Below are 576,716 nucleotides of genomic sequence, written 5' to 3' on the forward strand. Positions count from 1 at the left end.
TGATATCTTATTAACAATTGGGAACATAGATACCTCAACTGAACATCTTATAGAATCTCTTCAAAACTTTGAAATGATATCTGGCCTAAGATTTAATCAAAATAAAACTGAAACTATTTTGTTAAACAAAAAAATAAACCCCATTCTGGACAGATATAGAGACTTTAATTGGGCTAACACTATGATTAAATATCAAAGTATAACCATTAAAGCAAACTGTAAAGACACTAGGCAAACAAATTTCATAATGTTAATAGACACCGTTAAAGATTACTTAAGCAAATGGAATAAAATGTTATTCACCATGGAGGAAAGGCTATCATTACTTAAAATGATCGTACTACCCAAAATTCTGTATGTTTTTCTAGCCATCCTAGCACCCCCTTCCAAAAAAACTAATGAAACAACTTAACTCTCTATTAATAAAGTTTTTATGGTTTCCAAAAAAAACAAGGATTAGTCATTCATGGCATTGCAGAAGTTGGGAAGAGAGTAGAATCTCATTTCCACATCTAGAACTATATACTGAATCAATTATTTTAACATTATAAGTCATTGGCTAAACAACAAATATACTTCTAACTGGAAAAATCTACATAAAGCAATATTACTAGACAATTGTGAGGAAACAATAAACAATGAGATGTTTTCTGAAGTTGAAAAAGTTTACCTTGTCATAAAAAAAATTTGCTTTAATACAAGTAACCAAAAACATTTCTCTCCATTTCTTAATCACATAGTAAACAATTTCAAACAGCTAATGTTCAAAGATTATAAGATGAGAAATATTTTATTTATTATGTTTCCCATAGCTTTAACAAATAAATGCTTGGACTCTTATAACATGAAAAAAACAGAAGAAATTAAAGGAAATGGGCTAGTTTTCTGGTATTAAATTCTTGATCACAATTATATACAGGATGCAACCTCTCTTATAGCAAGATATAACATAAATCAAAACAACTGGCTAAACATATACACTTTTAGAGAACATATAGTTAATGGCTTTAAAATAAATCAAATAGTGAAATCCACACCTAGACCCAAAATTCTAACACTTATTTGTAAAATCAATACACTATGCATAAATGATGGACTATCAGTGTCAAGGTTATACAGGACATTGCAAATGGATTCTAATTTACAAGCTCCAAATGAGTCCCTATAGAGCTATGCAGAAAAAAAATTAATAAATCTAACTTTTCAGAAAAAGAGAAATCAGTAATACTTAAATCAATCAGTAAAACTATATCATCTACCTTTTAGAAAATTTGCACATGGAAATTTATTCACAGAAGTTTTTTCACACCCCAAAAATAGCATTAATATCAGGTAATGAGACATCATTATGTTGGAGATGTGAAGAAGCAGAATATGCAGACTGGGTGCATATGTTTATAAACTGTAACACTGTAATTCCCTTTTGGTTGGAATTTAAATCCTTTATTAAAGTGTTGTGGTTATTTAATGCTCTGATTCCAGTGTATGTTCCAAGTACACAAGTGCACCTCCTCTGATCCCTCCTTGCGATAGCAAGAAAAAAACATTACCTCAGACTAGAAAAGTAAGAAATTACACCTTTTGTGGAATTTATATCACTGGCCACAATAGTTTGTAATAGAGAATTAATGACTATGACTTCAAGAACTACAAGAATGACAAATAAAAAAATAGCTTGGTTAAAACTTAAAAAATTGTTAGATAAAATGTGAATATATTGACAAAGTTACGTCTGTTATGGATATTGTATATAGTTAAGACTTGTTTATATTGTTTAACATTTTTGATACATTTGTATTTATGAAAACTCAATAAAAATTATGTGAAAAAAAGGAAATGTTAGTGGATGCAGCAGTGTAAAGGTAACCGCAGAAACTGAAGAATTGAAAAGACATTTTAAAATTATTTCATAATTCAGTTTGAAAGTTATATTATCCGAAATGCTTTGTATTGTACTCTAAGGTTTTCAGTTATTGTGAATTGATCAATGTTACCAAATCCCAGAAGACTGTGTACAAAGCTGACTTTAGATTTGTATCTACTTACATACCCAGTTAGCCGCTCACTATTGTTATTACAAATCATTTTTAATAAAAGTCAAAGTAAAGGCTGTGATATTTCAATCTGTCCTGACAACCTAAGACCATACTTACAATCTGCAATTCAAAAGTCTCCATGCAGATCCTAAGTATATCGTGGATCTGCCACCAGACATCACATAAAATATTTCTCTTGGTACCATTAATGCAATGGGCACTTGTTTCTTTTCAGGTACCGGGCAATAATGAGCATGTGCACCAATAATCGTTTAAGCAGCCACAGTTAAAATCGCAGTTACTCAAATGATTTAATGCCTGTATGTATGTGTAGCAACTTTAACAAGGAGCCATTAAAGCTCTTTGCTACAGATTGCATAGGAAAAGTACAAACAAGCTATTATAGATGTATGCAGAAACGTAATACCTCTTTGTAAAGAGTCGAAGATAGATTTTTTTGGTTCTCAATTCCAGATGATCAGACAACTTGGCTGATTAAAGATGGTGGCATTCTCAGCATGAAATTTGGGCTGGCACATGTATTTAGAGTATAAAAACATATACTCATCTTTTTTACAATTAACTCCCCCCTTTAGAATGTTTAGTGGTTAGTCATGTTCTTTAATGCAATTGGCATTTTAAGAAATGCTAAACTACTTTGATCTTTCATCATTGCTTCCCATGCAATTATTAACATCACAATGCCTGCATGTGTGCACATCATGACCTCCAAATATTGACAAGAAGTGCAACAAAATGATTGAGCTCACATGTCATAGTAAGAGCAGAATCACAAAGACAGTGGTCTGTTGTTTTACTCATTATTGCATGCAAATTATCATTATTTAATCATGGCACTCTAGACAAATACATCAGTGATGAACTGTACTCATGCAGACTTTTTAATAAGTTAGAAACAGGTATTATATACTGTGTTGTGGAAAAGTGAAAAATCAACATGAATTAGTTGAAAAAAGTGTACTACAGAATGTTATATATGCTGTTGCTTCAGAATGTTGTTGTACTGTAACTCAACATTTCTGTGCCCTTGTTTCAAAATGCTGATGTAATACAGCTTAACAATATTAAAATATTGCTTCATCCTTTGCCTTGCATCATAGGTTTTATTAGGTGTGCCATTGCTTTTGTGTTATTAGGGAATTGCTTCAGTCTTACCTTAAACAGCATAAAGAGTTCCAGATCTTCTGAACAGATACAGAATGCAATGTTCATTATTGCAATTGCAAAATTTGTGTTACAGAAAAGGAAGATGTGTGTGTAGTTGTTTGACAGTTAGCTTGAGTTAGCACCTAAGGCAACTCCACAGGGCTCTCAGGCACTAGTCCTTTTTAAAATGTCTGTTATATAGTTTAAGTGAGACTGACTCAGAATCTATTTGTGGCACTGTAACCTGACTGTGTTTCAACACATATTCTTCATTTTTTTTGACACAGTGACATCACACATCTTTCTTAATTTGTACCAGTTTAGGTAAAATAATTCAAACCTAAATGACAAAAACGTTTCAAGTTACTAAACTAAGCTCATGGTTTCATTCAACATAAAGCATTTATATGACTGCATGCTTTAAAAGTAGTATCAGTAAAGAGTGTAAAGGTGAAATTAGTATTTTATTTGAGGTTAACCTTCAAAAAAATACAGTAATGTGAAAATGCTAGCCTATGCCTTTTCTTCAGATCTTGCCTCCAGTCTTTTTTTTCTAATATTATTCTCTACAATTAGTATCAGATGGAAAACATTTTGCAACCACATATTTAAGTCAAAGGAAACATTATGATACCATGTGATATGATCAGAAACACCATGATGCATGCAACATGATTAACATTTTACCAATTTTTTTTTTACATCTAAGCCTTCTTTCTGCAGAACAAACCCTGTTTGAAATCACCTTTAGCCCTAATAATCCCTAGTTGTTTGTCAGGCATAATTATTGTTTCCAGCTTTAATCTATAGATAATGTGTGTGTGCGAGGGTGGTCCTTGTTTGAGTTTTCTGAATGCTAATAATGTGAACCTATTTACAAGCAATGACCCTGCTGGCCCTAGCAATCAGAGAAGGTTAGAAGGGCCAATTAACCCACCCGATTGTCTAGAGACTGCAGTGAATTTTACTTCAACAGATCAATGGGCTTCCTCCTCATCTCTCTCTCTCTCTCTCTCTCTCTCTCTCTCTCCCCCCTTCTCTTTCTATGTACTGTTATCAGTACATAGATCCACTTAGTTCAGTTTGTGAAGAAAAACAAGTGCATTCTTAAATATTTGACCTACTTCTTTAGCCACTTGTGCAGATGTTTTTTCCAGAGATGAGTGCAGGGAATCTTGAACTACTTAGATACAAACATAAGATCATTTGTAAATATACTAGTGCAAAACAAAGTAAATTCAGCTGGATGCATGGAGTGTAGTGCTGCATGAAACAATAATTATGACAGTATATGCAGTGTGAACTGATGCTGTTAAAGTGAGATTTCACTGAGCAATATATGCAGACAGAACAAAATAAGTTAACCTTGTACTTTATGTATTGTCTGTGAGAGCAATGAGTTGTGAAAGACAGCATTCCTGTGAATTAATATATCAGTTTGGTGATATTCATTTTGCTTGAGTGTGGATATTATGACTCATATTTAGATAGGATAAACCATTATAGGTAGCAAATTATGCTGAATGCATTGTTTAAATTATAGCTATAAGCATTACTGAAGCGCTGTGGTAGCACACCATTATTGATTTATGCATTGTGTTATGGATTCCTGTGACTTGTATGTTAGCATAGCTAAGAAGCCTAGGTGATAATCCATTAAAGTATTGCATGCCACACCATTGATTCCTGAGACTTCTGCTGTAATATGTGTGATGCTTACATAGTGGCTTAACTAGAGATTGTTTGTGGGTCACCAATGAAAACAGGCATACTTATTACAGGGGTGCAAAAGCTTATCAAAGCAGGGAAACTATTAAACATGTAAATAATGCAATTTAGCTTTAAGAACACTAGCAAAAGCTTAAAGGTTCTTCTTTGATTTCATTACTCTCCTCAACCTTCTGACTTCCAATTTCTAACTTGAGTCCTTAACAACCTATCACCTAGATGCAACAGGTTTGAAAAAAAAATGTAAGCTGACACGAAGACTACAGAGTGAATCATTAGGTGTAAGGAAGCTTTGCTTGTAGCAGCATCTGTGTACATCATATTATGACATGCAGCCTCTCTCATTCTTCTATTAGCACACAGCTCAGGAGGTCTGGCTTGGATTAGCAATGAGCTAGTGGAGCTCTGAGGGGGCTGTGGGGGAGCAAACAAGCAAGCAGATCACAGCAGACTTGCCAGTAAAGCCAGCAAAGCATACCTGTAAAATGCATGCCTTGCAGCAGAGCAAAGTGCAGGAAAGGTTAAGCAGGCAAAGTGAAAGCAGGTGGACAAAGGCAGACATCTGTTGAATTTGTGCACTGGGTATATCTCACAGATTGTGAGGAGTGGAGGCAAAACCATTTATGGTTTCTTATTAAAATAGCTTTTAGGAAGGATTGGATCAACTTAGAAATGAAAACCACTAAAGTGTTCTCTGTAAGACAAACAACTTCAGTTAGTATTCCATATTTGAAGAAAATAAACAGCAACCAACCTACTCCCACCACTCTGAGAACATGGATCATGGTTTGTAATGTCATTATTTCTGCAGCACTTAATTGTAGACATGTTAAGTGATACTACTCAGGTATTTAAAAATGCATGTGGCAATGGCCCTTTCATTTGAAACAGCACAGTCATATAAGTAGCCATATTTATATGTACAATTTATTTCTAAAAATGTAGACATTCTAGTGTTTCTATACTCTGGTAACAGATTTTATGTACACGTATGGAAAGGGTAGACATTGGCTCTACTGACAGGGAATGGGGCTGAAAGCATTTAAAAAATCACTATGCCCTGAAGCATAGCCATTACTTTGACAACTCTGCTCTTAATTGTTTTTCACTTCCTTGATGAATGCTGCAAATGTCTTTGAGGGTTATTTCATAAGTCCCTTATGTACTTTATACAATAGCAGTCATTTGAGCCCTAATCTTTGAAGTGACAACCTGTGCTCCCACATATGCACACTTGAAGCTTACTAAACTGAAGGACATGCATCATCTTCTTAAAAAAAACATGAAAAACTTACAAAAACACTGGTAACTTCTCACCTGAGATTATTTAGCTTGTATTAGAAGCAACTGTTGCCCTTGTCACCTCACTGATTAGCAATTTCCACCAGGCGGGAATAATTTCTTATTTCCCTAGCCTAAAAAAATACTGTGCATGACCTTTTACATGAAAGGTGGTATTATAGTCTTTACTAAGGTATTAATGAAGGCAAGATGACACTAGTTTATGTCTTGCTTGGAGTCGTAACTTTTGATTTATTTAAGAAGCGTATGAAGTTCAGACATGGTATTTTCTTTGCCCTTATCAAAATTATATTCTTAGCCACATGTATAGAAATGTGTATCCTTAGCCTTCCCAATGCATTTAACAATGTAGTCTATCCTCATTTCTAATAATCTGTCTGATCTTCGTCTACATGGACATGACACTAGATAACTTATGAAAACCTGCTGTTAGCACATAAATTTGATGAACACATGAATTCCTTTAGTCCTGTTAGCAGCGATCCTTGGGCCTCTCTATTAGCTGTTTTATGTATGTATGTCTGTCTGTATTTATATTTATTTATTTATTTATTAATTTATCTGTTTATTACCCCTGCTTATCATACATGACAATTTGTACTATGTGTAAACTGGATACAGAATCCAAGTTGAAAATCGAGAGTTTTAGTGATGAGGGTTTAAGAGAAAACCATGTGATCAAAACCAACTGACTAGATGGTTCATTGTGGTGCTTCTTCTATAAGGTTTTGCAATTTCAGAATTTGATAAAATAAGTAGGGGTGTGGGAGTCAAAGTCCCCCTATGTGGTTTGTAGGGGAGACTTTTTCACCCATAAAATGAGGTGAAGAATTTCATGAAAGCACAACTGAGTGAATCAGTCTCTTCCAGATCATTTCAGCTCTGTAGTCATTACTGAGACGTGATATCTATTCAGATGGTATGTTTACCTTTTTTGTCATATTCATATCCCATGTATGCACCCCGCTTTAGGAATATTTTTCTTTACTAGAGTGATGGCTTCAAAAGAACAAGTTTATTTTAACATATTCTGAGATTAAAGCTATAACATTACTTTTGTGTTTGCAGGATAAATACTTAGAATAACAGAAATGGCAGCATTTTTGTCTGAACTTGTACAAGCATTGCCACTATTTGCATCACAAGTGTTTTAATCCCCAAGTTTCGAAACTTACACTGCTACGCTACCAGTTAAAGTGCTTTTCTTTTTAATTACATTACTTGCAACATTTGAAAACAATGGGTGCAGTGAATAATGTGTAATAATGTAATACAGTATATCAGTGTAATACTTAGGAATCTGTGTGGCACATCACTTATCATTAGTTTCTATCAATATTAGGTAATAGTACGATGACACTCCATTTCTTCAAAAAACAATGTCTCTTGCTTCAGCACACAAATTACAATGGGACAAAATTTATGCATAAATCCTGTAGCACACAGAGATGGACATCTGGCTGAGAAAGTTAAAGCTAGAATCAGAGGAGCTGCTACCAAATGACACAGAGTTTCAGGGGTGGTTTGTGACAGAAGAATGCAAAAGAAGCTGAACAGTAAGGTGTACTAAACACTGATGCTACCAGTACTTTTGTATGGCACATAATCCTGAGCAATGAAGGGAGAACAGCTGACGAAGATGGAGGTGATGGAGATAAAGTTCATGAAATGAGTGGAATGATGCACACTGTGTTCAAAATGAAGAAATGATGACACCAGAAAAGAAGTCAAAGTAGCTCCAGTTGTGCAGATGGTCAAAGAGAACAGATTATGGGGTTTCAGGTGCAGTTGCAGGAATACAAAAGATGATTTTTTAAAGATAATTTGAGAGAGACAGGGAGAAGGCAAGATGAAATGAGGACATCCAATCAAGAGATGGATGGATTGCGTGAAGAAGACCTGTGACTGTCAGGTAAGACTATTAAAGATGGTAGGAGGTGGCACACTGAATTGGGAGAGGTAGCTATAGTTGATGCAACACCTTGAGCCCCTGTTGAAAAAGTGGGAAGGTGGGGCTGATGATGATGATGATCTTGAAGTTATTCTTATCAGCTGATCTGAAGTCATCATACCTCCACTTCAAGAATGTCTCCAGAATTAATCATGTATTCCCTCAGAATTACCTTGTTGTCACCATTTATATGCTAGTGTTTTTTTGAGCTTGGCTACTGCAATGTTCTCTTCCTAGAACTTTCAGATTGTGATCTTGAATTTCTGTAGTGGATGTAAACTTAACAGCAAGGCTACTGAGCAATACATCTCATTTTGAACATATCGCTCGTATTTTGTATGGTCTACACTGGTTGCCAAGTGCATCATGGTCCATCATTAGAATTTTTAGTTTGACACTGTTCATGGCCAGGACCCTCTTTTTCTCATGGAACTGCTGCACTACATTCAGAATGATATGCCTTAATCTTAAACAGTGAATGCATTTAAACTTATAGGATGTTTTTGAGGAAGTATCCAACAGACTACTTAATTATTCCACTAATGTATTTTCAAAAGATGTCTTAGCACTGCTGTTCATTGTGCCTGTTTGACAGTATTCCTGTTTATCACACTGTTGCTAATTGCAATTTATTTAACTGCTTTATTTGTTAACTGAGGTAGAACACTGATCCATGTGGACATTTTTCAGGCTTAGCCTGGGGAAACTGCCTAGTTAAGTGACTTGCACATAGTCACAAAGTGTGCAAATAGAAGCTTAGGGAATCAAGCCCTGCAATACAGGAAGCAGCTCATTAACACCTCATCTTCCTAACCCTTTACACTTACTAACAATGTAATTGGCCTTTAACTAACCTAAACAAGTCATATTATCCTCCCATAGACAAGGATGCTAAATCAGTTGTGTCTACATAGGGAAACAATTGAACAAACTTTGATTTAACATACGGTAGCTTGCCTCCAAACAAGGCCAAATTACATACCTCTCAAAATCTTTGCTCAAGAATTCTGGACAAAGCCAAAAATAATGTGTGTGGGGGGAGAGGGGGAATAAAGATGCAAAATCAGGATAATCTTTTTAATTATTACTCTAATTCAATAATGAAAAAGGAAAAGCCCTGTTTGCTGAGTGATGGAACAAACACAAAAGTCCAATGTAAAAGAAAAAATGTTCCAAACACTAAAACCAAGGAGAAGCCAAAATCCAATAAAATCTAAGTAAGAATCCAAATAAAGTTCCACAGAAACCTTTATTGCATAGGTAAGCGCTTTCACAACCTCTCCTGGTTGCTTCCTCAGACCAAAACAAGCATGCTTAAAAACAATCCCCTTTTTATAATACACATCACACAAGACCCACCAATCCCCATGGAGAATACAAGACTCCAATGCTTTCCAGATTCAAAGAGATACACATACTTTAGAAAATGCATATAAAAATACATGTAGAAATACATATAAAAAACACATAAAAAGTGTGTATAAAAATATATAAAAATGTGTGTAAAAAGCCTAAAAGCACTGTAAAGCATACTTGCATGTCCTATTTGAAACATAACCCTAGTTCCAGAGCACAGCAGATTGCTTCATACTACTTTCTTCCTAAGTTTTCTGTTCTTCAGAACAGGTTTAAGGGATATATAATCATTCGGCCCCGGTGATTTATGTGCAGCCAGTGTCAAAATCCATCTACTTTCTTTCTGTTCAGTTCTATTACTTAAATCCCCAACTCTCATATTTTCTAATAAATTGTCTATAATGGAGAAATTAAAATAATGGTTCTCCCCCTGCTGCAACATATGCTTGGCTATTGCACTATGTTCCTGCCTTCTCCTAAAACAGTAGAAGTGATTCCGTATCTGTTCTCTGAGGCATCTGTTGGTTTTCCCAACATAGAATGCGTCACAGCATACAGAGTGGGCTAAATATATGACATCCTTAGTTTGACAGTCCCCCATGACACTAAATTTATATGATATCCATGTTATGGGGTGTACAAATAATCTGTTGGTTTCAATGTACTGACAGAATGCACACTTGTTGCATCTCACTGTCCCATAGGTCACCAGAGGGGGATGTTCCATCCTTTCTTTATAGCAGAGCATTCCTCTGAGTGATTTACTGTTTTTATATGTAAACTTCGGCCTATCACCTACTATCTTACTGACCTGATCATCTGTACCTAGAATATGCCAATTCCTATATAGTATATACTTAATCAGATGTGTATCTGTCGAATGTGTCATGTTATGTTTTCTCCATTTTCCTTGTTTGGTCAAGGGGTAGTTTCTTTACTCACTAGTGGGAGTAGGGAGTACTGAGCTGCCTGTTTGTCCTCAGAGGAGTGGTTTAAGGCAGTAACTTGTAGTTTATTGGCCATTTTGGGTCATTTCCTGTCTTTTCCAGCCCCCTGCTATAAAGCACGCTTTGGCTTTTCCAGCTATTGAGAACTCAGCACAGCTCCTCGTGGTGGCCAGCAGTGTTCCTCTAGCAGCAGAGACCAGAAAAGACTACCTTTCCAGATTTTAAGTATTTTCTTGGCTTTTTCGACTTTTTGTGCCTTACTACTGTTTCTGCTTATTTTATCAAAGTTTGCACTGATTTTTCTGTGTTTATAAGCTAAAACTGTTTACTGCACTTGCTAGTTTAAGTTTTGCCTAAAAGTTAAACTACAGGCTAATACACTCAAGTGTACTAGCTTTTGATAGCATTTAATCGAAAATCATAGCATTTATTGTGTTTTCTGCTTTTCTGTAAAAAAAAACAAAAAAAAAATATCCTTGCTTTCCATACTTTCCTAACTAGTGTTCCAGAGACCAGATTTTGCTGATCCCTGGGCTTTGTCTTGGTTCCTGTTTTCTCCATTTTCCTTGTTTGGTCAAGGGGTAGTTTCTTTACTCACTAGTGGGAGTAGGGAGTACTGAGCTGCCTGTTTGTCCTCAGAGGAGTGGTTTAAGGCAGTAACTTGTAGTTTATTGGCCATTTTGGGTCATTTCCTGTCTTTTCCAGCCCCCTGCTATAAAGCACGCTTTTGGCTTTTCCAGCTATTGAGAACTCAGCACAGCTCCTCGTGGACCCAGCAGTGTTCCTCTAGCAGCAGAGACCAGAAAAGACTACCTTTCCAGATTTTAAGTATTTTCTTGGCTTTTTTCGACTTTTTGTGCCTTTCGACTACTGTTTCTGCTTATTTTATCAAAGTTTGCACTGTTTTTTCTGTGTTTATAAGCTAAAACTGTTTACTGCACTTGCTAGTTTAAGTTTTGCCTAAAAGTTAAACTACAGGCTAATACACTCAAGTGTACTAGCTTTTGATAGCATTTAATCGAAAATCATAGCATTTATTGTGTTTTCTGCTTTTCTGTAAAAAACTTGAAAAAAACAAAAAAAAAATATCCTTGCTTTCCATACTTTCCTAACTAGTGTTCCAGAGACCAGATTTTGCTGATCCCTGGGCTTTGTCTTGGTTCCTGTTTTCTCCATTTTCCTTGTTTGGTCAAGGGTAGTTTCTTTACTCACTAGTGGGAGTAGGGAGTACTGAGCTGCCTGTTTGTCCTCAGAGGAGTGGTTTAAGGCAGTAACTTGTAGTTTATTGGCCATTTTGGGTCATTTCCTGTCTTTTCCAGCCCGAGCTGCTACCGTTGCACACTAGGGCAGCCAGGCTTAAACTATTCGGCTACCTAAAGTCCACTCTTCAAATTTTCCCTTGAAACTACCTTCCTTGACCTATACTACTGATCTAATCATCCTATAACTAAAAGATCATCTCTACTTGACTCTAAGTAGACTATTCTCTATCTGTTAAACCTAGCACTTGCTCCTACAGTACTTATTACCTTGATACGCACTCTTTTAGATAGCACCCCAAAAGGCAACCCCCATTTCTCGGTCACCCACATCCCGAATCTTTTTAAAGTTTTTGTCTATCCTTCTAGCATGTCGAGGGATCAGTTGCTAGTGTCCTCTCCTGCTCAGCTGGTGAACAATATTGAGGCAATGTTACAATTGCCTCATGTACACAGACAACCCTCTCCTCCTCCCACAAAACACAAATACATGCGAGAGATGCAACTATCTGGCCAAACTGGAGGCTGAGCTCTCAACATAGGACTGGCAAGACCAGTCAGGAGGAGAAGGTTACCACACACACTATAGACCCAGTCTCACATAGTACCATTACAACCTCAAATCATACACATAAACACACAAAGACATACTCGGAGGCTCTGATCAAAAATCTACCAAAACAGCAGAGGCCACCAAAGCAGACACCCAAACAACCACCACCTCAGAACACAACACCTGCAACACATAGACCTCACAGTCAGAGTGTCAAACAGTCACAGCCCTTAAGGCCAAACACAATGCCAGACACACTAGTCATTGGTGACTCCATAGTCAGACACACTGACGTCCCGCCACCAGACTGAGTAAGGAGAAGGTCACAGTAAGCTGTCTGTCGGGCTAGAATCCGCCACATAACGCAAGCACTCAGGTCTCTCAACAGCAGGTACAAATATGACTCAGTCATTGTCCACGCTGGTGTAAACGACCTGAGACGACTACATGAAAAGAGACATTGAGGAGCTCTCTGATTATGTAGCCCAGGCAGGTATGACCCTGACCTTGAGCAGTATCCTACCTTCACCAAGAATGATGCCACAATACAAAGATAAGATGATCAGCTTTAACAATTGGCTTAAACACTGGTGTCATTCAAAGGGGATCCAGTATCTGTCTGCCTGGGATGACATGCTGGACAAGCCACGCTTCAGCAAGGGACGGCTTGCACCTGTCACCCTGGGATTCCGGATATTGGCAAAGGCACCCCATAGTGCCTTTTTAGGCAAGGCTCAAATTCTAAACCTACCACCCTAGAACACAAAAGGAAAAACTAAGGGTAATGCTGCTCAATGCCAGAAGTCTAAATCTCAAAATGCACGAGGCCCTTCTCAGTATGGAGAACATCGATGTCTGTGCTGTGACAGAAACCTGGTTCAAGGCTCCTGAGAGCACCCCAGCTATCAGGTTTTACCTCATATCATGCCCGCCCGAAATCAGGAAAATACCAAGAAAGGAGGGGGTATCCATATTCATCAAGGACACCCACACCTCAAGACTGGTGGCAACGCATGATGCATCGGAGACCATCCAGGTGCAATTAACCATAGGCAAGACTGCTCTGCAAATTGTAGCATGTTACAGGCCACCCTCACAAACTCAGGAACCTCACATGGCCTTACTGAAAACACTAGAGGGATAAATGTATCACCAAACACCATCATACTAGGTGACTTCAATTACCCAAATATAGACTGGGAACACTACTCAAGCCCAAACACCCTAGCCCAAAAGTTCCTGGAATTCATAAACTCAAATGCCATGGAACAACTAGTCACCATTCCCACAAGAGGAGATAACATACTTGATCTCATCATCACGAACATGGGAGCACAATGTTCAACACCGAAGTATACCTCACTGGTGAGATCAGATCACAAACTAATCTCGCTGGAGGTCCTCATCCCACCCCCACCTGAAATAAAAAGAACACAGTAAAGAACTTCTCAAAAGCCGACTTCACACTTCTAAAAACTAGTGTGGTGTCCTTTGTGGAAAACAGTACTCAAGCCGCTGAATCACTTACAAATGCCTTCTACCAGCACCTGCAGGACTGCATGGATAAGGCAATCCCAAGCAAAACAAAGACTCTTTGTACCAAAGGCAAGCGTCCAGTCTGGTGGACCCCAGCCATAAACAAACTCTACAACAAAAGGAGGAAGCTACTACAAGATAGAGCATAATCCTTAAAAGGTAAGACACCCTTGATCACTATAAGTAAAAAACTAAGAGCTCTCATAAAATCATCCAAAGCAAATTTCGAGAGAAAAATAGCTAAAGACTCAAAAGACAATCATAAGGCCTTCTTTAGCTATGTTAGAAACCTAGGAGGAAACTCCCAGATATGCTCAGAACTAGTTCAAAATGATGTGAAGATTACTGATCCTACAGACATTGCCAACATACTGGCTGACAGGTTCAGTGCAAACTTCTCCCCCCCCAAAAGGAGAGATATCTATACCAAATGATTGCAGCCCCCAAACATCTCCAGCCCAAGTGAGAACTGCTCTCTCCAAAGCAAAAACACAGCATCCATGGGACCTGATGGTGTCCCCGGCTGTGTGCTCCACGAACTCAATGAGGAATTAAACCCACAGCTAGGACAGCTGTTTAATCAAAGTCTTACCTCTGGATCCAGGAGTGGCGACTGCAACTGTGGTCCCACTTCACAAAGGCGGTGCCTCCACCGACCCTGGAAATTACCGCCCATTAGCTTGACAAGCCTTATCTGCAAAGCCATGGAGAGGATCATAATGGACCTCATAAATAAAGACATAGGGAATTTGCAGACTTTGGATCCAACCCAGTTTGGCTTTGTCAAAGGCAGATCATGCCTTTAAACTTGGTTGACTTTTAAACAGTCACCAAAGCCATTGATGAGGAAAGGCAGTCCATACAGCCTACCTCGATCTGGCTAAGGCCTTCGATACAATACCGGTATCATTGAAAAACTCATCAGCTTAAATGTTAACCCATACATCACAAGATGGGTTGCAAACTGGCTGAGTGACAGAACCCCAGGGTCAGAGTTGCTGGCGCCATGTCAGACTCAAAGCCTGTCACAAGTGGTGTCCCACAGGGCTCAGTCCTGGGCCCACTCTTGTTTGGCATCTACTTTTCCGAAGTACAAGCAAACACAGGAGGGTTATGGCGGACAAAGTTTGCAGATGACTGTATACTGGCTGCCAGAGTTGAATCCAGCTCTGACACAGATATCCTTCAGAAGGGTCTCACAGAAATGGATAACTGGTGCCAGAGCCACGGCCTAAAGTTAAATGCCAAGAAATGCATAGTCATACCCTTCGGGAAAAACAAGGTTACCTAGCTACCAAATAGGTGGCAATCCTCTAAGCACAGAAGAAGTTATCAGGGACCTGGGGACCCAGGTTGATAGTAGTCTGTCATTCGACACCCATGTAGCTAAAGTAGTTAGGAAGAGCTTCTACATTGCCCACCTTATCATGAAGGGATTCTCATCTAGATCAAGGGAGGTTATAGTCTCCCTTTACTCATGACTCATCAGACCAATGATTGAGTACAATGCCCGAATGTATCTGACCCGACACTTGCAGCAGCTGGAGAGGCCACAAAAGTTCCTCACCAAAAGGATAAAGGGTCTCAAAATCTATCCTATGCTGCCCGACTGAAAGAACTCCAGCTCTACTGCTCAGAGGTGACCTTTGCCTAACATACAAGGCCATGTCAAACCCAGATTTGATGAATATGCTTCACCTCAAAAATCTAGATCCATCAGAGCCACAAGGGTGGGAGACTTAAACCTGGAGGGATAGATTCATCACCCAAAGACTCCCTATGCTGTGGAACAAAATCCCGGTACATGTGAGGCAGAGCACCTCGCTGGCCTTGTTCAAGAGAAATCTTGACCAATGGATGGGAGATCGCAGATATACCCCAGGGATTACCTCAATGTCACTGCTCGACAGAGGCACAGCAAAATAATGGGTATAGTTCCCCATACTAAAGGGAAGCCACAAAACGATGGGCTAGGCTTGTAAATGCCCTCGGGCAGATAGCCTAGTATGAACCTATGAACCTATGAACCTATGAACCTATAACTCAAAACGTGTGTGCCACCTATGCTTTTCTCAGAGGTCAGATTATCTCTTGCCGGACTGGAGAAGTATGGTTTCCCTATATTGTCTCTCTGACTTTTGGCTGTTTGACAAGCCTTCTCTATCTCTTTTTTGGGGTAACCTCTCACTGCAAACTCATCCCTCAAAGTTGCCAAACTGGTCTCAAAATCCTGGTTCCTGGCATGTAACCTGGACATGCGCACAGCCTGATTCTTAACAACATTCTTAAAGATGTGGGGTGGATGCATACTTGTATGGTGAACATAACTGTTACGGTAACATTCTTTCCTATGCAGGCTAGTGTATATCTTTCCAGTTGTTGTTTCCCTTATTACTTTAATATCCAAGAAGTCAACGCTAGTCCTAGAACTATTAACAGTAAAGTTCAAAAATTCCGTACTATTATTCAGATGTTCAATAAACTCATGTAACCTTTCTTCAGTATCACCCCATAGAAGAAACAAATCATCCACAAAACTCCAGAAAAATAATATATTCCTACTGAAATCATTATTCATCATGAAGTATTGTTCCTACTGTGCCATTATTATGTTTACATAATTGTTAGCTGTTGGGGTCCCCATGGCCACCCCTGATGTTTGCCAAAAATACCTTGTTTCAAATGTGAAAACATTAAATTCTAAAATTAATTCAAGCAGGAAACAAATTAAATCAATCTTTTCTACAGCTACTGTGGCATCTTTCATCAAGAACTCCCTTACATAGCGTATTCCTACCTCACTGGGAATGCTGGTGAAAAGGGATACTACATCCAAGATAACCAAAAGTTCTTTCCCAGTTGCCTTGTAGCTGCTTAGAAAGGCATAAAAATCTTTTAAAAAATGCTCAGAATCTCTCAATATTGAACAATGTTTAGAAATCATAGGTCTCAATTGCTTTTCCAGATAAACAGATGCTGGCTCAGTAATCCATCCAGATCCTGAAACGATGGGTCTGAATGGTGGTCTCAGTTTATTCTTATGGACCTTAGGAAGTCCATTAAAACTGGGAATAACAGGTGTGTCAGTAATAAAATATTTATACAGACATTCAGGTATAGCATGCTCTAAATAGCAATTCTCAATTTGCTGTTTATAGTTCTCAATTATTGATTTTGCCTCTGTTACTTCAAGTAATTTATATGTATTCTCACAATCCAACATATTATTCAAGGATTCTGAATAAAACAATTTGTCCATCACTACTATCTGGTGCCCTTTGTCTGCAGGCTTAATAATTATATCCCCATCATTATGAAGCCTAGTCAATGCTTGTCTCTCATTTAATGTCATGTTGTAAAACCTCTTATCTCTGAAGTCGGATCTAAGAGCAGTAAATAAGCCATTCTCACATGCTTTAATAAACACTTCAACACTCGGTGGTAGAGTGGGTGTAAAAATACTTGTTTTTTTAAAAAGATCAACATCCACATTTTCAGTACTTACATCATATATAATTTTCAGGGAAATGTTATGTGCAAACAATCTCAGTTCAATCAACGCCCTTGGTAAATCCGCTTGCACAGAGGGTATGAAGCTCAAGCCCTTGTTTAACAATTTCACCTCATCTTCATCTAGTTGCCGCATGGAAATATTGCAAACTAGGTAGTTTGCCACATTTTTTTCAGTGTCTGTACTTGTCCTTCCCCTGTCGAGTGTTTCCTTTTGAATTTTCTGCCCTCTGTTTCCACTTCCAGGGCCTTCTTTGAGCGTACATAAAAAAAGAGGGGTAAAGCCGGGAACTATTGCTCATGGTTAATGGATGATTCCACACCCCCCACTGTAGATTCTTTATTGGTTGTGACCTCCTTCTGTCTCACCACTTGTTCAGAATCTGGAATAAGTGGTGTATTGTCAGAGCCATTCACTCGTCTTTCAGTATGTTTAACTGTAGTAATGTCAAAGGAGTTGGTAAACCCAGCAGTAGTCGAAGTGGATGCAGTCACTACCAAACTTCCAACATTCTGCTGAGGCATGGTGAGCAGCTGCTCTTCACCGTTCATGACATTATTGTTACTGCTTTTTCCAGCATCCTTTTCAGCATGGGATATGAGGTAACATCAATAATTGAGAACTGTAAATGGCAAATTGAGAATTGCTATTTAGAGCATGCTATACCTGAATGTCTGTATAAATATTTTATTATTAACAAGCCTGTTATTCCCAGTTTTAATGAACTTCCTAAGGTCCATAAGAATAAACTGAGACCACCATTCTGACCCATCATTTCAGGATCTGGATGGATTACTGAGCCAGCATCTGTTTATCTGGAAAAGCAATTGAGACCTATGATTTCTAAACATTGTTCAATATTGAGAGATTCTGAGCATTTTTTAAAAGATTTTTATGCCTTTCTAAGCAGCTACAAGGCAACTGGGAAAGAACTTTTGGTTCATTGGATGTAGTATCCCTTTTCACCAGCATTCCCAATGAGGTAGGAATACGCTATGTAAGGGAGTTCTTGATGAAAGATGTCACAATAGCTGTAGAAAAGATTGATTTAATTTGTTTCCTACTTGAATTAATTTTAGAATTTAATGTTTTCACGTTTGAAACAAGGTATTTTTTGCAACCATCAGGGGTGGCCATGGGGACCCCAACAGCTAACAGTTATGCAAACATAGTAATGGCACAGTAGGAACAATGCTTCATGATGAATAATGATTTCAGTAGGAATATATTATTTTTCTGGCGTTTTGTGGATGATTTGTTTCTTCCATGGGGTGATACTGAAGAAAGGTTACATGAGTTTATTGAATATCTGAATAATAGTACGGAATTTTTGAACTTTACTGTTACTAGTTCTAGGACTAGCGTTGACTTCTTGGATATTAAAGTAATAAGGGAAACAACAACTGGAAAGATATACACTAGCCTGCATAGGAAGGAATGTTACCGTAACAGTTATGTTCACCATACAAGTATGCATCCACCCCACATCTTTAAGAATGTTGTTAAGAATCAGGCTGTGCGCATGTCCAGGTTACATGCCAGGAACCAGGATTTTGAGACCAGTTTGGCAACTTTGAGGGATGAGTTTGCAGTGAGAGGTTACCCTAAAAAAGAGATAGAGAAGGCTTGTCAAACAGCCAAAAGTCAGAGAGACAATATAGGGAAACCATACTTCTGCAGTCCGGCAAGAGATAATCTGACCTCTGAGAAAAGAATAGGTGGCACACATGTTTTGAGCTATAACATGACACATTCGACAGATACACATCTGTTTAAGAATATACTGTATATGAATTGGCATATTCTAGGTACAGATGATCAGGTCAGTAAGGTAGTAGGTGATAGGCCGAAGTTTACATATAAAAACAGTAAATCACTCAGAGGAATGCTCTGCTATAAAGAAAGGATGGAACAACTCCCTCTGGTGACCTATGGGACAGTGAGATGCAACAAGTGTGCATTCTGTCAGTACATTGAAACCAACAGATTATTCGTACACCCCATAACATGGAAATAATATAAATTTAGTGCCATGGGGGACTGTCAAACTAAGGATGTGATATATTTAGCCCACTCTGTATGCTGTGACGCATTCTATGTTGGGAAAACCAACAGATGCCTCAGAGAACAGATACGGGATCACTTCTACTGTTTTAGGAGAAGGCAGGAACATAGTGCAATAGCCAAGCATATGTTGCAGCAGGGGGAGAACCATTATTTTAATTTCTCCATTATAGACAATTTAGTAGAAAATATGAGAGGTGGGGATTTAAGTAACAGAATTGAACATAAAGAGCTTAGATGGATTTTGACACTGGCTGTACATAAATCACTAGGGCTGAATGATTATATATCCCTTAAACCTGTTCTGAAGAACAGGAAACTTAGGAAGAAAGTAGTATGAAGCAATCTGCTGTGCTCTGGAACTAGGGTTATGTTTCAAATAGGACATGCAAGCATGCTTTACAGTGCTTTTAGGCTTTTAACACACATTTTTATATATTTTTATACACACTTTTTATGTGTTTTTTATATGTATTTCTACATGTATTTTTATATGCATTTTCTACATATATGTTTTTATCGGATTTAAAAGTGTGTGTATCTCTTTGAATCTGGAAAGTATTGGAGTCTTGTATTCTCCACGGGGATTGGTGGGTCTTGTGTGATGTGTATTATAAAAAGGGGATTGTTTTTAAGCATGTTTGTTTTGGTCTGAGGAAGCAACCAGGAGAGGTTGCAAAAGCACTTACCTATGCAATAAAGGTTTCTGTGGAACTTTATTTGGATTCTTACTTGGATTTTTATTGGATTTTGGCTTCTCCTTGGTTTTAGTGTTTGGAAACATTTTTTCTTTTACATTACTCTAATTCAGTTAAACAGTTAATAGCATAATGGGTTTTGCATCAACATGCATTTTTTTTATGAACAATAGGAAGTATTACATTTTAATGACTGGTATTATTCCTGTAATCCTCAGTGACTTTACCAGAAAATCAAAACATTTATGAAAGAAAGGGAAAAACATATGAGACAAAAATCAGGGCTTTCCTGTAAAGTTAGGGACAGTTGAGAGGTATGCCTTACTATCAAGTTCATCCTAGCTAGTATTGCAGATATGGGGTTTACTTGACCTACCTAAATAACCACAGCCACACACCACTTTCCATTTGGCTCCCTATTGTATTGTCAGCACTTGAAATGACTAGTGCTGAGAAAAAGAAAAAAACACACTAGAAAAGCAGGAGAAGAGGAAATATCAAACATTGTTCTTTTCCTAAAAACTTATTTTTTGCAGGGGTGGCAAGCCCCCAGGGTCCTAGTATGAATGAAAAACCCTGAACTATTTATAAAAAAGCTAAATTACTTAAGACTTATTTAGAGAAAAGTAATGCTTCCAGATTTGTGAATAATGCATATATGACCAATAGGGGTATGCTGGTGTGTAGATGCTGCCCCCAGTGTTCCTAGATATTGATACATTACAATTTTCAAGTTAGAAATGTAACTTTTAAATTAAATGGATGATATTGTTGTAATTTCAAGATGGTAGTCCATCTGGCTCAGTGCAGATTGTGTCCAGCATTTTATGTTGGGAAAACATCTAGAAAGCTACGGGGGCTTATTTATGAACACTTGTTTGACATTCGTAAGTGCAAATCTACTAATACACTTTATAAATATGTTGTAAAGGAAAGTGCACACTGTTCTGGTTATGTAGTTACAGAGATGGTTCATAGTGATCCCTGGGATTTTGTTATGGAAGAACATTTAGAGAAATGTGAGTTGGAATGGCAATTAAAATTGGATGCCATTAGTTTCCCAGGCTCAACGAATCTTGTTCTATCAATGCTGTTTTGAGATTAAAGTATTATCATTTTTGAGTGATTCATCAATTGTCTTAATTACTTTATTCAGTTGTTTGAGTGAAGTGGTTTTATCACTGGAGGATTTTTTTATCATGTGATTTTGATAATGGTGTTTTAAATGTGAGTTCACTATGTTTTTCATTGTTCTGATGACGTTCCAGTAAGGAGAACAAAAACACTTAACAACTGGAAGAAAGTTCCTTTCGGCTGTTTTACTAGCCTTTGTAGTTCATGCATTACAGCAAGTTTTTGTATGGTCATTAGTTTGTGAGTTATACTTGCTTGTGGTTCCTGGTAGTGTTGTTTGTTTTTTACTGTTATCGGTGGTGCAGGAGCAAATGGCAGCCCATATTTTAGCCAGTATTATTCTAAAGCTAAGGGTGATCTTACCCTTCTCCTTCAGTAAGTGAGTCAACAATTGATTCAAACAGTGACATTTTTTACGTCTATTGGTCATACATATTATGAAGACATTGGTGCTACTGGTGAAAGCATGGGTTTCCTGCTTACATGACCCACACCAGTAATCATTCGAGAGGAATGCATCATGAGTTTTCTGATGTTTCGTAATGTACTTAAGGACTGGAAGCATAACTGGTTTGAGTTCCAGACAGAATTACATAATGAGCCTTTGGGTTCTTTAAAACAACTGTTAAATCAATATGAGAAAAAGTTGTTAAAGTTTAAGAAGCTCCAGTTGCATAATAGTTATTTAACTAAATGTACTGAATTAAATAAAGTCCCTGAGCGACTCTGGTTGTGGAAGTACCCTAATAGAGTCATTAAAGGTTCCAAATTCCACCAGGAGCTTATTAATTTATTTGATAAAACGGGTTGAGACATTATGAAGTTGATGGTCAAATATAATAATTTTACAATGGACTCATTGAAAAATGAAATAGACGTGTTTGATCGGTCTATTTGTAATGATCTTTTGTTTGATCAATGTTGCTCAAACAACTGTAGTATCTTTTCCAGTGTGGATAAGACCTGAGAAAATATTTTGCAATGGAAGATAGATAAACTCAAAAGAGACTGTGACAATTATGCCCAGGGTAAAGTGTCTCCGGCCCAACTGGGTTTCCATGGTGATCTACAAAGGGAAGGAGGCAATCAGCCAATCAAGCTAAGGGAAGCTATGGCATCTTTTAATTTTCAAGAGGGTGACAATGACAGGTCCACCCTTTTAGGCAAGATGACAGTGAGGAGATCCCAGCAGTTGAGAAGCAAGAGTTACCCTCCAGCAACATTGAACCATTATTATACTTTGAGCGAGGAAGTTTATTGGAACCAGGGGGCTAAACCAAAAAGGAAACAGTTTAGGAAACGATAGCGGTACCATCTAATGGAAACAGTGAGAATCCCTGCGGAGTGGCAAAAATGATTTGCAATAATTACAATTACTTTAAATTATACAATTATTCTTCCAAGGTTATTGAGACTAAACACGCAAATGTTTTATCTAGGGGACACACATATGTACTGGCTAGACATTCTCATATTGTGAATGTCCTAATTGATTTAAAATTGTTTGTCAGAAAACTTAATTTGTCCATTTGGTTTTCCTCTGAAAATGTGGGTAATAACAGCATTATTTTGCATAGAACAAGCACATTCAACCTCCCTTTACATCATGTATTACAAGGGTTTGAAAAATGTGTGAATTCGATATTAGACATGCTTTGAATCAGTTGAATGCTAGAAGATTTTGGAATATGTCAGCTATAGATTGAAAGTCATTAAAAGAAATTTATGAGGATAATTATGTTAGAGTTATGAAAATGGATAAGAGGGTAGTTTGGTTATTATGAATAAGGAAAACTATTTGGGCTGTATGAATGTCATGTTAATGGAGGATACATATGAGGAAGTGTCCCAAAATAAAGTGAATATCTCTTATTCAAAAATCAATTTAGTGTTAGAAGATTTGTTGCTACAAGGGCAAATTACCAAAAGTCAATTTAAATATATGTTGAATGACAAGCCAGTGATTGCAGGTATCTTCGGTATCTCTAAAAATACATAAAAGTCTTGATTATCACCCGTTTAGACCTATAGTGAACGTGACTAGGTCTAAAAAAATTTTATAGGAAAATATTTGGTTAATAATTTGAAAGAGGGGATGGGTGGTTTGATGTACATCTGTAAAGATTTCTGACATTTTATAAATCAAATGAGTGAGGTTCCTTTCAATGCTGATGCTGTGTTTCTCACAACTGATGTTCAGAAACCTATATTCTGCAATTCCAGATAATATAGGGTTACATTGGTTTGAGGAATGTTTTTTCAGTTGTATCAAGCTGCCAGCTGACAAAATTAATGTAGTCATCAGTTTAATGGAATTAGTTTTAAAAAATAATTTAATATTCTTTGAAGGAAACCATTCAGACAGAAAACTGGAGTGGCAAAGGAGGTGGTATGTGCCCCTATTTTTGTTAAATTTGTAATGAGCTATTGGGAAAACAGTTTAATTAAGAATAGTGAATTCAAGGAGTCCTGGTCTCTTTACATAATAATTTCAGATGATATATTTATTTTATGGATTGATTCTCATAGAAGGTTGTATGAAATTTATGTATAGTAGTGATAAGGGCAAAATTGTATGCCTAGATATTGACTTATGAAAATATTACATCAAACAGAAGTATTGGTCTAGTATTTATTGGAAATTGACCTTCTCCAATTCCTCTTTACATTTTAAAAGTATGCATTCTAAACATCAAAAGAAAACAGTAGTGAAAGGTCAGCTAGTTCGGCTGGCAAGCATGGTTTCTGATGTGGATGTGTTACACAAAAAATGTGATATTCTAGCTGAAATGTTTTATAAAATAGGGTATTCATCTGAATTTGTGAGGAATATTAAGGATGAGGTTCTAGCTAAAAGGAGGAGCAGTTTTTATGTGCTCCTTATTGATTCCAACAGGAATCCCAATACTGACTATTTAAATTTGGGAATTTCAATAATAGTTTTGGTAGCAATAAAAGGTTTTTTATCACTAATTTTTTTATGGACAGTGTGATTATTTTGAATATTCTATATAAGAATGGACACTTTTTTCGAGAGACAAGTTACTGTTAGATAAAGTTGGTGGAAAACCCTGTACTATTTATAGAAAAGCTAAATCATTTAAGAATTATTTAGAGAAAAGTAATACTTCCAGATTTGTGAATAATGCATATATGACCAATAGGGGTATGCTTAAATGTGGATGCTACCCCCATGTTCCTATATATTGGTAAAGGACAATTTTCAAGGTAGAAATATAACTTTTAAATTAAAAGGAAGCTATTCTTGTAATTCCAAGATTGTAGTCTATCTGGCACAATACAAATTGTGTCTAGCATTTTATGTTGAGAAAACAACAACATAAAACACCTTCAGCATCTAACAAAAACTGTCTTGAGTTCCATAGAGACCTGGCTAAACAATGCACGGCTCCTGCTGAACCCAAATCAAACAAAAGTTCTCCTTTTCACACCCCAAAATCTCTCAGCCGACTTCAAAATCACTTCACTAAACAATACTCAACTAGAAGTTGTTTCCCAGTCAAACTACTAGGAATAATCATAAAAATAAGCTTTTCTTTGATCTACATAATCACAATGCAATTATAAAACTCACTGCAAACCTGGAATGCTATACCAGTACAAAAACTTCATGAATTCAACCACCAAAGTCACCATGGCTACTACTTACCTGTTCCCCTCTCTTCTCTAAAACAACCTAGCAATCCCTGTTCCAATCAACCTAGTTACCCACTTTCTTACCTACCACCTTCCACTCCATTAACTCTTCTATACTTCCTCCTTCTTCCCCACCCCTTCCCCCTTTTCTTTTGTCCTGCTTTACCCTAGCATCCTTTCTCACCCCCCAAAAAAGACACAGCTGCCTGATTTATTGAGTCCTGACCACAAATATTAAGTTCCCCCATTTCTCTCTTCAAATTTGCTAGTCTTACTAATGTACATCAGCTAAACTTTACTTTCTCTTAATCTCTTTTTCCAAAGGTCTACCTATAGTCAGCCTAAAAACCCTTGTAGACATCCTTTTAGACTATACAAACTTTCATTATAATGTTTAAAATTAGCCTACAAAAAAGGATTTTAATTAGATAAACTAAATGGATTAAGCTATATCTCTGTATTTCTTGATTGCAATAAATACTGCAGTAAGTGATTCTCAACTGCGTATATGCCAATAGAGCTACCTTGTAACTTTGTAAGCTGCACTTCCACATGGAAATGTAATGATCACTGTACTTTATTTTGTCAAATATTTTTAATTTCTGGAGCTTTTCTCCCTGGGCCACCACTGAAAATGGGTTCCTGACCCAGTTAGACTTTTCTGGTCAATAAATGTCAAATAAATAATAAATAAATAAATAAAAATAACTTCCAGAAAGCATATTTATAAACATTTGTTTGACATAAGTGCAAATCTACTAATGCATTTTTATAAATGTTGATAAGAAAAGTGCGCACAGTTTTGTTTTTTTAGTTACAGAACAGGTTCGTAGTGATCCCCAGGGTTTTATTATGGAAGAACATTTAAAGAAATGTGAGTTGGAATGGCAATTAAAATTGGATGCCACTAGTTTCCTGGGCTCAACCAATCTTTTTCTATCAATACTGTTTTAAGATTAAAGTATTATAATGCTTGAGTGATTCATCAATTGTCTTAATTACTTTATTTAATTGTTTGATTGAAGTGGTTTTATCATTGGAGCATTTTTTTATCATGTGATTTTGATAATGGTATTTTAAATGTGAGTTCACTGCGTTATTCATTGTTTTGATGAAGTACCAGTAAGGGGAATGAAAGTGCTTAACAATTGGAATAAAGTTCTTTCCTGGTGTTTTGCTGGCCATTGTATTTCGTGCATTACAGCAAGTTTTTCTTGCTCTAGAAGTGAGTTCTACTTGCTTGTGGTTCCTGGTATAGTTGTTATTAAGTCTTATACCGTATGTCAGGAGCTCTTCTTCCTAGGCCTCCACTGTAAATGCTCTTTGCTCAATTGGGCTTTCTAGTCAACAAACATATATAATAAATATAAATTGTTAATATAAGTTAATATAAATAATGAGGTGGCCTTTATTGACCCTGGAAAGCAACTGGAGTTTTTCTGGATTATTGGTGTTTGTGGACTTCAGCTTTTTCTACTTATTTTCTGGTTAATATAAATATAAATATAGAGCAACTTAGATCTAAGGATGGGAAACAGAAAATTTACCCCAGGACTGCCCCATGTACTCCTAAATGCTTTATCCAACACATGGATCCCCTCAAATTAGTGATGACTTGATCTCAGTTACTCTAATTAGGAGTAATATATAATTATCGTCCATGGGATGGGTAAGGCCAACCTATAACCTAATGGGATAGGTTATTTTGAGCACAAAAAGGGAAACTGGCTAGGCTTAAAATGGTCTGTAAGGGCACCTGGCCTAGTACTTACCTATGAACATATAAATAGATAAATAAAAGCAAAGGACATGGAATGCAATATTTAAGCTTTGTGCTGCAACTCTTGTATATACCTCTTGTATATAACTCAATCATCATGTTACCAAACCACTACTGATTTCCAAGTCATGCAGATGGCCAGGATACACGGCAGCAAGACTAGTACAGAGTTATCATTTATTTGATGTGCCTTGTATGGTATGAACCTTGGTGATTCGATGTTACTGGTGCATGCATGCCTCGGACAATCTGGGGATTATTCATTAATCCCATTGTATGCAAAGTGTATGCATCTTTTTTCCTTAAATAAGTATAAAGTGTCATTAGCAATAATTACTTTTTTGCTCCTATTCACAAGGTGTGTGTGTGTGTGTGTGAGTGTGTGTGTGTGTGTGTGTGTGTGTGTGTGTGTGTGTGTGTGTGTGTGTGTGTGTGTGTGTGTGTGTGTGTGTGTGTGTGTGTGTATACTTAAACTCAAATTCTTATAATATCCAAATAATTTAGCATGACTGTCTTGAACCCTCATACTGTTCTCAGTGGATGCAACTTTAAGATCATTAACATAGTTGATTATGTATAAGGTCTTATCCAAGTAAAAGGAAAACCAAAATAAAATGAACTGCATGACCTACAATGACAGATTCTCTAGTATTCCAAATTTATCCATTGTAATGCATTGTAATATAACCCATTCATGTTGAATTTAAGTAAGTGTTCTGTTTGAATACCAGGCAGCAGCAGCACTTACCCAGTTCACTGATCTCAGTTTATAATAACATGACCATGCCAGATGCTCATGACATGGCATAATTCGTGCCATCCTCAGTGGCTTCAATGATGCCACCACTGTTACCAACATTACAGACTAGGATTAGCAACCTATGGCCATGTTGTTGAGGGGAAAGGGTTAACAAGATGATATACACACATTCAGTATTGCCTCATACAGACCTGGGGTTTCACAGTGAATACATTTGCTATCTCAAAGTCTGCCAGTCTGCATTGATCTGTAGAGTTCCAAAGCATGAACTATATAGAGATCAGTTTTAGACATTTGCTCTGGTAGTTTGCCTTGTAACACCATGTCTGCTGTAACCCCTGTTAAATATACACTTTGCAAACTCTGTCAAGATAATTTGCTGACACCTCCATTTTTAGGGTCTCGAGGTAAATGCTACTAGCATTATTTAACCTTCAAGAGAAAGGATCAGCATCTTGGATAACTGTTCCTAGGATGAAAAATTCCAAAAGGCCTTCTGGCTTGGAACTATCATTTAATATGGGGTAGGGTGAGTGTCATGAAGTGATCTTTCCTTACAGCAAGAACTATGTGATAATGACAATACTTCTATATACTTTTGCTACATGCAAAATAAAAGGCAGTCATATACATTTTATATTAATAAAAATATGCTTTTAATTTGAAAACTGTGAAAGCGTAAAATGCATAAAGTGTACAAGGTTTGGTAGAAACAATCACAAGAAAAAAGGAAATTAAAGTATTTGGTACACCAACTTTTAGTGAGAATAATACCTTTCACTTAATCTGAGACTGTAGTAGATTACATATTAAGTACAATGAACTGAATTTGTGATATGAATTATATTATCATTGGGTACTTTGTGCATAAAGATGAATGGACAATGTAATAAATGCAGTTCTGATGAAGTTAATTTACAGTCTGTACAGTTCTTTAACTGTGACATAAACATTTGTGTTAAGATGTTCCCCCAATCTAAGAATGTATTTATTTATTTAAGTTTGATGACCGGTAAGTGGACCAGTCAATAGACCCTTTCCAGCCATGAACCAGGAAACATGTTACAAGACACAAACAAAAAAATATATACCTAGACTAGAATATACAGAGTTGTACATAGTCCATTGAAGACACCATAGACAATACATCTGTATGTTATTTACAATTATAAATTCAAGTAATATTATTTGCAGTATGTGCTATTAAGGAAGGCATTCAACCAATGTTCATTTGTTAAATGTAGGTCATAACTGGACTATCACTACCTGGGCAACTTCTGGCGATATGTTAGCTGTGATAACCTAATGACCATAGGAAGACACTTCTGCCACTCTAGTTGTCATTCATTAGCCATGACTATAAAGACTGTTGTTTTAATGTTTGTCTAACACCTCTCCAAAATGCTGTTTATGTTCTTAGCATGTCTAGCTATAGATTGCACTGTCACTCTGCAGGCCAAATCAAAGAATCTTGTCTCATTAAGGATGTATCTGATGTTGTCATTTTCATTCGTTCCTCAATCTGTGGGGTTCAGATCCGAACCTCGGATCCAACTCAGCTGATTTTATAGTTTAGGATCCGACTCTTGAGCTCCTCCCCTACCCATAATTCACCTGTCATCTAAATTATCTCAGATCTTGTTTGCTGTGCTTCAAGCACATTGGGTTTTTCTGCTCTCATAGCTCCTTGTGGGTTGTGAGTGATATTTAACTTTGGAAATTCTTATTGTTACCTTTTTATTTACCATAGCCTTTCCTTGCCCTTTTCACCAACTTTGTTTTTATTTTTGGGTTTCTCCATTTCTCCTTTTTGATCCTATTATGACAGTTGGTATTTCTAAAAAAAAAAAAAAAAAAAAAAAGTCGGTTGTTTCTCTTTCTTAAAGGTTTTTTTTACCAAATGTCTGACAAAATGGACAAGCTGTGGACAATACACTTCCCATGGGCACAAGATTCCTCAGTCTGATGCCCACAGGGAGTGCATTTACTGTTTAGGCCCTAGCTATTTAGATATGGACTGCGACATCTGTGTTGGTTTCATTGCCCCAGCCCTGGTTGATTGCTGCCATAAATTGATTTTGAAGGCCTACTTCCTCATCTGCTTCTTCTCCTGCTGGACCTTCTAAAGAATCAGGTGCACAACCCCTACTAAAAAGCTTAAGGAGGCCAGATAGCACAGAAAACTCTCCTTCCTGGTCTCCAAAAAGGGTTACTTCAGAGCCTCCTACCATGACTTTGAAATTATTGGATCCAAAGCTTTCAGATCTGACAAAGGCTTCTTTGACTCCTCCTTGGAGCCTGACTCCTACTATCTCCCTGGAGGACATATCTCATTTTACTAGGTCTCCCTTTCTTCAGGGGACCCCATGAATATCTCCCAGGCTACCCTCCACTTCTTCCTCCATGGTATCTTTCCAGAGTCTTTCTGAAGCGGAGGTGGACAGGATGATGAGGAGATTCCTCAGGATGCAGATTCAGATGGGAGTTTTGCTTGCTCCATCCCCCACCAGATACATGAGCCACCATCATTCTTTTATGCCCTTAATATCTCCTTCTTCGATCTGACCTCCTGCTTTGTAGCCCTCATATCCGGAGGTAACCAGTGTCGATGTGTCAGAACCTATGGCTTGTTCATCCTTGACTCCAGTGACTTCTCTGATCTACTTGGCTCCGACTTTGTTGGAGCACAAGGGATCTTGGAGCTGAAACATTGGCTTCTGTTCTGAGGGGCTGAACTTGTCTCCAAAGTTTTCAAAGCCATGGCTTCCCCTCGGAGCCTTGGAGCTAGACAGCTCGGCTTCGACTCTCCCTTTGGGGCATGAGATCTGTGGGTGTCAGGGGTTGTCTGCTCTGAGAGATACAGCTCCAGAGGGATTGCTATTGGCATCTCCAAGCTCTTCTGCATTCAGAGTGCTGGAGAGGGTTTTTTCCAAGCTGAGAATTTCATTAACTGTACCTCCGTCAGATCCTACTTCTATTCTGACTTCTGTATCTGAGCCTACTCATCCTCTACCTCAGGGACAGCCAAACCCTAACAGCTTCTGAGCTGTTCTCCCTGTGGAGCTCCCCACTTCTTCTGACACCTCCCTGGGATATCCCACTGAGGAGGTCCCTTGAAAGTCTCTGTGCAAGAGGAGAGACCTGGATTCCCCTCAGGAATCATTGACAGAAGGCATGGACTTTGATGAAGGGGAAGGGTCCCCAAAATTTCCACCTGATAATGTTCCCTTTGCAGACATCATTGAAATCCTATGCCAAAGAGGTGGATGGTCTACCCAAAGCCCTTTTTCAGAGGAGTTGGTGTTTCTGGAGGCCTTCAGGTCTGGCCTCTCTACATCTTGGGTGACTCTCCCTGTGAATGACCTAACAGACCTCATATCCTGTAGGGCATGGAAGGAGATGAGCACTGTGGAGCCCATACCAAAAAGAGCTGCAAAATCATCAGTGCTCCTTCAGTTAAGCAACACTGGATGAAAGATTCTCCAGTAGATGTCATGGTTGTTGCTGCAGCCACTAAGAAGGAGCTGGATGAACAGAGCTCATCTGTTCATCCCCCTAACAAGGAGTCTAGGGATTTGGACATATTTGGGAAGCAGGTGTATGCATCTTCAACCTTCACATTGTGATCACTGAACAACATCTCACACTTCACCAGACTACAGGGGGACTTAATTAAGGAGCTCTCTAGTGCTGGCCCAGAGTCCATGTCTGCAGAGGAACAGAAAACCATTTCCTCCAGATTAGACATCCTACAGTCTATCTATAATGCATCCATGAAGCTAAGCTCACATGCCATAGGGGGTACCTCAAGGGCTGATGGTTTGGGTATTACTATAAGGAGTCATGTCTGGATGTGGTTTTGTGACTTCAGGGAACCTTTCAAAGCATCCTTCATCAATGCTTCCTTTGATGGATTGTCATTGTTTGGCTCCATTGTTAAAGGGATGCTCTCCCATAGTAAGAAAGATGGAAAGACCTTGTCTGCCATTGGAATCTGCTTTTTCTACCCCACAAAGACTTTTCTCCAAGAACCAGTATGATGGTAAAAAATTGTGATTCAAAAAGTCTCAAGGTCCTTTTCAGGAATCAAAGGGAGTTTTTTTCCTCAGAGACAGAGGGAGAAACAACTATAATGGTAGATGCCACCCATGCAGTAGAGGGGGTCTGAAAAATCAAGGATCATGAGATTCCTTCTTGGATAGATCCTTCCAGCACTCCTGAGAGGTTGCCTGACTGTCCCTCTCTGGAGGCAGTCGAGGTGGTGCTTATCCTTGAACCCAAACACCTGGTTAGCCATCACAGACAATCTTTGGGTGCGAAGGATCATATCCAGAGGATATTGCATTCCATTTTTCCTAATACCAAAACCAAGGAAAAATCTTGTCAATGCTCCACTCAATAAGAGGGAGGAAGCAGCATTACAAATTACAAAGCTGCTAGAAAAAAGAGTCAGCCAGGAGGTCCCACCAGACCAAATCGGATCTGGAATCTACTCAAGGTTGTTTTAGTGCCGAAGATGACAGGGGACCTGATGCCAGTCTTGGACCAAACATTCCTAAACAAGTCAGCAGACAGTTTGAAGTTCTGGATGATCATAGTTCAGTCTATTCTATCACTATTATGAAAGGATGACTGGATGTGCTTAATCAGCCTTCAAGACCCATACTATCTAATCAAAATGAAAAGGTACTCCAGAAGTTTTCTCCACTTCTGGCTGGGGGCCTGTAATTATCAAATCAGAGTACCCTCCTTTGGTCTCACCACAGCCTCCAGGGTGTTCCCCAAATGCATGGTGGTAGTAGCAGCTCACTTGAGACTGCATAGGTTCAATGTGTTTCATTATCTAGATGACTGGCTTCTGACCCCATCAATGAGGAATCTACTACTACAAGCCAGAGACTGTCTACTACACCTAGCCCCTACCTTTGGCATCACAATCTACATGCAGAAATCACAGCTACATCCCCTACAGTTGATTGACTTTATAGCAGCATGTCTAGCCACAGCTACTTGTCTAGTCTACCTGTCTCTGGACAGGATATCCACTTTAAAATCAATATCAGATGAATTCTGGGCATTCCCAAACCCCCAGGAAGTATAGTCCTCAGGGCATTAGGTTTGATGGCTGCCGCAATAACATTGATTCCAACAGCATGCTTACATATATGAATCTTCAATGGATGCTGGTGGTTCAGTGGTCTTTATACTTCTATCTGCTGAGGCACCCAATCAAATTGTCCCAGGTGTGCAAGGACTTGCTTCTATGGTGGCTCTACTAGGAAGAAGTTGAACAGAGACATCTTTTTGTTCTTCCTCCCCCCAGCAATGAGAGCAGAGTTCTAGCCTTGCAAGCACTTCGGAGCTTTTTCCCTTTGGGAACTATTGGGATACAAACAGACATTATATCAGTGGTATGGTACATCAACAAGCAGAGAGGAACCAGATCTTAGCCCGTATGTCAAGAAGCCATGAGGGTTTGGCAATGGGTGACCTCTTCCAACCACCTCCTAGTCACAATGCACATTTTGAGGAAGTCCAGCATTCTGGCAGACAGGCTCAGCATGGTTATCCTGATGCCTCACAAGTGGTCTCTAAATCAATCAGTGGCAAACATGATTTTCCACAAGTGGGGTCAACTCTGCTGCGGTCGCTCCTTTGCCCCTCAACAACAAATATAGCAGGATTTTTGTCCTGATCTCTCTTCAGGGACAGTCACCGAGAGATGTTCTAGTCCATGTTTGGCCCTCCGGTCTTCTTTATGCTTACCCTCCCCTAGCCCTCATACTCAAATTTCTTCAGAAAGCACAAAGGCTGAAGAGCAAAGTGATCCTCATTGCTCCCTTCTGGCCTTGACAGGTCTGGTTTCCCCTTTCTTTGGTCTCATGTAGTATGCCCTCTGTGGATGTTCAAACCAGATCCAGATCTTCTTTCCTATCCATCAGGGCAGACTCACCAAGATCTTCCAGGACTAAAACTAACTGCATGGTTTCTCCAATTCCAATGATAGCTAGAAACACCAGGCTTTCTTCAGTGGTTCACAGGACTTTAATATCTTCACATAAAGCTTCTAGCAGAGAAATGTATACAAGTAAATGGAAGAGATTTTCGACATGGGCTCATCAAAAACATATCAACCCTTTTATAGCTCCTATCCCTGCAGTTTTAGACTTTCATGCTTCAATTTTCCAAAATGGGGCCACGTTTTCTATTATTAAGGTGCAACTGGCAACCATCTCAAATTATCACACTGGGGACAATTCATCTTCTCTTGCTTCATCTAAACTGTGTAATACCTACCTCAGGGTTACCTTTTTACTTAGATCTCCTATAAAGGACTCTACTTCTCCTGGAGACTTCATCATGATGTTACAATTTCTTGTCAAACCTCCCTTTGAACCTTCAGAGAAGGTAGGCTTAAAATAGCTTTCCTGGAAAACGGCATTTTTGGTAGCCATCACTTCGGCTAGAAGGGTATCTGAATTACAAGCATTGTCATCCAACCCCCCCCCCCATATTTGATTTTTCATAAAGACAGAGTAACCTTGCATACCAACTCTTCCCTTTTGCTCAAAGTTGTCTCCAAAAACAATATCAATCAGGTCATCAACCTACCAGATTTCTTCCCCAATTTCCAAAACAGGGGTAAATATACTCTTCATTTTCTAGATGTTCATAGACAACTATGCTTTCATCTAGACAGAACAAAATCTTTTCAAAAAACAGACCAGCTGTTTGTCTCCTTCTCAAATGTTAGAATGGGAAGGCCAGTGTCCAAAATCACTTTGGCTAAATGGATTATAGATTGCATACTCATATATATTCTTCTAAAGGTATCCCTCTACCTAGGCATGTCAAAGCTCATTCTACTAGATCTATGTCTACATCTCAAGAGTTCTGGTTCAGAGTTTTGATAGAGGACATTTGTGTGGCTGCTACTTGGTCAAACCCCCATACCTTTGTTGCACATTACAAATTGGTTATTGTTTCTAGAAGAAGAGCTGGTTTTGTTTCCACAGTGCTCCAGAATATCCTTCCATGAGGGCCACCTAAGGTTACTGTAGCTGGGGACTCTGTCCCACAGGTTGAAGAATGAATGAAAATGACAACATCAGATAAAGTAGTTATCTACTCACCATAATGTTCCATCTGGGTTGTCTATTTTCATTCTTCCTCAACCACCCCCCTCCATCCCTCTGTTCATAGGTTCATACTAGGCTATCTGCCCTAGGGCATTTCCGTGTTTTGGATTTTTTTGAGGTGGGAGCATGTCCATTAATTCGTTGAACATGGCCTTGTATATGTCAGGCACAGATCACCTGCAATCATTGGTCTGATAAAGGTCTTCCCTAACCACTTTGGAGTCAACTCTAACTCTGTTCCTCTACCTTATGGGAAGACTAACGGAGGTGTTCCACGAACCACTGTTCCTTTTGAACACTTGATTCTGTCTGCTGTCTATATCATGATACTGTTATATTTATACATTTATGTATTAGGTATATACAGCTGCAGCAAACTTGATCTGAGGAAATTTGGAGGACAGGGGCATTATGGGTAAGGTAGGAGCTCAAGAGCTGGATCCTAAACTATAAAACAGCTGAGTCAGATCAGAGGTTCAGATCTGAACCCCACAGGTTGAGGAAGAATGAAAACAGACAACACAGATGGAACATTATGGTGAGTACATAACTTCTTTTTTCCTACAATACCTGGAAAGCTGTCAGAACATTTGTCATTATAGCCCATAGTTTAGTGAGCTCATACCGTGTAAATGGTATAAGAAATGCAGATGGCTGTCTTGCTTCTCAAGTCAAGGCTACCTGCCAGATTGTTTTGGTTAGCTCAGCCATTGACAGGCACTGTGTAGCTCAAAAAGAAACTCTGTGCGCCTAATGAGCTTTAGCACTCTATGCAGTATAGAATCATAGGATTATAGGAGGTTACTAGGCTATCGACCTGGAGGTCATTTCAAGCCTAGCCGTTTCATCCCAATGTAATACCATTGATACTCTAGTCAATACCCAGGATTGTATTTAGTAAGGACTGCCCATGTCCAGGATGATTGTGGATGTTATTTCCGGTAAGAATTTACGGTGCCCCATCCACTCATCCAGGTTCCCCTTGAACAGCGTCAGAGAGGTGCACTGCTTCACATGAATTGTCAGCCTATTCCAAAGATGTGCAGTCACTGAGAGACAAATATGTCCTTTCAGCGCATCCTATTCAAGTTGCAGGCCATATTTAGGTCCCTGGAATGGGTAGCTCTAGTCCTGTTTGATATATGGATGTGTAGCAAATTCATTAGGTTTGGGTGGGAGATTGGTCTGTAAGCTAGGCATAAGTCTCACCTAAGAAGTCTTTATGATACTGATTATAGTGACATGGACTTTAGTCAGTCTGTGTAAGTCATATGCTGGATTCCTTTGATTTTCTTAGTTAGAAACCTATGAGGTCTCTCCATTTGCTACGGGTGCTTTGTACAGTACATGCCGAAAGGGAGAAAAATCTGAGGTCTCTGCAATTGCTGCAGGTGCTTTGTACAGTATGTACATACTGAAAGGGGAGTTATACTCAATTATGGGCCTGATTAGTGAAATGTTTAGAGGGGTTATAACCTTCTTTGCTCTAGAAGTGATGCCTTTGCTAATCAAGTGTGCTACATAGACACATGGTGGTAAAAGCTAAGGTTGCAGTTTACTTGTGATCCCAGATCTCTTACCACTTTGTAGTTACATAGAGTATTGTTGTTAATTTGACAGTGTGAAGAGACAAATGTTTTTACAGAAGGGAATGATGATGCATTTTGCCAAGTAGAGGTGTGCTGTGTGCACAGATAAGCCCTTGTCAATGGCCTGGTCACATTTTTGAAGAAATGCACCAGGTTTAACAGGCAGGATCTGCCCTTGATGAAGCAGAATTGGGTCAGATCCAGGGTTTGGGGGTCATCTATTCTTTATTTTTGAGGTCCATGATGATACGTCCCATGGCTTTACAGATGAGGTTGGTCAGACTTATGGGTCTATAATTCCGTGGGTCTGTTGCTAAGCCAACTTTATGGAGGGGAAGAACTGTTGCTGTTCTCCATTCTGCAGGAACAAAGCCTGCGGTTAGGCTGTGATTGAATACGGTACTTGATGGTGATGCTAGTTCATGTTTTAGTTTGTTTAGAAGACAGCCTAGCATGCCATCTGCTCCCATAGTATTTTTTGCCTTAGACAAGGCTTTAATGACCTGCTGTTTGGATATGTAGGCTAGGGGGAAGTTTTTCTTAGACAGCAACTTTTTGCATTTGTTGTAAAGTTTGTTGATGCTGGATGTCCGCCAGGGTGTCTTGTTTTTACTTGGGGCTCTGGCTTCTCACTGGAACAGCCGAGTCTATACACTTATACAAGTGATTATACAGGGCTTTAGTGTAAGCTTTGGTGTAGTTACCACTTCCAGCTGTTAGTGCCAGCTCTAAGGTGACTGATTTCTGGTCAGATTTGACTAATGATGGTCTGACAGTTGCGGTTGGTATGTTTGCCATGTTAGTGAGGAGCAAATCTAATATGTTTTTTTTTCCTCTTGTTGGGGTTTAAACAATTTGTTCTAGGGCATTTGAGTTAACAAAGTCATGGAACTTTTACACTAGTGAGTTAAGGCTAGAGTAGGTTTCCCAGATGATGGGATAATTAAAATCCCCATGATCAGTGTTTGGCTCCTAACATTTAGCTGCATGACCCTTATTTTGTTACGGTTGGTAATTTTCAAGTCAACAATTTTGTTTTTGAAACCTTGCCTAAATAGGCACTATGGGGAAGTCAATTGCCTTTGCCAGCAGCTGAAAGCCTAGTGGTGCCAGGTGCAAACTGTTTCTGGCAAAGCAGTCAGGTTTGTTGACCATGTCATCCTAGGCTGATATAAACTGGATCCCCTTTGAATGACACCAAAAACTAAGCCAGTTATTGAAATCAATCATTTTTTGTTCATACTGTGGCATCATTCTAGGTGAGGGTAATATGTTGCTCAGGGCTAGGGACATACCTGCCTGGGACACATACTCAGAGTGCTCAATCATGTTTCTGTTCATATAGTCCAGTGAGGTACATCTGAGGTTGTTCACACCAACATGGGTAATGGCAGAGTCATAATGGTACTTGTGAGACCTGAGTGCACATATGTTCTGATGAATCCTGGCACTGGACAGGCAGCTGACCGTGACTTTTTCCTTATCTAACCTGGTGAGTGGGACATCCATGTTTCTCACTATGGAGTGAGTCTCAAAATGACAAGAAAATTTGTTATTTGAGTGTTGTGTCTTAAGGCCTTGGTAGGTGAGACACTGGTGTTGTTATGTGTCTTGGGTGCCGTGGAACTGTATTATTTTTAGCAGTCTTTTGTTTTGGATGTCTCTGGTGTTTCAGTAAGTTTTTTGAGAGATCTTCCATGTATATTGATTTATGTGTTGGGTACATACTATGTGTATAAGTACTGGTACTATGTGCATGAATATTGGTGGGTGAGTTGGCAACCTCTTCACTGTTACTGTTTCATGTGTGAGTGACCAGGGATTCAAGACTCTTGGTGTAGATATAGCTCTCAGACTATGTACTAGAGTAAGTTATTAGTAGAGGGCTGTCAGTGTACATGAGGCAGTTGCTACACTGCCTCAGGAGACCCACGTCAACAAGGTTGGCAGGAGAATCAAGGGCAGTCCAACTGTCCATTATGCGAGGTTTGAAGAATGGTTATCACAAAGCGAGTGCTTTCAGGACTGATCTAGGAGGTGCACTGTGGATGGGTATTTCTGACTGGGGGTTTTGGCTCGTGATTTAATAGGTCACAGCTCTGTAGCAATACTTCTTAGACTGGAGATGCACTAAAGATGAGACTACACAAATGACTACAGCTGTATCTAAGGGAAAAATTGTCAGAATTATCTGTGAGGCTATGGTACACAATTGCATGGCAGTGTGTGGTGCTGCGCAACCTGTAAACAAGTAGAAACCCGCTCAAATGTGGGGCATAAATACAAGAAGCTAAAAAAAAAAAAAAAAAAAAAACTTTAAAAAACTCACTAGAACCAATGAGGATGCTTACTCCAAGCCCTTTCTTTCGCTTCCTGTTGTTGGAAGATGGCAGACATTTCTGCAGCAGGAGTTTGAACTCCTGTTGCTGTTTCTACTATTTCTGCCTCTATTTTGGCTTCTGATAGTGTTTCAGTATCGTTTTCCCCTTTATCTGCTTTACCTGGTTCTTGGGCTTCTGTTGAAGGCTCTACAGTTTAGAAAGATGCTGATTATTGAATTTTACTTGACTGGGGTGACTCTATGGAGCTTAGGGATTGTTCTCAGGCTTCTACTGCTTCTGTTTCTGCTATTTTAGCTCCCCTAGTAGACAAGCCGGCTACTTCCACTAGTGCTGTGGCTTCTGTTGCCTCTGCTGTTGTTTCTCAAGCTAAATCTTATACTGCTGCATTGAAAGCATCCATTTCGGACACTCCCGGTCAACAAATGTAAATAAATAATTAAAATAAATAAATTTCTGCTTCTGGTAGTTAGGTTGGGTCTTCTGGGCAGGTGAGGATTGTAACAAAGCCTTTGGTGTGTTTAAAGTCTGTTTTAGGTCAGCCTTTATCATGTAAGTTTGTTTGCCATTCTTTGCTGAACCTTTGTCTGTTTCAGTTCACTCTTTATGTGCTATTATTCAATGGGGGAGGGATGCTTTTGCTGATGTTTATGTTTAATATCAGGAGGCTGCTTCTGCTTTTGTTTCCAGTTTTTCTAAACGTAATTCTCAGCAACCTTGGTCTGACTATGTATTGTCTGAAGTGGATATTCATTACAAGCGTAAGATTATTTTGTATTTTTATTCTATTTCTGTTTGATGCTCATGGTATAGAGTTTTCGCTCTCATCTTGTGCTGATGTTTTTCTGTGAGGAAGTCTTTTGATTCTGATGCTGGTAGTGTTTGGGATGGGGCCTGGGAGGCCTGGGTGGCCTTACATGTGATGGACAATGGTGTTTCACATTTGCAAGGTGTTTATTGGTTGGTCAGGGGGCATTTTGAGATATACAGGACAATTCAAATCATGATTTTTTTTGTGTTGACATCTCACATTTGGTGTCTGCATGTCCTTCTAGGAGTTGTACTCATTGTGGGCTGTCTGAGCATTTTGATAGGGCTTGTTTCCAGTGGTGTCATTTGAGTTCCTGTTCACATGGGGACTTTGGTTGTCCTATTGTACCTGTTTTGTCTGCTGCTAGCTCAGATTTGGCTTCTAGTATTGTGACCAGTGGTTACTCTTCACAGCAGGCTGTGGATCTCACCAGTGGCCATCTGCCTCGTTCTTTTCCAGCTCCAGTTCCTGTGACCCCTTCTGGGGATTCTAAGGTGGATTCCTTGCTTTCTTGTTTGCCGACCCTGTAGTTACTGGCCTTTCTTTTGGATTCCCCTTTTTCCTGTTATTTATGTTGTTCCTACTGGGGCTGAGATGTTAAACTCTAATAAGAGGTTGCATAGGGTATCTGATACCTCCTCTACTGATGCTGGTACTCAGGTGTTGGGCTCTTTCAGAGGGTGTTACTTGTGAGGCAAATGTTAGTTCTGATCTGCCTGAATCCCAGTCAGGGACTTCAGTTTCTAAGAGAAGGTCTTTAAGCAAAAAATGCACTAAGAGGTTTTTGGATGCTGATTCTTGTTTTTTTGCTGATGGCCGACCTGTCTTTGTTTTTTGTAATATTAATGGCACGGTGTCCATGTCTAGGTGTTTGATTGTGCATTCTTGGGTTTCTTCTCTTTCTTCTGATGTCACTTGTTTGTTAGATGTGGGTAAAATCTCTTCTGATTCTTATCTGCAATGGGAAGTTTTGTGTGTGGAGGGTGGTGTGGTCTTTGGGGACTGATACAGTCTGGCATTGTGGTTCTGTATTGTAAGTCTGCAGTGGTGGTTAGGGATGTTGTTCATGTTTTGCCTGGTAGGGCACTGGTGTTGGAGTTATTGTGAAGGTCTTCCTTTATATGCTTTGTTATTGTCTATGCCTTTATTTCTGTGGCTGAGTGCCATTTATTGTTTCAGCTTTTATGGCCTTATTTTCTTATTGACTGTCCCATTCTTTTTTTGTGGGGACTTTAATTGTGATGTTATACCACAGGATACCAAATCTAGGCAGGACAGTAGTGTTCATTGTTGCAAAGACATTTTACATCTGGCCTCCCTTACTGTGTGTAGCCCTGATGCTGTCACTTATTTTCATGGCACAGCACGCACCCATATTAATTATTGTTTCTGTTCCCCCACCTTTGCTGTGGTTTCTTCTTCTTTGTCTTTTGTGCCCTTTACTGACCACCATGCTTTGCTTTTTCTTTTGGTGTTTCCTGTGCTTTGTCTAAGGGTAAGGTTCTGCCTAGATATATTGCTCCCTGGACTTTTACTCTTGCTTGGCAGGAGGTTGTTACAGAATTATAGGATGAACATTTCACTTTGTTGCCTTTCTTTCCTTCTTTGTCCTCATGGTTGTTGGCTTTTAAGGAGTAGCTTGTTGCTCATTATAAATGGTTTTCCCGGTCTTATTTTCAGTTTAAGCAGTCTTGTGAAGCTTTGTATGTTGATTTTCAGTCTGATGTGCACCAGGCCCTGCTAGTGCTCTTCAGCATCTTCGTGAGCTACATTTGCACAATATTGCTTGGGTCAAGGTAGTTCTTTGCAACTTGGCTCACTCCTTTCAGGGTAGGAATGAGGAACTCCTTCCTAATGTGGGCAAGTGTATGCTTAGGACAGTGACTTTTATTGATAGTTTGCTCACTTCTTCTGGTGATGTTGCTGCTACTAAAGATGGTATTTTGCAGGAAGTTAACTCTTATTTGTCTTCCTTGTATGGCGGTAATGTTTCTCCTGCTGAGTCATGGCCTATTCAGGTGATGTTGGCTACTTTTAGGGCTGCTCTTGATGCCCCTATTAATTTATTTAAGGTTCGCCGAGCTATATCCTCTTTTAAGGCTGATTCTACCCCAGGGTGGGATGGGCTTTCATACCATTTTTACTACTCTCTTTCTGATGTTCAGTTGTCAGTACTAGTTCAGTTGTTTAATGAGTTGTTTTCTAATGGCTTTTTCCATCCTGACTTTTTGCACATTACCCATAAGTTTCTCTGGAAGAAGGGTGACCGCAGGGTCTTATTCTGGAGGCGCCCTATTTCCTTATGTAACACTGATTGCAAGTTGTTTTGTAAAGTTTAGCAGTTGTATCTCCATTCTAAGATGCATTTACTTTTGGATCCTGGAGTCTATGGTATCCCAGCAGGCCTATGCAGGATTTGTTGTTTTTGCTGAAATCTGTTACTTCTTATGTTCACTCTTCTCCTTCTGCTTTGCTGCTTTCTTGTGACCTTACTAAGGCATTTGATAATGTCAACCATGGGGCCTTGTTGCCATTTTAACAGCCTTTGGGTTTGGACCTCTTTTTCTTCAGTGCATTTCCACTATTTATTTTGCTTAAGTTATTGTTCCTGTGGTGAATGGATGGTTAGGTGCAAAGGTTGCTGGGAAGAATGATGTGTGTTAGGGCTGCCCTTTGAGCAGTCACCTCTTCACCTTGGTGGTGGGTACAGTTTTGTTCAAGGTGTGGACCCATTTTTCTTTGTCTTGTTTTTCTTTTTAATGCTCTGGTGTTTTGGTGCCTCATTTCCTGTCCTGTGCAAATGATGTCACGGTACTTGCTGAGTCTTCTTCTGTTCTGCTGACTTATATGCAGTATTTTTCTTTTGTTTTTCCTTTGGTGGGTCTCTTCCTTAACCTCGTTAAATCAGGTGGTTCTAGTGTTGTCCCTAATGTTGGGGAGGTTTCTTTTTCTTCTGCAGGCCTCTCCATTTTGGGTATGCATTTTGGTACTCCCTTCTTATGTGCTGGAGTCTTGTGAGTGTCTTCATGATAAGGCTTTCCAGTGATTTTTTTTGCACTCCTTTGCATTGTCTTTTCACAAGAAAGTTTATTTGTTAAATGGTGATTTGTTGGGTACTTTGGGGTGTGTTTTTTCTGTTTATTTATTTCCCCATTCTTGGTCTACCCATCCTTTGTCTGAAGTTTTTCATTTCTTTTGGGTGACTTCATATACACCTGTGTTGAGGGGTATTTTGCACTCCTCCTGCTTCAGGCAGTGTCGGGCTGCTCCAACCTGTTCTTTTTTGTACACTTCATTTCATTTTCTTTTTTTGTGGCATTTGTAGGCTACTGATATTTCTTTGCTTGGTTGCTTGCTTCCGGCTTTGTCTGGCCAGTTTTGGAAGACTTGCTTGGCTGGGAAGTGTGCATGGAAAATCCCCTTTAGGGAGCTGTGGGAAGTCCAGTCTTTGCTGCTTGGGTGGCATGTAATCTTGGGTGCCCTTCCTTCTTCTAGACAAGAGTGGTATTCTTCTCTTTTGACACATTTCTATGCCATTAATGGGTATCAGGATTATTCCCCTGGGAGGTTGTAGGAGTTAAGTCAGCATAGGTTGTGTTATGCCTCTTTGTCTCACTGGAGTGATTACTTTGTGGTGTTGTTCCATTGATAAATTGTCAGTGAGGTCTTCCTATGTTTTTCGCTTGGTGGGGGCCCAGTCATGTCCACATGCTAGATGTGGGACTTTACAGACTGCAGAACATGTGTTTCTTCACTGTAATAGATTGTCTGGCTTTTGGGAGGATGTTCAACGTAGCTATTCAGTAACCCCATTTGTTTCCCATTACACTTGATAAATATTTGTATGGGGTTTATGGTTGTGCCTGGATGTCAGTGGTTACTTGGGCAGATTTCCTCTTGGTGTCTGCTCTGAAACTTCTTTGGATTGTCTGTTGTAGTGAAGTTCTTGCTGGAAAGGTTCTACCTATGCCCTCTTTGCTTGCTTAGTTGAGGATGTGGTTGTGGCGCAAGGGGTGGGGGTGACCTTGCCCAGCTTACTTGTTTTGCTTGCCATCCTTTTTTGTTGTTCTTGCATTACAGGAGGTATTTCTTTTTGTGAGAGTTTTTTTGCACTGGCATTTTTTATGTCAGTGCTTTTCTTGTGTAGGTATTTATATCTCCTGTTTTGCTTGACTGGAGTGTATATTATAGCTGCTGCACTCCTTTCTTATGGACTTCCCCAGTATTTGTTCTCCTGTGATCATTTCCTTTTTGCTGTTGTGCTGTTTACAGTATTACAAGACTTTATACATTTGATGTAGTCTTTTTTTACTGCTTTTATCCATTTGTTTGCTTTGGGTTGTGTGTCTGGATATTAGCAAGATTTTGTATTTGGTAGGTATTGTTGTCCTGTAGTACTGTTTGGGGTTCTCTTTCTTTGTTAGGCTGTTTTTCCTTTGTTATGGATTTTCTTGTCAGGGCTTCTTCTGCTTCTTTTCAATTATGTAGGACTTTGTCTGGTTTCATTGTGATTGTCCTTTATCCTTTTCTTTGGCTGGAAGATTTTTTGTCAGGGTTTTTTATCCTACATGGTTGTTGTTTTCTTTCATTGTTTGCAATTTGTTGTATTTTGGTATTTCCCTTTTCTTTTTCTTGGTCAGTATGACTTCAAGCCCTAGACCAATCACCCATCACCAGACAGATTCCATTCAGCACACTTCTCTCACAAGGGTGCAGAAGGGCCCCTTCCAATCAACGATGGCTTGGAAAATGCACTCAGACATGCAACAGCCACTACAAACAAATTCAGATGCACCAAACCTGTATCTGGACTATGCTACAGCTACTAGCTACACTAATTTAGGTGGGAAACACTAAAAAATGTTTTAAACAGCAGAAAAACAGCAAAGCGACAGTAAAGAATGTTTTAAACATCAAACAAATCAGTTATTTAGAACACTGCTTGGCTGGAAAACAGAACAAACTAAACAGATGCTTTGCAAACAGTGAAAGGTAGCAACAATTACTTTGCAAACAGTGAAAATAGCAAAAAAAAAGCTTTGCAAACAGTGAAAACAGCAACAGAATACAATGTAACAGGCACAATAAGGCAGACAAATGCAGTACAAACAGTGAAGTTTAGTTTACAATATTAAAATACAGTATTAAATAAACAAAACACAATAAAAAGTGCAGTAAATAGTATAATCAAGCAAAGAAACAGACAACTTATGTTTTTTGGGAAACTCAGAAGCCTCTAGTCGTTTGGTATCTCAGCTCAGAGTTGTGGCTGGTAGCCCACTTCAGTTCAGCTCGGTTCAAACAAGCTGAGGTAATTTAGAGGACAGGGGGTACCATTCTTTTTAGTTACTAACTTCACTGGCAAGAACCCAGACAGTTGGATACCTAGATAATTCCCACACTCAGCATCTACAGTATTTCTGCATTCACAGCCCAGACAACTTTGCAGGAGGCCTACAGAGAACTTGTCTGATGCACCCCTGCTATGCCCTGCTCATATGGTCACTGGCCTGCTGAATGCATACTGAATTATCTGTGAATATTTTTCTGAAATCCAGCAGCACTTTACATATTTTTTATGTAATCTGTAATGCTTTAAAAGCATTTCATTGTTTATGTTGGCATCATACTGAGCCTTGCCAAGTAGGTCTAACAGAGGTATCACCATCTGTTATCTGGTATGGGTCACTTCAGGTACTCAGAATTACACAAGGTTTTGAACACATAGTCTGTGCTCTTGCAGCCAGTCTGGCAGGATAGTGTTGTACTTCACATCACTCACCTTTCTCACAGTAGTAAACCAAGTATCCTATATTGCACGAAGCTTGGTCTGTTGGACATGGTTAAGTACCACCACATTTTGTGCAGTGATCTAGACACCAGCTCTTGCACTGGTAATCATAACAAATTACCTGATGTTGTCAATTTTCATTCATTCCTCAACTAATGGGGTTTGGATCTGATCCTCAGATCCAACTCAGTCATTACACTAGCTTGTGGCCTGTAAAAACTCTTCAGCTCCTTCTCTACCCATAATGCACCAACCCCTAACATCCCTCAGATCTTGCATGCCACTTTTAAGTCTAGACATGGTCATCTTCATCTCTTGAGTGTAGAGTTGGAGATAAGTCTTTTTTGCATATTTCTTACTTAAAACTACTTACTTAATTTTTAATTTTATTTTCAAGTTACTACTGCTGATATTTTTTTATTTCATATACCTTTCAGTGTACCTTTTTCCTACCATTGTTGGTAGGCCTAGCCTTCCTTCTCTACTCCTTTTACACTTAGTGTATTCCTTTTCCTTAACATAGTTGGTATTTTTCTCACCCTCTTTACAAGATGATTGCATACCTTCATTTACTATTGTCGGTATTTAGCTTTTTCTATTATTTCTAGTTAAAAAAAAGTTTAGTGATTTTGTTATTATTGTATTTTTTCTGTTTTCAGAGTGTCTCAAAAAACAGGGTTTAAAAATGTGATACGTGTGGGCACAAATTGGCTTATCCCAATGACCATAATCTTTGTGTATATTACTTGGATCCAGATCATGTACAACAGGATTGCAGAATCTGTCGTGGGTTTAACCCCCAAGCACTAGCTGACAGATAAAATAAATTGATTTTGAAAGACTTGGTGCCAGCTTTCTTCTCCAAAGCCAATACTGGGGCTCAATCCCCCAATACTAAACTGGAGGCCCTACAAAAAGGTCTAAACCTTCTGAGTCTTCAACCTCTTCCTCCTCAGAACCTAAAAAGAAAAAGAGAAATCACATCAGAAATTGCTCACAGTCCAAGCCTCGTTGGATCCGACCAAGCCTATACCGGATCCTACACCCTCGGATCTGAAACCCTTACCGAAGACAACTTATTTTCCTCATCTGGATCCAGTCCTATCCAGAGTACCTTCTCCTTTTTAGGGAGGCACTCCAAATCTCGATCCCTAGCATCATCTTGTTCCTCCAGAACTCTCATGGAAGCAGATGTGAGGAGGATGATGAGAAAATTCTTCATGGCGCAAATTCACATGGGAGTTCTTACAGCTCCTACCCCTTTGGGTCAAGAAGTCTGATAATCTACTACTCCACCCATTACAGTTAATTCTCTAATCCAATCTGTTGTTTTAGAGTTTTTGGCTCCGATCATTCCAGGATCCATCTGGTTCGGATCCAAAGAAAGCATTTTCTTCTGATCCAAATACTGCTCTAAGTGCACCTGCTCTGACATCCTTGGAGCCAGATGACTCTCAGAGCTGAAGCATCCCTGTCGGATCCTGGACGTTGGAGTCAACTCCAAGGTTTATGGAGCTGCCTCTACCTCTCGGAGCCTTTGCACTGGACATCTTGGGTCCGACTTCTGCCTTGGGTGGGTTGTTCTTGGAGCGGAGGGAGGTGATGAGCCAGAAACTTGCTTTCTCAGCTCCATTGTCTTCCTTCTCTCTGGACCGAACTACCTTTGAGGTTGTGAAGAGAGTTTCTGTGCTCCAGCAGGACAGATGGGTCCTACCCACTTGGATCCACCCACTATTTCTCAAATGACTTTGCACTGTGAGTCTCAATATTCTACCCCACATGAGAAGCCAGCTCAAAGCTTCCAGACTACCCAGCAGGGTATTCTAATCTCTTCTGTTACTTCACCAGACCACCCCAACAAGGAAGTCCCTATGAAGAGAAAGTGCAAAAGGAGGAACTTGAATTCTCCTCAAGAGTCAAACACTGAGGATACTAATTTTGATGAAGGAGAGGGGTCCCCAAAATCACAACCTAATGACGTCTCATTTGGAGACATTCTTGAGATCCTTAAGTAGAAGGGTAGCTGGTCTTCCCAAGACCTTTCTGCAGAGGAGTCAGTATTTCTGGTGGCCTTTGGACCTGACCTGTCTACCTCTTGGTAACTCCACCTGCCGATGAACTCATTAATTTGGTCTCTATGTAGGCATGTAAGGAACCTGATATGGTTGAACCAAACCCCAAAAGATCAGACCAGATTCTGGCTCCACCAGTAGAAAGGGAATTTTGGGGTAAAGGGGTGCCAGAAGATGCCATGGTCATGGTGGCAGCTACAAAAAAGAAACTTGTGGAACAGAGTTTCACTGTCCATCCTCCTAACAGAAACTCTAGGATGATTGACAAATTTCGGAAGCATGTTTATGCTTCAGCAACCTTTGCACTCAGATCACTGAACTTATTCAAAGAGATTTGATTAAAGAGCTATCAAAATCTCTTTCTGGAACCAAAACTGCTGAGGCTCAATCTTCAGTTGTCTCTCAGTTGGCTAACCTACAAGCTATATCTAATTTGTCCTCGAGGCTTATTTTGCATGCTTCAGAAGGTGTCTCAAGGGCCGCGGGTTCAGGTATTTCTATCAGGAGGGATGCCTGAATGCACGTGTGTGGTTTTGTGGAGCCTTTCAAGTCCTCATTCGTCAATGCTCCTTTTGACGGCACTTCTTTGTTTGGCCCCACAGTGAAGGACACACTCTCCATGTGTGAGAAAGATGGAAAGACCCTTTGTTGCAGTAGGCATGTGTTTTTCAATCCCTCAAAAGACCTTTTCCAGGAATCCATAGGGAGGTTGAAAAATGTGGTTCAGAAAGTCCCAGGGTCCTTTCCAGGACACAGGTGGTGATAGTTCCCCCAGTGGCAGAGGGGGAAGCTATAATGGAATTTGACAGTCCAGTGGCAGATAAGGCTTGCAAAGCCAGGGGTCTAGATATTCCTTTTCTGACAGACCCTTTCAGCACTCCTGAAAGGAGACCCTATTGCACACCTCTGGAGGCAGTTGGGGGTCACTTATCTCTGCACCAGAGAGCAGTGTCAATAATTTTAATTCCTTTAGTAAGATTCCACATGAGAGTTCTGCAATGGATGCTAGCAATACAGTGGTCAATGCTTTCTCAACTCATGTCTGTGAAGATAAATATAGCTCAATCATGCAAAAAATATCTTTGCTGATCAATGCAGTTGCAACACGTACTACAAGGCTGTCCGTTCATCCTCCATCAGCCCAAGGCCATACTGACCATGGACACTTTCCAGATTAGGTGGGGGGGCATTTCTTGGAGAAAACAGTCCAAGGCACTTGGTCCCTGGAAGAGGCCAACTTGCATTTTCATGTTCTGGAGATGAGAGTGGTGGTTTTGGTGCTGCAGGCATTCCAACACTTTCTCCCTCTTGAAGCAATTGCAATCCAGATAGACATTTCAGTAGTTTGGTACATCATCAAGCAAGGGGGAACCAAATCTTTTCCCCTGTGTTGAGAAGCCCTCAGAGTGTGACAATGGGTAACATCATCCAACCACTTTCTAATAGCAATGCATATTCCAGGGAAATCCAACGTGATAGGAGACAAACTAGGCAGGTCCACCTTAGTACTTCACTAGCTTGCCAGTATTCTTTCCAAAATTTGTAAATAAAGGGGAATATATGCTGCACTTATTGGATGTCCATAGACAATTAAGTTTTTACCTACACAGAACAAAAGAAATCAGAAAGACAGACCAGCTATTTATTTCCTTTGCACATACTACATTGTGTGAATCAGTTACAAAAGTAACTCTAGCAAGATGGTTGACAGATTGCATTTCATTTGTCTATAAAAAGTTGAATCTCCCCTTTGGCAAACCTTTAAAGGCTCATTTTACCAGATATATGGCAACTTCTTCTGTGTTCCAGTCTAGATCTTCTATATACGATATATGTGTGGCTGCAACTTGGTCAAAGTCTCATACTTTTGTCACTCATTACAAAGTAGATATGGCCTCGAGGGGAAGAGCAGCCTTTGGCTCAACTGTACTCAGGATTATCCTTCTTTAGAGTTCATCTAGGATTTTATATAGCTGGGGACTCTATCCCATTAGTTGAAGAATGAATGAAAATTGACAACATCAGATAAAGAAGTTATTTTGTAACCGTAATGTTCCATCTGTGTTGCCCATTTTCATTCTTCCTCAACTCCACACCCACCAATCCCCATCCTTTTTAATGACTGACTTCTGGAGGAGTGAGAGGCTTCAATGACACTACTGTTTTTTGTGTTGAGCTCCAAATATGTTATATTATAATAGTTTTCCTATCAAGCAGCAAATAAGATCTGAGGGATGTTAAGGATTGCTGCATTATGGGTAGGAAATGAGCATGAGAATTTCTGGAGGTTACAAGCTAGAACGGCCAAGTTGGGTCTGAAGATTGTATCTGAACCCCATTAGTTGAGGAAGAATGAAAATGGACAACAGAGATGGAACATTATGGTGAGTACATAACTTCTTTTTTTCATTGTTGTTGTGTCCAGGATATGTACTCATATGCCATCTTTATGAGCCCTCCATCCCTTGTACTAAAGTCTGGGACATCCTTCACAACTGTCTTGCCATCCTCTCTCTGATCATGGGTTAACCTCATTGGTTCCCACACTATGTGAACATATAGTACCTTAAAGAGAGATGTACAGGAAAAAGAAAGAATAGAAGTATATGGGAAAAGAGAGAGAGTGAGGGGGTGAAATGTATGCTCTTACATGCTTCAAAAATTGTGCCTCATCTGGAGCACTTTCACGAGCACCAATACAATGCAAGTTTAGGCCTTGGATACCTATTCTGGTTTGATCTGTGATGGGAAGTAGCCTATCTAATGTTGTCATTTTATTAATTCTTCAGCTTATGTGTCTTGACTCTGACCCTTGGATCCGAATTGGCCAATCTCTTTAGATTCTTGGATCTGACTCTCAAGCTCCTTTCTATACTCATGATGCCCCTTACTTGCTAGATTACCGCAGATCTCATTTGCCACTTCAACAATTCAGTCAGATTGCATTCTCTGAAGCTCTAGAAAGCCTTGTTAGGTGTTGTGAGTAAAAATAGAATTAATTTTTTTATCTCTTTCTTATATTTATATTCTTATCTATTTAGCTTTCCTCCCTTTACTCTCTTTACCTTTGGGATACCGTTTAGGTAACTTTTTGTACTACTGTTAGTACTAGGCCTTCTTTCTCTATCTTTTAGGTATTCCTTCTATCATTGTTGGTAGTTTATTTTTATTTTCCCTACTTCTTTTCTATATGAAAAACAAAACTCTTTTTGTATACAGTATCTTGTAGAGTTTCTCTCTTCTCTTTTCTTTTGATTTCTGTTGTTTGCTAGAGTTTGCTTATTGGTATGGCTGACAGGCCTACAGGTTTTTAGAAGTGCACTTCCTGTGGGCATAAGATACCCAATTCTGTTGCCCACAGGGAGTGTATATATTGTTTAGGCCCTTCTCACTTGCAAATGTTTTGTGAGATCTGTGCAGGTTTTAACTCAAGGACAATCAGTGACAGGTGGAATAAGTTGAACTTGAAGGGCCTTTTGCCAGCTTCTTCTTCCTCTACTGCTTCGACTTCTGGGGCTCAACCCACTGTGAAAAAAACAAAGGTCATCAGAGCCCAGGGAGCACAGGAAGTGTTTTCCTACAAAGTCTCCTGTATCTGCTCTGCGTTTAGAGCCACCCTCCAAAGTCAAAAAAGTGTCAGATCCGACACCTTTAGATCCGACAACTTCTGTGGTTAAGTCTCCTTGGATTCAGAGCCCTAGATTTTTCTCCAGAACCTGTGTCTCCTAGACTTAGGTCTCCATTTTTACAGGAGACTCCTAGGAAATCATCCTGCCCTCCTTCTACAACTTCCTCATTCAGGTCCTCCCATAGTCTTTCCATGGCAGATGTGGACAGGATGATTAGGAAGTTTCTTAGAGCACAAATACAGGTGGGGGTATTGCCGGCTGTGTCTCCCATTGGATCCATGAGCTTTCAGCCACCTTCTCAACCCATAGTGCCTTTGAGTTGAAGTGTTGGATCTGAGGATATCACCTTCTTCTTTGGATTTACTTTGTTCCTCACCCATTCAGTGCCCCCATTGAACAGGACGAGTGTCAGAGCCAAAGCATCAGTACAAGATCGGGGGAGTTGACTTTGACTATGAGGTTTTCAGAGCCGTCACTTCCTGTTGGAGTCTTGGTGCTGGACAGCTTGGGTCTGGCTCCCACCTCGGAGAGGAGATCCGGGAGGGATGGAGATCTAACTGAGCCATGAACTTCAGCTCCAGTGAGGTTGCCTTCTACTTCTCTTGGACACTCTGCCTTTGAGGTAGTGGAGAGGGTTTTCTCCCATCCCAGGGAATTTTCTACTCTCACTTCCTCAGAGCCTATACCCATTCCCACAATGGATTTGAGCTTTAAATCTTGTCACCCTTCTACACAGGGACAGGCAGCCCATAAAAGCTTCTAGACAGTTCCTGTTCAGAAACTTGCCATCTTTTCTGATACCTCTCCAGGACACCCTACTGAAGAGGTGGAATGGAAGAGAATGTGCAAGAGGAGGCACTTCGATTCCCCTCAGGAATCTTTAACCAAGTATACTGATTTTGATAAGGGAGAATGGTCCCCTAGGTCCCCATCTGAGGATATCTCCTTTGGAGACATTTTAGAGAGCCTGCACCAAAAAGGTGATTGGGCCTCCCAAACCCCTTCTCAAGAGAAGTCGGTGTTTCGGGAAGACTTCTGGTCTGACCCATCTACATCTTGGGTTACCAACCCCAGCAGATGACCTTATAGACTTTGTCTCCTGCCTGGCATGGAAGGAACCGCATACCAAGGAGCCTATCCCCCACTGACTGGACAAGATTCTAGGAGCCCTCAAAGACAGGCAGTATTGGAGTAAGGGAATCCCTGTAGATGCTATGGTTGTGGTGGCAGCCACCAAAAAGTAACTAGCCAAACAGAGTTCCTCTGTCTACCCTGCTAGCAGAGAGTTTTGAGCACTGGAGAGATTTGGAAATCACATTTATGCTTTGGAAACTTTTGCCTTGTGGTCATTCAACTACCTGGTACATTTTACTAGACAGCAGAGAGACTTGATCAAGGAAGTCTCTAAGTCTACCAAAGGTTCCATGTCAGCAGAGGAAGAGAAAATTTACTTCTCCCAACTGACCACCCTACAACCTATATCTAATGCGTCCACAAGGTTAATATCTCATGCCACTGCAGGTTCCTCATGGGCTGCTGGTTCAGGCATAGCCATAAGGAGACATGCCTGGATGATACTGTGTGATTTTGTGCAGCCCTTTAAATCCTCTTTCAACAATGCTCCTTTCGATGGATCTTCCCTGTTTGGGCCCACAGTTAAAGGGACACTTTCCTGAAGTGAGAAAGATGGAAAGACCTTGTCTGCTGTTGGAATATGTTTCTTTATCCCACAAAGATCTTTCTGTAGGAATCAGAACTGTAGTAAGAAGATGTGGTTCCAAAAATCTCAAGGACCTTTACAGGACTCACATGGGGAATATTCTCCCAGAGGGGGAAATAATAACAGAAGACACAATCCTCATGGCAGAGGGGGTCTGCAGAACCAAGGGTTTTGAGATTCTTTCTCAGACAGGGTGTTTCAGTGCTCCTGAAAGGTTGCATGACTGTACTTCTCTGAATTCAGTCAGGGGGTGCTTTTCCTTGCACACAAACACCTGGACAGCCATCACAAGAGTTTCTTAGGTGCAAAGAATCATATCCAGAGGATACTTCATTCTCGTTTCACAAAAAAACTCACAAAAGAAACATTTCCCCAATGTTCCACCTAATCAGAGGGAGTTAGCAGCATTACAAATCCAAAAGCTAGAAAAGAGAGTAATTCAAAAGGTTCCACTAGACCAAGCAGGACCAATAATTTACTCAAGGTTCTTTTTAGTGCCAAAGTAATCAGGGGACCTGGCACCTATTCTAGATCTCAGTCATCTAAATCAATTTGTGAAGAACTCCAAGTTCTGGATGGTTATGGTTTGTACTATCATATCAAAATAAACAGGTGCTCTAGACGATATCTGCCTGTCGGCTGGGAGCCAATCATTATCAGTTCAAAGCCCTGCCCTTTGGTCTCACCACAGATCCCAGGGTGTTCACCAAATGCATGGCAGTGATGGCAGCTCATCTCAGACTGCACGGATTCGGAATGTTTCCTTAATTTAGATGACTGGCTCCTTTCCATACAAACCAAGCATTTCCTACAGAAGGCAATGGATTATTTACTCCAGTTGTGTACATTCCTGTGGATCACAGTACATCTTTCCAAGTCCCAACCTCATCCAGTTCAAGTCTTGGAGTTTATAGGACCTCACCTGGACCCTGTCAGATAGCTCAGATTCTTACATCAGAGCAGAATTCATTCCCTAAGATTGCATGTCAGACAGATTCTAGCCCATCCTTATCCCCCTGCAACACTGTTTTTTCAAACATTAGGTTCGATGGCAGCAGTGATCACCCTATTACCAATAGCTTGCTTTCACATGAGAATTCTCCAATGGACCCTGTCAGTACAAGATCGATCCTTCGGGATCCGTTAAAGCATCCTATAAGATTTCATGAGGATTCCCTACTTTGGTGGATCCAGTCTAACAAGCTTTGTCAGGAATGCCAGTTTATCTTTCCTCCCCTGAAGGCCATGCTGACCACGGACACCTCCCAGTTGGGGTGGAGGGCATTTCTTGGGATGGACTGTTCGGGGTATGTGGTCCCCAGAAGAGAAAAATTTGCATACCAATGTCTTAGAGATGAAAGCAGTCCTATTAATGTTGCAGGCCTTTTAGAGGTCTCTCCCTCTAGGTATGATTGCTATCAAGACATGCAATATATCAGTGGTTTGGTACATCAGTAAACAGGGGGAGCCAGATCATATCCCCTTTGCTGAGAAGCAATAAGAGTCTAGCAGTGGGCGATCTCCTGCAACCACTTTCCTGTAGCAATGCACATTCCGGGGAAATCCAGTGTCTTTTCTGACAAGCTCAGCAGATCCCTCCTGGTGCTGCATGAGTGGTCTCTCAATCCTGTAGTGATGGAAATGATTTTTTATCACTGGGGCAACCTGGCTGTGACCTCTTTGCCTCTCCCAGGTTCTTTGCCCTAATTGCCTTTCAGGGGAGTCACCGAGAGATGCTCTAGTCCATGTCTGCCCCCTCCCCAGTCTCTTGTACACTTATCTTCCTCTTCCTTTGATACGCACAATGGTTGAATAGCAAAGTAATCCTCATTGCTGCCTTCTGGCCTCGGCAGGTGTGGTTCCCATTCCTATTGTCTCATCTTCTATCCCAGTCTAGATCTACCGTCACACCCATCAGGGATGATTCAGCTGGACATTCAAAGCCTCAAGTTAACCCCATGGTTTCTCCAATTCCAGCGATGGCTAGACAGTCCAGGCTTTCCTCTCCAGTTCATCAGATTTTATCATCTCAAAAAACTTCTACCAAAAATATTTACAAGAGTAAATGGAAGAGCTTTCATACTGGGCAGAACAAAGAAAGCTGGATCCCTTCACAGCTCCAATTCTACATAGTTTAAATTTCCTGGTTTCAGTTTTTCAGGATGGTACCAGTTTCTCCACCAGATGACTGCAAACTAGGAGCCATAACTGAAACTCCTAACGATGTGGACGTCCTACAAAAGGGCCTCAATGAGACAGATGCCTGGTGTCAAAGACATGGTCTCAAGCTCAATGCCAAAAAGTGCATTGTCATCCCCTTTGGTAAAAACTCTGTACCCATGAACTACCACATAGGTGGTAGTCTACTTAACACCGAAAGTGTGATAAGAGACCTTGGGACACAGGTGGACAGTAGTCTCTTCTTTGATAATCACATTGCCACAGTGGTCAGGAAATCCTTCTACGTGGCACACCTCATCACAAAAGGTTTCTCATCCAGAAAAAAAGAGGTCATTGTTCCTCTCTACTCATCCCTCATTAAATCCATTATAGAGTACAACGCCCCTTTTGGTATGTACCTCACAAGACATCTACAACAACTGGAAAGGCCGCAAAAATACCTCACAAAGAGGATTACTGGCCTCAAACAGATGCCTTACACAGACCATCTCAAAAAACTCCAGCTTTACTCCGTCGCATATCGCCTACTCAGAGGCGATCTTTGCCTAACATACAAAGCTATGTCAAACCCAGAGCTGTTGGACATGCTCCACTTAAAGAAATCCCAATCCCTCCGAGCTACATGCTCTAAGGACCTAAACCTTGTCACCACAATAAACAGAACATGCTGGAGTGATAGATTCCAGTCCCAGAGACTTCCCATACTCTGGAACAGAATACCTATCTTTGTCAAACAGAGCTCCTCATTAACACTATTCAAGAAAAATCTTGATGATTGGATGGGCAATAGGAACTTCACCCCGGGGATCACTTCTGTGGTTCTGCTTGACAGGGGGACAGGAAAATAATTTTCTTGGGTGGCGAAAGCCAGGGCACCTTTTTGGCTAGGCTTGTATAGGCCCTAGGGCCAATAGCCTAGTACCTACCTATGAACCTATGAACCTATGTAAAAGTCCAGCTAGCAGTCATCTCTAATTACCACACAGGACATAATGCCTTCCCCCTAACTTTTTCTAAAGTTTGAAAAAACAAACTGCTACTAAACCAGCACAGCTCCTGATGCCAAACAGCAGGACTAAATGCCTCCCAAACACACGTATGCTTGTTCTGGAAGTCAAAGCCAAAAACAACAAGCTGCTACTAAGCCAACATAGTTCCTAATTCCAAGCAGCATAACTAAACACCTCCAATAAGCACAGTCAGAGAGGTGAAACTCATCAAAGATAAACTCAGCCAGATAGCCAAACTTACTGAAGCAGGTCTTTTTAAATTCCAAAGGGATAAGCAAACAAGACGCCAGTAAACAAACAACTTCAGTTTTATTAGAGTAGAGGTAAACTTTAAGAAATTCGTGGACTTGTTGAACATCTCCACCAGGTCATTGGCCACCGAAGAGTCGCCCTTGAGAATGATACAAATGTCTTCCAAGAAACGGGTATATAAGGATACTCGTTCTAGGAAGATAGAGTTAGTGAACACGAATTCCTTCTCCCAATGGGCCATGACCAAGTTGGCCACACTCGCCCCACATGGTGAGCCCATGGGGACTCCAACTAACTGATGGAACCATCTATTGTATATTATTTTATATTTTATATTATATACAACTTTTTATATTGTGTGTTTATGGGAGAGGAACATTTTAGTTAGATTGAAGCTACTTGTGCCTATTCCTTTAAGGTAATTGGAGGGTGTGTTTTGTAATAGACTTTGCTTGCAATGGCTTTAAATGTAGCAGCACTTAAGTGTGAGTTGTTATTTTTCAAAGTCTGAAGAAGTTGGTGCAGGGCGCCGACGAAAAGCAGTATCGTGGTGCTTAATAAAACTGAAGTTGTTCGTTTATTGGTGTCTTGTTTGCTTATCCCTTTGGAATTTAAAAAGACCTGCTTCAGTGAGTCTGGCTATCTGGCTGAGTTTATCTTTGACGAGTTTCACCTCTCTGACTGTGCTTATTGGAGGTGTTTAGTTCTGCTTCTTGGAATTAGGAACTGTGTTGGCTTAGTAGCAGCTTGTTGTTTTTGGCTTTGACTTCCAGAACAAGCATATGTGTGTTTGGGAGGCATTTAGTCCTGCTGTTTGGCATCAGGAGCTGTGCTGGTTTAGTAGCAGTTTTTCTAAAGTTTATAAGGCTTTTGCTTTGACCTCCAGTAAGAGACCCTACTCCACCTTGGGATCTTACTGTTTTGTTACAAACTTTAACTCGATCCCCCTTTCAACCTTCAGCTGTGTCAGACCTGAAATTTCTCTCTTGGAAAACAATTTTTCTTGTTGCCATTACATCAGAAAGGTGAATTTTGAACTCCAGGAATTCTCTTCAAAACTACCTTATTTGTTTTTTCACAAAGACAGAGTGACATTATGTACAGACCCTTCCTTCCTCCCAAAAGTTGTTTCTGAGTCTAACAAGAATCAAATAATCAATTTACCAGTCTTCTTTCCAAAATTTGACAATAAGGGAGAATACATGCTATATCTATTAGATATACTTAGACAACTCATTTTTACCTCCATAGAGCAAAAATATTTCAAAAAAATGATCAACTGTTTGTTTCCTTTGCTAGAAATAAATTGGCAAAATCATTATCTAATGTTACCTTAGCTAAGTGGATATCAGATTGCATTTCCTTTGTATATTCTCTAAGAGGTTTGTCCTTACCTAAATCCCCAAAGACTCATTCAACTAGTTCCATGGCTACATCATCTGGTTTTTTGGCCAGAGCTTCAATTGATAACATTCGTGTTGTGGCTGCTTGGTCTAATACCCATACTTTTATTATTCATTACAAGTTGGACATCATATCTAGAAACAGGGCTGATTTTGGCTCCATGGTTCTCCTGAATATCCTTCCATAAGGGCCATCCAAGATTATCATAATTGGGGAAGTCCCAAATGTTGCAGAATGAATAGAAATGACAACATCATATATTAAGGTTATGTACTCACCATAACTATACATCTGTGTTGTCCATTTTCCTTCTTCCTCAACTCCTCCCCCTCCTCCCCCCTCTCCTTATCCTTTGGGAAGGACCTGTTGAGGTATATGGGAACCATTGTTCCAAGTCTGAGCTCCTACTCTGTCTCTGTCCTAATTCTTGCTATAATCATAATTATAATTATTATTATAAGTATTTATGCCTCCTGGCAAACTCAATCTGAGGTAATCTGGTAAGTAAGGGGCATTATGGGTACAGGGAGGAACTTGAGAGTTAGATCCAGGAATGTAAAAAGATTGGCTGATTCAGATCCAAGATCCATACATTGAAGAAGAATAAAAATGTACTACACAGATGCATAGTTATGGTCAGTACATCACTTTAATTTTTTCCTTATGGAGATGTTTTTGGAATCAGTCCATTGTTCTAATACACAATGCTCAACGTATATACATCAAATTTAGGGCATCATCAAAGAATTTTGAGGAGTGTGAACCCAGTTAGGAGTGGATCGTAAACCCTCTTATCCAACCACTTATCAACACTGGATTAAAAGGACCCCAATGTACCCAACATCCTTATACTTAGGGCAAACATATTCCATAAGTTCCCAGGTCTGCTATGAAAAATGTTCAACCCAAATAGAGTCTTGCTGATTGGGACAGTGACATGCTCCATGTTAGTTCTAGTACCTAGGGAGTGATTTGAAAATTTGATACTGACAGCCGAGAGAGAAAAAAAATACTATTCTCTTTTCCTTTTATCTGAAGTTTGCTTACAAAGGAACACAAGATAAAGTATATTTAATTTAATGTCTTGTGCTAATATGAGCCTTCCACTGCAGTGTTTAAAACAAAAGAAAAGGAGTCAAATCTTGTGAAATACAGAAACATGACTTTAATACATTCATATTTTCATTCTGATAATTGGTGTGGTTGTAACAGTGTACCTCTACTTCTGTTCTCCATAGAACCAGTTTAGTTTAAAAGACAAAATGGCTTATGGAATCAAAAGGTTTTTAATTGCCAAAACAGTGTATACCTACAGCCAGTAAAGTAATGCATTAGAGGCTCATGGTCTACTTTTAATTAGGAGTGGTATTGGTAAACATTTACTTTAATTTCAGATGTTCTCTTCAGTCAAAATCTGTCCACATGCATCCTTTATATTGTCCATAGATGCCATTAACAGGCATGTAAATGATTGCACCATATATATTAAATTGGCTAAAGATGGATACCAAGTTAGCCTCTTTCCAACTAAGACTGACTGGCTGATCTTTTAGGGAAATGCTCAAAGTGGTTACACTATGAAAGAGTGAGGGAAGATCCCCTGAAATTATGCTGTGTGATCACAAATGGCCAAGCAATATCTCCTATAAATAAAACTGGGCACTTTTCCTTGTGCTGAAGGTATGTCTCCCTTGCAGCATCCATGTGGGAGTGGGGGGGGGGATCTTCACTACTATCCCTGCTATTTAAATATACTAATACCACAGTCACAATACCATTGGAAAAAGGGAAAGTGGTAATAAGGCAAATAAAATGCACCTTCACACATTTGTTACACAAATATAATAACTTCATAGCCTCACTACCATGGGGAAAGGAAAGACATCCTAAAAGAGCAAACACAATACTTGGAAAAACTGTAATCTTCCAGTTATGTTATATTAATATAACAGAAGAGCAAACACAATGGGCCGGATTTATGAAAGCTTGCACGGAGTGCAAGGAGAGTGTAGGAGCTCACGGCAGCAATATGTCTGCTGTGCGATCCAGGTAGAGCCGGCAGGGGCGTGCATGAGAGCTGCTAAAGCTACTCTTGCACGGACAGCGTCATGGTATGCAAATTACCTCATTTGCTGGCAAAAGCCATGCAAATGAGGTAAATTTGTGATCCAGGAAACAGTAACCTGTCTGTGGAAGATTAGTGTTATCTGCAGAAATGTACTCCGTTGGTAACAGAGTACCGTTCTGCAAATAGCTAAACGGAGCTATGACTGCTCCAAATAAAGGATGCATACAGTTGAGGAAGCATGCCAATGGCCAAATATAAGGTCATTGGCATTTATAAATGTTTAAAAATATAACAATTTAACCCCCCCCCCCGAGCTCCGATGTTTAAGCATAGCACCGCACCACGCAAATGTGCGGCACTTATAAAAACAAGAAAATAATTTAAGAAAAGCCAAAAATAGGCATTTTCACTAAAAAGCTTATTCTGCCATGCAGGTAAATGGCAGGCTGAAGACAACATGGCCACTGAGTAGTGGTTGCTAAGGGGGGAAGCTCAGTGTCAGAGATGTAACCATGCATTAGTAGGCAATCCTATGCAAATGAGGATAAGGATAGTGAATCCCAATTTTCCCCAGCATGTGAGCTATATCCCAAGAGTGTAAAAGTAGGAGTAGATGAGTAGTAGAGTAGAATATAGGTGACATCATGAGGGGGTGTGTCAGACAGGCTGTAAGCTAATTGGAGCACAGTGGATTATGTTTGCTTTGAGTTGCTCAGGATTGCAAGAGGTGTGCCTACAGTTGTCCTATTTGAAAACCTCAAACCAATGGTGCACAATGTTAAAAGATAGGAAACTCCTTGCAAACATGCACACAGCATGTGCGTGCGTGTGTGTGCATTTGCGCTTGTTTGTGCGGCACTTCCCCTCGGGTGGAAACAGAAAGGCAAAAGGAAGGAAAAGAAGTAGTAAGAAGTTAACCAAGGAGAACTAGCAGAGCTGCCAGGGAAAATATATCAGAATCAGCCAATTACACTGGCAGCAGATGAGCCCAGCCCAGCACTTTAAATTCTGCAAACAGCATTCCCCCCTGTTTTTTCCCCAAGAACTCTGCAACACTGCAGTATACAAAGAGGGAAAGCTTAAAAAGCTTAAGTCAGACAAAATGTTAGGGGCTGCTCTTGCTATCATAAACCAACATGTGCAAGGTGCTGAGGATGGTGATGTTGTGAATGCTGCTGAGCAACCCACAGTTAGGAGATGGAGAAGAATGTACAGACCCAGGGAAACCTACCAGGGGCTACATGAGCTTGAGATAGTGGAGCGCTATAGGGTGGACAAAGACCTCCTACAGCAAATTGTTGAGCTGTGCTGGCCACGCCTCACACACAGAACCAACAGAGGGGAACCCATCCCAGTGGATACCAAGGTATGTGTTGGCATAAGAATACTAGCTACAGGTACCTTCCAGAGACCAACTGGTGATATGATGGAGATTTCACAGGCATCAGCATCCAGGGTACTCCACCAGTTCCTGGATGCCATGTCAGCACATGTCGGTGACCACGTATATTTTCCCAATTCCCATGAGGCATTGGCTAGCAATATGTGTCTTTTCCACCAAATAGCAGAATACCCTGAGGTAGTGGGTGCACTAGACTGCACGCACATACACATCAAAGCACCACCCAGTGAACAGGGTAGGCTCTACATCAACTGCAAGGGCTTCCCCTCCATCAACTTCCAGGTCGTGTGCGATGCCCATGGCATAATAATGAATGTGTCTGCTGGCTGCCCTGGAAGCTATCATGATTCCCACATCTGGCATCTGACATAGCTGTACCAGAGATTTGCCAATGGGGACATCTCTGATGGTCACCTAGTGGGGGATGCTGGATACACAGTGGAGCCATGGCTGATGACACCCATCAGAAATGCACACACACCTGAACAAGAACTCCATAATGAGGGACACGCACAAACAAGAAACATAACTGAGTTTGTGTTTGGGATGCTCAAGTCACGGTTCCAGTGCCTGGACACATCTGGTGGAGCCTTGCAGTATTCACCAACTACATGTACCCAATTATTATTATATGTGCCATGTTACACAATATGATCCAGTGGAAACAGCTGCAGCAGGAACAGCATGGGGCAGGGCCAAACAGCCCCCCACCATTGCCAAGGCCTGCACAGGCACAGCGTGACTCGGAGGAGGAACAACATGAGCTTGCCCCAGTAGGCAGAAGGAGGTGTGCTCATTATGCCCTGGCCTTGGCAAAGAGGCAATGCATAGCACATACAGTGACTCAGTAGGAACCCTGGAAATGACACCTCTCTCTGACTTGCACATACAGTAAAAGGGATGCCTAACTTGACACTACCTGTTTTCAAACATGCATAGGGAGTGTACTATGTGCATCCGACATAGGCAGCCCTGCAGCACCACCTGAGGCATGAGTGCCCTATTTTAAGCAATATAAAGCACTACTAATTACATTTTACCAGTATTGAGCATATTTAAATCCAACTCCGTGTAGCTGCGCACCACGCTAACCAGCGCAATGTCGGGCAACGTTGGGCAATGTTGGGCAAAGTCGGGCAAAGTCGAGCAAAGTCAGGTAAACACGCTCACACCTGCTTTACTGTTCCTTAATCAGTCAGGTCTGGCCAGCAGGAAAATAAAAAGCAGTGACAGGGCTCAAACTCAGGATACTGTGCACTATAGTCACAGTACTGAACCACTAAGTCATGACAGCATTTCACTGGCACAGACACAACTTAAGTCACTCACACATACCAGTTGGGGGGGGTCACATACCTAACAGTCACAGCCAGCAGGACAATTGTAGACAAACGCAAACACAAATGCTGTATCATGCCCTCTGAAGAGGCATATGAGTAACCTCCCCAGGCATATGCAGACATAAAACAGCAGGCCAGGCAGTGTGATGTGGGTTGGGTAGGCTATGAAGTCACAAACTAATATGCATGTAATTAGAAGCTAAGGTCTGTAGTACAGTGGTATGCCTCAAGCCAGTATGATAGGCAACAGTACAGACTGAAATGGAGTACCTGACATAGCAGTGCAGGCCTAGCAAATGTGCATAAGTGTCAGGTGTACCCCTCATCCTATACACACCCACAGTAACAATCAGGTGTGCCCCCACGGGTAGAAATGTACAAATAATAGCTGTCCCCCCTGTATGTAGAAATGTTGATAAGTCTATGCAAATTGACTCATGGAAGCCCTGCAGGCACAGCGTGCTTCCTGTCGATGTACAACACAAAGGTGAGCCCTGAAGTAAAAACCAACTTGATTTTTCACACACATATAGTATATAGTATATATGCCCATAGTGGGCATGCTCACACACACAAACAAATTTAGCAAATTTCAGTCAGCAACATACTGAAAGGTCATACTGGGCATGCTCACACACAAACAAATGAAGCAAATGTCAGTCAACAACATACTGAAAGGTCATACTGGGCATGCTCACACACAAACAAATGAAGCAAATTTCAGTCAACATACTGAAAGGTCATACTGAGCATGCTCACACACTTAGGCCATGTCTGGGTAGAGTAGTGGGCCACACATATCTGGCAGTTGCAATTCTTACTCCAGACACATGTCACTATTCACCAATCCTGTCTTGCGCACACAGTGATATGAAAACAGACCCATATAATATATTGGACCCCTGTCATAATCAAACTATGTAATACAAGTACTTAAGTTGTTCAAAGAAAGTGAAAATCCAAAGAAGATCAATAAATCTCCGATCAGTATCATCAAGACAATGAGCACTCCTAACATTATCCAAGCCATGTTCTGGCAAAAATATTGCCAAAGGGTCCATAGAGAACCATGAAGTTTTCTTTAGCTATGTCATAAATAGTGTAAACTCATATATGTTCTGAGTCAGTGCAAAGTGTAAATGAATACATGTACATGACTGACATTGCCAACATCTTGTCAGACAGGTTCATACATATTTACCCCCCTCTCGCTGACAAAAGGGCCCATTACCATTCCTGGAGATTGTGAAAAGCCAGAAATCACATATACAATGGTTAAACAGCTCTATCCAAACCTAAAAACATGGTGTCTATGGGATGACATGGTGTCCCTGGCTGTGTCATATGTGAACTCCAAAACAAACAGACCCTGCACCAGAACAGTCTGTTGAGACTCACCCTCTGTACAGGATATGAAACTGTTTAATGGATTAAAGCAACATTTGGCACACTCCACAAGTGTTGGTGCACAACAGACCGTGGGAAGTATTGTCTTATAAGCCTAATAAGCCTAATCTGCAAGGCCATGGAGTCCATCATTATGAAACTCATAAACAGAGCTATTGGGAGCCTACAAACACCCAACCCTACACATTTTGGTTTGGTCAGGGGCAGATCATGGTCCCTAAACCTGCTAGGCAGTTTTAAAGGCATTTACACAGGACAGAGGTAAAAGAGGTAGATACGCCACAACAATCGAAGCAAACCAGATGAAAAAAGTAAAATATATCCTTTTATTCCATAGAAGTAAGCGCTTTCACGTTACAAAGAACGCTTCATCAGACTTTAACAAAGTGCAGAAAACTCATCACATTTAAATACTCATAGAGCACCAATGGCACACTTCATCAGTATCACATGTAAAATCACATTAAATCACCTCATCCACTTTTAAAGGTATAGAAAAAGATAAAGAAAAATACAAATATAAACGTGTGCCACAAAGATATAGACTCACAACAAATATATATATAGATCATAAGCAACTTATAAAACTATTATATATACATTAGGAATGTGAATACAAATATGTATATGTATAAAAATACTAATACTTGCAAGGATATCTATAAAATACTTATAAATATATATATATTTCTCAAAAACATATTTCTTATATAAAAATACCCACAGAATACTTATAAAATACTTATAAAAATACATATAGAAGCACACATAAAACATGTTAAAAACTTGCTAAAAGATTTAATGCACAAATGGTCTATCTACTAAGAATGGTTTCAAAGATAACTTATCATTAAGGCCATGCCCCTTATCTGCAGCTAACTTAATTATCCACCTAGCTTCTGTTCTCTCTGTCTTATTCCTGATATTACCTAATCTTTCTGTCTCTAGTAACTGTCCTATCACCATGAATCTAAATGCATGTGTAATATCATTCAACATATGCTTATATAAAGCATTTATTTCGACACATCTTCTAATTTCAGACTTATGCTCTGTAATCCTCTAGAGGATTACATAACTTTATATAAGCATATGTTAGATTGTGGACAAGATCATGTTTTTAAATTCAGGGTTATTGACATTGTTTCCAAGTCCCAAGAGGTGGTGATATAAATAACTTCTTAGAAATTAAAGAATATGAGTGGATTTTAAGGTTTGCTGGTGACCGTTCTCCCGGCTTGAACAGTATGCTGAGCCTTAAGCCAATTTTGGTTAAGCTCAGTAGATTGAATTTATAATTATGTATATTGTTTCTACAATATGAATTTTATAATATGAATTTTGTGTAACTTTGATTATTAATCATATTAGCAAGCTGAATTTTAAATTATTTAAATTTTTGTTATGTACTATAGAATCATTGCTATCTGTGTTGTTTTAACTTTGCCTTATTGAGTGATACTTATGGTCATGTGATTTTTGGGCTGCTAACCACATGACTACTTTGGGCCTGTATATAAGATGAAAGAAATTTTATAAGTTTGTAGTATTGAAGAAGGATTATGTCCGAAAGCTCTGCTGTGTTTTGTCATTAAAGTGGTTTTTCCTTTTGGATTGTCTGCTTATTACTATATCTGCATTATTCTGTAAATCATGTAATGCCAATTTCTCATTTTTAGTGACATTGTAAAAATCAGGTTTAACAACATTCCCCTCAAACAATTTTAAAAAATCATTACTACATGCTTTCTCAAAGCTATCAAGAAGTGGGTGTAAAACAGGGGTATACACAGATGGTTTTCTAAATAAATTGGTATCAGCATTAATTAAATCATTATTACCAAACTGTAAACCAAGTGCTATATTCCTGGTAAAACATTTAATGTCCACTATAAGATTACTTACATCAACTCCTTGTGAGGGAATAAAAGACAAACCTTTGTTTAGTATTTTCCTCTCACTCTCCGATATATTATAGGCAGATAAATTCACTATCAAGTCCTCATTACTGGTTTCAGCGTTTTCTTCTGGAATTCGAGCTGCCCTCCAGACATTTTCCTCTTCCTGGTTCCTTGGTGGGGAGTCCAGTTCTGCCTTTGATCCGGACGAAAAGGAAGAGGAAAACGAAGTGAAGTAATGTCTTGTTCCCCTTCATACACAGGACATACATCAATGAAATGGGCTCCACACGGCCTACATAGACCTTGAAAAGGCCTTTTCCAACATCCCACACATATGTCGTATCCACACAATCAACAAGCTGTGCATAAACACGTATGTCATCTGATGGATTGCCAACTGGGGCACAGATAGATCCCACAAGGTAAGAATTGTGGTCTCCCTGTTGGACTGTAAGCTGGTAACAACTGCTGTCCCCATGGTTCAGTCCTGGGACCCCTCCTATTTGGTGTATACTTTTCAGAAGTACAGTCAAACACACGAGGGCTATGGTTAGCAAAGTTTGTGGATGACTGCAAAAAGGTTGTCATAATCGATGTTTGGGACAACAGAGACATCCTTAAAAAGGGTCTCAGTCAGACAGATGTGGTATCAAAATTATGGCCACGAGCTACAGTCATACAAATACCACATAGGTGCCAACACCCTAAATATGGAGGTAATAATAAGGGATCTATGGACACATGTGGATAGTCATCTCTACTTTCAGAAACACATTCACAAAGTGGTTAGAAAATCATGCTATATGTTCCCACAAATTGCCAAAGTCTTTGCATGGAGGTCAAATGAGGTTCCCTCTACTCATCGGTCATCAGACCCATCAGAGAGTATCATGACACACGTGCGATGAATCTGAGTAGGCACCTTCAGCAGCTGGAAAGACTACTGAAGTACCTCAACAAGAGGATTACTGGCCTCAAATAGTGGCCTCATGCAACAAGACTGAAGTAACTCAGTCTGTACTCTGTTGCATACTGTCTACTCAGGCGATCTCTGCCCAACAGGCAGGTCCATGTCCAATGCAGAACTGATGTACATGCTCTATCTGAAGTAAACCCAAGCTCAAAGTGCCACATGCTCCAGGGATATAATCATCACAACAATAAATAGAACATGTTGGAGGGATACATTATTAACTCACAGACTTCCCTTGCTTTGGAACAGGCTCAAAACCTACATTAAGCTGAGTCCCTCACTGACACTCTTCCAGAGGAACCTTGATGAGTGTATGTGAAACTGAACTGTCACACTATGGATCACTTCATCAGCTCTACTACACAGAGGCATAGGGAACTAACCCCATGTGTGGTGATAGCTGCACACTCTAGCCATGCTAATATATGCCGTCAGGCAGATAGCCTACTACCTACCTATGTACCTATATATATGGAGGGGGAACACAGTATAATAAGCCAAAGATTGATGGGCAGAGATGTGTGTAAGAGAGTGACCATGACAGGGAGCCATCCAGGACTGTCCCACCCAGCACACATCCCAATGGCACAAAGACATGAGGTGCACATCTCACCCACTGTACATAATAGCCACCAGTATCTGTAAGCATTACAGTGTATGTGGTGTATGTGCCTGTTGTACAACATGAATGTACAATGAAGTACATATCTACTATCTGTAGACATGTACCTGTTACATAGGTTCATAGGTATGTAGTAGACTATCTTCACGAAGGCATATATTAGCCCAGGCAAGTTTTTCAGCTTTCACCACCCCATTTGGTTAGTCTCCTAAGCCCTAGTTCTAATAGTACCCTAAGCCCCTTTCTAGTGGGGCTGCTGATGTGATGCCTGGCATGAATTGTCTGTCTCCCATCCACTCATTAAGGTTCCTATTGAAGAGTGTCAGCAAGGGGCTCTGCATGACAAACATTGGGACTCTGTTTCACAGTAAGGCAAGTCTCTGGGATGGTACTCTATCCCATCAGCATGTTGTATTCATTGTTGTGATGAGGTTCATATCCCTGAAGTGTGTAGTGTGACTCAATTTTGTTATCCTTAGATGGAGCACGTTCAACAGTTATGTGTTGGACATGGCTCTGTATGTTAGGCAGAGTGTGCCTCTGTGTAGGCGGTACACAACGGAGAACAGATTTAGTTTTATCAGTTGTGTTGCATAACACAAATGTTTGAGGCCAGTAATCCTCTTGTTGAGGTATATCTGTGGTCACTCCAGCTGCTGGATATGCTTAGTCGAGTACATCCAAAATGGTGTATTGTACTCAATGATGGGTTTGATGACTTAAGAGTAGAGGGCCACCACTACCTCTTTTGATCCTGATGCAAACCCTTTATTGATTAGGTGGGCCTCATAGGATTTCCTAATCACTTTGGCAACATGGTTGTCAAAGGAAAGATGACTATCTACTTGTGTCCCCAGATCCCTTATTACCTTGTCAGTTTTTAGGTGGTAACACCTATGTGGTAGTTTGTGGTTACTTTGTTTTCCCCAAAGGGGATTACTATGCATTATTTCACATTGAACTTGAGGCCATGATTCTGACACCACACATCTGTCTCATAGAGTCCCTTCTGGAGAATATTTGTGTCATCCGGGGAATCTATTATGGCAAACACTTTGCAGTTCCCAGCAAACTTAGTCAACTACAACCCTCCTATGTTGGCATGTACTTCTGAGAGCTCTATACCAAACAGGAGGGGCCCCAAGACTGAACCATGGGGGACACCAGTTGTTACTGGTTTAGAGTCTGAGTGTAGTCACTAACTCTTAATTTATGGGATCTATCTGTGAGCCGGTTTGCAATCTATCTTGCGATGTATGGATTTATGCCCAGGTTGGTGAGTTCATCTATGATACCTGACTGTGAAATGGTGACAAAGGCCTTAGCGAGGTATATGTAGGCTGTGTGGAGCTCCTTTCAATCATCTGTAGCCTGGGTAACTGTCTGAAAAAAATCCACCCAGTTCAGGAGGCATGATCTGCATTTGACAAAGCCAATCTGGGTGTGCTCAACTGTGTGAAGGTTCCCATTGTCTTTATTGTTGACTTCCATTACGATTGGCTCCATTGCTTTGCAGATCAGACTCGTCAGGCCCATAGAGCGGGAATGCCAAGGGTCTTTTGTGGCCTTCCCCTGTGGAGTGGAAAGAACGTTGCTGTGCAACATTCTATGGGTACATATCCTTTAGAGAGGATGTAGAGAGGGGTATAGGTATCCTTGACGAATATGGATACATCCCCACCCTATGTGCTATGATCCAGGTTCTGATGCTGGAAGGTATGGAATGAGTACTATCCTGGTAGTGCTGGTGTGCTCTCTGAAACCTTGAGCTAGGTTTCTGTTACCGCACAGATATCAGTATTCTCCATACTGAGAAGTGCCTCGAGTGTGTGCATTTGGAGGCTGAGCCTTCTGGCAATGAGTAGCATTTAGCTCACTTTGTGGTTATTTGTGTTGGTTACGGGGTTTGGTTTGTCCTAAGTGACTGGTGTTCCACACCTGAAGTCAACATCTCATTGGTCCGATCCAACCATAAGCTAATTACCCTACATATCCACATTCTGCCCCCATCCCCCATTAAGGAAACCATGTTAAAAAATTTCTCCAAAGCCAACATCATGCTTCTTAAAACAGAAGTGGTGAACTTCATGATACCCATGCAAATGGACAATACAGTTATGACTACTGAATCCTACACAATTGCACTTTATAAGCATTTACATGAGTGCATGGATTGTGCTATCCCAAACAGAACCAAGACGCTATCCTCCAAAAAAAGGAAGCCAATCTGGTGGTCCCCTGCCATAAACACATGTACAGTTGTACAACAGAAGGACGAAACTGTTGCAAAAGAGAGTAAAATCCCATGAGTGGAGGAACTCCCTGGTCAGCCTCAGTAAGAAGCTGCAATCCCTGATAAAATCCTCCAAAGCTAGTTACGAAAACAAAATCGCCACTGATTCTAAAGACAACCACAAAGCATTCTATAGCTATGTCAAGAATCTCAATGGCAGCACTCAGATCTGCTCTGAGTTACAGCACAATGGCACTAAATATACAGACCCAACTGATATTGCCAACATCCTGGCAGATAGATTCAGTGCTAACTTTACCCCCCTCTCACCCATGAAAGAGCCCATCTCTATACTGGAAGAATGCAAAGTTCCTGTCATCACGGCTACACAGGTAAAAACCACACTCTCCAAAGCCAGGAACACAGCATCCATGGGACCAGACAACATCCCAGGCTGCATTCTACACGAACTACAGAATGAACTGGCACCACATCTAAGTACCATGTTCAATCATAGCCTCACCCCAGGCTTTGTGCCTGCTGAATGGTGCACAGCAACAGTTATCCCACTACACAAGGGGGAGCCACCACGGACCCTGAGAACTAGCGCCCCATTAGCCTGATGAGCCTGGTCTACAAGGCCATGGAACATATCATCATGGAACTTATAAACAAAGACATTAGCAATCTCCAAACTTTGGACCCCAACCAGTTCGGGTTTGTAAAAGGCAGATCATGTCTCCTAAACCTGATAGACTTCTGTGAAGCAGTCACCAAAGCTGTAGACGAGGGTAAGGTGGTTCACACAGCCTATCTAGATCTTGCCAAGGCTTTTGACACCATCCCCCACTCTGGAATTATAGATAAACTCACTAAACTAGGTATAAATCCCTATGTCACAAGATGGGTTGCCAACTGGCTCACTGACAGAACCCACACTGTGAAAGAAGCAGACTCCAAATCCGACTTCAGACCAGTGACAAGTGGAGTACCACAGGGTTCAGTCCTGTGTCCTGTCCTGTTTGGTATCTACTTCCCTGAAGTACAGGCTAACACAGAAGGTCTTTGGCTAATGAAGTTCACAGATGACTGCAAACTAGGAGCCATAATCGAAACTACTAACGATGTGGACATCCTACAAAAGGGCCTCACTGAGACTGATGCCTGGTGTCAAAGCCATAGCCTCAAGCTCAATGCCAAAAAGTGCATTGTCATCCCCTTTGGTAAAAACTCTGTACCCATGAACTATAACATAGGCAGTAGTATACTTAACACCGAAAGTGTGATAAGAGACCTTGGGACACAGGTGGACAGTAGTCTCTCCTTTGATAATCACATTGCCACAGTAGTCAGGAAATCCTTCTACATAGCACACCTCATCACAAAAGGTTTCTCAAGCAGAAAAAAAGAGGTCATTGTTCCCCTCTACTAATCACTCATTAGATCCATTATAGAGTACAATGCCCCTTTTGGTATGTACCTCACAATACATCTACAACAACTGGAAAGGCTGCAGATATACCTCAAAAAGAGGATTACCGGCCTCAAACACATGCCCTACACAGACCGTCTAAAAAAACTCCAGCTTTACTCTGTCACATATCGCCTACTCAGAGGTGATCTCTACCTTACATACAAAGCTATGTCAAACCCAGAGCTGTTGGACATGCTCCACTTAAAGAAATCCCAATACTTCCGAGCTACACGCTCTAGAGACCTAAACCTTGTCACCACAATAAACAGAACATGCCGGAGAGATAGATTCCTGTCCCAGAGACTTCCCATACTCCAGAATAAACTACCTATCTATATCAAACAAAGTTCCTCATTAGCACTCTTCAAGAAAAATCTTGATGACTGGATGGGAAATAGGAAATTCACCCCGGGGATTACTTCTGTGTCTCTCCTCGACAGTGGCACAGGAAAATAAATTTCTTGGGTGGCAAAAGCCAGGGTACCATTTTGGCTGGGCTTGTATAGGCCCCAGGGCTTATAGCCTAGTACCTACCTATGAACCTATGAACCTTTGAGCCTTGCCTAAAAAAGATAATATGTGGACAGCAAGAGCCTTGACCGGTATTCAGAAACCTAGGGGCGACAGGTGCAAACCATCTGCAGTGAAGCAATGAGGCTATCTATCATGTCATTACAGGCAGACAGAGACTGGATCCCCTTTGAATGACACCAGAAGCTCAGCCAATTGTTGAAGTTTATTGTCTTTCTGTTATATTGCAGTATCATGTAGGTGAAGGTAAGATGCTACTCAAGGTCAGGGTCATACCAGCCTGGGCTACATGATCATAGAGCTACTATACATCTCTTGTCATGTTGTCCTGGGAGGTATGTCTCAGATCATTCACACTGACATGTGCAAAGAACACATCATATATGTACCTGTTCTGGAGTGATGTAAGTGCTTGTGTTATGTGGTGGATCATAGCACCTGACAGACAACTGACAGTAACCTTCCCCTTGTCCAGCCGAGTGAGTGGAACATCTGTGTGCCTGACTATGAAGTCTCCTATTACTAGTGTCTTGGGTATGTTATTTTGCCTTAGGGCCTATTGTGAGGCACTACTTTGGTGTATTGTGTTTTCTGGCGTGTGCTTGGAGGTGCATGTTGCTTGCTTGTCTGCTTAGGAGGACACTCTCTCTTTTTCAGATTAATATTTGTATTCTCCGAGTATGGTAATGTGTATTTATGTGTGTGTTTTGCTGGTGCTTATATTGTAGGTCTATGTGAGATTGTTGGTGTTGTGGTTGTATGACCCTAAACCTCTTGACTATATTGTCCAGTACTGGGTTGACAGAGCTTAGTCCCTGGTTTGACCCTGTGTGTGCCAGCATGTGGTGCATCAACCCATATATGATATGGTCATGGCCTATGCATACAATTGACTCACAATACACCTAGTATGATAAGCCTGCTGAGATTAGCAAATGTGAAAAAAACCTTTGGGCAAACTGTCAGCAAGTAATGTCTATATTGCACCCTGTAACTCCATATTGCTTGCTGAAGTGTAAAGATGTGCTTAGTTTGGATTAAGAACCCCGCACTTGCCAACTGTGTGTGTGTGTGTGTATGTGTGTGTGTGTGTGTGTGTGTGTGTGTGTGTGTGTGTGTGTGTGTGTGTGTGTGTGTGTGTGTGTGTGTCTCTTCCTGGGGAGAGAGCAACCTTTTTGGAGACAACTCACACCCCTTAAAAGTGGTATAATCATCTTTGTCAAGTCTGATGATGTCACCATCCTACAAATATACCTGTGGAAAGAAGAAATGCTAGTAATGTGTATAGTGTGTCGTGTAGATGCGTAATGCTGTAATATTATAATGTAGTTAGGTAGGGGTTTGAATCCTGTATTTACCAACTGTGTGTGTGTGTCTCTCCCTAGGGAAAAAGCAACTTTGTTGGAGACTTCTCACACCCCTTAAAAGTGATATACTCATCTTTGTCAAGTCTGATGTTGTCACCACCCTACAAATATACCTGTGTAAAGGAGAAATCCCAGTAATGTATATAGTGTGTCTTGTAAATGTGTACTGCTGTTGTATCGTAATGTAATTAGGTAAAGGTTTGAATCCTGCATTTGTTAACTGTGCGTGTCTCCCTGGGGAATAGCAGCATTTTTGGAGAATACTCACACCCATTAAAAGTGGTATACTCATCTTTGTCAAGTCTGATGTTGTCACCATCCTATAAATATACCTGTGGAAAGGTGAAATCCCAGTAACGTGGGTAGCGTGTCATGTAAATGTATACTGCTGCATTATCATAATGTACTTAGGAAGGAGTTTGAATCTCGCACTTACTGTGTGTGTGTGTTCCAAGTGTGTGACACCGTTGGTCAATGTGTAGTGTGTTTTGATTTTTCTAGTGTATGACATATCACAGTGACAACTCTATGTGCATTACACATGTAAGGTAGCTGTGGGGCAAAGCCATATACATACATGTGAACTCAGTTATTTCATAGGTGGGTACTATGCTTTCTCCATGAACGCATCTGTTATCTTTGCCAGAGTGTCCTGGCACTTTCCAGACCTTAGGTCACTTCTGTATGTTTGTGACAAGCTTAGCCACTGCAGTGATCCCTGGGCTACGTCTTCTGTTTCACATCCACTCATCACAGTTTCTATAGAAGAACGTGAGTGAGGGTTTATGCTTGAGGTATATTTGAATCATGTTCCAAAGCAAGCAAAGTCTGGCAAAGATGACTAATCATTATAGGTGTGCAACAACCTCTGTGGCTCTGCATGCAAACCCTTTATTGCTTATGTGCTCCACAGAGGGATTTCAAAAACCCTTTGGTAATGTGATTATCAAAGGAGAGATGACTAAATGCATGGCTCTATGTATACATTAGTACCTGTTCCACATTTTGGGGGCTACTACCTATGTTGTACTCTGGGGATACTTTGTTTTCTAAAAGTGGATAACTATGCTTTCTTTGGCTTATAGCTTTACAGTATGAGTTTGACACCAGGTATCTGTCTTTATGATACCCTTTTGGAGGATTTGTGCGTCATCTGGCGAATAAAGTATAGCCCACAGTATGCATTTTCATCAAACGTGGGCAGACATATCCCTACTGTGTTTGCTTGTACCTAAGAAAGCTATATGCCAAACAGGAGTGGTCCCAGGACTGAGTGCAGGTGAATACCACTTGTTACAGGCATAGAATTGTACATGGAGGCTGCAAATGTTACTGTGTGTCCTACATCTGTGCGTCAGTTGTCAATCCATCATCTAACAATCATTTATGGTCAGTCTGTTGAGGTTATGTATAATACCAGAATGTGGCATGGGTATGAATTGCTGGTGAGCTATAGCTTGGCTGTGTGGACTTCCCCTCCCTCACCTATAGCCTTGTTAACTGGCTTGAAGTCTACTAGGTGTAGGAGCCATGATCTGGCCTTTAGAGAGCCTAAGTGGGTATGGTGCAGTGTTTGCAGGTTCATAATGTCTCTGTTAATGACTTCCATAATGCTGTGCTCCATAGCCTTCCCAATAACATTTGTCTGGCTTATAGGGTGAGAGTTTCCAGGATCTATTGTAGTTCTACCCTTAATCAATTTATGTTAACATTTGCACTGGGTGTGACGAGGGTGGACAGGTTTAGGAATAAGTATATTAGAGGGTTATCTCAGGTTTGAAGGTTAATAGACCAAGCCAGATAGGCAGGATTAAGTTGGCTTGTACATGTGCTGAGGAGGGATGCAGAGTATATTGTGAAATAGATGCTAAGGATGAAGCCACCAGGCAACAGGAAAAGAGGAATGCCTAAGATGAGGTTTATGGCTGTGGTGAGAGAGGACATGCAGGTGGATGGTATGACAGCACAAGATGCAGAGGGCAGAAAGAAATGGAAACAGATGATCCACTGTGGTGACCCCTAATGGGAGCATCTGAAAGGAGAAGAAAACGTTGCAGCTCAACCCTTGTGGACTGTGAGCACCATTACAAGGCATCATTCCACAAGTATGTAACTTGTATAGAGGCTGCATCTGGACAGAGTGTTTAGGTGAGTGGTGACTTCATATGTCAGCTTGTGTATGACACAGCCAGGGACACTGTCCAGTACCATTGCCACTGTGGTTTGGACTTTGGTAAAGAGATGTTTTAACTAGAGTGTCTGTGAATCATCAGGTTTTACATTCTTCAGGTCTGGAAATGTGGCCCTTGTGTAACAACAGGGTGGTGAAATCCGCATTCAAACTGTCTGACAAGAAATTGGTAATGTCAGTCAGATAAGTGTACTTTGTGACCATTTACATTAACTGTGACCCAATCTGAGATTTCCCCTGTAGATTATAAACAACACTAAAGAAAGCTTTAGTGTTGTCTTTGGAATCCTTGCCATTTTGTATTTTGAAGCTTGCCTTGTATGTTTATTGAGGGATTGTATTTTCCCAATGATACTGACCAGAGAGGTTATCCCTTCTTGGTATGTAACTCTTTTTTGGTAGAACTTCACACCTTCTATTATATATTTAGTTTATGGCAGGGGTCCATGAGACTAATGCACTTTTACTGTATATTTGAGAATTTCTTGTGTTTGTGATAGCATGGTCCATGCAACCCTGTAGGTGAATAGTGTGCATTACTAAAGGATTATGCAGCTGGGACAGTGTTAACCTTAGTAATACAAACCAATGACAGATAGCAACAACAGCATCACCCATAGCACAGTGTCAACCCGTGTCATACACACATGCGTACTCAAGTTCCAAAATGTGTGTAGTACAATGCATACTGGCCACCAATAGAAACTATGGAGTGTTAACACTGGCTAATACAGGGCATGTCACCCTGCCCATGTGTCCAATATGCATGTACATGCAGACAGTGCACCTCAACCATGTTCACAAATGGACACCTGCAAACCTGTGTTGCACACACCCCACACTTACTGTTCACTGTATAATGCATGCTGACACAACTACACACATCAGCCAAGTGGCACATGGGTAACCAAAACACAATTGGAATAAACACTGGTGAAAACAATACAACATTACTAATTACAGTTTTAATGGATCATGCCTGCTCAGCTACACCTTCAAAGATATCATTACACTTTACTGCTGACAACATGCTACACATCCAACCATTGCTATACTTTATTAAAGTCACCCTGTGCATCAGCACCATGTTAGCCTGTTCCTGCATCAATGTTACAGATGACAGGAGGTGGCACAGGTTTCATCATATGCACAGGGTGTGTTGTTGGTTTGCCAGAGGCCTACACTGAGCCATACAATTGACATGTGTGTGTGTGTGTGTGTGTGTGTGTGTGTGTGTGTGTGTGTGTGTGTGTGTGTGTGTGTGTGTGTGTGTGTGTGTGTGTGTGTGTGTGTGAGTGTGTGAGGGCCATGAGTACTGTTATGGGCCAATGTTGATGTCATGTGTGCGGGTATGTGTTTGCCCTAGGTTTCTGGTTTATGTGTGTGTGTCTGCATGCACACAGTTCCACCATGTGGCTGCCATATACAGGGATTCGTGAGACAGCTACAGACTGTACCTGGCAGGCTTTACAGATTGCCATCTCTGGCCACGGATATGGAACCTGTGCCTGGCAGGGGTGCTACAGACAGTATAAGGTAATAATCCAGATTGGGTACTATCCGAAGAGGTTGACATATGTCCACTGGATCCAGGTTCCTGCTGGGATTGGCCAGAGCCACGTGCACATTGTCTGCTAGTACAGTCTATGGACAGTCCCCCCAATATTGCTGGGGCTGGTACTGGCACTACGGGAGCGGCTGTGACTTGCTGGACATCCACAGCGACCTCCAGCTGGTGATGTTACTGGCATACGTCCACATTGACGTCTCAACCGTCCCGCACTGTCCTGACACATGGACATGACATTGTGGAGGATATCCAATGCCTCACCCCAACGTCTCTCAATGAACTCAGTGTAGTTACGTATGGCACCTGCTAGGTCATGGATACTGTCATTTACAGAGGTGTAATGAGCCCTCTGTGCCGTTAGCCCCTGTCTGGTGTACCGCTCCATTTGTGTCTGTGCCTCCATGACAGCCTGGAACATGCGTGTGGTAGAAAGAGGTGTGGCATGTCTGCCAGGGGCATGATGACCAGCAGTGCTCTCACAAAAACCCTGGGCATCTGCCTATATGGTACCATTCCAGACATCTGGCTATGGCTGCTGTGTTCTTATACATGTGTCATAGATACCACACTGTCCTAGCCAGTGCCAACCGTACACTGTCCCTCAGCTAAGGGCAATGGTGATGATGGATGTACAGACAGTATGACTGTGTGCATGGATGGGGTGGAGACTTGTATACTGTCAATTGGTGGCCCAACAACTGACCCTGACAAACCTGCCTGTGCCTCAACACACCTATCCTCATCATCACTGTCTTTCTCAGTGACATCAGGTTCCCTGCTGTACTGAACCAGCCCCACCTTGGCACCTGTGAGAGGAAAACAGGAAACACACTTTAAGACCTGAACATGACTTCAGACCACATGCGCACATGCGCACATGCACACATGCGCACATGCACATGTGCACGTGCACACACGTGCACACTTGCACATGTGCATACATGCACACTTGCACACGTGCACACTTGCACACTTGCACACGTGCACACATGCACACACACATGCACACATGCACACACACAAAACTACACTCCTCCCTAAAGCAGACACACACAACACCAGCAATTACAGAACATACACAATAGCAGGTGATGGTGGGGTACAGTATCACAAGCAAAACAGTCATATCACACATGTCAGCATGCAGGACATGTGTTGCTCAACTGCATGCAGTGCAAGTGTAGTCAGTCCTTGTTACTAACAGTATACATGACTTTGATGCATGTGTTTTGTTATTAGGTGATGGCCCTCCCCCTGGAACACAATGCATACATGGACACAACATTGCTGTGTAGGTATTCATAACCCTGTAATGTACTGTGCACCATAACTCACAGGTGTACATACCATTGCTGGATGTGTATCTGTGTGTCAGATAGGTATCCAATGCTGATTACAGCCTCTGTGTCTTTAGCAAATAATTGTGGACACATTTTAGCACATGCATGATGAGTATTCACACAACATCATCAGTGGTGCATGGATAATTGATGGAATACCATTTGGCCACATACCCAATGTACGGTACTTATGGTGAGTGTAGATCATATTGTGGACATGCCAGACTCATCCATGACATGGCATGCTAAAACACAACTGTATATTTAAACACTACACATACCCAATATGTGTCATATGATCTAGCCAATCAATAGCATCACAAGACATATATATCTGTCAGTTGTGCAAATGGTGATTGGTATGCATACTGTTTAGAGGTGCATATGTGAGCACACACACATCATTATGGTGTGTAGCAATGACAGCTATGTGTAGTACTGTGGTTACAATAACTGGATGGGGTATAGTACCATAGGCTATCATCATGAAGCATCAGGTGGTCACTCAAGGCTACAAATGTTTCACAAACCAGCACTAATCATGCTGTGCCAGAACTGTACTACCTTGGCTAAATTCACCATTTCACAACCAGTTGTTAAGTGAATTTGTAAGGAAGCCAATAAGGAACATTCCCTGACATGAATGTGTAGTGTGTTGCAGAGTGTTTAAATGCCCCAGGATAGGCCTCTACCCCTCAGGTATATTATGTGTAATGTGTGGATGAGATTTTGTATACTGGAGTGTGTCTTTACAGAGGGTTTGGGAATCCTTTCTGTGTAGCATGTTAAAATGTTCTGCGTATGACATAGATGTGTATGTTATGTGCATGTTGAGTATCAACTGTGCCTATCCAATGGTCACTACAGTCTAGCCACATTTGTTTGAGATGGTCTGGGTATTGTATGTGTTTGAGGCAGCTAATGACATTAGTGAGATGTGCGTGCTCTTATACCAAACATGCACAGCATGCAATATGGGTAGGTGTGTTACATGTGTACATGGCCTACACATTAACTATGACATGCACTTTTTATTTACAATAATAAATGTAGAACACACTCACCAGCATCTGTCCGCTGCCTTGATGTCACCCCAGAGGGACCTACATAGAGATGAGACAGTGGCCACAACTGTGGCATTGCTACTGTGTGTTTGCAATCTTACAGTACAACAACAGTCTACATTCACAGGGCTACAGATTATGTTCCAAATGATTAGTATTGCACAACAACAGGCTCCACATCTTTGAACAACACACTCCACATCTCACATATGCATGATCTACCAATACAGATAACAGTAGTCTACAGATATGCCATGTTACCTGCATGCTCCATGTGTGCCTGCTGGGTGGCTCCAACCTCCATCATGGTGTATGTCTGCTGCTGTTGTTGTTGAGCAGGTGCCACCAGGCTCATGAGCAACTCCTCCACTCTGGTGAGGGGGGGGTGGATATTAACACCACCTCCTGTTGCAAGCTGTTGTCTACGCACATCAGCGGCATGCTGATACACATGTCTGAGAAGATCACTGCAGTGGTGGTGTACCTGCTCATATGTCCAGTTATGCAGGCCTACCTCATTGACCCTGCAGACAACATTTTGCCACATTGCACTACGCTCCTGCTGGTCCTGGCTGGTTCATGAGAACATGAGATGGTAGTGCTGAATCATACTGCTAGTAATGATATCATCTTCAGCACTACTGTAACTCAGGTTCCTGTGATGGGCCATGATCCCTGGAAGACATAAATACAAAAATATGTCTGAGCAAGTCATATAGCACATTTAACATTATACAGTACAGATATCACTGAACTGCCATATATAGCAACCTATAAGCTAACTGAGAGTGAAACACTGTAACTGCCACTTATCACTGCTCACCCCACAAATGCTTAAAAGTGCCTTGCTCACTCTCTATCTAATGAACCATGTTCTGTACAGCAACAAAATAAAATCACTACATAAGACTATACAAGAGTACCTCGCACACTATATGCAACACAATGCACCACCTAGCCACAGCAGATATACATTAAGCTGATGTGTAAAGAAATATATCATCCAGTAGTAAATGTATTACTATTATACCACACAACTTGTTAATGCCAAACCCGTGGCCAAAATATGTGCACAATTGGGAATATAGGTCACATACTGCAGTAGTACACTATGAATGTTGCTAGATACGCAGCTATATGTTTTACCACACATATGTCAAAGGACATGTTACAGACATACCCACACACACATCAGACATAATTACAGGACACAAAGGTATGACAACCCAGATAAGCTTTCAGTGTGTACTGTACAGTACTGTGTGTCAGTACTTACACAACCTTAATCTTGAGAAATGTAATCTGTGATGAATGCAGAGGCCACACAAAACAGTGGGTGCAAGCAATGTGGACATACACCATACTTTGCTGTACAGGCCCAGAGCCTCAAGTAGTACTACAGTACACACAGGATTTGCATTCAACATCAGTACCAATCAATAATCATAGATGTAGTGCTTTAGCCTCCAATAACACACCCTAGTTAAAACCAAGGGACTTAATCACATGGTATGCAATAGCACTTGTTCTGCCTAGCAACAGAATACACAGCTTTTGCTAGGATCAAAGCAAGACCCATAATACCATAACATAAATAGTTTCCCACTAAGCTATCCCACAGATACATATCTTTGACTTATTCACAAACATATTGACCATCACAGTCAGTCAACAGTACAGAGAATCTATATATATATATATATATATATATATATATATATATATATATATATACATATACACATCCATTTGTCTACATATACGTATATATGTAGGCACATATACATTTCACCTTTCATAGTGAGAATATCAATTATACAAAGGATGTAAGGTGTACAGTAATGTAATAAAATTGCACAGTTTTGGGATAAATGCATTGGAGGTGTTCATAGCCCAGGTAGCTTTAGCAGGTCTTACTGGCTTCAACATTGCAAACTGAACAAACCACCCACAGTGTTTAACCACCATGTGTCATATACCAGCACTGTATGCTGTCTTGTTTGTCACACACTAAAACCTACATACAAATATGTGTATACTAATCTTCACCAACATATATATTTCCCCCTTCACAAACAGTTGCAGTATGTCCCCTGCTCTATGCACATATACAGATGTGAATATATATGACACATATATATTTCTCCGTATGTGTGTGGCATACACACACAAGGTCCACACGGTTGCAAGTCCCTGGACCTCACAGCTGAATGGTTGGGCCTTGCTGCAACACAAACAGGTGTCACATATGAACACACACTAACATTAGGGGGGTATATATGGCAACAGATGCTAGATAAGCATACTAGACTGCTACAGCAGTTGCCAATGCTAAGCTACACTTTAATATGACTATCATGCATGTGTTGTTCTGTCACACCCATGTTTATATAATGTTAGCTCTAATCCCCCCAACAGCCATTGGCCACACTACTGTACAAAACACAGATAACATTGATCAGACCTTTGACATTTAATGCTGAGCTACATATTTCACAGGTATGTCCCACTGCCCACAGGTACACACAGTATTGTCCATAGCAGTAGTTAAGCATAACATCTGTGCATAAAGAAGTACTGCTGCCACATATGAATGGTTCACATTATGTAGACTATTCTACAATAACATTTACTACATGCCAGTAAATACATATGTGTCACATGCCTTTCCTTTGTATGATTTGGTAATATTTCTTTTTCCTTTTCTCTGTCTCTCTCTCTCTCTCTCTCTCTCTCTCTGTCAGTCTCTGCAATAGAGTGATTGAGTTTGTTGGCAGAGATTGCAGCCTGCTTTTGTAGGAATTTGCACATGAGCATGTGATGGCCTCTGCACCAGTTAGTGGCCACCATTTGCTAATTGCATGCAGCCTGCTGTGTAGTAATTGCAGTAATCACTGTCATAGCAACCCAGTACTATAAATTGCTGACTCATGTAGGCGTGGCCCTTTTCAGCTTTCCAAGATGGAGAGCATCCTTGTTTCGTGTGGACATCATTGTTTAAGACAGAAGGTTGGTATAGTTCTTATATCAGAAGCCAGGGGTGTAGCCAGAGATTTACATTTTGTACTCAGACCTAATGTTGCTGCTTCCAGTACCCACTTGTCAGTGCAGAAATGTACTCACACCTCAAAATGCTAAGCCACGATACATGGAAAGATGTACTTTCTTTTCATCTGTTACAATTAACTGCCATACAAAGGTAGTTATTGAGATGTATTCCTTTAGTACAAGAATTGTTTGTGAACTGCTATACTGTGAATATTCATTTACTCAGTTCTAAACAGTTTGTGCTTTTTTAGTGTTGACATTAGCACAAGTTGCTCAGAAAAACTGAGGCACATTTCAGTGCAGTGAGTATGCTTACCTACATCCTTGGTAGACCCTGCACACACAGGTATATTCTACATTTGGGTAGGGTTGCAGAAGTACAGACAGCGTAAGTAGTATTGTGTGGATTTTATCTTGCTGGACTTACAGGGTTGCTGTGTACATGTTAGTTTATCAAGGCAAGTAGTCTGTCCGCGTAACTCCCAACTGTGGACCTATCCACATGATAGCCAGAGAATAGCCTGTTATTTTTTGTCTGTGCACCACACAGGTCTTTTCAGCAATAGAGCAATGGCATTCTTACAGTTGGTTGCTACCAGTACACGGCTACATCCATTTGTATTTCAGTGTTGTATTCCTACATAAGGGTATGCTTCTGAAACTCCTTCCAAAGCTCTTTGCACAGTGTGTAACAGCAGAAAGGCTGATATGCCTCTGTGTTTCTGCCTCTGCCAGACCTCTCAACCAATCAGGTACATATTTGAACAGACTCAGGGAAAAGTCAAGAAAAAGTCAGGGACAATCAGGGACACCTTTAAAATATTAGTGTCATTAAGTTGAGACATTGAGAGAATCAGAGCATATGAATTAATACACCTTTTCTGAAGTAAAATAAGTGTCTAACTCTTAATTATTGTCATTATTCATTAAGTGTAATTCACCACCTTTCTGGCCAAAGTCAGTAGTTTTCGGAGGGATTCAGAGGGACAAAGCTAACATTTGTGTCAAAATCAGGGACATCCCTGAAAATTAGGGACAGTTGGGAGGTATGGCCTCTGCCCTAAACAGATATGCCAGTGTTTGTCCTGCTGTGATACTGTGTGGGGTTGTAAAGTGATGGTGTAACATTATTTCCTGCTAGAATGGCTGCTTCTCTTATCACAGTCATGTAATGTAATCCCACAACAACTGTTGGTCCACATCCACAGAACAATTTGTGTGGTATGGTATTCCTATTTTTCCTTTACATTCACTCATTCTGATGCATGATATAATTATTTAAGCACCAACCTGATGTATATCTACTGTGGCTTAGTGGTACTTCATATTGTGTAGTGTGTGCAAGGTCCAGGGTTTGAGACTTACAGAGGTGTTTTATTTGCTCCTGAGCAGAACAAGGGCCCTCACATACAGAGTGACTAAGGTACTTTTAAGCAGTTGTAAGCAGGTTTGCACATTGCTGCGCATTGCTTAGCCAAGCACAAACAAGCACAAACCCGCGCAAACCCGCTAACTACTGCTTAATAGTGCTTACTCCTGCTCACCCCCGTGCTAATTTCTTTGAAAGAAAAGAAAAATGGGGAGATAGGAAAATGGGGAAAAAGGGGCACAAAGAGGGAAAGACAGTATGGAAAATAGCTCGGGATGTGCAGAATGGGTGTAGGGAAGGTCCATAGCTGCCCATTTCTTCAACAGCAACAGCTGTGCATATGCAATAAATTTGGAGGTAGATATGAAACCTTCAACCCCTGAGAGAGGGGTGAGGACAACAAAGTATGTTGTAAATTAAATTACATTTCATGTGTCCAGTGGACATGTGTGCAAAATGGGCAGCTATGTATGGGGCGTAATTTTTTTTTTGGAGCAGATTGCCCTTTTTTTCAGGTGAGAGTGGAATGTGGGGTAGGGGAAGTAGGTATATTTGGGGAGGTAGGTTGGGGAAGTAAACAGACAAGACAAACAAGACGCATACAGGGGCGGTATATGACACGTGGTGGGTGAACACCTTTGACGGGGAAGGATGTTTGGAAATCCCAAGCCCATGAGCCCACAGATGGAAACAGTGGGACTGAGGTTCCCACCCATAGGCAGTCACCACTGCATTTTCACGGCCCAGGGGGTGGCTGTGCTGGGGGCTGTGTAGGAGGGGCAAGCTGACCCGGGAGTTGCACCACTCGGGCCTCAAGCTGTTGTAGAGGTTCTGCAACAGAACATTCAATCTCCCAATGCACCACAGCCCGGACCGTTCGAAGGGTGATAGGTGCCCCTCCACCCATGCTTGCATGGGGGGGGGCATGCCCCATCCTCTACAGTGCTTCCACCCGAAGATGGAACAGGGTCAATGGAGGAGGAGGAGGTCCCAGGCTGGGCACCAGATCTGCTGGTGGCAGGTGCCATGGCCAGCTGAGGTGGGACAGGTGGATCCACTGGGACCGGCCTTCCCATACGAACTATGTTTTGGAGAGTTTAATAAATATATGGGTTAGTAACAGTTAACAGCATTCCCAATTAATTATAACAGCATGAAGAAGTATTCCCATTAACCCAACACACCAGATTTTCAAAAGTTGAAAAGCAAGCATAACACATGCATATATATAGAACAATAGTGGACATTACAACAGCATGCAGGTTGAATTGATGGCAACAGGCCACCAATATTGTGGTATTTTAACAGGGCACATGCATAGAAATTAATGCAAGTATTTATAAACCAATAGGACATATGTCTCAACAAATGCTTTGAGATTAGACATACCAATTGAGGTGTGGAATTGCATTTTTTATGCACATACAAAAGGGTGGGTAAAGATAGCTCAATTAACAACTTATATATCCTTCTAGTTTTCACTACATTCCTATTAACTGCAGTTATATGTCCCTTACATGTATTATTACACTACCCAATTTCCTTATATTGTGCAATTGGATTTTGCTAGATCATTATATACATGAGCTGTATCTTGCATACAAACTGTCCAAGATGCAGATGTTACTGCTACATATTTTGAAAGTTGCTCATACACACTACTGCTAAGATGGTACACTGACAGATCTACTTTCATATAATTATCTAGATATGTTCAGGTGAAAGTATCAGTTATATGTTAACAGCTCCCTACATTTCTAGCAGCACACTGACATTTCTATGGAACACAATACCAAGCTACTCATGCGCCAGATTAACCTGTACATGCTGGGCATGAACCAACAGTTGAGGGCTGTACATATGCATACAAGCTACTGGCACTTCCTTCATCCACGTCATATGGGCCTACCCAAGTGTGGGTTGACACTGCTTAATACAACAATACTATTTGTAGAATGCAACAGTACAACAACATATCAAAGAAAATGACACAGATGCACTCCATGAATCATGCATTTATTAAAGGATTATTACACCTTTATTTAATGGGTTAAAAGACTTTTTGAAGGCTCTCTCATTTATTTTATATAACAGTACATGCAGAATAATTACTAACCTGCCTGATGACACAGCCTTTGCAGCCTATCTTCATGGGCTTGCTGGTTCATAGCCTGGACACCTGCAGCTGTAAAGTAAATGCAGTGATATTGAGACATACCTATCCATAGTATAGACAAGCATAGCAATTCTTAACTACTTAATACAATGGCTACTTAGTACTGGGGCATTAGGCATTGTACGGGATTCCTGGATCCACTGGTCCAGTTGATCTTCCCTACATTGTTTCAGGTCAGAATAATTGTGCCTGACCTGCTCACCAGTCCGAGGAACACCAGTGGAACTGGTGAGATCACAGGCAAGACTGTTCCAGGCCTCATTTTTATATTGAGTACCCTGGTACTGGCCCTGCAGGAGTCTTTCCTCATGATTGTGGACAAGGAGCCAAACCATTACTTTGGACTCCTCGATGCCCCAGCGTTGCACTCTAAATTGAGTACCTTCTCCAACACTGGCCATGCTGACTGCAGAAGGAAGCTACAACCAGTTATAGCAAGTATTCCTGCCTGTGGAGCTTAAATATGCCTCATTTCCCTCACTTATTTGTGATTGGCCTGTTTTGGAAAAACTCAGCTGTAGGCACACCTGCTTAGCTGATGTTGGCAATGTTTAAAATTCCTTTGATAGATATGTGTCTGTTGAAAGTGCATGTTTATGTAATGCTGTCATGGCTTAATAGTTAAGTACTGTGACTATAGTGCACATTATCCTGAGTTTGAGCCCTGTCGCTGCTTTTTATTTTCCTACTGGGCAGACCTGATTGGTTAAGGTACAGTAAAGGAGGTGTGAGTGTGTTTAACCGACTTTGCTCAACTTTGCCCGACTTTGCCCAACGTTGCTGCTGTTTGCTCGACGCTGACCGATGTTTGGCCGATGTTGCCCGACGTTGCTCGATGTTGCCCGATGTTGCACTGGTTAGCGCGGTGCTCAGCTACATGCAAATACGTTGTGGTTGCGCTGGTTAGTGCGGTGCGCAGCTATGCACAAAGACATTGCGCTGGTTAATGCAGTGCGGAGCTATGTGCAATTGGATTTAAATATGCTCAATACTGGTAAAATGTGCTTAGCAGTGCTTTATATTGCTTAAAATAGGGTACTCATGCCTCAGAATGCATAACCATTTCACCTTCATATATATATATAATTCGTTCACTACAACATTTAACATTTCAATGCTTTTTACAAAACTTATACATAAAAAATGTCAGGAAATATTTTTGTATACAGATTTCCAACTGAAAATGGAACGTGCAGTAGTGGGACTTGAACTGGGAATGCCTCCTCTTTATACGAAGGTTCTAACCACTATGCTATCGCTATTTTGCTTAATTTGCGTATATTTTTCTTATTATCCTCTTCTGGTGTCAAAGCTGCTAACTGTAACTAAGCAATGGGCAAACCCGCGCAAATACGGGCAGCTATATCGGAAGAAAAAAAATTCTTTTTTTTTAATTTTATCAGTTGTTTAACATATGGAGGAGTGTAGTGTTATGTGAGCGGAATCACTCATGTAACTCAAAATTGAGGCGTTTCTTCATTGCAGGGGCATGGATTTTTGCACTGCTCTGCAGTCTGACATGCCCCCTACACTCGTCCATGCTCCGTGTAAGCTTTAGAGTTGAGGCAGCGCCTCATTAATATGCATGGTGCCGTCGCGTCCTACTAGACTGGCGCTTCCGTGTAAAACTAATCTAGTCTTACATGGAAGATTAGTAAATCTGGGGGAATACTTGGAAAAAGTGCAAGCTTGCAGTTCTGTTACATTAATAGCAAACGTGATTGAGTAAGAAAATCTCTTGGTAGTGGGATTAGGAGTTAGTGACCAACAAGGAAGTTGACCATTTGTAAGGAAGGTGTTCATTGTGGCTTCTCTACATTTCACTGAGTTACAAGATGCTGAGGAATAGAATGGTAATCTCTGTTTTCAATACGAAATCAGTGATGGTGTGATTTCCAAGTGTGCACCAGCAGTGATTCATTTATTTTAGGATATTTCTCTCTTTTTCATGTTTGTGTGACTGCTGAGTTGGTATGTTTATTTGATGGGTGTGAGGCCTGGCTCCAACATAGTAGGTTCAGGGAGGCTTTACCCCCTGCAAAGAATATTTACAGTTTAGTTTTTCATGCTTCTGTTTTTCATGCATTAGTTTTCAGTGTTGCAACATGCCATGTTTTTGCCATGTGGGTCTCAGTAGTGTAATCTAGGTAGAGCTGAAGATTTTTCTTCCTTTTTGTATTATTTAATAGAAACATTAATTACATAGTGTGCATATGTTTTTTTCTGAATGATTCAAACAGCAAAATACAGCAACAATTATTCTACATATATGCATAGTGTTAGACTCCTGTAGTTGTCATTTTGTTGGCTATTTTAATAGGATCTCCCATTGGCTCTCACCTTTATTATAACAACCAGGTTGTTCTTATAATCCCAAATGGAAAGACCTAGACTTAAATCCTCTATACACAATACTTCGGGTACCACTGTAGTTATTGTAGCCCACTGACTGCATTCATAGCCCTGACTCCTAACCAGTCATAATATAAAAATATCAGATGGGCTGCAACACATTAATACATGCTAAACTAAAAAAAAATATGCAGAACTCTCCCATTATGGAAAATAAGTTTAATTAAATAATGAATTCTAATACAGCTTCATCAGACTGATTACATTTATATTAATCATGTAATGAAAATGGTCATTATTTCATTACATTTTTATTTCCAAAGGTGATGAGCTCATACTTTTTTTTAACTTGCTTGCAATGCCATTCATACAGAAGTAAAGAATATTGTCAAGTTTAAGACAAGACTGCCTTGCCACAGAGGTCATTTCTACATTCTCATCCAGCCAAAGTCTTATTTTAGGTCTTCATATCTTTCCACCCTGCTAGCACAGCTGTTCAGTTTGTACCTTTGTTTTACAGTGACCATAGTTTTGGAATATGCTCAGAATGTAAGAGGTTTGTCTAGTCAAGGAAATGCTTGAGTGTCAAATGTGAGCTGTAATTCTTGAAGGAATAGAATAATTCTCACTGCACATAAGACTAAAAATGTCCATAGGATTTACTTTGTACAGATGCTTGGACATTCGTAAAGCCATGTAGACATTAATTACCATTCATAACACACTATAACAATGGTTTCAAAATGGAGAAAGACCAACTGCTTGCATATTATAATCTGTAGTACAACAATCTATTATCAGTTATCCAAGCCCACTGCTCTTAAAACAAGGTTTCATTTTCCCAGCCCCAATCAATATGGGTGTCTCTTAATCTAACAAAGAAAAAGGCAGAAGAGAGAAATATGAGGCACTAGTTAATTATTATGAAGAAATTTCAATTATACTATACTTATTCTGAGCCATGGGTTCTCTTATGTCAGGCTAAACAAATAATCTGAGGGACAAGAACATGTTTACTGTTTTCCAACAAATGCAGTATCAGGTAGTTCTGGTGTTGAAATATCATAAGATAGTTGCCTTTCTGATTCTGCTTTCCCCAGAAATATAGCCTCAAACTGGATATTATTCTTTGTTCTTGATTATATTTTCTTAACTTCTTCATTATCAAAATATGCTTAGTCTGGCCCATGCCACAGAAGATACATCGTGACTAAATCCCAACACAAAAAAGATAGTGATTTATAAGGTCACCTGACATGTATCAGCTAGATGTGGGTAGACAGACAGAGGGTAGCATTTCAGTTTTGGGGAGGAATGTCCTAAAGCTGTTTATCCATCTTTAAGCATGACATTTATTGGGTCATTTCAAGAATGGATTTGTATAGCTCTGACATTTCATAGGCAAGTGATCTTTTATCAAGGACAAGTGCAAGAATTGTTTAAAAGTTAAATTAATGATAGTAGTATAAAACACTGGTTTTCTTAGTTGATAAAATGTGGAGAACTGTATAACATCCATGCAATCTAGTTCAGTATAGTTATATTACGTTGGGTCAGGGATTTTTGGAGGAGGTGTTTAATTGGCTTGCAAACAACTGTTGCAAAGAATATTAGTCACATATCATATTATTGTTGTTTGATGTTACTAAGAAAAAGTATAAGCTCAAGGAAGAGGAACAGCTTTGGGAAAAAGAACACAAAGACATCTCCCTCTGGTAAATCATTTTTGTGTTCCTACTTGGTTCTTCACTATGGCTCCTGGGTGCATACCTCTGAACTGCCCAGATTTTCACAGAATGTCCACATTTTTGCTTCATACTTTTTATCAGAAATCAGAAATAACTTTGTCATTTAATCACACACAAGTGCACAGCTGAATAAAATTACACAAACATTTACACAGCAACACAGAACAATAAATAACATCAGAAATGAGCCACCAAAGGCACAGAAGCTTCAACCACAGCATCTTTCATTCCAGCACCAACTACAACCAAGTCCCAGTTCAACCGCAGGCAAATAACTTTCAATTGCCACATCACCACTCCAGTACCAGAAGCATCCAAGTCCCAGTCCAACTGAAGGTGGCTCAGAATCTTCGAACTGCTGCATCTCCACTCCAATATCAACAAATCCAATTTCCAAGACAGAACCATCTGACCCACAGGCCTCACAACCACTGCCATCCGCAGACCCAAACGGCCACAACCGCTGATTGATCTTTCCTCCTCCTCAATCTTCCAAATCCACCATCATCAGGTCCCAAAAAATCCATTCCGGTTCTCTCTGAACCAAAATCCATTTCCAACATTGCACCGTCAGACAGTTTTCAGCCTCTGTTTCCATATATGGCAACTTGCCACTGAAGGCCTACTTCAAGTTACAAGATCCAAAAAAAAGGCAAAAAAACTCACACTGGGGACACCATGAACACCATGACTGCAGACAACAGGACACTGAACACATTCAACCAGGCAAACGGAACCACACATCAACAAAACATGTAAGTATAAAACAAAGTGCACTACCGGAGCCAGAGAGGCTGCTGCCACAAAAGGCACTGCCATCTTACCAGTCTTTTGATCTGTTTTTTATTTTTTGTTTTGGTCTGTTGTACTTTTGGTCTATTCCTCATAAATATTTGTGGTTTTCTGGCAAATCACTGGGATGATCTGTGGATTGAAGTCACTAAATAATGGCATAATCTGTGTTTCAGATTTCAAATCCTTCAGAAAATTTATGTTAACACAGACCCTGTAACTCTATCAACTTTCTAATTTTATAAGAGCAATATTTAAAATTTGTCCCTATATTTTTGGGCATTTCTTCCTCCATTTTGTCAGGGTTTGTCCATATTTCTTGCACTAAGAGGTTGAGAGGTATGCCTGGGTGGGGCTGCTTTTTGTGCAGAGTATTAATGCCATCCACGAGTCAGTGTGTGTATCCTCAGTGGCCTGTTGTTTCAAGTAAAATTCCCAAAGACATCCTAGTAGATGAACTGCTGATCTTCCATACTACCTGTAAGTGTGGGGGCAACATGTGTGTGCATGCATGTGTGCATGGGTACATGTGTGTGTATGTGTGTTTCCTGCAATGGAGTGGTGCCCCATCCAAGACTATTACTTTGCCTTATGCCCTTCGAGTACCATGTTATGCACCAGATTTCCTTGTAAAACCAAATAGAGTAAAATAGAGTAAAACATGAATTAGAAACTGGATAAATGACTGAAGTGTATCTAATTATAAGGTAAGAGAAGGAAAAAATATATGACTGCATATATAAGAAGTTCCATGAGGAACCATTTAATCAATCAATCTAGCTAGCTATATATTTTTTTACTATTTGTTGATCAGGTGAGTGGGCTGGTTTATTGACCCTTTTCAGCCATGACTTGCAAACATATAGGGCCAGATTCATGAAGGCTTGCACGGAGTCTAAGAGTAGAGTAAGACTCCAGAAAGCCAACATGTCCGCCGAGCGATCCAGGAACAGCCGGCAGGGGCGTGCAACTGAGCTCTCCAAACTAGTCCTACATGGACAGGGCTGGGATATGCAAATTACCTCAATTGCAGGTGAAAGCCATGCAAATGAGGTAAAATTGTGATCCAAGAAACCCGAACCTGTCCGAGTAGGAGTAGTGTTATTTGCAGAAATGTACTCAGTTGATAACTGAGTACGGTTCTGCAAATAGCAAAACGGAGCCGTGTCAGCTGGAAAAAAAGCATGCATTCACAGGAGGAAGCATGCCAATGTCCACAAATACTGCCATTGGCAATGGGAAGTTATGCAAATTAAAAATAAAATAACTTTTTTTTTTTTAATCCCGATTTCTGGGGTTTAACCGTAGAGCAGCGCCGCGCAAATGCGCTGCACCCTAAAATCCAGAAAATTAATAATTGAGATCCACAAATGTGGATTTCATAGCTAAAATGAATTTACAATGCAAGGGAATGGCAGGCTGAAGACAACATGGCCACCGAGTAGAGGTTGCTAAGGGGGGAAGCTCAGTCTAAGAAATGTAACTAAGCATTAGTAGGCAATCCTATGCAAATGAGAGCTATGATAGTGAATCACAAGTTTACATAGCAAATGAGCACAGTCAGTGGAGTGTAGGAGTAGAATAAGGGGAGTAACAGTGTAGAAGATAGGTGACATCATGAGGGGGTATGTATGAAAGGAGTGCAGCTCATTGGAGCAGAGTGACATGTGTCAGCTTACATTTACATAATAGTGAAAGAGGTGTGTCAACAGGTAGGCCAGGTAAAGTCAAGAAATTGAAGGTGTATGCTGTGGATAACACCAACGTTTCTTGCTGAGCATGCATGCACACGTGTGTGCACCAGTAAACCCGAGTAAGACAGTGCACATGCGCGTGTAAGCGTGTGTGCGCACGTGTAGGCATGAGCAAGCATATGTAAGGCTGTGTAAACAGTTGTAAGCGTGTTTGTGCTGGTGTGCGTGCGTTTTAACAAGAATAAGCAAGTTTTAGTCCCTGTAAGCATGTGTGCATGCATGTGAGCTGGTGTGAGCGTGTTTGCACTTGTTTGCACGGTGCTGCCCCCTGAGGAAACAGAAAGGGAAAAGGAAGCACAACAAATAGTAGGAAGTTAACCAGGGAGTACTAGCAGAGCTAGCAGGTGAAAGCAATCAGAATCAGCCAATTACACTAGCCCAGCCCAGCCCAGCACTTAAAACTCAGCAAAAAACATTACAGAATGTTTTTCTCAGACACACTGCAGTAAGCTAACACAGTGAGGAGACGGCGAAGAGTGTACAGGCCTAGGGTAACCTACCAGGGGCTGCATGAGCTGGAGATAGTGGAGTGCTATAGAGTGGACAGAGACCTCATGCAGCAAATTGTTGAGCTGTGCAGGCCACGCCTCACACACAGAACCAACAGAGGGAAACCCATCCCAGTGGAAACCAAGGTATGTGTTGGCCTAAGAATATTAGCAACAGGTACCTTCCAGAGACCAACTGGCGATATGATGGGGATTTCACAGGCATCAGCATCTAGGGTACTGCACCAGTTCCTGAATGCCATGGCAGCACATGTCGGTGATCATGTATATTTCCCCAATTCCCATGAGGTATTGGCCAGCAATATGCGTCTCTTCCAGCAAATAGCGGAATACCCTGAGGTAGTGGGTGCAATAGACTGCACGCACATTCGCATCAAAGCACCAGTCGGTGAGCGGAGTAGGATCTACTATAACCGCAAGGGTTACCCCTCCATCAACTGCCAGGTAGTGTGTGATGCCCAGGGCATAATAATGAATGTGTGTGCTGGCTGCCCTGGAAGCTACCATGACTCCCATATCTGGCATCTGACACAGCTGCACCAGACATTTGCCAATGGGGACATCCCTCATGGTCACCTAGTGGGGGATGCTGGATATGCACTCGAGCCGTGGCTGATGACACCCATCAGAAATGCACACACACCTGAACAGGAACGCCATAATGAGGCACACACACAAACACGAAATGTAATTGAGTATGTGTTTGGGCTGCTCAGGTCATGGTTCTGGTGCCTGGACACATCTGGTCGAGCCTTGCAGTACTCACCGACTACATGTACCCAAATAGTCATGGTATGTGCTATGCTACACAATATGATCCTGCGAAAACAGCTGCAGCAGGAGCAGCATAGGGCTGGGCACAACAGCCCCCTACCATTGCCAAGGCCATCACAGGCAGAGCATGACTCGAAGGAGGAACAACCTGAGCCTGCCCCAGTAGGCAGAAGGAGGCGTGCCCAGTATGCTCTGGCCTTGGCAAAGAGGTAACACATAGCATATACACTGGCTCAGTAGGAACCCTGGAAATTATACCTCTCTCCAACTTGCACATATAGTAAAAGCGATGCCTAACTTGACACTATCTGTTAACAAACATGTTTAGGGAGTGTAAAATGTGCATCTGACATAGGCAGCCTTGCAGCACCACCTGAGGCATGATTGCTATGTGTTAAGCAATATAAAACACTGCTAAACAGCTCTCACCACTATTTAGTATATGTAAACAAAATTGCACACACTAAGTAGCACAACCACAGGCAATGTTCAGCAATATTGTGCACTGTCCAGCAATGTTGGGCAACATTGAGCAATGTTGTGCAAGTCTGGTCAAATGTGGGTATAGTTCATCAAAAGCAGGTTAACAAGTTCATATTTGCTTCACTTTTCTTGAAGCAGTCTGTTCTGGCATGTATGAAAATATGAAGCAGTGACAGTCCTCGAACCCAGGATACAGTGCACTATAGTCAGAGTACAGAACCACTAAACCATGACAGTATGTCAATGGTCAACTTGTATGAAAAAATGTTGATAAGTCAATGCTAAGTATCTCATGGAAACCTTGCAGGCATAGCATAATCCCTGTTGAGTTAAGACACAAAGGTGAGGCCTGCAGTAATAATAGAACCTGATATTCAACACACATATAGTATAAATGTTAATATTGGTAATGTTCACACACATCAACAAATGCAGTGGACTTCAGACAGCAACATACTGCAAGGTCACACTGAGCATGCTCACACACTTGGAACTATGAGACAAATGTCAGGCGACAAAACACTGAAAGTCTGAACTGGGCATGCTCACACACTTGGGGCAAGTTTGAGTACAGCAGTGGGCCACACATATCCCTCAGTTGCAAGTGTCAACCCAGGAACCTCACACTATTCACCAATCCACCATGTGCACACAGTGATATGACAACAGACACAATATAATATAGTGAAATCTTGCCACAATCAAATATGTTATGCAGAAACCTAGGTTGTTCATAGGAAGTAGTAAAGCAAAGAAGAAACAAAACCTGCAATCAGTACCATCACTGAACAATGTGCATCCTGAACATTAGCACAGGTTCAGAGGTTGACACTAGGCTATCTGCCCTAGGGTATGTAGAAGCCTAGACACAGTGTGTTTGTATTCTGCAATCATGCTAGATCAGTAAACTGTGCCTGTTAATAGTAGGTCACATAAGATATCTCACATATGTTCATTTTATTCTGCCTCTGTCTAGCAAGGACCCATAACATATCCCAGGGCTAAACATACGATCACCCGTCCACCTATGAAGATGTCACCTGTAGGTGGTCAGCGTGGGTCTGTGCATATGTGGGACTGTGATCACATTCCCGAGTGAGTGGAGCCTCTGTGATGGTAATATGCCCCTCCAGCATGTCCTATTAACATCATTGCTCACATACCTGTCCCTGGAGCATGTTGCTGTAAGGGACTTTGATATCCTCATGTGGAGCCTGTCCATCAATGCTGTGATGGACATGGCATCAAACAAAAGGCACAGACTGCATCCAAGTAGGCAGTAAGCAACTGAGGAGAGCTGGGGTGACCATAGCCAAACTGTGCATACCATCTGTGTGAGTCCCTAGATCCACTTGGTTATGTAAATCTGTGTACATTTCAGTTGCTGCAGGTGTTGGATAAGGTACATCCAAAATGGGCCATTGTATCCAAGCATGTGCCTGATGACTATAGGGTCACAATAACTCCACCTGATCTGGATGTAAAACTGTATGGGATAAGGTTGCCTAAATAGAAGGTGTGTCCAACAACATTGGCAGTGTGAATGTCAAAGGCAGAAGTACTAAGTATTCATGTCCCCAAATCACAAATCACACACACTGTACATGATGTATCATCACCTATGTGGTAATGTGTGTGCACGATGTTACTACCAAAGGTGATGACAATGCATCTAAAGTAAGGTAGCTGTAGGCCATAGCTCTGGCACCAGTCATCCATCTCTGTGAGACCCTTTCTGAGGATGCTTGTGCCAGTTGTGGAGTCGATTATGGCACACAGTTTGCAGTCATCTGCAAACATGGTCATCCATATTCCTCCTGTGTTAGCCAGTATGTATCAGAAATATATACAGAACAAGAGAGGTTCCAGGACTGAGCCCTGTAGGATGCCACGTGTAACTGGTGTATAGTCAGACATGGCACCTGCAATACTGACTATGTGTGTGCTATCCATGATCCATTTAGCAATCCATCTTGTGACATATGTGTAGATATTGAATCCAGTGATCTAATGTGTAAAGGCCAAGTGGGGTATTGTGTAGAAGTGGTGTGCGAGCTCCAGGTAGACTGTGTGGACAACCCTGTGTACGTCTATGGACCTGTTAACTGTTTAAAGACATCAAACATCTGCAAGAGGCAAGATATGCCCACAACAACACCAAATTGTGTAGGATCCAGTGTCTGTAGGTTCACAATGTGTATGTGTATGTGTTCCATGATGATACTCTCCATAGCATAGCAGACCAGGATAGTTAGGCATATATTGTGATAATGTCCAGGGTCCCTTGTGGCACCAGCACTGTGGAGCATGTACATCGTAGCTGTATGCCATTCCATGGGTACACATCCTGTAGTAACTGTGATATTGAACAGTGACATAATGTGAGTGTAAAGTTTGTCATGAATCTCGTGTGTGCCACAGTCTGGGACACTATCTGGTCCCACTGATGCTGTGTTGTCTGCTATGGAGAGGGCAGCACACACATGTTCATCTGTGATGTCAGGGAGGCTACACCCTGTTGTGATGGACATGTGCACTGCAGGGGGTATGGTGGGGAAACATTCCCACTGAACCTGTTGTCCAGGATGTTTGCAATGTCAGTGGGTTCACTGTATCATTTGTTATTAGGCAGTAACTCACAGCATATCTGTGAGTTCCCACCCAGGTCCCTGACATAACTAAATAAGGCCTTGTGATTGTCCATAGTGTCTGTTGTAAGTGTCCATTAGAAGTGGCCCTTAGATGAATCAACAAGTGATCGTAGCTATACCATAGTACTGATCAGAGATGCCTTCCTGATTGTGATTGTGCTCTATAATGTAGTAGCCTCCTCCTGTCCCTGTATAGCTCAGTAATGGCAGTGGTCCAGTAGTCAGGTCCCCTGCCTTTGGAGGAGTGAGTCTTGTAGTTATCTGGGATAGCATGATCCATGAATTCCAGTAGTTGTCCATAGAATGTGCTTGTAAAGTATGAAGTTGTCTGAGCCGTAATTAACACTGTCCCAGGGTCATTGAGGGATACCACCTCAGTTTGTACAAGTGTGACATTTGCTCATGAGAAGTATGTCATTGAGATCACATAGGATGTGTTTGTGTAGGTTTACTATTGAAATGTCGAACGGCACTACATCGACTGTGCTATAGGAATGGTTTTAACATGGGTCGAGGTAGGTGTTCAGTATTATTCAGAACTACAAACATCTCCCCTACCTCGACCCATTTTAAAACACAGTCCTAGATTGTTTTTTTGTCGTTGACATTACTATTTTCGAACTTCCGTGTTCGACTATAGTACAGTCGATGTAGTGCCATTCGACATTTCAATACTAAACCGTTTGTGTATGGGATATGTATGTCTAGTGAGATGAATGTATGTTCCAACCTTAACAATTACAGGTATACCTCTGTTATGGAACATAGAGTCCCCATGTTGGTGATGATCAGGTCCCACATGTTTAACCCCCTGTGGGTGTGGTGACCAGGTCTGCCCTAGCATTTGAGTGTAACAATCTTAGCAACTGTTGCGTGAGGGTGTCACTGCTTGAGTAGTATACCCAGTCAATGTTTGTGTATTTGAAGTCACACAATATAATGGTGTTTGGTGAGACCTTCACATTCCCCAGTGTTCCCAGGAATAACGACTGTTGTGCCCATGTTTGGGAGTGTGGTCTGCAACAGTCTACAAACTGAAATGCAGTTTTGCCCACTCTCAGTTGCACATGTACGTTCCCCACTGCTTTGTGTACTGCTACCAACCTGGAGGTGTGTGTATGAATGATGTATATGGATTCCCCCCTATTGTTGTTGTCCGGTCCGAGTCTTGTGTCTGAAAACCATAGTATGATGTAAAACCTGTTAGTGCTGCTGTGCTTTTGTGAGCCTGAACCAGGTGTTTGTTACTGCACATATATCGACAGATTCCATACTGGTGTGAGTCCTGAGTGCATGCATTCTGAGGGTTAGACATCAGTTGTTGAGCACCATCACTCTCCATTTCCTGTACCCTGTAATGTCTATGGCTGTGGTTATGTCCTCTGACCCTCGCTTCAAACAGCCACTATGTGTGTGTCAAGAGCCTAAGGCAGTCTGTGAAAGCCTAGGGGTGACAGGTGCATGGCGTCCATAGCGAATGTACATGGCATGTTGAGCATGTAATCCCGGGCTGACAGACACTGGATCCCCTGTGAATGACAACAATATGTTAGGCAACTGTTAAAAGTGATCATGTCATCCGTATACTGTGACATAGTACTTGGTGAGGGTAAGATGTTACACAAGGTCAGGGTCATACTGTCCTGGGCTACATGATCAGAGAGCCCCTCTATGTCTCTTGTCATGTAGTCCAGGGAGGAACGTCTGAGGGTTTACACACCAGAATGGTCAATGATGGAGCCATATTTGTACTTACAGTGGACTGACAACAGTGCATGTGTCATGTGGCATATCCTGGCACCTGACACACAGGACAAAGTGACCTTCACCTTGTTCAGCCTGGTGAGTGGGATGTAAGTGTGAGGGACAATTACAGTCACCTAATACAAGTGTATGAGGTGTGTTGTGTAGGCCTAAGGGCAGTGACTGTGTGGCACAATGACTTTTTGAACTATGTGATATGTTTGTATGGTTGTGAGCAGTTGTTTGTGTGTCTGCTTTGGATGTCTCAGCTGCTTAGGCAGAGTATATTTAGATGCTCCAAGTATGTCATTGTGTGTCAATGTATACGGTTTGCTGTTGTCATAGGTGCATGTGTGACTGTATTTGTGGTGTGTGTGATTACCTTCACCACCCGATAGACTGTGCCAGTCATGACTTGGGAGAGCTCAGCCTCCTGTCTGTCTATACAGTTGCACCTCTCACAGATATCTGAGTTTGTTGGTAGGAGGACAGTGTTACCTGTGTACATAAGGCAGTTGTAACAATGCGTCAGAATTCCAATATGCACCAGCTGGACTGGAGAGTACACACAAAACTGACCTTTGGACATGCCAGGATATGATGATGACATACACTGTCGACTGATTACAAAGGATCAGTAGTGTGTAAAAGAGTATAACAGGGTTTTAGTGTTCAGGTTTGTTGTTGCTGAGGAAAGATAATCTGCAAAGGAGTACAGGCAGAAATATTACACCTCCTTCAGCTATGTCAGAAATATCGATGTACAGTCATATATGTCCTGAGTCAGGGTCAACTGTACCTGACTGACAATGTCAACATCCTGTCAGACAGACCCATACATACATACCCACCTCCCAGTGACAAAATGCCCTAACATCATACCAGGAGATATCACATGTAGAATGTGTAAACTGGTCCTCCCAATGCCAAATGAATTCCATCACGTGGATAACATTATTTCCCCATATGTGTCATAAGTGAACGACATGACAAACAGACACTGCACCCGAACAGTCTGTTGAGCCTCACACTCTCTGCAGGATCTTACACCGTTGAATGTGTTACAGCAACATGTGGCACACCCCACAAGTGTTGGTGCACAACACACCATGGGAAATATATTCCTATAAGCCTACGAAGTCCGAAATGCTAGTCCATGGAGTCCATCATGACTGCAGTCAGGAACAGAGATATTGTAAACTGACAAACACACAACCCAAACTTCTGTGGTATGTTAATGAGCACATCATGTTCCCCAAACCTGCTAGATATCTTGCAAGGCAGCCACCCAGGACATACATCACTGACAGGAGCAACACAGGTCCCACATAGACTTTGAATAGCCCTTTACCAACATCACAGACACATGTGGTATCCACAAAACCTACAATCCGTGTATGAATATGTATTGTCATATGAAGGAATGGTAATATATCCACAGATAGATCACACCAGGTATGAATTGTGTATTCCTGTTCAAGATGTTCACACCTGCTGACCCACAAGGTTCATTCCTGGGATTGTATAACACTAAGTGCACACACATTACCATGTCCAGTCTGATGATGTCAGCAACCTACAAATATAGCATGTAAATAGAAACCACACAGTAATATAGCGTGTTGTGTTAATGCGTATTTCACTAGTATCACTAGTATCATAACATAGTTAGGTAGGTGTTTGAATCCTGCAATTGCTGAGTGTATGTGTATGTGAGTGTGAGATTGGCTTTGAGAGGAGTGGCCTTTTTGGAGACTGTGGAAACACATTAGGAGTGGTGAATACCTCTTTGCCAAGTATGATGATGTCAGCATCCTACAAATAGAGCTTTGGAAATGAATTCTCCCAGTAAAGCAAATATTGCGTCGTGTTAATGCGTATGTCACTAGTATCATAACATAGTCAGGTAGGGGTTTGAGTCCTGCAAACACTAAGTGTGTGTGGGGGGTGTGTGTGTGTATGTGTGTGATTTCCTTTGAGAGGATTAGTCTTTTTGGAGACTGTGAAAACACATTTTAAAAGAGGTACATCCCTCTTCAGAAAGTCTGATGATGTCAGCATCCTACAAATGTTCAAGGAGAACAGAAGCCACCCAGTAATGCATATAACATGCCGTGTTAATGCGTATCTCCCTAGTATCATAACATAGTTAGGTATAGGTTTGAATTCTGCAAACGCTGTGTGTGAGACTGCCTTTGAGTGGAGTGGCCTTTTTGGAGACTGTGGAAATACATTAGGAGTGGTGAATACCTCTTTGCCAAGTGTGATGATGTCAGCATCCTACAAATAGAGCTTTGGAAAAGAATGCTCCCAGTAAAGCAAATAGCGCATCGTGTTAATGCGTATTTCACTAGTGTCATAACATAGTTAGGTAGGGGTTTGAGTTCTGCAAACGCTGAGTGTGTGTGTGTTTGTGTGTGCCACAGGTGGTCAATGCAGTGTGGGTTTTGCTTTTACTACGGTATGACATATGTTTCAAACAGTATGTGCATTGCACACATCGGGTATCTGCGTGTCAAATAGATTTGTGTACATGTGACTTCAATCAGTACATAGGTGTGAAGCCTGCATACTACATGAATACATTTGTAACCTTCGACAGATTGTGCCGCTGCTTCTCAGATCATAGGTCACATATGTATGTATGCGTCAAGACCGGCCAATGTAGTGATCCTTGGCCAAGGACATCCCTGCCACACACATCCATGACACGTACTATAGAGTACTGTGAGTGAGGGTAATTGCTGGGGTATATGTCAGACATGTTCATACACAACAACGACTGGCAATAATGGACAGTCATGATAGGTATGCACCAGCCCTGTGGATATGCATGCAGGCCCCTAATGTGTTATGTGAAACACCGAGGGACCCCACAATACCTATGGATATGTGGATACCAAGGGACAGATGACATAACACATGTCTGTCTGTCTGTACACATTGGTAACCAACATACATGTTCAGGGCTACCACCTATGTGGTACTGTCAGGATAGTATGTATAGTAAATGTGGATGAGTATGCCATAGATGGCGTACTGCTATACAGCATGTATTGGACAACAGGTATCTGTCTGTATGATACCCTTGTGTAGGATATGCGTCCCATCCGGGGAATGCAGTGTAGGCCAATGCATGCATTTCCAGATGTGGATGGACATATCCCTAGTATGTTTGCATGTACCAAAGAGGGCTTTATGCCACACAGGTGTGGTCCCAGGAACGTGTGGCGGTCAATACCACTGGTTACTGTTATAGTATAGTACTGGAAGGATCCAACTGTTACTGAGTTCCCTACAACTGTGAGTCATTTGTCAGGCCATCATCTAATGATTGGTTATAGTCATGCTGTTGAGGTGGTGTATACTGCCAGACTGCAGATCATTGACAGATATCAACGGTATGACCCACAGCATAGTGCCAACCCATGTCGTACACACATGTGCACCCATGTTAGTACATATCTGTAGTAGAATGCATACTGGCCATCGAAAGATACCATGAGATATTAACAATGTGCAGAACAGGATATGTTGCACATCCCATGTGTCCACTATGCACGTACATGCAGATAGTGCGCACACACCATGTTCACAGATGTACAGCCGCTAATTTGTAATGCACACATCACACACGTACTGTCCACTCACTAACACATGCTGGCAACACTGTACACTTCAGCCAAGTGGCACATGGGTGGACAATACATACTCAGACCTAACACTGGTGTAAACAATGCTACAATGACTATCAGAGCTGTGATACATAATGCCTGCTCAGATATACCTACAAGGATATCAGTACACCTTCCTGTTGGCAACTTGCTACCATTGCTACACTGCTATAATGTCACCCTGTGCATCAGAACCATGTTAGCCTATTCCTGCATCAATGTGACAGATGACAGGAGGTGGCATAGGTGTCATCATATGCACAGGGTGTGTTGTAGGTTTGCCAGAGCCCAACATTGACCCATCCAATCGGCATGTCTGTGTGTGTGTGTGTGTGTGTGTGTGTGTGTGTGTGTGTGTGTGTGTGTGTGTGTGTGTGTATGAGGGACAACAGTACTGCATGGGCCAATGTTGATGTAATTTGTGTGTGTATGTGTGAGCCCTAGTTGTATGGTAAATGTGTGTGTGTCTGCATGTACACAACTCCACCATGTGGCTGCCATATACAGGTTGTTGTGGGACAGCCACAGATTGTACCTGCTAGGCCATAAAGATCACTGTCTCTGGCCACGGACACCGTACATGTGCCTAGCATGGGTGCTATGGGCAGTATCGGGTACCAACCCTGACTGGGTGCTATCATCTGAGGCAGAGGTATGATGACTGGACCCAAGTGCCTGCTGGGACTGGCCAGCACCACGTGCATGTGGTCTAGTAGGATGGTCAATGGACAGGCCAGTCCTAGCATTGCTGGGGCTGGTACTGCCACTACGGGAGCGGCTGTGATCAATGGTCCATCCGTGACGACTGCCAGCTGATGCTGTTGCTGGCATGCGTCCATGTTGGCTTCTCATCCTTCCCACACGGTGCTGTCTTATGGCTAACACATTGTGGAGGACATCTAACGTCTCCCTCCAATGGCTATCAATGACCTCGGTGTAATTCCGGATGGCACCGGCAAGGTCACGGATGCTGTCATTGATAGCAGTGTAATGGGCCCTCTGCACCCTTAGTCCCTGTTGGGTGTACCGTTCCATACGTGCCTGTGCCTGAATTACAGCCCGGAACATACTGGAGGTTGTAATACCTCCGGTGGCACGTCTGCCAGGGGGATACGAACAGTGGTGCTCCCCCGAGAACCCCTGGACATCCGCCTATGTGGTACCATTCCGGTAATCCGGCTATGGCTGCTGTGAGGGGATGCACGTGCCATAGGTACCACACTATCCTGGTCAATGCCAACTGTATGCTGTCCCTCAGCTACGGCCATTGGTGATGAGGGATGTATTGGCAGTATGAGTGTGCACATAGATGGGGTTGACCGCTGTGTACTGTCAATTGGTGGACCAACAACAGACCCTGTCAGACCTTCCTGTGCCACAATACATGTCTCATCATCTCCACTATTAGTGGTGGTGACATCAGGTTCCCTGCTGCATTCAGCCATGCCTAACTCAGCACCTGTGGAAGGAAGACAGGAAATGCACTTTACAATCTGTACATGATGTTAGCACACATGCACACATGCACACATGAACACATGAAGACATGCACACATGCACACATGCACACATGAACACATGAACACATGTACACATGAACGCATGAACGCATGCACACATGAACACATGCACACATGAACACATGAACATATGAACACATGCACACATGAACGCATGCACACATGAACATATGCACACATGCACACATGAACACATGAACACATGCACACATGCACACACGAACATATGCACACATGAACACATGCACACATGAACACATGCACACATGCACAGAAATACACTGCTCACCACAGCACATACACACACACACACACCAGCAATCCAACACATACACAATAGTGGGTGATGGTGGGTGACAGTATCACAAGGCAAACAGTCACCACACATGTGTCAGCAGGCAGATCATGTGTTGCTCAACACCATGCAGTGCAAGTGTAGACAGCCCTATCTAATGACATTATACATGGCTTTGATGCATGTGTGTAGTTGTTCAGTGATTAGCTACACCCTGGAACACAATGTGTACATGGACACAACATTGCTGTGCAAGTATTATCTGCTCTGCAATGTCATGTGCACCATCACTCAATGGTATACATACCATGGCTGTATGTGTTATCTGTGTGACACATAGATTGCCATGCCTGATGACAGTGTCTGTGTCCATATCACATAATAGTGGGCACAGGTGTAGCAAATGCATGCAATGTACAGACATGGGATGAGTGGTGCATGTAGACGTGAAGGAATCCCAATGCATGACATGGACATTGCACAGTGGTTATGGTGCATGTGGGACATATTGCAGATATGTTGTTGCCAACCATGACATGGCATGCTACATGACTGCAACATTAAACACCACACATACCCAATGTGTGTCATGTGACCTATACACCCAATAGCATTCCAGGACATATATGTGACTCTTTGTACAGATGGCGACTGTTGTGCAAAATGTGTATACTAGCATATGTAAGCACACACACAACATGCTATGCATGGTGTGTATAGGTGCATATGTTTGTACACACACAGAACAAAGAGGTGCACAGCAAAGACAGCTATGTGTAGTACTTTGGTCACTGTAACTGGATGGGGTGTAGTACCATGTGCCATCATCATCATCATGCATCTTGTGATCACTCATGGCTACTACTGTGTGACAGACCACCGCCTAGCATGCTGTACCTGAACTGCAGTGCCGTGGATACATTCACTATTACACAGCCACTTTGTACATGAGTGTATGAGGTGCCCAGTAGGGAGTATTGCCTAACATGACTGTGTTATGTGTTGAAGAGTGTTGCACAGCCCCATGATAGGCCTCTACCCCTGAGGTACATCATGTGTGTGTGGATGACATGTGGGATACTGATGTGTGACCTTACAGCGGGTGTGTGGTTATGCCATATGTAGCATGACTTTGTGTACTGCATGTGATAAATGTCTTATGTTGTGTACAGGTGTTGCAACTATGCCTATCCAATGTGCAGTACGGGGTTGCCACAACTGTGTGTCATGCTCTGTGTATTGCATGTCATTGATGCAGCTACTGACATTACTGAGCTGTGCAATGTCTCACAGCAAACATGCACAGCATGCATTATGCATTGGTGTGTTATGTGTACATGGCCTACACCTCACCTATGACATGCATATTTCATTACCAACAGTGCAGGTATAACACACTCATCAGCATGGATCGGCTGCCCTGCCATCACACCAGAGGGACCTATGAGAATATGAGAGGGTTCATCAGTGGCCACAACTGTGGCATTGCTACAGTGGGCATGCTAAACTGCAGTACAACAACAGTCAACAGTCACAAGTGTAGGGATATTATACAAACTATCCGTATTGCACAACACTAGGCAGCAGAACTGCTAAACACACAGTACACATCTCACATACACATAATCTAACAATACAGTTAACTGTAGTCAATAGATAGAGCATGTTACCTGCTTGCTCCAGGTGGATATGCTGGGTGGCTCCGGCCTCCATTACAACACATGTCAGAGGTTGCTGTGGCTGTTGTCCAGGAGCCACCACGCTTAGGAGCAGCTCCTCCACTCTGGTGGGGGGGGGATGAATGGCCACCCCACCACCTGTGGCAAGCTGCTGTCTTTGGATATCAGATGCATGCCGCCAGACTTGTCTAATTAAATCACTGCAGTGATGGCGTACCTGCTCATATGTCCAGTTATGCATGCCTATGTCATTTACCCGACTAACAAGTTCCTACCACAGTGCAGTCCGCTCCTGCTGGTGCTGGCTGCTTCTGGAGAAGAGCATTGTGTACTGCTGCAAAAGGCTGTTGAGTATCACCTCTTCCTCATCCGCTGTGTAAGCTGGGTTGTGTTAGTGGGCCATCTGGCTGAAATGATATGAACAATATGTGTGAGAGTGTCCTGTGGCACACTTTACACCTTTACCCACGGATATCACTTTACTGACATATATACCATCCTATTGTCTGTCAGTGGTTACACACATTCAATAACACTGATTGGTTCTCAGGCCACAACTAACTAACACTGCCTGGCAGACGATATATATCACACCACTATACAACAGTACCCGGCACACTGTTTGTGACACATTGCACAACCTCAAGACAGGGGTGTATATCACACCAATGCATGAACAGAGATGTCATCCATTGCAATGGATGTAAAGTAAAGGTACAGTAGTACCAATCAACCACCATAGTCATTGATGCCATAGCCCTGCCTAACAGATGTGTCCAATTGTTACTATAGGTGGCATACTGCTGTAACAGACTATATATGTTGCTGGATACACACGTTAACCCTGTAACACACATATGATTGCAGCCATTGTACAGGCATAATCACACACACTTCAGGCAAACATACAATGCATCACTGTATGCCAACACAGATGAGCATTACCTGTGTACCATACGGTGCTGTGTGCCACTACTCACACACCCTTATGCCTGCAGTCTGTCCTTTGTGCAGACTACAGGAAACACACATGACAGTGTTTCCAAGCAATGTGAACGCACACCATACTGTGCTGTTTAGCCCTACAACTTCAGGTAGTACTACAGTTCATATTGGTAATGGATTCACCAGCAGTACCACTCACTAAGCATACATGTATTGCTTTAGCCTACAATGAGACGCCACATTCGTCAGCAGAGAACTACATTACATCATATGCCGTACTACTATGTCTGCCTAACAGTACATTACACATCAATTGCTGTCCTCACAGCTAGGATAGGCACTACCATGTCAGATACAACATCACACTAAGCTATCACACATTTACAGACCTTGCACACATTCAGCCAACCAAGTTATTTGTATATCTGCTGTGGCTTAGTGGTAATTCATGCAGTCTATTGTGTCAATGGTTTGGGGTTCGAGACTGGCAGAGGTTTTTTATTTTGCTGCTCAGCAGAACAAGGGCCCTGCCATATAGTGACTAAGGCACTTTTAAGCAGTAGTAAGTGGGTTTGCGCGGGTTTGCGTGACGCTTAACGATGCTTAGCTATGAGCACACATGCACACACTCGCTTAATCCCGCCTGCTACTGCTTTAAAGTGCTTACTCCCGCTAACCCCCGCGCTAATTTCTTTGAAAGAAAATAAAATGGGGAGATAGGAAAGTGGTGAAAAAGGGGGCACAGAGAGGGAAAGACAGTAGGAAAACAAGCTCGGGATGTGCAGGACGGGTGTAGGGAAGTTCCATAGCTGCCCATTTCTTTACCAGCAACAGCTGTGCATATGTTGAAAATTTGAAGTGAAATTTGAAACCTTCCACCCCTGAGAGAGGGGTGAGGACAACATAGTTTGTTGTACTGCCAATTAGAATTATCAGTGTACATGTCCAATGGACATGTGTGCGAAATGGGAAGCTATGTATGGGGCATAATGTTTTTTTGGGTACAGATTGCCCTTTTTGTTGTTTTTTGTTTTTTCAGGGGAGAGTGGAAAGTGAGGTAGAGGAAGTAGGTATATTTGGGGAGGTAGGTTGGGTAAGTAAACAGACAAGGCAAACAAGACACATACAGGAGCGGAGTATGACACATGAGGTGGGTGAACACAATTGACGGGGACGGATGTTTGGAAATCGCAAGCCCATGAGCCCACAGATGGTAACAGTGGGACTGAAATCTCCACCCATGGGCAGTCACCACTGGACCTTCACAGACCCGAGGGTCGCTATGCTGGGGGCTGCGTAGGAGGGGCAGGCTCACCCATGAGTCGCGCCACTCTCGCCTTGAGCTGGCGTAGGGGATCAGTGACTAAATGCTGGATCTCCCTACGCACCACAACCCGGACCCTTCGGAGGGTGACAGGAGGCCCTTCTCCACCCACACTTGCAGGGGGGGACGAGCCCCATCCCCTTGCAGTGCTTCCACCCGAAGGTAGCACAGGACCTACTGAGGTGGGTGGCCCGGGATGGGCACCAGACCTGCTGTGCCAGGTGCAACCGCCAGCTGAGGTGGGACAGGTGGGTCCGCTGTGACCAGCCTTCCCATATGTTCTGTGATTAGGTGTGTTTAATTACAACATAGACAACAGCATTCCAAGTTAGTTGTAACAGCATGCAGTAATATTCCCATTAACCCAACACACCAGGGTTACAACAGTTGAACAGCAAGCATAACACATGCATGTATTGAATGACAGTGGACATTCCAACAGCATGCAGGGATGATTGGTGGCAACAGGCCACCAAGATTGTAGTGTTTTAACAGGGGACATGCATCAAAGTAAGTGCAGATTTTATATAACAATAGGACATATGTCCCAACAAATGTTATGAGATTAGACATACCCATTGAGGTGTGGAATTGCATTGTTTATGCACATGGAGTAGGGTGTAAAAAGAAACCTCCATTAACATCTTATTAGTACTTTAACTGTACACTACATTCCTATTGACTGCAGGTGTATATCCCCTACATGTATTCTTACACTAAGCAACATGTATTTGATTGCGTTATGGGTTTTGCTACTTCATGATATACCTGGCCTATATCTGACATGGTAACTGTCCAGGATGCAGATGTTACTGCTACATACTTGTATTAAATTGACTTGTTTATGTATCTGCACATCTGGATGTGTTCACATGACTTTTTCACTTGTTTTCTACACAATCTTACTTTTCAGGTAACACACTAACATTTCTGGGGAACGCCTTGACAGGCTACTCGTGTGCCAGATTTACCTATGCATGTCAGCCATTTCACAACTGTTTAGGACTGTTGCATACTTCACAGCTACTGGCACTTCCTTCATCCACTTTATATGGGACTGCACTACTGGGAGTTGTCAGCACTTACTACAACAGAGTAACCTTCACTGCAAGGGTACAACAACATTTCTGAGTAACTGGCACATGCACACTGCAAGTATTATACCTTTCTTATTTACATTTAAATTCTTTTCTACAGGCTCTCTCCTGTTTTTGACATTACACTGCATACAGTAGACCTACAGGAAATAGTATACCTTTATTGATAGGTTACAAGACTGTTTTACAGGCTCACGCACTTTTTATCTATGACAGTGCATGCAGAGATAGTATTCCAGACATGTTTTTGCTTTATTCATGGGTTACTATACTCTATTCCTGGCTATCTGACTTATGATATGTAACAGTAAATGAAGATGATTTATTCAGGGAATGAATGTTTTATACTTCACAGCTACTGCCACTTCCTTCATCCACTTCCTATGGGACTGCACAACTGTGGGTTGACAGCACCTAATACAACAGTGATATTTATTATTGCAAGGGTACAACAACATTTCAAAGTAAGTGACACAGACACACTCCAAGTTTTATACCTTTATTAATTACATTGAACACTCTTTTCTACAGGCTCTCTCCTTTACTTGTTATTACAGTGCATATGGAAGACATATTCAGGACATATTATACCTTTCTTGATAGGTTACAACACTCTTTTTCAGGCCTGCTCACTTATATGTTATGACAGTACATGCAGGGATTGTATTCCAGACTTATTTTAGCTTGATTGGTGGGTTAGTACACTCTATTTCTGGCTCACTGATGTTTGTTATATAACAGTACATGCAGAGAATTTAATCAGGACATTTTATTGCTGTATTATTGGGCTTAAACACTTTTCTCATGCTCACTCACATATATCATGTAACAATACATGAAGAATATTTACTAACCTGCTGGTGGCGCAGCCTTAGCAGCCTATCTGCATAGGCTTTCTGATTCATAGCATGAGCACCTGCAGCTGTGGAGTAAATAAAGGGATATTGAGACATACCTATCAATTATTTAGACTATATTAGCTTATCTTACATACTGCATTCCATGGCTACCTACTTAATAGTGTGGCATCCCGCATTTGACGGGCCTCCTGGATCCACTAGTTCAGAAGGTCCTACTTCTGCCTCTTCAGGTCTGCATGGTGGTGACGGACCTGCTCACCAGTCCGAGGGATGCCTGTGGCACTGGTGAGTTCATGAGCCAACCGGTTCCAAGCCTCTGCCTTATACTCTGTTCCTTGGAACTGGCCCTGCAGGAGTCGAGTCTCATGCCAATGGACTAGGAGCCAAACCATATATCTTGACTCCTTGATGCCCCAGAGTTACGCTCGAAAGCATGTACCCTCTCCAGCACCAGACATTCTAACTGCAGATGGGAGCTACAATCAGTTATGGCGAGTATTCCCGCCTATGCGGCTTAAATATGCTGCATTTCCCGCACTTTTCTGTGATTGGCCATTTTTGAATATTCTCGGCTGACTGCAGACATGCTTCACAATGGTTAATCAAACATTTATTACTATATATATGTTAACAGTGGATGTTTGTCCTAAGCTGTCATGGCTTAGTGGTTCAGTACTTTGATTATGGTGCACAGTGTCCTGGGTTCAAACCTTATCATTGCATTTTATTTTACTACTGTCCAGACAAGTTAGGGGGTGTGGGTGTGTTTAAGCAACTTTGCTCTATGGTGCTCCACATTGCCCGACGGTGTGCTGGTTGGCACGGCGCACATCTCCGCGCAAACCGATTGCGCTGGGTAAAGTGCTATTTAGCTTTGGGCAACTATTTTGCACTGGGTAAAGTGCAATTTAGCTATGGGCAACTACATTGCGCTGGGTAAAGTGCGAGTTAGCTAGGGGCAACTGTATTGCGCTGGGTGAAGCGCTGCTTAACTGCAGACAATTTTATATTGGGATCCTTTAAAATATTTATTTTATTCACTGATACATTGGCCATTTCACTGCTTTTTAGTTATGTTTAAACATATATGTTGGGTATTATTCCATATACTGATTTAAAAAATAAATACGAAAGGGAGCGGTGGGACTCGAACCGTGAATGCCTCTTCTTTGTGCGAATGGTCTACCATTACGCTATTGCTATTTGGTGTGATTTGCATAAACATTCTTTCTTATGCTCTTCCATGTCAGAATTGCTAACTGTAGCTAAGCAATGGGCACACCCACGCACACACGCGCAAATACGGGCAGCTATTTTGGGAATTTAAAAAACAATTTATGGTTATGCGTTTTAGATGTGTGATGGGGGTTTACAATATCAGACAGTGAGGTGTTGGGTGCAGGGACATTTGAGCGGACTCGCTCTTGTTTATTTCCTTTTATTTTAAACACTTGCAGGGGCGTGGACATTTAGACTGCTCGGCAGTCGGACACGCCCCCTGCTTTCTTACACGGTCCATGTAGGACTTACGGTTGGGTCAGCGTGCCCTCATGCATATTCATGGCACGCTGACATCATACCGTTTAACTGCTGCCTCCGAGTAAGACTTATTAAGTCTTACACGGATGATTCGTGAATCCGTGGGATAGTTTTTGATTATGGGTTAAATTATTTCATCTAGCTACCATGATGATTTCAGTGAAAAATATATTGTTGCACAGCAAATGAGCAAATAGTTCCAAAATATATGCAGTATATGAGTACAAAGATCATGTTGTCATAATTACCAATAAACTTACATTTTAGAAACATATAAGTAATATTCAAAGCAGGGCAGTGAGACATGTGGACCTCATTAAAATCCATTTCTCTTAGGATGAAAGGAATATGGTCCAATTTTAGTTGACTTATATAAGACCAGTTCTGGAATATAAACACACATTTGCATATACTCACTTACAGAAATTGGAATTTGTACAAAGGAAATTTTCCAGACATATACCTGCTTTTTCAAATTTAAGTTATCACAACAGATGCAGAAAACTAAATGGGTACATATTTCATTACAGATATTTCCATGGGAAGGCAGTTTTAGCATATAAGGCAGTTAATGATGACCTACCACAGGCCTTTTTGAACATAGATTTATATTCAAGACCTTTAACACAAATATAAAAATGCAACATTTTTGTTTTCAAACCCACAGATTCTCTCTAAGAAATAGATGTATAATTCAAGTAATTCTGAGAAGTTGAAAAATACTGCCCTACAGTGTAAATACATCTGACAAGATAATATTGTGTAAGGAAAAACTAGTCACCTGGATGGGAAGTTATTTTTCATATCCTCATTTTATAGAGTCACTGTTTCTTGGATGATCCTAGGGCCTACTAACACTGTATCAACCAAGTTATGACCTCATGAATGTATGGACAGAAAATGAAGATGTATATCAAAGCAGAGACACAAAATAAAATCAACCCAGTGTGAGTTAGTTAATATTATTAGACTGGAATAGTCTTTGCTTGACAACAGTAATAAAAACACATTCCCTTTCATATATACACACACACACACACACACACACACACACACACACACACACACACACACACACACACACACACACACAAAATCAGACAAACTACAAGCAGCTGAGATGAAAGGTATGTAGGATTCTAGTGAAAGTGGATGAGGGTCCATCAGTAAAAGATAAAACACTTTCAAAATGAAAGTAGTACAGGGGCTGGATGCAACTGAGAGGTTAAGTTATTCATTGCAGAAATATTTTCTTAAAATGTTTTGAGGGAACATATTTAACCTTCAATAAGTGCTGATCCCAGCAGATAAAAAGTAATTTATAGTCCCTGTCTTGATTTGTATTAATTTCTCAAAAAAAAAAGCAGAGCTTATGTCTGATTATGTGATGAGAGCTTCTAAAATATAAGCATTTGTTGTCAGCCACAGAGAAATATAAACAGTTTTTGTTTGTAGCTACTTAAATTGTAAATCAGAAAGCCTTTCAGGTCAGTTAATTATCTTTGTGAAAACGTGAGGTTTTTTTTTCAACTATAGAACTAGAAGTCAGATTAATACTTCTTAAATATCTTGCTACTTCATAAAAAGTTGCTTTATGTATTTTAAGCACATTATCGTGTCATATGTATACATATGTCTGTAATGTATGTGAGACCTTAAATTCTTTGACACTGAATGCAAAGAAAGGAGGTAGAAAGGTCAATTACAGTTTATCTGGAAACAAATTATAAACACCTTTGTGATACTTTAGAACTGTGGCATGCAAAAAATGCCACGATTAGTTTTCTCAAGTCTTGCTAGGGCAGGGATCATCTGTGTCTTCATAACCTCCTAACCAGAGTTTCAGAGCCTGGATGTTGAAGTACATGACTGAAGTGTGGAGCTATAATTAGTGGAGGCTTTAGGGAACTATGAGATGTGCGTAATATACTCCATTACAGAGGTCCACAAGTGATGTTTACTAAAGCTGGCCACTGAATGTGTCACAGAAAAAATGTATGACAAGGCCTTAAGATTGGCATCTAGCTAAGGCATGTGCCAAGGTATTTGGCTTTGTGACTCCTAGGAGTCAAAGGCAGAAGTTAGGCATGTAGGATAAGCAATACCAAGATGAAACAGTCAATGATCTTTTAATAGCTCCAATGGCACTCATGATCTTTATGAAACCATGACTAGAAACAGCAGTCTCCTGAACAGTTTTTTATGTGTGGAACAGTTTCAGTAATCCATCACTCTTCAGTGCAGCTGTGTCAGCATCTAGACATATGTTCCTTCTGTGCAGTGGGATTTACAAAATAAAGGAAGAATATTGTTTCATCAGTACAGAAGCAACAGGTAACATTCCCTGAATAAGACACCCTCTGAACACCTGTGACCATCTCACTGATGGTCTTTATAAGAAATATTAACTCCTTTAATTTATCTATGTCTCAGAGTTTTCCACAGAGAGTAATTAACATTTAAGCTGTTTCCAGAATCTGTTTCAAATTGAAATAATTGTCTGTCTTAAATAATTATTTGCTTTCATGTGGTTATAGTGATTCTTTAATAGGTGGACTATTTGTCTGAAAGTTCTTTTTCTGATTACAATTATTCTGATGTTTAGCTATGCAATGTAACACCTATTCTGGCTTTAAACCTACATTTCCTGGATCATTTCAAAAGAAAATATTTTTATGTTGCTTAAAAGAACAACCATTTCTTGAAAAGTTAGAAGTCTATCAACATTATCCTTCTTCCAACGATGTATCTTGCTTCACAACATTGAGATAGGAACCAGCAGACAAATATGAAACCAGTGGGATTCAAACCCAGGTCTGTTTCTCATTGTGTATATGCTACACACATAAAACCAGATTCCATGACCAGGAATGACAAAAAAAAAAAAAGGTTAATTTGTAGACTAAAGTGGTAAGCAAAATGTTCTAAGAGTCAGTTTAACAAAAAGTTTATGTGACTAGCTACAACCATAGTCTGTTACGAAATGCATCTATTTTCTGTTTAGGTTCATAGGTTCATAGGATGATACTAGGCTATTGGCCCGAATGCTCTTATAAGCCTAGCCAAGAATTTTGCCCATGTTCCCTCAAAGTCAGCACCTGTTTCCCCTGTCCAGGAGGTTCACAGGTGGGATCCCAGGGGTGTATTTTCTGTTTCCCATCCAGTTGTCTAGGTTTTTCTTAGAGAGGGCTAGAGAGGTACTCTGCTTGACATGGAGAGGGAGTTTATTCCACAGATGGGGGAGTCTTTGGGACACAAATCTATCCCACCAACAAATTCTATTAATGTCACAGACCAGGTTAGGCATTGTGTACAGGTTGCATGAATGGAGTTTGACTTATGGATATGTAGCAACTCTGTCAAGGCTGGGTCTGAGATGGCCTTGTATGCCAGACACAGGTCACTTCTGAGAAGTCTGTATGAGAATGAGTAGAGGGAGATGACTTTTATCTGTATAAGATAAGTGTTTGAGACCCTGGATTTTCCCTGGTCAGGAACCTCTGTGGTCTCTCCAGCTGCTGCATGTGCTTGGCAAAGTGCATGCCGAAGGGAACATTGTACTCGATAATGGGTCTGATAAGGGAGGAGTACAGGGATGTTATGACCTCCTTGTTCCTGGATGAAATGCTTTTGTTCATGAGCTGAGCCATGTAGAAAGCCTTCCATACAATGGAGGCAATGTGGTGGTCAAAAGTCAGGTTGTTATCAACCTGGGTGCCCAAGTCCCTCACAACTGATTGCTTGCTTAGTACATTGTTATTAATGTGATAAATAGTGGGGATGCCATTTTCCCCAAAGGGGATAGTGATGCATTTCTTGGCATTCAGTTTGAGGTCATGCTTCTGGCACCAGTCATTAGTTTGGGTAAGGCGCTTTTGGAGGATGTTCACATCACTAGGGGAATTTAATACAGTGACCAGTTTGCAGTCATCTGCAAACTTGGCCAGCCACAGATCACTGGTTTTGACTTGCACCTCAGAAAAGTATATCCCAAACAGTAGAGGCCCCAAGACAGATCCTTGGGGTACACTGCTCATTACGGGTCTACTACTAGAGGTGGCTTCCCCTATTTTGACTTAGTGGGTTCTATCAGTGAACCAGTTAGCTACCCATCTGGTAACATATATGTTGATGAGTAGCTGGGAGAGTTTATCTATTATGCCTGAGTGGGGAATAGTGTTGAAGGTTTTGGCTAGGTCAAGGTAGGTGGTGTGCATTGTCTTCCCTTTGTCCATGGCTTTGGTGACTGTTTTGAAGAAGTTGACCAAGTTTAACTGGCATGATCTCCCTTAGACAAAATAAAACTGTGTGGGGTTAAGAATTTACAGGTTGCCAATGTCCTTGTTTATAAGGTCAATGATAATGCATTCCATGGCCTTGCAGATCAGGCTAGTTAGGCTGATGGCCTATAATTGCCTGGGTCAGTGGATGCTCCACCTTTGTGTAGAGGGATGACAATGGCTGTCCTCCATTCAGCTGAGATGAAGCTGGTGCTCAGGCTTTGGTTGAATAGGGTGCTTAATGGAGCTGAGAACTCATGCCTGAGTTCATGTAGGATACAGCCAGGGATGTTATTGGGTCCCATGGAAACTGTATTTTTTGACTTTGAGAGGGCATTAAAGACCTGCTCCTTGGTGATGAGGGAAGGGAGGCAGGTGCCAGGGATGTCCTGGCTTGCTGATGGGGGGACAGGGAAGTGAAGTTTTCACTGAACCTGTCTGATAGGCTGGCTATATCTATGGCGTTTGTGTATGTGGTGTTATTGACCACCAGTTCTGAGCAGATTTGGGTGTTACCTTTGAGATTGCAGACATATGTGAAGAAGGCTTTGTGATTGTCCTTAGTGGATGTGGCCAATTTGGACTTGAAGTTAGCCTTAGAGGATTTCACCAGTGATCTTATTTGCTTGTTCAGACAAAGGAGAGATTGCTTCCAACTTGGCACCTGCTCCTTTTTGGTGCTGGACAGCAAATTGTTCCTTTTATTATAGAGTTTGTTTATTACTGCTGTCCACCAGATAGGTTTACTCTTCCTTGAGGAAGATGATTTGGTCCTGTCAGGTATTGCTGAGTCCATACAGCTATGTAGGTGTTCATATAGTTTTTTGGTGTAGGCTTGGACATTAGTGCTAGTTCAAACTGGACAATAACTGTGAAGCTGCTTATACCTGCTCTGAGGAGACTGTAGTTCATTTTAGAAAAGTTTTTTTGTTTGACCCTGACAAGGAGTGTGTGTGTGTGTGTGTGTGTGGGGGTGTATGGGAGATGGTGACTTCAAAAGTGAAGTGATCTCTTTATGGTTGGATCTTACCAAGGAGGATGACACTGTAGGGGTGCTACAGTGGCTACTCATGTTGGTTAGGACCATGTCCAGGATGTTTTCACCTCTCATAGGAATGTCTACTAGCTGATCCAATGCACTGGGAATGACAAAGTCAAGGAATCTCTAGGCATTCATGTTTGGGCTAGAATAGGTCTTCCACTCTATGGTTGGGTAGTTAAAGTCACCCAGGATCAGGGAAGAGAGTTGAATCTTGATGGATTCAAGTAAGTCCAGATAGGTGGAGTGGGTGTCCTGATTCATGGTTGGGGGCTGTAGTTAGCTATGATTTGAATAGGTGTTTTGTCAATAGTTAACTGCACTTGGAGTGTCTCCTGTGCGTCATACCATCTGACCAGCCTGGAGGTGTGTATTTCTTTGATAAATATTGAGACTCCACCTCCTTTGGCTTTGTAGCCCTCCGTTCCAGGGATTAATTGTAGATAACCCAAGTATTCAGAAGAATGTCTGTAAGTTGTATTTTGAATTGTGACAGATTAGAAAGTACACACAAATATATTAGTTTGACTCTAATAGCAGCATGCATGCCTTTTCACCAGAAGATTATAGTTTCTTTAAGGGAATACCCTATTCTTGTACAAAAGACTTACCAACTTACTTCAGGCTGAATGTGTCAGTATGTTAAGGGTCAACTATTGTGTGTATCAAGCAATACTTTGTTTTAGGGTACCATACTTTGTGAGGTACCTAATACTGCACCTTCTACACTAAGAAATAAGAATATGAAAGTTAATTCTTCATGGGTTCATTTTTGGATAAAGAAAACTTTATAACTTAGGATCACATAAAGTTACTAGGCTAACGGCTCTAGGGCTCTTACAAGCCTAGCCAAGTTCAGCCCTAGTTCCCTAAAGTGTCTGTTTAGAGCAGAGATTAAAATCAGCACCTATTGCCCCTAGCAAGGAGGGACCCAGGTGTAACCCTCAGGTGAATTTCGGTTTCCCATCCAATCATCCAAATTAAACTTAAATAGGGTCAACAAGGGGCTTTGTTTAACATGAACTGGAAGTTTGTTCTGAAGGTGAGGTAACCTCTGTGAAACAAATCTGTCCCTCCAGCAAGTTCTGTTGATGTCACATACCAGGTTAAGGTCCTTTGAGCAAGTGACCCACATTCACAAAATATGCCAAGCGTCCGTTAAAACAATCCGTTTATTGAAAACTGATAAGCTGAAGCACTTTTCGTTCAGAGAATACACGAACTTCATCAGATAACATTGAATCAAGTGATACTATTTAAATAGTATCCATACTTAATCAGCTGGTGCATTGATGAAAAATATTAAAGGGATATACTCCATATATTAAATTCATGTTATAAATTTCACAATAGTTACTAAATTTATTGAGATCACTGAAACTATATCAGCCATACCAATATTAGAAAACAATTTAAAACAGTTTGACCCAAACAGCAGCAACCAAAAAGAAAAAAAATTCTAAAACTTTTTTTAAAACAACTATTTAAATTTATATTCAATTACATTTATACCTTTAATATATATTTAAATATATATTTTTTAAAATATATATATATTTTTTTAAAAAACAGCAGCTAAATCTCATTTGCTCGTATTTTAAAAGACCGTACATGTAAAAATACATAATGAACAAAACTACCTATGGTGGCTTTTAAGTTTTAATATAGCCATAATTGAACACATATTATTGAGACCCGGCCAGTTATATGCATATAGTCTGATCTGCCATAACAATTCCTACCTTTCTAATTCTATTTCTATAGGTCCCCCTCTTATATTAAGTGTTAGCTGATCAAGAATCCAAAACTTGAATATATGTGTGGGATGTTCCGACACATGCTTGGCTAATGCATTTTCTTGCTTGACTTTACTTATATTATAAGTATGTTTGTAGATTCTGTCTCTTAATCTACGAATAGTTTTGTCCACGTAAAAACATGGGCAGAACTGACATTTAGCCAAGTATACCACCATTTTGGAATTACACTTGAATCTACCCTTACTTTTTAAATCAAAGTTGTTAATAGTTAATGAGTTATTCACTAAAATATGCTTACAGTAGGAACAGGGGCCACATTTATACATGCCCCTTCTATTTTTGTTGTTATTACAGCTGTTAGTGTTTTTATATATGCCCTTCAAAAGTTCTTTGAAGTTTCTATCTCTTCTTACTGTAAATTTGGGTGCTTCCCCTATTTTCTCTATTAATTCTTTACTCTCCTTCAAAATATTCCGATTTTTAAATACAATACCTTTCAGAAAGTAAAAATCGGAATTAAAGGTCAGAGTAAGACTGTACTCAAAAAGTAAGGCTCTTTCCCGGAGTATTCCATCTGTGGTAGAGTCCATTATTTCACACATAGAGTCCCTAGAGGTATTTACTATTGTTTCTTGGGTTTGTATTTCTATATTACCTCTCACAATTGGTGTATAAATTCCCCTATTTCTCTTCCCTTGGACTTTCTCTATTATATTATCCAAGATGGTATTTGGATATGCTCTTCTGAGAAACATATCTCTTAGATTGTTACATTCATCATAAAAATCATCTTCTCTTGAAGTCATTCGCGCTGCCCTAACTAGTTGTCCCTTGACAACTGACTGTTTTTGAAACATAGGGTGGGCACTTGAATAATGCAAGAAGGTATTAGAATACGAAGGTTTCCTATAAATTCTAGTTTTGTACTTCTTCTCAATATTATTTTTAAACAAAATTAAATCTAAAAATGGAATTGGTTTCTCTTCAAAGTTATATGTAAATTCAAGGAAGCCAGTACTTTCATCCAAATATTTTACCAAGTCTCCAGCCTGGTTTTGATTTCCCTTAAACAATATAAATATATAATCCAAATATCGAGTATAATAATTAATTTGGGAATTTATATGTTCTTTATTAAATATATAGTGCTTGTCCCAATAGTTCATAACCAAATTGGCAAAACTTGACCCGCAGGGTAAACCCATTGCCACCCCGCTCTTTTGATGTAAAAAATTGTTTTTAAACGTTATATAATTATGGGCTAGTACTATACTTAATAATTCCTCAACAAGCACTAATTCAAATGGAGGTGCACCTTTTTCTTTTAAATTCAATATTACCCACTCAATACCTAGATCTTGTGGTATTGAGGTATAGAGGTCTTTTACATCATTTGTGAGTAGGTTATTATATTCATCAAAACTTATATTATTAATCCTTTCTAAGAAGGACCAATAATCCTTACTTATACAGATTTCAGAACTTACATATTTCTGGAGAATCCTATCCACTACCTTAGCACAGGCATAAGTTGCGCTATTCCTGCCATCCACTATTGGTCTGAGAGTGACCCACATGCCATTTGACTTGCGAATGTGCATCATTTCTATTAAAACAGGGTCAAGGATCACCCTTTATGCAAGGCACAGGTTGCCTCTGAGCATTCTGTATGACACAGAGTAAAGTGACAGTGATTTCAGTCTGTCCACATAAGACAGCTGCAGGAGATCCTGAATTTTCTTAATAAGGAACCTTTGTGGTCTCTCCAGTTGCTGCACTTGCCTGTAAATATACATACAGAAGGAGGCGATGTATTTAATTATTGTCCTGATGAGGGAAGAGTACAGTGGGATTATGACAGATGCCTGGTGTCAGAGCCATGGCCTCAAGCTCAATGCCAAAAACTGCAGTGTCATCCCCTTTGGTAAAAACTCTGTACCCATGAACTACCACATAGGCAGCAATCTACTTAACACCAAATGTGTGATAAGAGACCTTGGGACCAGGTGGACAGTAGTCTCTCCTTTGATAGTCACATCGCCACAGTAGTCAGGAAGTCCTTCTACGTGGCACACCTAATCATAAAAGGGTTCTCATCCTGGAAAAAAGAGGTCATTGCTCCCCTCTACTCGTCATTCATTAGACCCATTATAGAGTACAATGCCCCTTTTGGAATGTACCTCACAAGACATCTGCAGCAGCTGGAAAGGCCACAGAAGTACCTCACAAAGAGGATTACTGGCCTCAAACAAATGCCCTACACTGACTGCCTCAAAAAACTCCAGCTTTACTCCGTAGCATATCGCCTACTCTGAGGTGATCTCTGCCTAACATATAAAGCTATGTCAAACCCAGAGCTGTTGGACATGCTACACCTAAAGAAATCAAAATCCCTCCAAGCTACACACTCTAGGGACCTAAACCTTGTCACCACAATAAATAGGACATGCTGGAGGGATAGATTCCAGTCCCAGAGACTTCCTATACTCAGGAACAAGCTACCCATCTATGTCAAGCAAAGTTCTTCATTAGCACTCTTCAAGAAAAATCTTGATGAGTGGATGGGAAATAGGAAATACACCCCGGGGATCACTTCTGTGTCTCTGCTTGACAGTGGCACAGAAAAATAACTTTCTTGGGTGGCATAAGCCATGGAACCTTGCTGGCTAAGTTTACGTAGGCCCTTGGCCTGATAGCCTAGTACCTACCTATGAACCTATGAACCTATGACCTCCTTTCCTCAGAAGGCAATGCCCTTACTTATGAGATGAGCAGTATAAAATGCCCTTCTTACCACTGTGGAGACATGGTGATCAAAGATAAGGCTGCTGTCAACCTGTGTGCTCAGATCTCTCACCACTGAATGTGTGCTTAGGGTATTGCTATTGATGTGGTAGTTAGTAGGAACTGTGCCCTTGCCAAAGGGAATGATACTGCACTTTTTTGCAGTACATTTAAAAGCATGACTTTGGCACCAATCATTAGTCTGTGTAAGTCTGTCTTGCAGGATGATGACATCTTTAGGAGACTCAGTGACCACTCCTAGTTTCCAGTCATCAGCAAACTTTGTCAGCCATAGACCTTTAGCTTTTGACTGTACTTTGGAGAAGTATATTCCAAGCAGTAAGGGTCTCAGAACTGATCCCTGTGGATCACCACTGGTTATGGGTCAACTGGAGGAGGTGGAGTCCTTTATGAGTTCTATCAGTGAGCCAGTTTGCAATCCATCTGACAATATATGGGTTGATACCCAGCTGGGTGAGTTTATCAATGATGCCTAAGTAGGTGACTGTGTCACAGGCCTTCGCTAAGTCTAAGTAGGCCATATGCACAGATTTGCCCTCATCAAGGGTTTTGGTAATTGTCTCAAAGAGGTACACTAAGTTTAACAAGCATGATCTCCCCTTAACAAAGCCAAACTGGGTGGGGTCAAGTGTGTGGAGATTTCCTATATCATTGTTGATGAGGTCCATGATGATTCACTCTATAGTCTTACAGATAAGGCTGGTCAGGCTAATGGTTCTATAGTTCCCAGGGTTAGTGGATGCATCCCCTTTGTGCAAGGGGATGACAGCAGCTGTTTTCCATTATGTTGGGATGAAGCCAGTGCTTAGGCTGTGATTGAAATAAGTACCTAGTGATGTTGCTCATTCCTGTTTTAACCCATGTAGAACATAGCGTGGGATGTTATCTGTCCTATAGATGCTCTAGTTTTGGCCTTGGAGATGGCATTTAAGACCTGCCCCTTTGACATACTAGGAGGGGGACAAGTGGTAGGGGTGCTTTGGGATATGTGTGGCGGTGACAGAGGAGTGAAGTTTTCACTGAAGCTGTAAGCCAGCAGGTTTGCTATATACATGGGTGCTGTATATGTAGTACCATTAACTACAAGTTCCATGAAAATCTGGCCTGGCCCTTTCATATGAGGTTACAGATGCAACTAAAGAACACATTATGGCTGTCCTTAGTTAGGGAAGCTAATTTGGATTCATAGTTAGCTTTGGAGGACTTCACCAGAAGTCTTATTTGCTTGTTTAAGTTGAGGAGGGAGTGTTTCCAGTTTTGGGACTGTTCCTTCCTACTTTTAGACACGAAATGATTTGTTTTATTGTACAGCCTGTTGATGACAGATGTTCACCAGGCAGATTTGTTCTTCCTTGAAGATCTTGCTTTGGTCCTATCAGGTATGGCAGAGTCAATACAATTGTTGTTCATATAAAGCACTGGTGTAGATCCTGGCATAGGTGTTCATTCCATCAGTGGGAGGAGGGGCTATGAAGCTATTTATGCCATCTTGTTAGCGGTTTAGTCTTTTTAATCTAGTTGTTGCTAGGAGAGAGTCTGGCATTAAAGTTACTTCTAGAGAGACTGATTTGTGGTCAGATCTCACCAGAGAGGACCACACACTGGGGATGGTACAATGGTCCCCCATGTTGGTGGGCACCAGATCCAGGATGTCTTGTCGGGGTATCAACCAGCTAATCTAGAGCATTGGAGTTTATGAAGTCCAAGAACCTTTGGGCAAGTGAGTTAGAACAAGTATAATTTACCCAGTCAATGGACAGGTAATTAAAGTAATCCAAAAATCAGGGTGTTTGGCTGCATCCTGAGTGACTCAAGTAGATCCAGATAGGCTGATTAGATGTCCTGATTCATGGAGTGGTCCTGTATCTGAAAATGACTTGAAGTGAGGCCTTACCTACAGTCAATTGCACCTGAAGTAATACAAGGGAATCATGCTGTTTAACCAATCTAAAGGTATATTTATCTTTGATGAATATTGATACACCAGCTCCTTTAGTTTTCATGCCTTTAGTTTGTGATCTGAATGTCTGAAGGAAATGTAACCTGGTATGACTGGGGTGCTCTCCACAGCCTTAAACCAAGTCTCTGACTGCACAAATGTCAGCATCTTCCAAAAGTAAAGATTGCTTTTAGTGAGTGCAGTTTAAGGTTTAGACTCCTAGCATTTAGCAGCATAACCTCGAGGCTGTTTTTAGAAGGTATTTTTACATTGAGAATTTTATTCTTGTGATATTGCCTAAAAAGGCACTATGGGGGTGGCAAGAGCCTTAGGCAGTAATCAAAATCCCAGTGCTGACAGATGAAGATCATCTCTGGCAAAGCATCGAGGTCTGTCGATCATGTCATCCCAGGCTGACAGGTACTGGATCTCCTTAGAATGACACCCGAAACTAAGTCAATTGTTAAAGCCAATCATATTTTGTTTGTATTGTGGCAGTATCCTTGGTGAAGGTAAAATGCTGCTTAAGGCTAGGGACATACCTGCCTGAGACACATAATCAGAGAGCTCAGTCATGGCTCTCTTCATAGAGTCCAGTGAGGTATATGTCAAGTCATTCACATCAACATGGACTATGACAGAGTCATAACAGTGCCTTTTGTTGACAGACTTGAGTGTGTGTGTGATGTGGCAGATCCTGGCACCTGACAAGACAGCCGACTGTGATCTTTTCCTTATCCAGCCTGGTGAGAGGGGCATCTGTGTGTCTCACAGTGGAGTTGCCTATGACTAAGATGTTAGGTTTTGTGTTTTGCCTTAGGGGCTTATCTGGTGAGACACCGGTGTGTGAAATATTATGTGTACTATGTTCTGCAAGTGATGTATTATGTGAAGTGTGCTTGTGCTTGGGAGGTCTCTGATGTTTAGGTAAGCTTCTGGTAAGGACCTCCACATATGTATGGTTATGTGTTGTTGGTATGGTTGGTGCTGACAGTGAGGTGTGAGTGCTGACAGCCTGTTTAGTGTCAGATGTACTAACTGCTGCACGGGAGAGCCTGGATTCTAGGTTCATAATATAGATGCATTTCTCACATATTGAATTTGTGTGAAGTAGAAGCAGTGGGCTGTCAGTGTACATGAGGCAATTGCTACATTGCCTCAGGATGCTCAACCAGGCTGGCTGGAGAAGCTGTAGGAAATTGTCTGTCCATAATGCTAGGTAAATTAATGTGATCAGAAATGGGGAAGGACAGGAAGGACCAGGTAAGGCAGATGGACAGGAGAAGAGGTGCAGGTAACAAAGCTTTGGTGGGTGAGACCTGTGATGGTACCTCAGAAGTTCCGTTGAAAGTTCCACTTGTCTGTGAAGCACAATTGCATGAACCCCCCCCCCCAATGGAGAACAAACAGTACGCTAAGAGAAAAATTAATAGGTAAGAGGTTTGCGTCTATAACCGCCAACAGTGCCCACCTCTGCGTGGCAGTGTGCAATAGTGTGTTCACACAAACCTGCACAAATGTGGTGCTTATGTAGCAAATGAGAGCAAACTGTTTTACACAAATTAACCAATAAAAAAGCTCAAAACTGACCCCAGCTCTAGCAGCCTTCAATCAGATGAGTCCTAACTGCACACTCCTGCCACAAGGGTGCAAGGGGAATCCTCTGCAACAAAAGATACCTGATTTAGTGCTCAAACAGAACTAAATTCAGCAGGTCTGAATCTAGTCTATGCTACAGCAAACAAAGTGCAACAATTCAGTAAAAATAGTGTAAATAAGCAGTGGTATGGTAAAAATACAGTTCAACAGTGCAAAATACCATGAAAACGTGTACTTAAGGTTTGTAGAAATCAACAAATGCCTTGAATTTATCAGATGAAAACAGCAGAGCAGTAGCTGGTAGCCAAACTCTGTGGAGCTTTGCTAAAACAAGCACAAATCTGCATACTCTATGGAGCTTTGCTAAAGCAAGCACAAACCCGTGCATGTAGCAAACAAGAGCAAACTGTTTTACACAAATTAACCAATAAAAAAAGGTTAAAACTGAGTCCAGTTCCAGTGACCTTCAACCAGATGAGTCCTAACTGCACACTACTGCCACAAAGGTGCAGGGGGAACCCTGTCCAACAAAAGATACATGATTTAGTGCTCAATTTATACAAACAGAACTAGATTCAGCAGGTCTGAATCTAGTCCATGCTACAGCAAAGTGCAACTATTCAGTAAAAACAGTTTAAATAAGTACTGATATGGTAAAAATACAGTTCAAAAGTGGAAAATATAATAAAACTTGTACTTAAGGTTTGTAGAAATCAACAGATACATTGGACTGATCAGATGAAAACAGCAGAGCAGTAGCTGGTCGCCAAACTCTGTGGAGCTTTGCTAAAACAAGCACAAACCTGCACAAATGCAGTACTTATGTAGCAAATGAGAGCAAACTGTTTTACACAAATTAACCAATAAAAAAGCTCAAAGCTGAACCCAGTTCTTGTGTACCTTTGAGTAGATGATGCTACAAGGACTAAAATATTATATAATTTTCTGTCAAAGCTGTTTATTTGTAGTCTGACTGTTCAATAGGTGATGCACTCTTCTATTTTTGGTTTGTATGCTTTAGAGATCATGTCAGTGGGATCTATTATGAAACCTTGAATGTCAAGCTGCAGAGGAACTAAAAAAACAAACAGAAATACCCAGAAAAGATGAAACTTTTAACTATAAGAATCTTTTGCAGGGGTAAGCCCCACCATATACTCCCAAATCTATAAATACCCTTCATGATTGCACAGACATGAAGAAAGGAGAACTGTCCTAAAATAAAGGAATCACTGTCAGTGCACACAAAGAAATAGCACCATCAGCAATTTCCAGTGGAAAACAATGATTAACATTCTGTCCCTTGGTGTCTCATAATTCAGTCACTTTGCACTTAAGCTATTTGATCTCAATCACCTGTTGGGTAGGCAGGAACAGCATAAACACTCTACAACCATAACAACTCAGATTCAATTACTTATGTAGCCAGTAGCTTCCCCTCAAAATTTTTGAGAAAATATTTAGTCATATTTGGATATCTTAGTCACTAATTTCTTGTATAACTTGAACACAGGAACATAACAGGCAAGCAATCATGGGAACCATAAGATGCATAACCATATACACCTTTAAGCAGGCAAACGTAAAAGTTCTTGCCAGCCTTTTCACAAACTTAACAGTGCTCAGTTTCCAAATCAAGTGGGTTGTAACCCTGGTGTAATTCTGTATTTTATGTTCTGTTTTCCTTTTGATTTTAGTAAACATTAGCCTTCAAAAAATAAATAAAAATGATACAGCAAATAGTAACTGAGTACTTGTATGAATAGATACAGAAAATATATGTTTTGACATTAATTTACAGATGTTATTTTGTAGATGAGGTGAGCGATCAAGTATTCTTTATGCTGCTATACTGCATTTCATTAGTTTTTTTTTTATTTTACGAGAGTAGCAGAATCATAAAAATCAACTAGGGAGGATCTTGTGTACTTAAAAAGTGTCCAGAAGCAGTTTTGTGCATTTATTTCCTTATCTTTGAATAGTTACATTAAAAAGCCTGAATTACTACTCTTTCTGAGAGCTTCCCTTTTTCACATTGCTAAGTACCACTGCAAACATACCTCAAGTGCTCAGAACTGATACTGTACCTGTCTAATATTTACTTTTCTGAACTTTGAGCATATGCTAAAGGACCATGAATGATCAAGTTTGCAATGACTGCAAACATGAATTTGTTTTATTTATCTATTTTTTATTGGAGTAGTACACTAATTACAGGCTCAACCCGGTTATCTATTTGGGCATGCATCTATTATCAGCTATGCACACAACTCACAGATCCTCTGAGGGTGGCTATCAAACAGTAACAACTTTTCTTCCAGCAGCAAAACTGGTATAGTACTATTTTTGTTTGAACAGTGAGATGATTTTATACATATGGCAATTCATGCCCACTTCTCGTTAAGAATTTTTCTTGCAGTCAAAGTATTTTTACTCCGAAACAGCTGGATGTACTTTTTATGATACTGAAAAATTATGCATTTTCAAACTGTTACACACACTAGTTTTAAAACATCAGGTACATTTTTATTGTAATAGGCAAATACATTTTCATTTCCTTTGAATAACGTGAGTGTTATACAAATAGCTTGTTGGTGAATACTAAAATGCACATGTACACTTTATTTTGGGTAGGGTAAATATTTATCTTTGCCATAGTGTTATGTGTTTTATTGTGCTGTGAAATAATAAAGCACCTGATGATTTACTCCTACTGGTAAGCAACAAATAAATGTGAAAGTTTGTAGTAAATAGCTGAATATTTTCAAAATATGTATTTTTAGAAACAATTTGTTTAAAATCACAAATTGAAAGGAAGACAATCATCTAAATAAGTTGTTTCAGTTCATTTGATTTCACTACATTATGTGAGATTGGTACACATTTGCAAAATGTGCTATATGGGGAAATATTATTGGATCTTTGATCATAAACAACTATTACATGTACAAGACATGGATGCAAAAAAATTCACTTCAAAAGCGATGCCCAGTAGATGAGTCTTGGCATCCATGTTGTGAACACGTAATAAATAGCTATGATCTGTGACCCATAGTGATGCAGCTTTATCTGCCCAGTCTGCTACCAGTTATAGAAAGAAAAGGGTGGGAGCACAAAGTGTGTTAGCCTTTGAAATCTGTTAAAGTACTCAGGCTGTCAAACAGACAGCAGACGGAAACAAACTGCCCCTCTGTAGAACTAACAGTTTTAAAAGTCATTAAACACTTAGTTCTGACACACTTTTGTGACAGAGTAAAGTTCTAACAGGTTTTAAAAGCAATTTTACTTTCTGCAATTTTTCTTTTCTGGTTGGCACTTTATATTCTTAGTCCCTAATCCAACACTCAAGCTTAACAGTGCTTAGGTATGTTTAACAAGCTTTTGTTAAGCACACCTAAGTGCTGTTAGGATCAGATCTCATACAAAAGATTTTCTTAACAAATGAACATGAGCATTCAAGGAGAGGGACTTATGACAATTAACCATGTGCTCCTTTCCTGGAAATGCCAGTGGTAAGGGCTTTACCCAGCCAAGCGATTCATAGAACCACTCAGCTGCGTAATACCTTACCACCATCAGTGGTAATTAACTCAGCCAAAGACTTGTGTGCACCTACTAATTTCAATAAGTGAGACTGCGTTAAAGGTAAGTATTGGGGAATTTATTCACCTACTAATTTCAATAAGTGAGACTGCGTTAAAGGTAAGTATTGGGGAATTTATCTGATAGGAAGTGTTGGGGTGTGTGCAGCACCTATTCAAGGTAAGCACTGCGGAAGAGTTTTCTATGAATCGGAAACAGTTACTGCTGGTGGTAACTTTTTCTGAATCCTGGCCTTAGTAAATTAAAAATATGCTTTTGTACCTTCTGTAATTTTATTCCTTCAATCTAGTATACTTTCCTTAAAATTAATGTAATTGCAGATAATAATGCTTTAATCTCATCTGAGCTTTTTGAGAATTCACTAAACAAGCAGTTTATTACTCTAATCTCTATGGTATATTTTCAGTGACAGTATGCCACAGTGTAGTGGGTACTTCTGTAAGCATTATATAGTGTGCAGTGTGTTTCATGATAATATAAAATGAAATCATGAAAAGTAATTATTTCTAGTACCATGTTGTGTGGACACTGACAGATGCTGCTTTGTTTTGCTAGAGGTATTAAACACATTTAAATAATGTGCTGCCACATCTGGCAGACTTTTCTTTGTGTCTTAGCAAACATTTTCTGTGACCTGAAAAGTTTCTTACGACCCTCACAGCTGAAGGCATCTGTAACCGATCTGTTATTTATTTATTTATTTACTGACGTTTGATTACCAGGAAAGTCCTACTGCATAGAACTCCATTTTCAGTGGAGGCCCAAGAAGAAAAGCTCCTAATTATTACAAAACCTTTTAAGAACAATAATTTTACAATCTTCAAAAAGAAAAACATCTGCAGTTAAAATAATGATAACAAACTAGACATGATATAAAAACAATGGTTAAGAATCAAGGCAAGTTATATGACAATCGTTTAATATTTAAAGAAATTTTACACAGTTTATAGAGAAATTAAAAGTAAGTTAGTCTGATACAAACAGGAATTGCAGTATGAAGTGAGGGAAAAACAGGCCTTATGGCATATTTAGAGAGAAAGTCAGAGAAGAGAATTTGATAGAAGTAAGGAGTTAAGTGAAGAAGGGAGAGTAAGGAGGTATAAGAAATGAAAAGGAACTTGTTCACATTTAGGTATATAGTTTATCCTGGTTTTGAGCATGAACAGAGCCAGATTTTTAGCTCCATAAGGAAGTGTGAGGAAGAGGTAAGTAGTGGCAAGTGTAGTTTTAGTTGTGTCAGTGAGAAGGTTTTGGCTCTGTAAAGCAACCATACTTTTTGATGAGTTCGTCTTATACATTTTTGTATATGCAGGTCAAATATAAGATTATCATCCACTATCACTCCTAACAATTTACTATGAGAAGTGACTTCAATGGTTGTATTATCAAGAGAGAGGACATTAAATTTTGTTTTTTCATGAGAGAGGGATTTGGGGCAAAAGTAGTTCTTTGGTCTTTTTTTGGTTGAGTATGAGTTGTTGTGAGTGGCTGTTAAAACTTCCTGAGTAATTATATTATCTGATGCACTAGTATTACTGAATAAAGTCTGAAATAAACACATTTTCAAAGCAGCAATGTATTAAAGTGTTGCACTTAGATTACATTTTAAAATTTGCTTCATATTAAGTACTTTCTGTAGCTAGAAAACAGTACCTTTATATCATGTTTAAAACTACTTGGTTAATATTTCATGTTACAGACGGGAAATATTAATCTATGGTGTTACAACGTAGATATACTGTTAGACATAAACATACGTGTGTCAAGACAACTCAATGAATAAAGCAGTTTATTTATTAAAGTTCCAGTTATCCAGGTAAGGATTTCTCTCATTATGTGTCTTCACTAAGACAGTCTTATAAAATCATGCCTTACTTAAACTCTTCTGTTTGATTCAGATATCTGTCCACTTTTCCTGAAAAAAATCCATCAAACAATAAAGCACAAGTCTTATTAATTAAATACAAGGGTATGTCTTTTTAATTGAGAGAAAGAGAACCAGAAAAAAAAAATAAAAACAGAAGAAAAAAAAAGTGGAAATCAAGTTAATGAATTTCTCTGTCTTTCCCTGTTACACATTTTCTACCTTTCAGATAGTGATATATGCAAAATATTTGTTTAATTATCTATTAACAGAGTAAGTGGAATGTTCACAAGGCCTTTTTCAGTCGTGACCCAGTGGAAAGGAAACATTTATAATAAAACATGTATGTAGAACACCAATTTAATAACAGAAACAAAATAGTAACTTGACAGGTTCATAGGTAAATATATGTGTACTAGGCTAGCGGCCCTGGAGCCTATATAAGCCTAGCCCAAGAAGATTCCCTGGCATCATGCCGCTGAAAGTTAGTTCCCAGTGCCCCTGTCAAGCAAGGACATTGAAGTGATCCCAGGGTGAACTTCCTATTGCCCACCCACTCGTCAAGATTTCTCTTAAAGAGGGCCAGTGAAATGCTCTGCTTGATGTGAATGAGAAGTTTGTTCCAGAGTATGGGAAGTCTCTGAGTTAGGAACCTGTCCCTCCAGCATGTTCTGTTTATTGTGGTAATGAGGTTTAGGTCCCTGGAGCATGTGGCATGGAGGGATTGGGATTTCTTTAGATGTAGCATATTTGGCAGCTCTGGGATAGACATGGCTTTGTAAGTCAAGCAGAGATCACCTATAAGTAGGCGATAAGAGACACAGTAGAGCTGGAGTTTTTTGAGTCTGTCCATATAGGGCATGTGTCTAAGGACTAAGATCCTCTTAGTGAGATATTTATGTGGCCTTTCCAGTTGTTGTAGGTGTCTAGTGAGGTACATACCAAATGAGGGGTTGTATTCTATAGTAGGTCTAATGAGGGATGAGTAGAGAGGGATTATGACCTCTTTCTTCCTGGATGAGAATCCTTTTATAATGAGATGTGCCACATAGAAGGACTTTCTCCTGGATGAGAATCCTTTTATAATGAGATGTGCCACATAGAAGGACTTTCTGACTACAGTGGCAACGTGGTTATAAAAAGAGAGGTTGCTGTCAACCTGTGTCCACAGGTCTCTTATCACACCTTTGGTGTTTAGTGGACTACCCTCTATGTGGCAGTTCATGGGCATCGAATCTTTCCCAAAGTGATTGACAATGCACTTTTTGGCACTGAGCTTAAGGCCATGGTTCTGGCACCAGTCACTGGTTTCAGTGAGGCCTTTTTGTAGAATGTCTACATCAGTTGGAGAATCAATAATGGCTCCCAGTTTGCAATCATCTGTAAACTTTGTCAGCCAGAGTCCCTTTGTGTTGAGTTGAACTTCAGAGAAGTAGATGCCAAACAGGAGAGGACCTAGGACAGATCCCTGTGGAACACCACGTGTAACTGGTCGGTAGTCAGATTTGGAGTCCGCTACTTTCACAGTGTGGGTTCTATCAGTGAGCCAGTTGGCAACCCATCTTATGAGATAGGAGTTTATGCCTAGTTTAGTGAGTCTATCTATAATTCCTGAGTGAGTGATGGTGTCAAAGGCCTTGGCAAGATCTAGGTAGGCTGTGTGAACTACCTTGCCATCCACAGCTCTGGTGACAGACTCAAAGAAGTCTATCAGATTGAGCAGGCATGGTCTACCTTTCACAAACCCAAACTGCATGGGGTCCAGAGTTTGGAGATTCCCTGTGTCCTTATTTATAAGGTCCATGATGATGTGCTCGATAGCCGTACATATCAGACTGGTCAGATTAATGGGGTGGTAGTTCCCAGGGTCTGTAGTCGCTCCCCCTTTGTGGAGTGGGATGACCGTAGCAGTGTACCATTCGGTGGGAGCAAAGCCTGAAATTATGCTGTGATTGAACAGGGTACTCAGGTGTGGTGCCAGTTCCCTTCGTAATTCATGTAGAACACAGACAAAGATGACAAAGAAATAACAGTAACATAGAACAATGCATTAAATTAGCAGGTAGCATGGATAATATATATGTACTAATGACACTGAGACTACTAGCATTCTTATTTATATACAAATACATGGTTTGTTATTACTCTACATATGTAAATAATGCGAAAAACACTGTGTAGTTAGTGAGTTAACACCTACACTAAGTATATACTAAGCATACACAATCTGTATTGAAGAACATCCCTACCACGTTTTTTTGCTTTATAACCACTCAGAAAGATTACACTAAGTGTATATGTAGTCTACACTTTGTGGTAACCTTTATGAATCCCCCTCAGTATTTAAACCTGTATGGAAATCAGCAGAAAAACTAAAATTAGGAGGAAGAATGTGTGAGTTATGCTTGTGTTAACTTAGAATGGTGTACACTTAGTGTAGGCATTAATGAATCACAGGGAATGTTTAAACATTATCTCTAAAACAACGACATTTAAATTCTTTGAAAAGAACTACCTGAGTTTATTTTAAAAGGATGCAAGAGTCTATTGCTGCCTAGCCTCTGTAGAAAGACTGCCCCAGTAGGATGTATATAATTTGGAGTAGGTCATTTCTCAACAGTTGAGATGAAATGTGTTTTTTTTTTTTTTTTTTTAGGGTCAACACACTGTTTTATTTTTCAGGGTTAACAGATTGTCATTGTAAGTCAATCCCAGGGCTATATGAAGTGAGTACTTGTATAAAGCTTTGAAGACAGAGGAGGAGATATGTAAACAATAATTAATCTGAAAAAGGAAAGCATTAAGATACTGTATTTTGTTTTCTTCAAAAGTAGGCAGTGATGGGTGTTTAACAAATTAAACATACTTGTTTACAATAGTTTAAAGTATGGTGACTTTTACACAGGAATTTAACAAGATATTAGTTATTATAGTCCCTAATGCTGGTAGTAATGCAATTGTTGCTAGTGATGTTCATGCTTCAGGAAACAGCAAACTGGAAGCATCTTAGCTAGCTGTCCAAATGACAGAGCTTCATCCAATAGAAGGTCTAAGTTTTTGTACTCATAAGCATGGTTAATTACATTATCAGTACAGTCATACATGTAAGCTTCTTAGGGCAAGAAATCTCAACAGACCCTGACAAAATGGGGAGACAAAGGCCCAAAAATAGGGACATATTTTAAATATTGCTCTTATAAACTTAGTTGCTAGAGTAACAAAGTTTGTTTTAACATACATTTTCTGAAGGATCTGAAGTCTGAAACTCAAATGTATGTCATTATTTAGTGATTTCAATCCCCAGATCATCTCAGTGATTTGTCAGAAGACCATTAATTTTATAAGGAACAGGCCAAAAATATGAGCCAAAAATCTGGGCATTCTGCAAAAATCTGGATAGGTGAGAGGTATGAATACAGTTTGTAAGTATATTTGAAATTGGTTAGATAATTTTTGCAGTGTTGCAAAGATTATGACTGCTGTTGACTCGGAATTGATTATACATTTAGTTTAATTTAGTTTTAGATTTTAAATATTGCTCTTATAAACTTAGAAAGTTGCTAGAACAAGAGCTTTTGCATTAGCATACATTTTCTGAAGGCTATAAAGCCTAAACCCGTCTGACATTATTTAATGACTACAACCCCAGTAGCTTGCTAGAAAACTACATTTTTATGAGGAAAAGACCAAAACTATGAAGCAAAAATCGGGACATTCTGAGAAAATCTTGTCAGTTGAGAGGCATGACTGCCAAGATTTTAGTAGGGACATACCATAAAAATTAGGTACATTTCTGTTTCTCTAGTTTTGAAGAATATATCTGATTTTTTCTTATATTTTGCTGTATCCCTCAACATATACAACTAGAAAATCTGGCTGCTCAATTGCACTTCAGCAGCTGGACTATTTTCTATTGGTATATGCTCAATTTACAATAGGCATGCTGGTTGAGCTGTCCAATCAGAGCGCTCATTTTTGAATAGTAATGAGCTCTTTATTGTATAAATTCTATTAATTGGTTGTAAACTTTTTTTTTCAAAAATCTCAGCAATGGGACACAGATTTGAAAGGGGTTCTAATCTCCTTAATGTATGATTTGAGGTCTTTAACCAGTAGAAATATATAAGCATCTTTAAGGAGACCTCAGATATGATCTGTTTTAAGTGGTTGAAAATGTAAAGTATGCATATTTATAAATGCATTTTTAACACCCACTTCTTATTCATAGTGAGAGTGGAGCAAAAGCCTATCTTAGCAAGCAATGGATACCATGTAGAAAACTGTCCGTGGACAGGACACTGGTCTGTTGCAGAATGCAGACACACATTTCCAAGCACACTACACAAACACATGCAGACATTTAGAAGATCATCAATTTATCTACCATATATTTGGGGTGTGGTCAAAAGATGGAGTCAACTGCAAAACCCCAGATGGGACCAGGAAGGAAAAGCTGACTGTGCATCGGAGTTACTTCAGCTGAGAACCAAACCAGGGAATGAAGAACTATGAGGCAGCAATGTTAGTTATACTACTGTGCAAACCACACACATACACACACACACACACACACACACACACACACACACACACACACACACACACACACACACACACACACACACACACTATGTGTGTGTGTATGTGTGTGTGCCCTAGCATGTGTGTGTGGGTCTCTGTATGTTTGGTCAAAGAAAATGAAACATTGCACTGACCTAAAAGAAAATAATTACATATATATATATATATATATATATATATATATATATATATATATATATATTCCATACTAATCACCGGCTCACTTATTCCCGAATCACTGATGTTCACCGAAGCAGCATTTTCGTGTAAGTATGCCTGTTGCGGAGGCCATACTATGGTGCAGATAAGGGAAGATTCCCTTTTCCCAACTGTAGTGTGGTCTCGGAATGAGAATATTAAAGTAGGGGGTGTGGGGGGTGCAGGGGGCATAGCCCCCCATTATAAACGCTTTTTTTTTACACATTTTAACGAAAGTGCTTTTTCGGTAAAAACTCTTCTGTTAAAATGTGTTCGGTGATGTTGGGTTTGACTATTGTAGCCTCGTGCAATAGTCCTTGACCTATATATATATATATATATATATATATATATATATATATATATAAACATACATGAATATTTGTGTGTGTGATGTAAAAAATGTCTTTTCAATCATTAATGAATAAAGCAAAACTGCTGGACAATCAATGCCAGATAAATTTATTTCAAACAAAACAAGCAAAGCTTTCAGTAAAACACCCTTCATCAGTGCAAGTACAAATTAATCAAATTCAATGATTTTATACTCATCATCACATGACATATGCACCAATAGGTTTCTCATAAAACTTGTTCAAATGTAACAGTTCATCTCCTACAGTATTTTAAAGATGCAGCATGACTTTTAAATAAAAATAAATTATAAGAATATATTTCGTAAACACATATATTAAATAAAATACAAAATGCAACTATAAATTAATATCATTAAACCAAATCCATAAAAATATAAATATAAATACATTCATATCATTAATTACACTAGTTATGAAGTAAAATCCAGTAACACAAATGTATCCATTTTTAAACATTTCAAAAGGAAATGCATACATCTAACTGCACAAATGGCTTCTGTCATTAAAAATGAATAGAAGAGAAACAAAGCTATATCAAGTCAGATATAAAAATCACAGTTTAAAATGGATGCCATGAGATAAATTGCTCTGTATCCCAATTCATTTCTTCTACAGCCCTGCAACAAGTACTGTTAAAGCTTCTGATCTGATGTCAATTTTCATTTTATCCTCGACATATGGGATCAGTTCTGAGCATCGGAATTGACTCAGCAGTTACTACAGCTCACAGAAGCCAAAAACTCTCAAGCCTAACCTTTACCCACAATGCTCCTTTTCCTGTTACCCCAGATCTCATTTGCCACTTTTCATAGGTTCATAGGTAAGTACTAGGCTATCTGCCCAAGGGCATTTAAAAGCCTAGCCAAAATGTGTTGGCTTTCGCCAACCCCTTAGATTAATTCCATGTGCCTCTGTCCAGCAGAGCCATTAGTTCCCTGCGCCACTGTCCAGCAGAGCCACTGCAGTGATCCCCGGGGTAAATTTTCTGTTTCCCATCAACCCGTCAAGGTTTCTCTTGAAGGGTGTTAGTGAGAAGCTCTGCCTGATGTATATTGGAATCCTGTTCCAAAGCATGGGGAGTCTCTGGGACAGGAATTTATCCCTCCAGCATGTCCTATTTATCATTGTGGTGAGGTTTATATCTATAGAGCATGTGGCTCTCTGGGATTTGTTTTTTTTTAGGTGGAGCATGTCCATCAATTCTGGGTTGGACATGGCCTTGTATGTCAGGCAGAGTTCACTTCTGAGTAAGCGGCATGCAACTGAGTACAGCTGGAGTTTCTTGAGTCGGGCTGCATAGGGCATCTGTTTGAGGCCAGTAATCCTCTTGGTGAGGTACTTTTGTGGTCTTTCCAGCTGTTGCAGGTGTTTTGTAAGGTACATCCCAAATGGGGCATTGTATTCTATGATGGGTTGAATGAGTGATGAGTAGAGAGGCCCGATAACCTCTTTTGTTCTAGATGCGAACCCTTTTGTGATTAGGTGGGCCACATAGAAGGATTTTCTAACCACCTTGGCAATATGATTATCAAAGGAGAGATTACTATCTACTTGGGTCCGCAGATCCCTTATTACATTTTCTGTATTTAGGGGACTACCACCTATATGGTAGTTCACGGGTACTTTGTTTTTTCCAAAGGGGATGACTATGCACTTTTTGGCATTTAGCTTGAGGCCATGATTTTGACACCAGGTATCCGTCTCAGTGAGACCCATCTGGAGGGTGTCTGTATCAGCCGGAGAATCAATTATGGCCCCTAGTTTGCAGTCGTCTGCGAACTTGGTCAGCCATAGTCCTCCTATGCTTGCCTGTACCTCTGAGAAGTATATACTGAACAGGAGGGGTCCTAGGACTGAGCCCTGGAGGATGCCACTTGTAACCGGTTTAGAGTCAAACGTAGAGCCTGCAACTCTCACCATGTGGGTTCTATCCATGAGCCAGTTGGCAACCAATCTCATGACATAGGGGTTTATGTTCAAGCTGGTGAGCTTGTCTATAGTACTAGAATGGGGAATGGTGTTGAAAGCCTTTGCGAGGTCTAGGTAGGCTGTGTGGACCTCCTTTCCCTCATCTAATGCCTTGGTAACTGTCTCAAAGAAGTCCACCAGTTTAGGAGGCATGATCTGCCCTTAACAAAGCCAAACTGGGTAGGTTACAAGGATTGGAGGTTCCTAATGTCTCTGTTAATGAGTTCCATGATGATGCGTTCCATAGCCTTGCAGACCAGGCTAGTCAGGCTTATAGAGAGATAGTTCATGGGGTCCATTTTGGCTCCACCTTTGTGGAGCGGGATAACTGTTGCTGTGCATCACTCTGTGGGTACATAGCCTATAGAGAGGCTAAATTTGAACAGTGTGTTTAGGTGAGGAGTTAGTTCATTTTGGAGCTCTTGTAAGACACAGCCTGGGACACCGTCCGGTCCCATTGAAGCTGTGTTTTTGGCATTGGATAGGGCTGTTTTAACCTGTGTGTCGGTGATTGATGGGGCCCTACAATCTTCTGGTATAGTTATGGGTCATGTCAGACGTAGTTGCCTTTACTCTGGAGCAAGCTAAGTAAAAGTTTATTGTTTTCTTCTTGTTTTTTCTAACTATTCAGTAGTCTCTTTCACACTTACCTTATCTTATGCAGTTTAAACCTCTTATTCAAGTTTGGCCCCCCAAACTACTGTATGCCTTTCTCCCTATTCCTCTAATCTAGAACTTTCTAGAGAAAGCTGTCAGGTTGAAGAACAAAGTAATCCTCATTGCACTGTATTGGCCTCGACAAATATGGTTCCTCTTCCATTGGCCTTATCTGCTTCAACCACTTCGGATTCTGGACCCAGCTCCAGACCTTTTATCTCATCCAGAGGGATTGATCCATCAGAACATTATAAACATCAAGCTGCCAGCTTGGTTTCTCCAGTTCCATTAATAGCCAGGCATCCCTCTATCTCCTCCCTGGTACGTCAGATACTCAGCCTCTCATAAGCCAGCTACCCTTAAACTCTATGCTGGTAAATGGAAGAGGTTTACCTTTTGGGCAAGTGATAACAATATTGATCCCTTTTGAGCACCCATTGATAAAATCCTAGAAATTTTAGCTACGCTTTTCAAGGCAGGTGCTTCCCAATCTACCATCAAAGTTCAATTGGCAGCTATTTCTAATTTCCATAATGATTTTAAAGACTCCTCCCTGGTTCTCATAAACTTTGAAAAGCCTTCTTTAAAGGAACGCTCTTGGTAAAACCACCTACCAAAGATTCTAGTTCACCTTGGGATCAGAACTTAATGTTACAAATCATTGTTCATTCTCCTTTTGAACCATCAGCTGAATGTGATCTAAAGTTTTTATCCTGGAAAACTATATTTTTAGTAGGAATAACTTCTACCAGAAGGATTTCAGAAATATAAGCCTTATCATGTAGACCGCCTTATATGATTTTCCACAAAAATAGAGTTTCTCTAAGAACCAATCCTTCCTTTTTGCCAAAGTTGGTGTCAGAGACCAATACTAATCAGACTATTAATTTACCACTATTTTCCCAGTTTTGCTAACAATGGTGAATACTGCTTACATTTATTAGATGTTCACAGATAATTGCACTTCTATTTATGCAGAACTGAGAATATAAGACAATCTTACCAACTATTTGTGTCATTTTCACCTACAAGACTTGGCCAACCAATCAGCAAAGTTATGCTAGCCAGATGGCTCAAAGATTGCATTTTTTAGCTATAATAAAAACAAAATTAATTTGCCTAGGCCTTTAAAGGCTCATTCTACAACAGCAGTTGGTACTTCAGCAGTTTTTCAATCTAGAGCTTCTATGGAAAACATTTGTGCAGCAGTAACTTGGGCTACTCTTCATACCTTTATTACTCATTACAAATTGGATTTGGTCTCCAGGGAAGAGTGTCTTTTGGTTCTATGGTGATCCGGAATATCTTTCCTTAAGTCCACCCAAGGCCTAAGGTAGCTGGGAACTCTCTCCCATATGTTGAGGATAAAATAAAAAATTGGCAATATCAGATAAAGAAGTTATGTACTCACCATAACATTCCATCTGTGTTGTCCATTTTTATTTATCCTCGACTCCCCCACCTTCCTTCCCCCTGCCCTTAAATGTTAGTGGTTCATATAATGGGCATATGCCACTTCTGTTATTACTATTATTGTTATTTTGTGATTCCAGATATGGACTCTATGACAGTTTTTGGGTTTTATCACTCTGTGTGTCTTTCTGCAAACTCAACCTGAGGTAACAGGGAAAGGAACATTGTGGGTAAGAGTTAGGCTGGAGAATTTTTGGTTTCCAGAATTTGTAGCAACGGTCAAGTTGGTTCTGATGCTCGGAACCGGACCCACATGTTGATAAATGAAAATGGACAACAAAGACAAACATTATGGTGAGTATATAACTTCATTTTTGGAGTACAGATCTCCTAATTATATGCAGGTATTATTTATTAAATAAAGACATTTCTGTTAAATAACAGTCCTACCTTTTGCATTACATTGTACACTCTCTAGATAAGTTGTCTTGTTCTTGAGGTTACTGTGACCAACTAACAGGACACGGCCAGCTCAGCCTATAATAATGTACCGTATACGTTAACCTTTCTAACCCCAGGTTACCAAAATCTACCTCACTGCATGGACATAGCTTTCACTATATGTCAAATTACAGAAAGAAGTGATATACAAGAACATAAAAATCTGTCTTTGACAAATTTAAGACTGGGGAGAATGAGAAGACAGCAATGAAAATAAAAAAAGAAGGAAGAGAAAACTTATTAAAAGCACATTATGCTCAGACATTGGAAAAGAATGGGAAGGAGTAAAAGTAGCTGCTATGAAGTGGGGGAGTGATAAGACTGAGCTCCCCTTTATTCTTCTACCAGTAGAGAAGTATAAGGATGGAATTCAAAGGTAATTTTTTTTAACAAATAAGACCATTTTGAAAAACTCTTAGCATTACAAATCCTTCTGTAGCATTTACTTACATTTAGAATAAAAATAACATAATTGTTACATCATTTTAGTTAGTATTTAAATGTTATCTACCTATAGGAAGGAGAAGGCCTTAGTTTAAAGAGTGCTACATTTGGCATGTACTAGGATAAGTAAAGAAAAGATAAAACCTGCGGTAAACTTAAACATATTCGAGTAATATATTCTTAACACTGAATTTCCATTTCATTCTGTAGACTGAACTGATACTATAATGGATGGGTTTCTCCTGACAATAGAAAATAATTACTTTAGGTTTTTCAGACATAGTCATCATAACCCATTACTATGTGACTGGAACAACAGACAATAGAATCAAATTATTATAACTTGAATGTCCAGTGCTGGTTAGGGTGTAAGAGAGTGTCTTTGCTGTTGTCAGGCAGAGTTTTATAAGGCATTTTTCACTATAAGGAGAGCAGGTTCCTCAGAGATACGTCACACGAGAGAGGAATCCCTTACAGGTATTATTTCATACTCTGCTAAAGAGTGACTACCAAATAAGGCATTCAAGTTAAAAATGTCTGATGAATGATAATAAAAAACAAATATTTTAGGCCAAAAAATATGTTCATGAAATGAGTAGCCACCATAGCGTCAACAATCTAATTAAGGAAAGAGGTGGTACAGCATGAGTGCCATTTTTAGTTTGCTGGTGGTGTTATGAATCATATTTAAGAAACCAGTGGATGTGAAATATTTCCACAGTGGCCATGAAGAGGAAATCAAACTGGTGTAACCATACCCCATAAAAACGCTGCTCTATAGCAGAACGACAGCACAAAATGGAACTATCAGAGGGCAGAAGGAAATGAATGGAGTATATATTATCACATGATATTGCAGAAATGGCAAATTAAGGAAGGGAACAGGAAGAATGTATAGTCTATACAGATCAGTCCTCCAGGCATTGTGAAGAAGGGTGTATTTTCAAGGCCCAAATCCACCAAATCAAATAATCATAGTAGAGTAAAAAGATCTACATGAAAAGTGGTTGCATAAACTGGGCAGGTTAGACATAGAAGACACCAACATGGAGGCACTTGACTTCAGTCAATCTCCACGTTATTGAAATTAGTTTGAAAGACCAGAGAAACAATTTCACCATCCGGAGAAAGTGAAAACATTTCAAGCAGACATTAGCAAGAAACCTGAAACTGAAGACAACATCTTCTGGTGCAAGCTGCTTGAACATACAGTTCCATTTTTTTTCCCTTTTATCACCACCACTGTTCTGTCCAAACTCAGCTCAGAAAACATACAAACTACAAACTGCTAAGAATAAAATATTCAGATTTGCACTTTTGGTGAATACACACATGCATCATTGTGACCTATTAAAACAAGTAGCCTGGTTGCCTGTAACAGACAGAAGAATTTCTTTATATGCTATATTGATATATAAAATACACTGAACTGGTTATTGCTCACCCCTAAAAAGGTTACTATTAACCAGGGAAATTAAATTACCTGGCTCCCTATTGAAATGTCAGCACGAGTAATGCTGAGAGTTGACACACTGAGAAAAATGATAATGCATTAAAAGGGGAATATTAAGCACTGTTCTTCTCTTTTAAACTTGTTTTTTTTTTACTTTTTTTTGCAGGAGGCAAGTCCCCAGGTATGAGAAACAAGATTCCCTTCCCCAGACCTATTTATACCATCTCTGAGACTGTCATGCCTCAGAGATAAGGGGATATTCTGAGAGATAGCAATCTTGTACTTAACATATATAAAGCCATTTTTTAGCCATTCAATCTCCATATTATGGGACTCACAGAAGTGGGTCCTGACATTTCAAATGGTTACCAAATTACTCACTAAGAAACACATGGTGACATGCTCACTCTCTCTTGACTATGGCTCAAGAACAACATTGGTGAAGGAGCCTTGTTCAAGATAGAACCTGCCATCTGGAAAATAACCATCTTAGAGATAAAATTAAACACTTGCATACTGAAGCTAAATATGATTGTTGTTGTGAAACAGGTAAACCAGCTTAAGACAGTCACTTGTCAATCACGTCTCTCCATGCAATGTTACTGTCATGTATTACTGTCTAATTCCTGTTAATATTTTATTTTATTATTTTTGTGTATTTATACACTAACACTGTAGTACTTCTATTAACTCTGTGTGTATCACTGTATGAAGTATTTAAACTCAATTTATGTTGTTTGTATTAAACACAAGTAGTCCATTCTAATGGTGATATTTATTCATACGTGATGTAATCTTACAGAAAGATGTTCAGCTGTAATTCTTAACAACAGTAATTGTTTAATAAGTACTAAATGGCTAACGTGGAGCAAAAGAGAATATGATAAATGTGATAAACATACTAACCCACTTTTTTGTGGTGTTTTCTTCTAGCAGTTGTGCACCTCAGAATAAAATAATTCATCAGAGAAATATTGTACTTGTTAATAATTATGAAGATTTTTTTTTAGCTAAGTAAAATTAAGATTTGTAAAATAAATATATATGGAAAGGAGCATAGACAATGTGTGGGCAATATATTTAGCATAAAGCAAAATAAGATAAAAAGGAAATCATGCATGATGAATGCAATACATAAAATGAAATTATGATACTGTAAAGAAAGTTAAACATTAAATCATTAAGGCATGATGAATGCAATGGAGGGTGACAACAACATTACAATAAGTATAATGACACAGCTCTTTTGTGAACTTTCTGTTTCTTCAGCTCTTGACATAGTTTAATGAGTTGTTGAATGTCAAATATCTGTGGAGAAATATTTCCAGTATACTGTCTGAAGGTGGGGTTACAGTCACAAGGCTTGCATGTTAATTCTATAGAATGTATTTAAGATATTAAAAAAAACAGTTTCTTGGTTTGTCAAATGATAGTTTTGTTGGGCTAAAGACTGATTGGAGTAACCAATTAATTAATTCTGCATGGCACTGATTACTGTTAATGATGAGATACTTATCCCTTGTTTAAGAATCATAATGGTAATGGAGAAGGAGGAAAAAAGGTAAGGGAGAAGTCTTCTTTTAATTCTAAACCACAGAGTTTGTTCCAGCCCAAAAGAAGAAGTTCCCAGCCCAAGGAGAAAGACACAGGAAATGCTTTCTGAGAGAGGGAGTGTCCTGTCATTTTAACACTGGAAATCAAATGTCAGAAGAGAAGAGAAGAGAAGAGAAGGGAAGGGAAGAGAAGAGAAGAGAAGAGAAGAGAAGAGAAGAGAAGAGAAGAGAAGAGAAGGGAAGAGAAGGGAAGAGACGAGAAGAGAAGAGAAGGGAAGAGAAGAGAAGGGAAGAGAAGAGAAGAGAAGAGAAGAGAAGAGAAGGAAGAGACGAGAAGAGAAGAGAAGAGAAGAGAAGGGAAGAGACGAGAAGAGAAGAGAAGGGAAGAGACGAGAAGAGAAGAGGAGAGAAGGGAAGAGACGAGAAGAGAAGAGAAGAGAAGAGAAGAGAAGAGAAGAGAAGAGAAGAGAAGAGAAGAGAAGAGAAGAGAAGAGAAGAGAAGAGAAGGGAAGAGAAGGGAAGAGAAGGGAAGAGACGAGAAGAGAAGAGAAGGGAAGGGAAGAGACAAGAAGAGAAGAGAAGGGAGAGATGAGAAGAGAAGAGAAGAGAAGGGAAGAGATGAGAAGAGAAGAGAAGAGAAGGGAAGAGACGAGAAGAGAAGAGAAGAGAAGAGAAGAGAAGAGAAGGGAAGAGAAGAGAAGAGAAGAGAAGGGAAGGAAGAGAAGAGAAGAGAAGGGAAGAGATGAGAAGAGAAGAGAAGAGAAGAGAAGAGAAGAGAAGAGAAGAGAAGAGAAGAGAAGGGAAGAGAAGAGAAGAGAAGAGAAGGGAAGAGAAGAGAAGAGAAGAGAAGAGAAGAGAAGAGAAGAGAAGAGAAGAGAAGAGAAGAGAATAGAAGGGAAGGGAAGGGAAGAGAAGAGAAGAGAAGAGAAGGGAAGAGACAAGAAGAGAAGAGAAGAGAAGGGAAGAGACGAGAAGAGAAGGGAAGAGAAGAGAAGAGAAGAGAAGGGAAAAGACGAGAAGAGAAGGGAAGAGAAGAGAAGAGACGAGAAGAGAAGGGAAGAGACGAGAAGAGAAGGGAAGAGAAGAGAAGAGAAGAGAAGAGAAGAGAAGAGAAGAGAAGAGCAGCACAGTTTGTTTAAATTATTTAGATTGGAATGTGGTGGAGGTGTCCGTGTTCCATCAAGATGAAAAATATATTTCAGAAGTTGAAAAGAGAGGATCAAATACTTTTGCTTCAAGAGAGAAAGTTAAAAGCCAGAAAAATATTAAAATTTTAGTGTAGGGAGTTTAGCGAAATAATTTCTGACCAAAAAACAGGGATTGAAGGTGTGGAATAAGTCTTTTTTTTCAGAGACAGCATCATGGTCAACATGGAAAAAGTCAGGACTAGTGAAGAGGGGAGATGGGCATGCGGACAGGTTCAACTGATAATATAAATATAAGAAAAGGGAACATCTATGTCCATAATACAGATTATCCACTTTTTCAGAAGTTCTTTACTACCAGGAAAGAGTTAGCACTGAAATGCTACACCCAAATGATACAGGGACATGCCTCTCAACTGTCCAGATTTTTGAAGAATGTTCAGATTTTTGCCTCATATTTCTGGTCTGTTCCTCATAAAATCTGTCATTTGCAGACAAATCTTTGAGGATTGAAGTCACTAAATAATTACAGACATTTCAGTTTTGTTCTTTGAAGTCCTCAGAAAATTCATGCTAACACAACACCTATTATTTAACAGCTTTCATAGTGTGTAGCAGCAATATTCAAAATCTATCTCTGATTTTTTGGGGTTTTGTCCCCCTTTATTTTTGGTTTTGTTCAGATTTCTTGCACTAAGAGGTTGTGAGGCATTTTAATGTTACCACAGACAATTCCATAGGCTATTTGGTAGAAAAGAGTACTAAACCGAATTTAACAAATCCAACTATTATCTGAAGAAAAAATAGAAAAGGAAGAGCGGGTAGATGATGGAGGCACTTCCTAGTCTTCAATAAAGTAGACTCTGTTTTAACAACAAAAAGAGATGCTACGATGATTGAGTTTGATATTCAATATCTATCTACCCATATATGTTACTATATATATATATATATCTATATATATATATATATATATATATATATATATATATATATATAAATAATATACACACACACATACACACACACACACACACACACACATATATATATATATATATATATATATATATATATATATATATATATATATGGGTCTACCTGAAAACACCGAAATCTCGTAACACCGACGACGAGAACACCGACACCAGAAGATTGACAACAGAGAAGACCGACAGTTGAGAATCCCGATGCTGAGAACACCGACATGTAAAGGTAAGTGTGTGATAGGAATGGACATTAGGGTCATGGTGTGGGTAAGGTAAGTGTGCAATAGCAACAGTCTGTAGGGTTAGGGGTGGGTTAAGTGAGTTAGGACTAGGGTGCAGGTCAGGTGAGTGTGCGATAGTGACAGACATTAGGAATAGGGGTGGGTTAAGTGAGTTAGGGTTAGGGCGTGGGTTAGGTGAGTGTGCGATAGTGACGGACCTTAGGGTTAGGGTTTGGGTTAAGGTTAGTGCATAGATAGTTGTGTATGTAAGGTTCAGTGCAGGTTTGTAAGGTTTTTGGTGTGCTGTGTTGTGTGTGTGCTTTTTGGACAGGAGATTTGTTTTGTTCGTTGAGTGTCGGGATTGTCGTTTGTCGGGTATGTGACGTTTCATGTTTCTGAACTTTCGGTTTTGTGGTGTCGGTGATTTCATTGTCAGTGTTTTAGTGCGTCGGTTTTGTCAGGTAGACCCATATGTATATATATATATATATATATATATATATATATATATATATATAGAGAGAGAGGAGAGAGATATGGATTCCCTTCACTAGCTTGAAGTTTCAAAACTTTGAACTGCAAATGATCGACACCATAAGACTGAAGTTTTGAAACTTCGAACATTTTGAATTTACCATTTTCTTCACTGTACTGCAATCTCCGAATTGGTATATTTATTTAGCAGGGAGTTTAGGGAGTGTAGGTAGGCTTGGCCCCCTGCAAAAACATAAAAAAATATTTTGTTTTCATTTTTTTTAATTACAGTATTAAAGTTTCAAAACTTTGATACTATGGTTTCGACCATTTGCAGTTTGAAGTTTTGAGACTTCAAGCTTGTAAAGTAGATACTATTAAAAAAAAAAAAATATATATATATATATATATATATATATATATATATATATATATATATATATATATGGGTTCCCTTCAGAATTTCCGAGTGGAATGCAAAAACAAGCGGATCATCAAATATCTTATTCCTTCTTTTAGGGAAGCTATATTGGGGGGTCCTTCTTCTTCTAAATTCAAAACTTCTAAAATTAAAAAATTTTATTCTCCTAAGCCATCTTCCTCCTTCTCAGCTTTGGACTCTTTGAGGAGGAGGTCTCATAAGGACCTGGCCTCAACTCTGGATCCAAAAAAGGCAAAAGTTCACGATCATACTAAAGAAAAATTATTGGATTCGACACCTCCTCGATCGGAACCAATGAAGTCAAAGCTGTTGAAATCAACTTCGGCAGATCCGATGCAATATGAACCTGATGTTTAGACTGTGACACCCATGCCCTGGCCCAGAAATCAAGCAGCCTCAATCCTCACCACTAACACCAGTGAGAAGCGTCTCATATAGGAGAAAAGGATAACAAATACACACAGTAAAGTGCAATTTCCCTTAAGAGTACACAGAGATCACAGTCAGTCTGAGGCTGGTCGCTCCCTTGCTCTCCAGGTCCCCAATAAGACTCCCCACTGGCACACCTATAGGGTCCAAATCTCAGCTTAGTGGGCAAGCTAAAACCTCCAGCAACCTCTCTGTCCAACCACTGCTACGTGTCCCTGCCCTGACACACACACACACACACACACACACACACACACACACACACACACACACACACACACACACACACACACACACACACACACACACATACACACACACACACACACACACACACACACACACACACACACACACACAGACACACACACACACACACACACACACACATACACACACACACCCACATACAAACCACACACACACAACTTTGAGAAGAGTTTATACAACCACACAGACACTCCTGGGGAAGGCTGGCACAGGTTCTCCAGCTGTGCCCCTTTTTCCCAGACTATACGGTGGTACCAGCTGCCACCACACACTAATATTTATCAGCTACTCAAAGGCCCTTAAAAGGGTGTCCAATTATTACTGTGCAATATTATTATCCAATTGGTAGTATAGCCCAGGGCTAAAGCTATTGTAGTGGCTTTGTACAATTTTACCAAAGGCATGCAAGTACTCTAAAGAGCTTAAATTATCTCTACAAAACAGCCACAGTAGGAAGGGTTTAAAAATATTTCATAACATATAGTCAAAACACAAGACAATATTTTTTTACTACACAGTGCTAGTCAAGAGTTCAGAGATCACAGAGAATTACTTAAAATAATTCAGTAGTACAGTTCTGATATCACAGAAAAACACTTAGTCTAATCTTTCTAGTTTCTAGCTATTTCTAAGAGAAAACTCAAGTCTAAGATAAACTTACATTTAGAGCAAGACAGTGCTGGTGAGTTGGATGGTCAAGACAAAAATGCTTAATGCTCTCTGATTCTCTCTGTTTTTAAAATCACATTCCTGGTTCAAATGACATCATTCTTCACACTTCCCTGGGTTCCCAGGCTAACAGAAACTACATTTACATTATTCACCTCTGGGCAGAAACAAGAGCAATAAAGGACATTTATGCATGCAAATTCTGGCCATTAACTCTGGCCTTAAAACAATAGGCAGGATGCCTCACTCTAGACTACTGGCTCAGAATTTTACATCAAAGGGTCACAACATGCTTTACTTGGACAGTAGAGTGCACTGTTGTTACATTTTTTTCAGTTCCACATGTAACACTATTTTTACCATTTAAGACAACAAGCCTGTGGTTTACATTAATACTTACAGATGACAGAATTATCTCCAAAATTCTATCTGGCTAGGCTGGCAGCCTTCATCTCTCTTCACTCAATTTTCACATATCTCCCCTCTGCAGAACTCAGCTAGATTTTCAAGTGACCCTTTAGAGACACTGCTTGACGGAGTTAGGTCTGTCTGAGTATACCTTACCCCATTCCCTGTCTTGAGAGCCCATCTGCATTGGCATTGCTAATCCCACTGAAGTGCTACATGTACATATCATATGCTTGCAACCCCAGGCTCCATCTTAGCAACTTGGAATTGTGCTGGCTGGCTCTGTTTAACCATGCTAGGGGGTTGTGATCTGTCGTAACAGTGAATTTCCTTCCATACAGATAAGGCTGAAGTTTCTGCAGTGCCCACACTATGGCTAGACATTCCTTTTCTACAGCTACATAGCATTCCTACTTGGGTTGGAACCTATGAGTGAGATAAACCACTGGGTGCTCTTCCCTCTCTGAAGAAATCTGGCAAAGTACAGCCCCCACCCCATGGTTTGAAGCATCCACCTGCCCAACAAATTCTTTGCTGTAATCTGGACTGGCTAACACAGGGGGTCCTCCTAAAGCTTCTTTAAGCTTTAGGAATGCCTGTTCACATGCTGGGGTCCACACTACCTTATATGGCCTGTTATTCCTCATCAGGTCTGTGAGGGGGACAGCTATGGTACTATAACTGGGAATAGACTTTCTGTAGTACCCTGCTGTCCCTAAAAATGCCCTCACCTGCTTTTTAGAAACAGATGCAGGCCATGCCTGAATGGCTTCCACTTTGCCAGATTCTGGCCTTATCTTACCACTCCCCACTCTATGTCCTAGGTAGGAGACCTCTGCCATACCCACCTGACATTTGCTTGGCTTAATGGTCAACCCTGCCCTCTGTAGTCTGCCCAGCACCTCCCTGACATGTTGAAGGTGCTCTTGCCATGAATGGCTGTAGATGCAATATCATCTAGGCAAGCCAGGGCAAACCCTCCTGCTCCTGCTAGGATATGATATACCAGCCTCTTGAAAGTTACTGGGGCATTCTTAATCCCAAAGGGCATATTTGTGAACTCATACAAGCCAAAAGAAGTCACAAAGGCTGACTTCTCTCTAGCACTGGGAGTCAAGGGCACCTGCCAGTAACCCTTGGTAAGATCAATGGTGGTAAGATACTTAGTCTCACCCAGCTGCTCTAGGGCCTCATCTGTCCTATGCATGGGATAACCATCTGACTCTGTGTGACTATTTGATTTCCTGTAGTCCACACAGAACCTGATGCTGCCATCCTTCTTTGGCACCGGCACCATTGGGGAGGCCCAGGGACTGTTGGACTCTTGAATTACCCCTAGTTCCAACATTTCATGTACCTCCTCCCTCAGAGTTTGTTTGACTCTCTCAGGCACTCTATAAGGGGCCTGCCTAATAGGCCTTTGGGGTTCTGTATCCACCTGGTGCACCCTGATTTCCCAGTGAACATGTCCCCAAATTCCTGCAACACTGCTCGGATTTCTCAAACCTGGGTAGGAGATAGCTGCTGGGACATTGCTACCCCTTCCACTGAGGTGTCAGCCTAAGCCTCACTGAGGAGATCACTCACCAGATCTTCCTCAGACTCCTCCTGCAATCCACTGCAAATGCTCAGCACAAAGGCCTCCCTATCATGGTAATGTTTCATCATGCTAACATGGTACAATTTGTACCTCTGCCTTCTGCCTAGCAGTTTCACCATGTAGTTAACATAAATTACCTTTCTTACCACCTTGTAGGGTCCCTCCCAAGCTGCTTGCAGCTTGTTGTGTCAGACAGGAATAAGAACCATTACCTGTTGCCCCACAGCATACTCTCTAGCTCGAGCATTCCTGTCATACCACACCTATTTCTGTTGTTGGGCTTCTCCCAGGTTCTCCTGGGCTAAGCCCATGTGTTCCCTGACCCTTGTCCTGAGGTTTAGGATGTATGCCACAACAGACTCCTTGTGAGACTTGCACTCACCTTACCACTCATCTCAAATTAAATCTAGAGGTCTCCTCACCCTATGCCCATACAGCAACTCAAAAGGTGAAAAACCTGTGGATTCTTGGGGAATCTCTCTGTAAGCAAACAACATATGGGGCAAATATTTGTCCCACTCCCTCTTAAACTGATCTGCAAATGCCTGTAGCATAGACTTGATTGTAGAGTTTAACCTCTCAACAAGACCATTAGTCTGGGGATGGTAGGGGTGGTCTTCATGTGTTTCACCCCATAGGACTTCCACAGACAAGCCAGCAGGTCTGACATGAAATTGGCACCTTTGTCAGTCAGTATTTCTTTTGGGAAACCCACCCTGCTGAAAATCTCTAACAACACATTTGCCACCTTCTCTGCCTCAATGGAGGACAAAGCCACTTCTTATGGGTATCGTATAGCATAATCCACTACCACTAGGATATACTTTTCCTCTGTGGAACTTGGGGTAATCAGAGGACCCACATTATCCATAGCTAACCTCTGAAATGGCTCCTCAATCACAGGCAAAGGCATCAAAGGATCTCTCACCTTGTCTCCTGCCTTGCCTAACTTTTGGCACTGCTCACAGATCCTGCAGTACCCTGTTACATCTCTGGAAATTCCAGGCCAATAGAAGTTATGCATAATATGCCTCTTTGTACATTTTATGCCCATATAACCTGCAAAGGGAATAACATGGGCTATGGCTAGAAGCACCAGATGGTAGGCTCTAGGCAATACCAACTGCTGTACTCTCTCACCTTCTAGCTCTCCCTCAGGGGTTCACTCTCTGTACAGTAACCCTTTGTCCCAGTATACAGATTCCCCCTTTCCTTGAGAATCAGGTGCTTCCCAAGTTACCTGCCTCAGGCCTTGCAATGTAGGGTCTGAGATCTGAGCCTGTATCAACTCTCTCCTTGTAATCCTTCCCAACTCCTCTTCCACAGGAAGTCTGGCATTCTCTGACAGTGGTGCCTCACTGTCAGCCTGGGTACTACTACTCACCTCTACCTTTGCAGTCACTCTGTCCCAGGGAACATCAGTACCCACAAGCAGCTGTGGCTCACCTTCAGTCTCACTGCTACAGGGTAGCTCCCTCCCTGAAGTAACCACCTCACCAGTCTTGACTGCAAGTATGCAGACTGGGTCTCCCCCAGGCTACCAGACTTACCTGCTTGTCTCCAAGCCTGACTGCATGTAACTGCACAAACACATGGTACTGCCTCATCCAAATCCTTCCATATCAGGAGATCTGCAGAACGGTAGTTTGGTACCTTTGTTGTTTCAAGACAACCTACTATTGGAATTTTGTCTTTCCCACTTACTGGCTCCCTCACCTATTGTTCCCCACCTTGCCTCTGTGGACACCTGTATGTCACATGGCCCCACTGGATGCATTCAAAACATTTACCCCTAGCTCCTGGACATGTACCTGGACTAGTGGCTTCCCCTGCTACTGGCAGATTCTGTTGGGACAGTCTGTGGTGCCCATCATGGGTTCCTTTAGGCCCATGAGCAGTACTGGGGGTCCCTTTCCTGTGCAGCGCTGCCCTGCTTGCCAGGTATAGGTCTCTCTTCTTTTCCAACTCATCTGAAGTAGCACATTGTCTATCAGCTAACCAGATCCTCATGTCCTCAGGCAAAGTGCTAAGGGCTTGTTCCCTCACCAAAAGGTCTGCCAGCCCTTCAAATGTGGTGACCTGGCATCCACTCACCCACCTATGGAAATAAGTGCTCAGTTCAGTAGCATATTCACACACACTTTCATCTGCCTTGCATCTATACTCACAAAACTTTTTCCTATATGTTTCAGGTGTTAGCTTAAACAATTCTAACAAGCGATTTTTAACAGCAGTATAATCAAAAGATGCAACATCAGACATTTTTGACAAAACAGTTACAGCTTTACCATGGAGTAAGGGAGTCAGTAACTGTATCAGAGCCTTTGGTCAACACCATACTGTTTGCATACCCTCTCAAACATATGAATGAAACTATCAAAATTATTCCCCCTCTTTAAACTGCGGAAGACATTTACTGACCTTTTGTGCTTCTGGGATCCAGTTACTCCCTTCCTCATTACCTCCATGACTCAAAGAGTCAGCATTTCCATCTCATACTTCCTCTGCTGCTCCTTTTCCTTGGCTTCCAGGCGTAGCAGTTTCTCATTCTCCTCAGCCTGTAGAGTCTTCAGTCTATCAGCTGCTTCTATCTCTAAGCACCTGGCCTCGAACTCAAGTCTCTTTAGTTCCAGATGGATTATTAAGTCCTCTGCAGAAAGGTTGAGCTGTCCATTCTTTGAGGGTATTATATCTCCACTGCCAGTCTGATTGTCCTCCTGGTTGCTATTTTCTGATGCAGCTGTAGCCAAGGCTGCAATCAGGTCTGCCTTAGTCAGGTTTCCATGCACCAGTCCTCTAGCCTGGCACATCTCCATCAGCTGGCTCCTTGTCAGCTTTTCATACTCCTCTGCTGACATGCTGCCTGCTCACCATGACTAACTAAGCTAAAAAAAGAAATAAAGCAATTGTGATCTGAACTCTGACTATTTACTGTGTGGCTGATTTAGAGTACAAAACACCTTCAGAGCTCACTGCTGTACACAAGCTACAGGAATTCACTCTACCCACATCACTACAAGCCAGTTAGTATTTGCCAACCAATTAATATGTGGTGTGGATATCCCACCACTGCAAAACAATTAAAATGTGATGCCCATGCCCTGGCCCAGCAATCGAGGAGCCTCAATACTCACCACTAACACCAGTGAGGGGCATCTCATATAGGAGTAAAGGATAACAAATACACACAGTAAAGTGCAATTTCCCTTAAGAGCACACAGAGATCACAGTCAGTCCAGGGCTGGTCGCTTCCTTGCTCTCCAGGTCCCCAATAAGACTCCCCACTGGCACAGCTATAGGGTCCAGATCTCAGCCTAGTGGGCAAGCTAAAACCTCCAGCACCCTCTCTGTCCAACCAGTGCTTCGTGTCCCTGCCCAAGTAGCTGACACACACACACACACACACACACACACACACACACACACACACACACACACACACACACACACACACACACACACACTTTGAGAAGAGTTTATACAACCACACAGACACTCCTGGGGAAGCCTGGCACAGGTTCTCCAGCTGTGCCCCTTTTTCCCAGACTATACGGTAGTACCAGCTGCCACCACACACTAATATTTATCAGCTACTCAAAGGCCCTTAAAAGGGTGTCCAATAATTACTGTGCAATATTATTATCCAATTGGTAGTATAGCCCAGGGTAAAGCTATTGTAGTGGCTTTGTACAATTTTACCAAAGGCATGCAAGTACTCTAAGGAGTTTAAATTATCTCTACAAAAACAGCCACAGTTGGAAGGGTTTAAAAATATTTAATAACAGTCAAAACACAAGACAATAATTTTTACTACACAGTGCTTGTCAAGAGTTCAGACATCACAGAGAACTACTTAAAATAATTCAGTAGTACAGTTCTGACATCAAAGAAAAACACAGTCTAATATTTTTAGTTTCTAGCCGTTTCTAAGAGAGAACACACGTCTAAGGTAAACTTACATATAGAGCAAGACAGTGCTGGTGAGTTGGTCAAGACAAATGCTCTCTGAGTCTCTCTGTTTTTAAAATCACATTCCTGGTTCACATTACACCATTCTTCACACTTCCCTGAGTTCCCAGTCTAACAGAAACTATATTTACATTCTTCACTTCTGGGTAGAAACCAAGAAACCAGAACAATAAAGGACATTTATGCATACAAATTCTGGCCATTAACTCTGGTCTTAAAACAATAGGCAAGATGCCTCAATCTAGACTTACTGGCTCTGAGTTTTACATCAAAGGGTCACAACATGCTTTACTTGGTCAGTAGAGTTTTACATTTTTTTCAGTTCAACATGTAACACTATTTTTACCATTTAAGACAACAAGCCTGTGGTTTACATTAATACTTACAGAAAACAGAATTATATCCAAAATTCTATTTGGCTAGGCTGGCAGCCTTCATCTATCTTCACCCAATGTTCACACAGACTACCAAATTTCTAGCTAGAACAAGGTTATCTCTGTCACTGGATCTGGTTCCTGACAGGGTACCTTATCCATTCCTAGAAAGACTCAGATCTCCATTCATATACTGCACTTGCTCTTCCAGAAGCCTTACAGAAGAAGATGTGGAGAGACTGATGAAAAAGATTCTCCTTGCATAGAGCCAGATTGGTATTCCTTTGGCTCCTACATCTCTGGGTCAGGACATCAGTGAATCTACCACTCCCCCATTACAAATTCTTTCTCTGACTCCTGTAGCTTCAGAGCTTTTGGATCTGAGTCATCTGAATCCATTTAGCTTGGATCCAAAGATAACTTTATCCTCGGACCTGAGATCTTCTCTGATGGTTCCATTCCCATCAGCTCTGGAGTGCTCCCAGAGCCGTAGTCTGCCTGTCAGATTCAAGGTGTTGCATTCGACCCCAAAGCTTTCAGAAGCATCTCTGCACCTTGGAGCTTTGACACTGGGTAGCTCAACTCTGGCTTCCATCTCGAGGGTTTTGCCCTTAGAACAGGGGAGGCCCATGGTTCAGAAGCTTGTCTTCTCAGATCAGGGGACCTCTCTCTCACTGAACTGCTCTGCTTTCTAGGCTGCAAAGAAAGTATTTTCTGCCTCGACAGTTCTGATGGATCCATCCCCCTCTGGTCCTAAGGGGTCTAGAACTAATGCTCGATGACACATTTCCACAAATTGGAAACGGCCGAGCACAGTTTCGCGAAAGTGCTTTTTCACCGAAAAAAAGCACTTTCGTGAAACTGTACTAAAAAAAAAACATGAGGAAATGTCTGTTGCTGAAACCGTGGCCAGTGGGGATAAGAGAATATTCCCTTTTCCCCATTGTAGTGGGATCTTGGAGTGAGAATATAAAAGTAGGGGGGTGTGGGGGTGCAAGGGTGCTTGCCCCCCTGTGCAAACATGATTACTGTTTTTTTTTACTTGAGTGAAAAAGCACTTTTGCAAAACAGTGCTCAGCCATTTCTGATTCGTTGAATCGTGTCATCAACCGTTAGTCCTAGATCTGATCCTTAGTCCCCTGCCATGATGTTTCAGTGCTCAGAGCTTCACCATCTCTTTTCACAGGGACAGCCAGTACCAAAACCCCAGGGAATTGTAAGCTCCTCTTCTGATACCTCCCCAGAGCACCCCATTGACGAGGTCCCTAAGAAGAGGATGTGTAAGAGGAAACACCTAAGACTCCTCAGAGCAGTCCGTCACTAATGACACAGATTTCCGTGAAGGCAAAGGGTCCCCACGATCACCTCCTGAAGATATCTCCTTTGAAGACATCCTAGAAATACTTAAGCAGAGAGGTAGTTGGATGTCCACCAGTCCCACACCTGAGGAATCTGTTCTCAAGGAAGCTTTTGGTACTGGACCTTCTACCTCCTAGATGACTCTGCCCACTGATGAGCTCATTGACTTGATCTCACAGCAGGCATGGAAGGACCCTAACACCATAGAGCCCATTCCTTGCAAACCAGATAGGATAATGGAACTACCTACTGATAGACAGTTTTGGGAGAAGGGAGTTCCTGTTGATGCCATGGTCATTGCAGCTGCCACCAAGAAGGAACTAGCTGAGGAAAGTTCCACTGTCCCTCCCCCTAACAGGGAGTTGCGGGCAATAGACAGATTTGGGAAGCATGTCTATTCTTCAATGACCTTCACCTTGAGGTCTCTGAACTATTTGGCACACCTTACTAGACTATAGATGGATTTGATCAAGGAGTTATCAAATACCCACTTGGGTACTGTTTCTAATGAAGATCAGGTATCTGTTACTTCTCAGCTGATGACCTTAGAGTCCATATCCAATTCATCCATGACATTGATCCCACATGTAGTGGAAACAACCTCAAGGGCAGCTGGTTCAGATGTTTCCAGAAGGAGAACATGCCTGGATGTGTGTCTGTGAGTTTGCAGAGCATTTCAAGTCTTCTTTCTTCAATACTTCTTTTGATGAAACATCTTTATTTGACCCCAAAGTAAAACACACTCTTTCCAGGTGAGAAAAAAATGGAAAGACCCTGTCTGTCATGAGTGTGTGTTTTTCAACTACTCTCAGGGTCCTTTTCCAGACACATGTGGAGGAGGCTCCCCAGAGACAAAGGAGGGAATTCTAGTGGATGATGACACCCCCATGGAAGAGTTGGCCCACAGAACCAGGGTTCCAGAGAATCTTTCTTTGACAAATCCTACCAGTGGTCCTGAAAGGAGGCCCCATTGTCCACATCTGAAGACAGTCAGGGGACAATTATCCCTGCACCAGAGAGCCTGGCTAGATAAAACAAAAGATACTTGGGTGCAGAGGATTATTTCCAGAGGTTATATAATACCCTTTTCCCTTTCTCCCCCAATCCCAAGAAAAATACCCAATGTTCCACCCAGTCAGAGGGAACAAGCAGCAATTCAAACACAAAAGCTGTTAGAAAAAAAGAGTCATCCGTGAGGTCCCGACAAACAGATAGAAATCAGAACTTATTCAAGGTTCTTTTTGGTGCCAAAAAAACAGGGGAGTGGGTCCAGTCCTGGATCTCTCCAAACTAGACAAGACAGTTCAAAGAAACAAGTTTCGTATGGTCACGTTTCAGTCCATTCTCCCATTTCTAGGCAAGGATTATTGGATATGCTCTGTAGACCTTCAGGACATGTACTATCACATAAAGATGAACAGATGGTCCAGAAGGCACTTAAGCTTTCAGCTGGGAGTCAGTCACTATCAATTCCGAGTACTGCCTTTTGGACTCACCACAGCCCCCAAGTGCATGACAGTAGTAGCAGCTCACCTGAGACTGCAAGGATTCTGAATGTTTCCATATCTGGAAGACTGGCTTATTACTGCTCTGACCAGGCATTAACTCATATGTGCCAGAGGCCAAGTTTTCCAGACTTGCTGTCTTCTGGGGGTAACCATAAACTATGGCAAATCTCATCTGCAACCAAGTTTAGAGTTTATAGGAGCAATTCTTAATACAGAAACAACCATTGCTTCCCTACCATTAATGAGAGTTCAGACTATAAGATTTCAAGTTAAAAAGATAATCTGCAGGTCCTCAATTTCAGCCTGACTGGTCCTTCAGGCTCTGGGATCAATATCAACAGCAATAACATTAGTATCACTTGCCAGGTTTTATATGAGAATTCTTCAATGAATGTTAGCTGCTCAGTGGTTGATTTTATATCAACCTATGTCTTACAAGATAAGAATCACTCACATCTGCAAGATAGATCTAAAATGATGGAGTCATTCAGAACAGATTCTACAAGGTCATCTGTTCATTCCCCCTCAGACCAAGGCCATAGTGACCATGGATGCGTTCCAGCTAGGGTGTGGGGGGGGCATTATATGGGGAAGACAGTCCAAGGCACCTGGTCCACCAAGGAGGCCAGTTTGCTTATAAATGTCCTACAAATGAGAGCAGTGTTGTTAGCATTACAAGCATTTCAGAATGCTCTCCCCTTTTGGGACAATTGCAGTATAGTCAGACAACATGTCAGTCGTCTGGCACATCAACAAAGAGGGAGGAACCAAATCCTTCCCATTGTGTTGAAAAGCTCTCAGAGTGTGGCAGTAGGTGATCTCTTTCAACCACTTTGTTTTAGCAATGCATATTCTGGGGAAGTCCAGTATGATAGCAGACAAATTGAGCAGATGAATTCATCTACCTCACAAATGGTCCCCCAACAAAAAAGATTGAGAACACAAACTTTCGACAATGGGACTAGCCTTGCTGCAATCTATTTGTGTCCCCCATGAACAGCAAATGCCGTAATCCCCCAACAAGGGTAATCCCTATGGGAAACTCTACTTCACAAATGGCCATTCTCCTTTGACCTTATCTGATTCAACCACCTTGGTTTCTGGATCCAACTCCAGACTTCCTGTCTCACCCAACAGGTATGGTACATCCAGACATAGTGAATCTCATGCTGGCTACCTGGTTCCTCCAGTTCTGCTAATAGCCAGACAACTGATGCTCTCTTCTCCTGTCAGTCATATTCTTTTGTCCTCCCATAGACCTTCCACCAGAAAACTATGCTACAGAAAATGGAACAGATTTATTTTTGGGGATAAAAAATGTAACATTGAACCTTTCTCATCCCCCATTCATAATATCTTGGAATTTCTAGCACATCTTTTTGAAGAGGAAGCTAGTTCTTCTACTGTTAAAGTACAATTACCAGTGATTTCCAGTTTTCATACTGGAATAGATGGTTCTTCTGTACCATCCCATAAGTTGAGTAAAGCTTTTTTGTAAGGCACTCTACTCTTAACGCCACCTTTTAAAGATCCTACCCTTCCTTGAGACCTAAATCTTGTTCTGCAGTCTCTTACACAATCCCCCTTTGAACCTTCAGCTACATGCAAACTCAAATATCTTTCATAGGATCATAGGATCATAGCAAATTACTAGGCTACTGCTGAGGCCCTTATAAGCCTGGTCAATAAATTAGCCCATGTTCCCAGAAGTCAGTACCCAATGCCCCTGTCCAGCAGGCACATAGATGGAATCCCAGGGGTGTATTTTTTATTTCCCATTCAGTCATCCAGGTTCCTCTTAAAGACGGATAATGAGGTACTCTTCTTGAAATGGAGATGGAATCTGTACCACAGATGGGGGAGTCTCTGGGAGACAAATCGATCCCACCAGAAAGTCCTATTGATGTTGCAGACCAAGTTGATGCCTTGTGTGGGGGGGGTCACACAAGTGGAGTTTGGCTTGCAGATATGCAACAATTTCATCAAGGTCAGAGATTGTTCTGTATGCCAAACATAGATCACCATTGAGGAGTCTGTATGAGATGGAGTACAGGGTCAGGGCTTTTAGCCTATCCATGTAGGATAGATTTTTGAAGCCCTGGATTCTCCTGGTCAGGAATCTCTGTGGTCTCTTCAGCTGCTGCATGTGCTTCTTGAGGTACATGCTGAAAAGGGTGTTATATTCAATGATGGGCCTGAACAGGGAAGTTATAACCTCCTTGTTCCTGGAAGAAATACCCTTACTAATCAGATGAGCCATGTAGAAAGCTCTCCATACAATGCAGGCAACATGGTGGTCAAAAGTTAGATTGCTGTCAACTTGGGTACCCAGGTCCCTCACAACTGCTTGCATGCTTAGGGTGTTGTTATTAATGTGATAATTTGTGGAGATGTCACTCTCCCCAAAGGGGATGATGATGCATTTTTTGGTGTATAGTTTGAGGCCGTGTTCCTGGCACCAGTCATTTGTTTGGGTGAGAGCCTCTTCTAGTATATCTACATCAGTAGGGGAGTTGATGACAGTGCCCAGCTTGCAGTCATCTGCAAACTTGGTCAGTCATAGACTTCTGGTTTTGGCTTGCATCTCAGAGAAGTATATCCCAAACAGCAGGAGCCCCAAGACTGATCCATGGCGTATGCCTCTCATTACGGGTCTACTATGTGAGGTAGCTTCCCCTATTTTGACTGAGTGAGTTCTATCACTGAGCCAGTTAGCTACCCATATGGTCACGTATGGCTTTATGCCAAGCTGGAGTAGTTTATCTATTATGCCTGAGTGGGAAATAGTGTCAAAGGCCTATCCTTGGTTTTGGTGACTCACTCAAAGAAGTCTAACAAATTTAAAAGCCATGCTGTCATCTTGACAAAACCATACTATGTGGGATCAAGCATTTAGAGGTTGCCGATGTCCTTGTTAATGTGGTCCATGATAATGTGTTCCATGGCCTTGCAAATCAGGGTATTTAGGCTGATAGGTCTATAATTTCCCGGATCGGTGGACATTCCACTTTTGTGCAGAGGGATGATGGTGGCCATCCTCCAATCAGCTGGGATGAAACCGGTACTCAGGCTTAGGTTGAATAGGGTGCCTAATGGTGTTGCGAGTTCCTGCCTGAGTTGATACAGGCTGCAGCCTGGCATGCTATCGGGTCCCATGGAACCTGTGTTTTTATCCTTTGAGAGGGCAGTAATGACTTTTTCCCTAGAGGCAAGAGGTGGGGGCTAATGCTTGGGATATCCTGGAATCCTGATGGGGGACAGAGGGTGAAGTTTTCACTGAACCTGTCTGCCAGCAGGTTGGTCATATCCATGGCATTTGTGTAAGTGGTGTCTTTGACCATCAGTTCTGAGCAGATTTGGATGTTTCCCCTTAGATTGCAGACGTATGTGAAGAAGGCCTTATGACTGTCTTTAGTAGATGTGGCCAATTTGGACTCAAAGTTACTAATACCCTTATTTGCCTGTTTAGGCCAAGGACAGATTGTGTCCAGTTTGGCACATGTTCCGTCTTGGTCCTGGACAGCAATTATTTCCTTTTGGTGTAGAGTTTATTTATAGCCGATGTCCACCAGACAGGTTTACTCTTCCTTGAGGAGGAGTATTTTGTCCTGTCAGGTATTGCTGAATCCATGCATTTATATAAGTGGTTGTATAGTACTTTGGTGTAGGTTTGTACATTAGTTCCAGTTTCTACTGTTGGTGAGGGGAGTGCGAAGCTGTTTAGACCTTCCCTCAGGAGGTTGAAATCAACTTTGGAGAAGTTATTTTGTTTAATGACATGATTGACAAGCCACGATGCTTTGCCAGAGATGGCCTGCACCTGTCGCTCCTGGGATTCCGGATACTGGCTAAGGCTCTAGCCACCCCTATAGTGCCTTTTGTAGGCAAGGTTCAAATGACAAATTCACCACCCTAACAGGTACAGGCAAGAAGAATCTGAGGGTATTGCTACTCAATGCTAGAAGTCTAAACCTCAAAATGCACTGTCTCGAGGCACTCCTTAAAATGGAGAACATCGACATCTGTGCAGAGACAGAGACCTGGTTCAAGGCTCCAGAGAGTACCCCTGCATTACCAGGCTATAATTCATACCACACCTTTCGGCCACCTAACCTGGACCGAAACACTAAAGGCAGAGGCGTGTCCATATTCATTAAGGATATCCACACCTCCAGGCTAGTTGCTCAGCATAATGCATCCGAGATTATCCAAGTGCAACTAACTCTGGGCAAGACCGCAATCCAGATTGTAGCTTGCTACAGATCCCCCACCATGCCCCAGGATTCCCACTCCTCATTTCTTAATACACTGGAAAATATTAGGGTACAAACTAACACCCTGATAATGGGCAATTTCAACTACCCTACCATTAACTGGGAAAACTACTCATGTACCAACTCTTGTGCTCAATGTTTTCTGGAATTCATAAATTCCATTGCCATGGATCAACTTATCCACACCCACACCAGGGGCAGCAATATCCTAGACCTGGTTATTACCAACATGGGCAACTGGTGCTCCACACCAGAGATCAATTCCTCGTTGGTCAGATCCAACCATAAGCTAATCACCCTAGATATCCACATCCCTCCCCCACCCCCCATTAGGGAAACCACAGTAAAAAATTTCTCCAAAGCCAACTTCATGCTTCTTAAGACAGAAGTGGTAAACTTCACGACACCCATGCTGATGGACAATAGAGGTATGACTGCTGAATCCTACACAAATGCACTTTATAAGCACTTGCATGAGTGCATGGATCATGCAATCCCTAACAGAACCAAGATGCTATTCTCCAAAAAAGGAAGCCAATCTGGTGGTCCCCTGCCATAAACAAACTCTACAACAGAAGAAAGAAACTGTTGCAAAAAAAGAGTAAAATCCCATGATTGGAGAAACTCCCTGGTCAGCTTCAGTAAGAAGCTGAGATCCCTCATAAAATCCTCCAAAGCTAGTTATGAAAACAAAATCGCCACTGACTCTAAAGACAACCATAAAGCATTCTATAGCTATGTCAAGAATCTCAATGACAACACTCAGATCTGCTCTGAGTTACAGCACAATGGCACTAAATATACAGAACCAACGGATATGGCCAACATCCTGGCAGATAGGTTCAGTGCTAACTTTACCCCTCTGTCATTCCCTAAAGGGCCCATCTCTATACCAGAAGAATGCAAAATTCCTGTAATCACGGCTGCACAGGTAAAAAACACACTATCCAAAGCCAAGAACACAGCATCCATGGGACCTGACGACATCCCAGGCTGTGTTCTACATGAACTACAGAACGAACTGGCACCTCACCTAAGTACCATGTTTAATCATAGCCTCACCTCAGGCTATGTGCCCACTGAATGTCGCACAGTGACAGTTATCCCACTCCACAAAGGGGGAGCCACCACAGACGCCAGAAACTACTGCCCCATTAGCCTAACGAGCCTGGTCTGCAAGGCTATGGAGCGTATCATCATGGAATTTATAAACAATGACATTGGTAATCTCCAAACTCAGGACCTCACCCAGTTCGGGTTTGTAAAAGGCAGATCATGTCTCCTAAACCTGATAGACTTCTTTGAAGCAGTCACCAAAGCCGTAGATGAGGGTAAGGTGGTTCACACAGCCTATCTAGATCTCGCCAAGGTTTTTGACACCATCCCCCACTCTGGAATTATAGATAAACTCACTAAACTAGGTATAAATCCATACATCACAAGATGGGTTGCCAACTGGCTCACTGACAGAACCCACACTGTGAAAGTAGCAGACTCCAAATCCAGCTTCAGACCAGTGACAAGTGGAGTACCACAGGGTTCAGTCCTGGGTCCTCTCCTGTTTGGTATATACTTCTCTGAAGTACAGGCCAAGACAGAAGGTCTTTGGCTAATGAAGTTTGCAGATGACTGCAAACTAGGAGCCATAATCAAAACTCCAAAAGATGTGGACATCCTACAAAAGGGCCTTGCTGAGACAGATGCCTGGTGTCAAAGCCAGGCCTCAAGCTCAATGCCAAAAAGTGCATTGTCATTCCTTTTGGTAAAAACTCAGTACCCATGAGCTACCACATAGGTGGTAGTCTACTTAACACTGAAAGTGTGATAAGAGACCTTGGGACACAGGTGGACAGTAGTCTCTCCTTTGATAATCACATCACCACAGTAGTCAGGAAATCCTTCTATGTGGCACACCTCATCACAAAAGGTTTCTCATCCAGGAAAAAAGACATCATTGTTCCCCTCTACTCGTTACTCATTAGACCCATTATAGAGTACAATGCCCCTTTTGGTATGTACCTCACAAGACATCTACAACAACTGGAAAGGCCACCGAAATACCTCACAAAGAGGATTACTGGCCTCAAAGAGATGCCCTATGCAGACCGTCTCAAAAAACTGCAGCTTTACTCCGTTGCATATCGCCTACTCAGAGGTGATCTCTGCCTAACACACAAAGCTATGTCAAACCCAGAGCTTTTAGACATGCTCCACTTAAAGAAATCCCAATCCCTACGAGCTACATGCTCTAGGGACGTAAACCTCGTCATGACAATAAACAGAACATGCTGAAGGGATAGATTCCTTTCCCAGAGACTTCCCATACTCTGAAACAAACTACCTATCTATATCAAACAAAGCTCCTCATTAGCACTGTTCAAGAAAAATCTTGATGATTGGATGGGAGATAGGAAATTCACCCCGGGGATCACTTCTGTGGCTCTGCTCGACAGTGGTACAGGAAAATAATTTTCTTGGGTGGCGAAAGCCAGGGTACCTTTCGCTAGGCTTATATAGGCCCTAGGGCCAATAGCCTAGTACCTACCTATGAACCTATGAACCCTAGTTGGGGAGGGGGTCTGGGGAGATAGTGACTTCGAAGGTGACTGCTTTCTGGGCTGATCTTACCAGAGATGATGACATTGCGGGGATGCTGCAGTGGTTTCAGTATGTCAGTTAGTACCAAGTCCAAGTTGTTGTCACCTCTTGTGGGGGTGTCAACTAGCTGGTCCAAGGCACTGGCACTGATGAAGTCAAGGAATCTTCGGTCATTTGTGTTCTGGCTTGAGTAGTTCTTCTAATCAGTGGTTGGGTAGTTAAAATCACCCAGGATCAGGATATAGGGTTAAATCTTAATAGATTCGGCATGGTCAAGATAGCCGGCAAAGGCTTCCTGATCAATGTTGGGGGCCTGTAGCTAATTATGATTTGAATAGGGGTCTTGTCAACTGTTAATTGCAGCTGGAGCATCTACTGTGCGTCATACTGTTTGACCAGTCTGGAGGTGTGTATATCTTTAATATATAATCAAACACCACCTCCTTTGGCTTTGCTGCCCTCAATTTGTGGTCTGTATGTATGATAGAATGAGTAACCAGGTAAGACTGGGGTACTCTCTGCAGCTTTGAACCAGTTTTCTGTGACTCCACAAATTCCAGCATCTTCCAGGGTTAGGAAAGCTTGCAATGAGTGCAGTTTCATGTTGAGACTCCTAGCATTCAACAGCATGACCTTTAAATTTTGTTTTGATGAGATTCTCATGTTGGTAGTTTTGAGCTCAAGACATTGCCTAAAAAAGGCACTATGGGTGAGACAAGAGCCTTTGGCAGGAGCCTGAAGCCCAACGGAGACAGATGCAGGCCATCTCTGGCAAAGCATCGTGGTCTGTCAGTCATGTCTTCCCAGGCCGATAGGTACTGGATCCCCTTAGAATGACACCAGAAACTAAGCCAATTGTTGAAATCAGTCATTTTTTGTTTGTATGGCGGCATCATTCTGGGTGATGGTAGAATGCTGCTTAAGGCTAGTGACATACCTGCCTGGAACACATATTTGGTGAGCTTGATCATGTCTCTCTTCATATACTCCAGAGAGGTATGTCTCAAGTCATTCAAGCCAACATGTACTATGATAGAGTCATAGCAGTACTTGTTGAGGGACTTGAGTGCATTGGTGATGTGGCGGATTCTGGCACTTGACAAGCAACTTACTGTGACTTTCTCCTTATCCAGCCTGGTGAGGGGAACATCTGTGTGTCTCACAATGGAGTCTCCTATGATTAATATATTTGGTTTGTGGTTAAGTGCTGATGGCTGTGAGACACAGGTGTGTGGACTATGTGTGGTGTGTGGTGGGTAGGCTGTGGAGTTTGCATGTGTTTTTGTCTCAGAGATCTCTTTTGTTTAGGTATGTTTTTGTTAAGAATCTCCACATATGTGGGTGTGTATTTTGTTGGTGTGGGTGATGTTTGAGGTGTGGTGTTGGTGCAGACAACCACTCACTGCCATGAATACTAGCTTGTGAAGGTGACAGCATAGACTCCAGGTTTTTAATGTAATTTCATCTTTCACATATTGTGTTCTTAGGTGGTAGTAAGAAAGGGTTGTCCGTGTACATGAGAGAGTTGCTACACTGTCTCCAAATGCCCATATCAACCAGATTGGCAGGAGAAACTGTAGAAACTGTCCATTCACATTTGTCAAAATCGGTGAGGGGAATGAGCTAAGGGGGGGTGAAGGTGGAAAGATCTGAGATGGGTACTAGTAGCTTGTGTTTGTCAGAGGCTGTAAAGAAACTTCTCTAGCTCAGGATCAAGAGAGTGCTAGTAAGGAAGAATTTAAAGCTGGAATAACTTGCAATGGTTTAAATCCGTGCGGCAGTGGTGCATGACACTCAAACAAGTGCAGCCCAATGCAAACACAGATGGAAGAATCTACAAGCTCAGATTACTACCCAATCCTACTAACCCCTACACTTTCAACCAATCACTTGTACTAAAGAAGGGCAGGAAGCCCTGTTACTCGCATTAACAGAGAAGGCAGGCCCTTACCAGCACAAGATGGCTGTCAGGAGACTCAGCAAGGAAAACAACCAGGACTGGATGCAGAAACCTGTATCCAAACTATGCTATTTGACTAGAACACAAAAAACTCTGAGAAAATGCACAGAAAAGCACAGATATAGCACTCACAAACAGAAAATACAACTCTCAGTATGAAAAAAGCAGTTTATAGTTAAGTAATTCAGTAAAAATGCAGTTACAGTAATGAAACACTACTTAGTAATGAAAATACAGTTAAAATAGTATAAAACGATGCAAGATTGCAGTGAAACAGTAAAAAAGCTTTATAACAGTGAAAAATGTAGTAGATTAGTTGTATAGCACAACTGTAAGTGTTTGGAAGTGCAGTCTAATGAAATAAATGTAAACCAACACTTATTCTGCTCTTGGAGCCTCATGGAATTTCTGCTACATCACAGTGACGAATCACTCACTCCTTCTCAGCCAGTAAAAACAAGCCATGGAAGACAATTTTTCTTAGTAGCCATTACCTCGGCCAGAAGGATTTCTAGGATCCAAGAATTGTGCTCAAAACCTCCATACTTGATTTTTCATGAAGATAGAGTTACCTTACATACCAACCCGTCATTTCTTCCAAAGGTGATGTCAGAATCCAATATAAATAAATCAATTAATCTGCCAGTATTCTTTCCCAAAGGAGAATATGTATTACATTTATTGGATGTTCATAGACAGTTACATTTTTACTTACATAGAACTAAAAGCATCAGGAATTCTAATCAGTTGTTTGTTTCATATGCAAAACCAACATTGGGTAAACCAGTTCCCAAAGTCATGCTGTCTAGATAGATAACAAATTGCATTTCCTTTGTGTATAACAAAGTGGGCATTACTCTGACAAAACCTGTTCGAGGCCACTCCACCAGATCCATGGCAGCTTCCTCAGTTTTTCAATCCTGAGTGTCCATGGATGATATTTGTGCAGCAGCTAACTGGTTACAAATTAGATTTGGTCTCCAGAAAAAGGGCATCTTTTGGTTATGTGGTGCTCAGGAATATCCTTCCTTGAGTCTGCCCTGGGAATTAGGTAGCTGGGGACTCTGTCCCATCAGTTGAGGACAGAATGAAAATTGACAACACCAGATAAAGAATTTATGTACTTAGCATAACGTTCCATGTATGTTGTTCATTTTTCCTCAACTCCCCTCCCACCAACCCCCATCCTTAAGGCTTTTGGAAGAATGATTGCTTAGTGAACTTATAGGTCCTTATTTTTTTATATAAGCTACAGATATGGCTTCTCCATAATAATTTCAGTCTTTTATTTTCTACTATGTCAGCAAGCAAGATCTGAAAGATCTGAGGCAATTAGGGTTGGTACATTATGGGTAAGGGAGAAGCTTGAGAATTTTTTGTCATGAGCTTTAGCAATTGCCAAGTCAGATCCAAGGGATCAGATCTGAACCCATATAATAAGGAAGAATGAAAATGGACAGCACAGGTGGAACGTTATGGTGAATCCATAACTTTTTTTTTCCTTTTTGGATTCAAAACTAGGGAAACTGGTATCGAAAGTGACTTTGGCCGAATGTTTCACTGATTGTATTACATTTGTTTATGAGAAAGTGGGTTTGCCTTTATCAAAGCCTCCAAAATCACATTCTACAAGGTCTATGGTGACTTCTTCAGCCTTTTTGTCTAGAACTTCTTTGGATTATATTTGTGCAGCTGCAACTTGGGCTAATCCTCATACCTTTATTGCTCATTGCAAATTGGATCTGGCCTCTAGGGGAAGAGCAGACTTTGGCTCAGCTGTGCTCCAGAATATCCTTCCTTAGAGTCCTCATGAGATTTAGGTAGTGGGGACTCTGTCCCAACTGTTGAGGAATGAATGAAAATGACAATGTCAGATAAAAATGATGGTTATGTACTCTCCATAACTTTCTATCTGGGTTGCCCATTTTCATTATTTTTTAACTTCCCACCCACCTACTCCCTTGGAAAGATAAAAGGGTATTGGAGGAACCTCTGTTGCTTGTTTAAGCTCCAGCATTCATTCTTTTCTTATTTTCACTGCTCTATAAATCTATGGGCAGCAAACTAGATCTAAGGTATGTTACGTGCCTGGGGCATTGTGGGTAAAGGGAGGAGCTCAAGAGGTCAAGTGTTCTATGATCTAGAAATAGCAGCCAAGTCAGATCTGAAGATGGGATCTGAGCCCAACTGTTGAGGAACAATGAAAATGGACAACACAGACGGAATGTTATGGTGAGTACATAACCTTTTTCATACAACAAAGGGCAATTAGTATTCCAAAACTTGCATGCTGATTGGACACTCCAATCAGCATTCCCATTGTAACTCAAGCATATTCTGATAGAAAGCAGTCTGGATGCTGAACTATTATTTTTTTTTTCCAAACACCTTTATTGAATTATCACTTGTGACATAGGCAAATTTGCATTCATATAAAAATAATCAAACTATATTAATATAACAAACATTATACTTCACATATATAGCTATATATCATATAACATAAGCAATATTACATAAATTATTCAATTCCTGCCGTTGTTTGAACAAGAAAACCTTTATATTAAACTATCACTCACTACACAGGCAATCATACATTTATTTAATTGAAAACAAACCACACTGACACAGTCCCAGTTGCAAGCATTTTACATCACAAACCATACTGACAGACTCCCAGTTGCAGACATTAAACATCACTTATAATTAATACAGTCTTTCTCACTCAAAGATTACATAGCTCATTTGAAGATTCTGCTGATAGGGATGCTGAATTATTATTGATCAGCCACACTGTCTATTAGCATATGCTAAAAACGCTATAATTAAATATTTTATGAGAAACATGGAAAAATGTGTAAACATTTAGGACATTCTACAAAACTCTGCACAATTAAAAGATACATGTACTAAGAATATGATATATCACAATGCTTTTACCTCCCAAATGTCCAGACTATTTCTTATATGTTTGTCCTGTCCTTAAAGGTTCATAGGTTCATAGGTGATAACTGCACTAACAGCCCTGAAGTCATTTTTAAGCCTAGCCATGCTTTGCCAAATGTATCCGATGTGATTTGATATCCCAGAGCAATTTTAGTGTTGCATATAGGATTGGACAATGGGCAGTCAAACATTTATAGCCTGCCTCTGTCCATATGAGACAATAAGTGTGAGACCAGGGGTACATTTCTGATTTCCTAACCACTGGTCCAAGTTACACTTGAACATGGTTATGGAAGAACTCTGCTTTACATGGATGGGGAGCCTGTTCCAGATGAGTGTAGTCTCTGGGATACATCACTGTCCATATGTTATGTATTCCTGATGCTATTTGTTTTACAGATGTGAAACAGATCCATCAGAGTAGGCTTTAATGATACTTTGTAGGCCAGGCATAGATCACCTCACAGCAGTTGACATATTGTTTACACTCTATATTCGTTTTTGAGTAACCTCTGTGGATGCTCCAGGTGTTCCAAATGCCTGGTCAAATACACACTATAGGGTATGTTGTACATAATGACTGGTCTGATGATGGCTGTGTACAGATTGACAATGGCATCCTTGGAACTAGATGCCATACCCTTGCTTATAAGTTTTTCTCACCACTGCAGACATGTGATGGACAAAGGCCAGATTACTGTCTGTATGTGTTCCCAAATCCCTGACCACTGAGTCAACTCTTAGGAGTGTATTATCAATGTGGTAATTTACAAGGGTGGCAGTCTTTTCAAAGGATACTATTATGCATTACTTTGCACTGGGTTTTAAACCATGGTTCTGGAACCAGTTATTTGCCTGTGCCAGGCCTTCTTGCAGGGTATTTGTATCTTTTGGGGATTCATTGAGTATCCCTCATTTGTAGTCATTTGCAAACTTGGTCAGCCAGATGCCCTTGATGTTGACCTTGACTTCAGAAAAGTAGATACCAAAAAAGGAGAGGCCCCAGTACTGAGCCATGAGGGACTATGCTAGTCACTGGCCTCTTTATTGAGGTAGCTTTCCCTTTCCTAACTTCTTGGATCCTATCCGTGAGCCAGCTAGCAATCTATTGGGTGGCATATTGCTTATTTCCTAATTTAGTGAGTCTGTCTACAATGCCTAAGTGAGATATTGTGCTGAATGCTTTGGCCAGGTCAAAATGGGCAGTGTGCACCATTTTGCCCTCATCCATGACTTTAGTGACCTTATTGAAGAATTCTACCAGGTTGAGTAGGCATGACCTGCCCTTGATGAAACCAAAATTGATTGGATCCAATGTCTAGAGATTTCCTATGTTATTACTTTTCATTTTCATGATGATTATTTCTATGGCTTTGCATATAAGACTAGTCAGATTTATGGGTTTTTAGTTGCTTAGGTTTGTAAGATGGCACACCCCTTGTGCAGAGGGATAACAGTTGTAGTTCTGTATTCATTTGGCATGAAGCCTGTCCAAAGGTTTATTTGGGAGGTATTCTCAGTTTTGTCTGGGTCCATGAATGCTGTGTTCCATTCTTCAGAGAGTGCATTGAGGACCAACTGTCTAGGGTTAGTTGTGAAGTTATGGTTGAGGGTATTTCCTGAGGAGTGACTGGGGGGGGGGGTGTAAAAGTGGAACTACATTTTTTTAGCCAGTAGATTTGTTATGTCCTCTGACTCAGTATAGCTGATTCTGTTTACAACTTGCTTGGCTTATTCTTATGTGGTGCCTTTGAGGTTGCGGGCATAGCTAAGAAAACCTTGTGGGTGTCCTTTGCCTTCCACACAATTTTTACCTCAGATTTGGCTTTGGTAGACTTGATTAGTCCTTTAAGTTGCTTGTTTAGATTGGTGAGGGAGTTATTACCTTGGTGGGCATAGCCCTTTCTACTTTTGACCATGATTTTCTTTCTTTCACTTCTTATACAACCCATTGATGTTGGTATTCAAAAAAAAAATCAAAGACACAGAGTAAGAGATGTAAACACTCATATCAGAATGCTCAGCTCTCTTTTCCTGCAATTTCCTAGCAATGCCCTAATGTAGTGTAAGAGTAGGGGAATATATGCACCATATGCTTGTACTGTACATCAGTAAAAGTGATGAACATGGAAGTACACTATATAAAGATATTATTAAAAAAGATAAGCTACTTCTTTCATAAATAATGCCATTCTATAATCGTAATAATCCACTCCTGGGTGTGGGTATCACAGGATTTACCCACAATTGGCTTTGTTTGAGCACTCTGGTTTCACCCCCATGATAAATCTACTTCAACTGTGTGTAGATCATGTGATGCCCACACTCAAATCATGGATTATTGCTAAAGTATATAGCTGTTCATTTAAAGAAAGAAGAAAGCGACTATATATTTTGGAATTGACAGGAACTGATGGGTCATTATTGGTATATTGTGAAACCAGAAAAAATTAAGCATTCACTATGGAAGTACTATTTAAGGATTTCTCTAAAATAGGGGGTTAACCAACACATTTATTAATTGGTTCCAAAATCTAACAAAGACTTTTTTGAGTTTTAGTACTGGGTTTACATGAAGGGTTAGACACTAGGAGAGATGCAGGCCATGTTGGTACTGACCTCAGTGGCCAAGACAGTATTAGATAAGAGTAGAAAACTTCAGTCTACTGAACTATAGGGGCACACATGAAATTCTTGAGAAAAAATGCTAAGAAACTTTAGGTTAAACCCTGATCATTAAGTTGCAAACTCCTGGAAGAAGAGATGAGGCACTATCTGAATAACATTAAAGAGGGGTTGAATTCTTCTGATGACTGCCAAAAAGTTACAAATGGTATAGGATGCAGTTATGTCTATTTGAAAATATACAGATTGTTAAGATTGTTATTATGGCTTCTTTACATTTTAAACTGTAATAAAAGGAATTTAATTCTAAAAATGCATGCACAATGAAGTAAGGCTAAACTGATAAATTCATGCTTGATACAAACCCAAAAAAGACAGTAATTCAGGTTGTAGCCTGTTATAGGTCCGTACCCCATGTTTCTAAGCCACCTGGAGAATATTAGGGTCCAACCTAACACTCTCATACTGGGCAACTTCAACTACCCCTCCATTAATTGGGAAAAAATGATAAAACTGATCTTAACAAACTCTCAAGATGCTATAATAACATAGCTAGATTTTCCACTGGTCTGCCCTATAGAACGCATCATTGTATAAACCTAAATAATCTCGGATGGCTAGAGCTACCCAGGCAGATTCAGTATAATCAACTTATTGTGGCTCACAAAGCACTTAACCAACCAGAAAATACACCTGCACTGAAAAACATCATCTATCCCCACTCGAACCCCACATTACTCCGCTCATCTGATAGACTGGTAGTGCAAACCATCAAATCCAACAACTCAGCCAGAGACTCCCTGTTCACCAACTGTGCTGGCAAAACTTGGAACTCACTTCCTGCTAACATTACCCTAGATACCACCCTATCTCAATTCAAAAAAGCTCTCAAGGAGTATTTCAGGTCTCAGTGGATATGTCCTTGCTCCAAGCCTGACTATATCATTATTCATACTATGCTTGTAAATGGAACTCAACTGCGTTTTTATTTGTTAAGCCAAATTAGAAGTTTGTGAGACTGTATAAATTTAACTGAGTCTGTAAAGTGTGTTTTATTTGTACTATGTTATTATGACTCTTGTTCTATCTGTTCATTGTGATGATTGCATATGTAACCACCTCTGGAGCATTTCTCCCTGGGCCTCCACTGAAAATGGAAATGTATCCAGTCAGACTATCCTTGTCAACAAATGTAAAATAAAATAAATTAAAATAAAACCACTCATGTACCAATATACTTGCCCAATGTTTCCTGGAATTCGTCAATTCCAGTGTCCTGGACCCGCTCATTCTTACCTCCACTAGAGGTAGCAACATCCTTGACCTGGTCATTACTAACATGGGTGACCATTGCTCTACACCACCACAAACTAATCACCTTGGAAATCCACATCCCTCCCACCCACCCCTGCAAAGGTAACCACCATGACAAACTTCTCCAAAGCTAAATTTGGGCTCCTAAAAGCAGAGGTGGCTAACTTCACGGCACCCATGCAAATGGAGAATAGTTGCATGACTGCCGAATCATACACCGATGCACTGTACAAACACGTACACAATGCATGGATCTCGCCATACCCAATAGAACCAAACACTCTCCTCTAAAAAAGGAAGCCAATCTGGTGGTCCCCTGCCATAAACAAACTCTACAACAGAAGGAGGAAAGTGATGCAGAGTAAGGTGAAGTCCCAAGACTGGAAAAAACTCACTTATCAGCCTCAACAAAAAGGTGAGATCCCTCATCAAATCCTCTAAAGCTAGCTATGAAAACAGAATTGCAGCAGATGGTAAAGACAACCACAAGGCCTTCTATAGTTATGTAAAGAATCTCCATGGCAATACCCGGATTTGCTCAGAGCTACTGCACAATGGTTCTTCCTATACCGAGCCAACAGGTATTGCCAATATACTGACTGACAGATTCAGTGCCAACTTTACCCCTCTCTCCCCCCAAGGACCAGTCACAATACCAGTAGATTGCCAGGCACCCAGTATTACTGCTGCACAGGTTAAAACAGCATTGTCCAAGGCCAAAAATACAGCTTCTATGGGACCTGACAATATCCCTGGCTGTGTTCTACATGAACTACAGAGTGAGCTGGCACCTCACCTGTGTGCCCTGTTCAATCACACCCTCACCTCAGACTTTGTCCCAACCGAATGGCGCACTGCTACAGTCATCCTTCTTCACAAAGGAGGAGCGACTACAGACCCTGGGAACTATTGCCCCATTAGCCTGACAAGTCTGATATGCAAAGCTATGGAACGCATCATCATGGACCTAATAAACAAGGATATAGGGAATCTCCAAACTCTGGATCCCACACAGTTTGGTTTTGTGAAGGGTAGATCATGCCTGCTCAACTTGGTCGACTTCTTTGAGTCAGTCACCAGAGCTGTGGATGAAGGCAAGGTGGCTCATACAGCCTACCTTGATCTGGCCAAGACCTTTGATACCATTCCCCACTCAGGAATCATAGAAAAACTCACTAAGCTAGGCATCAACCCCTATATCACTAGGTGGGTTGCAAACTGGCTCACAGATAGAACCCACAGTGTGAAAGTAGCTAACTCCAAGTCAGACTGCTGACCAGTCACGAGTGGGGTCCCACAGGGATCGGTCTTGGGTCCTCTCCTGTTTGGTATCTACTTCTCAGAAGTCCAGGCCAACACGAAGGAACTCTGGCTGACAAAGTTTGCAGACGATTGCAAGTTGGGAGCCATTATTAGCTCCCCAAGTGATGTTGACATCCTACAGAAAGGCCTCACTGTGACCAACAACTGGTGTCAGAACCATGGCCTTAAGCTCAATACCAAAAAATGTGTTGTCATCCCCTTTGGGAAAAATCCAGTTCCCATGAATTACCACATTGATGGTATTGCACTGAACACAGAAGGCGTTATAAGAGATCTGGGAACACAGGTTGATAGCAGCCTCTCTTTTGACCGCCACATTGCCACTGTAGTCATAAAGTCCTTCTATGTGGCACATCTCATTACTAAGGGTTTTGCATCCAGGAAGAAAGTGGTCATTGTCTCCCTATACTCTTCCCTCATTAGGCCAATCATCGAGTACAATGCCCCATTTGGCATGTACCTCACTAGACACCTGCAATAACTGGAGAGGCCACAAAAGTACCTCACAAAGGGATCCTAGGCCTTCAGCGCTTGTCCTATATGGACAGACTCAAAAAACTCCAACTATTCTCTGTCTCATATCGCGTACTTAGTGGCGATCTCTGCTTGACTTACAAAGTCATGTCTGACCCAGCTCTGTTAGAAATGCTACATCTAAAAAAATCCCAATCCCTTCACACCACATGCTCCAGAGACCTCATCCTCATTACCACAATCAACAGAATGTGCTGAAGGGACAGGTTCATAACCCAGAGACTGCCCATGCTGTGGAACACACTTCCCATACATGTCAAGCAGAGCACCTCACTGGCCCTCTTCAAGAGAAATCTTGATAAGTGGATGGGAAATAGAAAATTCACCCCAAGGATCACTCCAGTGGCTTTACTCAACAGAGGCACTGGGAACTAAGGTCGGGTGGCACAATGCCAGGGTAATCCTATGGGCTAGGCTTGTAAAGGCTCTAGGGCCATTAGCCGAGTAGACATCTATGAACCTATGAATCTAAGAGTGCAGCATCAATAATCAAAACCAAATATGAAATCTTTTGTCACAGGCTATATAACTTCTGCATTATGTACAATCTTTACAAACTAAATAACAACTTAAATGAAATTAAATATACTTCCAATAGTAGTCTATTAAATTTACACTCAGTAAGTACTTTTATCTCTTCTCAAGACTTCATCAAATCAAATGTTCCAATAGACAAACACCACATTTATACAATTAAGTTAATTGAACATCAAGGTAGTGCTTGATTCTCTTCCTTCTTAAAACAAAACTTTAAAATTTTCTTTATCATTAAAGCCTTGGTGTATGCCTTATGGACCTCAAGGAATAAAAGCTAGTACTACAGATTTTGCCCATTCTGTATCAAAAAAAAATATATATATATAAATGCAGCATACGTTTAATGAACTGCAACAGGCTGCAGTGATATAAGCCATAAATGAGGCTGTGGCTGTGCACTTCCTTAAGTCAATAACCAACCAGTACCTCACAAACAACACCAAACCACAAGACGATCGGTGAGCATGACTACCAACTCTTAAAGTCCACACATTTCAGTTGCAATGAATGTGCTAGACTAACCTTTGATAAAATGTGCGGAATTTAAGAGTTGGTAATCGTGGTCACTCTTCTTCTTGTAGTTTGGTGTGGTGAGATACTGGTCGGTTATTGGTTTTTGTTTGTACTTCTGAATGTACTACAGCTTTTATGTTTCACTCCAGAAGGCAGCCAGCTAGAGTCAAACCAAGGCTGCAACTAAACCAGATAGCTGCCAGCCATATCCTGGTAAAATTGCTGGAAGCAATGTGCAGCAATGTGGATGACTACATGCACTTTCCATCCACCCCCTTGTAGTGGAGAACTGTGATGAACAAGTTTTACAGTATTGCAAACTTCCCCCTATTGTACTCAATGCAATAGATTTCACACACATATCAACATATCAAGCAAGACACCAGTACATCCTGAAGCAGACTGATACATAAACAGAAAGGGCTGGCCATCCATCAACTGCCAGGTTGTGTGTGCAGCAGATGGCAGCATAACAAACATCATGGCAACACAAATAAACCACTAGAACAAGACAAAATAACAAACAAAACAAAACAAAAACAGCACCCCCAAAAAACTGAAAAGTGATTTATGTTATTAAAGCATCTATAAGGAAACTGGTCAGCATGCTTACTCTTTGGCATGCAGTGAGTTCCACTCCACATATGGGAAGCATATTAGAAATTATTCTCTTGGTTTACATCACCCACAGCATTTATTTAGAGAAGCAAATCTACTTATTAATATTAGCATTTATATTGTGCATGGTTACAAATAACTCATTTATTCATCATGTTTCTACGCACATGCCTGTAATCCATAATGCTCTGCTAACATCAACTCTTTAACTTCTGGGTTAGTAAAGCATTACAGCTTAATTTAAAAAGAACATATGCTGTCTGTTAGCTTGGCCTGTAAGAAAACCAGACAGCATGCTTACAATTTGGCATGCTGTGGGTTCCAATCCACATAAAGAAACATCTTAAATTGTTATCTTCATTTACTTCAAATATAGCAGTTATGCTGAGAGGAATATTCCACTTATTGATATTAACATTTATTTTGAGCATGGTTATGAATACTCATTTATTCATCAAATTCCTTTGAATATAGTCATAATCCGTAATGGTTTGTTAACAGCATCCCTTTAAGTGGGGGTAAGTAAAGCTTGCTACAGACTTATATGTCCGACAATGGCAATATGGTATTATTTTTAAAAGTGCTGCCATAGGTTCATAGGTTCATAGATGTTTACTAGGATTATGATCACCATGCATCCTAAATCTCTGACAAGTTCTAGTACCCTTCCTTTGCTTCACATGGATGGGGAGCCTGTTCCAGAGAAGGAGTAGTCTCTGGGGTACATACCTGTCTCTCCAGTAGGTCCTATTTATATCACAGGCAAGGTTGAAGTCTTTACAATGGGTAATTTGGCTGCTGTTTGCTTTGTGGATATGTAGAACTTTCATCAGAGTGGGGCCTGACTATGCCTTGTATTTAGTTTTGGTCCATGGCTCTGACACTAGTTATTTGCCTGTGTCATCCCTTTCCAGGAGAACATTTGTGTCAGTGGGGGATTCCATGACAGTTCCTAATTTGCAGTCATTTGCAAATTTAGTCAGTCAGAGGCCTTTGACTTTGGCCTTGACTTCAGAGAACTAAATGCCAAAATGGAGTGGTCCTAGGATCAATCCCTGAGGGATTTCACTTGTGAATGGCCTCTTTGTACAGATGGACTCCCCAGTTCTAACTTTCTGGGTCCTGTTTGCAAGCCAGATGGCTATCCACTGGATGACATAAGGGTTTATAGCTAAGCTCTTGAGTTTGTCAATGATGCTCAAGTGGCATATTGTGTCAAATGCCTTGCCCAGGTCAGTGTGAACCATTTTGCCCTTTTCCATTGCTTTAGTGACCTTCTCAAAGAAACTCACCAAGTTGAGTATGCATGACCTGCTCTTGACCAAACTAAATTGGGTTGGATCCAGTGTCTGAAGGTTTGCCATGTCATTATTGACTATTTCCAGTATAATTCTTTCCATGGATTTGTATATGTGACTAATGAGGCTTATGGTTCTGTAGGTTTCACAGTCTGTAGATGGCCCACTTTTGTGCAGAGGGATGACTGTTGCTGCTCTCTATTGGTGAGACATGAAGCCCATTTGGAGGCTACAGTTAAATAACAATTCCAGAGGGCCTGATAAGTCATGTTTCATTTTACTTAGAAGGCATCCTGTGATATAATCTGGGCCAGTTGATGGTTCTTCACTTTAGAGAGAATGCATTAAGGTCCTGTTTCCCAGTAATAGCAGGGGAGTTGTATTTGATAGTATTTCCTGAGGGAAAGTTGAGGAGGAGAGAGGAATAAAGTTGGACCAGAATTTGTCAGCCAGTAGGTTTGTAATATATTTTTCTCAGTATTGGTGAGGGAGGCCAAATTTGCCTCAAATTTGGTTTTGTTCGACTTTATTTGTCCTCTGAGTTGATTTTTTAGTTGATTTATCCTGCTGGGTGCTGCACCTCCTAGTTTTGCCATGATTTTCTTCTTTCTGTTATACAGTCTATTGATGTTGTGATTCCACCAGGGTGGCTTGTTTTTTGACTTAGTTCTTTACTTCTTCCTGGTGGGTATAGCTGCTTCTATGCAGCTATTAACATACTTGTATAGGGTTTCTGTGAACAGTTCCACTTAGGCAGCAGTGTTCTAAGGGTTTATGGGTATTTGAAATTTTGCCAGGTTATCACTTAATAGTAGAACATTAGCCTTAGAGTATTTCCTGGATATTCCAGGGTTAGGTGTGAGTCCAGGTTTTATTTTGCTTCAAAGGAGACCATTTAGTGATCTGATCTTACCAGAGAAGACATTACACTAGAGATTGTGCAGCACTCTCTCATATTAGTGAGGACCAGATCCAGTTTGTTTGCACCCCCAGTTGGTGTATTGGCAATCTGGTCCAGGGAGTCTGTGTTTGTTTACCAAATCCAGAAATCTTTGTGCCTGTATGTTTGGTGTCATATATGATTCCTTCTTAATAGTGGGGTAAATAAAGTTGCCCATAAATATGGTATTGGGTTGGATAGTGAGTGTTTCTAATAAGTTTAAATACATGTTTTGGGTTTCCTGGATCATAGAGGGAGGCCTATAGCTTGTAAAGAAGTGGTATGGGATCTTGCCTATGGTGATTTGAAGATGGAAAAGCACAAGTGCATTGTTCTGCTTGACCAGCCTTGAGGTATACTTTTATTTTATGTAAATCCATCTTTAGTCCCTGTCTGTGTAGTAGCTAGTCTAAATGTGTGGAAGGCATTATAGCCTTGCACTGCTGATGTGCTCTCAGTGGCTTTAGACCATGTCTCAGAGAATGCACAGACATCAACATTTTCTAGGATAAGGAGAACTTGTAGGGAGTAGAGGTTTTTTTTTGTTTGTTTTGTTTAGTCTCCTAGTATTGAGCAGTAACACCTTTAGATTTTCTTGGTTCTGATTTGCTATGTTGGAAGTACTTCCAGTTTGGCATTGCTTAAAAAAGGAGCTATGGGGGAAGCTAATATTGGAAACCCTAGAGGGGAGATGTGCAGACTATCCCTGGGAAAGCAGCTGTCCATGCATTGTGGCAGTTAACCTACAGCTAGTACTGCTATAATTAACCTGTAAGCATGTGTTTTACTGCAGGCAAATGACAGACAACAGATGTTGTCCATAGTCCAGCCCTACTGCTGTTGTATGGTTTGGAATTGTGTATTGCCATATCATGTATGTGCAACAGATGGAAATGTCATTTCTCATGTGTTTTGCATGACAGTTGTTATGATGTCCCAATGGCATGTTGTGGTGTTGTGTGCCATGTATTGGCAATGCTTATGCCATGTGGGGTCATATACAGGTATGTAACAGCCATGGGCAGTCTGACTTTTCTGACTGCATCAAACACAAATATAGTATTAATGTATACACATTGTTACAGATAATTTATTCTGTAGTGATACATTATACCGTGTTTCCTGTATCTTACATTTCCACATCCATTACTTATTCACACTTATGGAGATATACATAGTTGTCTCTGAGCTTACTGCACAGATTTCTGAAGATATGTATTACAAAGGACAAGGAGCTTTAAATAAAGTATATTTTGTTAGTAAGTGAATTATGGCTACATCTGTAGTTGTCTGTAAGGTTCCTGAATAGATTTCTTACAATATGCATTATGAATGCCATGCAGTTTACATTGGGATAGTTGGCATTTTCATTCTTTTTTTTATATAATAATGGAGTCACTTATATTCCATAGTTGTTCTTAACCTTAATGGACAGACTGTGTCATAGATATGTATGTAAGACTATCAGGATGCTTGAATTGTGATAATCTTTCTGTAACTTTGTTGATGTACAACCTGCTTTGACAACGATTTCTCATTACTTACAGATTACTTACTGGCTGTTTACTGCACCATTGCTACTGTGATACTCTCTTGTTCACTGATGTAGTTTGAGTTCATTGTGATACATTTACACATTGGGTCTATATCATATGAGCGAATCACACAAATTGCGAACGCTCATAATATCGAACGTACTGGACCTCAAAGTGCTTTTTCTGAGATCGCGGTACAGTGAAGAATGGGATATCTGCCCTTTACTCACTGTGGTGCGATCTCAGAGTTGGAATATATATTTGGCGGGGGGGGGGTTTGGGGGGGTGCAGCCCCCTCACAATAGTAAGTTCGAGGTCCGGTACGTTCGATATTATGAGCGTTCGCAATTTGTGTGATTCGCTCATATGATATAGACCCTTACACATTACATCATTATCCACAAGTTTAGCACTGCTATCAGCGTAATGTGATGAAATCCACAATGTTTATGGAATCCAGCCCAAATACTATTTTATTTTGTCTTTACCAGTCTGGTATCTTTGAATGCAACCATTTCTGCTTTTTTTTTTTTTTTTTGCTATGGCTGCTTATAAAGTTTTATAACTGGAAACAAATCACAATCAAAAAGACAGATTGGTATAGGACTGCTTTACTTGCTTAGCAAAATTGCAAATATGCTATGTCATTTTGACAGTGAAGTATTTACAACTTATTCTTGTTTTCAGTTCAGAAATTTGATTTTATTAGCAAGTACAACATTATACATCTAAAGTTTCCTAATGGTTTTCCTTTTGTGAGAAATAAATGACAATGTGTCATAAATGGCACATTGTCATTTATGACATGCATCTAGAGCATTTCTCCCAGAGCCTCCTCTGAAAATAGACTCTGTCTTAATCAGATTTTCTCGGTCAACAAATGTTAAATAAATAAATAAATAAATAAATAAATGGTGGAGATGCTGGGGATTTTGTTGAACTGTGACTGAAGCTCCCCCTTCCCAGAATGTTTTTCTTGAAAGACTGTGAACCTGTAGGCATTTGTGAAATTTTGTCTGGTTCCTCTGCTGTAGACAACTAAACATCAAAATAAATAGGCAGGCAAAAAATGTTACATTTAAAGACACTACTGCTATGCAGTAAAGCCTGCAATAAAGCAACATTGCACAGCAGGATACCAGCTGGGTCTTGCTTTAAAACATCACAGGCCTGCAGCAAGAAATCAAGTCCTGACTGAAGGAATGAGCTCCAGTGAGGGAGGCCCCAATGAGGTTGGAACAGAAGACACTTGTGCTAGTCATTTCTGGATAAGATGAACTTCTGTGATACAACACAGAATCCTTCTAATTACATCTGAATGAATAATGGAACAGTAATGCTGGCCAGCTAATGAGTGGACATGTATACCTGCACCATTTTTTTCAGTAGTGAAATTCAGAAGGCTTTCTTTGATTAGAACTCACCATGTTTAACAATCACAAGACACTAGCAATCAAACTTTTTGCTTGCATTTCACTCGGGTTCAAGTTTTCCATTGATAGGTCTAGACTCTTGAGAAGACTGCAAGGTTACAAATGTTTAGTCTCATACATCTCCTTTATATGTGACTGCAATGAGAGGAAAACAATGTCCCACAGATAGTGGAGTTGGAAGCTTTAGACCACTTCTTGAATTCCCTTCCTGCTTCAACCCACTGGTAGTTAAGTCAAGGAGAACCAATCACCACAGAGCAAGTGACTGAACTGGTCAAGTTACATATAACAGTGACTGAGATACTGTATATCTCACCTGAGAAAGATGTACTGGTGAATATCTAGATGAACGTTGCTAAGATTGCACCAATGAATAACAATGAGTTGAAAAAACAATTCCAGGAACACTAAAGGAATTCACAGATGGGGATGAAACACTAGATGTGTTGCAATGCCAGAAATGCTATCAGTTTGTCTAAAAACTGTCCTACAGTAGATGAACCAATGCTATGTGAAATATGTTCCCATAAAAAAATTAAGTCTACATATTCTCATATCATAATTGTTAATTACAATTCTGTAGCAATTCAACAAATGTGTTGTATAGGCAGAATTAAGCCATTACAAGCATTACTCCGCAAAGAGAACAAGGTTGGTGTCACAGAAAAATAACTTTGTTTGTAATAATTTAATGAACATAACTAAAAGAACAGGAATTGTATGTGTCCAAAGTGACCAGTGTGACTATCCCACTGCAAGTGTGGAACTTAGTATCTCAGGGGGAGGAATAACGTACTGTGTAGCTGTGATATTATATCTGGCCCATGAGGTAATTTTGGGAAGTATTTTCTTCAGTTTTACAATTGTTGGCTGGCCAGTCTTGTGTATTCATAAGAAATTGAGAAGAAAATGGGATCTGATGTTGTCAATTTTCATTCTGTCCTCAACTGATGGGTTTGGATTCAATCCTTGGATCTGACTTGGCCTTTACTAAAGCTTGTGGGAAACAAAAAGCTGTTGAGCTCCTCCCTTACCAATAATGCACCAAACCTAAGCTACCTCAGATTTTGTTTGCCACTTTTCACAAAAGACATGGTTGGCCTAGCTCTTGAGCTTCTAAGATAAGTGTCAGCTTTTCTTCCTTGAAATCTTCTAAATATTAATAATTTTCATATTTTATAGCATTCTTTCTTACCCTCTTATGAGTACATAACTCTGTGATTACCTTTGTTGGTAATTTCCCTTTCTTTCTCTCTCCTGGAAATTTAACTACTCCTTTGTGTCCTTTACCTTTCTACACTTTCATGTATTACCTTGTTTACCATTTGTTTGTGTCTTTTGGCTTTTCCCGGTTAGGGGTTGCCACAGCAGAACTCCGGTCCGCTAATGATTGGCAGTAGAGTTTTACGTGCTGGCTTGCCAGGCCTAACACACAACCTTCAACGAAGGAATGCCCGTTCATGCATATCGCCACACAGAAGACACTCTAACTGAGAATTGAATGGGCAACATCTAACTGTGAGGCGACAACGCTAGTGCAGCACCACCGGTAATATATATATATATATATATATATATATATATATATATATAGATATATATATATATATATATATATATATATATATATATATATATATGTGTGTGTGTGTGTGTGTGTGTGTGTGTGTGTGTGTAGAAGACTGTATTTCTTAACCTTTGAGTTTATTTGTAGTTTTTAACATAATGGTAGAGAAATAACCTTCTTGATTTAAAAAATGCGTCAAGTGTGGGCAAAAACTTCCACTATCAGATACCCACACATTATGTGTTTATTGCCTAGGGGCTCAGCATTTACAGGAAGATTGTTCAATATGCCATGTGTTCAACCCTAAAGCTATAGTTGAAAGGAAGAATAAATTCATTTTAAAAGGTTTATTACCTTCTTCAGAGATGCAATATCTGGGGCTCAGTCCCCCAAAGGTAAACCTAAACAGGCAAAGCTTTCTTCTCTGAAGCCTTCTATTTCATCACCCTTGGCTTCGGAGCCACCTAAAAAATTACCTAAATTGGATCTGAGAGGGTCCCAGATTTGAAAACGACAAAAGCCATGGATCCAACTGTCTTGGATCTGATGAAAAAAACATTTGGATCAGATTACTTCAAGTCCTATTATTCTCCCTAGGACTAGGTACTTTCCTTCCATCTACCCTGTGCCTTCCAGGGTGCCTTCACCTTTTATGGAAAGGTGCCAGTTCTAGTCTCCTTCTATGGCCTCAACTCATTAATCCAGATGTTTGAAGGAAGAAGATATGCCAAGAATGATGTAGAAGTTCATCTCAGCACAGATTCAGATGGGTATCTTGCCAGCTCCTACCCCTTTGGGTAAGGAGACCTGTTCATCAACCACACCCCCAATGCAACCTCCTCCTCTGATCCCTTTAGTGTTTCAGAGTCCCTGGATTTGAGCATCCTGGATCTGTCTGGCTTGGCTTTATCTTCAGATCTGAAGCTTACTCTGAGTGCTCTGGTTTAGATTTCTTTGCATTCAGGCAACTCTCACAGCTGAAACTTTCCTGTTGGATCCGAGGTTTTGGAGTTGACTCTGAAGTTATAGGAGCCATTTCTGTGCCTCAGATCTTTGGCACTGGACAGCTTGGCTCCAGCTTCCTCCAAGGGGAGATTGCCTTTGGAATGGGGGAGGACTGCAGTCCAGAAGTTTGCCTTTTCAATGCCGAGGTCTTCTATTTCTCTCTGGGGCAATCGTCCTTCGAGGTTGTGAAAAGGATGTTCTCTGTTCTGACAGGACAGACGGATCATACCCCCTTGGATTCTCAGTCTTCTACCCTGATGCCTCTGTGCTTAGAGCCTCATCATTCTTTGCCAAAGGGACATCCAGTCTGAGACCTCCAGGCTTTCCAGCAGGGTATTACAATTTCTTCTGATACCTTCCCGGAACACCCCACTGAGAAGGTCCCTAGGAAGAAAAAGTGCAAGAGGAAGCCCTTGGACTGTCCACAAGAGTCAGTCATGGGGGATACAGACTTTGATGAAGGTGAAGAGTCCCCATGATCACCTTCAGAAGACGTCTCATTTGGAGACATCCTTGAGAACCTAAAACAGTGAAGTGTTTGGACCCACCTTAACCCTTCATCTGAGGAGTCAGTATTCCTAGAGGCTTTGAGTACTGGCACATCTACCTCCTGGGTTTTTCCACCTGCTGATGAGCTCATTGAGTTGGTCTCTCTGTGGGCATGGAAGGAACCTGACATGGTTGAACCCAAACCCAAAAGACCAGACAAAATTCTATCACCACCTTCAGGACAAGAGTTTTGGGATAAAGGGGTACCCATTGAAGCCATAGAGTCATGGTGGTGGCCACCAGAAAGAAACTTGCCAAACAGAGTTCCATTGTTCATTCCCCTAACAAGGAGTCTAGGGTGATGGGCAGGTTTGGGAAGTGTGCCTGTGCTTCAGCCACCTTTGCCCTAAGGTCACTGAATTATTTGGCACATTTTACTATGTTGCAGTGGGATTTGATCAAAGAACTCTCAAATACCCTCTCAAGATCCATGTCTGCAGAGGTCCAAGCATCCATGACTTCTCAGTTGGCTACCCTGCAATCTATTTCAAACTTATCCATGTGGCTGATTTTGCATGTAGCCGAAGGAACCTCAAGGGCTGTGGGTTCAGGCATTTCCATCAAGAGACATGCCTGGATGTGCTTATGTGATTTTGCAGAGCCCTTAAAGTCGTGATTCTACAATGATCCTTTTGACAGCACTTCTTTGTTTGGACCCACAGTGAAAGAAACTTTATCCATGTGTGAGAAGGAAGGAAAGACCCTATCTGCAGTGGGTATATGTTTTTTGACCCCTCCGAGATCATTTTCAAGGAATCAGTGAGGTGGCCAAAAGATTTGGTTTAGGAAATCCCAGGGTCCTTTCTAGGACACACATGGAGAAACATCACTCAGGGGCAGAGGGGGGGAACTCCAATGGTTGAAGTCGACACTACCCCTGTGACAGAGGAGGCCTGGATAACCAGGGGTCTATAGATTCTTTTTTGACAGACCCTACCAGTGCTCCTGAAAGGAGGCCCAATTGTCCACCTCTGCAGGCAATTGGGGGGGGTCAATTATACATGCACCAGAGAGCTTGGCTAGACATAGCGGAAGATACTTGGGTGCAGAGGATTATTTCCAGAGGTTATATAATTCCTTTTTCACTTCTGCCTCCAACCTTAAGGAAAATTCTCAGTGTTCCACTAAGTCAGATGGAGGAAACAGCAATTTAAATACAAAAGCTGCTCGAAAAAAGAGTTACCCAAGAAGTCCCACCAGACCAGATAGAATCTGGAACTTACTCAAGGTTATTTTTAGTGCCAAAGAAAACAGGGGCTGGAGACCAATTTTGGATCTCAGCAACTTGAGCATGTCACTTCAACATACCAAGTTTGGATGGTCATAGTTCAGTCCATTCTCCCTTTTCTGGGCAAGGATGACTGGATGTGCTTGGTAGACCTTCAGGATGCATACTATCACATAAAGATGAACAGACAATCCAGAAGGTATTTACTCTTCTGGCTGGGAGCCAGTCACTACCAGTTCAGAGTTCTGCACTTTGGTCTCACTACAGCTCCCAGGGTGTTCACCAAATGCATGGCAGTAGTAGCAGCTCACTTAAGACTGCAGGGATTTTGGGTGTATCAATATCTAGATGACTGGCTCATTACCACCGCTACCAGGCATCAATTGATAAGGGCAAGTAATCAGGTATTCCAGATGTGTTCTGAGCTGGGAAAAACTATAAACTACAACAAGTCTCAACTGAAACCAACTCAGAATTTGGAATTTATGGGAGCAGTTTCTAACACAAAGTCAATGATAGCCTCACTGCCTCCCTCAAGGGTGCAAACTCTAAGATCACAGGTCAGAAAATAATTTGTAGTACCAGGATTTCAGCCCACTTGGTCCTTCAAGCTCTAGGATAAATGTCAGTGGCAATAACACTAGTACCTTTACCCAGATTGCATACGAGAATTCCCCAATGGATGTTAGAAACTCAATGGTCAATACTTTACCAATCCATGTCAACCCAAATACGAATCACTCAGACATGCAAGAGAGATCTTATGTGGTGGATTCAATAAGATCAGATTCTGCAAGGTTGCCCATTCCTCTCCCCTCAGCCCAAGGCCATAGTGACCATGGATGCTTCACAGTTGGGGTTGAGGGGGGCATTTTCTGAGGAAAACAATCCAAGGCACTTGATCCCCTGAAGAGGCCAAATTGCATATCAATGTCCTAGAAATGAGAGTAGTGCTTTTAGTGTTGTTGGCCTTTGAGGATGCTCTCCCCTCAGGGACAATTGCAATTCAAACGGACAATGTGTCATCAGTTTGGTACACCAATAAACAAGGAGGAAACAGATCTTATCCTTTGTGTCAAGAAGTGCTCATAGTGTGGCAATGGGTGATTTCATCTAACTACTGTCTCATAGCAATGCACATTCCGGTGTAGTCCAATATGATAGCAGACAAACTGAGCAACTGCATTCTTTTACCTTATGAGTGGCTTATCAACAGCAAAGTGATGGATATGATTTTTCATCAATGGGGTCAGCTTTGCTGCAATCTTTTTGCTTTTCCCCTAAATAACAAATGCAGCCTTTGGCCTCACTTACTTTACCAACTTTGGATTCTGGATTTGACTCTAGACCTCTTGTCTCACCCGACAGACATGATCCATCCTGACATATCAAACCTCAGCCTGATGGCCTGGTTTCTCCAATCCTGTTAACAGCCAGACATCTCTCCTCACTTGTCTGACATATACATTTATCTTCCCATAAATCTTCATCTTGAAAATTATATTCAAATGGAAAAGATTTGTTTTTTGGGTGCAACAAAATCATGTTGAACCTTTTTCAGCCCCAATACATAGAATACATGAGTTTTTACCCCTATGTTTTAAAGAAGGGGCTAGTTCTTCAACCATTAAAGTTTAATTAGCAGTGATTTCAAACTTTCACATTGGATTTGAAGGTTCTTTAGTAGCTTCTCATAAGTTGTGCAGAGCTTTCTTGTGAGGCACTCTCCTTTTAAGACCCCCATTTAAGGACACTACTCCCTCATGGGATCTCAATCTGGTACTGCAGGCACTAATACATTCCCCCTTTGAACCAGTAGCTAAATGTGACCTTAAATATCTTACTTGGAAAACTGTTTTTCTAGTAGCCATTACATCTGCTAGATGAATTTCAGAGATTCAAGCCTTGTCTTCAAAACCTCCATACTTGATCTTTCACAAAGATAAAGTGACGCTACAAACAAATGCCTCCTTTTTCCCCAAGGTGGTGTCAGAATCTAATATCAATCAATCCATTAATTTGCCAGTATTCTTTCCTAATTTTGCCAGCAAGAGCGAATGCATGTTACATTTATTGGATGTTCTCAAACAATTACATTTTTACCTACATAGAACAAAAGACATCAGAAAAACAGATCAATTGTTTGTTTCCTTTGCAGAATGTAAATTGGGAAAACTAGTTGCTAAAGGAACTTTAGCCACATGGATACCTGATTGTATTTCATTTATTTATAACAACTTGGGTATCATCTTACCACAACTGGTACAGGCCCATTCAACTAGATTCATGGCAACGTCTTCAGTTTTCCTATCCAGAATGTCCATGGATGACATATGTGCAGTAGCAACTTGAGCTACTCTGCATACCGTTATTACTCATTGCAAATTGGATCTGGAGGTAGAGCGTCATTTGGTTCAATTGCTCAGGAATATCCTTCCTTAGAGTTCACCCAGGATTATAGGTAGCTGGGGACTCTGTTTCATCAGTTGAGGATAGAATGAAAATTGACAACATCAGATAATGAATTTTATTTACCATAACATTTCATCTGTGTTGTCCATTTTCATTCTTCTTCAGCTTCCCATCCACCATCGCCCATCCTTTATGTTCACAATTTTCTGGATGAATGAGACATTAGAGGAACATCACTGTCCTTTGTACTGAGCTCCAGATATAGTTTTCTCCTATATATATTCATGCATGTTTAACATTTCTGTCTGGTAGTAAGTCAACAAACAAGATCTGAGGTAGCTTAGGGTTGGTACATTATGGGTAAGGGAGGAGCTTGAGAGTTTTTGGTTACCACAAGCTTTAGTAATGGCCAAGTTGGATTTGAGGACTGGATCTGAACCCATCAGTTGAGGAAGAATGAAAATGGACAACACAGATGGAACATTATGGTGAGCACATAACTTTTCCCCTTTACAGAAATGGATTTGAGAGGACCAGAAAATTACAAAGGTGGAGAAACTGACACAGTTAATACATCCCTTTCAGAGATGGAGCATAGAAGAAGGCCTGGGGTCAAGCAAATCAGACTCTATCCTGCCCAATTTGGTAGGCGAGAATACAAACTCTTAGAATCATAGGTCATAAGTTACTGAACCAGGAGAAAAACTGATAGACCTGAATGTAAGCTAATTTAATTAAAAACACAGTTGGTGGGGGGGGGGTTTACCTTAGGAAGTCAAGAAACAATATTCAGGTAATGAAAGAAGAGATAATCTCAGTAGATTCACCAACTGCCTTCCCATATTTTCAAGCAGACATTGAGCTTGTTTATAGGGTGTACAAATGAGGGGGGCATATAATCAAGGAGCTATTTTTACCATAGACATTTTGGGAGGCAGTACTGAAAAGACCTATAGTTATATATTAGGGGGACAATCAAGGGTTGAGAAGAGAAAAGAAAGGATAATGGGAAGATTTTTTTGTCTGGGTATTTTTGGAGGCATTGAGCAATCCTTTCTCAACTGCCACAGATCAGTCCTCTGTAAAGGGTTTTGCTGATACCACTACGATAATCAAATCACCATCTAAAAGCATTACAGTGGACATAGTGCGACCTTTAGTTAAAACCAAAAAGCAACTTTAGTGCATACTTCCAGTGGTAGACTATGCCACACGTTACCCCAAAGTAGTGCCACTGTGAAGACTTACAGCAAAAGCTACAGCTTGAAAAATAGTAAACATGTTTGCATGGTTCAGTATACTACAGAAAATCCTGATTGATTAAAATCTATTGGTTGCTTATGAAGTTTTAAAACTATGAACAAATGATAAGCAAGAATGCAAAATGATTAAGAACTGTTTTGTTTCCCAAAATTCAAAGAGACATTATTTGACACAGAATAAACTTTGTCCTAATATAGTTCTAGAAAGTGTTTTTGTTTTGCTGTCTTTAGTTAGGACATTATAATACTTTTTCTTCTAAGACCTCATAACTGATGTTATTTTTCTGACAAGTAAATAACAGTTTGCCACTATCACTTGTGCTATTTTTCTCTCAAAAGAAATATGTGTGTGTTTGTATATAATGAATGCATATATATGTGTGTGTGTGTGTGTGTGTGTGTGTGTGTGTGTGTGTGTGTGTGTGTGTGTGTGTGTGTGTGTGTGTGTGTGTGTGTGTGTGTGTGTGTGTGTGTGTGTGTGTGTGTGTGTGTGTGTGTGTGTGTGTGTGTGTGTGTGTGAGGAGTAGATGTAGGAGGAGCCTAAAGCTTTGTTTTGTGAGAATCGCAAATACCAGGCCAGAAGACAAACATCAGGAAAAAAAATCCATAATTGGAGGGCGACAACATGATAGTCTGAAAACACTTAGGTAAGAAAGACAGGCAAGAATGGCTGATTTCTGGTGAAGAAATTAAACTAAACTGAAAATAAAATAAATTATATTCATGGAAAAAGTAAAGTTCCGGAGATAAAGGTAGTAAATATGAGCCTTTCATTAAGACCACAAAGCAGCTAAGAACCAAGGCAAATAGTAAGCTTTGCTTCAATATTACAAATGAAAACATAACCAGCCACCATGGCCTTACAGTTATAAATTTAATGGAAAAACAAAAGTTCACTACACAGATTACCACTTTCACAACCTACTAGTTACTTCCTCAGATCCTCTAGTAGGCTGTGAAAGAGCTATTCCTTGTTGTGAACTTTTGGTTTGTTTTTCCATTAAAGTTATAACTGTAAGGCCATGGTGACTGGTTACATTTTCATTTGTGATATTTTACTTTTTATGATACCGAGTCTTATCTATTGTATTGGATTTACTTGGAATTATTTGCTTCAATATTTCTCATATGACAATCATTATAAAATCCCAGGTTGATAGCACAGACCGACAGATCAGTGATACTGCAATCACTGGTAGTAAAATGGGTACATCATTCCTTATTATCCTGTAGTATATCTGAGTCAGTCAGTCAGATAAGATCATAAGTTCACCATTTCCAGTGTTTAGACCCCCCCCCCACGTTATCAAGGAACACTGATCATACCTCTCAACCTCTTAGCATGTGATTCTGAATGAGGCAAAAATATGGTGGAGGCATTATTGACAAATTTCAGTATTACTCCTATAAACTTAGAACGTTGAGAGAAAATCATATTTTTATCACAAGTGTGCATTTACAGAAGGGTATGAAGTCTGAAACTCAAATGTCTGTCATTATTGAGGGACTTCTGTCCTCAATGAGTTGCCAGAAAGCCATATATTTTATGAGGAGCAAGCCAAAAATGTGAAGCAAAACTCAAGACATTCTATTAAATTCTTGACAGCTGTGTGGTACACAGTGACTCCCTGATATCAAGCCAATATCATCTTTTACCTAAGAATTTATCAAGTGAATATTTAAACGCTATGATGTCCATGGCCTCTCTTATACTTCCACAACCTAGGGATAGACTGTGTTAATAATGTATCCCTTTTACAGGTATGGTTAAATGGTAAAAACTCAATTTAACAGGCAAATTTCTTAGCATTCTTGTTAGTTCTATAAATTGCAAGCCTAACATTGTTTCCATAGTTTTGGATTTTGTTCCCTTAAAGGCCAGACAAAGTTTATCTCTCAAGGGTCAGTAAATACAGCTGTAAATTCCTAGCACCTTTAACATTACAATATATATACCTAATGATGGGATTAACATTGCAAATCTTCTTTGTACATAATCTACATTGTATGTACAAAAAATGAATTACATTAACATATAGGACTAATAATATTACTGTAATGTTTCATTAAGTGATCTGGATTATGAGTAGTCATTGTTTTAAACAGTAATACTACTTGTTTCATTGCTTGAGAATATATTTAACAAATATAATCTTTAAATGTAAGTTTATCATTATTCCTAATACATGTCCTCTCTGTTCATTTCTCTAAAATTATGCTACACAATTTTATATTTACATTTCCAAAGATAAATTATATATGTATATATATATATACACACACACACACACACACACACACACACACACACACACACACACACACACACACACACACACACACACACACACCACTTGGAAATATCAAGATTTCATAGGTTCATAGGTGTTTACTACTATAACGAACACAAGGACCTTTTTAAGCCTAGCCATGCATCCCAAATCTCTGACAAGTTCTGATACCCTTGATAAGTGTAAGCATGGGCCTGGGAGATGAACTATTTACAGGTTACCTGTTTGCATTTGAGACATAAGTGCAAAACCAGGGATGAATTTTAGGTTTCCCATCCAATTGTCCAAGTTGCACTTTAATTGGATTAGGGAGGAACTCTGCTTCACATGGATGAGGAGCCTGTTCCATAGACGGGGTAGTCTCTGGGATATATAACTATCTCTCCATCAGGTCCTATTTATATCACAGGCAAGGTTTAAGTCTTTAGAATGGGTAATTCTGGTACTGTTTGTTTTGTGGATATGCCGATGGTCCATCAGATTGGGATCTGACAATGCCCTGTATGCCAGGCATAGATCTCCCCTCAAAAGCATATAGGAGACAGAATACAGGTACAGGGATTTGAGATGGTCTGCATAGGACATATTACGTATGCCCTGTATTCTTTTAGTGAGGAACCTCTGTGGACATTTCAGTTGTTGGATATGCCTGGTTAGGTACATACCAAAGGGTGCATTGTATTCAATGATAGGTCTGATGAATGCTGAATACAGTGGAAGAATGACTTCCTTGGATTTAGATGCCATACCTTTGTTTGTAAGTTGCACAACTTAGAATGATTTCCTCACCACTGTAGACATGTGATGATCAAAGGCTAGATTACAATCTATGTGTGTCTCTAAGTCCCTGACTACTGGGTAAACTCTAAGGAGTATGTTGTCAATATGATAGTTACCAGGGATGATTGACTTACCAAAGGATACTGTTATGCATTTCTGGAAGACAGTACAGCTCAGAATGTACAATCATCAGTGTATTAACTAATCATGGATATCAGGCAAAAACACTTAATTAAATAGCACAGATCTCAGCACAGACCATTGAAAGACTCCTGATTTTATAGTGCATTAAAGAATAATGTCCATTAAGGAGACTCTTTGACTTTGGCCTTTTGATGACTGTAATATCCATTTTATAACATATTTATTAATATTCAATAGATCCATTGGTGAAATTATTTCATAATGAGTCAAGGTATCAAACACCTTACCTAACTCCATATATACAATCACAGTGGTCAATCTTAAGTCATTTATAGATTGACCTTATCATAAAACTCTATCAAGTTAGTAAGGGTAGAATAACCTTCCTATGAAGTATGCTGGGGAAATATCAATAATTCTGTTATATCCAATCTCTGCAATCAGCATATTCGAAAGTAATTTTTCAAAACATTTCCCCATGATAGATGTTAAACTTATAGGTCTATAATTGAACCTGATGTCTCAGTTCCAACCTAGATCTGACTTGGCCACTTCTTCCAGAACTTTGGATCCAAACTCTTGAACTCCTCCTTTTACCAATAATGCCCAACCCACCTAACATACCTCAGATCTCATTTGTCACCAGATGCTTTCACTATTGAGCTATTGGTGATTTATCCAGTTTAAACAGTGAGGTCTTTGTAAATATTTACTCAGTGATCATCCATTTAATATTTTTTTTTCTGTCATCTTCCTCCCTTTTTATAGTAAGTTTCCTTTACTAGTCTCCCTTTGCAGTTGTTACTGAGAGCTCTATATTTCTCTATAGTTCTATTGTTAGTACTTTGCTGTCTTTATTTTGCCATTTCTTATCCCCTTTTTTGGGTATTTCTTGTCTACCATTGTTGGTAGCTTTTCTTTCCTCTCTTACCAAAAAAAAAAGTACTTCTTTATTGTTTGAATTTTTCTGTGGCCTTTCCTTTGTTAGGTGCTCCAGAATGGTTGATAAACTTATTGGCTTCAAAAAATGCATCACCTGTGAGCATAAAATATAGGTTCATAGGTTCATAGGATGTTACTAGGCTATTGACCCGAGGGTCTTTACAAGCCTAGCTGTTAAATCCAAGTACAATATTAGATGAAAGATATCGTCTATGCCCAAGGTTTTTCTAGCAAGGACTACCCATGTCCAGGAGAGAAGCTGAGGCAATCCCCAGCAGAAATTTACGGTTTCCTATCCAGTCATCCAGGTTGCACTTAAACAGTGTCATGGAGGTGCTCTGCTTGATATGGATTGGAATCCTATTCCAGAGAAGTGCCAGCCTCTAAGAGCTGTATCTATCTCTCCAGCAGGTCCTGTTTATGTCGTAGGCTAGATTGAGGTACCTGGAACAGGTGACTCTAGTCCCATTTGACTTACAGATATGCAGCATTTCCATTAGATTTGGATCAGAGATAGCCCTGTAAGCCAGATATAAGTCACCTCTAAGTAGTCTATACGCTACTGAGTACAGTGACAGCAACTTCAGTCTGCACATATAAGACATGTCCTGGGGACCCTGAATTTTCTTAGTTAGAAATCTCTGAGGTCTCTCAAATTGCTGCAGGTGCTTGGTACAATAAATATCTAAGGGAGCATTATATTCAATAATAGGCCTGATGAGGGAAGAGTACAGGTGGTTGTAACCTGTTTTGCTCTTGGGGCGATGCCTTTGCTAATCAGGTGAGCATCATAGAATGCCTTCCTCACCACAGCAGACACATGGTGGCCAGATTTGAAGTCACAGTCAACGTGTTCCCAGGTCTCTCACTACTGAATTGGTACTAAGGGTATTATTGTTTATTTTATAATCAGCAGGGACATTGCTTTTACCAAAGGGAATGATAATGCATTTTTTAGCATTTAGTTTAAGACCATTGCTTTGCCATCAATGATTGGTCTGTGTAAGCCCCTTTTGAAGTACGCTGACATTGCTAGGGGATTCAATGATAGTACCTAATTTACAGTCATCCACAAACTTAGTTCGCCACAGCCCCTCCATTTTGGCCTGGACTTCTGAGAAGTATATGCCAAACAAGAGGTGGCCCAGCATTGACCCTTGTGGGACCCCACTGGTGACAGGTCTGCTAGTAGAGGTAAAGTCTTCCAATTTGCCTAAGTGTTGTCAATCTGTGAACCAGTTTGCAACCCACCTGACAACACAAGGGTTGATATTCAAATGGGTTAGTTTGTCAATGATCCCCAAATGTGGGATAGTGTCAAAGGCCTTAGCCAAGTCAAGACAGACTGTGTGCATGGCTTTGCCCTCGTCTATGGCTCTTGTCATGTTCTCTAAGAAATCCACTAGGTTTGGTAGGCATAAACTGCCCTTGTCAAAACTGAATTGGGACAGATCCAAGGTTTTCAGGTCACCTACATCCTTATTTATGAGTTCCATGATGATTCGATAGATTGCCTTACAGATGAGGCTGATTAAACTTATGGGTCTATATTTACCTTCGTCTGTTGCTGAGCGACCCTTGTGGAGGGGGATAACAGTCACTGTTTTCCATTCAGTGGAGACAAACCCAGAACTCAGGCTGTGGTTGAATATAGTACCTAATGGAGTAGCTAGCTCTTGTTTTAGAACATTTAAGAACACAGCCTAGGATGCCATCAGGTCCCACGGCTGTGTTCTTAGCCTTGGATAGAGTATTGATGACTTGCTCTGTGGAGGTGCAGAAAGAAAGAGATGAAGAAGACATGATTTGTGGTATGCTTGAGGGGAATAGGGAGGGCAATTTTCACCAAACCTGTCTGCTAGCAGGTTTGCAATTTCCACAGGGTCAGTGTGTGTGATGCTATCCACAATTAGCTCAGCACACATCTGAGTCCTACCTTTTAGGTTGCAGATGTAGCTCCTTACGGGTATCCTTGACAATGGTTGCTAAATTTTTCTCATCGTTGCTCTTGGAAAATTTTATGAGTTGTTTTACTTGCTTGTTTAGGCTGAGGAGGGTGCTCTTCCAGTTCTGGGACCTCACTTTTGTATGTTAAGACAGCAGATTATTTTGCTTATTGTATAATTTATTAATGCTAGATGGCCACCAGGATGTTTTGTTATTTTCTTAAGGATCTTGCTTAAATCCTATCCAGCATGGCTGTGTCTATACATTTGGGTAGATGTTTATACAGGGCATCAGTGAATACCTAAGTATAGCTGTCAATGCCATCTGTGGAAACTGCAGCTTGGAAGTCAATTATATCTTCTCTTAAGAGGGTATAGTTAGCTTTGGTGAAGTTTTTTATTCTGAATTCTCCTTTGGGGAGCTCTGGTGCTATTGCTACTTCAAAAATGACTGCTTTATGGTTGGATTTAACCAGTGCAGGCCCTACACTTGAGGCGTTGCATAGGTCACTCATATTGGTGAGGGCCAGGTTTAGAATATTGGAGCCCCTTGTGGGGTTGTGCACTATTTGTTCCAGGGCATTTGCATTAACAAAGTCCAGTAACTTTTGTGCAAGTGAGTCTGGGCTCTTATGTTTCCCGATTAATGGAAGGATAGTTGAAGTCACCCATGACTAGGGAGTTTGTTAGTTTGTACCTTAATTGTCCTAAGTAGGTCAAAATAAGCTGTGTGGACATCTTGGCTCATGGAAGGGGACCTGGAACTGACAATGACCTGAAGGGAGGGGTCTTACCTATGGTAATTTGGACTTGAAGTAGCACCATAGAGTTTTCTTGTCTAACCAGTTTAAAGGTGTAATTATCTTTAATGAAGATAGATGCTCTACCTCTTTTGGTTCTCACACCTTCAATTTGTGGCCTGCAAGTATAGAAGGTATTATAGCCTTGCAAGGCTGGGGTACTTTCTGCAGCCTTGAGCCAGTTTTCTGTGACTACACAGATAAAAAACATTTTCCAGGGAGTTGAGTGCTTCTAGAGAGTGCAGTTTCTGATTTAAACTCCTAGCATTTAGCAACATGTCCCTTAGTTTCTTTGTGTTTGATATTTTCATGTCATAAATTTTGTTGTTGTGACCTTAGCTAAAAAAGGCATTATAGGGGAGGCTGGTACCTTAGCCAGCAACCAAAAGTCTAGAGGTCTCAGGTGAAGACCATCTCTGACAAAGCAGCATGGTCTATCCACCATGTCATCCCAGGCTGAGAGGAGCTGGATCCCCTTAGAATGACTAAAGGTTCATAAATTATTATAGGGTAACTGCCTTTGTGGGTCATTTTAAGCCATGCCAATTACCCCATGTGAGAATCAAACCCTGTACCCTTGTGTTTGTAAGGTAAACACCTTAACCATTATGTCAACCTCCCATTTAACTTGGATGCTTACAGGGAATGCATGTAGTGCTTGGGTGCTGGCCATTTAGGTGCAGATTGCTCTACATGTGCTGGCTTCAACTCCAGGGCACTCATAGACAGAAGGAATGCACTTGTATTGAAAGGCCTTCTCCCTTCCAATTCTTCTTCCTCTGCTTCACCTGGGCCTCAAACCCCCATCAAAGAAAACTGGCAAAAGGAAGTCTGACTCAGCTCCCGAGGACAAAGACTCAATTAAAAGATCTCTGGATCCTACATCTCATTCACCTCCTTCCTTGGATCCACCTTCAAAAGTATAAAAAAAATCAGATCCAAGCACTTCAGATCCCTCTGCTCTGAAAAAAGTCTCCAGTCACCTCTTACCTTACCAGATCTAATAATGTCTTGGCTCCCTTCTCCTTTCTTGCAGGAATCTCCTTGCAAGCATTCTAGAACTCCATCCATGACCTCTTCTATCAGGTCTTCCAGGAGTTTGTCTGGGGCTGAAGTGGATAGGATGATGAGAAAATTCCTCAGCACTCAGATCCAAATGAGGTACTCTTGGTTCTGGCTCCCATAGGATCTGTGAGCTTGCCTGTCACTAGTCTCCCTTTGGTTTCTCCTTCTATGATTTGACCTGCTGTTTTGGAGACCGCAAATCTGAGATCCCTGCGAGTGTTCTCATCAGATCTAAAGACAGTTCATTCTTCAACTCTAGTAACTTCCTTGAGCTGTTCAGCTCTGAGCCTTTCAGACCCAGAGGAGTCTCAGATCAAAAGTGTTGGGACTGGATCTGGGGGATCAGGGTAGACTCTGAAGTTATCACAGTCATCCTTGCCACTCGGAGCCTCAGCTCTGGACAGCTTGGGTTTGACTCTATCCTTAGGTGGAATACTTACAGGGTCTAGCGATCTAGGAGATGTCGGGTCCTCTACCATCAGCTTCAGTGTCCCAATCACTAGCCTTTGAGATTGTGAAGAAGGCCTTCACTTTACCTAGAGAAAGGCCATCCTTACCCCCCTTGAATCAGATCAGTGTATGTCCTTCAGATCTTTGTTATGAGCCTCATTCTTCCATTCCACTGGGACAGCCAGCCCGTTTAAGCCTCCAGTCAGTCCCTCAGGCCCCCTCCAACACTTGTGATACTTCACCAGACCATCTTGCTGATGAGGTCCCTCACAAGAGAATGTGTAAAAGGAGACACTTAGATTCCCTTCAGAAATCTCTCACAGAGGACACCAATTTCAATGAAGGGGAAGGGTTTCCTAGATCTCCACCTGAAAATATCTCATTTGAAGACATTCTTGAGCTCTTAAAGAAAAAAAAGGTGGTTGGTCTTCCAAAACCCCTTCACAAGTAGAGTCAGTGTTCCTGGAGGCTTTTGGCTCTGACCTGGCTATGTCTTGGGTGCCCCTCCCAGTTGATGAACTTATAGACCTCATTTCTCACTGGAAGAAGAACAAGCTGAATACTGTGGAGCCACACCCTAAGCATTTGGATACATTTCTAGCCCCCTCCCAAGGACAGGGCACACTGGAGCAAGCTTTTTCCAGTTGATGCCATGGTTGTGGTGGCAGCCATGAAAAAAGTGCTTGCAGAGCAGAGCTCTTCTGTCCTTCACCCTAACAGGGTGTCCAGGCCCATAGACAGAATTGGTAAGTGTGTTTTGCTTCAGAGATATTTACTCTGCTGTCGTTGAATTATTTGACACATTTTACAAGATTGCAAAGAGATTTGACTGAAGAACTGTTCAAATCTCTTTTTGGGTCCATTATTGCGGAGTACCAAAATAGATTTTCTTCAGAACTGGGTATCTAATGCATTCATGAGATTCATCTTCCATGTAGCAGAAGGTACATCAGATGTGGCTGGTTCAGGCATAGCCATTAGGAGATATGTCTGTATGCCCCTATGAAACTTTGTGGAGCCCCTTAAGTCTTCATTCATCAGTGCTCCATTTGATGGATCTTCCTTATTTAGCCCTAAAGTAGAAGACGCGCTCTCCAGATGTGAACAAGGAGAGACCTTGTCTACCCTAGGCATACATTTTTATACCCCTCAAAGACCCTTTTCCCAGAATCAACAAGGAGGTAGAAAGATGTGGTTCCATACATCCCAAGGTCCTTTCCAAGACTCATGAGGAGATAGTCCTCCCAAGGGCAGAAGGGGGGAAAATAACAGCAGGCAGCAGAACCAGGGTTTCTGGGATTCATTCTTGGAAAAGCCCTACCAATGCTCCTGAAAGGCAGTCTCACTGTTGCCCTCAGGAAGCAGTTAGGTGGCATTTGTCTCTGTACCAAAGAGCTTGGCTTTCCATAGCAAAAGATTCCTGAGTGCAGAGGTTATATCATACCATTTTCCCAATTTCCCCATATAAAAATGAAGAGAATTCCTCATGTTCCACCCAATCAGAGAGAAGTAGCAGGCTTAGAAACAGAAAAGCTGTTAGAAAAAAGAGTCATCCAGAACCCCCCCCCCCCCACAGACCACAGAGGATCTGAAACCTACTCAAGATTCTTCTTAGTGCCAAAGAAGGCAGGGGCCTTTAGATCCATCCTCAGTCTCAGCAAACTAAACCAATTCATGCAATATTTAGGGCTCAGGATGGTCATGGTTCAGTCCATTCTGCCCCTACTATGAAAGGATCATTAGATATGCTTAATAGATCTTCAGGATGCATACTATCCCATCAAAATGAACAGGTGCTCCAGGGGATGTCTGCAATTCTGGCTGGGAGCCAGTCATTACTAGCTCAGAGCATTGCCCTTTGGTCTCACCACAGTCACCAGGGTTTTCACCAAATGCATGGCAATGGTAGCAGCTCAATTGAGACTGCTGAGATTTTGAGTGTTTCCATACCAAGACTACTGGCTCCTAACTGCTCCATCCAGGCATCTTCTCCTAAAGCCAAGGGACTACTTGCTCCAGCTGTGTCTTCAACTAGGCATCACAGTCAATTACAGCAAATCACAACTCACACCTACGCAGAGTCTGGAGTTTATAGGTGTTCATCTGAATATGATCAATCAGATAGCCTGTTTTCCTCCAACTTGAATCCAGACACTCAGATCTCAGGTCAAGAAAGTAATCCTGTATTCTTCTCCTCCAGCACAACTAATTTTGCAAGCCTTGGAATCCATGGTAGCAGCTATCACCCTAGTCCCTTTAGCCAGGTTTCACATGTGAATTCTGCAATGGACCCTGTCAGTACAGTGTTCCATTCTTCAGCAGCCTTTAACTGCTCTGGACAAGATCACACAAGCTTGCAAAAGACTTTTTTTGGTGGGTTCAATCAAATGAATTTTCTGAAGGCTGTCCATATGTTCTTCCCCTACCCATGGTCATGGTGACCACAGATGCACCCAAATGGGGTGGACAGTCCAAGGTACATGATCTCCAGAAGAGGCCAAGACACATATCAAAGACCTGGAAATGGGAACAGTTCTAGCACTGCAGGCATTTCAAGATGCTGTCCCATCTGTGATGATTACTACTCAGATGGACAATATGTCTATAGTCTAGAAGATCAACAAACAGGGGGGAACCAAATTTTATCCATTATGTCAAGAAACAACAACAAGAGTGTAGCAATTGGCAATCTCTTCTGGCTGCTATTTAATAGCAATGCACACATACATATCAGGGAAAAACAATGTGATTGCCAACAAATTAACTAGAGCCTGATGCTTCATGAATGAACTCTCAATGTCAAAATGGCAGAAAGAATTTTCTATCAGTGGAGCCAGCCATGTTGTGACCTGTTCACTTCTCCTCTCAACAGCAAGTGCAGCAGATTATTTGCCCTGATCCCTCCAAAAGGGGAGTCACCAAGAGATGCTCCAGTCCATGACTGGCCTTCCAGTCTTCTCTATGCTTACCAACCATGACCTTTTATCCCCAAATTTCTACAGAAAGCATACCAGTTGAAGAGCACAGTTATCATCATTGCAAACAGATTTGATTGCCCTTCCTCGAACCTCATCTTCTACATCCACCCTAGATATTAGATCCCAATCCAGATTTCCTGTTTCACCTGACAGGTATGGACAAAACAGGTCTTAAACTGACCTCATGCTTTCTCCGGTTTTGCTGATTGCTAGATAGCCCAGGATCCCCTTCCCTGTCTCTCATATTTTATATTCTTCTCAAAAAAATTCAGCTAGAAAGATTTACAAAAGTAAATGGAAGAGATTTGTGTTCTGGGCCCTTAACATGGATCTGGGCCCCCCTTTCTACCCCTGTACCAGTTGTATTTGATTTTTTAAGGGCAATTTTCAATGAAGTGGCTAGTTTTCTTATTATTAAGGTCCAGTTGGCTGCCTTTTCAAATTTCCATCTAAATGGAACTAATTATTCCTTAGCTTTTTCTAAATTATTTAAAGCCTTTCTCAAAGAAGCTTTCTACTTAGACTTCCACTAACGGATTCTACTCCTCCTTGGGATTTAACTATTTTGCTTCCAACTCTGACCCAAGGCCCTTGGATGAGTATCCAAACTCCAGACTCTATATTCCAAATCTCCTTAGCTGGTTTTCCACAAAGACAGGATTTCTTTATGGAAAACCCTATGTTTTTTGCCTAAGGTAGTGTCTGTGTCTAATATCAATCAGCTCATTAACCTCCCAGGTTTCTTTCCAAATTTTTCAAACAAGGCAGAGTATGTGCTCCATCTTTTGGTTGTACATAGACAACTTCGGTTTTTTTTCCATAGAATCAAAGATTTCCAGAAGTTTGACTAGTTGTTTGTATTCTTCTCACTTAACAGATTGGGTAAGTCAGTTTCTAAAGTTACACTGGCCAAATGGTTAAATGATTGTATTGCCTTTGTCTATTGTAAAAGAGGATTATCTTTGCCTAAGCTTCCTAGAACTCATTCCATTAGGATCTGGCTAATTTTGGTCAAGAGCTTCCGTAGATGACATTTGTGCAGCTGAAACTTGGTGCTATGCTCATGTTTTTATTGCTTATCACAAATTAGATATGATTTCTAGGAACAGAGTTGCTTTTGGCTCCCCAGTTCTCTGGAATATCCTTCTATGAGGACCACCCAAGATGTATCTAGTTGGAGACTTTGGTCAATCAGTTGAGGAATGAATGAAAATAACATCAGATAAAAAAGCTATGTATCATAATGCTATATCTACATAGTCCAACTTCCTGTCCTCCTAATCCCCTTCCATTTGCTCTTGGATAGGCCTAAAGTTTTCAGTTTGAGAACTATTGTTCCTTGTTTGAAATCAAGCTCTTTTTTTACTTCTATACCTTCTTGAGTTCCATTACGTTATTGTCCAGTGCCTTCTATGGATGGCAAACTTGATCTGAGGTATGTTAGGTGGGCGGGGTGTTATGGGTAAAGGGACGGGCTTGAGAGTTTGGATTAGAGGATCTGATAGAAGCATCTGAGTCAGATCTGAGCTGGATCCAAGACCCATCAGTTGAGGAAGAATTAAAATGGACAACACAGATGTAATGTTATAGTGAGTACACAACTTTTTTTTTTTTTTTTTTTTTTTTTTTTACTAAAGGTATATCTTTTTTCTTATAAATAATAAGAACAGATTTCTTCCAATCTGCTGACAAACAAGCTTTTTTTAACAGAGTACAAGTACAGAAGTTTGATATGATCATTCCCAATCATTTTTACAAATAGACCACTAATGATAGTAAGAACCAATCATATGAACAGTATATCTGGGCTGCTTAAAATACAGTATGAGAAAATTAATGCATAGAATAGTAGCACAAAAAATGAAAATGTCTTCTTAAAAGGAATATGCAAAATATTTTTGGAGCAAATAAGAATTTGTTGTTCTGGTTTTATAACAGAAATAAAGGAGCAAGTTAAAAGGTTGAAGGAAAGTAAAGCTCCACATAATGATGATGTCATCATTCTTGAATTATATAAAATACTACTTCTCAATGTTTAATGTGTTTTACAGACAGTGTTCACAGACACTAAAATTACATTTAACATAGCTCCATTGTGGAAATATATAATAATTTCTCCTTCATTAAAACATAATGAAGATCTAGCTCTTCTTATAGACCTATATAATTAGTGAATGTAGATTACAAAAGTTTAATATCAATCCCTGCCGATAGATTAAAAATATACTACATACATTAACATAAATGGACCAAATTGGCTTTATATTAAATAGGAAAACACAGGATAACAACAAAAGAATAAGTACTTTAATAGAGTATGCTAATAGCAATAATCAAAAACTACCTATAATTAGACTGGATCTAGATATAGGGGTCAGCTACAGGTGCTTATGTTCTAGTAACTTGCAACCTACCTGTTTACTACCAATTGCTCAAAAAAATTGCTACAAGCCCAACCTCCCATTTCTACATAACCATCTCAAAAACCTAACCCTATAAAGTTATGTAGTCCTAGTAGAACATCAACTCTAACCCAAACACTCCAACCCAGTTCCCAGTCTGAGTTCTCACTCCCTTACCTTAAGCCTCCACTCTCTGTACCTAACCCTAAAGTTTTCAATCGCTCCCTAAGCCTAAAAATCTAATGCTTGCTCTAAACCTATATTTTCTGATAATTCCCTAACCCTAAAACTCCTCTTCTGTACCCTAAGCCTAAGACTCCATTCTTTCCTTCCTTCCTACTCCCTAAGCCTAACATTTTCTTACCACTCCCTAAGCCTAACATTTTCTTCCCACTCCCTAAGCCTAGGCCTAAATTCCTTTTTCTATTCCTTCCACATGGCTTCTTGCCTGAACTCATATTTAAGTATGAGTGCATGCAATGGCCTACATGAGCTAGAAGGCACCCAAGTTTCTGGCTTCAAAAGGACTCGAGCACCTATAGTGTTCCTTAAATAAAGCCTATAATTGGTAAGCTGCACTCATTTATCTAGTGTATTAGAAATGTATAGATTTTCCAGTTAATTTTATATCTCCTATGAATCATCTTTCTAAAATTAATTCTCTTATATTAAAACAAAGATATTTTATTTCTCACTCAATAAAGATAAGCAAGTGCACGGAGCAAGGTCGTTCCTTGTCACATTTATTATTGCTCTGGTTATTGAGCCTAGCCAGATAAATTTAACAACAATACAGTAGGATTTAAAATAAATAATTAATATTTTTACAAAATGTTATGGGATTTAAAATAATCGGTATTCTTCTAGGATTCAGTTATTTGCTGATAATAAACTGTTAGTAGGTAATATTGATTCTTCACTAATAAAATAATAATTGCAATATTTTGAATTGATATCAGGTCTACTAATGTTTATTCAGAATAAAACTAACAACTTATTAATTAAGAAAGAGTTAAATTATTTAATCAAAATTAATAGTGAGTTCAAATGACAAAATTAAGAAATTAAATATTTAGGGGTTACTCTTAAATGCAGTTATAAAAAACAGCAACAACAAATTATAAACCATTTTAAATAGTAGTAAAACAATACTTGAGTAAGTTTTTTTTTTCTTTCTATGGAGGAAAGGTTGATTTTCACAAAATAGTTGTTGTTGTTGTTTGTCTTTTGGCTTTTTCCTGGTAAGGGGTCGCCACAGCAGAACTCCGGTCCGCTAATGATTGGCAGTAGATTTTTATGAAACGCCGTGGTGCCAGCTCGACGCCCAACCTTCAACAAAGGCACACCCATTTACGCACGCATGTCTTTCGAATGCTACCCAGCCGCGGGGAGGACATGCAGAATCCACACAGAAGGCACTCCCAAGCCAAGCCGAGAATTGAACAGGAGAACCTCTTGCTGTGAGGTAACAATGCTACCGCTGTACCACCAAAATGTTGTCCTTGGGATTCATAAATACCACGTCAGTGATTATGCCAAAGGCAACACATCTTACAGTGCATGCGTGACAAGCAGCAATGATAATCAGATGTATGTGCGGCCAGGCAAGTGTGCATGATGAGGACTCTTGCATCATGGCCACAGCATAGACCTGTAACTAGATCATAGTAAACCACCTTGTGGCTACTTCAAAATGCAAGCAGCTGAGGTAAATGATGATGCAGTAGCACTCCCCTGTAGTGGATGTGAGTGTGTGTGTGCACAGTTGTATAATGGTGATGTAAGCAACAGCAACAAATGCATACATAGAGAAAAAGAAAGGGAAGGGAATGGAATAGATGTTTGAGGGTGGAGTAGATGCCACACTTTTATAGCAAAATCCTCAGAGATGGACAACATAGAGTGCTAACAATGTTGTGGGACAAAACTGATGGAAAAAGAGTTTCAAAGAATGTGAAGTATACACAGGCTAGGTGAGATATAATAAAGTAATTTACCTACCTGCACCAGACCGGGCAACACTGGAGTGTCAGCAGTGGAACTTTACTTTACTATGAATATAATTTAAAAAAAGAATGTATGTTACTCTGAGTGGGATCAATCCAGCAATTTGTTTCACATGTCAGTATATCCATAGTTCAATGGCAAGGAGAGCCACTGTAGCAAGGGGTCATAAAACACATATATATGGAAAATATAGTACATGGGCAGAAGGATGGCAAAACAAAAACAAAATAATCTTCAAGAGAATAGAACCCATGACTTCCATACAGGAATGCTTTATAGCAGTGTGTATCAGTCTGCAGTAATCTGCGATGTCCTCAGATGTCACTCAACCTGTCCATGGACAAGTGAGATCCCACTCCTGCAGTGCTAGCACGTCCACTGTAACATCAGTTGTGGATGTGTCTAGACCCAGAAGAAGCCTTTCCAGTGGGTGTGGAGGTTTTTATGCTGTCACATGCTCCAGCAAACCTGGCAGAGCTTGCTCTTATGGGTGGAGACATGCATAGAAAGCTAGCCCCTCTGTCCAAAATGCCCTGTTTCTGTTCATTAGTCAATTGCACAGTGCTGCAGCATGTGCTGAGGCTGTGTCCGTGGAGACACACACACACACACACACACACACACACACACACACACACACACACACACACACACACACACACACACACACACACACACACACACACACACACACACACATACACACACACACTTCTCTGTAAAAGACATGCTTTTTTGTACTCCCTTTCTCACCTGTGCAAATAATGATAACTGCAACCTGCCCTTTGTACATTTCTACTTGGATTTCCTATATATGATGTACAATGTATCCAGCCTTTATATGGGTAAACACAGTCTGGTGTTTATGTATGCATCATTTTTATTGCTATATCTGCTTAGCTATTATATGGTTATGCACCCCCTTAACCATCTGTACAAATGATGGTAACTGTGCCCTGCCCTTTTACATTTTTATTAGGGTTGCCTATATCTGATGCATAGTGTGGCCAGCCTATGTTTGGGCAAGCACAGTCTGGTAGTTTTCAATGTACCATTTGTACTGTTATAAATCTTCTTAGCTCTTGTATAGTTATATACACCCTTCCCCACCTATGCAAATGATAATGTGTTCCCTGCCTTTTGTATATTGCTGCTTGGTTTGCCTATCTCTGATACACACATGGCCAGCCTGGATAAGCACAGTTTGGGGGTTTTGCATGCATTATTTTTAATCTATTGTATTTTCTTAGCTGTATAAGTTGTAAAACTATGTGCAATCCATTGCCTCTTTGGTAATGCCTCTCCATACTGTATCCATCTCTATCTGGCATGGTCATCCCCTGCTGCTGGCTCCTCCTCTGACTCCTCGTCTGTCTCAGCTACCACTGTCTATGGTGTTGGTAACTACTGCTCCTTAATGAGCTAAAAAACAAAAAGGTACAAAAACTAACACAGCTGAAGGTAAAACAAAAAACTTTAATGCACACAAAAGAGAGTTAGCGCTTTCATGGTGTGCTCTCACCACTTTATCAGACTGTTCTCCGAATGAGGCCTGTCTACTGTAGCTGCTTCCTAACCATAATATTGTTTATCATAGTACACATGGTCAGTATTTTTGTATGCATGGTGGGGTCATGCTTCAGGGCACCACCAGATGCATCCAGGCTGTGGAAGTCTGACTTCAGCAAAACATGTTCTGTGATGTTTAGTTTGTGCCAGAGTATAGTTGCAACCATGTTCAGTTTGGTTATGAAGGCCTCTAATTGGTGTCATGAGCCAGGGCTCCAAGGCTTATCCAGTATCATCCAGAAAATGTGTTTGTGGGAAGTCACTCTTCACAAACCATTGGTTGAGGTCACATGTGTGCCATATGTGTGAGCCATGGAAACTGTCTGGGTGGCCTGTACACACATTGTAGATGATACCCCATGCATTACAGACCACTTGAAAGTTGATGCAATAATGCCCTTTGCTGTTTATGTACCTGCTTTTTGGTTCACCAGGTGGGCCCTTTATTTTTATGTGCATACAGTTTTTGACCCAGTACCTTAGGTAAGTTGGCTAAACATACGATTCCCACATGGTATTTGTTCTTTCCCCCGGGGGATGTGTGTACCACATATGTTCCCCCATATGCTGAAGCATGGCATTGAGGAACTGGTGGTGTATTCAAAAGAAAGATGGCTGAAGTACTCCCACTGTAACTCCCGTGGATTGTTGAAAATCCCTATAGCTAATATATGCAAAGCTACACATGCCTTTGTATCCACAGAGATGGCTACTCCACAACTTCCACATGGCTGCAGATGAGGTCAACACATGTCCACAGTTTCTTGTATGGTGCCCCTGTACATATGGTACCCATCCACTACCATGTCATTGATGGCATGAAATGTTAAGTGTGGTCATTAGACCTGCCACCTCCATGAGTGACAATCTACACCATCAACTTCAGGTCATTAGCATATAATATGGCCAGCTATGCTCTTTCAGCTGGCAACACCATATAGCTGTGTTTTCTGAATTATACACATCCTACATATGGCCATTCATCACGCAGATTCATTTAGCATGAAGAGATGATCATTTATGAATTCTGCCCTACATATTATGCAGACAATTTCTTTAGTTTTTTCAAAAAAATACATTTAACAATTTAATAAAATGTGTTTGAAGTTCTTGTGGCACTGCAATAAACCTATAATAGCTTTGGGACATCATGAAAGAGAATGTAAAGATGGTAAAATATTATTTCCCGAATTAAAAACTTAAGCTATAGCTTCAGTTATTAAAACAGTAGCTTTATGGTTAAATTCTGATTATTTAGCCAATTGGGAAAAAAAGGAATGAAATAATTTGTGAAAATCAAGAAAAAATATTACTGCACAACACATACAAATCTTGAATAATAATATGAAGTTGGTGTCAAATTAAATATTTATTTAAACACATCAATGGTCCAATGGATTCTACTTGCATAAACAACATATTAAAATATTTAAAAATGTTATATATAAATACTCTAAAATAAAAGCATGGTATTGTACATTATTCCCTGTAGCATTTACACCAGAATGAATACAGTCTGATCTTTCAAAAATGCTAAGCTTTATTGAACATATCAATCTGATCTTTTGGAATCCAATGTTAAGAGGGAATAAAGCACTTAACACTAACTATTCAATGGCTAAATATACTTTGAATATGGAAAACTGGCCTGTTGTTCAAATTAATTGATAGTTCTTAATTTTAATACTGATTTAATGTCAGATATAATTAAACAAGAATACCCATTCATTCTTGATTATCTCAACAATCTCAAAACCAGTGGTGAGATGGGGAGATCATATTTATACAAAATACGAGCAATATTTAAGAACTATAAATTTAGTTTCAAAGATAACTATTGGGATTGTGTTCTCCAAATGAGTGACTCACCTTTAACTATAATACTACAATAGATAAAAAAAAAAGATTTTAAATCTCCTCCAAAAGGACTACATTGTGTTTTATTTTGGAGATTATTCTCTTGGAAAGAGATCATTTATCACTCAACTTGGAAATTAAATTCTATACATAAATTAAGGTATTGGTTGTTGGATGTGTAAATCCTTAGTTAAAGCAGATTGGAAGCATAGGGTTTATGACTGCAAAGTTCTACAACCTCTTGGGGAAAATAGTCAATGTTTCGTCCAAGCATTATGATCTGATAAATTTATAGTAACTAAATGTATCATTTTTAAATGCTCAAATTCCTCGATGTGTACCCAAGTTTCAATCCCACTTCTATGGAGCTGATCAACAATAGCTAGGAAAATGACTACAAAGAATTGAAACAATGTGGTTCAGCTTTCATTTACAGAACTGATAAATACTATCACTGTTGTGTGTCATAAAGAAATGTATACTATTAAGATGAAAACAAACAAAATGACCAGAAAACATAATTACTGGATAATATTGAACTTAATAATAAAGACATTTTAATCTATAATCCATAATCAGGTAATGGCTGTTTAATGAATTTATATAGCAAGAATTGGTTTTGAACTCATGTAAATTGTTATTTGTTTTATTCTGTTAATATGTTTGTTATTATATATAAAATTTCAATAAAATATTAAAAAAAATGTTGACATTTTGCATAATGAATTCTGGGGATGAAAAAGTTTACACTGGTCTCAGTTTGCCTCCCACTGAACATGTATCTTCTGAGGAACTTATCAAATTCCTACATGATAACCTAATATTGTTTGTCAAAATGTCTGCTATATGGTAAGTTAGTTTTCTGTTTGATATGGTTGCATTTTCATATTCCATTTTTGCATTTAAACTCAATGCTAAGTCCTTGGTATTCCGATATTCCCAGTGTCCTTTTCTGCTTTAGTAAATCTGTTAGACTACAATTGGGTTTCATCAGTGTTTTACTTTTTTTCCTAATAAATTTCTGTCAATAATCTGGATTTTAATTTCTCAATCTATATTACTGAAGCACTATACTGCAGACTACACTTTAGTCTGTTATAGAAAATATGTCTCTTTTTGGTCTTATTTACTCATTAGATTTTTGATTACCCACTTAATCTCATTCATGGTTAAAAGGAAGCTGAAACTGGAACTTAAAGCAGCACTTCCTGGACATAAATCTGAGGAACTAATACTGAACAATGAACCAACTCATCACAAGTTCACACAAGGCCATATTTTTACATAACAAATACACATAAAGGTCATTTGGGGGATCAGTAATTCACCTCTAGTATGCCCTTTGGATGTATGAAGACATGGGGAACCTTCTAAAAGGTCTCAAAGACACAATTAGGAAATGTGGACTTGGCATTCCAACTTTGAAACGAACTAGAGATTCAAGTGATATGTGGAAATAATGCTGACTACTGTGCCAACATGCCACTTAAATCTTGAGCAGTCTATCTGAATTTGTAAATGTTATATCTTGTATTTTATTTGCATTCAAAATAAGTATTTAGCTTTCTTTCAACAAACTATGTTTTTTCAGAACTCAATACATTGTTACTGTACACTTTTTCTGCTATGTGCAACAAAATGACTTTAGTATAACATCTGTAGTAATTTTCATTGCAGTGACATAGTTAGCATATCCCATTATCAATTTACACCATAACAGATCTAATGAAGGCTGAAGTATGTCTAACATAAGCAAACTATGTACCTGTAGAAACATCCTTCTTTAATTGCCGATCTCTGAAGTAGTTCTGTGAAGCTTTGAATTGTTATGTTGCTAGTAGATGTACATATGACAGTGTTTCATCTCACTGATGCAATTTTGTATTTTTTGTCCTGTTAATTTTCCTTTAGAAAAGGTGATGTTAAACTTTTCAAGCACTGTAGTTTTTGTAAGCCATTATTTTCCTGGATTACTATCTGTTGCTTTTTGCTCCACTTAGTGTTAATCTTTGTGTCCCTGGTGCTATCCCCTTGGGCTGGGATAGCTACAGATGCAGACAGTTTGGGAAGGGGATGGAAAGATGCAGTGTAAAGCCTCAAGAAGTATCATATACTTTGCATGTTGAGACTTTTTTTAAATGCCGTAAGTGGATGAAGTTGCTGACATTGTATCACAGACATCATCGCACATAACATCACTCCGCTGCAATCCTACTCTAGAATGCTAAATTCTTAATGGCAGTTTGTCTTACAATCACAGCACCACTCCCCATCCCTGGGGAGTATTTAATTATATTCAGAAATTACTTACCTCCCTCTTGGAGTGTGCAGGTTGGTAAATTACCACTTCTTCCCACCCCACTTTCCACAGCTCCTCAAGCAACCATGGCTCCATCCCTCTATGCCATGGTGCTGAGGCAAGCAGAAAAAATTTTGACTGAAGGTTCATAGATTTTCTTTCCTTGTCACCAAAAATATACACTGTTATTTACATCCAAAATTTATTTGACTAAAAATGGTTGAGGACTGTTCCATACAGCACACAACTGTATATATGAACAAATTATTAGAACATTACTTTGCATGCATATAATGTTACTGTATTTATTACTGAAACTGCAATTATTTATTACTTAGTGTGTTTTAAAACAAGTAAACATTATTACTGATAAAGTATTTGAGGACAACTTAAAAAATAATATAGAGGGTACAATTGCAATATTTATAGCATTGCATTTTAGACTATGACAAAGAACACTCACAAATTGCATTGCACTAATTATAAAGCTTATGATAACGATCATATTTTTATCTTGATGTTGTAACTTTTTCTAAAATATGCATCCATGGGAGAGATTGCACTAAACAAAACACAACCATTCAGCTATCAAAATTCACAGGCTCCCAGAAGCTATAACAAATCTCAGATCCTAAGCTACCCATTCAGGAGAGCGAGACTCTTGGATGCAGTCAAAACTAAAGGTATGGCATGACTCTACACCTCTGAATTGCTCATTAAAGCATCTCTGCTTTCAAAAGTGAACTCTTGAGATACAGAATGTTTACAACTTGACAAGTTTAATAACACCAGTACTGCTTTACTGATAGCAGATAAGTGGCACTGTTTCTTCTCACTATATATTTCATTTTTGAAGTCTTCCTATCTATAGCCTTTGTATCAGCTATGATCTTTGTTGGAAGTTCCTCCAAACTTTAACCCTTCCTTATTTCACACATTTAGTTTAGTAGGGTAGACAACTGTACCTCTGATTTTCCTATTGGCGGCATAATTTTTAAAGGGAACACATTCTCAGAATTTATTGCACTACACTAAAATTGTGGTTGTATAACAATACATTTTACCCATTCAAGTCTATCTCCATTACTGACAATGCATACAGTGGTTCATTCATTTTTTTTTTTGCAGATCTATGTAAATAAAACATCATTAGTGTAGGTTTAGAGGATTGTTGAGCTAGCCGCAGTCCCAGGGCTTAGTGCACCTATACTATCTAGTTTCAGCTGGCTGAAATGTGGGGGGATATAGAAACTTTTATGTTGCCAGTTTCTGAGGCCTTTACATCCCTTTGAATTCATACAATGGCCCTGCAATATCAGTTCTCTAATCTGTCAGTCTTACTTCTCAAGAGTGCATTATCATTTAGAAATAGGGCTGTAACAATGAGTAATTTTGTTTTTTTGTATTTTTGCTTGTAGGCTTCTCCATTCATCAGTTTTTGTTCTGTGTATACCTATTTTAGATCCACCTACAGATGGCTAACTCCTGATCCTGTAACTGTCACATAATTCTTAGCATTAGTAGTATTTCCTTTCAAAACAAGAGTATTTCATCTGTAAATATTAATTAGAAGTGCAGTACTCTTGTGCTCAGAGCATCAGAGACAACTTATAAACCACTGTTAAAACTCCATCAAAAGTGTATGATTTTCCACTGTGACAATCAGCTGAGCAATTGCATACATGATGCTTTACTTCATTTGTATGGGACAAAATGAATAAGAATGGTGATAAAAGTAAAACGCAGTTATCTAACCTGTCCTTATTTTGTCCTGTTTTCCTTCATCCTTAACCTTGCTCGCCTTAAGACCTGGTATTCTGCTAATTCCCTGTTTTAACTCCTTGGGTACTGGAGGAAATGACAAGATGAGAGAGGAATGACAGGCTCACTCACCTCAGGGGAATGATGTGGGTCAACTCGCTGTTGCACTGAGGCCTAGAAAAGACAGAAGCAAAGTACTAGCAAGCACATAAGGCTGTGGCATATGCTTAGACACTCCTAGCTTTATACAGCACTGTAGATGGACTTTGAAGGGTGCTTGGAAGCAGGCACATGTTGAAGGCTGGTACTGAATAATCCTATTTTGGTGGCATGTACACCATGTTTGCAAGGGGGCAGAATTATGGACCTAAGGCAAAAACTATTTAAAATTCATGAGAATGAGGCCATACTGGACCTACTTTGTAGTTTACTGACTCGAGGAGACTAAGATTCATCAGCAACTGTTCCATTTACTGTGATGGGCCCTGATCTTGTGGCTATGCTGGACCATCAGATGGAGAGGAAAAGGGAGACTCTTGTAAACTGCTCAGCAGTCACAGCACCTTTGGGGATAAAAAGGACCCAGCATAAATGTGGATCCACATCCACTATTGGACATTGGCATCACATACAACTTTGAAGTTCCAGCTACTCCCCTTGTGATTTCCTAGGGATAGCTGTGGATACAAAGAAGCCCTACCAGAAACAATAAGCCTTCCCTTTGCTGTTTATTAGTAACTTCCTTTGTTGCTCTTGTTCTGCACCTCCTGTGCCAAGCTCAGTAATCGCACATTCCAAACCTGTGGCATGAACAGATGTGAGCTTTGGAACTAGTGGGCTGGCATTCAGGTACATTAAATTAAATTGTTCAGCTATAGTTCTAATCTGTCACATACAGTTAGTCATAACATTATTGTACTTGGCTGTGTACCACTGAATGTCATTATTTTGGTTAATTTTTATCAAGTTTTGATCCTTCATATACACGCACATATAAACACAAAGACACACACACACACACACACACACACACACACACACACACACACACACACACACACACACAGACACACACATGCACACACACACACACACACACACACACACACACACACACACACACACACACACACACACACAAAATCTAGGATTCATCTTCATGAGATGTACAATAAATATCCAGATCCAAGTTGCGTTGACTTTTCATTTCACTGCGACTCCTTCAGGTATAGCGTTTTTAACTTTGATACTTGTCCAATATGGGAGGAAGCAGTAGTTAGTTCCAGAAGTCTTTTTTTATCAAAACTGATCACATGCTGAAACCACCAAGGTAACCAATTATTATCTCATATCCTTTAATTCACGGTATTGCAACACTTCTGTGCTAAATTATACAATTATATAAAAGATTTAACAGGAATGTTTCAGCAGTATCACTTGCAGTACATTTAAGCAACAAGTAATGCTTTTGTTAAAATTTCTGCAAGTCGTGTTACTCAGAAATATACAGATATGCAATGCGTTCAGAAAAGTTTTCATCAAGGAAAGTGTGAACATTTCATCAAAGCATCTTGACATCATTGCACAAACTGTGAAGAATGACACAGTGTGCAGGCCCATATTTAGTGTAAGCTAAGTAGAACAGAACCATTAGATTTGGTATAATTTTGAAAGCTTGGAAATAAATATGTCACATCCAGTTATGCAACAGTTGTGCAAATCTGTTACTAAGTTAATAAGGGTGAATCCCAGTGGAAACACCAGAACAGCACAGACATTCTAATTCTGTTTGATCTCCCTGGATATAACTTATTTCAGAGATTTCAGAATAGACAGTTTAGGTATGTTATTTTTTTTCTTTTAATTCCTTTTTATTTTTGATGTAGCCATACAGAAGTATTGCCATTATATTATGTCCTTAACTATTACAAATAAGTAACATATTTGAATTTGATTCACATTTTTCTTAGTTTCAGGTCTATTTTTAAATGCTCATACTGCTGTAAATAATTAAGTCAGAGTGGGTAGTGAAATAATAAATAATCGTATTCTAAATCTTAACTGCCAGTTTCATAGATAAATACTTTCATAGATAAATACACAGCCCTGCTACCTAAGCTTAAGCATATATGTACAACCTAACAATGGCATTACAGTAGTGATACAAGTCCCATCCAGGCCAATGAACTAATAACCTTAGTAACCGATATCAGTCTGTCATTTTCACTAACCACTAAATGCATTACTATGCCTAGATAGTATAGTTAGCTATGCTGACTATTCCTCCAGTTACCTATAAGTATTTCACTGCAATTGATCTTCATTTGCTGTTAATTTGTTATGATTGTCTTAACTCTTGTGGCCAACTCTTTCTTACTGTATTGAAATGTCACATTAAAAAAAAAAAAAAACAGTAAGCAAGCCTGGCTCCATGGACAGGACTCTGACCATACCTCTCAAGTGTACTGCATTACAAGGAATGTACCTCAAAGTTCCACATTGAAAGGGTCTGTCACACATTCAGTGTTAGGAACTTTTTTAACTGATATCTATGGTAAATAGAAATGAATCATATTAATTCATTAAAATATCTTTTTTATAAGTAAATCCAGCATATTTTAATCATCCTATGACTTTCCTAGTTGAAGTTGTCAGTAAGCCATTAGTATGTGTTCCACATTTTGCCCATTTGTTCCATATTACAAGGTTTAGTGATCCTCACTTTGGAGATGGAAAGTTGAGAGCTATGACTGACTTCAGAATGATTTAGCTGAATGGGCATGGGAGGAGTGGAATGGAGCAGCGTTTGGGGGGGGGGGGGCAGTCAGCCTACTGCCATTCTGCCATCTACTGGAGAAGAGGTTTATAGCATGTAGTGCATGGACCAAGGATGAGCCTGGGTCTGCCAAGCTGCATTTGTATGGCAGCCTTCATATGACATATGTGTGCGGGAATGTGAATACCCACAGATGAAGGGATAGCAGGCCTTCAGGTATGCAGTTCCATATGCCACCCACCCAGGTCAGGTTAGGGTTTTACAAGAAAAAAAACATAAAGACTACCTGTTTGATGGCCTCCTGTGATTGGCTGTTGATCAACTGGTAACAAAATGTGCATATTGACTGAGGGGATGGCTGATGGCTGGCAGGTAGCAGAGGAAAAAGGCAAAAAAAAAAAAAAAAAAAATAGCAGTAGTAAGCAATACACTATTAATCCTCTGTCTCTAATCACTTTCAATCTTTACTGCTTTGACAAACATTCCTCCTGCTTTCATTTCTTTCAGCCTGCCATCTATTCTTTCTTTTGTGGAACCTACCTTCCACCTGGTACTGTCCTTCTATCTACTCTGTTTCTTTTTATTACGCTCATATGTGTCCTTCCTTTTTTGGCTCTCTGATTTAGTTTGAAAAACTAGCTTATTGGCTGTCTTACTGTAAAACATTTAATGTTTTCTGTGATAGTATGTGCCTCTAGCCACTATATTATTATACATGAGAGATTAGATCTATCCTGCAAATACACAGTTGGGCAGTTGTGTGGTCATGCATATATTGTTGTTATATATTATTCCCACTCTAAATATATATCCTGTTTATGCTCTTTGTAACATCTTAACATCATATTATTTTGATCTGTGACCTTAATTTTATATTGAATATTGATTTTAATTTGTGCCAGACCTTTACTCCCTGGCTACTGCTGCAAATAGGGGTTAAAAGAACCAATAAACAAACAAACAAATAAATAAATAAGCAATGAATCAGTCCTACTTCAGCACCTGTGTGCACAACTGACATTGCAATTTTTTATTCCTGTGTCATTAGTACTCTGTGAAACAAACAAAATCCAGTTTGTTAGGCTTTGAATGTAGAATCCACTTCTGCAGACTGAGAATCAGTTGTCAATAAATTATTTATACAATCATAAATGGAAACTGTTATGGCATTGCCTTGCTTATTAACCTAATCACTGAAGCCTAACATTTTCCTTTTGGTATCAAATAAAATTACAAGGATGAGCTATAATCTGAAATTCTTATAAAATTATTATGTATTAGTATGGCACTAATTTGAATATAATAGATTAAAATGTGCAAATGCTTTTTAAGGCAATTTTGTGCTAAAAATATTTCCCCAAAATATACAAAATGAAACTTCAGTAAAAGTGTGTGAATGACAAGAAAGCAGTCCATTGTAAATAGGCACTAATTTTGATTGAGTGGTCAGTGAGCCAGATACCACAAAAATACTTAATTCAGACTACAAGCACTCCTATAAATCATGTCACGTAGTTATTCTTTCTCAATGCACTGTTATCTTCATCAAGCCAGTCCTTAACATATTAGAACAGCAGTTCTTAAGCATGAAGATTATATTACCAACAGATGCTAAGCAGTGTCAGTGCTAAGTTGTTGCATGTAGCTGTCTACCAAAATATTGTTCCTTGAAACAAACGCAAGTATACATTGACACACACACACACACACACACACACACACACACACACACACACACACACACACACACACATGCATCCATACAGTATTAGAAAAACAGCAGAGAAGGTGAAAAGTATAAAGGTCAATATTATTCCATGAAAATAAAATAAGCATTACTGCCATCACAATGGAATGTGAGGGAGAAAAGATTAACTCTATGCTTATAATTATTTAATCAACCATATCTCCAAGCAAGAAATCTCCCATGTCTTTTTACACCCACAATCCATGCTTCTTTGTTTGTACAAGGAATAGGAATGGAATGCTGCCAAGGAATGGCTGTCTGTCTAGCAAATGGTATAGCTGTAGTAGCTGTGTGTGTGTGTGTGTGTGTGTGTGTGTGTGTGTGTGTGTGTGTGTGTGTGTGTGTGTGGCAAAGACAGACTGATGCTGCAGCTTAGAATATTAAGCAAGGCATGCTTAATACCACTTATACAAGATAGCTTGATAATGCATTAAATATGACCACAGTGAAACTATATTGGCATAGGTAGTTTAATGGTATGAACTGATGGAAGTACTCTTTGGTGCAAAATAAATAAGGATGTATTATACAACATGTCAATGCAGAGTTGCAGAGTTAGGACTAATGTTCCATCCTAAAGCACTAGTAACATTTAACTGAGGGTTTGTACCAGCTATAAATGTATTTCCCCATTCACAAAGCTAGCAAAACATACCCTGCCCACACAGTTAAATCCTGGATCTACTCACCCTCCAATCTACAGTGGTAATTTACATGTTCACTCAAAAATACAAAACTCTGATGGAGAAGGACTCATATGCTTACTTTCTCTGCCTAGATTTTAACAAATTGATAACCAGCACATCCTAATTAATCAATAGCTTAATTTTTCTCCCTTCATCCAAGAACTACCCTATATTTATCCTTTCTTGTTTCTGAAGCCATATCTTTTTCAGAATGTTTTTTCTACTCATCCACCACATTTTAATTGTGATAATGTCTCTTCATACTGCCACTGAGCTTTTCTTCTCAAACATCATTGCTCTCACCGACCCTTTTGCAAAATGTTATCATCCTGAGCTATGATGATTCTCCTGAGGTTCTTCTATATTTCTATTATTTCTGTTTCTGCCCTTGCTTTCCTCAGTGGTATAGCTGTAAAGTTCTTTAAAATGTTTTACTGCATGTTACAATTGTAAATAATAAGTTCTTAGAGATGTATGTAACTTTGCCTGTACAATACCAGATTATGTAGTGTCTGCTGCACAAAGTGCTATATTTTTGCATCTGATTTTGTTGAGAAACATAGCCCTTTGAAATTTTTTTTTTTGAATCTGAAAACTCCAGCCATGACATCATGAAAGACTGAATGCATAAAGCCTTACTGCATAAATTAGTATATATACTTTTCAGAGGCATAGGGTGGAGGGACACTAGCACACTGAACATTCCCCGCATTTGGAGTCTTGCTCATTTAGCTTTTTTTTGTACAAAGAATTTGCCTAAGCAAAGATTAGGCTTTGAAAAAAAGCATGTGTTATGATCTTTGTTTAGGCAAGTGAAGCAGGCCAGCTAGGTAATACTGAATTTACTCGGCGTCTCTCAGAGGCTTCAATTTATTTTACTGTGCATACCCGCAAAATGTTGCTTACTGCCAGATGTCTGTGGCAGGGAATGCTAGCATATGCCCGAACATTAGGCTGCAGGTTTTCATTTTAACTCTTATAAGCAGTCTTGAAGATCAAAGGATAACAATTCTCCTGCGTTACAACATTACCACTATACAAAATGGGAAAGCAAACGGAACAAGTGAAGTTTTTAATTTACTGAAAAGCCAAAGATTTTGTCGAAAGTTTGTTCATTGGGTTCTCTGATTATACATTTATTGGCTGCATAGGTAAAGGAAAGCATTGCAGGATAGAGCTTCTGAAATTTGATGTTGTTTTGGATCAGGTAATTGCAGTAAGGAGATAACTGTGATCTCGCTGATTGTATTTATAGGGGTGAATCAGTAGCAAAGCTTATTTTGTTGTTTTTCCAAGTGAAATTATGTTTGTGTTTTGCTGCTGGTATTATATTTTACAACATTCTTGTGTTTAAGTAGTTCAGCTTAAATCTGTGTGGGATGATTATTGATTTAGGAATGTTTTAAAGTTCAATGAGCTCTTTCAATGACATTGTTTCTACTTACTTGTGGATCATTCAGCAGACATGAAAAAATTTCATGTATTACTCTGATGAGATTAGGTTGTTCCCCTACTACAAAACTGATGCTGCACTACTAATATAATTATATTTCTATATTAATTGCAGCAACAGGAGAGCCTTATAGGTGGACAACACTACTTTGAACATTAACATATGAAATGATTTATGAATGAAACTATAATGCAACTAGTTGCCCTGCTAAAGAAATATGTTAGTTTTAAAATATGAAGTATATACTGGCAAGCACAGGAAATGTATGACTGTTCCAGTTACCTTGCGGATGCATGCTGGGTAGTCTTGCATTAATAGCAACATGCACGAAGCTGCAAACAAAGCCACTCCACGAACAGTGTTATGATCTATTCTAGGTAACAAATGTGAAAATGTATAAAACATACCTCTCCCTTCACTGCTTCTCCAGCCTGTGCATCCACTCAATGCACAATGCACAGTTTTGTTGCTCTATCTTTAATACCTGCAAAAGGTACAGAGGATGTATGAATGGGAATGACTAGTATGTATAAAATAACAGTGGAATACCATGAGCAACACATGTTCTCTACCTTTTACATCAAATAACATTACAGATTCTGCATATTCATTTTATGCTGTCACACAAAATACAAAAAGATATTTATAGACTAACACAGATAGATAGCCTAGAGATTCAAACCTGTGGCTTGACATCTGCATACCTAGATAATCCATTTTGGCTATGATGATATGGAGTAACTGCAGTTAAAGAACTCAAGAGTATGACTGTGCAGGGAAGGAATAATAACATGGATTGGGACTTCCACATCACAAGATGGTTAAACTACAGTCCAGTGTTCACTATGTGCTGTGCATTTGTAAACCAAAACATGCAAACATAACTGCATGTCAGCACACTGGTCACAACAACAACAACAAAAAAAATACCTGTAACATTTCATAGTTCAGACTCTGAAACACTTTCATAGAACACATAGCTGCTCTTAACAGACAACTACACCAGACCTCCTGTTCATCACATACATCAAAATTGAGGTTATGTACGAGGGCATAGATAGATACATAGATTTTATTATTGCATACCAAATTGTACCTCACAAATGTCCTTGATATTTGGGGATGTCCCTGATTTAGAGTCAAAGTGTATATCTGTCCCTTTCACTCCCTCCAAATAACAATAGGGGAAGGGTAGTGAATTTCACTTAATAAATAATAACAGAGGTATACAGTACCTTAATGTTGGCAGTTGTATAATATTTCACATTCCTGTATACTGTTACTGTCACACATTAATAGTAACAACTTAGAAAATGTGTCCCTGATTGTCACTGATTATTTCTGAATTAGTCCATGATGTATCCCTGATTGATTGAGAACTATGTTCCAAGGGTACTGGGGAAGTATTCCTCTATGTTCAAAGCTTTACACATAAGTATTTACATAGCTGCTGTTGCCAGAAAAGTGATGGATAATAGAGATATTCATAGTAATCCAACAAATAAACACTATAGGTGGAAGCATGTACAAACTAACTGTAAACACGAACACGCGGGTATCTATCCAAGCATTTTCAAAATGTTTACACAGAAATTTAATGAAAGTTATCCCCTACATGAATTTGAACCAGCATTTATCCATGATCTCTCTCTCTCTCTCTCTCTATATATATATATATATATATATATATATATATATATATATATATATCTATATATCTATATACATATATATGGGTCTACCTGATAACGCTGAAAGCTCAGAAGAATGACAACAAGATAACCGACACCGGAAGATCAACAAATGAGAAGACGAAAAGTTGAAAATCCCAACGCTGAGAACACCGACATGTTAAGGTAAGTGTGCGATAGGGATGGATGTTAGGGTCAGGATGCGGGTAAGATATGTGTGTGATAGTGACAGACGTAAGGGTTAAGGGCGAATTAAGTGAGTTAGGGTTAGGGTGCGGGTAAGGTAAGTGTACGATAGTAACTGACTTAAGGGTTAGGGGTGGATTAAGTGAGTTAGGGTTAGGGTGTGGGTAAGGTTAGTGCATAGTTGTGTATGTGAGGTTTAGTGTAGGTTTGTAAGGTTGTTGGTGTGCTTGTGTTGTGTGTGTGTTTTTTGGAAAAGGTATTTGTTTGTTTTGTTGATTGTTGGGATTGTGGTTTGTCGGGCATGTGAAGTTTCGTGTTTTTGAACTTTCGGTTTTGTGGTGTCGGTTATTTCGTTGTCGGTGTTTTGGCATGTCAGTGTTATCAGGTAGACCCATAACAAACTACTGTTGGATATGTGTTTTAGTAACCCTGAAAATGATGGAGGGTTACACACTCATTGACAACTAAATGCTGTAGACCTTCATGCTCCAAAAATACTCGAGATGTATTAAGTTTTACAACTTACATCTGCTAGGCATACCAACCTGCAGTGGTCTTACACTAATGTATACAACAAACAGGTATTTAACAGCACTGTGCATTTTATAAAGGAGAGTTGACTAATGGAGGCCTTAATGACTCAGTATTCACTCATACAGAAGTATACTGTGTAATGGTCTCAGAGTAATATGGATAATGGAGGACTGCGTAGTCATCCATGACCCAGGCACTACAGGTGTCAGTGAAACACGGCCATATTGGATGTGTAAAATGATTTACTGTATAAGCTGGAAAATAAATAGGTTTTGTGTCCAATAATATGTACATCAAAAACTGTATTAAAGAAATAACCACCACTGGAATCAAACCCATAATTAGGGAGAAACAGTCACCTTCCTGTAGTGATTAAACAGGTGAGCTAATTGTCAGAACAGCTAAGTAACAACTTTAAAAAGGAATATTTATGGCATATGGGTCACAGCTGTATCTTTGATTTTGATAGGAATGTACAGATGCACTGGGTATTATGACACCTACTGTAGGCATCCACTGGCTGCCTCCACACTTGGCAATCCTCTGGTGAAGATCCCAAGCATCACTCTGATGCAGGTCATCATAATGATGGTGAACCTGCACTCCAGTGTGGTAAATTTCAGTGTGATGTCAGTGCTCCCTCCCAATCTGATTCCAGATGTCATTCACAGTTATCTTCAAAGGTAATGTGGCACCTGCTGGCATTGCTGTGGTGGGATATATTTCTCTCCTTATAGACCTATGGAATTATTATTCCATAGAAATGTATTTGTACATGCTTACATTGGTGTGTTTAGGAGAATTTGTCTGCAATACCAAATGTATGAGAAGTACTGGAGGGATGTAGGATTGACATCTATGCATACAGATGGGTACATCTACATCACGGACAAACAGGGATTCCCCATATGCAGTTGTTCAGATAAATATAAAGAGCCCCAGGAAACAGTACCTAAGGATACACTGACATCTGTATATATTGTTGGTGACCCTGCACATTCTGTGGTATACTTATGGAAATCGATATGGTCCGAGAGTATCCGTATATTACATGTTCATTGATTATGTTATGGATACTCATGGATGCTTAGTAATACATATACTATAAACAGTGCCACAATTAAAATATATCCATGTATATGTCTGGTTACCTTGTACTGTCTGTGGTATGCTTATAGATAATGAGGCTTTCCAATGGTTTCTATAAGATGAACAATTGCTATTGCACATACTTTCTGATAAGCATAATATAGTAGTAGCTGTTACTGAATTTCATCTTATACAGATGAAATGGGGATATCATTGACTGCTCACTGTCAATTGTGTTGATATATAGATATTCAAGTGTAATGGCTCATGCTATTATGACTGCTTGTTTTCCATAGGTTTTCACTATACTGATGTGTTGTATACCATTGACTGACAGTATATGTCAGTATTAGTTAATGCCTCATGAACTGTGTTTGTGTCTGACAGCAGTCCAACATTATTGGTTTACACATATGTTATGATTAATATGTTCCTGTGGCACGATGGTGTGGTTGGCCTTCTACTGGTGTGAAATCCACTATAATGCATTCAATCCTTGCATGAAACCAGTACAGATATCACAAGTTATGATGTTATGTATTAAAACATTGTTTTTATACCATAATATTTTGTTTTATTTGTCACAGTACTATATGGAAAAGGGACTACTTTATATGTTTTTGCAGTGCACATGAATGCAGAGAAGGTCAATTGACATATGCTGTTGACATTATCAAGTCCATATGTGAGCCCCTTTTCTAATTTCTCCAAATCTTTTGGGTTTCTAATACCCTGATGGGAATGGACCCCATTCCTAAGTCAAAGTACGGTTAAAGTTTGTGAAATTAGGATTGCTTCAATTTTTGATGTCAGCCAAAAGTGCTCTTTGCAGCACCCGCAATGTGCCCAGTAATGACTCCTTCTGCAATTCATATGGGGTTACATGGATTGGTAACATATCTAAATATGATTGTAAATTCTTTTTTATAAGACCCATTGCTCCTACTACTATTGGAACTGTCTGGGTATCTTTCTTCCACATTGCTCTCCTTTCTGCCTGCAGATCCTGGTATTTTATGACTTTGTGTCTCTCTGTATGCAAGACACTACAGTCACTGGGTGTGGCAATTTCAATGATCGATGCTACTTTTGTCTTCTTTTCTTGGACCACTATATCTGTTTTTTTTTTCTTGCAAAAACAAGGGACAGGTATGGGAGCAAATTTTGCCCCTGCTTATGCGATTATATTTATGTCTTATTTTGAAAATGTTCATTTGTACAATTTGGATTTTTTTGTTAAGTTGGTTGTTAAGTATCAACGTTACATTGATGATTTAATTTTTGTTTGTCAAAGTGATGAAATGGAATTTGGGAATTTCATCACATTACTCAATGATAACCCCTTTGGTTTGAAATTTGCTGGTGTCACTGACAAGTATGCTATTCAATTTTTGGATATTGAGTTATATGTGAACAAGGATAGGAGAGTACAATTTAAACCCTTTAGAAAAGTTACGGCAGTCAATCATTTCTTACATGCTAGTAGTGCCCACCCCCCACATTTGTTAGACTCACTTCCCTTTGGAGAATTCAAGAGGGTTTTTGAACATACTTCTGACCACTCTTTGCTTAAACTGGAATTTTTGTTTGTTAAGGAAAGGTTGCTAAACAGAGGGTACTCTTTAACTACCACTGAGAAAGCTTGAAATAAAGTTATGGGTGACTCTATTGGTTATGAAACTGGTAGTAGGAATGAATTTTATGGGCCAGTTAGGGATGAGGAAGCATCTATAGGGGAACATATATTTTTGTTACTAAATATTCCCCTTTTTCATCTAGTTTGAAAGGTTTAGTTGATAGTTTAGGGCCTATTGCGTGTTATAATGCTGAAATAGAACACTTGTTCCCAAATAAGGTTACATTTTCATATGGTAGGTTTGGGATCCTTAAGGAAATTCTTAGGTATAAAAATAAGAGGTTGTTGAATGTTGAGACAGGTATGTACAAGTGTGGTAGATGTAAAGTATGCGCTAGGGTAAGGAACATTTCTGGTTCTAATATCAATGGTAAAAAATTTGTGATTACTGATAGGTTTGACTGCTGGTCCTGCGGGGTAGTTTAAATTTTGGGGTGTGGTTGTTCCCCTCCAAAATGGTACATCAATCAGACTAAACGTATGATCAAGGTTCGTATTTTGGAGCACTTGGGGGATATTAGGAATAAACATTTAGATAGTCCCATAGCAGATCATTTTCACAAGGTGCATTGGGGTCAGGATCATGGCCTATTTTTTTAGTGTACTAGCCAAATCTTATATGTTTAATGGGGTAATTTTGTACAAAAATTATTAAAATTAGAGAGTAGGCTTACACCTGTGGGCTTGAACCTGGAAATGAATTTTAATGTATGAATTTATGGGCATGTTTTTCTATGACCATGGTGGTGGCTCTTTTAAGGGCTAATTGTTCTTGTAATTGTTAATTGTTATGTAATTGGAAATTTTGTATATATTAACTGCATAGTAATGTTGAAAATTCATTTCTCTGAAGGCATTCTAGCTGAGGTACAAGAACATTATTAAATCCTTTTTGCAGTTTGCTGGCTACTCAGTTGTGTGTATTTGTGCACATGCACCAACTGTGTGTGTCACATGAAGAACAGGAGCACAGACATGGTAAGGTCATGGCAGCACTGACTGCTCAGAATGACATGTTATCAGTGGCATGGTCCATTGAAAACCTGGTTATGGCAGTGCTACACCAGTGCCATAGTATCACTTGAGTTTTGCATGTCCTGACTGTGCTTAGCCAAGTGCCACATGAGAGAGGCAGTCCTCCTCTCAGTAAACCAACCCTTGCCCACCAGACATAAATGTCTATGCTGCAATGTGCACACACATCTGCTGTTGGCTAATCCAGTGTGGGCACAGCAGTCACGACCAGTCAGTCAACACACACCCATGTTACTTCCCACAGTGTGTCTCCACATGCTGGTGTCACACCATCATTCTCCTCTGTAGAGCAACATGGGCCGAGTGTTTCAATATGTGGAAGGGCCAGCCAGGACCTTGGTGTGGGCCATCAATGTGGGTGCCCTAGACTGCATTAGAGTAACACTGCCGATTGATCCACTATATCCTGTAGTGTCAGTCTGATCTTGTGGTGATAATGAATGCTGTGCAGACCACTATGATTTCATCTGACTGTGGTTGTTGCGAAGTCTGATGCGATGGAAGTCTATCTATTTTGCTGACCTTTGTGAATCCATTCAACATTTGATACTTTTCCCCTACTTTACATTGTTGTATGTTACTAGTGATATTGACAACAGTTCTGCAATATGTTCTGACTTGCTTTCCTGTTTGCATCATTTATAACTAGAGAGATACCAATGGGGTTTACAAAAGTATGTTCTTTATTGTCTGCCATACACACATAGACTACTATGAGTCTGTATGCGTACCTTGTGTCACTTGTGGCCTGAAATTATGGTCCCTTCAGGATTGTTTTGCATATGTTCATACTGTTATATGTTACAATTAAGTTGTTATCTCTGATGCTCAGTGTGTACATATACTGGGTAATTTCTATTAGATGCAATCTGTGCTGCTGTTGAGGGGCAACATCTGGAATATCAATATTTAATCTGTGTACTTCTGTACGTGTAGCTTGTCATGACTCAAAGGTGTGTGTCAGATGCTGCCACTTTGCCTGATATAGGATTTGTGGTTGCATCCTCCATCACACATGCCTATTACTTCTGTTCGCTGTGTTCTTCTGTTGCAGCTGGTGTGCTGAAGTCTTCCTTTGGCATGCTGCACTGTCCGCAGCTATCTTTTTTGAATTTGGCCCTATGACTTAATTTACAAAAATGAAGAAAAGGCATGGACACATTTAACAAGTCACATCTCTCATGTTATTTCACATTTACTGACTCCCACATTAGACACAATGCTGTACAAACTAGAATTACTTGAATTACTTTGCGTTTGTTTTATAGAGTTTTCACTGTTAGTACTGTTGCTCAGTTTGTTTTTAGTTGTATGAGTTTGCTGCATTTGGACTTGCTGAATTATCTCTCCATAAAATATTTGCAAATTGGATGCATACAATAACAGCTGAATACCCCAAGTGAGTTGTGGAGAGCACCACCACCACCATCACCATTATCACCATAATTATCATTATCATCATCAGCCCTGCTTTCTTTATATTATTTCTATGGTACACATAATTGAGAAAACACATAACTGGCTGTACTTGGCAACTGATGTAACAAGCCACTCTGGTGCATACACTCAGCAGAAATAAAAAAAGCATGCATAGAGCAGAAAGAGCAGATAAAGTTGAACATGAGCTAAGAAATAACTGTGTAACAGAACATATTATACACATGGTGTAGGAGAATTCCATCTTTGGATCTGATTATCATTTGGTGACTACACCTCATTGTTTCACAATGATGCAAGAGACTTTGAGAGATTTTGTAAGCATCTGAAGCCATCCTTGGCAGGACAAACAAAATTAAGTACCATTTTGCACTTGTTTAAATTGCTTTCATTATATTGTGAAAGATTCCTGTGCTATTTATTATTTTTTTGCACTTCTTTAAAGTTTAAAGGTTGCATTTTCGGAGTGCTGTAACAGCTGCCATTCTGCATTTAAATGCATTGTATCCAGTGATTTTTAGCTAGTATTAGGCATTTGTTTGTGGTTCCTTAACACACGGGCTCCAAACCAGTCATTTTATATTAAGAGAGTCAAAGTCTGCACTCTTTTGGAAAGAGAGGGCTGATTTCACCTCTCTGAGCTGACAACTGCTGGTAGAAAGCTCATTGTGTGCTTAGCTGATTGGCCTTAGGGCATAGTTAGTCTAAAACTTGCTTTTTTTCTGATCGTATATAAGCCTCACATTTGCACAAAGAGCAGCAGTTAGTGGTGCCTTGTATATACACACTCACCAGAAGTTGAAATTTCCCTATAAAAACTACATCTGAACTTTACCTCAGTCCCTCACCACTCAAGGGGCAACTTGTTTGTGTGGTGAGCAGTATTAATGCACTTAGTTAGGACTATTTAAGTCTACGTCAACTTATTACAGCACCCAGCACTATCGCTGCTCAAACAGCATCTGGTTTGGGTGCTAGACAGCTTTGCTGGACAGGTTACCTGTAGATTACAGCAAAGTGTAATCTCAGGCGGCACAGTGGTGCAGCAGTTAATATTGTTGCCTCACAGCAAGAGGTTCTCTAGTTTGATTTTCTGCTGGGGTGCCTTCTCTGTGGAGTTTGCATGTTCTCCCTGCATTCACATGGGTTTCCTCCAGGTTCTCTGGTTTCTTTTCACATTCTAAAACATGTAACATGCAACTGGACTGTTTCTCCCTGGGCCTCTGCTGAAAATAGGCTCTGTGGAGCATAGTTGGACTTTCCCAGTCAACAAATGTTAAATAAATAAAATAAATAAAGTAAGCACCTCCCCCTTGGGTTTACCTTCATAATGTCGATCATATATAATCGACCAGCCACATCAACAAACCATTTTCATGAAACCAGAACTGTGAAATCTTTCAAATGTCGAAAAAACTTTGAGTTTCGACATTTCTGATGGCTCCACACCAGTGCTAACATGGGTCAAAAAGGAGGCGAGATTTTGTTGTTCAGAAATTTGTTGTTTGACGTTTTGAAGAGTCGCAGTTCAGTATTCACAGAAGTGGGGTCGACCATAACATGATCGGCATTATGAAGGTAAACCCTCCCTTGACCTGTTACAAACACCCTCCAAGCCTATTCCTTGTAAAGTACACATTAGGACCTGCAACCATGGATAGGCCCTTTCCTGCTTTTTCTACATCTAGTTTAGTGGACATGAGCATCCCAAGGGAATGTCGAAATTGCCTTATGTACACTGACATCCACTTAATTTTCAGACAGGCAAATACAGTATGTGAGAGATGTAGTTACACATTGACTCTGGAGGCCAGACTCTCACATCTAGACACAAAAAGCAACAAAAAGGTCACCAGTGACACACACACACACACACACACACACACACACACACACACACACACACACACACACACACACACACACACACACACACACACTATTCACCATACTCACAAAAGGACCACATGTATAGATTCACATATGCAGAGATGTTTACATGTAATTTACCTAAGCCTCAAAGGTCATGCAGCCCTCAGGAACTCTGCATGCACACAAACAAGACAATTCCCATCATAACACATAAAGCCACATCTCATTGTGTCTCAGCTTCCAAGCCCATAAGATGAAACACCCCACAGCCTAATATTTTGGTCATAGGACACTCCATTGTGAGACACACTGATGTCCCTCTTACCAGGCTGGATAAGGAGAAGGTTACAGTTAGTTGCCTATCAGGGGCCAGGATCCATCAGTTCACACAAGCACTTAGGTCATTTACCCCCCAAGCACCAGTATGACTCTGTTGTAGCCCATATGGGAGTGAAATATATCTCCTTGGACTATATGAAGAGCAACATGACTGAGCTCTCAGAATATATGTCACAAGCAGGTATGAGCCTAGCATTGAGCAGCATTCTACCATCCCCAACGATGATGCCACAATACCAACATCAAGTGATTGACTTTAACAATTGGCATAGCTACTGGTGCCATTCTAAAGGGGTCCAGTACTTGCCAGTCTAAGAGGACATGGATGACAGGCCACACTGCTTTGCCAGGGATGATCTTCACCTGTCATCACTAGATGTTTTAGATATTGATCAAAATATTTTCTACCCCATTGTTCCTTGTTTAGGCATTACCAAACATACAAACCTCTAACATAGCAAAATCTACTCAGGATAAGCTAAAGTTGTTACTGCTCAATGCTAGGAGTCTTAACAAGAAACTGCACTCTTTAGAAGTGTGACTCACCCTGGAGAATGCTGACATCTGTTCAATTACCAAAACATGGTTCAAAGCCATGGAAAGCACTCCAGTTGTACATGGCTATAACACCTTTCATACATTCTGATCACCCAGTGAACATGAAAGAGCAAAAGGTAGAGGTATATCTATTTACATAAAGGATAAGCACACCTCAAGGCTGCTCAAACAATATGACATGCTTGGGCTACTCCATGCCCAACTAACCATGTTGAAAATTCACTACCATATTCTTGCTAGTTACAGGTCCCCCACCATGAATCAGGAGACCCATACATCATACATGAAGTTTCTAGAGTCACTCACCATCCAGCCAAATACCATTCCCATGGGTTATTTTAACTACTTCTCCATTACCTAGGAGCCACAAACATGCAGGCCCAAAGATTTCTTGACTTTGTAAACTCTAATGCCCCAGAGAAGCTAGTCTGCAGTCCCACTAGGGTACAACTCTTCTGGATTGGTTACTCATAAACATGGGGGAACACTGCACCCCCCAAGTGTGATGTCTTCACAGGTAAGATCAGATCACAAAGCTGTTTCCTTGAAATAAAGGTAAAACTTGAACTTCCACATTAGGCAAACGACTTCCTATTAAGTGATATCATATGTAGTTTCCAAGCTTCACCAAACTCAGAAAGCACAGACGCCTATGCAGAGGCATGCTTTGGCTGGCTAAGAACTTGCTATATTCAACTGGACGTATAAGAGAATTTAAGTACCTTTATCTGCTCTTTTTTTCCCAAAAAATACAGTATTTAAATTGATTTTAACTGTGTGGAAGGAATATTAACTGAACTGGAAGTTAGTCAGTGTTTGCTGAATTTTGTTATATGCTAGTAATTACAGGTGTGGGGGTAGTCACATTCCTTGATTTCCTGTCCTTGCCTATTTAAGTGGTACAGTGTGAAATATTTTCTGCTTAAAAACCTCAGCTTTGGCCAGCTAAGAACTTGCTATATTCAACTGGACGTATAAGAGAATTTAAGTACCTTTATCTGCTCTTTTTTTCAAAAAAAATACAGTATTTAAATTGATTTTAACTGTGTGGAAGGAATATTAACTGAACTGGAAGTTAGTCAGTGTTTGCTGAATTTTGTTATTTGCTAGTAATTACAGGTGTGGGGGTAGTCACATTCTTTGATTTCCTGTCCTTGCCTATTTAAGTGGTACAGTGTGAAATATTTTCTGCTTAAAAACCTCAGCTTTGGCCGGCTAAGAACTTGCTATATTCAACTGGACGTATAAGAGAATTTAAGTACCTTTATCTGTTCTTTTTTTTTTCCAAAAAATACAGTATTTAAATTGATTTTAACTGTGTGGAAGTAATATTAACTGAACTGGAAGTTAGTCAGTGTTTGCTGAATTTTGTTATTTGCTAGTAATTACAGGTGTGGGGGTAGTCACATTCTTTGATTTCCTGTCCTTGCCGATTTAAGTGGTACAGTGTGAAATATTCTCTGCTTAAAAACCTCAGCTTTGGCCGGCTAAGAGCTTGCTATATTCAACTGGACGTATAAGAGAATTTAAGTACCTTTATATGCTCTTTTTTAAAAAAAAAAAATACAGTATTTAAATTAATTTTAACTGTGTGGATGGAATATTAACTGAACTGGAAGTTAGTCAGTGTTTGCTGAATTTTGTTATTTGCTAGTAATTACAGGTGTGGGGGTAGTCACATTCTTTGATTTCCTGTCCTTGCCTATTTAAGTGGTACAGTGTGAAATATTTTCTGCTAAAATCCTCAGCTTTGGCCGGCTAAGAACTTGCTATATTCAACTGGACGTATAAGAGAATTTAAGTACCTTTATCTGCTCTTTTTTTCCGCAAAAAATACAGTATTTAAATTGATTTTAACTGTGTGGAAGGAATATTAACTGAACTGGAAGTTAGTCAGTGTTTGCTTAATTTTGTTATTTGCTAGTAATTACAGGTGTGGGGGTAGTCACATTCTTTGATTTCCTGTCCTTGCCTATTTAAGTGGTACAGTGTGAAATATTTTCTGCTTAAAACCTCAGCTTTGGCCTAAGAACTTGCTGTATTCAACTGGACGTATAAGAGAATTTAAGTACCTTTATCTGCTCTTTTTTTTTAAAAAAAATACAGTATTTAAATTGATTTTAACTGTGTGGAAGGAATATTAACTGAACTGGAAGTTTTGACTCTGCTCTTCAGTTAATCCCACCCACCCTCCCTGTTTTTGTTTTGGTGTTAATCTTAGTGGCCTTGCAACTGCCCGCCCCTCTTGTAAATTTGTGTTTGGATACTCCTTCTGGGCCCATCTCATTTGCTCACTCAACTGAGTGCAGTGAGATCATATTCTGATTTCAGGCACTCCTACTGTGTACAAAGAGAGCATCTGGGAAACTGAAAAAAAAAAAAAAAAAAATTTAAACTTGTTTCCTGCCTTTCCTGTTAAGTGGTATAGACTATTTGTAGGCTTCTGAGCCCCCAAGCCCTTCTGTGTTGGAGGGAAGCCTTCTAGCTTAGTTTTTTTCTTATAACTAGCCAGTTTTCTAGTTTCAGCACTCAAATCTGTTTCTTTGATCTCAGCACTTGTTCAGAAAAAGAAATTCATCTGCTTTTACTGTACTTGTGTTTCTACCTACTTTTCTTTACTTTTGCATCATCTTAAAAGTACTCAATTGTATTTATTACTGCTTGGTGTAACTCATTGTAAGCCTTTTGGTTTAAACACTTGGGCTTCGGACCAGTTGTTTTGCACTGAGAGGGTTTGTGGTCTGCACTGTAGTGGCAGAACAGGTAGCTTACATCCTTCTAGGTTGGGAACTGCTGATTGAGGGCTCAGTGTCTGTTATTCTAAAAGTGTATTAATTCTGGTTTAAGCACTTGGGCTTTCAGGCCAGTTATTTTACATTAAGAGGGTTCGTGGTCTGCACTCTTGTGGGAGGAGAGGCTGGACTCTGCCCTTCTGAGCTGGGAATTTCTGGTTGAAGGCTTATAGTGCATGCATATCTGAACTGCTTCTTACTGAAGTTGGTGCACCTTGTTTGCTGTGGCATAGACTGGATTCGGGCCTGCTGGATCTAGCTTTGTTTGGGCAACTTGAGCACTAATTCAGGCATTCTCTAAAGTATTCAATTGTATTTATTACTACTTGGTAGTAACTTGATTAAAGTGTAGCTATCATTCTAAGTCTTTTGGATTAAGCACTTGGGCTTCAGACCAGTTGTTTTACATTAGGAAGGTTTGTGGCATGCACTGTGGTGGCAGGACAGGTAGCTTTCATCCTTCTAAGTTGGGAACTGCTGATTGAGAGCCCAGTGTCTGTTATTCTTAAAGTGTATTAGTTCTGGTTTAAGCACTTGGGCTTCAGGCCAGTTATTTTACATTAAGAAGGTTTGTGGTCTGCACTCTTGTGGGAGAAGAGGCTGGACTCTGCCCTTCTGAGTTGGGAATTTCTGGTTAAAGGTTTATAGTGTCTAAATATTTGAACTGTATCTTACTGAAATTGGTACACCTTGTTTGCTGTAGCATAGGCTAGATCCAGGCCTGCTGAATCTAGCTTTGTTTATATGCTTGTTGTTTGTTTGCTTGTTATTTCCCTGGAACGCTAATTCCACCTAATACGCGCTTCTCAGCTTCTGTGGATCACTAGTGATATCTGCATTGCTTACTGTACTTATTTCCTTGTTTCACTTGAAAGAAAGTTACTGTTTGTCGTTTTTGCATTTAAGTTACCTGTAACACATTGCACTTAAGTTACCTGGCACGTGCTCACTAAAGCAATTATATAAGTCAGCACTAAAAATTAAAAGCACTACACCCTCACTCCCCACTGGCCCTGGTTTTCAATTATTAAGGAATTCCCAATATTATTCTAGCATGTCCAAAGGTCAGTTGTCAATCTCCTCTCGGTCCAGCTGGTGAATCTGGGAATCTTGAGGCAATGTTACAACTGCCTCATGTACACAGACAACCCTCTCCTCCTCCCAACAAATTCCAACACATGTGAGAGATGCAACCATATAGCCAAACTGGAGGCTAAGCTCTCTCAACTCAGTACTGGCATAACCAGTCAGGAGGAGAAGGAAACCACACTCACTACAATTCCAGTCTCACATAGACCTACCACGACAGCAAACCAAACACATAATCACACAAAAACATACTCGAGGCTCTAAATAAAGATCTGCCAAAGCAGCAGAGACCTCCAAAGCAGACACCCAAGCATCCGCTACCCCAAAACAAAACACATGCAACACATATCTCACAAAGCCAGTGTGCCAAACAGTCACAGCCCTGAAGACTAAACAACACACCTGATACACTTGTAATAGATGACTCTATCGTCAGGCACACTGACGTCCCGCTCACCAGGCTGAACAAGGAGAGGGTCATGGTGAGCAGCCTGTCGGGTGCTAGGATCCGCCACATAACACAAGCACTCAGGTCACTCCAAGGCAAGTACAAATATGACTCAGTCATTGTCCATGCTGGTGTGAATGACCTGAGACGTACCTACCTGGACTACATGAAAAGAGACATAAAGGAGCTCTCTGAGCATGTATCCCAGGCCGGTATGACCCTGACCTTGAGTAGCATCTTACCCTCACCAAGAATGATGTCACAATATGAAGACAAGATGATCAATTTCAACAATTGGCTTAAGTACTGGTGTCATTCAAAGGGGATCCAATGCCTGTCAGCTTGGGATGATAGGATGATATGCTCGACAAGCCACGATGCTTCGCTAGGGACGGCTTGCACCTGTCACCCCTGGGTTTTCGGATATTGGCAAAGGCTCTTGCTACCCCCATAGTGCCTTTTTTAGGCAAGGCTCAAAAGACAAACCCACCTCCATAGGTATCACAAGGGATAAGAAACTAAGAGTAATGCTACTCAATGCCAGAAGTCTAAACCTCAAGATGCACACACTCGAAACTCTCCTTAGCATGGAGAACATCAATATCTGTGCAGTAACAGAAACCTGGTTCAGGGCTCCTGAGAGCACCCCAGCACTACCAGGTTATACCTCATACCATGCTTTTCGGCCCAAAACTTGGACCGAACCACAAAAGGAGGGGGAGTATCGATATTCATCAAAGATACCCACACCTCCAGGTTGGTGGCAAAGCATGAAGCATCAGAGACTATCCATGTGCAACTAACAGTGGGTAAAATTGCCTTCCAGTTTATAGCCTGCTACAGACCACCCTCCCAATCCCAGAAACCCCACTCGGCCTTCCTGAGAACACTGGAAAATATGAAGGTCTCTCCAAACACCATTATATTGGGCGACTTCAACTACCCAAACATAGACTGGGAGCATTACTCTAGCTCCAACACCCTAGCCCAAAGGTTCCTAGAATTTATAAACTCAAATGCTATGGAACAACTTGTTACCACTCCCACAAGAGGGGAAAACATACTGGACCTGATCGTCACCAACATTGGGACTCTATGCTCCAGACCAGAAGTGTATCCCTCACTGGTAAGATCAGACCATAAACTAATCCCACTGGATATTCACATCCCGACCCCACCCCCTGCCCAGAAAACCACAGTGAAACACTTCTCTAAAGCAAATTTCACACTCTTCAAAACTGAGGTGGAATCCTTCAAAGCCCCCGGGCCTGTGGAAAATATGTCCCAGACCACAGAATCCTTTATAAACGCATTCTATGAACACCTTCAGGAATGCATGGATCATGCGATCCCAGATAAAACCAAGACCCAATCCTCCAAAAGCAGACGTCCTGTCTGGTGGACCCCAGCCATAAACAAACTATACAATAGAAGGAGGAAGCTACTAAATGATAGAGCAAAATCCCAAAAAGGGGAAGGCATCACTGATCAGTATTAGCAAAAAACTACGGGCACACATAAAATTGTCTAAGGCCAGCTTCGAGAGAAAAATTGCACAGGACACTAAGGATAATCACAAGGCTTTCTTTAGTTATTTTAGGAACCTGGGTGGTAATTCCCAGATATGCTCAGAATTAGTCCAAAATGACAAAAAATACACTGAACCCACAGACATTGCCAACATCCTAGCTGACAGGTTCAGCGCAAACTTCTCCCCCCCTCCCCACCAAAAGGGCAAATATCTATCCCAGCAGAGTGCTGCCCCCCTGACATCTCAGATGCTCAGGTAAGAGCCGCCCTCTCCAAAGCAAAAAACACAGCATCAATAGGACCAGATGGTGTCCCGGGCTGTGTCCTACATGAACTCCAAGAAGAGCTAAACCCAAACATAAAACTACTGTTCAATCTCAGCCTTACTACAGGATATGTGCCCAAAGAGTGGCGTACAGCAACAGTGGTCCCTCTCCATAAAGGTGGTGCCTCAATGGATCCTGGAAACTATCACCCCATAAGCCTGACTAGCTTGGTCTGCAAAGCTATGGAAAGGATAATCATGGACCTCATAAATAAAGATATCGAGGACCTACAAACACTGGATCCTACCCAGTTCGGCTTTGTTAAGGGCAGATCCTGCCTCTTAAACCTGGTTGATTTCTTTGAAACAGTCACCAAGGCCATTGACAAGGGGAAGGTGGTCCACACAGCATACCTGGACCTCGCAAAAGCCTTCGATACAATACCCCACTCGGGCATTATAGATAAGCTCACCAGCTTAAATATAAACTCCTATGTCACTAGATGGATTGCAAACTGGCTCAAGGACAGAACCCACATGGTTAGAATTGCTGGAGCCATGTCAGACTCCAAACCAGTTACAAGTGGTGTCCCGCAAGGCTCAGTCCTGGGACCTCTCTTGTTCGGTATATATTTCTCGGAGGTACAGGCCAACACGGAAGGACTGTGGCTGACCAAGTTCGCAGATGACTGCAAACTGGGCGCCATAATCAACTCTCCAGCCGACACAAGCATCCTCCAAAAGGGCCTCATAGAAACAGACAACTGGTGCCAGAGCCATGGCCTCAAGCTAAATGCCAAAAGTGTATAGTCATCCCTTTGGCAAAAACAAAGTGCCCACAAATTACCACATAGGTGGTAATTCATTAAGTACAGAAGAAGTAATTAGGGACCTGGGGACCCAAGTTGATAGCAATCTCTCATTTGACAACCACGTGGCCAAAGTGGTTAGAAAAACATTTTATATAGCCCACCTAATCATGAAGGGATTCACATCTAGATCAGGGGAGGTCATCGTGCCTCTTTACTCATCCCTCATCAGGCCCATAATTGAGTAGAATGCCCCTTTTGGGATGCACCTTACCAGACACCTGCAGCAACTGGAAAGACCCCAAAAGTACCTCGCCAGGAGGATCAAAGGGCTCAAACAGATGCCATATGCTGCCCGGTTAAAGAAACTCCAGCTCTACTCAGTGGCATACTGCCTGTTCAGAGGCAATCTGTGCCTGACGTATAAAGCCATGTCCAACCCGGAATTAATGGACATGCTGCACCTCAGAAAATCCAAATCCCATCGAGCTATGTGCTCGAGAGACTTGAACCTCAGCACTGAAATAAATAGGACATGCTGGAGGGACAGATTCATAACCCAGAGGCTCCCTTCACTCTGGAATAAAATCCCAGTCCAGGTTAGGCAGAGTCCCTCATTGACTCTCTTCAAGAGGAATCTTGATGAGTGGATGGGAGATCGTAGGTTTACCCCGGATATCACTTCTGTGTCACTGTTAGACAGAGGCACAGTATACTAACCTCAAAAAAGGGCATAGCAAAATAAATTTAAAATGGGTGACAAAAGCCAAACACATTCTGGCTAGGCTTATAAATGCCCTAGGGCAGATAGCCTAGTATGAACCTATGAACCTATGAACCTATACACAAAAGCCCTGTATGACCATATAAACAACTGCATAGAAACGCCAGTACCAGACCAAAATAAGCCCTGGTCAAACCGCAAAAACAAGCCATGCTGGTGAACTCCTGGTATTAATAGGTTGTACAACCAAAAAAAGAAAATCCTGTTGTGAAGTAATAACGAATGTGCACAGCAGAACAAAAAGTCCCACATTAGTCTAAACAAGCAAATCAGGGAACTAGGCAAGACTCTGAAAGCAGACTTTGAGGCAAAAATAGCCTCCAAAGCTAAGGATAACCATAAGACATTTTCAGTTATGTCCACAGTCTTAAGGGCAATACTCAACAATGCGCAGAATTAGTTGTAGATGGCATCACCTATACTCAGCTGTAAGATATAGCAAATCTGCCCACTGATAAATTCAGCTCAAATTTTACCTCTCCATCACCTCCAGGTCTCCCCAAAGAAGTACCCTCTACCAGTACCTCGCCAGTTATAGCTAAAGAATAGGTTTATCATTGCACACCCTAAAACTAAAAACACTGCTTTAATGGGGCGCGATGATATACCAAGCTACCTCTTAAGCAACTTGAATCAGCACCTATTAGGCCCATTAGAATCTCTATTTAACCACAACCTCCAAACTGGCTTTGTCCCAATAGAGTGAAGGGTAGCAGCAGTCATACCTCTGCATAAAGGGGGACCATCAACTGACCCATAAGTTTGATTAGTATTATATGTTAGCCATGGAAACAATAATCATGGACTTGATAAATAGTGACATAGGAAGCCTCCAGACACTGGACCCTGCCAGCTCGGCTTTGTCAAGGGCAGGTCATGTCTATTAAATCTGGTGGACTTTTTTGAAACAGTCACTAGGACCATGGATGACAGTAAAACAGTGCATACTGTCTCCCTTGACCTGAGCAAGGTATTTGACACAATCCCACACTTAGGCATTATAAGTAAACTCACAAAACTGGGCATAAATTCCTACATCATCAGATGGTTAGCAAAATGGCTCGCAGACAGGACATACATGGTTAAAGTGAGCAAATCCAAATCCAGCAAGAGGCCAGTTACTAGTGGTGTGCCACAGGGCTCAGTGCTGGGATCACTCCTGTTCAGAGTATACTTCTCTGAAGTCAAGGCTAATGTGGAAGACCTCTGGATGACAAAGTTTGATGATGACTGCAAGCCAGAGGCAATCATTGAATCAATCAGTGATGTAGATATACTTCAGGAGAGTCTAAATAAGATAAATGATTGGTGCCAGAGCCAAAGCCTAAAACTAAATGTGAAAAAAATGCATTATCATACCCTTTGGGAAGCCAAACCCCCTGTAAATTACAACGTTAATAGCACACCCCTAAGAGTAGACTCAGAGGTGAGAGATCTAGGTCCACAGATAGATACTAGCCTGAACTTTGACCACCATGTATCCACAGTGGTGAGGAAGTTGTTCTATTTGGTACAGCTTATAAGTAAAGGTATGGCATCCAGATCCAAGGAAGTTATAGTCCCACTGCACTCAGCCCTTATTGGACCAGTAATTGAGTACAATGTGCCATTTGGCACGTACTTGACTAGGCACTGACAACAGCTGGAGTGACCCCATAGATTCCTCACAAAGAAAATGCAGGGTGTTGACAACATGTTCTATACAGATAGACTAAAAGCCCTATTCCTTTACACTGTCATCTGCTGACTATTAAGGGGTGACTTATGCCTAACCTGCAAGGCACTCACAAATCCAGCTCTGATAGAGCTGCTACACATCCTTAAGACAAACAGCACAAAGGTCACCCAGTCTGGGGATCCAAACCTAGTCAGTGATTCAAACAAAGCATGCTGGAGAGACAAATATGTGTCAGGGAGATTACCCCTTCTTTGGGACATGTTTCCTATTCACATTAAACAGAGCCATTCCCTAACAGTCTTCAAACACAGTTTGGATCAATGTATGGGAAATTGCAAATTCACACCCAGGTAACACCTATGTTCCTGATGGACAGAGGCAATCTGTAACATAGGCATGAACCTATGCCATATTATTGTCAAAGGGGACACTAATTGGGTAAAAGTGGGTTATACTGGCTAAGCTTTTAAGGGCTCTTAAGCCATTAGCTTAATAATCTCCTATGAACCTATAAATCTATGAAAGCACTTTTAATGACTGCAGCTTTCCTCAATAACAAAGACTGAAACTGCATTTAGTATAGCAGTCTGCCCATTAACCACCTACTTAAGGTGATTACAAAGACATGCATCTGAAGCATTTATCCCCAGGCCTCCACTGAAAGTTGGCTTTGTTCCAAGTCAGCTTTCCCAGTTAACAAATGTTAACTAAATAAATAAATAAATAAAAATAAATAAATAACCTAACAAACTCTGAGGTCAATATGTCTGGAAGGAAAGGGTAAGAACCCCACTTTTCAGTGCCTGGAACATTTTGCAGAATTATCCATGACTACAGAGCCACTGAGATGTTTAATGACTGAAGAATTGTACAACAGCTTGTAGACATATTTGTAACACTACATACAATAATACACCTGTTATCAGAGCATACCATCCAACAAAGGAAAAACTGTTCTTTCCTTTGATGGCTACATTTAGCACAAAGAAAATCTAGAAATTGAACCATTTAGAGATACAGCTAACACAATCAAAAAACATACACAAACATTGCTGTTTTCATAATATCATATAGGAGAGGATTAATGTTTTATATAATATAAGATAAAAAAATACATATGTACATCAAGTACATGGGTGGATATTTGTACAGCACAGTAGTATTAGTTAGTCAGGTGTTTGCTTATCTCACTTGCATCTTCAGGCAGACTCATCTTAAAGGGATCATTCAAGACTTTATTGAAGGAGTTTAGACTCACTGTAATGACTGCAGTATGACAGTGGGCTCTATAGTCTGATTACAAGAAGACTTTGTTGCACGTTTGCTGTAATATACAGAAATGCTAAATGGAGAGGTGAAAGAGAGTTCTAGATGTCTGAGTAAAGATTACAGAGAAACTGAGCATGGACAGAACATAAACTCATACTGAGAAATTTATCTGTCATAAAACAGGTGAGTTATATGTCCCAAGTGGTGTTTAGGATCTCTTTTGGTTCCTTCAATGGTCATATCGTACTACTAATTTTCTTTGGGAAAATGCATAAAATTGTATACGCTGTTAAGTACTATTTCAAGTAAATTGGTGTTGGAGGTAGATACAGAGGAAACTACAGGAAGGCCAAGCTAAATATGGGGTTTAAACCATGAATCTACTAGCAAAGAAAAGAAAATTAGAACTAGAACAGGTAAAGCTGAGAAGTTTGGCAATTTTAGTTTGGGGAGGAGCTACTGATGGGAAAAATGTAAGGTTCGGACTGTGCAGGAGACTCAAAAAATGTTTGACAATAGCAGTCTACAGTTTATAAGCAACTGTACTCTGTGCCACTCTTAAGGAGGAGTGGGTTAGAGCACTGTTGTGGTCTCATGACAGAATTAATAAAAAAGGATGAGGAAAAAAGGAAAAATGAATATTTCTAAAGCAGATCATTGTGGAATGCCCATTGTAAGAGGAGAGAAAAAGGCAGCAAAAATAATATACTACCTTTTACTGATATATAAAAACATTTTATGGAACTGACATCAAAACTGTACTTAGTTCATGCCACAGTACTAGGCTGAACATTAACTTTAATGTCTTTTTTGGGGAAATGTCAAATGATTATCACTTAAAATATTGAAGTAAAAAATGCTAAACCTAAATAATAAAGTATCTTCTTACCCGTGAACACAGAAGTGTGGTTTCAACTACTGAAACAGAAACATAACTTTATATTTCAAATGCAACATGAGGTGGACAAGCCCCACACCTTTACTATTTACTTCAAACCTGCACAACTTTTGAAAAAATGAAATAGTTGTTGATATTATAAAAGCAGCATTTGCATGACCTTGTAATAAAAATATTTAAGTATTAAGGGTGCAGGATGAAGGTACATAATAATAATAATAATAATAATAATAATAATAATAATAATAATACAGTGCGGCACACTTTATTGTCAGCTTTTTGTGACTCATTTTTTGTAGTATATACAGCAAGAAGATGTAGAATCTGACTTCATTGTTACCGTAACTGATAAAGTATTTAAGGCAATTCATGTTCGACAGTCACTTGCTGATTATGTACCTGTCTATCCAACCTAACACTGCACCCTAATGTTACTGAGTTTAACATTTGAGATTACTTTAATTTCTGTATTCATGCTTTTGCATATTTGCTATTTTAACTTTGATATTTTAATATTCAGAATTCTATCAATTTTTACCATGTCTGTTTTCAGGTGTATATTAAGACTGTACCATGGAGCATACTCAGCTCTGCACTTTTGAATATAGTGCTTAGTGAAAGATCATATGATACAATAACAATGGAATATGTGCTGCTTGTGATGCCACACCATTGTCTCAGTAATCAAGGAGCCTTAATCTTCACCAATGGAAACAGCGGGGGGAAGTACACACTGGGAGGATGACAAGTACACACTCAGTAAAGTACAATTTCCCTTAAGAGCACACAGAGACCACAGTCAGTCTGGGGCTGGTTTCTCCCTCTTTCTCCAGATACCCAGTAAGACTTCCCACTTGCACAGCTATAGAGTTATGGTCTCAGCTGAGTGGCCAAGCCAAGACCTCCAACACTCTCTCTGTCCAACAACTGCTTTGTGTCCCTGCCCATGTAGCTGACACACACTCATCACACACTCATTGGGATTTGGTTTACACACACATACACACACACACACACACACACACACACACACACACACACACACACACACACACACACACACACACACACACACACACACACACACACACTCCTGGGAAAGGCTAGCACAGGTTTACTAGCAATGCTCCCTTTTGCCCAGAATATAAGATAGTTATGACTGCCACCAGCCAACTCTTTATCAGCTACTTTAAGGCCCTTAACAAAGGGTGTCCAATCTTACTGTGTAATGTTACTATTAATCCAAATGGTAGTTTGACCAAGAGCCAGGCTATTAGGAGTGAGCCCCACAGTGTCACTAAATAAATGTGCAAATACTCTCAGAGCTTAAATATGTCTCACAAATATCAGCCACAATCAAAGGTTTAGATATATTTAATAATAAATAATAAAATAACAAGAACATACTCAGTAAATAAACACAGTTACATCAGAGTTCAAAATAGCAGGAAATACTTAAACCAACATTGCAGGACAGTCTCAAATAAATAAGGAAAACACCTACGCTATACTTTACTATATTCCTGTCTGTATCTAAAAGAATTACTGTACCCTAGTTAACTTACTAACAGAGCAACAAATAGCAGATGTAGTGAGTGGATGTTCTTGTCAGGTCAGAGATAAAATACAAAGTGAACAGTCCCTCTCTCAGAGAGTTCTTAAATTAATATTTCATATATTACTGCTGGGGTAGCTGGCAGTATGAGATCACTTCTTGTCATCTGACTATCAGTTCCCAGGCTCACAACTATTGATTTTAGCATCTACCTGCGAAAACACATAGTCCTTAGATCTTTTGACAAATGGTGGAAATCGTAGAATAATTTACATTCCTCCACAAGACAATGCAAAAAACTTCTAGTTCTAGACATTATATTCTAGGCCTAAACAAACTGCTGCGTCCAGGACATACCTCCACTCTAACCCCTGCAAACTGTACTGATAAACAACCTGATGATGTAGAAAATACCTTTAATAGATTCTTTACTGAGGCCATCCAGTCCCTCGCTAACCAGCTACCCCCAAACCACTGCAGCTCCAATAACACCGCTCCCAGCAGGCAACCTTCCTTTAGCTTTCAACCAGTTGCTACAGTATATATTTGAAATCTAATAAAAAAACTAAAACCAACCACCCTAGCTGCTGATTTTTTACCTGCTGAATATTTGCAAAAAGCCACAGATGTAATAGTATATCCCATTTCCATACTAATCAACTGAACCATAGCAGAAGCTTCTATCCCCACAATCTGGAAAATTGCCCATGTCATACCACTCCATAAAGGTGGCAGCTCTACCGAACTGGATAATTTCCGGCCCCATAGCCATTTTGTCACCTCTTGCCAAAATCATGGAAAAATGCATTCATAATCAACTGCTACAATACCTGACACAAAACAATCTCCTAGCCAGCTCCCAGCATGGGTTCAGGCCACATCATAGTACCACCTCAGCCCTCCTTGCCTTCTCTGATGTCATAAACAACAATCACAACAGTAATAAAATATCCTCTGCCCTATTCTTGGACCTCTCCAAAGCTTTTGATATGGTGGATCACCAACTACTAATTTACACACTAAAGACTATGGACTTAAACTCTCAAGCTCTGCAATGGTTCCAATCCTATTTGAACGGCAGACAACAGGCCATCCTATGGCAAAATAAAATGTCTAACCTCCTACCCAACACCCTGGGGGTTCCTCAGGGCTCTATACTTGGACCTCTCCTGTTTTCAACATTTATCAATAACCTCTATACAGTCATCCCAGATGCAAAATGCATTCAGTATGCAGATGACTCCACCCTTGTCTGCTCTGCTACCTCCCAGTCTGATCTACAAAGACTGTCCCAAACCACCTTCAATACAGTCAAAAATTGGCTAACAAATCATCACCTGATCCTAAATCCAAATAAAACTAAATTACTGCTGTTTTCCCCTAATCAAAGATCCATCATATCATCCTTCTTCATAAAATCTAAGAATGGTACCATAATCTCCCCAGATACCTACACAAAGCTACTAGATAACAATCTCAAATTTGACATGCATGTTAATCAGGCTGTTAAAACCATCAACAAAAAACTCGGTTCACTCTACAAGATTAAACCTTTCCTAACCCCACCCGCTAAAATAGCCATTGCACACTCTCACCTTCTTTCATCTCTCCTCTATGCTTCCCCTTTATTCACAAACTTAGGCAAAACAGAACTGAATAAACTGTCTAACTGTTATAATCACATTGCCCGATTCGCCACTGGCATGCCATACAAGCCACATCACTGTAAAAGCTTGAACCACCTAGGATGGTTAGAACTGCCATGCCTATTTCAGTATAACCAACTATTAGTGGCACATAAAGTACTCAACCAGCCTGACAGTACACCTGCACTTAAAAAACTTATCAAACCCTGCAGTAACCCAATACCATTTTGCTCCTCTAACAGGCTACTAGTGCAAACTGTCAAAACCAAAAATTCAGCTGGTGACTCTCTGTTTGCCAACCATGTCGGCAAAATCTGGAACACACTCCCTGCTGACATCACCCTAGAGACTACCCTTAGTCAATTCAAAAAAAGTTGTAAACTTTATTTTAATTCAGACTGGCTATGTCCTTGTTCCAAATCAGACTAATCCTATCACCATGTTTGTGTACTAACTCTTTTAGAAATTAATAGAATTGTGTTTTATAAGCCTTAAACCTTGTGTAAAATAAATAATTTGTGTGATTTTTTTTCATGTAGTAGCAGTTGGACATGTAAACTCCTCTTTACCTAGATTTATGTTATAAAATTGTGTTTACTGTGGAGCTTTTCTCCCCGGGCCTCCACTGAAAATGGACATGTATCTAGTTGGACTATCCCGGTCAACAAGTGTAAAATAAAATAAAAATAAATAAATAAAATAAATAAATTATGTCTCCTGTTGCACTGAAACTGAAAGATAACATCTCTTTTATTATGTTGTTATAAAATAATTTAAGTTTTCAGCTATTCTTCTGAAGTTAACTTCTTGTGTTTTAGTCCCCATTGTTAAAATACATATACATCTAAACAGCTACAATTGTGTATATACATTTCTGCCAGTATTTTACAAAATATCCCTTCCACACATATCTGTACAATATGAAATACAGTTCTAATACAGTTATAACACAAGCAATTGCATCATGCTGATATTCGCAAATGTGACACAACCACTTACAAAATTCCAGATAGCTTGGCTGGCAGTATCTCCTTTTGTTACATTTCTATATAAATCATATTAATATTCAAATAACATATAGTTATTTACAAGATTCCAGCCTGCTGGGCTGGCAGTATTTCCCTTTGTTACACTCACCCCCCCAAAGACTCAAGCTAGTTTTTCAAGTAACCCTTGAGAAACGTTGCTTCAGAGGTTTGGGCCTATATGGGAATACCTTACACCATTCCCTGTCTTGAGATTCCAGCTGCTTTGGTATTGTTGTCTCATCATATGCCTGCAACCCTAGGCTCCACCATAGTAATTTGTGATTTGGCTGCCTGGCTCCCTATAGCCATAGCTCCCCTTCAGACTCCTCCCGCCTTGTACTGCAAATACTCAGCACTAGGGCCTCCCTTTCATGGTAAAGTTTCATCATGTTAGCATGGTACATTTTGTGACCCTGCCTGCTGCCTAGCAGTTCTACCATGTAGTTAACATCACTGACCTAAAATTACCACTTTGAAGGGTCCCTCCCAAGCTGCCTGCAGCTTATTGTGTCTGACAGGAATGAGAATCATTACCTGCTGACCAACAGCATGCTCTCTAGCTGGAGCATTACTGTCATACTATGCCTTTTCTGCTATTTGGCTTCTGCCAGTTTCTCCCTGGCCAAGCCCATCACCTCCCTGAGCCTTGTGCTGAGATTTAGAGCAACAGACTCCTTGTGGAATTCACAGTCACTATCCCACTAATCTCAAATCAAATCTGGAGGTCTCCTCACCATATGCCCATACATCAACACAAAGGGTGAAAAACCTGTGGATTCCTGGTGCACCTCTCTTTAAGCAAAAAATAATTGGGGCAAATATTTCTCACACTATCTCTTAAACTGGTTTTCAAATACATGTATGTAATGTCTTGAGTGTAGAGTTTAACCTCTCAATCATACCATTAGTCTGCGGATGGTAGGGGGTGATCTTTAGGTGCTTCACCCTACAGTGCTTCCACAGACAAGCCAGCAGGTCTGACATGAAATTGGCACCTCTGTCAGTCAGTATTTCTTTTTGGAAACCTACCCTGCTGAAAATCTCTAACAAAGCATTTGCCACCTCAAAGGAGGACAGAGCCACCGCCTCAGCGTATCTGGTAGAATAATCTACTACCACTAGGATATACTTTTTCTCTCTGGAACTTGGGGTACTTAGACACCTTGCAATATCTGTAGCTACCCCCTGAAATGGCTCCTCAATCACAGGCAAAGGCATTAAAGGAGCTTTCTCCATGTCTCCTGCCTTGCCTACTTTTTGGCAGTGCTCACAGGTCCTGCAGTACCCTGTTGCATCCCTGGAAATCCCAGCCCAATAAAAATTCTGCATAATATGTCTCTTTGTACACTTTATGCCCATATGACCTGTGAAGGGAATATCATGGGCTATGGCTAGAAGTTCCAGACAGTAGGCTCTGGGGGTGTATATTGTGTTATTGAACTTTTAAACGTTCGGACGTCATATGGTCAAAGCCATATGATCGAACTTTTAAATGTTTGAAAAGTGAAAAAAAATAAACAGAAAAAACCTACCTGACCATTTTAAGCAGGGGGAATCCCTCCTGCACCCCCACATCCCTGCTCTTTAAATATACTAACTACGGGATTGCACTACAGTGCAGGAAAGGGAAATCTTCCCATTCCTCACTGTACGGAGATCTCCATTGAAACGTTCAAACTTTTAAAGGTTTGATAATATGGTGTCGACCATATGACGTTCAAACTTTTAAAAGTTTGATAACGTAATATGTACCTGGCTCTGGGCACTACCAACTGCTGTATTCTTTCATGCTCTAGCCCTCCCTCAGGGGTTCACTCTCTATACAGTGACCCTTTGTCCCAGTATAAAGATTTCCCCTTTCCTTGAGAATCAGGTACCTCACTAGCTACCTTCCTCAGGCCTTGTAATGTAGGGTCTGAGAGCTGACCCTGTCTCAACTCTCTCTTTGTAACTCTTCCCAGCTCCTCTTCCACAGGACGTCTGGCATCTTCTGACAGCAGTGCCTTACTGTCAACCTGGGTACTACTACTCACCTCTGCCCTTGAAGTCACTCTGTCCAAGGGAACATCAGTATGCACAAGCAGCTGTGTCTCACCTTCAGTCTCACTGCTACAGGATAGCTCCTTCCCTGAAGTAACCACCACACCAGTCCTGGCTTCAAGTCTGCAGTCTGTCTGTGTCCCCCTCCAGGCTACCAGACCCACATGCTTGTCTTCAAGTCTGACTGCGTATCACTGCATGCACATAAGGTACTGCATTTTCAAAATTATTCCCTATCAGGATATCTGCAGGGATATCCTCAAATGCACCTACTTGCTGGCTTCCTTTTCTACCCTCCCAGTCAAGGTGAACCCTAGCCAAAGGTATTTGGAATGGGGTCCCTCCTATAACTCTGACTAGAGTAGACTGCCCAAACAAGTAGTGCTCATTTTTAACCATTGCAGGCTTTACAATGGTTAGGCCTCTGACCTAACTTTTTTTAATTTCTTCAAAAAGATTTGGAGAAATTAAAAAAGTTAGGTCAGAGGCTGTGTCTTTCTTAGCAGTGGCCTCTTTCCCATTTACGAAGATATGATATAACCTCTTGTGGTAGTTTGTTATGCTTGTTGTCTCCAGACAACTTACTGCTGGCATTTTGTCATTCCCACTTATTGGCTCTTCCACCTTTTGTTCCCCACCCTGCCTCTGTGAGCATCTATATGCTGCATGGCTCCACTGGTTACATTTAAAACATTTAATCCTTGGTCTTGGTTGTGTACCTGGACTACTGACTTCCCCTGCTACTGCTAGACTCTGTTGGGGTGGTTTAGGCTGCCCACAATGGGTTCCCTTAGACCCATGAGCAGCAACGTGTATCCCTTTCCTGTGCAGTGATGCCCTGCTTGCTTTTTATGGGTCTCCCTTCCTCCCCATCCCATCTGCAGTATTGCACTGCCTATCTGCTAACCAGATTCATATGTCCTCAGGCAAAGTGCTAAGGGCTTTTTCCATCACCAAAAAGTCTACCAGCCCTTCAAAAGTGGTGACCTGACACCCACTCACCCAACTATAAAAACAAGTGCTTAACTCAGCAATATAGTCACACACACTTTCATCTGCCTTGTGTCTATGCTCAAGAAACATTTTCCTATAAGATTCAGGTGTTAACTTAAAACACTTTAACAGACAATTTTTAACAGTATTATAATTTAAGCAACCAGTATCAGACAGTTTAGAAATAAAAGTTACAGATTTACCATGGAGTAAGGGGGTCAGGAACCATACCCAGAGCCCTTCATTAACATTGTACTGTTTACAAACCCTTTCAAACATATGAATACAGCTATCAAAATTATCCCCCTCTGTAAATTGTGGAAGAAATTTACTGACCTTTGTTGCTTCTGGGGTTCAGTTGCTCCCTTCCCTATTACCTCAATGAATCTGGCGAAGAGTCAGCATCTCCTTTTCATGTTGCCTCTGCTTTTCATTCTCTTCAACTTCCAGACATCTCCACTGATTCTAGTGCCATCTATTTCTACTTTTCTTCAGCCTCCAAATGCCACAGTCTCCCTGCTGATTCTAGTACTAGTGGTTTGGCCTCCATTTCAAGTCTCTTTAACTCCAGATGGATTTTTAAGTACTCTGTGGAAAGGCTGAACTGTCCATTTTCTGAGAGTTGTACATCTCCAAGGCCAGCCTGATTCTCCTCCTGGTTGCAGGTCTGTGATGCAGCTGTGCCCAAGTCTGCAATCATTTCTGCTTTAGTCAGGTTGGCATGCACCAGTCCTTTGTCCTGGAACATAGCTAACTGGCTCCTTGTCAGCTTGCCATACTCTTCTGCTGATTTTCTTGCCTGTTCTCCCTGACTAACTAAGTTAACAAAAAATAAATAAAACTATTGTTATATGAAACTCTAAATGTTCACTGTGTGGTTAATTGAGAGTACAAATACCTTCTTTAGTGACCACTGTTTACAGGCTACAGGAATTCAATATCCACACCACTGAATCCTAATATGTGGATACCCCACCACTGCCACCCAATTAATATGTGATGCTCCACCACTGGCCCAGTGATCAAGGTGCCTCATTCCTCACTACTGGCAACAGAGTTGGATGTACACACTGGGAGGATAACAAGTACACACACAGTAAAGTACAATTTCCCTTAAGAGCACACGGAGACCACAGTCAGTCTGGGGCTGTTTTTTCTCTCTTTCTCCAGATCTCCAATAAAACTCCCCACTGGCACAGCTATAGAGTTGAGATCTCAGCTGAGTGGCCAAGCCAAGACCTTCAACACCCTCTCTGTCCAACCAGTGCTTCATGTCCCTACCCAAGTAGCTGACACACACTCTTTGGGATTTGGTTTACACACACACACACACACACACACACACACACACACACACACACACACACACACACACACACACACACACACACACACACACACACACTCCTGGGAAAGGCTGGCACAGGTTTACTAGCTATGCCCCCTTTTGCCCAGACTATAAGGTAGTTATTACTGCCACCAGCCAACTCTTTATCATCTACTTTAAGGCCCTTAACAAAAGGTGTCCAATCTTGCTGTGTAATGTTTCTATTAATCCAAGTGGTAGTTTGACCAAGAGTGAGGCTATTAGGAGTGGTCCACACAGTGTCACCACATAAATTTGCAAATACTCTCAAAGCTTAAATATGTCTCACAAATGTACACAATGAAAGGTTTAAATATATTTATTAATAAACAATAAAAGAACAAGAAAATACTCGGCAAATAAACACAGTTACATCAGAGTTCAAAATCACAGGAAATACTTAAAACAACATTGCAGAACAGTCTCAAATAAATAAAGAAAACATCTAAGCTATACTTCAGTATATTCCTGTCTGTATCTAAGAGAAATTACTGAACCCTAGTTAATTCACTTACAGAGCAACAAGCAGGCAAATGTAGTGAGTGGATGTTCTTGTCAGGTCAAAGACAAAATAGAAAGTGCCCAGTCCCTTTCTCAGAGAGTTCTTAAACTAATATTTCAAATATTACTGCTGGGGTAGCTGGCAGCATGATATCACTTCTCATCATCTGACTATCAGTTCCTAGGCTCACAACTATTGATTTTAGCATCTACCTGTGAAACAACATAAACCTTAGATCTTTTGGCAAATGATGGACATTGTGAAATAATTTACATTCCTCCACATTTCAAGACAATACAAAAAGCTTCTAGTTCTAGACATTATGTTTCCTGTTGCACTGAAACTGAAAGATAACATCTCTTTTATTACGTGGTTATAAAGTTAAGTTTTCAGTTATTCTCCTGAAGTTAACTTCTTGTGTTTCAGTCCCCATTGTTAAAATACATATACATCTAAACAGTTACAATAACGTATATACATTTCTTCTCAGTATTTTACAAAATATCTCTTCCGCACACATCTGTACAGTATGGCATAGAGTTTTAGTACAATTGTTTCACAAGCAATTACGTCATGCTGATATTCACAAACGACACACAACCACTTACAAAATTCCAGATAGCTGTGCTGGTAGTATCTCCTTTTGTTGCATTTCTATATAAATCATATTAATATTCAAATTACATATAATTATTTACAAAATTCCAGCTAGCTGGGCTAGCAGTATTTTCCTTTGTCACACTGCTCATTAGAAAAAATTTCACAGTTATATGTTACCATGCTGTTCAACTGTCCTGAGTTTCCCAGAATATTCAGACTTTTCCTTATATTTTTGGTCTGCCCTTCCTTAAATTTGTAAATTTGTAAATTTCTAGCAAATCATTGAGGATGGCAGTCACTAAATAATGACAGGCATTTCAGTCTCAGACTCTTTTTCCTCAAGAAATACTTGGCAATGCACAGCCTTATTTCTAGCAACGTTCTAAGTCGAAAAGAGCAATGGTAAGCATCTGCCCCTGATGTTGGGCCTTTGTTACTCCATTGTTCTGCTTTGACCAGAATTCTTGCACTAAGTATGCATGTTAATGAGATTTTGCAAGGAAATGATTTTTCTATAATTTTGTAAAGAGACTGTAGTAGCGGTAGTTAGAGAAGCCGTCATTAGTTTCCCTATTTGCATAGTTTAGCCATCTTTTGGAAGCAGGATGATGGCAATTTGTATCCAGAGGCCAGGAATACAATGGAAAGAGAAATTTGTATTGTGGAAATGGATGATGGTCATAAACTGTTAAAATGTAAACGGTATAGTCCACTCACCTCAGGTCTTCTATTTGCTTGAAGCCAAAAGCAATAGATAATAATGTCTGCCAGAGAAAGAGGCTGTCTGTAAGTGAAAGTTATGTGGAATTTCAGAGATGGACTGAAACATGTTATGACTTGCTAGTTTTATACTTCATAGTTAAGCTTTTGTTTAGTTTATTTTAGTTATGTTAGATACACGGAACTGGAGCCATTTTGCAATTAATACTAATGCAGCTTCATTTATTTTTAACCTTTTCATGCATGAATTTCATTTGTAAGGTGTTCATTTAAGTGAATTTAAGGAGGAACTATTATTTTGGAGGAGGGAATAGTGTGTGCAAATTTGTGCGTGGAGTGTGTAGTTACTTTTTTTTTACATTGCAGTAACATGAAATGTGGTTCATTTTTCTGTTTTGTTATTTTTGATCCATTGTCCAACACATTACAGTAAGGTACATCTAATGCCTCATAGGGAGACAACACAATAATGCTCAATAGGTATAAATAAAGAATCAGTGATGTAAGCCAACAGCCTATGAAGAAAGACAAATCTGTGATTTTATCCTCTACTATATCAAACTCATAAGAACATGATTGACAAATATGTCAGACAGTGGCAGCTGTTTCCTATATTGGCAAGGATATGCTGCACACAGTGAAAGAAAAACAAAATGGTGGGGTTAATAAAGAACAGTAAAAGGTGCCAAGCAAGCTGGACACCTTAGTGGTTCATTAGAGCAATTTAAATAGTCTAAATCCAGTTGAAGTTTGCTTGACTTTTTTCCAGAAAACAGAAGATAGGACAGCAACTGATCTCACTTTTTCCCATCCAGCTCTGCGAACTTTGATAACATAAACTATAAAGATTTGTTAAGGCATTCAGCAAGCCTATTGGTTTGAGTATACCGAAGTCCTTAGTTGCTTCATAAAGTACTGGACAAACTCATGCATCTCACACTGGACATGAATGGGGTGTCTTGGTCCATAAGAATTTCTTGGGGAATTTGTACCCTAGAGAAGAATATAACTAGATCTTTTACCATGGCCTTTGCTTTAATTCTTGGTAGGGGTATTGCTTTAGAAAATTTTGTTTCAAAATCAATAATTGTCATGATATACTGATGACCATCAGTCAGTTTTACATGTGAGCCAAAAACAGCCATTATTATTTCTTCAAAAAGAACCTTTACAATGAGCAAACTTGTCAGGGGATTCTTAAATTCTGGGTTGGGCACTGTCCTTTGGCACTCAGGGCAGGCCACAGAAAAGCTCTCTATGCCCTTCGTAAAAGTAGGCCAATACAATCTAGCCACATCTCCTCTGTCCATTCCTAAATGGTCACCTAAATATGGCTGCATGCAAATTTACAAATGTTCTAAAAGATTTTGGAACAAATAAGTAGCACAGTGTCTGTTCCCTGTCTTTGGCTACTATATATAAAGCAGGTAATTTCTTAACTCATAGAAGGAGTTTACAGGATGGTGTTTCTGTTCTCTTGGTTCCTCATTACTCTCATTATATTTTTCTGCCATACTACAAAACGTTTGTATGGCCTATGATTCAGTGTGGCACAGAAACCTCTGCAGTTAAAGCTGAGCAGCTGAGAAAGTATGAGGTGATGGAAATGAAAAGGCCAAGACAAGTATCAGGAGGCAGACTGTGGGACAGATGAAGAAATGAGGACATCAGTGCAGAACCCAAAGTAGCATTATGTTTTTTCAGGAACACATTATACTGGTTTCTGTAGGAAAACAGAAGTTAATTTGGTAAAGCAGATTTAAGAGATACAGGAGGAGGGTAAGAGATGAAGATATCTAGTTAAGGGATGCATGGATTGCCTAAGACAAAAGTCATAAGTTTTGAAGTAAGGTAGAAGAGCCGTTCTGAACAGAGAAAAGTGGTAACAACTGCCTCAGTACTCTGATCCCATGTACAAATGGAAAAAGGGGTTGGTGATTGTAAGGATGACTGAATACCATTATCATTAAGTGATTGAATCTCAGGTAAAGCTAATATGTTTTTCAAGCAGATAACATGGACATAAACATGTTAAGTACTGAAAATTAGCCTTTTATGAACTAAAACAATAGAAAGATTTAAAAGGGAAACTTTCTGTGCAAGATAAATTAATCTACATAAGAAAAAGGAGACTACAGAAGTAAACAAGAAATGAAAAGAGAAGTCATGTCAAGGATGTCTGAATACTGAAACCATTGCTTATGAATGAAACTGACTGTAAATGATGATACAATGCAAATGAAGTCCATGATGTCTGTATAATGGAATTTTTCTCAGCAGACCTCCACTAAAAAGGACAGTGCTTTCCCAGTAAACAAATGCCAATAAATAAATGCCCAAGAAAGTCCAGGTTGAACATGAAGTATTTTTCTTTATCATGCACAACGTTATTATAGATTATATCAGGTCCATCATCTTGAGTAAGACAGTTATAACAAATAATTAAAAGAACATACGAATAAAAATAAACTAGAATACAGGAATTGGAATAATTTTCTGAATTACCCATGTGAATGTACAAGTTCCCTTTACTTCCATATATCTAACTCAGAATTGCACAAACTCCTCAAAAATGGAATATTTTAATACCTTTTCCTTTTCCTTAAGTTTGGCATCTCAAATTGAAGTACACAGAATGATGAAGCATTTCTCTTTCAAAATCTTGGAACAAAATCACATGCAATAAACCAAACAGTGCTGCCTTGACATAATTAGTCAACATTGTTACACAATAAATAGTTGCCAATAAGTCATAATTAAATGAGATGTGAAAAGCTCAAGTACTCCATATGAGTATAATAAATCTGAAAAAGCATAACAGATATTTTCTTATAATGAGATTTCATGGTGTAAATGTGGACACCATTTACTGCTGACTGAATACCAAGTGAAAATTTATGTACTGGTCTATATATTTATTCATGCTTCTTAAGTCAGAAGTGGCAAACTTCAGTACACCCACACAGATGGAAAATAGTGGCACGACTGCTGAATCATATACAAATGCAATAAATAAGTACATACATGAGTGCATGGACCGTGCCATCCTCAACAGAAGCAAGATGCTATCCTCCAGAAAAAGGAAACAAATCTGGTGGTCCCCTGCCATAAACAAGCTCTACAACAGAAGGAAGAAACTGTTGCAAAAATGAATAAAATCCCAGTACTGCAGAAACTCCATGGTCAGCATCAGCAAGAAGCTGAGATCCCTCGTCAACCACAAAGCCTTCTACAGCTATGTCAAGAATCTCAATGGCAACCCTCAGATCTGCTCTGAACCACAGCATAATGGCACTACATTTATTGAACCAACTGATATTGCCAACATCCTGGTAGATAGGTTCAGTGCTAACATCACCCCTCCCTCACCCCCAAAGGGCCCATCCTCATACCAGATGATTGCAAAGCCCTTGAAATCATGGCCACACAGGTGAAGACCACACTCTTCAAAGCCAAGAACACAGCATCTATGGGACCAGACAACATCCCAGGCTGCATTCTGCACAAATTACAGAATGAACTGGCACCCCACCTAAGTTCCATGTTCAACCATAGCCCCACTTCAGGCTTTGTGCCTATGGAATGGCACACAGCAACAGTTACCCCACTCCACAAAGGGGGTGCCACCACAGACCCTGGGAACTACCACCCTACCACTACCACTGGCCTGACGAGTTTGGTCTGCAAGGCCATGGAACACATCATCCTAGAGCTTATAACAAAGACATAGGTAACCTCCAAACTTTGGATCCCACTCAGTTTCGGTTTGAAAATGTAGATCATGCCTCCTAAACCTGATTGACTTATCTTGACCTCGCCAAGGCTTTCAACACCATCCCCCACTCTGGCATTATAGATAAACTCACTGTACTAGGCATAAATCCCTATGTCACAAGATGGGTGGCCAGGTGGCTCACTGACAGAACCCACACAGTGAAAGTAGCTGACTCCAAATCCGACTTCAGACCAGTGACAAGCAAAGTACCACAGGGTTTGGTCCTGGGTCCTCTCCCCTTCGGTATCTACTTCTTTGAAGTCCAGGCTAATACAGCTGGTCTCTGGCTAACGAAATTCACAGACAACTGCAAATTAGGAGCCCTAATCAATTCACCTAAGGATGTGGACATTCTACAAAGAGGCCTCACTGTGACTGATGCTTGGCGTCAAAGTCATGGACTAAAGCTCAATGCCAAGAAGTGCATTATCATCCTCTTTAGGAAAAATACCTTACCCATGAACTACCACATAGGCGGTATCCTACTAGACACTGAAAGTGTGCTAAAAGACCTTGGGACACAGGTGGATAGTAGTCTCTCCTTTGATAATCACATTGCTACAGTAGTCAGGAAATCCTTCTACGTGGCACACCTCATCACAAAGGGGGGTCTCCTCCGGAAAAAGAGAGGTCATCATTCCTCTCTACTTATCCCTTATTAGACCCATTATAGAGTACAGCACCACATTTGGCATGTACCTCGCAAGACATCTGCTACAGCTGGAAAGGCCACAGAAATACCCTCACTAAGAGGATTACCAGCCTCAAACAGATGCCATATGCCGACTGTCTCAAAAAACTCCAGCCCTACTCTATCGCATATCGCCTACTCCGAGGTGACCCCTGCCTAACGTACTAAGCCATGTCTAATCCAGACCTGATGGACATGCTACACCTAAAGAAATCCCAATTTCTCTGAGCCACATGCTCCAGGGACCTAAACCTTGTCACCACAATAAACAAAACATGCTGGAGAGATAGATTCCTGTCCCAGAGACTTCCCTTGCTCTGGATAAAGCCACCCATTCATATCAGGCAGAGCTCCTCATTGGCCCTCTTTAAGAGAAATCTTGACAAATGGATGGGAAATAGGAAATTCACCCCAGGGAACACTTCTGCAGCACTGCTTGACAGGGTCACAGGAAAATAATTTTCTTGGGTGGCAAAGCCAGGGGCCTTCATTTGGCTAGGCTTGTATAGGCTCTAGGGCCAATAGCGTAGTACTTACCTGTGAACCTATAATCTAACAATGTTGAAATATTCTCTGACTGGGCAATATGCATTTTAAATTGATGCTGTATTTTAGCTCGTGATATGGCTGAGAATAGTCATATGTGGACCAAAAGCATTATGCCAATATTTGCTTGTCAGCTATCAAGGCTAGCATATTTTTTGTTTTCATCAGTGTACAACTTCTACAAAATATAATTTAGCGGTAATTGCTTTTTATGGGAATGGTGTTAAAAAAGAAATTCCCCCATGTATTGTACAGTGGGATTACTTAGGCTCCTTTCTCTATTATGTATGTACTTGCTGACAATGTAATAGAATTTGGAATGGGTTTCTATTATTCTGCAGATGATAGTTAATCTGAATGACCTTTGAACCCAGAGGGTTAAATAATATACAGTATATTAGTATTTATGAACTGCTTGAGCGAGAGAAAAAACTGAATGATGACAAATCTATTGAAGCTGAATCTACACTTAATTGAATTGTGGGTTATAGATACAAGTTCTTAAGATGAAGGACACTCTCAAAAAGCCTTTAATGACATGCTCCACTGTATATGTTGTTTGAAAATCTAGAGTTCAAAGTTTGGCTCTGGCTTCTGCTTATAGAATTACACTGATTAAACAAGTATCTAATGCTGCTGTGACATCATTCTGAAGATTAAAAAATATTACCAGGAAGATGTTTACCTTGATGCTGTGAAATGTAGTTATATATCAGTTTTTGAAAACCTTGTATATTTTCCTACCACATGACAGAACTCTGACAATTGCACTTGGTGTAAAATGTAGTTGCTGAGATGAATACCAGACATTAAAAATGTCGCCTACCTTTGCACAGACTGAGCAATATTTAACATTAGCATTCTATCCACCCGAGACTGCTACAACTAAGAGGTGACTTAACTGTAGCATAATCTGCTCCCTTGCTCTTTCAGTCACTCCTTGCACTCAGAGAGTAAAAGACTGATGAATGACCATGAGTGAACTGAAAATGTGTGGCCACAGAATGTCTGTATTTATAAAATTAACCTTCCAGAACTCGTCTCCCTTGGTGAGAATGAATCTTTTTTACAATTAGAAGAGATTGCATCATGCAACTTTACTGATCACATTTACAAAGACATCTGGAGAGAAGAAATAAATGTGCCAAGATTTGACCTCAGGACTGTTGTGGTACCGTCCCAGTTATACCTCTGCTACTCTGACATCTGAGGGCATTTTCAAGAATGCAAATGAGTTGTTAGCTATGCTATCTGCTTTCTCCTACAACTAAATCTCTTTATCTTAATTAACAGACTGTTTTACTTTTTTTTATTTTTATTTATTTATTTTATTTGTGAAGACTTGAAACTGAGACCATGAATTATTATCATTGTGTACAGAGCATATTGCATTAATGTTATGATTAGTTTGTGTCAACTGTCCAGACTTTTGAAGAATGACCCTAATTGTGCATCACATTTTGTCCTGTCCATCATACGATTTTAGATATACTTGTATTTCACTAAGGGTTATTGCTATACAGTATTGCCAAGTATTAAAAGTTTCATACTTTTTATTGCTTAGAAAATGAATGTTAATGCAAAAGATATTTTTCTATTTACTTTTTAAGTAAATTAGAGTAATACTTATTTAAATGTTATCCTTGATTTTGGTTCTTTGCCCCCCAAGGGGTAAGGTGCATGCGTGTGTGTGTGTGTGTGTGTGTGTGTGTGTGTGTGTGTGTGTGCGCATGCACCTACCTGTTTGCATTTTTAGCATAGTACCTAGGAGTTCTGTGAAGTCTCTCAACACCTGAAACATCGTGTCTAACACAAAATTCACAGAACGTACAAGACTACCCTGTCTAACATTCCCATTTGTAACACTTTCTCCTTTTGTCTGAGACATTATATCACGTAATGTTATAGTAAATTTTGCATGAACAGCTTTCTTTTACTGTTCTTTTCATTATCCATAATAATATGCTAACATTTCATGGAGTAAATGTGCAAAATAATGGTATCCAAGAGAAGAAAAATTAATTATATTTATTGTTTTAATATATGTAAAGACTAGTCAGTTATCTTTAACAAAGTCTGCTCCCCTGGGGTTTATGGTAACAAGTGTGTCTTGTAACATACGCACATTCAAACACATGCATGTAATCAGAAAGAAAAGCCTGTCTCTAGTAACACTGTATCACAGCTGGAAGGCTGTTTTACTCTCACAGCTCAGTGCTCATTGGTACGGTTACTTACTGAGTAAGAAGTTAATCATTTAAGCCTCAGTAGTGTTATTATGATGCTAATGTATTGTTGGCTGGTACGCATGACCTGTCCTAATGCTTAGTACTATACTAATAAAACAAATTACACCCAATTCAACGCTTGCTGCACTCATTAGGACCTAGCTCCCCCAGTGTCTTTAAGCCATTTTGTTGCGAAAATGTAATTAGGGTGTATGCTTTCAAATGTAACTTTATAAATAATTCATCTATCAGCCTCTAATATGGTACCACTTTATCTATTAGGCTAAATGATAAGGTTGGTCTACATAGAGGAGCTTACCTTTCAGAATACAGGCATTAATCTAAAAACAGCATGCCAGCTTTAGATTTTGACTACTGAAAATAATTATTTTCTAAGTAAAACATCTTATTAAATCTCCTTAGAGAACCCAGCGCAATGACTTTCAAAAAGGTATCAATTTTTATTGCTTTCTTGGGTTTGTAGAAATTCAAACCACATGCTAAAATCTGTAAATCTATTTTTGTTTTCTTTTCCTGTAGCTTTTAGCTGTTATTTGGTGTGGAATTTCAAAAAATTAGATGTAAATACTAAGCACTAATATAAGCAGATTTGATCAAAGGCCTGCACATCCACATCTTATGACATGGAGAATCGCATGTACAATGTATCCATGTGCTACAACAACATGCCCGAGCATAAATGTCTGTTTAGCAAGGCACTGCTGGTACTTCTCCTAAAAAATGCATTTATTTTAATGAGGCTGGATTCTCCAATTAGTCATTCTTGTCTGTATGTGCATTTGAATTAATCACGTAATTATTGCTAATAGCTGGCATTTATTTCTCCATCTCACTTCCATCATTAAACAAATTTATTGAACATAAATGTCACAGAAAACTGCTTTAAATTTGTTGCTGACATGTCTAATGTACAGATTAAAGTCTAACATCTAAGTTTAGTTCTATGTTTTCCATGTGCCAGTGATTTGCAAGGAGGTCAGAATTATTGCTTTTACTCTTAGCAAAAAATACCAACATTTAATTTGTGAAAAGGATTTAACAGTCAAGAAACTTAACTGCCTGTCTTCTGCATTAAATGTCAAGTGTCTATACATCAGTGTAACAGACATATCAGCAACCTCACTGACATAGCTTTATTAGCCAAGTACAGCATTCTCCTGTACTGTTCAAAACATTTGCAGGACTATTTAAACTAAAACAATGGGCCATCTTCTAATAATAATTAAAAAATAAATAAATAAACATGGCATGATTTTAATTATATGTCATTTTTACATTTTGCATTAACAGTTTGTTCCTTAAAATTTATTTCTATTGTTTCTCATGGCTCAGCTTTGTAATTAAAATATAACATGTTAGTATTCTGTGTGATGTTAACATACTTCTTAAAATAAATAAATAGATAGATAAACAAAATACATAGATAGATAAAAAACACTTATTTATAAACATCACTCCTCGGCCCACCTACAGAAATCAATTATTTTGTTGCAAAATCCATGATGTAATGGTCTGTAAATATTTTATTTAAACTGTCCTAAAGCTGTTAACAGTATTTGTCTCTTTTTAATTGTTAAACTCCTATTTCTGATGTCCAAACAATTCAAAAGCTTTCATATATTCATACAATTTATAAGGAAGGATCAGTCCAGGAGCCCTAATCACCTTGTTAGTATTTACATTCATAGGGCACCTTCTGCCTTCAGAAGGGCAAAAACCAGTCAGGAGCAAGAAGAATTTATGAGGGCTTTTACAAGCATAGGGTTTTGCCTTAAAGGAAAAAAGTATTGTTCTGTTTATATGTAATGAAACATTGTTCCAGAGATCGGAAAATTATCGAATATTAAATCCGTCCCTCCAGCATTTCTTATATTATTAGTTGATGGAGATTCAAGTCTTTAGTTTGAGTGGTTATGGAGTAATTTGTTTTGTGAGGTATACGAGATCAAGGAAGGTTCAAACTATAATGGTATGGAATGCTAGCCATAAATCACAGCATAGCAGTCTTTAAGAGATAGCATGTAAACAGAGCTTCAAGTCTGTCTTCAATGCTGATGGTTTTTACTCTGGTGATTGTTTTTAGTTAAGAGACTTGTAAGGTCTTTCTAGCTATGTGATATGTTTGGATAGATATATACTGAAACAGGCATCATGTTTTATAATTGTTCTCATCTGGTCAGAATGCATAGGAATGATAACTACCTTTGATGAGATACCTTTAGTCTTTGATTGGGCTAGGTAGAATGATTTCTTGACTATTATTGCTAAATAGTGAGTAAAGGTTAGGAAATTGACCTCAAAGGTGCTGAGCTCTTTGACAACCATATCAACTTTACTGTCTATACTATAAGCTGCTATCAAATTTTTTGTTTATCAAAAATGACAGTACTGCACTTCTTTGCAATTAAGCCCATTTCTAATATGCAGCTTAATTTGTATTGTTTATCCCTTGCTATAATAACACTGTATTTTGATACTGAGCAAACAACACCACCCAGCTTGTATTAATCAGCAAATTTATTTAGCCATATGTCTATGGTAAGGGTTTAGAGTTCTGAGAAGTTGATGATGAACAGAGGGGAGCAGAGAAGTCACCATTTGCTTTCTGAGATGGTACCTTCTACTTTAAATAAGTGGTTCTATCTGCCAGACAGTTTGTTATCTGTCTTACAAAGTAAGGGTATACATTTAGACCATTAAGCTTATTTACAATTGTAGCATGGTGAAGAGTGTCAAATATCTTGGCCAGATCCAGGTATTATGTATGAACTGCTGGCCACTATCTATATCTTAAGTGACTTTCTCAGAGATGTTTACTAAGATATTTAGATATGGTCTATCTTCGGCAAAACTGCATCACTGCAGGTCTAGTGTAATAAGATTTTTTTGCATTAGAACTTATGAAATTAGACATATTACATTCCATGGCTTTGCAAATACGGCTTGTTTGGCTGATGGGTCTATAGCTCTCAGAATCTGATGAGAGGTCCTTTTTATGGAATGGCACAATATCAGCAGTTTTCCAAACTTAGGAACATTCTTTGTAACCATGCTTAAATTGAACAGTTTTTGGAAGGGTCTATTACCATTGATTAAGTGACCAGAAATATTGTAAAGTCTCACAGATGTGGTATTCTTAGATTTACAGAATACAGTTAGGACATATTCCATAATAGTTTTGTAGGGAGGAAGTGATTCGGAAGAAGATGGTAGAAGTATAGGGTATAGGTTTGTGTGTGTGTGTGTGTGTGTGTGTGTGTGTGTGTGTGTGTGTGTGTGTGTGTGTGTGTGTGTGTGTGTGTGTGTGTGTGTGTGTGTGTGTGTGTGTGAGTGTGTGTGTGTGTGTATGTGTGTCTGTGTCACTGACAACCTTTTTGTTGCTTTTTGTGTCTGGATGTGAGAGTCTGGCCTCCAGAGTCAATGTGTAACTACATCTCTCACATACTGTATTTGTCTGTCTGAGAATTAAGTGGGTGTCAGTGTACATAAGGCAATTTCTAATTATGCAATTCATTGTGTCCAAATAATTTTGAAAGAGGCAACATTCTTGTCAACTTTTATGAACTAAGTGTTTGATCTTGAGATCTATTAATGAAACAAGAAGACAAAAGTGTTCAAAGTGATGTCTGCTTTTTATTTTTTGCTAGTTCTAAAATTGAAGGTCTAGTGTATGAATTTATATCTGTATGATACATCTTTAATTATTTAGGGTAATAATACCTATTTGTTTACCACAATTCCCTTTTCAGCAGTGACTCATAAGCAACATTTACTTAAGTTGTTTGCTCATTATCACACAGTAGATGAGGTTGTGGGAATCAAATCCTGTACTCTAGGAACTACAACTCCCAGTATTAACCTTCTGCACCACCTACCAGTACATGCATCATATACACTAAAGAAGAGTTGTTTGAGAAGGGACAATGATATAGGGTGTGATATAGAAATCTGTACATTCTGACTCTATCCTGAATGTAGGAAGCCATATTGTTATGTTATAACTTAACACATAGCATATGTCATGGATTGGGGGTGGCGAGGATATGAGTGTATATGTTGGTGGTCAGTTTTAAAACTCTTGGCTACACTTATGGAGGTATTGAACATATTATAATACTTTGCAAGAGCTGTATATACATGGGCATGCCATTACGAGAAATAATATTCAGCATGGTCTTCTACAGAATCAAATATATCTCTGTAAATCAAGAAATTGTTATTAATGTTGAGGAATAGTGAATCTGAATGTAGTGGTCTCTCATTTGCTTTCATATAAATTAATTGAAAGCACACAATTAAATATTAGATATTAAATATGTGTTGAAATAAAGTTATATTTCATTTTTATACTTTTTGACTAACAAAACAACTGGGAACGTCTCTCCTTATTTTTATCAGTCAAGCCTAGTTGACAATTGGCTGGAAAGGTTTGGCCCATTGCTAAGAATTAGCTTATAACTATTATCAGAGCAATGCTCAATATGTCACATGACTTCATAAGTGCTATAGAAGATAATGCCATCATTATGTCACTGACACATTAGTACTGCCATGAATCTAGAGATGTGAGATGGCATTACGTTGGTACCATGGTGCAGTAGGATAAAGCCCTGACTGCCACCCACTTATCCTAAGTTCAGCTGATGCTTTGCACACTGGAAAGACTAGCTGAGGGATAGGAGTGAGTGGCCAGTGGTGACTCACTTATGCTGGGGAGAGGGAAGGCAGTTTCATGTGCAACATAGCACCAGGCACCTAGCAAAGGCTGCATGTAGTGGACAAGTCATGATGAGGAGGACCAGGGACACATGCTGACCAGACAGAGCTTGTGCTATAGCTAGGATAGACAGTTTACTATTATAATTCCAAAGTGCATTCGGTCGAATGCCGGTATCTCTGACTCCCAAGTGCAAAAGTGACAATGTCGAATTCCAACATTGCCGAAAGTACATCTCGAATTCAACCTCCAAACGGGCTTTAACATGGGTTGAGATAGTGACGAGATTTGTACTTCGACATTGTCACCATTCAACCCTCTGCCGTTCGCTGTAGTGGTGTTCGACAAGATGCACATCAGAATTATGATAGTAAACCAGGATAGACATGTGTGGGCTGAAGTGTTTATGATATCAAGCCTGGCTTTGGGGAGTTACTACATGGTCAGTCTCCTGGTGGAGTTAGGTTAAAATCCATTTCCCCTGTACTACCAAGTTATGCACTCGGTAAAGATGGAGGGGTCACAGGAAGCAAGCAACCCTTCATGGCAGCCTGATGATGATCCTCTATCTGATCTCACTAGACAGGCCAACACCTAATATGAATGAAACTGATCAGAAACAAAGGAATATTGCTAAGCAAGATATCACAAGGACCAAAAGATGTCTAGCCGTATACATTTTTAAATAGACACGCTTTAAAGTTTGCTGCCCTTTTCAAGTACTTAATAGTGTTCACCAATCAAATCAAGCAGGGCACATGACATGACATGCACATGACATCCCTGGAATAAATTTGAGTCTACCCATCCAATCATCAAGACTTGCATTATAGGCAGCCAAAATAATACTTTGTTTGACCTGTGGTGGTAATTTATTCCAGAGACTAGGAATGCATTGAGTCTATCCATCACTATATTCCTAGCTGTCATTACAGAAAGTCTTGTTTATATGTTGGTGTAGATTTAGGTTCCTAGTGTGAGTGTCTGTTGCCACTGTGTGGCAAAGAAGAAGGAGGTCATACAGGACTGAATCTTTTAAGGATCAAAAAGTGAGCTACAGATGACCTCAGAGCAGCTGGTAGACTACTGAGTATTGGGACAGTCGAAGGATTTAAGACCTTTGATTTTATTGGTTAGAAGTATTTGAGGCCTTTCCTGTTGACAGACATTTTTGGATTTGTACATACCAGATGAGACATTGCATTTATTGACAGGTCTGATAAGGGATTTCTCTACGCATGAAGGAGGGAAAATAATAATAAGTATAACAGTAAAGTACTTTGCATTGTTTGATATACACATTATCCTCAGAAAATGCTCACTGTTAGGCAGGCTAGTTTAAGACAATGACATACCTAACTCACTTTATCTCATTTTAGTACAATCCCTAGTTTTTGCAGTATATTAAACAGCATTAGACATGCTCCATTTTTTTAAGTAGTGGATTGTGTTGAATTACTGCACAGGATACCAGGATGATATTGTGATGGTTCCTGCTTCCAGTGTCAGTAGTATCCGTGAGTAAGCATGACCTAACTAGTAGTGAACAGTTTAAACTGTCCTGATTACATAGGGTAAAAATGAACAAGAAACAGAATGTTAGCCTTATAAGACTGAAAGTTCTTTGCCTACTTCCAGTACAATCAAGGATGTCAAATGTCAAAATAAACAAGGATCAGGACACCTTCTTAAGCTAATTACCACTGAATGCTTTTATACATATAATAAGATATCAACAAACTTTAACAATACACTAGACAACTCAGAAATATGAAAATCCAGTTAAATAAAGAATTAACAGCAGCTTAAACATTTTCAACATGAAAATTGGCCAGGTCACTGGTTAATATCCATTATTTTTTTGATAGGTACTATGGGATCTTTTACATCTGAACTACCACCAGCTCAAGCAGATGGGGCTTCAGTTTAAGTTCCCATCCAAAGGATAGCATATCCGCTAGACTATTTTATTGTCCTATCTGTAAAATCCAACATGTCATTTATTTCTAATATTATTTCTTTCCCCTCCCACCTGCTTTTATCTTTAAGGTATAAATTCCATTCATTATTTTGACACATCATCTCCCAATGGCATTTCTTATATTTTTATATTTTCTTGGTAAAGTTTTTTTTTTAACCAGCAAATGTAATTCATTCTAATAATTTTTTGTGGGATGTACTTCCCTTAACCCAGTCTCTCTCTCTTTCTTGTTTATGCTCCATGTGGTACATCAGACAATGAGCACCTTTCAGTGCTCATTGTTTCTGTAGCAGTGATGGGTTTTATGGGCTCAGTTCACTATCCCAAGGCCCACCGCTCCTTGGAGGGTGCTTAACCCAATCAGTGAGATAAAAATCATAGTTAAGTTAGTTCTACCTTTTTTCTTCCATATCTTCCCACACAATCTCAAAATTCCCTCTTTAAATTAATTTGTCGTAGGACATCCCATAAAATGCTTCTAATTTCCCATGTGCCCACATCATACCATCAATAATTTATACTAATCCTACAAATATTCATGTTAATCTTATACGTATGTAGAAATATTTGAATGGACATTGCCATTCAAAAAGTGTTTATCTCCTCTAGTATATCTTGGCACTAACAATGGCCTTTGCCATGAAACTGATATACTAATTCTAAGTTCACTTTCCTATCCTCTGAATTATTTTTCTATTGAATATTTAAAAACACCCATTGAAACCTTGTATGCACCACTCAAAATACCTTTAACTTGAGGGTTTTCACCCCTTATCTCAATATCTGTTTCATCCAAAGTACAGTGTATCTTTTTCTTACAGTAGGCCATTTAAATTTTCAAGCAGTCTCTTGAATCTCATAGACCAACCTACAGTTCCAGTTCCCACTCTACATTTTCAGCATCTATTTCTGTATAAAAATGCCTACCCATCCAACACAGACTCCAAATATTTAGCGCTTGTTTTCTGACTAATTCCCTGTCTATTCTCAATATATCTATCCCTGATGTATCACATAGTTGAAGTGGAAGTATCTCGTCTAATCAGCTCTCTAGATTCATCTCTTTCATCACCCAATTAAAAATATTCATTATGTCCTAAACAGCAGGAACAACTTACCCTTCTCCCAATGTTTTCCAGACTTTTATTTTCTGATATAATCCCCTGCCTCCAATTCACTCAATATTATGATTTTCTACCTAGCCTGATTTGAGTCTACTAGCAAACTCTAGAAAACCTTTAACTGTGCAATACCTTCATATTTCCCAAAGTAGCGCATTTCAAATCCTCCCAATCTGGTGGGAAGAATGATAATATTCCATGTAAAATCTGCTGTTATATTTTAAAGCCGGGTAAAAGATTTCTCCAGTGTACAGTTAAGCAAACCAATGTACTACATATACTGGCAGTGGAATCACAAGCCATGAATAGCTTGCATTCTTTGCTCAATATTCAGTTTAATTATTTTCCAGTTTTGAAAAGCTTTTAACTTTCAACGTGTTCAAATGTACTAGATACTGATTCTCTTAAGGAGTAATCTATAAATATGGTTATTTTCCTGCACTAGTTGGGTAGTTATAATTAATACTAACCAATTTTACCTTCGCTTTTGTTTATTTTACAGCCTGAACAATTTCCAAACCTACTTAATTCCTCCACATCATTATCTGTATTCTCACTGGGACTGCTAAGCTAAATTAACAGATCATAAAGATATAAGACTACTTTATGACTTTTTAAATTCAGCCATCAACCTGCGATTTGAGATAGTTGCAAAGTCTCCATTAGGATTTCCATATACAGAGCAAATATCAGTTGGTATATTAGGCAAACCTGTCGTGTTACCCTGGTTGGCTCCCACCCTGCAGACATCCACGGTCCCAGTTTTACCAATGCTGTTATACTTTTTCATGAATTTTGTAATGATATTATACATTTCAGTAGAGTATGCACATATTTCTAGTTATCATATACAGAGGATACACTTGCATCAAAACATAGCACCACTAATTCATTCTTTGGCATCTCTGCATCATCTGTTAAGGACACTTCTATATAAATTAGCAAAAGGCAGTCTCTGTATCACAGATCCTTTCTAATCTAAATGAACTCAACCTGGCAAAATGCAGTCTAGCCTTTTAGCAAGCAAAAGAGTAAATACTTTATCATTGTGATTGAGTATTGATATTTCCCTGAATGAGTTTAGCAAAGAGGTGTTATTTCCTTATTTCAATATTACTGTTATTATTACCTACTTCATGCTAAAGGGTAGCTTATGTCTCAAAAATATGAATCTGATTTTGTCAATTTTCATTCTATCCTCAACTTGTGAGTTCAGTTACGATCCTTGGAACCAAGTTGGCTGCTACTATAGCTTGTGATAATACAGATGAAACATTATGGTGAGTACGTAACTTCTTTTTGAGCAATATCCAAAGATTTATAACAAACATTTTCACTATTTTTCAAACGTACCTCAGCCAAAAGGCACTGCATTCCCAGTGCCTTAGCTTTCTTAACATATTTCAATCAAATCTCAGTTTCTTCCTATGTTTCTTCCACAAATATTATTGCCTATTCTTCTGCCTGTCAGTCTTGCCAAATTTATCCAATCTAGAAATTCATCCTTAATAAATAATTGCTAAGAAAATTTTCTAAACATTTCCAGTATTCACATTGGTAAATGATCTATTTCTTCTTTTTCTATATCTTTTCATCTGTATACCTTCTATTCTACTTCCGTTTTCTTAACCACACTGCCAAGTACTTTTTTCTTACAGGGGAGTTTTTATCATATCTAAGTTCTAGAGCTGTCTTTGTCCATTCAGTTCTAAAAGTAGCCACTGTTAAGATCTTCCTCTTATTTCCTTTATTTTCTACTCACTACTTGTCTTCTAGTTTTCCATCTTCCTTGCTCTTCCAATAATTCCATCTACAGATATTTTAACCTTTCCCTGCTTTCTTTTCTTTGTCTCGTGTATTTTTTAAATGCAGTACCAAATGTTTAAAGATATCCCACTGAATTGGAGACCTGTGTTTGAATACTCCCCATTCTGTTAATGATACTCTGAATACAGTCTCAAGCTCATTCAATTTATGAAAAATGCCAACTCAGTGTCCAATGTGTACTTATCTTATCCTTCACTAAATTAATGCTTAATTCTTGTGAGGAATGAGCAGACAAAATAATGAGGATTGCAACTAATGTCATAACATTATTGGGGTGCTCTCTTTGAGACCTTATCAACATATGACTATGACTGATTGGAACTTGTGTGAATATCAAGCTTACTCCCTACTTTATGACTTCTGAATACATACCCATCATACCCACAGTGCATATAGCATATCACATATCTCCCAAATGCCGCTACCCAGGCCAATCTAGGACCATCTTATGCATCTTCTTTTCTAAAAGTATTATTCAGATCTCCAGACCACAGCACAAATGATTTCTGGAACACTACTCATTTTGTCAAAATTACTGACAGCACCACTATCTCTTCCTGTGGATATAGACACTTTAATATTCCTTTGCACAAGGCATAGCTGATGTCCTTTTCTGATTCTGTCTCCTTAATCATATAAGGCTCAAATTTTTATATTAATGTTAGTAATCCTCTTCTTCTACATTCCAGATAATTGGAAAAAACTCTTTAGTTATAACCCAAGTTTAGTAACTTTTAATATTCCAGATCATAAAGATTGGTTTGCTGTAATAGAGCAACAATTGCAGTGTTTTTCAATAACATAAATGCCCTTATCACTTTACAGGCAATATTAGCCCATTAATATTACATGATTTTATCTTGAACATATTTACCATCTAACTATATTATATCTGACTTCTCATCCCCTAGATGCCAGGTATCACTTTCCTTAACTTTCCATTTCTATATTTCATATTTAATTCACTTCAACTCTCTCTTTTCCCTCATTCTAAGTTACTAATATTCCTTAATTCACTTTGGTGAACATCCTTAAAACTTTTTTTTACATATTGCCCTACTACCCTTTATGCTATAACCCATACTTTTCTTCCCCTACTAATACCACTCAACAGCTTTGATTATAAACATAATTTTAAAATGAAGCATAACTATATACAGAATTCTCTAATCACTCATCTCTTGTAAGGTGAAGACCCCTTGTCTCTTAAAAATAGCATACATGATCTCTGAATCATTCTCAATACAAATTTTTGATATCTGGATAAAGAAGTGGCCTCTTGTCATAGCCATCATTCAGGGGAGGTCACTAACTAAAATATATTATTTTCACATCCATTTATCAAGGTGCTACCACATCCCTCTTTAATAATCTTTCTTTTGGTTTCATCTTCAAGTTATGCTTTCGTTATCATTAAGTAATTGTTCAAATGAAGAGCAAAGAAGAAACAACATGTAATGAGTTAATTCTTCCCAGTGTGCAATCATTCTATTATTCTATCTTTACTGATCTCATAAAACTATACAGTATACCTGTAACACTTCCCTTTTAAATAAACTGAATATATCTGTTTTGCCATCAAATAAAATGACATTCACTTTTAAGAAGTCCTAGACACATCAATCATCCTTAGTCATGCTTGTTATTGTTAAATGTTAGCTTCCACTTGCTGCTATATAACAAACACCCTGCCTAGTCAGTAACGATCTTTGCATTTTTTGAGCCATGCATAATACACAGTTGCTTTCGGTTTCCAAACTTATTTTAATCTTTCCCACTCCATTAAACAATACAACTGGAAGTCCTATGGGCAACATATATTTCAATAATATTTCACTCTGCTGTATGCTTTGAAATGGCATGTTTCCTATATCCATTTCAAGCACTATAAACGCCATCAATCCTATACGCTTAATACTATCTCAATAAACCTTTCAAGAAAAAAATACAGCTGTTAGTAGCATCTATTAAATGTTACTCTGCCCAGTATAACAAAATATTTTCATATTTATAGATACAGGAGTATTTACCATTACAAATAAAACACAGTTATTATTAATTTTGCTATATGCCAAAATGAACTTTTCAAAATAAACTACATCTGTTACTTGCAGCAACCAACAGCAGCACACACGAATATAGACAAACCAAGTAAAGCAGGAAACAGGATGCAGGATAAAATTTATTCCGGTACCTCGGCCCCAACAGCCTTCAAAGGAATAAAATACATACTTCCAAATGCAGTATATATACTAGTGCTACCAATTAAACATGATTACATATACTTGAAAGAAATTAAGACAACACTTCTGTATACATCTGTTACTTGTAACTGCTAAATATTACCTTTCTCACTATAAGAAACTCCTTTCATATTTATTTTAATAGGAGTTTACATTTTTATAGATACACATTTTGCTTTATCATTATTCATTTTCTGATTTCCCTAAAGAAGGTTATCCTCACTGCTTTTCACCACACCTATCACTTTGTCAAACTGTTAATTAAAAGAAGCATTTCAGCAGGTTATATAACAAATCTAACAATATATACACCTTATTCATTGTTATAAAATCAAGAGAAGTGAGTGTAGAGGGAAAGAGAGAATGAGGGCAAATGGGGCTGGATACAGAATGGGCTGGCACCAGGGATAAGCCCTAGCATACATGAGCTGCTAGTTTACCACATATCTGGTATTTTTCTAGATTATCCAGAAATCAGAATGCTAGTTCAGTAGTCCAGAAAGTGTTATACAGACTCTGGTATTTCACTTAGCGGCACAAACAGAATGCCAATGTAATTTTTTTAAAGCACCTCTAACAAGATGTGTTAAAGTATGAAACTAGTTAACAAAAAAAATTAAAAAAAGGAGAAAAGAAGGCATTTTGCCTACTATTGATGCCCTCGTTGACATGATAAAGTGGGGAGAAAAGTGGGTGGAGTGGGTGGATAAACTGGAAGAGATAGAAGGGCCATGGGTAATGCATGGGGGTGGTTTCAGTCTATTTTTTACTAAGGCTAAAGGTGGCAACCCTACAGGCTGTGGCTACTGGTGGTGGCCTTTCTAGATTCAGAGACAAGCCCTCTGCAATGTTCCTATACAGACTACACGATCCTTGAGGTGGATTGCCTCCTTGGCTCGAGTTAATGAGATATTCTCGGGGACTGGCTTATGCTTATTAGCCATATCGTCTCCTCCCACAAATGCATGTTTTAAGGCCACTAGTATATATCCCATTTTTTTATATTTTTGATCAGTTTTCTGCATATCAAATGCAATCATATCATTTATTTTGTGAGTTCTTCAATTATTTTGTCAAATCTTTTTCTGTCTTTATGTTTCACTGCAGTTTGTATTTCTTTCTCTGGACACAGTGGACAGGGCTGACCATGCAGCACAGTAGCAGTTGTATTATAACTACTATTCTCTTTGTTCTTTTTAAATATTGGCAATGTCAAGATACACGTTGTTGTTGAATTAATACATTTATTTACAAAAATAGAAAATTGGTACTGTTTACCTACTCATAGGTTTATAGGTTCATAGGTTCATACTAGGCTATCTGCCCTAGGGCATTTATAAGCCTAGCCAGAGTGTGTTTGGCTTTCGCCACCCATTTTAAATTAATTTTGCTATGCCTTTTTTTGAGGTTAGTATACTGTGCCTCTGTCTAACAGTGACACAGAAGTGATACCTGGGGTAAACCTACGATCTCCCATCCACTCATCAAGATTCCTCTTGAAGAGAGTCAATGTGGGACTCTGCCTAACCTGGACTGGGATTTTATTCCAGAGTGAAGGGAGCCTCTGGGTTATGAATCTGTCCCTCCAGCATGTCCTATTTATTTCAGTGCTGAGGTTCAAGCCTCTCGAGCGCGTAGCTCGATGGGATTTGGATTTTCTGAGGTGCAGCATGTCCATTAATTCCGGGTTGGACATGGCTTTATACGTCAGGCACAGATCGCCTCTGAGAAGGCGGTATGCCACTGAGTAGAGCTGGAGTTTCTTTAACTGGGCAGCATATGGCATCTGTTTGAGCCCTTTGATCCTCTTGGTGAGGTACTTTTGAGGTCTTTCCAGTTGCTGCAGGTGTCTGGTAAGGTACATCCCAAAAGGGGCATTGTACTCAATTATGGGCCTGATGAGGGATGAGTAAAGAGGCACGATGACCTCCCTGATCTAGATGTGAATCCCTTCATGATTAGGTGGGCTATATAAAATGTTTTTCTAACCACTTTGGCCACGTGGTTGTCAAATGAGAGATTGCTATCAACTTGGGTCCCCAGGTCCCTAATGACTTCTTCTGTACTTAATGGATTACCACCTATGTGGTAATTTGTGGGCACTTTGTTTTTGCCAAAGGGGATGACTATACACTTTTTGGCGTTTAGCTTGAGGCCATGGCTCTGGCACCAGTTGTCTGTTTCTATGAGGCCCTTTTGGAGGATGCTTGTGTCGGCTGGAGAGTTGATTATGGCGCCCAGTTTGCAGTCATCTGCGAACTTGGTCAGCCACAGTCCTTCCGTGTTGGCCTGTACCGACGAGAAATATATACCGAACAAGAGAGGTCCCAGGACTGAGCCTTGTGGGATGCCACTTGTAACTGGTTTGGAGTCTGACATGGCTCCAGCAATTCTAACCATGTGGGTTCTGTCCTTGAGCCAGTTTGCAACCCATCTAGTGACATAGGGGTTTATATTTAAGCTGGTGAGCTTATCTATAATGCCTGAGTGGGGTATTGTATCGAAGGCCTTTGCGAGGTCCAGGTAGGCTGTGTGGACCACCTTTCCCTCGTCAATGGCCTTGGTGACTGTTTCAAAGAAATCGACCAGGTTTAAGAGGCAGGATCTGCCCTTAACAAAGCCAAACTGGGTAGGATCCAGTGTCTGTAGGTCCCCAATATCTTTATTTATGAGGTCCATGATGATCCTTTCCATAGCTTTGCAGACCAAGCTAGTCAGGCTTATGGGCGATAGTTTCCAGGATCCGTTGAGGCACCACCTTTGTGGAGAGGGACCACTGTTGCTGTACGCCACTCTTTGGGTACATATCCTGTAGTAAGGCTAAGATTGAGCAGTAGTTTTATGTTTGGGTTTAGCTCTTCTTGGAGTTCATGTAGGACGCAGCCCGGGACACCATCTGGTCCCATTGATGCTGTGTTTTTTGCTTTGGAGAGGGCGGCTCTTACCTGAGCATCTGAGATGTCAGGGGGGCAGCACTCTGTTGGGATAGATATTTGCCCTTTTGGTGGGGAGAGGGGGAGAAGTTTGCACTGAACCTGTCAGCTAGGATGTTGGCAATGTCTGTGGGCTCGGTGTATTTTTTGTCATTTTGGACTAATTCTGAGCATATCTGGGAATCATCATGTTAGATATTTAATGAAAGGAGGTACCAAGCTTACTAAAAAAAGTTGCTATTTTCTCCCCTACTCTTTCCAGAAGTTAGAATGTCACATATTTTACAATGTTTATCAGCACGTTGTTGAACAAAGGTCACTATGAAGTGATGCATGATGAAGTAACAACATTATCTCAAAATTAAGTTTCTTATGCCGTTTTTTCCATCTCTGTTTTTTTTCTGAATATGGTGGATACCAAATTAAGTTTGGCAAGTCAACAGACTTTTTTTTGGAACTCCTTAACACAGCACCATTGTGTTCCTATCATACTATCAGGGAATTCTTAATTAGCCTGCCAATGGATCGCCGTGATTCTGTAACCCTGTGGAGTCAGAACCATAATGTATTCATCAGCCTGTTGTATGTACTTCCTCCCTTACCCACAATAAACTATCCTCTAACATACCTCAGATCTTGTTTGCTGCTTTCATGTTTGGACGTGGTTGCTGGGAGCTCTTGAGCTTGTTAGTTGCATTTTGGGAAATAACTCAGACTTTTGCCTTTCACTTGTTGTATCATTAATAACTTTAGTTTTTTTCTATTTCTTGTATTTATACCTCCCTTTCCTACACTGCTTATGTATTTCTCCTTACTGTAGTTGCTTGCTACGTTCTTTCCTTTCCTCTTACTTACTTACTTACATTTTACATGTGTCCTTAAATACCATTGCTGGTATTTTTCTATCTCTGCATCTATATGCACACAATATATATATATATATATATATATATATATATATATATATATATATATATATATATATATTTATGTGTGTGTGTGTGTGTGTGTGTGCATGTATAAAAGTTTTTATTTTTTGCTTATCTTTCCCAAAGGGTCCATCTGGATTAAAAAAGGGTCAGAATTGTGGAGGCAAATTGACACTTTCTGACAATCACACCTTATGCATGTAATGTCTAGGCCCACTACACCTAAAAAATCGACTGTAATATTTAAGCTTTCAATCTGCATGCTATAGTGGATAGAAAAAAAAAAAACTAATTTTGAAAGGGCAACTACCCTTTTCTTTTTCAGATGCTCTATATGGGGATCAACCCCCCAAACCAAAACTCAAGGAGCCATCTACTAAGCCTTCTGGTCCTTCACGAGCCTCGACCCCCTTGTTGGATCTGACCATAGAACAATCAACAAAGAAACACAAGAAGATGGATCTGAAGTCTGCTCCTACCCAGCCAGCATCAGACAGTAAAGCAGCGTCCTCGATCCAGGACTCTTGGATCCAAAGCCATTATCCAGAACATGCGATTCTTCGGGTCTGACTTAGCAAATCAAAGGAACTGAAATGTGAATACTGTTTCATCAACACATATGTGTTGAACTCACAGGTAACTGAACTGACAGATCACCTATTTTTTTCCAAGGGAAAAAAAATCAGTAGGCCAAATACATGACACACCAATGCAAATATTATAAAATGGGGGGCTTTGCACCCACACCCTGCAATGTGGGGGGGGGGGCAATGTACTCACACCACCCCTATCTATATATACTAACTCTAAGATCGCACTACAGTGGGGAAAATGGCAAATTCACAGTGATGGCCAACCAATTTTTTTCCCTTGGAAAAAAATTGGTGATCTGGCCATTTGCTCACCTGTGAGTTCGACACATATGTGTCAATGAAATGATATTCACATTTCCGTTTTTTCAGTTTACTAATATAGGTTCATAGGTTCGTACTAGGCTATCTGCCCTAGGGCATTTATAAGCCTAGCCAGAGTGTATGTGGCTTACACCACCCCTTAGGATGAGAATACTACGCCCTTTTAGGGTTTAGTTTACTATGCCTCTGTCTAGTAGTGACAAAGAGATGACCCCCAGGGTAAACCTACGATCTCTCATCCACTCGTTGAGATTTCTCTTGAATAGAGTCAGTGAGGGGCTCTGCCTAACATGGACTGGGATTCTGTTCCAGAGTGTAGGGAGCCTCTGGGTTATGAATCTGCCCCTCCAGCACGTTCTGTTTATTTCTGTGTTGAGGTTTAAGTCACTTGTTCTCGTGGCTCTGATGGATTTGGATTTTCTGAGGTGGAGCATGTCCATTAATTCAGGATTGAACATGGCCTTGTACGTCAGGCACAGATCACCTATTCTTCCCCTATAGACCTGGTACCATCTTGAGTACCTTCCCCTTGCCTGGAATCCTGCTGGCACTCTTGATCACCATCAGTGACATCATCTCATTCTTCCAGAAGTCTGACCGGGGCTGATGTGGACAGAATGATGAGTTTCTCTTGGCACAGATACTGATAGGAGTTCTTCTGGGGTCCTAACCCTTCAGGCCCAGAAGCCCTTGTTAGAATTACTCCACTAATCTCAGCTCCTTTTCCAATTTGACCTATTGTTTCAGAGCCCTTGGATCCGAGTTTCTTGGGACTGTCTTGATCAGATCTAAAGATAATTGTATCTTCAGCTCTGAGGTTTTTTCTGAGTGTACCAGCTTCAATGGTTTCCAAGCTGGATGACTCTCAGAGCCAAAAAGTCCCTTCAGATCCGAGGTGTTAGAGTAAACTCCAAATATGTCGGAGCCATCGCTGCCCACCGGAGCTTCAGCATTGGATAGCACAGCTCTAGCCTCGACCTTAGGTGTATTGCCTTCAGGGCAGGGGGAGTTAATGGGTCAGAAGCTTGACTTCTCGGTTCCATCAGCTTCCTTCTCCTCAGTGTATTCTGCCTTTGAGGGGGTGAAGAGAGCGTGCTGTACTTGTGCTGGATGGATAGTTCCTCACCTTCAGATCTGCACTCTGAATCCCATATGTCTCTGTCCCTTGAGTCCCATTTTTCCACCCCTGAGGGACAGGTAGCCCAAAGTCTCCAGGCTATCTGGCATGGTTTTTCTATTTCTTCCAATATTTTTCTGGAACACCCTATCGAAGAAGTCCCTAGGAAGAGGAAGTGAAAGAGGAAGCACTTGGCCTCTCCTCAGGAGTTCTTCATGGAAGATACAGATTTTGATGATGGGTAAAGGTCCCCAAGATCTCCACCCAAAGACTTCTCACTTGGAGACATCCTAGAAATCCTTAATCAGAGAGGTAGTTGGTCCACCTATAACCCTTCCAAAGAGGTATCTGTATACCTGGACACCTTTGGGTCTGGCCCATCTACCTCCTGAGTGACTCTGCCCACTGATAAACTCATTGATTTGATCTCTAAGCAGGTGTGGAAGGAACCAGACACAGATGAGACAATCTTCAAAAGACCAGATTGGATTTGGGCACCACGTGCAGGAAGGGAGTTTTGGATCAAGGGATTGCCCGTAGATGCCATGCTCATGCTGGTGGTCATCATTATTTGGCACAATTCACAAGATTACAGAGGGATCTGATTAAAGAACTTTCAAATTCCCTCTCTGGGACCAGTATTCCTGAGGTTTAGTCTTCTGTGGCCTTGCAATTGGATACCCTTCAATCGATCACTATCTAGTCAATGAGGTTTATCTCCCATGTGGCAGAAGGTAGCTCAAGGGTGGTGGATTCAGGAATTTCTATTAGGAGACATGCCTGGATGTGCTTGTGTGACTTTGCAGAGCCCTTCAAGTCCTCTTTTGTAAATGCTCCTTTTAATAGAAGTTTGTTGTTCAGACCTAAAGTTAAGGACACACTCTCCAGGTTCGAGCAAGATGGAAAGACCCTCTCTGCAGTTGGAGTACATTTTTTGACTCCTCTAAAGAGCTTTTCCAGGAATTAATGAGGAGATTAGAAACTGTGGTTTAGGAAGTCCCAGGGTCCTTTCCAAGATCTCTGTGGTTAGTTACCCCCCCGGGGTAGAAGTTGGAACGTCAATGGATGGCAATGTTCACGTGGCAGAGAAGGCCTGCAGAATTAGGGGTTCAGAAATTCTTTCTCTGACAGTCCCTACCAGCGCTCCTAAAAAGAGGGTCAACTGTCCACCTCTGAAGGCAATCAGAGGAAATTTATCCTTGCACCAGAAGCCTGGCCAGACATTATAAAAGATACATCGGTGAAGAGGATTTTTTTTTTAGAGGTTATATGATCCCCTTTTCCCTACCAGCTCCACTGATTTGCAAAATTTCTGATGCTCTACCCAGTCAGAGGAAAGAAGCTGCTCAAGAAATATAAAAACTGCTAGAAAAAAGACTCATCCAAGAGGTCCCACCAGACCAGACAAGATTTGGAACTTACTCAAGATTCTTTTTAGTGCCAAAGAAAACAGGGGATGGGAGACCAATTTTGTATTTCAGTAGTCTGAACAAATTAGTTCAGAACACCAAGTTCCAAATGGTCATGGTTCAGTCTATTCTGCCCTTCTTGTGCAAGGATGACTGGATGTGCTCGATAGACCTTTAGGATGTGTACTATCACATACAAATGAACAGATAATCCAAAAGGTATTTATGCTTCCAGTTAGGAGCCAGTCATTACCAGTTCAGAGCACTGCCCTCTGGCCTCCCCACAGCCCTAGGATGTTAACCAAATACATGGCACTAGTATCAGCTCACTTGAGATTGCAGGGATTCTGAGTGTCTCCGTACTTGGGTGACTGGTTCATTACTGCCATGACGAGGCATCTACTGATAAGAGCTCAAGACCGGATACTTCAGACTTAGTCCCATCTGGGGATCACCATAAATTACAACAAATCTTAGTTAGAACCATCTCAGAAACTGGAGCTCATAGGAGCATTTTTCAACACAGTGTCAGTGACAGCTTTGCTTCCTCTTTCAAGAGTAGAGACCATCAGATTCCAGGTCAGAAACATAATTCACAATTCCACAATTTCAACCCAATTGATCCTACAAGCCTTGGGATCAATGTCTATGGCTATAGTTCTAGTTCCCTTAGCAAGGTTTCACATGAAAATTCTTCAATGGATGTTAGCGATGCAATGGTCTATTCTTAATCAGCACATTTCCACCCAGATAAGGATTACCCAGGTGGTGGATTCAAGCAGATCAGGTACTGATAGCGACCCTGGATGCTTTCCAGATAGGGTGGGGAGGCACTTCCTGGGGCAAATAATCCAAGGCACTTGGTCCCGTGAAGAGGCCAACATGCATATCAATGTCCTGGAAATGAGAGCTGTGCTCTTAGTATTGCAGGCCTTCCAAGACTCTTTCCTTTCAGGACAATTGCAATTCAGACAGACATTATACCAGTAGTTTGGCACATCAACAAACAAGAATGAACCAGGTCTTGCCCCTTATGTTGAGACACTCTAAGAGTGTGGCAATGGGGAATCTCATTCAATGCATTTCTGATAGTAATGCACATTCTAGAAAAGTCTGGCATGACAGCAGACATGTTGAGCAGGTCCATTCAACTACCTCATGAGTGGTCTCTCAACATGAACGTGATAGAAATGATTTTTCACCAATAGGGACTAGCCTTTATGTGACCTCTTTGCATCTCCCCTAAACAGCAAGTGCAGAACTTCTTTGCCCTAATCCCCCCCCACTGAGGGAATCACTGAAAGATGTTCTACAATACAATTGGCCTCCTGGTCTCTTCTATGCATATCCCCCAACTCCTTTGATCTCCAAATTTCTGCATCCCCATTGCACCTTACTGACTTCAACAGATTTGGTTCTCCTTTCTTTGGCCTCATCTAGTCTACCAACCTTGGATTCTGGATCGGATTCAAGATCTCCTCTCTCACCTAACAGACTTGATTTGCCCAGATATCTCAAGCCTAAAACGTGGTTTCTCCACTTCTGTTAATAGCCAGACAACATACTGTATGCTCTCTTTCCCAGTCTGCCATATACTTCTGTCTTCTCACAAAGCTTCCACAAGAAAGCTTTTCAGAAGTAAATGGAAAATATTTGTTTCCTGGGTACATCAGAAATATATTGACCCCTTTACAGCTCCTGTATGTAGTATCCTTTAGTTTTTGGCAACAATTTTCAATGAAAGAGCTAGCTGCTCAACTATTAGAGTTCAACTAGCTGTCATCTCTAATTTTTACTTAGGAATTGAAAACTCCAGCCTAGCTTCATCAAAACTTTGTAAGGCCTTCTTGTAAGGTATCCTTCTTTTGAGATCTCCTTATAAGGACCCAACTCCTTCATGGGGCTTAAATTTAGTATTATAGACCTAATTCATTCTCCTTCTGAACCAGCAGCAAAATGTGATCTAAAGTTTCTGACTTGCAAGACGATATTTTTGGTAGCCATCACCTCGGCTAGAAGGATGTCAAAACTCCAAGCATTATCTTCCTAACTTCCCTACTTGATTTTTCATAGGGATAGGGTTGCATTATGAACTGATACTTCTTTCCTTCCTAAAGTTCTGTCAGAATCCAACATCAACCAATCCATTAATCTGCCAGTTTTCTTTCCAAATTTTGCAAAGATGAATATATGTTACACTTATTGGATGTTTACAGACAACTAAGTTTCTACTTACACAGAACAAAGGACATCAGAAAAAGACATCAATTATTTGTCTCCTTTGCAGATTTTAAATTGGGTAAGCCAGCTACAAAGGCAATTCTGGAAAGATGGCTTATGGATTGTATATTATTTGTCTACAGCAAGCTGGGTTGATCCTTACCAAAACCTTTGAGAGCCCATTCGACCTGGTCCATGACAACATCTTCAGTATTTTTATCTAGGTCTTCCATGGAAGGTATATGTGCAGCTTCAACTTGGGATAATACCCATACCTTTATTATTCATTACAAGTTGGATCTGGTCTCAAGGGGAAGAACAGCTTTTGACTCAACTGTGCTCAGGAATATACTTTCTTAGAGTCCACCATGCTTATTAGGTAGTTGGGGACTCTGTCCCAACTGTTGAGGAATGAATGAAAATTGACAACATCATAAAGAAGATAGGTATTCATCATAACATTCCATCTGTGTTGTCCATTTTCATTCTTCCTCAACTTCCCTCCCACCAAACCCCTACCTTTTTCAACTAATGACTTCTAGAAGAGCGAGAGCTTATAAGGACACCACTGATGTGAAGTTGTTCTATCTCACCATTCATTCTTTACTGATGGGTTCTGAGCTGATCCCTCAGCTCTGAGTTGGCACCTACTACAAAGCTCCAGGATTTCATGTAGCTCAAGGCCAAGTCCCTATCCCATGATGCACCCTCAGTTACCTCAGATCTAGTTTGCCGCTGGAACTGATTGGAGGTTCTTGCTAGCTCGGGTAAGTAAAAACTTTAATACTTTTCAATTTTCAAAATTATTGTTAGTTTATTGATAGAATAGTTAGACAATTAGGTTAGATAAGCTCTTAAAGCTTTATCTGCAGTGTGCCCTTCCCTGTGTGCTTTCTTAGCTATATATTTGGCCTCGTTTTTCTTTATAGGTCTATTTAAATTTTTCTGACTAAATAATGTTTATTCAGTGACCTTTTGTCACATTTGTTATTAGTATAGTATTGTGTGATTACTTAGTGATTAGTAAGTGTTTATTCAGTGACCTTTTAAAACTTTTTTCCTTAGCATAATTCTTAGAGTTAACTTGCTTGTTAAGATTATTTGTGTGTCTATGCTTATAGTTAGCCTGTTTTTTATTAGAAGGCTAATTTATATTGCTGTTGTTGGATGTGTCCATTTTTGTCATGATTGATGACAAGGACAAACACCCTAAGTCAGGGTTTAAAAAATGCCCTAAATGTGGGCAGAAGATGTCTGTTACTGACTACCATGTGAATTGTGTCTACTGCTTGGGTGTCCTGCACTTACAAGAAACATGTTCCATTTGCCATTCTTTTTCCACACGAGTCCTGCAAGAGAAAAAAAAGAAACTCATTGACAGGTGTTTGTTGAAACCTTCTTTCCAGGAGGCTTTGAGTGACAAAGATGGATCTAGTAAGTCCTCAAAGTCTTCAAAGGCTACTGTGGATTCAAAAAAATCAAAAAGTCAAAAGAATCTGTGACATCAGCTCCACAGGTCTCGGAGCCAACTGTCTTTTCTTTTCAGAGCCAGTCCCTGGTTTTGGAACCGGTATCCAAAATTCCAAAATCTCCACTTCTTCAGTCGGTACCATCGGTCCTTTCATCTAGGTCTTCTGTTAGCCTCTCAGATTTGGATGTGGATCAGGTGGTACAGAAGCTTCTTCAGGCACTGGCCTTTGCAAAATTATCGGCTCCGATCCAGGTGGCTTCGTGGCTGAAGACCCTTATGCCAGCTTTATCTCTTCCTCCTCTGAGCCATACTGGTCCTTTGGAGCTGGAGGAGTTGGACTTGTTGATTGTGGTGCCTTTGGAGCCGACTCCTGCTCCAGTGTCTTCAGCTCCATTCACTCTGACATCCTCAGTGCCAATCGAGGACTCTAGGAGCCGACACTCTCTGGTCGGATCCGGGGAGGATAGTCAAACCGACTTGTCAGTTCCAACTTTGCCTCTAGGGGCTTCGGCTCAGATGAGCTCGGCTCCTACCTCGGATTTGGAGCCCACTGTCCTGGTGCTGGGGATATCGATGGTTTCCTCAGATCCATCAGTCCCTTTGCACTGGAGCAGGGGTGCCTTTGAAGCCATGAGGAGAGTTATGTCACCCAAGACATCCTCAACTTCAAGTATGGCTTCTTCATCCCCTAAAGCACCTGTGTCTGCTTCTGCCTCACAGATCCTAGCTAAGCACAGAGATCCAGAGCCTCAGAAAGCCCCCTTGGATGGCACATGCTCTTCCGAGACCTCTCCAGAAGCTCCCACTGATAAGGTTCCCAGGATGAGAGTGTGTAAGAGGAAACATTTGGACTCCCCTCCCATCTTATACTGACTTGGCTAAATCAGAAGGGTCCCTATGGTCCCCTTCTGAGGATATTTCATTTGCTGAGATACTGGAAATCCTTAGGCAGAGGGGTGACTGGCTGTCCACCAACCCTACTGAGAATAAGTCAGTCCTCCTGAAGGCTTTTGGGTCTCAGCCATCCACCTCTTGGGTGTCTCCGCCCTTCAATGAGCTTATGCAGCTGGTCTCACAAAGGGCATGGGAGTCTTTAGACACCATGGAGCCCATCCCTAGGAGGCCTAAGTTCATATCCACCCCCCCCAGATAAATCCTTCTTGACCAAAGGTGTGCCAGTCGATGCCATGGTGGTGGTGGTAGCCACTAAAAAGGAAACGTCTGAAACTTCCTTGTCTATCCATCCTCTTAACAGAGACTCCAGGATCATGGATAGATATGGGAAGCACATGTTTAGTTCAGCGACTTTTGCACTTCGTTCGCTTAACTATTTAACCCATTTTACGAGACTACAAAGAGATCTCCTTAAAGAGCTGTAACATACTCTTCAGGGTACAGTAGCTGCAGGAGCTATAGACAAAGTTACCTCCCAGCTTGCTACCCTCAATTCCATAGTGAACATGTCCATGTGCCTCATTTCACATGCAGCTGATGGAATGACTAGGGCAGTGGTTAGAGGAGTTGCTCTAAGGAGACACTCCTGGATGCACTTGTGTTCCTTCGTGGAGCCCTTCAAGTCATGCTTTGTGAATACCCCCTTTGATGTCTCATCCCTTTTCGAGCCCAAAGTTAAGGAAACTTTAACCAGGTGTGAGCAGGATTGAAAAACTTTGTCTGCCATTGGAGTCTGTTTTTCCATCTTTACCAGACCCTACCCGAAGGGTCAAAGGGGAGGGAAAATGTGGTTCTGAAAAGCACAAGGAGCCTTTCAGGACACACGTGGTGAACCCCCCTCCAGGGGCAGAGGAGGGGGTAATAATGGAAGATGCTACCCTCGTGGCAGAGGTGGTCCTCAAAACCAGGGCGACAGAGATCACTACTTTGGGAAACCCTACCAATGCTCCTGAAAGGAGGCCCCGATAGTCCTGCTCTGGAGGCAGTCACAGGTTGCTTATCTTTGTACCCAGACACCTGGCTCAAAATAACAAATGACTTGGTACAAAGTATCATTTCCAGAGGATACTTCATTTCATTCACCACACTCCCTCCACCGACAAGGAAAATCCCGGATGTTCTACTCAGTTACAGGGAACAAGCAACTGTAGAGGTCCAGACGTTGCTAAGAAAAAGAGTCATCCAAACAGTCCCCGCAGACCAGACAGGACCCGGAACTTACTCAAGATTCTTTTTAGTTCCAAAAAAGACAGAGGACTGGAGACCTATATTGGATCTCAGCAGACTAAACAGATCTGTCAAGAAAGAGCAGTTGCAGAAGGTCACGCTTCAGTCGATGCTTCCCTTCTTAGGGAAAGACAATTGGATCTCAAGGATGCATACTACCACATACAAATGGCCAGGCCATCCAGGGATCATCTGCGCTTCTGGCTGGGAACCAATCATTACCAGTTCTGAACCCTGCTATTTGGTCTCACTACATCCCCCAGAGTGTTCACCAAATGTATGGCAGTGGTCACGGCTCACCTGAGACATTTAGGATTCCAGGTGTTTCCGCACCTAGACGATTGGCTCCTTACCGCCACCACCAGGCATCAACTCATGCAGGCCAGGTAGTCCACTCTGTCACTCTACAATCAGCTGGGCATTACAATAAACTCAGAAAAATCTGCCTTGTCGTCATCACAGCATATCGTCTTTATCGGAGCAGAACTGGACACCACCACCGCCACCACCACTCTAAGACTTCCAGTAGAAAGAGTCTTACTTCTCCATCAGCATGTCCACATTTTAATACCCAAAAACAAAGGACCAGCATCAGAAGTTCTGAAATAGTTAGGAATGATGGCAGCAGCAATTCTAGCCATACCACTGGCTCATATGCATATGTGCATACTGCAATGGCTGTTGTTCACTCAGTGGTCTTATCAAGAGCTCCTCATGTCTCACATAATAATGATCACAAATTCATGCAAAAAGGATCTTCAGTGGTGGTTGACCTCACTTCATGTTACGATAGGATGCCCATTTGTGTTACGCCCTCCAGCATCCACAGTGACCACAGACGCTTCCCTGACAGGGTGGGGGGGCATTTTCAAGGGAAGACAGCCCAAGGCACATGGACCGATCAATAGACACATCTGCATATCAATGTCCTAGAGATGAGAGCAGTACTTTTGGCATTGCAGTACTTCCAGGACTCTCTTTTTCTGGGTACAATTGCAATTCAGATGGACAACATGTCAGTGGTCTGGTATTTGAACAAACAGGGAGGAACCAGATCATACCCCCTTTGTCACGAGGACCTCAGAGTATGGCAGTGGGCTATTTCCACCCAGCGCTTTCTGTTAGCAATGTGCATCCTAGGGAAATCCAATGTGATAGCAGATAAGCTGAGCTGAGCAATTTGTTGCCCCATGAGTGGTCCCTCAACACAGAAATAGTGGACAGGATATTCCGCAAGTAGCGCCAGCCTTGCTGCGACATTTTTGCCAGTCACATGAACACAAAATGCAGAAGCTACTTTGCCCTGATTCCTCCTCTGGGAGAAGCCCCAAGGGATGCACTCATTTATGATTGGCCCCAGGTCTCCTTTATGCATTGCTACCAATTCCATTGATACTCAAGGTATTACAGAAAGCAAAAGCCCTGGGAAAGACCATTATTCTAATAGCTCTTCGTTGGCCTCATCAGATTTGGTTCCCCTTCCTTCAATTTTATCTTTTGGAGGACCCCTGGATTCTGGACCCAGTTCCAGACCTTCTGATGCACTTGTTGGTGGAACTTCATCCCTCTCTGCAGTCCCTGAAGCTGACAGCTTGGCTGCTCCAATTCCCATCATAGCCAGGTTCCATAACCTTTCCAATGAGACGAAGCAAATTCTCCTGTCTTCTCATAAATCTTCTACGAGGAAGCTATACCCCAGCAAATGGAAAAAAATTTCTATATGGGCCTCTAAAAACAATATTGATCCTAACCAAACCTCTATGGCCGCTATTCTAGAATTCTTAACTATGATATTCAATAAAGGAGCTGCAGCAGCAACAGTCCGTGTTCAACTTGCTGCCATTTCTAACTTTCATTTGGGATTTGAAGGACTGAATATTATGTCACACAAATTATCCAAAGCCTTTCTCAAAGGGACCTTTTATATTAGACCACCTGTGAAATCTCCCTATTCTCCATGAAATCTAAATGTTATGCTTTTCTGCATAATTCTTCTGACATTTGAACCAGCTTCCTCATGTGAGCTCAAATTTTTGTCATGGAAAACCATCTTTTTAGTGGCTATTACTTCTACTCGCAGAGTTTCAGAGCTTCAAGCCTTGTCCATCAAGCCTCCTTATTTGATTTTCCATGCTGACAGAGTCTCTCTTCAAACAAACCCCTCCTTCTTGCCAAAAGTTTGCACTGAAACTAATCTCAACCAAATTATTGATTTGCCAGTTTTCTTCCCCAATCATTCCAACAATCTAGAGTACATGCTCCACAAACTTGATGTTCACAGACAGCTCACATTCTGTTTGGATAGAACAAAAGATTTCAGGAAATCAGACCAGCTTTTTGCTTCATTTTCAGATTCCAGGAAGGGTATGCCAGTGGCTAAAACAACTCTGTCTAAATGGTTATCTGATTGTATCACCTTTGCTTATTCAGCTGCCAATATGCCCTTACAGCATAAAATTACAGCTCACTCAACCAGAGCAGTTTCTACATCCTCTTCTTTTTCTGCCAGACATCGTATTGATAACATTTGCGCAGCAGCCACTTGGTCAAAACCTCATACCTTTGTCACTCATTACAAAGTTGACAGGGCCTGTAGGGACAGGGACTCCTTTGGATCCACGGTCCTGAGAAATATACTCCCATGAGCCACCCGAGGTAGATGGTGCTTGGGGTGCTACCCATCAGTAAAGAATGAACGGCGAGATAGAACAACTTCACATAAAGAAGTTATGCAATTACCATAACATTCCATGGGAGTTGTTCATCTCACCTTCATTGTTATGTCCCTCCCTCCTACCCCCTCCTGGGCTCTCAGAAGACCTAGATGCTAGATCCTTCCTGGTCACTCAACCCTTCTACTCTCTCTCTCTTATGGAGTTATAGAATGACATATGGTATTATTATGCACAGCAAACAAGATCTCAGGTAACTCAGGGTGCATCATGAGATAGCGACTTGGCCTCAAGCTACTTGAAATCCTCGAGCTTTGTAGTAGGTGCCAACTCGGAGCCAAGGGATCAGCTCCAAACCCATCAGTAAAGAATGAAGGCGAGATGAACAACTCACATGGAATGTTATGGTAAGTACATAACTTCTTTTTTCTTAAGTTGAGCTCCAGATATTGTTTTCTTCTACTACGATAATAATAATAATAATAATAATAATAATAATAATAATAATAATATTTGTTGGGTTATGTAAACTAGCAAACAAGATCTGACATATGTTAGGGGATAGTGCATTATGGGTAAAGAAAGAGCTCAAGAGTTTTCTAGTGGCCATGAGCTAAAATAAGGACTTAGATCCAAGGGTTGAATCCAAAGGCAACTGTTGAGGAAAAATGAAAATAGGCAAAACAGATGGTACATTATGGTGAATACATAACTTTTTTTTTATACAGACAAACAAGATTTCATTACCATAGAAGCATAATATTTACACAGTGTTACCTAGTTCCAAAATGAGTTATTATTATGTACCTCATTAGACTGAGACATAACTCTCAATTGTCACTAATTCTGGCTCAAAAGTTTGCTCTGTCCCTACTAATCCCTCCTAATATTAGTGATTTTGGGAGAAAAAGATAGTGGATTACACTTTATACAGAACAATAATAATTGGAGTTCCAGAATTCTTTTACTTCAGAAAATGCATGTTAATTCACATTCTCTTATTTTGTCAAATTCTCACGTCAATAGTACTAATATTTTAAAAATGTCCCACATTTTCCTAGCTTTATTTTATTATTTTGTTTTATTTTATTTTCATTTTTGACTGTAGAAATCCAATTAGGTATAGAACCACTTTTCAGTGGATGCTCAGGGAGAAAAGCTTCATTGGTACAGCATAATACAAGTTGCAATTCAAATTAATTCTGGTAAATTAAGCATTAGTGTCATCTTTGACAATGCAGTATTGAAAATGATACACGCTAGCATATTGAACTGATTAACATTACATAAAACTGCATCAGATAATAGTATACATTTACACTGGTACAATACATTCATAATTTTACAATCACAATATCATGTTGAAATGGAATTTATACAATGAGTGCGCATTGCTATTCAAATTCTGACTGGACAGCCAAACCAGCTTGCCCATTGTAAATTGACAATATGCCAATAGAAAAAAAGTTTGGCCGATGTACATTTGAGCAGCTAGACTTTCTATTGGTATATGCTGGGGGACAGAAAAATAAGCAAAAAATCAGATATGTTTTTCAAATCTAGAGAAACAGAAGCATACCTGATTCTTCTTGTATTTTTCCACTGTTCTTCATAAAATCCTGACTTTTTAAAAAATGAAAAATGGTATCTGCCTGTATCCAGTCTTTGTGAGTAAATATGCCTAAGTGACTCCAGTCACTAGGAATAATAGAATAATCAGTGGACAGTACTCATACGTGGTGGTGGGGGGTTATTAAGGTTGGATGACCCCCTGGGTTTGTCTGGAACCTCTAATCTTCTCAGTTCTTGCCCTTATTTTTAAAATTGTTTTTTTCTCAAAACTTGCATTTTATCTGTCTTTGGCCTAGCACTCTTGTGTGGGGTCATTTACTGCACTGTTATAACTTGTTGATACTTGTGAACCTCTGGTATCTCTGAAAAAACAAAAAAAAAATCTTGCTTTTTTCCCACTTTTCTGAGATTTAAAAAAGTTCAGTTACAGGCTTGCTGTTCTTGAACTGTTTGTAAGTTTCTGTGAGGCCATTTTTTGCTTGGGCTAAAGGGAAGTCTCTCTGTTGATCAGTGGCAGTGAAAACATTGAGCAGCCTGCCTGCCCCTGTGGGAGTGGTTACTGACTTGAAACTGTAGTTTTATTGGCCATTTTGGTTCATTTCCTAACTTCTTCATCTTCCTCTCTTAAAACCCTCTTTTGTGCAGTTTTGCACATTTTTGTGCATAGCGCAACAGCAGGCAGCGCCACCTAATTGGGTTTACACTATTCCTGGCTCCACAAAGTCTGCTCTTCAATTTTTCCCTTAGAACTGCTCTATCTCTCAATTTAAACACCATATTCTCATTCTAAGGCCCTTCACTGGTCCAATTAAGTAATCCTACAAATTAGCACTATTAAACCATAAGCACTACTTACTTTTATACTACGATTACCCTGTCCTCTATTGGTCCATCTTAAATTCAGTTTCCCTATTACTCTAGCATGTGCAAAGGTCAGTCAATGGTTTCCTTTCCAGTCCAGTTGGTGAATCTGGGAATTTTGAGGCAATGTTACAACTGTCTCATGTACAAGGACAACCCTCTCCTCCTCCAAACAGGTTCAAATATATGTGAGAGATGCAACTATTTAGCCAAACTGGAGGCTGAGCTCTCTCATCTCAAAACTGGTGTAACCAGTCAGGAGGAGAAGGTAACCTCACACAACACAATTCCAGTATCACATAGTCCCACCACATCAGCGAACCAAACACATAAATACACAAAAACATACTTGGAGGCTCTAAATAAAAATCTACCTAGGCAACAGAGACCTCCAAAGCAGACATCCAAGCAAACGCTACCTCAAAACAAAACACACACAACACATAACCCACAAAGTCAGTGTGCCAAGCAGCCACAGTCCTTAAGGCTGAATAACACACCTGATACTCTTGTTATAGGTGACTCTATTGTCAGACACACTGACATCCTGCTCACCAGGCTGAATAAAGAGAAGGTCACGGTGAGCTGCCTGTCGGGTGCTAGGATCTGCCACATAACGCAAGCACTCAGGTCACTCCAAAGCAAATACAAATATGACTCAGTCATTGTACATGCTGGTGTGAATGACCTGAGACGTACCTCCCTGGACTACATGAAAAGAGACATAGAGGAGCTCTTTGACCATGTAGCCCAGGCTGGTATGACCCTGACCTTGAGCAGCATCTTACCCTCACCTAGAATGATGCCACAGTACAAAGACAAAATGATCGATTTTAACAATTGGCTAAAATTTTGGTGTCATTCAAAGGGGATCCAGTGTCTGTCAGCCTGGGAAGACATGCTCGACAAGCCACGTTGCTTCGCTAGGGACGGCTTGCACCTGTCACCACTGGGCTTTCGGATATTGGCAAAGGCTCTTGCCATCCTCATAGTGCCTTTTTTAGGCAAGGCTCAAAAGTCAAACCCACCCCCATAGACAGCACAAGGAACAAGAAACTAAGGGTATGCCAGAAGTCTTAACCTCAAGATGCACGCACTCGAAGCTCTCCTCAGTATGGAGAACATCGATATCTGTGCAGTGACAGAAACCTGGTTCAAGGCTCCAGAGAGCATCCCAGCACTGCCAGGCTATACCTCATATCATGCTTTTCGGCCCCAAAACCCGGACCGAACCACAAAAGGAGGGGGAGTTTCCATATTTATCAAGGATATCCACACCTCCAGGTTAGTGGCATTGCACGTATCGGAGACCATCCATGTGCAACTAACAGTGGGCAAGACTGCTTTTCAGTTTATAGCATCCTACAGACCACCCTCTCAAAGTCAGGAATCCCACTCGGCTTTCCTGAAAACATTGGAGAACATGAAGATCTCTCCGAACACCATTATATTGGGTGACTTCAACTACCCAAACATTGACTGGGAGCACTATTCAAGCCCCAGCACCTTAGCCCAAAGGTTCCTGGAAATTATAAACTCAAATGCTATGGGACAACTAGTCACCACTCCCACAAGAGGGGACAACATACTAGACCTGATCATTACCAACATGGGGACTCTATGCTCTACACCAGAAGTATATCCCTCATTGGTAAGATCAGACCATAAATTAATTTCACTGGATGTCCACATCCCGACCCCACTCCCAGCCCAGAAAACCACAGTGAAAAACTTCTCAAAAGTGAACTTCTCACTTCTCAAAACTGAAGTGGAATCCTTCAAGGCCCCAGGGCCAGTGGAAACTATGGCCCAAACTGCAGAATCCTATATAAATGCATTCTACGGACATCTCCAGGAATGCATGGATCATGCTATCCCAAACAAAACCAAGACCCAATCATCCAAAGGCAGGCATCCAGTCTGGTGGACCCCTGCCATAAATAAACTGTACAACAGAAGGAGGAAGCTACTACATGATAGAGCAAAATCCCTAATAGGGAAGGCATCTCTGATCAGTACTAGCAAAAATTACGATCCCTCAAAAAATCCTCCAAGGCCAACTTCGAGAAAAAAATTGCACAGGACACCAAAGACAATCATAAGGCTTTTTCAGTTATGTTAGAAACCTGGGATGCAACTCCCAGACTTGTTCTGAGTTGATTCTAAATGACAAAAATACACTGAACCCACAGTCATCGCCAATATCCTGGCAGACAGGTTCAGTGCAAACTCTCCCAAAAGAGCAAGTATCTATCCCGGCAGAGGGCTGCCTCCCAAACATCTCAGATGCTCAGGTGAAGGCTGCCCTCTCCAAAGCGAAAAACACTGCTTCCATGGGACCAGATGGTGTCCCAGGTTGCGTCCTACATGAACTCCAAGAGGAACTAATCCCTCAAATAAAACAGCTATACAATCTCAGCCTCACTACAGGATATGTGCCCACAGAATGGCATACAGCAACAGTGGTCCCACTCCACAAAGATGGAGCATCTACGGACCCTGAAAACTATCGCCCCATAAGCCTGACTAGCTTAGTCTGCAAGGCTATGGACAGGATCATCATGGAGCTCATAAACAAAGACAGTGGGGACCTACAGACACTAGATCCTACCCAGTTCGGCTTTGTCAAGGGCAGATCCTGCCTTTTGAACCTGGTTGACTTCTTTGAAACAGTCACCAAAGCCATAGATGAAGGGAAGGTAGTCCACACAGCCTATCTGGACCTTGCAAAGGCATTTGACACAATACCCCACTCGGGCATCATAGATAAGCTATCCAGCTTAAATATAAACCCCTATGTCACAAGATGGGTCACAAACTGGCTCAAAGACAGAACCCACAGAGTGAGAGTTGCTGGAGTCATGTCAGACTCAAAACTGGTCACAAGTGGCATCCCACAGGGTTCTGTCCTGGGACCACTCTTGTTCGGTATATACTTTTCTGAGGTACAGGCAAACGTGAGAGGACTATGGCTCACCAAGTTCGCAGATGACTGCAAACTGGGCGCCATAATCAACTCTCCAGCTGACACAAACATCCTTCAAAAAGGTCTCACAGAGACAGATAACTGGTGCCAGTGCCATGGTTTAAAGCTAATTGCCAAAAAATGTATAGTCATACCCTTTGGCAAAAACAATGTGCCCACAAATTACCACATAGGCGGAAACCCATTAAGCACAGAGAAAGTTATTAGGGACCTGGGGACCCAAGTTGATAGCAATCTTTCCTTTGAAAACCACATTGCCAAAGTGGTTAGAAAGACCTTCTACATAGCCCACCTCATCACGAAGGGTTTCACATCTAGATCAAGAGAGATAATCGTGCCCCTTTATTCATCCCTCATCAGGCCCATCATAGAATACAATGCCCCTTTTGGGATGTACCTTACCCGACACCTGCAGCAATTAGAAAGACCCCAAAAGTATCTCACCAAGAGGATCAAGGGTCTCAAACAGATGCCATATGCTGCTCGGTTAAAAAAACTCCAGCTCTACTCAGTTGCATACCGCCTACTTCGAGGCGATCTATGCCTGACATACAAAGCTATGTCAAATCCAGAATTAATGGACATGCTCCACCTCAGTAAATCTAAATCCCTTAGAGCCACACGCTCGAGGGACTTGAACCTCAGCACAGAAATAAATAGAACTTGCTGGAGGGACAGGTTCATAACCCAGAGGCTCCATTCACTCTGGAATAGAATTCCAATTCATGTGAGGCAGAGCACCTCACTGAATCTCTTCAAGAAGAATCTCGATAAGTGGATGGGGGATCATAGGTTTGTCCCAGGGATTACTCCCGTGTCACTATTAGACAGAGGCACAGTAAACTAAACCTTAAAAAGGGCACAGTATACTCAAATCAAGGGGTGGCGTAAGCCATACAGAATCGGGCTAGGCTTATAATTGCCCCAGGGCAGATAGCCTAGTATGAACCTATGAACCTATGAACCTATGTGGTCAAACTTTGATGTAAGGATCTTATGTGAGTAGATCTTAAAAGCCATACCAAATTGAATACTTAGTTCTTAGTCCTTAATCTTTGGAATCCACAGAAATGACACACAGTCCTCAGTCCTTTAAACCTTCTACTGGCAAATGAGCGCTGCTTAGATGACTGAGGAGAGGTGGTTTACAGCTCTGAATTTATTGTACAAAAAGTGAGTGTGTACCAGGTAAGAAACTCCTATTGGTCAGAAGGGGCAGATGGGGGAGAGTTAAACCTTTTTTTCTCGATGCCACAGATGTCATTGGAGGCTTGTCCTGTTGTGCTTCAGGGTGGAGTTTATAAATAAACTGTACACTTTTTTCTTCTTGTTTTCAAAAAACCTTTTTAAAGAAATATAAGTTATTTATTTATTAAAGAGTATTTATTAGAAAGTCAAAAAATCTAAACACATGTCCTGTATGAGAGCCTATCTAAGATATACTACACTTTCAGGTTACCTTAGTCAGATTTATCAACATTTAAAGTGACTATACAGATTGTATTATTCCACAAAGGAGAAATTCCCCAAAAGGAGATGTGTTATTGTAAAGTAAACATGATGAAAGCTAGTCTTGGAGCCACCATGAGGATGGTGCAGAAGCTTGCCAGCCTGCTTTGAAATGTTCATAAGTAGGTGGCCTGTGTGGAAAAGCAAAAAAAGCAAGAAACAAAAAAGGACAGAAGAATAAAACAGGTTACATATCCAAGGTGCTGTTTGAATCCTTAAAGTACATCACAGGTAAAGGAGACTGAGGGGCTGAGTGGAAACAGCTATCTGCTTCTGTGGGTCCTATAGTGGATCTGAATGAATGGGTGAGCAGGGTGGGAGTACTATCCAAAAAGGATAGGTTAGCCTTCGGTCCTGTGTGTGGGGTTTCCACATGTTTCCCTATCAATACTTTTAAAAGCTCAAGAAAAAATAAAATCTAATAATTATAAAAAGTAATATGGGCCAGAAGAGGGTGGAAAAAAGTTATCATGGGTAGCTATCAGCTTCTTAGTAAAGCCTTAGCAATTATCCAAAATGACAAATGACAACCCCTTTGCCGAATTGACCGCATGGTCCAGGGATCGGCCATCATCCTGGAAATTGAATTCAGTTGCAAACAAGCTAAGGGGGTGTTTAGCACTAAATCCAAACCCATATGCGTGGTCCAAGGATAAATAAGTGCTTCCCCAATTATGCCAGGGTCTAAACTGTGGACCTATATCTAGGACAGAAACCACAAAAAGTCCTTGGTGTCTAAAAATAAAGAAAAATTCAAATGTTAATAAATTGAGGACTTTTTAAACATAAAAAAAAAAAAAAGCAACAGAGGTTATCTTTTGACCATTCCTTTTCTTGCACTGCACTGATGTACTGTGCAAGCATGGGAATGCAAGTCCTATTAGAATGCAGATTACATCAGTAAACAAGGAAGAATGTGAAAGAAGACTGAAGTGCCCTTATACAAAGGCATTATTTAAGGAAGGTAAGCAATTTCTTTCCTAATAATGTATTTGTATAATAGCAATACCCCACTCCTGTTTGTGGGTATATCAGAATCTACCCATGGTTGGATTTTTTAAATGTATTTATTTTACATTTGTTGACTGGGGAAGTCTGACTAGATACATGTCCATTTTCAGCGGAGGCCCTGGGAGAAAAGCTCCACAAAGATAATAATAATAGTAATAGTACAATAATCTTCCAAGAGAGCAAAGGATTTAGATACACATTTCTGACGGTTTAACACAGTTGGAATACACAGGCATATGCTAAAGGTTAACAGAGAGAGAAAAATATGAAATAGATCTTTTCACAAATTTAAAGCACAATAGGAAAGCACTACAGTATACAGAAAGGATAAACTCAGCAGGCAGTAATGTACATTATGACATGACACAACAGATGAGTGGAGTATCTGCTTGCTGATAACCTAATAGGTAGAGAAAGACCAAGTTGTCGGATTGGGTTAGTCAGGGTTTAGGCAGGGGCAAAGACAGTTAGTTTGAAAGTATATTTTGAGGCCTTTTTTAAATAGGGGAAGAGATGTTTCTTGGGTAAGAGTTGCAGGAAGAAGATTCCAAATTTTACCCACTGAGTTAGCAAACAGGGAATAACCTGCTGTATTGTGGGATTTTAGGGTTAGGACTGATAATTTGTTGGATGAACGAAGTGGCCTAATAGCATTATGTGGGCTATTAATGCTGTTGAGGGTTGGGGTATTGTCAGGATGGTTGAGTACTTTGTGTGCTACTGTAAACTGGTTGAGCTTTAAAAGGGAAGGAAATTCCAGCCAATCAAGTTGAGTTTGGTTGTTGCAATGGTGAGTCCTGTATGCCATACCTGGGGCGAATCTAGCTATGTGGTAGTAACAGGAAGATAGTTTGCTGAGGTTAGCTTTAGAGAGGTTCGTAAACACCGGTGAGGCATAAAGGAGAGTGGAGAGAAGATGGGTTTGTGCAATAGCAACCCTAGTAAAAGGGGTGAGGAAAGGTTTGACCTTGCAGAGGGATCCTAGTTTTTGTTAATGGACTTAATAGTGTGGTCAATATGCACATCAAATTTGAGGTTAGTATCTATTATTACTCCTAGGAGCTTATTTTGGTTGTCTGGGGAGATGATTGTGCCATTGTTAGACTTAATAGTGAAGAATGGACAAGTGGATTGAGGGGTAGGTGAGAAAAGCAGCAGCTTGGTTTTGTTGGGATTCAGGAGATGTTGTTGATTAGTTAGCCAGCTTTCAATATTGTTAAAGGTATTCTGGGTTAAGGATAGCAGATTTGTTTGTGAAGTAGAAGAGCAAATCAAGGTAGAATTGTCGGCATATTGGATACAGTGTGCATTTGGGATAGTGGTGTGAAGGTCATTTGTGAAGATAGAGAAGAGGAGGGGACGTAGAATAGAGCCCTGAGGGACTCCTAAGATGACCGGGAGATGAGATGATAGCTTGTCCTGCCATAAGACAGCCTGCTGTCTACCACTTAGATAGGACTGAAACCATTGCAGTGAGTGATGGCCCAGGAAGACAGCTTTCAGATTACTGAGCAGAAGTTGATGGTTGACCATATCAAAGGCCTTAGAAAGGTCCAGAAAGAGTGCAGAGGATAGTTTCTTGTTGTTTCAATTAAGACTGATGACATTGGTGAAAGATAAGAGAGCTGATGAGGTACTATGGTGTGGTTGGAAACCATGCTCGGAGTCTGTGAGAAGTTTATTATGATTAAGGTAGTGCATTAGTTGTATGTGGACACACTTTTCTAATACTGTTGCTAGAGGTGAGAGTATGGCTATGGGCCTAAAGTTGGACAATTCTGTGGAGCTACCTTCTTTATTTAGGGGTATTACATGTGATATTTTCCATATTGATGGAATGGTTGCCTTGGAAATGGATCTATTAATGAGGATTGAGAATGGGATAGCAATGGCCTCAGCAGCTAATTGCAGGAACTCAGCTGGGAGGTGGTGCGCTGCTAGAGAAGTGGGTTTAAGTTTTTTGAGAAGGGCTTAGATGAGGGTAGTAGGGATAGGTCGGAAACTAAAGGAGAAATAGGTTGTGGGAAGATTTGAGCTGTTGGTATTGTTATTTGGGATAATGCAGGGAGGGACAGGGTGAGGGGGGTTAGGCTTGGTAGAAGTGAGTTGGGTGGCTAGTGTATGGATAGTTTCTGTAAAGAAGGTATTGAATAAGTTAGCGATAGCTACTGGTGTTTTGTAGAGGGCTACTGATGGGGTGGGGGTGGTGGTACTGCCTGTGTGGAGGAGGTTATTTATTCCAGCCTAGAACTTTTGGGGTTTATTTTGATGCTTTTGTTGTAAGTGGGTATAGTAGTATTTTTTGTCTGATATGATGGATTTTTTAATGTCATTCCTTATTTGACGGTATCTGATGAGGTCTGTTGGGTCTCTAGAAGTATGCCAAGCGGACTAGGCCTTGTTCCTTTGAGTTATTTTGGTTTTCATAAGTCTAGTTAGCCATGGTGCAGTTCTAGTTTTGGCACGGACGGTGCGAATAGGGGTGTGAGAGTTAAGGATATTGAGGAATTTAGTATTAAAGAAGGCCACGGACTCATCTAGTGGGAGTCTTTTAAGTTCAGACCAGTTGTAAGCCTTGCGATCATGTAGGAAGTTGTCTAGGTTAAAGTTTTTTTTGTTACGTGTAACTTTATAGGTGTAAAGATGGGTGTTCTCAGCTTTGAATTTAATGATATAGGTGAGGTAATGATCACTGAAGTCATCAGGTAGTGTGCCTGAATGGTGCATCTATGGGTCACCATTGATCAGGATCCAATCTAGGATACTACCTTTGTCTTTATTTTTGCTATACCTAGTGAGGGAGGATATGGTCTTAGTAAACCCATGGAGTTTTATATCATTGCTGGGGGCTTTGGAGGAACAGGTGTTCCAATCGATCTTAAAGTCACATAAGACAATCATTTCTTGGGGATAATTTCAGGCTAGCCAGTGTAAAATATGTTCTAGGGTGCTGACATTCTTTTCAGGGGAAAGATAGATGTTGACAATATATCTACATTTATTTTTATTTATTTGTAGTTTGGTGATGAGAATTTCAGCGTTATCTGCCTGAGGAGGCTGTTGGATGTCAGTAGGGACTGTGAGGTTGGACTTAAATAATACAGCTACCCCATCACCTTTCTTGGATTTCCTGTCTAACCTAAGGATGTTATATCCTGGAGTAGTTACTTCAGTGTCTTCAGTTGCTGGTTTTAACCAGGTTTCAGTAAGACAGAGACTATCTCGGGAGTGGACAGCTAACAGTGGATGGAGGTAGTGGATTTTATTATTTAGGCTTCTGATGTTAAGATGGCAGGCTAGGAAGGAGTTAGGATGCTTATTTAACAGAGAATAGTAGGCAGGATTGTTAACCATAGAGCTAGTGTCAGAAGATGCGGCTTTGTTAGGGTTTAGGTGAGGACTGTCAAGTGTGGATGGGCCAGGGTTAGGGTGGGTGTCACCATCTTTAGTGAGGTTGTAGTTCAGTCAGATTATAAGCTTCAGGATTTTATTAATAAGCTTCAGATATTGCCTGGATGTTTGGCTAGTGTAACCAGGTCGGAGGCGGTTATGGTATTTGAGGCAGGGTGGCTATTGATGAGAATATATTATTAAAATAATCTAGCTTCTTAAGAGCAAGAGTGGTAGAGGTTTGGGATTTAGGGCATATGAGATCTGAATAGAGTTTATGTTCATATGTTGTGAGGTGGTAAGTTAAGTAGAGCATTATTAGTAGGTAGAGGGGTGAGAAAGATTTGGATGTTATCATTGTTATAATTAAGAAAGTGACAAAATGAAGTGATAAATGTATTAGCAAATAAGTGGTTATGGACTATGCTATTAGCACAGGAGTAGAAGAGGAAACTGTAAAGTGTGGGAATAAAGTATGGAAAGAGAGGGATGGGTTGTTTAGCAGAAAGGTGGAATATGTAACATGGAGGTAGTGATTGGGTTGAGGGAAAGAGGGAGTGGTTAGGTATAGTAAATTTAGCTGCCCTGGGGGCGGGTGGAAATTGGGGGCAGGGAGGGGCTTTGCCCTTATGATTTAGCCACATCAACTGTGGATAAATCCTGACGTACCCATGCAAAGTTGTGGGCTATTACTTAAGTATCATGTAAAATAATTTACAGTTGAACAAATGGATCTGAATGGAGAGATAAGTCAGCAAGCAAAGGAGAGTAGTATTGCTGAAACTGAATTCATCCTCAAGTCTTGGTGAGTACCTTCATGAGGTGGACCCTGTTTTTTCACAAAATCTCACCAAGATGACACTGATATATAGACTGTATTTATATAGCATATATCATGGACAGAAGTAGGCTCAAAATGAAAAAAGATAGCTGGGTGCGCAAGACCCAGGATAACAAAGTGCCCAATCCTGGTAGGCACACTAATGCTAGAACTGGAAAAAAATGACAGAGTAGAATCCTCAAAATACGGAAACATTCCTACAATGGGGCCAGGCCAGGCCCAGGGTGAGAATGGCCCCCCTGTTGTAGAAGGAAATAACAGTCCCCCAAAAAAATCACAAAAACTGATAGGCCAAAGAAGAGCCATTAAGATGATAGAGTGGAGTATTGAAGATAGCCATAAAGATGACAGAGTGGACTACTGAGGATAAGAAAGAAATGATGTATTGTTACTATTAGGCAAAAAGCCCAGAATTTCCAGACACAAGATATACAAAAAGATTAAGAGAGAAATTAGAGGAAAGAAAAATATTTCCACAAGAAAAACTGTCAGAAGCATCATATAAAAGTTTATGTTCATTAATACAACAGATTTGTGGAAAGCAGTATAGAGACCAAGAAACTTTTATCTGTTTGGAAAAAGAAGCATCTGAGAAAGTGCAAAAATATAAACACAAAACCTAGAGATTTTTGAAAATTATAACAAAGAAATATGAACATGAGAAAGAAAGAGAGATTTGATATGGTGCAATATTTATGCAAAGGCAAAAGCCAGATTGACCAATATAAAGAAGGCAGCCCCAAAGATATTTGAAGAGAAATACAGACAAAGCACCCGGATATGGAAAATTTCACAATAAAAAAATCACAAAGAGGGAATATAGAAAAGAAGATTAGTAAAGTAGAAGTTAAGTAGAGGTGAAATTATGGAGTGCCTGCGAAGTGAAGGATTTGGCGTAGAAGGTCTAATGCAGATTGCATCACAGCATGATGAAACGAGTTCCCAAAGTAAGGAGAAACAGGAAGATCAGGCGATATCTGAAGAAGAAATATAGACACGGGAAAGAAAAAGAGATTTAATATGGTGTAATATCTATGCAAAGGAGAAAGCAAAACTAATGAATACAAAAAGAGCAGCACCAAAGATATTTGAAGAGAAATACAGGCAAAGGAATCCAGACATGGAAAACTTTACAATACAAAAAATAAGAAGGCAAAGAGGAAAAGTAGAAAAGGATATTAGTAATGTAGAAGTTAAAGAAATAGAAACAGAGGTTATGGAGTCCTTGCAAAGTGAAAGATTCAGTATAGAAAATCTAATTCAGAAAGCACTACAACAGGATAGAGCAATGGACCTTCAAATTAAGGGGAGACCAGTGTAACTGGAAGTAAACTGGTCAGGTGCCATATGAAGATATTTTGGAGCTTTACACAGTAAATCCGTGTAAATGTTCTCTTGAAGTTGCACAGCAAGGAAGAAACAGGAAACTGTGGCAACTCTACGCAGTCAATGTTGAGGAGTGATAGACCAGTGACTTTTCATATGACAGAGCAATGGATCGCACAGGATGAAATTAAAGAGAATGTTCCACAGGAAGATGCTATAGAGCTTTCTATAGAATGTCCACGGGAAATGGAAAACAAAAAATGTGCCCTTAGTTTAGAAGAAAATCAGCTAAGAGAAGAGTTGCTTGATTTAATAGTGATAAATAGACTATTAAGATCAATGAAATAAATAGAATGCAGAAGGTCAATGAAACCCAAAAAGTCAGAAGCTTGATAAAACAAATGAATACAGTAATTAGGACTGTTCATAGAGATCCATGCGATATAACCAAAGTAAACAGGATATATTACTGTGCAGTTAAATTAATAACTGATAAAGTTCTACCACAAGAACACAGGGTAGTGAGGGAAAGGAAGAGGAGAAATCAAATACCATCATGGAAGTTGTGAGGCCCCTGCACTGGCTCAGTAATCAAGGAGCCTCAATCCTCACCACTGGTAGCAGTGAGGGACATACACAATGGGAGGATGACAAGTACACACACAGTAAAGTACAATTTCCCTTAAGAGCACATAAAGATCAGTCAGACTGGAGCTGATTTTACCCTCTTTCTCCAGATCCCCAATAAGACTCCCCACTGGCACAGCTATAGGGTTAGGATTTCAGCTGAGTGGCCAAGCTAAGACCTCTACCACCCTCTCTTTCCAACCAGTGCTTTGTGTACCTGCCCAAGTAGCTGGCACACACACACTTTGCGATTTTATTTATATACAAACCCACAGACACTTCTGGGGAAGGCTGGCACAGGTTTACTAGCTATGCCCCCTTCTGCCAAGACTGTAAGGGAGTTACCACTGCCACCGGCCAGCTCTTTATCAGCTATTGTAAGGCCCTTATAAAGGGTGACCAATCCTACTGTGTAATCGTACTATTATCCAAATGGTAAGTATGACCAAGACCTTCAAGCTATTTAGGAGCAGCCTGTACAGTGTCACCAAATACATATGCAAGTACTTAAATATCTCTTACAAATATCAGCCACAAAAATAGGATTAAATATATTTAATAATCAATAATAAAAGAACAAGACGATACTCAATCAACACAGTAACTATAGAGTTCAGAATCACAGGAAATATTTTAAAACAACATTGCAGGGCAGTCTCAAATAAATACAGAAAACATCTAAATTAATATTTACTATATTCTTATCTATATCTAAAAAATTACTTTTCCCTAGCTACTTACTATTAGCAAGGCAAGTGCAGATGACAGTGATGGATGTTTCTAGGTCCAAGGCAAGATACAAAATGCCAAAAATCTCTCTCCAAGAGAGGTCTTAAATTATTATCACATATTACTGCTGGGTCAGCTTGGATGACATCACTTTATGTCACCTGCCTTCAGTTCCCAAGCTACCCCCATTGTCAAACAGTGCAAGCATTTTTAGCATCTCTCTGTGAAAATTACATATCTTTCAGAACTGTGGAGCTCCTAGGAAGTCATATAGCAATAAAACACTTTACATTTTACACATAGTAATTACTTTTCTCCAAAACAATAGAAAAAACTTCTAGCTCTAGATATCCTGTCTCCTTGCTGCATTAACTAACTTTTATAGCACATCATAAAGCACTTAATTTCAACTTATTTTCTTGAAGTTTTGTAAGTTAATCTTCTATGTTCCAGCAGGCTATGGTGTGGTTACATTCTTGAACCTCAGTACATATCATACAGTTCTGTATAACTCATATCACTATTCACAAATGACATAGAATTATTTACAAAATTCCAGATAGCTGGGCTGGCAGTGTCACAACCCCCCCCCCCAAAAAAAAAACTCAAGCTAGTTTTTCAAGTGACCCTTGAGGATCGTTGCTTGAGAGGGTGAACCTATCTGGCAATACATTACCCCACTCCATGTCTTGAGAATCCATATGCGTTGGCATTGCTAACCCCACTGTGGTGCTGCACTGTCATATCCTATGCTTGCAACCCTAGGCTCCACCTTAGTAACTTGGCATTTTGCTGGCTGGCTCAATGTAGCCCTATTAAGGGATTGTGTTCTGTAACTACAGTGAATTTCCTTCCACACAGATAAGACTGAAGTTTCTGCAGTGCCCACACTATTGCTAGGCATTCCTTTTCTTCAGCTGTATAGCATTCCTTCCTGGGTTGGAGCCTATGATTGAGATAAACTACTCTTCGTCCTCTGAGGAAACCTGGCTAAGTACAGCCCCCACCCCATGGTGTGAAGCATCCACCTGCACAACAAATTATTTGCTGTAATCTGAACTGGATAACACAGGGGGTCCTCCCAAAACTCCTTTAAGCTTCTGGAATATCTGCTTACATACTGAGGTCCACACTACCTTATCTGGCCTGTTTTTTCTTGTCAGGTCTGTGAGGGGAGCAGATATGGTACTATAATTGTGGACAAACTTTCTGTAGTACTCTGCTGTCCCCAATAATGCCCTCAACTGCTGTTTGGTAATAGGAGAAGGTCATGCCTGAATGGCTTCCACTTTGGCAGGTCCTGGCCTGATCTTACCAATCATCACTCTATGTCCCAAGTAGGAGACCTCTGCCATACCCACCTGACATTTGATGGTCTTAATGTTCAACCTTGCCTCTGTAGTCTGCCCAGCACCTCCCTGATATGTTGAAGGTGTTCTTGCCGGGAATGGCTGTAGATGACAATATAATCTATGTAAGGAAGGGCAAAATCTCCTGCTCCTGCTAGGATACAATCTACTAACCTCTGGAAAGTCGCTGGGGCAATTTTCATCCCAAAGGGCATCTTTGTGAACTCATACAAGCCAAAAGGAGTCACAATGGCTGACCTCTCTCTTGCAGTGGGAGTCAAGGGCATCTGCCAGTATCCCTTGGTAAGATCAATAGTGGTAAGATACTTAGCCCACCCTGCTGCTCTAGGTCTCCATCTGCCCCAGGCATGGGGTAAGCATCTGACTATGTGTGACTATTTAATTTCCTGTAGTCCACACAGAATCTGGTGCTGTCATCCTTCTTTGGTACTAGCACCACTGGGGAGGCCTAGGGACTGCTGGACTCCTGAATTGCCCCTAGTTCCAACATTTCTTGTATCTCCTCCCTTAGAGTCTGTTTGACTCTCTCAGGAACCCTATAAGGGGCCTGCTTAATAGGCATTTGGGGTCCTGTATCCACATGGTGCTGCACCAGGTGGGTGCACCCTAGTTTCCCAATGAACATGTCTCCAAACTCTTGTAACACTGCTTGGATTTCTCAAACCTGGGTAGGGGAAACCTGCTGGGATATTGTTACCCCTTCCACTGAGGTGTCAGTTTGAGCCTCACTGAGGAGATCAGTCACCAGATCCCCCTCAGACTCCTCTTGCTGTCCACTGCAAATACTCAACACAAAGCCCTCCTTATCATGGTAAGGTTTGTTCATGTTAACATGGTACAATTTGTGACCCTGCCTCCTGCCTAGCAGTTCTACCATGTAGTTAACATCACTGACCTTCCTTATTTCCTTGTAGGGTCCCTCCCAGTCTGCCTGCAGCTTGTTGTGTCTGACAGGAATGAGAACCATTACCTGCTGCCCTACAGCATACTCTCTAGCTCAAGCATTCCTGTCATTACCAGACCTTTTTCTGCTATTGGGCTTCAGCCAGGTTCTCCCGGACTAAGCCCATGAGTTCCCTGAGCCTTGTCCTGAGGTTTAGGACATATACCACAACAGACTCCTTGTGGGATTAACACTCACCCTCCCACTCATTTTGAATCAAATCTAGAGGTCCCTTCATCCTTTGCCCATACAATAACTCAAAGGATGAAAAACCTGTGGATTCCTGGGGCACCTCTCTGTAAGCAAACAACAGATGGGGCAAACATTTGTCCCACTCCCTCTTAATCTGATCTGCAAATGCCCATAGCATGGACTTGAGTGTAGAGTTTAACTTCTCAACAAGACCATTAGTCTGGCGATGGTAGGGGGTGTTCTTTAGGTGCTTCACCCCGCAGTACCTCCACAGACAAGCCAGCAGGTCTGACATGAAACTGGCACCTCTGTCAGTCAGTATTTCTTTTGGGAAACCCTAAAAATCTCTAACAAAACATTTGCCACCATTTCTGCCTCAATGGAAGGCAGAGCCATTGCCTCATGGTATCTGGTAGCATAATCTACTACCACTAGGATATACTTTTTCCCTTTGGAACTTGAGGAACGCAGAGGCCACACAAAATCCATAGCTACCATCTGAAATGGCTCCTCAATCACAGGCAAAGACATCAAAGGAGCTTTCACCTTGCCTACCTTTTGGCACTGCTCACAGGTCCTGCAGCAACCTGTTAAATGTCTAGAAATCCCAGGCCAAGTAGACGTTCTGCATAATACTTCTCTTTGTATGCTTTATGCCCATGTGACCTGCAAAGGGAATTCATGGGCTATTGCTAGAAGTGCAGTACAGTAGGCTCTGGGCACTACCAACTGCTGTATTCTCTCACCCTTTAGCCCTGCCTCAGGGGTACACTCTCTATACAGTAACCCTTTGTCTCAGTATACAGATTCCCCCTTCCCTTGAGAATCAGGTTCCTCACTAGCTACCTCCCTCAGGCCATGTAATGTAGGGTCTGAGAGCTGAGCCTGTCTCAACTCTCTCTTGGTAACCATTCCCAGCTCCCCTTCCCACAGGAAGTCTGGCACCCTCTGACAGTGGTGCTTCACTGTCAGCCTGCATACTACTACTACTCACCACTGCCCTTGCAGTTACTCTGTCCAAGGGAACATCAGTACCCTCAAGCAGCTGTGATTCACCTTCATTCTCACTGCTACAGGGTAGCTCCCTCCCTGAAGTCACCATCTCACCAGTCCTGGATGCAAGTGTGTGGTCTGTCTGGGTCTCCCCTGGCTTTCAGACCCACATGCTTTTGCCTAAGCCTGACTCCATGTAACTGCATGCACACATGGTACTGCATTATCAAAATCATTCCCTATCAGGACATCTGCAGGGATATCCTCAAACACACCTACTTGCTTGCTTAATTTTCCACCCTACCAGTCAAGGTGCACACTAGCCAAAGGTATTTGAAATGGAGTCCCTCCTAAAGCTCTGACTGGAGTAGACTGCCCAAGAAAGTAGTGCTCCTCTGTAACCATTGCAGGCTTCACAATGGTTAGGTCAGAGGCTTTGTCTCTCTTAGCCATGGCCTCTTTCCTATTCACTAAGAAAGGATAATAACCTCCTATGATAGTTTGATACCCTTGTTGTCTTGAGACAACTTATTGCTGGCATTTTGTCATTCCCACTTACTGGCTCTCCCACCTTTTGTTCCCCACCTTGTCTCTTTGGACATCTAAATGGTACACGGCCACACTGGTTGCATTTAAAAGATTTAAACCTTGATTCTGGATATGTACATGGACTAGTGGCTTCCCCTGCTACAGGTAGACTCTGTTGGGCAGTATGGGCTGCCCACCATGTGTTCCCTTAGACCCATGAGAAGCCCTGTGTGTCCCTTTCCTGTACAGGATGCCCTACTTGCTAGGTATCGGTCCCCCTTCTTCCCCAACTCATCTGCCGTAGTGCATTGTCTATCAGCTAACCAGATTCTCATGAACTCAGGCAAAGAGCTAAGGGCTTGTTCCCTCACCAAAAGGTCTGCTAGCCCTTCAAAAATGGTGACCTGAAATCCACTCACAAACCTATGAAAATAAGTGCTGAGTTCAGCAACATATTCAGACACACTTTCATTTGCCTTGCATCTATGCTCAAAAAATGTTTCTGTAAGCTTCACGTGTTAATCTAAAACATTCCAAAAGACAGTTCTTTACAACATTATAAGTTAAACAATCCATATCAGACAGTTTAAAAATTACAGTTACAGCTTTACCATGGAGTAAGTGGGTCAGGAATCATACCCAGAACGCTTGGTTAACATTATACTGTTTACATACCCTCTCAACTTTATGAATGAAACTATCAAAATGATCACCCTCTGTAAATTGCGGAAGAAATTTATTGACCTTTGTTGCTTCTGGGGTTTGGTTACTCCCTTCCCCATTACCTCCATGACTCTGATGAAGAGTCAGCGTATCCTTTTCATGTTGCCTCTGTCTCTTCTTCTAATCAGCTTCCAGGCATCACAGTTTGTCATTTTTCTCAGCCTTCAGACATTGCAGTTTCTCATTTTCCTCAGTCTCTAGACATCTCAGTCTCTCTGCTGGCTCTATTTCCAAATGGTTCACCTCTAGCTCAAATTTCAACTCCAGATGGATTTTTAAGTCCTCTGTGGAAAGGTTGAGCTGTCCATTTTCTGAGAGTTGTACAGCTCCAATGCCAGTCTGATTTTCCTCCTGGATGCTATCCTGTGATGCAGCTGTAACTAAAGCTGCAATCATTTCTGCTTTAGTCAGGTTAGCATGCACCAGTCCTTTAGCCTGGCACATCTCAGACAACTGGCTCTTTATCAGCTTGCCATACTCCTCTGCTGACATGCTTGCCTGCTCTCCCTGACTAACTAAGCTAACAAAAAAAAAAAATAAAACAATTGTGATATGAACTCTGAATGTTCATTGTGTGGCTGATTGAGTCTACAAACACCTTCAGTGAACACTGTACACAAGCTACAGGAATTCAATATCCACACCACTACAAGTTAATTAATATGTGATGTGGCTAACTCACCACTGTCAACCAATTTAATATGTGATGTGGATATCCCACCACTGCCAAACAATTAATATGTGATGCTCCTGCACTGGCCCAGTAATCAAGGAGTCTCAATCATCACCACTGGAAAGAGTGAGGGATGTACATACTGGGAGGATGACAAGTACACACACTGTAAAGTACAATTTCCCTTAAGAGTACACAGAGATCACAGTCATTCTGGGGCTGGTGTCTCCCTCTTTCTCTAGATCCCTAACAAGACTCCCCATTGGCATAGCTATAGGGTTAAGATCTCAGCCAAGTGGCCAAGCTAAGACCTCCAGCACCCTCTCTGTCCAACCAATGCTTTGTGTCCCTGCCCAAGTAGCTTATACACACACGCACATACACAAACACACACACACACACACACACACACACACACACACACACACACACACACACACACACACGCACACTTTGAGATTTGATTTATATACAAACCCACATACACTCCTTGGGAAGGCTGGCACAGGTCTACTAGCTATGCCCCCTTCTGCCCAGACTATAAGGTAGTTATCACTGCCACCAGCCAGCTCTTTATCTGCACCTCTAAGGCCCTTTCAAAAGGGGACCAATCCTACTGTGGAATGTTACTATTATCCAAATAGTAAGTGTGACCAAGACTTTCAAGGCTATTTAGAAATGGCCTGTACAGTGTCACCAAATAGATATGCAAGTACTCCAAGAGCTTAAATATGTCTCACAAATATCAGCCACAGAATAGGTTTAAAGTATTTAATAATAAATAAAAGAACAAGAAAATACTCAATCAACACAGTAACTACAGAGTTCAGAATCACAGGAAATATTTTAACACAGCACTGCAGAACAGTAAATACAGAAAACATGTAAACTAATATTTACTATATTACTATCTATATCTAAAATAAATTACTTTTCCCTAGTTACTTACTATTAGCAAGGCAAATGCAGATGATGGTGATGATGGATGTTTCTAGTTCCAAGACATGATACAAAATGCCAAAAATCTCTCTCTGAGAGAGTTCTTAAATTAATATCAAATATTACTGCTGGGTCAGCTTGGATGACATCACTCTTTGTCACCTTCCTTCAGTTCCCAGGCTACCCCCATTTTCAGAAAGTACAAGCATTTTAAGCAGCCCTCTGTGAAAATTACATATATTTCAGAACTCTGCAGCTGCTAGGAAGTCATATAGCAATAAAACACTTTACATTTTAAACGTAGTAAAAACTTTTCTCCAAGACAATAGAAAGAAACCTTTCACTCTAGACATTCTGTCTCCTTGCTGCATTCACTAACTTTTATATCACATCATAAAACACATCATTTCAACTTATTTTCTTGAAGTATTGTAAGTTAGTCTTCTATGTTCCAGCAGGGTATGCTGTGGTTACATTCTTGAAGCTCAGTACATAACATACAGTTATGTATAAATCATAAAGCAAAAAGCAAAAACACCCACGTAGTAGAACAAAAAGTCTCCGGCACAATAAAGGTTTTCCTTGTATCAGTGAAGGCAGGCAGACCACTCGAGGAAAAAGCAAACACTTTTATTCCGCAAATTCACATCCACGAACAAAGACAAAAACAGAAGCAGAGGTCGATTATTACGGAGACTTCATCAGAATAACCTTTACATCTCGACCATTGGTTTTATGTATTCATTAATTTTCATTAATTGGCAATCATTGAATTAGCGCCATTTCCTTTAAAGCCATAGCACCACACAAAACACTGAGTTCTACTATTTGGGAATGTCGGATCGTTTTTAAAAAAACACCATGTTAAATGTTAAATATTTGATTGATATATAGACATTCCTAATACTAACAAACAGTAAAATGTTAAAATGCTAAAAATCACAGAGTGTTGCTTAGAGGAAGCTTACATTATTTTTAAAAATACATATCCTAAATCCTGTTGCCCAGTATATGTTTTAAATAGCATGGTGACAACAAGTGAGCACAAGTATTCACTTCACTCCTTTTTAGTGGGGTTATAGGGCTTTTTATGTTTATGTTTACACTTTAGCTATATAAAGGACTCTCATATGCCCATCTTTAAAGGATATTTTTACCAAGTACATTTTTATCAAGTATATCTTTATTAAGTATATTTATTAAGTATATTTATTAAGTATATCTTTTAAGGTACACTTGGTATTGTGTGGTTCGTGGGGAGTTTTAGACTGTTTATACTGTTTTGACAGACTTATGTTTGGGTTTACACTGTTTTGACAGACTTATGTTTGGGTTTATGAACATGAAATCCTGGAATTTTAGTAATAGGTCCTTTGAAAAAGTGTTTTAAGAACACATACAAGAATATACATACAAGAATGTAAACACTTTAACAACAGGATTTAGGATATGTATTTTTAAAAATAATGTAAGCTTCCTCTAAGCAACACTCTGTGATTTTTAGCATTTTAACATTTTATTGTTTGTTAGTATTAGGAATGTCTATATATCAATCAAATATTTAACATTTAACATGGTGTTTTTTCAAAAACGATCCGACATTCCCAAATAGTAGAACTCAGTGTTTTGTGTGGTGCTATGGCTTTAAAGGAAATGGCGCTAATTCAATGATTGCCAATTAATGAAAATTAATGAATACATAAAACTAATGGTCGAGATGTAAAGGTTATTCTGATGAAGTCTCCGTAATAGACAAAAAGCGCTTAATCGACCTCTGCTTCTGTTTTTGTCTTTGTTCGTGGATGTGAATTTACGGAATAAAAGTGTTTGCTTTTTCCTCGAGTGGTCTGCCTGCCTTCACTGATACAAGGAAAACCTTTATTGTGCCGGAGACTTTATGTATAAATCATATCAATATTCAAAAATGACATAGAATTGTTTAAAAAATTCCAGATAGCTGGGATGGCAGTGTCACAGAAGTATCAAATAGAAAAGACAATAAAGCAATTAAGACAAGGTGTTACTGTTTGAAGAGTATAGAAGAGTTACAGATCAACAAAAATACTTAGAAAGATAGAAGTAATAAAAGCAATGTGCAGTATTAGAACAGATCAGGATCTATCATGCACTATAGCAAATAGCAAACTAAAAATCTTAGCACAGGTGGAATAACTTAGAAGATAGATAGATAAATATAGAGGACAAGTATAAAATTAGCAATTTATTGATGACCCCAAAAAGTTCTATAGAGAACTGGGAAACAAGGCAAAAGGAATTGAAAGAACACCAACAAAGCAAGAAATAGATATATTTTGAAGACGTATTTATGAAGATCCTGTGGAACATAACAAAGATGCTAAATGGATAGAAAAAGTAAAAGAAAGAATAAGAAGTTTAAAGGTACAGGATATAAAATTGGACAAAGTAGCAGGAAGAGAGATTGAAACAAAGTTAAGAAAAGTCTCTAATTGGAAAATCCCAGGCTCAGATGCAGTACCTAACTTCTAGTTAAAAGTATTAACATCTTTGCACGAAGATTTAGCCATGAGTAAGAACTATTTATATGCACATCCTGAACAGATACCAACCTGGCTAACAACAGGAAAAACAATGCTCCTACTTAAGAGTGAACCTGCAAGCTGGGTCTATATTATGTGATCGAATGATTATGTGATCGAACACCTAAACACCGACCACATAATATCGAACTGCAAAATAAAGAATGCCACCGGGAAACATTACCGTTGGCCGCAAAAAAAATTAACTTTACAGCCAAACTGAGTGGGGGGCTTCACCCCCCACACCCCCAACGTGGGGGGCTGCTGTGCCCCCACACCCCTAAATAAATATACCAACTCCGAGATCGCGCCACAGTGGAGAAAATGGCAAAAATCCAGCAAACAGCCAAGAGAAATCTTTCCCTGCATTAAACTGGCTGTTCACTGTTTTTTGCTTTCGATATTACATGGTCGATGATTAGGTGTTCAATCACCTAATCTTTCAACCATGTAATATAGACCCTGCAAGCTACCCTCAGAATTATAGAGCAGTAACATGCCTTCTGATGTTGTATAAACTATACACTGGAATTGATGCTGACAGAGTTTATAGTCATTTAGACGAAAACTCAGTTATGGCAATAGAACAAAAGGGCAATAAAAGAAAGTCACATAGAGCAAAGGATCATTTGTTGTTAAATAAAGTCATAGTGGAGAGCTGTAAAAAGGGGAAGAATCTAAGCATGGCATGGATTGACTACAGAAAAGCATATGACAGTATCACACATTCATGGATAAAAGAGTGCTTATAAATGTAGAAGATACACCCTACACTGATCGACTTCATTACAGTGACCATGAAACAGTGGCAGACTACTTTGCAATTAGGCCACAATAAAGGATAAATTATTATTCACAGGCCTAAAACAGATGCCCTACGCTGACCGCCTTAAAAAACTCCAGCTATACTCTGTCGCATATCGTCTACTCAGAGGCAATCTTTGCTTAACATACAAAGCCATGTCAAACCCAGAGCTGTTGGACATGCTACACTTAAAGAAATCCCAATCCCTCAGAGCCACATCTAAACCTTGTCATCACAATAAACAAAACATGCTGGAGGGATAGGTTCCTGACCCAGAGACTCCCCAGACTCTGGAATAGATTGCCCATACATGTCAAGCAGAGTGCCTCTTTGGCCCTCTTCAAAAGAAACCTTGACGATTGGATGGGAGAAAGGAAATTCACCCCGGGGATCACGTCAGTCGCCCTGCTAGACAGGGGTCCAGGGAAGTAAATAGTGTGAGAAGAAATAGCCAGGGAATTGTTATGGCTAGGCTTGTATAGGCCCTAGGGCTGATAGCCTAGTACCAACCTATGAACCTATGAACCTATTATTCCAGGGATACAAATTCAAAGGTGGATATTCCAGGGTGACTCTTTCACCACTCCTATTCTGTCTTCTCCTTAACCCATTAAGCTGTCTAATTTACAGCTTAGGCCATGGCTATAATTTGGCTCCTAGAAAACAACAAAGTGTAAAGACTTCTTATCTTTTCTTTATTTATGATTTAAAACTATAGCTCATCAGATGAGGAACTGAAAGCACAACTGCAAGTTGTCAAAATGTCTTCAGATGATATAAGAATGTCATTTGGTCCTGATAAATGTGTAAAAGCAACCTTTAAAGGAGGAAAACTGCAGCACCAGGAAAATCAGTTTAGGACAAGAATGTGATATAAAAGAACTTGAGCAAGAGGGAGTATAAAAATATTTGGGAATTGATGAAGGATCAACAATAAAACATGAACAAATGAGAATAAAACTTAGTAAAGAATACTTTAGAAGTCTTAAATTAACCCTGAAAACAGCATTGACATCCAGGAACAAAATCCAAGGTATAAATCAATTTGCTCTTCCTGTCCTAACTTACAGTTTTGGAGTGATTGACTGGCCCCAAAATGTGTATGATAGATTAGACAGGAAAAAAGAAGGATGCCTCATGCTCACCAAATGATTTATAAAAATCAGTGCATACCAAGACTATATATTCCTTGTTCTGAAGGAGTTATGGGCCTCCTTAAAATTGATTACATGTATAGATCTGCAATCGTGGGACTGCACACATATCTGTTGACCTCACAAGATCCAAATGCAGTGACATTTTTGAAACATGAGGATAATAAATCTAAGATGACTTCCCTCCTTAGTCTAACAGAAGCATATCGGTGACAAGCAAGAATGGAAATCAAACCACAAGTAGATAAAAATCAGGCAGCAACTGAATGTGCCAAAAAACTAAAGAAAGAATATAATGTGAAGGACCAGATGAGAAGGCAAGAAATGTGGAAAATGCATAAGTATAGTTGCAAGTATTGAAAACGTCTGGAAGAACCTCATGTTGATCAGGATCGAACACAGGAATGGTTAAGAAGAGCCATATTCAAACCAAGAGATGAATGGTTAATATCGGTGGCCCAAGATAGTGGGCTACATATATGTTGGTTTGCAAAGTCCATTGAACATGTGGGAGAAACAGACAAATGTAGGTTTTGTAAAACAGAACTGGAAACATTTGCACATCATGTTGCTGGTTGTGACATACTAATGGCAGAAGGACTGTATACTGAAAGGTATAATAATGTGGCAAGGCTGTTGCACTGGGGATTGTGCAAACATTATGGTACTGAAGTGGCTGAAAAACACTGGAAACGTGAGCCACAAAGCATCACAGAAAATGATGAGGTCTACATCATATGGGATCACCCATTACCAACAATTCAAAAGATAAATGCTAGAAAATTGGATATAGTGGTCCATGAAAAGAAGGCAAAAGTAGCATTGATCATTGAAATCGCCACACCCAGTGACTACAGTGTCTTGCATACAGAGAGACACAAAGTCATAAAATATCACGATTTGCAGGCAGAAATGAGAACAATGTGGAAGAATGATACCCAGACAGTTCCAATAGTAGTAGTAGCAATGGGTCTTATAAAAAAGAATCTAAATCATATTTAGATGTGTTACCAATACATGCAACTCTGTATGAATTGCAGGAGTCATTACTGGGCACATTGTGAGTACTGTGATGAGCACTTCTGGCTGATATCAAAGTTAAAACAATACTAATTTTATGAACTTTAATCAACTTTGACAGGAATAGGGTCCATTCCCATCACTGTATTAGAAACTCAAAACATTTGGAAAAATTAAAAACTGAACAATGTTAATGTGGATATGGAAGTGAGACATATTATTTAAGCTGAGAAATAGCTGGAAGAGACTTAGATTTTATATATACACATACAGACGTGCTTGCACCTGCAACACACACACACACACACACACACACACACACACACACACACACACACACATACACACACAAACACACACACACACACACACACACACACACACACACACACACACACACACACACACACACACACACACACACATGAATCTTCATTCTTTATTCCTAAAACTAAACTGCTTTGAGAAGTAAGAAAATATGATAAGGAGCAGGAGTCTTTGAGATGGTCTTTTACCTCATTTTCGAAAGTGAATAGTTTGTTATTGACTGTTATTGACCATAGTTTGGAGATATGAATGGAATAAAGGGTTTCCCTGCTCAGTTATTGGCTTTGTGAGTGGGTAGTGAGGGTATATTTGAGCATGGGATTCTGGGGAATATGTAAGTTTGGAGGATATTTTAGGCTAGGATACTTGTTAAGTTTATGTATAAAATTATAGGCTACAGCTAATTGTGAGTAGTTGAGGTGTTGACGTAATTCTCGCCAGTTACGCTTTTTGAGGTCAGAGCAGTGATGGGTCCTATAAGGAAGGCTGCAGGCAAACCATGCAGTTTTGTTGTAGCGTTTTTGCTGCTTGGAAGTTTGGTTGGCATGGAGATTTACAAGTTTAGGGAAGGCATAATTACTGCTGGTTGTAGACAGTTTAATGTTGTAATTTTTCTTCACTGTTTTATTTGGTGCAGTGTTCCAAGTTTCTGATGTATCATTTTGACTACTTGTACATGCGATAACATTTTAGGCTTTCATCTATAGTAACACTTAACTGCTTATTATTTGTAACCCTTTGAATTTGTGTGTTATTTGAAGGATAGATTTTGAAGTCCAGATTGCTGTCTGAGTGAGTTTTAAGAATAAAGCCTTTTTTAAGAATTTTGTTGAAGATGGGAGCTGTCTAACCAAGCTTCAATGGAAGAGAAGGAGGCTTGGGTAATTTCTTGGAGTTCAAACAGACTGTCAGCTAAATCAAAACTGAACGTGGAAGGATTGAAAAACATTGCTGTAAGAAAAAAGAAGAGAAAGACAAATGTTGACTACATGGCTCAAGCTGTGGATTTACAATGCCAGCTGGATGAAAATTTAATACACAATGAAAACAGTGAAATTAATAAGACTAATAATGATGAAGATCTATCCTTCGTAACAATTGATAGAGCTGAAATGATTGTATTAGAAGCTGAAGATTCTTCAGAGTTGGTCAGCAAAGATATTCTTGTAATTGGAGATTCAGTTATTAGAAGAACTGATACTTATATTTGCAGAGATGATAATGAACATCGAGTAGTGTTATGCTTGTCAGGAGCAAAAACAGAAGATGTGAAACAAGCCTTGGAACGCCTTAATGTAAGGAAGTATGGATCCGTTTTTATTCATTTTGGTACTAATGATGCCACCAACAAAGATTCTCTGACTGTTATTTGGGAACTGACAGCCCTCCTAGATAGTATATCTTGTACTGGTGTTAGGACATAATTTTCAGGTCACCGTGAATAAAAAGATTTTTTGGATAAACACCTACATGGAAAAATGTCCTGTTTTAAAAAATGGAAATGTGTAGAGCAACCAAGCCTTCTTTTGGGCACATGTGTTTAGACAGGATGGTGTGCATTTGTCTAGATCAGGGAAGAGAATTTTTGCAGCAGATATTTTGCAATATTTGACAAACACTAGCCAGGATTTTTGCCAGGTCAAAAATGTAACAGTTCACAGATAGCAAGATTTGATGCATCTCTGATGGTTGTTAATGCTAGGAGCATAAATAATAAAGTTTTTTTATTAGAAAATGTGCTATGTTCCCACAAGATTGATGTTGTTATAGTGTGTGAAACATGGTTAAAGAACAATGACTGGAAACCAGTTCTGTCATGGTATAAATGTTTTTACTGTAACAGACATTCTAACAAAAAATCAGGTGGATGTGTTATGATCGGGATTAAAGATAGCTATGAGACTTGTGATTATTACATGTTCAATGATAACACCAATACTATAGACTGTGCAGCTGTGACAATAAAGACAACCTTGGAACATATAACAATTGTTGGAGTGTACAGACCACCACAGTCAAGTGCAGATGACCTAGAGGAATTCATACATTTCTTACATGAAACGCAGAAGGGAAGAATAATATTAGCTGGGGACTTAAATTTATCAGAAACAGACTGGAATAATATTGATTCAACATTAGTAAAGAAATAATTCACAGAGTATATTCAGGAACAACAAATGCTTCAGATTGTAAAAAAAAACCTACAAGAGAATGGAATGTACTAGATATTGTTTGTGTTCCCAAAGAAATTACTGTAACTTTAAATCAAGTTTTACCACCATTGATGTGCAGTGATCATGGGGTCATAAAGGTTAATTTGTTGCTAGATAATTCTGCCAAACTGAAATCTAAGCCAATGCATAGAATGTTATTTGCAGATTATAGGGAAGCAAAAAGTTACTATATAAAACTAACTAAAGTGAGTTGTTCAGTGGAAAAACTGCAGATGGAATGTGGAAAGTTTTGAAAGAGAAATTGCTTGAGTGCAAAAAGTAAAAAAAATGTTTAACATCAGGATCCAGGCACGCAACATCAGGGGGGTATATTTTCATAAGAACAAGATATCTGATTAAGGTGAGAGACAAAAAAAAATATAAGAAATGTAAGAGAGGTCGAACTACAACTTTGAAAATTGAAATAAACGAGCTGGACAAACAGATTAAGCATAGTGTTAGACAAGATCAAGAAAAATTTGAAGAAAATGTATATAAAGACATTGAGCATAATAGGAAACCTTTTTATAGATACATAAGATGTGGAAGGAATAAAGATACACAAATTGATAAACTGTGTGCAGATTCTAAAATTTATTCTCAGACACAACAGATTATAGCTATATTTACAAAATCTTATGCAAAACAGTTTCGCTCCACAAAAGGGGTGGTAAGTTGTCCTATTGACATCCGGGTAACCCCAGATACTGGAATCAAATTAGATTATATTGAAAAAGAATTGTGCAAACTGGATCCAAACAAAGTGCAGGGAGGAGACGGAATAAGTAACAATGACCTGAGAACACTTAAGCAAGAACTTACACTGCCATTACATCTATTATTCACTAGGTCATATAAATATGAGGGACATTCCTTAAGATTGGAGACATACACTTATTAAACCTGTCTTTAAGGGAAAGGGGAGTAGGACAAACCCAGAATCATACAGACCCTTAAGTCTACTTTCCATACCTCTCAACCTCTTAGAGAAAGAAATCTGGACAAAACCAAGAGTAAAAGTGGGACAAAGACCCAAAAAATAAGGACAATTTTTAAATATTGCTCTTACAAACTTAGAAAGTTGAGAGAATAACAGGTTTTGTACTAATGTGAATTTTCTGAAGAGTATGAAGTCTGAAACTCAAATGCCTTTCATTACTTTCTAACTTCAGTCTTTACTGATTTGCCAATAGTTTGCCAGAAAATGACAATTTTATGAAAAATGGGCCACAAATATGAGGCAAAAATCTGGACATTCTGCAAAAATCTGTACAGCTGAGAGGTATGCTACTTTCATGTTGTGGAAAAATAATGGAGAAGGTAATACTGGATAAGTTATTGTCAGAACTGGATAGGTTGGGACTTGAAACCATATATCAGCATGCATATGTTGAAAATAGATCTATTACCACCTGTAACATGATGTTCTATAACAATATAATAACAGCTATGAATGAAAAATTGTGCTGTGATGTGATTTATATAGATTTAACTTCAGCATTTGACAGGGTCATGCACAAAATACTGATCAATAAATTAGTACAACTAGGTATTGATGTACTGTTGATAAGATGGATAGTTGCCTGGCTTACAAATAAGACATGGCAAGTATCACACACCAACTGGACAGGTGAAATCCTTGGTTACAGTCAAGGTGTCCCATGGGGCTCTGTACTAGGCCCTTTACTTGTTTAGATTGTATCTTTCAGACCTTACTTTTTCATCTGAGGTGTTTTACAGTCTATATGCTGATGACCTGAAATTGGGTAAACTGATTACAAGTGTTACAGATAAGGCATGCCTGCAAAATAATTTGACTAAATTGACCATTTGGGCACAGGAGAATAATATGTTGATAAATACATCAAGAACTAAGCATATGAGAATTGGGAGACATAAACTGAAAGGTGAATATTTAATACAGCACACAGTGATTGAAAATGTAGACTCATTTAAGGACCTGGGTATATGGGTAGATTCAGCTATGAGTTTTTTCTAATCATATCAACCAATTGGCTAATGATAGTTATAGAACTATAGGTTGTATAAAAAGATTTATAAAGTCTAGGAAACCAAACATAATGAAGTCATTGTTTGTTAGTTACATTAGACCCAAACTTGAGTATGGAATAACAATATGGAAACCCTATAGGAAAACAAGCATGAATAAACTGGAAAGAGTACAGCGGAAATATACTAAGGGCATCCATGGATGTGAAAATCTAAGTTATTATGAAAGACTAAAATATCTGAACTTGTACAGTGTCTCTTACAGATATTTAAGAGGAGATCTTATTCAGGTATATAGGGCATTTAAGGACAACTACCTCTAGGAATATTTGGGGTTATCAAAAAGTACTAGAGAATCTTCAGATAACCTATGTAGAAGATTCTATAGGAATGAGAAGTGTACTAATTGGCTCTCTGACAGAGTAGCTGATGCTTGGAACAGACTACCAAATTACATTAAAGCAAGTACTAGTTTAGATATTTTTAAGAACAGCCTGGACATTTATTATGGGAACAAGTGTTTTGGCATATTGGCAAGCTAGAAGGGCTTTAATGCCAGTGCTTGAAACATTTGTATATGTATGTATTTATGCATGTATATGGATGAGAGATGAGTTATTTGTGTGCTGAATGAGGGATGCATGCATGGAGGCATTATGGAGGTCATTAATGAAGATATTAAATAGTATGGATCCTAAGCTATATCCTTGAGGTACACCAGCAGTGACTGGAAGAAAGGAAGTTACACCTGCTTGCCAATTTATGGCTTGGTGCCTGTTGGTTAAATACCTATTGAACCATTGGGGGGCTGGAATGCAAAAGACCTATACTTTGTAGTTTTTGGAGTAGTTTGTCATGTGAGATAGTTGCAACAACTTTTGACCAATCCAATAATCAATAATGATCAGTGATATTCATATCGTACCACACGTCAGTAGTATGAAAGAAGGGGGATAAGAGCAGACCAGAAGTACTAGGGCATTAGGACCCTGGAAGCAAGCTCATTCTATAAAAATAAAAATCAGTCCATCACAGGTACTAAAACACCCCGAATGAGACTGCATATCATCAGATGTTAAAAGCTGCATATTGTTTAACCCATAGCTTGTTGCAGGGTGATAACTGTTTAATTAGGAATGTCCAGAAAGTGAGGGAAAACCTCATGAAATTAAAAAAGACTTCCTGGTACTGCAATGTGGCTTTCCCTTAACCTTTACCATTACTGTTTGTGTTTGTCCTATTGTTGAAGTGTGTGTGTGTGTGTGTGGGGGATGATGTCAGCTGCAGGGAGGTTTTTGTTTACAATGTTTTTGTCATGGCAGTGGCAGGCACAGGAAGAGCAGTAGCAAGAAAGTTTAAATATGTCCAGCACCAGCAGCTTTTTACACACGCAGATATTACTTACTAGCTTTTGGTGTTGACTTGCTGATCATCAGAGTGCACTTTCTCTCCTGACAATCAGAAGCTAACTGCTCTGGTTTGCTTTACACTTTGATAGCTTTACAGTGGCTACCATCCCCTCATTTGTGAGTTTATTTTATTCATTTTTTTCTTTATGAAGCTTTAACCTCAAATGAATGCCATAACTTGGTAGCTGCAACCCTCAAGAATTTGTTAGAAAACTTAGTAACTGTAACTGTCAAGCTGCTTCTCAGCGACCAGTGACTACTGAGTAATTATTTTGTTTGGAAATATATTGTTTAGTTTCCCTACTGGAGTCAGAAAGAAGCACAAGGCAAACAGGACAAGGTAAACATATCTGTCAACTGTCCAGAGTTTCACAGAATGTCCAAACCTATGCCTATTATTTTTGGTCTGCTCATAAAATGTGTGGTATCCTGGCAAGTCATTTAAGATTCTGGCCATTAAATAATAACAGGTATTTGAGTTTCAAATTTCAGATCCTTCAGAAAGTGCATGCTGCTGAAAAGAAAAACAGTGTAGCAACTTTTTAAGTTTACAAAAGCAGATTGGTTATCTGGAGATTATTGAGGACTGGAGTTGCTAAACCATGACAGAATTTGAGTTTCAAACTTCATAAACTTCAGAAAAATGCTTGCTAACACAAAACCTGTTAGCAACATTCTATTATTATAAGAACAATATTTGAAATCGGTCTCTGAGTTTGGGCATTTGCCACCTCCCCCATTATTTTGGCATTGTCTCTAATTCGTATATCAAGTGTTTGTGGGTTTCTGATACATTGTTGAGGAATGCAGTTAATAAATAATGACAGACATTTGAGTTTTACACCATGTGTTTCAGAAAATGATTTTTAACACAACTCCCCCTTATTATAGCAGCTTTATAATTCTATAAGAGCAATACTTCGCCCCTATTGGTTGGCTTTTTACCCCCCCCCCCATTATTTTCTTTTGTCCATGATTTGGTACAACATCTCTGAGTTTGCCTTACATAGTTGGGGTCTTTCTTAAAAAGTTTGTGATTTCCTGCAAATTGTTGAGGGTTGCAGTTACTAAGTTATGGCATTTATTTGAGGTTTAAATTCCATGCCATTTTGGAGCAATATTTAAAATCTGTGTCTGATTTTGGGCTTTTGTCTCCGCATTATTTTTGCCATTGTCTCTGATACTTTCAGTGATAGGCTGAGAATGAGGTATGAAGGATAAATTAAGCAAATATTTTAGAATGAGGTTTTTCTCCTTCTTCCTTTTTTTGTAAGTTGCAATCTAGATAGTGAACACACCATTCAACTTTTTTTCAAATTTGCTAGGAAATATCATTTTAAATATCAAAATAACATGGTGTCATGAAATTCAAAGTAGACCCTATAATTTATGATTTATTTTTCTGTTGTTAGTGAATGTGATTGCATCATCAATCGGAGTATCAATGCAGGCGAAATAATTATTTCTATAGCACCACAATTTAAATTATATGCAAGAAGGTTGAGACCAAGTGGGAAGTCAAATTTTTAACTAACCACCTGATGGGTCATGGGATCAAAACAAAGCAATAAAAGTGAATGACACTAAATGACATATGTACCTCTCTTCCTCTACAGTGGATGAAAAGATTTATTTATTATTATTATGTATTTATTTTTAAATTAGTATAACCCAAAGCATTTCTAGGTCCAAGGTGCTTTTCTGTTTTAATACATATATTGCACATCTTAAAATTTTAATAAACACTTGAGCATTAAAGCTGTTGTGTTATTTAAGATCAGTGCCATGATTCCTTGCTTTACTGTTGAGGCTGCTGAGGAAATGGCATTTTTAATGAAGTTGGCAAAGCATATTTTGAATTAATAGCTAGTACATGCACTCAAATGTATATCTACCTATCTATTTATCTATATGAGCGTGTGTATGTACATATATGTAGATATATACTGTGTGTGTGTGTGTGTGTGTGTGTGTGTGTGTGTGTGTGTGTGTGTGTGTGTGTGTGTGTGTGTGTGTCTGTGTGGAGGAACTAATATGATCGAAATAGTTTTGGTTAATATGATCGAAATAGTTGTGGTTAACATCTGTTTGGTCAATACAATTTGGTCAGCTAAGCAGATGGTTGACAGATGTGTGGCAGCACACATTTTTCAGGGTTGGGGGATATTCTCTTTCCTTGATATTGTGCAATCTTGATGTTTGTATGTACAATTAACAGGGGATTGTGGAGTGAAAAGGGGCTTATCCTGCAAATAACATTTTTTTTTATTTTAATTTTGCATGCACAGATATTAGTACATGGTGGATGCATACTAATATGTCACCATTTGTGTTGTCATCATTTTGTATTCAATGTTAGTCACACTGACACTTGAGACTATATACATATAAAGTCTCTAAGCTGTTGAAATTATTTGTTAACATAAGCGAATGTCATGAGTTTACTGTTGCTGAGAAAATGGCTTTTTATGAATGAGTTGAGGCATACTTGGAATTAAGAGAAAGCACACATAAGTATCTCTTTCTTTGTTTTTACTACAGAGTGATAACACTTTTTTTGTATTTCTTGTACTGTGTTACAATTCTTCCTTAACACACTGTTCTGGGTATGCCTGTATCTGTTAATTGTCCCTGATTTTTCTTCATATTTTTGTTTTATCCCCATAAAATTATTGATTTCCAGGTAAGGTACTGAAGGTTAAAGTCAGTCAGTGATGCAGACATCAGTTTTTCATACTTGGTATTGTTCAGAAATTGTGTTGCTGTAAAAACCTCTTGCTCTATTAACTTTTAAAGTGAATTAAAGTAACATTTAAACATTGTACCTGATTCTGCACCTTTGTCCCTCCATTATTTTGGCTTTGCCCCTGATTCTTGAACAAAAATAACTGAGAACTTTGCAGAAACTAATGGGGTTATGTCTGGTGGCAGAGCTATTTCAATACTGGTACATGTTATGCAGAGGAGTTGTTAAGAAAATTAATTAAAAGGTAACATTTCAGGAATTGGGGCTTTTGATCAATGGTTGCGTGTGTGTGTGTGTGTGTGTGTGTGTGTGTGTGTGTGTGTGTGTGTGTGTGTGTGTGTGTGTGCGCGTGCATGGACATGCTTGTGCACATGGATAGGAGGGCAGCTTAGAAGTTGCAGTTATAGAGTTCTCTATGGTCAGGCGATTTCACACTAGAAATTAATGGAGTTGCACATAGTTTTGATTATGGTCAATGTGAAGTAATAATTCAAGAAAACAGGGCAAAACTCTAATGCATAAGTCCTTGCATAGCTAAAGGAATGACATTTAATAGGAGTTAACAGTTTTTGAAAAGATGTGTTGTATACTTTACTTGGTGCTGGAGTGGTAGTAATTTCTTCTATTTTTAATTTTTGCTAAAGCAGTGGGGCACAGGCTTGTGTGTGAAATATTGCCATGGTGTTAGCAGGGCATTTTATGATATTAACAGCCCCTATCCCCACCCAAAAAAATGATAAAAGGAATGGATTGTAGCTATGTGGGGATAATCTAGATTTCAGCTTCCAAATCTGTGTCTTTTGGTCTTGATCACTAACATGTTTTTGTTTATTTATTTATTATGCAAATATTTATTTATTTATTTATTACATAAACATAGGTTACTCTGAACTTTTTTAAATATTTAACCCCATTAGTTTAATCTTTTCTTAAAAATGGGGGGAGGGGAAACATAAGAATAAAACGTTGCTTTCAAGAAACTAGAAGTGTTAAAATGCTTAATCAATAAAGGTATAACATTTTACTATGTCCACACAGGCCTTTCAGAAATAGAAAATGGAATTATGTTGCTGGTCTGTCAAGTACATTCTGAAAGTTTTTTTCCATTCCTTTGCCTGAAATTAAAGCAATGGTATACAAAGGTTCTGCTGAGATAAAATTCTTTCTTACTAGTAGCAGCCAGCACTAATAAACAAACTCATAAACACTATCTCTGATTTCTTACCTGAAATAACCACACATCATTGTTGTCTGCTTGCATTTATTGAAATAACCACACATTATTGCTGTCTGCTTGCATTTATCTATGTATTTATAATCTTCATGGAGTATTATCAGAAACAGAAGTTATAGAGACTGGTAATTTAGCCTCATGTTATGAAGAGTTAGTAAGTGGTATAAGATTGCTTTGTTGTCTTGCATTACAGCTTCTTGATACAACAACTGACAAATGTTAATATAAATACATGAACAATGTTTACAGCCATAATATAATTATTTTTGTTTGGATTTTCATTAACTACTGCATGTGCAGCAGCTGTGGATGTTCTGGGTGCACAATATTGTGTATGTTTTTGTAGGTTTAATGTATATTCAAGAAAGGAATTGTAAAGAGTAGATTGCTGCTTGCAAGGCGATCAGGCAGTAAGAGGGTAAAGGTAGGCAGAGATGTGGGAAAGCAGATACTCCGAGCTAGGACAAGGAGGAAGAGGTTAGGTGGAAAGAAATATCTGTAGGGTTAAGATAGCAGGAAGGTGAAAGAAGTTGAGAAAAGGGAGGATACACAGGGAATGTGGTCAGGAAGTAGAAGCAAGGAAAACAGAAGGAGTTCAGGTGAAGTGCATGAGGAAGGAATGGTAGCTAGCACTAAGGCAGAAGCAAATGATCTTGGGGAGGGAGAGAGAGCGAGAGAGATAGAAGACTGGTAGGTAATGCCAAGTACTACAAGGAGATCGGGTATAGGTAATGCAGGCAATCCAAGAGGGTCAGGAAAAGATGGCTGGACTAACTTAGTTATAGCAAGAAGGGTTAACTGGAATGGCAATGCAGGCAGGAGCAACTCTGAAGCAACATTAGCCTAGTTGGCTCAGAAGGCTAAGCTGAAAAGGTGGGTGACAGGTCATTTTGATAGAAGGGAATTCAATTACAAGAAAAATAAAAAGGCACAGGACAAACAAAGTATGTGGATGAGGTGAAATTGTCTCTGAGCTAATGCTAACATTAGGCTGTAGCAAGACCAAGATGTTAAAAGAGGCTGGGACACTCACTTTAGTTTTTCACAGGAGCAAAGCAACAGAGCTGGCCACAGAGAAGAAAATCTATTGGGCCAAATACGTATTTGCAATGTGGTGAGATTTGAGAAAGAGAGATCATTCTTTCTAGTCCTAATAGTTTTCAAAACCAATACATCAAGCAGTGCCAATGACAGCAGGACTCTCTTGTTTGTACCTCTAAACTCTTGTATACCAGACAGCTGCCAGAATAGCAGTCATTTTACAGAATGTGCAGATTTATGTATCATGCATAGGTTCACATGTTCATAGGTTGGTACTAGGCTATCAGCCCTAGGGCCTATACAAGCCTAGCCATAACAATTCCCTGGATATTTCTTCCCACACTATTTACTTCCCTGGACCCCTGTCTAGCAGGGCGACTGATGTGATCCCCGGGGTGAATTTCCTTTCTCCCATCCAATCGCCAAGGTTCCTTTTGAAGAGGACCAAAGAGGCACTCTGCTTGACATGTATGGGCAATCTATTCCAGAGTCTGGGGAGTCTCTGGGTCAGGAACCCCTCCAGCATGTTTTGTTTATTACGATGACAAGGTTTAGATCCCTGGAGCGTGTGGCCCTGAGGGATTGGGATTTCTTTAAGTGTAGCATGTCCAACAGCTCTGGGTTTGACATGGCCTTGTATGTTAAGCAAAGATCGCCTCTGAGTAGACGATATGCGACAGAGTATAGCTGGAGTTTTTTAAGGCGGTCAGCGTAGGTCATCTGCTTTAGGCCTGTGATTCTTTTAGTGAGGTATTTCTGCAGCCTTTCCAGTTGTTGCAGATGTCTTGAGAGGTACATACCAAACGGGGCGTTGTATTCTATAATGGGTCTAATGAGGGATGAGTACAGTGGGACAATGACCTCCTTTTTTCTGGATGAAAAGCCCTTAGTGATGAGGTGTGCCACATAGAAGGATTTCCTGACTGTTGTGGCGATGAGGTTATCGAAGGTGAGACCACTGTCCACCTGTGTCCCTAAGTCTCTTATCACACTTTTGGTGTTTAGTATACTGCCACCTATATGGTAATTCACGGATACATGTTTTTTTCCAAAGAGGATAACTATACATTTCTTGGCATTGCGCTTGAGCCCATGGCTCTGGCACCAAGCATCTATTTCTGTAAGGCCCTTTTGTAGAGTATCCACATCATTTGGGGATTCAATAATGGCTCCCAGTTTGCAGTCATCTGCGAACTTTGTTATCCAGAGTCCCTTAGTGTTGGCCTGTACTTCAGAGAAGTAGATGCCAAACAAGAGCGGTCCCAGGACTGAACCCTGAGGTACTCCACTTGTCACTTGTCTGGAGCTGGATTTGGAGTCGGCTACTTTTACAGTGTGGGTTCTATCAGTAAGCCATTTAGCAACCCATTGGGTGATGTAGGGATTAATGCCCAGCTTAGTAAGTTTATCTATGATTCCAGAGTGGGGGATGGTGTCAAAGGCCTTGGGAAGTTCTAGATAGGCTGTGTGGACCTCCTTATCCTTGTCCATGGCTCTGGAGACTGATTCAAAGAAGTCAATCAGGTTCAGGAGACAAGATTGGCCCTTCAATAACCCAAACTGGGTGGGGTCCAGTGTTTGAAGGTTGCCAATGTCTTTGTTTATAAGTTCCATGATAATTCGCTCCATGGCCTTGCAGATAAGGCTTGTCAGACTGATGGGATGGTAGTTTCTGGGATCCAAGGTGGATCCCCCCTTGTGGAGTGGGATAACTGTAGCTCTGCACCACTCAATGGGCACTAAACCTGAGGTGAGGCTATGATTAAACACGCCACTTAGGTGAGGTGCCAGTTCATATTGTAGTTCATGTAGTACACAGCCCGGGATGTCATCTGGTCCCATGGATGCTGTATTCTTAGCTTTGGAGAGTGCGTTTTTTACCTGTGTGGCCGTTATTACCGGAATTTGGCAATCTTCCGGTATTGAGATGGGCCATTTAGGGGGTGAGAGGGGAGGTGAAGTTGGCACTGAATCGATCTGCCAGGATATTGGCAATATCCTTGGGATCAGTATATTTAATGCCATTCTGTTTTAGCTCAGAGCAGATCTGAGCATTGCCATTTAGATTCTTGACATAGTTATAGAATGCCTTGTGGTTCTCTTTGGAATCTTTGGCAATTTTATTTTCGTAACTAGCTTTTGAGGATTTTATGAGGGATCTCAGTTTCTTACTGAGGCTGGTAAGGAAGTTTTTTGCATCCTGGGATTTTCCTCTTTTCTGCAACAGTTTCTTCCTTTTGTTGTAAAGTTTGTTTATGGAAGGGGACCACCAGATTGGCTTCTTTTTTTTGGCTGAGAGCATCTTGGTTCTATTTAGGATGGCACGATTTATGCATGAGTGGATGTGCTCGTACAGTGCCTTAGTGTAGGATTCAGCAGTTGAACTTTCAGTTCCCATCTGCATGCGTGTCATGAAGTTTGTCACTTCTGACTTGAGTAGCATGAAGTTGGCTTTGGAGAAGTTTTTTATGGAGGTTTCCTTACTGGGAGGTGGGGGTGGGATGTGGATGTTAAGGGTGATTAGCTTATGGTCAGACTTGACTAATGAGGGGGTGACCATAGGTGTGGAGCATCGATTTCCCATGTTGGTAATGACCAGGTCTAGGATATTGGAGCACCTGATGGGACTATGGATTAGTTGATCCAGGGTGTTGGAATTTATGAATTCCAAGAACCGTTGGGCAAAGGTGTTAGTACATGAGTAGTTTTCCCAGTTAATGGCAGGCTAGTTAAAATCACCCAGTATTAGGGTGCTTGGTTCTATCTTAATATTTTCCAGTATGTTTAGAAAGGTGTAGTGAGAATCTTGGGGTATGGTGGGGGATCTGTAGCAAGCTACAATTTGGATTGCAGTCTTACCTAGTGTTAGTTGCACCTGGAGAATTTCAGACGCATTGTGTTGGGCAACTAGCCTGGTGGTGCCCAACACATCTTATTTATAGTTATAGAATGCAGTGGAGTTGTACAAAAGTACACGCTTATTTAGATTTCTTACTTTAATTTTATTATATTTCTTTTCACGTGAAGTTCAGTTAATTGGGTCATGGCTATAAAAGGGTTTCACACTGGCTCAGTGTAGTCACCCTCTTAAGTAAATAAGTTATAAAATGTTGAATTTCAGAGTTCATATCCTTCAGAAAATGCATGATAATACCACACCTCTTAACAGCTTTCTAAGTTTATAGAAAATATTTAAAAGATGTGCCTGATTTTGACCTTTTGACCAGCATTACTTTTATCTTTGTCCATGACCTGTGGTAATGCTGTGGTTTTCTATCAAATGTCTGAGAATTGTAGTCACAATATTATGATAGTTATTTGAGTTTCAGAGTGCATGTATTTTAAAAATGCTTTTAATACAAAAGCTATGTGTATAACAACAATAGGCTGTAGGCATGATATTGTTGATCACAATTAAGAAAGTTTTCATTGATGATTTATGTGGCTTTGCATTCTGTTAGTCATGTGGGTTCTGTATTCATACTGTTCTGCATTCCCTGATTTTGTGCAATGTTTCCAAGTTTGTCTTGTATATTTGGCATGTTCCTCATAAACAATGCAGATATTTGTGTTTTAGACTTCATATCTTTCAGATAATGCATGTCAATCTGACAGCTGCTATTCTATTCTGCTGCTTAGGCATATTTTTATTTAGAGCCTCCGAGTATGTTTTTGTGTATTTATGTGTTTGGTTTGCTGTCATGGTAGGTCTATGTGAGACTGGAATTGTAGTATGGTTTCCTTCTCCTCCTGACTGGTTTCACCAGTACTGAGTTGAGAGAGCTTAGCCTCCAGTATGGATATATGGTTGCATCTCTCACATGTGTTGGAATTTGTTGGGAGGAGGAGAGGGTTGTCTGTGTACATGAGGCAGTTGTAACATTGCCTCAAGATTCCCAGATTCACCAGCTGGACCAGAGAGGAGATTGACAACTGACCTTTGGACATGCTAGAATAGTATTGGGAATTCCTTTATAATTGAAAAAGAAGGGCCAATGGGGAACGAGGTACTCAAGGGGAGTTTGTGAGGGTGTAGTGCTTTTAATATTTTAGTGCTGACTTATATAATTGCTTTAGTAAGCAAGTGCCAGGTAACTTAAATGCAATGTGTTTCAGGTAACTTAAATGCAAAAATGACAAACAGTAACTTTCTTTCAAGTGAAACAAGGAAATAAGTACAGTAAGCAATGCAGATATCACTAGGGATCCACAGAAGCGCTGAAAAGCCGCGTTTTAGGTGGAATTAGCGTTTCAAGGAAATAACAAGCAAACAAACAAGCAGCATACAAATAAAGCTAGATTCAGCAGGCCTGGATCTAGTCTATGCTACAGCAAACAAGGTGTACCAATTTCAGTAAGAAACAGTTCAAATATGCAGGCACTATAAGCCTTTAACCAGAAGTTCCCAGCTCAGAAGGGCAGAATCCAGCCTCTCCTCCCACAAGAGTGCAGACCACGAACCTTCTTAATGTAAAATAACTGGCCTGAAGCCCAAGTACTTAAACCAGAACTAATACACTTTTAGAATAACAGACACTGAGCCCTCAATCAGCAGTTCACAACTTAAAAGGATGTAAGCTACCTGTCCTGCCACCACAGTGCAGGCCACAAACCTTCCTAATGTAAAACAACTGGTCTGAAGCCCAAGTGCTTAATCCAAAAGACTTAGAATGATAGCTACACTTTAATCAAGTTACTACCAAGCAGTAATAAATACAATTGAATACTTTAAAGAATGCCTGGATTAGTGCTCAAGTTATACAAACAAAGCTAGATTCAGCAGGCCTGGATCTAGTCTATGCTACAGCAAACAAGGTGTACCAATTTCAGTAAGAAGCAGTTCAAATATGCAGGCACTATAAGCCTTTAACCAGAAATTCCCAGCTCAGAAGGGCAGAGTCCAGCCTCTCCTCCCACAAGAGTGCTGACCACGAACCCTTTTAATGTAAAATAACTGGCCTGAAGCCCAAGTGCTTAAACCAGAATTAATACACTTTTAGAATAACAGACACTGAGCCCTCAATCAGCAGTTCCCAACTTAGAAGGATGTAAGCTACCTGTTCTGCCACTACAGTGCCGACCACAAACCTTCTTAATGTAAAATAACTGGCGTGAAGCCCAAGTGCTTAAATCAGAATTAATACACTTTTAGAATAACAGACACTGAGCCCTCAATCAGCAGTTCCCAACTTAGAAGGATGTAAGCTACCTGTCCTGCCACCACAGTGTAGGCCACAAACCTTCCTAATGTAAAACAACTGGTCTGAAGCCCAAGTGCTTAAACTAAAAGGCTTCGAATGAGTTACACCAAGCAGTAATAAATACAACTGAGTACTTTTAAGATGAGGCAAAAGCAAAATAAAGTAGGAAGAAACACAAATACAGTAAAAGCAGATTTTTTTTTTTTTTTGAGTGAGCAAATGAGATGGGCCCAGGAGTTACAGGACAGAAACAAATGCAAATGCAGGCCTTCAAATCAGAAACTTGAGAGAGATGGAAGACCGCCCAAACGGCCAATAACTACAAATTCTGGGCCAGAACCACTCCTTATGTGGTAGACAGGTTACCTAGTGCTTACCACTCCCACTGATAAGCTAGAAGGCTTCCCTCCAACACAGAAAGGTTTGGGGGCTCAGAAGCTTACAAATAGTCCTGGATACAGCAAATCTGTATCTGGAACACTAATTACAGGAAAGGTAGGAAACAGGCTTACAATTTTTTTTTTTTTCAGAAAAGTAGCAAAAACAGTAGTAAAAACAATTCACATGCAGTGCAAGCTGGCACACTTGAGTATGTAGCAATATTAGTCCACACACAGTTTGAAAAAATGTAATTAAATTAAAAATGACTAAAAGCAAGTGCAGAAAGGGTTTATTAGGTAGAATGCGGTAAAGAGATGGGACTGGGGGAGTGTCCTAGATCAAATCTACAGTGGGGCGGGCACTGCAAAAGCCACCAAATTTAAACTACTACCAGAACAGGAGGGGGTGGGGAAAAGTTTCAATAGAGATGTGAGGAATCAGAGTGCAAATTATAAAACCCAAAAAATATATACTGATCTCTGTATATTTGCAGAACACTAAGACAACAGATATCTAAGCAACAATTTAGCTCTATAATACAGAATAATACAGAAAAATATACTCAGCTCTATATATTTGCAGAAAGTCTTGTAAGGCTGTTCCACTTTAAAATAAGTGGATTAGACCAATAAAACAGGGAAAGAATGGATCACACAGTTTATGCCCTTGTTACGAAAGTTTTGGATCTTTCCCTGAGACAGGGACAAATGTGTCTATTAGACAAAGTAAGGGAAAACACTGGGCAAGACCAAGCCAACAGAAGGGGGAAAAGGTTAGTACTGGGGTTGGTAGCATCTAGATCTCATTTTATATTTTTTGGATAGTCATAGGCACTAAGTGTTATTCTTTGTTAATTTTGTTTTCACCTGTAATAGCTTCCTGTTGCCGTTTCTCATTCAACAACTACCCACCTCTGTACTTTAACTAAGAAATGCTAAAGCAATACTTCACCTTTACTCCTGAGCTTATAAGTTGGCATTTCTTGCATGCTTATTGGAGATAGCTGCTGCAATAAGACTTTAATGCAGCTTGTATTTACATCTCTCTTGCTAGGATGGAGTCTCCAATGAAAAGGAAGTGACTATCTGGTGCTCAACAGAGGAAGGCAAAGTATGCATGATAAGTGGAGGCTGCAAGGCTCTCAGCAAGTCTGGCCCCCTTCCTAAGTCAGTAAGCACATGGTGTTTACATGTGAAAGGCTTTATTCCAGAAAAAAAAATGAAAAAGCCTACAGTCTGCCTGTTTATACCATTTATTTCTTTTTTGAGCTCAATACCTATTATTCATTTGTGGTATGGTAAAGACAGGAAAAAAATGGCCTGTGACAAATTAAGATGTTGTTGGTGAATTTAGTTGTCTTTGTTTTTGCCAGACAATGTGGACTTTTAAGGCTGTATGATGAACTTTTAGATATATGTATCTTTTAAGGGACTGTATAACAATGCATCCTGAGATGTGCTTATGCCCCATTTAGGCTGAATTTGTCTGTCTTGCAGCTGTTACATGCTGGGGCAGGTTTGGCATCCCTGTATGCTTGAATTGCTTTAGAATGTAACTGTACACATTAGCCTTGCCTTAGAAATGATATTGTCAAAGGCTGCTTTTCAGAAATGAGAGCATTCTTTTCAGCTGAAGAAGATTAATGGTGTGTACCTTGTTGACAAAAATGGTGCCCACTTCTGTAGCACCACTTGACATGCAGCAGGAGATATCCATAAACAAGTACCTTGTGGTGCAGTGTATCAGACTACATCATATAATCATGTTTAATGACATACTGAAATGACTCATTTTATTTCTGCAGTTACATCACTGAATCTACTTCTGTTGCACTAGAAGTTTTTTCAAAAAATCCAATGACAGTTTGGTATTTCCTTTATACGCTTAATTAGTTTTACCATGAACTGCAGCTGGTGCATCACACAAAGCAATACTGCATTAACACATTTACTGCATGTGCTTCATGTGCATATTTCTATGTTTTTGCTGTAGGCATGTCAATAGTATTAAATAACAGTTTGCTGCAGTTCCTGCAATTGATCTACCTATTGAACCAGCTGCAGCAAGCGTGTTTCCTGCTGAAAGAGGCATACAAGAAGTAATTACCACTGAATGTCCAGTTACTCTGTCTTCCAGCAGCTAGGATAGTCACACTGCACAGTGTCCCACGGCTAAGTTTGACAAAAGTGATCTGCATGATATTAATAAAAGGCTTTATAGCTGTATTAATAATGCCCTGCAAAACGATGATGGAAATATAGGGCTGTATACTCTCATGAGCCTTACACACTGGGATAAGAAGACAATCTTAACAGTATACTGCCAGCCTCCTAATAATTTTATATTCCCTAAACAATTTATGGACTATTCTGGAAGGAAACATTCTTGCAGTTTTAATACTCAGCGTGTTTTGTGAATTTACATTCGCACTATACAAATATATATATTATATGTGTGTATATATATATATATATATATATATATATATATATATATATATATATATATATATATATATATATATATATATATATATATATATATATATATTTATATATATATATATATATATATATATATATATATATATATATATATATATGTAGGGTCTATATCAGAAGAGCGAAAGTTCACAAGAATGAACGCTCTTCTGATCGAAAATACCGGACATCGAAATGCTATTCCTGGGGTCGCAGTACAGTAACAATAGGAATATTTGCCCTTTCCTCACTGTAGTGTGACCTCGGAGTTGGAATATATATTTAGCAGGGGGTGTGGGGGGCTGTGCCAAGTTCAATGTTTGTGCTCTTTCGATGTTTGAGCGTTCGTTCTTGTGAACTTTCTCTCTTCTGACATAGACCCATGTATATATATATATATATATATATATATATATATATATATCTTCTTTCGGCTTTACCCAGTTAGGGGTCGCCACAGCAGATGACCTGTCCGCTCATGATTGGCAGTGGAGTTTTACGGTGTCCAGTTGCCAGCCCGGTGCCCAACCTTCCACTGAAGGCACACACATGCACACACTCACACCTAGGGCCAATTTAGAGTATCCAATCCAACTACAGCATGTCTTTGGGATGTGGGAGGAAACTGGAGCATCCGGAGGAAACCCACATGACCATTGGGAGGACATGCAAACTCCGCACAGAAGGCACCCCAGCTAAGGATCAAACCTCTTGCTGTGAGGCGGCAACGCTAACCACTGCACCACCGTGGCCGCCTATATATATATATATATATATATATATATATATATTTATTTTTACTTTACATTTGTTAACCGGGATAGTCCATTTGGATAAATGTCCATTTTCAGTGGAGGCCTGGAGAGAAAAGCTCCAAAGAAACACATACGCAAGACATACAAATAATATATTTTACATGTAGGATACTCACACTGCACAGTGTCCCATGGCTAAGTTCAACAAAAGTGATCTGCAGCTGATGGCAGGCGAAAACAGCATTGCACTCCACTGCACCACTGGATAAAAGTAAATGTAAAATAAAAATAAATAAATAAATATGTATGTGTGTGTGTGTGTGTGTGTGTGTGTGTGTGTGTGTGTGTGTGTGTATATAGAGAGACGCAGCAACTCAAAAGAGGATGGCAATGCAATTGATAGGTTGAAAGCAAGTGTGATGGCAGGGGAAAAATGCATTGCACTCCACTGCACCACTGGATAAAAGGCTGAAAGAATTCATCCTACATGCTTTGAAATGAATAGCAAGAATAATCAGTTTTTGTGAAAGAATGAATTTGTCAGTTTGAGAAAGATTACATTACAATGGGACCTTCAAAGCCTTGCTGCAGTTTACTGGTGAGTTGCACCCTTTGTTTGCAGAACATCTGCATCAGGCACTCAGAAATTCTCTTTATATTTCTACACAGATTCAGAATGAGTTGATTCAGCTTATTGCCTTGCAGATTTATTGACATATTCTGAATAGGGTAAAAGATGTATGGTACTTCAGCTTAATTGCAGATGGTTCTATGGACATCTCTCACACCTGTCACACAAAGATGAATATGCTGAGTGCAAGGTGTGTGCTCCATACATATGGGAAAGTTGAAATTCATTAAGACTTTATTGAGTTTGTAGTGGCTATGGATGTCACCAGAAACCATAAACAGAACTTTTCTTGCAGTGAGTCATAGCATGGGGTGTGGACATAGGATGCCTTGTGGAAAGGGCTATGACTGAGGCAGTGATATTAGTGGTCATTTTAGTGGAGTTCATGCAAGAATTTGGGCCCATTTTTTGGAAGTGCTGCACTTGGCTTACAAAAGACACAATCTGAGTATGATAACTGGGCATGCCTGTGCAATGCACAAAATGACAAATACACATTGCTATTTTAAATTCATCTGCAAAACATCATGATGTGAATCTGTCTCATTTCAATTACTCTTGAAAGTCTGACATCAGAGTACTATGATGATTTGGCTGCAGACAGAAGTACTTCTCTACATGCATCAGGTGCAGTGAGGCAGATCAGTTAAGCCAACTGCCTATACTGATATGGAAGTGCACACTGCCTACACTGATATGGAAGTGTACACTGCCTACACTGATATGGAAGTGTGCACTGCCTACACTGATATGGAAGTGTGCACTGCCTACACTAATATGGAAGTGCACACTGCCTACACTGATATGGAAGTGTGCACTGTCTACACTGATATGGAAGTGTACACTGCCTACACTGATATGGAAGTGTAACTGTCTACACTGATATGGAAGTGTACACTGCCTACACTGATATGGAAGTGTGCACTGTCTACACTGATATGGAAGTGTACACTGCCTAAAATGATATGGAAGTGCACACTGCCTACACTGATATGGAAGTGTGCACTGTCTACACTGATATGGAAGTGTACACTGCCTACACTGATATGGAAGTGTGCACTGTCTACACTGATATGGAAGTGTAATTGTCTACACTGATATGGAAGTGTACACTGCCTACACTGATATGGAAGTGTACACTACCTACAATGATATGGAAGTGCACACTGCCTACATTGATATGGAAGTGTGACTGTCTACACTGATATGGAAGTGTGCACTGTCTACACTGATATGGAAGTGCACACTGCCTACACTGATATGAAAGTGCACACTGCCTACACTGATATGGAAGTGCACACTGCCTACACTGATATGGAAGTGTAACTGTCTACACTGATATGGAAGTGTACACTGCCTACACTGATATGGAAGTGTGCACTGTCTACACTGATATGGAGGTGTACACTGCCTACACTGATATGGAAGTGTACACTGTCTAGAATGATATGGAAGTGTATACTGTCTACACTGATATGGAAGTGTACACTGTTTACACTGATTTGGAAGACATTGCAGGATTTGAAAAAGAGGTAGAAAGGTACCTTTATCCTTCTGTTAGCAAATTCAGTTTAATTGTAGAATTAATAACAATGGAATCTAAGTTGGGTCAATAAATCCTCTTCATCTTTACCTTCGGCATAAACAGATAGATTTGGTACAGGCATCAGAAAAAAATCTTACATTTTTCACAGAAATTCTTAAAATATTTGAGATGATGCTGGTAGCAACATCAAAAGTGCTGTATGAAGAGGTGGAAGAACTCAGAGGTCATGTCAAAGCAAGTGTGCCTAGGATCATATCTCTCAACTGTCCAGGTTTTTGCAGAATGTCTGGATTTTTCCACGTATTTTTGCTCTTTTTTTCATAACATTTGTGATTTTCTGCCAAATCCCTGAGGACTGAAGTCACTAAATAATGACATGCATTTGAGTTTCAAACTTCATATCCTTCATAAAATACATGTTAACACAAAGCTTATTACTCTAATAACTTTCTAAGTTTATAAGAGCAATATTTAAAATATTTCCCCTATTTTTGGGCCTTTGTGTCCCCATTATTTCAGGCTTTGTCCAGATTTCTTGCACTAAGAATTTGAGGGTATAGCATATGTGGCAGGGAAACCAAAAGAAGCCAACAGCTCTGCTGCTGCTGTTAATGCAGATGAATTCTACAGAAGGAACACATTTATTCCATTCTTGGACTGTATAATAACTGAACTGAATGAACAGCTTAGCAAATGCTGTCAGCATTTCCTGGCACAATATTTGGTGTCCAGTTCTCCCTACATTCCTCAGGATGATGACAAAGTTGCTAAATTGTAGGAGGCTTTGTCTAGACTACACAGCCTATGAGAGGAACTACAAAGATGGACAAACAAGTGCAACATAGAACCACAGAACCAGCTCTTACCATGATTATTGATACATCGCAGTCCTTAAGTCCAAGTTTCTATCCATATATCAGTACTGCACTGAGTACTCTGGTGACAGTGCTAAGTTTTACATCAGTGGAAAGTACATTTAGTGACTTGAGGAGAATAAAGACTTGGCCCCAAAACTTTTTGCATGAACAATGTTGTGGAATGTTGCTCATGTGTATACATGATGATATAGATATCAATACTGAACAGATTTTGAGATATTTTAATCCATGCAATGATCAGCACAATATAGCATTTCCAAAATAATTGTGCATCACATTGAGATTCTCATAAAGTGTTTCCCAGTAGTGTGTATGTAGTGCTGAGATTATTTCTGGACTTTTGGGTTTTACTTGCTTAGACTGAAGTTTGACCATTGTATCATGGATGTCTGGAGATACAATGATTGCTGTGGTAGACTTCTATGCACCAGTTACTAACATTTCTGTATCTTTCTGCTTTGTGTACTTACTGGGAAGTCACTGTTTACTGTGAATGATTTAGGATTTTAACAATGTTAGTGGACTGAAGGCAGAGCATCAAGCAGCTTAAACCAATACTTACATCCCTCGTTTATAAATATTTTTCCTGAGTCTGATGTTCAACTGCATTTAGATATGTTCTTAATCATTCTCTGACCACTTTTGTTTTTAAACCAGTACTGCAGGCCATAGTTTGTTAAACCATTTTGGAGCCTGCTACTGTATTTTTTTTCTTTCGTAACAGGGTAAACTAAAAGTAGACAATCAAATAGTTTAAATCAATACTTGTGTCCTGTGTACACAAAACTGTCTTCTGAGCTTAATGTACTGGACCTTCTCTCCAGTATTTTTTTACTTCCAGGTAGCTAGTTGTTACTTCCAGGTAGCTAGTTGTTACTTCCAGGTAGCTAGTTGTTTTACTGGAATGCTTTAAAACCAGAAGCAGAGCACAAAACAGCTTAAAACTAGTACAGTTGTCCCTATTTTACAAAAAAATGTACAAAACTAACTAAAAAAACAAGCTACACTGGTGGAACAACATCATCAATAGGCTGTATAACAGAAGGAAGAAAATCATGGCAAACATTAGGAGGTGCAACACCCAGCAGGATAAAAGCGCTCTCACCAAACTAAACAAAAAAACTCATAGGAAAAATAAAGTCTATCAAAGCCAAATCTGAAGTAAATTTGGTCTCCCAGGTCAAGGACAACAACAAGGCATTCTTTAGCTATGTCCTCATCCTCAAAGGCAATACACATTTGTATGCAAAGTTCATTGTTAATGGAGCCACTTATACTGAGCCAGAAGATGTAGCAAACCTACTGGTCAACAAATATATCTCCAACTTTAGTACTCTCTCCCCCTCAACCTTCCCTTAGGAAATGCCATCAAATATAACTCTCCCTACTATCACTAGGGAACAGGTCCTTAATGCTGTCTCTAAGGCCATATACAATGCATCAATAGCCCCAGACAATACCCCAGGTTACCTTCTAAATAGCATGGAATATGACCTATCAAACCTACTGGAACTGATATTTAACTGTAGCCAACAAACATGTTTCATGCCTCATGAATGGAGAATAGCAACAGTCATTCCTCTGCACAAAGGTAGGCCATTTACAGAACCATAATCTCACTAGTCTTATTTGCAAAGCCATGGAAAGAATTATCATGGGAATGATCAATAATGACAGAAACTTTCCAGACACTGGACCCAACCCAGTTTGGTTTCATCAAGGGCAGGTCAGGCCTACCCAACCTGGTGAACTTCTTTGAGAAGGTCACCAAAGCAAAGGATGAGGACAAAATGGTTCACACTGCCTACCTTGACCTGGCCAAGGCATTTGACACAATATCTCACTCAGGCATTGTTGACAGATTCAAGAGGTTAAATACTAAGCTTTATGTCACCCAGTGGATAGCCATCTGGTTCCAGACAGGACCCAGGGAGTCAGAATTGGGGAATTCACCTCTCCAAAGAGGCCAGTCACAAGCAGAGTCCCTCAGGGATCAATCCTGGGACTGCATTTACTTCTCTGAAGTCAAGACAAATGTCAATGGCCTCTGTCAGACTAAATTTGCAGATGATTGCAAATTAGGAACTGTCATTGAATCCTCCATTGACATAAATGTTCTTCAGGAAGGGCTGACCCAGACAAATAACTGATGTTAGAGCCACGGACTAAAACTAAATGCCAAGAAATGCCTACTAGTATCCTTTGGGAAGTCATCTACCCCTGATAACTATCATATTGACAGCACATCTCTAAGAGATGTCCCATTGGTCAGGGACCTGAGGACACACATAGACAGTGATCTAGCCTTTGACAATCAAGTGTTTACAGTAGTGAGGAAATCATTCTATGATGTGCAACTTATAAATAAAGGTATGGCATCTAGGTCCAAGGAAGTCATTGTTCCATTGTATTCAGCATTCATCAGACTTATCATTGAGTACAATGTCTCTGTTGGTATGTACATAACCAGGCATATCCAACAACTAGAATGACCCCAGAGGTTCCTCACTAAAAGAATAAAGGGCATAAATGACATGTCCTATGCAGACCGCCTCAAGGCATTTTCATACCCCACTCTGATGGACCTCCTGCATATCCGCAAAATAAACAGCACCAGAATTACCTGTTGTAAAGACTTAAATCTTTTCTGTGATATAAATAGGATGTACTGCAGAGATAGATATGTATCTCAGAGACTACCCCTTATCTGGAACAGGCTCTCCATCCATGTGAAGCAGACTTCCTCCCTAAACCAATTCAAGTGTAACTTGGACAATTGGATGGGGAACAGGAAATTCATCCCTGGTTTGACACTTATGTCTCTAATGGGCACAGAGAACCTGTAAATGTTTCATCTCTCAGGCCCCTGCTTGTAAATGTTTAATCCCAAGCCCCAGATTACATTTTTTGAGGATACCAGACCTTGTCAGGGATTTCAGATGCAGGGCCATACTTAAAAAGGCCCTTATGGTCGTTAGCTTAGCAAACACCTATGAATCTATGAACCTAAGAACCAGAGCAACAAACAGCTTACCTGTCAATATATATATATATATATATATATATATATATTTTTTCCATTTGTTTACCGGATTAGTCCGACTGGACACAAGGTGACAGTTTTCAGTGGAGGCCCGGGAAGAAAAGCTCCAGATACATAGTAAAAAATGATAAACAATAATAAAAATAATAAAAAGTTATATAAGCATAGCCATTTTGTATAAAGAACATAGAACATATAAAAGGAGTAAAATCAGAGTTTTACAAATGATGTAGCATACAGTGGTTAGAATATTCAGGAAACAAATTAAACCAGATATTATACAACAAATATACAACTGCTTGAACATAAATTCAAAAAGATGTTTCCATAGACAAACAGGGTCATAAACTAGAAATCATAACTATAAAGGTGGCCTAGACTAAACACCTGGTTCACAGCACTATGCACTAAGTGAAATTACACAGTACACCTGTGATCTAGGAATGTTGAAAGTCAGGCACAGGTGAAATTAGTCTGGTTCTGTTCAGGAACATATCCAAGTTTTGAATAAGAGCTCTTTTAGTAGGGATTTGAAAGTATGTTTACTATTTAGACATCTAATGTCAGGGGGTAGAGAGTTCCAGGCCTTAGCAACTGCATAGGAATAAAGTGATTGGCCTGAGCTATGTAAGCAATTGGTAACAGTCAGTAGGGCAGTAATGGAAGATCTTAGTTGACGTGTGGTATTATGGAAGGTGAGCAGACCAGAGAGGGCAGGTATTTTATTTGGTTAGTGTAGCAGTTTATGGGTCAGGAGAAGTTGATTGTATTTTAGTACGTTAGGGAGTTCTAACCATCCTAGTTGTCACAGGGAGAGGCAATGAAATGAATAAAACTTAGCATTGGTTGCAAATTTTGAGATTTTATTGTAGCAGGTAGATAGTTTCAGAAGGTCAGATTTGTTTAGGTCAGTTAGAACTGGGGAAGTGTATAGTAAGGTGGAGAATAGATGGGTATGAGAGATAGTGATTCGGGATTCCCATGTGAGGAAGTTCTTGCAGCGGTAGAGTGAACCTAGTTTTTTATGAACTTTGGCAATTGTTACTGCTATATATTTGTTGAATTTTAGGTTTTGGTCAATAGTTACACCTAGTAGCTTGGCTTGAGTTACTGGTGTGATAAGGGTATTGTTGGAGGATGTTATTGAGAATGGAAAGGAAGGGGTGAAAGTTTTGGATGGGTGGAAGATCATGAGTTGGGTCTTAGATGGGTTTAGTATGAGTTGGGAGGAATTTAGCCATTTTTCTATAGTAGTGAAGGCTTCCTGGGTTCTATCTTGGAGTAACTGTAGAGAGGGGGCTGAGCAAATAAGGGTGGTGTCATCAGTATACTGTACTATATTAGTTTGTTGGGTAGCCAAGGGGAGGTTATTGGTAAAGATGGAAAATAGTAAGGGACCAAGAATGAATCTTTGAGGAACACCTCGTCCCACTGGGAGGAGAGGGGAGAACAAGTTATGCCCCTTAGCAGCTTGTTGCTGGAGGGGCAAATAATTTTTAAACCAAAGTAAAGAGGAATTATCCAGACTGAGCTCAGAGAGAGTCGATAGTAATTTGCAATGGGGTACCATGTCAAATGCCTTTGACAGGTTTAGGAAGACAGATACTAAGTTACTGAGATTTCTTTGTTGATTGACGTGGTCAGTAAAGGATATAAGGGCAGAGGTGGTACTATGGTTTAGCCGAAATCCATGTTGGGAATTTGCTAGCAGGTTATATTGAAGAAAATGATTCAGTAGTTGGGTATGTGCACATTTTTCTAAGATTTTTTGATAGAGGAGATAGCATAGTTATGGAGTGATAATTACTAAGTTCTGTCGAGAAACCACCTTTGTGTGTGTGTGTGTGGGGGTGACGTAAGAAATTTTCCAATAGAGAGGGGACAGTGTGTTCAGCTATATATATCTATTGATGTGTATGGAAATAGGGTAGGTGATGGCAGAGGCGGCAATCCTGAGGTAATCAGTGGGGAGTTTATCAGCAGCGAGAGTGGTTGGTTTCAATTTAGCAAGGTGTTTATGAATTAGGTCAGTTGGAACTGGTTTAAGGGGAGATTCGGAGTTGGTCTTATGGTGGCAGTTTTGTATTTTGTGGGTATTTGTAGTAGTAGTGGGGAAATTGTTGAATAACTTTTGGATGGAGGAGGTGAAATAGTCATAAAACTGGGTGGCAATATCATTGTTACCACCCTCAGTTTTAGGGTCTGGAAAGGTGATTTTGCCTGGTTGGAGAATGTGGTAGATTGTGAACCAGAATTTTTGTGGATTGTTGTTGTGAGTTTTTTGCGGCTGGATATAATAACTTTTTTGTCATTACATATTTGTTTTTTTTTGCCATGTTTCTGAGATCTAGGAAGTGTTGTCCTATATCTGCCTGTATACTTGCTTAGGAGCAGCTGGAAAATGATTCTAAGTAATTCTGTGACTGCAAGTTTTAGAAGATGTGTTCCTAAGTTTTGGAATATATGATGAGGAGTTGTAAGTGTTAAAGTAATCAATTTAATGGCAGTCATGGCTGACTGGAAAAAAAACTATTTACTGCATATCTATATTTGCAATTTCTAATGAATAAAAATAACTAGTTATTAACTACTCTTTATATAACACAACACTGAGCACTGGTGCAGTTTCCTTTCATTTTTAATTTATGGTTAGAAAGGTTTATTGGACGGATCTATATTGAATGTTCAAACATTCAAAATTTCGAGTCTCATATGGTTGACACCATATGATCAGATTTTTGAATGTTCGAACGTTTTAACGGAAATCTCCATACAGTGCAGAATGGGAAGATTTCCCTTTTCTGCACTGTAGTGCAATCTCGGAGTTGGTATATTTAAAGAGTGGGGGGGGGTGTGGGGGGTGCAGTGGGGCTTGCCCCCATGCTTAGAGCGTCCAGATAGGTGTTTTGTGCAGTCTATTTTTTTTATTAGATATTCGACTACACATAAAGAGCAAAATGCTCAAACAGCAAAACCCCAGGTCACTGATCACTCCCCCACATCCCCCAATATGTGGGGCTGTACCCCCCACACCCCCCCTAACTAAATATACCAACTCCAAGATCACACTACAGTAGAGTAAAGGGCAATGCCATGGCTTAGGCCAAGTGATTTTCTTCCCTAGGAAAAAAGATCGCTGACCTGAGCTTTCGCTGTTTGAGAATTTTGCTCTTTGTGTTGTCAAAAAGGCATTCGCTGTAATGCCATTTCAACAATATATTATAGACCCATGGTGCTGACATGGCTGAGTGAATGTGTATACAGAAAAGTTAAGAAACATTGTGTGTGCTTATGGCAGCTATGTGATGCTAACGGGTACTTGGGAATACTTGGATAATGCAGTGGTATTTCTGTTTACCTGGTATACTTTTGTGGTATGTGTGTGTGTGTGTGTGTGTGTGTGTGTGTGTGTGTGTGTGTGTGTGTGTGTGTGTGTGTGTGTGTGTGTGTGTGTGTGTGCGTGTGTGTGTGTGTGTGTGTGTGTGTGTGTGTGTGTGTGTGTGTGTGTGTGTGTGTGTGTGTGTGTGTGTGTGAGTGTGTGTGTGTTTCTGTGTGTTTCTGCATAGTGTGAGTGGATCTCTGTATGACTGCCTACATTGACATGACACAGAGGCTTGTTGTAGTAGAATACTGTGGCTTGTTACAAGGTAGTTGCTTTTTAAACATGGGTGGATCATGACTAGGCATCAAGGTAAAGCTCTACTGGGATGTCTGCTCAGTTGCAAATGAGAAGGTATTTTGTCTTCTACTCAAAGAAGATGCACCTTTGGGTTGAATTCTAAAGGCTATTTCATCATGTAAATGATTGTCATCTTGGTATATAACTGACTGATTCAGACCGCAGCAATGTGTAAGAATAACGACTTGGACAGCAGGGTGCTGCAGTGGTTAGCATTGTTGCCTCACAGCAAGAGGTCTTCCAGTTCAATTCTTGGCTGGGGTGTGGAGTCCACATGTCCTCCCTGCATCTGTGTTGGTTTCCTCTGGGTGCTTTGGTTTCTTCCCGCATTCCAAAGACATGCATATGGAGCATTTCTTTCTGGGCCTTCACTGAAAATGGGCTCCTTCCCAGTAAACAAATGTTAAATAAATTTTGAAAAGGAGTGGGTGGAATGCAATATGTTGATGTGTTTGTGGCTTGGTGGGGGCTAGTAGTCTGTGAAGTATGACAACAGATATGAAAATTCTGGCTACCCTTTCCAAGAATACTGAGGAAACCATTTTGTCTTTGTTTCTGTTAAGGTTGATGACATTGATGAAGTATAAGAGGGCTACTGTTGTGTTGTGATTTGGCCTAAAACCACATTGAGAAGGAAAAAGGATATTGTTATCTGTAAGGTTTTGGAAAATATGAATGTGAATGTGTTTTTTATGATGTTTGAGAAGTGAAGAAGGATAGCAAGTGGGTTGTACTTTGATAGCCCTTCAGAGTGTCTTCCTTTATGTATGAACAAGATGTAAGATTTTTTTCCAGATAGCTAAACATAGTTTTCTTGAATTAATCTGTTGATTAATATGGCTATGGGGTAGGCTACTGCATCTGCAGCAATGTTAACATACCCTGTTAGGAGATTATTTACATCTAGGCATGTGGGTTTTAATCTGAGTAGAAATGTTCAGATTGTGGATGTGGGGATTTGGTTTTGAGTGAAAGATTTATTGCCAATGTCAGTGTGCAGACAGCTAGGTGGGTTAGTATTGGTGTTGGTTTTAATGAGTTTAGTAACAGCTTGGATGAAGGCAGTGCTAAAATTGGTGGTAATAGCTTTTGGTAAGGTGGGGAGTGAAGACTGGTTGATTGGCACAGCAGGTATGTAGGAGACTATTCATGGAGTATTAAAGTGTAAGGTTAGATTTTTTATCTGTGGTGACTTTACTTTTAGTGAGCTTGAATGTCTTGTGGCTCTGTTATGTTTTCTGTTTTAGCTAGGATTTCCTGGCTTAATCTCTTTCATGAATTAGTTATTTAGCTGTCTGTGATGGCCATGGGGCAGGATTTAATTTCTCTTTGTCTCATGGTGACCACTTTGCTGAGTATGTTAAGAAAGGTTTGATTCAATTCTAGTGTTACATAATCTAAAGGTACATATTTCACAGATTCCATTTGCACAATTTTAGGGTAGATGTGAAGGTTTTTTATCACATTTTGTGATGTTATAGTGCTGATGCTTTGGGAAACATAAGGGGTGCCTATAGGCATGAGTTAGTAGATGGCTGCCAGTGGTGTCTGAGAGAGTGCTGCTGGAAGTAATTTTTCTAAGATCAGATGTTAGAATCCAGGTTATTATTGATAAGTTATCATGCAATTTATTATACCTGGTGAGATGAATCATAAATTCTGTGAATCCATATAAGTTTATTGTGTGTTGATATGTGTTCGTGGTGACTGAGTTCTGGTCTATGTTAAAGTCACCTAAAATAATTGTTTCCTGGGGGATGTTACTAACTATTCAGAGGAGTATATCTTTCACTGAAGGGATGTTATTGTCTTGGGATGTATGGATCAATGTTTTTATGGCTATTATGTGTGAGAGAGAAGATATCTAGTTCAGCATTATTGAAGTGTGGAATGATGTGTTGGCAGGGGCTAAGGTTAAGTGCATTAGAACAAAAAAAAAGGCTTCCACATCTCATTTTTATCCCTTTCTATCAGGGCATTGTAACCTGGAGAAAGTACTTCCTCACATCTGGTTTCAGGTTTTAATCTAGTTTCAGTTTATGGAGAAAATTATTTATTTATTTATTTATTCTGTTTGTTGTCTGGGATGGTCCAACCTTTTCAATGACATTCCACTGAGAAAGACTGCAGAAAATTAAAACAGTTATATGGAAAATATGAGACGTGGAAGTAAATATTTACAGACAAAAATATAATTTATAGAAGAGACGAGAATATTTACATGTATAAGTGTAGTAAGAGAAATTAGAAATAATGGTACAATATAATGATAGATATAGTGGTAGATAAATGAAATAGATGATGATCAGGTAGTAAGTAGCTTATAGAGTAGATTGGAGTGATATGTGAGATGATATGAAAAGAAAGAGTAAGTTAGAATGGAAACTAAAGAGGGAGAATGGTAAAGTGTATGGTTATAGAAACAGAGGGAAGTGGGGGAAGACAGGAGAATATAGTGAGGCAGAGAAGGAAGTGAGTGTTAAAGAAAGGAAAGATCAAAGTCAGAATGTAATGAGAGATGTGAAAGTGACGTTTTGAGTACTGAGGAGAACTGTGTTGTCAGACTGTGAGTATGAAGTGGATGGCAATAAGAGATTAAAGCAGGGAAAAGAAAGAGAATATGAAAGAGTACAAGTTAGCAGATGAGCAAGAAAAAGCAGATCCAGAAGTGATGAAGGTAATCATTTAGATTGCTTTTGATAGTGTTAAAGGATGTAATTTGTCTTATAGCAGAAGGGAGGGTGCTCCACTTCTTAGCAATGTATAAGGTGTACAGGGAGTCCTCGTGAGTATGATAAGACATTTTAACTAAAAGTAGAGTTGTAGCAAAGGAAAGAGAAGAGGTCAGGAGAAGTGCCATTGTAGTAAGCGATTAAGGGAGGGACATGTGTCAGGAAAGTGACATAAATTATGAGCAAGTTTTAACTGTTAGAGACAAAGGATGGTTGAGAAATCAAGCCAATTTAGTTTTCTCAGAGATATTCAATGGAGGCTATAATTTGAAAATTTAGCAATTCTGTTCTATAATTGTTCTAATGTTTTAGTTTGTATTGGACAAGGTTTGTAAAAATGGGGAAGGCATATTACAGAGTAGATATCAGGTAGAAAGGTAAGAAGAATCTGTCTTATGCAAGAGTGTGCAAAGAGAACGTTAAAGATTCTTTAGAGAAGGCTTAATTTTTGATAAGGTTTTTATTAATATGAGCATGACTATCACATTTTAATTGCTTATCTATGTTTAGTTTGGGAAATTCCTGTTGAATGTTGTTGATAGTTGATAGTAATAATGGTGAAATTGGATTTAATATTGGAATAAGACTTTGGGTGCAAGAGCATGAGCTTAGTTTTGTATGGATTTAGTAGCAGTTGAGCATGACAGACTCATGTCTCATTGGAGGAGAAAGATTCTTGAGTAAGAGTTTACAATCTGGATAATGAATTTGAAGAGCAGATTAAAGTAGCATCATCAGCATTTTGCATGAGAGTGTCATGAGAAGAGCCAGTATTATGAGTATTTATAAATGGGTCCAAAAATGGAACCTTGTGGGACTCCAGTGGATGCTGGTCAGTAGTTGGAGAAAGAAGTATGTCATCTAACTGCCTGACAGTGGTTAGACAGGCAGATGAGATACCAGCTTTGATCTGGGGGGGGGGACCTACAGAAAGGCGAGTGTTAAGCAGTGTCAGATGAAAGAAAACACTGAATGCTTTTGAGAGCTCTAGGAAGTTTGAAGTGCTAAGTTTGTTTTCATTCCTTTCTTTCTTTTTTGGTAAATAATGTTAAAGTTGAATAATAGGTCTGTAGTTGTACTGAGGTGAGGATGGAATCTGTGTTGAGTAGCTAAGAGAATGTTATAAGAAAGGAAAAATGGGAGGATCTGGTTGTGGATGTACTTTTCCAGGATATTAGAAATGGAGGACAGAATGGCAATAGGCATATTGGTGGAATTTCTATCTTTGTGAAGCATCAGAATAAAGTTTGTTCCCATAGTGTGGGAACAATGGCTTCATATACAGAATGTTTATTGAATAATTATATAGGATAAAAGAGTGGCTTGGCAGCGAGCTTTAGATATTGAACAGGATGGCTGGCTAGTATCAGGGCAAAGACCTTTTCAATAGCTTTAATTGAACCTGTCTGTAAGGTGAAGGACAGGGGTTATGGTTTATCAGGTGGAGTGGGTGGGTGAGATCGTTGTAGATGGTATTGTGCAAGCACACCCACTGTATTTTATATAAGTGGGAGTTGAATCTACAGGTTATATCTAGATTTGTATGAGTATGAGAAAGGATTGGGTTGAGGGATTTTGCCTGGTTTAAGAAAGTTATTAATGGATGTCCAGAAGGACTTAGGATTATGGCACCGGGAGTCTTAATGGGACATGTACTTTCAGGTAAGATAATTTTTTTTGAGCAGATTACAGAATTGCCTGCAAGACTGATAATAGGAGTAATTTTTGTTTGTATGCTACATTTTCCAAGCTTTGTCTCTGTCTTTTTATGTGTTTGGTTTCTTGTTTTAGCTAGGGAGCTGAATTAAACTTTTTTTCTAACAAGAACAAAGCTGCTAAGAATGTTAAGGAATATGAGTCTGAATAACTTGGTATAGAGAAATATATTTAATAATAGTCCAATTGATTTGAGTAATTGAAAGAGATAACGTATTTGGATCAAAGTTGTTTAGATTTTTAATGTAGGTGCATTGGGATGATTTTACTGCACTAGTTCATCTTTGAATGGCAATCGTAGGGTGATTATTACAATATCTGGGAGAGTACCTGTTTGTGTTAATCTAGGTTCATAAATCTATTGGTAGATTTGGTAAGTCTAATTGGAGAACTGATTAACTGTGTGGAACTGAATAAGTTAATTAAATATGACAAGGATTTTTGAGTTATGGCATTGCAGTCATTGTTGAAGTCCACAAGGATAGTAGTTTCACGGTTAATACTAGAAAATATTTAGAAATTATCTCTTCTATTGTAAAGTGATTATTGTTAGGTGGAATATATAGGGTAGCTGGACAAATGGATTTGTCTTGATTAATTTTTAATGACTGAATGGGATTTCAACATTGGACAAATGCAGAGTGTATGTGGATTGGTTTTGAGAGTAGTAGTTAAAAGCTATACCACCTCCATTTTTACTTATATGATCAAATATAATGATATTACAATCAGGAGGGAGAAAGGTGTTATCATTAATGCATGGTTTAAGCCAAGTTTCAATGATCGCAATGATAACTGGATTTTGGGTGGCAACCCAGGAATGAAAATCAGTGATTTTGTTGGTGTAATTGCAAATATTAATATTAAAGAATTGAACTATGGAATTAGTAGAATAATACATGGAAAAAGAGGAGTTACTGCAGTGGAAGGGTATGGAAGAGATTGTGTGCAAGTGTGTGGGACTGAGGTTGGGATATATATCATCTGAGAATTGAAAGTAAGTGGCTGGAAGAACAGTGATATATGCATTTTGTTGGGCAGTGAAACCAGGAATGTAGCAAGCAAATTCCATTTTGTTCTCACAAGCTCTTACTTGAAAATGGACACACCTCTCAAAATACTGCCCCCCCAACCACTTAATAAATGGAAGTAACATTTTCAGCTGTTTTCCCTAAAACTATTAAAATACTGTTTTTAGATTAGCAATAGTGTACCAGTTGCTGGATGCATTCATTTAGATAGCTGTAGACATAATGACTTGAAAAAAGCCATATTGATGTGCTGCTCAGGGGAAAAGATGTCCTCAGTAGAGAACAAAGAGTGTGCCTGGCTATACATTTGAGTGAAACTATATAATTTTGCATATGTTCTAATGAGGTGCAATTTTAGTTGGAATATGCTGTATTTTAGAGAGAGAGGTTTTCATTGTTTTTGATAATAGATATTTTTTGAGGTGAATATTTTACAGGTTGTACAGGAATGAACTGATGAGAGAGAGAGATAGAAAGAGAGATGGTGTGGGTGGATGTTTTCAGTGGTGTAGTGATAGGATTGGAAAGGAAGAGAAACATTGTATAAAGTACATTCTATGTACATTGTATGTAGTAGTAGGAGAATGGACATAATGGGAAGGATTAGTAGTAGAAGAATGGACATAATGGGAAGGATTAGTAGTAGGAGAATGGACATAATGGGAAGGATTAGTTGTAGGAGTACGGACATAATGGGAAGGATTAGTAGTAGGAGAATGGACATAATGGGAAGGTTTAGTAGTAGGAGAATGGACATAATGGGAAGGATTAGTTGTAGGAGTACGGACATAATAGGAAGGATTAGTAGTAGGAGAATGGACATAATGGGAAGGTTTAGTAGTAGGAGAATGGACATAATGGGAAGGATTAGTTGTAGGAGTATGGATGTAATGGGAAGGATTAGTAGTAGGAGAATGGACATAATGGGAAGGATTACTTGTAGGAGTATGGATGTAATGGGAAGGATTAGTAGTAGGAGAATGGGCATAATGGGAAGGATTAGTTGTAGGAGTATGGATGTAATGGGAAGGATTAGTAGTAGGAGAATGGACATAATGGGAAGGATTAGTTGTAGGAGTATGGATGTAATGGGAAGGATCATTTTGTTATAAAGCTGAGGTGACTGAGAGTGTGGGGAATGGGCTGTGATTGTGAGAGAAGTGTTTCAGTGTATGTTCCTAGTTACGTGTTTTAGGTTTTGTTTATATATAAAGGTATGGTGGTGGGTAGTTAGGTGGAGTTGAATTATTTGTTACTTAAAGTGGTGGTAATCAATGAGAAAATTGTGGGAGGATAGAAAATAGTGTATGAGTATGGATGCAGAGGGGGTGGAAAGAGAGTGCAGCACTCATGCACTGTAGTGGGAGACTATCCCTTTTTACATGAGCAGAGAGAGACAAAGGGGTTTGCAAACAGTTCCTGCAGTAAGAAAGTAAAGTTTTCTATATTAGAATTGAAAATATGATGATGTTTCTAAGTGTACTGGTTGGTAAAGTATATTTTTGAGAAGACTGTGAAAATGTGTCCGGTTCTTCATGATATAATAAAAAACAAACCACAAACTGGATAAAACACAAAAATAGCAAGGGATAATGGAATGGTAACAACCAGCTCTTCGGATCAAAAACACAGGTTTATTAAGTAAGCGCTTTCGGAGGGAACGATGTCTCTCCTTCATCAGACAAAAGTTAAAAACCAGTGCAATATGAACTTAAATACAACAGTCCATAAGCTAATTAGCACAATTAGCTAACACAATCCACATAAGTTTTAAAGGGCACCCAACATTAAAACCACAGCACATAACCAATATAAAAATTTTGCTAACATTGCAAATTGCACGCTTAAAATTGTGAGTAAACTCAAGAAAATGAGTCATTGAAAAAATGTTGGAAATAAAGGATGTCACCAATGATGGTGAACCCTTCCAAATTATAAACATATCGTCCAGGTACCTTGTGTACCAGGCCACATTATCGCAAAACATAATGTTAGTGAATAGTAAAGTCTGGTATAAGGGGTGGTCCGTGGCAAGTTCGTTTGGAAATGGAAGAACTATTTTGGCAGTTGAGAACTGCTGCTTATTTATATCCTGGTATAAATGAATCAGTTTCTATTAGTAGTATACTCAAACACCTTACTATGAGAAGGTAATGTTAGTTTAAGTAAAAACATCCCTGACAGAGTACCTCTACTGCCTTGTTATTTGTTTGATCCTCTAGTAACCAACTTTTTGGGAAACAGATTGACACACTTTAGTTTATTTTCCATTGTTTTATTTTGATGTGTTTTAAAAAAAAATTCTAGTAAGTCACGTTTTCAGTGCTGCTTGATTCCATTAAGTTACCAGATTTTAAGCGTGCAATTTGCAATGTTAGCAACATTTTTTATATTGGTTATGTGCTGTGGTTTTAATGTTGGGTGCCCTTTAAAACTTATGTGGATTGTGTTAGCTAATTGTGCTAATTAGCTTATGGACTGTTGTATTTAAGTTCATATTGCAGTGATTTTTAACTTTTGTCTGATGAAGGAGAGACATCGTTCCCTCTGAAAGCGCTTACTTAATAAACCTGTGTTTTTGGCCTGAAGAGCTGGTTGTGATCATTCCATTATCCCTTGCTATTTTTGTGTTTTATCTTCATGATATAATGTCAATAAATTGAAACAACATATAAGGTAAGTAAAGTGAGCAGCTGGGAGGGTATTTTTAAATTATCTGTATGCCAGAACTTTGTCTGGCCAAAACATCTCTGCTTTGCTTTAGCAGTGGCAACCATATAGTTTCCCTCAGCATTGTGGGGTAGCATACCTCTCAACCTCTTAGAGGAAAAAATCTGGACAAATCCATGAATAATGGGGGACAAATGCCCCAAAATAAGGAGAGGTTTGAAATATTGCTCTTACAAACTTAGAAAGTTGATAGAATAACAGGTTTTACATTAGCATGAATTTTCTGAATGGTATGAAGTCTGAAACTCAAATGTCTGTCATTATTTTCTGACTTCGATATGTAATGATTTGACAATGATCTGCCAGAAAACCACAATTTTATTAAAAACAGACCAAAAATATGAGGCAAAAACCTGGAGATTCTGAAAAAATCTGTACAGTTGAGAGGTATGTCAGGAGTAGCTGTGCTTACAGTTTCAGCAAATAAAATATAGAATGCCTGAATACAGGCTGAAAGGACAACAATGCCTGGGGAGTAGTCAGAAATCCATGCATGTAGGTTTGTATGTTTATTGTGCACACTTTGCACACTTTTTAGATTGATATTGACAAGTTTTAGAAGAGCTTTACTTTGTGGTTTGGAATCTGAGTAGGTTAATTTGTTTTTTGGACTAGGGCTAGAGTGAATATCACCACAAATAAGTATGTTGTCTGGTAGGATATGGGTGGAGGGAAATGTCTATATTTGGCTTTTGGTAGTGTGGATTGTGATTAAAGCAGTTTCAGGTAGGAAACATTGAGAGGCTGAATACTACTGCAGTTGTATAGCATGATTATTTTAGTATTTGTCCCTGATTCTGAAGGTAAGAGCTCTAGAGTTATGAACTGATCACTTTTTAAATAACAACCATAATCTATTCATGTATATAATTATGCAACAAAATAAGGTTGCAATGTTACATTTGATTCAGTGTGCTCAAATAACATTAATTTATTTTTTTTAATTATTATTATATTTTTTGCTTCCATGAGCCCAGTGACAATCAATATCCCATCCCTTATTGGACCATTAATTCCTGTCTTCTTCTAGAAACAGTGGAGAGTGGAAGGGTGAAAAATGTGCTGAGGATCATAACTATCATTTGATGGAGGATAGGAGGTTTTTAGAATGCTATTAACACCAGCCTCCTGTTGGCTGAAAAGCATTGTGTCATAGCAGATACACTAAGGCAGCAGCAGCTGCACAATTCCACACATGTAAAATGCACGTCTGGAGTGCTATAGATTTTTTGGTGTGGATCCATGCATTCCTTAGGCATTTGTATAGGAGCTACACTGGTAGACCATCCAAAGGTGGTGCTTCTGAGGCAGGATTTGGCCTGTGTCCTGTCCCCAGGGTGTGTGAATTAGCCGTAACCACATGCTCCCATCACTCACAGCTAGCACTTTTAGCTCCCAGGCCTGTATTCAAACCTGTTTTGTGTCATGCATAGCTATGTCCAAAGTCTGTATGCCACTGGCCTGTACTAGTTCTTTCTTCTGCTACTTAGTTATATATGGTAAAGGCAACAGGCTTCAAGGCAGAGAGGGATAAAGCCCTGATTATGATATGGGTAACCCAGGACTGAGTAGTTACAATAACAAGATGATGTTAAGAAATTAATTTTTCTGAAAAAGAATTAGCCAAAAATAACACTGACAAAAATTGGCTAAGAGTAACAAATTTCATAGAGCTGACTAGTACAACGAAAAGCACTGCCAAACCTGACATGAGAGCACTTCACCACCTCATGGAAGTGACCTGTTTAACTTCCTGGCAAAGATGGGTTAGAAGTGAATGGAAACTATTACTAACAAATATAAGAAATACATTATCAGTCTTTAAAGATGCCATTATACTCTGATTAGCCAAATTACCTGAGCAGAAAATGCACCTATTTTGTGACTTCTGTGTGATCTTAACATTATGTTCTGCGGCATGATCCAGTGTATTTGTTATGCATCTTTTGATTTTACATGTGATGATTTGGTTTCCCACCCTATCTGTCTTCATGGAAAATATTTATAATGAGAATTATTTCATACAGTTAAATGGGTACTCTATTTTTTATGTATATTTCTACACTTTGAAAATTGAATGCTATTGGTCTATGGCATAATAAATGTAATTCTTAAAGCTAAAGCAAATATTTACATCTTTTATGTATTAAATTACCATGCTTTATATTAAAGTTTGTATATTTTATTGGATAATTTATGATCTAGAATTAATATTCTTAAATACACATACTCTACATTTGCACAGACATAAGGATATGTTTAAATGAACTGGCACATTAGGTATTATCTGCATTGACCAGCTATAATACTGCTCACATGGACACTCCAAATACAGAGGGATGCTGACTGTCTTTTCATGTACTCTGCATTTGAGAAGGTGGTGCCCAACCCCAGTATTGATAAAAAAAATCTCCATCATGGCTGCACAACCATCATACAAGAATAGGCTTCTACTTGAAGTCCGTACTTCAGGTTAAGGTACCACCAATTTGCACTACCTTTAGCAGCTGTAACCACTAACCTAAAAGAAATGAAGTATAATCTTGATAATGACAAAATTCACACTCAGTATTGTTTAATCAGCAGCTACTCCAAGTGGTGAGATACAAGAAACATCATTCTACTCTGCAGTCTTTAGTGACCTCATTTCTACCTTTCTTATAAAAATTGTACACCATATGCATCTTCACTTAGATAGATCACCTGTGCCTTCCTCTCAGCCATATGTGAATCTCCTAACCACTCCAGCATATACAGTCATGCTCACTGCTTCCCCATCTGCCCTCTCCATTTCTTACTATATATCTAATATCCGTTTCTCCTGTTATTATCTCTTCTATTGCAGCTTCTAGCATTCTACAGTTTTTACTATTTTCACCTGCTACAGTGTACCTCTAAACTTTTGTATACTATGTTAGTTCTATTCGCTGGATCACATTTACCTTACCTATAAAACCTGTATATTATGTACTGTATACTCCTGATCCCATTCTTTTTAAACCTTCTTGCAAATATTTGTATAGTTTTGCATTTATGTTATGTCATGTCTCTATACGACATCATTTATTTATATTTTTCATCTTACTTTGCTACTGTTTTTATATCTGCAACCTGGGCTATGCATGCAAATGGTCAACTGATCAGTGCTTTACCCTGGTAAATAAAATTAATTAATTAATGAAATAGTCTACACCCAGCTCTCTCATTCCACCCAGCAGTACCATCTGCTCTGCTCCAAGCAGCAAGGATTCCGGCCTGGACAAATTACTGTCAGCATTTTGGTCCCTAACCAATGAACTCTTTCAAAACACTGGCAAAGGCCCCCTTACAGGTTCTCATGTATAGACTTGACTAAGGTATTTAACCTTACTGACCACTCTCTTCTCCTAAACAAACTAAATAAAACTGGTATCAACTCACACAGCACTTCGTGGTTTAAAACATTCGTACTGACAGACACTTAAGAGTTAAAATCAAATCCTCTCAAACATACTCAGCACCTGTTACCAAAGGTGTACCACAAGGATCCATTATTGCCCCACTCTTCTCTATATTCATTAACAAACTTCCTTGTGATGTCCCCCATCTCTCACTTTTAATCTGTGCAGACAACATGGTCATTTATTGATCAAGTCACTCGCACACCAATATTCAATCCCAGACTTACACAAACTTCACCAGTGACTCATAAACCATACACTTCTCAGCTACTTCAAGACCAAAACTATGCTCTTTGAAACTCCACAAAAATTCTCCAAGTACCTGACATTTTATATTTGATGTACAAAACCATAGCAATGAAACAACCTCCACCTTCAAATATCTACGATTATGAATAAATTAATCTTTAAACGTCCATTTCCCCATAGAGAAGATGGAGCAAAAATAAACTCTCTCCTTTTCTTGATCAAAAAGGTCTACCCTTTTCTATCTCTATCAGTTAGAGCAGCCATCAACAAAGGAGTTCACCCTCAGCTAGAATATGGCCTAGCCAGTTTCATATCCACCTTCAAGTAAAACATCAGCATACTCCAAACAATCTGCAACAGCGTCTGCTGATTTATTGCAAATTCGCCCATCAGTAAATAAGACTGTCACAACCTAGAAAAAGACAAAGGGTTACCCATAAAACCGAACAAGAGAGGTCCCAGGACTGAGCCTTGTGGGACGCCACTTGTAACTGGTTTGGAGTCTGACATGGCTCCAGCAATTCTAACCATGGGGGTTCTGTCCTTGAGCCAGTTTGCAACCCATCTAGTGACATAGGGGTTTATATTTAAGCTGGTGAGCTTATCTATAATGCCCGAGTGGGGTATTGTATCGAAGGCTTTGGTGAGGTCCGGTAGGCTGTATGGACCACCTTCCCCTCGTCAATGGCCTTGGTGACTGTTTCAAAGAAATCAACCAGGTTTAAGAGGCAGGATCTGCCCTTAACAAAGCCAAACTGGGTAGGATCCAGTGTCTGTAGGTCCCCAATATCTTTATTTATGAGGTCCATGATGATCCTTTCTATAGCTTTGCAGACTAAGCTAGTCAGGCTTATGAGGCGATAGTTTCCAGGATCCGTTGAGGCACCACCTTTGTGGAGAGGGACTACTGTTGCTGTACGCCATTCTTTGGGTACATGTCCTGTAGTAAGGCTAAGATTGAACAGTAGCTTTATGTTTGGGTTTAGCTCTTCTTGGAGTTCATGCAGGACGCAGCCCGGGACACCGTCTGGTCCCAATGATGCTGTGTTTTTTGCTTTGGAGAGGGCAGCTCTTACCTGAGCATCTGAGATGTCAGGGGGGCAGCAATCTGCTGGGATAAATATTTGTCCTTTTGGTGGGGGGGGGGGTTTGCACTGAACCTGTCAGCTAGGATGTTGGCAATGTCTGTGGGTTCGGTGTATTTTTTGTCATTTTGGACTAATTCTGAGCATATCTGGGAATTCCCACCCAGGTTCCTAACATAACTAAAGAAAGCCTTGTGATTATCCTTAGTGTCCTGTGCAATTTTTCTCTCAAAGCTGGCCTTAGACGATTTTATGAGTGCCCGTAGTTTTTTGCTAATACTGATCAGAGATGCCTTCCATTTTTGGGATTTTGCTCTGTCATGTAGTAGCTTCCTCCTTCTATTGTATAGTTTGTTTATGGCTGGGGTCCACCAGACAGGACGTCTGCCTTTGGAGGATTGGGTCTTGATTTTATTTGGGATTGCATGATCCATGCATTCCTGAAGGTGTTCATAGAATGCGTTTATAAAGGATTCTGCGGTCTGGGCCGTATTTTCCACAGGCCCGGGGGCTTTGAAGGATTCCATCTCAGTTTTGAGGAGTGTGAAATTTGCTTTAGAGAAGTTTTTCACTGTGGTTTTCAGGGCAGGGGGTGGAGTTGGGATGTGAATATCCAGTGAGATTAGTTTATGGTCTGATCTTACCAGTGAGGGCTACACTTCTGGTCTGCAGCATAGAGTCCCCATTTTGGTGATGATCAGGTCCAGTATGTTTTCCCCTCTTGTGGAAGTGGTAACAAGTTGTTCCATAGCATTTGAGTTTATAAATTCTAGGAACCTTTGGGCTAGGGTGTTGGAGCTAGAGTAATGCTCCCAGTTTATGTTTGGGTAGTTGAAGTCACCCAATATAATGGTGTTTGGAGAGACCTTCATATTTTCCAGTGTTCTCAGGAAGGCTGAGTGGGGTTCCTGGGTTTGGGTGGGTGGTCTGTAGTAGGCTATAAACTGGAAGGCAGTTTTACCCACTGTTCATTGCACATGGATAGTTTCTGATGCTTCGTGCTGTGCCACCAACCTGGAGGTGTGGGTATCTTTGACGAATATTGATACTCCCCCTCCTTTTGTGGTACGGTCCAAGTTTTGGGGCCGAAAAGCATGGTATGAGGTATAACCTGGTAGTGCTGGGATGATCTCTGGAGCCTTGAACCAGGTTTCTGTTACTGCACAGATATCGATTTTCTCCATGCTAAGGAGAGTTTCGAGTGTGTGCATCTTGAGGTTTAGACTTCTGGCATTGAGTAGCATTACTCTTACTTTCTTATCCCTTGTGATACCTATGGAGGTGGGTTTGTCTTTTGAGCCTTGCTTAAAAAAGGCACTATGGGGGCAGCAAGAGCCTTTGCCAATATCCGAAAGCCCAGGGGTGACAGGTGCATGCCGTCCCTAGCGAAGCATCGTGGCTTGTCAAGCATGTCTTTCCAGGCTGACAGGCATTGGATCCCCTTTAAATGACACCAATACTTAAGCCAATTGTTGAAATTGATCATCTTGTCTTCATATTGTGGCATCATTCTTGGTGAGGGTAAGATGCTACTCAAGGTCAGGGTCATACCGGCCTGGGCTACATGCTCAGAGAGCTCCTCTATGTCTCTTTTCATGTAGTCCAGGGAGGTACGTCTCAGGTCATTCACACCAGCATGGACAATGACTGAGTCATATTTGTACTTGCCTTGGAGTGACCTGAGTGCTTGTGTTATGTGGAGGATCCTAGCACCCGACAGGCAGCTCACTGTGACCTTCTCCTTGTTCAGCCTGGTGAGCGGGACGTCAGTGTGCCTGACGATAGAGTAACCTATTACAAGTGTATCAGGTGCATTGTTTAGCCTTAAGGGCTGTGACTGTTCGGCACACTGGCTTTGTGAGCTATGTGTTGCATGTGTTTTGGTTTGGGGTAGCGGTTGCTTGGGTGTCTGCTTTGGAGGTCTCTGCTGCTTAGGCAGATTTTTATTTAGAGCCTCCGAGTATGTTTTTGTGTGTTTATGTGTTTGGTTTGCTGTCGTGGTAGGTCTATGTGAGACTGGAATTGTAGTGAGTGTGGTTTCCTTCTCCTCCTGACTGGTTTCGCCAGTACTGAGTTGAGAGAGCTTAGCCTCCAGTATGACTATATGGTTGCATCTCTCACATGTGTCGGAATTTGTTGGGAGGAGGAGAGGGTTGTCTGTGTACATGAGGCAGTTGTAACATTGCCTCAAGATTTCCAGATTCACCAGCTGGACCGGAGAGGAGATTGACAACTGACCTTTGGACATGCTAGAATAGTATTTGGAATTCCTTTATAATTGAAAAAAAGGGCCAATGGGGAACGAGGTACTCAAGGGGAGTTTGTGAGGGTGTAGTGCTTTTAATATTTTAGTGCTGACTTATATAATTGCTTTAGTGAGCAAGTGCCAGGTAACTTAAATGCAATGTGTTTCAGGTAACTTAAATGCAAAAATGACAAACAGTAACTTTCTTTCAAGTGAAACAAGGAAATAAGTACAGTAAGCAATGCGGATATCACTAGGGATCCACAGAAGCACTAAAAAGCTGCGTTTTAGGTGGAATTAGCGTTTCAGGGAAATAACAAGCAAACAAACAAGCAGCATACAAATAAAGCTAGATTCAGCAGGCCTGGATCTAATCTATGCTACAGCAAACAAGGTGTACCAATTTCAGTAAGAAACAGTTCAAATATGCAGGCACTATAAGCCTTTAACCAGAAATTCCCAGCTCAGAAGGGCAGAGTCCAGCCTCTCCTCCCACAAGAGTGCAGACCACGAACCTTCTTAATGTAAAATAACTGGCCTGACACCCAAGTGCTTAAACCAGAACTAATACACTTTTAGAATAACAGACACTGAGCCCTCAATCAGCAGTTCACAACTTAGAAGGATGTAAGCTACCTCTCCTGCCACCACAGTGCAGGCCACAAACCTTCCTAATGTAAAACAATTGGTCTGAAGCCCAAGTGCTTAATCCAAAAGACTTAGAATGATAGCTACACTTTAATCAAGTTACTACCAAGCAGTAATAAATACAATTGAATACTTTAAAGAATGCCTGGATTAGTGCTCAAGTTATACAAACAAAGCTAGATTCAGCAGGCCTGGATCTAGTCTATGCTACAGCAAACAAGGTGTACCAATTTCAGTAAGAAGCAGTTCAAATATGCAGGCACTATAAGCCTTTAACCAGAAATTCCCAGCTCAGAAGGGCAGAGTCCAGCCTCTCCTCCCACAAGAGTGCAGACCACGAACCATTTTAATGTAAAATAACTGGCCTGAAGCCCAAGTGCTTAAACCAGAATTAATACACTTTTAGAATAACAGACACTGAGCCCTCAATCAGCAGTTCCCAACTTAGAAGGATGTAAGCTACCTGTTCTGCCACTACAGTGCAGACCACAAACCTTCTTAATGTAAAACAACTGGCGTGAAGCCCAAGTGCTTAAACCAGAATTAATACACTTTTAGAATAACAGACACTGAGCCCTCAATCAGCAGTTCCCAACTTAGAAGTATGTAAGCTACCTGTCCTGCCACCACAGTGCAGGCCACAAACCTTCCTAATGTAAAACAACTGGTCTGAAGCCCAAGTTCTTAATCCAAAATACTTAGAATGATAGCTACACTTTAATCAAGCTACTACCAAGCAGTAATAAATACAATTGAATACTTTAAAGAATGCCTGGATTAGTGCTCAGGTTATACAAACAAAGCTAGATTCAGCAGGCCTGGATCTAGTCTATGCTACAGCAAATAAGGTGTACCAATTTCAGTAAGAAGCAGTTTAGATATGCAGGCACTATAAGCCTTTAACCAGAAATTCCCAGCTAGAAGGGCAGAGACCATCCTCTCCTCCCACAAGAGTGCAGACCACAAACCCTTTTAATGTAAAATAACTGGCTTGAGCCCCAAGTGCTTAAAATAGAATTAATACACTTTTAGAATAACAGACACCGAGCCCTCAATCAGCAGTTCCCAACTTAGAAGGATGTAAGCTACCTGTCCTGCCACCACAGTGCAGACCACAAACCTTCCTAATGTAAAACAACTGGTCTGAAGCCCAAGTGCTTAAACTAAAAGGCTTATAATGAGTTATACCAAGCAGTAATAAATACAATTGAGTACTTCTAAGATGACGCAAAAGCAAAATTAAGTAGGAAGAAACACAAATACAGTAAAAGCAGATTTTTTTTTTTTTTTTGAGTGAGCAAATGAGATGGGCCCAGGAGTTACAGGACAGAAACAAGTGCAAATGCAGGCCTTCAAATCAGAAAGTTGAGAGAGATGGAAGACTGCCCAAAAGGCCAATAACTACAAATTCTGGGCCAGAACCACTCCTTATGTGGTAGACAGGTTACCTAGTGCTTACCACTCCCACTGATAAGCTAGAAGGCTTCCCTCCAACACAGAAAGGCTTGGGGGCTCAGAAGCTTACAAATAGTCCTGGATACAGCAAATCTGTATCTGGAACACTAATTACAGGAAAGGTAGGTAACAGGCATACAATTTTTTTATTTTTTTATTTTTCAGAAAAGTAGCAAAAACAGTAGTAAAAACAATTCACATGCAGTGCAAGCTGGCACACTTGAGTATGTAGCAATATTAGTCCACACACAGTTTGAAAAAAATGTAATTAAATTAAAAAGGACTAAAAGCAAGTGCATAAAGGGTTTATTAGGTAGATTGCTGTAAAGTGGGGCGGGCACTGCAAAAGCCACCAAATTTAAACTACTACCAGAACAGTGAGGGAGGCTGGGGAAAAGTTTCAACAGAGATGTGAGGAATCAGAGTGCAAATTATAAAACCCAAAAAATATATACTGATCTCTGTATATTTGCAGAACACTAAGACAGACAACAGATATATAAGCAACAATTTAGCTCTATAATACAGAAAATACAGAAAAATATACTCAGCTCTATATATTTGCAGAAATCTTGTAAGGCTGTTCCACTTTAAATGCAGAGTGCTGCTATTAACAGTTCAAATTAAGGGAACCTTGAGTTAACAACACAGAAGCAACAGAAACCACAATGAGGGGGGGGGTGGGGAAACGTTTCAACAGAGATGTGAGGAATCAGAGTGCAAATTATAAAACCCAAAAAATATATACTGATCTCTGTATATTTGCAGAACACTAAGACAGACAACAGATATATAAGCAACAATTTAGCTCTATAATACAGAAAATACAGAACAATATACTCAGCTCTATATATTTGCAGAAATCTTGTAAGGCTGTTCCACTTTAAATGCAGAGTGCTGCTATTAACAGTTCAAATTTTACTTTTTTTTTCCTGGGTAACTAATATTAACTACTTTATTTCTTACATTTCTGCCTTTTTTGTTTTTGAAATGTTTTGTATTTCATCTGGACTGAGCTTGACATTGGGCAGCACTGATTGGTGCACTACCTCAGTATACAAATATAAATAAATAAATACATTTTTTACAGACATTATGCTGCACTGTTTTGACAGTAATATAACATAACCCCAGCTGTTTTGTATGGGGCTAGAACCCATAACTTCTGATCTTCAAGCACTGAAAGTGATTGTATAATATAATCACTAGCATTTTACTTCTCAAAGATACTGTGAAAAGTGTTTATTTTTCTTCATAGCAACGCTTGCTGGTACATAGATTAACTTTTTTTGATCAAACACAGTAGTGATATTCAAACATTAATGGGATTGACCTAAAACAATTTTAGAAGGGTGTAGAAAGAAGCAGCATATTGTTTAATAAAAACTATAGCTTATACATTAGCTGACTAATTTATCCAGTAGGTAGATGAAGTGGTCCCTATCTGACAAGACAGTATGTGTTTCTGTGGCAACCTGGACACAGTCAGTGCATTATTAAGTTGACCTAACAACTGAAACTAAAGTTGTTGTTGTGTCTTTCGGCTTTTCCCGGTTAGGGGTCGCCACAGCGGAACTCCGGTTCGCTACTGATTGGCAGTAGATTTTTACGTGCTGGGTTGACAGCCCTGACGCACAACCTTCAACGAAGGTGCGCTCATTCACGCATGTCTCCACACAGAAGATGCTCTAGCTGAGAATCGAACAGGACAATGTCTTACTGTGAGGCAACAATGCTACCACAGCACCACCACCGCAGTAACAACAGAAACTAAAGTCATTGAAGAAAAAATGGTTACATGCCAAATAAACTCATAGCAAACATAAAGCCTGCAATTCAACAAATCAAATATGTATAATGAAATACTCTTTGGCGAGGCATGCACCTGGCTAACAGCAGTACATTATGTGTCATTGTAAATACAAAATAGTGAAAGACATGGCAATATAACTCAGCTCAAGGCAAAGCACCAGTGAGGAAAAAAGTTATTTTTGAGAGCAGTATAGAAAAAAATGACGACATCATTATAGTAAACCACTTGATGCATTCGTACCTTAGGTCTAAATGCAACAATTGGAAAGTAGATGTTTGGTATGCTTTTAGTGAATGCTGCTTTTAATACTATGAGTTTAGCAATGTCATGATCATAGCAACACTATGAAATATCTAGTGTGTGTGTGTGTGTGTGTGTGTGTGTGTGTATATATATATATATATATATATATGTATATGTATTCAGATTCTCATAATATGAATCAGCAAGAATAGGATGTGATTTCCATTTCAATATCTACAGCGAAAACACAAGCCTACAGTAAGTATTAAGGCAACATGAACCTGTAATCCAGTGATATATCTTACCTAATTGGAAACAACACCCAGCAGATTTATCTCAAGCCAATGGGGTTAAAATACAGATAATATTGCCAGTGTAGCAAGTTTGTGTACAGAAGTATTTAATATTTTCTTTTCTTTTGCTTTATTTTGCTTTTGTTTACCATGTTTCTTCAAATGAGTTTAGTCAAAAACCCCTTTTCATCAGTGGCCCAGGAGAAAAGACCCAACATATCATAGGCATTTTAGAGACAATCAGTAATATACAAGAACTGACTTTAAATAATATACATTAACAATTACAAATAAATTTGCTAATTAGATTACATTCATATGAAAATAAAGGAAATTATTACAGTATAACACTGAGCATTTGAAGAAGTGTACTTATGGGCTTGTCAGAAACATAACAGATCATTTGATTTTTTTTTTTTTGCTTAGTAATACAAAATTGTGGAGGTGAGGGAAGGAACTAGGTAAGACAGAAAATGTTACTATTGTAGTTAAGAAGTGGGGTGTCAAATGGGTTTAGAATTAATTGTGTGTGTGTGTGTGTGTGTGTGTATGTATATATATATCTATGGGTCTACCTGACAATACCAACGTGCTAAAACACCAACAACAAAATCACCAACACCACAAAACCGAAAGTGCAGAAACACGAAACACCACATACCCGACAAACCACAATCCCGACACTCAACAAACAAAACAGATCCCCTATCCAAAAAGCACACACACAACACAAGCACACCAAAAACCTTACAAACCTACATTGAACATTACATACACAACTATCTATGCGCTAACCTTAACCCAAACCCTAACCCTAAGGTCCGTCACTATCGCACACTCACCTAACCCATGCCCTAACCCTAACTCACTTAACCCACCCCATCCCTGATGTCTGTCACTATCGCACACTCACCTGACCTGCGCCCTAACTCTAACTCACTTAACTCACCCCTAACCCTACAAACCGTCGCTATCGCACACTTACCTTACCCACACCCTGACCCTAATGTCCATCCCTGTCGTACACTTACCTTTACATGTCAGTGTTCTCAGTGTCGGGATTCTCAACTGTCGGTCTTCTCCATTGTTGATCTTCCGGTGTCGGTGTTCTCGTCGTCGGTGTTTCGAGATTTCGGTGTTTTCAGGTAGACCTAAATATATATATATATATATATATATATATATATATATATATATATATATACATATAAAGTAGCTAGGGGCAACTGTCTTGTCCGTGGCACAACTCGCCAATGTAAAATAAAAAATAAAAAATAAAAAAAATATATATATATATATATATATATATATATATTTGTACCGAAATACTTTTTTTTACTTCACTTAAAGGGAGACAGCAACCCATACATCAAAGATGTTTCTAAATGAATCCAACGCTTGCTTACATCATCTTGCTTTGGCACTGCCCAAAAAAGACCTGACATTGGCTGTGCAGGAAGAAGGGGCAGTGTCACAGTGCAAGAAAGACAGTGTCTTGGGCCGTATCATTGGCTCTTATAGTGAGATGATGGACGTACTATTTTCTCATTCAAAATTGCTTGCTGTGGGTGCATTTGATGTGTGGGAGAAAGTCTTGGGCAGAAAAAAAAAACAAATCTCTGAAGTAAGTATGGTTACTTACTAGATCATTTTGGTGCCTGTGCATACAGGCATGGAAAGACTACTGAAGGGATCACCTGGGGTAATGTTTCATTTTGGTGCTTATGCTTGCTTGGACAAACTGCTGAAGGGGCTGTTGGGGGATATGTTTCATTCTGGTGCTTGTTCATACTTGGATACACGGCTGAAGGGCACTTTGGGGAAATGTTTATTTCTGTGTTTGTGGATATTTAGAATGCTGAAGGAGTCATTGAGGAAAATGTTTTGTTTTGGTGCCTGTGCATACTTGAACAGACTACTGAAATGGTCATTAAGGAAATGTTTCATTTAACTGCCAGTATATACTTGGACAGAGGAGTCAGTGGGGAGAATGTTTTATTTTGATGCATGTGCAGACTTGTACAGACTAATGAAGGAGTCACTGGGGGGAAATGTTTCATTTTGGTGACTGTGCATATTTGGACAGACTGCTAAAGGGGTCACTGGTGAGAAATGTTGCGTTTGTTTGACTGTGTATACTTTGACAGAGTGCTGAAGGGATCACAGGGGCAAAATGTTTCATTGTGGTGCCTGTGCATATTTGAACAGACTGCTGAATTGGTCAGTTTTGGGCAAATTCTGTGCATAAGTAGGACAGACTGGTGAAGAAGTTGTCTGGGGAAATTTGAAATTTTGTTGCCTGTGAATATTTGGACAGATTGCAGAAGGGGTCATTGGGGAGAAATGTTTAATTTTTCTGCCTGTGCAAACTTGGACAGAAAGTTGAAAGGGTTTTGAGAAGAATTGTTTAATTTTCATGACTGCACATACTTGGACAGCGTGCTAAAGGAGCTGCTGTGGAGAAATGTTTAATTTTGGTACTTCTGCATACTTGGACAGACAGCAGAAGGGCTCATTGGAAGGAACTGTTTCATTTTGGTGCCTGTGTATAATTGGACAGACAGCCAAAGAGGTTGTTATGGGGAAATGTTTCATTCTGGTGCCTGTGCAGATTTAGACAGGCTGTTGAAAAAGTTAACGGGGGGGATGGTTCATTTTACTTCTTGTGCATACTTGGAAGACTGCTAAATGAGTTGTTGGATGGAAAAGTTTAATTTTGCTGCCTTTACCTTGATGAACAGACTGCTAACGGGGACATTGGGGAGAAGTGTTTCATTTTGGTGCCTGTGCTGACTTGGACAGACTGCTGAATTAGTTGTTATGGGAAATGTTTCATTTTGGTTCCTGTGTAGACTTTGGCAGACTGCTGAAGGAGTCATTGGGGGAAATGTTTCATTGTGGTACCTGTGCATATGTGGACAGACTGCCTAAGAGGTCATTGTGGGAAATGCTTCATTTTGATAACTTTTCATACTTGAACAGACTCCTGAAGGAGTTGTTTGGGGAAATGTTTAATTTTGGTGCCTATGCATTATTGGACATGCTTCTGAAGAGATCTTTGCAGGAAGAAGTTTCCATTTTGATGCCTGTGAATACTGGGATAGACCACTGAAGGGGTCGTTTGTGGGGGAATGTTTCATTTTGGTGCCTGTTCATACTAGGACAGATTGCCAAAGGAGTCATTGGGGAGAAATATTTCATTTTGGTGCCTATACATATTTGGACAAACTGCTACAGGGGTCATGGTGGGAAATGATTCATTTTTGTGCTTTTGTATATTTGGACAGACAACTGAAGGGATTGTTGGGGGGGGTGCAAATGATTAATTTTGGTGCTGTGCATACTTGGACAGACTGCCTAAGTAGTTGATGGGGTATATGTTTCATTTTAGTTCCTGTGCATTCTTGGACAAACTGATGCAGGGGTCTTTGGGGGAAATTGCTTAATTTTGGTGCCTGTGCAAAAAATAAAAAAAAAAAAATATATATATATATATATATTTGTACCGAAATACTTTTTTTTACTTCACTTAAAGGGAGACAGCAACCCATACATCAAAGATGCTTCTAAATGAATCCAACGCTTGCTTACATCATCTTGCTTTGGCACTGCCCAAAAAAGACCTGACATTGGCTGTGCAGGAAGAAGGGGCAGTGTCACAGTTCAAGAAAGACAGTGTCTTGGGCTGTATCATTGGCTCTTATAGTGAGATGATGGACGTACTATTTTCTCATTCAAAATTGCTTGCTGTGGGTGCATTTGATGTGTGGGAGAAAGTCTTGGGCAGAAAAAAAAAACAAATCTCTGAAGTAAGTATGGTTACTTACTAGATCATTTTGGTGCCTGTGCATACAGGCATGGAAAGACTACTGAAGGGATCACCTGGGGTAATGTTTCATTTTGGTGCTTATGCTTGCTTGGACAAACTGCTGAAGGGGCTGTTGGGGGATATGTTTCATTCTGGTGCTTGTTCATACTTGGATACACTGCTGAAGGGCACTTTGGGGGAAATGTTTATTTCTGTGTTTGTGGATATTTAGAATGCTGAAGGAGTCATTGGAGGAAAATGTTTTGTTTTGGTGCCTGTGCATACTTGAACAGACTACTGAAATGGTCATTAAGGGAAATGTTTCATTTAACTGCCAGTATATACTTGGACAGAGGAGTCAGTGGGGAGAATGTTTTATTTTGATGCATGTGCAGACTTGTACAGACTAATGAAGGAGTCACTGGGGGGAAATGTTTCATTTTGGTGACTGTGCATATTTGGACAGACTGCTAAAGGGGTCACTGGTGAGAAATGTTGCGTTTGTTTGACTGTGTATACTTTGACAGAGTGCTGAAGGGATCACAGGGGCAAAATGTTTCATTGTGGTGCCTGTGCATATTTGAACAGACTGCTGAATTGGTCAGTTTTGGGCAAATTCTGTGCATAAGTAGGACAGACTGGTGAAGAAGTTGTCTGGGGAAATTTGAAATTTTGTTGCCTGTGAATATTTGGACAGATTGCAGAAGGGGTCATTGGGGAGAAATGTTTAATTTTTCTGCCTGTGCAAACTTGGACAGAAAGTTGAAAGGGTTTTTGAGAAGAATTGTTTAATTTTCATGACTGCACATACTTGGACAGTGTGCTAAAGGAGCTGCTGTGGAGAAATGTTTAATTTTGGTACTTCTGCATACTTGGACAGACAGCAGAAGGGCTCATTGGAAGGAACTGTTTCATTTTGGTGCCTGTGTATAATTGGACAGACAGCCAAAGAGGTTGTTATGGGGAAATGTTTCATTCTGGTGCCTGTGCAGATTTAGACAGGCTGTTGAAAAAGTTAACGGGGGGGATGGTTCATTTTACTTCTTGTGCATACTTGGAAGACTGCTAAATGGGTTGTTGGATGGAAAAGTTTAATTTTGCTGCCTTTACCTTGATGAACAGACTGCTAATGGGGACATTGGGGAGAAGTGTTTCATTTTGGTGCCTGTGCTGACTTGGACAGACTGCTGAATTAGTTGTTATGGGAAATGTTTCATTTTGGTTCCTGTGTAGACTTTGTCAGACTGCTGAAGGAGTCATTGGGGGAAATGTTTCATTGTGGTACCTGTGCATATGTGGGCAGACTGCCTAAGAGGTCATTGTGGGAAATGTTTCATTTTGATAACTTTTCATACTTGAACAGACTCCTGAAGGAGTTGTTTGGGGAATGTTTAATTTTGGTGCCTATGCATTATTGGACATGCTTCTGAAGCGATCTTTGTAGGAAGAAGTTTCCATTTTGATGCCTGTGAATACTGGGATAGACCACTGAAGGGGTCGTTTGTGGGGAGATGTTTCATTTTGGTGCCTGCTCATACTAGGACAGATTGCCAAAGGTGTCATTGGGGAGAAATATTTCATTTTGATGCCTATACATATTTGGACAAACTGCTACAGGGGTCATGGTGGGAAATGATTAATTTTTGTGCTTTTGTATATTTGGACAGACAACTGAAGGGATTGTTGGGGGGGTGCAAATGATTAATTTTGGTGCTGTGCATACTTGGATAGACTGCCTAAGTAGTTGATGGGGTATATATTTCATTTTAGTTCCTGTGCATTCTTGGACAAACTGATGCAGGGGTCTTTGGGGGAAATTGCTTAATTTTGGTGCCTGTGCTGAGTTGGACAGACTGCTAAAGACTTCATTGGCAGAAATCTTTCATGTTAATTTCATTTTAGTGCCTGTGCAGACATGGACAGAATGCTGATGGGGTCATCTGGGGGAAATGTTTCATTTTGTTGCCTGGGCAAAGTAGGACAGACTGCTAAAGGGGTCATTGGGGGAAATGTTTATTTTGGTGCTAGTACATACTTGGGTAAAGTGCTGAAGGACTATTTGGAGGGAAATGGTTCATGCTGGTGCCTGTGCATACTTGGACAGACTGCTGAATGAGTAGTTGGAGGGTAATGTTTCATTTTGGTGCATGGGCATATTTGGACAGACTGCTAAAGTGGTCATTGGGGAGAAATGTTGCATTTTGTTGACTGTGCATACTTTGACAGAGCGCTGAAGGGGTCACTGGGGAAAATGATTCATTGTGGTGCCTGTGCATACTTGGACTGACTGCTGAAGGGGTCATTGGGGGAAATGTTTCACTTTGGTGCCTGTGCAGATTTGGACAGACTGCTGAACTGGTCATTTTTGGGCAAATGCTAGATTCTAGTTCCTGTGTATACTAGGAAAGACTGCTGAAGGAGTAATTTGGGGAAATGTGAAATTTTGTTGCATGTGCATATTTGGACAGACTGCAGAAGTGGTTGCTGGGTAGAAAAATGTATTTTTTCTGCCTGTGCATACTTGGATAGAAAGCTGAACTCGTTGTTGTGGAGAAATGTTTAATTTTGATGTCTTTGCATACAAGGACAGACTATGGCATGGGTCACTGGGGAAAATGTTTAATTTTGCTGCCGATATACACTGAGAACAACTGCTAAAGGGGCTGTTGAGAAGGAATACTTCATTTTGGTACATGTGTAGACTAGGACAGACTGCTAAAAATTTCATTGGTGGAAATCTTTCATTTTGGTGCCTGTGCAGACTTGGACAGAATACTCAAGAGGTTGTTTGGGGGAAATGTTTCATTTAATTGCCTATACCTAGTTGGACAGACTGTTAAAGGGGTCACTGGAGAGAACTGTTCCATTTTGGTGCCTATGTATACTTGGAGAGGCTACTGAAGGAGTCATTAGGAGGAAATGTTTCACTGTGGTGCTTGTGCAGGCTTGGACAGACTGTTGAAGGGGTTGTTATTTGGAAATGTATTTTTTTGGTGCCTATGCATACTTGAAAATACTGCCAAAGGATTTGTAGGTGAAATGTTTTATTTTGAGGCCTGTGCATACTTAAACTGACTGCAGAAGGAGTCATTGGAGGCAATGTTTCAATTAGTTGCCAGTATATACTAGGACAAAATGCTGAAGGAGTCAGTGGAGGGAAATGTTTTATTCTGATGCCTGTGCAGACTTGAACAGACTACTGAAGGGGTCACTGAAGGGAAGTGTTTCATTGTGGGGCCTCTTTATACTTGGACAGACTATTGAATGAGTCACTGTGGAGAAATGTTTCATTGTATTGCCTGTTCATACTTGGACAGACTGCTGAAGGGGTCATTGGGGGAAATGTTTAATTTTGTTGCCTGTGCATACTAGACAGCTGACTTGGTCATTTTTCGGCAAAAGCTAAATTCTGATGCCAGTGCATACTAGACAGACTGGTGAAGGAGTTGTTTGAGGAGAATGTGAAATTTTGTTGCCTGTGCATATTTAGACAGACTGCAAAAGGGGTTGTTATGGAGAAATGTTTAATTTTTCTGCCTCTGCATACTTGGACAGTAAGCTAAAAGAGTTGTTGGGGGAAATGTTTAATTTTCATGACTGTGCATACTTAGACAAACTGCTGAAGGGGTTGTTGTGGAGAAATGTTTCATTTTGATGCGTGTACGTAGATGGGCAGAATGCTGCATGGGTCATGGGGAAAGGTTTCATTTTGGTGCCTTTGCATTCTTGGACAGACTGATGAAGGGGTTGTTGGGGTGAAATGTTTCTTTTTGTGTTTGTGTATATGTGGAAAGACTGCTGTAGGGGTCATTGGAGGAAATAGTGCCTTGTACTGCCTCTGCATACTTGGACAGACTACCTAAGTGATTATTGGGGGGAATGCTTCATTTTAGTGCCTTTTCATATTTGGACAGACTGCTGAAGGTGATTTGGGAGGAAATGTCTAATTTTGGTGGCTGTTCATACATGGACAGACTGCTGAAGGGGGTGACTAGAGGGGGATGTTTCATTTTAGTGGCTGTGCATACTTGAACAGATGGCTGAAGTGATTGTTGTGAGGAAATGTTTCATTTTGGTGCCTGTGCATACCTGACACATCGCTGAAGGGAGTGTTCATGGAAAATGTTTCATTCTGGTGCCTATGCAAATTTGGACAGCCTGCTAAATGGGTTGTTGGGGAGAAATGTTTCATTTTGTTGACTATAAATACTAGGAGACTGCTGAAGGAGTCAAGTTAGGAAATGTTTAATTTATACACCTTTGCATACTAGGACAGACTGCCTAAGAGGTTGGTGGTGGAAGTGTTTCATTTTAGTACTTGTGCAATTTTCATCTGTGCGCATACTTGGAAAGACTGATAAGGAGCTTGTTAGAGCAAAATCTTTCATTTTGGTGTCTGTACACACTTGGACAAAATGCTGAATGGGTTGTTTAGGTGAAATGTTTCATTTTGTTGCTTGTGTAGACTAAGACTGATTGCTGAATGTTCATTGGGAAATTTTTCATTTTCATGCTTTTGTATACTTGGACAGACTGCTGAAGGGGGTGTTGGGGAAAAAGTTTTATTTTGGTGACTGTACTTATACAGACTGTTGAAGGGCTCACTGGAGGGAAATGTTTCATTTTGGTCACTGTGCATACTTGGACAGACTGCTGAAGGACCCATGTACTGGTAATGTTTCATTTTGGTGCCTGTGCATATATAGACAGAGTGTTAAAGGCGTCACTGTGAGAAGTATTTCATTATGGTGACTGTGTATACTTGGACAGACTATTAAAGGGGTCATGGTAGGCAATTTTTTTGGTTTGTTACCAGTGCATACTTGGATTGACTGCTAAAGTGGAGTTTGGGTGTAATGTTTTATTTTGGTGCCTGTGCATACATTTACATTCTACTGAAGGGTCATTGGCATAAAATGTTTTATTTTGGTTCCTGTGCATGTTTGGGCAGATTGATAAAGAGGTCACTGGAGGAGAAATATTTCATGTTAATGCCTGTGCATACTAGAACAGGCTGCTTAAGGGTTACTTGGAGTAAATGTTTCATTTTGGTTGCTGTGCATACTTGGACAGATGGCTGAAGGGGTCTTGGGGGAAATTTTTCATTTTGGTGCCTGTGCATACTTGTACAGACTGACAAATGTGTCTTTGGGATGGGTAATGTTTCATTTTGATACCTTTACATACTTGGAAAGACTGCTGAATGGTCATTGGAGGGGTATGTTTAATTTTGAAGTCCATGCCGGCATGAACAGACTGCTGAAGAAATCATTGTGAGGAAATTTATAATTATGGTGACTGCAAGTACTTGGACAGCCTGCTGAAGGGGTCATTGACTGTAAAGTTTCATTTGAGTGCCTGTGCATGCTTGGACAGAGTGCTGGAGAGGGTGTTGATGGAAAATGTTTGTTTGATGCCTGTGCAGACTTTGACAGATGCCTAAAAGGATCACTAGTGGAAAATGTTTCATTTTGGTGCCAGTGCAGGCATGGACAGACTGAGTAAGGGGATATTGAGGGGAAATGTTTCATTTTGGTGTTTGTTCATACTTGGAGAGACTACTTAAGGGGTTTTGTGAGAAATTTTGTTGTGCTACATGTGCTTACTTCAGTAAACTGCTGAAGGTGTCATTGTGGGGGAATTTTATATTTTGTTGCCTGTGCATAATTGACCAGACTGTTAAAAGGATTGTTGTGAAGAAATGGTTAATTGTGGTGACTGTACAAACATGGACAGACTACTGAAGGGGTGGTTGGGGGTGAAATGTTTTATTCTTGTGCCTGTGCATGCTTGGACAGATGGCCTAAGGGTTCTTTGGGGGTAATGTTTCATTTTGGTACCTTTTCTCATACTTGGACAGACAGCTGAAGGGGTGGTTGGGGTGAAATATTTTATTTTTGTACATGTGCAGACTTTGGCAGACTGATGAAGGGATTGTTGTGGGAAAATGTTTCATTTTGGTGTCTGTGCATACTTGAACAGACTGCTGAAGGGGTTGCTGGGAGGAAATATTTCATTTTTGTGTCTGTGCATACTTGGGCAGACTGCTGAAAGTTTTTTGGGGGGAAATATTTCATTTTGGTGCCTGTGCATACTTTCAGCATACTGCTGAAAAGATCAGTGGTGGTGGGGGTGGTTTCATTTTTCTGCCACTGCATATCTGGCGAGGCTACTGAAGAATTTTTTTGCAAGGTACTTTTTCATTTTGCTGCCTCTGCAGACTTAGACAGATGCCTGTGCATACTTGGAAATACTGCTGAAGGGATCTTTGGTTGGACATGTTTCATTTTGTTGCTTTTGCATACTTGGACAGACTGCTGAAGGTGTCGTTGTGGGGGAATGTTTTATTTTGGTGTCCATGCAGACTTGTATAGACTGCTGAAAGGGTCATTGGGGAGAAATCTTTCATTTGTTTGTCTGTGCATACTTGGACATACTGCTGAATGGGCCACTGGGGCAGACTGTATAATTTTGGTTCCTGTGTATTTTTGGACTCACCTTGGGAGAAGTCATTGAGAGGAAGTGTTTCATTTGGTTATTGTGCAGACTTGGACAGATTGGTGAAGAGGTCATCTGGGGAAGTGTTCCATTGTGGTAACTGTTTATACCTGGGTAAACAGCTGAAGGGATTGTTTCAGGGAAGTGTTTTATTTTAGTGCCTATGCATACTTGAACAGACTGCTTATTGGGTCATTGGGGGAAATATTTCATTTTGGACAGATTTGGATAGACTGCTGAATAGGGTTACTTGCAGGAAATGTTTCATTTTAATGGGTGTGCATACTTGGACAGACTGCTGAAGTGGTGTTTGGGGAGAAATGTTTCATTTTGGTGTACTTGGACTCATTACTGAAGGAGTTGCTGAGGGGAAATACTTCATTTTGGTTCCTGTGCAGACTTGGAAAGACTGCTAAAAGGTCATTGGGTTGACTCTATCATTTTCATCCGGTGCAGACTTGGCACATCTGCTGAAAGGGTCATTGGGAGTAAGTGTTTAGTTTTGTTTCATGTGCATACTTAGATTGACTGCTTAAGGAATCTTTAGGGGGGAAATGTTTCATTGTGGTAACTGTGTATACTTGGACAGACTGCAGACTGGGTCATTGATGGTAAATTTTGTATTTTGGTGCCTATGCATACTTGGATAGAATGAATAAGAGGTCAATGGGGCAAATGTTTCATTTTGGTGCCTTTTCATACTTGGCCAAACTGCTGATGGGTTTGTTGTGGGAAATGTTTCATTTCAGTTCCTGGGTGTACTTTGGCAGACTGCTGAAGTGGTTGTTTAGGGAAAAATTTTCATTTTGGTACCTTTGCTTACTTGGACTGACTGCTAAAGAGGGCATTGGAGGAAAATGTTTCATTTTGGAGTTTGTGCATACATGGACAGACTGCTGAAGGGGTAGTTGGAGGGAAATGTTTCATTTTTATGCTCGTGCATATTTGTACAGACTACTAAAAGGGTCATTGTGGGCAACAGTTTTGTTTTGGTACCACTGCAAACTTAGGCAGACTGCTGAAGGGTACCTTTGGGAAAATGTTTTGTTTTGCTACCTGTGCATACTTGGGAAGACTGCTGAAGGGTTTTTGGGATGGAAACCTTTCATTTTGGTGCCTGTACGTACTTTAGACATACTGATGAAGGGGTCACTGGGGGTAAAATGTTTCATTTTTTTGTGCCTGTACCTACCTGGACAGATTGCTAAAGGGGGTTTTGACAAGCAATTTTTCATTTTGCTGCCTTTGCAGACTTGGACAGACTGCTGAAGGGTTTGTTGGGTGAAAATGTTTCATTTTGGTACCTGTACATGCTTGGCAGACTGCTGAAGAGGCCATTGGGGAGACTGTTTTGTTTAGTGATTGTGCATACTGAGACAGACTGCTGAAGGGGTCATTGGGGGTAAATGCTTCATTCTGGTGTCTCTGCATACTTGAAAAGACTGCTTAAAGGACCAATGGGGGGAATAGTTCAATTTGGAGCCAGTGCATACTTCGAAAGACTGCTGAAGGGGTTGTTGGGGGAAAATGGTTCATGTTGGTGCCTGTAAATACTTGGACAGACTGCTGAAGATGTCTTGTTGGAAATATTTAATTTTGGTGGCTGTGCAGACTTAGACAGACAACTGCAAGGGTCACTGGGGGAAATGTTTAATTTTGATGCCGGCACATGCTGAGACAGGCTGCTGAAAGGGTCACTGGGGGAAAATGCTTCATTTTCTTGGCTGTACATGCTTCAACAAGCTGCTGAAGGGGTCATTTGCTGGAAATGTTTCATTTTGTTCCTTGTGCATACTTGGACAGACTGATGTAGGGGTGGTTTGAGGAAAATGTTTCATTTTGGTGCCTGTGCATAGCTGAACAGACTGATGAAGGGGTCATTGTGGGCAAAACCTTTTGATTTGGTTCATATGCATACTTGGCCAGACTGCTGAAGTGGTTGTGTGTGAATGTTTCATATTGGTGCCTGTGCATAGACTGACATACTGTTGATTGGTTCATTGGGAGGAATGGTTTCATTCTGGTCCCATTACTTACTTGGACAGACTGATGAAGGGGTCATTATTTATTTATTTATTTTATTTACATTTGTTAACCAGGCAGTGTCTGACTGGGCTAGAAGCCCATTTTCTGCAGAGATCCGGGTAGAAAAGCTCCAGTACAGTAAGAATTAGTTAAGAGTTCAAGTAATCATGAACATATATTAGCAGAAATGCATTTAACATATTAACATAAGAATGCAAGTAGTCATGAACACAAAGATTACCAAAATATGCAATTAAACAAGGTTACATAAGAAACAGTAAGTCAAAAAGGAGTATAGTATAATATAATACAGAGCTTTAGAAAATTTATCAAGCAATCTATCAGAGAATAAGCAAGTCTTTTAGAAGAAACATTGAGGTTTTAAGCATTATCTGCTTAAATGTACATGAGAAGGGAGTTGTGAAGTAATACAAGAAAGAAACTAGCCAGGAGCAATTCAGAGGCAGAGTCAGTTACTATTGCGGTAATATTTATTTTTTTTTTAAACGAGGACAAGTTAGGAATTTTTTGGATGTGCTGAGGAACCAGTCCTTAGCTATTTTACAGGAGTAGAAGGAATCACCATAATAGTTGTGAGACTGGGCAACTTTTAGCATTAGGCTGTCAACCGAGCTAAGGGACCTTCAGTTAAAGTTAGGTTGGACCAGGCTTGAGAGAGCAGGGCAGTTACTTGGGTTGTGTATGACTTTATGAGTGAAGGTAAGTTGGTTTAGTGTTAACAGGTTGGGAAGCTCAAGCCAGCTTAGCTGTTGAAGAACTGTGCAGTGATGAGTTTTATGGGGCTGACTGGTGGCGAACTTAGCTATTTTGTTATAGCAGGACTCTAAGTTATTAAAGTCGGCTTTGCGTAGGTTGTTGAAAATATGTGAGTAGTAGATGAGGGTAGATAGCAAGTGAAATCCTACAGTGGCTAGTCTGGCTTGTTGTGTAAGATATGGTTTGACCCTATAGAGAGCTCTACATTTGGAGTGGACTTTTTTGATTATTAGGGAGATGTGTTTATCAGATTTTGGTATATCATCTATAGTAACACCTGGAAGCTTGGTCTGATTTGTAGGCTCAATTGTTGAGGAGGGGCTAGAGAGAGGTAGGGAGCTGAGCTTGGATGATTTGTTTGTGAAGATTATTAACTTGGTCTTATTTGGGTTGAGGATGAATCGATGGTTGATGAGGTAATTGTCAATGTCCTGGAAAGACTTTTACACTTTGTGTTGAAGTTCTTGGGGGAAGCAGGCTGAGCAGATAAGAGAGGAATTGTCTGCATATTGGATGATAGAAGCAAGTTGGGTGGCGGAATTTAGGTTGTTGGTAAATATGACAAAGAGGAGGGGACCAAGTATGGAACCTTATGGTACCCCAGTGGTGACTGGTATTAGTGGAGAAAGTTTGTTCTCCCATTTTGTAGCGTGATGCCGGTTAGACGGATAGCTATGGAACCATTTTAGGGGTGATGATTTGAGATTATAAGCAGTAAGTTTTTTGAGTAGCAGTTGGTGAGATACAGTGTCAAAAGCTTTGACATGTCCAGGAAAATAGCTGAGACTAGCTGTCCTTCATTTTTGAGGTGATTGATAATATCAGTAAAGGTTATTAGTGCTGTGTTTGTACTATCTTTAGGTCTGAAGCCATGCTGAGAGCTGGCTAGTACATTGTTGGTAGTGAGGTGATTCATGAGTTGAGGGTGTATGCATTTTTCTACGATTTTGGCTATGGAAGAGAGGATCACAATGGGTTGGTAGTTTGCAATATCTCTAGAGGTGTCTCCCTTGTGGAAGGGTATCATGTGAGACATTTTCCAGAGATTAGACACATACTGTTCTGAGATAGCTATTTATTAGTATAGATATGGGCTAGGCAATGGATGGAGCAACTAGTTTTAGAAATTCGTTGGGTAAATGGTAGGCAGCAAGACAGCAGGGTTTTATTCTACTTGGGAGTTTTTTTATGTAAGTAGTTTGAATGGGTTTAAAGGAGAAAGAATTTGTGTTTTCAGTGCTTGAGGAGGGGACTGTGAGTGGTAGATTTTCTTTGCTATCTAGGAGTGAGGTTGAGTTGATGAAGTGAGAGATGAACTGTGTGGCTAAGGCTCAGAGTTATTACAAGTGTAGGGAGCAGGGGTGGAGGCTTTACCAGGGTTAAGGAAGTGGTTGATATTTTACCTGACCTTTTGTGGGTTATGCTGGTGCCATTTTTGGCAGATTGGAAGGTAGTTTTTTTTTTTTTTTTTTTATTATTGCTAATGAATTTTTATTTAGCTTGGTTTCTTAATTGCTGGTATAGGGTGAAATCACTTTTGTCTTTGGTTGTAAGATATAGTGACCAGGCACTATTCCCTATGTTTAATTAGAAGTTTAGTCTCATTAGATAGCCATGGTAATTGTTTGGATTTGTGGCATATTTTCCTGGTGGGGGCAAAGATTATTTAAGATGTCAAGGAATTTATTGTTGAAGTATTCCACTGCAAGGTCTAGTTGTAGGCTTTTTAATGGAGACCAATCACAACGTTGAAGTAGTAGATGAAATGCATCAGGGGAGATTTTTTTTTTTGCTACAGGTGTGTTTGAAATGTACCTGTGCATAGATGTGCATGTCATGGGGGGAAATGTTTCATTCTGCTGCATGTGCATACTTTGGTTGACTGCCTAAGATGTCAGTGGGGGAAATGTTTCATTTTAGTCCCTGTGTATAATTGGACAAACTGGTAAAGGGATTGTTTGGAAGGAATGTTTCATTTGGGTACCTGTGCATACATAGATAGCCTGTTGAAGGTGCTGTCTTTGGGAAATGCTTCATTTTGGTGCCTGTGCAGACTTGTACAGACTGCTGAAATGGTCACTGGGGAGAAATCTTTCATTTTAGTGCCTGTGTATATTTGGACAGACTGGAGAAGGAGTCATTGTGGGAAATGTTCAATTGTTGTACCTGTGTATACCTGGACAGACTGTTGAATGGTTTTTTGGGGCAACATTTTGTATTTTTGTGCCTTTGCATACTTCAGTAGAATACCTAAGGGGTCGTTTGTGGAAATGTTTCATTTTGGTGCCTTTTCATACTTGGATAGACCTCTGAAGTGGTCACTAAGGGGAAATGTTTCATTTTGGCTCCTGTATATTTTTGGGCAGACTGCTGAAAGGGTCATTCGTGGAAAAGTTTTCATTTTAGTGCCTTTGCCTACTTGGACAGACTGCTGAAGGTGCCACTGGAGGGATATGTTTCATTTTGGTGCTTATACATACTTGGACAGACTGCTGAAGGGGTAATTGGAGAGGAAATGTTTCATTTTGGTGCCTGTGCACAGCTGCATAGAGTACTGAAGGGGTCACTGTGGGCAACAGTTTTGTTTTGCTGCCTATGTAAAATTAGATAGACTGCTGAATGGTTCCTTTGTGGAAAATGATTTGTTTTGGTGCCTGTGCATACTTGAGTATACTGTTGAATGGGGAGAAATTTTCATTATGGTGCCTGTGCATAATTTAGACCTACTGATGAAGGTGTTGCTGAGGTGGAAAGATTTCATTTTTGTTCCTGTGCCTACCTGCACAGACTGCTGAAGGGTTTTTAATTATTCATTTTACTACCTTTGCAGACTTGAGCAGACTGCTGAAGTCGTCACTGGAAGGAAATGTTGCATTTTGCTTCCTGCATATTCTTGGGCAGACTGCTGAAGGGGTCAGTCATGGAAAATGCTTCATTTTTGGTGCCTGTGCATACTTGGCAGACTGTTGATGGGACTGTTTCATTCTGGTGTCTGTGCATAATTGGGCAGGATGGTGGTGGGGTCACTGGGGTAAATGTTTTATGTTGGTGTTTGTGCATACTTGGACACACCACTGAAATGGCCATTGGAGGATTCATTTTGGTGCCTGTGCAGACTTGGAAAGACTGCTGAAAGGGTATTTGGTGGGAAATGTTTCCTTTTGGTGCTTGTACATACTTGGACAGACTGCTGAAGTGGTCATTGGGGAAATGTTTCATTTTGATTCCTGTATATTCTTGGGCAGACTGCTGAAGGGGTCAATCATGGAAAATGTTTCATTTTGATGCCTGTGCATACTTGGTAGACTGCTGAATGGGTTGTTGAAGGGGCTGTTTCATTTTGGTGCCTGTGTGTACTTGGACAGACTGGTGAAAGGGTAATGGAGAAAATGTTTCAATTTTGCTGCCCTTGCAGATTTGGTCAGATTTTTAAGGGTTTGTTGGAACAAAATTATTCATTTTGGTGCCTGTGCATACTTGGCAGACTGGGGGTAATGTTTTGTTTTAGTGCCTGTGCATAATTGGATAGACTGCTGTAGGGCTTCATGGGGGAATGTTTCATTTTGCTGTCTGTGCAGACTTGGACAGATTGTTGAAGGGTTTTTGGTGGGTAAAATCTTTAATTTTGGTACCTGTGCACACTTGGCATACTACAGAAGGTGCCACTGGGGAGAATGCTTTGTTTAGTGCCTGTTCAAACCCAGACAGACTGCTGAAGGGCTCTTTGGGGGAAATTTTTCATTTTGGTACATGTGCATACTTGTACAGAGTGCTGAAGGGGGTTGTTGGGGCAACTGTTTCATTCTGGTGCACAGACTGCTTAAGGGACCAATGGTGTAATGGTTCATTTTGGTGCCAGTGCATATCTGGATAGACAGCTGCAGGGGTTGTTAAAGAAAAATGTTTCATGTTGGTCCCTGTGTATACTTGGACAAATTGATGAAGGGGTCCTGGGGGGAAATGTTTCATTTTGGTAGCTGTGCAGACTTGGACAAACTAATGAAAAATGTTACAAGGGAAGTGTTTCCTTTGGTGCCTGTGCAGACGTGGAAAGACTGCTAAAGGGGTTGTTTGGGGAAATGTTTCATTTTGTTGCATGTTCATAGTTGGAGAAACTGCTAAAGAGGTCTTTGTTTAGATATTTTTTGTTTTGGTGCTCTTGCATACTTGGATAGATTGCTGACCTGGTTGTTGGGAGAAATGTTTCATTGTTGTGCCTGTGCATGCTTGAATAGACTGCTTAAAGGGTCATTGTAGAGAAATGTTTTATTTTTTTTTGTGTGTGCCCACTTAGGTAGACTACTGCAGGGGTCGTTAGGGGTTAATGTTTCATTTCCATACCTGCACATACTGGGACATAATTCTTAAGTGGTCGTTGGGGGAAATACTTCATTTTCTTGCCTGTACATACTTAGATAGAATGCTTAAGAGGGCATTGGAGGGAAATGTTTCATTTTGGTGCTTATGCATATTTGGAGAAACTGTAGAAGGGGTTGTTGGAAAGAAATGTTTCATTTTGTTACCTGTATTAGCTGGACAGACCACTGAAATTTCCTTGTTGGCAAATGTTTTGTTTTGGTGGCTGTGCATACTTGGACAAATAGCTGAAGTGGTCGTTGGGTGGAAATGTTTCATTTTGGTGCCTGTGCATGTTTAGACAGGCTGCTGAAGGGATACTTGGGGGAAAATGTTTCCTTTTTGTGCCTGTACATACTTTGGCAGGTTGCTGAATTGATATTTGGAGGAAAATGTTTCATTTATTTTGTTCCTGTTCATAACTGGATAGGCTGTCAAAGGGGACTTTGGATAGAAATGTTTCATTTTGGTGCCTGTGCATAATGGGACAGGATCTTGAGAGGGTCTTTGGGGGTAAATGCTTCATTTTGTTGTCTGTGCATACTTGAACAGACTGCAGAAGGGATATTTGAAGGAAAATATTTCATTTTTGTGCCTGTGCATACTTGGACAGGGTGCTGAAGTGATATTTGGGGGAAAATGCTTCATTTATTTTGTGCTTTTCCATAACTGGACAGGCTGTTGTAGGAGACATTGGGTGGAAATGTTTCATTTCAGTGACTGTGCATAATTGGATAGGATGTTGATGGGGTTGCTGTGGGTTAATGTTTCATTTTGTTTCCTGTGCATACTTCGACAGACTGCTGAAGTAGTCTGTGAGGAGAATGTTTCATGTTGGCGCCTGTGCATACTTGGACACACCACTGAAGTGGTTGTTGGGTGGAAATGATTCATTTTGGTGCTTTTGCAAATTGGAAAGACTGCTAAAAGGGTCATTGTGGGGATTCTATCATTTTCATGCCTTCATAGACTTTGTGAGACTGCTGAAACAGTCATTGGTGTAAACATTTAATTTTGGTTCCTGTGCATATTTGGACAGACTGCTGAAGGGGTCTTTGGTGGGAAAATTTTCCTTTTGGTGCCTGTGCATACTTGGACAGACTGCTAAAGTGGCCATCGGGGGAAATGTTTAATTGAGATACCTGTGCCTACTTGGACAGACTGCTGAAGGGGTCTTCTGGTGTAAAGTTTGTGTTTTTGTGCCTATCATACTTGTACAAACTGCCTAAGGGGTCTTTGGGGAAATATTTCATTTTGGTGGCAATTCATACTTGGACACACTACTGAAGGGGTGTTTGGGCTTAAACGGTTCATGGTGGTGCCTGTGCATACTGGAAGAGACTGCTGAAGGGGTTGTTGTGGTAAATGTTCATTTTGGTGCCTGTGCATACATGGACAGGCTGCCTAAGGGGTCATTTGGGAAAAGGTTTTTGTTTTGGTGAGTGTGCATACTTGGACAGACTGCTGAAGGGCTGGTTGGAGGGAAATGTTTCATTTTGGTGCCTGATCATAGCTGGACAGACTGCTGAAGTGTTACTTTGGGGAACATGTTTTGTTTTGGTTCTTGTGCATTGTTGGGTAGACTGCTGAAGGAGTCATTGCAGGGAAATTCTTTTTTTGGTGCCTGTACTTAATTGGAGAGACTGCTGATGTGGCCATCAGGTATAAATGTTTTATTTTGGTGTCTGTACATAGTTGAGCATACTGTTATAGGGCTCATTAAGGGAAATGTTTCATTCTGGAGAGTCCTTTCTTGGACAGACTGCTGAAGGGGTCATTGGGGGGATATGTTTTATTTTGGCCCTTGTGCATACTTGTATTGGTTGCTGAAAATAGCTTTACATGAACATGTTTCCTTTTGCTTCCTGTGCATACATGTCCAGGCTGTTGAAGGAGTTGTTGGGTGGATATGTTTCATTTTGGTGCCTCTTCATACTTTGGCAGCCTGTTGATGGGGTTGTTGTGAAAAATGTTTCATTTTGTTTCTTGTTTTTACAGGACAGACTGCTAATGGAGACACTGGATTAAAATGATTCATGTTGGAGCCTGCCAATACTTTTAGAAGCTACTGAAGTTGTCATTAGGGGGATATAATTAATTTTGGTGCCTCTGCCTAATTTGACAGACTAACACAGGGGTCGCTGGGAGGAGAAGTTTCATTTTGGTGTATTTGCATACATGGACAAGCGGCTGAAGGGGTTTTGGGGGGAATATTTCATTTTTGGTGGTGCCTGTACATACTTGGACAGACTGCTTAAGAGGTTGTTGGAGGGAAATGTTTCATTTTGGTGCCTGTAGTAGTGCACAAGCTGCTGAAGGGTTATTGTGGGCAAATGTTTTGCGTTGGTGACTATGCATATTTGGACAGACTACTGATGTGGTCGTTGGATGTAAATGTTTTATTTTAGTGCCTCTGTATACTTTAACATACTGTTAAAGGACTCATTGAGGGGAATTGTTTTGTTTTTGTGCCTGTACATACTTGGATAGGCTGCTGAAGGGATATTTGGGAGGAAATGTTTCATTTTTTGTGCCTGTGCATAACTGGACAGGCTGTCAAAGCTGATGGGGTCATTGGGGTAAATGTTTCATTTTGTTGCTTGTGCATACTTGGACAGATTGCCTCAGGGGTCATTTGGGGAAATGTTTTTGTTTTGGTACTTGTGTTAACACCAGGACAGAATACTGAAGGGGTCACTGAGATGAAATGATTCATGTTGGTGCCTGCACATACTTTTTCAAGCTACTGAAGTTGTTTTTGGAAATAATTCATTTTGGTGCCTCTGCATAATTTGACAGACTGCTGTAGGGGTCGATGGGGGGAAAGTTTCATTTTGGTACCTTTACATACTTGGACAGATTGGCGAAGGGGTTGTTGGGTAGAATTTTTTCAATTTGGTGCCTGTGCATTCTTTAGAGATACTAGTGAATTGGTTGCTGAGTGGTAAATGTTTCATTTTTGTGGATGTGCATACTGGACAAACTGTTAAAGAGGTTTTTGAAGGTTAATCTTTCAGTTTGCTGTCTGTGCAGACTTGGACAGACTTCAGATATGGTTGTTGGAGAGAATGTTTCATTTTATTGCTTGTGCATTTTTGGAAACAATGCTGAAAGGGTCACTGTGGGAATATATTTCATGTTGGTCCCTGTGCATACTTGGACAGGCTACTGAAGTTTTTGCTGGGGGGAATAATTAATTTTGGTTCCTCTGCATAATTTGAGAGACTGCTGCAAGGGTCGATGGTTGGAAATGTTTCATTTTGGTGCTTGTGCATACATTGACATACTGTTGACTGGTTCATTGATAGGAATTGTTTCATGCTGGTGCCAGTGTTTCCCTAGACAGAATGAAGAAGGAGTCATGTGGGGACATTTCATTCTGCTGCATGTGCATGCTTCCATAGACTGCCTAAGGGGTTGATGGGGAAATGTTTCATTTTAGTCCCTATGCATATTTAGATAGACTAGTGAAGGGGTCATTTGGGGGGAAATGTTTCATTTTGGTATCTGTGCATACTTGGATAGCCTGCTGAAGGTATCGTATTGGGGAAATGCTTCATTTTGGTGCCTGTTCAGACTTGTACAGACTGCTGAAAGGGTCACTGAGGAGAAATCTTTCATTTTGGTGCCTGTACATTCTTGGAGTGAGTGCTGAATGGGTTATTGGGGGAAGTGTTTAATTTTGGCTCCTGCTCATTCTTGGATAGACTGCTAAAGGGATCATATGGGGAAAGAATTCATTTTGATACTTGTGCATATTTGGACAGACTGGTGAAGGGGCACTGGGGGAAATGTTCAATTGTGGTACCTATGCATACCTTGACAGACTGCTGAAGGGGTTGTTGGGGGGGTTATTTTGGTGCCCGTGTATATTTGAACAGATTGCCTAATGGGTCACTGGGGGAAATGTTTCATTTTGGTGGTTGTGCAAATTCTGGTGCCCATGTATATTTGAACAGATTACCTAATGGGTCACTGTGGGAAATGTTTCATTTTGGTGGTTGTGCAAATTGGGCATATTGCTGAGAAGGGTTATTTAGGGGTAATGTTTAATTTTAATGCCTGTGCATATTTTGACAGACTCCTGAAAGGGTTTATTGGGAAATGTTTCATTGTGTTTCCTGTCCATACTTGAACTGACTGCTGAAGCAGTGTTTGGGGAGAAATGTTTTATTCTGATGCATTTGCATACTTGGACAGACTGCTGAAGAGGTCACTGAGGAAAAGTGTTTCAATTTGCTTCCTGTGTAGACTTGGAAAGGCTACTAAAAGGGTAATTTGGGGGGAATCTATTATTTCTCTGCCTTTGTAGACTTGACGTGACTGCTGAAGAGGTCGTTTGGGGTAAATATTTCATTTTGGTTCATGTGCATAATTGTGCAGATTGCTAAATCATTTTTTTGTTTATATGTGGCATCATTTATGGTGAGGGTAGTATGATGTTCAAGGCTAGTGACATACCTGCTTGGGACACATACTCAGAGAGCTCAGTCATGTCTCTCTTCATATAGTCCAGTGAGGTACATCTCAGGTTGTTCACTCCAACATGAAAAATGACAGAGTCATAATGGTACTTGTTGCTGAGAGACCTGAGTGCATGCATGATCTGATAAATCCTGGCACCGGGCAGGCAGCTGAACGTGACTTTCTCCTTGACTAACCTGGTTAGTGAGACATCTATGTGTCTCAGTATGGAGTCTCCAGTGACAAGAAAATTTGATTTTTGAGTGTTACACCTTATGGGCTTGGTAGGTGAGACACTGGTGTTACTATGTGTCATGGGTGCTGCAGGAACTGTGTTAGTTGTAGCAGTCTTGTGTTTTGGAGGTCTCTGGTGTTTTGGTAAGTTTCTTGAGAGAAACTCCATGTATGTTGATTTTTGTGTTGATGCATATAATGTGTATGAGTAGTGGTACTATGTGAATGAGTAGTGGTGGGTAGGTTGACAGCCTCTTCAGTGTTACTGTTTAGAGTGTGAGAGAGCATGGATTTAAGATTCTTGGTATAGATACATCTCACGCACTCTGTACTAGACTGAGTTATTAGTAGAGGGTTATCAGTGTACATGAGGCAATTGTTACACTGCCTCATGAGACCCAAGTCAACAACTTTGGCAGGAGAAACAAAGGTAGTCCAACTGTCCATAATGCTAGATTTGAAGACTGTTAGCACAAAGGGTTTTTTTTTCAGGAGCAATTAAGGAGGAACTCAGTGGAGGGATATTTCTGCCTGGGTTTTTTTGCTGGTGATTTAATAGATTACAGCTCACTAGCAGTATTCCTTTGACCAGAAAAGTACTAAGGATGAGGGCTACACTAATGTGCTACAGCTGTATCTAAGGGAAAATTGTTGAATTTATATGGTTTAGATGTTACGTGACAATAAAACAAGCAGAAACCTGCTCAAACACAGGGTTTAAATGCCAGAAGCTACAAACATGAAAAAAAACTTTAAAAAGGTTCAAAAGGACCAATGAGGATGCTTACTCCAAGCCCTAGACCAACCACCCTTCACCAGACTTGCTGTAATCAGCACACTTCTCTCACTAGAGTGCAGAAGGACCATTTCCAATCAAAGATGGCCTGGAAAATGTGCTCAGAACAAACAGCCACTGCAAACAGACCCAGGTGCAGCAAACCTGTATCTGGACTATGCTGCAGCTACTAGCTACCCAAGTTTCAATGGGAAATATTAGAGAATACTAGAGAATGTTTAACACAGCATAAAATAGCAGTGAGACACTAAAGAACATTTAAACAGCAGAAAATCAGTAAGGAGTCTGTAAAGAATGTTTTAAACAGCTAACAAATCAGTTATTTTTAACACTGCTTGGTGGGAGAACCAGAAAAAGCAGAACAGATTGCTTTGCAACAGTCAAAAGTACTAGCAAATACTTAACAAACAGTGAAAATTGCAAAAAGAGCTTTGCAAACAGTGAAAACAGTAGTAAAATATGATCTAACAGGCACAGTAAGCCAGACAAATGCAGAACAACAATGTAGTTTAGTACTCAGTGTTTAAATTCAGTATTAAAGTAGGCAGCAGGCAATAACAAGTGTAGTTTGTTTGTGTCTTTCGGCTTTTCCCAGTTAGGGGTCGCCACAGTGGAACCCCGGTCCGCTAATGATTGGTAGTCACTGTGGGGAAATGTTTCATGTTGATCCCTGTGCATACTTGGCAAGCTACTGAAGTTTTTGTTGGGGGGAAATAATTAATGTTGGTTCCTATGTATAATTTGACAGACTGCTGCAGGTGTCACTGCTGGAAATGTTTCATTTTAGTGTCTGTGCATACAAAGACAGACTGCTTAAGGGATAATTGATTGTGGGGAATGATTAATTTTCAAGCCAGTGCATCCTTGGATAGACTGCTTAAGGGGTTGTTGGGAGAAAATGTTTCATGTTGGTACCTGTGCATACTTGGACAGGTTGCTGAAGGGGTCCTGGGGGGAAATGTTACATTTTGGTGGCTGTGCAGACTTGGACAGATTGCTGAAAAAGGTTATGGGGAGAAATGTTTCATTTTGGTGCCTGTGCAAAGTTGGACAGACTGATGAAGGTGTTGTTTTGGGGGAAATTTTACATTTTGGTGCCTGTGCATACTTTGTCAGATGGATTAAGGGTTGTTGGGGAGAATGTTTCATTTTTCTGCCTGTGCATACTTAGAAAGACTGCTGAAGGGGACTTTGGTTGGATATGTTTCATTTTGGTGTTTATGCATATTTGGACAGACTGCTGAAGTGGTCATGAGGAGAAATGTTTCATTGATGTGCCTGTGCATACTTGGACAGACTGTTGAAGAGGGTTGTTTGGGGAAAATATTTCATTTATATGCTTGTGCATACTTAGTCTGCTGAAGGGTTTGTTGTGGGAAATGTTTTATTTTTGTGCCTGCACATACTTGGACTGAGTTCTGTAGGGGTAATTGGGGTGAAATGTTTTATTTTGGTGACTTTGCAGGCTACTGAAAGGATGTTTGGGGTAAAAGATTTCCATTTTGTGCCTGTGTATACCTGGAGTGGTGATAAAAGGGACTTTGGGTGGAAATGTTTTGTTTTGGTGTCTGTGCATAGTTGGACAGGCTGCTGATTGGGGTTCATAGGTTCATAGGTAGGTACTAGGCTATCGGCCCTGGGTCCTATACAAGCCCAGCCAAAAAGGTACCCTGGCTTTTGCCACCCATAAAAATTATTTTTCTGTGCCACTGTTGAGCAGAGCCACAGAGGTGATACCCGGGGTTAATTTCCTATTTCCTATCCAATCATCAAGATTTTTCTTGAAGAGTGCTAATGAGGAGCTTTGTTTGATATAGATAGGTAGTTTATTCCAGAGTATGGGAAGTCTCTGGGACAGGAATCTATCCCTCTGGCATGTTATGTTTATTGTGGTGACAAGGTTTAGGTCCCTAGAGCATGTAGCTTGGAGGGATTGGGATTTCTTTAAGTGGAGCATGTCCAACAGCTCTGGGTTTGAAATAGCTTTGAATGTTAGGCAGAGATCACCTCTGAGTAGGCGATATGTGACAGAGTAAAGCTAGAGTTTTTGAAATGGTCTGCGTAGGGCATCTGTTTGAGGCCGGTAATCCTCTTTGTGAGGTATTTCTGTGGCCTTTCCATTTTTTGTAGATGTCTTGTGAGGTACATGCCAAAAGGGGTGTTGTACTCTATAATGGGTCTAATAAGTGATGAGTAGAGGAGAACAATGACCTCTTTTTTTCTGGATGAGAAACCTTTTGTGATGAGGTGTGCCATGTAGAAGGATTTCCTGACTACTGTGGTGATGTGATTATCAAAGGAGAGACTACTGTCCACCTGTGTCCCAAGGTCTGTTATCACACTTTTGGTGTTAAGTATACTACCACCTATGTTGTAGTTCATGGGTACAGAGATTTTACCAAAGGGGATGACAATGCACTTTTTGGAATTGAGCTTGAGGCCATGGCTTTGACACCAGTCATCTGTCTCAGTGAGGCCCTTTTGTAGGATGTCCACATCATTAGGAGTTTCAATTATGGCTCGTAGTTTCCAGTCATCTGCGAACTTCATTAGCCAAAGACCTTCTGTGTTAGCCTGTACTTCAGAGAAGTAGATACCAAACAGGAGAGGACCCAGGACTGAATCCTGTGGTACTCCACTTGTCACTGGTCTGAAGTCGGATTTGGAGTCTGCTACTTTCACAGTGTGGGTTCTGTCAGTGAGCCAGTTGGCAACCCATCTTGTGACATAGGGATTTATACCTAGTTTAGTGAGTTTATCTATAATTCCAGAGTGGGGGATGGTGTTGAAATCCTTGGCAAGATCTAGATAGGCTGTGTGAACCACCTTACCCTCGTCTACAGCTTTGGTGACTGCTTCACAGAAGTCGATCAGGTTTAGGAGACATGATCTGCCTTTTACAAACCCGAACTGGGTGGGGTCCAGAGTTTGGAGATTACCAATGTCTTTGTTTATAAATTCCATGATGATACATTCTATGGCCTTGCAGACCAGGCTCATCAGGCTAATGGGGCGGTAGTTCCCGGGGTCCGTGGTGTCTCCCCCCTTGTGGAGTGGGATAACCGTTGCTGTGCACCGTTCAGCAGGCACAAAGCCTGAGGTGAGGCTATGACTGAACATGGTACTTAGGTGGTACTTAGGTTAAGTGGTTTTGTTGGGGAAATATTTCATTTTGTTGTCTGTGCATACTTGGACATACTGCTGAAGGAGTCTGTGAGGAGAAATGTTTCAGGGTTATGCCTGAGCATACTTGGACAGACTAATGAAGTGGTTGCTGGGAGGAAATTATTAATTTTGGTGCCTTTGCTGACTTGGAAAGGTCATTGGGCAGAATCTATTATTTTCATGCCTGTGTAAACTTGGCAAGACTGCTGAAACAGTCATTTTGGGAAAATGTTTAACTTTGGTTCCTGTGCATATTTGGACAGACTGCTGAAGGGATTTTATGGGGGACATTTTTCATTTTGGACTAAGTTCTCAATGGGTCATTGGGGAGAAATGTTCCATTTTAGTGCCTGTGCATACTTGGAAAGGCTGCTGAAGGGATATTTGGGGGAAAATGTTTCTTTTTTGTGCCTGTGCATACTTGGATAGGGTGTTGAAGGGGTCATTGGGTGGAAATGTTGCACTTTGGTGCCTGTGCATACTTATACTGCTGATGGAGTCTTTGAGGGGAAATGTTTCATGCTGGTGCCTGTGCATACTCAGACAGACAACTGAAGTGGTCATTATGGGAGACATGATTTATTTTCATGCCACTGTTTAGTTGGAGAGACTGCTGCAGGGGTCATTGGAGGAAATGTTTCATTTTCTTGCATGTACATACAAGTAAAGACTGCCAGTGCATACTTGGACAGACTGCTGAGGGGTTAGTTGGGTGTAAATGTTTCATATTGTTACCTGCGTTTACTTGTATGGACTGCTGAAGGGGTTGTTGTGGGCAAATGCTTTGTTTTGTTACCTGTGCATACTTGGATGGACTATTGAAGTGGTTGTTCAGTGTAAATGTTTCACTTTTGTGCCTGTTGAAGGGCTTGTTGGGGAAATTGTTTCATGTTGTTGCCAGTACATACTTGGACAGACTGCTAATGGGTTCATTGGGAGTAAATGTTTCATTTTGTTGCCTGTGCATACTTCAATAGACTGCTAAAAGGATATTTGGGGGAAATGTTTCCTTTTGGTGCCTGTGCATACTTGGACAGGCTTTTGAAGGGGTCACTGGATGGATGTTTCATTTTGGTGCCTGAGTACACTTGGACTGACTGCTGAAGGTATTTTGGAAGGAAATGTTTCATTTGTGTGCCTGTACATACCTGAAATGGACTGATTGCTAAATGGGTTTTTTGCTGGGTAATTTTAAATTTTGCTGCTTGTGCAGACCAGGACAGACAGCTGAAGGGTTTGTTGCAGGAAATGTTTTAGTTTGGCTTTTGTGCATACTAGGTAGACTGCTGAATTGGGGAATGTTTTGTTTTGTTTTATTGCCTGTGCATAATTGGACAGACTTCTGATGGGCTTGTTGGGGGGGGGCTGTTTTATGTTAGTACCTGTGCTTACTTGGATAGATAGCTAATGGGGATTGTTTGTGGGGACTGCTTCATTTGGTGCCTGTGCATACTTAGACTGCCTAATGGATCATGTGGGGTATGTTTCAGTTTGATGCCTGTGCATAGCTGGACAGACTACGACATGGTCATTTTGGGCAAATGTTTTGTTTTGGTGTCTGTGCATACTTAAACTGACTACTGAAGGAGTCTTGGGTGGGAATGTTTCATTTTTGTGCCCGTGCATACCTGGACTGACTGCTAAAAGGGGTTATTCTGGGTAGTTTTACATTTTGTTGCTTGTGCAATCTTGGACAGACAGCTGAAGGGTTTGTTGGGAAAAATGTTTCATTTTGGTACCTGTGCATAATTGGCAGAATAATAAAATGGTCATTGGGGAAATGTTTTGTTTTAATGCCTATGCATACCTGGACATACTGTTGAAGAGCTCCTGAAGTGAAATGTTTCATTTTGGTGCCTCTATGTACTTTGATACACTTCTGAAGGGGGTCAGTGGGGGAAATGTTTCATTCTTGTGCCTGTATATACTTGGACAGATGCTTAATGGATTATTTGGGGGGAATGTTTCATTTTGGTGTTAATGCATATTTGGATGGACTTCTGAATGGGTCTTTGGGGGAAAATATTGCATTTTATTGCCTATGCAGATTTGGACAAACTGCTGAAGGGGTTACTAGGGGGAGATGTTTTATTTTGGTGCCTTGCATACTTGGACAGACTGCTAAAGGTGCTGTAGTGGGGAAGTGCTTCAGTTTGGTGCCTGTGCATACTTGAATATACTACTAAAGTGGTCATAGGTGATTTTTTTTTCATTTTAGTGCCAGTGCATACTGGAAAAGACTGCTGAAGAGGTCGTTGAGGGGAAATGTTTTATTTTCATGCCTGTGCACACTTGGCCATACTGGTAAAAGTGTCATTATCGGAAATGTTTCATTTTGTGCCAGTGCATACTTGGACAGAGTGCTGAAGGTTTTTTTTCTATTACATTTGTCATTTTGGTGGTTGTGCATCCTTGGACAGACTGTTGAAGGGGTGATTGTGGGAAATGTTCCATTGTGGTACCTGTGTATACTTAGACTGCCAAAGGTGTCGCTGGCAAAATCTTTTTAGTTTTGCGCCTGTGTATACTTGGACAGACTGCTCAGGGGGTTATTGGGAGCTATGTTTCATTTTGATGCCTTTTCATACTTGGAGAGATTGCTGAAGGGGTCACTAGGGGAAATGTTTCATTTTGGTACCCCTGCATACTTGTACAGACTTCTAAAGGGGTCAGTGGGGGAAATGTTTAATTTTGGTGGCTATGTATCCTTAGACCAACTGCTTAAGCAGTCGTTGAGGAGATATGTTTCATTTTAGCTCCTGTGCATACTTGGACAGACTGGTTAAGGTATCATTGGAGGGAAATGTTTCAAGTTGTTGCCTGTGCATACTTGGACAATCTTGTGAAGTGGTCATTTTTGGGAAATGATTTATTTTTGCACCTCTTCTTTTTTGGACAGACTGCTGCTTGGTCACTGGGGGAAATTTTTCATTTTTATGCCTTTGCATACTTGGACAGACTGCTGAATGGGTTGTTGTGGGGTAATGTTTCATTTTTATGCCTGTGCATACAGCTACAAACTGCTGAAGGCTTAGTTTGGTGTAAATGTTTCATTTCAGTAACTGTACATAGCTGGAAGGGGTTGTTGAGTGGACTTGTTTCATTTTGGTGTCTGCGCATACTTGGAGAAGCAGCTGAAGGGATATTTGGAGAAAATGTTTCCTTTTCGTGACTGTGTATACTTGGATGGACTGCTGAAGGGGTCTTTAGTGAAATATATTTCAGTTTGTTGCCTGTGCATACTTGGATAGACTGTTGAAGGGGTCGCTGGCAGGAAATGTTTCATTTTGGTGTCTTTGCATAGCTGGACAGAGTACTGAAGGGGTTGTTGGGTGGAAATGTTTCATTCTGGTGCAAGTGCAGATTTGGACAGACTGGTGAAGGGTTTTTTAGGTGAAAATGTTTTATTCCACTGCCTGTGCATACATGGAATGGCTGCTGATGGCATCTTTGGGGAAAATGTTTCCTTTTGGTTCCTATGCTTAATTGGAAAGGCTATTAAATGGATTGTTATGGGAAAATGTTTTGTTTTGGTGGCTGTACATACTTTGACAGGCTGCTGATGGCGTCATTTGGGGGAAAATGTTTATGTTGGTCCCTATACACATCTCGACAGACTGCTGAAGTGGTCGTTGGGGGAAATGTTTCCTTTTGTTGCCTGTACACCCTTGGACAGAGTGGTGTAGTAGTCCTTGGGAGAATTGTTTTATTTTGGTAACTGTGTATACTTGGACAGATTGCTTAAGGGTTTGGTAGGGGAAATGTTTCATTTTAGTTCCTGTACATACTTGGACAGACTGATGCAGGGGTCCTTGGGAGAATGTTTCATTTAGGTGCCTATGCATACATGAACAGACTGCTGAAGGTGTAATTGAGGGGGAAATGTTTCATTTTGGTATCTGCGTAGACTTGGACACACTGATAAAAGGGCCGTTGGGGAAATGATTCATTTTGCTGCCTGTTTATACTTGGATAGACTGCTGAATGGATTGTTGTTGTGACGTTTTTTATTTTGGTTCTTGTGCATACCTGGACAGACTGCTGAAGGTTTCATTAGGGGAAATGTTTCATTGTGGTACATGTGCATACTTGTACAGACTGCTGAAGGTATTACCAGAAATTTTTTAGTTTTCTTCCTATGCATACTTGGATAAACTGCCCAAAGGGTCACTGGGGGATATGTTTCATTTTGGTGCCTTTTCAAACTTGGACAGACTGCTGAAGGGGTCAGTGGGGGGAATGTTTAATTTTGTTGTCTGTGGATACTTCTATAGACTGCCAAAGGGGTCAGTGGGAGAAAATCTTTCATTTTGGTGGCTATGCAGACTTGGACATACTACTGAAAAGGATCATTGGGGGAAATTTATTTTGTTTCCTGTGTATACTTAGACAAACTGCCTAAGCAGTCAAGTAGAAATGTTTCATTTTAACTCTTGTGCATACTTGGACATACTGCTGAAGTTGTTATGGGAAAATGTTTCATGCTGGTGCATGTGCATACCTGGACATTCCATTGAAGTGAGCATTTTTGGGACATGATTATTTTTGTGCCTCTGCTTACATGGACAGACTGCTGCAGGGGTTGTTGGGGGAAATGTTTCATTTTTGTGCCTGTGCATACAAGTATAGACTGCTAAAGTGGTAGTTGGGTGTAAATATTTCATTTTGGTGCCTGTACATATCCGGACAGGCTGTTGAAGGGGTCATTTGCTGGAAATATTTCACTTTCATGCCTGTGCATATGTGGACAGGGTCCTGAAGGGGTCTTTGGGAGGAATTGTTTCATTTTGGTGCCTTTGCATATTTGGAAAGGCTGCTAAAGGGATATTTGGGGGAAAATATTTCCTTTTGGTGCTTGTGTATACTTAAATGGGCTGCTGAAGCCATCTTTAGTGAGAATTTTTCATGTTTGTGCCTGTGCATACTTGGACTGACTGCTGAAGTGATCATTGGAGGGACATGTTTGATTTTGGTGCCTGTGCATACTTGGATAGACTGCTGAGGGGTTTGTTGGGGAAAATGTTTCATTTTGGTGCCTGTGCATACTTGACAATCTGCTGAAGGGGTCATTGGAGGGAATGTTTCATTTTGGTGCCTATGGATACTTGGACAGATTGCTGAAGGGGTCATTGGGGGATGTTTCAGTCTGAGGTCTATACACACTGAGCAGAGTGGATAAGAGGTGTTGACTACAACTGTTAGCTGAGATATATAAGTATCCTGTTTTTTTATTATTTATACAGATTATTGTTTCTAGCAATTTATATATATAGCACTTTTATTTTATTTGTTTGCAGTTAAAAGCATTCTGTATCTTTACAAATCTTTATCTGTTTAAAAACTTTCATTTTGTGGCTTTCTCTAGTGCTTACTGTCTGTAGGCTATTTTTTTTATTCCCACCGTCACTCCCAGTTGGTGTCTTGCTGTTATACTTGGTGGCTTTGCAGTGGCCCACCCCTACTGTAAATCTGATCTGGGACACTCCTCCCAGTCTAGTGTCATTAGCTCATTCTACCTAATACAGAGAGAACATTTGATAATGCCTTCTGTTTCTCCTTTTTCCCTTTCAAAAAAAAAAAAAATGTTTTTTTGCCTGAATCTCCTTGTGTCCTGACTGTGCTTCTCAAACATTTTGGAAATATAGAGTATATTTCAGAGCATTTATTATAACTGTAATTGCCTTAATATTGCTACAACTCAAGTGCTCTAGGTTGCACTGCATCTGAAGTGTTTGTATGTTTTAGCTGCTTTTCTGCATATATAGACTTCTCTGTATATGTAGACTAGCTACTTATTCTGCTGTGTTACTTCCTCTTAAATAATTTTTCAGTTGTGCACTTGCCTTGCTTCATTTAAAAAAGTTTTAAATTGCTAATTTTGTAGAGTTTTAATTGCATTTATTGTCTAGGACTACACACTCAAGTGTGTTAGCCTTTTCTGTGTTTATTTACTGTATTATTGCATTGTTTAGCCTGTTTCAACAAAACAAAAAAATACTATCTTGTTTGCTCGTTTCCCACCTTTTCTAGCCAGTACATATCCCAAGCTTTGCTTGTCTCAGGACTTTATTTTCTGTGCTCAGAGCTATCCAGACCTTGCATTGGTAGAGGGAAGTCCTACTGCCTACCAGTGGGACTGGTGAGCATTGTACTGCCTATCTAACACTAGAGGAGTAGTTTCCAGCTGTGAAATTGTAATTTTATTAGCCTTTTGGGCTGATTTCAATCCCTTTCAACTTTCTGGCTTAAAAATGCATGTGATTGCATATTTTTCACATCGTGCAGTACTATGAGGCTACAGTTAAACTATTCCAGGTGCCAGAAAGTCTGTTCTTCAAATTTTCCCTTAAAACTAGCTGGTTTCTCAGAAGTAGCACTAAAATCTGAACCCCTGTGACTAGCACTTGCTCTAGAACCTGCTGGAAAGCACTAGGAAGCCTGAAACAGATACAAGCACTCAGCTCTCCTTGTCAATAAGGAGAAATTAATCATAGGCACTAAACAGCCTATAATTGCAAAGTACCTTGCAAAGGTAAGGGAAAACAGCTCTTAAACTTTACATAAAAGCACCTAAACAGGCATGTCCAAGGGTCAGCTTCCGGTGATTTCTCCTGTCCACCTGGTGAATCTGGGCAAACTGGGGCAATACGGCAGCTGCCTCATGTACACAGACAATCCTCTCCTCCTACCACCCAACACTACAACCTGCGAGAGATGCACTTACATAGCCAAACTGGAAGCAAAGCTCTCTCCAGCCAAGATTGTGCTAGACAGTCAAGAGGAGAAGGTTAACACCTGCATCACACCTCAAGCAATTCATAGCCCTTCAAAACCCACACCATCAACACCCACACATAGCAGCACTAAACCCACATATGCGGAGGCCCTTAACATTAACCTGCCCAAGCAACAAGGACCTCCAAAGCCGAAATGCAAACAAACACCAGTCACAACCAAAGTGACACATAGCTCACAACACCAGTGTGCCACCCAACAGCAGCCCCTAAGGCAAGACAATGTACCCAACACTTAATCATAGGTGACTCTATAGTCAGGCACACTGATGTCCCACTCACCAGACTGAACAAGGAGAAAATTACAGTCAGCTTCCTGTCGGGTGCCAGGATCCGCCACATAACGCATGCACTCAAGTCACTCCACAACAAGTACAAATACGACTCTGTCATTGTCCATGCTGGAGTGAATGACTTGAGACGTACCTCCCTGGACTACATGAAAAGAGATATGGAAGAGCTCTTGGATCATGTGACCCAGGCAGGTATGATCCTAGCCCTGAGTAGCATCCTGCCTTCACCAAGAATGATACCACAGTATAAGGACAAAATGATTGACTTCAACAATTGGCTAAGCTTCTGGTGTCATTCAAAGGGGATCCAGTATTTGTCTGCCTGGGAAGACATGATCGACAAACCACGATGCTTTGCCATAGATGGTCTGCACCTGTCACCTTGGGATTCAGGTTACTGGCTAAAGCTCTTGCCACCCCTATAGTGCCTTTTTTAGGCAAGGTTCAAAGGATAAAACCACCACCATAACAGATAGAAGCAGGCAAAATCTGAAGGAAATGCTACTCAGTGCTAGAAGTCTAAACCTCAGAATGCACTCTCTCGAGGCACTCCTAAAAATGGAGAACATCAATATCTGTGCAGTAACTGAGACCTGGTTCAAGGCTCCAGAGAGCACCCCTGCAATACCAGGCTACAATTCTTACCACACTTTTCGGCCACAAAACCAGGACCGAAGCACTAAAGGTGGAGGAGTGTCCATATTCACCATGGATATTCACACCTCCAGGTTAGTTGCCCAACACAATGCATCTGAAATTCTCCAGGTGCAACTAACACTAGGTAAGACTGCAATCCAAATTGTAGCTTGCTACAGATCCCCAACCATGCCCCAAGATTCTCACTGCACCTTTCTAAACATACTGGAAAATATTAAGATACAACCAAACACCCTAATACTGGGTGATTTCAACTACCCTGCCATTAATTGGGAAAACTACTCAGGTACCAACTCCTTTTCCCAACAGTTCTTGGAATTCATAAATTCCAATGCCCTGGATCAACTAATCCATTGTCCCACCGGGGGCTCCAATATCCTAGACCTGGTCATTATCAACAAGGGAGATAGATGCTCCACACCAGTGGTCACCCCCTCATTGGTCAGGTCTGACTATAACTAAATCACTCTTGACATCCACATCCCACCCCCACCCCCCAGTAAGGAAACCTCCTTAAAAAACTTCTCCAAAGCCAACTTCAAGCTATTGAAGTCAGAAGTGACAAACTTCACAACACCCACGCAGACGGGATCTGGACGTTCGACTGCAGAATCCTACACTAAGGCACTTACGAGCACATCCACTCATGCATGATTCATGCAATCCCAAATAGAACCAAGATGCTCTTCTCCAGAAAAAGGAAGCCAATCTGTTGGTCCCCTGCTATAAACAAACTATAAAACAGAAGGAAGAAACTTTTGCAAAAAAGAGGAAAATCCCAGGATGCAAAAAACTCCCTCACTAGTCTCAGTAAGAAGCTGAGATCCCTCATAAAATCCTCAAAAGCTAGTTACGAAAATAAAATTGCCAAAGATTCCAAAGACAACCATAAGGCATTCTATAGTTATGTCAAGATTCTAAATGCCAATGCTCAGATCTGCTCTGAGTTACAACAAAATGGCATTAAATATACTGATCCCAAGGATATTGCCAATATCCTGGCAGATCGATTTAGTGCCAACCTCACCCCACTCTCACCCCCTAAAGGGCCCATTTCAATACCAAAAGATTGCCAAATTCCGATAATCACGGCCACACAGGTAGAAACCACACTCTCCAAAGCTAAGAATACAGCATCCATGGGACCAGATGACATCCCAGGCTGTGTACTACATGAACTACAAAATGAACTGGCACCTCACCTAAGTGTCATGTTTAATCATAGCCTCACCTCAGGCTTCGTGCCCACTGAGTGGCGCACAGCTACAGTTATCCCGCTCCACAAGGGAGGATCCATCTTGGATCCCAGGAACTACCATCCCATCAGTCTAACAAGCCTGATTTGCAAGGGCATGGAACGCATTATCATGGAACTTATAAACAAAGACATTGGCAACCTTCAAACACTAGACCCCACCCAGTTTGGGTTTGTGAAGGGCCAATCTTGTCTCCTGAATCTGATTGACTTCTTCGAATCAGTCTCCAGAGTTGTGGACGAGGGTAAGGCAGTCCACACAGCCTATCTGGACCTCACCAAGGCCTTTGAAACCATCCCCCACTCTGGAATCACAGATAAACTTACTAAGCTGGGCATAAATCCCTACGTCACTTGATGGGTTGCCAACAGGCTTACTGACAGAACCCAGACAGTAAAATTAGCCGACTCCAAATCCAGCTCCAGACAAGTGACAAGTGGAGTACCTCAGGGTTCAGTCCTGGGACCACTCTTGTTTGGCATCTACTTCTCTGAAGTACAGGCCAACACTAAGGGACTCTGGCTAACATAGTTTGCAGATGACTGCAAACTGGGAGCCATTATTGAATCCCCAAATGATGTGGATATTCTACAAAAGGGCCTTACAGAAACAGATGCCTGGTGCCAGAACCATGGGCTCAAGCTTAATGCCAATAAATGTATAGTTATCCCCTTTGGAAAAAAACATGTACTCATGAATTACCACATAGATGGCAGGACACTAATCATCGAAAGTGTGATGAGAGACTTAGGGACACAGGTGGACAGTGGTCTCACTTTAGATAACCACATTGCCACAACAGTCAGGAAATACTTCTATGTGGCACACCTCATAACTAAGGGCTTTTCATCCAGAAAAAAGTAGATCATTGTCCCACTGTACTCATCCCTCATTAGACCCATTATAGAGTATAATGCCCCATTTGGTATGTACCTCACAAGTCATTTGCAGCAGCTTGAAAGGCCACATAAATACCTCACTAAAAGAATCACAGGCCTAAAGCAGATGCCATATACTGACCATCTAAAAAAACTCCAGCTATACTCTGTAGCATATCGTCTACTCAGAGGCGATCTCTGCTTAACATACAAGGCCATGTCAAACCCTGAGCTGTTGGACATGCTCCCCTTAAAGAAATCCCAATCCCTCAGAGCCACATGCTCCAGGGATCTAAACCTTGTCAGCACAATGAACAAAACATGCTGGAGGGATAGGTTCCTGACCCAGAGACTCCCCAGACTCTGGAATAGATTTCCCATACATGTCAAGCAGAGTGCCTCTTTGGCCCTCTTCAAAAGGAACCTTGATGATTGGATGGGAGAAAGGAAATTCACCCCAGGGATCACGTCAGTTGCCCTAATAGACAGGGGTCCATGGAAGTAAATAGTGTGGGAATAAATAGCCAGGGAATTGTTATGGTTAGGTTTTATAGGCCCTAGGGCTGATAGCTTAGTACCAACCTATGAACCTATGAACCTATGAACCTAGAAGGGATGGTCATCATTATTATGTACTGGAACTGTTTCCTTATAGGACGTCTAGTGCTGATAGTGCTTATGTGTGCTGCAATAATTGCTACAAAAATCCTGATGAAGTGCTAGGTGAATAAGCTAATTAAAGTGCAAGAGAAAAGAGAACTAGCACGATCTAAGGGAAAAATTGAAGAGCAGACTTTCTGGCACAGGTAATAGTTTACCACAGCTTAGCCGTGCTGCGCGGCACACAAACCCACGCAAACATGGGCTTTTAAACCAGAAAGTTGAAAGGGATAGAAAAACTGCCAAAACAGCAAATAAACTACAATTTCAGAGCCAGAAACCACTCCTCTTGTGGTAGATAGGCTACCTACTGCTAACCATTCCCACTGATAAGCTGGAAGCCTTCCCCTCTAACACAGAAAGGTCTGGGGAACTCAGAAACTTACAAAACAGTCTTGTTTACAGCAAATCTGTATCTGGTCTACTCTAGTAACAGGAAAGGTGAGAAACAAACTTAGAACTTTTTTTTGCAGAAAAAACAATTAAATCAGTAATAAAAATACTTTAAATGCACTGCAAGCTAGTACACCTGGATTTCTAAAACCATTTCCTTTTCCTATGTGTCTCATGGGAAAACTCTTACTTCCCCAGTTAAGGCACATTCCACTTGAGCTGTGTCTTCTCCTGGTGCTTTCTTCGAAGGTCTGGACACCTCCTCCATATTAGAAGCAGCTACCTGGTCTTCTGTACACACTTTCACAAAACATTATAAGTTGGATGACATTTCCAGGTCTAGAGCTGGCTTTGCAAGGGCTGTCATGCAGGGGTCTGTAGACAGCTCTACTGCCTCTCTGCTCAATTCTTCTGCATGAGCTTTGGCATTCTCTGTCATGTTATGAATACTGCAACATATGAACAGAAGGACATAGAATAGTTGTGTAAAATCTTGCCATAACCTTAGATGTCCTTCTCTATTATATGTTGCAATATTCTTCCCCCTGCCTTCTCCCTGATGCTTGCCTGTTTGCTGATTGTGTGTTCCTTACCTTTTTCAGGCTGGTGTTCTACCTGGGGTTCTCAGTTCTGAAGATGAGTATGTGCTGACATCCACTTTATAACCAACATCACTTTATGACTGATATAGGACTGGATCTATGTGTGATGTCACACATATCCTCCAGTAGCTTTAGACTTTTGTATACTGGCTGGATGTATGTTATGAATACTGCAGCATATAGAAGAGAAAGACATCTAAGGTTATGGTAAGATTTTACACAACTATTCTGTCTGTTGATGGGATCTTTTAGAGAAAATGTTTCCTTTTGGTTCCTATGCATACTTGAAAAGGCTGTTGAAAGGATTCTTGGGGGGAATGTTTTCTTTTGGAGCCTGTGCATACTTTGATAAGCTACTGATGGGGTAATTGGGGGAAATGTTTATTTTTGTGCCTGTACATACTTGGACAGACTGCTGAAGGGTCATTGGAGGGAAATGTTTCATGTTGCTGCCTCTGCATACTTGAACAGATGGTGCAGTGGTCCTTGGTGGGAAATGTTTTATTTTGGAGTATGTGAATACTTGGATAGACTGCTAAAGGGGTTGCTAGGGAGACATTTTTCATTTTGGTGCTAGTGCATACTTGGGCAGACTACCTAATGGTTCAATGGGGAAAGTGTTTCACTTTAGTTCCTTTGCAGGCTTAGACATACTGGTAAAAGGATCATTTGGTGGAATATTTCCATTTGCTTCCTGTGAAGACTTGGACGGAGTGCTGAAAGTGAAGTTTGGGGGAAATGTTTCATTTTGTGCCTGTGCATACTTAGACAGGTGGTTGAAGGGGGTCATTGAATGGAATTGTTTAATTTTTGTGCCTGTGCATGCATGGACAGACTGCTGATGGGGTCACTGGAAGGAAACGTTTCATGTTGGTGCTTGTGCATACTTGAACAAGCTGCTGAAGTTGTCATTTGAGGGAAATTATTCCTTTTGGTGTTCCTACATAATTTGACAGACTGCTGCAGGAGACACTGGGGTAAAATGCTTCATTTTAGTTCCTGTTCATACAAGGACAGACTGCTGAAGGGGTTGTTGGAGGTCTTTGTCATTTTGGAGCCTGTGCATATTTGGACAGATTACCGAATGTGTCATTTGAGTGAAAATGTTCAGTTTTTTGACTGTGCATGCTTTAGACATAGTTCTGAAGGGTCTATATTAGATCACCGAACACTTAAAAAAGCGAATGGTGATTAATCGACCCTATATAAGTGAAAGCTTACAATCTCGAACTGTCAGAACAGCAATTTTTTTCCTAGGGAAAAAAATCGCTTTTCCAAAACACATACACACAACACAAGCACACCAAACAAACAACAATCCACACACATACACCTAAAATCTGACACCTAACCCTACAGTAAACTATACACACACCACTAACTATCCACTTACCTTAACCCAAACCCTAACCCTAAGGTCTGTCACTATTGCACACTCACCTCACCCGCTCCCTAACCCTAACTCACCTAACCCGCCCTAACCCTCATGTCCACACAATCGTACACATACCTAACCCACACCCTAACCCTAACTCACCTAACCTGCCCTAACACTCACATCCACACAATCACAGACTTACCTGCACCTGACCCGTAACTTTCCACCACAGCACTGAAAATATTGAAGCAACAGAAACGGACAACCAAATTGTTGGGGATAAATGTTTAATTTTGATGCCTGTGCATACTTGGACTGACTGCTGAAGGAGTTGTTGGGTAGAAATGTTTGATTTGGATGCTGTTGCATACTTAGACTGAGATCTGAAAGGTTCGTTGGGACAACATGTTTCATTGTGGTGCCTGTGCATACTTGGACAGACTGCTGAAAGGATATTTGAAGGAAAGTTTTTCCTTTTTGTACTTGTGCATACTTGGATAGGCTGTTGAAGGGGTCATTGGATGGAAATGTTTCATTTTAGTTCCTGTGCATAATTGAGCAGACTGCTGATCTGGTCATGAGGGGAATTGTTTAATTTTGTTGCCTGTGCATACTTGGACAGACTGCTGAAGGAGTCTGTGAGAGGAAATGTTTCATGTTTGTGCCTCTGCATATTTGGATAGACCACTGAAGTTGTTTTGGGGGGGATGATTTATTTTGGTTCCTCTGGTAAATTGGACAAACTGCTGTAGGGGTTGCTGGGAAAAGTTTTTATTTTGGTGCCTATCCATGCATGTCCAGACTGCTGAAGTTATTGTTTGTAGGAAATGTTTCATTTTGGTGCCTGCATACCTTGGATGAACTGCTAAAGGGGTCATTTTTGGCAAATGTTTTGGTTTGTTGCCTGTACATACCTGGACAAGCTGCTGATGGGATATTTGGAGGAAGATGTTTCCTGTTGGTGCCTGTGCATACTTGGACAGGCTGTTAGAGGAGTCATTGGATGGGAATGTTTCATTTTGGTGCCTGTGCATACTTAGAAAGACTGATGAAGGGTTCTTTGCTGATGGCATGTTTCATTTTGGTGTTTTTGCATACTTGGACAGACTACTGAAGTGGTCTTTGGGAGAAATGTTTCATTGTTGTGCCTGTGCATACTTGAGCAGACTGCTGAAGGGGTTATTGTGCATACATTTTTCCTTTTCTTTTGACTCTGCATACTTGGACAGACTGCTGAATAGGGAATTTGGGGAAAATGTTTCATTTTTGCACCTTGCATACTTGGACATACTGATGTAAGGGTCACTGGGGGAAATGTTTCATTTTCATGACTGCACATACTGGGACAGACTGCTGAAGAGGTCATGGGAGAAATGCTTTATTTCTTCCCTGTACATACTTGGACAGACTGTTGAAAGGGTCATTGGAGGTAAATGTTTCATTTTGGTACTTCTGTATACTTTGTCAAACTGCTGAAGGGGTGGTTGGAGGGATATATTTAATTTTGGTGCCTGTGCATAGCTGGACAACTGCTGTAGGGGTCAGTGTGGGCAAATATTTTGTTTTGTTCCCTGTGCATATTTGAACAGACTGCTGAAGTAGTTGTTGGGTATAAGTGTTTCATTTTGCTGCCTGTGCATACTTGGACAGGCTGCTGGAGGGGTGATTAGATGGAAATGTTTTATTTTCTGCTTGTGCATACTTTGTCTGTCTGTTGAATGGATCTTGGGGGAAATGATTCATTTTGGTGCTTATGCATGCTTGGACAGAATGCTGAAGGGATTGTTGGGGGGTAATGTTTCATTTCTGTGCTTGTGCATACCTGGACAGTCTGGTGAAGTGGTTGTCGAGGGGAAATTTTTTATTGTGGTGCTGTGCATACTTAATCAGGGATCATTTTTGGCAAATGTTTTGGTTTGTTGCCTCTGCATACCTGGACAAGCTGCTGATGGGATATTTGGGAGAAGATGTTTCCTGTTGGTGCCTGTGCATACTTGGACAGGCTGTTAGAAGAGTCATTGGATGGAAATGTTTCATTTTGGTGCCTGTGCATACTTAGAAAGTCTGATGAAGGGTTCTTTGCTGATGGCATGTTTCATTTTGGTGTTTTTGCATACTTGGACAGACTACTGAAGTGATCTTTGGGAGAAATGTTTCATTGTTGTGCCTGTGCATACTTGAGCAGACTGCTGAAGGGGTTGTTGTGCATACATTTTTCCTTTTCTTTTGACTGTGCATACTTGGACAGACTGCTGAATAGGGAATTTGGGGAAAATGTTTCATTTTTGCACCTTGTATACTTGGACAGACTGATGTAAGGGTCACTGGGGGAAATGTTTCATTTTCATGACTGCACATACTGGGACAAACTGCTGAAGAGGTCATGGGAGAAATGTTTTATTTCTTCCCTTTACATACTTGGACAGACTGCTGAAAGGATCATTGGAGGTAAATGTTTCATTTTGGTACTTCTGTATACTTTGTCAGACTGCTGAAGGGGTGGTTGGAGGGATATGTTTGATTTTGGTGCCTGTGCATAGCTGGACAACTGCTGTAGGGGTCAGTGTGGGCAAATATTTTGTTTTGTTCCCTGTGCATATTTGAACAGACTGCTGAAGTAGTTGTTGGGTATAAGTGTTTCATTTTGCTGCCAATGCATACTTGGACAGGCTGCTGGAGGGGTGATTAGATGGAACTGTTTTATTTTCTGTTTGTGCATACTTTGTCTGTCTGTTGAATGGATCTTGGGGGGAATGATTCATTTTGGTGCTTATGCATGCTTGGACAGAATGCTGAAGGGATTTTTTTTGGGGGGGAGTAATGTTTCATTTCTGTGCTTGTACATACCTGGACAGTCTGGTGAAGTGGTTGTCGAGGGGAATTTTTTTATTGTGGTGCTGTGCATTCTTAATCAGACTGCTGATGGGGTTGTTGGGAGGATATTTTTTATTTTGGTGCCTGTGCATATTTGATAGACTGCTGAAAGGGTCATTGTTGGAAGTTTATTGTTTTGGTGCCTGTGTATACATGGGCAGACTACTAAATGAGTTTTTGTGAATAAATGTTTAATTTTGGTGCCTGTGCATACTTGGGCAGACTTCGGGGGGGGGGCACTAGGAGGAGGTGTTTCAGTTTCATACCTGGGTATACTGGGACATACTGGGACAGACTGCTGATGAGGTAATGTGGGGGGTTCTTCATTTTAGTGCCAGCACATGCTTGCAAGCACTGGTGAAGGACATTGGGGGAAATGTTTCATTTTGGTGCCTGTACATAGTTGGACAGACTGTGGAAGGTGTCGGGGGAAATATTTCATTTCAGTGCCTGTGCATACTTGGACAGATTGCTGAAAGGGTCTTTGGGGTACATTTTTCATTTATTTTGCAATGCATACTTAGATTAAGTACTGAGGGAGTTGTTTGGGCAATGTTTCATTTTGGTGCCTGTACATACTTGGGCAGACTGCTGAAGGGGTCATTGGGGGAAATGTTCTTTTTGGTGCCTGTGCATACTTAGACTGCTGAAAGGGTTGTCTGGGGGGAATGATTCATTTTGATGTATGTGCATACTTGCACAGACTGCTGAAGGGGTCACTGGGGAAAATGGTTCATTTTGGTGCCTGTGCATACTTAGATGGACTGCAGAAGGGGTTGTTTGGGGGGATGTTTCATTTTGGTGCCTGCGCATACTTGGACAGACTGCTGAAGGGGTCATTGGGGGGAAAATGGTTCATCTTGGAACCTGTGCATACTTGGACAGACTGCTGAGTGGATTGCTGGGGTAAAACATTTTATTTTAGTGCCTATGCATACTTGGACAGTGCTGAAAGGTTTGTTAGCAGGAAAATGTTCATATTGGTTCCTGTGCTTAATTTTACAGATTCCTAAATCAGTGTTTTTGGGGAAATATTACATTTTGGTGCCTGTACACACTTGGATAGACTGTTGAAGTTGTCATTGGGGGGAAGTGTTTCATTTTGTTACCTGTGCATACTTGGAGAGAGCGCTGAAGTGGTTGTTGGATGTAAATGTTTCATTTTGGTGCCTGTGCATACCTCAACAGATGCTGAAGAGGTTTCTGGGAGAAATTATTCATTTTGGTTAATGTGTATGCCTTGATAGACTTCTGTAAGGTTTGTTGGTAGGAAATGTTTAATTTTGGTGGCTGTGCAAACTACCACAGACTGCTGAAGAGATCTTTCAGGGAAATGTTTTATTTAGGTGCCAATATATACTTAGTAATTATGCTGCAAGGTTTACTGGTGGAAATGTTTCATTTTGGTGCCTGTGCGTGCTTCTACAGACTGCTGAAGGGGGATTGGGAGAAAATGTTTCATTTTGGTGCCTGTGCATACTTGTACAGACTGTTGAAGGGGTCATTGGGGGAAGTGTTTAATTTTAGTGCCTCTGCATATCTGGTGCTTATACATACTTGGATGGACTGTTGAAAGTGTCATTGATTGGAAGCATTTCACTTTGGTGCCTGTGCATACTTGGACAGACTGCTGAAGTGGTCATTGGGTGTAAATGTTTCATTTTGGTGCCTGTGCACACTTCAGCAGATGCTAAAGAGGTTTTGGGAAGAAATGTTTCATTTTGGTTCATTTGTATGCTTTGAGAGACTTCTGCAGGGGTCGTTGACAGGAAATGTTTCATTTTGGTGGCTGAGAAAACTAGTACAGACTGCTGAAGGGATATTTTGGGGAAATGTTTTATTTAGGTGCCATTATATACTTAATCATTCTGCTGCAGGGTTCGTTGGAGGGAAATGTTTCATTTTGGTGCCTGCACATACTTCCACAGACTGCTGAGGGGGGATTGGGGGAAAATGATTCATTTTGGCACCTGTACATACTTGAAAAGATTGTTGAAGGGGTCATTGGGGGAAGTGTTTAATGTTAGTGCCACTACATACCTGGACAGGTTGCTGAAGGGGTTGTCTGGAGGAAACATTTCATTTTGGTGCCTGTGCTTACTTTAGACAGACTGCTGAAGGGGTCTTTGTGGATACATTTTTTTACCTGGGCATACTTGGACAGTCTACTTAAGTGGTCTGTAATGATATGAGGTAGTACCATCTTTGCCAGGAAGAGTAGGGCAGTGCATCTGTACATATGCCAGCATAACTAGCTGGAGTTCTATAAAGAATTTTATGTTATTTGACTATCACACTGATTTGTACAGATGCTTGAGTTAAAAATATATTTGTAAATTTACTTGTATTAAAATGCATCAACAGTAGGTCCTGCTGGACAGAAGGAATGTATGGCTATATATTAGGTTGCATTTTTGTAAATGATGAAATGTGTATGTTTATTAGAGAACCCTGGAAGGGTGAAAAGTTTGAAATTGTGTTATAGCTTTCAGATGCTACCACAGATCTTAGCAAACTCTGTGTGTATATTGTACCAGAGTCAAGGGACCAGAGGTGATGTTATTCTCTGACCAGCCTCTGGTTTCTTTGAAACTGTCACAGCAGCACTTTGGAACCTGACAGAAAATTTTCTGACATGATATACATTTCACACATTCACACAGACAAAGAGAGACATTGTCTGGCTTTTGCTGTGGTGAGACACTGAGCAAACATCAGCTTGCCTTGTTTTAGTAAGTAGTCAGGGAACAGTAATTCTTTAGTTAGTCAGGGACATTTAGTGAGAATAGTTTAGTATTGTCTTCTGCATCTGTGAGAAACTATCCAACTGTATTATTTTTTATATCTCTGTGGTTGAAACTCTGTTGCTTACTGTATTCAGTATTCTCCTGTTTTCTGTTTTATTATTTATATTAAATATTTAATTCCTTTTATTGTGGCTGGTCCTTTAGAGAACACTTTTAACATCTTGAGAGTACTTATGCTTATTTTAATGACATTGTGGCTGCTCCTGAAAGTCTTGCTGCTTTGGTCACACTCTACCATTTGTATTAGTATTAATTTTGCACAGTATAATTGGGTATCCATTGTAGGAGTCTTAGGGTAACTGACTGGTGGCAATGTAATTACCTCAGAGTCTGTGCAGAAAGGGGTACAGCTAGTAAATCTGTGCCAGCGTTTCCCAGGTGTGCATGTGTGTGTGAAACTCAAATATCCAAGTGTATGTGTCTGCTACTGGGAACAGGGACACAGAGCTCCAAAGTGGTCAGTGTGGAGTTATGCATACTGTAGATCTGGAAAGAGAAGGTGAGTCCAGCCCCAGGTCTGGAGCATGCTACCTGTGTGCTCTTAAGGGAAATTGTGCTTGGTGTAGGGGGCTGCATCTGAAAAAACACTATGAATCCAGATTTAGTCTAAGTGACCATTCCTCACTGGAGGCAATGGTGAGGATTGAATCTCCTTGATTGCTGGCCCAGAGTAGGGACCTATCACATACTGGAGGCAGCTAGATGGGATATTAATTGAACTTCAGTAGTTGGTGGGCAGTTGTCACTGAAAGTGTGTGTAGTCTCAGCAGCCACAAGGTAAACATACAGAGTTTCATTTTCACAACAGTTTTATTTATTTTTGTTAGATTAGTTTAGTCAGGGAAAGCAGGCAAGGATGTCAGGAGATGATTATAGCAAGCTGACAAAGAACCAGTAGGCCAAGGTGAGTGAAGCCAAAGGACTGGTGCATGCTAACCTGACCAAAGAGGAAATGATTTCAGCCTTAGTCACAGCTACAGCATGGACCAGCAACCTGGGAAGACAACCAGTCTGGTGATAGGGATGTGCAGTTTTCCAAAACAGGACACTACAGCTCTTCTTCAGAGGACTTAAAATCCATCTGGAGTTAAAGAGACTTGAATTGGAGGCCAAACGGCTGGAGAAACAGATGAAGTTAGAATCAGCAGAGAGACTGTGGCATTTGGAAGCCAAGAAAAGACAAAACAGATGGAGTTAGAATCAACAGAGGGACTGCAGCATTTGGAGGTCAAAGAGAAACTGAGGCATTTGGAGGCTAAAGAAAATGAGAAACAGTGCCAGCATGAGAGGGAGATGATGACTCTTTGGCAGGGTCATGGAAGTAATGAGGGAAAGGATTAACTGAACACCAGAAGCAATAAAGGTCAATAAATTTCTTCCACAGTTTACAGAGGGTGATGATTTTGATAGTTTTATTCATGTATTTGAAAGGGTATGTAAACAGTATAATGTTGACCAAGGGCTCTGGGTACTTTTACTGACAGCCTTACTCCATGGCAAATCTGTAACTGCTGTTTCTAAATTGTATGATACTGATTTTTTTACACTGTGATAAAGTAAAACAATATTTTCTGGAATGTGTTAACAACTGAAGCTTACAAAAAAGGTTTGTGAGCATAGATGCAAAGCAGATGAAAGTGTATGTGATTATATTGCTGAGTTAAGCACTTATTTTCATAGGTGGGTGAGTGGGTGTCAGGTCACCACTTTTGAAGGGCTGGCAGACCTTTTGGAGAGGGAACAAGCCTTTAGCATTTTACCTGAGGACATGAGAATCTGGTTGGCAGACCGGGAGTGTAATTTTGCAGATAAGCTGGGGAGAAAAGGGGATGTCTACTTAGCAGGCAGGGCATCACTGCACAAGAAGGGGATGACCAGCACTGCACATGGTTATAGGGGAACCCATGATGGGCAGCCTAAACCACCCCAGAAGAGTACACCAGTAACAGAGGAAGCCATTAGTTCAGGTACTCTGCCAGGACCAAGGGTTATATGTCTTAAATGTAACCAGAGGACCCATGTAGCATACAAATGTCTACTGAGGCAAGATGAGGAACAAAAGGTGAAGTAACCAGCAAGTGGGAATAAATGCATGCCAGTGGTAAGTTGTCTGGAGAAAACAGTGTTACCACATTATCACCAACATTTGTATCCTATCTTAGTGCATGGAAGACAGGCCACTGTAAGAGAGACACAGCCTCTGACATAACCATTGTGAAGTATGCAGTTTTTAAAGAGGAGTAGTACTTGCTTGGGCAGTCCACAACAGTCACAGCTTTAGGAGGGACCCCATTTCAAATACCTTTGGCTAGGGATCGCCTTGACTGGGAAGGTGGAAAAGGAAGCAAGCAGGTAGGTGTATATGAGGATATCCCTGGAGATGTCTTGATAGGGAATGATTTTGATAATGCAGTACCTTGTGTGCATGCCGTTACATGCAGTCAGGCTTGGAGACAGGTATGTAGGTCAGGTAGCCTGGGAGAAGCCCAGATAGACCCCACACCTGAAGCTGGGGCTGGTGAGATGGCTTTTTCAGGGAGGGAGCTACCCTGTATCAGTGAGCTTGAAAGTGAGCCACAAATGCTGGTGGGTACTGGGGTCTATATTACGTTGCTGAAAAGCAATTCTGGTGAACACCTATCCATCGACACTAAATCAGTGAAATAATTCACTGAGTGTAATAAGGGTAAGGAAATACTTGCTTCAGCACAACTTACAAGCATCTATGTGAACTTGAACCCACCTAAGTGGGGGGCTTTGAACCCACACCTCCAATGTAGGGAGTTTCACCCCACAGCCCCTAACTATATATACCAACTCCAAGATCACACTACAGTGGAGAAAAGAGCAAAGTTCTGTTGTTGGCCAACTAGGTCTTTGCCCTTATTCCATTCAGTGAATTATTTCACTGATTTGGTGTCAATGGATAGGTGTTTGCCAGAATTGCATTTTGGCGACGTAATATAGACCCGGTACTGATGTTCCTGTGGACAGGGTGACTGGAAGGGCAGAGGTGAGTGGTAGTACCTAGGCTGACAGTGAGGCACTGCTGTCAGAAGAGACTGGGTGTCCAGTGGAAAGGGAACTGGGAAGGGTCACAAAGGTAGAATTGAGACAGGCTCAGCTTTTGGACCCTACATTGCAAGGCTTGAGGGAAGAAGCTAAGGAGGCACATGATTCTCAAGGAAAAGGGGAGACTGTATACTGGAACAAAGGTTTTCTGCATAGAGAGTGGACTGCTGAGGGATGGCTAGAAGGTGGGGTAATACATTAGTTGGTAGTGCCCAGAGCCTGCCATCTGGCACTTCTATCCATAGCCAATGACATTCCTTTTGCAGGTCATATGGGCATAAAGTGTACCAAGAGACATATTATGCAGAACTTTTATTGGCCTAGGATTGCAAGTGATGTAACATGGTACTGCAGGACCTGTGAGCAGTGTTGAAAGGTAGGCAAGGCAGGAGACAAGGTCAAGGCTCCTTTGATGCATTTGCCTGTGATTGAGGAGCCATTTCAGAGGGTAGCTATGGATATTGTGGGGACTCTGAGTACCCCAAGTTCCACATGGAAGAAGTATATCCTGGTGGTAGTAGATTATGCTACTAGATATCTTGAGCAGTAGCGCTGTCCTCTATTGAGGCAGAGAAGGTGGCAAATGCTTTGTTAGTGATTTTCAACAGGGTAGGTTTCCTGAGAGAAATGCTGACTGACAGAGGTGCCAATTTCATGTTACACCTGCTGGCTTGTCTGTGGATGTGCTGTGGGGTGAATCACCTAAAAAACACCCTACCCCAAAACTAATGGTCTTATGGAGAGAAAGACTATGCAGACCAGTTTAAGAGTGAGTGGGACAAATATTTGTCCCATCTGCTGCTTGCTTACAGAGAGGTACCCCAGGAATCTACAGGTATTTTACCCTTTGAGTTGTATAGGTATAGGTTGAGGGGGCCTTTAGATTTGATTTGGGATGATTAGGAGGGTGAGTGTGAATCCCATAAGGAGTCTGTTGTGGCATATGTCCTAAACCTCAGGACAAGACTTAGACAGCTCATGGGCTTAGCCAAGGAGATAGCCCAACAGCAGAAAAAGGTCTGGTATGACAGGAATGCTCAAGCAGGTTATGGCTCTCATTCCTGGCAGACACAATAAGCTCTAGGCATAATTATTTACTGCAAAGGGAGATGTTCTGGCAGTTGTAAGTGAATGAGACCAGTCTCCTAGGTTTAAATGATAATATTTCTATATACAGTGAATTAAAAAGAAGAGCATCCTGCATATACATATTTGTACTTTGATGAGTTTGCAATTTTTGATATTTTACTTATATGCACTAGTATACTTTTTACTGGGTTCCAATAGCAGGAACAATGCATCAGCCATTCAGTATTTTGACTGGTTAATGTGGTGGGTGTGATTTTTAACAGCTGATTCATTCAAGTTTTTAAATACTGGTTTTACTGCTGGTATTCTGGAATTTTTAATTTCTCCAAGTCTTTTGAGTTTCTAATACCATGACAGGAAAGGACCCCATTCCTAAGTCAAAGTACGATTAAAGTTCATGAAATTAGTATTGTTTCACTCTTTGATGTCAGCCAAAAGTGCTCTTTGCAGCACCCACAATGCGCCCAGTAATGACTCTTTCTGAAATTTCTTATGGGGTTACATGGATTGGTAACATATCTAAATACGATTATAAATTCTTTTTTATAAGACCCGTTGCTCCTACTACTATTGGAACTGTATGGGTATCTTTCTTCACATGGTTCTTGTTTCTGCCTGCACATCCAGGTATTTTATGACTTTGTGTCTCTCTGTACGCAAGACACTGTAGTCACTGGGTGTCATGATTTCAATGATCAATGCTATGTTTGTCTTCTTTTCTCGGACCACTATATCCGGTTTTCATAGGTTCATAGGTTCATACTAGACTATCCGCCCTAGGGCATTTATAAGCCTAGCCAGAGTGTGTTTGGCTTCCGCCACCCATTTTAAATTAATTTTGCTATGCCCTTTTTCGAGGTTAATATACTGTGCCTCTGTCTAACAGTGACACAAAGTGATACCTGGGGTAAACCTACAATCTCCCATCCACTCATCAAGATTCCTCTTGAAGAGAGTCAATGAGGGACTCTGCCTAACCTGGACTGGGATTTTATTCCAGAGTGAAGGGAGCCTCTGGGTTATGAATCTGTCCCTCCAGCATGTCCTATTTATTTCAGTGCTGAGGTTCAAGTCTCTTGAGCGCGTAGCTTGATGGGATTTGGATTTTCTGAGGTGCAGCATGTCCATTAATTCCGGGTTGGACATGGCTTTATACGCCAGGCACAGATCGCCTCTGAGCAGGCGGTATGCCACTGAGTAGAGCTGGAGTTTCTTTAACCAGGCAGCATATGGCATCTGTTTGAGCCCTTTGATCCTCTTGGTGAGGTACTTTTGGGGTCTTTCCAGTTGCTGCAGGTGTCTGGTAAGGTACATCCCAAAGGGGCATTGTACTCAATTATGGGCCTGATGAGGGATGAGTAAAGAGGCACGATGACCTCCCCTGATCTAGATGTGAATCCCTTCATGATTAGGTGGGCTATATAAAATGTTTTTCTAACCACTTTGGCCACATGGTTGTCAAATGAGAGATTGCTATCAACTTGGGTCCCCAGGTCCCTAATTACTTCTTCTGTACTTAATGGATTACCACCTATGTGGTAATTTGTGGGCACTTTGTTTTTGCAAAAGGGGACGACTATACACTTTTTGGCATTTAGCTTGAGGCCATGGCTCTGGCACAAGTTGTCTGTTTCTATGAGGCCCTTTTGGAGGATGCTTGTGTCAGCTGGAGAGTCGATTATGGCACCCAGTTTGCAGTCATCTGCGAACTTGGTCAGCCACAGTCCTTCCATGTTGGCCTGTACCTCCGAGAAATATATACCGAACAAGAGAGGTCCCAGGACTGAGCCTTGTGGGACGCCACTTGTAACTGGTTTGGAGTCTGACATGGCTCCAGCAATTCTAACCATGTGGGTTCTGTCCTTGAGCCAGTTTGCAACCCATCTAGTGACATAGGGGTTTATATATAAGCTGGTCAGCTTATCTATAATGCCCAAGTGAGGTATTGTATCGAAGGCTTTTGTGAGGTCCAGGTAGGCTGTGTGGACCTCTTTCCCCTTGTCAATGGCCTTGGTGACTGTTTCAAAGAAATCGACCAGGTTTAAGAGGCAGGATCTGCCCTTAACAAAGCCGAACTGGGTAGGATCCAGTGTCTGTAGGTCCCCAATATCTTTATTTATGAGGTCCATGATGATCCTTTCCATAGCTTTGCAGACCGAGCTAGTCAGGCTTATGGGGCGATAGTTTTTAGGATCCGTTGAGGCACCACCTTTGTGGATAGGGACCACTGTTGCTGTACGCCACTCTTTAGGTACATATCCTGTAGTAAGGCTGAGATTGAACAGTAGTTTTATGTTTGGGATTAGCACTTCTTGGAGTTCATGTAGGACGCAGCCCAGGACACTGTCTGGTCCCATTGATGCTGTGTTTTTTGCTTTGGAGAGGGCGGCTCTTACCTGAGCATCTGAGATGTCAGGGGGGCAGCACTCTGCTGGGATAGATATTTGTCCTTTTGGTGGGGAGGGGGGGAGAAGTTTGCGCTGAACCTGTCAGCTAGGATGTTGGCAATGTCTGTGGGTTCGGTGTATTTTTTGTCATTTTGGACTAATTCTGAGCATATCTGGGAATTCTCACCCAGGTTCCTAACATAACTAAAGAAAGCCTTGTGGTTATCCTTAGTGTCCTGTGCAATTTTTCTCTCGAAGCTGGCCTTAGACGATATTATGAGTGCCCATAGTTTTTTGCTAATACTGATCAGAGATGCCTTCCCTTTTTGGGATTTTGCTCTATCATGTAGTAGCTTCCTCCTTCTATTGTATAGTTTGTTTATGGCTGGGGTCCACCAGACAGGACGTCTGCCATTGGAGGATTGGGTCTTGGTTTTATTTGGGATTGCATGATCCATGCATTCCTGAAGGTGTTCATAGAATGCGTTTATAAAGGATTATGCAGTCTGGGCCGTATTTTCCACAGGCCCGGGGGCTTTGAAAGATTCCACCTCGGTTTTGAGGAGTGTGAAATTTGCTTTAGAGAAGTTTTTCACTGTGGTTTTGTGGGCAGGGGGTGGGGTCGGGAAGTGAATATCCAGTGAGATTAGTTTATGGTTTGATCTTACCAGTGAGGGATACACTTCTGGTCTGGAGCATAGAGTCCCCATGTTGGTGATGATCAGGTCCAGTATGTTTTCCCCTCTTGTGGGAGTGGTAACAAGTTGTTCCATAGCATTTGAGTTTATAAATTCTAGGAACCTTTGGGCTAGGGTGTTGGAGCTAGAGTAATTCTCCCAGTCTATGTTTGGGTAGTTGAAGTCGCCCAATATAATGGTGTTTGGAGAGACCTTCATATTTTCCAGTGTTCTCAGGAAGGCGAGTGGGGTTCCTGGGTTTGGGAGGGTGGTCTGTAGCAGGCTATAAACTGGAAGGCAGTTTTACCCACTGTTAGTTGCACATGGATAGTCTCTGATGATTCGTGCTGTGCCACCAACCTGGAGGTGTGGGTATCTTTGACGGATATTGATACTCCCCCTCCTTTTGTGGTTCGGTCCAAGTTTTGGGGCCAAAAAGCATGGTATGAGATATAACCTGGTAGTGCTGGGGTGCTCTCGGGAGCCTTGAACCAGGTTTCTGTTACTGCACAGATATCGATGTTCTCCATGCTAAGGAGAGTTTCAAGTGCATGCATCTTGAGGTTTAGACTTCTGGCATTGAGTAGCATTACTCTTAGTTTCTTATCCTTTGTGATACCTATGGAGGTGGGTTTGTCTTTTGAGCCTTGCCTAAAAAAGGCACTATGTGGGTAGCAAGAGCCTTTGCCAATATCCGAAATCCAGGGGTGACAGGTGCAAGCTGTCCCTAGCGAAGCATCGTGGCTTGTCGAGCATGTCATCCCAGGCTGACAGGCATTGGATCCCCTTTGAATGATACCAATACTTAAGCCAATTGTTGAAATTGATCATCTTGTCTTCATATTGTGGCATCATTCTTGGTGAGGGTAAGATGCTACTCAAGGTCAGGGTCATACCGGCCTGGGCTACATGCTCAGAGAGCTCCTCTATGTCTCTTTTCATGTAGTCCAGGACTCAGGTCATTCACACCAGCATGGACAATGACCGAGTCATATTTGTACTTGCCTTGGAGTGACCTGAGTGTTGTGTTATGTGGTGGATCCTAGCGCCTGACAGGCAGCTCACCGTGACCTTCTCCTTGTTCAGCCTGGTGAGCGGGATGTCAGTGCCTGATGATAGAGTCAACTATTACAAGTGTATCAGGTGTGTTGTTTAGCCTTAAGGGCTGTGACTGTTTGGCACACTGGCTTTGTGAGCTATGTGTTGCACGTGTTTTGGGGTAGCGGTTGCTTGGGTGTCTGCTTTGGAAGTAGCATCTAGCATCTATCTTGTGAACTGTTGGTAACGGGTGATCCCATGTGATAAAAACTTCATCATTTTCTATGATTCTTTGTGGCTCATGTTTCCAGTGTTTTTCAACCACTTCGATACCATAATGTTTGCACAGTCTCCAGTGTAACAGTCTCACCACATTATTATGTCTTTCAGTATACAGTCCCTCTGCCATTAGTGCGCCGCAACCAGCAACAAGGTGTGTGACTGTTTCCAAATCAGTTTTACAAACCTATATTTGTCTGTTTCTCCCACATATTCAATGGACTTAGTAAACCAGTGTGTACGTAGCCCACTATCTTGGGCTGCCAATATTAACCTTTCATTTCTTGATGTGAATTCACCTCTCCATAACCATTCCTGCATTCATTCTTGATCAACATGAGGCTCTTCCAAAAGTTTTCTATATTTGCAATTATATTTATGTTTTTTCCACATTTCTTGCCTTCTCATCTGGTCCTTCACCTTATATTCTTTCTTTTGTTTTTTAGCACATTCAGTTACTGCCTGGTTTTTATCTACTTCTCGTTTGATTTCCATTCCTGCTTGACATCAATATGCTTCTGCTAAATTAAGCAGAGACGTCATCTTAAATTTATTCTCCTCATGTTTCAAAACTTTCACTACATTTGGATCTTGTGAGGTCAGTAGATATGTGTAAAGTCCCACGATTGCAGATCTATACATGTAATCAATTTCAAGGAGGCCCATCCCTCCTTCGGAAAGGGGAATATATAATCTTGGTATACACTGATTTTTATAAATCATTTGGTGAACATGAAGCATCCTTCCTGTTTTAATATCCAATCTATCCAACACATTTTGGGGCTAGTCACTCATGCCAAAACTATAATTTAGGACAGGAAGAGCAAATTGATTTATGGCTTGGATCTTGTTCCTAGATGTCAATGCTGTAATCAGGATTAATTTAAGTCTTCTAAAGTACTCCTTCTGAGTTTTATTCACATTTGTTCATGTTTTATTGCTGATCCTTCATCAATTCCAAAAGTATTTATACACTCCCTCTTGCTCAAGTTCTTTTATATCACATTCTTGTCTCAAACTGATGTTTTCCTGGTGCTGCAGTTTTCCTTTTTTATAGGTTGCTTTTGCACATTTATCAAGGCCAAATGACATTCTTGTATCATCTGAAAAAGTTTTGACAACTTGCAGTTGTGCTTTCAGTTCCTCATCTGATGAGCTATACAGTTTTAAATCATCGACAAAGAGAAGATGAGAAATAATTAGACTGCTGTTTTCTAGGAGCCAAATTGTAACCATGGCCTAAGCTGTTAAGTAAACAGCTTAATGGATTAATGGCAAGGCAGAATAGCAACAGTGACAGAGAGTCACCCTAGAATATACCCCTTCGAATTTTATCCCTGGGATAATAATCTGTCCTTTATCATGGCTTAATTGCAAAGTGGTATGCCACTGTTTCATGGTTACTGTAATGTGTAAAAAAGAGAAAACACTGCAGGGGTAAAGTACCTCCAAACAAAACACTTAGTGAAAAAACTTGTAGAGAAATGGTAGGTACCCCACGACAATCGAAGCAAACCTCTTAAAATCAGTTGAAAAATATACTTCTTTATTCCAACAAAAAAGTAAGTGCTTTTGCGTCTCCAAGGACGCTTCTTCAGACTTTAAAACTGTTACTGTAATGTAGTCAATCAGTATAGGGTGTATCTTATACATTTTTAAGCACTCTTTTATCCATGAATGTGGGATACTATCAAATGCTTTTTTGTAATCAATCCATGCTATACTTAGATTCTTCCCCTTCTTATAGTTATCCACTATAACTTTGTTTAACAACAAATGATCCTTTGTTCCATTTGACTTTCTTTTATTGCCCTTTTGTTCTACTGCCATAATTGAGTTTTCTTCTAAATGACTATAAACTCTGTCGGTGTAAATTCCTGTGTATAATTTATACGTCGTTGGAAGACAAGTTATTGGTCTATCATTTTTAGAGTAGCTTGCTGGTTCACTCTTAAGTAAGAGCATTGTTTTTCCTTTTGTTAACCAGTGCGGTGTGTGTTCGGGGACCTCATATAAATAGTTCTTACTCATGGCTAAATCCTCGTGCAAAGAAGTTAATACTTTAAGCCAAAAGTTAGGTACTGCATCTGGGCCTGGGGTTTCCCATTTAGAGGCTTTTCTCAACTTTGTTTCAATCTCTCTGGCTATTTCATCCCATTTCATATCCTGTACCTTTAAACGTCTTATTCTTTCTTTTACTTCTTTTATCCATTTAGCATCTTTGTTATGTTCCACAGGATCTTCATAGATACTTCTCCAAAATGTATCTACTCCCTCTTTTTTTTGATGATCTTTCAATTCCTTTTACCTTATTTCCCAATTCTCTATAAAACTTTTTGGGGTCATCAATAAATTGCTTATTTTGTGCTTTTCCCTTATATTTACCTTCATATCTTCTAAGTATTTCCACCTGTTTTGAAATTTTTAGTTTGTTATCTCCAATAGTGCATAATAAATCCTGGTCTGTTCTTATGCTGCACATTGCTTTTATCACATCTATCTTTCTTAGTATTTTGTTGATCTATTCCCTCTTCTATAATCTTCTAACAATGACACTTTTTGTCTTAGCTGCTTTATAGTTTTCTCTATTTGATATTTCCATGATGGTATTCACTTTCTCTCCCACTTTTCCCTCAATACTCTGTGTCCCTGTGGTAGAACTTTATCAGTTATTAATTTAGCAGCACAGTAATATATTCTGTTTACTTCTGTTATATTGCATGGATCTCTATGGACAGTCCTAATTACTGTGTTCATTTGTTTTATCAAGCTTCTGACTTTTGGGGTTTTATTAACCTTCTGCAGTCTATTTCTCTCATTCATCTTGATATATCTGTCTTTGTCTATTAAATCAAGAAACTCTTCTCTTGATTCATTTTCTTCCATATGAGAGCACATCCATTGTTTTCTGTTTCCTGCAGGCATTTTATAGGAAGTTCTATAGCATCTTTCTGTGACACATCCTCTTCAATTTCATCCTGTGTCATCTGTTGTTCTGTCATAGGGAAACTCACTGGCCTACCACTCCTCAACATTGACTGCATCAGAATTTCCACTGTTTCCTGTTCCTTTCCTTGCTGTCTATCTTCAAATGAACATTTATACTGGTTTCCTGTGAAAGGCTTCAAAATATCTTGATATGGCACCTGACCAATTGCTTCCTGTTCCACTGGTTTCCCCTTAATTTGGATATCCATTGCTCTATCCTGTTGTGGTGCTTTCTGTATTCAGTGTATTACACTGATCCTTCTCTTTGCAGCTGTTCCATAACCTCAATTTCTATTTCTTTGACTTCTCCATTATTAATCTCTTTTTGTACTTTTCCTCTTAGTCTTCTTATTTTTTGTATTGTTAAATTTTCCATATCCGGATTCTTTTCCGTATATTTTTCTTCAAATAACTTTGGTGCTGCTCTTTTTGTATTGGTTAGTTTTGCTTTCTCCTTTGCATAAATATTACACCTTATTAAATATCTTTTCTTTCCCCTGTCCATATTTCTTCTTCACATGTCTCCTGATCTTCTAGCTTTTCCTTATTCTGGGAACTCACTCCATCATGCTGTGATGTAGTCTGTTTTAGACCTTCTACATTAAATCCTTCACTTTGTAGGCACTCCGTAACTTCAACTTCTATTTCTTATAGGTTCATAGGTTCATACTAGGCTATCTGCCCTAGGGCATTTATAAGCCTAGCCAGAGTGTGTTTGGCTTTCGCCACCCATTTTAAATTAATTTTGCTATGCCCTTTTTCGAGGTTAGTATACTGTGCCTCTAACAGTGACACATTAACATCTGCTTTACTAATCATCTTTTCTACATCACATTTTTGTGCTATTAATCTTTTTATTGTGAAATTTTCCATATCTGGATGTCTTTGCCTGTATTTCTCTTCGAATATCTTTGAGACTGCATTCTCTATATTGGTTATCTTGGCTTTCTCCTTTGCGTAAATATTGCACCATATCAAATCTCTCTTTCTTTCCCATGTCCATATTTCTTTTTTAGATTTTTCAAATATCTCTAGGTTTTGTTGTTTATATTTTCTCACTTCCTCAGATGCTTCTTTTTTAAAAAGGATCAAAATTTCTTGATCTATATACTGTTTTTCAAAAATCTGTTGTATTAATGAACGCAAATTTTTATTTGAAGTTTCTGACAGTTTTTCCTGCGGAAGTATTTTTCTTTCCTCTAATTTCTCTCTTAATAGTTTTGTATATCTTGTGTCTGGAAAGTCCGGGCTTTTTACATAATAGTAATAATACATAATTTCTTTTTTGTCCTCAATAGTCCACTCTATCGTCTTTATGGATCTTCTTTGGCCAATCAGTTTTTGTCATTTTTGTGGACTGCTACTTCCTTCTACAACAGGGGGGTCATCCTCCCCCTGAGCGTGGCCTGGCCCCATTGTAGGAATGTTTCCATATTTTGAGGATTCTACACTGTCATTTTTCCAGTCCACCTACCAGGACTGGGCACTTTTTTATCCTGGTTCTTCTGCATCCAGCTATCTCTTTTTATTTTTGATTTACTTCTGTCCATGATACATGCTATATAAATATAGTCTATATATATCAGTGTCGCCTTGGTGAGATTTTGTGAAAAAAAATGGTCCACCTCGTGAAGGTACTCACCAAAACTTGAGGATGAATTCAGTTTCAGCACTACTACTATTCTTTGCTTGCTGACTTTTCATCTCTCCATCAGGACCCACTGTTGCACTATGGTTCTCATGATGTCTTCCTAAGAGATGAAAGCACTTAACCTTTGTGCATTGTTCTTCAATAAAGTGCATGCTTGGAGTTGTTGCTACCTGGAATTAATGTTTTTGTTTTTAGTTTGGACATTTTCTGATTATGGTTCAGGAGTATACTCGAGTTTTGTGTTTTTATGTATATATATATATATATATATATATATATATATATATATATTTATATATCTTCTATAGTATATCCTGAAAAGCCACAATACCGAAGACAAGAAGATAGAGACGAGAAGGACGAAACTCAAAATCACAAATCGCTTAACTATTCCCAGGGCAAATAAACACTTGTCCATAGGGGAATTATGCCCTTTCTCCACTGTAGTGTGATCCCAGAGTTGGCATATATAGTTGGTGGGGTGAGGGGGGGTGTAGCCCCCATCTAGGTGAGTTTTAGCTGGTGTGCTGTGATTTACTGTTGTTTTGGACAAGTATTCACTTGCTCTGGGAATAGTTATGTGATTCGTGATTGTGAGTTTCGTCCTTCTCGTCTCAATCTTCCGATTTGCTTTTCAGGATAAAGAAGTAGACCCATATATATATATATATATATATATATATATATATATATATATATATATATATATATATATATCTATAGTAAAAACTCCCAAATGTCGACAGAAAAACTGTCAACCACAAAAGGTCGATAATGTGAATGATGTCAACATGCTACTACATATGTGTAAAGCAAAAACCTCAGCACACACAAAACTTTTCATTTTAAAAAATATAAAACATTGATTGTTGCAAGGGGGCAATCCCACCTGCACCCCTCAGTTCCCAACAACCCCTGTTTATTATATATACTAAGTATAAGACTGCATAATACTAGGGAAAGGGTAGATCCTCCACCTTCAGAATTGTGTGATCTCACACACCTGCTAACATTCTGCTTAGCTGACCAAATTGTGTCGACTTCACAGATGTTTGCTAAACAATAGTATCAACTAAATTCACTGCTCCCATACATATCGGTATTGATAGGTATGCAAATAGATTAATATACATATGCACAGATATATATGTGTGTGTGTGTGTGTGTGTATATATATATATATATATATATATATATATATATACACACACACATACATACACACACACACACACACACACACACACACACACACACACACACACACACACACACACACACACACACACACACACACACACACACACACACACATTGTCTGTATGTGTATGTATAATATAATAATAAATATAGTAAAGAAAACATTTTGAATTTCTAATTAATCTTATAATTGTATATTATAATTTGCTGATGAAAAATGTCTGGGAATGTCCATCAAAAGTTGTAGTTGCATATGTTAACTTTAGAACCCAAACATTGGTGCATGCCTTTTTGGCAAAGCATGAACATTCTAGAATGACCTGTTGACTTACATTTCAAGATCAAGATTAAAAGCCATAAATAGTGGATATTCTTTCTGGCCAGGTAAACTTGCTGTATCACTCTAACCAGTTTACGCTTGACTGGTGAGTTATACCCACTTATTGTTTACACTGTATGGGACCATATTTTAGATTGTGCAGCATTAATTATGTTGTTCTTATGCTTTTTATGACTGTGTTTATAAGACATGTTTATGACACAGCCCTAATGCTTTAACTTAGCAGTCAGTATATAACATAATGATAGTGCAGAACTCACCCATTCATTTTGTCCTTGGAAGCATATGTTTGCAAATAAATTTTAGGCTCACCAAAATTAACTGTGTACTGATAATTGCATTTTATCTGTCTTCTTCTTTCGGCTTTTCCCGGTTAGGGGTCACCACAGCAGATCATCTGTTCGCTCATGATTGGCAGTGGAGTTTTACGGTGTTGAGTTGCCAGCCCGGTGCCCAGCCTTCCACAGAAGGCACACACACGCACTCAATCACACCTAGGGCCAATTTAGAGTGACCGATCCACCTACTGCATGTCTTTGGGATGAAACCGGAGCACCCAGAGAAAACCCACGCGACCACAGGGAGGACATGCAGACTCTGCACAGAAGGCACCCCAGCCAAGAATCGAAGTGGAGAACCTCTTGCTGTGAGGCAACAACACTAACCGCTGCACCACCATGGCCACCCAATTGCATTTTATCTATAGTCCCCCAATTTTTTAAAGTTATACAGCATTTCACATTGATGCTAGGGGTAAGCCCCTGTCATTAGATTCCTATCCACAATAATTTTTCTGCAGATTTTCTAGTCACTAGCCCTTAATATAATAAGACCCGTTCATGCTACTTTCTCAGGCATCAGTATGTTTCCATTGAGTAGTGTATTTATCTTAGAAGGAGTTATGCATAAGCAGCACCAATGTCGTGATATTGTACCAATGTGAGGTATCTTTTGCTGACGTTAAGTTTTCATGTGAGCCTCTTTTGACTATGGTCATCCTAACCCCCCCCAACACACACATGCACACACACACACACACACACACACACACACACACACACACACACACACACACACACACACACACACACAAAACAAAAACTATTTTTTCCATATTTATGTCTTTAGTTATTATTTACCAAAAGTGTATTTGTGCACTGGTTGCAACTTAAGTGTGGTCTGATTTTTAATCTTTGGTGACTAATGCTGGGACAAATTTATACCTATGTATTTTTTTTATTACATAAGCAATGTCTTACTCCAGCTATTTTAAATATTGCAGGGATTCTGTTAACTTGTTATTTGGCAGTAACATATTTCTAAAAGTCAGACTCAGAAATCCTCTTTATCACACAAATAAATATGCATATCTGCACAAGAATAGATAAGTAAGTGCATTTTAGTCTAATAAAATTTCAAGGTTGCTTAAGAATTTGTTTATAACAGCAAATTACTGTGTTAAATTACCATATACATCAGAAAACACTGAGAATTTAAAACATTGATGAACCTTCTAGACTAGCTGAACTATATAAATTCTGCACAACCTCATTCAGTTCCTAATTCTTATTGCTGAAAGGAGAGGCAAACCTAGGAGGTCATTGAAAGAATAACTTACTATACTGGCTGATAACAACACACAACAGGTGGGAGACACTTAGAACAAACATGCAGAACATGTGATGTTATTTAACATAGAAAAGCCTTCCAAGGTCAGACTTATTTACATATTTAGTTAGTTTTGAATGACAGGAAAAGGAAGGCTATGTAGTTTTATTTATGATTAGCATTATCTTGAAGGTGTCTGCAACTGTAAATTTATAATGCAACCCTGTTTATCTAGGGACATCATTTTAGTGAGTAATTGAAAGGACAGGAAGCGTATCTTGAACATTTTGTGTTTCATTTTCAAGGCTAGCAGTGCATATATATATATATATATATATATATATATATATATATATATATATATATATATATATATATATAGTACTCACTTGCAGAGTAATATGACAATAAAGGTAGTAACTTGATCTAAAGTTTCAAACAGTACATTGTGGCAACAGGCATCTCCCCCAAACTGTACTACATTGTTTGTTCCATGCTACATCACGTTCCTCAGTTGATAATGTCCGTCTTCAAAACTACAGGCTTCTGACATGACCTTAGAGGTGACTGCACAACTGTCACTAACACCTGGCAAGTGCTTTGAAGAGAAAAAGATGGCTCAGTATGTCAATTCAGCTGTCTGGAAGCAGAAATATAATGAAGTAATAGTCTGTTTGTTTGAAATGTCTTAACCATATAGGACTCAAAAGCATTGATGACTGTTTTCAAAGGGTACACACAGAGAGACAAGAACAGAAGCACACATATGAAAGAGTTTCACGGTATGTATCATCATCATCATCATCTTCTTTGAATCAGTAGACTAACATCAATAAAGCCTGACCATTGAATATAGATCACAGTGTGGAAATTTAAAATCATTGCATTTGCACACTGGCATATCAAAGCTATTCCCTGCTTCACCTATATTCCTGATGCATTATTTGAAAATATTATATTTAAAAATGAAACTGAATTGTTCCAAGATGTGAAGCTTTGCATATAAAAGATTAGTCACAGAAAGAAGAAAGAGTGAAAGGGGTTCTGATGAAATTAAATGAATGCAGTTCTGTTTTACAGTCTAGACACTCACACCTGTGATATCAAGAAACTTTCCCACAAAAAATTAAATACAACTTGTAGGTATTGTCTGAAGCAGATACTTGGGAAATGCTTACTGTGGAGATAAGATGTCTGTAAAAAGTAAAGCAGTTAGTAAATTTGACATTGCAAAGATGTGTGGATAGTGAAATGTGTTGCATTTTCATTTTCAGCAAGGTGGCATCAAGATACTCAGTATAAATAAATATTCACTTCTAAGAGGAACAGGACAGTTTGAATAAAAATACAGTAAACAACTTTGTGTGATGAGTGTGCATTTCCCCCTTTTAACTGAAGGTTACAGGTTTGGTTCTGAGTGAGAGCAAATAATATTTTCTTTCCTTGAAAAAAGTCTGATTTATCTATCAATATTATTGGTTCCTAAATAACTGTGCCAAACCTTCTTCAGTGAAAGCCATAATAAATGCAAAAAACATCTGACAAGGCTTCTGATGAAATGTGAATTTCTAACATCTCCAGATATATTATATTAGCTTCAAAACCATTGTAACTCAGGGCAAGTGAAATATCCCATCTCAAAAGATCTTTTTCAATAATTTTATGTGATTTATCCAAGTTTACATTATCACAGCTTTGGCACTTTCACACTGCGTCATGCTGAGAACATCATCTAATCAGACTGAAGCTTCCTGTTTGCTGTCAAAAACAGATTTATAGATGCATGCCTAGAATGTCTTATCTCATTACAAAATGTATTTATTTAATATTTTTTTGTTGTTAAAAAGTTATCCCACTAGATGTAACAGAGATGATATACTATTTACATGGCAGGCAAAGGGAAATCATTGCACCTACAAAGTGTACATTTGTGGTATATGAATGTATCAGATATGGGCTATGACCATGGCAGAAAAGGTGAGGGCCTGAGCCTAGATTACACCATGGACTTCAGATCAGAAACATATTTATTTATTTATTATTTATGTTTACTGGGAATGTCCAACTTGGAACAAGCCAATTTTCAGCAGAAGAATGCTCCAGATGCATGTCTTTGCAACCTGGGAGGAAACCAGAGCACCCAGAGGAAAACCACACAAATGCCGGGAGTACATGTAGACTCCATACAGAAGGCACCCCAGCTGAGAATTGAACCAGAGGGCCTCTTGCTGTAAAGTGACAACATTAGCTGCTGCACCACTGTGCCATCCAGATGATAAAGAAAAAAATGAAAACATCATAAATGTGCAGACTGCAGAGAACAAATATAATTTCGTAGTGATATTTATGAAACCTGACATGTCAGGTCCACTAAAATCTCTGTTTAACCAGAGCCTCCAGCCAGGCTTCATACCAAATGATCGGAGGATTGCAAAGGCTATCCCTTTACACATGTAGGGGACTTCCACGGACCCAGGTAACTACAGACCCATAAGTCTGATTAGCCTCATATGCAAGGTCATGGAAAGAATTAAAATGGATCTGATAAACAATGACATAGGAAACCTGCAAACATTGGATCCAATCCAAACACACAGCAACATGAAATATCCCAAAAATGCACTTAGGAGGTCTGAGTGTATTTGTTGGGCACTGGATTCAAACTTATTTGGTTTTGTAAAGGCAGATTTTACCTATTTAACTTTGTGGACTTCTTTGAGAAGGTCACTAATGCTATGGATGAAGGTGAAACAGTGCACACTTCCTACGTTGACCTGGCCAAGGCATTTGACTTAATACCTCATGTGAGCATTGTGAATAAGCTTAGAAAATTAGACATAAATCCATATGTTACTCGATGGATAGACAGCTGGCTCACTAATAAGATACAAGAAGTTCAGATAATGGAATTCACCTCCACAAAAAGGTCAGTCACTAGTTGAGTCCCACAGGTATTAGTATTAGGGCATCTCCATTTTGGCATCTACTTCTCTGAAGTCAAGGGTCTCTGACTGATCAAGTTTTTAGATGACTGTAAACTAGGCATAATCATTGACTTTCCTAAAGACACAGATACCCTTCACCTATGAACCTATGAATTTATAAGGTAAAGGAAATAGCTTTCCTCAACATGCTATTTGCCTCAAAATACAAAATTTGTGGCATACAAATTCCAATCCATTGTGAATTTACCACTTCAGGGCAGATAAAATACACGTCTCAGAGGTGATGATCAGTAGCAACTCTTTCCTGAAATAATAATATTGGTTGAGAAGAGGAAAGCACTGATACAGAAGGCCTGTCTTTCCACTGATCTGTTGTAAATATGAAAAAAAATCTGACAAGCCCTACAATATATCCACATAGCTCACAGAACAAAGAAGAATATCCATTTTCCAATAACTTACTTTATCCTTTATAGGGTCATGGGTATGCCAGTGCCTATCCTGACAGCCAATAAGTGCAAAGATTTGAAGTATGCTCAGGATAGGGTGCCTGTCTATTGAGGAATGTACATATATACTCATTCTGTCATTACAAGAACGTCTACATCTATGTGAGGGTGTGGACATTACTATGTGGGAAAGACAGAAAGACCATTAAAAAGAGAATCTATGAACATATGTATGCTATACAAAAAGCAAATACCAACAATGCTTAGTTCAAACATAGTATTGAATGTCACAACTTCACTAGTTTTAAATTTGGAATTTTAGAAGTAGTGCCAAATTACCCCAGAGGAGGATGATGGGAACTTATGTTACAGCTGAAAGAATTTCAGTGGCAGATCAGATTGAATACAGTAAACTCCCTAGGCATAAATGAGAATACCTCTTTACTCCCAGTTTTGAAAAAGAGAGCATTAATATTATAAATAACATAAATATTTAAGAAACAGTTTAATTTTAAAGTATTATAAATAATGAAATTTATTTGTGTGTATCAATGGATTTGTACATTTTAAAGTGCTCCCACTAGAATTTGTTTCCATGAGTTCAAGTTTTCATTGAGTGCTATTTTAGATTTAGTGAAATGACAAATGACAAATAATATGGCCATTTTAGTTATGTGTAATTTATATTCTTTTATTAATGTTTAACTTACAGTATTTGTTAGACATTTTGTAATGTACTGCCATTTTCATGATATATACAACCAAGTTTCTTTTATGTTTTTAATAAGTTTTTTAATGAGTTTTATTATTACTAGGTTTATTAAGTTAATAGGGGGACTATTTAATTGATGTCTTAAATGAATTATTAATGAATTGATGAGTTTGTATAAAAGGAGGGCTCTAGTAGAGTTTAGTTGTCCTGATGAAGTTCTATTATATTTGTGTTTAGGGACGAAGGCGCTTGATGTTTTTTATGTGATATTTAAATAAACTACATTGGAGTCATTCAATTCCGTGTTCCAAAATTTGGCTTGGTGAACTTATTTTTGTGGAGGTCGATTCCAGTGGTTATGGTTTGATTTCTGGAATATAGTCCAAATGTGTTTTTTTTTTCTGTTAAGGTTTTGAGTTGTGAGGGCTTTGCTTTCCAGTCATCACTCTTGCAATTGACAAAGGTGTAGGAGTGAAGTCCTCTGTCTGAAAACAGAACAAAACAAAAACAGATTAAAGATGTGAAAAGAAAATTAATATTGCTATCCCTGAAGCATAACACTGAAGTTTTGGTATGATGCTTGCTCAGAAAATCAGCTGGGCTGAGTTTCTTCACATTTAATTTATCTATTCTACAGCTGCATTGGATTGTCTGTTTAATTGCTGAATTGCAACTCGAATGACTAGAAATAAATTAACAGCTATCAGTTGTCCAACACACTTTATTAAAATAAAACCCCTAACTCTGCATCACTCACTTGTTGATCTTATTATTACTACTAATCCTAAAATTATTTCCCAAATCCTCATTCCCCCTTCCTTCATTGGCCATTGTCCTTCAGCTTCATTATCTCTCACCACGTAAACAAAATTATTTCCTCTCTCATATCATTCAGGAAAAAAATCCTAATCCAACATTCTCAAACTAAAAACACCTTTAGCCCCATTAGACTGGTCTATTCTGTTTTCTATTGACCCTATACTCTGCAACATTCTCCTCAAACAAATTACCACTAACCTTCAGGACTCACTCTTTCCTAAAAATTACATAGCTTTATAAACCCCCCAAAAACAACAGGCTCACATACAAACTCAAATGCCTCCTTAGTTGCAGGGGCAATATCTAAACAATCCTTTCTTGGTCTGTGACTTACTGTGGAGTTTATTGGTAAGTGAAGTTTTATTTGAATTTATATTTGTTATCACTGTTTTTCACTGTTTGTAGCTAGGAAGGGACTGCTTGTTAACAATATTTACTTTGATTCATATTTTGTTGTTTTACCTTTAATTGCACTGTTGGTTGTTAGAAAGAGATAGATTTTAGACAGACAAGCTCTAGCCACCCAAGGGGCCTAGACAGCTCTAAATTTACACAGAAAGGAAAATCCTGACCATATCTAAACAAAGTAAAGGAATTACTACTTTTGCATGGCTTGTAGAACTTGCATGGTCAGATGAGCTTACTGTACTTTATTTAGTTGTATATTGCTGGTGTGATTTTTTTTGTCATAGAAGTTGATTTAAGTTCTCTTTGAATTCTCTAGTTACTGATTTTGAACTTTTCTTTTGTAATATTATATTAATTTGAAGCTGAATATGGATTCCTTAAATGAGTATGCAATTAACGATTTGCTAATCCACAAATATCTTGTACAGTGTAATAAATGCTATGCATATTTAAAGGTAGCAGCTGATAACACTGGTGATCTGTGTTCCTCATGTCGAAAGTTGGATGATTTACTTACCATTGTTAGAAGTAAATCTAGACTTAATGATGATGATTGCACTTGTACAATTGGCATGGCTTGGAGAACTGTTGTTTCATATATTAATGACTGGACTGATGAACTAAATAATGTTAGGCATAGAACATATAGAGCACATTTAGGAAATGATGCATCTATTTTCTGCAAAGATCATTCAACCTCTATGAAATAAGACGATGCTGCTGACAACTCTGGAATTCTGGATGCAAGTATTCAGCAATCTGAGGATCCAGTTTGTTTAGAAGGAAACAAAAAAAGAAAGAAAGGAAGAAGTTCACAACAAATAACAAGGAAGAAAAAGAAATTTATTAATTAATTTATTTTTTATTTATTTATTACATTTGATTACCAGGTAGTGTCTGACTGGGCACATAGCCCGTTTTCAGTGGAGACCTGAGGAGAAAAGCTCCAGCATTAAGTTACATAGATACATAATATTTAGGTTTGTGATATTGAACATAATCAGCAAGACATTTTAATGACAGTAAAGGAAAGAGAATATGTAGTAAAAAGGAGACTGCTTTGTTATGTAACACAAAGGTTACAGGAAATTATATTTTTCTAACAGAAAACCTTCAGTCTATAGAAAAAAGCATCATCTTTCCAATGGCGAAGGAAGAAAAAAGAGGCAAGGGGAAGGTGAAAAGGAAGAAATGAAAATTGAATGTAGAAAGATCAAAGAACATTACTGTAAGAAAAAAAGAGGAGAAAGACAGATGTTGACTACATGACTCAAGCTGTGGATTTACAACACCAGCTGGATGAGAATTTAATGCACAATTAAAACAGTGGGAACAATAACACTAATAGTGATGAAGATCTAGCCTTCATAACAATTGATAAAGCAGATTTTACTGTATTAGAAGCTAAAGATCATTCAGAGCTGGCCAGCAAAGATAGTCCTGTAATTGGAGATTCAATTATTAGAGGAACTGATACGTATATTTGCAGAGATGATAATGGACATTGCATAGTGTTATGTTTACCAGGAGCAAAAATATAAGATGTGAGACAAGCCTTGGAACACCTTAATGCAAGGAAATATGGTTTTATTCATGTTGGTACAAATGATGTCACCCGCAAGGATTCACTGACTGTTAGTAGGGAACTGACAGCCCTCTTAGATAGTATTGCTTGTACTGGTGTTAGGACATATTTTTCATAAATCACCTATAGAAAGGATAGTCAGGTCATTGTGAATAAAAAGATTTTTTCGGTAAATATCTGCATGGAAAAAATGTCCCGTTTTAAAAAATGGAAATGAAGAGCATCCAAGCCTTGTTTTTTGCATACGTGTTCAGACAGGATGGTGTGCATTTGTCTAGATCAGGGAAGAGAACTTTTGCAGCACATATTTTGCACTATTTGACAAACACTAGACAGGATTTTTGCCATGTTGAAAATTTAACAGCCCACAGATAGCAACATTTGATGCGTCTCTGATGGTTGTACTGCTTTAAGCATTAATAAAGTTTTTTTATTGGAAAATTTGCTACGTTCCCACAAGATTGATATTGTTATTGCTTGTGAAACATGGTTAAAGAACAATGACTGGAAACCAGTTCTGTCAGGGTATAAATGTTTTTACTGTAACAGACATTCTAACAAAAAATCAGGTGGAGGAGTTACGATAGGGATTAAAGATAGCTATGAAACCTGTGATTATTACATGTTCAATGATAAAACCAACACTATAGACTGTGTAACTGTGACAATAAATGCAACCCTGGAACATATAACATTTGGAGTGTATAGACCACCAAAGTCAAGTGCAGGTGACCTAAAGGAATTCATACATTTCTTGCATGAAACACAGGAGGGAAGAATAATATTAGCTGTGGACTTAAATTTACCAGAAACAGACTGGAATAATATTGTTTCTACAACATTAGTAAGGAAATTATTCACAGCCTATATTCAGAAACAATTGTTTCAGATTGTAAAATAACCTACCAGATTACAGAACATACTAGACATTGTTTGTGTTCCCAAAGGAATTACTGTAACTTCAAGTCAAGTTTTACCACCATTGATGTGCAGTGACCATGGGATTATAAAGGTAAATTTGTTGCTGGATAATTCTGCCAAACTTTAATCTAAGCTAATGCACAGAAGGTTAATTACAGATTATATGGAAGAAAAACAGTCACTATGTAAAACTAACTGGAGTGAGGTGTTCAGTGGAAAAACTGCAGATAGAATGTGGAAAGTTTTGAAAGAGAAACTGAGTGCAAAAAATAAAAAAAAATGTTTAACATCAGGATCTAGGCATACAACATCAGGAAGATATATTTCCATAAGAACAAAATATCTGATTAAGGTGAGAGACAAAAAATATAAGAAATAAAAAAGAGGTCGAACTATAACTTTGAAAACTGAAATAAACAAGCTGGACAAACAGATTAAGCATAGTGTGAGACAAGTTCAAGAAAAATTTGAAGACAATTTATATAAAGATATTGAGCATAATAGGAAAACTTTTTATAGATACATAAGATGTGGAAGGAGTAAAGACACACAAATTGATAAAGTATGTGCAGATTCAAGTTTATTCTCAGACACAGCAGATTATAAATATATTTACAAAATCTTATGCAAAATAGTTTGGGTCTACAAAAGGGGTGGTAAGTTGTCCTAGTGGCATCCAGTTAACCCCAGATACTGGAATCAAATTAGATTATATTGAAAAAGAACTGTGCAAACTGGATCCAAACAAAGCACTGGGAGGAGATGGAATTAGTAACAATGACCTGAGAACACTTCAGCAAGAACTTACAGTGCCATTATATCTATTATTCACTGGGTCATATAAATATGGGGAGATTCCAAAAGATTGGAGACATGGGCTTATTAAACCTGTTTTTAAGGGAAAGGGGAGTAGGGCAAACCCAGAGTCATATAGACCCTTAAGTCTACTTTCATGTTGTGGAAAAATAATGGAGAAGGTAATATTGGATAAGTTATTGTCAGAACTGGATAGGATGGGACTTGAAACCATATATAAGCATGCATATGTTGAAAACTGATCTATTACCACCTGTAACATGATGTTCTATAGCAATATAATAACAGCTATGAATGAAAAATTGTGCTGTGATGTAATTTATATAGATCTAACTTCAGCATTTGATAGGGTCATACACATAACACTGATCAATAAATTAGTACAACTAGGTATTGATGTACTCTTGATAAGATGGATAGCTGCATGGCTTACAAATAGGACATAGCAAGTGTCATACAGCAACTGGACAGGTGAAATCCTTGGTTACAGTCAGGATGTCCCACAGGGCTCTGTCCTAGGACCTTACTTGTTTAGATTGTATCTTTCAGACCTAACATTTCTATCTGAGGTGTTCTACAGTCTATATGCAGATGACCTGAAATTGGGTAAACTGATTACATGTGCTACAGATAAGGCATGTTTGCAAAATAACGTGACTAAATTGATCATTTGGGCACAGGAGAATAATATGCTGATAAACACATCAAAGACTAAGCATATGAAATTTGGTAGCCATAAATTGAAAGGTGAATATTTACTATAGCACACAGTGATTGAAACTGTAGACTCATTCAAGGACCTGGGTATATGGATAGATTCAGCTATGAGTTTTTCTAAACATATAAAAAATTGGTTAATGATAGTTATAGAACTATAGGTTGTATAAAAAGATTTATAAAGTTTAGGAAATTAAAAATAATGAAGCCATTGTTTGTTAGTTACACTAGACCCAAACTTAAGTATGGAATAGCAATATGGAAACACTATAAGAAAACAAGCATGAGTAAACTGGAAAGAGTACAACAGAAATATAGCAAGGGTATCCATGGATGTGAAAATTTAAGTTATTATGAAAGACTAAAATATCTTAGCTTGTACAGTGTCTCTTGCAGATATCTAAGATGAGATCTTATTCACATTAATGGGGGATTTAATGACAACTACCTCTGGGAATGTTTGGGGTTAACAAAAAGTACTAGACAATCATCAGACAACCTATGTAGAAGATTCTATAGGAATGAGATGTGTACTAATTGGTTCTCTGACAGAGAAGCCAATGCATGTTACAGACTACCAAATTACATTAAAGCAAGTACTAGTTTTGATATTTTTAAGAACAGCTTGGATACTTATTATGGGAACAAGTGTTTTGGTATATTGGCAAGCTAGAAGGGCATTGATGCCCTTGCTTGAAATATTTGTATGTATCTATGTATGTAATATCTGGCATACATGGAAAACAACCCATCCTCAACTTCCAGGAAACACTATACTAAGTTATACTAGCTAAACAGACAATCAGGTGGCATAAAAGTCACTTTATGAAAAAGCATTGGTCATCTTTCTCAACTCATCTAAAAAATTCTGGTAAGAAGTTAACCACCTGAAAGGCTGTACTAATCCAGTTAGTGTCCACTCCTCTTCATCTCACCTCACAGCAGCTGATTTTTGCCTCGACTTCAGTATACTCCCCATGCATGATTCCATTAATAATACCTTCTCCCTCCTCCCTCTATATTCCTACTTTCCATTTCAAAGCAATCAAAGCTAAACACATAGTAGCACTACTTGAAGAACTAAAAACTGACTCACCTGCTGGTCTTGACAGTCTTCTCCCATGGTTCTTATTCCTATATAAGGACTTTATATTCTCACCCCTTTTACACATTTATAATCTCTGCCTAACTCAGAACATCATGTGTGATATCTGGAAAACAGTCCTTGTTATTTAAAACCCTCCAAAATAAATAACCCATCCCACACCACTGAATTCTGTCCCATCTCCATTCTTCCCACATTTGGTTAAATCCTTGAAAAATTAGTTTACAATCAACTCAGCCATTACATCTCTCAATATAATGTACTATTGTCAAAACAGCATGGCTTTTGTGCCAGTAGAAACACTTCTACAGCATGTTGGACACTTACTGATAATGTTGTCCTGACTAAGGACAAAGGCTTCATAAGAAATTGCCAGGGACAACCCGTTGGAAAAACAGTTTAATGAGTTGTTAACCAACAAGCACGATAATTCTCAGCTAATAGCATCCAAAAAATATTCAGTCAAGCACTTTTGTTCATGAAAAATCAGGACTTCATCAGAACAAGGTACGAAGGTTTCAAATCACTTAAATACTTGACAATTCAAATTCACCCATCAATTAAAACATTATTAAAAGTCATGACATCATCACATCCAAAACTTCTGTGGTATTATTTAAAACATACAAGTACGATAACAAAACCACACAACCAATGGAGCTCGGGCTCTGCACGGAGCAAGTAAATAAAAACAAAACAAATCACCAAAAGCATATGCAGAGTCCTATGGCGAGAATAGTCCAACAGTCTGAATGTCCACAACGATATAAATGTAGAAATAATCCAGGGCAGTCATTTCACCATTCGGCTTCCTCAGACGTTACATCAAACAACAATCACATATCATTTAAATAATAATACATTAAATGTCATTGGCAGATAAAAACCACATGTCAATAGTCCATCAAACTCTGGCTCACATGATTAATACAAATGCATCATTTAAAAAAGTAGCATTTAAAAAAGCATATAACCAAATCTGTCAGTATACTTAGACCACTCATATGTCTATTAAAAGAAATAATCATATGATACACCCAACAAATGTTACGTTCTAGACATAGGCAGGACATTTCGAATTACATTTAAAATATTAAAACATTCAACACAGAATCTTACTAAAGCGTGTTGTAGAAAGTGCTAAGTTCAATAATAAAGATAATAATAAAAGCTAAACAAGCTAAATAACTACTAAAAAGGGGTCTTATTAAATGTATGAATGGTGGCCCATAACAAAGCATCAAGAAACTTCTACCAAATTGAACATTAGTATTTCTTGGGTTTAAAACAACGCCTCTTTCTTAATATGGGTTTTAAATTAACTTTTTCATTCAGTCCTGGAGTTATATCTGCCCTGCATCTTATTATCCACATTCAAGTGTATGATTTATTAAATCTCCCCCTCGTGAGCTAGGAAAAACTTCTTGTATAACACTATACAAAAAACTGTGTAGGGGGCCGCTAGACATCACATGCTTTGCTAAAGAGTTGGTACTACTGCCTGTCCTTACATGATATTGATGCTCCCTAATCCTCTCACGTAGTGTCCTATTTGTTTTACCTATGTAAAATGAATTACATGCTGTGCATCTTGCTAGGTACACTACGTTCTGACTCAGACAGTTCGTACCAGTCTCAAACCTATACACAAAGTTGTTGTGTGGATTCATAAAGCTTGCCCTAGTATCTATCAGGTGACATTGATTGCATCCACCACAGGCTGCAGTGTTGTAACCATGTTCTCTTCTTACATTCATCACTATAGCTTTATAGCATAACAAACTCCTGAGGTTAGACTTATTTCTATAACTAACTAATGGAGTCGGTCCAACTATCTGACTGATGTCCTCATCTAGACCCAAAATTTCCCAGTGCTTACACATCAATTCTTTCAATTGAAAGACATCTCTGCTGTAGGACATGGGAATTCTAACAAACTCAGCTGGGGTGGGCATATCTACTCCTTGATCCACTACATTGTCAGCAAAATAAGGTCTCGCTGACGTCTGTCTAAGTTCATAAACCTCATCTGCAGTGTGGTCAAAGTCGGAAGGTTCATACCCTCTACCCATGAACATTTGCCTTAGTCTAGCAACTTCTTCGTCAAACCCGGTCGTACTTGGGTTCAACCTTGAGGCTCGCATCAACTGACCCTTCATTATATTACTGAACACATGGCGTGGGTGCATACTGCACCTATGCAGAAATGTGTTCTTGTAACATAATTTACGATGGATTGATGTATTTAGGAGGCCAGATTGGAGTCTAACTATGTTGACATCCAAAAATGAAATGCTTGCCTCCGAAAAGGTATAAGTAAATTTCAAAAAATTAGTGGAGCCATTCATTTCATTTATGAACAACTCTAAATCCTTAATGCTGCCTTGCCAAACCATGAAGAGTTATAAAAACCAACACACTTAACAAAAAAAGTAGACTTAAACAAAAAGGAAACCTCCCACTGTGCCATAACCACATTGGCGTAGCTATTGGCACAGGGGTTCACACCATCTTTCTGAGAAAAAACAGAGTCGCCAAACATAAACATGTTGTTGGATAATATTGTCTCCATAAACAGGGAAATCAACTCCACTTTCTTAGTAGATAAAACAGAATTGGACTGTAAGAACTGTTGGAAACTTGTCACCCCTAAATCATTGGGTATTGTAGTAAATAAACTGACCACGTCTAAAGTTACTAGTACATATTGAGCATGGTCATCAAGTCTCCTGGTATAATCATACAACTCAATCAAGAACTGTTTTCTGTCCTTTAAAATATGTGGGGTAGCATCTACAAGGGGTCTAGTGTGGTACTCTACATAGTTAGACATGGGTTCAGTAAGCCAGCCTTGGCCGGCCACAATTGGTCTCATTGGTGGTGTAGATGAAGACTTATGGACCTTGGGGAGCCCTTGAATTATCAGAATACGTGGATTTCCAACTTTCAAATACGAGTATAACTCAAAGGTTATGTCATCAGATTTCAGAAGGTCCTCCAACATCTCATGTACATGAAAGACTTTCTTAATTACTAAATCCATGTCAATCTTCTCATAAAATCTGTTGTCACTGAGTAGGCTCATCATACTATCCTTATACCAGTCTAGGTCCATCACCACGATGGGACCCCCCTTGTCTGCGGGCCTAATTATAATATTCTGATCTGCTTTCAAAGCCATTAAGGCTTGCCTCTGATTGTAATTCAGATTCCCCATCCTATTGTTACAAACCTTCTTATTAGTTTCAAAACGGGCATGGATGCCCTTCTCAACCAATTGTAAGAAAGTATCTAAAAGGGGATGTAACTGGGGCGTATAAGTACTATTGCCCCTAAATACTGTGTTAGCTCTGTCTCTGCTTTGTTTTCCAAACTCTAATTTCAATTGCACGTTCCTCACTAACATGGTTACAACACTGCAGCCTGTGGTGGATGCAATCAATGTCACCTGATAGATACTAGGGCAAGCTTTATGAATCCACACAACAACTTTGTGTATAGGTTTGAGACTGGTACGAACTGTCTGAGTCAGAACGTAGTGTACCTAGCAAGATGCACAGCATGTAATTCATTTTACATAGGTAAAACAAATAGGACACTACGTGAGAGGATTAGGGAGCATCAATATCATGTAAGGACAGGCAGTAGTACCAACTCTTTAGCAAAGCATGTGATGTCTAGCGGCCCCCTACACAGTTTTTTGTATAGTGTTATACAAGAAGTTTTTCCTAGCTCACGAGGGGGAGATTTAATAAATCATACACTTGAATGCGAACTGCGTTGGATAATAAGATGCAGGGCAGATATAACTCCAGGACTGAATGAAAAAGTTAATTTAAAACCCATATTAAGAAATTGTTTTAAACCCAAGAAATACTAATGTTCAATTTGGTAGAAGTTTCTTGATGCTTTGTTATGGGCCACCATTCATACATTTAATAAGACCCCTTTTTAGTAGTTATTTAGCTTGTTTAGCTTTTATTATTATCTTTATTATTGAACTTAGCACTTTCTACAACACGCTTTAGTAAGATTCTGTGTTGAATGTTTTAATATTTTAAATGTAATTTGAAATGTCCTGCCTATGTCTAGAACGTAACATTTGTTGGGTGTATCATATGATTATTTCTTTTAATAGACATATGAGTGGTCTAAGTATACTGACAGATTTGGTTATATGCTTTTTTAAATGCTACTTTTTTAAATGATGCATTTGTATTAATCATGTGAGCCAGAGTTTGATGGACTATTGACATGTGGTTTTTATCTGCCAATGACATTTAATGTATTATTATTTAAATGATATGTGATTGTTGTTTGATGTAACGTCTGAGTTGTTGTAATAAAACGTTTTTCCAAGTATCGTTGACTGCCCCGGATTATTTCTACATTTATATCATTGTGGACATTCAGACTGTTGGACTATTTCCGCCATAGGACTCTGCACATGCTTTTGGTGATTTGTTTTTTATTATTTAAAACATAAACTAACAATCAGTATAAAAATATGGATCTGTATTTTAAAATCGGCATTAAGGAAACACAATAATTTATACCTGGACTCATAGTGGCATTCAACCTGAATTGCCACAAAAATTCCATGGTTTCCAGCTTATTTTGCCAATACTACCCCTAATATCTTCCTTAACTATATGTAGTATTCCAAAACAGAATCCAGAGCAATGGGGGGAATGTTCCAAGTGTCTGTACAAACCATCCTTTTTATTTTTTGCTCTAACAGCATATGCATGCTCATAGATACATTTACAAAAGGCTCTCTCAGTCTTCCCAATGTAAAAATGTTGACATCCTGTACAAACTGTGATATATACCAACCCCTTAGACCCACAATTCCCTATCGCAAGTCTAACTTTCATAAGGAGGTTAGTAAAATAACAAAAGAAGAACCACGTCCAAAGCACAAGGCAGAAGTTTTAAGTTTTAATCCATGTACATCCAAATTCACTTGCTAAGCGCTTTCACCATTACAAATGGCTTCTTCAGAGTAAGTGAAAATCATCCATACCATACATTAAATACCCAAGCAATTACTCAAACATCCAATAAAAATTAATTAGGCAATTAGATAATTGCTACAGAAATTCAGTGTTTAAATTGGACGTGGTTCTTCTTTTGTTATTTCATAAGGGGGTTACCTACCCAAATGGTACTCTCCTCCAAGATGTACCTAAAGAAACCACAGGCACCACATTTCACAGTTCCTTTGGAATTTAAATTAACCGGGACCTCTGGGTGTTCAAGTAAATATTTCAGATTAAAATCAGTTTTATATACAAATCTGGGGGTATTACCTACACTTTGAAAAATCTCATTATTACCCCTGAATAATACCCTTTTTACTAGCTCAGCTTGAATATAGACTTTCACTAGTTGAAGCATTAAACAAGAACTCTTCCACCATCCCAACTTCAAGCAGCTCAGTCTGCCATTTCATTGTCCTCTCATCTAGAAATGAGAATTGTTGTATCACTCTTAATAAAGCTAATTGGTTACCTGTCCAATTATGTAGAAACCTGCTTCTTGGATTCCAACTCTACAAGCTCCTTAAAAACACTCCTGTCCTTCCCTTTCTTCCAACCTCTTCAGACAACCCCCCATTTACAATCTAAGAAGTCTTAACAACTACGGTCCACTTCTTCAATGTCACAGAACCACCATGCCTCCTCCAACCTAGGTCACAAACTCTGGGAATCACTTCCTATTAATCTTAAAGACCTCATGTTGTACCAATCATTTCATGCCCAGCTTAAAGATCTTCTCAAGTCCAAATCAGTTTGCAAATGCTTTCCTCATGGACACATCATCTACTCCCCAGTCTTCCCTTCACCATTCAGGCCCATGTGTCTTTCTCACATTATTTCCCTAACCTAATATATGACATCTCTTCCACATTGTATACATTGTATGTAGTATTTCTATGTGCCCTTACTTTTATTATCTTTTACACTCTGTGGTCTGTCTCTTCACTATTTAACTCTCTTCTTATTCTTTCCTTATTACTCTAATGATCCTTTCCTATAGTCCCCTATGTGGTGTACTTTATTACTATTACTGTTATTGATACATTGCTATCTGCATACAATATTTTATTTGTATTCATAACACTTCTTGTTAACTTGCTTCTCTACTGTCATTTATATTTGTCCAAGCTGAGACTGAAATAGGTCAGTTTGGATCAGTGCTCTATCCCAGTTACCAAATTGAATAAATAAAATAAATATAAGATAAATGGGTTCCATACACTAGATCAAATTTTCACTAATTCGAAATAGTGCTTGGAATGCTCACTGCAGCGAAAGTGCACTTAATTGAAAGTGCACTTACGAGAAGTTCAGTACAATGAACAGGTGCTGTACTGAACTTCCATGCAGTGCTCACAGACCTTAGGGTTAGGGCACGGGTCATAGTATGACCTTACCATGACCTGTGCCCTAACCCTAAGGTCTGTGACAACTGCACGCAGTGAAGGACATAGCAATGTGCTCCACTATGGTGCGATAGTCACGAACCTTAGGGTTAGGGCATGGGTTAGGGTAAGGGGATAGCTTTACTAACTATCCCCTTACCCTAACCTGTGCCCTAACCCTAAGGTCTGTGACTATCGCACCATAGTGGAGGACATAGCTTGTTTTTTATGTCCTCCACTGTGCTGCGGTGTTTTCGGTGAAGTGCACTTACACAAAAGTTCACTTTTGTTAAAGTGAACTTTCGCAGAAGTGAGGCTTCCTATTACAAGTTCGAAGTAGTGAACTTTCGTTCTTGTAATAGGAATCCAAGATAAATACATCCATACATAAATAAATAAATAGAAATGTTGTGAAAAGACAAATGCTTTTGAATGGTAAGCAGATAAAGAAGAACAACCTAATAAGAAATGTTTTATCAGGAAAATAGCTTATCGTGGTGCAATTTATCCTATTCATAAAGAATAAGAATCATAGTTGTATACCATTTTAGTGTTAATTTGAGAAGTAGGTAAGACGTACAAATAATATGGAAATAAGAAAATGAATACATTGAACCCTATCATTCAGTTAGCATTTTTTGGCCTTGATTTTGAGTGATGGACTTAATGAATCAGGATGAAAGCTGTGTGGTGGAATACTGAGGAGAAGATATGTGTTTTTAAAAGATATTAGAAGTACAGGGTTGACCAGGGAAATATAGGTGGGCAACATTTAGAACATGGAAAGAGATTTGTTTGGAAAATAAAGAGAAAAGAAGATGGTAAAATAGAATTGTTGAGAAATATTCTATGCTTCAAGCATGAGGTGTTTTTTCTAAGGAATGTTGGAATGATATATTTTTTAAGAAGTAAAAAAAACAACAAACTGCTCTCCATCATAGTTTTGTTGGAAGTTGGTGCTTGGCAAAAGGCCAGTTAATGCCTTTATGGAGTACAAGTATAAGAGGAAATACAGTGCAGGACAGAAATGTCTGGATTAGAAATGCCCTAAAAATAGATACTTAGTGGTCAGCCTGTTTAGACAAAAAGTAGATGAGACCCAGCTAACAGGCAGAGAACAGTAAGTATAAAGAAATGACCAAGTTGGAATTTTTGCTAGCTTCTAATGCTTCTGTAATTATTACTGAAAGTATTTGTTCATTCAACATTAAAGCAGGAAATGTTTACTTCGTCATAAAACAAAAAAAATGTATTTATTTCATGTCTGTTGCATATCAAAAGTTAATTTAAAATTAAAACATGAAATGTTCACTTTGTCATAAGACAAGAAAATTAAGTTTTTTGTTTGCTTCTGATGCAAAGTACACCCAAATTAGCTGCCATCATTCACCGAGCAAGACATCCAGAAGCTATAGTGTGTCTTCCAGACAAAAATATCAGGACAACACAGCTATTGCATACTGCCATAATGAAACATCTACTGGCGTCCATGCCTTTAAAATACTTACTGAAGCAATATAGTTCGTAAAGTGAAATCACAGATCTATAACTATTTACAGGTCAGGGCTATCTATATATGGATAAGGGCTAGTTCAAGCTACAGTCTTATGGGAGCCCCATTATTTTTCACCAAATAGGGGATTGACACACAGAACATTATCCCTAAATTATCTTTGGATGCAGACTGCAAGGAGCAGAAACTTAAACAAAATCATACAATGATGCATGACAGTCAATGTTGTACATTACAGACCTCCACTAATGTGAACGCCAGCAACTATATCTCTTACATATCATCATAGGCAAATGAATCCTCGTCCACTATATTGGCACTAAATGCTGAAACATTTATGAACTGCCCCTAGCCATAACAGCACAGCAGGAGATTATGTAGAGTACCTACTATATCAACATCCCCTGCTCCATGCTAGATGGCATAGCTCTGTTAAACTCCATGGTGCTGTTTGTTACTGATTTCTGTAAGTGACAAATGTCACTGCAGTCAGGAAATATGTTTGTGTTGGACCTTATATAGGTAGGCAGACTATCTGACAGTACAATTTATTGCATAGAAGCCATCATCCCTCTAAGTCCTTGACACAAATGGTGCTACTGCAAATGCCTTAGCTTTGTGCAACATTCATCTACCCTTTGTGCAAATGTTACAATGCATTAGTGTTAGATAAGATATTCAGATATATTTGAATGTCAAATGTTACTCAAAGTATGTTACATTACAATATTTTAATGTTTTATATGATATTTCATTTCTAAATGAGATTCTAATCCAGGTCTTTAAAAAATACTGTAAAAGATACACCATGTATATTCCTAATTTTATATCTCTGTGACAGTGTCTTGCTTTCTGGATGTTATTTCATATACTCTGCTACATGTATGTGATCAGGAGAGTAATTTCCTGTAGGGAACAGTCACGTGACCTATCAACTTTTTTATACAGTCATGTCAGACTATTTGTTGGGGTGCCTGTGACTGACACTGGTGTTGCCTACTTACAGCATTGGCAACTGATGTATTATTTGTATGCGTGAACACAATATGACCCATGCAATCCTCATTTATCTTTCTCTGGTTTTCTGGTTATTATCTTCATCATGTATATTTCCTCCATGTTTGGCTTAGTGTGGTTCACGGCTAATTTATGTCCAAACAGCACCGTTTACACTCGTTCTGATATGTCTCCTGAATATACTGTTGACAGTCATGGTGCTGTATCCCCTGTTTTTCAGTTCTGCTTATTCCAGTTCTCCTGCAGGGTTACGCCTAAGCTCTCCCAGGTATCAATGTTTCTGAATGGAGTATGTTCCCTGACAAATGTTTGCACTCCTCATACTTGTGAAGTTAATATGGCATAATCAATGTCTACGGCTGTACTCACATTACCATTTAAGGGATCTGGATAAGGTAGAGAAGGGCCTTTACAAAAGCTGAATATCTCTTTTGACCTTTTTATTGTTCAGATCTTTCTTGTAAGTCTCTAAAAAGACTGTACTCATGGCTCTGTGTTTCGTTCAGAGTTTAAAAACACTTTTTCATCGTTGAAATGTATGCTACTTAGTCTCTTTTTCATAACTCTTGTGACCAAGACTCTTGACTCTGGGGCTTTTAGGTTCTGTTTGCCCATCAGTTTTAATCTTAATGAGCATTAAAGTTTATATTTAGTCTTTTTTTCTGAGTCTTTCACTGTCATCAGTTAAAATCAGATCTTTTTTAATAGTGTCATTTTTGGTTCAGATATTACCTGTTTAAACTTCTGCACTGTTAAGTATATGTACTAAAAAAAGCAAACTGAAATATAGTGAACAGCCGACTAAAATACAGTGAAATAACTGGCACAATGTGGCTCTCTTCAGCTTAACAAGCTTTATTGTGTGACCTTCCCCGTACAGATAAGGTTTTTCTTCATTAGACTTCTTTAATTTGAAGAACATCTGAGAACATATGAGCTACCGATCTACATTTCGTAGTAGAGAGCAAGTGTGGAAATTTCAGGGATGGATCCCACCCTTTCCAACTGAAGGAAAGTATGGAGACTCCAAGGATGGGCGCACCCTTTCCAGATGAAGGCACTCCATAACTTTGCAGTAGCATATTAGCCTAAACTTTTGGTGTTCTTACTCTCAAAGTAGTTTATCAACCCTTAAACTAAATATAACCAAAAACAGTATGTAGCCTGCATATCTTATGCTTCAAACTGCATTACTAATTTAGGGCAGACTTTTCTTTTCAGAGGATCCTGTTATATAGCCTTGGACAGTGGACTTTAGCTGAAGCATTTTTCCTCACCTGTTCAAGGCATTTGACATAGTAAAACATCAATACCAGGCATTCAACAATCTTATCTACAATGATCTGTCCATTGTATTGAAAATCACAGGTGAACTATATGATAGAATGGCTAAAATACATAGTTTTAACTATTGATTTAGGTATAATATATATTTTTAATGACATTTAGGGGTCCTCATGACAAGTTAATGCAAAAACAATTATGGGAATCTGGGTGAGTCAAAAAAAAGTATTTGAGTGCAAGCTCACTGCAACCCCCCCCCCATCATATATGGGGAATGCTTTTTTCATATAATTCCATACTTAGACAGACTAATTGTTTTGACAGCAAAACTGCATGGAAAAGAAAAGTCTTGCAGCAGATTATTATAAGAATCTTTGCAGAAGCTGTCAGTCTGGACAGTTTGGAGACAGTGTATACCAAAAGAAACTTCTCCCAGTTCTGATTAAGGCTGCCCATCAAATGTAGTTAAAAATCTTGATGATGCAGTAGTCTGCAGCACAGCTATAACAATCTGTCAAACATAAAAATAAACTTTATCATCATTTCATCATGCATGATAACTGGTTACAGGTCAACATTGCTGCTTAATGATACTGCCATTGTAGTCATGCTGCTTTACCACTGGATTTTGAACAGAATATGATGGATATCCCTGTCCCCTTAATGCTCTTTCAGCAATTGAAACAATAATGACATTTAGCGAATAGGTAGACTACATTACACCCTGATTGGAGAATGAAAGTTCTCCAGCAGGGTGTTAATGTAAAGGTAATGCCCACTGAAAAACAAATCTACCGCTTCATGACAGCATATTAAACAGACATGATAATCGAACAGTTAAGAAGCAAATGACTACCATTTTTTATGTTCATTAAACAATGATTTGCTGCATAGTAAGTGTAAACTAAAAAGAACTAAATAAAAGAAAAAAGAAAGTGTTTTTGTGTGTGTGTGTGTGTGTGTGTGTGTGTGTGTGTGTGTGTGTGTGTGTGTGTGTGTGTGTACTTATATGCATGTGTGCATGTGTGAGAGTGAGTGTTAATGAGAGATAGCTTGGCAAGGATTCTGACTGCAATAGGCAGTTCATCAGCTCTGATTTGTTGAACATTAAGAGTTACAAAACTCTTAATAATATGCATTTTTGATTGACTTTAATCATCCATGAAAGCAAACTCCACAGACAGTAAAGGGGGGTGGTGAGGTGGGGGCGTGGTACAAAGTTGCAATACTTGTATTTTGTGTGTGCGTGTGTTTAAATCATGCTTCTGAAGTGTCCCGATTTTTGCAGAATGTCCATATTTTTGTTTTATATTTCTTGTCTATTCCTCTAAAACGTGTGGTTTTCTAGAAAATTGCTGAGAAATGAAGTTACTAAATGATGAAAGACTTCGGGTTTCAGACTTCATATCCTTCAGAAAATGCACACTAACTCAAAAATATGTTATTCTAGCAAATTTCTAAGTTTAAAAGTACAATATTTAAATATGTCACTATTTTGAGCCTTTGTCCCTCATTTATTATTGGCCTTGTCCAGATTTCTTACATTAAGAGGTTGAAAGGTATGGTTTACATCATTGTATATGTGTGTGTGCATGTAGTTGAGTTTTTGAATGTGTGTGTTTTTTTTTTACGTGCATGAGTGTAGGTCTATATATTTGTGCTTCTGAGAGTGTGTGTGTGTGTGTGTGTGTCTGTGTGTGTTTGTGTGTGTTGCCAGACACTGAATACTTACATATCTGATATTTCTGATTTAATATACTTCTCTCCAGCAAACATAAATATAGTAAAGCAAGTTTAGGTAGGTAAGATTTGGTGGAACTATTTTATATCAAAATATATAAAATATGTATATGATATTAAAAAAAAAAAAACAAAAACAAAACAAATACCAAATAATTTTGCTGATAGCCCATTCTCTAAGAGCACCCCTTAAGATTATGTGCTCTAGTGGAAATATTGCCCTTCCAGGAGTGTAGACGCCCACCCCCTGAAGTGCCAGGACTCAGAACACCCCTGGTCGGGCATTATTTCCAAAATAATACAGCCTGTTGGGCATTATTGCTTGCATAACTACCAAAGAATTGTATTAATAAGCTCACATTTGATCAACAAATTTAGCACTCTATGAAAAAGACATAAACAAAAATCATTTTATGTAGTACTAAGCTTTGTTGTACTTCACATGTTTTCATAGGTTCATAGGTTCACAGGAGTTACTAGGCTAATGGCCCTAGGGCCCTTACAAGCCTAGCCAGGTTCAACCCTTGTTCCCTTAAGGGTCTAGAGATATGGTCTATGTTATAAGCAGATCTAAATCAGCACTGACTGCCTCTATTCAAGAGGGACACATGTGAAACCCCTGGGTTAAATTTGCAGTTTCCCATCCAATCATCCAAGTTACACTTAAAAAGGATTAATGAGGGGCTCTGTTTAACCTGTTTGGAAGTTTATTCCAAAGGATAGACAACCACTGGGAGATATATCTGTCTTTCTAGCAAGTCCTGTTGATGCCACATGCTAGGTTAAGGTCCCTAGACTGAGTGAATTGTGTATCATTTGACTTATAAATGTGCAGCATTTCCATTAAGGCAGGATCAGAGGTTGCTCTGTATGCAAGGCACAGGTTCATAGGTTCATAGGTAGGTACTAGACTATCTACCCAAGGGCATTTATAAGCCTAGCCAAAGTATGTTGACTTTTGCCGCCCCATTGATTAATTAACTGATCCTCTGTCAAGCAGAGCCAATGAAGTGATCCCAGGGGTGTATTTTCTGTTACCCATCCACTCATCAAGGATTCTCTTGAAGAGTGTTAGTGAGGGTCTCTGCTTAATGTAGTTTGGAATTTTGTTCCAAAGCATGAGGAGTCTGTGTGACAGGAATCTATCCCTCCAGTATGTTCTATTATTGTTGTGGCGAGGTTTAGCTCACTAGAGTGCATGGCTCGCAGTTACATGGATTTCTTTAGGTGGAGCATGTCCATCAATTCTGAGTTGGACATGGCTTTGTAAGTCAGGCAGAGATCACCTCTGAGTAAGCGATATGCCACTGAGTACAGCCAGAGTTTTTTCAGTCTAGCTGCATAGGACATATATTTGAGGCCAGTAATCCTCTTGGTGAGGTACTTGTGTGGTCTCTCCAGCTGTTGGAAGTGTCTTGTGAGGTACATCCCAAATGGGGCATTGTACTCTATGATGGGTCTGATGAGTGATGAGTAGATGGGCACTATAACCTCTTTATTTCTAGATGTGAACCCTAGTAATTAGATACCTCTGAGGAGTCTATGCGATACAGAGTATAGTGACAGTAATTTCAGTCTGTCCACATAAGACATGTGCTGAAGACCCTGCCTTTTCTTTGTGAGGAACCTTTGAGGTCTTTCCAGTTGCTGCAGGTGCCTGTTTAGGTATATACCAAAGGGAGCATTGTACTCTATTACTGGCCCAATGAAGGAAGAGTACAGGGGGGTTATAACCTCTTTTGCTGTGGAAGCTATGCCCTTTCCTATGAGGTGAGCAACATGGAAGGCCTTCCTTATCACTGTGGAGACATGGTGATCAAATGTAAGGTTGCTGTCAACCTGTGTGCCTAAATCCCTCACCTCTGATTTAGAGCTTAGCGTGTTGTTATTAATATGGTAATCTACAGGGACCCTGCCTTTGCCAAAGGGAATGATAATGCATTTTTTTGCATGAGTTTAAGACCATGACTTTGGTGCCAATCATTGGTTCGCATAAGTTCTTTTTGTAGAATGTTGACATAATTTGGGAACTCAGTGACTGCTCCCAGTTTGCAATCATCAGCAACCTTTGTCAGCCACAGACCTTCCTTTTTTGCCTGTACTTCTGAGAAGTAGATTCTGAACAATAGGGGCCCCAGCACTGATCCCTGTGGAACACCACTGATAATGGGTCTGTTGGTGGAAGTGGAGCCCCCTATTTTGACTATATGTGTTCTGTCAGTGAGTCAGTTTTCAACTCACCTGACAGTATATGGGTCAGCTGGGTGAGTTTTTCAATGATGTCTGAGTGGGGGATTGTGTGAAAGGCCTTGAGTGGGGAGCCTTGAGCAGCCTACCTGTCCCTGTAGGAAGTGACCTCAGCACAAGAAGCTGTAGTAATTGGTTGTTTTGGACCATTTCTAGCTCTTTTGTAGTTCACTCTTTAAAATCCGCCTCTGGGCATTTTTTTCTGGCTATACTGCTCAGACAAGCTCCTCGTGGTCCTGCAGAGTGGTCCTAGCTACAGGGAACTCAGAAAAGTGACTACTTTCTGGATTTAAGTATCTTTGCTTTTTTTCACTTGGAATAGCTTCTGTAGCTTACCCTGAACTAGCTTGAACTGTTTTTAACTGTTTGCTGCATTATTTTAAAATCTGCACTTAAAGTTACATTTTAGTCGAATTTGATCGAAAGTTTGTTTGTTTGTTTGTTTAATTTAACTGTTGAGGCTGCCCACTAAAGTGTGCTAGCCTGTGTAACTGATTTATCACTGTTTCTGCATTTTCTGTGTGTTTCTATCAAAAACAAAAAAAATAAATAATCCTTGTTTTCCCGCCTCTCCTCAACTAGTTTAGACCAGTTTACAGGCATTGCTGTATTCTGGGCTGTGGTGTAGTTCCTGTGTTGTCCATTACCTTACTTGGATAGAAGGAAGTTTCTTTGCTCACCAGTGGGAGTGGGGAGCCTTGAGCAGCCTACCTGTCCCTGTAGGAAGTGACCTCAGCACAAGAAGCTGTAGTAATTGGTTGTTTTGGACCATTTCTAGCTCTTTTGTAGTTCACTGTTTAAAATCTCGCTTGCACGGCTTTATGCTGTTGTGCACATAGCAGCACCGATTAAACAAGGTTAAACTTCTTCTGGCTTCAGGTCTGCTCTTCAAATTTTCCCTTAAGGAAGCTCTACTCTTAGTATAATCAGACTACTCACTATATTATAAGCCTAGCACTTGTTCTCAATACTTCTCTACTAAGTAAGCACTCTCGTACTAAATAAAGCACTACATCTACTTACCACCCCTGTGAATATCCACTTTCCTTAAAGGTACAGCACTCCCTTATACTGTTCTAGCATGTTGAGTGGTAGATTACTGGCATCCTCTCCAGTTCAGCTGGTCAATCTGGGTATTTTGAGACAATGCTACAATTGTCTCATGTACACAGACAACCCTCTCCTCCTCCCAACAAACACAAATACATGTGAGAGATGCAACTATATAGCCAAACTGGAGGCTGAACTCTCTCCACTCAGGGCTGGCATGACCAGACAGGAGGAGATGGTAACCACACACACAACAATCCCAGTCCCACATAGACCTACCACAACTGCAAACCAAACACATAAAAACACAAAGACATACTCAGAGGCTCTAATAAAAAACTTACCAAAACAACAGAGGCTCCCAAAGCAGACATCCAAAAATCCACCACCTCAAAACAAAACACATGCAACACATACTTCAGTAAATCAGTGTGTCAACCAATCACAGCCCTTAAGGCCAAACACCATGCCTGATACACTAGTAATAGGTGACTCTATAGTCAGACACACTGATGTCCCGCTGACCAGGCTGAACAAGGAGAGGGTGACTGTGAGCTGTTTATCGGGAGCTAGGATCCGCCACATAACACACACACTCAGGTCACTCCAAAGCAAGTACAAATATGACTCCGTCATTGTCCATGCTGGTGTGAATGACCTGAGACGTACCTCCCTGGACTACATGAAAAGAGACATAGAGGAGCTCTCCGATTATGTGGCCCAGGCTGGTATGACCCTGACCCTGAGCAGCATCTTGCCCTCACCAAGAATGATACCACAATACAAAGACAAGATGATCAGCTTTAATAATTGGCTCAAGTACTGGTGTCATTCTAAGGGGATCCAATGTCTGTCTGCCTGGGATGACATGTTGGACAAGCCACGCTGCTTCGCAAGGGATGGCTTACACCTGTCACCACTGGGCTTCTGGATATTGGCTAAGGCTCTTGCCACCCCCATAGTGCCTTTTTTAGGCAAGGCTCAAAAGACAAACCCACCTCCTTAGAAAACAAAAATGGAAAAAGCTAAGGGTAATGCTGCTCAACGCCAGAAGTCTAAATCTCAAGATGCAGGCACTTGATGCACTCCTCAGCATGGAGAACATCGACGTCTGTGCAGTAACTGAAACCTGGTTCAAGGCTCCTGGGAGCACCCCAGCACCACCAGGCTATACCTCGTATCATGCTTTTCGGCCCCAAAACCTGGGCTGAACCACAAAGGGAGGGGGAGTGTCCATATTCATCAAGGACACCCACACCTCCAGGTTGGTAGCAACACATGAAGCATCAGAGACCATATACTAACCATAGGCAAAACTGCTATACAACTGGTAGCATGTTACAATCTCAAGAACCCCACTCAGCCTTCCTGAAGACATTGGAGGATATAAATGTATCACAAAATACCATCATACTGGGAGACTTCAACTACCCAAACATAGATTGGGTACATTATTCTAGCCCTAATACCCTAGCCCAAAGGTTCCTGGAATTCATAAATTCAAATGCACTGGAACAACTAGTCACCTCTCCCACTAGGGGAGATAATATACTAGACCTGATCATCACAAACATGGGGACAAAATGCTCCACACCAGAAGTATACCCCTCACTAGTGAGATCTGACCACAAACTAATCACCCTGGATATACATATCCCACCTCCACCCCCAGCACAAAAGACCACAGTGAAAAACTTCTCAAAAGCAGACTTCACTCTTCTTAAGACTAAGATGGTATCCTTTAAGCCCACTGTGCCAGTGGATACCACATCCCACAATGATGAATCCTTCACAAATGCTTTCTATGGACATCTCCAAGAATGCATGGATCATGCAATCCCAAATAAATCCAAGTCCCTCTCCACCAAAGCAAGCGTCCTGTCTGGTGGACCTCAGCCATTAACAAATTGTATAACAAAAGAAGGAAGCTACTGCACGTCAGAGCAAAATCCCATGAAGGGAAGACATCTCTGATCAACATTAGCAGAAAACTATGTTCTCTCATAAAAACATCCAAGGCCAACTTTGAGAGAAAAATTGCTAAGGACACTAAAGATAACCACAAAGCCTTCTTCAGCTATGTTAGAAACCTGGGCGGAAACCCTCAGATATGTTCAGAGTTGGTTCACAACAACAAAAAATACACTGAACCCACAGATATTGCCAACATTCTGGCTGACAGGTTCAGTGCAAATTTCTCCCCTCCCTCACCCCCAAAAGAAGAAATACTTATCCCAGCTGAATGTAATCTCCCTGTCATCTCAGATGTCCAAGTGAGAACCGCCCTAAACAAAGCTAAAAACACAGCATCAATGGGACCTGACGGTATCCCGGGTTGCGTGTTACGTAAACTCCAAGAGGAGCTAAACCCACACATAAAAATGCTATTTAACCTTAGCCTTACTTCGGGATATGTACCTGAACACTGGCGTACAGCAACAGTGGTCCCACTCCACAAAGAGGGTGCCTCTACAGACCCTGGAAACTACCGCCCCATAAGCTTAACCAGCCTGGTCTGCAAAGCTATGGAAAGAATCATTATGGAACTCATAAACAGAGACATAGGAGACCTACAGACACTTGACCCCACCCAGTTCGGCTTTGTAAAGGGCAGATCCTGCCTTTTGAACCTGGTTGACTTTTTCTAAACAGTCACTAGAGCCATTGATGAGGGCAAAGCAGCCCATACAGCCTACCTGGACTTGGCTAAGGCCTTCAACACAATACCCCACTCAGCATCATAGATAAGCTCAACAGCTTAAACGTAAACCCTTATGTCACTAGATGGGTTGCAAACTGGCTAAAGGACAGAACCCATAAAGTTAAAATCACTGGAGCAATGTCAGACTCAAAGCCAGTCACAAGTGGTGTCCCACAGGGGTCTGTCCTGGGACCCCTCTTGTTCGGCATTTATTTCTCAGATGTTAAAGCAAACATGGGAGGGCTGTGGCTGACAAAGTTCGCAGATGACTGCAAACTAGGCACCATAGTTGATACACCAGCGGACACATACATCCTACAAAAAGGCCTCACAGAAACGGACAACTGGTGCCGGAGTCACGGCCTTAAACTAAATGCCAAAAATGTATAGTCATCCCTTTGGGAAAAACAAAGTACCCACAAATTATCACATAGACAGCAACCCACTGAGTACAGAAAAAGTAATCAGAGACCTAGGGACCCAAGTCGACAGTGACCTCTCATTTGACACCCATGTTGCCAAAGTGGTTAGAAAAACATTCTACCTTGCACACCTCATCATGAAGGGATTCACATCCAGATCCAAGGATGTCATTGTACCCCTATACTCCTCCCTCATCAGACCCATGATTGAGTACAATGCCCCATTTGGTATGTACCTCACCCGGCATTTGCAACAGCTGGAGAGACCACAAAAGTACCTCACCAAGAGGATCAAGGGTCTCCAACATATGTCTTATTCTGCCAGACTAAAGAAACTTCAGCTGTATTCAGTAGCATACCGCCTGCTCAGAGGTGATCTCTGCCTGACATACAAGGCCATGTCCAATCAGGACCTGATGGACATGCTCCACCTCAAAAAATCCAAATCCATCAGGACCACGAGAGCTAAAGACTTAAACCTTGGCACAAGTATGAATAGGACATGCTGGAGGGATAGATTCATAACCCAGAGGCTTCCCATGCTTTGGAACAAGATCCCAGTTCATATTAGGCAGAGCCCCTCACTGAATCTCTTCAAGAGAAATCTTGATGAGTGGATGGGAGATCGTAAGTTTACCCCAGGGGTCACATCTGTGTCACTGCTAGACAGGGGCACAGTAAACTAATTCTATTATATAAGGGGACCTTAATTGTGTCACTACTAGACAGAGGCACAGTGTTCTAAATTTATTCTGTACATTTTTTGTACCATTTCATGGGGTGGCAAAAGCCACATCACTATGGCTAGGCTTACAAATGCCCCAGGACAGATAGCCTAGTACTATACTATGAAACTATGAAACTATATGCACATATTTGCCTTTGTCCAGGGCTTTGGTGATAGTCTTGAAAAAGTCCACCAGGTTCAACAGGCAGGATCTCCCTTTAACAAAATCAAACTGGGTTGGGTTAAGTGTTTGAAGGTCACCTATATCCTTGTTGATAAGTTCCATGATGATTCTCTCCATGGCCTTGCAGATAAGGCTGGTTAGGCTAATGGGTCTATAGTTCCTAGGGTCAGTGGATGCACCGCCCTTGTGCAAGGGGATGATGGTAGCTGTTTGCTATTCAGCAATGACAAAACTAGTGCTTAGTCTGTGGTTGAAAGGAGCTCTTAATGGTGTTGCTAACTCCTGTTTTAAACCATTGAGAATGATGCGGTCAGGGATGTTATCTGGTCCCATGGAGGCTGTGTTTTTGGCCTTGGAGAGAGTGGTTAAGTCCTGCTGTTTAGAGATGCTAGGTAGAGAATAGGTATTAGGAATGTTCTGGAGTATATGTGGCTGGGCTAGGGGGACAGGTTTTCACTGAACCTGTCCAGTAACAGGTTGGCTATTTCCACTGGTTCAGTATATGTTATATCATTCACTATCAGTTCAGCACAAATCTGGGCTTTTCCTTTAAGGTTTTGGATGTAGCTAAATAATGCCTTATGGTTATCCTTAGCTAGGGATGCTAATCATACCTCTCAATCTCTTAATGCAAGAAACCTGGATAAAGCCTGACAAAATGGGGGACAAAGGCTGAAAAATAGGAACATATTTTAAATATTGCTCTTATAAACTTAGAAAATTGCTAGAGTAACAGGGTTTGTTTTAACATACGTTTTCTGAAGGATTTGAAGACTGAAACTCCAATGTATGCCATTATTTAGTAACTTCAAACCTCAGATCATCCCAGTGATTTGCCAGAAAACAGCAAATTTTATGAGGAACAGACCAAAAACACGAGTCAAAAATCTAGACAGTCTGCGATAATATAGATAGTTGAGAGGTATGATGCTAATCTAGATTCATAGTTAGGTTTAGAGGACTTTACAAGATGTCTTATTTGCTTGTTCAAGCTGAGAAGGGTGTACTTCCAATTCTGAGATTGTTCATTCTTGCTCTTAGACAACAATTTCTTCTTATTATTACATAACCTGTTTATGGCAGATGCCCACCAGGCAGGCTTGTTTTTTCTTGAGGATCTTGCTTTGGTCATATCAAGAATGCTGAGTCAATACAATTGTATAGATATTTATACAATGCATTGGTGCATATCCCAGTATAGGTGTCCTTGCCATCAATGAGGACAGGAACTTTGAAACTATTAATGCCTTCTCATAAGAGGCTGTAGTTGGCTTTGGAGAAGATATTTAGCCTAATTTCTCCTGGGGGGGTCTGATGTTATTGTTACTCCAAAAGAGACTGATTTATGATCAGACTTCACCAGGGATGGCCTCACACTTGTGGTTGTGCACCGTTCTACCATGCTGGTGTACCAAGTCTTGAATGTTTGGAACCCTTGTTGGGGTGCCAACTATCTGCTCCAAGGCATTTGCGTTAACGAAGTCCAAGAACCTTTGGGTGATTGTGTTTGTACCTGTACAATTTACCCAGTCTATGGATGGGTAGTTAAAGTCACCCATAACCAAGATGTTTGGTTATATTTTGAGTAACACAAGTAGATCCAAGTAGGCAGTCTGGATATCATGGTTTATGGAGAGGGATCTTTAGCTGGTGATAACTTGGAGAGCGTTCTTTCCTACAGTTATTTGCACATGGAGTAACTCTAGGGAATCATTCTTTTTAGCCAATCTGGAGGTGTATTTATCTTTGATGAATATTTATACTTCTCCTTTAATTTTCATGCATTCATTTTGTGGTCTGAACATTTGGAAAACATTATATCCAGGTATGGCCAGGATGCTCTCCACAGCCTTGAACCAGGTTTCTGTGAATGCACAGATCTCAGCATCTTCTAAGGTGAGGATTGCTTCCAATGAGTGCAGTTTCAGATTTAAACTCCTAGCATTTAGCAGCATAACCTTAAGGTTGTTTTTTGATGTTATTTTTACATCAGGGATTTTGTTTTTGACATTACCTAAAAAGAAACTATGGAGGAGGTAAGATCTCTAGCCAGTAGCCAAAAGCCCAGAGGTGACAGGTGGAGACTATCTTGGACAAAGCATCATGGTCTATCGGGTCTAGTTCACGTTGTCGTAGGCCGACAATATTGAATACGATATTGTCGGCACGACAATGTCGAAAGTCCAGAACATCGTGCAGGTAAACGGAAATCTCCGTAAGGGGGAGATCTCCATTTACCTCAATGTAGTGCAGTCTTGGAGTTCGTATATGTAAATGGGGGGTGCAGCCCCCTATGTGGGGAGTGCAGGGGGCTTGCCCCCCTGCCTACGCTAGTTAGTTTTTTTTGTAGTGATTTATTTTTTTTTTACGTTATTTGAAATTTTACTACTTCGATCAATAAAGTTCGACCTTTATTGATTCAATGTAGTAAAATTTCGATAACGTGATATAGACGCGGTCTATCAACCATATCATCCCAGGCTGACAGGTACTGGATCATCTTAGAATGACACCAGAAACTAAGCCAATTGTTGAAGTCAATCATTTTTTATATGTATTGAGGTATCATCCTAGGCGAAGGTAGAATGTTGCTTAAGGCTAGGGACATACCCGCCCGGGACACTTATTCAGAGAGCTCAGTCATGTCTCTCTTCATATAGTCCAGTGAGGTAAGTCTCAAGTTGTTCACACCATCATGGACTATGACAGAGTCATAGTAGTGCCTGTTGTTGAGAGACTTGAGTGCATGTGTGATGTGTTAGATCCTGGCACCTGACAGACAGCTGACTGTGACCTTTTCCTTATCCAGTCTGGTGAGTGGAACATCTGTGTGTCCCACAATGGAGTCACCTATGACTAAAACATTTGGATTTGTGTTTTGCCTTAGGGACATGTTTGGTGAGACACTGGTGCATTCATTTTATGTGTACTGTGATTTGCTAGGAATGTATTAAATGAAGTGTGATTATGTTTGGGAGGTCTCTGATCTTTTGGAAGGCTTCTAGCAAGAATCTCTGCATATGTAGGTTTAGGTGTTGTAAGTGTGGATGAAGCAGGAGGTGAAGTGTGTGAGCTGACAACCTGCTTAGTATCTGATATACTGATTTATGAGTGAGCGAGCTTAGATTCTACATTCTTAATATAGAAGCATCTCTCACATTTTGAATTTGTGTGGATTAGGAGAAGTGGGTTGTCAGTGTGCATGAGGCGATTACTACATTGCCTCAGGATGCCCATGTTGATCAGGTTGGCTGGAGAAAAGGTGGGAAATTGTCCATTCATGATGGTAGGTGAAGTATTGTGGTCAGTAACAGGGAGGAGACTAGAAGGACCAGGTATGGCTAAGGGGCAAGAAAAAATTCTGCGAGGGGCTTAATGGGTAAGACATGTGGAGGAACTTCAGTGGCTCAGCTGAGTGTCTAACCAGGCAGTGAAGCACAACAGCAAGAAACCTCCAAAGGAACACAAGCAGATGACTAAGGGAAAATTATCTGGCTAAGAGTTTGTATCTATAACCACCAATGGTATCCTCCACTGTGTGGTAATACGCGGTTATACTGGTGGTGCGCACCACAAACCTGAGCTAACATGGACAACAAGTTAAACTAATTTGAAACACTCTAACAAACATTGCACACTAGACTGGGCCCTGGGCCAACAATCACCACTCAGATAGATCCTTAGCTACACTCTACTCACCCTCTTTTGTGGAGGAAAGCTGAACTAGTGCTCAGAAACTGTAAAAACACACTGGGTCTAGTAAATCTGAACCGAGTGTATTCTAGGCTAAAAGGCTAAATACTGCACAATATGTATATTAAGCTCTATATGGGAAATAATAACTTGTCAAATTGAAGAAAGCAAAACTAAGTAAATGTCACAACATCTAAAAATACTACGATGGTAAATTTCCATGAATACATTGCTTTTATCAGAGAAATTGCATTAAATGCCAGTCTGCACTGTTAAATGCAAATACATATTCTTGATCTGATCGTTCTGTAGTTATGATTCAAATAATCCATATTTCAACTTTATTTGCATTATTCATGAAACAATAGTAGTGACGTTAAAAGAAAAAAAATGTCAACAGGCTGGGCAGCAGTACTACACAAAAATGTTGTTTGTTAAGTGCTTTTGTCTGAGTACAAATAAGACTTAACTGGAATAAAGCATTAATAAACTAGTTCACGTTTAAATACACCAAATGCCAAGTCATGCAACTTAACACAACCATTCATCAAAAAATTACTAATCATGGGTGCTTACAGTAAACACACATAAAACACTATATGCAATATAAAGATTTCATTTTCAATTCATTTTTATTTTTAAATTTTTATTTAAACCAGGAAATTCTGTGGCATTGCTACTTAAGATCAAGCCTTTCTAAATCTGTATCACAATGACTGTCCCTCATGTTGAAGATAGTATTGTGTAAAATAATGTATGAAAGTTTTTTGTATAATTTTAACAGTTCACTATGTTTAAAAATAATATTGCTCCTGTAAAAAGTAAGAGCAACATCTAAATAATTAATTGTGTTAGCATTCAAACAATATGTAAACCTTAAACATTCAGTACTTTTGTTTAACTCTGTCATAAAACTAGTGACAGAGTCCAAACCATCAACATAAATGCAGTACAGTAAACCATTAGAAAAGTTTGATAAATTGTATAAATGTTCTTGTTCCTGTTAATCCAGAATCAAGATATCAAATGTGGGAGTAAATACAGCCCCCATCACAACATCAGAAATTAGTCAATAATAAACATCTTGGAAATTAAAAGAAAAAGTATTCTTCAAAATAATATCTGAAAGGTCACACACCAAGTTAATATTCGAGGAAGACATACCCGAGTACTTAGCTAAAAAGGATTTTAAAATTCAATTCTAATATCTTGCAGAACACATGTATATAATGATGGTTGCAGTCACTAATGTCAAACATTCAGAAAATTGAACATTACTTACATTAGTTTTGTTGGCTTTCTTAAAGTGTGTGTGTGTGTGTGTGTGTGTGTGTGTGTGTGTGTGTGTGTGTGTGTGTGTGTGTGTGTGTGTGTGCATGCACGCGCGTGTGTGCATGTGTTTAAGATCAGTGGAGAGTGGGAATTTGCCCTTTCCTTGCTGCTGTGTGATGTCAAAGTTGGTATATATTAGTTGCATGGTGTGTGTAAGAGTTGCTCCACTGCATAAAAGGATTATTTTAATTTTTGGATTTTTTTTTCTTACTTTGATCTTTTGAGATCAATGTATTTTGTTTTGTCATTTTTGCAATGATTGCTGACATTTTCATAGTAATACAATATCCACAGCTGCTAGATTAACTTGTGTCAAAACATGATATGCTTAAGAAAATCTTTTAACTTCAATAAAAAGTGGATGTAAAAGTCAGATTTTCAACACCGTTATGTATCTTAGGGATGCCAAAGTAACACCTATTCTAGGCCTGAGAATACTCAAAAATTAAAACTTTCCCCACTTCTAACATGTATAAGAAAAAAAAATCATAAATCACAGTTTTAATGATAATGAATGACTGATTAATCTAATCTCTACAAGCCTTGATTGATCCTTTAGTATTGAATAATATTTTGTATGGCATTAACATAATCTATGTCCATAATAACTAAACCTGAACTTTCATAATTCTGTTTTCAAGATTATATGTCCATAATAACTAAACCTGAACTTTCATAATTCTATTTTCAAGATTATATGTCCATAATAACTAAACCTGAACTTTCATAATTCTATTTTCAAGATTACAACAAACCTCTTTAAGTGCAGAGTCTTTCTATTTGGACAAATTCTAAAATGTATGTGTCCTGGGACCAATTAAATGTTACCTTGTTAAATTTTGTCAATATGTTAAATGTTGCCTTATTACATTTTGTCAGTATGTTCCAAATATGGCCTAAGTACTACATAATGGTGGATTTAAGATGCTGCTCTTCTTGAAATCATCACTTCTGACATTAATAATGATGTCATATAAAATGATAACTTCTCACAGAATTGTCCATTGTATAGTTTTTAAAAACAGGATCACTTGGGCAGAAAATCAATGTCTTCTTGCTTTTCTTTGACAGTGTAAGCTGAAATAGATGCAATTCATTTGGCCCTGATTGAGAAAACTCCAGAGTCCTGTTGATCATTGACTATGTATACATTATTAGGCATTCCTGGGAGCTTAATATTAGCTTTCTCTGGTTTGGCTAAAGTGATAGGGCCTCCTGGTATGAAGCTTTTCAGCTAGGAAGAATACTGCAGATGGAAATTCCAACCCTTCTGCTTGACCATTTTTTCACTACCAGGCAGAAAGCAAGTCTATGCTTTCAAGTGCCCATAAAAAGTCCTGATCATTGACAATTCTGTGATTATTGATGTAAATAGACTTTGCAGGTACCCAGAGTTGTGGTAAATTTTGATCCTTCAGTGCATAAGTGGCAGATTTAATAAGGATCATTCAGAGACAACAGGCTCAAAGGGCTTGAGAAAGGGAAATACCTGTGTGTCCTTTCAATAGTTTCACACTCAATGGGGAAGTCCAGTCTGTTCTGATAAATGACTAAACATAAAGGCTAGTCTGTCAGTCCCATTCAAATTTTTACGTATCTTACTGAATCAAATATTTTTATGTCTAGAGTAATCCTTCTAGTCTACCTGTCTATCCTCCACTGACTCTATAATAGTTTCAACCTTCATAAGCCACTGGTGAATATCAGCCATCCAAATCTGTTATATGGTCAGAGTGGGGACTCCACAATTTCATCTAGTATACATTCATTTTTTTTCTATACAGGCGATTAAGGTAAAACTGATCTTATTAAGTTCATCCAATATTGACTCTAATTTAGTGTAAGGAACAGAGCTATTAAGATCCATTGTTATAGGTACAAACTTGAGAGGGGAAACCGATGCCAAGGGAGCCTGACAATGTGATAAGTGTTTCCCACTCAGCCGCTGCTGTGGTAGAGACAGGGGTTTTCTTTTTATTCCTGCAAGTCATGTAAAGGATCAGTCCCTAGAGTTATTGCAGTGATGTTTAGTGATCAGGATGCATTAAGCAGACACAATCTGGTAAAAGTTAAAATGTAGAAATAGACAGTATTTACTTATATACATTGTGTAACAATATTTTTAAAGTGCTAAAGGGTTGCTGTTTTCTACTTGTTAACTGCTTCATAGTCTCTCATTTAAATTCCTTATCATATCCTCTTTGTATTATTGTTGGGCATTTAACTGGCAGAACCATCATGCTATGTTACTGATGTGACCCCTGGGCATTCTGTGAGCCCTTGGCAGCCCACCTGCATGGTGGCAGTAAACACCAGAATGATGTTTGATTTGGAAACAAAATGGCTGGATTGCTAGAGCTCAAATGTGTAGCTTCAAATTACCATTCTATTGCTAGTAAAGGCATTGGAAGGGACATTTATGTATTTATGTATTTATTTATTTATTTGACATTTGTTGACTGGGAAAGTCCAACTGAGCGAGGGTCTTTTTTCAGCAGAGGTCCAGGGAGAAAAGCTACATATCACCACAAATTTTAAAATACAGTACATGAACTACAGTACACAACATACTTAGAGAATATTTCATAGTTAAACATAATTAGAGAACATTGTGGAATGCAACAAAGAAAGTGGTAAACAGTTGGTAACAAGAATGTGGCTATTTAAAGTACAGAGAGCTATTACAGAGTAAAAGTCTGAATAATTCTATGGACATAATCTGAAATCAGGAGGAACTCACAGCCCATAAGATAGCATAAGGACACCAAAGCTCATTTGATGGCCAAGCATCCCCTCTATGGAGTAAAGAAGTTTGCCTATGGCTTACTCAATTTCCTGTTGGGATAACACCTCTGGTGTTCATCATTGCCTGCCTTTAAGTTAGCACTATCCCCAACCTAACTTCTGAGACATCAGGTTATACTGTGAATGGTTTTAAGAAGTCAGAAGAAATAATAATTGGCTCTGTACAAAAGCTCTGTTTAAGCATTTGAAAAGATTGCTTGGCATCTGGCATCCTCCTGACTTGTGGTCAGACTTGTAAGGTGGCAATCAATGCAGTCAAATTGAGGAATGAAATTTTAATAACATTTAACAAGTCACAAAAAAGCCTTTATTTGTTTTTTTGGTCTGGGAACTCAGCTACTCTCTTACATTCTCACCTTACTCCTTCTGTGGCTTGATTATTTCCCTTCCGGTAACACATCCAAGATATTGTAACTTGGTTACTCCTATCTTACCTTTGGGTGTGGTATGACTAAGCCTTGCTTGTTTTATTGAATTCACACCACCAACATCTTGGGAAGGTGAAGAATCCCAGTCTTTCGAATGGATGATTATGTCACCCCGATAGGATGCAGCATAAGCTTGGCAAGACTTCAGCACCCCAGTCTATTAACTTCTAGAATGTGGGCAGAGCCCCTGGACACTCAGTAGGAGGACAGTATATTAGGACAATCCATCAGCCATAGGAAATGCGATTTCCTTCTCCTCCTCTTCAGTTAAGAGGATATGTCAATAATCCTTTTTTAAATCAGAGGTTGTTAGGACTGTATAAACATGCGTTCTTAACCACATGACACTAAAGAAACATAAAAAATAAATATATAAATGTGCATCACTGGAGTCTTGGGGCTTAAAGCATGATACTATTTGATTAATAAAATTCTACTAAACAACATAACTATTGCTTTGGCATGGCACCTTCAAGGTTAATAAAAATCATTAAGAAGAAAGAAAATGCATACCCCCATGTTATTAGAAACAACAAATCACCCGAAAGGGAAGAATGACATCATACATAATTAAATAACAACATTCAAATATATTAAATGAAATACTTATTTACAATTCATTATTTAAACTTCCTGGCTATAAAGTGTTATACATAAAATTTTTTTCAGCTTCTGTTTGTAATAGGTATCTTATCCAAAAACATATCGACATCAGGATATGCTTAAACAGAAGGATCACAATGATCTTCTAGGAAATAATGCACCACTGAGCTTGTTGTGGAACCTTTTCTACCATCCCTGATTTGTTCTAAGTTTGTCATTCTAACTTCCTTGACATTTTTCCAACATAATATTTGTTACACTGGCATTTTATGCAGAAAACTGCACCCATGTGAAAATAATCATAATTATAATGGGGTATTACCTTACTTACATTAATACAATGCACTCCACAGAGATCACAATAGGCACAAACAGAGCAACCCTTGCATCTAAAATAGAACCATCACTTTCTGGCATCTTGTGAAGCATACCGGAATGGACCAACAGTCCACAAGGGAAACAGAGTTATGATAAGCAGTCCTATCAGAATATTTAAGAATTTTGGTCAAAACTATTAACAGACTTCTTGTATGTTGGCATAGCTACTGGAAGTATGAACCTGCTGCTCCCTTCCCGCAGTGTCAAATAAACATTATTCATTCTCCAGCTAACACTTGAGGCAAGAAATAATGTTCTTCATATTGATCACAGCTGCAATAGCTTAGCTATATGGGTTATTTCTCGCTATGGATATAACAGCCGGCCAGCTTTCAAAGCTTCAGGGTACTTTCCACAAACCAAACTCTTAGGCTTAACTCTCATCTGTCCAGATTTTCACAGAATGTCCAGATTTCTGACTCACATTTTTGGTCTATTCCTCATAACATTTGTGGTTTTCTGGCAAATCATAGAGGACTGAAGTCACTCAATAATGACAGACATTTGAGTTTCAGACTTCATATTTTTCAGAAAATGCATGCTAACACAGCACCCTTTATTATAACAGCTTTCTAAGTTTATAAGAAAAGCATTTAAAATTTGTCCCTATTTTGGGGCCTTTGTCCCCCCATTTTGTTTGCCTTTGTCTAGATTTCATGTGCTAAGAGGTTGAGAGGTATCAGGCAGGTTGAGCTCAGCTGACTAAAAGTCAAGTTTGGACTTAAAGCCTTTCAGAACTTTACTGCCTCCAAAGAGTTTGCTCTTCTAAAACATTTGAAGACTGACAGACAGTTTTTCCTTTCCTTTGCTGGGCAGATACGTTTCCTTTTGAGAAATATAATTTCCTTTTCCTTTTTCTTAAATTTATTGTAGTTTTATTACTTTCATCTTCAGGAAAGTTATTTTTAAAGCTAGGAGTGTTGTGTTTTAATGGACTGCCTTGAGACTTTAGCATTCTTTTCAGTGGAGCACTCATTTTTTCTGTCAGTTTAAAAGCAGTGTAAACTGTCGGAAATCATATTTTCTGTGAAGAAATTGTGTTTATTTTTCCATTGTGGGATTGCTATAGTGTTTCAAAGATCGTTTTACTGTGCTTTTTTCTCTCAAAAATGTAATTTTGTGGACTGGTAGTTTTACTGGCATTTGCTGCTTTTCTGTCCTGGGAAAGAGGTACCATTTTCATCTTGACCTTAGAACAAATTGCCAGTCCCATGGTCAGTTATTCTTCCAGCCGCAAAAAAAGAAAAACAGTTATGCAAACAGCCTTTGTCACGACAGCAGGGCAAATAATTTGCCTCATCCACAGGTGGGTGACTCTGCTGTGGCCATTTATTGTACCTTAGACCACTCATCTTTTATCCTGGATCTCTCTGGGGTAGCACCTACAGCCATTATGGACTGGGGGTTAGCCACATCATTTGTGGTGGTTAGAGTCCCCTCATTGGGCAAGGGAGAACCACTCTTGTCAGTCCTGGGACAGGAAACAGGGAAGGTTTCCCTGATGTGTCAGAATGCTATACCCATCGCTGGGAAAGCAGCAGCTGCCATTAGGAACCCTGATGGCCCCATTTTTCCTGTCAAAAAGAAACAGAAAACCAAGCAGGTATCTACTCTTTCTTACTTTTCTTTGAATAGGAGTAGTTTACTGGGACTGGCTTAGGGTTTAAGTCAGACTATTGATCCTTCTTGTAAAGTAGTTTCTGGTAAAATAAAGAGGGAGTCCTCTTCTCTTGAAGAGATTCAAGATTTCTGAATTTGAATAGAAAGATGCAGGGACAGATTTAGACTTTGAGGAAAGCTCAGTTTCTGATTCTTCCCATGGGGGATTCTCTTTCTTTAAGATTATTTTGAGAATGTCCTAGTGTTTTCAGTGGTTTTTCAGTCCTTCAGAAAATACTATGAGTTAATACAGAAGGATTTTTCAGAACCTGCACCCATTCCTCCTGTTCTGTCTGCTTTAGAGGTTGTATGTCTTGCTGCCTGCAATTTTCCTGAGAGTCAGCCAGCTGTCCCTAAAAAGGCAGATAGAATGTATAAATTCCACAGTCTTTTAAATTTTTTTACGCTAGTCCCAAATATGACCAGCAGCTATAGCTTTAGTTGATTCCGCTGCTGCTAAGCACTTAGTTAATTCCAATCTTAATCTTTCTAATAAAGATGGGAAAGTTATTGATAGGTATAGGTAAAAGTATATATTTCTGCAACTTTTATTTTCAGAATTTAAGTAGTCAGGCTAATATTTTAAAGATGGTTCTGACAAATTGTGAAAGTATGAGGAATGTTTTATCCACAGTTTCTTCTTGTGAAGAAAAATTTGTTTTAAATAACTTAGTTTCTTCTGTTGCACAGGTCACTACTCATTGTTTGCAGTGTAGGCATGCCTTTGTTGATACTTCATCCTGGGTTATGGCCACTGGTACTGTTTTAAGGAGGTTTGCTTGGCTGCATTCTCAGAACCTCCCACATGATGTTAAAATGAGATTTTAAATTCTCCCTTGGACAGGGATGCAGTTTTTTTCCCCTCTTCTGCAGAGGTAATCAAAAATTGTGATGAAAGGGGCAAGATGATCCAGGGAATCTCTACAATTTTTCAGCCTTCCCTTTCAAAAGATCTTCTTTCTCCTCATCCAGTTTTAGCAAAAAAATAGAATAAACAGTCACGACAAAATTCAGGTAAACAGATATTTAAGAAGAAGTGGCAAGTGGGTTCCAAAAAAAACAAATCTCGATAGTCCAAGAACTCTGAATGACTGTTTAGGAGACCTTGTGACCCCCTGCTACCTTGGCCTCTTTTCTCCTTCAGAAAGTCTGAACCTCTAGTTTTCCATTTGGCAATATACAAATGGGTTCTGAAAATCAGGTGGCAATGGGAGGAAATTCCTCCTTTCCGGGGGGGGGGGGTCATTGGTCATTCTGAAGATCAGACTCCTTTGTATCCACCTGTTCTTCATCACAACTGTCACAAGGAGTGATATAACTAGTTCCTCCTTCCCAGGTGGGAGAAGGGATTTTATTCAAGGATGTTCCTAGTGCCAAAGAAAAAAAATGCTTGGAAACCAGTTTTGCATCATTCTTCCTAAACTTGGCTGTGATAGTACTCAAATTTAAAATTATATCACTTCATAACCTGTTCCCTTTTATTTCTCTTTTAAGTTTCCTGGTAACACTAAACTTAAATGATTTTTATCATCACATCCCTATTCATCCAGACTTCAAACATTTCTTAAGGTTTTGTGTGTCTGGATCGCATTATCAGTTCTCTCCCTTACCCTTTGGACTGTCCACTGCACTGAGTGTTCACAAAGTGTCTAGATCAAATTATAACTCATTGAAGGCAAAAGGGTATCCGGATGTTTCCATATTTAGATGACTTGCTTATCTTTGCGGAATCTTTTTCAAAATATCAGGAATCACTCTCTCTTGGGTAAGAGATTTCTTGCACAAGCTGAGATTCCAAGAGAACATTTAAACATGTTTCTTGACTTCCTCACAGAGGATTTTTCTTCTACAGGATAAAAATAGATCTTTATTTAGATCTATTTCTAAGTTTTCTCACTCAGACTTTGGTCACTGTGAGTGAATACCTCAGGATTTTGGATTCTCGTGATACCCCTGGCAACACTTCACATGAGAAATATACAGTGGTATCTGAAATGCCTTTGGTCCACGTATCACCACCCTTTATCTTTTCAGGTCCCAGTACTGGGGTTTATCAGATGAAAATATTTTGGTAGAGACAACAAATATCCTTAAATCCAGGTCTCTTCTCCCTCCTTGCTCCAAAGTGGTTAGTCACCACACTTACTTCAGATTTTGCTTGGAGAACAGTTTCAGGAGGGATACAAGTGTAGGGGGGTTAGGGAACCAATGACAGATGCAAGCACATAAATATCAAGGATATGGTTTCCCTGATTGAGGCACTCTACTTTCTGAACCATCTTTGTTCCCCTGGACCTCATTAAGTGGTTTGAGACAATACCACAGTTATGTGATGCATCAACAAGCAAGTAGGAGCTAGGTTGTATCACCTTTGCATACTAGCCATGTTAGTTTGAGATGCAGCTTCACAACACAATCTCACTCTACACGCATCCTACATTCCATCAAAGAAAAACTGTGTGGCTGACAAACTGAGCAGAACCATGGAAGACCCTCATGGTTCGAAACTAGGTCAGGAGGTTTTCCAAGATTTGATCCATCTATAGGGAGTTCTTTAAGTAGACCTCTTTGCCTCTTCTCTGAACAATCAACTGGCAAAATTCTCTTCCAGGGCTCCATTCAAGAAGGCCTGGAAGCCAGATGCTTTTTCTTTTCTTTGGACACAAATATTCCTGTATGCCTTTCCACTGTTTCCAATAATATCCAGGGTACTTCTGAAGATTCAGAAGTAATCCCCCAAGATCATTGTGGTGACTCCTGTCTGCCCCAGGCAACCATGGTTCTCCCTTTTTTTTTGGAAATGGCCAGGGTCAATTACCACAAGCTCCCTGCAGAAGGGATCTACTCACACAAGATCAGGGGTGTTTGATATACCTCAAAATCAATCATCTTCAACTGACCACCTGGATGATAAGGTCTTAATTCCTTTCAGGCACCTGTTTTCTGAGGATGTGCAGCAGGTACTAATTAGGCAAGAAAGTCTGCTACAAGAAAATCATTTATTAGCAAATGGAAAGTTGTTTTCTGGTTGGTGTCAGAAACATAACATGCCCCCATTCAGGGCTAGTTGTTCTATGGACTTTCTTATTCCTCTGAGAAGGTTCATTTATCAGCCCTTTTAGCATGTCTGCCTATGGGTCCTTCTTTTTCACGGCAGTTTCATGTCAAAATGTTCTTGAAAGTGTTTTTGCATAAGTTGCCACCAAATCAACCAGTAGCTCATCCTTGGGATCTTAATTTTTTGTTACAGAAGCTAACGCTTGCTCCATTTGAACCAGATAATCTCTCTAACTTGAGGGTCTTAACTTGGAAAACAGTTTTACTGGCTGCTCTGACTTTTGCAAGAAGGGTATCTGAGTTGCAAGCTCTTATGGTGAGTCAACCTTACCTCATTTTCTATAGGGGTGGTGTTTCTTTGAGAACTAATCTTTCTTTTATATCTAAAGTGGTATCCGAGTTCCTATTAAGCCAAGTTATCCATCTGTCCATTTTCTTTCCTGAAAATAAAAACAAGGGAGAAAGGGTACTCTATACCTTGGATGTCCACAGACAGCTCTGGTACTGTTTTTACAGAATTAAATCTTTTAGATCTTTGGATCAATTGTTCATTTCTTCTGAAGGCAAGAAGGATGGACTACCTGTGTCAAAACAGAATATTTCCAAATGGTTGTCTAAGGCTATTACCTTTTGTTATGCTCAACACAACAAATCTATTCCTGGCATGGTCAAGGCCCACTTTACCAGGGCCTTGGCATCATCTGTGGCTTGTTGGATAAGGTTGGATTCTTGAAGTGTGCTAGAAGCTGCTACTTGGCCCTCTGTATATACTTTTACAAAGCACTAAGAGTTTGATTTCTTCTCTAGGTCTTGAACAAGCTTTCCTAGGACCATTCTCCAGAGGCTTCTGGACCCTTCTCCTTCCACCTCCCAAATATAGTTAGCTCTGGTAATCTACATATAGCTAAGGTAATCTACACATACAGTGAAGGCAGCGGTGGTCAGCAGGAAGAACATAGTACAGTCATGTAAGATAAGCTTACCATAACAGTAGACATTCATATGATCACTGCTGTAGTAGCCATAACCTCTCTCCATCACTCTCTTTTTTGTGTGGCTTTTATGCCAGGGTGTGGACATTTTTTTTTGTTATTCCTAGCATTGTCCTTTCAGGGCTAAGCCTCCCTCTATCTGCTGGCAGGAAAGCTCTAAAGGGCTTTACATCCAAACTTGTCTTTTAGTCAGCTTAGCTCAAGCTATCTGACATTCTGGGCATGTGGAAGATGCTCTGAAGTTTTGGAAGCTGGCCAGCTGTTATATCCTTGGCAGGATATAACCTCTACAGCTAAGGCTACTGCAGCAGTGATCTTTTGACCATCTATCATTAAGGTAAGTTCAACTTACATTGCTTTTTCAGTGGACAATGGAGTGTGCCTATGGCAAGGAAAAGGAAAAAGCAAAAGAGGAAAAAAGTGCTGCCAAACGTGTGCTCTGTTAGAGAAATGGTGTCAGGCACTGCTAGCACCTTGCATTCTTGGTGCTGGAAATACAAAAGGAGAATTCAAGGATGGGCTCTTTTTGGATGCCACTTTAATGCACAGAGAATAGTTCGATACCACTCTGTCAGTCCTTTCAGATGAGATTGTGGCCCTGCAGAGGGAAGAGCCACATTGTAGGATAGACTTGCTGACATAGAGTTTAAAGTGAAAGAACTGGCAATGAAACAAACTGATGCAGAGGACAGGTCACAGAGGAAGAACATTTGTCAGAATGGGTTTCCTGAGAAGGTTGAGGGTGACAGCTGCCTAGCCTATGTACAAAAATATCTAGCAGATTGGTCTGGTCTCAGAAAGGATTTTATTATCCATGCCCACAGGTTTCTTGGTTGTCCAGTTAATAATTCCAGAGGAAGACTAGGGCATATTGTAATTAGACTTGAGGCCTTTTCCCTTAAACAGGAGACTGTTTTTTGAATATTGAAACTGGGCAAGGTTTAAGAGTGGGAGATCATCACATTTTTTTACATCACGACTTCCCTGCTGCCACATCTCAAAGAAGAACTGCCTTTTTTCTAGTCCTGAAGTTGTGCAGGTAGCAGAGAATCAGGTTCTGGCTAATCTACTTGGATGATTTTAATAAAATTGTTTCTTCTGATGGGCATTAAGACATTTTTATCCTTCTCTGAAGCACTGTCTTATTTGAAAGAAAGGAACCCTGCTCTCCCTGGGGCCTAAAATGTTATCAATCCTGCTGACAAAGTATGGGACCAGTCTCTACAAGGAGTTAGGGGAACTGGAAATTCTCCAGCTCATGACCAATACTTCCTGGTTTTCAACAGAGCAGCAGGAAATGTCTGGGACAGTGAGTCTAGGTGCCATATGTTTTGCAACAACATGTAATAAGGGCATTTTCTTTTTTGTATGGCTGAACTGGCAGGAAGGCATACTAGTTTTGGACTAATTTTTGTTGGGACATTTCTTGGAATCAAACTGACAGGAGGTTGTTATTCACTGCATACTTGGCATTTCATTTGTAAATGCATGGGCTGCCAGTTATGACTCTCTTCATTTTTCATGGCCATTATTGGCTCGGGGTTTCACAGCCTCAGTAGCCTATGTTATACAAGGGCCACTATTTTTTTCACTTAATGTTCTGACTATTGGGATGGTTTATTAATTGCCTGTTTTTTTGTTTTTGAAATATACCCTGCTCCTTCCAGATGTAATGGCCATTGAAGGTATGCCTGACACACTTTTGTGCATTAGTACTGCAGAGTAGAAGTCACAACTGGCTTCAGAGGATATGCAAAGCTACTGGAGACAGCTGGATATTATTTCTGTTTTTGTACTTGTTAGTATTTTGGATCAGGGGGTCACTTTCTGTTTTTTTGGATGCACTCAGCCACTATTCATACTTTTTTATTTCACAGTAGAGCAGGCATGATTGCCTGGATACTGAGAATGCTAATATTTTCTGTTCTTATGAAAAGTTGTTTCATGTGTATGTTTAGAAGGGTTGGTGATTTATTATATCTTACCACTTGTTTTGTTTCTGTTAAATAGCTGCTGTTATTTGACATATAATTTGAAGGTGTCCACTGGAGTGATGGTTATAACCAATGGATCTTTGATGGGTTTTGCATTCTTACGAGGCTATGCCTAATGATTTATTTATTATTTCATGGAATGTGAATGGTTTACTAGATATAAATAAAAGAAGGTGGGTGTTTCAGTATCTCAGTTTAGCAAAATTCTCATTCATATTATTGCAGGAAACATGTTTGGGGAAAAATGAACGCAGAGCCTTGGATGGTGAAGGATAGAGAATCTTAGCTTCCTCCACTTTTGAAGGCTCAAGTGAAAGAGAAACAATAATTCTGACTCAAAGCTCTCTGAGTTTTAGGATAACTGAGTACTCCTCCATCCCTCTCAAACTCTTAGCTCAATAAATCTGAACCAAGCCTAAAATAATGGAGGGGCAAAGGTCCAAAAATAGGGACAGATTTTAACTATTGCTTTTATAAACCTAGATAGTTGTTAGAATATAAAGGTTTGTGTTAGTATGCATTTTCTGAAGGATATGAAGTTTGAAACTCCAACATATGTTATCATTTAGTGGTTTCAATCATCAGTGATTTGACAGGAAGTCACACATTTATGAAGAAGAGAACACAAATATGAGGCAAAAAATCTGGACATTCTATGAAAATCTGCACATTTGAGAGGTGCGTGCTGCTCTGATAGGGCTGGCAGGTATTCCTGGGCAAGAGGAGTGACTTGGTGGACAAAGTTAACACTTAGATGTATATATTTCCCCCCTGGTTTTTCTAGGGAAGAGTTCAGAAATATTATGACAGAGGCCCTGTATTTTGTAGAGGCAGTGTCTTTATATATGAAGGAAAGGAAAACCATTACATCCCCAGAGTATGTTTCTGGAGGTCATAGAACTCAAAGGATCCCTCATGTAGGCAGATATATTGGAAGTTACTTAAACATTCTTGGACTCATAGATATTAGTCTGTTAATGAAGACTGCCCAAGACATTTCCCTCATGACTCCACAAAAAATGGGCTAGATAACGGTTACATCTATAGGAAGGATGCATATCTGATACAAAAAGTAGAGACCCTCTATGCTTTTGCCTCAGACCACTCCCTCTCTTTCTTGTCATGTGAGGATCCCATGATCCTCCCCTATGGAGAAACACTGGTGTTTCCCATTCCATTATTTAACAAGGAGTGCAGAGGGACTATTCTTCAGCTGATTCAACAACATAACAAAATCAGTCATTTAACAATGGAGTGGTGGGACACCTTAAAGAGGGAGATCCCCTGGCTATAAAAAACATTTTTTAGGAAAGACCGGGCACAGGAAAGAGTTTCCCTTGAGACCTTAAAGGTTACAGAGGTGAGCATGAAGAATAAGAAAAAAAGGGAATTCAGATAGATGATAGGAAATTTGATGAAGCTAAAAGAATGTTATCTGACACCTTTGACAGAAAATGACAATTTTTGAAAGAATGGTTTGACAACTATTTCTTTAGGAATTCTGCTTAATACCAGAAAAACAAACTTGCAGTTAAGCTAAGGTTAGATAGGCAGATTCCACTGTAGACATGATTTATTCCAGATGGAAGGGCTGTCTGGTAAAGCAGCTTTGTGAGATTCTAGGGGAATTTACCACATTTTTCTCTGAATTATATCAGGCCAAACCTAGTGTCCTAAATAATTTAGGGAATGTATCTCATCATCTTGGGGACTTAAATTTACTGAACCTTAGTGAGAAACAAGAGGAGGGCCTCATTGCTTTTATTGGACTTGATTAACTTGAATCCCTTGTAGCAAACAGACTCCCCAAAGAATGCCTGATCCTGATGGTCTATCTATTGATTTGTGGAAGTGTTCAGGGAAAGAGGCAATAATAGCTCTTTATAATATCTATTATCTCTTTCTGGTGAGAGGGAAGACACTGGCCTCTTGGAATTATGCAATAATGATAATGATTCATAGGTTCATAGGTAAGTAGTGCCCATGCGGGCCACTTTAAGCCTAGCCAATTTACTCTTCATAGGTGAGAATCAAGCCCTGTACCCTGTGCCTGTAAGGTAAATGCCTTAACAATTATACTACCTCCCAACTTCATAAGGAGGAGAAGAAGAAAAAGATGTCTTCCTCCTCTAGATTAATATTAGTCCTTAGTCATAGCAATCATAGCCGCTAGACTAGGAAGGCTTGCTCCATTATTGATCAACACACCTCAAACAGGGTTTTTGGGGGGCAGATTGCTGTATGATAACATACTATGAGCTCTCTGGGATTTGAAAGGGGGGTGAACAAAGCTGAGGAGACCTAGCCTTGATTAGTCTTGATCCCAAAAAGCTTCTGACCATGTGATTAGATTTTCCTCAAGCAAACCATTTTCAGGTATGAGTTATGGGTTAAGTTTACAGATCTGGTTATTGCAGTCTGTACAAGGGTCTACTGCCACAGTCAGGTTAAAACATGAGCTTTCCATTCCCTTCCACCTCACCAGAAGCACCAGGGAGAATTGTCCTCTATCCTCACCTTCTTTTGCCTTATACATTAAATCTCTTACTCATACAATAAGAACATCTAATGGCTGTGGAAACGTGGTGCGAAATGAAATTCTTAAGACCACCTCTTACAAAGGTGGCATTCTTATATACTTAAAAAAACATGGGTGAATTTGTATAATTTATTCTTACTTCTGTCAGACTTGGCTTTGGTCCTGGGAAGGGGTTCCCCCTCCCCTAATCCAACTTAAATTACCAGCATTGTGGAGATACACTGCATTTAAATATCTGGGGATCTGGGTATGCTCAAGATGTGGCACCTCTGTCCACAGATGAACCAATTTAACTTTAGAAAAGGTCAAGTCTATTTTAGCTAGGTGGAGAATGATAGCTTTTGAGTTAGATCAGTGGGCTCTGGCTCTGACCTCTTATGTTCTACTCTTGTGTCTACACATTTTCCAGGAATTTTCAGGGGATATCTCTTACTTCTTTTTTACCAAAATAAAAAGTAATTTCTTTTATTTGGGATGGTATAAAACCTAGAATAAGCTGGAAAGACTTTTACTGATGAGGGCTAACGGTGGTTTGAGTGTACCAGACCTTATGTGCTGTTATTAAGTTTCACAGATGAGGGCAATCCTACCATTAAAGTCTAATAACAGTGATTTCAGTGGCAAAGAACTGGGACTTTCCCTTTTGGGAATGGAGGACTCAAATGTATTGACCAACTTAGTCTCTGTTAGACTGGTAAGGGACCTTACTCCTTCTGCATCCGTCAAACAGTTCAAGGATCTTGCTAAGTCCCTCTTTTCTTGTCAAAGATTGTACTCCTGGAAAAATTATCACCTCTCTATAGGCTCCACTAATATGGGAAAACCAGAATAGGAAGCTTTTTGGAACTGGAAAAGAAAATATACCTAAGTAATACTTTGGACTCAGACATGGGATCAGTCTGAATGGATATGATTGAATATAGCCTGGGAGAGGTTTGATTTAAGACACGGGCTGAGATCAGAATAAAATGGCTTAATTGTTGCAGCTGATATATTGGACGATACCTAAAATGTTTCAGCTTTTGTTGGGCAGTAGGGTACCCCTTTGGAGCAAAGACTTATTGGATGGATTTAAAAGGAGCTTAAGGGTTTGTTTGACCATGATCATCACCAATGGAAGGCCTACTGGGAACAAGATTTGCAAATGCAAATATATGAGGACCATTGGAAAATGATTTGTAGTTTAGGCAGATATTTAACAAAGATTAGGAGGCTTAAGATATTTGCCCAGAAATGCCTCCATAAATATTTTTACACCCCTGACTGGATAACTGATATGTTTGCGGTGGGAGCATGTTGTCTCAAAAAAAGCAGTTTCAACAAATGCAAGTAAAATAAAAGCAGTTTGCTGAAGCCACTTTCATCATGAGAGGAGATTGTCTTTTTCTTCACTGTTGTGTGACCTCTGACTAGGTATATATAATTCCAGGAGTGTGAGAAGTGTCCCCCTCATGGAGGTGCATGGTGGCTTGCCCAACTGTAAAAAAAGCAAAAAATCTTAAGGTGTTTGTGGATAATGGTTTTAGTGAATTACTGTCATTTTATTTGTGTTTGCTGATACTGCTTTCAGCTAATTGACATGAATTTGTCCCCCTGGTGCCTTTGGCAAATGTAAACGTTGCAACCAGTGTACTCCAGGAATCTAACATGTCTTCTGGGAATGTTGTAGGCTCCACAGACTTTTACTGGATTTCCAGAGAAAGCTAAATGTGGTCTACCCACCAGAATCTGGAGACATGACTTCTGGGATTGTTGCGGACACCAGGGATTTTTTACTGGATTTCTAGAGAATGCTAAATATTGCCTTAATGAAGCACCCCCCCTAACTGCAATGTTAATTTTCAAAAACATTTTTACCTAATTTTGTTGGCAGCTAATAAAGCAATAACTATGAACTGGAAGACCCCTAATTTCCCCACTGTTTAGATGATAAGATTGATGATGAATGAGTCAGAGCAGCAGGAGGGCAGTAGGAATTTTCCATATTATACATGATTACACAATCATTAATAGAACTTCTGTAGATTATATATCTGTTCACTTACTCCAAAAATTGGATTTGTCTGTAGTACTATTTGTACTCCCTAAATGTTAGGGTTAACACGCAGTGGACTTCTATTTATCTATTTATTTATACAAATTCCAGATAGCTTTCAGCAAATGGTCCTTTGACTGTAGGCTGCTTGGCTTATCAAAAGCTTGTTAAAATAGTGGACTGGTGAATGCACAGTTACTGTGTACATCAACAAATGTCTGATGACTTAAAGTGATTTGGTCATAAAAAATTTCTCTAACTTTTCTCTACATTAGGTAGTGCGCAAAGTGCTGAACAACATTTTTGAAGCACTGAGAAAGATGTCTAGCAGCAGATTTTACTGGTGGAAAAGCTTTTATTTCAGCCCTTTCCCTATGATTATGCCAGTGATCTTAAAAGTAAACTTTAACCTCAGTGACATCATGGTAATGAAAGTGTGAAGTGTGCCCAGAGACATTAATGGGCACACTGCAGTTCATGTGCAGAGATGCACCTATTAAAGTCCATAGGTGCATACAGTGACATCAAGATGGACCATACTAGTTTTATTTGACCAGTGGATTAAAAAGAAGTTTAAGAAAGATTTTATGAAAAATGGGCCCAAGTACATCACAACACTTAACTCACTAGATGTACCCACAATTATGACCAAACCACTTTAAGGAATGTATGTACTGGCATTGTTTTTGGGGATTTTACTATGAGCATATCATATTTAGATGGATTATGCAGTGCTATTAGTGCTGTGTTATCCAAATATATTTCCAATAGTTTTGTGTAACAAAATTGCAAAAGAGTTAAACTGCAGTGAGAAAATTAAACTGATGTGACTGAAAAATAGATTAAACCTGCTACTGGTTAATAGCATAGCTACCATTGTAAAGCGAGATAGTATTATACATCCACAGAAAATTAATAAAACTGCAAAAAAGAATGCCATTATTTTTCACAATTGAAAAAGTGGAGCCTGCTATACAACATACAAAATATATTTTAGTGTTTGACATGAACTAAGGATTGTTGACAAATGAAGCTTGATGAGAAAGCTTTTAGGTTATTTATTTATTTATTTACTTTATACAGATTTGTGTGACTTCTGTTTGGCATGTCACCTGCAGCTGAAGTATTTCAGAGGGCAAATCATTAGGGGATCTGATATGGATGATATATTATATTCAGACCAGAGAAGAGCAACATGTGAGACTGAATTGTTGAACACAGAGAGAAACAGAGAGAGAGGACAGAGATAAAATAACACTGAGGCAAGTAAAACAGATATAACAGTTGAGTTACAGAACTGAGATGTCCAGGTCATATCTTAACATCTCAAGTGTTGAAACCAAACATCAAGAAGGTAAGTGCAAATATGCCCTCCTGAGGAAAAACAGGCCATCATGATATTTCTTTGAATTCTGCAGTATCTTTCAAAGTTTATTTAGACTTTTCTGAATGTAACTTTGCAATTAAATAAATTATTTGACTATTGTGTGGAATAGTACTTGAATATAGACCAATGAAAGAGTTTTGAATGCTTAAACAGTTAGTAGCTGGTGTGCCCACATTGAAGCATTCTGGTATGAACAAACTTGACAAATTATAAATAGATGCCATTTCACTGGCATTGATGTAGTTATCCTACAAGAAGGAAATACAACTGCCTGTCATTTAATAGGGTCTATATTGCATAACTGAAGAGCCACTTCTTCGAATATGTAATCATCAACCCCTAAACACCAAAATGCGAAAACCACGAACGGCCAAAACCGTGAATTTTTTCCTATGGAAAAAATTCATTTGGCCGTTCCTGGAGTTTACCCTTTACCCCAACATAGAGTGATCTCGGAGTTGGTTTATTTAGTTAGAGGGGTGTGGAGGCACAGCAAAGCACCCCATTTGAATTACATTTGAAGTGCTTGTCTTGTTTCTATGGCCCCGCAAATTTTTCCCCTAGGAAAAATTTCACGGTTTTGGCCTTTCACGGTTTTCACATTTCGGTGTTTAGAGGTTGATGATTGCATATTTGCAGAAGTGTCTCTCCGATTATGTAATATAGACCCATTTAATAACATATACAGAATGACTGAAAAATACAGCAAGTCATTGCAGAGTAAATTCTATGCATTTGGGTGCTGTATAAATGGTGCCCCGCTGTGTATCACTGAAGAAACTTTCTAATTGCTTCTCCCAATTTCTAACCAATTCCTTTCTTACCCTCTCAAGAGTTTCTTCATTACAGCCATATATATGATGCTTAATAGACTTTTGTTTTGTGGCACCCCCTGGCTACTATAAAAATATTAAATAGGGTAGGGTCTTTCTTCTGTTTTTTTTTTAAGCATAGCATAGATTACTCTAATGCTCATATATTCTTCTGGACACATTTTAAAAAACTCTAGCACTTCTCTCCATTCTAATATATTCTGATCCTTTTTTGAACTGTTCCCATTTAGACCAGGTTGCTCTTTGCAGTACACCAACGCTTCAGCAATTTTGTTTCCCTGCCTGCTCACCGCTTTGCCCACTGGGCCACAGCTCAAATTTCCAGGAGTAAAAAATCTCAAATTCACTACACCCTTTATTACATTGTATGTCTAGCTTATAGAGAGGTTCCCTTCTGGTACCACATTTGTCACTGGCCACATATTTATCTTTGCAATATTCCTGTATGACCTCCCCAGTTTAGTGTCATGGTCTTCCATTTTATGTGGTATTTTTCTGATCTGCACCGAGTAAGCTAATCTTAGCTGGGTCACTTTATGAGAGGTTCTTGGATTTGTTAAGGCCCCATTGATCTAGTGGAAGTATCATTTTTTTTCCTAATTTGTTTTTTTCCCCTCCCGATGGGAACTTACTATGTTGTTTTTGTGTTGCTATTCAGTAACTCTCTTGTAGGTCAAAGAGAAAAGCCTGACACACATATAACATTTGGGGCACAAGAAATATTTTTATACCTCGAAACATATCATCAAAGTTCAAAATCAAGGTGCTCCATTTCTTTAACATCCCAATAATCCTAATATTTATTTCCCCTATGATTTCTGCTGGTCTTTGTCTAGCCCTTGTTGTATTTCAGCCCATATGTATTTTATTTTCTAATGACCTCATAAAAAGGGAAAGTTTGTAACATCTGTATTGTTGGCATAATGTTCATTACTATCACTTTGTCTTTGTTTATTTTGTATCCTGATATTAAAGCAAATCCTCTTAAGATATTGAATAATCTAGGCACATCCATCTCAGGCTCAGTGAGCTAGACTCTTATGTCATCAACAAGCAGACCAAGATTTTCCATATCTCATTTCCAACTGATTCCTTTAATACCTGATTTTCTTATTTTCGGGGCCAAAGGTCAAGCAGAATGTAAATGGTGGGGGAGAAAGTAGGCAGTTCTAACATATTCCCTTATAGATAAAAAAATAATGAGATACTCATCCTCCCAATTTAATCATTGCAAAATAATCCCTATAAATATCTTAACAGTAAAATAAAACCCCTCAGCAATCTGAATGTATCCAACACATACAACAAGTAATTCCAATTTAACCTATCAAACATTTTTTCAGTGTCTATACTGACTAGTATAAATGGTGTTCATCAACTTTCTTCCTCTTGTTGAATCATGTTAGTATTCAAAATGTTATTAAACATTTGTCTTCTCTGTAGAAAACCACACAGATCTGGATTTGTTAGTCATTGCATCAAAGCCAATAGTTTTTAACCATAATACCTATAAACAGCTCATAGTCATGATTAAGATTGAGCTGAGCTTGTATGAAGCTTTATTTACAGTGTTTTTCCCTTTTGTATGTATCCATGCTATTATTGCCCTTGTCTAGCTTTAGAGGATTTACCTCTGCTTTGGGATTCTTTTAGGTTCTTTGCTCCTTTTCACATTTCTAAATTATTTTACTCAAATTTCACAAATGTTTTGAAGCTTTTGTAGATACTGTAAATTAATACATTGGGTTTGCTATGTATCCAAAGCATTATTCTACCATTGTACTATTTTATTGTTGCTTATGTATTATTGTACTCTTGTCTATTTTGTATGTCTGGTCAGTTTTTTACATCATGCTGAGAGTGAAATTGGTCAGTTTTGATTAGTGCTCAACCCTGGCAAACCAATTCAAAAAATGAAATAGGCCAGCAAAATTCGCAGCACATTGTGTTTTCCTTCTCCCAATACTTCTGCTGGGATATGTTCCAAGCCTGATGATGTAACTTTCATCATGCTTCCCAGCTGAGCACATATTTCATCACATGATATGGGGGCCATCAGTTTTACTGTTCCCTCCTCTGTAATTTTGGGCAGTGCCATTTCTTCTGTTTATGTTTTCAGTTTCTAGTTTCCTAATCCTGACTCAGTCCAGTCCATAAATGTTTTTGTAGTACTCTCTCATTAGTTCTATTTTTTTTTCTGGAACCTTCAGTATTTCTTCTATTTTAATATGTTTAATTTTTTTTATTATATATCTCTCTACTTTTTGCTGCTTGATATTTTATGCTAACAGCTTTTCTGAATGATGGGAGGCTGGTATAATGGTTAAGGTGCTTACCTTATAGACACAAGGTGTAGGGTTTGATTCTTACATGGGGTAATTTCCTAGGCTTAAAATAGCCAACAAGGGCAGTTAGCTTAATAGTAATCAAAGAAAAATTAATTCATAGTGGAAACCCTCTTTTTATTCAACTCCATAAGTTATTCCTCAACTTCTCTATTTTTCAACACCACCTTTCTTTCTCCCCCTTCTTCTTCTTTTGGCTTTTCCCAGTTAGGGGTTGCCACAGCGGATCACCTGTGCGCTCATGATTGGCAGTGGAGTTTTTACAGTGTCGAGTTACCAGCCTGATGCCCAACCTTCCACAGAAGGCACAAACATGCACTCACTCATGCTTAGGGCCAAATTAGAGTGTCCAATCCACCTACAGCATGTCTTTGGGACGTGGGAGGAAACCGGAGCACCCACAGGAAACCCACGTGACCACAGGGAGGACATGTAGACTCCGCTCAGAAGGCACCCCAGCCAAGTATCAAACCGGAGAACCTCTTGTTGTGAGGCGGCAACGCTGACTGCTGCACCACCGTGGGCACCCCCTGGAGTTTCTCTCTCTCTCTCTCTCTCTCTCTCTCTCCCTCTCTCTCTCTCTCTCTCTCTCTCTCTCTCATGACTTGTACTATTCTCCCCCCACTTTTCCCCTTCAAACATTCTACATTTGTATCTAGTCTCTTATTTGCAATCTTCCTAATGACTTATGTCAGACATTTCCATCTCCTGGCTTTCCTGTATACAATTAATTATTACATCATTCACTATCTTTTTAATTCTGTCATCTCTCAGTCTTTAGGTTGGAAAATGACAACATCTTTCAGCCCAGTTTATTTTGGTCTCTTCTATTAGCAGTATTATCAGAGCATGGTTGCATAGTACCTTGTGATGTACCTGTACGTGTTCTACTTCATGCATATGTTCTTGAGTAATGTATGTCCTAGTTAACCTTGATAAGCGATGGCATTTATTTGAATAGTAAGTAAAGTCACCTCATCTCATCTTTTCTAGTGCCACATCTTTCATCCCAAATACCTTCCTATAAATGGCCAGGTGCCTTTCTTCCTACAAGACCCTAATTTTGCTAGGCTCACTACTTGAATCTGAAACTGCCAAGATCACATTCCAGTCACCTGCTAGTATCAAGCTCCTGCTGAAAACTTACCACTATACCAAATATTTTCCTCATCTTGGGTATGGAAGTCTGGGGTGGGCGTAGATATTATCTAATGTTATAGTCATACCTAGCCAATATCCCCTTACTAGAACATATCTCTCCTGAAGCTGTTGTATAATACCCATAGCATTTATGGGTACTTTCTTGTGTAATAAAAGTAGCACTCTTCTTTTCTGGGCTACTCTCCATGCCTTAGCATAGTCCACTTTGAAACCCCTTTCATTATTTTTCATGCTCTCTTTTATTCAAATGAGTCTCCTGCAACACTGATAGGTGTGGCTTTAGTGTTTTCAGATATTCAAGAACATTACTTAACTTCCCTTGATTGACAAGTCCATTTACATTCTAAACTAAATCTGAATCATTATTTTCAAATGTTTTAATTTCTCCATAAGCTTTTCTTTCAGTGGGTCACATTTTCCTTGTAGTCGACTGGAATGTGATCTTGGCAGTTTCAGATTCAAGTAGTGAGCCTACGCCCACCCCTCTAGCATAAACTTTCTGTTATAATTTTTGTTTTCACCTGAATTTTGTATGTACATTTTTTTAATAATCGCTGTATTTTTTTGCTATCTTTTATTGAATTACTTGTTGTACTAACCTAAATGTGGAGCTTTTCTCCCCGGGCCTCTGCTGAAAATGGAAATATATCCAGTTGGACTAGCCCGGTAAACAAATGTAAAATAAAAAAAAATAAATAAAAAAAAAAATAGTTTTGACTGGCAATTTAGTAAAAAAGGAAACTTTGTCCATGGCTAATTATCTCCCTGTACAGATTGTGCCAATTTTATTTTGTTTCAGTGGTAAGTTGTAAATATTTCCTGGATCCACCTAATGCTTGTATTAATATGACCCCCGATTATGATTATATTGTTCAATTAGATAGTGTACTCAGTATATATTGACTACAAGTTCCTCCTTTAGGCTTTATATCCAGTAGAAGCTATTTTTCTTGATGATTGATTTAATGACCATTAACCTATCATACTGTTACCTTCATCAAAATTCTCTAGCAGATAGATTTCATTTGAACCATTGAAATCAAAACTTATCAGATTGTCACCAGTTTCTTTGATGTTTAATTACTGCATACCACATCTATTCACTTGTCCTGCTGGTTTTCCTCATCTATCTCATGGAAAGCCATAAACATTCCATTCTGCGCTCCTACTATGGATTCACATACCTTTTTTGTGGCTCCATGCATCTGTCTCTCTCACTCTGCCTCTTTTCCATTTTCCTAATTGATACTGGAAATGGCCTAATCACTATCCTTTTGATCTGATTTATTTTCTTCATGTAAGTTCCCTGTTCTGTCTGTTGCTGCTGCTGCTGGTTGGCCAACTCATGTATAGGATGTATTCCTCTAGTTCTGTAGTTGCTCTACCTGCATCTAGATAGGTCCTGGTTCTGATCAGAAGGAAAACTATCAAAACTTCCAAGTATTTCAGTTTCACCCAGATGCCCTTTCTCCTACACCGCCTAAAGGCTAGGTAAATAAAATGTATTCCTTTTCTTTCTCATGGCCAATGAGTAATCATTGTCAGTAAATATCTTGTCATTAATCTTCAATAACTTGCTCTTACCTCAGAGTTTTGATAAGATATTCTTCTTCAGTTGGAAAGTTTCTATCTTAATCTTGGCAGACCTCATGAACTTCATTACCCCCAGGAAATAAGACATTACTCTGTGTTCCCTTTCAAGTAATATTTCTTCCTTCTTAATCTCAGTCCACTTGTTGATTTAGTTTAATAGTTTTGCCACAGTTCTTTTCCTCCCATCTCTCTGTCAGGTTCTCAGATCTTGAATGGTTGTTCAGCTCCATTAGTTTATCCCACATTTCACTCTGATTAGCTTTTTAGGTCAACTAGTCTTTCCATCACATCTCATTTCAAATTTTGCAAAGTCACCAGCTCATCAGAGTGTCTATTTCAAGCCCTGTCCATTACTTATCCTCATCATTTGTTTTGACATAATCATATAATGTCACATTTAATTTCACTACTTCTTCATACATCATATCTATTTTCTCCTGCAGACCATCCATTTGTAAATTTTTCTTCTGTCTGTTGTTGCTATTTTCTCCACAAATTTATCTTGGCCACTTGGTGTTTTGGACAGTTTGGGGTTTCCATTAATTTTAAACTCAGCCATTTTCCCTGCTCTGTTTTTTTTTCTTATTTCTCAACATTTGGCATCCTGTTAAGGTTCCTCAACATCACTGAATTAATGGGGAGCAAAAAGCCATCATTTTGCTTATTTTTCAATTTACCATATTGGAAATAGTAGGAATGATGTGCTGCTTGTTTAGTGCCACACTGTAAGTCTTCCAGACAATATTGTTGAGATTGCAGAAGTGCAACATCTTTGTAAAATATGAACCAAGAAAAGAGATACATTACAGCAAAGATGCTGATTCATTGGTGTTTGCCAGTGCAAGAAGGTTTGTCTAAACAAGAACTGGAGTAAATTGGATAATTCCATGAACACACATGACTAAAAAGACTAGAGTTTGAGCAGTGTGATGAAAATAATCTCACAAGAGAATTCTCCAAGATGGTGGAATGAAAGACTAGCCAACACTAAAACCTGATGTGAGAAAAGAAATAAAGCCATAGTTTTGTTTAAAGGAGAAGTAATTTGTACGCAGTTTTTAAACCTGATAAAAATAATAATTCCTAACCATCTAACAAAGGAAAGGAATGCTGATGAATGTGTCTCAAATTAACAATGAAGTATAAAGAAATAGCTCATGACATTATACTTATCAGGAATGTTGTGCAAAGAGTAAGATATCTGACACTATTTATGGCGCAATGCATCTCTTATTAATAGTATAAGATGTTCAGTTCATATCAAATTCAAGAAATGTTTAGAACATTGGGAATTTCAGAATAAAACCAATGTTAAAAAATATTCAAATGTCAGTGGTTGAGTCAAAAGAATGCTTGAATTATGAAAAGTCCCAAGAAAAAAAGCTCAGTGCATTAACAGTGCTTGTAATGTAGATGTGTACTTAACGTTGTTGGAATATAGGAATGTTCCTTTGCAAAGGATAAAATAGAAGTGCACTTAGCTTTGTTGGAATAAGGAAATACTCCTTTACAAGGTATAAATATGTAAAAAGCTCAATTACTGATGGGTTGTAGATTAAGTAATAGAATACCTACTGCTTTGTCTTTATTTGAGAGGGAAAGTTTAAAGAAGTTCAGTCTAGATAAAAATCCCACTATAATCAGATAGCAAGGTGCCTTCTTTAAAAGAGAAAGTTAGAGTGAGAATACATGATTCTATAGATGTTTCACAAATAAAGATTGTTCGTAGGTTCATGGGTGTATACTAGGCTAACAACCACTATGATCCTTATAAGACTAGCCATGCAACCCAAATGTGACCCACAAATTTGATTTATATTAGGGTTATTTACTGACTGGCTCTGCCCATCAGAGACACAGGTGCCAGACCAGGGGTGAATTTCTGATTACTCAATCATTGGTTCAAGTTCTGCTTAAACAGGGATAGGGAGGAACTCTGCTTCACATGGAAGGAGAGTCTGTTCTAGAGAATGGGAATTCTGTGAAAAACATATCCGTCTCCAAACATGTCCTATTTATGTTGCAAGCAAAATTTAGTTCTTTTAATCTTGTAGTTTTGATGCTGTTTTTCTGCAGATGTGCAAAAGGTTCATCAAAACAGGGTCCAGGGATGCCTTATATGCCAGGCCAAAATCACATATCAGAAGTCTGTATGATACCAATTAAAGAGACAGTGCTTTGCATAAATCAACATAGGACATTGTATTTACTCCCTGCATTTTTTTTTGCTAGGAACGTTTGTGGATGTTCCTGTTGCTGCATGTGTCTGATCAGGTACAAACCAAAGTGGGCATTATACACTATGATGGGTCTGATGAGGGCTGAGTATAGTGGTATGATGACCTCTCTGGGCCTAGAAGCCATGTTTTTGCATATAAGTTGAGCAACATAGAAAGATTTTCTTAATACCTTAGACACATGTTAGCCAAAGATTAGGTTACTATCTACATGAGTTCTCAGATCTCTGACTAGTAAATCAATTTTTAAGGGTGTTTTATTGATGATGTAGTTACCCAGGTTGGCCTACTTCCCAAAAGGTACTATAATGCATTTTTTGGTATTTAGTTTAAATTCATGGCTTTGGCACCAAGTATTTGTAAACACAAACGCTGTGGACTAGAAGCACCTCACACTCAAACGAGCGGTAAACTTTCTGTAAATAAAAACTGTTTATTCGGAATAGTACTGTATTTGTGTTAGACATTCCTGAAGGGTGTTCTCATCTTGGGGTGATTCAATGACTGCTCTCAGTTTGAAATGATGGTTAGCTAGAGGCCTTTCACTTTAGCTTTGACATCAGAGAAGTAGATGCCAAACAAGAGGGGGCCTAATACAGAGGGGAATTTCACTGGTGACTGGCCTCTTTGTGGAATGGCCTCACTAATAATAACCTCCTGGTCCTATCAGTGAGTCAGCCAGCTATCCAGCATGTTATAAAGGGGTTTATACCCAGTTCCATAAGTTTGTTGGCAATGCCCAAGTGGGGTATTGTATCAAATTCTTTAGCCAGATCTATGTAGGCAGTATGCACTGTTTTTCCCTCATCCATTGCCTTCTGAATCATCCACTGCCTTGTAAGGCAATGGGAGGAACACACATTTTTGTTGCTCATACTAAATATAAAATGTTGAAATGAAATTAGAAGCTTTGTTCCTAATGTCTTGTAGTGACAGATTCAAAACAGAGGATGCAGATGTGATATATTCAGCAGAAACATAGTCATAAATTTGTACAAATAAATATCCAAGAAAGTGTTCCAAGAAACATTTGCTGAGCTGCTGAGCTAGGCGAGCAAGAAAGTGCTCACTGTACTTTGAATATCCCAATAGACTACCTGGTGTGAGCTTTTATTTGCAGCAATTTCTGTTACATCAGCATCAAGTGTGCAGCCTCAGGCACTCCAAAGTACTACAAGTGTGGAAGATTTTTTAAGAACCCCGGCTAGATACGCAGACAGCACCAAAAACTAAAAACTAAAAAGTGATTAGCAAGCTGCATTTAATGACTGCAGTGTAATAAAAAGTGGCTCAGCTTTGTTTCTGAAATGAAAAGAATGAAACATAATGGAAATGCCTTTGAGTGTGAAATATTTTAGAGTCTGTTGACATTTTCAGAATTATGATTTGTCTATTTGGACTGACATGGCTAAGGTGGTGCAACAGTTAGCATTGTGGCCTCCCAGCAAGATGTTCTCCAGTTTGATTCTTGGCTGGAGCTCCTGTGCAGAGTCTGCATTTCTTCCCTGTGGTCAAGTGAGTTTTAAAGACATGCAGGTATTGAATGAATGTAAATGCAAACAGACTAAAAAATATGCCTTAGCTGGAATATTAATCAAGACTTTTGGAATTCTGTATTAATTACACTACTATCTCCAAAACAGAATGTAAGCAAGGCAGTTTGCAAACAACTATACAAAGCTTTCTCAGTACATAGCCAAGTGATTATACAACATATAACTTATTGTAATCACTGAGCAGAAAAGTCTGTGTATTATACACTACATGTTACACAAGATAAGGGCAAAATATGTGTCTTATATTGAACTCAAACCCAAATGAAAATAACATTTCTGTTATATACTGTAACATGAATGGTATTCTACTGGACAGAGATCTCATCTCTGCTATTAAATACTTTCTTACCTGGGTCTGTAAAAATTCAGCATTGGTTATGAGAAACTTCAGCTTTTATATAGTTTTTATATTTTATATTTATTGTAATTATTTTAATAATTTCAGCCCATGATGAAAAGGCTTCTTTTTACGAGCAACCAATAGTACTATTTGGTTAGCTGACTTTTCTAAAAGTGGACTAACTTGGACTATTATGTGTTAATTAATGTACCATTTCCTTGGTATACAAAGTCACTAGGCACATTCAGACACTGCAAAGAAAACTAATGCAGTAGATTAGCTTTGGATGTATGTATTCCTTGTAGAGCTATTACGTTATCAGCATACTGCACTTTGTGTAACTGATATAGCATGTGCTATTGCAATAGCTAATTTTGACAAATTGTTAGCTTTATTTACATCATATTATTCCAGAAATCGATGTATAGAAGAATAGCTTTGCACACCACTTCACCAATTCATTTTAAACATATTAAGCATTGTATATGCATGAGACCATGTGTGTTTCTCTTTATAAAAGCACAAGATCCAATTTTATAGCAAGCATAATTCGATCTAGCGTTACCTCGTTTGCTAATACAAGCACCCTATCCATGTGTGAGATAAGCATGAGCTGCTTCATTTCTGATGGATTTGTATTCTGCAGTCTACTTTTTAAACTAGACTTGTGGCCTGGATGAGAGATAATAAATTTGTTCAGAGGGTACGAGAAAATAATATTTCCAGGGGGTAACTTATATACTTGTTGTCTTTTCCCGGTTAGGGGTCGCCACAGTGGAACTCCGGTCCGCTAATGATTGGCAGTAGATTTTCACGAATGCCGAGGTGCCAGCCCGATGTTCAACCTTCAACGAAGGCATGCCCATTTATGCATGTCTTTCGAATGCCCACCCAACCGCGGGGAGGACATGCAGACTCCACACAGAAGGCACACCCCGCACTCCAGCCGAGAATCGAACAGGAGAACCTCTTGTTGTGAGGCAACAACACTATCACTGCACCACCATGGAATAACTTATATACTGTTAATGCAAATTGGTGTCATAGCTAAGTTTCTTGATAGACATTTGACTCTAAGATTAGTATAAACCTCTATAGTTATTTCATAGTTAAGTACAATGGAATGAATTGGGTTTCATTACTTTCTAAACTAAGCTTGCTATTTTGTTTCACATTTGCTGTTTTGCTTCACATTGCATCTAGTCATTTTGTTTGCTACAATTAACTAACTTAGCCTGCAAGAGAGTAAATGCTTTGGCCAACTCTTGGGAGTTACCAAGAGTTGTGTCCATTTTTATGTTACTTTTGTTATGTCAGTCTGCTTTGCTGCTCCCACCTGGTTTTATACCAATCAATATGATTTATAGTGCTTTGATAATGGTAAGTTAGGATATTCTGTTGCTGCCTGGATTTATCATCTTGCTGGATTATCATGAGCAGGGATACATTTGTTTGAGTCCAGACTTTAGTGAAGTTGGCATGTAAAGAGACCTTTAAAGCTGCTGTGGCCATCTCAACATTTACACTGATTTCATTTATTTATTTATTATAAAAACTTTCAATCACCATACACGCTGTCTGGCTATGGCTAAAAATAATCACAACTTCAAGTAAGGATTTCCCAATACACAAGACACTGGATATTCAATAAATCTTTAATTCCAGAACAGAGAACAGGCTTCTTCAGACTCTTGATAACTACAGACAAAATTTCAACCTTTAAAAAGCCCACCATAAAATCTCATTGGATAAAAAATTCAAAGCTGAGACACCTCAAAATTTAAAGTGATATTTACATCACCTACTATGGGCTTGGGATACAAAACTGCACAACATTAAACTTTCTGTAAACAGGTAAATGTAAAAAACATGTTAACAAAGCAAACTTTCTGTGCTTATTAAATAAAGATGATGTAACTTCAGCACATAAGCACAAACTTGCATTTTGTGAGCAACTCATAATAACACTTACAGGAACTAAAGGTTAACCCAAAACCAGACAGCTCTGATATATATAGTTTCTATACATGTATAGGAGACAAAGGACATATTAAAGTTGTGTCTTGTGGTATGGTGATTGAAAGTTTTATTACATATTGATCACGCCCATTATTTATTTATTATGTTTTGACCTCAGACCAGTATGCTGCTGGTATTCACCCATAGCCCTATTAGGAAATCCATTTCTCTTACATAACCCTTATTGTGGTAGGATTCTGGCTGAATCCTATGGTAACTCTGCAGGTGGGTCCTCCTCTCCAGGGACAGAAAGACCTTATGCATAAGACTGCTAACTCTCTCTCCCAGCCCTTATTTTTTCAGGCAGGCATTTGACCAAATTCCACTGTAACACTCGAGGTGAGCCTTTAATCTCTACAAAAAGAGAAAGAGTAAGAGAAAGAGAGAGGGAGAGGAAGTGTGCCCTTGTAGTCATTTCTCCCCCTAAAACAGCCATTTCCTCTTAAGACAGATGAAAGCTAGGGGGCAAGTATCATATGGATAGGTAGGGGTGTTTTTTATATGCAAGGGATGGGAATGTTAAATAAGTGAAGCATAGAAGATATAATAGTATCACCACCATTCATTGTGCTGGCCTGCTCAGCATCTCCATTGCTATTACTTGGTACCTTTTATTCAGTCAGAGAATTATGTTTCAGCCTATTGCAGGGTTCACCGCAGCTTAGACTGTACCTCAATCCCTTTAGGATGAACAAGCTGACATAAGCCATTCAAATGCACCTCCCATACAACGTCTGTAGCACTTGAGCAACATATGGGCCACATTCAGTACTCTATCCCTGTATGTAATAGAACAAGGACAGAATTTGCATTGATTTTTAAAAGGAAACAGACAATTAGTGGAGCAACATTTTATCTATGAAATAAATCATCTTCTGCCATGACTCACTCTACAGCCAATGAACACTTTTTTGGGTTTTGTTTCTGCTTCATTCTTGTAAACAGTATGTTTGGATTCATACTTCTGGGAATGGATTATAGTTTTACTGGAATTTGCTTTTATCAACTTGCTTTACAGTGGTTGGCTGGGACAGGGCATTATCTTGTTCATGTTACTGGACTTTAATATTTGTTTTATATTCTTAACTGATTTCTTAACTTGAAGTTTAATTATGTTTATGTACTGCATACCTCTCAACTGCACAGATTTTCGCAGAATGTCCAGATTTTTGCCTCATATTTTTAGTCTGTTCCTCATAAAAATTGTGTTCTTTTGACAAATCACTGGGATGATCTAAGGATTAAAGTCACTAAATAATGGCATGCATTTAAGTTTTAGACTTCATCCATCACAAAATGCATCTAACACAAATTCTGTTATTTTAGCAACTTTCTAAGTTTATAAAAGCAATATTTCAAATGTGTCCCTATTTTGGGGCCATTGTCCCTCCATTATGTCAGGCTTTGTCCAGATTTTTTGCACTAAGAGGTTGATAGGTTTTTTAAGCACCTACAGCAATTAGAAAGATATCAGAGGTTTCTAACAAAGAAGATCAAGGGCCTCCAACATGTGGCTCAAATGGATCTACTAAAATCCCTGTAACTATACTCTGTATCATATAGACTTTATTTATTTATTTATTGTTTGTTTGTTAACCGGGTTAGTCCAGCTGGGCTTGTGGCCCATTTTCAGTGGAGACCCGAGGAGAAAAGCTCCAGTACATAATATAAAGTACATAGGTTTGCATCATTATAATATATCTAAATATACAGAATATAGACTTCTTTGGGGAGACTTATGCCTGGCTTACACAGCAACCCAAGACCCAAACTTAATGAACTTACTGCATATCCCGTAACTCAAATGGGTATAGGGCCACCCATTCCAGGGACTTAAATATGGCCTGCAACTTAAATAGGACATGCTGGAGGGACAGGTTTATATCCCAGCAACTACCATGTCTTTGGAACAGGCTACCAATTCATGTGAAACAGAGCACCTCTATGACACTGTTCAAAAGGGACCTGAATGAGTGGATGGGATACCATAAATTCTTGCTGGGATAGTGCCCACAACCCTCCTGGACATGGGCAGTCATCACTAAATGCAGTCTTGGCGATTGACTAGTATCTCTACAGCATTACATTTGATTGAAAAGGCTAGGCTTAAAATGACCTCTGGGTCAATAGCCTAGTAATCTCTTATGATCCTATGATCCTATTATTGGATCTTTTTTTTGGTAAGAACTAAATACTGAATAAATATGAATCTATTACTTTGTTATTTTTTATTTAACTACTTCTAAATAGACTGGGATACTTTGTAAAATTCTTTGAACAAAGCACTTAAATAGTTGCCATTTGATTCATTGCTAGTTTGATTTGAAAATTATCTGATTTCTTTCATGAAATGCAATTCATATGTTCGGTTTGATCAATGTTTTTTTCTTTCTTTTTTTCTCTGTTTATATATATATATATATATATATATATATATATATATATATATATATATAAGTATATATGTATATGTATGTATGTTCTTGAATTTGCATATAAATATAGCTTCTAGAATATTGTCTTTAAAAGGAATCTTAAATCTAATGCTGCCTCAGTGTATGCCTGGTTTTGTAACCTCACAGACAGTAACTAAGTTTAACTGCGAGTAAAAGAGGTTATAAAGCTGTTTCAGGGCAGCAGGAAATGCACAAATGGAAACAACTAAAGAATCTTGTATAGTCAAAACCTGCCATAAGCATTAAGGAATATTAAGTCAGTGATGAGGTCATGGCAGATATGATCAAGATGTTAGATGAGTTAGGGGAGAAATCACTCAAAAGGGTACTCATATCAGCATGGAGAAAAAAAAATCGTATCCCAGATGACTTGAGAATAAGGATTCTAGTGCTTGTGTGTACAAGAGTCAAGGGAACATTCACAAGTGTGGGCAGTACGGAGGTATCAAACTCCTGTCAAACTGTATGAAAGTTCTGAAGAGTGTGATTAATAAATGTATAAGCTAATAGATGAATACACAGAATAGTAGAAAATAAAATGGGAGATAAGCAGTTCAGATTCAGATAAGAATTCAGTACAACTAACCCAATGTTTGCAGTGAGACAATTAGTTGAGGAAAAAGCTACAGATGAGAAAAAGAGTCCAAGTGGGCATTCCTAGACTTGGAGAAAGCATTTGACAAGGTCCACAAAGAGCTGATTTGGGAAGTCCAAGGATGGTTCTAAGTCCCAAAAACATTGGTAAAATGCATGCAGGCTATGTACAAGAAACACTGACACAAGTACAATCAGTATATCGACTCAGTGAGAGTTTCCCCATGGGAGTGGATATGCATGAGGGTTCTGCTCTGAGCCTACTGCTGTTCATGCTTGTGATGAGCTACATTAGAAAACAGGTCAGAGAGGACAGATCCGCAAAGCTGCTGTATGTAGATGATGTGGCATTACGAGCAGACTCTGAGCAAGAACTTTGGCAAATGATAGGTAAATTGAATGCAAAACTGAAGGCACATGGGATGAAAATGATTTCAAATAAGTCAGTTTTAATAGCAGAAAATGAGGGGAACTCAGAAATAGAAGATGAGAATTGAGAAAGAAGAGAAAACAGCAGAATAGGTTAATAGGTTCACGTATCTGGGAGGAGAAGGGGAGTCTGAATGAGGAGGTCAAAGCTAGAATCAGAGGGGCTGCAGCCAAATTGCACAAAGTGTCAGAGGTAGTATGTGAAAGAAGAATGACAAAGAAGCTGAAAAGTAAGGTGTACAAACCACTGGTGAGACCAGTATTACAGTATGATACAGAAACCTGGCAATGAAAGAAGAGCATTTGAGGAAACTAGAACTTATAAGAGATAAAGTGCCTGAGATGGGTTGTAGGTTGCAATCTTTGGGACAGATGTAGATATGAGGACATCAAAGAAGAGCCAAAGTAGCTCCAATTGCAGAGAAGACTAAACATAATGGATTAAGGTGGTCTGGACACAAGTGCAGGAAAGCAGAGGACAATATGGTAACGAAGATTTGGGCCAGACAGGAAGAAATCATAAGAGATGAATGGATTGTGTGAGAGAAGACCTGCAACAGTCAGGCATGACTGTTGAAGAAGGTGGGAGAGTTGCACGGGCTTGAGTAAGAAGGCAAAAGTTGATGTGACACCAGAACCGCATGTAGAAAATGGGGAAAAGGGAGTTAATGATGATAATAATCTTATAATCTGTCATCAGATCATTTATTTATTTTAATTTGATAACCAGATAGAGCACTGATGCATATGGACCTTTTCAGACTCAGAAGCATTGCCTGGTTAACTGACTTACTCAGAGTCATATAGCAGGCAAACTGAGGCTCAGGTAACAAGGCATGGACCATAAAAAGCAGCTTGCCAACAAATCATAACTTTAATCTTCTGTGCTAAATGCCAGCCTAGTCATCAAGTTATTTCATTAAGTTGCATACTGTCCTGCTGACGCAGTGTTCCACTGTTGTATGGTTGCAGGCAAGCACAAACACTGAGTTGATAATGCAGCTTTTTAGCACAATCATCCAAATGTCTGCACTCAGTTACATATCAGTCTTCATCTGAATGCTGAAGACAACTATAATCAGTATTAAGCTGTAGTTAAAATGTACTTCCAAAGCAGATGGAACTCCAGAGGCAGCGTTATTGTTTCTCAATATAACCAGTGCTTGTATCACACATCTTTTCTAACACATCATTTTCATTGTATTCGACTTTGAATATCTTCTGCTTATGGAGTTTCTAAACAATAGCAGTCAATGATCTACATGCTAATTTAACAACACATATTTACCTAGTTTTGCCTTTATATTGTGCTTGTAACCAATCCTCACTTGTAATTGAAGTACAAAAATACTGTAATTTTAAAGCTTTTCTCTATGGGTCTCCAGAGAAAAATAAGTTATGTCCATTCTGACATTCTAATCAACAGAAATAGAGATAAATAAACAAACAAGAAAAGAAAGGACAGTAGAGCAGGATCTATCTATCACAGCATTGAAGAAAAAAATTATGTCAGTCTGCAAAAATAGTTTCTGAGTAGGTTGCAACCATCCAGAAATTCTTGTTAAGATCCAACTATATAAAAAATGAGAGCTAAGAACATATTATATTGTTTACCAAAAGAACAGAGAAGGTTCAAGCACAAACTGTATTCTCAGTGATGCCCTGGCAGAAATGTAGAAATAACACTGAGTAGCTGCAGTTAAAATGGCAGAGTCCACATATTCACCCAATTAGAAATATTGTTGGAATTTTCAAAAATGATCTGAAGGCCCTGGCTGCCTACTTCCTGAGGTAATCTGTTTCTTCCAGTTAGATCCCAAGCTGAAAGAGGCTATGTGACAAGAACATGTAGTGTACAGCTACCGATACTTTTCAATTGATGAGTGCTGAAAAGAAAATCCTTTAAAACCCAAAGAAATTCTTAATCTTCCAAGGGATTACTTGTCAGTCATTTAGGATTACCATGCTCCTTGTGTCTAAAGACAGGAACATTGAATTTTGCTCTTATGGATAAAGCAGTATGTTGTCCATTGAAGTAGCATGGCTTAGCTTTAATTGTCAGCCTCCAATTCCTATCAACGTTTCAGTATAGATTTTAAAGTTTAGTACAGAGAGGTCATAAAAAGGTCACAAGAAATACAGGAAATGACATCACATCACTTGGCTAGCATGGCCTAATTCCAGATTCAGCAGCAACCAGTGGGTGGGCCTAGCTGAAAGTATCTTTAGCACTACCAGAGTGGAGGTGACTAAAAGATGGCAGTACAGAAAACTTTTTGAGGATCCACCTACAAAAAAGAATATGAAAGAAATTGGACCTTCTAAAGTGAAAGAAAGATGTACTCTTGAGGGGTGAATGGAGAACAGGGACAAAGGGGTAAAGAGGATCTAGCAGTGAATGTGCAGCAGTCCTTTAGCAAAAATGAAGTGGAGCAGAGCTGAAGCCTGAGCTATGAACATAAGAATAAGTCTGCAGTATTCATTTGAAGTGGCTGACTGGTGTCTCTTAAAGCATTAAAATGCAGCCATGTTCAGAAAGTTAATTTGCATATTTGTTGTCTGCACATTTTGTATAACAGACCGGGGAATATTTTACTACCCAAGGATTCTTCCCATATGACATTCACGTGGGGGTAATGGTTAGGGTATATTCCATCACAAATAGATGATGCAGCTTTAATATGAAATAAGACACAGATGTTATATTTTTCTAGGTGTAAGGATATTTCGGAGTCTCTGACTTTCATAAAGAATTTCCCGATACCTTGTTAAAGGTGGATGGAACATATACCACATATCGGCTACAGACAGACAGACATAAAATTATGAGGTGCAGATAATCTCTGACCTAAAGGCACCTAGAAGAAGTAAAATATTATCTCAGTCTGAAGAAAGATGAAATGATTTTATTATGTGTTTGGTCCCAGCAAAACGCTTAAAATTTATTTGTTTAAATCAGAATTATTATGGATATGACGTAAAGTTGCTTTGCCCTGTAAGAAAGCTGTAAGATGTGACACGGTAATCCAATAGGTCTCCCTGTTATTATCAAAATTTCACTTACCCGAAAGTCGCATCCATGAGATGACTTCATTGATAACTTTATTTTAACAGAAACCCAGATCACTGGAGTTTTACTCCAGGAAACTAATCACTTGGCCACCACAAAAAAAAAAAAGAACAAAGTAAATCGAACCCATCCAAGTGAGGGCGCTTCACCCCCACCTCCCTAACTAAATATACCAACTCCAAGATCGCACTATAGTATAGAAAAGGGCAAAGTTCACCGTGGTGGCCAAGTGGTTAGTTTCCCAGAATAAAACTCCAGTGATCTGGGTTTTCATTAAAATAAAGTTTTTGGCAAAGTTGTCTCGTGGATGTGACTTTTGGGTAAGTGAAATTTCAATAAAAACAGGTAGACCCAATTCAATATATGTTAGTACTGTAAGTTAGACACATTCATAATATTCATATAGTGTGGTAATTCTATCTCCTGCATATTCTTATAAAGCATTATCATCACAAATATCAACCCCCTTTCTTCTTCTTCTTTTTCTTCTTCTTCTTTTAGCTGTTCCTGTCAGGGGTTGCCACAGCAGAGCATCTGTTTCCCTTTCTTCCTCTGCATCTTGCTCTGTCACACCAACCACCTGCATGTCCTCTCTCACCACATCCATAAACCTTATCTTAGGCGTTCCTCTTTTCCTCTTACCTGGCAGCTTCATCCTGAGCATCTTTTTCTCAATATACCCAGCATCCTTCCTCAGAACATGTCCAAACCAATGCAATCTTGCCTCTCTGGCTTTGTCTCCAAATCGTTCAACCTGAGCTGACCCTCTAATATACTGATTCCTAATCCTGTCCAGCCTCATCACACCCAATGCAAATTTTAACATCTTTAACTCTGCCACATCCAACTCTAACTCCTGCCTTTTTGTCATTGCCACCATCTCCAACCCATATAACATAGCTGGTCTCATTACCCTCTTGTAGGACTTCCCTTTCACTCTTACTGGTACCCATCTGCCACAAATGACTCCTGACACTCTTTTCCCCCCACTCCACCCTGCCTGTACTCTCTTCTTCACCTCCCTTTCACATTCATCATTATTCTGAACTGTTGATCCCAAGTATTTAAATTCATCCATTTTGACCAACTGCACTCCCTGCATCCTCACCATTCCTATAGCCTCCCTCTCAATCACACACATATAGTCTGTCTTCATCTTAGTCCTGCTGACCTTCATTTCTCTCCTCTCTAGATCATATCTCCATCTCTCCAGGGTCTCCTCAACCTGTTCCCTACTCTCACGACAGATCACAATGTCATCGGAAAACATCATAGTCCACGGGGACTCTTGTCTGATCCCGACTGTCAACCTGTCCATCACCATTGCAAATAAGAAAGGGCTTAGAGCTGATCCTTGATGTAATCCCACCTCCACCTTAAATGCATCCATCACTCCTACTGCAGACCTCACCAATGTCACACTACCATCATACATATCCTGTACCACTCTTACATACTTCTCTGCCATTCCTGACTTCCTCATACAATACCACAACTTCTCTCTAGGCACCCTGTCATATGCTTTCTTTAAGTCCACAAAGACACAATGCAACTCCTTCTGACCTTCTCTATACTTCTTCATCAAAACCCTCAGAGCAAACTTCACATCTGTAGTGCTCTTTCCTGGCATGAAACCATACTGCTGCTCACTTATTATCACCTCCCTTCTTAACCTAGCTTCCACTACTCTTTCCCGTAACTTCTTGCTGTGACTAATCAATTTTATCCCTCTGAAGTTAGTACAGCTCTGCAAATCACCCTTATTCTTAAAAATCAGTACCAAAACACTTCTTTTCCACTCCTCAAGCATCCTCTCACTTTCCAAGATTACATTAAACAATCTGGTTAAAAACTGCCCTGCCTTCTCTCCTAAACACCTCCATGCTTCCACAGGTATGTCATCTGGACCAATAGCCTTTCCATTCTTCATCCTCTTCATAGCTGTCCTTACTTCCTCCTTGCTAATTCACTGCACTTCTTGATTCACTATCCCCACATCATCCAACCTTCGCTCTCGCCCATTCTCTTCATTCATCAGCCCCTCAGAGTACTCTTTCCATCTGCTCAACACACTCTCCTCACTTGTGAGTACATTTCCCTCATTATCCTTTATCACCTTTACCTGCTGCATATCTTTTCCCAGCTTGGTCCCTCTGTCTACCCAATTGGTACAGGCCCTTTTCTGTCTCTGTTGTGTCCAACCTTTCCTACAACTCTTTATACACCTTATCCTTAGCCTTTACCACCTCTCTCTTTGCCATACACCTCATTTCCTTATACTCTATTCTACTTTCTTCATCTCTCTGACAATCCCACTTTTACTTCACCAACCTCTTTCTCTGTATACTGTCCTGTACTTTCTCGTTCCACCACCAGGTCTCCTTGTCCTACTTCCTCTGTCCAGATGTCACACCGAGCACCTTTCTAGCTGTCTCCCTTACATCTCTGCTGTAGTTACCCAGCTATTCAGTAACTCTTCACTGTCACCCAGTCCCTGTCTTAACTGTTCCCTGAACTTCACCTCACAATCACCCTTTTTCAACTTCCACCATTTGATCCTTGGCACTGTCCTCACACTTTTCCTCCATTTCTTGATCACCAATGTCATCCCACAGACCACCATCCTATGCTGCTTAACTATGCTTTCCCCTGTCACCACTTTACAGTCTCCAATCTCCTTCAAGCTGCCTCTCCTGCACAGGATATAATCCACATGTGTGCATCTTCCTAAACTCTTGTATGTCACCCTATGCTCCTCCCTCTTCTTAAAATACGTATTCACCACAGCCATGTCCATCCTTTTCACAAAATCCACTACCATCTCATTTCTGCATTCCTCTCCTTAACACCATACCTACCCATCACTTCCTCATCCCCTCTGTTCCCTTCACCAACATGCCCATTGAAATCCCCTCCAATCACCACTCTCTCATCTTTGGGTACACTCACCACCACTTCATCCAACTCACTCCAAAATTTTTCTTTCTTTCTCCCCCTTTCTGCTATCTCAAAACTTATTGAATCACTGGAACAGGCTACAACATGGGTCCTGTAGGAAGCAAGCAAGTGTTTTGCAGTACTTAAGTAGACAATGAAACATCAGCCAGTCAGCTGTGATTGAAGAACCCCATGTCTGCATATGTAATATTTGATATTATAAATTGTTTCCGTATATATATATATATATATATATATATATATACACACACACACACACACACACACACACACACACACACACACACACACACACACACACACACACACACACACACACACACACACATTTTTTTCTGCCATTTTTTTTCAGAAGGCAGTCCTTTGTTCTTTTTTTGCATAATGAAGAATATTTTTAGTTGTTAATAGTGTTTTTTTCTTTTTTTCAGCTTCTTGATTAATAAAAGTAAAATAATAAGTGGTAGTCTGTACACTTGTGCAGTAGATTTAGCATTGTTAATAGTCTTGTGCTTGAAACAGTGCCTTTATCCAAATGAAAATGTGTGCAGCACTAAAACTAAGGCAAGAGCAGCCTCCAAGCAAAGTGATTTAAATTACTGGCAAAAGTCTTACTCCTATTTGCTTGTTTATTAGAGCACTGCAAAATGACAGTGGATAAAGTTCAAGATCTAGGAAAACTGACACGCCTATAAGGGGAAAAATGGAAGGCATTAGTAGAAAAAGAAACCTGTTAACGGGAATGCTAATTTAACTAATTTCCTCCAGTACAGCTCTTTTGAGTGGGTCTGTATTACAAACTCGAAGTTATTGAACTTCGAATACGATATGGTCGACACCATATCATCGAAGTTCAGTAACATCGAATTTGTAATAAAAAAATAAAAAATGAAATGAATGAAAACTAATTGCTGTAAGTGCGATCTAGGAGTTGGTATATTTAATAGCGGGAGGGCTGGGGGTGCAGGGGTGCTTGCCCCCCTGCCTACACCATTTAGTGTTTTTTTTTTATTGTTTTAATTTTTTTTCAGAACATTCGATGTTTTAACAGTTCGATCACTAAGCTTCGACTTTTAGTGATTCGAACTGTTAAATATTCGGTGTTCCAATATAGACCCCTTTTGAGTATGTACCTTTAACTCCCAGTGGGTGTGACTTTAGCCTTTAAAAAATGAAGTTATCACCTTACAGTTCTAACAAATACTCATTGACAGAGGTCATATATCAATACAACTGTGCCTGCCATCATGTATGCTTCAAGAAAAACATATTCTGTTACAGTGTATATAGCATGCTTTGGGAATTATTAATGCAAATATGAACAGGCAATATTTGACTCCTAGAGAAGCAGTAGGAGGTAACTGCAGAAACGCCTGGAGACGTCACTCAGCTGTAAAGAGAACTATGAGAATATGTAATGAGAATGGAACTATGTTGCATTACCATTATTTATTTAATACTTTTTCTGCCCTATGCCTGCCTCCCATCTACCTAGAAAAAGAAAACTAATGTAAGCAGTAAATGAAAATGCAAGTTTAAGATGAAGAACTCAGTTGCATTACTATTAGTTATTTAACACTTTTTCTGTCCCATGCCTAACTGTCTACCCCCACTGCAACTGTACCCATTTATTACTATTCACTGGGTGATAGCCAGTTGCGGTGCTTTCATCCTCTAGGCAGCTATGAGTGATTTTCCGTTTTTAGTTTTTATCCCTTCCCAGTGCCCAGCTTGCATGTGCATAGATGTATTCTAATGCTATACCTTGTGCACTGGTTCTTCTATTTCCTGCACATGCACCAATATACTTTACATAGGCATAGAATTGGTAGAGCTAAGTATATAACCCAAAATCATATGCTAAATGTAGGGGCTAGCACTGGTTGAGTTGATACCAGTCACTTATTCGCACCATCCATCTTTGTGCTCACTCTGTTAATCGTCTCACTCACCTAGGTCACATTCTGCCCTTTGTCCTTGTATAGCACAGAGCCAGCTGCCTTGCCGCCTCTATTATCATTGACGTTCAGACGTGAATATAACAGAAAAATAGCTGCCTGACATTTAAATCAGAGTGCTAGCTCCCTTCAGTACCTTGCTAAGTCAGCCCATGGCATAAGCTATGATTATTGATTGGCAATGCTCCTTACCTGCTGTGGACTGATTAGACATTAGCCAATTAAGTGGCAAGTAGTGTGTCAATCTATGATTTGCTGCCAAAAGAAAATGATAATAGGGAAACACATCAGCATTATAATTTTGATGCATCGACAAGTGCTATTGTCTGATACCGAATGGTGAGAAGTACAACCAAATGTGGAGAACAACAATATTTCAATTTACCTTACAGGACTTGACAATATAATTGTTTGCACTGTTTGCATAAGGATGCAGGTGCCTGTATATGTATACTTTGAAATTTGTGCCTTTTTACCAATAAAAAAAATATTTACTGCTATAAAAATGACCACAAGGATGAACATATAGCATTAATGTCATTATGCTTTCCCAAGAACCATTTTCTGATACCTAATAGTGAGAAATAACAGCCAAATGTAGGCAACAGGAATAGGTTCATAGGTTCATAGGAGGTTACTAGGCTAATGGCCCTAGGGCCTTTACAAGCCTAGCCACGTAGTACTCATGTTCCCTAAATAACCATTGTTAGATGGTTTGATGGGTCTATATTACCAACTCAGATGAACTGAAACATAAATACCTTTTCATCAACACATATGTGTCGAATGCACAGGTAAGCGAACGGCCACGTCACTGATTTTTTTCCTAGGAAAAAAATTGGTTGGCCATTGTGAATTTGCCCTTTTCCCCACTGCAGTGCAATCTCTGAGTTAGTATATTTAGTTAGGGGAGGTGTCGGGGGCAAAGCCTCCCACATTATAATGTTTGTACTGGTGTGTCATGTGTAGTTGACCTATCGATTTTTTTCACCTAGGAAAAAAATCGCTGATGTGGCCATTCACTTACCTGTGCGTTCGACACATATGTGTCGATGAAACAGTATTCGTATTTCAGTTTGTTTGAGTTGGTAATATAGACCCAGCTTGATTGTTTGCAGAGTGACTCTATGATCAGCATCTGCTGCCCTTGTCCATGAGGGACATAGTTGGCACCTCAGCGGTGAATTTATGGTCTCCCATCCAGTTGTTCAGGTTGCATTTTATTTTTAAGTCACCGACTAGGTTGAAATCTGTGGAGAGAATGACTTTTGTCCCATTTGATTTGTGGATGTGCAGCATTTCCATTAGGGGTGGGTCAGAGACTGGTCTGTAGACCAGGCATAGGTCACCTCTCAGCAGCCTGTTTGGAGTCCCTGAATTCTCTTGGTCAGGAACCTTGGTGGTCTCTCTAGCTGCTATAGTTGTCTGGTGAGGTGCATACAAAAAGGAGTGTTGTACTCTATTAGTGGTCTGATGAGGGTAGAGTACAGAGGAGTTATAAAATCCTTGGTCTTGTATGCAATGCCATTGCTTATGAGGTGTGCAATGTAAAAGGCTTTCCTTACCACTATAAACACATGGTGATCAAAGTTTAGACTGCTATCAATTTGTGTTCCCAAGTCACGCACCACTGGGTTTGAGCTTAGGGGACATGCTGCCTATATTGTAATTTTCAGGGGCTATATCTTTGCCAAAGGGGACAACGATACACTTTTTTGCATTTAGTTTTAGACGATGCTTTTGGCACCAATCATTTGTCTGTGTTAACCCCTCCTGTAATATGCTAATATCTTTAGGAGACTCAGTGATTGCTCCCAGTTTGGAGTTATCTGTGAATCGGGTAAGCCACACACTATCTACTTTCACCTGGACTTCTGAGAAATAGATTCCAAACAGTAGAGGGCCCAGCACAGAACTTTGTGGTATCCCACTGGTAACTGTTCTACTGATGGAGGTGGAATCCCCAGCTTTGACAGTATGGGTTCTGTCGGTGAGCCAGTTTGCTACCCATCTAGTGACATATGGGTTAATCCCCAGATGGGAGAGTTTTTCAATGATACCTGAGTGGGGGGTTAGTTTAACCATCAAATAACATTTGCATTGAATGGCTAAACATCAAACCTTATCCACTGAATGTTCATTCAGCGAATGCTCATTTTTTCACCAGGGAAAGTAACTAGTTAGCCAACACATCCCAATCTCACACAACACAGCATTTCAAACCTACTCAGGTGGATGTATTTGCCCATATCCCCTTAACTCTATATATCAACTCCAAGACTGCACTACAGTAGAGAAAAGGGCAGATGGGGAAGTGTTGGCCAACTAGTTACTTTCCCATTGAAATGACCATTTGCTGAATGAATGTTCGATGGTAGGGTTTGATGTTTAGCTGTTCAATGCAAATGTTATTTGATGGTTAAACATAGACCTGGGGGATTGTGTTAAAATCCTTAGCTAAGTCAAGATAGGTGGTATGTACTATTTTGCCTTTGTCCAGGGTTTTGGTGACATTCTCAAAGAGGTCCACCAGGTTTAGTAAGCATGATCTACCCTTAACAAAGCCAAACTGGATCAGGTCAAGAGTTTGAAGGTTGCTTATGTCCTTGTTGATAAGGTCCATGATGATTCTTTCCATGACCTTGCATAGGTTCATAGTTTTATAGGTGTTTACTAGGCTAACAACTACAAGGGCTTTTTTAAGCCTAGCCATGCACCCCAAATCTCTGACTAGTTTTGATACCCTTGATAAGTGTAAGCAAGGGTTTGGGAGATGAACCATTTACAGGTTACCTGTGTCCATTAGAGACATATGTGCCAAACTAGGGATGAATTTCCATTTTCCCATCCAATTGTCCAAGTTGCACTTGAATTGGGTTAGGGAGGAACTCTGGTTCACATGGATGGGGAGCCTGTTCCATAGACACAGTAGTCTCTGGGATGCATACCTATCTCTCCAGCAGGACCTATTCATATCACAGGCAAGGTTAAGTCTTTAGAATGGGTAATTCTGGTGCTGTTTGTTTTGTGGATATGCAGGAGGTCCATCAGAGTGGGGTCTGGCAATATCCTGTATGCCAGGCATAGATCTCCCCTCAAAAGCCTGTAGGAGACAGAATACAGGGATAGGGCCTTGACGCAGTCCGCATAGGACATTTTACTTATGCCCTGTATTCTTTTAGTGAGAAACCAATGTGGATGTTCCAATTGTTTTGGATATGCCTGGTTAGGTACATACCAAAGGGGGCATTATACTCAACGATAGATCTGATGAATGCCGAATACAGTGGAACAGTGACTTCCTTGGACTTAGTTGCCATACCTTTGTTTATAAGTTGTGCAATATAGAATGATTTCCTCACCACTAGACACATGATGGTCAAAGGCTAGAATACTATCTATGTGTGTGTCCCTAAGTCCCTGATTACTGGGTCAATTCTAAGTGATGTGTTGTTAATATGATAGTTACCAGGAATGGATAACTTTCCAAAGGATACTATTATGCATTTCTTGGCATTTAGTTTGAGTCCATGGTTCTGGCACCAGTTGTCTGTGTCAGCCCCTTCTGGAGAACATTTGTGTCAATGTGAGATTCAATAACAGCTCCTAATTTGCAATTATCTGCAAATGTAGTCATCCAGAGATCACCAACGTTGGCCTTGCCTTCTGAGAAGTAAATGCCAAAAAGGAGCAGTCCCTGGACTGATCCCTGAGAGACTCCACTTGTGATTAGCATCTTTGTAGAAGTGGACTCCCCAATTCTAACTTCCTGGGACCTGTCTATGAGCAAGTTGGCTATCCACTGGGTGACATACGGGCTTGTTTCTAACCTCTTGAGTTTGTCAACAATGCCCGAGTGGGTTATTGTGTCAAATGCTTTGGCCAGGTCAAGGTAGGCAGTGTGAACAATTTTGCCCTCATCCATTGCTTTGGTGACCTTCTCAAAGAAGTCTACCAGGTTGAAAAGGCATGATCTGCCCTTGACGAAACCAAACTGGGTTGGTTCCAGTGTCTGGAGGTTTACTATATCTCTATTGATCATCTCTATGAGAATTCTTTCCATGACTTTACATATAAGACTAGTAAGACTTATGGGTCTGTAGTTTCCAGGGTCTGTAGATGGCCCACGTTTGTGCAGAGGGATGACTTTTGCCTTTTTCTATTCATGAGGCACGGAACCTGTTTGGAGGCTACAGTTAAATAGTAATTCCTGAAGGCCTGATAGGTCATGTTTCATGCTATTTAGAAGGCATCCTGGGATACTGTCTGGGCCCATTAATGCAGTGTTCTTGGTCTTAAAAAGAGCATTAAGGACCTGTTCCCTAGTGATAGTGGGGGGGGGGTTATATTTGATGATATTTGAAGGGGAGCGGGAGGTAAAGTTGGAGCTGAATTTATCTGCCAGGAGGTTTGTTATGTCTTCAGGCTCAGTATAGGTGGCTCCATTTAAAATGACCTCTGCACACAGTTGTGTTTTGCCTTTGAGGTTGCGGACATAGATAAAGAATGTTTTGTGACTGTCCTTGGCCTGGAAGGGAAAACTTACCTCAGATTTGGCTTTAGTAGACTTTATTTGTCCTCTGAGTTGTTTGTTTAGTTTGATAAAAGTGCTTTTATCCTGCTGGGTGCTGCACCTCCTAATTTTTGTCATGATTTTCTTCCTCCTGTTATACAGCCTATTGATTTTGTGACTCCACCAGGCTGACTTGTTTTTTGAGTTAGTTCTGTACTTCCTTGTGGGTACAGCTGCCTCTATGCAGCTATTAACATGCATGTACAGTGTTTCTGTGAACAGTTATGCATAGGCAGAAGTGTTCTCATGGTTTATAGGGGCTTGAAATTTTGCCAGGTTCTCACTTAATAGCAGGAGGTTAGCCTTAGAATAGTTTCTGAATATTCCTGGTTGAGCTGGGGGTCCAGGTTTTATTTTTACTTAAAAGGAGACCATTTTGTGGTCTGACCTTACCAGGGAAGGCATTACAGTAGGGGGTATGCAGCACTCTCCCATATTAATGAGGACCAGATCCAGTATGGTTGCACCCCTGGTTGGTGTATTGACTATCTGGTCCAGGGAGTTTGTGTTTACAAAATCCAGGAAACTCTGTGCACGTACATTTGGTGTCATATAGGATTCACAGTTAATAGTGGAGTAATTAAAGCCACCCATGAATATGGTATTGGGTTGGATGGTTAGGATTTCTAACATGTTTAAATACATGGTATGGGTTTCTTGGGTCATAGAGGGGGCCTATAGCTTGCAAGAAAGTGGTATTGGATTTTGCCTATGGTGATTTGAACATGGAGCAACTCAACTGCATTGTCCTGTTTGACCAGCCTTGAAGTATATGTATCTTTAATGTAAACAGAGACACCTCCACCTTTAGTCCCTGGCTGTGAAGTAGCTGGTCTGAATGTTGGTTAGGGTTATGGGTCTATAGTTCCTAGGGCCGGTTGACGGACCCCCTTTGTGCAAGGGGATTACAGTTGCTGTTATCCACTCTGCTGGGACAAAGCCACTGTGCAGGCTACGTATGGTTAAAGAGAGTTCCAAGTGGATCTTCTAGGTCATGTTTTAAGTTGTTTAGTAAGCAACATGGGATGTTATCTGGTCCCACAGAGGCCGTATTTTTGGCCTTGGAGAGTGCAGATGTGACCAGCTCATTGGAGATACTGGGGAGAGGACAGGTGTCAGGTATGCTTTGGGGTATGGCTGGTGGGGACAGGGGGGTGAACTTTGTGCCAAATCTGTCAGCTAACAGGTTGACAATTTCCTCAGTGTCAGTGTGAGTGGTACCATCCACTATGAGTTCTGCACATAGCTGGGAATTCCCTTTTATATTTCAGACATAGCTAAAGAATGCCTTATGACTCTCTTTAGCTAGGGAAGCTAATTTAGCCTCATAATTAGCTTTACATGACTTTACCAGATATCTGATTTGCTTGTTCAAGCTGTGGAGGGTATACTTTCTCTGCTGACTAATTTCCATCTTGTTCTTAGATATCAGATTCTCCCTTTAGTTATATATAATCTGTTTATACTTGAGGTCCACCAGGGTGGCTTGTTTTTATGGGAGGATTTGTTTTTGATCCTGTCAGGTACAGCAGAATCAATACAGTTGCTTAAGTGGTCATACAAGGTGTCTGTATACTCCTCTGCATAAGAGTCACTGTTGGATAATTTAGTAGGGGGTTTGAAACATTTCAAACCATTGCTTAGTAGGCTGTTGCTTGTTTCAGAGAAGTTTCTCATTTTTTATTCCTCCTGTGGAGGTGTCAGGTCTAATCATTACTTCAAATGAGACAAATTTATGGTCTGACCTTACTAGGGTGGGCAGAACACAGGGAATAGTGCAGTGACCCCACATATTGGTGAGTACTAAGTGCAGAATATTTGAGCCACTTGTGGGGGTGTAGACTAACTGCATTTGTATTAACAAAGTCCAGGAACCTCAGGGCAATTGAGCTTGTGCTTGTATAAATCACCCACTCGATAGAAGGATAGTTGAAATCTCCCATGACCACGATGTTTGGCTGTATATTGAGTGACTCAAGTGAGTCCAGGTAGGTGGTGTGCTTCTCATGGGTGATAGTGGAGGACCTGTAGCTAGCAATAATGTGGTAGGGTATTTTACTTATAGTTATTTGGACCTGGAGTAGCTCAAGAGAGTCTTACTGTTTAACCAGTCTCGAGGTGTATTTGGATTTAATGAAGATGGATACACCTCTACCTTTGGTTCTTTCACACTCGTTTTGAGGTCTGAATGTGTGGAAGGCATTGTAGCCTTGCACGACTGAGGTGCTCTCTGTGGCCTTGAACTAAGTCTAAGTGACTGCACAGGTGTCAGCATTTTCCAAGGTGAGGAGAGATTCCAGGGAATGCAGTTTCCTGTTTAGACTCCTAGCATTAAGCAGCATAACCCTTAGTTTGTCTGTAGTGTTTGTTTTTACCTTGGAAGTTTTGTTATTCTGATATTACCTAAAAAAGACACTATGGGGGAAATACGTGACTTTGTGAGTATTCGAAAGCCTAGAGGAGACAGATGAAAACCAGCTCTGGCAAAGCTGTGTGGTCTGTCGACCATGTCTTCCCAGACTGATAGATACTGGATCCCCCTGGATTGACACAAGAAGCTAAGACAATTGTTCAAGTCAATAATTTTTTGTTTATATTGTGGTATCATCCTGGGTGAAGGTAGAATGCTACTTGGGGCTAGGGACATACCTGTCTGGGACACATAATCTGAGAATTGAGTCATGTCTCTCTTCATATAGTCCAGAGAGGTATGTCTCAAGTCATTCACCCCAACACGTACTATGACAGAATCATAAAGGTAATTGTTGTTGAGTGACTTGAGTGCGTGCGTGATTTGATGGATCTTAGTATCTGACAGGCAGCTGACAGTGATCTTCTCCTTGTCCAGTCTGGTGAGAGAGACATTTGTGTGCCTCACTGTGGAATCTCATTTGGTTTTGAGGTGTTCTGCCTTAGGGACTTATTCGCTGGGACACTGGTATGTGTGTTGTTATGTGTAGTATATTTCGGTCATGCTCTAGAATGTGTGAGTTCTTTGCACTTGGGAGGTCTCTAGTCTTTTGGTAGGCTCTTAGTGAGTACCTCCACATATGTGGGTTTATGGGTCATGACTTTATCTTGTGTAAGAGGAGTGGTGTGTGAGAGATACATGAGGCAATTACTACATTGCCTCAGGATGCCCATGTCAATCAGGTTGGTTGGAGAAATGTTGGGAAACTGACTGTCCATTGTAGCAGGTTAAAGTGTAAGTACTGTTAGGGGGTGAGTAAGTTAGAGCAGCTTTTGCTCTAGGATTAGCAAGGGGACATTTTACTGAGGATTAGGGATTAAAAAGTGTGGCAATGCTGCTCAGTGCTCAGCTGAGTTGCCCACAGTGCAGTAGGGAAGCCTGGGAGGGTTCCACTGACTGTTCTCTAGGGAAAAAGCGGTATCTAGGTATTTGCATCTATACAGGGCACTGCTAACCCCCATTGTGAGGTGCACAGCTATGCACAAACATGAGGCTTAAATACAAGTGAATTTAAATAGTTTTAACACAAACTACCAATAAGAAAGCCCCACACAGAGTCTTATTCCAGCAATCCCCAACTCAAATGGGTCCTGAGCTACATGCGTCTGCCACAAGGGTGCAGGGAGGCCATCTTAATGTAAGATGGCTGCATTTAGTGCTAAAGTGATAGCAAACAGTCTAGATTAAGCAAGTCTAAATCTAGCCTATGCTGTTTAAAGCAGAAATAGCAATGATACAAAGTGTATAATGAAGCAGTCACATCAGCAAAAAAAGCAATAAAAATTAAGCAGCAGTTGAACAGAATACAGTTCACAAAGTGCAATACAGCCTTAAATTATACTTATTTTTAGAAGATTTTAGTGAATGCCTTGGATTTCTGTTCAGATGTACTCCAGACCTCTGTCTAAGAATGCCAAACTAGGAGCAGCTCCAGTAAAATAGCTCCGGTAAACTATAAGATACTTTATTTCTTATTAACATAAATATCATTTGGTATAGTGTCTGGATATGGATTTTTCACTATTGTGGAACACATTGACTCTACTGTGATATTGTTCTTTGGGTGGTTGAATGCTGTAGTTATTCAAACTTGCAAAACACAGCGCAGGGCCCAGTAAAGTATAATATCTGGAAGCTGTATTCCCTCTGCTATGCCAATGCATGCTTGTAGAAATATGATCATGGGAAACAATAAATTACATTACGGTTTAGATGTTTTGCAAGTACTGTTCTGTGATACCTGATACTCAGATGTAGGCAACAGTTCAAGTTCAAGTTTATTTGAATGCTAATTACATAAGCAGCTCAAAAAATGATCACAAAAGATATTAAAACTGAATCATTTTACAAAGATAGTAGTAAAATTATAGTGTATGAATGAATAACAATGAAACAAAAGTAATACCAATGTTCAGATACAGGTTACATTCATGTAAGGTAAACTCAGAATCATATTCTAATGAATAGTATGCTACAGGATATAAAAGTATGGTCTTCTAAATTATTTCCATTAGTAATAATCCCATCAAAACCACTCTGCTTCTGAATCTCAGTTCATACACAGCAATTAAAATTATTAGAGGCTATTTGCAAGAAGAAAAGTAGTCTTAAGATGAAAACATAGTCCTCATAAAAAAGGATTTTTCATATTGGCAATACAGTATATATACCAGCACAAGAATAAATATGTTTCAAAATGCACAGTATCCATATACCAGCCTCAGGAGCAGATGGATAAACTTCCGATTGTACACCACATGACTTATGGCCATCTAGCAGCATATGGGTGCTGAAGGGATCAGGCAGGAGAGGATGTGTGTCACTCGCCTATGCTGAGGGAAGGAGGCAGCATAGTTTGCTGCATTGGCAACATCTGCAGGAATGCTGGTGTATCAGAGCAGCATGAGGGGCCTAGCATACCCACATTGTGATCAGTGTACTGCTTGGTCATGAGATTGCGCATGCACAGAAGAGAGCATTTACCTCCCAATGTAGCTATAATGGAGCTTGCTGGCCTGCCTCAGTGGTGGTGGTGACAGGATCTGAAGGCATGGCCTGTCCTCTAACATTTGTATCCCTCCTCTGCTGGAGAAAAAATGGCCAGAGGGAACTCACCCCAGTGGAGGAACAAATGGGTCTATTGGGTGTAGGAAAGAAATCCATTGGGCTGATCTTGTGGATGTCAAAAATTGCTTAGTCTTCATGAAGGAGGCTACTTCCAGCACTGCAGTTATTAAATGATGAAGATTCCTTTACAAATATGAGTGACTACCAGAAGTAGGAATGGTTTCCAAAAAGAAGATGAATAAACACACGATCAGAATGCAAGATTCAAACAGTCTATACATCTGGCAAGCCTACCTACAAATAGCAAATACGCAACAAAAAGGGGAATAATAAGTGACAGTAAATGTGTTACAAAACCATAATAGTAATGAAAACCATATACAATAAAGCTCCAGAATACAGATTGCACTTCTAGTAGTTTAAACAATTGTTTACTAAAAATATTAATTTATAAACCAAAAATGTTTATGCAAGATACCAGTCAAGCAGGTTAATGGTAGAATAATAGAAAAGAATGAAAGCCATAGTAACATTTATAAGCAGCGATCCTCTGTCATCTTTGTGCATTTTGACTATTGGCAGGAATGTTTCAATTTGTATCACATGATTATAATGCTCATTTGCTGCAACGTTTCTCCTGCCTACGTCCTACTGCTGCAAGCTATGTCATCTTTAAACTCTGTTCCTTATCCTCATAACCCCAGCTTTGTATGAAATGCTGTCATATGGCTTATACATAAAAATGTATGCCTAATAGCCCTGTTACAGTTCAACTCAGGCAAAGTGTTGCTTTGTTTTCCACAGCCTTCTCTTTTGTATGTTGGCAGTCTTTAATTAGTTTCAAATAGTGTCATATCAGAAGGAATTAATGGTGCCAAATAGAAAGACGGTAAAAACAAATTTAAAAATATAAAATGCTTTCACAGAAGTTACCAGAAACACTACTAAGTTATTTAATCTGTGTTAACCCAAGCCCAGCTGCCAATACATTAAAAAGTGATGGTTAATCATTCTATGATGTACTCAGACAGTACTGAGAAGTAATAGACAGATATTGAACTATTTGCTTGCAGGTATGGAAGTGCTTGTGAAACCAATGCAGATATGTTTTTTCCCCTTTGTACAGCTCTTATAATCTTACAATATTGTTTTCATTATGGTCATGATTTTTTCCCCAAGTGTTGTTCCCTAGTATCAAATTGTTACCCAGAACTAAGTAATAAAAAGTAATAGGGAGAACACCAGGCACAGGATTCCCAAGCACTTCAAAAGCCACAGCAGTCCACTGAATGTGTATTGAAAAAACAAGCAGTCTTTTATTCACATCCAAAACTCCATAGGATTTAATGCTTTCATCTACTGCACCATAGACTTCATTAGCATCAATAAAAAGACATTCACCACAGATATTTATACCATTTTCAAGCCAATGAGTTCATTAATTAACAGCAACTACTTCATTAGCTTAAAGCAACAGTAATAATCTGCCATATGAGCTCCAGTTTAAATTTAAAAAAACTGCGTATATAAAACACTAAAACTTATAAATAAACAATATGAATAACCATTGTTGTTCATAAAAAAATGTTAAAAATATTAAAAACCTAATAACAATAAATGTATTTTTATGCTGTAAACTTGTGTTCTTGTAATAAATATACTGTAGAGTTTTTTAAAAACAGGATATATGAACATCTTTATAATATAAGGAAAAAGGACAAAAATAGTGCTCGATGTAGACATACAGTAGCTAATCCTACTTGTGCTGCCTTCAGGGTTGTAATTGTGGAAATAGTTATATCACAGCCTGGGGAGGGGGGATATAAAAGCTATTTTGAAAGAGAGAGATGTGAGACAGTTGTTAAATGCAACTTGTGCCCCTGGTATTTATGATAACATTACTATTACACCTTTGCTGGAATTGAGACAATAGTAGATATAACAATAAGTATGAGTGTATCACTGTTAAAAATGTCACACTTATGCATGTATTGTATATAGGTTAAGCTTCAGCTTGTCATTAGAAAATCTTATAGTATATTTATTACAAGAAAACAAGTTTACAGCATAAAAATTTGTTCATTGCTATTAGGTTTTTAATATTTTTAACATTTTTTATGAACAACAATGGTTATTCATATTGTTTATTTATAAGTTTTAGTGGTTTATATATGAATCCGCGGTGGTGCAGCGGTAGCGTTGTTGCCTCACAGCAAGAGGTCCTCCCATTCGATTCTCGGCTGGAGTGCGGGGAGTGCCTTCTGTGTGGAGTCTGCATGTCCTCCCTGCGATTGGGTGGGCATTCGAAAGACATGCGTAAACATGGACGTGCCTTCGTTGAATGTTGAAAGCTGAGCTGGCACTTCGGCATTCATGAAAATCTATTGCCAATCATTAGTGGACCGGAGTTCCGCTGTGGCGACCCCTAACCGGGGAAAAAGCCGAAAGACAAACAAAGTGTTTTATATATGTGAGTTTTTTTAAATTTAAACTGGAACTCACATGGCAGATTGTTACTGTTGCTTTAAGCTAATGAAGTAGTTGCTGTTAATTAATGAACTCATTGGATTGAAAATGGTATAAATATCAGTGATGAATGTCTTTTTATTGATTCTGATGAAGTCTATGGTGCAGTAGACAAAAAGCGCTAAATCCTATGGAGTTTTGGATGCGAATAAAAGACTGTTTGTTTTTTTGCTATACATTGAGTGGACTGCCATGGCTTTTGAAGTGCTTGTGAATCCTGTTTCTGGTGTTTTGCCTATTACTTTTTATTACTTATTTTTTGCTGGCTGTAAGGGATAACACTGACAGTTTTGGTTTAGTTACCTAGAACTACCTTTATCTATATACTTTAGTTTCAATAAGAAATATGTTGTTACCCAGAGAGTTGCAGGAGTTTATGTCTAATTTGCTGAAAAGCAGAATAGAACTGCTTAAGAGTGATTTAGCGCACTATTTTCTGCAAATAAATAAAATGTGATTTTAACATCAGTCTGCAACTTGCGCGTGTGTGTTTGTGCTTATGCATGTGCACAACTTTCTATTATTTTTCTGTACTGCATATTGGAGAATGAATGAATGAATTACTACAGTTTGTGATTTGCTATGGATATTCATGTGTCATTTAATGAACATGCGAGTAAGTTATCATAAAACATCTAGAACCTTTGGGAACTTGCAAATCAGAAAAGCAGCAGTCCCAAGTTCATAAACAAGAAATTTTCTTTTGTTATTGGGCAGGCCTTCCTGCATCTTATTGATAGGGGTGGCAAGCCCCCACACCCCAAACTAAGTATATATATTCCAAGGGCTCACAAACTTAGCAAAAAGAGAGAAAGTGAGGAAAAAAAAGATAAAACTAACATTTTCCCTGTTTTTCAGCTGTAGTATGACATTCAGCCTCTGACTTAACCAGCACCAGCATTTCAGACATCAATCGGCAGAACCCTGTGACCTTCTAGTTAGGATGTTCTGAGTGTCACTTAAGTGAAGGTTGACCAACAATTGGTTTTGCCAGCTTGTTACTCAGATGATCCCCTAGTCCCATCATTATCATTCCACCAGTCCATTGCACCGTACTAGTCAACATTACCACTAAAGTTTAAGCTAGTATTCAGTACTGACAAATGTGTTTTAACTAAGTATAATTTCCATTTTACTATGTTCTACAGAGTGCTTGTTCAAAGTGTATATTTAAAAGAGTACTTTAAAAAACATGTATCCATTTTTTATGCTACCTTGCAGTTTCTTAATATGCTATTTTTAATGTATTTATTTATTTTGTAAAAAGATTTAAAGAAATAATTTTTTTTAGTCTGCTTAATATTGGAGAAAAGCATATTCTCTTTCTCTCTAAAAAGAATGCAGAGAAAACAAATAAGAGATACTGTTTAGGACAAGTCATGAAAAAGATTGAGTGGAGACAAGCTCTAAGCAATGGACAAGTAATACTAGAGAAGTATTCCTTCAGAATCATCTGGGAGGGTACGGAGAATGATTTCAGAGATTTCTTAAACTTTTTAGAAACTACATCCTCTTTCCTCCAATTTACTATGGAATGTTCTCACACTTCCATAAACTTCTTAGATGTGACTTTAAGCATCACAGAACATGGCTCCATTACATCTTAACTATACAGGAATCCCACCTGGAGAAATACGCTGCTCACCTTTGATAGCATGCATCCCAGGTATGTGTTTCCTGGCATCGTAAAAAGCCAGTTTGTTAGACTAACCAGACTTTGCAAGGATGTTGATGTATTAAATCTTGAGGCAGATAAGTTAGTATCTTTATTTTCAGAAAGAGGATATGATTTAAAATTGGTTAAAACTATTAAGAACAGCATTATTAATACAAATACACACACAGAGGCTAAACCTTTTAGCAATAGAATAGACATAAATACAAATAAACAAATGAAGTTTATACCAATAACTTTGAACTATACAAGCACCATTAGTGACATAAAGAATGTGTTTTATAACAATTGGAAAATCCTAGTTATGGACCCTTTTATTAAACAAATAGTAGGAATTAAACCCCACTATATGTTTAGAAATAGTTTAAACCTTAAACAACGATTATGTAATGATAATCACAGTATTCATTCTACAACAACCCTCATTACTCACAAGAGAGGGACTTTTCCTTGCCACAGCTGCAACAGATGTAAATACATTGCCAACCAACTTGAATTCCATCATCCTACCATGAATTATATATTTAGACCTAGATTCTATGCTAATTGCTCCACTAAGAATTTAATCTACCTTGCAACCTGTGATAAATGCCAAGCTTTTTACGTTGGCTTGACTAAAAGATGTTTGAAGGATAGAATCTATGGTCACTTATATGATATAAAAAGAAAAAATGAATTAAACGCATTAGCGAAACATACATTAGAGCATCCCTCACATCAATTTGACTTCAGAATTTTGGAAGTAATTAAACCTAATAAAAGAGGGGGTGACAACACACTGAATTTAAGCAATAAAGAATTAAAATGGATTTTAAGGTTAGCAGCTCACATACCTCCTGGCATTAACAGTTATATTTCTATTAAGCCTGTCTTAGAAGCTAGGTAAACATTGAGACCTAATACTGTTTCCTCTTTTTTCATGTTATCTTATCATGTTTTTGGTAAGATATGTCAAGATGTTGTGAAGATGTTATATAAAATGAGTCTGAATGCGTTTTTATTATATATATATTTTAGATTTTACATATATATTTTTATATACATTTTTCATATACATTTTTATATACAATTTTAATACATACACTTTTAAACATATTATCATCATCATTAACTATTTCTAGCAATCTAAATGCATTTTTTGAACAAACAAAAAATTTTTTCATTATGTTTCTTTATAATGCTGTTTTCATGTTGTTTCTAATGCTGTTTTTAAAATTGCTTTGAAAGTTGTTTTTCATTTCACATTTTCTATACTTGCCCTTCAGTTAAATAGCTCAAATCTTTTATTTACGTATTTATTCATTTATTTATTTATTTATTTATTGCATATTTATTTACATTTAAAATTATTCACATATATTTCCACAAACATTTACTTGCACAATAATTTAAATTTAAGTATATGTTATTTTCTTTCTTTATCAACATATACTTTTTATAGCTATTACAATGTATAAGCTTTGCATTATGTAAATAACACTCAACTTTTAACATGTATATAACCCCAGCTTGAACAGTGCTTATATATATGTACTATTATTTACCTTTTTAAAAAATTGGTTAAGACAGCCCACTGCTATATATTTATTTATTTATTTATCTATTTATTTATTTATTCATATATAAGTAGAAAATATGCAGTTAGATTCAGCATTGGTTTTATACTTGCATTATTTTGAGCATTAGTATTTAATATGATATTCAGTTCCTTCGCATGTCAGTTCACCATATGTATTTATTTATTCATTCATGCATAGGTAGAAAATATGAAGTTAGATTTGGCGTTGGTTTCATACTCGCATTATTTTGAATACTAATATTCAATGTAACATTGCTGTTTATAACCATTATTCTTGAATGATTTGTAAATAATATGACATATTTAAATTTTCTCTTTATAAATGTGAGTTTTTCAAAGATACCTTCTTAAAAACACCTGATTAAGCTGTAAGCTTTAGTAGTCTAACTATTTAATGAGATAATTGATTTTCATTGATTTGGCGCCTTTTTCACTAGCCTTTGTATAAAAAGAAGCTTTTGTGTTATTATTGTCTGATGAAGCGTAGTAGTTGCTACGCGAAAGCGCTCACGTTTTAACTAATAAATATTGGTTTTATTACATCTACATTCTGCCTTCGTGTTGAAATCTACAGAATTTTTTCCATTGATGTGGATTTATTGCAAGAAATCTTATTTGTGACTGTTGGATTGTTTACACCAAACCTTGGTTGGTTACGTTTTCCTGTGGTGAGAGAACCTGGTTTTACCTTCACTTCTCTAAAAAGAATGCAGAGAAAACAAATAAGAGATACTGTTTAGGACAAGTCATGAAAAAGACTGAGTGGAGAGAAGCTCTAAGCAATGGACAAGTAATACTAGAGAAGTATTCCTTCAGAACAAAGAAGGCTATTTCACCATATGTGATATAATAAAATGTGCATATCTGCTATGCAGGAGATATATTTGTACAAGAGCAAGTTAGAGTAGTTATGGCAGAAACTGATAGAAGAAGTCATAGTGTCCCTTTCTACCTCTTCAGAAAACAATGTGCGATAATAATGGTTAACGTATAAGCAAACACAAAAAAGACTACTAACCTTGTCAAATGAGCTTTAGTTATGACCTCAGCATGACTGTGGTCACACAATAAGTATGCCAGCTTAGACTCAGATAATTATGGGAGCATTAGTTGGCAGGGAAGCACATTGCAAAGTGCTTAATATACAATATCATCCCCTTTTCAAATTTAACAATAAAGTTAGTCATTTTATTTATTTATTTTTGCTAAATTTTGCTACGTTAGCTGCAGCTAGGATCTGAAATTTTGAACATGTTATTCAATAAAGGACTAGAAAGCTAGTATGTAGTCTTTTCCAACAAAAAATTTCCAGGGATGCAAAAGGATCTAGAATGGCATTTTGTTCCATTTGGAAAGGCATACAAATCTACCATCTAGTTTTGGACACCAGGCATATTTTTGTACTAAATCTAGGTAGCTATAATGAATCCTAGAAAGATGTCACTCTAGAGTAGAAGGCCACAACCCTGCTGTACAGATAGGTCAAACCCTCATATTAACAATATTTTCAAATTCTGTTCTACATTGTAAGACTTACTTCCCTTACATAAAGACCTTGGAATTTTCTGTCAGACAGTGCCTTCTAAGCCACCTGTTTGGTATTTACAGACGCCTCCTGAAAATGATTTGTCACGGCAGCATGAAAACAGTATAACACTGAATCTGTTCTCACATCTATAGTTTCTCGGACAGGGAATCTCCAACTACATCTGAATTACTGTGTTTTTGTGATGTGATAATCATAAACAGATAACATGATTGCTCATCTCTAAATATAAATACAAGCCATAGTATGTAGAACTTTGTGTGCCTTAAGTAAAATGAATAGAGTTATAATCTGTTGTAAGTTGGAATTTCCTTTTTTTAACTCAAAACATCAGGGCCAATACATTTTTTTGTCTCTCTACTAATGTTGATTTTCTGCATTCTCAAGAGAAAGTAATATTTCAAAGCAAGCAGCAAGCAAAGAATGAGGTAATTATCCCAAAACACCAAAAAGCCGAATAAAAGTCTTGACATACATTACATCTAGAGAGGCCATGTTTATAAAGTAATATAGAATGATGCATGAAAGTTTCACCTAAAGGACTATACACATCTTCTGAGGTGGTGTGACTTTAAAATAGCAATATACAAGTAGGTGGGTGCCAGGGGCACAGTCCTTCACATTGAAGTATTAAGGAGGCTTGGTTCCTACAAAAAAATGTTTTTCTCCTTTTCTAAAGTTGTAATTCATATTTGTAGTTCTATTTTGAGTTATGAACTTAGTGTTGTTTTATGAGGCAGTGACCTATCCTCTAACCATCCAAATTATGGCAGCTGTAATGGTGAATACGTTGATAGATGTGCTGTTCATAATATTAGTAAAGTCTACACTAGATTTAGGCCAGTGTGATAGGATGACTGAGATAATGTGTGGGCACACTAGTAGCTGATGCATGCAGCAAAAGAGAGGAGTAGCATAACAACTTTTACTTTGGCGACAGACTTTTCCAAAGCATTTGTTTCATTGCTGTAGCCACACATTTTTTAAATTATGAGACTTTTGGGTTGAATTTACAGAAAGTAATACAAGCATTGTATTCTTACCCAACTTTGTTGTGTTGCCAAATGGTCACATAAAAAGATTGCTTTGAAGTACAACAGGATGTAGGACAAGGGTATCTCCTAATATCCCTGTCATTGTCCTACACGTCATCTAATTTTAACTGGATGAGGATTCAGCTCTTCAGTGGTTCAGTCTCTGCTGATGCAATTTGTATTGTGCATCAGCATTTCAGCATTAAATCAGTGTGTGTGTGTGTGTGTGTGTGTGTGTGTGTGTGTGTGTGTGTGTGTGTGTGTGTGTGTGTGTGTGTGTGTGTGTGTGTGTGTGTGTGTGTGTGTGTGTGTGTGTGTGTGTGTGTGTGTGTATGTTTTATTTGTTTTTCTAGCTGTGCAACAATGGAGTTAGTATATTTAAGTAAGAGGGTATTGGGGGCCAAATCCTTCCATGTTTGGGGTATATGTTGGTTTCCCCATTGCAAACCATACTTTTTAAGTTTTTTAATGAAGTGAAGCTTTAACCTTTTTTTATTTAGCTCTGCTTGAAGCTTCAGAAATTTGAAATTCAGAAAAATGTAGGGGAAGCCCTCTTGCTTTTCATACTAGTTAGAGATACAGTGATTATGAACTTTGGTACTAATAGTGTAAAATGTAGTTTCAAAGTTGTGATCTTCCCACAAATATTGGCAATAGTGTTGTGGTGCTACATGTGCCCTTTCAAAGTATTCACAAAAAGACTGATTTAAAATTATTATATCTACACAAGGTCTCTTTAATTCATGTAATGTTACTTTAGAATTGCATTTTATTGTCCCTCTGGTGTATTATAATATGTATGTAGTCACAGCTGGAAATCAGTGGTTCCCTGACTCCTCTCATTTAAATTGCTTTGAATGAACTTGTATAACATTTACTTTCTTATACTGGTTACAATATTGTGTATTAATATGCCTTATGTTTTAGATTTTCTCATCATTCAATAAAACTGCACATTTCCACTGAAGTTTGTAGTGTATAATGCCATAATTCATTGCTAACAGTTCTCTTTCCACTTTTTGTCATTTATAAACTATGCATGGAATACATCATTTTGTCTGAAAGCAAAAACATATACCCAAGTGAAGCCATGTGAAAGTGTTGCAATATGACCAGGACCTAGATGAAAACATTAGCAAATCCTTTAACATTGTTCGTCATACCACCACCTTGTTGATGTGATCCAAAATGATCTGTCACCCCGTAAAGCCTACTGTCATGCAACTGACAGCTGTGACATGCAAAATTCCTAAATGGCTCCAGAGACTGCATACTTACACAAACGTCAGACAAAGTTAAGTCTGTAGCTGCTACTCACACCACCCTAGACTGGTATCATATAAGCTCTGCATATACTTGTCAGAACCATTTAAATGCCCTTGCCAATTTAACTGCATGAACTCTGATTTTGTTTTCTAATTTGATTGTCTGTATGTATGTAGGAAAGTTGTTATAACGCCAACTATTGTAAAGGTTGTGCTGTACTAAATCATATTATCTCAACTCCAAATGCATCCTTTGAAAAGTTATCAAGAGAAGTAAATAGGTCTGGTGCAAAGCAATAAACAGGAGCATGACATGATATTTTAAGGAGGCTGGATAAACATTTGTAAATAAAGTAGTAAGCAATAAACCATTTTAGGAATAAACCTGTCAATAAAAGCATATAAATTAGAACTAACAAAAACATATGAAATGTAGTGGCCTCTGTGTAGATTAGGAGAGATGGACAACTTCAGTATGTGACTGAAATATAATAGTGGCACAGACAGTGAATTCTAAAGTTGAGATGTCAAGAAAAAAAGAGTAGCTGAGATTGCAAAGCAACTTTTCACCCAGTGGAAACAGAATGAATGTGTATATTGATTAAGAGCAGTGAACCTTACATCAGAATGAGTAAGGAGCAAGGCAAATGTGTGTGTGTGTGTGTGTGTGTGTGTGTGTGTGTGTGTGTGTGTGTGTGTGTGGCATATTTCTCAACCCTAGGAATTGTGCAGTCTTGGACACCTGTTGACCTGTTGCTTAGCAGGAGGGATGGGGGTTGCAGGGAATCTTTTTCTGCTCCAAAAATGATGTTTTTATTTTTGATTTAAGTTTTAAATTGTGTATGTGTAAGGCTGTTGCATGTGCATAGTGTGTCATTTCCAGTGTTTTTGACATTTTAGCATCAGTGTTTTGCCAGTCGATGTTAGGTGTCTTTGACCTTTAGTATACGTCTATAAATATATATGTATAAAGAGTGTGCTGAGATGAACCAAACTGTCAGTGATGTCAACTTTGTAAGATAAAAAGTATATTCACTGACAAATAATTGACACATTGACAAAACAATATCATGGTATTAGTGGCTAAACTGGTAGCAGACTTGCCTTTGGTGCTAGAAGATCAGAGTGTTGTTAGTTTTATTCCCACTTCAAGTGATTGGATTAATTTTCAAATTGTTAAATTCCTGAACTTGTTGCCCTTCTGTTGAGATATTAAACCAAGGTCTCTCCTTTTAATTTTTCCATGTGTTTTGAAATTCTAATACCATGAAGGGAAGGGGCCTTATTCCTAAGATAGGATATAGTTTGAGTTCATGAAATTAGAATTGTTTCAGCCTTTGATGTTAGTCAAATATGTTTTTTTTTCAGCACTTGCAATGTGCACAGGATTGTCATTTCTGTAATGCAAACAGGGTTACATATATTGGTAGCATATTCAAATATGACTGTAAACTCTTTTTATTAGACCTGTTGCTCCTACTACTACTATTGGAGCTGTATGGGTATCTTTCTTCCACACTGCTGTCATCTGTGCTTGCAAATCCTGACATTTTATGACTGTGTCTCCCTGTACATAAGACACTGCAATCACTGGGTGTAAAAATTTCAGCGATCAATGCTACTGGTTCTTTATTTTTCTTGTAGTACTATAGCCAGTTTCTTCTCATCTATTTTTTGAACTGCTGGCAAAGGGTGATCCCAAGTGATATAAACATCATCCTTCTTAATAATGCTTTGTAGATCATGTTTCCAAAGCTTCTTAGCTACTTCTGCATTGTAATGTTTGCCAAATGTTAATGCAACAGTATTACCACATTATTTTTCCTTTCAGCTTTCACTACACAGACCCTCTGCCATGAGTGTATCACATAGTAACAAGATGTGCAATTGTTTCCAGTTCTGTTTTACAGAACCTGGGTTAGTCTGTTTCTCCCACATTTTCAATAGATGTTGTAATCCAATGTGTATGCAGTTCACTGTCTTGGGCTACAATTATTAGGCTTTAATCTTTTGGTTTCAATTTGCCTCTTCTTAACCATTCCTGTATCAATTCTTGGTCAACATCAAGTTATTCCAGGAGATATCTGCACTTGCTGCTATATTTGTGGATTTTTCCATTTTTTTCCTTCTCAGCTGATCCTTTTCCTTATATTCTTTCTTTAGTTTTATGGCACGGTCAGCTCCTGTCTGAATTTTGTCTACTTCTGTTTTGATTTCCAATCTCAGTTGATACTGAAATGCTATCTGATGATCTCAGCATATATGCATGCAGTCTCATGATTGCAGATCTATACATGCAAGATTTTGTATATCATTTGAAGCATTTTTTTTGTTTTCATATCCAGTTGATCCAATACTATTTAGAGCCTATCATTCAATCCCAACGCATAAGTTAGTACAGGAAGAGCACACTGTGTTAAACGTTGGACTTTACTACTTCATATCAGGGCAGTTTTCAATATTAGTTTTAGTCTTCTTAAATTGATGGTAGCTCTGGTAGATATAAAACATCCCATATAACTTACTGAAAAGAGTTGGGGATTTTGTCACTACAGTAGGGTTGCCAACACTTTAAAGAGAAAATCCAGGACAATAGATATACGAGTGATGAAGGTGTGAAGCTAATTTTTTTTTTTGGGGGGGGGGGGGCTCCAGGGATATCAACCCCTGGGGAAATTTTGTATTTTGCTTTATAAAATGCATGTTTTAGAGCAGATTTCTGACAGTTTTCTAGCTACAAAACTGTCACATAACTGCTATAAAATATGTATTTCTATCAAATTATTTATGCTTTTTTGCTTATTGGATTGGATATCAGGTATTCTGGAAACAGCAAACAATAAGCCTACAGTAAAATTCACAATGACCAATGAAAGATCCAGGAAAGAGTGGCCTAACAACAACTTGAGACAGATAATTAATCTCTTAATACTTTCATTTCAACTAGTCTAGTATTATAGTAGCAATAGTATCTATAATTCAAACAGCAGTACAAGCAGCAAACATCAAAAACAATTCCACGTATTGCACCAAGTGACTAGCGGGGCTGCTTTGCTACAGCGAAGAGTAAAAAAATAGTAATGACTGTACATACAAAAATAGCTAACAACAACTATACATACAAGGAACTACAAACAGAACTACAGATGAAAAATAATCCTAGGCCTAATAGTGTTAGATAAGACTTAGTCTATTTCTTTGGTATGGTTTCACTCAAAGTCATCAGGCACTTTCTCCAATAATATTTCTTGCTCCTGCCTGTTGATAATAGTGGCTTGTCATCATGCAAAACAAACTCACTGCAGGTCATGCTGTAATTCTGGAAAACATGAAGTTCAGCTTTCATGAAAGTAACAGTGGCTCTGTTTCATTTCAAATTCCACTTGGCATTCATCAACAAGAAAACTCTTTCTGGAAAGGCATTGCTCCCAGGCAATGACAATGCGGGTGACACAACTTTAAACAAGTTAGCTGGAAATGCTTCAGCAGTATGGGATACACTGAAAAACTGCCATTTGTCACACGGTGATGGCAGAATCGAATCAGCAACAATGCGTATCAAGCTTTCTTTAGCCATGCAGAATTCATTGTATGATGCGTCCAAGTCAACTTCATGCAATAAGCCCATAGCAGCACATACAGTTTTTACATGCTTAAATTCTGGTGCGTTGCTGAGCAACAAGTGACTTAGTGCAAAAGTGATACCATCTTCTGACTCTGAGAAATTAAACCACTTGTCCAGGTACATCAAACCCTTTTCAGGAGCAGTGTAAAAAGTTTCCTTGATATACGCCTGGAATGGCTGTATATCTTCATTTTCAAGAACAGCATGTGTTTTGGATCCAAAAAACTTACCTATTTTGCGTAATTCAATTTTTGTTCTCAAGTCCTGCATTACCGGAAACAGCTCAACATGCTTAAAATCTTCCCGCTCCACTTTCTGAACAGATAATTTGAAAACACTGCAGATATTTTGCACAAAGCACAAGTAAGCTTTCTTGATGTTAGTCTTCACTGATTCATGATCATGTGTATCTTCTTCTATGCCCAGATTTGCACGAACTCTCTTATGGCATTCACTGCCTAGAGAAATAAAATACAAAATGATTGCCGGTCGAGATTCCAAAACTTATTGACAGTGGAACCCTGAGACAGCCATCTGGTTGGTACATGGTACTTCAAGTCCACAAATTCAAAAAACGTTTGCAGTTCCATTCTGCTGTTCACTAATATGCTGAAGTGTCTAAACGGACATCACTGTTATTTCAAAATCATTGTCCAGTTCATCAATTACCTTCTTCAGCTCATTGTGAATCACATGTACATTGCAGTTAGTTTTGGTGATCTTGTCATCTCTTTTTCAGCAACTTTGTAAAGACTGACTGCTTGTGCCCGTAATTGACACTGGTATTATCAGCTCAATGCGACAATATGTGCTGGATGTGAAGACCTTTGTCAGCCAGGACCTGAAATACCATGTACGCTACAAAAGTAGAATAGCCGTCGTTGAGCAAAACAAAGTCAAGACATTTTTTGTTAAAGCCAGTTTCCAGAGTAAAATAATGCATGCATACAGGAAACATCTTGTGACTGTTCAAATTTCATGCATCTGTCAACACAGAAAATCTTGATGTATTGTTAGTCAAGTCCTTAATCATTGATTTGACTAACTTCAGAGCGAGGTCACCAGTCTAGTGCAGCCACAAGTTATCTTCTTGCAAACGTCTGAGTCTGGATACAGCTAGTGATCGAGCTTAGCACCAGAGTCTGCAGTATTCTAAGAAATGTGATGGTGCACAGCATGATATATCCACACCAACTCTGCTGGCGTTGCCTGTTTATCAACTCCAGTTGATGCTGCTTGAAAAAAAATATTAATGGGCAGCCGATTTCACGGAACAGTGTGCTTTTATGTGAGTCTGGGAACAGTTGTGAGTTAGCAAGTCACTTTTTCCACTGTACACCACAGATATGCTCTTTTTACAAAGTGTGCAGTGAGCAGTCAACACGTTGTCTTGGACTGCTTCACACCATGCAAAATCAGTTTGCCATTCAGGACAAAACTGTGGCAGTCTCTTTTTAACTTTTTCAGCCTTTACCTTCTTGGGTGGCATGGCTGCACAATCCTAGTCTGAATCACTGTCCATGCTTGCAATGCCTTCGCTCGCATCCACTCAATGAAATATGCTCAGTATCGTGAAAATAAATAAGACTAAAACAGTAAACAGCAGAAATGGAAATAGAAGCTTTAATGTTGCTATTCAACAAAAACAAAAAACGTGTAACTTTTAAGTACAAACAATCAAAAAATGAATTACCAGTATTTACAGCATATTTTGAATGGACATCATAGGTCTCAACCTGCTAAGGGGAAAATGTGAAATACAGACCCTAGCAATGTGTTAAAAATAGTCAAAATGAGGAACACCCTATTTTTGCACTGTGTGAAAATGTACCATTTCTGTGTGGCATGGCTTAAATGGTCTTTCTGGCAGAATTGAACACTTCGTGGGTTTTGCATGAATTTACACTCACTATATAAGCACAAACCTCTCTACTTGGACATCACTGAGACTGCAGTACAATGACTGTCTGCATTGTAAATCATTACAGAAGTTACTAGAATTTATTTTATATCAACCTACCTTTGCTACACAGTAAGTATGACACTCTAGAATGGCGTTGTTGTTTATTCATATTGAAAAAAACTGCATCTGAATCAAAATTAAAACCATAGTCCACAACAGTCTTGCATCAACTTAAATTTACTGAGCAGTAATCAGCATAAAAATCACTTCTGTTCTACAATAACAGCCAGTTTACACACAGTCAGATTACCCAGTCTGTCTGACTTTTCATTAATCAAATATCAATAAATAAAATAAATTATATCTGCAGAAGTAATTCATACATTGCAATCTCAAACACAGAAATAATTTTACTTAGCAGAAAATGACATTAATCAACTATTTAAACAAACAAATAAACAAACAAACAAAAAAACATGTACCAGTTTTTCCAACCCCCTCCACTTCCTCTCCTTTATCAAATAAACCTGTAAAGTGTTCAGTTACACAAATGCCTGGTCTGGATACAACCTAGCCAGTCAGACTTTCCCAGCAATCAAATATCCATAAATAAGCAAAATAAAAAAACAAATATGTAAATACTAAATGACTTTACTAAATCAATAACAAATGAGACCAGGATAAGATATAATCACTTTACTGATGTATCCGGTACCTCGGCTTACGCCTTCAAGGAATAGATTTCTTACATCAGATAGCCATGTTTTATACTATTACATTGTTGATTACTTAATTCATTACCTCCAGTTAACTTCAAAAATCAATTAAGATGACTTTTTCTCATCATATATTAAAGTGCCCATGACTTGAAACTAAATACATACGTATTTACTTATTAATTCTTATGCTAATCCAAAACTCTTTTTAAAACATTTAGTATGAATTCATTATTAAGCAGATATCATGAATGACATAAACAAATTCCATAATATGAAATGGAGTGTATGAATATAAAATTCTCATGATGTACACTTTTCATTATTTCAACCTTACATATAAATAGTTGTAAGTTATATAATTTGTTGTATATCACGTATAAAATTTATGATTCTACATAAGTGAAAATAATACTTAAATACTTCAATACTTCATACTGGCCCTAATGAACTGTGCTATTGAAGGTACATGTTATGACAAGCTCTATATGTATTGTCTTTAAACAATTATATATAAACATATCAGAGCAGTTTGAAACAAGGTATGGTTTCTAAGAATTGTAGACACTAAAATCTAATTCTATATTCAATCCTCTAGGATGCAATGTCTTAAAATTAATAATACATTTAGTCTCCAACTGAACTAGTTTACCAATCAAAAGATCTCCCCTCTGTGGTTTAGGTTTGGCCAACACACTGAAGAAGACTGGATTCTCCATCCTGCCCCTCCTGATGTCTCCCATGTGCTCCATAATTCTTTTTTTTCACAGCTCTTTTGGTCTGATCTATATACCATTGGACAATAGTACAACCACATCCTATTATATAAACAACTCCCCTTGATTCACAATTGTACATGTCCTTGGCTCTATAAATTTTACCATTAATATTAACCCCATCCAGATTCTTAATTTTCCTGCAAATAATGCATTTTCCACACGGAAAACTCCCCCTCCTATCATTTTTATTTTGCAATTGACCAATCTCTAGCAATTCCTTCAAGTTTTTTGACATACTATAGGAAAAGGTTACCCTGTCTGGAAAAATGCTCCCATATTTTGCATAACTGATGACAATAGGCCAATACCTGTTTACCAGATTCCTCAAAATGTCTGAAAATGTGGAATATTTATTGACAAAAAATAAAGAATCCTGTGCTTCTTCCTTCTTACCAAAAACTGGCAATCCTCTGGAGGCCCTATCTTCTCCAGTGAATAAACTGTGTGTTAGCCCCAATTTCTTTCTAACTCTACTTTCCGCTACTGCCAAAACATCTCCTTTATATCCCCTGCTTGTGAGTTTATCCCTGACTTTATTAAATTCATGAGTCAACTCATGTTTTGTTGAGGTGTTGCTTGCTATGCACAGGAATTTCCCATATTGGCAATGATGCCAATAGTTGGGGAGCATGCATACTATCAGCAGTCAAAAAATTATTGACCACTGTGTCCTTCACATAGGAGGTAGTAACCATTCATAAGAAAGGGAAATTACAGAGAGACATGAATGACTACAATAATGTCATCTTTTCTTGGCAACGAAAGGAACCGAGGGGAAGACAGAAGGCCAGACAGCCAGGTAATAGGAACCATGAATTTCAGGACTCTTCTGTATCCTCAGGGGTGCTGGCTTCAAACAGCAGTAAAAGAGTGTATCATTTGAAGAGCTCAGTGAGGAGTCGGTGGATCAGGTCCAGGGAAAGAGAATTCGGAAGTCGGTAGAGGCAGAGGTCGAAGATGGCGGAGGGGTTCCAGTGACGATGGCGGCAAGCAGAATAAGGCATATCAGCAGGGTCGTAACAACAGAAACAGGAGGAAGAGATATTGAGGGAAATTTGGACATTCATGACATCGGAAGGAATGTGGAAGCAGCTGTGTCAAGGTGTGGGACTATGGGAGATATGGACAATTTAAAAGTGGTAAACTTATCCAATTTAATTCTTGATAGCAATTTTCTTTCTTTACTGGATAAAGGGGCCAAATACATCCCCATCCATTGCATTGCCCGAGTTTATCTGAATTATTTTTTGGAAATCACTAGATTTTGTCACAAGTTGAATCTAAAAGTGTTTTTTGAAAATAAGGAAAGAATGTTTAAAAGAGGTGATGTACATAATGTTGTTGATGGTAATGATACTAGTTTTGATGGGGGACAATGTGACAGTGATTCAGAAAACAGCAGCGAGGATGATCTTTTGTTAAACTTGTCTGTATATGACTATGAGGGAAACTCTAGATATGAAGAAGATGGGGGGAGTGTGGCCACCGTGAATGATGAAACTAGCAGTTTCTTTACTGGTTATGGAAAAAGGACTATGCCGCCAGTACCATATAACAGTGCCTTCATGCCACCAAAATTGTCAGCCAGTGTGTCAGTATTTGGAAAAGTGTTATGCAAGCATGTAGAGAGGGAATATGATTTGTTTATGAAAGATTTTAGGTCATTTAATTTGATCAAAAGTCAATGGGAAGCTTTGCAGCAATTAAGGGACTGCAACAATAAATATGTTTTCACACAGGCAGACAAGGGTGGAAACTGGGTGGTCATGAATGATGCACAGTATAAAGGTATGGCTTATGCATTGTTAGAAGACAGTACAGTATATGCTAAACTTATGGGTAATCCTGTCAAGGAATTCAATAGTGCATTACTTGAAATATTAGAGGGGGGAAGATTGGGCTTTTTGAACTCAATGGATGTCAACAAGCTTCATATTAAACACTCCAGAGATGCAATGTTTAAAGTTATACCCAAGGTGCACAAAAGTATGGAAAACCCACCTGGGAGACCGATAGTGTTGGGGAAAGGGGCCTTTCTACAAAATGTAGGCATATTTTTGGATTTCCATTTAATATGCCCCCTGAACAGAGTCAATTCCCATATCAAAAATGGGAAAATGTTGGCCGACATGTTAGGTAGCTTGGAGTGGTCCCATGATTGTTATTGGGCCAGTGTAGATGTGAAATCTTTATACACGAATATAAAACATGAGTGGGAACTGAAGGCATTTAAAAGCATGCTGGGGAGGGTCCACAAACTGATTTTTTGATTCATCTGCTGGTGTTTTCATTAACTCACAATTGTTTTGTGCTTAATAACAGCTATTACCTGCAGATGGAAGAGACAGCAATGGGGGTGGCTTACGCCCCTGTCTATGCAATTTTGTTTATGGACTATTTTGAAAGAGTTAAAATATACAATACAGAATTTTATAAAAACAGGATATTGTTTTTCAAAAGGTACATAGACAATCTTATTTTCATCTGCAGGGGGGAGATGGAAGAGTTTGATGATTTCATACAAAAGTTGCAAGATAACCAGTTCAGCCTTGGGCTTTACTTTCGAAACTAGCAGAACAACGATACAGTATTTGGACTTAGAATTCTTTGTAGATGAGAATTTCATGGTGGTATTTAAACCCTATGTGAAGGACACAGCGGTCAATAATTTTTTGACCGCTGATAGTATGCATGCTCCCCACCTATTGGCATCATTGCCATATGGGGAATTCCTGTGCATAGCAAACAACACCTCAAAGAAACTTGAGTTGACTCATGAATTTAATAAAGTCAGGGATAAACTCACAAGCAGGGGATATAAAGGAGATGTTTTGGCAGTAGCAAAAAGTAGAGTTAGAAAGAAATTGGGGCTAACACACAGTTTATTCACTGGAGAAGATAGGGCCTCCAGAGGATTGACAGTTTTTGGTAAGAAGGAAAAAGCACATGATTCTTTATTTTTTGTCAATAAATATTCCCCATTTTCAGACATTTTGAGGAATTTGGTAAGCAAGTATTGGTCTATTGTCGTCAGTGATGAAAAATATGGGAGCATTTTTCCAGACAGGGTAACCTTTTATTAGTGTAGATCAAAACACTTGAAGGAATTGCTAGTGACTGGTCAATTGCAAAATAAACATAATAGGAGGGGAGTTTTCCATGTGGAAAATGCATTATTTGCAGGAAAAGTAAGAATCTGGATGGGGTTAATATTAATGGTAAAATTTATAGAGCCAAGGACATGTACAATTGTGAATCAAGGGGAGTTGTTTATATAATAGGATGTGGTTGTACTATTGTCCAATGGTATATAGGTCAGACCAAAAGATCTGTGAAAAAAAGAATTATGGAGCACATGGGAGACATCAAGAGGGGCAGGATGGAGAATCCAGTGGCGGAACATTTTATCCAGTCCCATGGGGGTTCAGATGAATCTATCTTCTTCAGTGTGTTGGCTAAACCTAAACCACTGAGGGGGGATGTTTTGATTGGTAAACTAGTTCAGTTGGAAACCAAATGTATTATTAATTTTAAGACATTGCATCTTCGAGGACTGAATATGAAATTAGATTTTAGTGTCTACAATTCTTAGAAACCATACCTTGTTTCAAACTGCTCTAATATGTTTATATATAATTGTTTAAAGACAATACATATAGAGCTTGTCATAACATGTACCTTCAACAGCACAGTCCAGGTATTGAAGTATTATTTTCACTTATGTAGAATCATACATTTTATACTTGATATACAACAAATTATATAACTTAGAACTATTTATATGTAAGGTTGAAATAATGAAATATGTACATCATGAGAATTTTATATTCATACACTCCATTTCATATGATGAAATTTGTTTATGTCATTCATGATATCTGCTTAATAATGAATTCATATTAAATGTTTTAAAAAAGTTTGGGATTAACATAATAAGAATTTAATAAGTAAATACGTATGTATTTAGTTTCAAGTCACGGGCACTTTAATATATGATGAGGAAAATTCCTCTTAATTGATTTTTGAAGTTAGTTGGAGGTAATGAATTAATTAATCAAGAATGTAATAGTATAAAACATGGCTGTCTAATGTAAGAAATCTATTCCTTGAATGCATAAGCCGAGGTACCGGATGCATCAGTAAAGTGATTATATCTTATCCTGGTGTGGTTTTTGTGTTTTATGATAATGGAAGATGGAGTGTGTGTTTTTTTTCAATAACAAATGAGCCCTACTCCTATCTTGGCAGTAGGAGCCATAAAATGTACCTCTGTCTAATTAAATGAAGAAAGCAACTCTAGATCTCAACCTTCCATCTCCAAAATGTGGAATACTTACTAACAGCTTACCAACAACTGCAAATAGGAAACTTGCAGGATGATTAAATACATTACTTTATAGTTATAAAAAATATTTTTTCATACTTTTCAGTTGTCCCTGATTTTGCCTCAAATCTTAGCTCTGTCACTCTTAATTCCTCCTAAAACTAGTTAACTTTTGGAGAAACGGTGCTTAGCTACATTTAATATATAATGACAATAATTAGAGTTATAGAATTCTGTTACTTCAGAAAATGTATAATAAGTCACATATCCTTATTCAGTCAACGTCTCATGTTAATAGTACTAATATTTTAAATGTTTCCTTGATTATTTCTGTATTTCTCCCTGACTCTGGTGAGATTTGTCCCTGATTAGTTGAGAGCTATGACTTAGATGAGTTGATATGATTCAGGATTATTTATCATGGATATGTAAAAAAAAAAAAAAAAAATCTTAACACTAATTTTACACTAACCGTGTGACAGACCTTATCAATCTGGAGCAAAGTGATACAAACAACATTAGAAAATCAAATATTCAATTATTTCAGGCACTTTCAGAAAGTGTTAACATTAAATAGCTCACCTTTCTTATTCACTAGTTTGTAGTTTTCTTGTTATAAAGGTGCCAGTCATTGTCACTCATCACTTCATCTCCACAAATCCATAACCCCCTGTGCTATAGACAAGGCATGCAGGATCATGTATTAAAAAAAATAAAAACATGAATAAAAAAAAATAAATAAAAATGCAACAACAAAGCCACCAAGATTATGCAACAAATTATTTCCCATAGTAACCTTTTTAAAGGTATTGCAATGGTGCAAAAACTGTAGCAGCATGCCATTGGTTGATTTCTGTGTGTACCCTCATTGGCTCACTTTGTGTTAGAAGTTATCAGATTTGCTTATATACTGCAATGCCAATTGGCTGTAATTGCGGTATGGGGGAAATCAAAAAACACAAAGCGTAAACACCACTGTTCAATGAGGAACAGTGGAAAAGTGACTCTTGGCTATGTAAATGCGGATGTTCCACACAATCTGGAGAGCTTGACTGTAAGATGGTCAGTTCAGCAAGTAAACTACACCTGGTATCTATAATAAAATTTAAAATCCAGTCAATTCTCTGCCAAACCTCAAATCCAGGACTTTTTATGTCCTGGACAGGCACTGTCCAGGACACAGGACACAAAACTGAAAAACAGTTCTGTCCTGGAAAATCCAGGATGGTTGGCAACCCTACACTGCAGCCATTCACTATATGCACATAGAATATATACACATAAGTGCTGTAATTACATATAGTAGCAACATTTAACAAGCAGGTGATGTATTAGAAAACAAAAAGAAAAATGCAAGGAATTTGCTTATGGTCAGAGTATTAATAGATTACATTTTTTATTCTACACTCTTTTAAACAAAACTAATGTTTTAATTCTTTCAATATCAAATCACAGTCCCAAAGTTAATTATACTACAATTCTTCTTGTTCACCAAAGGGCTCATACTGCACTTTTAATCGATTATTTTATCTCTTATCTCATAATAGCCATGTATCAACTTATTCAAGAAAACTACAAATATGTGATTAGTCCTATAAAGTCCTATTTAGTTTTGCAATCTTATAATACTGTTTAACTCTGCTTTAACTTTTAAGGCATGTCTATAGTTTCTATTTCTTGATATACAATGCAAAGGCTTTCCTCCAAAATATTTAATTTGACCTTTAACAGATCTATCAGTCCTACAATTTCCTTAAATCTACATTTCCTTCCTAATAGCAGTTTTAATTTCTCATCTTTCCCATGGCATTTCATGATAGTATTTGTCCATGATAAATTTGTACCTATGATTGCTCTTTGGTATGGTTTCATATAAGTCAAAATTTCAAAATCGAATTTTATCAATATACACTTGTTAAATAATATTTTTAAATCTTTCATCTTTCCTCCAGGCTACCTTCTGTTGCTTCTTCTGCCAGGTCCTCTTGGAGCCTTTCTGAAGCTGAGGTTGACAGGGTAATGATGACGTTTCTCAAGGCACAATGTCCACAGGGGGTTTTTCCTGCTCCATCCCCTGTTGGATCTGGTAGCCAAAAGCCTTCATTTGTTCCTATCTCTCCTTCTCTGATCTGACACCTGGGTTCGGAGATGTCGGGTACACGGATCCTGAGAGTTGAGATGTGGAGTTGAAAGGTACTGTTATCTCACCTCCAACAGTTGCCCTGAGTAGTTCAGCTCTGACAGTCTTGGAATGGGTTGACTCTTGGAGCTGTAGTGCAGGCATTGGATCTGAGGGTTTGATGTTAGCTACAAAGTTTTCAGAGCTGTCTCTTCCCCATTGGAGCCTTGTCATTTGATAGTTTGGCTCTGACTCCCCTCTCAGATCAGTGAGTGGTGGGGACTTGTAGGGTTTCTCCCCTGACAGCTTCGGCTGCATCAGAGGTTCTGTCAGATCCCCATTCATCCTCAGCATTTGAGGTGGTAGAGAGGGTTCCCTCTGTCCCTAGTTGAGCCTCGATTCTCCCTTTTTTGGAGCCTGGTCCCTCCACAGGAGAGTGTGTGCAAGAGTCATCCTTTTTATCACCTCCTGAACAGCCTGCCCAGAAGAGCTTCCAGACTTCTTAAACACTATAAAAGAGGACCAGCACTGTGATAAACCAAGTCTGCAGACAAAAAGTGCTTAAACAACAACAATAAAAAAAAATATTGGACTATGGAAACGCCCAAAAGTAAACTTTGTTCCAAAAAAGTAAAATGCAGCAAAGTTTTCAGGTTAGCAAAAACCCTTCCTCAGTGTTTCAAAGTACCTCAGTAACTCTCCATTTTATTAACTTCATACAATTATGTGACACAGCCCAAATCTGATTTAAAGCTACAGTATTACAATTCAGCATGTTAAAACCTTAAAATGATCATGATAAATAGATACATTGAAACATATCATGATATCAAAAATATTCATAACTGCATAGATAAATCACTAAAATATAGGAATATATAGAAAATATATATTAAAAATACTGGCAAATGTATAAAATACGTTTGATATCATATACTGTTGCTTTAAATCAGACTTGGGCTGTGTCACATGACTGTATGAAGTTAATAAAATGGAGATATACTAAGGTACTTTGAAGGACTGAGGAAGGGTTTTTGCTATCCTGAAAGCTTTGCTGCATTTTACTTTGTTGGAACAAAGTATACTTTTGGGCATTTCTACAGTCCGAGGTTTTATTTTTTATGTTTTTCTTTCTTCCAGACTTCTTCCCAGTTGGAACACCCAGAGTCCTCCAATACCTCCCCAAAGCATCCTACTGAGAAGGTTCATCATAATTGTAAATGCAAAAAGAGACACATGGATTCCTGCCTGGAATCCCTCACTGAGGACACTGATTTGGATGAAGGGGAAGGGTCCCCAAGATCCCCAACTGAGGATGTTTCCATTGGATACATCATGGAAATCCTGCACTCGAAGGGTGGGTGGTCTGCCCAAAACTCTAAGCCAGATGAATCAGTGTTCCTGGAAGCCTTTGAGTCAGGCCCATCTACATCTAGGGTACCCACCCATGGACCCTCTCATTGATCTCATCTCCTGCAGGGTGTGGAAAGAGCTGGACACAGTAGAACCCATTCCAAAATGCCTGGACAAGATCCTTAGAGCCCCATCAGATAGACCCGACTGGACAAAGGGTGTCCCAGTTGATAGCATGATGGCTGTAGCAGCCACCAAGAAGGACCTGGCCCAGGAAAGAACCTCTATCCACCCCCCCTAACAGGTAGTCCTGGGCAGTGGACAGGTTTGGTAAGTGAGTCTACACTTCAGCAACCTTCGCTTTGCAGACATTGAACTATTTGGCACTTGTGACCAGACTACAGAGACCTGGTAATGGAGCTCTCTAGTCCTGTTCCAGAGTCCATGTCTGCAGAGGAACAGAAAATCTTTCCTTCCAGAATGGCCATCCTTCTTTCTATAGTGAATACGTCCATGAGGCTAATATCACATGCATCAGAAGGTGACTCATGGGCAGCTGGTTCACGCATTGCTATTAGGTGCCTCACCTGGATGCTGCTGTGTGATTTCACAAAACTCTTTAAGATGTCTTTTAGTAATACCCCTGTGACAAAGGGGGGTACTGCCAGTACAGCTATCTGGAATTTTGTAAATAATTATATCACAAACAAATTGTAGAACTACAACTATAAAACAAAAAATAGCCAAGGCTAAAAGGTACAAGCAAGAATTTAATGTAACAGTAAGCATTTTAGTGAGTACAAATATTCCCACTTCTTCAGACTGTTCAACAAGAATAATGCAACACATTTAAATAAGTTACAACTTGAGCACATGACGGTCAGATGTTTAAAAGGTCCAATATGACTTAAAAGACAATCAAGCAACATATAGTTAATTATAATAAATAACATATAAAGCAGTTTTTAAGTAAAGAAATATTTAAATGCATTTAATATTTAAAATTTTAAATCAAATATAAAATTAATGCCTCTAAAAAATACATAACCAGTTAATACTAAATGCATATTCTAAGGATGAATATTCTATCTCCTCAAGTTCCTTAACTTTAGAATGCAGGCTATTGAGCATGTATCATTTTACCCTTGGGTATTTGAAGGCATCTAATCTAAGCTGCCAGTACAACTCATGTTGCTCTAGCCATAAAGAAAATGGTCCTCCCCTAACATGGGAACTGATCTGGTCAATAACCCTGAAGGAGAATGAATGGCTAGGGTTATTAAGTACATGCTTAGCTAAGGCATTCTCAGATTTCCTGTTGCTTATAGCATATTGATGTTCATTACCCCTTACACTTAGTATTGTATTTAGGAGGGGCAGTAATTTAAAATACCTCCTAGGGAACAACATGTCACAAATCCCGAGGACTAAGGGTATGTTTAAATGTGAAGCTTGCAATTATTGCAGATTTATAGATACTGGTTCTATGTATCAAGCCAATAATATAAATGAGATATAGTGCCTAAAGGTTTAAGGAGCTGGTGATACTCTACAGGTTTAATAGCAGGCACTCCATTCCATAAAGATTTAATTAACTTGTTTAATAAACAGGGTATTGAGCTTTTGAACTGCTTTATAGAGCATTATTCCATACAAATTGAGGGGTTGAGGAAAGAAACTGACGCCCTGAATTCTGTGGTAATGGCTGATCCTGATTACAACAGATACAAATATGACTATAACAGCATTTTTTCCTAGTATAGATGCTCACATTGCCAAAGCAAAAAGAAATAAAATCAAAAAGCTAAGCAGAGATGAGTTTGAATATGCAAACGAGACTGCATACCCTAAACCCCCCATCTCTCAGCAACCACTTGGTAAAAGACCAATGGCTGCCTTTGCAGCTCAGGAACTTACAAAAGAACACACTGATTTACTTCCTCAATGAAATGAGAGGATAAACAACAGGAATGTGAATAATATTCATTCTAATCTGAACAATGGCTCAGGTTCTAACAATAATTCACAAAGGAATTAACAAGGATGAAATTTTCAGCAGTGGAACAACTGGGGCCAACAGAATCACACTCGGCCTACGAACAACAGGAGGAAGGGCAATTGGAATCGCCAGCAGAACCAGAGATAGCATCTGAGCATTTTTTTCAGGTTTATGATCCTAGCATCTGCAGGGTGAGCTATTTAGAATCTATCTTGCAAGTTAACAACAGTTTGACTGAGAATGTGCATAATAATTGCCTTAAAATTGTTACTAGTTCAACAGGTGATTTTAATGCCTATAATTATTCAGATTTTTATGTTAATAGCTCATTAGTGGACATTTTAGCCAAAGGTCTCACTTTTGTGCCTAGTAAACCTGCAGATGTTTCATGGACACTTACAGGCCTAAAATTGTTATTTTTTTTATGCCTGATGCTATACAAGGAAGTAACTCTAATTCTAATTCTGACTTTTTTAGAATTGCTAGCACATTTAATCCAAGTACTTTACCTACACTTGCGGTATTTGAGTAATTATGTGAGCATGATATTAGGAATATGCATCTGCTTAGTGATAATTCTAAAGTCAATAATTTAAATAGGAATGACTGGGAACTGATTCATGAACAGAAAAATAGTGGTGTTAAGGTGATAAAACCTCATAAAGAAGGAGACCTGGTCATAATGAATGAAATACATTATAAGTCATGTATGCAAGAATGTTGGATATTGAGAATTATGAAGCAGCTTCTATTAATGAGATCAATACAGCGTATAGGCATGTTAGGATTTATTTAAATGACCTATTCATAGAAACAAGAATTTCTATTGATATTTTGAATTATTTAACAACATTAGCCCCCCAAATTCCAGTAATTTTTGGTATCCCAAAAATCCATAAGGACCTTAGCAGCCTCCCTTTTCACCCAATAGTTAATGGCCGAAATAGTATAACTTACCCCATGGCTAAATATGTAGATCACATCTTAAAAAAGTATGCATCTACTGAGACCCAAATTTGTAAGGATTCATGGACCTTTTTGGAGAAAATTAATAGCCTGATTCATAACAAGACCTATAACTTTGCTACAATAGATGTAAAAGACCTTTATACCGTAATACCACAAGAACTCAGTATAGAGTGGGTAACTGAGGTCTTACTGGATAAAGGGATAGATCATGATGACTCCAACTGATCCAGGAATTTTTGGACATCATTCTAAGAATAACTTTTTCATATTTGATGATTCCTTCTATATTCAAAGGAAAGTGGTGGCCATGGGGTCACCATGTGGTGCTAGCTTTGCAAATCTGGTCATGAGTTTTTGGGAGAGGAAATTTGTTTTGAACCAAAGGTTGTATTCCAACCATTTAGTTTATTACGCCCGATATCTGTATGATATATTCCTAATTTTTGAGGGAGAGGCTGACATATTTAATGAATTCCTGGTATACATTAATAATACAACTGACTTTTTAAGGGTTACCAGCGATTTTCATATGGAGAAAATTGCATATTTGGATGTATTATTGCAGTAGGACAGGGTTAGACAGAAGTATGTGGCCACTATCCATAGAAAAGACACATATTCCAATTCTTTTCTCCACTTTAGCAGCTCGCACCCCATGCATCTGAAAAAATCTGTGGTGAAAGGCCAACTTGTCAGGGCAGCAAGAATGGTTTTGAACTTGGTTGACTTTAAGGATGAATGTAATTTTTACGTACCCTATTTATGAACTGAGGCTACCCGGATTATTTTCTGGATAAATTAGTTAATGAGGTTACTTCTAAAAGGAATTCTGGAAATTTAGGGTTATTCTAAATAGCTCTGAGATAGATGAGGGCTTATATTTGAACAATACTAGTAGCAACCCCTGTTTGTGTGGACTAATTGAAGATAGGACTGACCAGGTTTACCATAGCCCTGTTTTTTCCCTCTCATTCATCATCACTTTTAGCAGTGATGCTTACTATATTAAGAACATTCTGGAAAGAAATTGGAATTTTATTGTAGTGGATGAGAATGTGAGGAAGAGATTACCCCTTACACCTAGTATTGTATTTAGGAGGGGCAGTAATTTTAAATACCTCCTAGGGAACAACACGTCACAAACCCAGAGGACTAAGAGTATGTTTAAATGTGAAGCTTGCAATTATTGCAGATTTATAGATACTGGTTCTATGTATCAAGTCAATGATATAAATGTTGCTTGCAAGGGGAGGTATAACTGCAACTCTAAGGGATGTGTGTATCTAGCTAAGTATAATTCCTGCTTAGGTTTCTATAGAGGTAAGACTGATAGGAAACTTAAGGAATGCATATATGAACATCAATATGCTATAAGGAACAGGAAATCTGAGAATGCCTTAGCTAAGCATGTACTTAATAACCCTTGCCATTCATTCTCCTTCAGGTTTATTAACCAAATCAGTTCCCATGTTAGGGGAGGACCATTTTCTTTATGGCTAGAACAACGTGAGTTATATTGGCAGCTTAGATTAGATGCCATCAAATACCTAGAGTTAAATGATACATGCTCAATAGCTTGCATTCTAAAGTTAAGGAACTTGAGGAGATAGAGTATTTATCCTTAGAGTATGCATTTAGTATTAACTGGTTATGTATTTTTAGAGGCATTAATTTTATATGTGATTTTAAATTTTAAATATTACATGTATTTAAATATTTCTTTATTTAAAAACTGCTTTATATGTTATTTATTATAATTAACTATATGTTGCTTAATTGTCTTTTAAGTTCTATGGGACCTTTAAAACATCTGACCGTCATGTGCTCAAGTTATAACTTATTTAAATGTGTTGCATTATTTTTGTTGAACAGTCTGAAGAAGTGGGAGTATTTGTACCCACGAAAGTGCTTACTGTTACATTAAATTCTTGCTTGTACCTTTTAGCCTTGGCTATTTTTTGTTTTGTAAATAATTATATGCTATTGGTGAATATTGAAATGATCTATATAAGATGCTTGTGTTACAAATGTACTAGAACTGTGTGTCATGTGTATATCAAACTGGTGGTAGTACAGAAGTGTGTGTTTAAAAGGTTTTTGCAGAGTGCTGTTTGAAATGTAACCACAATGTGCCCTGCTGGAGGAGAACAGAGATATACATGTGCTATTGTAACTGTTTAAATGTATACATTTTAACAGTGGGAACTGGAATATAGGAGGTTAACTTCAGAAAAATAGCTGAAATTAAATTACTTTATGGAAGCTACAGATACAGTGTCTGTACTGAGAAGCTTTCTGTATTATCTTCGGAGTGAACTAATTACTACAATAGTTTTATGACTGCAGCATCTGCCAAAGATCTGAGATCTATGTATTTTCACAGGTAGATGCTAAATACTGCTAGCTCCCAGCAGTGAAATTTTCATCTGGGATAGAGTCAGATGACAAGAAAGTATGCCATTCTGCAAGTTACCCCAGCAGTAATATTTGAGATATTAATTTAAGAAGTCTGTTAGAGAGACACAGCATTCTGTATTCTGTCTTTGACCTGACAACAACTAGAAGATCCATTCACCACATCTGCCTTGCTCTTAAGTAAGTTAACTAGGGTATAGTAATTCTCTAAGATTCAGTCAGGAATATAGGGAAGCTTAGCTTAGATATTTTCCTTTATTTATTTGAGACTGTCCTGCAATGCTGTTTTAAATATTTTCCTGTGATGTTAAACTCTGATGTCACTGTGAATATATACTGAGTATTTTCTTGTTCTTTTGTTATTTATTGTTAAATATATATATTGTTAAAATTATTTAAACATTTCATTGTGTCTGATCTGTGTAGAGATATTTAAGTTCTGAGAGTACTTGCATATTTATTTGGTGACACTGTGTAGGCCACTCCTAATAGCATTGCTCTTGGTCGAACTACTATTTGTATTAATAGCAGCATTAAACAGTAAGATTGGGCACCCTTTGTTAGGGGCCTTAAAGTAGCTGATAAGGAGTTGGCTGGTGGCAGTGATAACTACCTTATAGTCCGGGCAAAAGGGGGCATAGCTAGTAAACCTGTGCTAGCCTTTCCCAAGTGTGTGTGTGTGTGTGTGTGTGTGTGTGTGTGTGTGTGTATAAATCAAACCTCAAAGAATGTGTGTGTCAACTTCTTGGGCAGGGACATGAAGCACTGGTTGAACAGAGATGGTGTTGGAGGTCTTGGCTTGAACACTTGGCTGAGATCTCAACTCTATAGCTGTGTCAGTGGGGAGTCTTACTGGGGATCTGGAGAAAGAGGGAGAAACTAGCCCCAGACTGACTGTGGTCTCTGTGCGCTCTTAAGGGAAACTGGACTTGATGCAGAGAGCTGCATCTGGAAATGCTGTGTGTGTACCTTGTCATCCTCAAAGTGTATATCCCCCACTATTGCCAGTGGTGAGGACTGAGTTTCCTTGATTACTAGTCCAGTGGTAGGTCATCACAACCCCTTTTGACAGATCACCTTTTATAGTCCTTCAGTTAGAAATACACTCTCCCAGAGTGAGAAAGATGGGAAGACCTTGTCTACCCTCGGAATCCATTTTGCCACCCCAAAATGGTCCTTCTCCAGGAACTAATGTTGTGGCAAAAGTTCTGGTTCCAAAGATCTCAAGATCCTTTCCAGGAATCACAGGGAGACTTTTTCTCCAGATGCAGAGGTGAGAAATGGTGCAAATGGCAGATGCCACCCTCATGGCAGAGGAGAATCCCATGAACCAGGTGTCTTGAGATACTTTCTTGGACAGGCCCAATTAGCGATCCTGAAGTATTGCCCAACTGCTTGTCTCTGGAGGCAGTCAGGGGATGTCTCTCTCTCTGTCTACACCCAACATCTTAGGAGGCCATCACAAATGACCGTTGAGTGTTAAACATCATATCCAAAGGCTATGTCATACTCTTTTTCCATAATCCCTCTCCAACCAAGTCCCTCCCTGATGTTCCACCCAGTCAGAGGGAAGCTGCAGCATTACAAATTTCAAAGCTGCTCACAAAAAGAGTCATCCAGACCATCCCCCAAGACCAGTTCAGATTAGGCATCTATTCCAGATTATTTTAGTGCCCAAGAAAATAGGGAACTTCAGACTGATTCTGGATCTGATAAACCTGAACAAGTCCACTGCCAGTTCAAAGTTCTTAATGGTCACAATTCAGTCCATTGTGCCCTTGCTGCAGAAGGATGACTGGATGTGCTTGGTAGACCTTCAGCATGCATACTATCACATCAAAATGAACAGATGCTCCAGAAGGTTTTTCCACTTCTGGCTGGGAGCCAATCATTACCAGAGAGTACTCCCCTTTGGTCTCACTACAGCCCTCGGGATGTTCACCAAATGCATGGCAGTAGTGGCAGCTCACCTGAGTCTGCAAGGATTTTGTGTGTATCCCTATCTGGATGATTGGCTACTCACTGATCCCACCAGATATTGACTCCTCTAAGCCAGGGACTACTTATTTCAGCTAGCCTCAACCTTACACATCTTAATCAACCTAAAGAAATTGCATCTACATCCAGTGCAGGTGATAGACTTCACTGGAGCCTGTCTGGACACAACACATTGCTTAGCTCTTCTCCCCCCAGACAGGATCTCCATACTCAGACACCATGTCTACAAAATTCTAGACATTCCTGTGCCTCCAGCTTGTCTTCTTATGAGAGCATTGGGCTCCACGGCTGCCACCATAACTCTTGTTCTTACAGCTTATCTCCACATGAACGTTCTTCAGTGGACACAAGCAGTTCAATAGTCCCTCCTTTATAATCCTTTCAATCATCTGATCAGACTATCTTGAGTATGCAAAAAATCTCTTCTCTGGTGGCTTCAACCGCAGGTTCTAGAAAAAGGTCATCCCTTTATAATTCTTCTCCCAAAGGCGATGGTGACCACGGATGCCTCCTAGCTCGGATGGGGGGGCCTTTACCTGAGTCAGACAGTCCAAGGCACCTGGTTCCCTTTAGAGACCAATTTGCATATAAACATTCTGGAGATGAGAGTGGTGATCCTAGCATTGAAAGCCCTTCATACCTCTCTTCTGTCAGGAACCATTGCAGTTCAAACAAACAGCATGTCCATTGTTTGGTACATCAGCAAGCAGGGAGGAACCATGTCTTACCCTTATGTAGAGAGGCTATGAGGTTATGGCAATGGGAGATCTCCTCCAACTACTTTCTAGTGGCAATGCACATTCTGGGAAGTCAAACATTCTAGCTGCCAGACTCAGCAGGACAGTTCTCATGCCTCACGAGTGGTCTCTAAACCCTTCAGTGGTAAATATGATCTTCCAAAAATGGGGTCTACCTTGCTGCGATCTCTTTGCATCTCCTTCTAACACCAAATGCAGCAAGTTTTTGCCCTGATTCCTCTAGTGGGACAAGCACCGAGAGATGCTGTAGTCCATGCTTGGCTCCCCAGTCTGCTTTATGCCTACCCTCCTCTTTCTCTCATTTCCAAATTTCTTCAGAAAGCTCAGAGATTGAAGAACAAAGTAATCCTCTTTGTTTCCTTTTGGCCTTGTCAGGTGTGATTTCCCATCCTTTGGTCTCACCTAGTTTGTCCACCATGGACTCTGGATCCCATTCTGGACCTTCTGTCCCATTCTCCGGGTCATTCTTACCCAGATCTATCGAACCTAAAATTGACCTCTTGGTTGCTCCAATTCCATTGATGGCTAGAAATCCCAAGGTTTCTTTCCCAGTTAGAGAAATTTTAGTTGCAGTACATAAAGCTTCCACCAGGAAAATATATAACAACAAGTGGAAGAGTTTTTCTATTGGGGCTCACCAAAATCACCTGGGTCCTTTTATGGCTCCTGTTCCTGTTGTCTTACACTTTTTAATGTCTATTTTTTTGTAACAGAAATAGTTTTTCTACTGGGAAGGTACAGCTGGCAGAAATCTCTTACACTGGACAAAATTCATTACCTTTGGCCACTTCCAAGTTGTGCAAAACTTTCCTTAAAAACACCTTTCTTCTTTGCCCTTGCAACAAGGATCCCACTCCTCCATGGGATCTTACCATGGTGTTTCAAACTTTGGTTGCGCCTCCCTTTGAACTGGCAGCTAAGGTTAATTTAAAGCTTTTGTCAAGGAAAACTGCTTTCTTAGTAGCCATCACTTCAGCTAAAAGAGTGTCTGAACTTCAATCATTATCTATTAAGCCACCCTACCTGATATTCCACAAGAATAGAGTGACTTTGTGTACCAAACCTTTATTCTTGCCTAAGGCTGCATCTGAGACTGACATTAACCAGGTCAGCAACCTCCCAGTTTTCTTCTCCAATTTCCAAAACAAATGGGGAATACAAACTCCATATGCTAGGTGTACATAGGCAATTAAGTTTTTACTTGGATAAGACTAAACACTTCAGGAAGTCTGACCAGCTTTTTATTTCATATTCAAAGACTAATTTTGGAAAAACAATTCCCAAAGTAACTCTGGCTAATTGGCTTATAAGCTGCATTGCACTGGCTTATTCCATTAAAGGAATACCTTTACCTGTAGCCATCAAAGCCCATTCTACTAGGTCAGTGTTCACTTCCACTGCTTTCTGGTCTAGAGTTCCTATTGATGATATTTGCCTGCGGCTACTTGGTCAAATTTGTATACTTTTATATCTCACTATAAATTGGACATTGTTTCCAGGAACATGGCCTCATTTGGTTCTGCTGTACTCCCTAATAGCCTTCCATAAGGGCTTCCCAAGTGTTATGCAGCACACGTTGAAGATCAAATGAAAAAAACAACTTTAGATAAAGAAGTTATGTATTTACCATAATGTTCCATCTGAGTTGTTACTTTTTCATTTGTCTTCAACCATCCCTCCCTCCATCCCCTTTCCAAATTATTTTTTAGGACATGACGGATATTGTTATGGTCATCCCTGTATCTGTTTGAGCTCCTGCAGCACTCCTTGTTCTGTTCTATTCAGGGACATATGTTTTTTACTTTGTATGGTGCACAGTAGTTAACTTGTGAGCAGCAAACTCGATCTGAGGGACGAAGGGAGAGGAGGGCATTATGGGTAGGGGAGGAGCTCAGATTTTTCAGATCCTAGAGCTATGGTATATGGCTGAGTTGTATCCGATGTTGGATCCGAATCCACAGGTTGAAGACAAATGAAAAAGCAACAACTCAGTTGGAACATTATAGTAAGTACATAACTTAATTTTCAACTATGTTATGAGTCTTTCTGAGGAAAGAAAAGTTGACATTGATGATACATACCTCTCTCCCTCCACTGCTCTTCAAATATGTGCATATGCTTTATGCACAATGAGCTATTTCAGGCATAGTCTACATTACCTGCAAACAGGAAAACAAGATGTATTACTGCAAATGAAGGCCTGAGTCAGGTCAATATGTAATGATCGCTATATATAGCAACAAAACAAGGAAAATAGCAAGTATTACATGTCACCTAGTCTTGACATGAAATATAATGTTATATTTTACATATTCATTCATTGCTGTGTTATTCTCAATACTGTGTACACATGAAAATCATTGTATACAAACTGAAGGAACATAGATTCAAACCTACAGCTCTCATCTATGTTTGCAGTACAGACCTGGAATCAAATTGCCTAGCTAATCCATCTTGGCAGTGAATATACAGATTTATGGAAGCTAACAAACTCATCTATATGAATACGCATATAAAAATTAACACAATAACATGTGAAATTGTGTTTTTAAATTAAATTTTGGGTAAAAAAAAGTACAAGCACTGCCCTGTGCTGTACATTTGAAAATTAAAAATATCCAATCATAAGTACATCAGCACATTGCTCACAGCAATAACAAACAGCAATAACAAACAGCTATACACTTCAGAGTTCCAAGTGTCATAATTTGCAATAAAACATGAAACTGCACTTAAGTACACACTAAAGGAATTACTGTTAATCTGTGGCATTTAATATATAAACGTGTAATTTATGTAGAAGGGCAGTCAATGTAAAAACTAATGGATAACATAACATAATATTGTGTAATTCAAAATGTATACATACCATATGTATGTACTTACTCAGCATTTACTCATACAGCTGTCACAGTTTTCAAAAATAAACATCAGAAGGTACTTTTGAAAATAAACATGCATTAAAGGCATTGGTGTACAAACCTAATCCAATAACACATTTCCACCACACAGGGATAAACCTACAGCCATAAAACACAGATAATACAGATCCTCACTTCTTGTACTTGCATTTTTTATAGCCTCCAATATATTTCAGCCATGCTGACCTACAGTGGTCTTACATTCATGAAAGTGATTAGAAGAAACATGGATGTTGCAATAATGTTGTATTTTCTATAATGTAGAGCCTACAAATGTATGTATTACTTAGCATTCACACATCCAGAGTTATATGTGTGATGCTTCTAGAAGCTTTGTAGATAATGGAAGAAGTGTGTAGTCATCCATGGCCTAAGTGCTATAGACATCAGTGAATCATGGCCATGCTAGATGTGTAAAAAGGTGTACTATATAAGTTGCCAGATAACCGTAGGTCTTCCATCCATGATGTGGAATATTATTGAAATAACTGCCAACATTTTCAATAACAGGCTATTATGGGATTTGAACTCACATATAGAAGATCAGCAATCACTTTGCTTACTCATTTCAGCTAAGAGTCATAACATTTAGGTACTTATTATGAAAGCCGAATTTATGGAATATTAGTAACAATTATACATGTGACATCCATATTATGTACAGTCATAATCAAAAATCCTTCAGAATGTGAAAACGGGCCCAGAATAGTTCCGGATAACCTCAGAATACATTGAAACTATAATGATAACCTTAATGAGTGGAACTTAAATTCTTGCATTTGCATTAGTATTATCACTACTGATGCCCATAAAACACACAGTCGCATAAATAGATATGCTTGCCAAATACATATATGATACTGTAGCTGTTAAGGTGTAGATTATGTAACTTACTGTAGGCATCTGCTGGCTGGTGTCAGATATCTGTGATCTTCTGGTGAAAATCCTCTGCTTCTCTCCGATGTAGGTCAATATAACAGAGGCAGACCTGCATGACAGTCTGGTAGATCGCAGTCAGTCTATATTGCTCCCTGGCAATCTGGTTTCATGTGCTGATCATTCTAAAGTTCCTGAAGCATGTTCTCATTCACTGCTCATGTCCAGCATAGACAGAGAGCATCTGGGTGGCCTTCTCCATGGTCCAGTTTGGTGCCTGCATACATTAAAGCCTCTTCTCGATTGACATCCTCAATATTTCTATTGACACTGGTACAAAAACATCTTGAAAACAATGTGATCACTGTGATGGAACATGGGCAAAACCGACACCACTGAGATGTACAGAATGAATTTAATTCCACAAAGATTTCCACAAGGGTTAAGTGCTTTCGATCTTCCACAGAGACCTTCCTCAGAATAAATGACACAAAAAAGACAAGACTAATAAACTAAAACCCCATAAAGATCCACCAATGAAAAACAGTCTGTAAAACAACAATCAATTATATACAAATAACACTTAAAAAACACCCTCATCTAAAAAATCAGTACTGATCTGATTCCCTGTGTACAAAACACCCGTTATAATAAAACATGTTTCTAAAAATAACATCATTGTATGAAAAGCATTTTTGTAAAAAACATTTTTATAAAAAACATCATTTGCATTTGTCATAATAAAATTTCCTATGCAATATTTCTTTATAGTTCACACTGCCATTTAACCCTGGTGTGTTATAAGCATTAAATAATATTTGCCACCTAAACTCTCTATTGTCCAACTCCCCTTCCTTATTTCCATTAAAATCATATGGTAGATGGTCAATAACAGCAAAATAATTTTTGTTGTGGTTTTCACACAACAAAGCATGTTTTGCTAACACATTGTCAATATTCTTACTCTTAATGGCATATAGGTGTTCATACATTCTTTTTCTCAACTGTCTATTAGTTTTACCTATATAAAATGCAGTACATGCTGAACACTTAGCCAAATATACCACAAAGGTAGACCCACAATTAAACAATCCTGGTACCTGCCAAATCTTACTGCTTACGCTCACTTCAAAATAAAGACCCTCAGCTATGTACCTGCAAAAATTGCAATTCAAACACTTAAAATTGCCTCTGGTTTCTAGCTCACTCCCATTATTATCCCTCTCTAACAACTCCTTAAAATATTTTACTCTTGTCTTAATAAACAAAGGGGTTTGCCCCAAAACAGATTTTAAATCACAATGAGCTTCTAAAATCCTCCAATTGTTTCTAATAATACCCCTGACAGCACTGCTATCCATTGTAAAAACCAAAGGCATAGATATAGTCCAATCCTGTGAACTGTGATGGTTCAAAAGATTAACATTGTTAACCATCTCACCCTGCATTACCTTTTTTTATTACGCTTGATGGATACCCCCTATGCCTAAACCTATCATGTAGCTCTTCTACAAGTTTATCTAAAACTGTAATGTCAGTTGTTAGCCTTTTATTCATTTATTTTGAAGAAGGCCTCTGTGAAAGGTCGAAAGCTCTTAATCCATGTGGAAATCTTTGTGGAATTAAATTAATTCTGTATGTCTCAGTGGTGTTGGTTTTGTCTATGTTCCATCATAGTGATCAAATTAACTGTTTTTATTTTGTTTCACTATCTTTGGAAGCTTTTGAGTAGTTTTTGAGGTATCTTGAAAAAAATGTTAACTGAGGTCCCACTCAGTTTACAGGTAGCAATGGTATGAACAGTTGATGTGTCAATATCACATTGTAAAGTTGGCACATATAGAATGGTAGCAGATTACTGTAGGGCATCAGGCATGTGTTACAAATACTCCCATTTAATGATCCTTATTAGATAGTTGAACTGACTACCTTACAGTTATACTGAGCTATTGGCCAATGCACTGTATTTTGAGAACTTGCAAGGACATTTGCAAATGGGACTCCAAAACACTGAATGTTAATTAACTTCATTAATTATGCATGGAACAAATGGTACTTAAAAGCTGTCTGCACATAACTAAATTCACTTTAAGATATAGCTGACATACAGCTAGCTTCAAAGGTAAGCTGTCACCTGCTTGCCTTGTTGTGGTGGAATAGATTGATATTATCACATGCCCATATTATTATTAATTTGTTTTAAAAACTTATATACATGCTGTCAATAAATTTTTTTGTAAATTGTCTACATTACACACTGTTCTGTGACATAAAGTATGGAGGAAGAATTCAATAATATGCATACATATTGGTAAATGTCCATAATTCACAAATAGAGTTTCCCCATATGCAGTTGTATGGATAAAAAGGACACAGGTCCAGGGAACTATAGACACAGACAGAATGAAACTATATCCATATATATTTTTGATTAACCTGTAATGTCTGTGGTATGTTTATGGAAACCAATGACTTTTGAGGATTTCTGCAACTTGTATGTTCACTGACTAGTTTATGGATTCTCTCTGATGCTTAGCAATATAGTAATAGTTGTTAGTACAGTCAATCTGTTAGAGTGAATGTGAGAATGGCTTTGAAAATTCACTGTTTATTGTGTTGATATGTAGTCATGAGTACATAACAGCTCATCTTAATATGATAACTTTTTTCTTCACTGTTTCTGTATAACTTTCATTATGTGTGTTTGATAACTTTTTTCTTCACTGTTTCTGTATAACTTTCATTATGTGTGTTGTGTACCATATGATGACAGTAACATTTGTTATGATGTGTCAGTGCCTGTAGTTGTAAGTGGCAGGCATCTGGCATTCTTGGGGTACATATACTCATTCTGTTTGGATGTGCATGCAACTGTGACAACACTACTGCTATAGTACTAGGATTGTGACACATTAGATATGTGTTTGCCCCTAACTTGCGACATCTCTGCAATGGGTTCAAATCCCTAAACAAAATTTTTTAATGGATTTGCCATTTTATGATATTGTTACTCCTTATGGATTACATGTTCAGGTATGTTTTTCATTTTCATTCAGAGTATTTGTACATAACAGTGATATACATGAAAAGGGTTGCTTTGACAGCTTTACATTGTAAATGACTGCAAACTAGGCTCCATAATCAAAACTCCTAACAATGTGGACATCCTACAAAAGGCCTCACTGAGACAGGTGCCTGGTGTCAAAGCCATGGCCTCATGCTCAATGCCAAAATGTGCATTGTCATCCCTTTTGGTAAAAACTCTGTACCTATGAACTACCACATAGGTGGTAGTCTACTTAACACTGAATGTGTAATAAGAGACCTTGGGACACAGGTGGACAGTAGTCTCTCCTTTGATAATCACATCGCCACAATAGTCAGGAAATCCTTCTACATGGCACACCTCATCACAAAAGGTTTCTTATCCAGGAAAAAAGAGGTCATTGTCCCCCTCTACTCATCACTCATTATACCCATTATAGAGTACAATGCCCCTTTTGGTATGTACCTCACAAGACATCTACAACAACTGGAAAGGCCACAGAAATACCTCACAAAGAGGATTACCAGCCTCAGACAGATGCCCTACGCAGACTGTCTTAAAAAACTCCAGCTTTACTCTGTCACATATCACCTACTCAGTGGCGATTTCTGCCTAACATACAAAGCTATGTCAAACCCAGAGCTGTTGGACATGCTCCACGTAAAGAAATCCCAATCCCTCCGAGCTACACGCTCTAGGGACCTAAACCTTGTCACCACAATAAACAGAACATGCTGAAGGGATAGATTCCTGTCCCAGAGACTTCCCATACTCTAGAACAAACTACCCATCTATATCAAACAAAGCTCCTCATTAGCACTCTTCAAGAAAAATCTTGATGATTGTATGGGAGATAGGAAATTCATCCCGGGGATCACTTCTGTGGCTTTGCTTGACAGGGGCACAGGAAAATAATTTTCTTGGTTGGCAAAAGCCAGGATACCATTTGGCTAGGCTTATATAGGCCCTAGGGCCAAAAGCCTAGTACCTACCTATGAACCTATGAGAGGTGAGCAATTCAGTTGACATATTCTTGTAGCATTATCATGTCAATCTCTGAGCCCCTATATAAAGTATAAGTTGTGCATATCACCCTGTCTTCCAGATGTCAAATAGAACTAAGGGAGACAATTTCTGACACAGAGAATAAAATTACAATCAAAGCTCTGAACCTGCATGGCCACAACATTCTTGGAAGGACACGCAATACTGCTTGAAGGAATGATGTGTTGATGCACCTCACAAACATGCTCAGTGCTGTTGGTGGTCACAATAGATTCAGGGAGCCCTGTCAGCAATGTTACTCTGACATGATCCTCCATGTAGCCAGCAGACTCTACCGCTATGAGGGGACAAGGAATGCCACTGGAAGTTGGACAACCTTGTATCTCCCAGATGAGATACAGTGTTTCTAGCCTCACATCATACCACCATTCAGGATAGTTGGATAACTGGGGAGGTACTAAGCAGATGTTCCAGGGCAAACAGGTATGTACTTACTTCCAAAACACTGCAGCATGCACCATTTCTCTTTAAGGAACTTTATTTAGCAATTATTGCTGTATTTTTATATTTGTGTTCCAGCAGCAGAATTATTCTGTGGATGTGGAAACGCACCTGAAATAGATGCACAATATAAGTGTTAAGAGCGTGTTACAATACCAAAAAAAGTACATACATAACACTTCCAGCAACATGTGTGGTGTTTTGTTCTTCAGTTGCATACATTCTTCAACATCTGCACAGCAGCAACACATCATGTAATTGTCTCCTTATACTTTTAGTGTGATCCACAGTTTTCTGTGCCTGTGTCTCCTGTCATGACTGTGGAGTATATTCACATTTTGATGTTTTGCACCATTTTAACATACAGATACATCATTGCAAGACATGCAGACAGACCAGGTAAAGTTTTCTATCTTGTTAATAAGATGCAGCACTTTTTACCACACCTGTAATGTAGGATATTCATATTGCCTTGTTCCATACACAGGTACATCTGGATGAAATGTGCACTGTTTGTTATGCAAGTATCTCCAAATACTTTTAGTATGATCCATAGTTTTTTTGTGTCTCTGCCTCACTCATGACTGTGGAGCATACTCACATGTTGATGTTTGTGTGCCTTGTTATACTACAGGATCCTCATTATGGCAGATGATACACTTACCAAATAGGTAGAACATACCTGGTAAGGCATTGTATCTGTTTCCTCCATTTCACTATTGATAATCTCATCTGTGATCTTTATGACTACTATGTTCTTCTTCACTTGCCCAGTACAGCTACAATCTGCACATCATCATCGCCCATCTGGTATGTATCTATCTTACCCCCTGCGTGTTACACCTCATTTGGAATGTTACTTGATGCCTGGTATGTGCTTAATGATGAAGATGATGTTTTTATGTCTATCTTTCATATGACAGTTGCATTTCAACCCTCACCTCCGGCAGTAGAGTCACAAGGATATGTCAGATAGCTTTTACTATTTGTATTACCCTCAACTGTCATATTTTATTTATTTTTATTTATTTTACATTTGTTGACCAGGATTGTCCGAATGAACTGAAGAGCCCTTTTTCAGCAGAGGCTCGGGGAGAAAAGCTCCAACATATTATACAATTTTCATTATAAATTAGCATTAAACAGCAATGCGACAGGATTATTACAAGTCATTAAGTAGAAATACAATGTTATACAGTGTCAGTAATCAGGAGTGTAGCATAACTATTCCAAGATGTATAAAAAGAAATATGTCATTAAAATGAGTATAGTTTTTCGGGTAAGTGATTACAAAAACCCAGTTGTATCATGATGTAGTTGCATGAAGGCAAGACAATTGCAATAAAATGTTTCTCTGAGACAATTTGCTTAATAGATTTTAGAAGACAGTAGAAAGAGTAGTCAAGGAAGATTAGAGAGAGCTAGTGAGAAGAGTGAGTTAAGGGCAGAAAGTAGATTAAGGTATGGGAAGTAGGGGATGTTTAAGGAGGGAGAGTGCAGTGGCAGGACCAGTGACTTTTGAAGTGCTCTTTGGTTGCTGTCTTAAATTGTTTAGGATGTGTAAGGGTCCTGATTTCTAGTGGGAGCCTATTCCAAGCAATAGTGGGGTGATAGCTGTACATGTTGCGTCCAAATTTAGACTTGGGTTTGTAGATTTGTAGTAGGTCTTGGTTAGATCTTTAGAGAGATCTGGAGAGAGAATAATAGGAGATGAGAAGGAATAGTGCTAGGCAGTAGGAAGGCTGGTATAGGATAGAAGGGATGATCTGGAGCTGAGGGAGAAGAAGCTGATGTGGTAATTCAAGCCAGTTTAGATGTTTTAGAGAGAGACAGTAATGGGATTTGTAGGTTTGTTGGGCAGCAAATCTAGCCACCTTGTTGTAGGTAGATTTGAGTTTGGTCAGGAGTGCTGAGTTAAGATTTGTGAGAATTTGAGAATTGCACATTAGACTGGGTAGAAGGTAGGTAAGAGAGAGTAATCTTGGCTTCAGAGGTAAGAAATTTCTTGTTACTGTAAAGGAACCCTAGTTTTGAATGTGTCTTTTTGATACAGTTATTAACATGCAAGTCAAATTTAAGCTGATTGTTGATGGTTATGCCTAAGAGCTTAGTACTGGATTCTACCTGAATGGGAATGCTATTAAGGGACTGTATGTAGAAGGAGGGTTTAATGTTTATGAACTTTTTAGGTAGGAAGAGTAACAGCTTTGCTTTTTTAGGGTTAAGGATGAGCTGGTTCTTGGACAGCCATGTTTCAACTAAGTTAAAAGATGCCTGAGTAGCTGAGAAGAGCTTAGAGGGAGAGTTGGCTGTGGTGATGACTGCAGAGTCATCTGCATATTGCACTAAGGATGTCTCAGGACAGGAGGTATAGAGCTGATTAGTAAAGATATTAAAAAGTGAAGGCCCTGTGATAGACCCTTGAGGTACACCCATTTTGACAGGGAGAGGAGGGGAGAGTGCAGAGTGCCATCTCACTGATTGAGATCTATCAGTGAGGTAGCTGGAGAACCATGCAACAGTATCAGAGGAGAAGTTGAGGTTATGCAGTTTGTGCAGCAGAAGAAAGTGTGAGACAGTATCAAAAGCTTTTGAGAGGTCCAAGAATAGGCAAGAAATAAGTGTATGGTGTCCATGGCTATAGAGACAGTGTTGAGGAAGGATAATAGAGCTGTAGTGGTGCTATGTTTGGGTCTGAAGCTGTGTTGAGTGGGTGTAAGCAGATTTTTCTGTATTAGATACTGCATAACTTGTTTATGAATAGATTTTTCTAGTACTTTAGAGAGAGGGGAGAGGATAGTGATAGGTCTAAAGATGGAGATATCAGAGGAGTTACCTCCTTTGTGTATAGGTAGAGTGTAGCATTGTTTCCAGATGGAAGGTTCTTTAGATTCAGAGACAGAGCAATTAATTAGGATAGATACAGGGAGAGCAAGAGAGTCAGCCGCTACTAGAAGAAAAGTGGAAGGAATATTGTCAGCTGATGCTGAGCATGGTTTTAATTTAGAGAGTAGAGTTTTGATGTAGCTAGTAGGTACAGGTTTGAGGGAGAAGGTATTTGAGGAGATAGTATTAGGAGTAGGTTCAGAAAAGTTGGAGATGTTAGTAGTAGAGGAGTTTGGGTTAGGGTTCAGTAGCTTAGATATCGAATCGATAAAATAGGTATTGAAGATAGTGGCAGTTTCTTCAGATGTCTTGTCTGGGCATGGATTGGGGGAGCTAAGATTACCGGGATGTAATATTTGGTTAATAGAGTTCCAGAATTTTTCAGAATTAAATTTTAGGGCTGTGGGAGGTTTGTTATAGAAGTCCTTTTTATCTTTGTTTATGTGTCTTTTGTCAGATTTCTGAGTTCTTTATATTTTTGTAAGTCTGCAGGGAGCTTAGTTTGTGACCATTTTTTCCATAGTTTGTTTTCATTTATCATAAGGGTACGAGTGGCTTTTGGAAGCCACGGAGATATGGTGGACTTAATGTGGACTTTGTGAGGGGGCGCAAGTGAGTCTAAGATGCTAAGGAAGGTGGAGTTGAACGCTAGGGCTGCTTCTTCTAGTGGGAGTTGGGTAAGGAAGTTCCAGTTTACTTTAGAGAGGAGGGCATTAAAGGTTTCTGGATGGAAGTTAGAGAGTTTATGACAAGTGATACATTTAGGAGTTTTTGAGAAGTGGGGAGTGAACCTAAGCACTTTTATAGGGCAGTGATCATTCAGGGTGTTTGGTAAGGTTTCAGGATTATGATATTTGGAAGGATTAGATAGAAGTACCTAGCCAATAAGAGTACTAGATGTGTGAGAGTTGTTTGTATGGGTAGGTTGAGAGATTAGCTGTGTAAAGCCATATAAATTAATATGAGTATTGGAGTTTGATTACTGAGAGTTAACCAGTTAATGTTGACATCCCCAAGGAGGATAGTTTCATTGGGGATGTGTTGGGAAAAGTATGAAATAATATTTTTGAGCAGGGAAATGTTGTCTCCTGGAGGAATATAGATGGCTGCTACTGTGATAGTGGTGTGGTCATTTATTTTAAGGTTAGCTGTAAGTAGTTCAGCAGGAGAAAAGGATGGGATAGGTTTCATAATACTTGTAATGGTGAGGTGGTTGGAGTAGAGGATATTTGTTTGATATGTAATGTACATGCTATGTTTCTGATTTATAGGGTCCCTGAACCACACACAGCCACAATGTTCTAGTAAGTCCATATTATCATTAGCATTATAGTCATGTACTTGTCCCATATTGCACTACTAAGATGCATCCTTTGATAGCTGTGAAGGTATGTGCCATGTATTATCTGTCTCTTTCTGTAGCACATCCACTGTCTACCTCCTCCAGTAATCTGTCCACTGATCCAGAGGTAGGCTTTGATGTGCGGCCTAACTATGTAAGCATGCCCATGGCACACAGGCTACTGAACTGATTTTATTGTCCAGCCTGGAAGGGTACAGCCATGTGGAGGATGCTGCAGGTGGACATTCTGATGACATGGCTACATCAGAAAATGGACATGATTATGACCTTGACCCACTGTCCCATGTAGAGTCTGGTAATGATGGTGACTATTCCCCATGATGCACCAATATTGCCTATTTTACTAAATGTGGGAGTGTAGCTGATGTGCATGGATGTGTGTCAGAGGGTGTCTGCCTAGTATTTCAGGAAAATGAACATTCAAGGTGACATAATGGCTCTGACCTGTGTACTCTTCCCTGTTGCACTGATTGTCTAGCACACCAGTTGCATGTGCTAAATGTAAGTCAGAAGCACAGACATGAAGAGGCTGCAGGCTGTTGATGGGAAGTGAATATATTCATCAACCTTTGTGCACATTGCTGCCAGAAAATGTGAGATGATGTGACTGGAAGCTGTCTGGGACACTCCTACAGCATCTCCAATATGCTGTTGAAATATCACAGAGACCAGTATACCTAGACTCAGACACACTTTTGTTTCTATTTGTATTGGGGTTACCCAGCAGACTATGAGCATACATGTGGGGTGCACATGTTCTACTCACAGCCTTCACCATTTCCGTGTTTAATCTGTTTCTATATAGCTGTTATTTTGTGGTCAGATAGTTGGCTTAACTGTAGGCTTGACACTTAGATAGCTGCCTTCTAGGATGCATTTGCAGCTTGTCTTACAGTACTCCTGCTGTAGTGCATTAATTGCTAGTTGCATTATTTTTTATGCATGGTTTGTAGATTCCACAAGACTCTATATGAATGTGTTGAATATAGTGGTATTAAGATAAAGTACACATGGCCTCTACCGAATGCTTTCATAAAGTAGTTACTGAAGTACTTTGTCACATTTAAGTTGTGTTGGCTACACCTCTTATGTTTTGGAATCTGATGAGCAAAGTCCATAATTATCCTATGCTGAATAGGTAATTACTTGGTCTTGTTTTAGTGTGCATTATAGAATGGCTTCTGCTGATGATGTGCTGATGACTTTCTTTGGCTTGCAGCACAGACTTCAACTTTCTTTTGGAATGTGGACCATTAGGTTCATAGGTAATCACTAGGCTAATGACCCAAGGGGGTGTTTTTAAGCCTAGCTATACTTTCCAAAGGTGAGACTCAAACCCCATACTTTGTGTCTGTAAAACAAGCACCTTAACCATGATGCCAACCCCCAACCCTCAAGGGCTGGTGACAGTTTGTTTAGAAAGTTAACACAATTTATGATATCATATTTGTTATTTTAATTTGATAATTTAAACTGATGAGTGCATTTAAGATATTCTGTTTTTAATTTGTTTTAACTGTTTGTCTGAAGATGTCATTTACTGATGTTTTTAGGACAAAGGTGCTTACAAGTAAAAGTGTAGAGGGGACTGTTGATATTCTACTATTATTTTATTTATTTTTTAGTAGCAATTTCAGTTTAATGGCTGTTTGTTTTTGTTTTTATAATATGCCAGCGATAGCATCTGAGGGCAGCAGAACTCATTGGCTGAGATTCCTTCTCAATTTTCATTGCATAGTACATCAGACATCTGAAGAATTTTGTTAGAAATGTGGATAATGGTCTAGTAGGTAACAATGTTGTAATGACCTGTGATGTGCCTTTCCTTCTGAGAAAATTGTGTGATCTTTTCAGTGATGGATTTAATCTGAACAACCCTAATATAGTGAATGCTAGCTTAAATGACCTGGAGAAAAAATTGTTTGAGTTTAATGGTATTTTATGGGACAATTTTTTAGAATATATAGCAAACCACAAAATATGCATCAGCAAAATTAGCAAACCACTAATAAAAAGGCCAGTAAAACCACAAACAGTAAAAACTTTTATTTGACACAAACTCTCGTGCCTCACTTATACAGCCTTCAAAGAGTAAAACAGTTTAAGCCAACAACAACTTAAATACCCTTGCAACAATAAACAGAACAAAACAAAAACTATTTCCCTGTAGATGGAATCAAGATGCAATAGGTCAATGTTGAATATAAGAAAGTACTTCGTCTTTATTAAGTTTTGTTAAGCGCTTTCATCTAAACATATCTAGATTTCATCAGAACAAACAACTGCCCTTTGGCTAACAATTTATATAGGAGTCATACTTAATTAATTGAATAATTAATTCATTTCATGACTATTTTTAAAGTGCTAGTGAAAAATAAACATGCTATACTTTAATACTTTATTAAAAAAACTCTGCTATTAAAAACACATGATATGCAAACCATAAAAAACATTAAAAACATTTGCAAATATTATACTGTATGTCTGAGAAATGTAAATACATCTCTCTGTATATATAAAATGAATAAATAAAATATGTATTTTATTATGTAATAATAAGAATAATTCTATAAATATGCACCCATTACTCTAAGTGGGATTTTTGTAAATAAGTTCATAAACCTTGTTAGAAGTATCGTCCCTAACCAAGTACCTCAAAACAAAGCCCTTACAAGTCCTGTGCATTTATATAGCCATTCAACAATCTAAACATTATTAGCCAAAATTGGCTTCACAGAAATATGGTCATTAAGTCCTGGTGGGGTAGATGCATTCGGTTTTATTTGCCATCTAGTCTCTAACTCTCCCAGTTTTTTCCTTACGTTCCCTCCCCTGGGGTTTGCTGAGACTATATCTAGTATGGCAAAATAAAACAATTTGAATTTAGTACTTTCATGCATATGTCTCCACAGGGCATTTTTAACATCTTTCTTCTTTATGCAATAATAATGATCATATATCCTTTGTCTTAAGGTCCTATCTGTCTTTCCTACATAGTAGCAGTGACAGTTTGCGCACATGGCTAGGTAGACTACATGGGTGGTCCTACAATTCCCTTTCTTAAAATATATCTCCGTCTTGGTGACATTGTCTAATTTTGTGCTGTTGTCAGTGCATATGTACCTACACTGATTACAGGTACCGCATTTAGTTGTTCCTGTTTTGGCTTTGTCTTTAGTTGTTATTTGTATTTTTCTTTCTAGTTCCCATTTTAAATTATTCCCATTTCTAGATACAAATCGAGGAGTGTCTCCAACTATTTCTATAATTTTCATGTCCGTCTTTAATATATTCCAGTTCTCTCTAATAATTGTTTTTATATTTGTAGTCCAAGGGGTGTGCTGCAGAATACATGCTCTCGTGTAACCGACATCTGTCTCCCTATTGTCAGCTTCTGAACTATATGTGTGTGCTAGGGGGCCTTTTCCTAATAGGGGTACATACTTTTTACCCCATTCTTTTAACACATAACTAGTCACATCTTTCACTAGCCCCTTAGGATATCCTCTTTGAATGAACATGTCACCTATAAAAGTTAGTTCACTGACAAAATCTTCGTAGTCGGATGTCATCCTTGCTGCCCTTATACATTGTCCCTTGATTATACTTCTTTTCTGATTTGTGGGGTGGGAACTACTATATTCTAAATAGCCATTGCTAAACGTCTCTTTCCTATATATTTTGCTTTTCATCTTTCCTTGATCCACTATAATAAGAGTGTCTAAGTAGGCTATCTTACACAATTCCACAGTGTATGTAAATTTCAATTCATTGCTCTTTGAATTCAGATCCATCATGAAGGTTTCTAATTCCTTTCTATTCCCCTTCCAAATCAAAAAAATGTCATCCAAGAAACGGTAGTAACATGAAACTAGCTGATAACTATTATTACTAAAAATGTATTCTTCTTCCCAGTCACTTAAATAAATGTTGGAAAAGATGGGGGCGCATGCTGCCCCCATTGCTACTCCTTTAACTTGTACATAATATTCTCCTTCAAACATTATATAGTTGTGTCTCAGTACAAGTTCCATGAATTCTACTTTGAGTTGGATTTTGTCCCTTGAGAAAATACCTGATTTTTCCATCGACCTTTCTAACCTAAGCAGTCCATCCTCTTGCGGGATGCTTGAGAATAGGTCAACCACATCTATAGTCACTAGGAGAGCACCAGGTGTTACCATATCTTGCTTTAATCTCTTGAAAATTATAGAAATAGTTGGAGACACTCCTCGATTTGTATCTAGAAATGGGAATAATTTAAAATGGGAACTAGAAAGAAAAATACAAATAACAACTAAAGACAAAGCCAAAACAGGAACAACTAAATGCGGTACCTGTAATCAGTGTAGGTACATATGCACTGACAACAGCACAAAATTAGACAATGTCACCAAGACGGAGATATATTTTAAGAAAGGGAATTGTAGGACCACCCATGTAGTCTACCTAGCCATGTGCGCAAACTGTCACTGCTACTATGTAGGAAAGACAGATAGGACCTTAAGACAAAGGATATATGATCATTATTATTGCATAAAGAAGAAAGATGTTAAAAATGCCCTGTGGAGACATATGCATGAAAGTACTAAATGCAAATTGTTTTATTATGCCATACTAGATATAGTCTCAGCAAACCCCAGGGGAGGGAACGTAAGGAAAAAACTGGGAGAGTTAGAGACTAGATGGCAAATAAAACTGAATGCATCTACCCCACCAGGACTTAATGACCATATTTCTGTGAAGCCAATTTTGGCTAATAATGTTTAGATTGTTGAATGGCTATATAAATGCACAGGACTTGTAAGGGCTTTGTTTTGAGGTACTTGGTTAGGGACGATACTTCTAACAAGGTTTATGAACTTATTTACAAAAATCCCACTTAGAGTAATGGGTGCATATTTATAGAATTATTCTAATTATTACATAATAAAATACATATTTTATTTATTCATTTTATATATACAGAGAGATGTATTTACATTTCTCAGACATACAGTATAATATTTGCAAATGTTTTTAATGTTTTTTATGGTTTGCATATCATGTGTTTTTAATAGCAGAGTTTTTTAATAAAGTATTAAAGTATAGCATGTTTATTTTGCACTAGCACTTTAAAAATAGTCATGAAATGAATTAATTATTCAATTAATTAAGTATGACTCCTATATAAATTGTTAGCCAAAGGGCAGTTGTTTGTTCTGATGAAATCTAGATATGTTTAGATGAAAGCGCTTAACAAAACTTAATAAAGACGAAGTACTTTCTTATATTCAACATTGACCTATTGCATCTTGATTCCATCTACAGGGAAATAGTTTTTGTTTTGTTCTGTTTATAGTTGTGGACTGTTTCTCTTTTGGTTTTTTTACCCTTGCAACAAGGCAACACCCATTTCAATTACACAGTCATTCAAATTAAAAATTTCCAGTTACATTCTGTATTAAGTTCACCAGGGACCAAAGTGCCATACTTTCAAATAAAAACAGACTATTTATATAAAAGCTTACTTTTAAAATCTATGTTATCATATTCATTACAAAACACTTGTTCCAAAACAGTACCCTGAAGACCCCCAATTCACTATTAAGATATAATCTGAAATGTACCACAATGGGACTTTCGAACCTTCCATTTTTAATATCTCTAACATACTCCTGGGGTCTTAACTTAAAGGCCCTCTTACTTTCACCTATATAAAATAAATTACATGGGTATTTTAATGCATATATAACCCCTTCTGTATTGCAAATTATACTTTTTTATGGGATTTAAACAGTATCCCATTAATTCTATCAAAGAACTTCACAACAAATTTACCACTTAAACAGTTTCCACATAGAAATGTTCCCACATAATCCATTTCCCTAAATAAATATAAACTATCAGGTGCAAAAGAAAATTTGCTATGTATCAACATAGTTTTATATCTCTTTCCTGTTTGCAAGAAATGTATTATACAAAATATTAATAAACTCTTTCAATTTTAATAAAAAACCCAGTAATATTTAACCAGATTTACTAGTTATTCACTAAAAATGTTATATATGGTAACAAAATATACTTTTCTAAAACTACCATTTTTCTGTAACAATGACCTAGCACCTTCAGTACTAGACCGTGCAGCATATTTATTTCCTACATTTTTCACTCTATAACCCATCCAAATTATGTCATTTACAAGTTGTTCCAATAATTTGTTATCATAACTCTTCCTGGCAAACGTGCTCACAGTACCTTGCAACTCTTTCTCAAAATCTGCCTCATTATTCCATAACCTATAGAGATATAAAAATTCTCCATTGGGTAAGCGGACAATAAATGGGGGGGGGGTGACAATTGTCTCCATGGAGATACTGACCTCCATCATCAAACTTCCTATGTACTCCAGTTTTAATCATACCATTAACATTTCCTTCTAACTGAACATCCAAAAATATTACTTTATTACCAAACTTTAGTCCATCAAAAATTAAAACAAATTTTTAGTAGTTTGCTAATTTTTTAGAACATAGTTTGTTGAAGCAACATGTACCAGTACTACTTTATTACCAAACTGTAGCCCATCAAAAATTAAACCAAATATTTAGTAGTCTGCTAATTTTTTAGAACATAGTTTATTGTAGCAACATTTACCACATGGTTTAACATTTAACAAATTTCCTAATTATGTTGCTGAGACCAACATGATATTCAGTCCAATGAGGGGTCATTTAAATGAAACAGGTTTAAACACTATGCATCTTTTGATCAAGAATAATGAATTCCAAATGGCAGGATTACAAACTAAGACTGAAAAAGTGATTTGGGGGACAAAATTAATATGCATTTGTTGAATTAAATAATCCATTCCATCCATCCACAACCTCTTTTCCCATTTGCACATGAGGTCATGGTCTGACGTCATCAGTGACAATCATCTAGAGCCAAGCATTCACTGCCAGGTGGTTAGCCCTGCCACAGCTGTTCTTCCATGCCATACACTTGCACACATGTCCAATTTAGGGTGCCCAGTTCACCTACTGCATGTCTTGGGAATGTGGGAGGAAACCGAAGAACCCAGAGGAAACCCACACAAACACAGCGGGGACATAGAAACTCCACACAGAGACTCCCAGCTGGGAATTGAACTAGACAATCTTTTGCTGTGAGGGGACAACACTATCTGCTGTGCCACTGTGCTACCCTTAACACCGAGAGTAAACAGATAAAAAATGATAAAACTGGAAAGAGTTTGTAAAGATTATGAAATATAGAGACAGTTTATTATAATAAACTATTATAATAGTTTATTATAGTAAAACTGCCTGCAGTCTGATAATAACTAATCAGGGATTATATTGTCTGTGAAAAAGACCAATGAAGCTAACGTAAGAGGGGTTACTTTTTTTTTTATCTGAAGCCCAGATCAAGGTGATGGATAAGAGAAGATCAACACAATTAGTTGTCAAGATGCAGACCAATATTCAAATAAAGCTGGACCTGAACAACTAATTGAGAGGGTTTCAGTCAAAGTCAGAACCAAACCAAGGTTACAAGTTTTGGGCAGTAGTGAAATGGAGAATATGTGATTACACGGGAGATACAGTAATGCCAGAAAAAATGTTTTTACAGTTTGAGAGTCCAGTTTTAGAGAAAGCATACCTGGTACAATCTGAAATGACAGATGAGACATCAGAGAGGTCAAAAGATTTGACCACAGTATTACAATTTTAATAACAGTGTGCAGCCTATAAGAGAACTTCAAGAACCATGAAATAAGCTCACATGGGTGCCAGACTGTCCAAAAGTCAGATTCCAAAATAGAAAATCAGTCAGCAACAAAGTGATGAACAGGCAAACAAAATGCAATGAGCAGGCAAACAAAACATAAATCCCACTGCAGGTGTATGAGAGTGATAAAGAATAACTAGGTCTGGACTGAATAGAAAAAAATAATAAAACTTTTATTGTAAACATAAAAACCATTACAAAACAAGTACATCAATCCTTAAATACCTTTCCAACAAGCAATTCATTTAATAAAATTAAACCAATTAAATTATTAAAAGGACAAACAGAAATAGTATAATGGGATACAATGTAGTATACAGAAATACTTTAATCAATGCTTATTAAAAATAGTATCCCAATGTTTTAAAAAATATGTATATGCTTATATAAAAAAGTATATATATATATATATATATATATATATATATATATATATATATGTGTGTGTGTGTATGTAAAACATGAAAAAACACAGTTTGATGAAATGAATAAAATAAACTCTTGAATTGGGTAAATGTGACAAAAATACACCATTAAAAACCTTCTTGAATTACAGCTGAACAGCTTTAGGTTTGAACAAAGGCACAATAGATATATGTTCATTGAGACCTTTATCATTAGTGGTGTTTAACCTTATTTGCCAAAACAATTCTCGAAATTCCAGTTTTGTCATCCAACGATCCCCTCTGACATCAAATGGTTTTAATAATAAGAAACAAGAATTTAGAAAAAGCAACACAATTCTAGGCATGTCTACAGAACACATTATATGAATTCCCTTTGTTTATCGCATAAATATGCTCATAAATTATTTTCTGGAATGGATATTTCATTTTACCAATATAGTAACATAAACAGTTTTGACAGATGGAGAGATATACAACCCCCTTAGGTGCACAATCACCTACCAAAGGGGAATTTAAAAGGTGGGTTTCCTAAGGAAGCATCTGATCTTTCCATCACATAGGGGCATTGATAACAAGCACCACATTTGGCGGTAGCCTTCCCAGTCCTTATGTTTCATGCAGCATATTCATTCATATTCAAATAAAAATTTTTAGTTTCTCTCCCATCCTGAACACAAATGATGGGGTATTACCTAGAACCCTAAATATGTCCTCATCCATCTTAAATATACTCCAGTTTCTGGTAACTATGTCTTGAATGATCTTAAAACTAGGAGTGTAAATGACAGCTAAAGAATGTGGGAAATTTGTTGCTGTTCAGTCCAGACATACTTATTGTTTATCACTCTTATATACCTGCAGTGGGATTTACGTTTTGTTCACCTGCTTGTTACACTTTGTTTGCCTGTTCATTACTTTGTTACTGAGTGATTTTCTATTTTGGAATCAGACTTCTGGCCCTTGGACAGTTCGCACTATGTGAATTTTTATAACAGGAATGGAAGGACAAACATTAAGAAAAGAGAGATAGATATTTAAAGTATTTAATATTGCTAATACTTAACAGCAAAGAAGAGAAGGACATTTTAAGTACATTTATTCCAAGTAGACAGACTAATGTGACAAAGATGGTGACTGCTTTAAAATAATTTACTAGGAACATTCATTTGAATTTTTGATTCATGGAATAGAAAAGGACAGTGTATGTTGTGTTCAAAAACAAGTGACTATAACTCTATAATTGCTGGAGCCATGTCAGACTCCAAACCAGTTACAAGTGGCGTCCCACAAGGCTCAGTCCTGGGACCTCTCTTGTTCGGTATATATTTCTCGGAGGTACAGGCCAACACGGAAGGACAGTGGCTGACCAAGTTCGCAGATGACTGCAAACTGGGCGCCATAATCGACTCTCCAGCCGACACAAGCATCCTCCAAAAGGGCCTCATAGAAACAGACAACTGGTGCCAGAGCCATGGCCTCAAGCTAAACGCCAAAAAGTGTATAGTCATCCCCTTTGGCAAAAACAAAGTGCCCACAAATTACCACATAGGTGGTAATCCATTAAGTACAGAAGAAGTAATTAGGGACCTGGGGACCCAAGTTGATAGCAATCTCTCATTTGACAACCACGTGACCAAAGTGGTTAGAAAAACATTTTATATAGCCCACCTAATCATGAAGGGATTCACATCTAGATCAGGGAGGTCATCGTGCCTCTTTACTCATCCCTCATCAGGCCCATAATTGAGTACAATGCCCCTTTTGGGATGTACCTTACCAGACACCTGCAGCAACTGGAAAGACCCCAAAAGTACCTCACCAAGAGGATCAAAGGGCTCAAACAGATGCCATATGCTGCCCGGTTAAAGAAACTCCAGCTCTACTCAGTGGCATACCGCCTGTTCAGAGGCGATCTGTGCCTGACGTATAAAGCCATGTCCAACCCGGAATTAATGGACATGCTGCACCTCAGAAAATCCAAATCCCATCGAGCTCGTGCTCGAGACTTGAACCTCAGCACTGAAATAAATAGGACATGCTGGAGGGACAGATTCATAACCCAGAGGCTCCCTTCACTCTGGAATAAAATCCCAGTCCAGGTTAGGCAGAGTCCCTCATTGACTCTCTTCAAGAGGAATCTTGATGAGTGGATGGGAGATCGTAGGTTTAGCCCGGGTATCACTTCTGTGTCACTGTTAGACAGAGGCACAGTATACTAACCTCGAAAAAGGGCATAGCAAAATTAATTTAAAATGGGTGGCGAAAGCCAAACATACTCTGGCTAGGCTTATAAATGCCCTAGGGCAAATAGCCTAGTATGAACCTATGAACCTATAAACTCTGTTTTGAATTTTCTGACAGAATTGTTTGAAAAAATGTGAAACTGCAATAATGGGTTTACTTTCAGCACCACTTAAAAATACATTTTATAATATGACTAATAATGAAGGAAGAGTGGTGAATAATTTGATTGCTGATAAATCACAAAAATGTTTGAAATAAAAAAGTGGGACAATGTTGTTGATATTTTATGATCACTTTGTTTAATGTATACTGAATTTAGTGTAAATGGACAACTGTTTGGAAAGTGGACAATAATGATTTCTACAGTGCTTATAAAATTATTGATTGATGCTTGAATTAAATGTTATATCAAGTGACATTTACAAAAGAAATGTTTGACTTCTGTTGTATTTCTAAATTTGTTATTCCCAACATGTTTGGTGTACCTAAAGTTAATTTGGATATGTCACCCCAGTTTTAGACTGATTACTAATGCAAGGACATCTAAGACAGAACAGTTGACCCTCATAGTTGAAGATTTTTTGAAACCCATGTTCTATGCAAAAGATTGTTTTGATTTTTATTTTGAAATTAAGAAATGTTGGTTTTGAGATGAGATGGAAATGTTTTTATGTTGGACATGAAATCTTTATGAAGAGTTATACCACATGGCTTAAATTGCATATAGTACATAAAGAAACATGTCATTTGTTGTTTCATTTTTGACATTGTCAGGTGAAAAATTAGTGACCCTTTCCTTAAAAATTGCATAGTGCTCTCATGTAAATATTTCTGTATTTAGGGTTGGGGTTTCACTGCAAGCTAACCTTTACCTACTTGATGACCTAAATACATTTCCTGTAATCCTCCTCAGATGGTTCCTATTGCTAGAGCTGCTGCTTCTGACTTCTCTTCCCAGTTAAGTAGTTGTATTGAGAAGACAGTCCTATCTGCATCAACTATGATGAGGGATTTATAAAAGCAAACCCTGTGGTGGGATACCCATATAAATAAATTATATAATAAGAAATAAATTGCTTAATGCTTATAAGAGGTCTCCTTCTACGTACCTTAAGAGTGCACTTAAGCAAGCTAGTAAAGAGCTTATAGGAATCATTAGGAAGCTCCAAGCTGAATATAAATCTCAAATGACTAGTAAAAAAAAAAACTATGCTATCTTTCTGTAACTATGTTAGGAGGTTCTTAACACCAAACAAAGTTTGGAACCAGTCTGTAATAATACAGCACACTTTGACTCAGATGAAATAGCTAATTTGCTAGCTGACTACTTTAGTTCAAATTTTAATCCAGCTAGAACTATATTTGGCAGATTCCAGAATTCTAGTTAATTACTACTGAACAAGTTCTCTCTCAAAACGTAAGATCTTCTCATCCATGGGCCCTGAAAATATACCTGGTTGACTGAGTATTTTTGCAGAATATGGCCTACCCAATCCCCCATGTAAACTCTTTAATCTAATCCTCTTGACTGGCTGCATTCCTGAACCCTGAAAAACAACCATTGTAATGGTAGTGCACAAGGGTTGACCAAGCACAGAACCTAGTAACTATAGACCCATTAGTCTCACTAGCCTCAAATGTAAATGCATGATAATGCATTATCCCAGATCACATTAATCTGGACCTTGAAAATCTCTTGACCCTGGACCCTCATCAGTTTGACTTTGTCAGGGGAAGGTCCTGCCTCTTTTATCTCATTAATTAGTTTGATAAAGAACCAAAGCAATCAACAATCTGACACAGCTGTAATGGATCTAGACACTCTTGTTGATAATTTCTTATCATTTGTCCATCATTTCTTCATAGTAGTTCAGAAAGCTTTGATCTTGGTCATCTGATTTACAAAGGCATCTCCACTGTATCCAAATAAGTCTTAATTCCTTTTTACTCATATTTCATTTGACCCATTTTTGAATATAATTCACCTTTTGGCATGCATTTGTCTAAGCATATCATTCAACTTGAAAGAGCTCAGTGGTTTATAACTAAAAAGAGCAGTGGCTTCAGAAATCTTATTTATCAGGACAGACTCGCAGCCCTTTCTCTGTACTCGGTATCTTACACACTCATCTGTTGATATGTGGTGGAGATCTGCATCTGGCCATTTAAGTCATGAAAGATCCAGCCCTCTTTGACTCCGTATTACTTTACAGAACAAATGGTACCTGAGATACCTATAAGCCTTCGTGAACAAATAAATAAGGAACGTTTGGTGTTAAAGAGTCATAGAGTCATATCCTAATTATCCCAATGTACCCTTCATTTTTGCAACAAACTTCCAATACATTTCAAGAGGAATAACACCCTTGCCACCTACAAGGTTAATCTAGCTAATTCAATGGGCAACCTCAAATCCACCAGTGGTGTATCTTTCCTTTCCTTCCTTGAAGCAGGAGAAAACTTTTGAGTATGGATTCATTGCCACAAAATTGTTACCAGTTCCACCATTACCTACATTTCTAACAAACATCTACAGGTGTCTGGTATACTGTGCAATGTAAATTGAAAATGAATCTCAACCAAGGAGTTCTGTTGGTTTCCAGATACTTTAGCTTACATATTATAAAAAAAAGACTAAACTATAACTGTTATTGATAAAACCAAAAATAAAATAAAATATTATTTGGAAACCCACAGTCCATTTCACACTTTTAATAACTTTGTTCTTAAAATATCAGCAAAGGACTTTTTCACACAAATTGTTAAAACAAAGCAAGGTCTTAAATGCAGATATTAGTTTAAAGTCTCCAAAAAGACAAGCATTTTGGAAGACAATCCTCCCCCTATAAGGCCTTTATCCCCTACTTCCATCAAACATACTTCATTCTATGTGTCACGTGATGCTCCTGTAAGCCTTTATCCCCTACTTCCATCAAACATACTTCATACTATGTGTTACTTAATGCTTGAAACATGTATTGATGTCAGTGTGCAATTGTATTCCTCTGATTGTGACCTGCGAAGCGCCCATGACTTGGGAATGCGCTGTTTGTGGCAGGGCTCCCTGGTACTACATGAAGGAATAAAACATATTTCTGAATTTCATGTACAGAGACCAGTGACAACACCTGTTGTGGACCTCTTCTGAGGGCCCCCAGTTAAGGTGATGCTTGGGACAGCCTTGCCAGGGCAGTTACTGCAGCAACTGCCACCATCTGCACAAGTGAGCAGTACAGGCACCACTACAGTGACCTGAAGAGGCACCTCCTTGACCTTCTTCATCAATGGAAAGAGGAGGTTAATGAAAGTGCCTCTGAGTTATATAATAAGTATTCACAACAGGTGCACTGTACTGTAATTTAGCCTTAACTCCCAGCCAAATGCTGAATATTTGATTCATGAACATTTCCCTTTTCTTCTATGTTTTTCAGTTCTTGAGTAAGTAGAAATGAACATGTTTACCTTTCAGAGTCATGTGCAACAACTCTCCAGACACAGAGTATGCATATACTGGTGATGCTATACCTACATATAGTTTCAGTACAAGCAGAGTTGTGTAGTAGTACATTGTTGCTAGCTGCAGCTACCCCTCCTACTGGGAATGCAAACCCAAACACAGATGCACCGCTTATGCAGGCTGTTCCTCCCTTCCAACCTATGCAAAGTGCTCACACCATCGGTGTAGGGATCATATGGCTGTTTCAGCTTGTCCATTCAGCATGCCATGTGCCATAATCTCACACCTGCCGCTTTGGCCCTCTACATTGCTATGTCCACTGTCATAGCTCTGCCATCCATACAGACTGAACTGGACTGATTGCCTAGCATACTGCATGCATTTCCCCTTTCAAAGACAATGGTGGTAGTTCTATCTGGCATATTCTAAGCATGCCTCATGGTAGCATCCTCTGTCATTTACTTCTGGTTAGCATATGTCATACTATGTGACTGCCAACCATGGTGCCCATACTTTGGCTGCTATTTTAGCAGCTATGGCTGTGTGCCACTGATATGTTATACATATTGCCATGCAGGGAACCCCAGAGTAGGCCATGCCCTCAAAGTATTTGCATGTCACTTAGTGGTAACATATTGTACCTGAGGCATCCCATTCTACCTTCCATGGTCCCTATAGTCCCTTATTGCATCATGTGCATTGTTCTTCTCACATAAACACATAGGAACTGCATATAATCCATGCCATCCTTTTTTAATTTAATTTCAATTAATTCCCCTTATGACACACTGCACACAATTCTATACTTTTGCCAGGCAGGTTAAAGCTATTATCTACATTGCCATTGCATACATAACTTTTTTCTTCTTCAGATACTTTTATGTCTGATAGTATTACACTGTGGTATTAATTTTTCTCATCATTGTTTTACTTCCATTATATTTATTTGGTGTTTGCTGTTTTATTTACTTCCATTTATGCTATTATTTTATGCAGTGTCAGCCCTGCTGTGGCATTGGTATGGCATAGGTCACTTCTCCATCAACTTGCCCTGCCATCCCCTGTTGTATCTCTATTTGCCTTCAGTCCTACATCTCCACAGGATGATGCAGGTCTTCCAGTGGAAGGTGACCTGAGGAGTTCCATGTTGACATCCTGTGGTGTGCCACTGGGTAGATAAAGATATATTACCTGGAAGGAGATAGAGGATGTGGTGACAGCACAGGTGAAACAGCCTCTTGACCCTGCATTGGCTCCTGGAGAATGCCCTTGCATGACTGTTAAAGTTGCGGAGCTGCCTGGCTCTGCCCAGTGCAGAGAGCAATGACACAAGTGACTAAATTCTGTCTGGGTATAGCAGTGGGCAGCCCGAATGTCAACTGTCACCCCACTCTATCCCCATCATTATGTTCCCTGTCATTGTGTTTCACTTTCTTCCCAAGTTTGTTGTCCAGTACTCCCCGTCACCAGTTATCCTACCCTTTATCTGCTATGTGTCTCTCCTTTGTGTTTCTGCACCTTCTCTGCTGGACTTTGTCAGTGTACCATTCCTATACTCTTTACCTGCCAGAAAACTTTCTCTTACTTCCTTCCCCCTCACCATTCTAAAAAATAGGCATCTGTCCCAAAAAAATACACTTGCTTCTCAGACCCATTACATTCTTCCCATCCGTTTGCCCTTCTATGTGTTCAACTTTTTGCTCTTCTCTCTTTCTGACTATCGTTTACAGTCATTTCCTTTCCAGTGATGTCAATAAATTGATAGGGACCTTTCTGAGAAGCTGTTATTTTGGATCTCAGCAATTTTCACAGCCACATGACCTTGCATTGTCATGACTGTCATTGTGCAAAGTTCTTCTTTAAGTAGTTTGTGTGGTTCTCACCAGCACATTCCTTAAGTATTTAATCTTTGTCATGCTAATTGGCTCCTATTACATAGTTAATTAGCCTTGGGCTGCATTGAACTACTTAATTTTCAATAATTAGCCATTATGCATCTATATAACTGACAGTACTGAATCCCAGGGAATATATGCCAGGAAATGGTATGAGATACACTGCCAACAATGTATGATTGTAGAACCTATATATTGCAGGGATCCTGAGCTTATATTTCATTTAAGTAGATTTCATTTTATGGCAAACACAAAACAGAAAATTCATATCTAAAAAAAGAGTTCCCAAAATATTACTGTCCTTCAACAGTGCAAGATAAGTAATGGCTTGGAAAGAGGTGTGCTTAGATTCACACCATGTATAACTTGAGCATTATGAGCATAAACATGAGCCTCCTTTCAGTATCCAGCAATGAGCTTGATTTACTCATGCTCTCCCACCTTGACCACCATAAATTGCAACAACATTTGCTTTGGACTTTTTCTTCCAAGTTCTCCCACTTTGTGACATTTTGAGTGAGACATGACGGGAGTCTGCTCTTAATATTCTTTCATCATATTGCTGACATGCTGTTCTTCTGGTGCAGCTCAACATTAACCAAAGTCACGTGATAGTGCTAGTTTCAAAATTTGTCCAATGTGTTGCCACATTTTTAATATTGATTTGGTAATGAAATTTAATACATTGGACTACAGCATAGGCAATGCTTATAGTTTGTATTTGCAGTTTTCTTCAAAGGCTCCATGAGAATGTCTTATGATATGCCCTTAAGGTGTTTTCCTTTGGATATTGGGAGGTCACTCTCACCAAATAACGCTGTTTTAATACTCAGCTGTGAAGTTGCTTTAAATTATATTTACTTAAGGAGTATATTGCCATTCCAGTCCCATTTCGCATGCAAAGTCTACACCTCCAATTATTCAATAATGCATTGTATAATGGCATTAAAAACTAAAGACAGAAATCAAGCCCGTTATGATATGTTTAATGTTCTGAAGTACGTTCTCGAATTTTACTTCATATATTACAAGGGACTGAACTGTATTTTCAAAAAATAATGAAGCTGCTTTTTAAAATATTTTGTTTGATTACACATTGCCAGCATGACTGCGGTAGTGGTGCTGCGATAGCGTTGTCGCCTCACAGTTAGACGTTTCCTGTTCGATTCTCAGTTAGAGCGTCTTCTGTGTGGCGACATGCATGAATGGGCGTTCCTTCGTTGAAGGTTGTGCATTAGGCCTGGCAAGCCAGCACGTAAAACTCTACTGCCAATCATTAGCGGACCGGAGTTCCACTGTGGCAACCCCTAACCGGGAAAAGCCAAAAGACACAAACAAACAAACACATTGCCAGCATGCCAGAGAACATTTGACCATGTTTAATTGTTTTATGTTTTTATATTTAACATGTTTATTGTTCCTACTGTGAGCTGATACATTGATACTCCAGACCCCAGAACAGTACCTAGAGTCTAATCACCATAGAGCAGCAACATTTATTGTTTCATCTACAGGCTTCTGCTGCGCTCATATTGAGACACACAAAAATAAATAATTGCTGGTGTGTCCCTCAGGGTAGGGACTTTTTCATTCAAACATTAATCCTAAATGAACACACTAAAATTCTTGTTCTAAATCAAGAGTAGGAAGAGTGATTACTCTGCTACTGGAGGCACAGATAGTAGCTGAATATAATGTACTTACAAGATAATTCTCCCGATGCATTTTCATTACTTAGATAATTCTCCAAATGCATTTTTATTATTTACTTCCCAGTACAGAGAGCATATAATTCAATGTATCCTCCATACTTTGGATCCTAATTCAGTAAAACATAACCATCCTGAGCTACAGTACACATATATTTGATACTCCTGTCCTCCTCTTGGGAAAGAAAGGTGGCACAAGATCTGAGTCCTCCCTGACCCAACCTCAGCTCGACACTAAACTTCAGCCAGTAATACTGCAAGCAGGATCAAAACTTCTGTGCCAGTAAACTGCCTTACATAAATATTTCCAAGAGAATTTACTGACTGCACTTGCTCAGAAATCCACTTCACTTGATGTTTAGACCTTTTTTAAAGACATATTTTTAGCATATTACATACACTCAAACATGAAATGAGTTAAACAATACTTAGCCCTGTATATAGTTACAGGATTTAAAAGGTACAGGCTTTATATATAGTATTAAGGTTCTGAATTCTGAACTGGGAGCCTTATCTGTAAAACTGTTATGCAAGCAGGAAGTCTGCTTTATGTTTTGGTGTGTCCATCTAATATTCTATAGTAGAACCATACACTGAAAATATATGATGGCATACTTAATAGGTTTAGCAATGATTTGAGGTTATACAATAACTGAAAGATTGAAATTGTTTTGATTCTATGAGTGAATCTTTGCATCATCCTTCAAAAAATCACTGAATTTATATTTCTCCTCTCACTGGCTATGCTCCTTACCAACCTTTTACAATATTCCCCTCTTCTTCTCTGGACTATTCTGACTCCTAGCTGTCACCTGGACTGTACTCTTACTCCTACAGCCTTTCTGTCACCTCCTCTCTACCCTGAGCTCGGCTAAGAACTGTACAAACATTATTACTGCAGAATACATGGCATCATTACCTATCTGTAAAATATTATTGCTGTTTCTGCTATTAATTGCTCAAAATACCTCATTTTATGTATCAAGATGTTTCACTCTTGCATGTAATCAAGGATCAATTGTATGTAATTAATGAAATGATAGTTCTACTAAAGTGTCCTATGTATTAATATTTTGATAGTTCTGCTTAAAATCTCCTTCGTATTATTTTTTTACCTTTTGTATGTAATTATTGTGGAACTTTTCTCCCTGGGCCTCAACTGAAAATGGGCTCTTTCTAGGCCCAGTGGACTTTCCTGGTTAACAAACACAATACATAAATAAATAAATAAATAAATAAATAAATAAATAAATCTTTGAAATTTAAGAACAGCTAAGTCTTACAGTATAACGATTGAAAAAGCCAGCATGTCACTATGGGGCAGAATTCAGAAAAATCCCCTTGCACTCATGAAAACTACTGCAATCAAAAGGATCAGTTTCCATGATCACATGTAATATGATTCAGAGTCATGCGACTCATGCCAGCTGCAATGAGAAAGACCCATAGCTGGGAAATACTTCCAGTCTCTAACTCGGGCATTTCTTATATGTTTATTTTAATTGGTCGTACAGATATACATCTTCCATGTACCCAGCTGCCATAACTGTGCTATTTAAAGTTATCATTCTGCATTACTTGGTTTGTAGAAGCTATTTAAGATTTGATATATGTAATGCATGCCTCTTTGTCTTGTCCTTTTTAAGTGCCAGAGGTATTCTGGAATAGATGAGCTTTCATTTTTGGTGGCCTGAAACACTTTGTATTACTTTTGTAATAATAATTGAGCCATCAAAAACAAAGTGATCTGTATCTGATGAAAAGAGATAAGAGGAATAGAAGTTGTTTTGGATTCTGAAAGAGTTTTGTGTAATAACACTCAGAAATAGTTTACTGAACCCATTTTTCTGTAGCAATAGCATCATTGACTGGTATGCAAATCTGATGGTATCCCAAGGGTATGGGGAAAAGGTAGAGTAGCAAATCCAGAACAGCAGTCACTTGGATGTCCACTGCTGGAATCTTGGTTTACCTCTTAAGGTGGAGGTTGAAAGAGATTGTTTGTTCTTAACCTATTTATGATTAGAGGGCTTTTCTCTATACAGTGACCTTTTAGTACTGTGTAAGTTTCCAGAAAATCATTAGAAGGGAGCATAACACATTTGTTTAATTGATGATTGTGTTTGACCTTCTCTTTGAAGGTCTTCTTAAATAGCATTAGCTAGCTTGCCAGGAAATAAATCAGTGCAAAATGGAGCATCTTAAAGTGGTCTTTACACCTTTAGGAATATGCTTAGTTCTTAGACATGCAAATCTCCTAAGAAGTACTTCAGACATGGCAGACCTGGGTGGTTCGAACTATTGTATCATATACAAATTTAATAACATGAACTGCGGTCTCGTCTGTTGTCAAATACAAGTTTTTTTAAACTTATTCTTCACATTCAGTTTTAATAAACCTTGATAAACCCCCCAAATTTTTCATTCATCCCACTCCCTAAACCTAAAAGTCAATTCCCATTTCCTAAGCCTAAAGTCTCATTTCACTCCCTAACCCTAAACTCCCTTTACACTGCTAAAACCTAAAGCTCCCATTTCCTTAAACCTAAATCCCACTCTCAGTCACTGCCTGAAACCCTCTTCTATGTTCCCACCCCCTGGCTACCATACTAATATTGCCCAAACTGTGTTAAGGTGAGGTGTGGCTGCTCTAGTTTCAATGCATGGCTGCTGCATCTCACCTGAACAAGTACTCAGATTTGAGCATGAGTGGATGGCTGTGTAACCTAAAAAAATACCCAAGTTCCTATCTGTGAGATACTAGTCTTTGAGCATCTGGGACTTGGGTGCTTGTAGAAGACACAATAAAAAATTACAACAGGTTCAGCTTTTTGTTTGTTACATAAATCATACCTGTCTAGATTTGCCCTATACATTTTTTCCTTTTTGCAGCACTATTCACATTGCTTACCTTTATCACATTTATCACATTACTAGGAAGACAGAAAAATGGATGACTTTTCCATTGTGTTTGTTTCAGGCACATCACCACCATACATCTTTGGGTAATTAAATTGTCCTATGAAAACCAACCAAAGGATTGTCCTACATGATTAAAAGCTTTAATTAATGCAATATCCTTCTGGAGGGCAGGTATTGGAGGACTGAGGGGATGTGTCCTAATGGTATGGATCCAAATTAAGTAGACAGTCAATATGAAACATGTAGACGTCCTCCTCTTTCTCAAAGTTCATAGGTGAAGAAAATATAATTCTCTTTTCAATGTTTTTGTTTTCCTTTTGCTTTCCATATCCTTTGGAGGATACTCCAGTTCTCTGCAACTGACCTTTGAATGAGACTGACATTGTTCCAGAAGTGGATCAGTGAGGGCTGCTGCTGTCACAAGGTGGTTTCCTGAACCACTTTGAAATACCCTTTAGTGAATATTTAAGCAATAACTGATGATGTGGTGTGGTATGAACATGGATACAGATTAAAATTTTGAACATGAATACAGAATAAAAATGTAATTGTTCACTTCAGATTTCAGTGTTTTGGTATTGCGATTGCTGGCCATTGGTGTTTGGATTGATATTGAAGATTTACCCAAGGTTGGTGGGGTTTGATCATGAGAGTGAAACCCGAGTGATTAAATAAAGCCAATTATGGGTAAATTTCAATATACCACAACCACAGAGTTGGTTATTGCTATTATACAATGACCTTATTTAAGAAAAAAAATACTTAGTTTTCTTAAATAATGTCTTTGTATAATGCCTCCATGCTGCCCTTCTGTGCTTTTGAGATATCCTGGGGCTTTTTTTGATGTACTGTGCATGCTATGGGACTTATGCTCCCATGGTTATGCAGTACATCAGGGCTGTGAACTGGTACTTAAGGTAATATAAAGTGCACTGTGGCACTGTTTTTTTAAACTGTGTGTGGTCTGTCTTTTAATTAGTGCAGCCATTCTTTCCCTTAGCAAACTTAGAATTACGTGGCTTTGATAAACTTTTTTAACGTTACTGAAGTTTCTGCACTTGTGCAACTTTCTGCATAACAGAGTAGCCTAAATAACTGGATATAATGCAGTTTTGAATTCCTATTTTGTATCTTTGTGCATGTCCTTTCAAAAGAGCAGTTGCCTATTTTTGTTTTCCTGATATTAATTGCTTACATACTCAATTGAATTGCAGCCTCTCCCACTATCCACTATTTTAGGCTTTTTGTTTCCCTTTCTTCCTGAGTACACCCTCTCCTTCCTGAAGTAACCCTTGTGCATATAGATTGCTAAAACTGACAATTGCCCAGTCAACCCAAGTT

Source organism: Protopterus annectens, chromosome 10.part0 (genome assembly GCF_019279795.1).
Source record: "Protopterus annectens isolate FY-2018-M chromosome 10.part0, PAN1.0, whole genome shotgun sequence".
Lineage (NCBI taxonomy): Eukaryota > Metazoa > Chordata > Ceratodontiformes > Protopteridae > Protopterus > Protopterus annectens.